Genomic DNA, 433,113 nt, shown 5'->3' on the forward strand with positions numbered 1-433,113 from the left:
AAACTAATCTTAGGATAAGCTAATTACTATACTATTGATATATAGTTTATTCTTTATTATTATATACTATATTAACTAGTTAGCTACTTTTCTTCTAAATAGGATTAGGTCTAGTAGTTATATCTTTAAGTAATATATAGGTTCTAATTATAGGGGTTCTAGGGTTAATTTAATTATAGTTTATATTAGAGTTGGTTCTCTTATTATTGTTATTAATTGTAAGATTAATTACTCTATTATAGTCTCTAGATAATAGATTTGTTTATCTTAGGTAATATACTTTTAGTTGTATTATTATATTAATTCCTCCTATATTATATATTCTATATTAATTTGTTTATTCTATTTACTTTGTATAACTTATGACTATACTATTTGTTGTAGTAGTATCTATACCTATGATAGTAGGCTTATAGATTCCTACATCTTTTATTTAGGGGTTGTATTATTGAATCATTTTTAATTTAGGGACGATTTATATATAGTTTTAGATTTTTACAATATCTAATTAGAAGCTTTTTATTTATAAAGGGCTAAAATAGAATTTATATTTAATTAAGCTAGGTTATATACTATATATAAAAAGCTTAAAGAGAGAATTACTAAGTAGGTGTTCTATATATTAGGTTATTATAGTCATGTGTGCTATGTGACCTTATACCGGGTATTAGCCCGTGATATACTGGAGAAGTTAGTAATAAGATAAAATATTATTACTAATAAATTAATAAGGAACTAAAGGTCTTTTACTATTATCTTATAGATCTAGAATATTATCTTCTTTAGGTCTTCTAGGATAAGTAAGTATACTATTATATATTAAAACTATAGCTATAGTTAATACTATATATTTATTAATATATAAAGGTTTCTCCTAAGACTTAAGTATAATAGATAAAAGAAGTATAGAGTACCTAGGAATTTACAAAAGTAAAGATATATAAATATAATCTATTTATTAACAATTCAAATTTAAGCTTAAAATATCTATAACCTAATAACTTATTCCTAAACTAGTCTAATAGTATAGAATAAGACTAAAAAAGTCCTAGGAATCTATACTTAAAGGATCCTTATAGTCCTAGACTTAATCTAAATTATAATAACTCTAAGTTATACCTAAATCCCCTTTAATTCAGAGATAAACCCTAATTATTTCCCTCTTAGAATAAGAATAATCTAAATAATACACTTATTAGAAAGATTAATCTATCTAACCTATCTAACCTATTTATTAGAACCCTTTTAAATAATTATTTTAATTATAGCAAACCAGGTTATTAGATAAATAAATATTATTTACTACTATAAGCCTTAAGAACAAAGATCTAAGAAGCTTACTTAAGATCCTAGTATTATTATAATAATACTTAATTAAAAGACTCAGGAAAAGCACTAGAGTCAAATTAACTCCTATAAATTCTGACTCTTAGCCTTAAATAAGAACAGTTACTTATCTTTATATCCCGATTTATATCTAAAACAATATTAAGATATATATAGATATTAATACCTATATAGAGGTAGACCTTATTAGTTATAAATTTATTTAGAAATACTACTTTAATTAAACTAAGCACAATACCCCTATTCTAGAAGTAGTAAACTAATAAGATACCCCTATCTATAGTATATAGACTATTCTAATTACTATATATAACTCTTAAGGAACTAAATAAAAGTTTTTATATCTCTATATTACAATTAATAGAGATCCTTATCTATTAAGATTACTAGTACTACTATTAAATATAACTATCTAAGAAATATAAATTATATTAGCCCTATAGTAGAAATAATAGTAGTTCAAACATAATAGAAAAACAATAGAATAATTAAAGCCTTACTAGTTTACAAAAGTATATAAGAACTAAATCTATATCTTTATAATTATTAAAACCCTAGAAGAAGTCTAGCTTCTACTAGAAGAAGAAGAAAATAAATCAATAGTAAGTTAAGACTAAATCCCTCCTGAATTATTAGTATTCTAGAATATATTTAAGATATAGAACTCTAAAATTATACTACTATAAAAAAAGACTAACTATTTAATTAAACTTAAAGAAGATATATTATCTCTATATAGTCTAATCTACCTCCTCTTGTAGATAAAACTTATAGAGTTATAGAAGTATCTTAATAAAAACTTAATAAATAGTTAAATTAGACTATTAAAAAGCTTAGCTAGCGTATCTATCCTATTTATACTTAAAAAGGATAGAGGGCTATAGCTCTATATTAATTATTAAGGTCTAAATAAGATTTTAGTTAAAAATCAGTACTCTCTACCCCTTATTTCAGAGATTCTTAACTATCTTTCCAAGGCTTAATTCCTTAGTAAAATCAATATATAAGATATATACTATTGAATTTATATTTAAGAAGAAGAAGAATAGAAGATAGCTTTTTATATAAGATATGGTTATTTTAAATATATAGTTATACTATTTAGCCTTACTAACACACCCACAATATTTCAAAGCTATATCTACACCGCACTTTATGGCCTTCTTAATATTATTTATATTATATATTTAGATAATATTCTTATCTTCTCTAGGACCTACGAAGAATATATAGAATACCTTTATCTTATACTCAAAAGATTAAGAGAAGCACAACTATTTATAAAAGCCTCTAAATATTAATTCTATAAGAAATAAGTTAAATTCCTTAGCTTTATTATTAGTTAAAATAGTATCTCTATAGACCTAGAATAGGTTTAAACTATCCAAAAATAGAAGTAGCCTATATCCTATAGGAAGATTTAAGTCTTCCTAGGATTCTATAACTTCTATTAAAGGTTTATTAAAAATTACTCTTTAATTATACTACTACTTATAAAGCTTCTTAAAAGAAGTAAAGATAAGAAAAAACTAGGGAATATCAAGCTAAACAACCACAAATCGAAAGTGTTTTAGGATCTTATTAATACCTTTTCAACTATGCCTCTCCTATAATACTTTAATCTAGAGAGACCTATCTAGCTTAAAACTAACGCTTTAGGTTTTAGAATAAGTAGAATTCTTTTATAACTAGATAATTAAAGAATATAGTATCTAATTACTTTCTAGTTAAAGAAATTCTTACCTATAGAATAGAACTACATAATATTAGATCAAAAGCTATTTATAATTATTTATTTATTTAAATATTAGTATTAATACCTTAAAGGAAGTCGATATTAGGTTAAGGTTCTAATAGATTACTATAACCTAAAATTATTTATAGATTAACCTAAGATTAATAGAAAATAAGTATATTAGTATCTTTCTCTTACTCTATTTAACTTTATAATATATTATTACTTAAGAAAAACTAATCCTATAGATAGGTTATCCTATACCCCAAAAAAAGAGAAGCCTCTATCTATAGAGGAGATATTAGGACTAATTTATAAGAGAATTATAGCTAAATTATTTATAAAAATATAGTAGTTTACTACTAATATAATACTATTTAGAAAAGAAAGTAGAGGGAAGTAGAAATTAATAATTATAACTATATTAGTCTATAGAAGTCTATTACTATCCCCTTCCCTAACTATAAGTAGCTTAACTAGTAACCTAAAGTTAGAGCTAAACCAGATTTAAAATAATACTACTACCCCTATAAATTAGAAGGATCTAGAAGAGGCTATAAATAAGTCTAATAAAGCTAATTATTTAGATCTAAAGAATAATAAAGAAGTTTTCCTAAATTAAAACTATAATATAACTAAGTTTTTCCTAAGTTAGGGCTATAATATAATATATTATAAGATTTTAAGTTACTCTTAGTTTATATCCCCTCGAATAGTAGCTACTATAACTATAAATAAAGATCTACTTATAGATAAATTCCTAAAAGAACTAAAATTATTAATTAAAGAACTCTAAGATAAGGATAAGATAGTCTAAGAGAGAATTAATATAATTTAGGAAGATATTCTATAAAGAAAGTATTAGAGTATTAACTTTAAAAAACTTTTATATTATAAAGGATATCTCTATATTCCTATTACTAAGAATCTAAGGCGAAAACTAATTAAGCTCTATTATAATAAATAACTTATAGAATATTTTAGAAGAATATATATAGAAGAACTTTTAAAAAGGAAATTCTATTAGGAATATCTATTAAAGGATATATAAAAATATATTAAAATATATCTAATATATTAAGAAGTTAAAGTACCTAGGTATTATCCCTATAGAGAACTCTAACCCCTTTTTATATCTTATAGATTATTTATAAAACTAAGTATAGACTTTATTATAGGACTTCTAATTATAATCTTTAAAAGAAGGAAATATAATATAATCCTAGTAATTATCTACTAACTTACGAAATTTTCTTAATTTCTCTTTATATTAATAATAATATCTATAGGAGATCTTACTAAACTTTTTTTTAATTAAATTAAACTTAAATATAGAAACCTAAAGAAGATTATCTCTAATTAAGAGCTTATTTTTATAAATAAGTTCTAGTTATAACTCTATTACTATTCTAAGATTAAACTATAATTCTCTATTATATTCTATCCCTAAACTAATAGATAAATAAAAAGACTTAACTAGGTTTTAGAAGATTATCTTAGATATTTTATTGATAAAGAATAGTTAAACTAGGCTTAACTTTTTAAGATAATATAATTTATATATAATAATACTATTAATATATTAACTAATAAGATCCTTTTTTATATATTATTTAGATATAACCCTAATTTCTAAATCTAAACTCCTAATAAAATACTTAAGAAAGAAGCCTCTAATACTAAAGAATAAGTAAATTACCTCTAGAATATCTATAAAGAGACTATAAATAAGCTTTAAATTATATAGGAAATATAATAGAGATCCTATAATAAAAATCATAAGCTAAAGGACTTTAAAGTAAGAACCCTTATATTCCTTTTAATAAAGAACCTCTACTTTAAAGCTAAAGAAAAGAAACTATCCTCCTATTGAATCAGGCCCTTCTATATCCTCGTAAAAATTGGTACCTAGGCCTATTATATTGTATTACTAGAAAAATACTTAAGATTATATAATATCTTCTCTATCTCTCTTCTTAAACTATAGAATAGCTAAAATAATAATAACTTGTGAATACTAATGCCAGAACTTAAAGATAAAGAAGAATAGGAAGTTAAAGAGATTTAAGATAAAAAAGTCTTTAATAGAGTACTATATTACTATATGAAATAAATAGGATAGTCCTTAGAATATAACTAATAGGAACTAGTAGAACACTTAGAAAATATAAGAGATATAATAGCTTTATTTAAGAAAAACTAAGCTTATAAAATAGTATCCTAATAATACTAAAAACCCCTTGAAACCCCTCTAAATTACCTTTAAATTAATACTAGATAAAGAAAAGCTATACTAGATAAGGCTATTTAATTAAAAAAGGGAAGGATAAGTAAGACAAAAATAATAAATTACTATAGAATTCTATATTAAACTATAAGCACCTTAATATTAGTAATTATTACTATTACAACTAGAGTTAAAACAATCTTAATTAGAGTTATATTATACTAATATCCTACTATAACCTCTATAAAGAAGGATTAAATACTACTCTACCAGAGAGTGAAACTAGTATTACTAATCTATAGATATAAAAGATTATTAAGATAGTAAAGAGGCTAAGTAAGAGGTAAACTAGCCTTAATATTTAACTCCTTCTGTTGTTTAGTAATAAATATAATATATACCCCTATAGCTTAGTCTATATTCTACGAATTAAAATAGAGCTTATAACTAGAAAGATAAACAGAGATTATCTTCTAGAAAGATACTAGAAGATAAGTAGATCCCCCTATAGCTATAGTCTTACTTTCCTTACCCTAGGTAAGTATAATACTACTAATAACTATTATAGTAGTACTATTACTTTAAACTTTATATATCTAGTTAAGGATTAACTAAAGCTAATATAAATTATTATAAATTCTATAAGATATCTAAGATAAATTAATACTAAATTAAATATAACTTAGAGAAGAACCTTATCTAAAAGTAATTTTTGCTATACTTTTTATATAAAATACAAGTAATTAAGTTTATATAATCCTAGTTACAATAGATCTTAGGAATAATATTCTTAGAAGGGCAAAGAGCTATTTTAGTAATATATCTAATATAGAATATAAAGGAAGGGTAAGCAATTTGATTATAAAGAGGGTATAAGCTAGTAGAAGTACTAGTAATACTTCTATTATCTCTATTAATCCTATTATCTCTATTACTATTACTATTATCTCTACCTCTAGCTTAATCTTTATCTCTAATTATATAATAACCACTACAATAAGGAGAATTACTAAAAATACTAGAAGCAGCAGCCTCAGATATATTAAAACGAAATAAGATAAAAGTAAAGAGTAAAAAGATAGAGAGTTAAGAATTAAGAGCTAAGAAAAGAGAAAGGATAAGAGTTAAAAAGATAGGAGAGAAGCTCTTATCTCAAAGATATTAAAAAACTTATATTACTTTATTTATATCTATATATAAAGATACCTAAGGTAGTATTAGCCCTAAAATCTTTATTTAATATAATACTACTAGATATAAATTATCCAATTAAATACAAGTTATATAGATAGTTAAGTCAACTATTATTAAAAGGGAAGGATAAATTATTACAGGATTCCTGAATTCCTTTAGGTATAATTCAGGTACGATTTATAGCTGCTCTATAGGCGAATCTACTATAATACACCTACTAATATATAACTACCCTAAGCCCTAGTAAGCTCTAGCAATATTAAAACGTATGAATAATAGCTACGATTCTTGTCCTACAAGAATCAGTTCTGTATATCAATTGTTCTATTTGATCTCTACCATCCGATATCCTTGCCTAGTTATAGGTCTCTAGCCTAACAACTTAGTAACCATTACATATATATATATAATTTTCGGAGGACCAATTGAATAGAGAGCTGGAAAGTAACATACGGTCACGACCAGCACGACCAAAGCCGAACTCCTTACTATCTCTGAGGGTACAAAGACAATACAGATATAGAAGTATCTCTTTACAGCTATCAAATTTGACCCCGATCACCCACTGTCGATTAAATACAATAATCAGTAGATAGTTAGATTACTTACGAAAGAGCAGCCTCAGCTACGTACGAAGTTACGGCACATAGATATTCATCACTATTGGCTTCACCAGGAAGTACAAGCAGAAAATATCATCGTTCAATAGACAGGAACGAATAAGATAATCACAGACAGCCTCACTAAGCTCCTACCACGTCAGAAACACGCCGATTTCGTCCATCAGCTTGGAATTAAGGACATTAAGGACCTACTAGATTGATTAGTCCAACCTAAATAGAAGCGAACAGAGGATACTATACACGCTGGAGGGGTGTGTCGAACTCCGCAGGAGAAGATTACTACCTTTCCTATTACAGATTAATGATTCAGCTATCACAGGCCAATGCCCGGTATAAGGTCACGTGGTACACGTGACTATAATAACCTAACATATAGAACACCTACTTGGTAATTCTCTCTTTAAGCTTTTTATATATAGTACATGGCCTAGCTTAATTAAATATAAATTCTGCTTTAGCCCTTTACAAATAAAAAGCTTCTAATTGGATATTATAAAAATCTAAAACCATATATGAATTGTCCCTGAATCAAGAGTAATTCGGCAATACGACCCTTAAGTAAAAGATACAAGAATCTATAAGCTTATTATTATAGGCGTAGACGCTACTACAATAAATGGTATAATTGTAAGCTATATAGAGTAAATAGAATAAGTGAATCGATATAGAATATATAATACAGGAGGAATTAATATAATAATACGACTAAGAGTGTATTGCTTAAGATGAACAAATCTATTGTCTAAAAACTATAATAGAGTAATTAGTCTTATAATTGATAATGATGATAGGGGAACTAACTCCGGTATAAATTATAATTGAATTAACCCTAGAATCCCTATAATTAGAACCTGTATATTACTTGAAGATATAATTACTAGATCTAATCCTATTTAGAAGAAAAGTAGTTAACTAACTAATATAGTGTATAATAATAGAGAATAAACTATATATCGATAGTGTAGTAATTAGTTTACCCCAAGATTAGTTTATATATATATTCTCTAGGCTTAAGAAGCTTGCTTAGAAGAATACTAGAACCTTTATAAAATTACAATAAAATAATAGGGATCTATAGATGATTCTAGATTATCTTAAGGGTATTTATAGGAACCTAAATATTAAAGTATATACTATAAGATGTCTCTATTAAATATACTAGTTAAATAGTATACTTTTTATAAAATTCCTTCTTAGGTTAGAGAAGGAGTTTATAGATATAAGTATTTTTAAATAGTATAATAAAATAAAGAGATAGATCTTATTAGGATCCTTAAATAAAAGTATAACGAATTTGTTAATAAATCATAGTATTCCTGTTATATTTTTAGACCTTATTACTTAGTTTTATAAAATTAGTACTAATATAGATATTTTTAGTATTAATACTCTAGAAAGATTATATTATATATATATCTAGTAGTACTAGGACTTAATAGATTAGACTCTAATTACTATAATTAATTAAGCTGAATTCTATATGAAATACTATTGATTAGGGTTTGAAATAAGTAGATAAGTAAAGTAAGTTAATTATAAAGAGGTAGAAAGATAATAAGATAAAGGAAAATACCTTTATTATAATAAATAAGGCTACTTTATTATAAAGTATTCTTTATTAGCTATATAGTACTAAAGACTAAGAGAGAGATATCCTTATAGGATTAAAAGTAAAAAAGCTAGATATATAACTAACTATAAGTTAAGTATATTAGCTTTTAAGGATAAACTCTTCTTAAATAAGGATTTAAGAAAAGAGTAACTCTAGTTCTAAGTTGTAAATAGAAGCGAAAAGGAGTTAAAAAGCTACTAAAATAAGAAATATTACTATTTCTAGTCAATACTAGAGTGAATAAAATCTAATTTATATAAGCCCTAGTTAATAGTAGATACTATTATTATATAACTATAAATAAAATATTAGTTTAGTTATTTAATCTCCTATATATTAGGATATCTATATAGATCCTAGATAGGGTAGTCCTAAATTAAGACTAAATTACCTAGATTATATACTTTAACCTAGATATTTATAGCTATTAGTAAGAATAAGTATTTATATATATTATTCCCTAGTAAGAGAATAGTATAATATTAGGAGACCCTTAACTATAAGATATTAACGGCTAATACTTAGTAAGGAAAGGGTATATTAATATATTTATAAGAAATAGAGAGTAGATAAGATGCTAGAACTATATAGACTATATAATTAGACTAACTAATATAAGGAGAATATAGATTAAGAAGTCAATAGTCTAATTACTATATAACTTTATCTATAGAGAGAAATAGCTGAATTGACTATAAATCGACAAAGTTATAATAGATAATATTAAGAAAGTACTATATCTAAAGAAATAGAATAACCCTAAGGATAAGCTACTAAGATACTATTAGTAGTAATTAGATATCTTTAGTTAGTAGTTAACTAATAAATTACTTCTGAATTAACTAGGAATTAACTATAAAATCACCTTAAAATAAGACTATAATAATATTAAGGAACTATCTCTATATAGTCCTCTCTATAGTATAAATAAAGAAGAGCTTCTATACCTATAGAAGATATTAATAGACCTTCTTGGAAAAAGCTTTATCTAAGTAAGTAAATTATTTACTATAGCCCTAGTTCTACTAGTAAAGAAGCTAGATAGAGGAGTATAATTCTATATTAATTACTATAGGTTAAATAAGTTAATAGTAAAGGATCGTTATCTACTACTACTAATTAGAGAGATACTAAGGAATATAGGGTAGGCCAGATAGTTTTCTAAACTAGATATTATTATTACTTTCTATAAGATTTATATCTAACTAGGAGAAGAATAGAAAATAGTATTTTAGATATAGTATAGCCTATATAAGTAGAATATTACTCTATTTAGACTAACTAGTATACTAGTAACTTTCTAGAGATATATTAATAGGACCCTATAAGAGTATCTTAATAATTTTATATCTATATATATAGATAATATTATTATATATAGTAGTAGATTATTAGGAGATTACTAATAAAAAGTAAGATAAATACTACAAAAACTATAAGAAGTAGGCCTATAATATAATATTAAAAAATCAGAGTTTGAGTAAGATTCTATAAAATATCTAGGGTTTATTATATAAGTAGATAAAGGAATCTATATTAATCTAAAGAAGATTATAGTTATTTAAGAATAGGAAGTACTAAAATTAATATAAGATATATAAAGCTTCCTTAGATTCACTAACTTTTACTACTTGTTTATATCTTAATTTGCTAATCTCTTAGTACTCTTAATGAAATTAATAAGAAAAGATACCTAATTTATATAGGATAATAACTATTAATAAGTATTTAAAGAATTAAAGAGCCTTTTTATTAATACCCTAATTCTAGTATATTTTAAAGAGGATAAGAAAACTATTATTGAGGTAGATATATTAGGATAGACTATAAGAGCTATCTTATTATAATATAGGCTAGATAAGTAGCTATATTTATATACCTATCTCTCCTAGAAACTATTACTAGTAGAGTTAAATTATAAGATTTATAATAAAGAGCTGCTAGTGATTATATATATTTTCTAAGAGTAGAGACTAGAATTAAAGATAGTATTTTAATTTACTATTATAATAGACTATAAAAACCTATGATACTTTAGTAAAGTATAATATCTAAATAAATAATAAATAAGATAGATAGATATCCTTATAGAGTTTAACTATAAACTAAAGTATTATTTTAGGAAGCTTACTATAAGACTTAATATACTTTTATAGTAAAGCTAAGATATCCTATAGTATATTATAGATAAAAGGCTATCGAATTAGTTCTAAACCCTACTAAAAAAGGTATAGATTAAGATAGGATAACCTAATCTACTAGTAGTAGAGAGAATTAACTTTAAAAAAGAAATATTCTTATTTAAGGAGTCTATACTATAATAAGAATAGAAGAATATAAGATCTACTGATCTAGAGTATTAGAAGATATATAAAGTCTTAGAAAAGGGAGATTAGTGAATTGCTATTAAAGTAAATATAAAAATAAGCCTATTAGAGTACTATCTAGATAAATAAGGGCTATTTTGTTTTAAGTAATAGATATAGATCCTAGATAATAAGATACTATATATAGGGATTATATAAAAGATCTATAACTCTTATATTATAGTATATCCTAATTAAGATACTATCTATATAATACTATTATAGAGATTCTTCTAGCTAAGAGTAGTAAAAGATATATAATATTTCTTATAAAACTATATAGTTTATAGCTATAGTATTATATAGCACAATATAAAGTATAGACTACTAAAACCACTACTGATTCTATAGTGAATATAGGTAGAATTATCTATAGATTTTATTGTAGAACTACCCCCAATAGTATATATAGATATAATAAATTTAATAGTAATTATAAACCAGCTTATAAAAAGTATAATTCTTATAAGTATAGTAGAGATAACCACTAAGAAAATAGTAGATATATTCTTTATTTACTTTTATATATACTATAGGTTACTATAAGTAGTTATAAATAATTATAGATCCTAATTTATAGGTATATTCTAGCGAATAGTATATAAGAAGCTATTAATTTAATATTAACTATTGACTACTTTCTATCTATAATCTAATAGTACTATAGAGTATATAAACTAAGAAGTTGAATAAATCTTATATATATTCATAACCTATATATAAAATAATTAGAATATACTACTCCCTATTGTTACTATAGTAATTAATAACTATAATACTAGTGCAACAGGATTATCCCCCTTCTTCTTTATATATAGTTACTATATTAATCTTATTAAAATAGAAGAGATAAAGGAACCTTATAAAACCTATATATAACCAGGAATCATAGGCGAAACATTTATAAATTAACTATAAGAAGCTACTAATTAGGCCCAAGCTATAATTACTTCTATATAAACTCTATAGAAAGAGTAATTAAATAAGTAATAACAAACTATACTAGTCTATAAGAAAAATGATTAGATATAGCTAAATTTATAGAATATATATATATAATAATAATTAAAGAAGCTAGACTAGCTATATATCTAATATTAAGTTTTAGATATCTCTATATCTTATATAGTATAATTAGAGATATCTATTAGTATCTATCTAATATTCTATATAGAGTTAGTTAGACCTATCGCTTTAGACCCATTTCTATTATAGATTATAGATAATTTATATTTCCTACTAATACTAGTTAATAAGGAACTTAAGTATAAAGTAGAAAAAATAATAGATATAAGACATAAGAAAGTCAGTTAAGGATACTATAATAAAGCCCTAGTAAAATAGATAGATTAGGTGGAATAGACCTAGTAGAGCCTTAGCAATATTTGAGATTGCTCTATATTAGGTACCTTTGAAAGACGATTCGGCCCCGTTTCGACTCTATTATAGGCCCGAAGACGACCGAATACAACTATAATATACACAAGGAGGACTACCCTAAAGGGGGGATACTGTTATAGGCCAATACCTGGTATAAGGTCATGTAGTATATATAACTATAACAACCTAACACGTAGAACACCTACTTAGTAATTCTCTCTTTAAGCTTTTTATACATAGTACGTGGCCTAGCTTAATTAAACATAAATTCTGCTTTAGCCCTTCACATCAGCGCGTACTAAGATCCTATATTACTGTTTTTGTATATAAAGCGCACGTAAGCGTACGTATGGGCTATACAACTAGCCTATACGAATCAGGCAAGATCGCTCAACTCGATCGAGCACCTAGATAAAACAACCCTCTCTGAATGGTATCCAGTTATACTAGTTCATACGCGTTCGCCCCTATCCGACATATAACTACATGGAGGAGACTCGGGACGGGTATGTTTGCACTGTCTGCACGTTTGTGCGGTTTGACCCACTCTCGGATGTAGACCAATCAGATGATTGGCCTGGAGAGTGGCATCCGCCTATATGTATGTAGCATAGCTCTCTCTCTTCTTTCCCTTTCCTCAACGTTGTTATTCGTTGTTCTTCGCGCCTTCTCCATTCTGGTAGATCATAGGCACCTCATCACACATATCATGGCAATTTTCTTGGAGCCATGCATATTGTAGTGGGGAAAACCTCCACCCAATCAGAAGTGACCATTACAGTCGCGGATTTATCAATGTTTTTGTTTCTTGTAGTTATATAGTATCGCGTTACAATTAGTTCTACGGAATACACACTTCTTATACTCTTTGATCACGTCCTGCGATTCTGATTTCTCTGATTTCCTGTGTGGACTGGGGAAAGATATCAATGTTTTGCCGTAGGTTTTTCTGACTAGTATTCCGATATAGGCCTATTTTGTCACGGGATTCCTGAATCCCCTCGGGTACGACTCGGGCCGATTCATGGCCGCTCCGCGGGCATATCTACCTCGATACACCCGCTTATGCATGACGGCCCTAAGCCCTAGCAATATAAAAACGCACGAACGATAGCTACGATTCTTGTTCGACAAGAATCAGTCTGTGTATCATGATCTCTACTATCCGATATCCTTGCCTAGTCACAGGTCTCTAGCCTGACAACTTAGTAACCATTACAAAAGGGTAGTAGAAAGTTTAGAATATAATAGATACTAGAAAAAGAAAATTTTCCTATTTTAGTTAAATAAATATTTCTTTTAGTCCTTTAGTCTATTAATATTATAGGAAATCTTATTCTTTACTAAAATATCTAGATATAGTTAAAAGAATTTAAAAGACATAAATCTATTAAAGTCTTTAATGATAGCAGTCAAGGAAGCAGCGGCAATAAGAGAATCCACCATTTTTCGGACGGCCGGTAGGGTTTTGCCTCGATTCCCTTGATGAATCTGTAGATGTAAATGAAAATAGAAGGGAGCCTTGTTTTTACTAGAACAGCACGAGATCTTGGATCAATCAGTTTGGCCGAAATCGGTAACGGTTGCAATGGGCTTTATCAGTCGAAGGGGGGGTTGTGGGTGGTTCCCCGCGTTGTTGACACGATAACCACCTGACCGCCTATGAAAGTAATCAGCCCTCGGAAAGAACCTTTCAATAAGAGGAGAAGGGGCTGACTAGGAGGATTCACCGCATTTCTCGTTTACAAGGCATTAAATGCTGAATCAACACAAAGCAGCAGCTGAATGTTTATTATCAGGTATTGAATCATATCTCTCGCCATCAAGACACATAAGCACATATTTCTTTGCTCCATCTCAAACATCACCACCATTTTCAACATCTTCAGACGTATTAGTCTCTTGATTTGTCCAAAAGCGAAAGCTGCTTGGGAAATTTGGTTATAGATCGCGAATATTGATGATACCGCTTCAACGGCTTTCATTGTAAACGTTGCCTACTTCAGTCAGTTAACCAAGTCATTATTATGCCTTCAACACGCAAGGATGCGGGGTTATGAGGCTCAATCCTGCCTTGGTAGAGAAGCCAACGATAAGAGGGCCTAAGAAGCCTATCACCGTAGCCCACGACATTCCTACATGCATAGTGCCGCAGCTTGCATCACACCATGCCCATGCACAACGATCGTAGTGGATGCACAACGTAAGACAATCCAGTTTTTGAAAGAAGCTGCCTGTTCAGGCTGGTGCCACAAACCATCTCCTCGTGCTGGGTTTGAATCGCTGAGTTGTCCTATTTTATTTTTGTTGGCTGTGAGCCAGCGGTATCCAGCCACGGTCAGAGTGAGCGGGCTTACGGGACTTGCGGAGTGCAGTGGGCCAGACGCCTCGCAAGCGAATACACATCTTAGATCTTTTCATTCATATTTCCATGCCCTAGGTATCCAGAGATATGGGCTTTGAGGCTCAAAAGCTCAGTGACAATAGAACCCATCATACGAGAGCCTAATGAGTCAATCAGCGTAAAAGACAGCCTTCCAAATTGTTTAGCTGTATGAAACTATTTGCACTGCCTCACGCCCGTGCATAAGTAACACAACGACTGTATAATAAGGACCATCAAGAACATTGAAAATAGCCAATCAGCTGTACCAAGGCGATGGCAAACAGGAAATATATTCGTTTATTCAGTGACTGATCTCACAGACCTGGTAGGAAAAACAAACCGATGATACTATAGACGAAAGGCAGAATGAATATATTTTTTTCGAAAGAGCCGATTACAAAAGACTAGAAATTCGAAACTTCATTTTGCGGCTAGCAAGCCTCTCAAAGAATAAATAATTCAGTTTAAAGCAGTTATTAGCCACAAAAGACAAGCCAAACTTAGATATAACCATAATCGTTGCCAATAAACCCTCTGCCCATCTGTAACCAGAGAGATTTAGAGGCAGAATGCTTTGCTGCCTTCTTGGAATTGGCCTCCGCATAAGAATGGAGATCCTTGTATTGAACCGTAGCCCCCCACCTGGGGGGTTCAAGTACTTTTCGCTTCAAAGTATACCGAGGCACGCAAGATTCTGCATCTCCCGTTTCTTTCAAAGCGCTTGTGTAAACATGGTCATCGATCTCTGTTTCGCTTCGATGGTATTCAAAAAGTTGGGAGGGAGATGGCTGATGATTTTTTCCAGTTTCAGGATACACCCGAGTGGCATGCGCCAGAGTGGCCTGCACCTGAGAGGCCTGCACCTGAGTGGCCTGCGCCGGGGTGGCCTGTGCCGTGTCCTGCGCCGGAGTGGCCTGCGCCTGAAGGGCCTGTGCCGGGGTGTCCTGCGCCAGAGTGGCCTGCGCCTGAGTGGCTTGCGCCTGAGTGGCCTGCGCCTGAGTGGCCTGCGCCTGAAGGGCCTGTGCCGGGGTGTCCTGCGCCAGAGTGGCCTGCACCTGAGTGGCTTGCGCCTGAGTGGCCTGCGCCGGGGTGGCCTGTGCCGTGTCCTGCGCCTGAGTGGCTTGCGCCTGAGTGGCTTGCGCCTGAGTGGCCTGCACCTGAGTGGCTTGCGCCTGAGTGGCCTGCGCCGGGGTGGCCTGTGCCGTGTCCTGCGCCGGAGTGGCCTGCGCCGGAGAGGCCTGCGCCAGAGTGGCCTGCGCCTGAAGGGCCTGTGCCGGAGTGGCCATGTCTGATAAAAGAGTCAGTATGAACATCCAGTTGGTATAGTACTAGTCCATTATACTTGCCTTCATCGTAAAAATAAATGAAGCCGTCCATCTCGAAGACTTTTGGCATCTCAACTGCTTCAAGCTCGCACGAGGCGGGCACATTAACACGTTGGGGGGCCATATTGATTTTCGAACTATCAATCACCAGGATATTTGAATCTTCACAGTCTTGGTCCGGCGTTGCTCGTGCGAACTTTCTGAGCCTTTGAATGTAATAATGAAGCTTGGCCATTCTTCCTGTGGTTTGCACGATGGTGGGGCTCTAGAGATTCTTATAGCAATTCAATGAAGATGTGCGACCACAAAAGCACACCCGATTACCGATTTTCTCTGGACTCAGCCTCCTAGAAGAGGTCAGGACCAAGGCATATTCTGCATAAGTTACCTAGACCTGATGATGACCACATGCAATGATACCTAATCGATGCGGCTCGTTGCTTGACTGAGCCAATAATATGCAAATTGAAACCTAAATTTAGGGCAGAAGCAATCTAGACTACAATGGTAGTCTGCCTTGGAGGCCTAACTGGCGTTCAGCTGACTCGCTAACACAATTCTCACGCTTCATTTCGGGCCAGGAAAACATCCCCTCTCGAATGTGACACAACAAAGGCAATAACAAGTCTGAGAGACTTTCCATTTAATGCCCCGGGTTCATCAATGAGAAGTTCTAACTTGCAAAATCCCAATCGAATTTGCAATGTCTAATTTCTCGGAAGAAAGATGTGGGTTCATGAGCTCTCATCACCGCATTCGTTTCCTAATGTCAATTAGTTCATCTTCTAGGTCTGGAATGGGCTAAGTTCCAGATAAGCATCTGGATGCACTTCAACCTACCGCATCTGATCGATGTATCTTCACTTAAGGTAAGATTCATTCAATACATTTTGACTTGAAGCTAAGAAAAAAAGAGGTGATTCGGCGAATTACAATGATAGAACTGTTACCATATGATGAGATGCTTAAGGAGCTTGGCTGCGAATTATTGCCCCTGGAAGGCCCAGAGCCAGCGGCGCTACAATTCTACCTCAAGATTGGTGTTCTTGTTATTCAGAGCACTCAAAACCCTCACCAACCCTCCAGCCTTTTGAACCAAGCCCAGGGTCTTCTTTACGGGCACCTGAATAGATGCCATGCGGAAATATGGAAGACCACAACATCACATCGAAGCTCTACAAACATGATAGGAGACGTCTTCGGAGATGAAAGCCACTATGATCAACATAACGGTAACAATAGAGACTCTGAGGAGACAAGTTCTACTCGAAGTGATTTCTATCAGTCCTCCGATGAACTTCAAAAGACGCAACAGACCTACGATGACTTTATCTACACAACTGCTTTGAAAGAGATGGGAGATACAGAGTCTTACCTGCCTCGGTATACTTTGAAGCGAATAGTACTTGAACCCCCCAGGTGGGGGGCTACGGTTCAATACAAGGATCTCCAATCTTATGCGGAGGCCAATTCCAAGAAGGCAGCAAAGCATTCCGCGTCTAAGTCTCTTTGGCTCCAAATGGGCAAACCCCTTTTAGCGAATTGAAGTCGAATGCGGTAAATTTCGAAAATACTTGCTTTTGTTCGGATAGAATAACGGGTTATGCATTATTTTCTTCTGATGTAGAAGAGAATGAAACGGACTTCTTATGAATTACCGGTTGAGACAAATGAACCTGATATTCATTCTGCTAATTTGTAACTTCGAGTCGTTCAAATTTAGAGACCATATCGGTCTCTGTACTGGGCTCATGGTTTTCCTTCACCAAGACCGAAGCCAAATTCAGACTGAGACTTCTTGCCCTCCATCCATCTTTCAATCCACTTTTTATTTCATGGTGCCAAATATCGGCAAATGCCTCATTCCAATCGTCAATAAATTCTCTCGCTTCGTACTCGGTATCAAAACACTGTTGACACGCATACTTGACTCCTTTTGTTGCATCTTCGACTTCTCTGTTTGATGTCAGTCCACGATAAAAGGAGTTGAGAAGAAGTTCGTACTTCCAGTCTTTAAAAATTCCAGTTCTGTCGCCAAGCGCGACAGCATAGAATCTTCCCCGAGGCCTCGCATCAGTTCTTTTGACTGCCCACCTCACGATCTCGTCGTATCCTTCAATTCCCTTTGACTTCATAGAATTCCGCGCTTCCTCTAAATTCTTTACCTCTGTGAAGTCTGCGCCACGTAGTCCTGTCACTCGGGGGTGTACGGATGCCCTAAGAGGAGGAAAAGAATTGTGAATAAAATCAATGGCGCCGCGCAAACCTCGAAAAAAAATAGCTCACCAGGATGAAAAAATGGTTGGTCTATCTACCCGGCCTTTATAAACAACATACATGACTCTCCGTCAAAATGAGCGGTCGAAGTAATTTGTGTAGTTGATGAAATGAAGATATCGGTGCGACGCAAGTAAAATCGGGGCCTGCAGTAACTGTTCCTTTCAAACAAGGGATTTATAATATAGCATGATTCCAGTCCAATGATCGTTTGCCACAATTTGCGTGGGTCTGGCGTGGTGACTAGTGTCTTCTTTGGGGGATAAATAGCCAGACATGGTTTGGGCATCACCAAAGTGCAGTGAGCCATAGTTTTGGGCGAGAATGTCCGTTACGGGCGGCGTTTACGACGACTGTCGGTCGACCAAAGGGACCTTGATTACTTATGACATAATTAAAATTGATGGGTTCGGTCACCTCCGCAGAGTGCGGATTACATGAAAGAATATCCCAAACAGGCTCTGGCAAGAAAACGCCTCGTCTGCGAGGAGATTGACCTCGTTCCTGCACAATTCGGAGGTCACGCGTAAGGTGCTGCAAGTATTTGCGATGTTGTCCAAAATGGTTATAAATCGCAAATATTGATGATATCGTTACAACTGCTTCCATTTGTAATTATTGCCTACTGCAGTCAGTGGACAACTATTATTATGCCTTCTACCAAGGCAGGATTGAGCCTCATTACCCCGCACCCTTGCGTGTTGAGAAGCCAACGATAAGAGGGCTATTGAAGCCTATCAGCGTCGGCCACGACGTTTCTACGTATATAATACCGCAGCTTAGATCACACCAACGAACGTAGTCGCTGGATAACTCCAACCAAGCAAGGTAGCTTTTTTATCATACCAAGGCGTAAATTGCTACAAGTGGCACACTGCCCGACTATAATCTACGGATCGACCTGCTGTGCGATATATACTAGTAGGAGAAGGGTGATTAGCTTAGCTAGTAAAAGTATATATACCGGTTGTATACAATATATATATATATAATTATTGTCTAATTATCCTATTGATACAATTGCTTTTGAATACTAATACTCTGGGCTGGGTAGAAAGAGATACTTAGGATAAAGAGAACCGATATTTCCTAAATCGAAATTAACTATTTTACTATATAAAACTATTAAATAAGTATCGAGTTAATCTTTCGATAATTAGCCTGGAGAGTGGTATCCGCCTACATGTATATAGCATAGCTCTCTCTCTTCTTTCCCTTTCCTCAATGTTGTTATTCGTTGTTCTTCGCACCTGCTCTATTCTGGCAGATCGTAGGCACCTCATCACATCCTGTGTGGACCGGGAAGAGATATTGATGTTTTACTGTGGGTTTTTCTGACTAGTATTCCGATATAGGCCTATTTCCCCTCTTCAATATGTACCAGCTTCACAGCGAATCTTTTCATCCGAATTTCCAGGACAGGGGCCTTCCCCGATCCGATATGGTAAGGGGAATCGAATCATCACTTGTTGCTTTAACTCATTGTCTTTCCCATGTACATCCACGTGGATGCAGAGGTTAAAGCTTCCATGTAACCGCTCATTTGTATGCGCAAGGTGACATGAGTACGTAGAATTCAGACCGAGATGGCGACCGACGAGCGCTCTGATCAGCTTTCTGTGTCGAAATAAAGGATTGTAAAATTGAACTCTCTTGGCTGGGTAGCTAAGTTCATGAAGAACATTATGGTCTTCTTTCACTGCAGTGGAGTATGTGATCACGGTCGTTAGCAAGTTGCGAGGCTTTAGTTTAACCTGTAAACTCTTATCTTCGGTGTCCTCGGCGTCCGTCATTTTTCTTTGGCCTTCTCTTCAGCAGAGAACAGTATCCATTGTGTCAGGGTGGCTAGCAGCACGGAAACATTTGAGAGAAGTCATAATGTAGATTCAGGTAAATGATACTCCTCTGACAAGGGTTGCCAAGCAATGCCTCCTGATTCGTCCATAATCAGACAGCTCGAGCACCTAGAATACAGTATTCGAATTCGAATTATAGGGATTCAACTGTTCGAATTTACTGCGAAAATGCCGACTTGTGCTAGATTACCTATACAAAGCAGTGATGTTGCAAAGGGTTTGCTCCAGTTTCCTGAAAGTCGCGTTTCCCTGGACAAATCTGACTAGAGAAGATTCTAGGATCACCAGGTGCCCAGAGCCCTTCATCCCTGCAAGAAGTACTTTTGCGGTGACTAACATGCATTAATACGACGCGTGCTCAGGCCCAACTACTTTTGCAGCCAATACTTATGTATCATGTTGTTGCTCCCATCAAGTTCATTGGCTTTTATTTCAAGCGCTAGTAAAGGGGCCCACATTCATGGGGCTCTGCGGCTCGTGCATGTCACCGTGGCGCTTCTAGGGTCTATGCTATTGGCCAACTCATGTTTGTCAATACAAACTCACCAGATGGATAGAAAAAGCCGGGGTTCTCCCCGATGATCGATTGGATTCCTATTTACGGCGTATAACCCCCTATTAGGAAACGCCTCTCATTATTTCAAACTAACAAAATCACAATGGTTTCTATGCTTGATAGACTTTTTACTTGTAATATCAAGAGTTGCGACCTCCCATGTATCCGAGGGGTTCGGTGCGAGAGATGTAACCGCCAATTCTGCTTAGGCCATCGTGGCCCACCGTCGCACACATGCGACGACCAGGTACTATATTATCTGCTACGATAATTAATCTGACTGTTACTAGTCCTTCCAAATGATGCATTTGAAGCCAATGTACATGCTGAAGTAAATTCTCTTCGCGCAAAAATCAATGAAAAGCATCTTTGCGAGCGCGCCTCTGAACTAAGTGGCGGTGTTGGATGCAAGATTGAACACACACCGGCATGGGGAAAGGGGGCTCTTACGGGATGTGCCAACTATCATGCTCGTATTCGATTTTCCAATAACTCTGTCTGGCTTATTCGAGTGCCCCGAATGAATGGCTGTATACCGCAATCCCTCGTTGACTATCTTATTTGTAGCGAATATGCTGCACTGAAATTTCTTGAGATGACCAAGGTACCTGCTCCCCGTGTATATGATTTTGGTGTCTCTACTGACAGCAACAGTGTGGATGTAAGCTATATTCTCATGGAACAAATGCCTGGCAAACCCTGGAACGGACAAGGACCACGGGGGAAGAGATTTGCAGATGACGAGGACAAGAAGAAGGTGTGGAATGGCTTAGCGTATATTCTGATCGAGCTCAGTCGCCATTCTTTTTCTCGAATCGGGCCTCTTTTGCCAGGATGTTCGGAGTCAGGAATCTCTGCGCTTGCTAGTGAACGTTTCCTTGTACTAAGTCCTTCCGGGCCTTTCAGTACAGCTAAGTACTACTATGCTTCATATGTGGAGCAAAATATGGCACTTATTGCGGATGGTCAACTCTTTCCATCTTACCCTGTCAATGTGTATTTGGTAATTCTGTATTTGAACGACCAAATCCAGGTTCTTGTAGAAAATGCACACGCAACAGAGCAATTCTATCTCAAGCATGTGGATGATAAAGGTGATCATCTAATGGTGGATGATGATCTCAACATTACCGGTATTATTTGTTGGCGAATGACTCGAACTGTTCCTGCTAGGGAATCCTTTGGGCCATCACTAGTAACAGCAGACATGGGTGCTATCTATGATGGGTGGTCATCTCTCACGGTTCATGTTCTCGCATTGGCTCACTTCTTAAGGGAAGAGGGAGAGCCTGGGCTGGCTGATCTCATGAGCAAAGACGAGAAACTCCGAAGATTATTCTTTGGGCTTGACGTTGATCCTCCTTGGGAAGAGACATTGTTGTTGATAGGAGGTATATGGGCTGTATTTGGAGTTGAGAGGAACACGGAGTGGAGGGACTGGAAGAGGGACATGATGGGGAAGCATTCTCATGATGAACGTCTTAAAAAACTAATTGATAACTCTGGAGAGTGAGCTATGATTATTTAGGAGAAATGTTATATTAGTATTAACTGTTGTTGTGTAGGCATCCATGGATTGTTTACATGTAAAGAGTTGAGGTAAATAATCCCAATCCCGCTCCATACGCAACTCTCACTTTGTCTTCTCTCATCTTCCTCCACAACAATAACAAAAAATCAACAACACATCAACGACCACTCCATGCGTCCATTTTTCCTTCAATCTTATTGTACTTTTCATCCAGTTTCCCTGCGATTGGGTTGAACTCGGTTCTTCCGAAATTGTCAAAATGGCCGAGTACAACCCTTGTGGTTTCTTGCCGATTTCCGATGAGCACCCAGCATTTGATGTCTTTGATTGTTCTCTGGAGCTATCTCCAGTTCCCCTTCTTACAGATGAGGAGCTTGCTGACCTAGGTCCAATCTCAATGGATGATTTGGATGCTATGCTTGGCTTGCCACATATTCGACCTAACTCACCTGTGCCGTCTTCCATTACTGCCCTCGATCCACCTCCGAACTTGCCAGAGGCAGAGAAGGATTTCCAACTCGCAAGGCAACACCCGAACTATGAGTCTGTTCAACATGCTGTGCAGAGGTTCGATAGGTCAGTCCACGCCCACTTGGAATCGGAACATGGAGTCAAAGGAAACACTGCCATGTTACAACAGGTAATCAAGATCCCAAAAATTCATAACACGAGAACTTTGCTGATATAAAATAGATGCAGGAGTTTGATGTATTCAGCCCGCGGCCATTTGCAAAGCTTCAGCCGAATCCAGGATCCGAGGAAATGATCTTGAGCAGCCATCCCATGTCATATCAGGGTATCAACAATGCCAATCCGATCAACACTGCCTATGGGCTGAACAATACCATCATGATCAATGACACCGATACTACCAATGGCATCAATAGTTTGAATGGGTTCAACACTGCCTATGGGCTCAATTGGACCGATACGATAAACTGGATCGATGGGATCAACTGGACCGAGGCGATCAACAGTACCAATGCAGTCAACAGTACCAATGCAGTCAATGGCACAAATGGGCTCAATGCCACCAAAAACCTCAAAAACCCCAATAGCACCAATGAACTCAACCGAACTCCCCCCCCTCGCATCGCACAGCAAAGGCGCGCCGTATCCAAAAACCCAAAAGACCTTCTTCAACTCCTAGGCACCCAGCTCGCAGGCAGCACGCAAGAGGTCACCGCACCCTCAACCCCGAATAAACGCCCCACCCAAACAAATTTGGAGATTGAAATATGGACTCCAACTCCGAAAAAGTCATGCCCTAATTCAGCAGCCGGCTCTTCTCACTCCGTAAATAAATCTCCACATAACGCGCGCGGTTCATCTGCCACGAAGCACGCATACAAGACTCCACCTAGAGTTCGAAAGACTTCTGTTGGAAAAAATGCCAAATCCAGTTCTCCTGTAACCCCAGGATCACCTGTTTTGACCGCATCTAGTCATGGAACCCCTACACCCAACAGGACGGATAGGTCTATCGGATTGCGGATTCCGTATCCGAAGACTTGGGCCGCTGCCTCTGGTGCAGATGTTTTGCTGTTTGAACTGAAGAATGCTGGCGGCACCTGGGAGATGATTGAAAAGAGCTACAACAAGCTAACCAATCATGGGCACACGCGATCTGCGTTGCAGAGTCGCTATTGGGGAATTAAGAAAGCTTTGGGAGATATTCCTCACGAGGACCCGGGCTTTGAAGGTGGTATGTATCTCTCTTTTTCTTTCTGTCCTTCTTTGGCTGTGATGTGCTTATGCTAAATGGTATACGTAGGTGCCATGGGAGGTCTTCCCCAGTTCAATCCTTTTAGCATGGGTGCGATTGCCGATGAGAATACAAACGGAAAGATAGAGCTGGGAGATCCGGATGCGAAGGATATAGCTCATATGAGTCTGTGAATGGCACAAATGTTTGCATAAGTTGTTGAGCTATGGGGCTATCAAGCTATCTACTGCCAAGGTCTTTGTGGTGTCTTTGGCATTAATCTGGGCTCAAGATTGGTTCATCTTCATGGTGTTAGAGGTCGATTCTATCTTTTCAGAACTATGGGCAGAATTGTACGTTATTAGGGGATGTTGGTGTTTAATGTCACTTGGGAGTTTAGGGAAGGGTGGAAATCGGCATTCACTGTACAACAAACAATTTGTTTTAAGATGTAAGTTCTTCGAATTCTAATAAATCTCAAGTCCTTTGATCTAAGTCTCTTGTTTTCCTACATTGTACACACTGCTTGAGCATACTCACGAACAACTTTCAATCATAATATGATGGGCATCAATTCGTACTTCTATTATTTTAAATGTGCATGAATGCCTGGCAATAACAGTTCGCAGGACTTTACAAACTCGTATAAGTGATTAAATTAAGAAATACCCCGGGCCTTTTTCAAGATCTCCGGAAATAACTCAGTTCATCATTGAGACTTAGCCTCAACATGCGGGACATCAGTCTCAGAACCACTGTTTACCACCACATTCTCGGTAGTCTCGGTAGTCTCGGTGATGTGAGTATTCTGAGTAGTCTCATTGTGAGCTTCCCTTGTAACCTCATTCTGTGTCTCTGTCTGCGTCTCCTTAGGTTCAACCTCAATATCTGTACTTTCAGTATCCTTAGCAGCCTCAGTCTCAGCCTCACCCCCAGAAAGACCCTCATCAGTTTGCGCCTGACTGCTCTCCTCTTCCTTCTTCTTCGCAGCAGCCGCAGCAGCAGCCGTAGCCGCAGCAGCTCCACTAGCATAAAGCTTCTCCATAAACTTATCAGAGGCAGAAGCAAAAGGACCACGCGCACGAATAGCAGGACCATATTTATAGAACAAAAACGGCATGGGCATACAAGCAACCGCTAAGAAAGCAGGAATAGACGAAGCCCAGTGAATACCGAGATTATCATACATAGCCTTCGTGAAGAGGGGGAATGCAGCTCCGAAGAGTGATCTCATCGATACGTTTGCGGCGAGTACTGATGCGGCGAAGATGGTGTATGAGTCGATTAGGTAGTTCAGGACAGGCAGGAAGACCATCACCATTCCGAATCCCATGGGGACACCTGCGGCTATGGGAGCCATCCAGTGGATGTGGGGGTAGTTGGTCCAGGCGAACCAGAATAGTCCGATTGGGAGACAGATGGCGCCGATCATTGCGCCGGGGAGACGGGCTTCGGGGGGTACGCGGGCGCCCTTTGCGGCGATTGTTGTTTTGGTGTAGGCGGAGTGCATGGGGAAGGTGGCTAGTGTTGAGAAGACGATGCCGATTGTTAGACCCATGAAGGAGAGACCGCCCAGACCTTCGCTCCAGCCGCGCTTTTCTTGGAAGACGATTGGCATAGCTGCGAAGAGCATGTATAGACTAAAAATCGGTTAGATTGATGCTTCTTTTTTCCAATTTTCCTTTTTTTTCGGTTTTCATGTTGGACTTGGCTCGGCACTTACATTCCGTAAATAATGGAAAGATATATCGACAATAGAAGAACAATAGGCTCGGCGAAGAGAAGAACCCACGGTCTCGATAGAGTAGTCTTGAACAGAGCACCAGGACTCTGTTTGCCCTGGGTAAGTTCAACCTTACTCTTGTATACCTTACCAGTCTGAGCAGAAAGAACAGCAGCACGCCTCCTCAGCAACACCGGTGCGTAGGTCTCAGGCAAGAAGAAAAAGGTGATTATTCCCAAGATTCCAGAGACAATAGCGACCAGACCTTCAACCCATCGCCAACCCGAGTTCTCAGACAAAAAACCACCTACAAAAGGACCCAGGCAGGGACCTAAGAAAGGTGCAGCGCAGTACAATCCACTAGCGAGTCCACGCGTCTTAATATCGAAAGTATCAGCGATAACACCACCAGATACAGCAAATGGCGCAGCACCCATCGATCCAGCGAAGAATCGAAGAATGAGCAATGTCTCGATATTCTGTGCACCAGCACATCCAGCCGTGAAAGCAGTTAGTCCCAACGCCGAGGCATTCATAACATGTCGTCGACCGTATAGTTCACTCAGCGGAGCCCATAGTAACGGACCAACTGCGAAACCCAACACAAACAACGAAATACCAACGATTGAAACCTCCTCACCGATAGTGAAGTGTTTCATAATCTCAACCAAACTCCCCGAGTAGGCAGAGGAGGTCAGCGCCGACGCTAGCGTAGACATACCGACTAGAATTGTAATCCAGCATTTATGGATGGTCGAGTAGTTCATTGGATCGCGCGCATCTTCATTTAACCATGTTACCTGGTATGGATCCTCCTCTGTTCCGGACCCTTCGTGATGGTGATCGATAACATCTTGGGTAAATGCGTTTTGGTCGAAAATCATGCGCCAGTATGGGATTTTAGAGGTCGGGGACTCCATTGCGATTCAATTGTACCGCTATGGGAAGAGACCCTGGTACATCCGACGGCGTAGATGACAAAGGAAGCCTTGAGGAAGAAGGAAGGAAGGAAGGAAAAGAAGGTGCTTAGGGGATGTGAATAAGAATAATAATAATAAATGGGATAATAGCGAGTAAACAGCAGCTAAGGAAACCTGTGACGTACTAAAATGCACACCAAGCCCGAATGGACAGTAATAAAATCGAATAAAATACAAAATATTTAGCAATAAGTACCAAAACAATAATATAATTTTAAAATCATAATTCCTAGCGCAACCAACCACTCGCGTGGAAATTGTTGCAGGGAATCCTTCCAGCCCAGAAACTTGCGCAGAAGGAATTTCCTAGGCCGCGTTCTGCCTCGTTGCATCCCTGATGTGTTTCGGCGGACAATTGTTTTCTGACGAGATCTACATGGATTCAACCTGTAAAAGCACGAGATGGGGAAACACTGAACAGGGCTAAAATCCTTTCAAATCCACTTGCATCATGGTCAGTGGTCGATCTGAGGCTGCTCACTGAATACGCCCACTTGGATCCACATGTTTCCACTGGGCATTATCTCCATGTACTTTGCTGAAGTGTATACTGCTCTTGGCTGGTCCGCCGGTACATACAATCTGGATGTACCTGTCCATGTGTGCATGTTATTAGGTTTCAGGCCCTTTGATAATATGGCCCCCACGGTGGTTCCTAATTATGAGATCTGCTGTATTTTCCGCGTTGTGAGTTGCGTGTGTCGGTGCCGAACATCCACCGGCTGAACGGCAGATGGAGAATGGAGAATAGGATGATATGGAATGAAAAAGATACTCCGGATAAAACCATATGTTATTATGAAACATTAATCGGTCGGCTGCGATGCTTTGACTGTTCTAAGTCGAATTGAGTCGTCATTTACATTAATTCCCCCGCTCGCTTATCCGCGTCTGCAGATTTTAGTGTCTATTTATCGGGGGCCGTTTTTGATGTAACCCCACCCAGGTCAAGGAGGAGGTTGGGTCGAGGTCGAGGGTCAGGACTTGAGTTTGTATCTGTCAAAGATGCATTAGTAACTACTGTATCGTGGGCTCCAAAATTGGAACTCGAACTAGGCGACATAGAAACTTTGAACATAGATCGGATCCGAACTTGATACTCTTTCCAATATACTCCTGGTCAATCATGATTATGATCTACAGTATCTAGGCTCTGCGACAGCCACATCCACATCATACTCTCTTGGCGAGGTGGACGGAGCGTAAATACTACATAAAACTATAATCTTGAGCCTGAACCTGTCAAGGGTTAAAGGAAGAGAGAAATAGGACCCCAGAGTTGTCCACGGGTGCAGTTTAGCCAAGAATGACGGAAGTACAAAGGCTGAATCTCCGTGACTGTATCATGTTATTTACCACTAGCAATTGCCTGCAAAGCACTGCAAAGCAGGGGCAGAAGCAAGCAAAGCAAAGCAGCAAGACGTGTGCGTGTGCGGCTTTCTCATCCCCTCCTAAATGGTCAGCACGGGGATTTGGACAGATTCGGTATCATCCGCCGCTCCACATCTGCGACAAGGATGCGACAGGATCATGGAGTCCTATCAACGTGGCTCGGCACGAAAGAGGCGTTTTGTCATACATTCACCTTGAAAATAACCGTGAAATGCAATATGTGTACTCTATTCTGCGGTTTGAGGGGTTATTCCGGTGGCGGGAAATAGCCACCGGTCTGGCAACAATCTTATAATTGCAATTATACCCGGATTCTAGTATGTATGTCTGTGTATGTTAGTTTGCTTATAGTGCAGTGCATACGTACACGATCATTTCCGGGTCAAGGTCAAGGTCAGCTCAGCTAAGCTGGACATAGCTTTGCAGATCATACGGTCAACTCCCGAGACGGGATACGGGTCGCTTTAAGGCTTTGTATATCTTCCGTGCTCCGCTAACACTCCATTTTTCATTTCTAGTTCTCGATTAGTCCCACTGATTTTGGATTTTCCGTGGTTCATTTCCGATAAAGTGATCCGCTAGGACATCTCCGAGCTGCTATATACTATGTACTGTAGTATTTGTAAATGTAAAAATTATCAGCTAAAATTCTCTTTTTCTTGGCTCTGTGGATAGCCTAAGTCTTACGTACAAATATCATGATCCCTATCCATTTCTTTCAAGGTTATGTCGGAAGTACGGTGTACGGTGTACGGTTACAGGGGTGAGAGAGCTGGAGGCCTTAAACTCAGTTTGGTGTTGCCTGGTTAGTGTAAGATGTCTACACCTTAGGCATTAATATCTCCCAATTGGATACTCTGGCTCCGAGCCGCGCTTCGAGTATAGGCGAACGTGGAGCCAATGCTATCTAGTTCACACAGCTGGTAGATACTACGGTCTCTATAGAATCAATTTGATAGTATGTGATGTTTATTGAATTTGTAGAAGTCTTCGTTGAACCGAAAGGGAAATCCATCCACCGTAACTCGGAACCCCATACACCCCCGCCTTGCCAGAAAACGCCAGGTCCGATACCAGTGCCCGCCATCGTAAATCATGAAAAACAGAAAGAAACATAAACAGAAAAAGAAAAAGAGAAGAAAGAGGATGGCAAGGGTCGAAGAGATAATCGTAAAAAGAAACCAGAGCAGGAGGTCTAACATCATCAGAGAACACTCAATTCCCGCCTTCCTCCACTCCTCATGCTGATACCCGTACTTTGTCCACTCCAATCTGATGATGAAGAGTCTCCGCGAGTTCGAGATCCACCGGTGCTCGTACTAGCCCCGATACTAATACCCGCGGTTGTCAGAGAGTCCCCATCGTCTGGAAGGGAGGATATAGCTCCACCAACCATCACAGGGCGGATCTTCGCCCCGACAAAGCCACGGCGATCGCGGCCTGTACGTCCGCGACCGAGCCAATTGTGTTTCAGTGCTTTGCTGAGGACATCGATTCGTTCTTGCGAGACATCGTCAGTTTGCACACTGGCGATGACGCTAACGCATTGGAGCATGCGGCCGACTGTTTCGGTGATGACGTGCGAAGAATCGGCAGACCCGACTCGGTGGATGATGGTTGGACGTTTGGTTGAGGTGGCCGGAGGGGAGGATATGGATGAGAAAATCATCGGGTCCGGATTGGAGGATGTGTTTGAGGTTGCTCGACTGCGAGAATTGCTACTTCCTGGCCGATAATTCGCATTTGAAGCAGCCAAAGCACTCACTGAGTCTGAGGAGTAACTGTCTGCAACATTGCTGAGGAAAGTTGAGGATTGGGAATTGTAACTGCCGAATCCTGCGTCCAGTGATGCTGCCGTGCCTGGTCGGCCACCCGTGCCGGTGCTTTTCGCTGTTACACTGAGAGTTGGGAAGCCGGTGTTAATGGTATCGAGGCTAAGTCGGGAGAAAGTAGCTTTGAGAGATTCGTAGCGGTTCAGAATCATGCAATCTCGGAAAGCGATCAGTACTAGATTCCGTACGTCGAGGGTTCCGCCCTGTGGCGGTACGCCCCAGAAGTCGCGAGATTCTCGCGATGTCATCAATGATCCTACTCCCTTGAACTCTAGATCTAATGGGAGGAAAACGGCTTGTATGAAGGGTAGAATTGTACCGAAAACCAACATCCACACTTGGACCAAATGAGGGACAACCTTTTCGTCGGGAATTCCGATCAGAGAACTGTGATTGAGAGTGGCGAAGCCTGTCTCAAGAAGTTCTTGAAGATCGGCGATTATAGAGACCGGGGTTCGTTTCTGTACGCATCGTTGCAAATGCACCAGTACGAGCTTGTTGAGATCCTCAATGGCGATTCGCACATCCTCGCCATCGAAGATGACCAGTAGTTTCGCTTTTAAAAAGTCCCATGCATCCTCGGGAGACATGTTGTTTAATCCAAATCCTTGTAGTGTCTCTCGAAGTACTGCTTCACCCATCACACCAGACGAACTATTCAAGGACGATGGCCCTGTAAATGAAGCCCCAGCGGCAGCGCTGCCATTTACAGCTGCGTTGACCAGCCATTCAGTGTGCTCTGACTCGGCGAGCGCCTTTTCTTTCTCTTTCTCTTTCTCTTCTTTTTTCTTTTCACGGAGCGCTCGTCCGCCATGTAGCAAATCTAAGCCACTCACTGACTTCCCGAATGTTGCACCTGGTGCCGGAGATGCAGGGCTAGTAAAGGAGTAGAGCGATTGAGGAGCATTGGGATCGGCGGGTCGTGAATTACTGGACGCCGAGGAGAGAGGTAAGTTGAAGTGTTCTTCCGCGCGGTCTTTCAGTTTAAGCTTTTGTCGGGTTAAGAAATGATGTTTATGTTTGTCCTTGTCTTTGGTGTCTTTTTCTGGAGGCGGCGGAGGCTTATCTCCCGCGGGCACGACGGTGCTGACAGACGCATTGGAGAGGTTGTACATAGAGGAGTTGTTGGATGGTAGATCGGCGACGCTAGTTGTAGATGCGCTGACCATGCGCGAAAGACCACCGGTAAGCTTACTCGGAGAAGGTAAACCACGATCTCGAGAGTAAGGGTCAGACTTGTCACGACTAAGAACGATATGTTTTGGTTTTGAGAACAGCTTTTTCTTCTTCTTGCTTTCTGGTTGGTCCACTGACTGAGACGCTGCACCGGCCCGCGGGAACACAACATTGGCTGCTGTTGTTGCGACATTCGGTGAGGGCTGATTAATTCGGAGAGGCGCTGGCATCAACGGGGGAGGTGGCGGAGTAGGTGAGGCACTGCCACTGCGTCTTATATCGTCCGGTCGCTTCATGTGTTGCATGGCAGCCTGAGCGGCGATGCGGGAAGCCGAGACTTGCGGTATTTGATCAGACGACGCGGTGGGCAATGACGGCTCAAAGAACCCCTGCGAATGAACTCGAGACCTATGGTGTCTCGGTAGCTCTATCGAGGGGCCTCGACCCGACGGCCGACGATCTTGAGGCATTCGAGCGGCGGCGTGTTGAGGCGAGGTGGTGGCTGAGGAAGATCGCGGGTGTGGGGAGAAATACCCACCTCCAGTTGGAGGATTGATTGGGGTAATGGGGGCGGCAGATACGGTGGTCACATTGGAAGAGGCATCACTACCGGAAGATCCGGGGCGAGCCAATTCGTCGTCAGAATCGTCGTCTTCGTCTTCGTCGTCAAAGGCGGGCGGCTGTTGGGGAGGAGGATAATGGCTCGGGGCGGGGCCTCGTTGGGTCCGACCCGGCGAGTTGGAGGAACGAGTGGCCGGGTTCATGGTGAATGATCCATATTATATCTATATATAACAGACCAAATTATAGGGTCAAAGGAGGCAGTGTCGGAGGTTGATCAAGGTTGTTTTGGATGCCTAGATTAACGGGTTCAAGTTTCAAACTACGATCAACAAGCTCCCCCCTTTGGGTTTAGGCGATTGTCTCTGTTGCCGATCTTTCGATTTCCATTCCTCCCCACCCACTTTGCATCTGTCAAGGTTTCTCTTCCAGTTTCAACCAACTCTCAATACGATACTTTCTGTCTATTTCCCCAGAGTTCCCATTTCAATTTAAATCATGGCTGCCGAATCCCCTCTTCGGGCCACTTACACCGCTCCTGACGCCACCAAATCCTTCCAATTTACAATCCCACCCGCTTCCCAAGATTCCTTTGCAGCGAAACAAGCCCACTTGGCAGCACTACGCTCCGAAGTCCCTAAGCTCCAGGATGAAATCAATGTCTACTTAACCGCGCGAATGGAAGAAGATAAAAAGGCTCAAGGCCAACTCTCAGAGAAGGAAGCTAAGGAGGAGGAAAACTACGGCGAGGAAGTGGTGGAAGATGATGCGTGACCGAGATCATGATATGATATAATGCTACAACTGGGTATCAAACAACAAAATACAACCCCCACTGCATGATGCAGATCAAAAACGACAATAAAGAATGGAAAATGAAAAATGAAAAAGAAGAAGCAAATGTGATACGGACAGCCCATGGCTATTTCGACTCGATGCTTGCAACTCGGTTTGCGCAGCCCAAATGAACGACAGTGTTACTGGTATGAAGTCAGTATGCGAATTCACCAAAAAGTTGGCAACAATTTTCGGGGATTTCTTACTCGGGAAACACATTGATCACACTCCCTCCCAACCGTTTGTGACACACTCCACAGATCCGCTCTTCGGTGATGGTAACATGCCGGGCTCGGGTTCCACCTCCACGAATATTCTCACCGAGTGTGAGTTGGGCTTCGGTCTGCATATCACGAGTCTTACGCAGGCTTGCCACAATGCGGGCCTCGTTGAACACGGAATTTGCTGCTCGCATTCGGCCCTTGAAATAGAATTCAAGCTCCTGCACCGGTAGTGTGGCAGGGATTAATCTCAGAGCTGAATCTGCTGGTAGCCGAGAGCCATGTTTAGTAAGGACCGCCAATGCAGGACCATTCTGAGCTGGGTATCCATGTGGTGGTGAGAGGTACATCGACAGCAGGGTTAAATAGATGGATTGTTCAGGTTCTTTTTCTTCTGTGGTTTCTGCGAGATGTACATGGTTGCAGTACCTAGTTGATGTGTTAGTAGAAGCGCAAAGGACCAAAAGGAATAGCGGGTCGCAAATCGCAAATATGCACTTACTCTTCTGCCTTTTCATGATTCTCAAGGTTGAATACGTAGATCTCAAGTACTTGGCGGTGTTGGCCCATTTTGCTGAACACAATCGCTCGAGCCTCGTAGAATTCGGGGTCTGAAAAGTAGAGTTATTTTAGATTTCTCTCCAAGACTTGTGAGCTTCAATATGTGCTGCGGCTTACCTTCACGATTGAGTCGGTCCAGGATTTTGGCTGGTGAATATTGCTCGCTCTCCTTGAGCATTTCCAAGAATTTGTCCTTCGTTTGTATATCCTTTCCGTTCGCTGTAATGCGGTCGAGATATAGGACCAAAAGTCGCTGATGTAAATCTGGACTCATATCATTCCACTCATTGATGACATGCTCGAGATACTGAACAGCAAGCTTTTCATCGACCTCCTGTAAGAATTCTAAAATTTGCGGTCGTGGAAGCGTTTCGGCATTCTCGGTATCAGTCAAGAATATCTCCATTCCAAGTTCTTGGTTAATTTGCAGAGGCCACTCGGCAAATTCAACAATCAAGTCGATTTGATCGGGGGGAAGGTTCTGTAGATAGGCGATAGTGCGTGTTGGGCCGCTGAGCGGTCCTGAATCTTCTTGTCCGAAGCGTTGTAATAGCTCTAAAGCTTGACGATGGAGCTTCTTGCCGTAGAGGAAATCAATCAAATCGTTATACCGTTCGGTTTCCTCTAACCTCTCCATGACTACATCCGGGTCACAGAAGTTGGCAATACGGAACAGAGACCCCGCAAGTGATGGCGTTGCATACATATGTGCGCGAAACAGTGTGGTATCGACGAGGCGCGCTTTGGACCGAATCACCGTAAGGAAGTCTTCGGGTGCTGGGAAATCGAGAAGTTTTAAAACAGAAGCGCTGGCTTCATCTTGAGCTTCAGTTGGTGCAGTAGCTTTGAGAGTGCCATCTTGACCCAAGAATTTTTGAAAACGTCGGCGAACATCAGCCAGGTAGCCCTGAAGTTCACGAACGGAGTTTTTCAAATCTTTTTCTTCATCACGGACACTGCTCGACTCGCTGCTCTCGTCAGTCCTTCGTAACAAGGACTGAACTGAAGGCGCATAGAGCGATGAAAGATGACCTCCGTTGGCTCCATTTGTAGCTTGTGGCTCGACAGAGCCATCAGCTTGAGATCCATTGATCTTTGGGTCCGAACTCCTGGGATCTGATCCGTCTTGACCATCGTGCTCTTGGATCGCCGAGAATTCACCAGCAATGGAGCGAGGATAAAGACGAATGACTGTTTCGGGAGCGGCCGCAACCTCTGTAAATAAATCTAGAGAATCTCGATACTTGTGCAACGCAAACAAGCTCTGGGCTTTCTCAAGTTGAGCAGAGCGTAGTCGACCTGGCTTGTCCCGCAAGAGTGCATCTTCCAATATCCCGAGGAGACTAATGGCCTCGTCCAGATAGCCTTTCTCGACCAGTGTATCGACTTGGGTATCATAGCTCGAAGCTTCCATACGCCAGATTGTACGATCGCTGCCAACCAAGAATCCCTTTCCAGCATGTGCAAGGCTTATATTCGGCTGAGGTATGTGCAAGATATTTGCCGCAGGAAGAGGGATTGATTGTAGTAAAGAGAGTGTCTCTGTGTTTCGCACTTCAAGTACCCCTTTAGCTGTATCATGCAAAGCCAATAGGAATGGATACGAATAACCAATTTCCACAGGAGCATGGCTCCAGGGAATCTGCTTTCGTCCAAGGGGCTGGCCATCCACGTCAAGAAAAGTCGTATTCACATCTTTTGCCAATAATATCTGGCCCTCACGTAGCCTCGTAGCTAGTGGCTTGGGAACCATCCCTCCCATTCCAATATAGCTCATGCTTGCTGCGCCAACGCCCGTAAATCGACCAGTCTCTTCCACACTCCCTGGACTCGGCAGTTCAGTAACTTGGCCACTCTCAATATCAACCATCACAAAGCCTGATCCCAAGCCAACGACCAGTCGCGTAGCTGACACCCACGTAAGGGTCTTAATACCGCTCACAAGGCTCAATTCCGTGGTATTTGGCTCCAGCTCCATATCCCGCCACACCCACATCAAAATCTTCCTCTTGACCGCGACGGCCAACCGCGAAACAATAGCCGGAACATTGGTATCGGGATCATTGACGACATTCGAGGTTATAGCAAATGCAGAGGCGCCTTTCGTCTGGGCAAGCTGTTCCTGAAGCTCATAGCTCTGGGAATCATGCAAGCTCACGAAGCCTCCGGAAAGCGAGATGATGACGTGTGCCTCTTTGACTAGGGCTAGCTGCTCAATTTTGTACCGGGCAAACTTCTCTAGTTCACGGAGTAGCTCGGTCTTGCCGTCGTCGGTCACACGGTAAATGCGGAGTGAGCCATTGTTTAGGCCGGTTAGGAGTCGGTCGCCGTAGGCTAGAACGGAGTCGATCCGGGATTTGTCGCGTGGTTTGAGCTCGACCAGCGGTCGCGCGGTGAATGCGGATAACATCGCGCGCCGACAGGGGTCAATCTATCCCTCCTGTCCCTCGCTGAGCTCCTTTGTGCTTGCGGTGTTGAGAAGCTCCGCCAGGTGACGTCTTTGCTGAGTCATGATGTGGCCAATGGTTTATGCCTAAGGCATCAACGGTCTTCGCCGTCTAACTATACATCCATGCATTAAAGTGGTAGTGAAATCAACAAGGTTAAAGTCCACATATATTATAAGAAAGCATGGTTGCATCTGTGCTTGAACGTGGTCATATGCGATATCCAAAGCCGGCATCTAATGAACATATCCATATTTCAGCAACCACTGGCACGACATCATGATATTCTTCAACATATTGTCCAATATATTTACTTTCAATCGAGTACTACTTTCGATTATATATAACTGAAATACCCGGAGGTAGAGTTTTACAGCTTAGTCCTGAATATGATCATGAGGTGAAATAAAAATCGCAATTAAAATCGAAGCATATAACTTTAGAATGGACCGCGGTAAACAAGTAATCAAAGAGTGGTGGCTTGCAAGGTTATAACTGGGCGTACTTTGTTCACATTCAACCTGAAAGCTTTGAGAACTTGAAACCCCCGTAGTGGTCTAGCGAGTGTTAGTACACATCTCAAAAACTTCGAGAATAATATCGTTTTTCTTCTCCCAATAATCTTCTGCTTTTGCCAGTAACATCTTTCTAGGCCAGCGGAGTAGATTTGCAGCCCATTGCTAGTCACTGGACTGTTAGGTTCATAGAAACTCATTTTCTACTCGTTCTCTTGAGGACATTTTGAGAAGTTGCTGTTGAGATTTTAGTATCGATACCTGACCGAACTTCTTTTCGAACAGTTTTCCCTTGAGAATAACCTGGATAGATAACCTTGAAATGGCATGGTATTGGGACTGTGGGCTTTACATCACTAACCCCCTCGGTCATCGTTTGTAATCTACCTATAAATACTTGAAACAGCTAAAGTTACAGAGAACAGAGAGACCCAGAGAAATCGACCGATTCCCTTGAAATTGACTTGAAAGACTCAGCCACAACTCCATTTATGCTCTTTCATGATTCTTCGAGTAAAGGAAGTCATTTGAACAGCTAAAATGCAGCTGAAAGAAGCCTTAAAAGAGAATAAATACTCTCTATCTGCTTGCAAAATTCTAACTTCATTCATCACAAGTAGTTCATTTCCCGTCATGCGGGAAGAAAAAACAAAAGGATAGAATCATTCAAGGCTCGAATGAACATAAAAGGTAATACTTTATCAAAAGATTTTAATATCAAGTACTATATTTTTGGCCGAGATTCAACTTGAAAGGGAGCCATGGCATATTTCATGTTATAAATGGTATCATAACTTCCATGTAATCCAGGATACTTCTCTTCCATCTCAAAAGGCTTTCCTACAGCGTCTCAAGACAATTTTGGAAAGCCCTTATATTCCCTTCAGTCTCAACCTAAAGTCCATCAGTCTCAGAAGCAAAATCGGAAATTTCTCACAATGGCCGCTGTCGACCCGCCCATGGTGGCGTTGTTTAAGAATGCTGTATTTTTGGACCGATTTGTAGAGATGTGTATTGATGATGGAGGACACGATGCTCTCCACAGTCTTGTGAAATTAGCCAAGGGAGAAGCAGGATTGTATATTCTTCTCCTGCTCAAGAAGGGGACACCTAATGGGTGGACCGCCGCTCACACAAATCGCGCAAAGATGAAATACGCTACGTACCATCTTGATGATCATAAAGCCTGCAGAGACCTCATGCCCCAGCCAACGGCTTACTTCCCACCGGCTCCTTCGGCTGCCATTACTTGGATAATCCGCAATTGTTCTGACTGCTTTAAATTTCTCGTACGCCAAGAAGTTATCAAGCCCACCGGATACAACCATATGTTTCACAGCTACTTTTGCCATGCCTGTTCGTCCCCAGCGAGCGTACCTCTTGCCAAATGGATATTGGGCAGAATACCAAATGAGGAACTCTTTGCTCCTCAGGCATTGGGTCCGACCATGGCACCTCTCAGTTGGCCTCAATCTGCTATTTTTTGGCGTACGAGGAATCATGAAGACCTCTTCGCCCAATATATTAACAGGCTTGAGGCTCTGTCGCGATTGGAGTTTAATACTGCTACAATCCCCGTTATCCGGGGTGGAGGGAACATGGGGTTGGTGATGGGAGGTGCCCACATACATGCCCTCGTAGCCAGGTATATAACCCCGAAGATAGCAAATGATTTTGGAAATCACTTAGCTCCGATGTGGAGTTTCAATGTAAACGAACTCGGTGTGGTAGATGATAATGGTGATAACCAGAGTTTATGGATAGCTTTAATAAATGAGAGAAACCCTCGAAGAATTCATCTGATGAGATGGATGGCAGCAAATCCTTTTCCAGTCTTTGCAGCTATGCCATCTGGAACCTTCGTGAACGAACCCCTCTACTGGCCGGCGAATTCGAAAGGCTGGATCTGGGAGGTAACACCACTGGGAGCTGCGGTTGCTTCTGGGGATACAGCGGTTGTTCAAGAGCTTTGCCGTATGCCTATTGTCAATATCCTTAGCAATTGCGGTTGCGCTCATCCCGGGACAAGGACGTTTTCCGGTACTGCTGGATTGTTGAATGAATTGCGAGAAGAGAGTTTGTCGGCATTTGAATTATGGCTGCGATATGCTGCGCCACTCATCCGAGCACAGGGGTTAATATTTCCTGAGGTAGTACGCATGTTCCATCATCTTATGATACAAACGGCGCTCAACCGTGATAAGTGTGCGACAAGAATGGATGCTGCTCCGACTCGCGCAGCGAAGAGAATAATTTCTCGAGAACGAGACGCCATCGAAGCAACTTGTATTAGGGCAATTCGGATTATTTACGATGCTTTCCGAACCATACAAGGTCCTACAGATACTCGCATGAGCAGACAAGTGTCGAATTCCACTCAAACTCTTTCTCTCGTTGAATTGTACGAAGACCCTTTGTTTAAGAGTTGGGCATCGTCAGCGATTGTGAACGGTAGGAGCAGAGAACCCATGTGGAATATGCCCAATGTTTTTGCCGCATTACTGCCGACCACTTCTCGGTATACACTGAGACGACCATCTACCTCAGCTGATGTACATATGGATACCTCCTGATGGGTCAGCTGGCCCGCTGACCTTGGCTCTATAAAAGACCTCATCTCTAGCATGGAGCCTTCAGCTTCTTCATGCCCTCCCGGGGGAGAGAGTTCTCAGCAAGATGAAATGAACTGGGAGCCCTCATACCAGTGACCTCGGGAGTAGCTTCTTTCAAGTTCTAAGCTTAATAGGCAGTATTTAAGATTCACTGGTACGCCAGGAGCTGTTTATCATGATTCCCTCCAAATTATTCAAATTGCATTTTTTTACAGTTCATGGGCTAGTTATTGCAGATTCTTTACTATGATAGATATGTTAGATACTTTGTCAATTATTTTACTACGGTCAACCCGATAAATAATCCAACTCTTGTAAAACGAACAGCAGAATCAATTTTATTGCTCATGTAAAACTACAAAAGAGTCACAGTATGTCGTTTCAACCCCACCATCCATAGTTACTAGTATTAAATCTTACACTCTTTACCATCTTCCTATAGAATCACACCTCTATTACCTTTAAGTAAAGTCTTACCATATGTAGTAATATTAAGTATACACCTCAGAGCTTAGGTATAATATAGTATTCAAGCCTTAGTGAAGGTACTACTACGAGAGACGATTAGACCGATGTTTGAAAAAACCATTGGAAAGACGTGTGGTGTAATATGATGTTAAACGCGCATTCAAAGTATAAGGAGCGCACATGTCGGATTATTTATCGGGGTGACTAGTATATGCCTTTCATGTCATTTTACCCCCACATGTGCAATATAGTATGTAGTATTTGTGAAAGGAGAGAGCTAGATGTTGAACCAAACGTCATTATACTTATTTATATTGATAAAAAGAAGAAAATATCTACAGTATAACATTTTTTGGTATCTGAAAACGCGTCTTGAAATAGAAAAGAAATTGTTATGCAGAGCCACATAAACCCCGACATAGAGTCAAACTGGAACGCCAATCATGCACCAAGTCCTCTTAAACCCCTACTTTTGTCCAAGTTCTTCATGTCCATCCGCCGGAAAATCCTGATGTTTCGCTGATGTGCCCTTCCCACGCCACGTAGATACAGCAGGGATATCCGCCTTGAAGCGTTGTTCCTCTGTACCATACGCGCGAGGGGTAAGTTTAATCAGTGTATGCAATGGAACTTCCATCCACGGAGACTTTTCTTGAGGAACATTCATGAAATAAGAGTATATGCATCGTAGGACGGCTTGGTGGGTGACGATAACGACGTTTTCGCTGCGTTCTAGTTCCATGATAATGGGCTCAAGGCGAATGACGACATCACGATAGGATTCTCCACCACGGTAGCGGTAATTGTATTTGTCCTCGTCGCGGGCGGCGAAGTCTTCAGGGTACTTCTCGGCGATTTCTTCGTAGGTCAGGCCATCGCAGACACCAGAGTCCAGCTCGTCTAGTGCTTTCCATTCTAGTTTCTCGAAGCTTGTTTCGGCTTTGAGGTGGCGGGCTGTTTGGATGGTGCGACGAAGGGTAGAGGTCCAGATTACAATCTTGGTGTTTTCTGGGATTCCGGACTTGCGCATTAACTCTGGTAGTGCACTAGCGTATGCTTCACCGCGCTCTGAAATATTAGAGTCTCCACCAATACGTCCAGTCAGGTTGTATTCCGATTCACCGTGCTATTTGTTATGTTAGAATGGGCTCTTTATTGTTATGTCTATGTTGTCTGTTTGCTTGGAAATATAACTCACTCGAGATAACCAGATTGATCGTGGTTTAATGTGCAAGTTCTGAATGTAATATACCAGGCGACTGGATAAGTAATCCTTGATCTGATTGATAATGACAGTCGATCCAACATTGATCAGCTTAACGTAAGTGTATTGCTTCTCGCCGTCATCGATCGTCTCGTAGACCTTTTCGTAATTACGAATGCGTTTTCGGAAGTCCAAAGCGGCCAACTCAGGGTCTTGACCCTTATAATCCGGCGAAGTGGTTTTCACTTCTAGAATATTCGTCATAATCAAATCTTCATCGTCACAGATAGATTCAACGAAAAGCGTTTCGACATTTGCCGCAGTACATTGCTCATGAATCCACTTGCGGCGTTCTTTTGTGGAATTTGTCGCGTCTAAGATCGCAACTGTTCCTTTGCCTGCTTGGAACCATGCTAGCATATCGGACAAGGCACCTTCCGCGGCAGCCCGGCGCATACGTTCACCCTCAGCATTGTGGGGATCAAAGAAGGTCGCCTGTGGCTGCGGGGTGTTATTTCGTCGGTAGCTACCGACGTTGAACACACGGGCAGGGATTCCCACCCAAGCCAAATATCGCATGGCTGTTCAAAGTTAGATATACGTTCGAAGTCACAGCCACACTTGAGCTTTGAGGATCTTACCTTTCCCTGCAATGAGACTCTTGCCTCGTGCAGGGAGACCAACCATCACCACGCATATTTTGGAGTCATCGGACTGGATAGGAGGTAAGCTAGATGCCATGATGAAAGGACAGAGGTAATGAATAGACAGATGCAAAAGGGAAAGGGGCACGTGTGCAAGAAAGAAAATAATAAATAAGGTGAAGCACAGACGCGTGTCAAGAGATCAAAAGAGGATCAGATGATGATATCCAGCGGTGATATAAGGGTCTTATCGACGACAATGTAATTCGGGGAGTCAATGGCAGATACATATGGGGTCATTTGACCGCCATATTGACAAGCACAATACAAAATCAATAGCAATGGATTGGTACAATACACCCCGAGGATCGAATCAAGCAGAAGATAATACAGTATTGAACCATTGGGGTAGAAGCAAGCGCATATCATCGGGCAAAAGGACTCTGGACCGAGGCAGAATGAGGGGCGCAGGGATCCCGATCCCCCGCCATTCGAAGGAGACGATCCGATCCGAGGACTAGAGGGAGGGGGAAAAGAGGGGCAGATATGCCCCCCAGAAGATAATGAAACAACTTACGCTAGCAATGTATCCCTTATGCCGCAGGTCAATTTCCACGGCATTTCCTGAAGACATGGCGTCGAATTGTAAAGGTTCGGGAGGAATAGGGAGAGCTTTCCGACCCGTCGGAGGAACTTGAAGTAATTGAAGAGGCGCTTTTACTCGAGCATGAAGACCGGCAGATAGAGGAAGGATGGTGGGATTCTCCCCGGACAGATGGAGATCGACTGAAATTCGAACAAGTAGAAATAATACTCAAGAGTCAATGCAGAAGGGAAGAGGGAAAAAACGAGTTGATCATGCGGTGAGTCTGGACATTGGGGAGTGGGTTGGGGCTCCACTATCGATAACTAACGTCATCCGATTCTCGCTGATTCAATTTACACCACAATCTTGACTTTCCTGCACTTTTTCCCGGTTTCTGATCTCATTTATTTTGTGTGTTTCGTCTATATGAACTTAAGCTACTTCTTATCATCCCATCATGATCATAATTTCTATACGTTTTCTGCTCCATTGCGCTCCTCGGGCTTGGTCGTTGTGCCCCGCGCCCGCTGAACGCGGATCGGTCCACCCCATGGTCCTTGTTGGCCGCTGAGGGTGTCCATGGCCCGCTGAGCTTCTTCGACACTGCTGAAGTCCACGAACAAGTAATAATGCTCGCCAGGCTCGAATCTCTTAGCTGGGTGTGGGGTGAACAGCTTGCTGACATTCTCCCTATGAGAAAGATTAGTACATACTGGTCTACCATCTACGAATCCCAATCCCACAAGAACTCGACTTACACATTATATCCTTGGAAGAAAACCTTGATCTTCGTCTCCAAATCCTCAGGCTCGGCCACACGCGGTAATCCACCCACGTATACGCGTTTACTAGAATCGAAGTTGTTGGCTTTGGCAAGGCTCTCGCCTTCCTGACGACGCCATCGGTCCATTGAAAACGGTGATCGTTGCTGTTGTGGCTGCTGCGACTGTTGTTGCTGCTGCTGCTGCTGCTCATTGGCACGTTCTGCTGGAGACTTGGCGACACCAGGCTTGATCTTAACGGGACGGCCCAGAATATCCTTGCCATCCAAATCGGTCATGGCGCGCTCCGCATCCTCCTTTGTTTTCAGGTCGACGAAGCAGTACGATGGGTTCCGTCCGGTAAATGGGTCAATGGCAATATCGATACGCTCGCTATCAAGTTTCAGACTTAGACTCAACAAGGCCAACTCGCCGGTAGAAGGTTAGAGAGTCCATACATGGGGAATTGAGCGGCGGTGAAGAGTGCCTGCACATCTTCCAGCTTAGCTGTGTACGGCATGTTACCGACATACAGGCGACGGCCATCGGAGATCGCTTGAGGGACATGGGATCCAGGCCGACTAAAGGCAGAACGAGAGGTGTTGGTTCGTGGGGAGGAGGGAGATGCGGGCTGGGGACTTTCTTCGCCCTTCATACGCCAATTGGCGGAGTTGAAAGCACGACCATTGGTGCGAACACCCTGGTGAGGAGTTCTAGGAGCTTTTTACCGATCGAAAACTGTCAGCTTGGAATGTCTTGCAGTAGAAAAAAAGGTGGGCTGTTTTCTTTTGCAACACACTTTGTGGCTCCTCGGGTCTGGGGATCTCAACATCGGCCATGATCTGGAAAACTTTAGTATTTTGATTTTAATTTTTCTGGAATCCTGTTCAATTCCAAAATCTTACTTCTGAATCGGTATTTGATCACAAATGACTGACTCTCAGCACTAACTAAACGAGCTCGGCGAAAATGTGACGCTCATCACTTTTTTTGTTTGTCCATACAAACACTGCAAACATGTCCACTTGGAGGGATCCACCCATTCCTATTTAAGTTTTCTTCTCTGCCCATTATTTCTTCTGTTCTTCATCTTCCTCAGAAAATTCAGTCCTGAATATTCTGGATTTCTCAAATGATGAGAATTGAGAATGGGTTGTCACCATGTGTGTCCTTGATCAATTGGTCTTGATGGCGATTGATTCTATCGCGGCACTCGCCATTGGTTTCAATCAAGACTGCAGGTAGCTGTGATGAATCTTCTCACGCCCTTCCATGCAACGCTGGGATCTTTTATTTGAACCAGCATTGCGTTGAAAGGTACGGGATCATCATTGGCACCCTAATCTGCGACTTGAGTTGGAATAATATCAACTCGAGTCGCAACCAACTAATAATGTGAGTTTCAATGCCTTCTTCCTCCCCGCTTCAATGATGATATGCGATTTCACACAGACCTGTTCTGAGTAATTATGAGGACAAGAATTTCATTGTTCAACTGCTATCTGATGAAGCTTATCACCGTGTTTTTTTATTCAACACTTTGTTTGGATCGTTGCTAATGATCTTAAAAGTACAGGAACACTTTTGAACAAGACTACGACACGATACTTCATTTTCAAAAACAATACAATTCGTTTTAAAATATTGCAATATCTTTCCCTCAAGCTCGGTTTTTTTGTATCTCTGTCGTAAATAGCGTATGCTGCAAGTCACCAGCATGTAGTTTCCTGCGGAGCACATCCGCGCGAATGATATTGCGACAATAACTCATTCATAATAAAAGAGGCCCACTAGATTAAATTTGCTCGCAGATCTGCAGTCGAGCTTACTGCGACGGGTACTCGCATACCTAGAAGCAGGTACGAGAGCTCGCTTGATTCGGCAACAATTATTGGGATTTTAGCATACGTTTTCTCCCAAATTATTCCAAGTTCAATTGCAATTCAAAAAGCAAGTATTGTCAATTCTATACAAAACATGTTTCCTTTCAGATACCGCTTTAGGTACTAATTGAATTCATGAGCTGGATTTAGCCTCCTTCAGAGCTTTGCAAGTCGTCACAAATCCCCAACAGTTCTGGATATTGTAATGCCACCCTTGCTCCGAAAATCCCGGCGAGCTTGTCCCAGATGCATCTCTCAACAGAATACAATCATACCCTTTATTAAATGCATCAACCAGCGTCCCTCCAACACACTGGTCAAGATTAACACCCGCAAAAAGCAAACTCGTAATACCCTCCACTTCCAAAAACCTTTCCAACTCCTGATCAGAGCCCCAAAGACCCGACATTCGATTTTTGTTTATGATGATATCCTTTTTTGCATCGGGATGATCTGGAGAGGGAGCAGAACCTTTGAGAAACTCTTTCTCTAGGGGTGGATAGAGGGCACAGTTCCATGAGTCACGCATCAACATCCTTCCACCATCTACTATCTCATTGTCCAGGGTTATCAGCCCAAGAGATTGTCCAGGACCCTTGTAGACGTTCGGATTCCTGCTTCGCAGCATATTTGGAGGTTCATCCTCTATGACCGAGGCATCAGCTGTTGCTGAGGTCTTTGTCTTTGTCTCGTATATCCCAAATGCCCGCATAACACCAGGTGGCATAGTCTCCAGTTCTTCCTCCGTAAGTCCCCAATTCAACCAGATGACCTGGATCCCGGCAGTTCTCGCTGCCGAAAGTCCTTCGTCTATCAACGCCTTCGCAGCTCTTTGTCCAGGTGATTGCTCATCTTTTGGTATCCCGGCTGGACGTAGATGGGGTGACAAGAATAGATTCTGCATGTCTATAATGACTAGTGCTGTTCTGTTGGTGTCCAATCGGATAGGATTTGTCGTTGTCTGTAGGTCTAGAGTCTTCTCTTTTGCTCCTCGCGAGAGATCGATTTGGCCTGTGGTAGGATCATAGTTCCAATAGTTGATTGGAGGATGACCGATCATTTTGAATATGAGTATGTACTCGTGGGTTTTGGTAAAATGGGCTTATGATTTATTGCCAATGATTGAGAATTGGAATTCGTAAATGGTAAATGTGTCGGTGCATCTATCCCCCGTATAAGCGGGGAAGCGCGCACGGCAAATATCCCGCTGATAGTGTGGATCGTCATATCAAAGTCGCTTTTTATCTTAGCACTCCAATTGGCGCTAAAAAAAGATTGAATCATTGGGTCATCAAAGCTTTTGGTGGCTCTTTCGTTGTCTTTTTTTTCTTCTCTTCGTGACATAAATGGATGTACTGGGAGGAGATGAAATTTTTAAAACAGCCTATGGTTTTCCAACCAAGTTATTGTTAAAAATCAGTACAAAGTTTAGCCTAGAGTTACAAGTTACCATTTCTTTGGGCAGGGTTCCCAAGCTAGTAAATCAACCTGAACCAGCCCCTTTCGATAAGCAATACCATTGCACCTGTGTTCGGATGAGCCCTAATCGTTTGATTTACCTCACAAAGGGTTCTGGAGTTACCACCAAGGATTTAATAGCAGCATCAAGCCAAAAAAAACCCCGATTTCATAATAATTATAAGGTCTACTAAATCATAAGAAACGAGATCGGGAACTCACATTGAGGGACTGATAGAATTTAACTAAGGTGTTTTCAAGGTTCTCTCGATAGCTAGGCTCTACCGTAAGAATGTGGTATTTATGTATCAATCACTACAGTACAGACTCGACAAGCCAACAAACAAAACATTATATGCCGAGAATTCCTAGTGTTTAAAATGCTTCATAAGACTACTCTGTAAACCAAATACACACGATACAAGGATAAGGCAGCTAGGCAAACGCTAAGGTGGATCCACTATTACAACATTTGGGTTTAGGGGTTAAAACATAAATTTAAATAATCAAGATGTTAGCATGCTAGTGCAGCTAGTGCTAGCAAAACAAGACATACATGGAAGCAGCAAATCAATAACAGGAACTTGAAGATTAACGAAGACAGGATTGATAACATGAATAACACAGGACTCGCAGGAGAATGCTTCAAGTTTGTCAAGTCAGGGACTCGAAGCTCACCATTCATCTCCTTAGATACCACTTCCAAATTCGGCTTCGTTCATTCCTATCTGTCTTTCCACAGGTCCAACAGATGAGGCAAGCATCACCATCACGAACAGAGCCTTTGCGGGGTGTAAGTTCTCTGTTGTGTTGGTTGCCTCGTCCTCGGGATTTGGAATCCTGAAGCTTTTGACCAAAACGCGCTCTATCTCTATATCACGGGAAGATGCTGTACATTATATCTACTAGAGCCAATAATTTTCGATGACGTAATCCCATAAACAACTTTGGAACTTCTGCGATCCCAGGCAGACAAACCCCCTTAGGCTCTTGTTGTTCTTTCTTTCATTATTATGAATTTTTTACCAATATTCGCGCCAAATACTTTGGAACTGTCAAAATGGACGAGACGTAGGAACTAGGCCGACCTAATAGGCCTCGATAACACAAAAAATCGACCAGGCGACGCGAAGAGCACCAGCTACGACGTCAAGCTCACCGAAACTCAACCAAACAACTTGAAGCCCAGCGCGAGCAAATGCGGAAAGATCAGTTGAGGCAGCGTGATCCAAAAATTTCAAAGCATTCAAGATCCAAGTTTCGGTATTCAGGACCCTCAGGTTGGCAGACAGGGCGTTATGCGGTTCGTCTCCTTGTCATTTTTTGACATGCCAGCTTCTAAGAATAATTTCCCTCTACTTTTCCATAAAATCTCACCTTGATCTATATAAATGTCTAAAGGCTCAGTATAAGCTATATTCCAAATGGATTGGCCTTCCTGATATCTCCTCACGCGATCCTACCGGCAATCATTTCTGGATGAAATGTCCAAAATGCGCCGGAATACCCCTCTATGAGCGAGCGAGGGTGGAATGGGACTTTGATAAAGTGTTGGCTGAATTAGAACAGCCATTGCATGATTATCTTAGCCTGTTATACAGCAAAGGGATCGAATATCGGGTTAGACGGGATGACCTAAACGCCTATACAATAAGACCAAGTCGCTGGCTTTTGTTTTTACCAGGCTGGCGTGGTACAGCTTTCTATGAGGATCTGAGCAAAATAGACGCAGATGAGTGGAAACAGCGAGAGGAGAAGGAGCACGATGAGATAAAGCGGATTTTTGAAGAAGCACTGAAGATTCATCACAGCCCCAAGGCTGTTGCTTGGCGAAATAAGTATTGTAAACGTTCGAGCTAAATGGGATGGCGGATTCGGAGCTCGGCGTTGGTTTTGTTTTCAGTTCCATCTTTCTTTTTCTTTTTCTTTTTCCCAGTTATGATCAGTCTATTTTCAACTTAATGAAGAACAAACTATCAAAGGAATATTAACGTTTCTAAGAGGCACAGGTACTAGTAGGAGTTTTATAGTACATTATTTTATACATACACTCTTCCATGACTACCTAGTGAAGAGGGGTCTTTCTCAGTAGAGAAAGTTATGATGTTTCAAGTATTCGCGGTGATGTATGAAGAGGAATGGAAATATTCAATCTCATTCGATTGTAGCTTAGTCCATCTGTGAAAACTTCATGTTTCAAATTTACCCAGGTAATCATGACTTTATCAGAATATCTTGGTACTACTAGTATAATATGAAGGAATTACTATATAGTGTGTTGTCGGTTTTATATCACACTAGTGCGACGTACTTTGGTCCTGATAGTATATTGCTTGACGCGTAGCTTAGAACCATTGGCACTTACCTTAGCGGGTGCTTATGCTAACAATGGAATATTGTACGGTAAAGTAGTATGAAGCACAATATTCGAAACTTGAAGTGAAAGATTGGCTGCAGACTACTCAAGGGAAAGGGCTCTGACAGTACATAGCTCATATGTTTCACAAGGTACTTCACAATATCTGGATGGTTCGGATTCGGATTCGCTAAGCTACCGCATCACGATGTCCATCAATCGTGCACTAAGGGACATGATATCAAAGGCACACTATGTGGGCTGCATTAACACTCTCGAAGGCCATAGTAGCACCACCAGGTTCCAGAGTAGAAGATATCTGGAGATAGTCCATATGGCATGACACTGCTGCTCAGTTTCCTTTTATTTCAGGGCAGCTTTTGCGAGACTATCTGCCATCTTGTTCTGCTCTCGGGGCACTATCCAAAATTTGACAGAGATGTACCGTTCGAGATAATCAATCAGCAGCTCGATCTTCTTGAACTGGTCAGAATTCGCGACTGGCAAGCCCTTGGCATTCTTCCAGCCATTTCCCTTCCACTTCGGGAGCCATTCAGTCAGGCCCCGTACCACGTACTCGGAATCGGACTTGATTACAATTGCATCAAGCAGGTCGCCTGCTTGGCTCCACTCTGTCTGGATTCTGATTGCAGCAATCAGAGCTGCCAAGCAAGCCTCCAGCTCAGCTATCTGGTTTGTGTGACGGTCAAAGCCGTCTAAAGTGCGGGATAGATTGAGGTCGTTATCGTAGCCGTGGAATACCCCAATCGAGGAACGCGCCTCATCCTTGCCATTATTCGAACAAGCCCCATCAATCGCGATGATAAGGCAGTCCGCATGGAACGAGTCCGCAATAATACCACAACCGCGGCACCTTTCTTTTGATCCGGGGCATGCAAGATAAACAAGGTCTCCATTTGGACACTCAATCTCTTCTTGGCTGAACTGTTGTGAGTACACATTTTCAGGGTGAAATCGGCGGCCGGAGGTCAAGTCAATTTGTGATGAGTCAGGTGAGCAACCCTCTTGACTGAGTAGAGGCTTATGGATATTAGCAGAGGAGCTATGCATCTCTTGCGCGTGGTTGGAGCCCTGAGAATCCTTTAGTGAGTTAGTATTGAACGAAGCGAAGGGAAATCAACAAGAATGAAGGGCCCACATGGGCACTCTTACCATGCTAGAAGTAGGGTTCTTCCTTCTCTTATGTTGTCTCTGTAACCTGTTTAATGTCTTAAGGAGGCACTTCGAATTATGGGAGTTGCGTAAAAGGCGAGGCTGAGGCAGGACGATCGGTTGGTTGTCAGAGGATCCGGAGGGGATGATGATGATGATAGAAGAGCACCTGTGCGGTGTGGTATCTTTGTAGGAGAGTGAGTGAGGAGAGGAGGGTGAGTGAGGAGAGGAGGGTGAGTGAGGAGAGGAGGGTGAGTGAGGAGAGGAGGGTGAGTGAGGAGAGGAGGGTGAGTGAGGAGAGGAGGGTGAGTGAGGGAAGGCGATATCTTTACAGGAAACGTCTGGACCATGTGCGGGTCACTTCTTTGGACCCGACACAGAAACCTGCATAAACTATTATGGCATGTCACATTTACTTGTACGGCAAGAATAATTTCAACCAAAAACGCTGTCAAGGCCTCCGAGGTCCACTGGCATTCAGGTAGTATCAACTGACACGCAAATGCGGCTCAACATAGAAGCCTTGAAAGTTTACTTGCCCAAGTCCGAAATTGCTGAGCAAATTACGATACTTATGCTTCCTATCAGCATATTTGGCTGCCTTGGGCAAAATTTGGATGGGACTGGGAAATTATGGCATACTGGGGAAAGAATTATAATGCATACATGATACCGGTGAGATATTTGCTCCGACAAAAGGAGGCCTAGATAGCCGTTTGTCTGAACATTGCGATTGAAGCTTGCTCTTCGCGAAGCCACACCCAGCTGCAAGCTCAAGTACCATACTCCCCAGATGGCCAGAGCTATCTACGGAGTGGGTGGGAGGTACTATGCTATTCATCTCCAGTACCGACGCGGTCAATGGTTTGGTGTGTTTTTGATGGTCACCGGTAGTGGGGACTCTTTTCAGCCTGAGAAGATGATCAAAGTCGAGAATCCCCCTGTGCTGACCTTGAGGGGATATGACGAATATCTGCCCAAGCGTAAAGAGGTGAACGTTAATTGGATTGTTTTGTAGATTCGATATTTGCGCTACTACCTGTATTGTAAGATCTGCATAGATAGAAAACCAAGTGGAAGGACAACTAGAAAGACATTTTGAACGGTAAATAGAGAAATGTTTTTTTTTCCTTATTGGAGATTATGCTAGTGAGATCATTTAAAAAGAAACAACGATTACATCTCGAAGATATATCTTCAAAAATGGGGGTTTTTCTTGATAATCGCGATGCGCCCCCGTACCTAGCGCCAACCACATTGCTGTTTAAGGCAAAGGGCAGTTTGAGAATTGACCATGTTTAGTATGTGGCTTATATCCAACATTTCAAGAACGGCCCCAGACAATACCGAGCTGAGTAATGAGCTCACAGCTATGCTCGCCGTAGAAACCCTTCATGGACCAAATAGTTTTACCAGGTTTTGGTGCAGACTCCACTAATGTAGGGGAATCACTCGCGCTCTGCTCACCCTCATCACTCAAGAAACGTACAGTTCCAACATCTAGTGGCCATCCAGGGAGCTGGCCCAGGTTATCCGCAGCGAGTATGAACTCAACAGAGTTAATGAACGAGCTGTTATGGGTGGGTTTGGTGGTGACAAGCTTTGCCGTCACAATTGGTGAGTTAACCTCACAGACCCAAGAAGCATCCTCATCTTTCTCGGGATAAGCACCATATTTCAGGCTTCTACCGTTCGTGTAGGAGACCTTCAGACCACTAAGTTTGCCCTGGCCCGGCCCGCTGTTGGCAGTGGCGAAGCCAAGCTTGGCGATTGTCCAGGTACTCTCTACATCGGTGAGAGCGTTGAAGAGGACCGGCTTTTCAGAGCTAATGCCAGTGGCAACAAAGTCGCCCATGATGAATTTGTTCCTGTTTTGCAAACGGGCCATGTGACCAAGGACATCTTTCTGCATAGCCTGGTTCATTCCGAGTAGATTTCTGCACAGTGGTGATGGGAGGAGCGAGTTGAGAGTGGGGACGAAGCTGTCCTTACCCCACACAACACCAAGACTGGTCAGATGCTCGTTGTCAGCGAAGCCAAAGAATCCGCGCAGCGTCCATGGTTGGTCATCACAGCGCACATAGCGGAATGTCTCCATTTTGTCCTCGGCTGTTGCTTTCTTTTCGTCAAAGGTGTCCAGGAGTTGACAGGCATTTGTCGCGAAGCTAATTGCAGCAATGTACTTCTTACTGTCCTTAGTGCTAGTCTTGATGTTGATTTCGACAACCGCTTCGGAAACTTTAATATCGAGGTTAAGCTGATGAGAGGCTGGAACCTTATCGTTGCATACTCCGAAGGAAATCTTGTCTCCTTTGGTGTAGGTGATCTGGATACCCTGCACGATGTTATTTTGGGCCCAAACCCCAATACTGCTTGGGCAGAAGGTTGCGTTCAATGTCTCCAATGCATTGAACATCTTAGCATTTTCGTGCACTTGCTCAACTTCTCCAGCAGTGCCATGTACGCGATAGTCTTCTGCTTTGGCCGCGCACTTTCTAATGGAAGCCTGCAAGCGGTGGTCCTGCTTGTCGATGGGGAGGTTAAACTTATAAACAGGAACAAGAGCGGTGGTTGTATGAGCAGGAGGGTTATAACCCAGAATGACTGTGGCACTGGGATCTTTGACACCGTAAATAGCATTCTCAGCTGATAGAGAGCGAACAATCTAGATCGAATGGAAACAGTTGTTAGAAATGGAATGCAATTGAATCAAATCGGGATATGAAATGCTTACCGGAACGAGCTGCTTGAAGATCAATGGATTAAGGAAGTATGAGTCGCGAGTTACATCAGTTGCGACCGAGGGGTCCTCGGCCACGGCATCAACTTCACTGACGATTTTAGCCATTTCCATGCGGCACAACTTGCGAGCTTGGATCAGGCCAGCAAACGATGCTGGGAAAACTGGGACGGACTCTTCAGTTTCCGTCGGGTTAGACGGCACAGGTGTGTCCTTTTCTTGTGCAACTGCAAGGGCTCCCTTCGTACTAGCTTGAAGAAGCTTTCGTGCACTTCTTTTTCCAGGAGGCAGTGGACCCTTGACCTTGGCTAGATCGTAAACATCCTGAGAAGGCTGGGCCAAGTCGATGGTGGCACGGTTGCTCTCCAACTCGTAAGATGCAAATGAAATCTGCTTCCAGAGAGACTTGTAATCCATGTAGTTGTCTAGCAAGGAGCCAGTGTAGACACCCGCATTCTCATAGTCAAGAGGCGAAAAGTCTGGGTTTTGCAAATGGAAGCTCTCAAGGGCACTGTATTTGGTCAAAATTGCGTAAGTACGCTGAGGAGTGATTGCAACCAAATCTGGGAATGCAGCGGCAGCCTTCTTCAAACTGGAAATGCTCCAGTCTTCAGTGGGGTCCTTGATACGGCCACCCCCTGACCAGTTAACCGCAATGGTTGTCTCAGTATCCGAAGTAATGTTCTTCTTGGCCATCTCGAAATTGCCACTGACAGCACCAGATAGACTAGGTGTGGTAAGCTCTGCTTCAAGGTGGGCCTTGATTTCGAAGACCTTGGACTTGTCGGCAATTTTCATTGAGATAATGGCATTCAGTTCGCCACCAGACTCCCAACCGGAGATGAAGGTATCCTGTACTCGAGATGACAAGGTTAGTAATGCTCTGTTTAATGCCCGCACTTCTCAACCTAGGAACCTACTCCGTAAATCTCGTTGAATCTCTCTTGGTGAATTTGAGGAATCTTGTTGAAAATGCAGTAGTTACCTGGTTCAACGACCTGGTTGGTAACTTTGACCTGCAGATGGAAATTTATATCACTGGACTTGAACTTGTCACTGTCGACGTAAGAACCATTGGCCTTTCCACCGATGGTAGCGGTTTTGATAGACAAGGAACCAGAAATATTCATTGCATCTATACAAAAGTGTTAGCTCGCTACACCCATGGTCCGACACCTCTTTCATCCTTAAAGCCACTGACCTGTCACATCACTCAGCTTGTCCACAAAACGCGACGAGTATGTCACGATTTGAGGTTTGACCCAGGAAGGCACAATGAGTCCAGAGTTGGGGTCCTTCTTGGACTCTTTCAAAACTTCCTGTCGTGCCTTTTCGATTATATCAACATGAGTGCCCGAATCGCTGACAGATTCGACATCATCAAGTAACTTGCTTCCAGATACTGAGCTGTCAGTGCCAGGATCGGCGGCGGCAGGTGTATCAACATTGACCGGAGGACTATTAATAGCATCGCCAGCTTTCCTTCTCAACGCATCGGACTGGGCGAAGGTTGGATCTGGGAGAACAGCTTGGTCAAGGCATGTTTGTTGTGTATAGGAGTTGAAGCCTTGACCAAGCCGCATGGAGTTGTTGTATGGAGCCAAAAGCTGCGCCATTGTGACTGATTGGTATATGAACTGCAAAGCTAATGTGTAATGGATTATTTGTTCTGTCCGGATGTGAATGACCTTAAGGGCCTAAGTAGTGTTTTATGAGTTCCTCCAAAAAGAAGAAACCCCCCAGGCGAGCTGAAGACTGTGCACAAGAAGATCTCTCCAAGGGCATTGTAGCCGATGTGGTATAATCAGGTGCACACATAAGGGGAGGAATTCGCGACCCTCAGTCTAGTCAACATCCACATCCTTTTCCTCTGATTTGAACTATCATGAAGAACGAGAACGACCCCGCATTGCCTACCCTGCAAGCCCAGACCGAGGCGGGGGCACCGATAGCACTGCCATGGAGTCGGGAAGAAAGGTCACTATTGGCAGGGTTCGACTCGTCCAAGATGGGAGACTTCTCAGATGGTCCTTGGAAAGCGACGGCATCTCCGTTTAGCGCCCAGTCAATTGTCAGAGCCACAATAGTTCCTGACGCTAGTGGCGGCGTCGGAGTTTACCGTGAAGGTTTCTCCACTCGTTCTGCATCTTCTAACGAGCACCTGAGCGCCTCGCTTGGTGTCACTGTCGGGTATTCTTTCCTGAATGCCAATGTAACCGGTGAATATGACAAGAACGTGAACGAGACAAAAAACGTAAGTGTTGAATTATCCCCGATGTTGGTTCAAATGGTGCAAATGTTGACGCGTGACACCCTTGGCGCTAGGCCTTTCAATCCTCACGGAACGCGTCGTTCCGCATGGGCCGCGTGGTTCTAGACCGCCCCCCGGATTTTTCACTCGAAGCCTCCACACTCCTCGCGCAGCCTGATGGAGACTCCCGCTTCTGCGAACGATATGGAGACTACTATATTTATGGGTATGAACTTGGCGCCGATGCAGGCGCCTGCATTTCTGCAGAAAGCTCGGAATATTCGTCTGAAGAGACCCTTAAAATCACCGTCACTGTGAAGGTATTGTTTTGGTCCGCCAGTGTCTCTCACACAGAAACATTTAAAGAACACAAATCGTCGGCAAGTTTCGCCTTCTCGGGATTCAATACTCTCGACGGCGAGGTCAAAAAGTATCCGGGGGTCTCGCCGGATGGTTCAACGTCAGTGGAGGGCCTGGTTAAGATGCAGAAAGAGGCGAGCGAACATCTGGCCCGCGTCGCTAGGCTTGATCATGAGATCCAGAAACGCATGGCCAGTCTCGGGCTGACCGAGGACGCCAAACTACCCCTGAGCTCGTGTGGAGAAGTTTGTCGCTCGGGCTTGGTCGTGCAGCTTCTGCTAGCTCCGTTCGCGAACCTATTCGAATACCAGGCAATTTGTGCGAAGCGGCATCCCCTTGCTATTGGAGCCACTGATGCCATGGCTGCGCCACTAGCCCCGCTCTCTAACAAAATCCGACGCTGCTGAAGAGTTGAGCGCAGCAGGTACGAGAGACATTATCGATCATCGGTGAAAAAGGCATTCCTCTATTTGCTTCTCTACTTGTCTTTCCACTTGATCTGCTATCTATGGCTAGGGGGGTTTTTTCCCGATGGTCACTATTGCCCCCTGTGGGTGGAGCACATGCATCATGCACCCGGGGTTCTTTGCCGATCGCTTGCAAAGTCCATTTTACCATAGCTTATTCTAAGCACACTGTTAATGCTCGTTTTTCTGTAGTTGAAATATAAGGGAATATTCAATTTGATAGTAAATACTCCAACTTTTACCTTGTCCGTGTTTATCTTCCATCTGTCTAGATTCCGTGTTCCAACGTCACTATGGTCCTGAAATTCACCAACATCGCAACATCTTCCCAGTGGATTACTTTCCCTGTTTCCGCTAAGGAGCAGGTTAGAATTCATTGGGAGGTTGCCCGGAATAAGTATGAGAACACCTATTACGTGGCTAAGTGCTACTATGGTATCTTGGAGGAAAAAGTGCCTACACCAGAATTCGTGGCGAACAAAAAGCTTCTAGTCCCAAGCCCCATTGTTTACAAGGGAAAGAAAAGGATGACGGTTCTGGGTAAGTGGATTTACCTCATTATGATATTCAAATCTCAAGCGTTGGTTTAACAAGCATTCACTGAAACTACATAGGTGAAACAAAGATCTTCATTGCGGCAGAGTTCTTTGAGGATGAATACGCCAGAAGTCAAACGGACTTGATTCACTTCCATCTCAAGGACATAGCTCGTGACGTTGGTGCTGAAAATGAATCTCCATGGGTTACCATGAAGTTAAACGGGGCCTTCTGCTACGGTCAAAGCCGTGGTGTCTTGGGCGTTCGGCGGAGATACATTGTCTATCATCCATCCGTCGGACTTGGCATTCGTCGGCCAAAAGTCTGGCAGGTACGTGCTCTGTTTTAGAAACCTTAAGTATGATCACAATCACAGAATCACACTGATAACGTTTTGTATAGCACCGTTTTACTGATGACAACGACGTCACGGATGCTGTTATGAAGGGTCTTGAGGGCAGCGCCAAAAATGTACCCAAACCGTACAAGCCGTTAGGTAGTCTATTAAGCAATCTGGGCAAGCTACTTCACAGCACAGGCCAGGCACAGATTGGTCATGAACTTAAAGTGTTTCTAGACGACACTGATCTCAAAAAGATTCCAAGTGAATGCTCAGAGCTTGTGTACCTGGGCGAAGAAGCAAAGCTAAAAAGGCACATGGCGAAGATCCAAGCCATGGAGTCTAGTGCCACCGGAAACGCTGCCAGGGACTTCAAGCCGAAGAACCTCCTCGCGCCCACTGAAAATGACCCCGTTCTTCCTGGCCAGCCCGAGGCAAATCTGAATCCAGTGGACGAGGTAATTGATCAGGGCCTGAGGGCTGAAGCAATGATTGAACGGGTGGAGGAAGTCCTCAATCAAATCGAAGAGCATGCTGATGACCTCGATGAACTCGAAATACATCCCGAAGGAGCGAGACTCGTCGAAGAGGTTGAAGAGGCAGAAAGCGAGGAATTGGATGAAGAGGAGGAGGGCAGACCAAACAGCTCTCAACATGACCGCCCCCTTGAAAGAGAGGGACAAGACAAATCCGAGGAAAGGCGAGAGGAAATCGTCGGGAGGAAGCCCCGCAAGCACAATTCGGTCGTCGACAATAAAAAAGACACGAGTTTGCTTGCAGTCTTTTCCCAAACGCGGCCTCAAACCCAGGCGCGGCCTCGACCAAAAGTCATTATCAAAACACAAGTTGACGGGCAGAAACCGGTTTCCCAGAAACGGATTTTTGAGCGTCATAAATCCTCCATTGGTGTCCATAATAACCCGAGCGAGGCTAATCCCACTGTGAACTTCACCTCTGCTGAGAGTAAGAGAAATCCCGCAGGTCAGGAACGTGGTCAAGGCTGGAGAAATGGCCCCGCAAACCGCTAGGAATTCTGCTGTGGCGCAAGTATACTGGAGAGATCCTGGGAGTTTTTGATGCATCAAACTATTGATCATATTTAGTGTCTTGGATTTAGTCAGTTAGGAATGCATTCTTTGTAAAGTCAGCATAATTCACACTTTAAGTATTTCAAAATCAAAATAAAGAGTCAATCGGTAGAATTCTAACCGACAATCCTTTGCTTAGAATTTTGCGTGTTAGCTGGAAAGTGAATCCAAACTTGGCGTATCGATAAATCGCATTATTCCAAAAAGCACGAATGCCTACTAAGATAGGTTCATGAAAGCCAGCTGGATCATCAGTCGGTGACCGCGAGACGAACTAATTTGGAGCGAAGTATGGGGTAAGAATATGCGAAGAAAAGGTGGCGGTGGTTCAGGTTCCTGCAAGATCGGTAGACGGTCATTTCAGCCGAGCATGGCAGCATGTGGCCATTTTTCCTGTTTCTCATTATAAAAGGTGTCCCCTCGCCCTCCCATGAGAATTATCACTCCACACTCTACTCCACTCCTCTTCAATCACAAGCACACAAAAAGAAGGAAAAGATCCCAGCTCTTCTTCTCGCTCCAAAAGTCAACATGGTGGCCCCTAAATATCAAAGCAATCGGTCTGGCCAGCAGTCTGCCTTCCCGAATGATTTCACCAGCAAAAGCACTCTCGAAAATGACCGCCGGAAGCGAGAAGCCATTGCCGCTGCCAATCTTCGAGAATCCCAGGCGGCTGAAAAACTGGAACGTGAACGCCGCGAAAGGGAGGAAGCAGCTGCCTTGAGAATTCAAACTCTTGAAGGAAACGTCCAGAATGCTACCTCCCAAATAAAACTTCTTGAAGGACAGAAGTTAGAGGCCGAACACTCGCGTGACGAGTGGATGGGGAAGTTCAAAGCCCAAGGCGAAGATTTGAATACACGGCTCCAGGCACTTAACCGTGACATGGAACAGCAACGAAATCAAAAGGACGCTCAAATCAACGAATTGAGAGAGCAGAGGAGCAGTATTGATCATAAGATTCTCGACGAGCTTCAAAATGATGACGTCCAGATCCTATCTATTACATACGGCAGCAGAGTCTACTATGATTCCGGAACCTCAGACTACAAGGATTTGCTGTCGAAGTTCAAGGGTGCTGCCAGAAATGGAGGTTCTTTCAGGGTCTGCAACGAACTGATCGGTGATGATCCCAACGGTGGTCACTCCAAATCCCTGATCATCGTGTATCGATACCTTCGACCCGGAGTTAATCGACGTCTTCGAACCTTGACAGGCTGGGAAGGCAATGATACTAGATTTGATCCTTGGAATTAGGTTTACTACAGTGTCTGGAAAAATGTTTGCCTTGACACAGCAGACGTAGAGAACCTGGAACATTGTATCTAATAATCAATATTCAAGCATTGTGGATCAATATGTCTTAACCAAGATCAGAGGTTTCTCCGATAAAGTAAATAATTTGATGACAGGAATTGCACTCCTTTCGTATCGCGACTGTGGCATGGCAATAAGGACTCGGAGTGACGGGATCTACGAGATATGGGGGCCCATAGCGATCATCGGGAAAAAACCCCTTGGCCATACTAGAAAATATTTACTTTTTATTACAACGCTACCTGTATTATAAGCTCTACATCATGATGGATCAATGGACAGGCAAGTAGAAAGACATACAGAAAGGTAAAGGGAGAAATGACATTTTTCCAAATATTTTAGATTACGCCAGTAGTTTTATTCAAAGAGAAGGAAAGATTACATTTCGAAGTTACTATATCGTCGATGTCACCGTTAAGCGTCGATGTTGAGATCGCAGGATTGAGGCTTGGCTTGGCGATATCCCATGGGCCTAAATAGTACTTGAAGTTACTAAAAGGTATTTTAATTCTCTGTCGGCTGAAAAGGGGCAAAAATGAGAAATCAATCATGGGTTCAAGTTTCAAGGGGGATACTAGATAATAGATATCTCGCAGTTCGGCATCAAGGGGCATGATGTTCATTGAACTACTTAGCGCGTTCGCCATTTTAATTCGTCGCAGTATCACGTTTGAGAATCATCATAATTCTCCTAAGTGTATCCTTCTTTTCCTGTGAAGACAGTCTGAAACCTCGAAAGCCAACACAACAAAAGCACTCGACCGTACAATGACCAATGCCTTTTTTATAAACATTTTTGGCACGCGCTGCACAACATCCGCAATCGGTGACCGCAACATCCACCTCGATCGGCACAATCCTTCACCAACTCCTTTCGCATGTACCCGTTTGGGTCTTTTCGAATAGATTCGTAGTTCTGCTTGACTAGGTCCGGGAGCATGGTCTCCATCTCGTATAGCCTGCGTGAAAGCTGGCTGCGTTGATGGTTTGTCTCGTCAAGTTTGTGTTGTAATATTTTGAAACCCTTTTCGTGGAATTTGGTGACTCGTGGACAGAGGGTCGTCTGAAACACCGGGATCTGAGTAGTCTTTGGTTCCTCCTGGTGTAATACACCCGATGAATCGCGAAGTAACGGTGATAGGTCACTGTAATCGATTCCGACCTCATCTAAATCCCGTTGCTGCTCCTCATTGTATAGAACGTCAGATTCCAGTGGCGGACGTAGACTGTTTATCTTTCGTTCGATTCTCTCCTGTTGCTGTATGTTCAGTCGGATATTGTATTCATCGATGAGAATACCAAGAAAGAAATCTCGATAATACTTGTGAACAAATGGAATGTGGCCATAATGTAATCGATTATCGCCATGCAAGCCGTACCTCCTCACAGTCTGAAATCTCCTATGCCAACCAAGCTTGGTAACTGTGTCCGCCACTGCCACTTCCAGAAAAGGCGCGATTGGATTGAGGACATTGTAACGGGACTCATCTCAGATCCCAAAGTAAGGTTGAGTCATCTTGAAGAGAAAGAAGATCCTCGGGATGTATGGTTTCGTTTTTGGCGGGAAGACACTTTGGGGTGAAGAAGGATGATCTAACGATCTACCCGAAAAGGAAGGAGGGGCGCGTGTTAGAGCCTCAGGCATACACTTGCCAGTCAGAGCAGGAACCTTGGAACGGAAGCCGAATCTGGACTAGTCGATAATTAGAAGTCACCTAGTAATAATCATGTACTCAAGATAAACTGATCAAAATAATAGCTGATTCTTGAAATCTTTTAAACATATTAGATCAATCGATTGCACAGGCCAACTCCGTTATACTGGCCCCATCTTGCGGTGATTGAAGTACTAACATCACTCGGCCTGCGCAAGAGACCCACCAAGGCTCACACGCCCCGTACATAGTGTATATCAAACTACTTTGTCGGTCAACCAATGAAGTACCGGATCTTGTTGCAATGACACCATTGCTTGTTTTGTAAGGCAAATTCAGACAAACAAACCAAGCCACAATGGGCTGGGAATTCGTGTTCGTTTGTCCACTGAAAAGCACAGCCCATCGGGCGCGTATGCAATGACTGCAGCCACCCTTGTAAACTTGGGCGCTTATCTTTTTGAGTGACTTTTATTACCATACATAAAGAGTTCTACATCTCTCACAAGACATTTTCCGTTCGTAAATTTCCATCACCACCTTCCCCATCAGAATGGCGCCGCTCGATCTGTTTGTCGCTAACCTCAACTTCACCCGGCCTGACATCCTTAGCGCTGGCTTCGGTCAGTTTGCAAAGGATCGTTCTTTTCTTTTGACATGGATACAACAAGTTATGGAATCTTGGTCGTGGAAGGACTTTTCCGAGAAGATTTTACAATGGCTTTCACGTCCTGGTGAGCAACGTCGTGATATGATAGGTAATTCGGTGACTGATAGCTAGCTACAGACATACTGGCTGCTATCACAGCCTGGTGGATTACCTTTACCGTCTTAATGATTATTTTTCTTTGCCTGGGCTTCGGCCCAGTCGGTATTTTGCCAGGTATAACCCACGTTTTGATTCTTAATTGTGGGATCTATTCAGATCTTGATATCATCAGCTAAAATATGTGGCAGGTTCATTAGCGGCAGCCTTTCAGTCGTGGATGTATGGCGGCTTTACTCCAGCGGGCGGCATATTCGCTACGCTAACAAGTATGGCAATGATTGGCATGCTAGTTCCATGCGAGGTACTTTTAGCCTCGTTGATTGCCCTGGGCGTTGCAATAGCTGTGTGGCTAAATCATGGGTGAACTAGAGAGCTTATAACAAGTTATCACACTAAAGATAGGGAGAAACTGCGGGGGGGGGATAGCACCTCTGGGCCTGTAATAAATGCCTAGATATTGTTCTTAAATTCAGGACCTATCTCAAATGGATTCAGTCGCTTCGAACGCAAAGCCACTTGCGGAATAAAATCAAATTTTTCATACGTAGAATAATGGCTCGATGTTTTGAACATAATTGACTTCGCGCTGAAATTCGCCTCGAACCGTCTAGGCATAAGCATCATGCGGCCCTCCTTGATTCCACCATTCAAAGCAAAACAGAAAGATCAATCACACCACATGAAACCCAGTGACATGAGGTATCAGCCACCACATTACCTCCAGCTCTCAAAAGCAAGCGCCTCTCATCCGCATCATTAATAACTCTCAAAGATCGTGAATATGCAGACCACTACTTAATATCTACCACCCTCCAACCATTTTGACCAGCCGAATCGTCATTGACAAACACTTCGGAGCCTGAGGTTGCATTCATGATAATCATGCTAGACCCATCTGCCTTATCCGGACGTGGTGTCTAAATAACATATGGAGATCCAACCGGTGCTGTTTTGGAGGCATCATTCGACAATATTAGTACTCCATTCGCGGAGTTGAATGTCAATGGCGATGATAAAACTTTGTAATAAGCCTGACAATTTTCTGACCCACAGTACTCATAGGTTAGAATATACTGATCTGTTGACTGTATGTGAGCGACGACTGCCATGCCAGGCCGATCTTCGTACTGCAGCTTGTGGTTCCCTTGCTTAATCATGTGTCAAATTTAATTTTAAATCGCCGGAACTACATATAGTAATCTCCAGAATTTATACCTAATCGAATTTAACAAACGTTTTGTAACAATAATTACTAATAGAGATACTGAAGACATCTTCTCCTTCTGATATAATAAAAGACATTGCTTGAGTTATACAGAGAATGTCCTTCGCCTTGCGTCCAGATTCATAACGCTCATTCAAATCATCATAACTTCAAATTCAAGTTCCCAATCTTCGACTACCATAATGCACCCATATCTATATTCCCAACCCGAGAATTTCAATCAACTATTATATCCCAAATCCTCAGGGATATACCTAGCCTCCTGCATCTCATAAAGAACCTCCGGTCTAACTTCCCGAAACAGCACATACCTCTTAACAAAATACTTAACCTGCCTCAACCCATACTGCGCATGAAACTTTGTCGGAACAGAAAACACCTGATCCAACTCCTCAAGCGTCTTCCCCTTCGTCTCAGGCACAAAAAGTAAAACAAGCCACCACCCAACAATATTCCACGTAGCGTAGATTGCAAACGCACCCTGTGGCGTAAACGCATTCTGCATAGGCGGCCATGTGATTCCAAGAATGAAATTGAAGAACCACGTTGTGGCTGTTGCTAGTGCCATTCCATGTGATCGGACATAGAGCGGATATGCCTCTGCGGAGTAGGTGAAGGGGACTGGACCAGCTCCGGGGGCGTAGATTGCGCCGAAGATGTAGGTTCCTGCTGCGACGCAGGTGCAGTGGGCTTTTGTTGTTATTGGTATCCAGAAACTGAAGCCTATGAAGAGCATCGCGAGGGACATTAGGGGGAGGGATGTTAGGAGGAGGTTGCGGCGGCCGTAGGTGTCGATTATGTAGATTGCTGGGATTGAACCGAGCCAGTTGACCATTCCCCAGCCGAGGGAGACCAGTAAGGCGGATTCAGCTTTGAGGTTGGCGTCCTGTGATGAAATGTTATTGTTAGGATTTAATATCGTTCATTTGAAATGATGGGGAACTGTACCATGAATATGGCTGATGAGTAGTAAGCAAGTATGTTATTACCGCAGAACTAGTAAATTGTAGTACAATGTTAGCTTTTCGCTTTCATTTCATTTAGTGCCATTGGCTTTATTCTCTTTAACTTACCTGCTGTATAAACATGTTAATCTCAGACGCTACCATGGCCCGTCGGTTTCGAGGCACTTGAATAACTTCCAACGCCTTGTTCTGCCCCAATTTCATATTCCTCTCTGCCTCTAATAAAGTATGCATATAGAAGATATCTCTCGCAGCCTGGATCTTGTGATGCCGAAGCCAACACATAGACTGATAAGCCTGATAATACTGATTCTTACTCATATACCAACGAGGAGACTCAGGACAGGCAAAGACAAATGTCAGCACAATTACAGCTGGTATGATTGCAGAAGCTATCATGATCCTCCAATTCATCCCAACAACAGTGGCGGTATCGGGGACCCGAAAAAAAGCCAAATCAGCAGCGTAACCTAACATGATTCCGAAAGCCGTCCACATCTGCCACTGCATAACTAGCGCACCACGAATAGCGGGTGGGGCCGTTTCAGCAGCGTAAATAGGCACAGTTGCTGATTTTGGACCAACACCAAAGCCCAGCGCAAATCGGGAGAGGAATAAATTCCACCATTCTGACGCGAAACCTCCCCATAGTACGGAGAGAGCGCTGAGCATACATGTGATGAAGATTGTTCCGCGACGGCCGAACCAGTCGTTGAATGGGACTGTGAGCCAGCAACCTATTAGAGCGCAGCAGAGGTAGGGAGCTGCGTTAATTAGGCCGAGGAGCCAGGTACTTCTAGCGCTGTCGTCGGCGATTCCGAATTGATGCTTATACCATAGTTGAGCTCCGTTGACAACGGTTTCATCTTGAGACAAGAAAGGTCAGTATTTATCTTATTAATATGGGTTGATTGACATACCCATTCCCTGAACAGCAGCAGAAAGAGAACATAATGCGATCACGATATACATTTTCCATGGCTGCGACCATTTATGTTCAACCTCATGACGCAGAATTGCTTTCTCACGAGGACAAAGTGCATCGATACGTGGAAATCTTTCCGGGGCCTGTGCTAAAATCGCGCCAAGTTCGAAGGCCCGAATATCCTCATCATCTCCTATCTCATGGCTTAAAGCAAATACACGACCTTGTTTTCGCAGCTCAGTATGACTGAATCCTGCCAGTGGATTAGAAAGTTTAGCGTTTATATTACGCCTAGCTCGCTCAGCTGCATTCCCTGCTGTTCGCTGGGGCTGCGGCACAAAATCGCGAGATGAGTAGTCATCGAATGGGTCGATTTTCTCCGCCATCTCTAGATGTCATGTCATGCGAAGAGACTCGAGGATGGTGAAAGATCATGACTGTTAAAAGGAGATTTCGGGGAATTAGGAACAAAGAGCGAACACGAGGCGAATATTTGGCTTTCTTGCTTTTGGGAGTTCTTAATGTGGCGCGTACTCCGTTGGTTGTCAAAGAGAATGCATCTTTGCATGAACTATAAGCGAGCTAGTGTAAGGGAACTCTTGGTGGATTGAAAATGATTGGTGAGCTTTGTCGAGTGCAGCATGGTAGACAAAGGATCATCTGTCACAGTTCTCTTTTGGGAATGAGCAAGGATCAACGTAATCATTTTCAGCATCTAGACTCTATATCCTAGACCTTTTGACATGGGTCAGTTTAAAGACGTGACTTCAAAGCTGGAAAATGTTCATTTGAGGAGGCCATTTTGACTGCTCGATACTTGCTTAGGTAAGGGCTCATGCTTCAACGTATGTACACTCTTGTGGTTTTGGCCATCATAAACAAGCTGAGCAACAATAAGAGCTTTGTTGTCGAGTGTCAAATAAAGACCTGAAATATGCATTTTGAAACGAGAAATATTGAAAATGGTTGAGGGACACGGCTTTCTACAAAGCCTGAGGATCAAAGTACACCCCGCATGACGTCCTGACCGCTCAATGGAACCTGCCATCAAGTGTAGATGTGCTCCCTTAAGTGCATTATGATTCGGCTAGATTATGAATAAACAGAAGAAATTGATGGTTGAGTATGTCGCTCACACTAAACGTTTTTTTTATGCTCCACACTCTATCTTATATACATACATCAAGTATAAGGCTCGCCTTGGAAATCTGAAGGAGATGGTTTCGATTTCCATGTCCAATCTCAGGATTTGGGCCGATCCAAGTTGAGTGGAGGATTATAACCTATGATACAAGACTCGACATTCCGCTTTAGCCGAACAAATCCACATCAGTTTCATTAGAAATTCTAATGCCCTTGTGAGTATCTTAGCTCCAAGTTCTGGGGTATCTATAGCTTGAACCGTCGGATAGAGATCGGCTCGGCAACCGGAGAAGTGGTCGATCCGCCCCGCATCTCGAGCCGCCAGTGCATTAAACACATACTGTACTCAGTGCAGCGGACCGCGTCACCGTCGGATAACCCATGCATCCAACATCCGAAAAACAGTACGGCCACTACAATGTGTCACCATAGCTACCCCAGGATAAGTGCAGAGTACCACAGCTGATAAGATAAAAGCCACCTTCCGACGGCGCAGGGCTTAAATGCGGAGTAGAACGTAAACCGCTTAAATTCCGACATTTAACTATCTCTTAAGCCCGCTCTTTCCCAGTTCTTCTTTGTGTCACTATTCATCTTGAACATTTACTTGATTGAAATAAAACGAAAAGAACAGAAAACAACCATGCTCGGCAAGATCGCACTCGAAGAAGCCTTTGCGCTTCCCCGCTTCCAGGAGAAGACGAGGTGGTGGGCGGGTATGTTCGCCACTGATGTCGATAAGCACACTGCCGAGATTACAGATGTGGACTCTATTCGATTGAATTTCGCCGAGAAGCATGGTGTTGGTCTTCAGATTCTCTCTTACACTGCACCTGGTGTACAGGATATCTGGGACGCGAAAGATGCACAAGCCCTCGCAGTGGAGATCAACGACTATATCGCCGAGAAGGTGAAGGCGCACCCCGATCAGTTCGCTGCATTTGCGTAAGTTCTACAGCTCCTTGCCTACCACACCTAGCAACAAGTTCCAATACCAATATTAACTGATACGATAGAACCCTCTCCATGCACGATCCCCAAGAAGCAGCACAGGAACTCCGTCGCTGTGTAACAAAGTACGGATTCCTCGGTGCCTTGGTAAACGATACCCAGCGCGCCGGACCGGATGGCGACGACATGATCTTCTACGATAATTCGAAATGGGATATCTTCTGGCAAACCTGCACAGAGCTCGATGTGCCCTTATACCTTCACCCACGCAATCCAACCGGAACAATCTACGAAAAGCTCTGGGCGGATAGAAAATGGCTCGTTGGACCCCCTCTCTCCTTTGCACAGGGAGTATCCCTCCACGCCCTAGGAATGGTTACAAATGGAGTCTTTGATCGTCACCCCAAGCTGCAGATTATCCTCGGTCATCTCGGAGAACATATCCCCTTTGACATGTGGAGAATTAATCACTGGTTTGAGGATAGAAAGAAGCTGTTGGGATTGCAGGAGACGTGTAAGAAGACTATAAGGGAGTATTTTGCGGAGAATCTTTGGATTACTACTTCGGGGCATTTTTCGACCCCTACGTTGCATTTTTGTATGGCTGAGGTTGGGGCGGATAGGATTTTGTTCTCGATTGATTATCCTTTTGAGACTTTTGAGGATGGGTGTGATTGGTTTGATAAGGCTGAGATGTCGGAGCCGGATCGGTTGAAGATTGGGAGGGAAAATGCTAAGAAGTTGTTTAAGTTGGGGCCGTATAAGGATAGTACTGCTTGAGAGCACAAGTTGTATATTTATGTTTAATTTAGGGGTTGAATTTGTGCAATTGTTCATGTTTTATTCTTGATTAACTCGTCAAACTGACGGAGTGGGCAATATCGTATCGTACATCAGTATCCTACATGGTACATGGTACATCATGCATCATTCGTGATTTATTACATGCATCATTCATTACATCGTACAATTCTTCGCTTCGCTTCTCCCTATGTGATCTTATGTCCTAGGTTCAGTCTTGAAAACAACGTAGAGATATGAACGACGAAGACCCAGCGGTATCATCGGGCGTGGTAAAGAACTTGTCTCTGATGGCATTCAAGGAGGCGCGATAGATGTCATAGTTCTCGATTGCTCGGGACAGAACGTCCCAGATGGCGTGAAGTGTCCGAGTCAGATGAAGCCGGTTGTTATCCAGTGGGGCTTCTTGGACGATCTGAGCGTTGCGCAGTCGGAGAAAATCATTGTGAACCCATTCATCGTACAGATCGAGGAGCAACTGAAGCAAATGTTGTTCGAGACGCCGAGTCTTCTGCAGATGACTATTGAATACAATTAGCTACACCTTGTATCTCGACCTTACAATCCAAAGGTGGAAGGCAAGAGGTAAGAAGTTCACATACGCGGAAACCAAGCGTACCATGCGCTGGTAGCGTACAATTTCTGGGATGTCCTCTTCCAGGATAAGTTCCAGCACATTCCAAACGTTGTCTGCCCTGTCCACAAGTTCCTTCAGCAGACTATTCGTCCACGAGGCGAAGTCCAGGATGCAACTTGCGATGCTCTGGGCCTCAGCTGTCGCAAATGGATTGAGGAAGTCATATATCGGCCCGGAGAAGAGGGCACTGTCCAGACGAATAACCATGTTGGTCAGAGCTATGAATCGCATCCTGGTGTCTTCGGTAAGCTGTGGGTTCGAGAGACACTTCGTCATCTCATCCAGAACCCATTGCTTCTTCACGGGTTGTTCTGACAGTGGTTCCAGGGCAGGTTCGACAGTATGGATTCTGATGTCTTCCTGCATGACTGCTGTGAATGCCTCTTTGTAGGCCTCATCGGCTGCGTCCATCGGTGGGGAATCCTCGTACTCTGGAAAGGGCTCCGAAGAGCTGTTTGATTTTCGTGAGATGTGTATACTGCGTCGATTGCGTGGATTGTGTGCGTGGGTGAGTTCACTTTCCCGGACTGGGTCACACCTCTCAGATGAGCGGCCTGGAGACAATGCACCATCTGAATCCGAATCAACGACGAGTTGCGAACGAACTGCGTCTAGCAGGGATGAAACAGGGGTCTTTGCCATGTTGCACAGTTAATGAGTACATATGGTGTAAAGGAATGACTGGGGGTGAGGCAACGTGAAGTAAGCGACGTCAAGTTTGTAGTGAAAGAAGTAAAGGAACGAAAGGCGGCGCACAATAAACAGAGAGGGGAATATGGGAAAGGAAAAGCAAGTGCACAAAATTATGTAAAAGGAGATTATATTCAAATAAAAAAAGAAACAAATCTAGAAAAGAATAATGAATTAAATTCCATGAATGTAATTACAGCGGTATTTACCAACTCCTCAATCCCAAAATGCATATTGATCATCTCATAAAGAGAAGCTTGCTTTCTGATACAATTGAGGTTTTGGTCTTGTCTTCCCCAAGGTGAAGTTCTGATTAACAAGACAGGCTGTTGACAAGCAGAACAAGACGTTCCAGACGCCATCAGACACCGTCTCTCAGATCTTCACACAAGAGTTAATGAAGACAACGAAAATTCTTCGCACATCGACTAATCAACGTCTCATTGGAAAGGAGCACGGTAACTTAAGTAGTGCGAGTTCTGAGATGAAAAATAAAACAAAACAAAATCGGTGTTACTCGGCTTTAGGATGGGCGGAGGGCTCTTCAGGTACATCTTCATATTCGTCCCCTGGTAAAGGAACATCCATGACCTTTTCGCCTGCCCGTTGGAGGGTACGTCTGCTCCAGGCACGGACGCCCTTGTAGACACTCTAAATGTAAATATGTAGGTTAGTTGATGGAGTAGTCAGCATTACGATGCCCAGATGCCCAGCATACCCAGAGAAATGTAATCACGCCTGCCAGAATCACTAGCCATGTTAAGTTGGCTGTTCGATTGCGTCCAGTGGAGCGACTATTACCAATGATGCTTGAGGAACGGAAATTCCAATGGATCGGCGAGAAGCTGAATAGCGCCCTCAGACACGACGATAACCCTAGCGCAGCAAACCCTTTCAGAAAGTGTTCCGTCCACGAAGCGTCGTCCTCCAGCTCATCGTAAAGGTCGTCCACGGGACCGAGATAAAGGTCAATGATGGGGTCAGCAACGAATCCAAGTAGAAAGATGGCCAGTAAAAGAATGGCTAGCGTCAAAATAATCTGTGTCGCGGTACTACTAATCCAGCGGGCCCATGTCAGTCGTCCCAGTCGATACTGGAAACCACAAATCGTGCACTGCCAGTAGATCTTTGTCCGGTATTTAGGGTCTGAATGTCGCCATGCTTGGAGGCATCCTTCGTGTACATATCGCGAGGAGCCTTTGCATTTGCAGGGACGGAGTAGACGGCCTAGTTCTGGATCTTCGGATTCATAAACCACGCGAGGTCTTTGTAAAAATTCCGAAGGTTGAAAAGTCGGCAACACTGTCTCCAGACAAATCCGACACGTTCGTGGAGAGTAGCTTCGTTGAGAAGATGATTCTGACTCTGCCCCTTGTGAGCTTTGCTCATTGCTTGGGGAATCCATTGGAATTGTTAAAAAGAACCATCTCTTTCGAATGAGATCAGTCCTTGCTCAAAACAAGGAAGAAGAGAGGAAGATAAGTTGTTGGAAGAGGGAAGGGAGAGAGAAGGGCGAAGAGGAAGGAAGAAATTGTGGGCAAGTCCGACCTTGACTAAACCCGATCGGACTCACCGCCTTGACAGAGCAAGCAAGCAGCTCCCAGCTACCTAAGCATCCGCGTCAAACGTCACCCTCCGTCTGCCTGCTAATCCACCCCAACCAACCTCCTTCTATTTATCCTTCTTTTGCGATCTTCTGTGATATTGTTGTTTTTTCTATACACATTATCATGGCGGACCGTTACTCATTCTCCCTTACGACCTTCTCGCCCAGGTAAATGATTGATCCCAAGCCCACCTCACACACCCCAGCATTGATCCAATAAGCTAACATCATCGATTAAACAGCGGTAAGCTGGTACAGATTGGTAAGATGGAATTAGTAGCCAATACATGTGGCACGTCTTAGAAGACTAACAATGGCTGATTAGAATATGCTTTAAATGCCGTCAACCAGGGTGTCACAGCCCTCGGTATCAAAGGTATGGGAACATTTTATCTCCATCAGAACATTAATCCAGAAGGTGAAGCTAACCATCTCCTTTTCATAGCCACTAATGGCATCGTCCTCGCCACCGAGAAAAAGTCTTCATCGCCACTCATCGATCCCCCCTCGCTCTCGAAGATCTCTCTGATCACTCCAGACATCGGCATGGTCTACGCTGGCATGGGCCCCGATTATCGTGTGCTGGTAGACAAGGCTCGAAAGGTCTCACACACAGGCTACAAGCGCATCTATAACGAGTATCCTCCAACCCGTATCTTGGTACAGGATGTCGCCCGAGTGGTTCAAGAAGCCACGCAGTCTGGTGGTGTGCGGCCGTACGGTGTCAGTCTGTTGATTGCCGGTTGGGATGAGGGTGTTGAGCCCGAATCTGCAGAGGCTGTTCAGGAGGGCTCATCCGAGGAGAAGACACCTGGTAAGACCGGTGGTATCCTTAAGGGTGGACCTAGTCTGTACCAGGTTGATCCTAGCGGTAGCTACTATCCGTGGAAGGCGACGGCCATTGGCAAGCATGCGACAAGTGCTAAGACTTTCCTGGAAAAACGATACACCGAGGGCTTGGAGCTGGAAGACGCCATTCACATTGCGTTGTTGACACTCAAGGAGACCATTGAGGGTGAAATGAATGGCGACACAATAGAAATTGGTGAGTTCTCGTTCCTACCTTAGCTAGCTTGGCTTGATTCTTTTTTGTTACTTTCTCAAGCTGACTAACATGAAACAGGCATTGTTGGCCCGCCCGCAGATCACTTGCTGGGCTTCGAGGGTGTGGAGGATTCCCAAGGCCCACGGTTCAGAAAGTTGACCAAGGAGCAGATCGAGGACTACTTGACCAACCTATGAGAGACATGATAGAACTCCAATGACACGTCTTTTTTCCATTTGTTTGATCATAGCAAATCACTTAAATCAGCCACATCATCCAAATCAGCAGGTGAAGAATTGAATCTCAAGGACAACCGCTGCCACATACCAGATTGTACACATGTACACACGCGTATTGGGGGCCGGATAAGTACCGCGGTTAACAGCATCGCACCGTAGACCTTTTTTCCAATCCACCAAATCCTGTATCTCCACTCTCACCCCATCTGACACCTCGTAACAGCTGAAATTGGACTCATGTAATTTCATTTTCTTGAGATTTGTCGCTTCCTTCCAAACTCTGTATCCATTCCTTCTCCACGTATCCCGTAAACAATATATACGCTGAACCAGAAACCCGGGAGATGCATGGTCTAGCATGGATCCTGCCCAGCTGCCCGCCTAACTGAAAGTAGCAATCCGGGACGAGGCTGGTCCAAACCCATACGAGTTAATACCGTACATACACGGAGTACTGGAAGTGCCAAGTTCATCCTGTTATGGAAGGTTTTTGACAGGTTTTTTGGCTCCTAGTTTCTCCGCGAAAAACACCCGAGCTATTTGGACCATGGCGTTAAACTTCCCTCTACCCCAGGGCTCGGGTCACTTATCACTGAACTAGTGATTCGCTCTCCTCTTTCCATTGTACACCCGCTCTTGTGCACGGACTGTAGGGGCCAAAAATGAGAGAGAAATGATTTTTTAAACAATTTAATTCTACCCAGTGGCTTGGACGGTTCCAAGGTTGCATGCAAGCTGGAGTTTTTTATTCCATCTGCTTGTATTTGTTGGTACTGTGGGTACATCCTGTACTACATCTGGCCCAGCCTTACTCCAGGTGACTTTCTTCTTGTTCTTCTTCCTCTCTTTTCTTCTCTTCTCTTTCTTTAATCTGAATTTTGTTTCCTTCCCTCCAATTCAATTCAATATACTGTCCAGTTTGGAGAATGTGGGCATACCAGACAGGGTGAAGTAGGCTCTACAGAGTCGAGTCTACTGGCTCGTTTGATATACCTATTGCCAGTGCTTTTTTTCCTTACTGGATTTGATTGGTGTCGCTTTATTTCAATGCACTCTTCTCGACAAAAGCGACAAAAGCTTCGAATAAATTATGTCGTCTCCTGAGGATCTCCTAAATGGTATATCCGGAGCTCTCGCAGCAGAAGGAAATATCCTACAAATGGTCCTAGTGACTTTCATCGGACTATCATGCTATAATGTCCTGGAACTCATCATCTTAGTCCCGACTTCATTCCGTCGCTGGCGAGGCCTTTATTTCTGGTCGCTACTGGTCTCTGCCTGTGTCGGGATAGTGCCATACTCAATCGGCTTTATGATGAAGTTTTTCACCCAGGCCGACTCAGTACTTTCCGTGACTGTCTTAACAGTCGGCTGGTGGACAATGGTAACTGGACAATCGGTCGTGTTATACTCGCGCCTTCATCTCGTGCTTCGCAATGAAAAGACACTAGCTCGCGTGCTGAAGATGATCATTGCCAACTTCTTCTTGCTCCACGTACCCACTACCGTCTTGACGTATGGGGCTAATATCGTCCATTCGGGCGATATGGCCTGGGTATGGGGATATAACATTATGGAAAAGGTTCAGTTGACCGGCTTCACGATTCAGGAGACTTTAATATCTACGCTTTACGTGGTACATACCGTCAAGTTACTTCGGCTTGGAGTGGATGCGGAACTTCGTCCTGACTCGCGGTCGATTATGTATCAGCTTATTGGGATAAATTGTGCTATTGTTGCGATGGATTTGTTATTGTTGGGTCTTGAGTATGCGAATCAATATGCTATTCAGATTGTTCTTAAGGGGTTTATTTACTCGCTTAAACTTAAGCTTGAGTTTGCGGTGCTGGGTCGTTTGGTTGATATTATTCAGGGGTCGAGACATCCTATCTCCCTTGCTATTGCTGATACGTTGCCTCTTTGTTCGTATCCGCGTCCACCTGAGATTACGATTCATGTTGAGCAGCATGATACAGAGCCGGAGCAGGAACATATGCCGGAACCGAAGGAGATTCTTCCTGCAATGACTAGGAACAGGATGGTGGAAGCGAAGGGATTTGTGGGGTCGGGTAGGAGGGAATTGGGGAGATCGAACTCATGATGCGACGGTGTACAAACAAGAAAATGAAATAATTCATGTAATAATAATGCAAGATGCGATCTTCATCATTATCGTTCATCGTTATGATCGTAACTCGGATGAAATCAATCGAAGATTCCTTCTAATCGTATTCTTCATCGGATTCTTCATCTTGGCTATCCGCAATTTCATCGGATGCCTTGCGCTTACGACACGGCGTCTCTTCAATCGGCTGCGCCGTCTTCTTGCGAGAAAGCTCCGGTGATCTCTGTTCCGTTTCAACAATCTCATGAAGACCATCCTAAAATGCGTCAGTAACGAAGAATCCAAACAACAACAGAAAGCCCGAAAAGCACCAACCGTATCAATTCGAAACCCGATAATCATATCCGCCATCCTAACAGAAAATGTCTTCCCCGCTCTCTTTGTAATTTCCATATATCGCTTATCAGGAAGATCCCGATACATCGCAACTCGCGTCTGCACACTACTATCCCACCCCCCACCCGCTAAAACAGGTTGCAGCGTCGCCCTCGGCTGTCCCTTAATCTTCGTATGTGCCTGATTAATAGCCAACACGGCGATTCCTCGACTCGCGAGCCGTGCAAGGTGAGTTGCTAAATCGGATGAGACGTTCCATTTGCGATTAAGTAGCCATTGAAGCTGGGCTTTGTCCGTTATTTTGCCTTGTGTTTGGCGATCTTTTAGTTCGGCTGCGTTGGGGAAATAGGAGGGAAATAATGAAGAAACGGAGTCGATTATTAGTAGGGTTGTTTCTGGGGGTGGGAATTCTTTGGGTGGGTTGCATAGTAAGGCGAGGAGGTGGGGGAGTGTTGGGGTGCGGAAGTAGATAAGATTTTCCCAGTTTGTGTTTGTGGATGGGTTTAGTTCTTCAAGTCGTGGTTTGGGGAGTGGTGAGCTTGTGTCTGGTTTTGATTTTGTTAGATGTGGTGCTTTTTGTACATTAGGCTGTGGACATGGTTATCATACCGATCCAGATGACTTTGTCACCGTCGCGGAGTGCATGGGAGGCAATATTTAGTCTGTATGGAGTCAATGACATATTCGATATGAAAAGAGGGAAATCCATGATAAAACTAACGCCAATGCAGTCTTTCCCACTCCTGGTGGCCCAAAAACCTCTGTAATTTGTCCACGCAAGATTCCGCCAGCTCGTTGCGGGTCGAAAGACGCGGTATTCAACGCCTGATCGAAACGCGGTAGTCCAGTTGTTATGGGCTCTCTAGAAAACTCAGACTCGTTTAATGACTGCGAGGCTGATATAGAGACAACGGGCTCTTCAAATAGTTAGTATAGGATATTTACGTCGCGTAAAGTATCGACTTACGCGTGTCTTGGTTGTCGAACCCAAAAAGGTCCGTGATGGCATCCATGGTGAGGAATCATTCAGACATCGAGGCAAAGCAGAATACTATGACAATGACATTTAATTAACCGCACGCAATCCAGCGCTGAATTCTCGTGCCTGAACTTCTCGCCAGCGCGTCTTGTCTACGGCGTGAGGTGTAGTCAAAGTTGCGTGGATCAAGTGGGTCCAACGCACAATCGCGAGTTCCCTCGGCTTTCACGGAGATATGACACGATCGTACTGTATACTTTTGATACCGATTTCCCTGCAGGTGAACCTCATGTCGTCATGGCATAATGTCTTGCGAGATCTTGACCTCGATCTCGAGTACATCTCCTGGAATATCTTAATTATCTGCTGTCTCCCCATATTCATCTCATGGTCTCGTCGGAAAACCCATCTACTCCGTCCTAAAGGATGTCGACGTCTCGGTCTTCCACCAGGCCAGAGCAATCTACACGACGAATTCAATTCAAAGTATAGCCATGGTGTTCCTCCAAATACTAAAGATGAGAATGGCTTGCCCTCCTGGCGTATCAAAGCGCTGTTCATCTACCCTTTAAAATCTTGCGCTGGGATTGAGCTTCAAAATTCCGATGTCGTGCCTACAGGTCTCAAATTCGATCGCCAATTTGTCTTTGCTGAGAATGGTGCTGAGGGCTGGAATACTCGCACTCTTCGAAATGCAGGATATCAGCGTTTGGCTCTTATTCAGCCCGAGTTATGGGTTCCAGACCCCTCATCCCCAGAGTACGATCCCAAGCTCCCGGAAATTCAATCTCAAGGCGTTATGATAATCTCATACCCACGCCCTCAACCAGCAACGAGAATAGGACAAATCCTCAGAAAAATAGGCACAGTCACACACCTAATCAAATCACGACATGCCTTCTCAGTCCCTCTATTTCCGCCCAAAAACTCAGACAATAACTATTCCCTCCTCCCCGTCAAAATCTGGAAAGACAAACCTCTAGCATTCAACTATGCCTCTTTCATTCCACCATCTCTACATAAATACCTAGGTTTCAACCCCACTTCATCACAATCACAATCACAATCACCTATTTCTCTCTTCCGCGCCAGCCCCCAACACACACGACATATCTTCCGCAACGCCCCTCGACAAGAAACCCTAGGCTTCCAACCTAATACCGCCTTTGCAGACGCATACCCCATCCACCTACTAAGTCTATCAAGTCATCGAGATGTCGCATCTAGATGCGCCTACGCAATTCCCAATCTAAGCATTTTACGCTTCCGCGCGAATATAATCATTCAAGGTCCTAGCGCCTTTGCGGAAGATTCGTGGAAGCGGATCTCTATTGCTGATGTGGAGATTCATGCGGCTTGTCGGACTATACGGTGTAAATTGCCGAATGTTGATCCTGTCACTGGGGTTAGACATAAGAGTGAGCCGGATAAGGCGTTGAAGTCTTATAGAAGGATTGATGAGGGGGATCGTACGAATGCTTGTCTTGGGATGCAGCTTGTTCCTGCTGTTGAGGAGTTTGGGTTGAGTGTTGGTAATGAGGTTGTTGTGCGCGAGACGGGGGTGCATCGGTATATTAAGATGTTGGCGCCTGGGGAGGTGGTTGAGGGGGTTTAGTGCTGTTATTTGGACGTTGTATTTCTTTACTAGTATTTTCTGGAGTATGTGTGGTACTATGTATGATTAAGTTTTATGATGGATTATTTATATTTTTTAGAAATGTTGGTAGTTTAGATAAATGGTAGTAGTATCAGTTGAGATTGATGTGTTTAATGCAATTGCAAAAGTGCGTATAGTAAATTCAATATACATAGCCTCTGGGATATACAACCAACGCTAAAAGATGTGTAACAAAACATAAATACAGAAATGAAATCATATAGCCACAGGCTCCATTTTGCCCGTAGTCGTAGGCTCACTCGACTCTTCAACCTGATCCTCCGAATCATCCGAATCCAAAACAGGAACCTCATCCGGTTCATCAGGAATGATCAAGTTCAGAATAACACCCACAATAGCAGTAACTGCAAATCCATTCTCCATAACCAAATCAACAGCATTCAACAATCCCTCCAAGGCACGGTCATCACCACCATAAGAGAAGAAGTATTCCCACCACGACGGGACAAGAGTAATACCCATACCCATCGCAAAGCTAGCAGTGAGAATGAATCGGTTTCGTCGCGTAAAGTCAATTTGGCTGATAATCCGAATACCAGAGATAGCCACACTGCTGAACAGGAAACTTGTCATGCCACCTAGTACAGCGCTGGGGATAGATACCAGGGCTGCGGCGAATTTGGCGAATAATCCCATCACAATGAGGAAGAAGCAACAGGCGTATCCGGCTGTGCGGTTTGCACATTTTGTCAATGCGATGACACCGTTGTTTTGGGCGAAGACGGACATTGGTGATATTGTCATTAGGCCTGCGATTAGACATGTTATTCCGTTTCCGAGGACTCCGCCTTGGATTCTGGAGTCGAACATCGGTCCTTCAACTTGGACTCTGGAGACGTCGCATGTAGCTGTGATGTCGCCGATGGACTCCATCGTGATAACGATGTATAATGCTAGCAGAGGCAGGATGAGAGGTGGGTAGATCGATAGTGGGAAGGTGTGCACCCATGCGAAGGATATCACGGGCGCTGCAGCAATACCCGATGACTCGAAATAGTTACATGCTGCTGCGACGATGGAGCCGACCAGCAGACCGACGATGACGGCGCAAGATTTCAAGATCGGAGGCCCGAACCGCTCACAAATGATAATAGTCACGAAAACAAGAAATCCAAGCCCAATGAACTGCGGACTACCCCACATCAAAGCATGAGGGGCATCAGCAGACGGGCACATTGCGCGCGGAGACGCACAAGAGGAACCACCAGCCCAATCTTGCATGGCGGATTCAATGAGTGAAGCACCGATTAAAAGAACCGTTGGACCTGTAACGATTGGTGGGAAGATACGTGCTAGAATCCGACTGCTCATGAATGAGAGACCGATTTCGAGAAGCGAACAAAGACATGCTGTGCCGAGGAGTGCACCGTACCCCTTTGGACAGGGGAGTTTTGTTCCGTCGGACGAGGTGGGACAGTATCCTGTTTCGTACATTTGGGTGAATGTGCCTTCTGCGACGGTGATGGTGGCGAAGGAGGTTCCTACTACGGATAGTAGACCGGTTCCGATGTAGTATTTTGTGCCTTTGATGTGGAAGCGGGTCATTTGGATTGCGCTGAGGAGTCCTGATACGATTAATGATGTAGATACGAGGTACTGGTAGTCTTCTGTTCCGAAGTTGGCGCCGGCTGAACCGCCAAGCATGATGGGTGGTGAGATTACTATAGGAAATGATGTTAGTACATATTGAATTTGGGACCTGGGAGGGAAAATGGGATAATGTTGTGATTAGGTAGGGACTTACCACCAGCCAGCATGGCAAGGGCATGTTGCAAGCCTAATATCAAGGCGAGGAGAACGGGGACATTATCATCTAGACCGAAGAATGGGGCGGATTTGCGCTGTTGCTTGGTGAAGGGGAGTTTCGGTGTGAAGAGAAATGCATAGTCGTAGTCGCCGATGAGTCCCTTCCTAATGGGATTATTAGTTGTGATCCAGAATAGATCGACAGATTCGATGTAGTATGAGTACATACCGAGTAGTAAAAGCTCTCACGAAGCGTCCTAGCTTGTCGCGATATGTGCGTTTCGGTGACTGATCGGGTCCAATCTGGTCGGGACCATCCATAATGGGCTGAGTAAGTTGAAGAAGTGGATTGTTCTAAGGTTCTAGGCGTACTAGAGATCAACTTGAAATCCACACTCAACCCGGGGAATCGAGATGGTTATATAAAATATCGTGACGAGAATCTTGACGATGTTTTTTTTTGTCAAAAACACGGAAGTCAATCCAAAAAAGCAAAAAAGTCTAAATATCAGTGTGGGGAAAGGATAAGGTCTCGGAATTCCCTACGATTATCATTAGCAAGAGTATCGAGTAACTTAGTTTTGCTACTAAAGTTGCCCAGGATGCGGCCTGTACCCAATGGACGAGAAGTAATCCACTTTGTGTCTTATCTGGGTGGATCTGCCCAGCCTTGGATCAGAGACCAATCAAGGATTGCGCATGAGTATTCCTCCGGGGATGAGAGATAAGAACCCGGCTTATATGCGTGGTGAGCGATGAGGATTACTGTTATGCATATCGAGCTGTTCCACTTTGGACTTTGTGTTCTTATCAATGCCTTGTGTGTCTGTGTCTGTGGGTCTGGTCGTGCCTATTCACCCAGTATGTACTACGGGGGGCTCCGTAGATTGATAATGATAGGATAGGATCGCATCGGGTACCACGTGTGGATGCGGGATCGTGGAGTCATTCAATTATCCGCTATCATCGATATCTGGGGTTTTATCTATGCAGATTGGTTCGTTTGGCGGAGGTGCCCGTTGTATATGGAGGGTGCCGATGCCCTATCTGATGGATTGGGAGTGGTAGGGTTGGTATATGTATAGATCTAGGAACTTGGCGGATCAGGTAGCTTGAAGGTTGGAATTAATCAATCATTGATTCAGAGGTTCTATAATATGACATGATTGGTCTCAGGTGTACGAGAGTGCTCGTGTGCCCTGGTATAAGGGATTCACCTCGAAAAACTTGAAGAACGAAGCATTTGGATATTGCATGATGTGACGGTCGGCGAACGGGGTTAATCTTGCCGAGCTCTCGAAACAGTCTCCTATGCGGTTAGAAAGATGGGGCTTTAGACGCTTGCACTATGTCATATTCACCAGGCGAATAATTAGGTTGGAAGCGTAGGTTCATTAGGCAATACTGACCCTGGGCGTACACGGGTTCTAGCCAGGAAAGTATATGAGTAGCATGTGTCGCTCCGACGAAACCGTTGGGAAAATAAAAAGCGCCATGATTCAAGCAAGACCGAGACTGATGTCACTTTTCATCATTAATCCGGTGTTGTTCTCGACTAGATGAAGTTGTTGTTCAAATCTGGGGTTTATTATGGTGATCCCCGGGGTATTCCTCGTGATACCAAAGTAAGCCTCGGTCGCAAATCTCCACCGTCATCTAGATGGTTACTTTTGAACATGATTATTGAATCATCGCTCAGTATCTTCTTGTTTAAGCGATAAAGTATATCTTATCGTTCATGGACTGTATAGTCGAAATGACGCTGGGCTGGCCGAGTCCGTCCATAATGATGCTTAATGGTACACGAAAGGCGGTATAGAGTTTGCATCGTTTTCGTTGTTTTTTGCCACTGAACTCCGTAGGGCAGTGGCGCAGGGGGGCGGAACCAAGCAGGGGTGCAAGGAGAAGTCGAACACGCCAGGAACCTGTGGGACCGACCGAGAATGAGACACGTAGAACCTGAAAAAAAAAAAACGAACATTCAAAAATTCAATATAGGTTAAGGTGTGACTGGTAAGGGTGTTCTACCATCCCTATGTACTTTTTCTACTCCGGTCTCCGTCTATTCCGTATTCTACACTCCGCGGAAAGGAACATGGAGAATGGAGATCCATACTGTGTATAGAAAGCACTAACAGGCACATTCTTGGTGCTGTTGGGGATCACGTGCTCTGGGCCTGGGCCTTGCACCTTAATTCACTAATAGAAACCTTGAACTAACTATACCACTGTACTTGAGGTAGTCCAGGGCTGTATAATGGGGAGACACGTCGTACCACTAGATACCACTAGATAGATCAGGCCATTCTTATTTCCTTCCAATCATAATCTCTCTGATTTCACTGACTTTTTACCTGATTTTCTGGATGTTTCTGGATCTTTTTTTCTTTTTTTCTTTTTTCCTACTTTTCCCGGCATTTCCGCATGGGGCAATTCTTGACTGCCTCAGGCAACAAAGTGTTGGGGCGGGACCCAACATTGTTCGGAAAAAGCATTGAAACTTGCCACTCACAGTGAAGAGAAGACTGAAAAAGCAAGAATTGAACTTGATCGTCACTTCTTTTTAGTTCTTTCAACCTCGGGATCTTGTGATTCAAGTGGCCTTGTCCTTTCTTCATTCGCTTGTGGGTGCTGAGCTCCCCATATTCGTTGGCGATCAATCCCTTTCCAGAAGCCCCCCAACGTTAGTCCCCAAGTGGACCCTTTCCATATAAAAAAAAAGCTCTTGCCCCCCCGCCCATTTCCCATCTTTCCCTTTCGTTACTCTTGGTCAATCAAGCCAGTGTCATTTTCACATACACAGACACGCAACACTCTTTGTCCATCATGTCGACCAAGGCAGAGGCTGCCCGTCCTCGGCCAGCGGACACCAAGAAGGTGCACATCGCCGATACTCAAATGACCCGTGCAAACTGGTATAAGCATGTCAACTGGCTCAATGTTTTCTTCATTCTCGGTATCCCCGCCTACGGATGTGTTCAGTCCGCATGGGTGCCACTGCAGCTGAAGACTGCCATCTGGGCCGTCGTCTACTACTTCTTCACTGGTCTTGGTATCACTGCAGGTATGTTTGTTATAGTTCTCATCTCAAATCTTTGAGACATCTTCCAATCTTCCCCCAAGGGATCACTTTTTTCTAACTTGATTCATCAGGATACCATCGTCTCTGGGCTCACTGCTCTTACTCCGCTACTCTGCCCCTTCGTATCTGGTTCGCCCTGGTTGGCGGTGGTGCTGTTGAGGGCTCCATCCGCTGGTGGGCTCGTGGCCACCGTGCTCACCACCGTTACACTGATACCGACAAGGACCCTTACTCCGTTCGCAAGGGTTTCTGGTACTCTCACCTCGGCTGGATGGTCATGAAGCAGAACCCCAAGCGTATTGGCCGTACCGACATCTCTGATCTCAATGAGGACCCCGTCGTCATCTGGCAACACCGTCACTACCTAAAGGTCGTCTTGGGAATGGGTCTCATTTTCCCTATGCTGGTGGCTGGCCTTGGCTGGGGTGACTGGTTCGGCGGTTTCGTCTACGCCGGTATCCTGCGTATCTTCTTCGTTCAGCAGGCTACTTTCTGTGTCAACTCTCTGGCTCACTGGCTCGGTGACCAGCCCTTCGATGACCGCAACTCTCCTCGTGATCACGTTATCACCGCTTTGGTTACCCTGGGTGAGGGTTACCACAACTTCCACCACGAGTTCCCCTCCGACTACCGCAATGCTATCGAGTGGCACCAGTACGACCCTACCAAGTGGACCATCTGGACCATGAAGCAGCTCGGTCTCGCCTACGACTTGAAGCAGTTCCGTGCAAACGAGATCGAGAAGGGTCGCGTTCAGCAACTGCAGAAGAAGATTGACCAGAAGCGCTCCAAGCTGGACTGGGGTATTCCTCTGGAGCAATTGCCTGTCCTGGAGTGGGATGACTACGTCGAGCAGGCCAAGAGCGGCCGTGGTCTCGTTGCTATCGCTGGTGTTGTCCACGACGTCACCGACTTCATCAAGGACCACCCCGGTGGTAAGGCTATGATCAGCTCTGGTATCGGCAAGGATGCCACTGCCATGTTCAACGGTGGTATCTACTACCACTCTAATGCTGCCCACAACCTTCTTTCCACCATGCGTGTTGGTGTTATTCGTGGAGGCTGTGAGGTTGAGATCTGGAAGCGCTCCCACAAGGAGAACTCCGAGTATGTTCGTGATGAATCTGGCCAACGCGTCATTCGCGCCGGTATGCAGGTGACTAAGATCCCTGAGCCGGTTCCTACTGCTGATGCGGCTTAAATTCAAATTGTACTCGATTGAAACGACATGCTTTGCATTTCCTGTGGACTGGCTGGTGTTTTCTGGCGTTATGAAATTTTGCTTTCCTTTTTCTTGTTTACTTTTCTTTGTGTTCGAAAAGCGACCCTCGCATAGATAATCTGTCATGAACTAGAAACGACCATTATTATATCATCTTCATATCTTATCCATATCTGCACCATTGTAAATGTGTAGCTTCATACTGCAGCCAGCTGCTGCAAGCCATACAACAGTCAAATCAATCTACATGGAGGCCCAAGGGATGTGACGTAAGCTGGTTACCCATATTGGTCCTGCGATAATTCAGCTTCAAGGACAGAAAATCACAAGGAGACTGCCGGATGAAGTCCAAAAAATTAATCTTCATCGTCCGATCAGCCTGATAGCTTATATATGGATTACGTGACCGACAACTGGGATGATGAATACCTCGATCATATATTAGCCAACGCTTTAAGCCAAAGAAACCTATTCTACAACTACGTGAACGAGATATTGAGGAGAATATCCACTCGATTCTCCATCATTTCATCCTTTGAATTAGAAATAGTTACCGAAAGCCCACTTTATCCGCTTATGGTCTTTGTAGAATACTGCCTACAGAGCTACCAAGAATATTGGCTGGTGCAAAATACGAAGAACTTCAACATTGGATGAATCAAAGAAGGTCACGGGGTGAGGCCTCCATGTAAGGACATCTGAACATTGAACATTTGAACATTTGAACATTTGAACATTTGAACATTTGAATATTTGAATATTTGAATATTTGAATGCCCGCTCCCAACGGGCCAACCTGATTGGTCCATTCGGAAAGCTGGCGACTGCCTGGCATTTGCTTACCGCTCGTCCTCCGCCGAGACCTCCATGTTACAGTCTGTACATAACTTTGATAGAGACTACACCCTTATTTTTTATCCTTTTCTATTTGAAAGTTATTTTTCTTCTTTCTGGCTCCTTACTTAATTGCGCAAACTAATAGCTAAGTACAGTAACTAGACTAAACCTTTAAATATGAAGTTCTGTAGTTCCTATGTCTATAAGTGTTGTTGCTATCAGCCTCTATACTAGGCGGTATACTAGGGCAGAAAAGGGCGAGGCTATAGTGAACTTTAAGTGAATGTTCTACATTCTTCGGAACATTTGTCAAATGAAAATATACAGAGAAGTTTCAAGAGAAGCTACCCATTCTTTTTATTCTTAGCGGACCTCATTTAAGGTGTGAAGCTAGAAAAACTATATTTTCTACCCTCAAAAGACTCTCAGAAAGCAATCACACGTCTATTCGACTCCCGGTAGATACTTTCTTTTCTTTCCCTCTCTAATTGTTTAGGGCAACAAGCCACCCCGTTTGCTAGGGTAGACTCTATATAGCTATATATTATTGTAGAAGAAAAATTGTTTTTATGTTATGAAACATCTGAAAATATTAGACATGATTAAAAATAAGAACAATAATTAGAATAATAAATAGAAAGACAAATAGAACCTTGGAAGGTATTGTGGTTTTCTACCGTTGGAAAATAAACAAACATAGAGTTTTCCCCGATGATCGTTTCGAAATCCATTACAGACTAGTAGTTTCTTCAATATAGAACAGCTACCCTAGGGCTTTAGATGAAATCTAGGTGCCGGCATGCCATTACAGGCTAAAAACCAACAAGCGGGGAAACTCCGTATATGATCACCTGACAGCCCCATATTGTAGAAGCCACGATACATATACACCTCAGGCCTCTATCCTGTACTTTCTGTTTACTACTTAGCTTGGTTGCATCACAGCTGCACCTCCGATTCTGAAACCTACACCGCACCTTCTATTCGTCTACCTACCCACCACCAACCCCCCATCCCCCCACCATTGCTTTCCGCACCCGCCACCACCTCCTCATCATACTTATCGCTCTCATCGTGGCGCCTTTCCTCCGTCTCCCCGCTCGCCTCACATCTGTGCTAGGTCACTTGCGTACTACACCACGATACTTGACAACCTCAAGCATGGCTCCAGCTCACCTTCGGCGCCCACCACAGGCTCCCCCCATTTTCACAGCTACCCCGCAATCACTCGTCGCCGATGCGGAACGCCTGATCAAGATCTCCCGCGATGTCCAGGACAAGGTTGTCGCCGCCATCAAGCCGGAAACTGCAGCATTTGACTCTGTGGTACGTCCGCTTTCACAAAATGACAACGAAATGGCATTGGAGGCACACATCCTAGGCTTTTACCAAGCTGTCTCAACGGATCAGAAGCTCCGGGATGCTTCCTCCAAGGCGGAAGAGCTCATGGATGAGTTCTCTATTGAGTCAGTGATGCGCGAGGACGTTTTCTCACTTTTTGATGCTGTTTTGAAGAAGAATGAGGATCTTGATCCGGAGTCTCGTCGTCTGCTGGAGAAGGAACACAAGGAATTCGTTCGAAATGGTCTTGGTATCCCTGCGGGTCCTCAACGAGCTCGCTTCAAGGAGATCAAGATGCGCTTGAGTCAATTGAGCATTGAGTTCCAGAAGAATCTGAATGAGGAGAACGGAGGTATCTGGTTTACCCCCGAGCAACTGGATGGTGTACCAGAGGATGTCACCTCCGGCCTCAAGCGCGGCGAGGGCGAGAACGCTGGCAAGCTCTGGATGACTTTCAAGTACCCGGATCTGTTCCCGACAATGAAGTACGCTACAAACACCGAGGTTCGAAAGCAGATGATGGTTTGCAATGAGAACAAGTGCAACCAGAACGTCCCCCTGTTCCGCGAGGCCATTATTCTGCGTGATGAGGCTGCTCGTCTCCTGGGTTACCCCAACCACGCCGCCTTCCGCATTGAAGACAAGATGGCCAAGACTCCTGAGACCGTAGACACTTTCCTGGGTGATCTGCGCAAACGATTGACCGCCGGTGGTCAGAAGGAGATCCAAATTCTGAAGGACTTGAAGAAGGAGCATGATCCTAACGCCGATGGCCGCTACTATCTGTGGGACCACCGATTCTACGACCGATTGATGCTGGAGCGTGATTACTCGCTGGACCAGCAGCTTATCGCTGAATATTTCCCCTTGCAGACTACAATTCAGGGTATGCTCAAGATCTTCGAGGAGTTGTTTGGTCTGGAATTTGTTGAGATTGTTGGCGAGGACCGCGCGGCTGTTGCTCCTACTGGAAAGGGCAATGACATTGTTTGGCACGAAGATGTGCAGGTCTTCAGTGTGTGGAACGATGAAGGTGAAGGATCTGGCTTCGTTGGTTACCTGTACCTGGACCTGTTCCCCCGTGAGGGCAAGTATGGCCACGCTGCTAACTTCAACCTCCAGCCGGTATGCAAATAAAACCCCTTTCAATCCTTTAGACAGCTGAATGCTAATCTTTTTGCTATGTTTAGGGTTTCATCGATGGTGAGGGTAACCGTCGCTTCCCCGCCACCGCCCTGGTGTGCAACTTCACCAAGCCTGGCCCCAAGAAGCCCAGTCTGCTGAAGCATGACGAGGTTGTGACTCTCTTCCACGAGCTGGGCCACGGTATCCACGACTTGGTATCTAAGACCATATACTCTCGATTCCACGGTACCAGCACCGTACGGGATTTCGTCGAGGCCCCTAGTCAGATGCTGGAGAACTGGTGCTGGACTCCCTCTCAGCTGCGCTCTCTTAGCCGACACTACTCTTCCCTATCACCCGAGTACCTTGCCGGATGGAAGGAGGCCCAGCAAGCACGAGGCAAGACTGCTACTAGCCCACCCTCAGAAAACATCCCCGATGATGTGATTGAGAATCTCATTCGCACCAAGCACGTCAACGACGCTCTATTCAACCTGCGCCAACTGCACTTTGGTATCTTCGATATGACCGTGCACGAGCCTGAGAGCCACACCGCCATCGAGGCTCTGCCTCTCTCGGCTACCTACAACCGTTTGCGCCAGGAGATCACCCAAATGGACGGCATGGAGGCGCTGTCTGGTGGTCATGAGTGGGGTCACGGCGAGGCAACCTTTGGTCATTTGATTGGTGGCTACGATGCTGGTTACTACGGATACTTGAGCTCCCAGGTCTACTCTGCAGATATGTTCTACACAGTCTTCAAGAATGACCCTATGAACAAGGATGCTGGTCGCCGCTACCGGTACCAAGTACTTGAGAAGGGTGGTAGCCAAGACGAAATGACGACTCTAACTCAATTCCTGGGTCGTGCGCCTGAAACCACTGCATTCTACAAGGATATGGGCTTGGCATAAGAAGTTAGCATTATATCTCTAACTAACATAGATCAATGAATTGACATAAAGAAGTTCATAAAATAATTTTCCATAACTCTGGCTCAATTGCACAGCTGGCTATGCTTAGTGACAAATAGTAAATATTAGTAGTTGCTTTTCACCACCACTCCTCCCTCCTCTTGTCTATGCTACACTCCGCAGACTTAGCATCTTCAGCTCTTGAGGCTGACTTGTATCTTAATCTAACCCCTTCTAGACGTGACCAATCAACTTTGAATACAACTCGATGTGCTGGGGTAATTGAATCTTTTCTATCCAGCCGTACTCAAAGACAATACATGATCTATTTATTCCAAACGTCCTTGCTGGCGACAATCTTTTCGTGAGCTAGGTGATCTAGCACCTTGATATAACCATGTGCGACTGGGTACTCTTCCGTGAAACCCACGCTCCGAATCTTATCCAGACACAGGTCGCGGTCACGGCCTAGGAAGGTCATTCCAGCTGAAAGGAAAATCCAGGTCTCGTTGGTAATTTCGCGAGGACGCAAATCGTACTCTGCACGAATCTTTTTGTAATTATCCTGATGGGCGAACCACTACTTCTCGATAGGTCTCTAGGCCTTGTCTTCAGGACTTACGTCTTTACTCTTTAGACCAAAGTATTCATATATTTTGGGCTAAATAATAGTCCAAGGTGCGGGGTTAACGTTGTCGGCTGTGTTGAATGTCTCTCTATGTGCCTGCTCTGGCTTTACGATAGACAAGTAGAGCTCCGTGTGGGCGATGATATCTTGGGAGGATGGTGTATGTGAATGGACATAATTCCTATAAGATCCTGGGAAGACAGCAGCGGCACCAGGCCCATTCACGTAGCGGTAGAGCATCAAGTAAATAGCGAGAGGCTCGACGTAGGACATGCTTGTTGGAATGGGGACGTGGCCTAGATGGGAATGAGCTTAGTTCAGCCCAAGGTGTAAGGTAGCTTACCGACGATCTGATCTGGCCGAACCTCGCACCACTTCCAAGACTTTCCTTCATTTGCTTTCTTGATGAGATCAACCTGGGCATAGTAGAAGATCTCGTCTCCCCAAGGCGATGGAATGCGTGGGTTGTCTTCGCGTAGAGGAGGATTGATTTCGATGTGCTCCTGGAACCGAAAAAGAGCGACACCATAATTCTGTGAACAATTAATTAGGGCCATTGACTTGGGTTTGAAATAGTTTCAGACATACATTTGTTCCCGTTTGAAGAACGAAGAACTTCATATTCTTGCACAATTGGTCAACAGCATAGACGGCATTGTAGGTCATTCCTTCATTGATATCCCGGATGGCCATCACATCCACGGAGTATGCAGTCGCATTGAAGTAGGCTTTTTAGAAGTTAGATAATTTCTGTTGCCACGCAATTGCCTCACTTACCAAGATAATAGACGTGAGTGACATCCTCTAAATTGGGGACCTTCTCTTGCAACTGGGACAGGACCTCGTCAAGCGTTCCCCGCAGGTTCACCCCAGAATGCAATTCCAATCGAGGATCATTCGGCAGGCCGCTTTTATCCAAGGTCAACGGCCTGTTCGTCAGACCAATCACTCTGTCAAAAGTAGTAGGCGTAGGGTATGAGAGAGCACATTTGGTGACGGCCCACCCGGAGATACCGCTTGCCCCGAAGACCAATGCGACGTTCTTCGATTCAGCCATTGTGGTTATGTATTATAAACCTGGAATAGATCTCAAAGGGTACGAGGACTTTGGTTCTTTCTCACGCTTGATCGTCAGGAGAGGCTATGCACATTTAAGAGCGACATCATTAACCCCTACCTCGCCTCGGTCAACACTGCCATTGGTCAACTAATTTTCCCCTCGACCTTAAACAATACATTAGGAAGCAATTGTCACTAAATTGTCCCTAGTGCAGAGTTTCTCCACTCCCCTGGATCCGCCAAGGCTCATGATTCAGTCGAGCTGGTCAGCCAGCGGAAACCTGAATACTGTAGACGGGAGTGTTTGGACGCCATTCGTTGAATTTTAGCACTATGATCCATTCTCCGAGGTCCGCGCCAGTACTAACCGATGAAGTGGTCGTCGATCGATTGATTCTCCACCCCCTTTGGAGCTTTGGGGCCGCAATATAATATGTAATACCACTTCGCTAAGGAATCGCAACCCGCCGATGGCGGTAGATACCGAGGTTTGGCCGTCTGCCTCTTTGAGTAAAATTCCAGGTTGATAGGCGCAATGGCCCCAAGTCTACTATTCGTTGCTACGAAATGAATCCTTCGATGCATGAAAGTCCATTAGTCCCACACAGCTGCTCGCAGAACATGCCCTTTTGGCAGCCAATCTAAAATCCCGGTTTTCTCCATGAATAGCTGTTAGTTGCATATGTACGCATAATTGAGCAGGATGCAAATTCATGCTGCCGTTTGTGGGGCAATTCACCTTGCACTGTGACAAATTGTCTTACATGGCGGCGAATACCCAGGTACTTAGCTTGTTGACGCCCCTGGCCACGCTCGAGTCTTGTCCCTTTACCACGCTTCAAAAACGACTGTTGTCCAGAATACGGCGCCTTCAGCCAATATGACGGGAAATTGGCATGCGTCTATATTCGGTGTGGGAATTGGGTTTATCGTGTTTGACTCTATTGTAATCGCGTTGCGCATATATGTACGCAGTTTTATGTTGAACGCACTTGGGACGGATGATAGTAAGTCAATTGATCCCGGCGAAGGAGTTGCACTAATAAAAACGTCTAGTTCTGATGACAATTGGCGCAGTAAGCCACTCCTAAGCCATATCGTCGAAAATCCTCACTCAGTCCCATACAATCAGGTACTCAATTTCGGATTACCAATAACAACTATGATCGGATCCAACTACGGAATCGCACAGTCTGGGCTTGCTATAAAGCAAAGTGACACGGTGCCTATGTTGAAGGTATGCACTCCGATTATCCTGATCGGTATACGATTGTTGACCATCACTAGTGTATCTTCATAACGCGTATCCTCTATATACTTTCCATGGGTCTGATAAAAATGTCTCTACTATGGTTCTACCTCCGTCTCGATCCTCGAAAATATATGCGCTGGACTGTCTTCTTTGTTATGTTTATCAATGCTGGATTATTGATTGCAAGTTTCATCGGCTCATTAGTGAGCTGTACCCCTATATCTTTGTTTTGGACCGACCCAACATCGACTAAATGTATGGCCAAGGGCCTACAATAACTTTTCTATGAGGTTAATAGTGTCTTGAATATTGTGACGGATATTTTGATATACTTGCTTCCAGTCCCCATGCTCTGGAGCTTACAATTGACTTGGCGCAAGAAGGGGGCTATTATGGCTATTTTTGGACTGGGTATTATATCCATTGCTGGTGTGTAATAATATTTGTTTCGTCCAAAGAAAATCTACTTACATATTGCAACTGGCGGCCTGTGTTCGCTATAATTCTGTGACAAAATTATCCACAGTCACAGAAAATTACTACCTCGACTTGGCTGACTCGCTCAACTGGTGCACGATCGAGGCCTACATCGGTAAGTCTATCTCACTCCATGGGTATATCTTCTCTAATTTTTCTATCGATAGCTATCTTCTGCGGCTGCGCTCCCTCAATTTCCGTCTTGATTAAAGCCTACGCGCCATCTATATTTGGACCCAGCACTGCCAAATACCCAAGTAACGCGCAGTCACCCGGAGCAAGCTATGTACATCGACGAAACCCTCTAAAGAGTAATCGACGTCGGGGGCTGGGGGATACGACCTTGGGTAGTCAGGATGCCATTGTTACTGCTAATAACCCTGACCAGGATCAGGATGGAATCATGATGAAGACATATATACAAATGGATGTCGCGACACGGAGTTCCGGAGAGGACCCAACTTACAAAAGGGAATATTACGATTTTGGGGGGCGAAAATAACCTTATAACTTTACGAATAACGCATCAAATGACATATTACTCAACTCGACTTGATGCAATCTCTCGCCAGAGTAGACGGGGTAAGCTCCATCGCAAGAGACAACCCTGCATAGGGACATGACGGAATTGCCTCTTTTGGGTTAGCCGCACTCTGGAGGCAATAAGTGCAAGATAGAGGAGTTGAAGAGAGGGGACGAAGGAGAAAAGAGGTCGAAAGGGCACGGTGAGCTTTTTATGCCAGAGCAGCAGAAGGTGGGAGCTTATAGAACGACGTATTAGAGCGCTAAACTGGAAAAGGCAAAACTAACCTAATATAGTAATTCACAGGTTCAGGTATTACATTAAAAATCCGTTGCTTACTTACACTGCTAAGCGTTTTCTTCTACGCTTTAAGTACTGGATAATACACATAAATGCAGTAGTTCTGAATCACTACACAGTAGTGTACAAATATGGACAGAAATCCATTCGCGGATTGAAATGAAATCAGTCAATCAATACAAGAGTTTTCCCCTCACGCCGAGAACCGAACCGAGGACAGGACAGGACAGAAATAGTAGGTAGTAGTGGTAAGTTGGTAACAAAATAAGAAACAAGAAGCAATAGTAAAGAAGAAGCCCGATTCCTCGCCAAGATAAGACAAGACATGTTCCATAACCGTGATGCGTGCGCATTCATAACACAAAGACGTTCGAAATCGAATAAGATAAGAAGGGTATGCAATGCATTGCATTTCTGTTGCTGTTGCAATTGCAGGGGTATCGGTTGCTTGGCTTAGTTGGCCAGAATGGTGCGCACAAGATCGGTGTAGTTGATCTCGCCGGAGCTGGTGTCTACGGCCTTGAGGAGCTCATCGACTTCGTCGTCGGACATTTTCTCGCCGAGGTTGGTGAGGACTAGATAGAGGAACTGGTTAGCTTATTTCGATGATGGAATATATATGCTCCTTGTTTTCCGAATATTCTTCATCCGTTGGTGAATAGGATAGGATTGCGTCGCAAGATTGGGGAACGGAGCGAATGAAGTTCACGTACTATAACGGAGTTGTCCCACACCAATAAAACCAGTCATATCTTTATCGAACACTTGAAATCCGCGACAGTATTCTTCTGGCTCGCCGGGCTCTCGGAAACCACCGGGACGGTTCAGGACCTTCAAGAAGGAATCGAAGTCAACTGTGTTCATCCATCGTTAGTTACTGTTCATCGCATCGATCCCTATAAGCGGGTAGGTATGGATATTGGTATCCGATTCATATTCCTGCACATACAGTCGCTACCAACAGACTTCTCCAGATCACCAATTTCCGCCAGAGTAGGGTTCTGTCCGCAAGCGCGGAGCAGATCACCGAGGAGATCACCGGAAACGCGGCCTGTACCACGGCGGTCGAAGAGGGAGAACGCTTCCTTGTAGTTTGTAGAGGCCTGATCGTGTTTATTAGCCATGGTTAAAAGGGTGTGATGGGTATATCTTGGTGTGGATGGTGTTTATGTTGATATTGATGTCGATGACAGGGCAGATCAGGAGGGAAGATGTGAATGTGAGGGGGGCGGAAAGTCAATCGGGGAAACTATGGGACGGAAGAGGCAATTCGTCAACATCCCTGGGTACGCACCATTATGGAGGATTTCTTGTGTTTCTCGTGGGATCAGTGGCTTGGAGTGGGAAATGCAACGGAATTGAGGGGAAAGCAAGGTAGGGGGGAAGGTTTGGAATGAGAAGTGGGAATTTGGATGGGTGGATCGACGGTGGTTGTTGCGGCAACGGTCCAACAGAACTCCACTGTTAGATCGGGGTGGACTTGGTGCGATCGGTGAGATCATACATTACTATACTATACTATGGCTGTGAGAAATGGTATATAGAGTTACATTTGAATAATAATTAAGTAGAATCCTCCCGTTTCATCGTCTTGCTACGACTGCAATTTCGCGATACAGCTGTCCAGCAGCCGCGCCGCTTCACCTAGTAACTCCCATCGTGAAGTTGAAAATGAGTCTCGAACCACCATCAACAATCCCAAACACATATTTCGTCCTTTCATCCCCTCTAGCTCATTCGGTTCCCCTAGCCCACCGACGCGTTGGAGAAACATTTGCATGTCCTGCCTTCGTTCCGCGGCGGAAGCCAATGTGGGCGCTGGGCGTAGGGGTCCGTCCAATGCGAATCCGTAACACCACACGACCAATACAGAGAAGTACATTACCCACGGTCGATTAAGGAGATAATCTTCTCGTGCAATATACTCGCCGGTCGGGTCATCAACTGCGAAACAGGCGGACAAGAACTTCAACGCGTAGAAGGTGGCATCGCGAGCGGACGCCTTGGTTGCCCAGCGATTAGTCTTTTCGCGAGCGGTGCTGTAATCGCGAGATGTGATGGAGCGACCCATAAGCCGATCGGCACCGGCAAAGATCTGAAGGTCCGCAACATCAACATGGGAAGCCATGTGTGCAAGTCCGTGGAGGACGTCGCGCGACTGGGATTCGCTTGTTGGAGAAGAACCTAGCGCCTCGTCATAGTCGCGGCGCCAGTTGTCAAATGCCCTGAGAAGCGCAGTTCGCCATTTATCTCGCCCACCAAGAGTTTGACCAACTCCAAGCGAGCTCACCTGGAGATCTCGCTGGTTCAGATGCCAGCTTACGCTTAACAGTCCTGCAATCAAGATAGTCCGACCGAAGGTGTTGGTTCGAACGGGTTGGCCGTTGAGTGTTTGTTTGAGCCCATCCAGAAACATCACTGGTCGTACACCGTGCGATTGTAGACTGGATTGTACGCGAGCTACCTCTGCAGCACTGGTTGCAGCCCACAGCGCCTCATCGCACGGTAAGGGTAATCGCAATTCATGGGCAACCATCTTGGCTGAGTGTCCGAACATGGTCGCGTGGGTTGAATCGAGGACAAATGCAGCAAAGGCCACTCGCCGTGTTGCCTCTGCCTTGATCCAGTGCGACCACGACTCATCCTCTTCTTTAGCCTCTGGGGTATCAAATGATGATCTGCCGATCAAAGAACTACCCCGGCGCATCAGGGTTAAGGTGGTATCATGATGGATATGGGCACGTTCATGCAGCGCTCTGGTAGAGAACCCTTTTTCGTAGACCTCCAGTAACAATAACGCTTGAAAAATCCAAAGTCGGGCAGGCGGCCGAAAATCTGGATCCATGAAAATTTCCCAACGCAAATGCCACGCAATAAAGCTGGCCAACTCAGCGGCTGTTTCGGTAGAAGCTTGACCGTGAATTTTGTCAAGTGTAGCAGCACCAATAGCCATAATAGCCAATAATAGTAAGTTCGGTGTGCGATCTGCTGCAAATGTCGGTTGATGAAGTATTGGTAGTTGCGCATGAAAATTATACCAATATGACCCAATATAAGTCTGCATCATGCGCAAACTCAAGACATGCCGGTCATTATCTAGGTCCCCTTCCATTAAAGCTTCTTTGCGCTTGGTCTGAGCTGAATATGCTGCCTCGTTGAATCGTGTAGCCATCAAATGGAGCAACTCTTGGCGTTTTTCTTCAGAGATGATCGCCGGTAGCGACCCTGAGTCCAGGATACTGGTCACACTCATGGGATGCTGAGGAATAACGGAGCAGAAATTATTATATGAAGGTTCGTTGTTGTAGAACTGATTTTGTGAAAACGGCATCATCCCATACCCCAGCGGCGCAAGTGGTTCGCTAAACAACCAAGCCGCAAAGTCGTCAGCCATGGCGAATGGGGACCGGTTGTAAGTCTCTCCTCCAAATATTGGGTATGCGTTCGACATCGCATCGAGATCGATCATAGGATCCGTTTGACTGAAATCGCCGCGAAAGTCATTATAGCCGGATACTGGAACGCCCGTGGTTTCGATTCCGGTCGAGAGTGGGTAGGATGTGCTCGGTGGTGACTTTGAACCCGACGCTGGGTCGGTCACAAATGGATAGTCCGCGGCGGTTATGGCAGGAGATGAAGGCGAGGAAACCGGCATTAGCGACTTGGACAGGTCATCGTGACTGTCTGTTGTGAACGAGTCGCGTTTCTGTAGCTGTGACCCGCGTGTGGTGTGACGTTCGCGATGCCGGATACAAAGGTCCTGTCGAACGAAGGATCGATAACAATTTGGGAAATCGCAGCGAAAGATCTGTTTTGGGGCGTCTTATTTTTCATTTCCAGTCAGTCTCTAGTTGAGTGGTGTTGCTTCGCCGCAAAGGTGGGGGGGGAAGCAAGAGAGTTGGGTTGGGAGCGTACGGTTCAGCTGGTGTCTATAGAGATGCTCAGCTCGGGAGTAGCTCTTGCCACATCCCTCATGAGTGCATTCGAATTTGCGATCGGTTGGGCCACGACGACTGCGTCGGCGTCGCTTGCTAGGTTGTTCCTCGGTGTCTGCCATGAAGTCTGGTTTAACGACGGCGAGCGCCATTGGATGCCATAGCACGAGGGCGAGCGTGAAAAGTATGTCGATCACAGGACCACGTGGAACTTGGATCGGCAGAGGCTAGACAATCAACCACGAGTGGAATGAAGGGGGTTTTTGGAAGTTGCGATGGGTTCGAATGGCGAGTCAAAGACTTCCGGGGAGTGCGGAGAACTCAGAGTGGGGTTGGTTAAAGTTGGCGGAGGTAATATTCGCCGACCTGGGGAAAACTCTCGTTAAAAAGCCCCATGGTTGGCAATGTACCTGTATATTGATTTTGTTAGGGTATATTATATTTGATGACTATCTATGAGTCTATATCACCTATGCGCCAGTGAGTACTTGAATCTTTTCCAGGATGTATAAAACGATGATCCTTATGCAGGTGATGGCATATGGCGTTCCAAGTCCAATCACTTATGGTCAGGCTAATGATAATATGTACAGCCTGGCAGTAAAATGTCCCCCAGATCCTGAGTTGGATAGCAGGGACCTACAGAAAATACATATACGTACGTAGTGGTACAATGGGTATTTTGAAGTCAGAAGACCCAATGCGCTTCGAATAATTGAATTCATATACTGTCAAATGCACGGTTTACCGCTGCAGAGCCCCATAATTAGTATGTAGCCAAGATGTCAATGTACATCCACGCATCCACCTACAAAATACTACTAGTATCCGATTTAAATTAAGAAACTAATTAGAGCAAAATCTGAAAATGATCTTCCCGTCACACAAATTACATAGATGCATCTATCTCAACTTTTAAAGAAGTGGCCCACTTCCAAAGTTACTGACGAACGTTGTATATCTCCGGAACTGTCCAAATGGTTTGCCCACTATATGTACAACTTGAACCTCGGAAAACAGTACTACATATATACTACGTATATATAGCCCTGGACATCTTTACCCCCAATCAATGAGACTGAAGAGTTCCTATGGCTTTCGTCCCAGTTGATAGACCAAAGAGACTTCCAATGTTCTAGATGTACCAGTAATGTACAGCGTGAATTTGTGGAGGCCAGCCCACTAGGCACAAGCCACATGCACGATAACTTGAAATACGGTCTTTTTTTATATAATCAACTAATTAACCAGGTCTAAATAAAGTCAGACGTGTAATTTGAGGCTGAATTGGTAGTGCATATATAATAGAATGGGAATTTTGAAGATAAAGGAAGTAAGACGCAAAAAAATTCCTGATATAACATAACAGCAGTACCAAAACCATTGGGACTCATTCTATTATATAGTAAATACACAGTGCACCTGGACATTCGTATTATAGAGGATGTTGATCTCGAGTAGCCTAATGATCCCCTGGAGCCGCTGTGCGGGTAGGATTCGGGGAACCTGTGCACATATACCACTGGCAATGTCTGGATTCAAATAACGAACAAAGATATTTAACCTGATCCAGCTCGAACTTTTCGAAGCACTCGCAAAGGGGTGGACGCCCACTCTTCAATCTGAAGCGACCGCGTGTTCCATAAAGGGCTGTATTGAGCGGAGAAGCTTGGCGCATCGGAAATGATTCGGAAGTTGACAAGTCCTTTTTCATCTTTCAACACTAAGCGCCCCTGCATACGTACACATTTATCTTCCTTGTAACCTCCTAAATCCACTTCGTAAATCACTTTGTTACTTTTGGACTTTGATCTACAGTCCGTCCTTCTTTGAAGATCAACTTTGAAATGATCGACTCTATTCATACGCAAGCGAATCCGCCCCACCCACATCCGACGCCGGCCACGCCCCACAAGACGCGTAGTTTGATGCAGAACCCCTAGTTCTCTATGGTGTGGTGGTGGCTGAAATTTGATCCCATTTTGGTCCTGTCGAATTCTATGCTGTGCTCTCAGACCACTGTCCAGGGGGCGGGATGTACTCGTAGGGTGGACACGCGGTCTCGCATCCTCCTGGCCAATCGGAACCCTATCATCTCCAGATGCTTGATTATCTCCGATCTAAGATGGTCGTCATACGCGCCCTCCTTAGGGCTTGGGTCCATTAAAGCCGGGACTCGGCACTACTTGCTTGAGGTTCTGACACTGACTGGTCTTGGCGGTTCGGAGATGCTACTAGTATCCTTGGCCCACTATTCAAAGCTGACGATTCCGTGTTCTGTTTTTTTCTCTTTTTGCTTGGGTTCTTCTTCAGCTGGTGTTCGCTTTCTTTCTTTTTACCTTTCTCTCTTTTCACGACTGTCCTTTCTCGCTGCGGCCCGGGGTCGCTTTTTCATGGAATTTGAATCGATATAGTGTCATGAGAGGAGTTTCTTGCTAGTAGTCACACCTAGAATCCTATCATGATGCTTTTACTTGGCGCCCTTGTGCTCCTACTGCAAGGCTCTGTTGCACAGAGAGACAGCGACCTCTCCTCTTTCGTCACGGTGAGTGATACATGGGATGGAAAGAGACACTTTTAGAATGCCTCTAATGCTTCCGTTGCACCTGGTTAGCTCCCCGAAGTTAGGGCATTGAAATTCGAGGTCCACCACGTAGACCGAGATCGACAACTACCTGGATATTGGTTCGTTGCGCCGTATGGTCAAATCAACCCAGAGGCATCAACGCATAGATATCAACAATACCAGGTTGGACCGTATATCTATGACAATGACGGCGTAAGTTACTTCATGTGCTGGGAATCTTTTGCTCCGCACCCATTACTCACTTCCATGTATAGATGCTCATCTGGGCTGGATCCCCGCTTTACGATAATCGAAATGTCTTCGACTTCAAAGCAAACTGGAATATCGACGATCAGCCCCACCTATCTTTTATTCTTCAACATACCGACGTCGAAAAGGGAAGCGGAATGATCCTTAACAACAAATATGAGCTCGAGCACGAAGTTGCAGTCACAAATGACCTTGATGCCTTCAATATGCACGAATTTAATATTCTGGATGGAGGCAAAACGGCCCTAGCTTGTTCGTATATACCTTCATTGGTTAGCTTTGCTTCCTTCGGCCGGCCGGAAGAGGAAGGTTGGGTGCAGGCAGGTGGATTCGTGGAACTGGATATTGAGTCTTCGGAAGTTGTCCATGAATGGGATTCTCACAATGAGATCTCAGTCTTTGAATCCATCAAGGTACAACCATGGGATTCACCATCTGGCGCGCCTGGTTCGGATTACGTTCACATTAACGCTGTCGACAAAAACGATGCAGGCGACTATATAATCTCCATGCGATTCACTAATACCATTTACGGGATTTCAGGCTCCGAAGGCAAAATAATGTGGCGTCTCGGTGGACTCGAGAGCAATTTCGATATGGATTTCATTTTCCACAAACAGCATGATGTCAAATTCATCTCGTCGAATGAAACACACCATGTCATTTCATTGATGAATAATGCCTCTGACGAAGGAGAGGCTGATGAAAGTATCTCGGCAGCTTTATACATCGAGCTTGATATGACTACGATGGTAGCACGGGTAATTCGACGTATCGAGCGTCCGGATGGAGGACTTACCCGTCTCCGTGGTAATGTCCAGTCACTGCCGAATGATAATACATTCGTTGGATGGAGTGAACGGGGCTATCACTCTGAGCACGCACCGAACGGTGACCTGCTCATGTGGGCTAAGTTCTCATCTGACCGATTCTCAAGCTACAGATCTTACAAATTCGACTGGATCGGCCGTCCTAATACTACTCCTGACCTTGTTTCATCTGTTTACGGTACAAATCGCGAAGATGTCTTGACCATCATCCACGTTAGTTGGAACGGCGCAACAGATATCGCGGGCTGGAACTTCTTTGCTCGTGCTCATGAAAGCGGCGAGAACATCTTCATCGGATATACCTCCAAATCAGACTTTGAGACCATGTACCTTGCTGACGGGTTTATGGATTGGGTTTCCGTAGAGGCGATTGATGGTGAAGGAAACGTGCTGAGTACATCTGGTCTCCAGCGGACAAATATTCCAGAGAACTGGGCTGCCGTTGGGTTTGAGCTTGAGGGATCATCGCCTTCTCCTGATGATCCTTCTTTGCTTTATCTTCCTAATGGGGAAGTTGAAGAACCCGTTGATGATGGGACTTCCTCGTCGAATCTCAAGTCGCAGGATCAGATCTACGCTGATACTAAGGAGGTTGCTAAGTCTGTTTACAAGGTCTATGCGATTTTACATGCTGTTGAGGCCCTTGCTATTCTGGTCTTGGTTGGGTCTTGTGTTGCTGGTGTGGTGTTTGGTGTGAAGCGGATTCTTCGTCGTCGTCGCCACCTCAGCTCTTATAAGAATGTCCCTACTGAAGAGGGAAATGATGAGGTAGAGGAAAGCAGTCTTCCTGCGGAACAAATTCCCCTTCGTCGCAACTCAGATGGGTGATTGAATGTCTGAAATATTCATCCAAGTTCTTTGTATATATTAGTTTCTTTGATATATGAATATATCCATGGGTTTTTTTAACCTAAATATTGGTGATTTTCTTCACAAACTTCCCGTCAAAACGAAAGTAGATTGGCTCATGAGTATTCAATACTGCAGTTTATATTCGTAAATGAATTGTATTGACTCCTACGTATTTTTTTCTATCTTCTAAGGCTACTTATCTCTATGTCTGTTTCCAGCACTGATCAGAAGGCTACCGATTACAAAAACGGACAAGCCGACATATTTGGCTATTCGTAACTTCTACCTAGTTATCAAGGCGCTTAACTGAAAAATGCCCACTCGTTCATATCCCCGAGGACCCAGGCATTGTCGAAAAGCCAGCTGAATACAAGAATAGTGGATCTGGCGGCCGGCGTGAGCCAGCGGATCATAAATCATCACGAGCATGACTGAATTTCGTGTGCCATCTTAACATACCACACATGACACATATCGCGTAAGAAGAATAGATAGACCAACACCTGTTGTGCAAATGCTCGGGGGAGGGGGCTTCTTTTTTTTGTTTCCAAATGTTGGTCGAGTTACCCAACGATGGAACACTCGAAAGATCAGAAGGGGAAAAATGTACACATGAACAATGCTTCATCCGCTGAATCGGAATCTTGCTGCCTCTAATCGACCAAGGCCATCGCGAGGGGCAACATTGCGGCGGCGGTAAGAGTTGGTGAAATCTGATAAAGTTAGAACAAAGAAAGATGAAAGTGAAACGAATGCACGAGATAAAGAAAACTTACCTTGAAGTAACACTCGAATTTTCCGGGTTTCACCAGACTGGACCTTATCGGCTATGCCCTTGAAAAGACGTTCGGCCTCGCCTGGTTTCATGGATCCTGGGGGTAACATTTGCAGTGTGTTCTGTAACCAGGATCCGGTTTCATGTGGAAGAAGTTCGAAGAGTGTCATCATGACCCCTGATGCATCTGGGAAACAGTCGCCGGGGAATGTGAACATCATACCGGTGAGCACGCGCTCAGCCATAAGTTGACCTTGGGACACGAGGAGAGCCTTGACAGCATCGCGGATCTCGGGTGGGTTGGAGTAGACTTTGCCTTCAGGGCTGGTAAATTCGGAAACCATAGGCTTATCGAATGCAAAACTAAATAGGTCGCGATAATAATGAAGAGTGGCGATAAGTGGATCAACCTGCTGGAGCGTGAGAGCACTAAGTGCCGCGGAGAAGATAGGAACGGCGAGGGATGAGCTGATGCATTTCTTAGGGTAGTAGCGGGTGGCGTCAGAAGACAGCCGGAAGAAGTCCTCGATAACTGGGAGTAGTTAGAAACAGCTTTTTGAAGAACTCATAGCATGGATCTATAAAGATATTAATGTGGACTTACCATCGGGGAGATTTTCTGGGGGTAGATCATTCAGTATCCGCAGGAATGCAAGAGCTTGCTGCTCATAAAACTGGAAGACAGCATCACTTGTTGCCTGATCAACATATTCGGCACCATCAGAGAATTCGCGAACAACTGCATCGGTAGCCCACAAGAAGCAACCTTCCCGCGAAGCCTCGAAACCACTGGCAATACTTTGAGCAAGTGTAGGAAGCAGGGGAATCATAGCGGTTCGGTAAGAAATTATCATATAGCGCCAGCAACGGCACACGCGCTCCAAAATGGGAGTGGAGGATGTGAAGTTCATAACAATCGTGGTCATGATAGGCAGGATTTCGCCGCAATACTTGACGGCTGGGTTCTCCTCGCCCGGTGCAACAATAGGAATGACAACTTGCACAAAAATAGTAATAAGCTGCAAGTGATCAGCGACGGCCCGTTGGCCTTCTTCGTCTTGAGCATTGTTGGCGAGGTTCATAATTCGTTGCATGATTGGGTCACAGAACATCTTGAGAGAATCGTAGATCTTGTCCATAGGTTGCACAGACACAACAGCCGCAACACCCTCGGTGATCTCCTCTTGGCTGGTAGGCTTGAGCTTGTCAAGCACGGACAAGAAGAATTGATGGAGGTGGTCGATGTGGCCGCCAAGCAGCTTCTGGCAATCCGTTCCGAGAAATTTGAAGGCGAGAGCAGCAGCTTGGATGACCTCCGGAGAAGGATGCTGGAAAGCGCTGATTACGTAGTTGAGTTGCGCTTCGAGTGTTTCCGGGTGAAGTGCGGTCCATTCCGTGTAGCGGGCAAGGGCCATGATGGCCTGGAATCGAACCTTTTCTTGGTCTGGGATCTGTACGATCAAATTGACCAATTCACCCAGCACTGTGCTTTCCTCCGGGTCAACCATACGACCCATTGCACGGAGACCGAAAAGAGGTGCTTCCAGCTCCTGCCAGTGTGGGACATGCTCATTACTGGCTTGAGCTGCATACTTGCCCACCCATTGCTGGATCAGTGCATAAATCTTGCCGAGACAATCAGTAACGCCCACAACAGAACAGCAATCCTTCAGAACATCGCCCATAGAGTGTCGGAACTGGCGGAATTTCTCTTCTTGCTCTCGGTCACCACCAAAAAGATCTGTCTCTCCTTCATCTGGGGTAGGGAACTCCAGATGTTTGACCATAATGTCGACCAACTGGGAAAATATGTCCTGGAAGTTGAGGCGGGAATCCCCATACTGAGGGAGGGTAATATACTGCTTGAGTTCATACCAAAAGATGAAAGTCAGAGAAACAGCATCGCGCTCCCAGTCGCGAGCGCAACACTCAAGCACAGCCTCAACCAAGCCTCGGAACTCGCCTGGCAGTCGTGCGATAAGAACTGCCCAAGCTTCACCGGCCTCGGAAAACATTCTCGTGATGCCTTTAAACGCCTCCGGGTCCTCTGTTTCCGCAGTTTCGGCAATCTTAGGTCGGAGCGCCATCAATCGTGGGTAAAGAGCTTGAATGATAGGGAGGGATTCGTCAACGTCCTTGGTGTCTCGGTAAAGGGTGCACATGCAGTCAACACCAGCATCAAACGACACATCATTGTCCAAAGCTTTCAAAATAACGTCCATAAGAGGCGATTCGACAACTTTTGAGGCGGGAATTTCGCGGAGCCATGAGGTAATGCAGTCCAGAAGGCGCGGGTTGGTCGCAGCCGATGGCGAAGACTGAGCATACTGAATCATGAGCTGCAATACCTGTTCGGCATTGTCCTCCAGTAATTCCTTTGTTCGTGAAAGTAGCTCATCCTCACTGAGATTGATTTTGCGACCCTCTGTGACCTCCTCTGGAAGAATCTTCAAAAACTCCAGTACACAATCCCCCGCACTGCTACCCAAGGCTGTTCCCACGACAGCCAATACGTCTTTCCATGCGATCATCTGAATCGCCAAACTTGCCAAACACACACATAGTTGGGTCTGAATAGGTCGCGGACCGGAGGCAAAAGCCACGAGTAGGCCAAGGACGGAGTCTCGGAGCGCTAGAACGGACTCTGGGTTCAGTTGGTCCAAATCAAACACGATCTAATCGGTTAGCCTTACGACTGATAATAACAAAGAAAAACACCCAGCAAAAATATATCAATGAGCAATCAGCCCGGCGCTCACCTTTCCCTTCAATGTCGTCGCGGCAAACAGTTTGGCTTCAACTGGTACGTCGGGTGACTGTAACAAAGCATGTGTCGTTGTCCATGCCTCAATCTTTTCAAAGGTGTCAGTTCCACGTTTTCCAATTTCTTTTCTGCGATTAAAGTTTGAAAGGGGGTATGTAGCGTACAGATTTCTGGAATTTCTCAAGGAATTCATGAGCTTGGGTCTTTTCGGACCTAGGCACATTCCCTTGCATTGTCGCGACGGCCGCCAGGACCGGGGCGAATGCCTGCCCACTATCCTTGCTGGCCATATCGGGGGAAGGGATTGCAATTCGCAAGAACGTTGACAACTCAGCAATATCCCGAGAAATATAGAAAAGGAAAAAAGACGTAAAAAGCGAGTGTGGTTGGAATCAAGATAAAGGGGAGGGGTGTATTTGTCGCGGTATGAGTGGGAGAAAGAGAGAAGGTGGGATGTTGGTGCCCGTGACTTGCGTAATGGTATTACCGCGAATCACGGGACGCAGAGCTTGACTTCCCTTTCTTGCTGTCCATCACCTTATCGAGTTCAGACTCACCATTCACATTCACCATGGCAGGCCGCAAGACATTGTTGGCACCTATCCACTTCATCTTCAGCTTGCTGCAGAAGCGCAGCACTGTTTCGATTTGGCTTTACGAGCAGCTGGCATTCCGAATTGAAGGAAAGATTCGGGTACGTGATTATATGAATCTGCGGTCAACTCTTGTCTCCGGCTCCGCACTAACGCAACGCGTATTCAGGGTTTCGATGAGTTCATGAATCTGGTCGTCGACGAGGCCGTTGAGGTTCGCCAGGCTACAAACACTGAGGAGGAGAAGCGCAGGCCGCTGGGTATGATTTCAATCGATTTATCAAAAAATGACCTTGTGGGTCTTTGTCTTGCTAACACTGCTGCTGCTGCGTACAGGCCAAATTCTCCTTAAGGGTGACAATGTCTCCCTGATCCAAGCAGTTTAAATCGTTTTTTTTTGTTCTACACTCGGCGATCGAGATATTGCCCATCACCAATCACGAGCGCATCAATGCGCCAGTCATGCGCCATCACCGGAACCTCCTCGACCATCTGCTCATGAAGCGACAAGGCCACTAGCAACGGAGTTTAGTTATTTTGGACAAGGAAAAAAAGAATACAAGAGGGGGTTGAATTTTGTTTACCAAGGAAAGGCATCGTTTTGCTCAACTCTGAATATCTTGTTAGAAAATGGTCATAATATCCTTTACCATGCCCGAGCCGTCGAAACTCCTGGTCGAACGCCATGCCCGGCATGACAATCAGATCTAAGCCATTTTCTTTCAATCCATTGCGACGACCAGACACCTGTGTAGGCTGTAGTGAGGGGATTCCCCATTTATCGGGCTGCAATGACTCAAATTCATTCATGGATTCGAGCGCTAGCATGTCCATGACCGACATTTTTTCCACTGTATGGATGTACGGAATATAGACATCTTTTCCGCGCTTAAATGCATCTTCCACAATGCTTCGAGTTGAAAGCTCCCCGGTTGGCATCGATAAATAGACGGCGATACTGTTCGCATTCTGATATTCGGGCAGCGATAGGAATCTGTTGGTTGCGACTCCGGCTGCAACGGGTTAGCTGGGGAAGCTGTACAGTAGGAGCACCACCATAAGAGAGAGAGAAAAAAGCTAACATTGTTGACTGATCACTGCAATAGACATATTCTTCAATGCATCCCGCATATGCTTGCGCAAATCGCGCTTTGCAGTCTGGAAAGCCATCATCGTTGCGTTTTAAGATCCCCGCGGGAAAAGGTTAAGAGGTGAGGAGGTTCCTCATTCCAGCCGATAATGATAAGGGTGGACACCGGTATGCTGAGGCCTTGTTTGGTCCCCACTTGAATGAAGGGATTGTTTACAGCCCTTCGATGGCTTCTGGTCTGAACACCTTTTTTTTCCTTTTGACATTCGACATTCGACAGAAAATCATCATGATTTGGATTTGGGGTCTTTTTTTGTCGGTCGCGGCCGCTAATGTGGATGATTTGGTTGGTACTTGGACTACAAAATCCCGTGAGGTTCTAACCGGGCCCGTATGTACTTCAGATGGAGATGACTTCCAGGCTACTTTCTGACTTGAAATAGGGATTCTACGATCCGCTTCATGATAAGCTCCTCGAGCCGAACTTGACTGGCATTTCATACTCGTTTGATTCAGAGGGACATTATGAAGAGGCGCTCTTTCGCGCTATAGCCAATCGTACTGTGGAACCCGCGCATTTGTATACATCATGAGATATACTAACGGTTTGACAGCGACCGACCCATCCTGTCCTTCTGGAATTTTGCGCTGGCAGCATGGATCCTATATCTTGTTATCCGATGGAAGCTTGACATTGACCCCCATTAAGGTAGATGGTCGGCAATTGGTCTCTGAGCCTTGCAATCAAGACACTGGCACTTACACTCGCTATAACAACACGGAGCACTTCAAGGTAAGCGATGGGATCCTCAATCTTTGTCTTCATGTTCTGCTGTTTATCTTGATTTCTAACCCCCGCAGGGATTCTCGGTCTCTACTGATCCATACAGTGGCAAAACTCGTCTCGATCTCACCCAGGCTGATGGCCAGATCATGCATCCTATGTACTTGCACTACAAACCTCCGAAGATGCTCCCTACAAACACATTGAACCCAACACCAACTGGATCGCACAAGAAGAGGGACCTTTCTTCATTGTCAGGACCAGGTTTTAACTTGGTTATCAAAGAAGAGATCATGAATCCAGACAAATGGTGGTGGTTGGGGGTATTTATGACTTCCCTTGGAGGCATGGCTTTCTTCTTTTCTTAATTTTATATTCTTATTCTCATTCTAATTCATAGTTATCCAACTGAATGCGCATTTGAAGAGAGAAGAATGCCTTTTTTGCGTTTCGTAGATTATTATACACCTTTATTATTACATATTTTGTACATGGCTTCAAGTTGTTCAAGCCAAAGCCTTCTTGACAAGAGCAGCGACCTCTTTCCTGTCTGCTGGCTTGCCATCTAGGGCGCCTCCTGGAGCAAAGAGAGTCTTCAATACCTGGCCAAAGTCAAGCTTACCCCCGGCTTCTTTGATGGTAGCGATCTGCTGAGACACAATGTCCTCCACTTCCTCCGCTGACAATGTCTTGACTTGACCGGCATACTCCTCCAGAATGGTGACTTGTTCATCCTCCTTGGCTTTCAGATCGGGACGTTCCGCAGTGGCGAATTGTTGAGCAGCATCAGTGGAAGCAGCAGCACGTTTGCGAATCAACGACAGAAGCTGTATATCGGTTTGAATGGGGGAGGAAGTTTTAGCGGCATTGTTGGTCTCGGAGATTAAGGCACGCAGGACATTGAGTCTGTAATTGTTTAGCCAACCAAACCTTTCATAAATACCAGTTGCATTTAATCAACAAATCTTACCGTGCAGTGTCTTTGGCACGCATGGCTGTCTTAAGATCAGCCCGCAATGTTGCCATTAAAGGTGGTGTGGTGGCCGTAGAGTTCCATCGCACTTGGCGCAGAGGGGCAGATGAGGTGAATCGCAGAGCTCGAAACATGATGGACAGAGGTAGAGCTTTTCAAATTGGTAAAATTAAATAAGCTCCAGTCAATAAACAAGTGACAATTGAGTTGCGCAGTTGCAGATTGTAGAGTTTCAAGATTGAGATCGTGAAGCTCCATCAACTGCAGAAAAGGCGGAAGATCACGAGTGGTCTGTGCACGGGAATTGTTGACTCTCACCTCGCAAAAGAACCTTGAAACCAATCATCTCCAAAGCTGCCCGCAATTTCTACAATCTACCAACTGTATCTCGCTGCCTATCTCCTAACATTCGGGCATCTTTCGATTATACTGCAGCTTTAATTGCTTATTTCTCCAGCGGGGAGTCCCCGTTCCTCTCTACTCCCCCAGCTGAGCGCAATGTCTTATCCAATTCTTCAATCCAACCTGCCACCGGCAACGCCGCAGAAACCCCTGCCTGGAGCTTACCTGCAAACACCAGCTGTGCCTAGACATGATCCTAGGTCTCCTCCTCAACTGAACCCACAGCAGTCACAGCAACAAAATGCTCAATCCCCTCCCCAGACCCTCCCGAAGCTGCCTGCGACCGCGCCGACACCAAACCAAAACTTGAGCACTGAGGAGCGAGGTGCGCGCACCATTAATGATACACTATTCCAAGAGTCGCGATACCCGGATTTGGATAGTTATCTGTCCCGTATGTATTCTCAAAAGCTATGCTCTGGTCGGGATCGAAAATGCTAATTTGAAGAACAGAGGGATTCTCATCCGACTATGACATTCCCAGTTCCCAATCATGGGCGCCGTTCCAAAAGGTCAAAATGTACAACATTCCCGATCAGATCTTTGATCAATATAATCGCGCTCAAGTATCAACAAGCATGGGACTATTCGCCGAGCTGAACCACGCGTGGGTGGCCATTGACAACGCGCTCTACATCTGGGATTTCACACACCCGAACCCTCAATTGGTTGGATTTGAGGAACAGCCAAACAGCATCAACTCCGTCAAACTCGTCAAGCCGCGCGCGGGGGTGTTTTTGCCAGCAATCACTCATCTGCTTGTGGTATCGACTACCGCCGATGTGATTTTGCTGGGTATGGGTGTCGAGAGTACCCCAACTGGTGGGCGGCAAGTGTCGTTATACCAAACTGGCATGGCAGTTTCGATCCGGGGCTTAGATATCCATGTCTTTGCTTCTTCTGACTCTACTGGTCGCATTTTCTTTGGTGGATCATCTGACAACGATGTGTACGAGCTGACATATCAACAAGAAGAGCGCTGGTTTCAAGGTCGGTGCGCGAAGGTCAACCACACCAGCTCTCGACTTACGGCATTCGCGCCTTCACTGAGCTTTACAAACTTGGCTCAGCGGGCTATGGAGCACGTGGAGCAGATGGTGGTGGATGAGAGTCGGAGACTCTTGTACACTTTGTCTTCGGCGTCTACTGTTCGGGTTTTCCACCTGAAATCGGACGGTACACTTTCCTTGGCTATCACCAAACATGCCTCTGACATCTATTCGAATATCGGACATATCATTGCATCCAACGAAACACTCAATCCTAAGGTCAAGATTGTCTCTATCAGCCCCATCCCTGCCGCCGAGGCATCTCGTTATCACCTTGTCGCTACAACTGCTACTGGATACCGTATCTATCTCAGTGCCACAGCGGCGTACAACTGGGCTCCCGCTCCAAATGGCACCACTGCGCCTACTAGCATGCAGGCTCAACACGTCAAGACCCCGCCTGTGGACAGTTCTGCTGATATTGAGATGCGTGGGTTGTTCCCAAATTTCGGCGTGAAGCTCCCGATCCACACCTTGTCACCTACGCGCTTGGCAAATCGCTTCCCGCCTGGATACTTCTTCTGCTTCACCTGCCAGGATGCGACTCAAAAGGCAGATAGTCTTTTTATCTCGTCTCCAGATTCCGGCCGAGTTGCCAAGTCCCAAGAAAATGCATTGGCTGGGAAGGCCGGCGAATCTGCCATTTGGATGAGCCTTGGCGGCCGAGCTGAGGATATTGGTCTCTGCTCCCCTCCTCCACCATCAACTGCAGGATTTGGTAACGAGCTGGCTATTCAATTCGATCACCCGGCGGCTGAGGTCGCCATTCTCACAAATACAGGAATCCATGTCATCCGACGGCGACGCTTGGTGGACATTTTCGCCTCATTGGTTCGTGGCGGGGGTACAGGCCAAGAAAGCCTCGAGGGTGAAGCCAAGAGCTTCATTCGTACATATGGTCGTTCCGAGACGCTGGCTACTGCTCTCGCAGTGGCTTGTGGGCAAGGTGTAGAGGTTTCCTCGGACCAGCGACTTACCCAAATTAATGACCCGGATGTCCTGGAGTTTGCTCGCAAGGTTTTTATTGATTTTGGTGGCCGCGCTGCTATGAATGATAACGCCGTGCCTGACGCCACTACTCCCGCTGTTGACCTTGTCAACCCCTCACCCCGACATGCTGGTATCTCCCTGTACCTGTCCCGTCTTCTGCGATCCATCTGGAAGAGAGAAATCGCCACGGTAGGCAAGGCACCAAACGGCGCCTTGACAATTTCTGCATCGGTGTCTGCATCCAAACTACAGACCATTCAGCACGACCTCTCCTCCCTCCAGAATTTCTTCAAGACCAACAAGAGTTTCATCGAGGGGCTCAGTGGACCCGAGGCTCTCTCAAGAGTATCCAACAAGAAAGAAGAGATTGCCCTCCAGGGTGAACACCGTGCCCTGCACTCCTTGGTGCAGCTGGTTTCGCACACAATTGAAGGTATTTCATTTGTCCTGGTTCTCTTCGATGAGCGGGTGGATGAGATCGTAGCCACGCTACCCGAAGACTCTAAGCAAAAGTTCCTGAAGCTCACTTTCGAGGAACTGTTCAGTACTAGCAAGGGCAACGATATTGCCAAGGATCTAGTCAAAAGCATTGTGAACCGAAACATTGCTAAGGGTTCCAATGTTGAAACTGTTGCTGATGCTCTGCGCCGTCGATGTGGTAGCTTCTGCAGCGCCGAGGATGTTGTTATTTTCAAAGCACAAGAACTGCTCAAGCGAGCCACCGAGGCCGGCTCTAACACTGAACTGGGGCGTAATCTTTTGAATGAAAGCTTGGTTCTCTTCCGGCAAGTAGCAGATAACCTCCCTATGGATTATCTCGTGTCTGCCGTGGACAATTATATTGGAAATCAATTCTTTGCAGGTAGGTCACCCATGAGCCGCATGAATTTGTTTTGTTTCGTTTTTCTTGATGTCAACTCAGTGCTAATGCCTATGCAGGTGCAATTCAACTAGCTCTTACCGTTGCTGCTCGATCCGACAAAGCGAACCTCGCATTTTCCTGGATTATGGAAGCGCGTCCCGAACAAGTATTGAGCCCCCTCAGATTTGACGCCACACACCCGCTCACAACTCTACAGGACCCCCGAAAGAACGCCTACGATTTCCGCAAGCAATGTTACGATCTGATTTTCAAGGTTGTCATCGCCGTTGATACATTGGCGGCATCAGACCCCGGTTATGTTGATGGCCAGATGACGCAGATTGCCAAACGTCAAAACGAGGCATATGCTGTCATTTCGGACTCCACTGATGAAGTATTTCTGACTAGCCTTTACGACTGGTACCTGGAACAAGGCTGGAGTGATCGTCTCTTGCAGACACAATCTGCATTCGTCGTCACCTATTTGGAGAGAAAATCCTCTGATGACATTGCTCATGCAGATCTCCTGTGGCGATACTATGCGCAGTCTCAGCGGTTTTTCGAAGCCGCTAAGGTTCAGTTCCAGCTAGCGCAGAGCGGGTTCACGCTACCTCTCAGCCGGCGAATTGAGTACCTAGGCCGAGCCCGTGCCAATGCCTCCACTTACACACCTGATGTGGGGCGCCAGTCGCGACAGCGCCTTTTGCAGGAAATTTCTACCCTAATTGATGTCGCAAACATCCAGGATGAACTCCTGCAACGATTGAAAGACGACGATCGGATCGCCCCGGAACGCAGGGCTCAAGTTTTAGGCGATGTGGATGGACCGGTCCAAGATATTAGCAAGGTACGTGACTAGGTTGAATTCGGCATCCCTGCAACCGCCGGCCCCTTTCCCCTTAATGGAACAACACCCCCACTTCTTCCGAGCCGTCAAAACTTTCTCCTGCATCTTTCTGACTAAATATCAGCTCTTCAACGAATACGCGGATTCGGGAAGCTACTATGACATCTGCCTGCAGATTTTCGCCTTGGCCGATCACCGGAATGCCGCCGATATCAAGGCCACTTGGCACCATTTAATTCACGATCTGCACGCTGCCACGCTAGAGCAAGGGTCTCCACAACCCTTTGAAGCCGTCGCTGAGAAAGTTCGCAGCCTTGGCAGTCGGCTCCGGCTCTCGGAGACAGTGTTCCCCGTTCGCGAACTAGTCCCCATGCTTGAACGCTATTCGTTGGAGCACCAGCGCCACGTTAGCCCGGCTCATTGGGTTGTCGATCTGTTCCTCGATCTGGGAGTTGCACACGAGTCGATTTATACCGTGCTGGAAGCTATGTACTACACCGACGAAGCTCCATTCCAAGGAAACAACCGTCGTTACATCGCCACCGATCTGATGTATCTACTGAATGGATGGTTCCACGAAAGCATGCGACTAGGCGGGATGGTTTTCGGATCAGAGCATATGGCTCTGGCTATCTCCGAGACCCTTCTTTTGCTACACCAAGGAGGTCAGCCCAACGGATCCGATGTTATGGAACAAAGCTTGATCCTTCGGCAACGAATTTTGGACCTTATGAACTAACATCTCTTCTCCCATTTTCCTGCTTCTTTGTCTCCGGAAGGATTTATTGGTAGTGTCATGTTTTGTAACTCTAGGTGGCGTTTCGGAGGTTTAATGAATCCTTGAAAAAAATCAACCCTTTCCTCCGATTTACAGTATAATGAGAGAATACAGCATTTTGAATGATAGCATTCTGCATCATTTGACAAATATTGAAATTGTTCATGATGACTTCCCAGATAAAATCTAGAATAAGATCTAAGGAATATTTGGAAAAAATTAAGAAAGTCAAATGAATAGCAGATTTCTCTCATTAACAAAACGATTAAGAATCTTTCTTTTGTAGACGCAACTCATTAACATTAAGCCCGAGAGCAGAATAGACAGTCTAAGTCAAACGCCCGCCAAGATCATAAACAGCGAGAAAGCAAGAACAGCAAGGTATAACGAAGGGAGAATATAACGGGGAAAAGAAAACAAAGCAAAGCAAAACAAAGCAAAGCAAGGAAGTCTATCAGAAACACGCTTTCTACTCGTCAAACTCGTCATAAACAGGAATGGGCTTCTCTCCCAGCGCAATCAATCGGAAGATATGACGAGCTTTAGCACCATACTCCTCATCCAAGTAATCCACAATAGCGGAGTCTATCATATCAGTTAGCCTTAGATTATATAGAAAACCACTGGCAGAAAGGTAAACTCACGAGTAGTAGCCCTGTTATCAAACATAACAATTGTCCTAGGTTGCCATCGCACTCTGGCCTGGAAATCATGTCCAGTCACAATATGATTCATCAGGAAATCCAACATCCACTTAGTTTCAGGCTCCTTCATCCCCTGAACCTTCGTAATAAACTCCGCATTGACAAACAGACACTTCTCCCCCGTAACAGGATGGATCCTCACAAGCGGATGCACGGTATCAACTGCCTCCTTGCGCACAAGCCCCCCCGTCAACCGCGTGTGATGAATCATCTTCGAAGACGAATGCACTGTCTTCAACGTATCTAGGAATGAGCGCAGAGTAGGCGAAAGTCTCTTATAAGCCATATCCGTCGCAGCAAAAACGGTATCGCCTCCCACCTCGGGACCTTGCAAAAGTCCCAACATCACATAACCCGGTGGCTGGATCTCGTAACTAACATCCTGATGCCAGAGTGTAGTTGTTGTTCTTGCTTCGAGGAATCGTGCAATTTCCTCTCGATTCCCATCACGATGAATCACATGAAAAGCAGGATGATTCCTCACAGTCCCTGAAACAGGCTGATAGTTCGGTTTGCCGAAATACCGCATGAAAGCCTCTTGTTCGGCCGGTCCGGCATCGATAAGATCCTGATCGGGAAAGGCGAGGACCTTTCGCTCGGAAATCAGAAGTGCAAGCTCGTCTTTTTGAGCATTGTTTAGCTTGTTTAGTTGGATTCCTTCGATCACGCTACCGATTGCGGGTTGGATGTCGGTGATTTTTGCCCCGGTGTTGTTTAGAAGATTTGGTTTGCTTTTGTCTTTTACTCGGAGGGCTGGGTCGGAGTATTCGAATTCCGGAAGTGGTTCAAACCACATTGGATCCCAGGTGGGAAGATATTCTGGGTATGGGGTTTTGATTTTGGATTGCTTTTCCACATCGACATAGGGAATGTTGATGTCGTAGCTAATTGGGATTTCGGCTTTGTGGCCATTAGGGCCGGTAGCCTTGGAGCGAATCAGAGGAGCGGAAGAGGGCATATTGAATTTGAAGAATAATAGAACCTTCAAAGAACTTGAAGTTGGAATGCCCAGATGCTTTGGAATGAGATAAAAAAGAAGCAAAGAAAGGCAGTCGGAACTTGAAGTAGATATAGCAGCAGTAAGAATTGAGTTCGATCTTTACTGATTGATAAGAATGGAAGGAAAAAGCAAATAACAGGAATCCCGATATTCGGGTCTCCATTTGTGTTTATATACCCACATGGTTACGTCGATATCGTCTTAGCCCTCTCCACCATGCAATAGTTCAAACGCTAGCTCGTGGGCCTTCATCTTCCGGAATCACGGTAAAGTGGTCTGTGTGCCTGTTCGCCAGATGAGCGGTCAGTACGTAAACAGCTCATGGGTATCAAGGTAATCACGGTCAAAGTACATAGACCACCCTTATCCCGGTGAGTTCCGATCTATGATCCTGGTCTCTACTAATCTGATTGGGGATTGACCGTGATGTTGGGTTTATTATTCAATTAAAACCAAAACTGGGAATTGAGGAAGAATCAAGAGTATTTCACCGCTACATAGAAAAATGGAGAAAAATGGAAAAACGTAGATGTCGTCAGGGGAAGGGATGGGCTTTGATTAAGCCATTGACCAGGGTTGATTAGGCGACTAGGTTTATTAGATTACTGGATTACTGGGTCTTAGACTTACAGGGGGGGGTGTTTCTGCGAACAGAGGCCAGCCTCGGTTCGCGGGATTTAATTTCTATCTTTCTATCTTTTTAACGATAGAATACCGTATAGATAGTACCACCAAGGTTACCTAGTGATCACGGGCACTGCATCTCTGTATCACGGCACTCATTGCATCTTCCTCGCCTCTGATAAGGCAAATGCAGGCCGTATGGCAATTGCATTATCTGCCGTGATCGATGCAGCTAATCGGATTGGCTAGCATGCAGTGTTTAGCCCTAGTAACAAATACAACGGTATACAATTATACCTGTGGCTGTTTAGCAGTATATCAGAGTTTGTCCGTCTTTATCTAACCGAATGGGACTCCACTTGGGCAGGGGTCAAAGGATGGAAGAAAATAAAAGAATAATCATAAAACCCCTCAAGGGAAAGTGAGATCAAAAATTAGACTAAATAGGTGAACAAAACGAGAAAAGACCAAAGAACAAAGAACAAAGAACCCATTCCGATCGCGTGGTGATAGTCCGAAGGATTCATTGGGTAATGGGAACATGCGGTCTGCAAATCCCGCATGTTCTTAACGGACACGTCGCACGGGAAGATGGAAGAGAGATGCCACAGGATCCCGAGGATGCATGGACGTACCTGATTGTCCTTCTGGTGTAATGGACTGAGATTGAGGTTTAAGCACTCTGCATGGGATGGGTACACTGTACCGTACATAGTGTACTCCCTGTTGCCATCATAGGTTGATACATCGCAATCTTAATCATTCGTGCTTAATCTTCGTCTACTTTTATTTTACCGTTTCTTCCAAGGTACCCAATGCAGTACGGCAGGATGAGATAACTTTTCAGGTGGATGTAGATATGGGCGCGCTGTTTTTCTCTTTTTTTGTTCTTCTTTTTTCGCCTTCAGTCCCCCCTTTCCACCTAAAGTGGATCTGTCCACCAGCGCCCAAGGTCCTATGGTAAGGACCGGGCCGGACCAAGTACCATGGGAGTGTGGTGTGTGACGTGACATTAGTACGAGAAGTCCAGATTCCAGAACAAAGATGGCATCATGTAACGGTGGACCGAGAAACCGAGATCTCCACAAGCTTAAACGGGAGGGAAAAAGCAATATGGTAGTTTATGTGACTTTAGTTTATTTCCCAGTTTTTAGTTCATTTCGTCTTTTCTTCTTAGCGGCCGATCGGACGCCGATCACCTGACTATTGACTTGTTTACACTATTTACACTGTTTGTTCGATTTGTCCTGTTTACACTGTCGAAGCTGAGCTGAGCTGAATGACGGAGACTGAATTAACCAGAGCTTTGAAATTAAAGATATACAATTCAATTGAAGTCACCCATTTTGATCGCCATGCTCCGAAGAGACTACGCCTACCTCCTCTTCTTCATCATTCACATCCCAATCATCTTCCTCATCGACACCGTCCCCCTCCAACCAACATGGCTTCGAACAGACCTCTCCCGTAACCTGCGCGATTTCTACATAACCACCTACCATGACAAATTCTTCGAAGAACCCGCCCCAGTCTGGTTCACGACATTTATCTGGATGGAATTGCTATACCATGTTCCCCTGAGTGCATGGGCCATTGGCGGATTACTCCGAGGTAACACTACACCCACTATACTTGATAGAACTGAGTTTGGAAGAATAAAGAAAGAAATGTCTCATAGATATCTTACTAATATGTTTTTCTTTTTCTTTAGATCACCCCCTTGTTCCGGTTCATTTGCTGGTTTTTGGTGTTCAGGCTTTTGTCACTTCGTTGACTTGCTTGGTTGATGTGTGGAGCTGGGATGATCGGTCTTTTGCTGAGAAGCAGCAGCTTACGTATTTGTATGCGCCGTATGTGGCTTTGGGTATGTATTCCTTACTCTCTGATTTAAGTTGCTCTTTTGAAGGAAGGTGGACTAATAGTTGGATTAGGTGGTTTGATGGCTATGGATATGGTCTTTCGTTTACGAGGTCGCCTTATGCCTGGCAAGTCCAAGCGCGCATAGATACATACACACCACCAACTGTACAAGATATGATAGAAGGAATTTACGCCAAGGAGACAAAATGTTATAGCCACTTAATCATACATTGATTCATTTATGTGCCATCATTATAAAAACCCGCTAAATACAAACATTTCCCTTGAACGCCTGGAAGTAAATGCTCGAGGCCAATCCTTATCCTTTAAGCCAATCTAGATCAAGAACCCGATCGCCCGATCTAAATCCCCATTCGCCGCCTCTAGTGCCCGCTCCGCCTCTTCACGACTAAACCCAAGCTCTGTAATCTTAGCAATGGAGTCTTGTGGCCATCGCGACGCCGGATTCGCGGGTCGAATATTGATCTTGGGTTGTTGTGACGACGAGGAAGGACCAGGGGCAGCACTACTCTGGCTCTGACCTTGAGGTCCACTCGCCTGGTGCGTCACTGCCCCAGTACGTGCACCGATTTCCGCACCATCGGACCCCTTCACTGTAGGCTCGTCTTCGAATTCATCCGTAAGATGTCTTGGAATATCTGCCTCACCCAAAAACGGCACCGCCTGGTCCTGGATAACAAGAGCTCCGCGCTGGAGGTCAATACATGCTTGGTGTCGGCGGAGCATGTCCAGTCCTAGAAGCAGGTCGATCTGCTTGCCTTCCATGACGGTGAATGAACATGGGAGGAACATCTCTCCGATCTTGATTTGGGCGGAGTGCACGCGGCCTAGAATTGGGGCGGTTCCGACACCCTTGGCGATACCGCCGTAGCGTCGGTCGACGAGTCGCATGATGTTGCATGCAACTGCACAATCGGGCGACATGATGGTTACCTGGGCTCCGGAGTCGACGAAGGCGTTGAGACGGTGGCCGTTGACTTCGACGGGGATATAAAGCATAGTCACTCGACCGAAGGCTGTGCAGAAGATAAAATAAGAGGTTAGCGTCATCGAGCTTTTCTTGATCAACGGGGGTCGACTCACATTCGGGATGATGTTCCATCGCATTGTGTAGATTCTCAGTCACGGCGTTCTGACGTATAATTTCCTCGATAGCACGTTGATTCTCCGGGTTGAATGGATCGGAGTTCAACATCGCGATACGTGCCTCCTTCTCTGCCTCCTGTTGTTGTTCCCGCTGCTGCTGCGAAAGTAAAACATCGCGGAACCGTTGCGCGTTATCTGCCGCCTCCGCCAACTCGGGATTCTGACGTCGAACAGCCTCTCGGACCCGCGGATCTCCAAGTATATGTAATCGAATCGTTTCGGGATCGGGCATCCCGGGAGGGCGAGCGATCTGATTCTGACGGGGTGCGGCGCTAGGCCCGGGGGCTGTTGAGGTTGCTGGTGCTGGTGATTGTTGGGGGCGGGCAACGTGGACACCTAGCATGTCACCTTCGCCGATCCCAACTTGGTCTAAGGTTTGGTTGGGGTTTTGAAGGAGTTGATTATTGTAGACGAGCTGTTGGGCGGCGGGCGGGATGGCAGTTTCGCTTTCGATGATCGCTTTGAGAAGCTCGATGTTCATGTCTCCGCCGACTTGTAGGTTGATAATATCCGAGTCCGCATCTTCGCGGATCACACTCACGGTGATATTCCTTTAACGGGTGAAGTTAGGTTAGTCCCGGATTCAAGTACTTGTTTTTTTGGGGGTAGGTTTAGACCTGGACTATGACGGAAGATGACAAAACGTACATGGTTGCTTCTGTTTGGACAGGGTTGAGGGGAGAGATATGCGGGGGAGGGGGGGAGGAGGGGGGGGATGGAGTAGAGAAAAAAAGGAAGGTGGTTGAATATAGGATTTGCAATCGAACTGGTCGAGAATGAAATTCTTTAATAGATTCTCGATGAGATCCACGAACGATAAGTAAGAGAGAGAGAGAGAGAGAGGCAGAGGGAGATGGAGAAAGAAGGTGGTAGAAAGTGGAGAGGGAAAGAAGTTCGGGGCTGACTCGCCCTTGACAATCTCTCCCTTACATGATCCACTCTGTAGCTCCCAGCTTCCAAGCTAGCTTCCACTCTCTTACTGTTCTAGACCAGATGCAGGTCCAGGTTGGATTAGCCTCCCCACATTACTTCCCTTCTCTCCACCGGAGTATTATTCCTGAGAATCAGGACTTCCTTTCCGTCTTCGAAAAGGGTTATCTTCTTCTTTTCCCCCATCAGATCTGTTGTTTTGTTGTTAACCGTCAACGGTGGGGTATGTGGTCGCATAGTGGGGAAGGCCATCAAACGTGCTATTTGGAGAGTGCACAATGTGGCTATTCATAAGCACTGACCAAACTTACCCAACTGTATGGAAAAAGCCAAGAAAATGAGAGAAAAACCGGCTTTAGCCTGCGCCTACGGAGGCATCGGGGGCAACGGGAGGCAGCGGAAGCAACTTACACTACGAAATGGATCTAATGGGGGCCGCAGGATGATCGTCTTTTTGCTTCGAATCACCACTACGAGGAATACTATTTGTGCACTCGCAACTTTGACTTTGGATCCTACACTACACTACCATACACTACCGTGCACTATGTCGCCCGAGAAGCTGACCGGCGTCGAGACTTGCATGGGTGCATAGACAGTCGCAATGGCTGAGCCCTGGAGATAACAGGCCGAAGAGAGCTAGGTGGCTGGAATGAGTGTCTATGACCCAAATGCGTTAACTTGCATACCCCCGGGATGATCATTGGGGATCTGCCTAGTCTGGGCTAACGGTCGAACTAACTTAAAGAAATCATTCAAAATTGGATTTGCTGCACTCGTCCTAATGGAGCTCATCTAGGACCGCATCCCGTCCCCCACCACCTCGCTTCCCTCATGGATGTCTCTCTTGAACCAAAAAATGGGCCTACTCAATTCTCATAGCGCTTGAAACATCCGGTACCCCTCTTCCCTCAGTGATTTTCGCATCGATCACCTCATCAATCGGGATCTCCGCCAGCCGCGACACCACATGGTGTAATGTAGGTAGCGCGTCCCAGCCTAGACCGTTGATCTCCACTTTGGCATTTTTAGTTCGTCGCAGACGCGTCACTTTAGACGGTACCACTTTGGACTCGTTCGCATGAGGTACAAAGATTGGATATTCTGACTCTGCTTCGCCCTTGAATTTCTTTCCAACCTTAGGCATGTACCGGTATACGAGGATGCCATCGTCATCTTCTCCACCGATCGTTCCTTTGTCAGCGGCAGGATCTTGATCCTCCAGATCTTCAAGCTCAAAGTGACCCCACACGGCTCCTTGCCAGCTTGTTTGCAATCGGAAGGAATTATTGCGTTCATGCAAATCAATCGCAGTGTATAATTTTGGCATTCCAAGCTCTTCGCGTCCTGAAACGATCGGATCCGCCAAACTCTCAAATAAGATCGGCATGTATGTGCCCTTTAGCACTTCACCATTCTCCTTTTTATACTGCACGCCGTGGATGTATAATCCGATGTGTCGGTAGCCGCCACCGCCTAGCCAGTCCATTCCGTTGAGAGTTGTCTGGGAGAAACTGGCACGCGCAACACTTGCAGGAGAAATAAAGCTATAGCGGTCTGAGGGCAAGAGATTCTCAAGGAGAGTCCGGCTGGTTTTGAATTTGATCGAGGCGGTTGTAAATGTTGATTCGAGGGACTTTAGTGCGCGGTCATTTCCATAGTGATCCTGTCGAGGGCCAGGCATTGGGCCAAACACAATTGGCTGTCGCCAGTACATGTGGGGATTTTGAGACCACTGATGCTTGCGGAGGAGTTGTGTTGAGTGATCGAACTCGTCGTAACCGTAGATATATCCAATCATGGCCTGAGCTAGATAGTTTAGGAAAAGATTAACAGATGGATCAACTCGCAAAGTACTTTTGAAGACTATGGTACACACCTCGCTCCTGTGGAATCAATGTTGCCGAGTCTCGGGTCATCTGTTGAATGGTTGTTGCGCGTGCATGACGCGCCTTTTCATATAGCTTCAACCGCTCAGGAACCTGATCAGGTGTAATACCCGAAGACAGCATGACTCCTAGGGAGACTCCATCTTCAATCGCCATCGCACCACCAGAAGCACGGTATGGTAGGAATGGATGAACGGCATCACCCAGAACCGCCATGCGATCCTCTACCCAAGATGGCAATTCGTCCATATCCAACAACGGCCAAAGCTTAAGTGTCTGTGGGTCTGCCTTCTCCAACAACTTTCGAACCTGGGGATTGAAATCCTTAAACACTTCTAGCAGAGTGTCTTTACCAATCTGCTGATTATAAGAGTCGCCCTGAGCATCGATGGCCGTCAACGAGTCTGGATGAATACAGACGAAGTTGAGGAGTTCATTGTTCGAGCAAGGGTAGATCACTACTCGCCGGTCAGACGAGTCCCACATATCGACGGCTCCAAAGTCTCGCGCGATACTGTTTGTCTCGGGATCATCTAGGGCTTGTTGACGTGTGATGAGGAAGCGGAAGGCGTTCTTTCCTGAGCTGTATGGGGCTTTGTTGGATAGCTTGGTTCGAGTCAGAGAGTGTACCCCGTCTGCACCGATGAGCACGTCTCCTTTGATAACTTCGCCATTCTCAAGAGTGACGGTGGATTTGTGGGGATCGACATCCACGACCTTGCTTGCTTTGTGAAGAATGGCTGGGCGGCCTTTACCTGGTCCTTGGGCTGCGTCTTTGAGTCCTTCGTGGAAATGAGCACGGTGCACAAGCAGCCAGCGCTGACCAGTTAGTTTTGATCACTAAAATAGAGCTCTTCTTCTTGCTGTCTTTGCTTTGGATCCGACTTACATGTCTCCATAAGCTAGCGTGTTCCTTGATGGGTGCAACGTGGACTGGTTTTCCATCTGGAGTATATTCTCGCAACTAATTTGTCGGCCATTATTATCTATAAACAAGTCTTTGGCGCGAGATGGGAAAATACTTACCAGCTCAGTCTCGACAGCACCAAACTTAGTCGCATCAACTCCAAGTCGGAGCAAGACACCATTAGCATTTGGCGAGAGATGGATCGCGGCGCCGACCTCATTAGCCAAGCGCGAACGTTCGAATAACTATACAATTAGCTCACATTACACATGACACTTTGCGTTAATGCAAGAAATGTGACGTGCATACCTCTACATGGTGTCCTTGCTGTCTCAGCGCAATCGCTGCAGTGAGACCTCCGATCCCCGCACCAACAATCAAGATACGCAGGCCTGAGCCTGAGTTGCCGTTTACTTCTTTCACCGTCATCTTGTATACATGTAATTTAGCAACGTCTATACTACCTACATGAGGGGTAAAGAGCATATTAAATAAATCAACCGGATGCTCTCGGCTTCATCCCCCTCCTCTCTTCCCCGCCTTACCCTTCAGATGTCCTCTCGGTTGGTGATCGTCTGAGGGCGTAGATGCTCGGAAGTACGCGTCGGAACGGTTTCGGCTCCACATACAACGCTGCGGGGACGTGGTCTATAGTGCCGCCGAGCGGGGTGGGTGAACATTTTGGAGTTGGAGAGTTAAATCGTGGTTATTTCCTTCAGTTGATTGTGGAAATTATTGATTTTTCTTCAATTCTCGTCTTCCCCTTGTTCTGGTGATTTGATTGCTTTTCAAAATGCCGAATACCATCAGAGATATCGCCACTCGGGATGAGGAGTCATTTCCCTACATCTTCGAACAAAATGTTTCCATCAACTTGAAAGATGAATCGGGAATCGTACGTGCGAATGTTTATCGCCCAAAGGGAACTGAAAAGGTTCCTGTCCTTGTTACTTACGGTCCATATGGGAAAGATATTCCCTACAAGGATTTCCACGCCCAAAGCTTCGGTGAAGTCAACCCTGAGCAAAAGTCTGAGCATTCCGCTTGGGAAACTCCGGATCCGAAGTACTGGACCAGTCAGGGTTATGCAGTTGTTCGTGCTGATGAGCGCGGAACCGGTCAATCGGTCGGAAAGCTCGATACCATGTCTCGGGGTACTAGCGAAGCATTCTTCGACGTGATTGAATGGGCTGCTGAACAGTCCTGGTCCAGTGGAAAGGTTGGTCTACTGGGTATCTCGTACTTTGCTGGTAGCCAGTGGCGTGTTGCAGCGAGACAGCCGAAGGGACTGTCATGCATTATTCCGTGGGAGGGGATGTCAGACTACTACCGAGACCGGTGCCGACATGGTGGAATCTTGTCGAGCAAGTTTATTAAGTTCTGGTGGGATCGCCAGGTCGTGAGTAACCAGTACGGTCTTGGTGGACGGGCAGCACGCAACTGGGGTCCTGATACTATTGAAGGAGATCTGAGTGAGGAGGAACTAGTGGCAAATCGACAGGATCAGAATATCGATAATGCCGAAAATAAGTACCGCGATGATTTGTACTATGCCTCGAAAGAGTATAGTCTGTCGGATATCAAGGTGCCTCTCCTTTCGGTCGCGAACTGGGGTGGTATCTTGTTGCATCTCCGTGGAAACGTGGAGGGGTATACTCATGCCGGCTCGGATCTGAAGTATCTGCGCTTTGTGACTGGGCGTCACGATCTTCCTTTCTATTATAAGGAAGAGGTCGAATTGCAGCGGAGCTTCCTCGACGCATTCTTGAAGAGTGATGATCGAATCGGCTGGTCAACTGGTAAAGCACCAAAGGTGGATGTTGTACTCCGCAAAGGCGACGTCGGATTCAACAATGCCGATGCAGAGAAGCAGTACCAGCGCCGCGTGGAGCATGAGTGGCCGATTGCTCGTACCCAGTACACGAAGTACTACCTTACATCTCAGAAGGATCTCATCAAACACGCACCTGTAGAACGTCCTGTAAAGATCTCATACGATGCACTTGGCTCCCTGGATAAACCGGAGCTTGTGCAGTTCACCACTCCAGCATTTGAGAAAGAGACCGAATTTACAGGACATATCGTCGCGCATCTGAACGTCTCGATGAGTGCTCTTCCTGGCGCACCGACGCCTCAAGATCTCGATCTTTTTATCACCCTGCGACACATTTCCCCTGCTGGGAACGAAGTCTTTTATACCGGCACAGCAGGTGATGCCGTACCTTTATGTAAAGGTTGGCAACGCGTTAGCATGCGACATGTGAACAAGGATCATATCCGCAATAGACCTTATTTGCCGCATCGCGATTACTATTCAACAGATGTACGACCCGTGGTTCCGGGAGAGGTCTATCCTGTTGATGTCGAGATCTGGCCAACAAATGTTGTCGTGGAAAAGGGTGGAAAGATCGTTCTCGAAATCTCCAGTGGGGATACTCAGGGAAGCGGTATGTTCCAGCACAATTCGCCTATTGACCGGTAAGTTCATCCTATATGCTTCAAGTTCCATCTTGTCTTGTTCGATCAAGTTACTAATGAGTTTTAGATCTGTGGAGCGCTTCCAGGGTCAGAATCATATTCATTTTGGACTCGGTGACAATTATGTTACATTGCCGATCATTCCTTGAGTGGATACTTCGTGTGCTTGTTTATTGATGTGTAGATTTTATAGATGGAAAGTTGAACAATCACGACCAAATTTCTTTGGTATTTCATCGCACAAATACCTAATTATAGTTTGAATAATTTAGTAGTAGTAGTTGAGTCACGGTATATATTTGACGTGACTCAGAGCTTCAATTCTTTAGGACTCGGAGCTCCCAAAATGACTATTATGAGGTGCCTACGATCTACCAGAATGGAGAAAGGTGTAAAGAACAACGAATAGCAACGTTGAGGAAAAGGGAAGAAGAGAGAGAGCTATACTATGTATGTAAAGGTGGATGCCCACTCTCCAGACTAATCACCTGATTGATCTATATCCGAGAGTGGGTCAAACCAAGCAACATGCCCGCCGGCCGACCTCCTCCATGTAGTTACACTACAGGTAGCAGTCCAAAGGTCAGTTCGTAATGAGAGTCACGTCAATCTCGGTGCCACCCTCGCGAATACGTATCCTCATTCTCACCTTCGGCTCACGTTCTGGCTCCCGCGGCATCAAAGAATCGTATCTATAATTGCAATTCCACGGGGTCAGGGTCATTGCTGCAGGAAAGAGCACGGTCTTTACGTTTGAGGTTTTTCCAAGGGATAATGGAGTCGTCAACGTGATCAACTTCACTCTAACAGTTTGATCATACCTGCCCTCTTATCTTGATTTTAGCTTCCACGCACCATCTCATGGTACAAGTGTTGAGTAAACGAAGATATGAATCCTTGGAATTAGATAATTCATTGTCTCTTAAATATCTTCTGGTAGCCAGAATAACAAGAGTGGTTCAAATTAGGCTTTTCATGAAGCGTTCGCATGATCATATGATACATAGTTCGCTTCTAAATTCATTTTCAAAGTCACGGTTTCTGCCTCTCTCAAAACTGCCGATTCTCTTCAAATGATGGTTGTCACTGCCCTGCTTCTCATCGACAAGAAGCAGTCCTCTCACCCCATAACCATCATAGGCGTCCTTCTTCATAGTGATAGCCGCGCATAATACTAAGCAAGGCTCAGGAAGTACGGTCTCATCGTACATACCGCACATGTTGCGAATCCATGTGCCGTGTAAGTATGTCCCCTCTGGATCTTCTTTAATAACATCCCGATCAATCTCTCCATTCACATCAAAGTACTCCTTCAAATGTCTTTCAAACGCTTGCTCAAAGGTCATCACACTTTCGTCTGGGATCAAAGCTGTTTTTATTGATGTGATAAGACCAGGGAGTAGGAGAACATTAGATGTGGCCGGACTGAACCAGGCCCTTTTAATGGGGCTTTTCAGTGTGAGCTTTGCCGACAGTATCTCTCCAAATGGGTTTAATTTGGGAAATGCTGCCTCTGTCGAGCAATCTATGATCTCACAGACAACATCTGGAGGCGCCTCGTCTTCGTCGTCAAAATTGAAATCGAAATGAATTATACCTCCATCAAGACTTGCCCAAGACCAAGACGGTGCCCGGTATGTGATGGGCCGGCGAAAGGTAAATGTCTCATCTTCTTCAAGCGTTCTATGCCGGTCCGAAGTATACCATGTAAGTTGCCTCGCAAGATTATGCTGCCAAAGTCCAGCGAAGTATCCAGGTCCAAGGACCTCGGAGAATGATGGATGAGAGGCAACACCGGCGATTGCATTCAATTTATCCCGCTCAAGACTGGTGGCTCGCAGTGAGTATACCGTGACGAGCCGGAGCCAGCAACTCAAACATTTGTCTTTAGCAGAGTTGGCGTCTTCCCCCTCAGGTAGAAGTAAGTGCAGGTTAAGGCTATACTTTTCATCATTTTCGTTATATCCACTGTCGAGATCATGTGGAAAGTATAATGAATTGCCAAAATTCTGTACCCATTCACGACACCTCCACGTTATAGTTTGTGTAGTAAAGGCCAGGGTACGGTTGCTCAATAATTGCTCCTGCAAAGTCCAAGCCCTTTTCGCTATTGACTCAAGTCGCTCATCATAGCATGCGCTATCCAGCTTGTTGATAGACATAGTACCAAATCTGCCAGGCCCTACCCGAACAGGTATCGTGTGAAGGGTCTCCTGTTGAACACGAGGATACAATAATCCTTGATAGACATTTTCCGCAGCAGAAGCAATTATAGTTAACGCGGAAGAGGAGTACAACTCCTTCATATTGGCAATCTCTCTAACCTTCTGTTCTTCATTATCCTGGATGATGCAGAGAGCATCAACCCACAAAAATGGTATGGACAATGCGCGAGTAATTGTTATAGCGTCCTGAATGGTGGGTGGTAGGCTCTCCATGTCCAACCCTTCCGTTAATTGACCATGATTAGCCTTGGTAAGGGCAAGAAACGGCCGTTTACCCCAGCAATAAGAAACTGAGGCATAAACTCCACGCATGCCACTAGACTCAACAATGCGTGGGCGCTGGTGTTCTGGTGGACTAACTTCAATAACTCTGGGCGGGAGAACAACCTCCTGTTGTGAAATGCTGCAGAGCTCATGCTTCTTGCACTCCTTCAACCATGTTCGCATTTGCTTCCAAGCATCATCACTATCGACATCAGTCCTCAAAGGTCTGGCAGTCACATAAGCCGCTGCGGGGTCATCGGCTCCCGTGCAAGCATGAATAAAGAGACTATAGCCGCCCTTATCTTTACCGGTTGTTGAAGACGTACATGCAGTGCTGAGGTAGAATATATTGCCGCCTAGGGGTAGAGTGGATGCGATACGAGTGGGTGAAAGCAAAATGGTAACTTTATCTTCTGTTGTCCAATCGTCGCTTATAAATTCACACATATAAGAGCACCAATTGCACACGGAATTCTTGATCTCACCAACTGTGGCAGTTGCTTGGATCAGTGTAGACCCGTAGTCAATTTGAGAGCGATCAAGTGTGCAAAGTTTCTCGAAATCTTCGGTGTTGAATACGGTACTCCAACACCTGTCGCACACAAGCTCTTTAGGCAGCATTTTAAGCTCCGTCTTCGATGGCAGCGTATGCAGGAACAGCGGCTCTGGGGAAGGTTCACAGCTACTGACATGTCAAAATGGAAATCACGTGTGTTTTCTTCACTCCAGTCACTTGCTACCCAAGCGAGCTCAACATGTGCCTAATGGAATCTAAAGTGGGCTTAGTTACGACACAGCCCGGGGGTGTAGTGGGGGCCGTGCGGTGCTGAGGCAGCAGTCTAGGATCTTGAGCTTAGCTAGCTGCAAGGTGTCTAAATAGCTCCATACTACCAAACCCCTTATACGGATCTTTTGCACCGGAAATAATGATATAAGCGGGATATAAGCGCATAAAAGAGGATCATTCTTTAAGGGCATTATTAACTACTATATTAGATTAAGATTATAAAGTAGGATAAGTTTGTTGTCGATTATATAGATAATAATAGAGCTGGTTGATTCTTTTCCTGTATTTAGTTGATTTTTGAATAGTAATATAGTTAGAGGACTACCTATATTTTAGGTAGAAGTAATGTAGTATAAATATATAGAGGAGACTTGGATAGGTATATTTGTATGTTTGGATGTTTGTGTGATTTGACCTACTCTCGGATATAGGCTAATCAGATAATTGGTCTAGAGAGTAGGTATCTGTCTATATATATATAGTATAGCTCTCTCTCTTCTTCTATTTTCCTTAATGTTGTTGTTTGTTGTTCTTCGTACCTTTCTCCATTCTGGTAGATCGTAGGCACCTCATCATAGTAAGAGTCATTCCTGATAGAGTGGAGGTTTTCCCCACTACAATAGCCAAGGCGGCTTTTGGCCGATGATCGCTATAGGCCCCCGTATCATACATAGATACTACAGATATTTAATTATTCGATCTTGGAGATAAATAGGTCCAAACGTTGGCCATCTTTTATTGGATGCTTTATAGGTGAGATACGGAGTTATGCATGTAGATGTACGAGCTAATAACGCGAGACTTCGACATGCTCACACAATTGGACTGAATCACCACTATCGGCGGTTAGTGATACGATTTTCGTTCTGATCCACTTTTCACTCCACGGGGACTTTGTGATTAGATAGCAACGTGGGGAATCTGTAGGCTGGAAGAATCTGCTTTTTGCCGAAATCGCCCCCAGGAATCCACAATGCTGAATTTTTTATTCTACCTGCGTTTCTCTGCTTTCATAATGCTTCTTCACCTTTCTAATTAGTTTTGTACTTCATTTTAAAGAGACGTTGTCGGACAAAGGGCCTCGAAAAAATTTCATCCGTGTCTTGGCGTTGCCGATACCTATACATTATGGCGAGTTATTTGAAGAAACCGCCCGTTTATGTTCTGGCTTGCATGTTATGCTCCGCGAATGGAATATTATTCGGTATGGATACTGGGATTATAGGTAGGGAGTTAAACTGAGAATAAATGCTTCATGGGCAAGATGGTAACAGATACTATTTAGGTCCTGTGACCGATATGAAAGACTTTAAAGCCCAGTTTGGTGGAAGCCAGAATTCAACTATCCATGGATTAATCGTATCGAGCATTCTTATTCCAGCAGCATTGTCCTCGCTTTTTGCCGGACATCTTGCTGATCGTTTTGGACGTGCAATGAGTATCAGTATCGGTTGCTTCATATTTGGAGTTGGTGCTGCTATAGAGGCATCTGCTGTTAACCTTGGGATGTTCATTGCCGGTCGGGTAATTGAAGGACTAGGTGAAGGATTGTTCTTAGGCAATCTTGTGGTATACATATGTGAAGTGTCGCCTACCAAATATCGGGGACCCCTTACAACTGGTCCACAACTTGTGATCACCTCTGGTATCTGTTTGGGTTACTTCACTTGCTACGGGTCGTCAAAACACATCACATCTTCTTTATCCTGGCGCACTCCGTTTATTCTTCTTGCTTCTTTGGCTATGATTCTTTCTGTCGCCTCACTGGTTTTATTGCCTCCTTCGCCCCGTTGGTTGTCAATGCACGGTCGCCATGCAGAAGCTAGCGCAACATGGGAAAAGCTAGGTGTCAGCTATGCTGAGCATGAAAAAGTTGAACTTGAGAATGCCGCTCAAGAAGGAGGTGTGCCCTCTAATCAGGGTACCATGGAGAAATTACTGGATATCTTCTCGAAAGATGTTAGGTCTCGCACAATTCTTGCTGTGTTTATGATGGCTGCACAGCAGTTGAGCGGAATAGATGGCGTCTTATACGTAAGTCCGCCTGGATTTTCTTCACTTCATTTCACTTCTGCCCGCTACATATTCTGACCATCTCTCTTTTAATAGTATGCACCTTTACTATTCCAACAGGCTGGACTGAAATCTTCGGATGCGAGTTTCTTCGCCTCGGGTGTCTCCGCTCTTGTCATCTTCGTGGTGACAATCCCAGCAACCCTGTATGCCGATAAATGGGGAAGAAAGAAGAGCATTATATATGGCGGGATAGGACTTGCAGCCATCATGTTCGTTATTGGAGCTCTCTATGCTGGAAATGCTGTTCACCCCTCCTCTGGTCCCGGTCGCTGGGTCGTTATCGTCTTCATCTATCTCTTCGCCATTGTATACTCAATGAGCTGGGCAGTTAGTGTCAAGATTTTTGCAGCAGAAGTGAACCCACAGAGATGTCGTGCAGCAACAGCTACACTTGCTCACAGCTCGAACTGGCTGGCAAACTTTGTCGTCGCCTTAGTGACTCCTATTCTACTTTCCAAAAGTAGCTATGGTGCTTATTTCTTATTTGGAGGGTGCTCAATTGCTACTGCTGCTATTGCTGCAGTGTTTATGCATGAGACAAAAGGCCGATCTTTGGAGGAGATCGAGGCGACCTTCAAGCGTGGATCCAATTCAAACAACAGCAGTGGCCTATTCACCGTTTTCCACCGGCCGAAGGCCACAGTTTGAGGCCATACATCTTGGCTCGCCACTTTTATGACCATAGACTACATAATGCAGAGCATGATAAATGGATAAACGACTTAGAATACAATACATGGATTTTCATGAATCGTCTCCGAAAATCTTAATACATGTACTAACACCTATCACGAGGTTCCGAATAGATTATTGTCGTATGAGTTAATCATGAAAGCTTGAATATTATCATATTTATGCACTCGCTAATACAGGATCCTCGCAGCCCTTGTTCCTTTCTTTCTTCAAATCAATTCACTAAGCAGCACCCATGGCCCCACCGAACACCTCGCCTGCTTGACCAAGGTCGGCTATTCCCTTTGCATGTTCCACTCTGTATGCCATATAGGAAATAACAGCAAGTTCAACCAAAAATCCATTATCATCTCTTCGGGCGATTCTCAAGGTTTTCTCCTGTGTCATAGGGTCTGTTCCAAGGGATGCGATCTCGCTGCCAGCGCATTCCATCTTCGAAAGCTTGCCCATCCAGTCGCGCTTCCACTTGATTTTCCCCATAGGTGAATCTTCAATGACCAAGTTGTTATTCGAATCGACCCTCATAGTCAAGGGATGTCCGCGTAGGATTATGTTGAATTTCTTTTTCGACCAGCCGACGTGAATTTTGGAGTTCCCAATGATATCTTGGGGACCAGCGCCCCAGCCTCCATAAACCATGACATGTTTATTTGAGGATGCGACGGCTGTGAAGATTGGCGGTGCCTCAATCGGGTATCCTGGCATATGGACTAATGTTTTTGTCGGGTCTGTTGGTGGATGACGAAAGACGAAAGAAGCCATGATGGTGTTTATTGTTCAAGCTCAATGTTCAGATTAATCAAGAGGTGGGTAGAATATTTCGAGCCTCATCTCATTTAGCAGGATATGGCTGATGATGAATTATATGAAAAACTATAGAAAGACTTTTTCTTTGTATTTAAATATTGAGATCAACATACTTGCCTGTATAAATAAATCATATCAGCTTGGCTAGCTGAAATCTTCATGTCAGATCTACGACAATCACTTCCTAATACGGTCATTTGACGCGCTCTTGCAAATCTAACCTTCTTCGGCTCTCGTATTGGCTCGTTGGTTCGTGAATGGGGCCGAAGCCGCAGTGCCAAGCTTCCAAGACACTCAGCCACTGACCATCATCTCCTCGAAGTTCAGCCCAGCTTAGCGTGATGGTTGCTGACCAGAATCAGGGTGAGTACCTTATAAGTTTTTCTTCTTCGCAATGTACTGGCTGAAGTAGGAAGAATCAACTTATTCGGTCCTTTGTCTACTTAGTGTGTCGAACCGACCAAGGATCTTCATCAAATTGGCACAATGCCGGGTGTTCCATCAAGTAAAGCGTGCAACCAATGTCGCAAGGTAAAAAAGAAAGTAAGTATGCTTGATAAATAAAGGATCTGACAAAGTCTCCGCTAATGCATACTTTAATTTGGGTAGTGTGACCAACTACAACCCCGCTGTTCTCGGTGCCAGCGGCTAAAACTCCACTGCGAAGGAGCTGGACAGCAACGATATTTGTTCAAAATTACGGATTCAACACAAAAGAGGCAGAAAAATTCGAATCAAGTAGTATTGAAGACACCGCAACCTATTGATATCCTCGTGCCTTCGGCTAGTCCAGTCGCTGCTTCTTTTGTTCAAACTCTCGAGATCCGTGACATTCGGTATGCAGTGTCGTATTATGGGGCTTTTTTAAAAGATATTCCCCAAATGTTGGGGAGTAACCGTGCACTCGATGCCGCAACTAAGGCATTAGTTGCTGTATACCCACATTTTCGTGGGTCAGATGTTGCGCCCAATGCGCTACAATGCTATGGAACTGGCCTTCGGGTTCTTCGAGAAACATTGAATGAGCCAGGACAAGCTTGCTCACCCTATACATTGTGTGCGATCTACCTCATGACAATTTGCCAGGTAAGGTTTCTTATTCTGCTAGAAAAAACTTGCGAGACTAAAGTATATTCGAAATTTTAGAGTTGGCTACGGTCCTGCGAAGATGAATCGGAGATTGGCCATGGAGAAGCTCTGGCTTACCTTCTCAAGAATTTGGATTTGAATAAGTGCCAAGGCTGGTTTGAAAAAGAAATGATAACAACGTTGACCGTCGTGGTTGTACGTCTCAAGATTCGATGCTTAGTGGTCACTTGCTAAGAATTTCCGCAGATCATGGAAGGGATTTCAAATCCGCGAGTCTACATCGAACCGGCTTTTATGAAAAGATTAGTCGCTTTCATTCAACCGCAATCTTTAAATTCAACCACCACACTATCGATAATGTCAAAAATGCCCAAATATTTACGTGATCCAGTTTCGCATATGGCGGAGATCAGCGCTGCATACTACAAGCTTCGGGATGACATTAAGACAATCCGCTCTTACTTGAACCAATTACCTTGTACCGACTCGGAATCATTCTCCTCTACAGCAGTCTTCAAGAAATCTCAAATTCAGGCAGTCAATTCTGTCACACTTTCCTTATTAACCATTCTGAATGCACTGATTCGAGCATATAATCCCGATAACCAAGCTTTACGAATGGATACTACGATATACTGCGAACAAATAGTACATGAAGCGAAAGCGGCTTCTTGCTATCGCCCGCTCGGTGCTGGATACGTTTCGTTGTGCCTCGTTGTTGCACTAGCCGCGGCAGATGACCCAGAGCAGATAGAACGGATCGAAGCCATTGAAGCCGAATACCAGACAGATTTCATAAATACTGGCTGGAAGAAACGCGCCGTATTACTGAAAAAGACGCTTGAGTATCATAAAATTCGTGGGAAATCTGATGGTCTTGCTGATGGTCAGGTTATAAATTCAGAAGTATTGTGTTGCTTGATGTGAGCATCAGTCATGGCTTTTTTGAGAAGATGTATAATATAATGGTAGAGATACATGTATAGCCTCCTGTGGCTAGTATACCGCTGAGGTTGCGGTGGTTTCTTTATATCCGGAGCCGACAGTTTATATAGAGACTATCGAATTTGTTTCGACATAAAAATGACAGCATTTCCTAGGCAATAAGAGGCTTTGTAATGGGGATAATTTAGTTGCCAAGAGTCATCATGATGAAGATTTTAGTATAGACTGACCTCTTGGCCAACTTTGGAACATTGCACTTAACAACCTATTACTTGGAATTTGAGTTCAGCTACACGTAGCCAGTATAATGACTTGCATGCTATTATAAAATGCAAGAGAAGGCCCGTGAGAACCTTCTAGACGTCGGTGAGGGCTATGTATGCAACAGGGCAACACTTCTTGCATCATGCATGCATCTTTAGCTCCCAGAAAACAATCGGTGAAAAATCCTGGAAGAGCGCAGAATCATAAGTGTCACCACAGGGCGCTGCAGAGAAGCTCTCCAAACAACCCCTAGTTGAAATCTAATTCTCCGCATGAAAAGAAACCCGGTCTTCCATAGATGGGGGCTAAATATCCAACATTTTCATGGTCCGGGGAAAAATACAGATCAGGGGCCATGAGGTTTTCTATCCATATTTCGAGGAGCCGCATCCATGTAAGCAAGGGATTTCAGCCACTACTGGAGCTTATATCCATATTGCATATGAAAGGTCAATAAATATGTAAAATGGCAGCAGGGCAAACTAAAGCTCCACATTCGATGTAGCCTGATGGAACCGGTTCAAATCGATTAAAAGGGCAAACAAAACACATGGGCCAGCTTAGTCGATGTGAAACCGAACAGATCACAGATCGACAGAGCACGCGTTGAGGCTGAGTTTCTTCATTGGCACGGAAAACAATTTGTTAGTCTTCATGAGAATCAAACATCTCGTTGATCGAAAACGACCCTTTAGACTCAAGTCGATGTATAACCATCCTGGCTTGCCTCTGTCCCCTTTAACTCCGTCATATCCCCACATCTCCGCAAACTAACCATTTACTGTGTTCTGAGGAACCCATTTCCCTCCAGCAACTACGTGACTCTGCCCGACCATCAACAAGGGGCGCAACGCGGGTCAAAGCGTCCCGAGGGTCAGTCCTTAGTGATCCGCACGCCATGGCTGAGTTGAAACTCTGAGTCACGCTAGATGACTTCAGTGGCGGACGGGAAGGAGCTCGTGGCGCCGCTGGTGACCATGATGCAGGGCGTCAGGAGGCAGAGGCAAGACCTGGAGCTGTTTTTCTAGAATAATGCGGCATATTCTGTAAGGGGATGAAAGGCGCGACGCGACATGACACGACACACATGGCGCGCATCAGGCCATGTGAGCCCGAAACAAAGAACAAAAACTATTGCGCCCCTCGCTGCGGTTGCGTCCGAATCCTGGGGGATGGACAGTACAACTTACCATAAGAGGCAGTTCCGGCATGGAAGGTAATCTGCGACAACCAGTCACGGCTTAGCTTGGAGAATAACAAAGAAAAACAGAAAAAAGGCGAGCCAAATGACATAGGAGGATGCAGCCCTAGTTCTTTTAGTGTGCAGCGGGCAGACTCGGCTATTCGGTAGTGAGTTTTAGTTCTAGTACTTCATATTGGCAACTCTGACGCGGTGAGCTTTTTCAGGAGAAGTCGAGGCTACGGCAACCACACCGGGCGATAAATGAGAGGAATGTGATATCGAAATTAGATCAATCCGTCTATCTTCTATTATGATGAAAAGGAAGATCCTCATATTAATCTCTTCGAATCCTTGTTACAAACATGTAGCCCAATCGGAGTTGAGTCTTTTCTACTGTCCAGGTTTGCCGCGTGGACTAGACAATCACGATCCACCCCTGTTATTCCTTCTATTTCGCGACTTCTTTCTTTCTGGCGGGATGCTATGCCGTGAATCTTTTGTTCAGAACAGGATTTTGATGTAAAAACAAAGGCCAAGCCTTGCGCCCGAAATTAGGTTGAGCGAAGACTTTTTTTCCAAGAGTCCAAGCAAAAACAAGCCCAACCAAGACAAGACAAGCCCTTTCCAAGAAGAACTAGGAACAAACAAGCCCCTCGGTCAGTGGCTTGGTCTATCTAGGCGCCAAGACGCCGATGTACTGTTGAGTTTTGCGACTTTTCCCGCGATTCCGATGTGGACGGGATCGAGGTGGTACTAGAACGCGACCACGCAATGTACTACGTGTGGAAGTTGTTTAGGATCTCTGGAAATTAATTTTCACTGTCCGTCGTACGGAGTATTTCTTGCATTCTTTTAGCTGCAGGCGAAGTACGCGGTTTTCCCTAGGCTATACTTGCTCATCTAGGGATCGCATAGATCGCAGCACAAGGTTCGTCTAATACATGAGGCCAGAACGGAGTAGATGGATGTACCACCCGGTTTACATTAGTAATATCTGCCCCATAACAATCATAAGTGCATAGATCTGAATCTAAAATCCATTTTCCTTTAAAGTATAATAAAATAGAACCCTTGTTGACAGCTCAAATACATTTCGGAATTACCCAAACAGATCTCCTTAACCCTCGCCCCCAATCCTACACAAGTGCCCAAATGGATTTGACATTCTGGGGAAAACTGCATCTCTTCACCCACAATAATGCGGGCAACTCCCCAGACCCATTTTAATTTGTGCGAGGGGGGCGGACGGGCGTCGCGGGGATGAAAGGGAGACGTAGAATAAGCGGCTCCACTTGTCCAGGCAGGCTGAAATATAACTGGACAAAAAACGATCGGCGGGGCTTTCAAAAAGCTGGTTAGTTCCTGTGCGGAGAGAAAAGCAAAACTATACTAACCGGACCTGGTGAAGCCGAAGCTGTGTCTCCCCGAGTCTTTGCCCCGGATTACTTCGTTCTGATTGGATCTACAGACTCGCGTGGCTCGGAATCGTGTGTAAGAAATCCAAGTTCTGAAGCCATATTCAATCGGGACACTGGGGGCCGTTAACAGACCCCGACTGTCCGTGCCATACTGTACAAAGCTGGAGATGGCCCTGATCCCCCGGAGCCAACCATGGCCCGCGTTGTCGGCTCGCATGGGGTTCTTGGAGGCTATAGTGGAGCTCGTGAATTCTTTCTTCTCGAATCATAGTATGATGTTGCATTTCTGGCGTAGCGGCTCGGTACAGGAGCAGAAATGTCCCTATGAGAATAGACCCCTGCTCAATGACCCCATGAATTGATTGCATAGATGGCTTGAGGGGGTGAGAGACCCACGGCCCCCTAATCTTTGTTGATGGACATGTCTTTTTAAATCCGGCCAGGCCCCCCGGATGCGTTGATCGTTTCTTGATCTCTGGGGTTTTCTATTTTATTCTTCTCTTTCACTAAGTCTGCCGATGACAATTCTTTTCTCGAGATTGTCCTCCCCTTTACCTACCATTTCTTGATAACTTTCCATTCCTTCCCATCTCCCCGACTGGATCGGCCTTGTTTAACTCGGGGAATACACATCACCCCTCTTTAGAGAACAGGTTTCGCCAATCCTAATTCCAAGATGCCTGCCAAACGCTTCTTGGGCCTTACCGGCACCAAGCTTCAGATCGCCATCGGTCTGCTGGCCGGTATGGATTTCTTGCTGTTCGGTTACGATCAAGGTGTGACTGGTGGTTTGTTGAATCTGGACGGATTCCGAAAATATTTCCCAGCAATCGATACTACCGCCGGTCACACAGCTGGATGGTCTTCTGCTGCTAAGAGTAACCAATCTACCCGCCAGGGTATTGTCGTCGCCGCCTACAATCTAGGATGTTTCTCTGGATCGATTCCAACTATTTGGATTGGTAACATGCTTGGTCGTCGCAAGGCTATTTTCATTGGTTCTGCTATCATGATCGTCGGTGCTCTGCTGCAATGCACTTCTTATGATCTGGCTCAACTTATTATTGGTCGTCTGGTTACTGGATTTGGAAACGGTATTAACACATCCACCGTACCCACCTGGCAATCCGAATGTTGCAAATCCCATCGCCGTGGTCAAATGGTCATGATAGAGGGCGCTATGATTACGTGTGGTATTACCATCAGTTATTGGATCGATTTCGGACTCATGTTCGCCGATCCGAGTGAAGTAGCCTGGCGTTTCCCCCTGGCATTCCAGATTTTCTTTGCAGCAATTATTCTGTTTTTCGTCATGTCTCTGCCCGAGTCCCCTCGCTGGCTCATTCTGAAGGGCCGCGAAGATGAGGCTCGTGAAGTCCTCGGCTCTCTCATGGGAGATGAAACCGATGAGCTCTTCCTCGATACCGAATTTACTGCTATTAAGGCCACTGTGCTAGAGATGGCAAAGGGCAACCTGAGTGACATGTTCACTATGGGTCCTGATCGTCACTTCCACCGCACCATGCTTGGCTATGTCAACCAGATGTTCCAGCAGATCTCAGGTATTAACTTGATCACCTACTATATTCCCACCATCATTGAGGATCAAGTTGGTTTGTCTGGTACTCTTTCTCGCCTTATTTCAGCTTGCAACGGCACGGAGTATTTCGCAGCTTCATGGGTTGCTGTCTTCACTGTCGAGAAGTTCGGTCGTCGTACTCTCATGATCTGGGGCGCTGTCGGCATGTCACTATCCATGGTTGCTTTGGCCGTCTCTGATCAGATCTCCTCATCGAACATAGGCAATTCCAAGGGTACCAGTGCTGGTATTGCTCAGTGTGTTTTCCTTTTCGTTTTCAACACATGTTTCGCCGTTGGATGGCTTGGTATGACCTGGCTCTACCCTGCCGAAATTGTGCCATTGAAGATTCGTGCCCCAGCCAATGCCCTGTCCACCTCGTCAAACTGGATCTGGAACTTCATGGTCGTGATGATCACCCCCGTTGCTTTCCAGAGCATTGGGTACAAAACCTATGTTATCTTCGCTGTTATGTAAGTTGCACCGTCCGCTTTGATCAACATTCCCGATCTCGATTCTAACCTCTCTTAGTAACGCCTGTATCGTGCCCGTCGTCTACTTCTTCTTCCCCGAGACCACCAACCGTTCTCTGGAGGAGATGGATCGTTTGTTCCGCAAGTCGAATAGTGTGTTTGACATTGTCAGCCTTGCTCGTGAAGAGCCACACATGTATGGCCCTAACGGTGAATTGCTTCGCACTCTTGATGATGTGGAGGACGACGCTGTTCGCCGTGCTAGCGCCCTAAGCAACCCTGCTAAGCGCGCTGCGCAAAACCACCACGAGCATATGACTGAGACCGTCGCCGAGACCAAGGAGAGCGACGGAGGCAGCAGCGAGGAGAAATAAATGAGTGGTTATTTCTGAATATATCAACCATATACCCGAATTAACGGCATGCTGTGACGATTTTGCTCATAGCCCACTCGGAAGGCCGAGATTTACTATCTTTGTTTCTTTTTAACATCATGATGTTTTTTCTTTTTTTTTTCTGTTCGAGAACGGTCCAATACCCACGTTAGACTGAATCGCTTTGGCCTAATTAATCAATCTATTGCCTTTGGTAATTTTCACTTATTCCCATGAATATCTCATTTTTTGTAAATTCTTGACTTTGTAAGCTTTACAATCTTTTATTTACCTGCCAATCTCAACATGTTACTAGTATCTACTGTCAACCTTGGAAGTGAGGACCTTGGAATCTCTTAACTTCGCTCTTTGATTTTCCCACTCGCAATGAAGATCATAAGCATTAAGAGCATTTACTCCACAAGGACCTTGCAAGGGGCTCCATATAAATTGAGTACTGGGCGCATAAATTATGGGTATGATCTGGGGGCTGAGGCGAAGCTTTTGCAGTGGGCCCTCAAAATGATGGGGGCACATCTCTAACCTAACCTCAGCTGATGACAAGCAGCATATCTACCAGCCATCTCAAGTTTAATTCGTGTAGATTAACTTAAATTGAGATTTCAATTAATTTTGAATTCTGAATCTAATTCATTTCTGTATTCATATATCTCATACACATATGGTATCTTAATTTGTTCAATTGCAAGGTGCTAGACAACCTCTTTGTGATCCACTGCTTCGACTTCCTTCACGCCACCCTCGTGCTTCTCAACCTCTTCTTCGAATCTATTCTCGATCAGACCAGTCCTCCATGGCTTGACATTAGTGTCAAAGACAATATCGATTTCCTCCAAGGTACGTCCCGCAGTCTCGGGGTACAAGAAGAAAACGTGGAAGGTCATGACAAAGCAGAACACGGCGAAGATCACATAGGTCTTCCATTGGATGTTGTGGAAGGCAGGAGAAACGAAGTATGCTAGAGCGAAGTTGAAAATCCAGTTTCCAGATGCTGAGAGGCCGACTCCCTTGGCGCGGTATTTCAAGGGGAAGACTTCGGACGCGTAAATCCACGCGGTAGGGGCCTATTGATATTTGTCAGTTACTGAAACTGGGATTATAGTTGGCTTGGAATTAATCATACCCAAGTGAACCCATAGATGGCAGTGAAAATGTATGAGAAGGCGATGACTGCCTTGCCAGCACCACCCTTGATTTCCCAGGTAAGATTGGCGTTACCATTCACAGAAGGTACAGCATGGCCCTTCGTGGCCATCACGGCGGCGATGACGGCGTGAACAACCATGCAAGTGACGGATCCTATCAACAGAAGCTGTCTGCGGCCGACTCTGTCGATGAAAGGAAGCATGACACCTGTCGTGAAGACAAAAATAACGTACTGAATGACGGCTGAGTAGAGCGAGGAGTTTCCAGTCTGATAAATGTTAAAAGATGTTGTAGAGCAAGACAGGTGTCATAACTTACCATTCCAGCCATCTCGAAGATGTATACAACATAGTACATGGCCACATTTCCGCCAAGCAACTGCTGCCAAACCTGCACACTGACACCGCATAGAGTCCGTTTCCAGATATTAGGCCCGAATAATGCTAGGAATGAAACATCCTTTGCTTGGTGGGCAATTCGGGCAGCTTCTTGTACTTCCTCAAATTCCACCTGAACAACGGGATCATGGCGATCACCATTACCGTGAAGCAGAGCCAGTGTATCGAGTGCCTCCTCCCAGCGCTCTTTCCCAGCTAACCAACGTGGGGACTCGGGGAAGAAAAACAGTGCAATGAACAACACGAGCCCTGGAACAGCCTGGATACCCCAGCAAATCCGGAATGCTGAAGGACCTGAGATACCCACGGCACAGCCATACGCAATGAGATACATGATCAACATGCCCCATTCGATAGACCATTGTTGAACCCCGACAATTCGACCTCGAATCCGGGCGGGCGCAAGTTCCGACATGTAAACCGGGGTTTGTGAGGAAGTAATACCAACGGAAAGACCGCTCACGACGCGACCGGCTACCAAGTGTGTGACGTTTTGGGCGCTGCACTGAATCATAGCGCCAATGATCCAAATCCAAGAGGCAATCATCAATGATCGGCGGCGACCGAGATAATCACAAATCCATCCTGCTGCGATTGAACCGGCGAATGAACCGGCCGACATAGAGGCAGTAATCTATACCGACGAGAAAATTAGCCATTGGTATCAAATCACAAAGATCAGTCAGTGTACATACTCCTCCCTGAAGGTTTGAGTCGGGGTTTCCAAAATAATCGGTGTATGCTTTGACTCCAATCCAGGCGCTCATCGAGCTGCAAACCACTTGGTTAAAATGTTTCCATAAGGCCATCAAGAAGGCTCCGTACCTGACATCGAACCCGAAGAGCCCTCCGCCGATGGTGCCAAATGCGGCGAGTACTAGAAAGAATTAGTCTGAAGTGTCACCCATGACAGATTTAACAAAGACCTACCATATATGTTCGAGACCCGATACATAATTGCGATGTCTCCGAGACTTGAACTCCAAAAGAAAGAAATAAAATAAGTGATTCAACCGCTTTATATGTTGGTTTTCGGGATCCACGGGTCAATGCGCCATTCTCGGGGTGGCTCTAATCAGGCTTGGGCTACGCAATAAACGGGAGTAGCGTAGCGGGATGGCACAATTGTTACCGGTCCATTGGCTTGAAAACAGGAGGGATCATCCGGGGGTGTTGTGGAGGAGACCTGGGGGTGGAAACCTCGGGGAAGGACGATGCGTCATTGGGTGGGGATGTGGGTAATAGAGGGCCCGTCGGGGTAATTTGAGGAGGGGAAATGCTCGGTTCGGGTTGACTTGCTTTTAACCGATGCATCGAGCTTTTTAACCGGGTGGAACTGGAGTAAGTCAGGTTTCAGATGATCATGGTCTTTTACCGAGTTCTGTAGGTTGATTCGTTTCTAGGAAAAGATGGTCCCGGCTTCCTAATCCGAGGGATTTTTGTTTCTGATGATGCGTTTAACTTGAAGTTTGTATACGGAGTGGATGTAGACCGGCCCGCAGTTTTTGGTGGTGGCTGCATCGGCATGCCGACGTCATGATACGAGAACTTGTTAAATGATTTTTCTGACAGTTGGGCTTTTAGAAACTAAATAGCTGTTGAAATGTACATTAATTTCCCCATGTTGACCTTTGATGCGGGGGAGAATACTATGGTCTTGGGTATTTGTTCTGGGGAAAGGTCATCCATGAACAGGATTTATGGGGCAGTCTTTATTCCTCCCAAATCTGGGTTATCGAGGGCCAATCGGAAACTCGCCTCAAAATTCCAGTGCTATCTGAGTCAACTTCAAGTTCATTTATTATAGTTTTTACAACTCCTTTAGAGCCCTGGTGTATCTGGCAGTTGCGAAGTACATTCAAACTAGTATGTACTATGTGCTATGTACTATTTAGTTGAATGAGCATGTTACCGCGTCGCCAGCACATGAACATCTCCATTCAAAAGAATGCTCCAAAATTCACTGGCAAAATATTGAACTACCTTACTCCCAAATATCAAGTGATGAATGTACGATTAATTACTCCCAGATAGCGCCAAGAGACTCTTGCACCCGGCCCGCTTGGCCTCCGTGATGGCGTGGCGTGCCGTAGCGCCGATTGAAGGAGAAAGAACGCATGGCTTGACGCCACAAATTCGGAACGCCGATCAGTTAGCTAGTTGAACATCAGGAAACGAGAATGCATATAACTCAATTGTCGAAAAACAGGTGTCCCTCAATCAAAACGAACAAGACGCTTTGTGATCGTACTCCACATTTTAGTTGCGCTCGCTCGGTTAATTATCGTTACATTTCTACCGGGGCGCACCGCCGGGCTATTACCATTTTAGTCACTCTCTATCCGCCAGTACAGGGTCTTATATCAGCCTAGACCGAGAGAGGTAGAGATCTATACATGTACGGGCCTGTTGGAACTGTAAAGTATCATAATGACATTGTTCAAATGAAGACTGCCGCTGTTTGAAGATATCTTAAAAACCTTGGCCCACTAAGAAGTTTACTCCATCAGGCGCTCAAATAATTTGGCTTCCGAGAGAAAAGTATTCAAATTGAAGTAGACAGTAGATAATGAAACAGATACATGTATGTGTGATCTGCGGCGTCAGAGAATATCATGATATACTTGCAAGTACGACAAAAACCAAAACTCAATACACAAATTCAATTAAAATGACTCGTTCGTAGCTGTGCTGAAGGCAAATTAGTTAGAGCCTCGCGACATTAGCATCACTTCTGAAATTTGCCCGGAGCGTTTCTACTTCTGTTAGGCTGGGGGCTGAGTAGAGACGGAACATATTTCAACCTACGCTGTAATGAAAGATCAACTTCTGTTTGGGTCATCCCACTCAAGGAGCACATCATCAGATTGTTGATGGTATGAGCCAAACCATTCACCCCAGACTCTATTGTCCTTGAATTTGATGGTTGAAAAACCCACGCCGAATCGACTGCGAATAAGTTGAATTCCTCCTAGAGCTCGGAGCTTAGTAGCATAGACTTTTCCATATGCCCTCATCCGGCCTATGCCAATTCCCTCGTACACAAATGTCGATAGAGTCATGAAAGGAAGTGAAAATGAAGCTGTTACTCTGCGGCATTTCGCTGCGGGAATGTAGCGTTTCACCACTTGCTTTGACGATTTGAAGTCGGTATCTTGTCTTAAAAGGGACCGGGAGAGAAATTCGGTACGTGGCGTCTAATGCAGCCTGTACGTTGCTCCATACAACGTGAAGGTTGTATAAATTAAGAAAATTTTCACCGTCCCCAAATTTCAAGTTTTCCAGCATTCTGTGCAGAGTCAAACGGTGTTTGCTCCGCAAAATATTGCAAGTTATACAGGCGATGGGTAAATTCGATCTCTTTGAATAGGTGCGGCCTCTTCTGCTTGGGAGAGTTCACGACATAGGAAAGTACCTCCCAACAGCATGAGCGAAAGAATACTCCACGAAATGGACTGTAACGCTGTTCGAGGGCATTAACTCTTGTCCTATTCACAATGAAAAGAGGCCGGTAAGAAAATTTCCAGAGATCAACACCATTGGCTAGTCTGATTTCTCTGCGACAGCGGAGTGTCTTCGATTCAGTTGCGAGAAATGATACAATACTAGTAGAGGGTTCATGGTTGAAGTATATAGAGAAGAAAGATGTGTGTATCCATTCTGATGCACGTCTTCCCCAAAAGTGGCAAGAAAGGGCGCCTACATATTAATATTATAGCCGCAGTAAATATACTAGTATAAGTATTCTATGGACGACCAGAGATAGATTAGTGGGGGCAATCATGTAATGCGTCCTTTCGGGGGAATCAAGAACTATCTGTTCAGTCGATCCCATACAGATGTTGGCCTTGGGGATGTTGGCCTTGGGGATGTTGGTCCTAGGGGAAGTGGTCCTTTGGTGTTGATTTTGGCGGCATTGGAGAGGTAAGGCGTTCATTTTTCTATTTATTCAGCTAGAACTCTCGTAGGAGTTAAGAAATGAGGTCAATACTCAATAATCGAGAAAATATACAAGAGAACGGTAGATAAATAGGTTATTCATATATTTTGCGGCATCACCGTAGAAGATCTAGCATTGTCTTAAATCTATTTAAACCCCAAAATAAAACATAATTATATCCCAAAAAAATAACACATCATAGAATAAAAACCTCAAATTTACAACTTGCTCTTGGTGGGCTCATTCTTGAGCAGAGCCTTGTTCCAGGGGTAGGGATCGAACGTCAAATCATTAACGGGGTTCTCCTGACTTGCGCGACGGAAGAGATCCTCATAGACCTGTCCATCAGAACGACCCAGACTGCTGTCCAATTGCCAATCTGGGATAGCCCAGGCATCGACCAAGCGCACGGCGTGAGGGCGAATCTCATCTAGCAACTTCATCACGGCAGTGGTGCGGGTCAGTGTGATTTGGCGCACGGTGACAGCACCGGAGGAGAAGAATTCGGCGGCCTCGCGCTCGAGGGTGTAAAGGGCGTAGAGGCGGAAGAGAGAGTGCATCAGAGACTTGGTGTCTTGGTCCAAGGCAGAGGCGAGCTGAGGTGAGGAGACGGCCTCGTAGAAGTTCTTGACTACCAGGTACTGGGAGTGAGCGGTCGATAGACGCCAGAAGTCAACCAGGAGGCTGTTCCATGAGCGCTTCTCGGCGTCGCGGTGCTTCAGGGCCTCAAAGGTGAGGTGGGCTGTTCGCCAGGCGAAAGCAGCGACAATGTCGGCGTCCTCCTCGAGGACATCGAAAGATGCACCCTTGTCGCGGCGGTTGAGGTAGTTGCGGAGGATGCGGGATGTGTCGTTGTCAGCAGACTTGCCGGAAAGAACAGCACGGGCTGATTTGAGCAGCTGTATTGATGGTTAGCATAAAGAGAGGCTTCACTGAAAAGAGAAAAGGACGAATACTTACGTAGCGGGCGACCTGTTGGGTCAACATGTAGTTGTCACCCTCCCAGGTGAGAGTAGGGAGGTAGTCAGAGTAGTAAGGGCCAATACCGCTGTAGCTGCTGTAACCGTGGCCACCGCAGGCACGACGGCAGACCTCGAGACCCTCTCCAGCGGTAGTACTGGCAAGTGCCTTCAGGCCGCAAGAGGTAGCGTGCAGATCTGCCAGCAGGTCGGCACCAGCGCGGAGCTCCTCGGGGCCAGCCCCACGAGAGTCCTGGCCAGGTGATGAAGCAGCCTTCATACGGCTCTGGTTCTGCTCATACAGAGCCATCATGCCGCGACCAGTAAAGTGGAGAGCGTACATAGATGCGAGCAGCGGTAGTAAGCGAACCTGCACCATCTTATAGTTGAGCACTTGGTTCTCACCAGCGTGAGGCTCCGCATCACGGTCCTGGAATTGTCTGCGAACGGCGGCATATCGAGTCGCAATAGTGACACCACGAGCCAAAACGCCACCAGCTTGAAGAACAATGTTGGAGCGCACCCAGGTCAGAGTACCGTAAACTAAGGTTGGCAAAGCGGGACGAAGGTACTTGTTGGTGTCCTTATCGATGCGAGAGAAGCGGGCCAACATGTTGACGTGAGGGATTTTAACCTTGTTGAACAGAAGGAAGCCGTTGTCCATGGTGTTGTAACCGAACTTGGGACCAATATCACCAACGTAAACGTTCTCCAATGGTTGGTGAGTCTCGAGGTCACGGACCTGAACCACAAATGGGTGAGGACCGAAGCTCTTGCCATCGATGAACAGCTGTGCCATGACAACGGCGTGGTTGGCAGTGCGACCCAAAGAACCAATCCACCATTTCGAGGCAGTCAGAGTCGGGGAGTTGATGGTGAAGGTCTTGTCGTCGGAGTTCCAGGTGGCGGTGGTCTCGAGACCACGGACGTTGGATCCGTGACCCAACTCGGTTTGGGCATAACAACCGATGATCTGATACTTCTGGGCACGCTCGAGGAATAGCTTGTGTTGTTCGGGGGTTCCTTGTTCGCGGAGGGTCACCTAGATAATAAAAAAAAAGGAGTGGGATTAGCCGCTTGTTTCCGTGTCTGTAGGAGGTGCTGCGTCGGGGAGACATACCAAGAACATGCTCGCATGCAGGCCATAAGGTGTAGGTTCGCCAATAAGCTCATTGGCAGTGTGAAGCTCCTCCATGTTCCATTTGTGCTCCTCAGCTATTTGTTGCAGGCGCTTGGCCTTGGCGAGTGATCGCTGCAGACGCTCCACGCGACCCAGAGAGTGATTTTGTGACTTGTCGAAGACCTTCTCGGGCTGGAGCAGAGCCACCAGCTTATCTTGCCTCTCCAGCGCAGCCTTGGTGTGAAGGTACTCGGACAGCTTCTCAACGTTGACATTGGATTGGGCTCGCTCTTGAGCGAGCAGCTCGGAACCCTGCGGGCCTGCAGGCTTCAGAGCCTTGACCCAGTCGGGTGGAGGAGATGGCATTTTGTGTGATGAGGGAAAGGGTAATTGGCAAGGGTCGGATTGGATAAAACGAAAGAAGAAGTCTGAACTGAAACTTGGGGGAGGAGATTATAACTATGGGGCCCCAGACCAGCACAACCATGAATGAGCGACGTAAACCGAGGGATTCGCAGCCCCCAATGCGGTAATTGCCTCGGCCCCGAACATCAGCCAATCAGAGACGATACACTCTGACCGAAGATCACCGATTTCGCCGATTCTTTCTTTAATCTACACAGATCTTAGAATGGTCCTAGAGGTTTTACTGGGATATTTCCCTCATTTGTGACTCGTTAGTTCATTTCTCCATCTTGCCAATGCCTATTCCCCCTCATTGTTCCATCCATTAGAGGGGGTTGCGGGGGAAGCCGAGTGGGTGTCGGCTGGGGCCTTCCCGGGGTCAGCTTACCTAGACTGGCGTCACCGAAGTCGGGTCTTAGGGTCTCAGCCTATTAACGCAGTAGAGGGATCGCCACTTGAGCACCTGATCAGGAGTCGCGGTAATGGCCGGTGTCGCGTCATTGGAAATAATTTACCGACTTTCTAGAAGGTCGAACTCCCCAAAATATGAGCCTCGGCTGAAGGAAATTCAAAGTTACTGTTCACACTTTTGAGCTTTAGGTATGTCTTGTCATCTTAACTGCCTGTCGTTGGCTTATTAGTGTATGGGCTGAGTATCAATGTGTATGCATATTGTAAGTTAGTTTGTCTTGGTAGATACCCACAAAGAGTGGAAGTTATGGAGGGTCAGTAGGCAGAGTATCTGAATTCAACATTTTCATTTCTTGTCTCATGATATTCGAGACAAATTGCTTGTTTTAAACATCAACCCGTGGGCATCGGAGTTGAGCGGCTCGGAACCTGAGGCACAAACTGCGAACTGGATCGGATCAGATAAGAACACGACCCGAGTTTCACATGTCAAAGGGAGCTTTCCTTGTGACAAGACACTACATAGTATGATGATATGGTAAAATCATGAGGAACTTTTTAAAGAAATAATAGAAATAGATCAGGTGAAACCTTGGAAGAGACATCTGACCCCTATTAATTGAATTCCATCATTCCTTCAAACGCCAAATAACGCGTGCACATGTAAAAGTGATATTTATTATACATTTTCGCGTGTGGATTGCATAAATTTGGCCATGAGGAATGCAAACTTAACGATTTATAGAATGTGCCGCGTGATAATCCATTATCAACAACTGAGCATGCTTGATGCTCTGCGACATAGAAGCCCCGTCGACTCCCTCAAAGCTTGAAATGTAGAATAACCGCGGAGCAATTTCCTTCTGTCTCCTATTTTTCTGAGCAGTATCATTTAGCTTGGGCGAGCCATGGTCCCAGTACTGCCGATGAATCCAACGAACATCGGGCTCTTTCACACAGCCTGCTCTTCTAACGTGTCCGTCGTAAGAGACGGGCCAAGGCGTATATAGAGACTCACTGCTTGGAGTTAACGGCCAGCAACTTTGGTCCGGAAATGTGACATTTCTTCGAGCCACCCCCGATCTTATGATGAGCTTCGCAATATCGTCGTCGGTGATTGGCTGGTCGGAAATGATGCGGTATATGTTTTTAATTTCTGGAAAATAACCATCACGATGAGTTGCCTCTATTGTCCTCAGGGCGATGAAGGGTGGTGGCGAGATTGAATTTGAAGATATTGAGCTTTCGTTGATTAGGTTCAAATCGATATCTGGTATGTGCCATACATTCGGTGGCACCTCATCTCTTGGAGACATATTGAAAGTTTCTGGATCTAAAGGCAAGCGAGATATAAAACTTGTGACATGGAGGTGCGTATAATCCACTTTCTCTGGAGGGTTGCGAAGAGGGGGCTCAATCGCAATTCCGGTTTCATAGAAAGGTGCAGCAATAATGACCGCATCATATCGATCGATGTGTTCTTCGATTGTCCCATTGGGGGCTTTGTATGACCAGTGCACATCAAATGTGAGGTCTTCATATCTTTTGATACGAGTGACTGTGGAATTGAGGTTCAAAGACGATTCAGACATACGTAACATTCGTTTTAGGAATCGCTCATTTCCGCCCTCGGCTTTTTTCTTTGGGCGCAATGTGAGCCCCCAGTCTTTTGCAAATTTCCGTAAATCGGCTTCGGTTGGCGTGTTTTTGGGCGATTTGTTTTGATTAATCAGTGCAGTGGTGACTGCATGCCATGCCAAGATGTCTTTCTCGTCATTGAGGCCTTTATCCCGTAATTGATTGGCAACCATTTCCCAGAGATTTAAAGGTTCACCCCGACGCCAAGCCATGCGCATCAGATCTGAATCCGAAGGACGTCCATCAGGCTTACCAAAATTCAATTGCTCTCCATCCCACACGCCAACACTGTCCAACCGATAATTGGTGTGGACGCTCAGCCTGGTGAGATCTACTCCTACACTTCTGCTATCCCAAATGATCCATCTGTCATCGTAATCGAACCCATCACCCCCTACTGCGATTTCATGGCCCGTCTCTGCGTAGTTGTCGTATGTCATAACCGTGCGTGCTCGACCTCCAATATAGGACTCTCGCTCAAAGACAGTTGCATGTGGTGTATAAACGATGTTCGAGTCTGGAGGAAAGGAATTTGCAATAGATATACCCGCAATCCCGCTGCCTATAATTGAATTGTAGTCCGAGTCAGTCACAAGTTTACTCTTTCCCAACTAATATCTAGTTCAATAAGTCTTACTTCATCTTATTTCACATCACTCATACGCTGTGGAATAGGCAACTTACCAATTATGGCAACCTTCTTCGGGTTATGAATCATAGTCCCGTGTTGGTCTGCCTCTTCATACAGAGGATCATTATAGAAGTCCTCGGCCTGAAAAGCCATGTCGGGCGGTACCAGTAGGCTATTGTACCAAGTTCGCCAGCCTCTTCGATACGCATATAGGGACGTACCCTCTTCCTGGCCATCTGCTGTTATTGGAGCAACTAGAAAGAAAAGAGAAAGGATTCCAAGAAATATTAGAGAAATGCGAAAGCGATGATTATTCACCATATTTTTGTATTGAGATATGATGTCCTGAGAATGTGTGGGGCATTGTCAGTTAGGCGTTCCATGCGGACCCTTTTATATTAAGGTTTGAGGCTCATAAGATAAGGTGGCCTTCCAGAGTTGGGGGCTAAACTAAAACATGTTGTTCTAGAGGTGTTAAAATTAACAGACTCACACGCGAGCTAGATAAGCCAAGATTGTTTTTTTTTCTTAATAAAATAAATTAGCAAAGCTAGAATGGATATTTATCACATCTCCTCAGCCAATGAATTTTGAACAAGTTGAACAGTGAAATCCCTATTTTTTCTGAAGTTCTGGGAGTAATCTCTGCGAGTTTGCTTTCCAAACCCCGTAAAGAAGAGCTTTGACAACAGATATGACGGCTCTGACAGTTTTATTCTCCTACCACCGAGTACTCCGACTAGCAGCTTGACAACTTTATTCTTTTTGATTCCGTGGTTAAAGTTGTTGCCCTGGAACTCATCGAGCTTTCAGGTGCCAAGCCATTTTGTACTTCCTTTCGTATTCGATGTTTAAGTTTGACTCATCGTCTATATTAATGAAACTCCGACTTAACAGCTCATACATACTCTCTCAGAGATAATGACATGTATTGATCTTCAAGTAAGTCAGCCCTGGAGGGTCTATTGATGTCTGCAAGTCTCGTAAATACACGTATGTACTGTACTTTTACATCTTCCAGGGTCTTTAACCGGACTTAAATTACCTCATTTGGCCAATATTATTGGCTGATTTAAGGTATCTCCGATTAAAGCCTGTCAGCAACTTGCATTGGCGGGTATACCAAGGCCCACCAGCAATCCACCCGTTAGACAAATTAATTCATGATGTCGCACAGATTCTAATGTATACAACTATAGCTTTATTCAATATCTGAATTGCTTCAGCTCAATTGATTTCTATATATATCGGAAAATCAACTTCTCCCCACGTTTTGCTCGCCAAGCATTCGTGGAATTCATTATCTCCGGACACCCCCTTACAACCCATTGCCATCTCTTCAAAAAAGGTTCAGTCAATTCCCAATTCCTGACATCCCAAGGATCGCCCCAGACTAAAAGACCCGCTTCAGTAGATGATGAATTACTCCAAAATCCCATAATGTCAAGACAAAGCTCCTCATCATCCCAGTCATCGCCAGCTTGAATGAGGTTATCTCGCATTTTGGGGATAGGAAAGAAGTCGAGCCATGGATGATGGGGGATCGTTTTTTGTATCTTTGTAGGAAGTAGACTAACTGGCATGTCTATACTTCGATCTGATGGTGATCCGTCGGGCGGTGATGGTAGTGCTTTGTTAAATATTGATATTGCCTCATCGTTCATGTGGTTGAGATCACCGCCAATTAGGCGGATATTGTGCGCGAATGCTCGAAAGACGTTGACTTTTGTCAACATTAAAAGATGGTCAGCAGTTGGGGAGCCGTGAATATAGCTTTGATATGCATTTTGAGCGAATTGGCGAAGTATTTGCCGCCTAGCGGAGTTCATACAACCAACCTCCTCGAGTGTTTGGCTCAGCGGCAGACCTAAGGGAACTATAGCCGAGGAAGGTGGAGACGGTGAAGGTGTTATCACGCTCTTGGGATGAACATCTTTGTTGGCTTGTAAACGTTGACGTCTCCCTATATGAAGAATAAGCCTTAATCCTGATTTCATGGTATGTTATATTGTGCGCGTAAGCGGAAGTCAACTTACGGCGCGCCCTTTGGTTAATTCGGTTTTGGCGCCTTCGACGCTCTGCGGGATCGGTGAGACCCGCCCAATCGTCTGTGGTCTTGATATCCTCGTCTGCATCGGGGATCGACTGAGGGGTCTTAGGCTGTGGAGAAGTAGCCATTGTGTCGGGTTCAGCGCTAGGATGTCAGCAATGCCGTGAGAGTGATCTGAGGGAGAAGGGGAAAGAGGAAATGGGAGGCAAGCCTGTCTTTATGCGAGCCACTGACGACAAGATTGGGTTGTGTGAACCAATGGTTTTGCTTAGAAATGCATCTTGGCAGAGTTTGAAGAACTCGGAGTTACGGAGATCTCCACACACCTGGACAGGCGCGTGAGTGTATTGTCATAACAGTTACGGTACGGTATTCCCGGAACCTCTTCAGCCTCTCCAGCCTCCACTATATCAGGCCACTGATATGATAATTGAAATTCAATGATGTTGACATTGCCATATGCAAGATTAAGAAAATATTTGATCAATTCATTCCGATCCACATCTTAGGATTCTTAACGAAACTCAGCATATTCAAAATCCGCTGGTGCCAGACATCGCTGCCGTTCGCCAAATGCATAAAGCCCAAGCATCATTCCAGTAAAAGGTGCCCCTACCGGTGGTGATTCAGTTGCAATCTGGTTATCCACAGTGCCAATCCAAATAATATCAGACTTTGTTGCTTCGCGATATCCAAATCGGTATTGATCGCCACATTCAACAACAAGTACAACTTCTGTTGTTAACGATAACTTATGCTCCACAATTGTATCCTCCGATGAACGAAATCTAATAATTTGATTTTCCCCAATCTTACGCAGTCCCAATGAGCTGTACGTGAAATGGTTCCACCATAGTACAGTCCCCGCTTCGGTATGCGCAGATGTCGGGACGAAAGACAATTTTGTCTCCCATGTACAGAATGGATGGGTCTGTTTTCGCAAGAACATTGTCGGGCTGGATGGAACAGAAAGACTGTATGGTCCTCCATATAGTCGAAGGTAGTCAGGTCGCTCGGTTAATGTGTAATCCGTTGTTAGTGGTGTATCTTGCGTTTATTAGCTACACTGGACTTGGAGAGCATGATATAAAGCTTACTCTTTCTATACCATCCTAATTGTAGTTTGGGATCATGAAAATCGTCTCGCCAGGCGAGATCTATCACATGGCGATACAGGCCAGGCCCCGTTGCTTGAAGAGCGATTTTCTTGCCCTCATTGATGATGGGCCAGTCATCCTCCCAGTGAACAGGAACGAGAAAAGTCTCACGACCTAAAAGTTGATTAGCAAATATTCAAAATTATGCAGTTTCTGGGACTTACCGAAGACAGACTCTTCCCATCGACCGTCTCGTCGCACGGGTCGAACTCCGAGCAGTACTGCCCACCATTGCCCCTGAGCATCTTGAACCAGATCTGCATGGCCTGTATTTTGAACTTCATCGTCTAGCCCATTGCGCCAAAGAGGATTATTCGGTCCAAGCTCCCATGGGCCAAGGGGGCCATGAGTGCTTCTACTTACCCATTCGCAATGACCACTCTCGGTTCCACCTTCCGCCGTGAGCAGATAGTAGTAGCGACCACGTTTGAAGATGTGCGACCCTTCTGCTACCCCGGAATTTGATTCGCGAATTAGTTTTGGCTCAGATGTTGAGTGGCCGGTTAACAAGTCAACGGTACAAATGTGAACGGCGAAATCCTTGAGCTTGACACCAGGAGTTGGTTGAAGTTTTCGATAAGTAGATGAAAGATAAACGGTTTCATCGTCGTCCCAAAAAAGCTTTCATGATTGTTAATTAAAATCTCGAGACGGCATTCTTCTCATATTTTATAGCAATGATAGGGCTCACTTACATCCTGATCAAATCCGACCTGATCGAAATAAATAGGGTCCGACCAAGAATTATCTTTCCAAATATTTGTGGTTTGAACATAGAACCCTTGCGGCCAGACGCGATCATCTTCTTGTGGGCGATAACGAGAAAAGCTCGCAGCAGTGACATAGAATCTCCCGTTATGGTAACGCAATGTTGGGGCCCAGATACCACCACCGGGTTCTGGAGTGTGGATTTGAAGCTGAGAAGTTCTTGTCAATGCGTGACCAATTAATTTCCATTGAATCAGATCTCTACTATGATATATGGGGATCCCTGGGAAATATTCAAAGGTCGAGGTGGCTAGAAAATAATCTTCATCGACTCGCACGATTGAAGGGTCAGGGTTGAAGCCCGGAATGATTGGGTTCGTGAAACTCATTGTTGCGGCCTATCTATTCAATATGGACAGATTTGTGGGCGGCAATGGGTTAAATGTACGGGTTTGATTACTCCAGATGTCCCTATGTTTTTCATTTTGTAGCTTTGATTGGTGGATAAATAGATATGCTGGGCAATCCCGGGGTCTCTCCATTGTACTAATCAAGGAGATGGTCCGAGCGCGACTGAGGCTGTTGAAGTTAACATTATGGCGCTTTAAGTTGCTTAATTGCGAACTGCTTCAGAATACAGACCAGTGCCAAATATCTAAACGAATAAGAAGAGATGCGTGGGTAAAGATATGTCAATTTGGTACTGGTCTTGACCGAGAATGCACCTTTTTCGTTAATGATTCATACTTTACTTGCCTAAGTATGCTGGGGATGGCATTTGCCCTGTTCCTATGATGGTTGATTCGTGAGTATAGCCTTTGAAAAGTTCTTCAAAACTTGAAGAAAATGGAGTCTTTTGGAGTCTCACAATCTCGCTAAAGTCAAATATTTAGCCAGCCATGGCAGAGGAGGCAAAGCACAATCACTACAAATTGTGACTTCCCTTTATTCATCCGCATTTTACCGCATGGCGGCATCGACATCACATTTTAATAGTTACTCTGGACTTAAGAGACAAAATAAACCCACAGAAACATTGGAATTTAGAATTTCCGACGTCGCGTGAGTCCGAAAAGGGCAAAAAGTGTCTGGTCGCACTCCACAATGACATCATGATCAGAACTTGGGAAAAGGAATCCCAACGGCGTCCCATAGGCTAATTCGCCTTCGCCCAATGCTAAGTGGATAAGATGAAGTTCTTGAAGTCATAACTGAACTTTCTAATCGCAACTCTCGCCGTTCCTATAATCATCTCTCACGAGTACGCAGCGCCAGTCCGATTCACCCAGCGAACATCGCCCTTTGTATCCGAGTGACGTTGAATCTATCCGCATACAGTGCGATCCGACTGATCCATCTCCACCCAACGTACCCCGCGATTTTTCGAAGCCTGAACCGTTCAGTACTTCCATTGAAGCTTAGCGCTAGACTGTGACTATCTCCCGGAAAAAAGTTCAATGTCTTTGAGTTTCGATGCAAATGTTTCAGCACAACAACTGGTTGAAATCCTACCGAACGGAGTAGCCGTACTCAATCACCAATACGAGTTGATATCCGCGAGTCGTCGATTCCAACAGCTAATACCATGCTTCAAATCAAATTTCCGTGATTGTTGGCTAGATTCGGTCTGCGAAGATGACTATAAACGAGCGGTAGCAGAGTTTCAGCAAGCATCAAATAATGGAAGCACACTTCGCACTGAATACCGTATCTCTGACGAGAAAGGCTTATGGTGCTCACTTATTCTAGAAAGGTTGGAAAGTGCAGACCTTCGATGCTTCGGGTTGGATGAAAAGGGCGGGTTTGTTTGTACAGTTGCGGATATAACATCAACCAAGGTTGCTGAGATCGTTCAACGGAAGGCGGCAGAAGCGGCACAAGAATCTAAGAAGCAGCAAGAGCGTTTCATCGATATGATCAGTCACGAAGTCCGAAATCCTCTCTCGGCCATTTTACATTGCACAGAGGATATTCTTGAGGCTGTAAACCAGAAGGCGACCGAAATCCCAAAATATGACATTGCCGAGGCCGCAGAGACGATCGGTCTTTGCGTTTCCCATCAGAAGAAAATCGTCAATGATGTTCTTACTTTTTCAAAACTTGATGCTTCGATGCTCGCACTATCACCACGAAGTGTCCAGCCCCAAAAGCAATTGGCAAAGCCACTTGCTATTTTTCGACCCGAGCTCCGGAAGCAGCATATCGAGTTCGAATACAAAGCCGATTTGTCTTATCATGAATCGAAAATTGACTGGGCCATGGCTGATCTCGACAGGATGGGACAGGTTCTTGTCAATTTACTGTCGAATGCTGTCAAATTCACATCGCAATCAAAAAATGAGCGGATGATCAGAGTTTCGATAGGAGCAGCGATAGACAGACCTACCTCATATCCACCAAACGTGGTGTTCTTTGACTCCGGGAAGGCAGCATTGAAGGAAGATGCAACAAATACGCCCGAGTGGGGGTCTGGCGAGATCGTATATATCATGGTCGCTGTCAAGGACTCGGGTATCGGCATCAGCGATCTCGCCCAGAAGAAGCTATTTCAACGCTTCAACCAAGCGACTCCCAAGACGGAGAGTGTTTACGGTGGCTCCGGACTTGGTTTGAATGTTTGCCGAAAGCTATGTCATGTCCACGGAGGCGAAATCGGGGTAAGCTCGAAAGAGGGGCATGGGAGCACTTTTGGGTTCTTTTTCAAGGTGCGCCGGGCCGATCCAGGGAGTGGTGATGAATCTGGGCGGGATAATACTTCTCAAATTGATCAGCTCGTCTCCGGTATTCAAGGACTGGGGAACGAAGTCAGTGGGGTAAATCAAACCACCGAACAGCCCGTCATCTCTGAGAATCCACACGTGACTTGGGTCGGAGAGTCAGAACCCGGAGCTACTCCAGACCACAGAACTGTGCATTCAGGTAATATAGCAAGGCAGGTCTCGGAAGAAGAGGTAGATCGCCATCAAAAAACCTCAAATAATATCGGTCGCGAACAGAGAGATACGGGCTATCGCATTCTCTTGGTTGAAGACAATATCATAAACAGGCGGATTCTTTCGAAGAAGTTGAAATCCGCAGGTTTCCACATTACAGAAGCAACCAATGGACAAGAAGCAGTGGACGCAGCTCGGGAAAATACATTCGACTGTATACTTATGGACCAAGAGATGCCAGTGATGAATGGTTGCACAGCATCAATGGCAATCCGTGACACGGAGCAGGATAGCTGCTCCCATGTTCCGATACTCGGCGTGACAGCGAATGCTAGAGCGGAACAGGACGCTGAACTTCTCAGCTCCAAAATGGATGATGTTATCCATAAACCTTATGGTATTGGGGAATTGATTCAGAAGATAAATTACATGGTCGATCATTCCGGATGATGACAGCATTAAGGGTTCGTGGTATTTGCAACCTTGGCATATATGACCGCATTTCTTTTCGTTTTTACTGGGACAAATAACCATGCAGTGCCCATGCTTCATTTCTTTTTACATTTCCGAGAAGTTCACAACAGGGAAATTCCGCGCACCCCTACCTAACTTGCGATATCCGGCAAGCTGGTGTGGCTCGGTAGCCCTGGCCTGGTGCTTGAGAACACACAGACGCGTTCAAGATGGAGCATAGCTTCATAGCTCCGCAGTTGAAATGGTTCAACAAACCGCCCCCAAATCGACCGTGAATGAGATCAAAATTTCAAGACCCGTCGGCTAGTAACAGGAGCTTGTATGATTAGAAGATGTATGATACGAAATGTTATTGATCTTTATTGTGATTGAAAGTGTATAAAAGAAAGGGCAGACAAGAAACATAAAAACTTCTAGAAGAGCGGACAAACCAGACACCGTTAAACTTGGAATATCATGAACAGAATTGCAAACAAACAACGACACATGGACAATAAAATGATCAACCAAACACCAACTAACATCACTTCCAATTCATCAATTTCTTCATATTACACGATTAACTTGGCTTTCAACGCTTGCGTCACACCGATACATATTTAATGGTGGGTGTTTACCACTTTAGTTGGTGCGGGTCGAACTTTTGTCACGAATCCGACTTGGGCGTTAGAAATACATCCCATATCGTCAATTGAAAGCTCAGAAATAACGACCGCAGTGGCAGGTGGCGATACCACAACAGACGTTTTGGAAAAAGCTGTGACTGTTGAATTGAGTCCTTTCCAGTCAACATCCGTCGAGTTAAGTGTCTTCGTGATCGGGTCTCGACGTGGTACGTGGATTATATCCACAGCCATCAGTACAATGACAATCGTGCAGCCAATGATGAAAAAGAATGTCATGAAGGTGGCAAGTTTCAATCCGCAGGATGCTTCTTTGATAGCAACCCAGCGACTCTTGTCTACATATTTCACTTCTGTGGGCGACATTGCTTTCCCAAAAGTCTCGGGCAGTGGTTGGTGATTGGGACCATAGTAGGGCTCTGTGTGGTGTCAGTTCATAAGATTTCTGAGTCTCAGGTTATTTCTTGACGAAGAATAACTTACCAGATTTAGGTCTGTATGTTTCGCCTGAGTAGATTTCACCAAGGTATCCAGGCGTTGTGCTGGTGGGCTTTGTGGTGAGGTGGCTCCAGTGGTCGGACATGTTGATAGAGGTAGTTACAGTGCTGTTTGATATGAATATTCCAAATGTGTGAGGGTTGAAGAAGAAAAAACGGTGGAAGAGAGGGAAAGTCGAGTTTCTTTTTCTGTCTCATCGTGTAGAGCATATCGGAATTGAAATTGGTATAGCTAGTTTTCGGCTGTTCAATTATGGTTTAGTTGTTGAAGGCCGCACCTATCTTGGGAAAACATCACACCCCCATTCCAAGGTTGAACAGCCACATACTGTAGAATTTATCTTTTTCATACGTCATTTGCAACACTTGAATTAAAATATTGCTACCATTCTAGAATTTACTGGATCGAAATTTGATGCGGTAGGTGGTTAACAATAAACATCCCGGACTACAACATGAAACATACTAAAGTACGGGATAATCCGATTATAGGAAGCGTTAAGAGTGCTTAATGTGATAGGATAATAGTACAAACTGCATTTTGCAAACATCGATACTCCCTGTAGTTAATCCTGCTGTCTATAGTAGTCCGTCGATCATCAAATGCACCAACGGATCTCTTTGCCTTATTTGCAGTAGGTTTCGGATAGCGATGATAGCCAACAGCTGTGCCGATTTGCTTATTCGCTTGGGTGGGAACATCGAGAATCATCGAATTTGCGACCAACAGAATTAAGCAGATTACTGCTTCAAAGTATACTCAAGAATCTTACCTACTAGGCAGCCTCAAAACCCCGCCTCGTTAGAGGCGCGCATTGGCCTACCGAAGTATACGGGACCAATCGCATGTGGCGGGTTGATATTGGGTCGGCTGGACATACCCAAAACAGGCAATTGGAAGCGCGTCGCAAGTTTACCCTATTCTGTATTCTTTATCACCATAATCGTAATATCTGACATTTAAGAGAGACTTTACATCCAAGTGGGAAGTAATATTCTATTATCTTTCGGTGCTTGTGACTTCTGCGCAATAAATCTGACAAAATGGGCCGGACGTTGACATACCCGAAGCGGGCATCAAATACCGTGAATCGATATAAGCATCGTGGTTCGTGATACTGGGGAAGAACAAAGAACTCTTAATCATAGCTAACACTAGCAAAGCTACATATGATTCGGGTGCAATTCACTCTATTGTCAACGACTCCAAGGTACTGCATGTATCGTTCAATCCGGGCCCCGATGACCCATTCCCAACCATTCTACCGATGATTGGTCAAATGGGCTCATTTGACTATCCGTCAGCAACAATTGATGAGACTCTTGAGTGCTATCTTCATGGCTACGTTAGTTCGCGGATTATGAACCTGGCGCGGAATTCGGATGGGGATGGAGAGGGCCTTCCTATCTGCATCGCGACGAGTAGAGTGGACGGGATAGTTCTATCTCTCACTCCAAATTCTCATAACTACAACTACCGCTCTGCGATCTTACATGGATATGCTAAACTTGTCACATCTGAAGAGGAAAAGCTCTGGGCAATGGAACTGATCACCAACTCAGTTGTGTCAGATCGTTGGAATAATTCGCGAGTGCCTCCCGACCGAGCAGAAATGTCGTCAACTGTTATTCTCAAAGTAAAGATCATCGATGGGAGTGGGAAGATTCGCGATGGAGGTGTATCTGATGATCGTAAGGATACGGAGAATGGAGATGTTACTAGTCGTATCTGGACGGGTGTGGTCCCTGTCTGGGAGACATATGGAGAACCAGTTGCAAGTGATGGAAATAAAGTGGCTCAGGTTCCGGGGCATGTCACTTCATACATTGCTACAAAGAATGCTGCAAATAGATCATGTGCTGAGGCTGCTGTTCATGTCCAGTTGCCACCTGAGGAACAGCATTGAGTATTTTTAATACTGCGAATATCTGCTACAATTTTCAATTAGGTCGACGGAAATTCTGCAACAAATGCCACTTTTAGTATCTTTTCGTTTCCTTCCAGAATGTTCTTTCCCTCAACATCTTTTAAGATTCGATATACCGAGTCTCGGATTTGATCCATCTGCAGTCTGTAAGCTTTGCCTTCAAATATAGAGCCTGGCTTTTGCCAGGAAACTAAGATCTTCGAACATGGATTGAGGTAAACTATGTCAAGGAGATGCTTACCGTTCAATGACGTTGAACTCGGTCCCACCATTTGGCATGGGTAATTCGGCGAGAATGAATGTATAATAGCCTCTTTCGACCGGACAAACTTGATCAATCCTTTGACAGAGAATGTCCCGAGTCTATGATTGTCTTCTGATTAGTAGTTATATGTAAAATAGCATACCATTGGGCTTAATACTGACCTCTTTCTCCTTACCTGCAGCAGGGTGAATAGTAGATATCAGATAAACCTCTGCCATATTTCACCTAAAATATTTACACGCGGGTTTCGCATACACTCGTATACTGGACAATAGAGGATGAAAGATTGCTTTTATGTCCGGTATGACCAAAGCAAGCTTACTCTAGAGAAGAAGTTCCCTTTGAAGGTATCGATATGTTGGTGTCACCAAACACGCGGTTCACGCAGAGTCGATTGAAAATTGTGCAACTTGAATAAGTGTCGGACAAACTTGGAATTGGCGGAGGCTCGTACAACCTGAACGCCCCTATTTCTCATACTCATTTCGAACGACTACATTTTACCCTGATAGTTAAGCTTGGTGAAATTTATTTCATAAGTCAGTCAAAGACACAAGGTTGTTATCAAATCTGTCAAGATGGTTGTTAGCCCGAATCTGGACGACATTATTAAGAATCCACCTTTTGACTTGAGTGAAACTGGCTGCAAGTATTGCGGACCCCCGAAGCTGGTTTTGTTCCTCATTCATGGGAGGATAATAAAAGAATAATCGGTCAGTCCGTGTCATGTTACTGTTTTCCTCGAGATTTCCAAAGTTATACTGATATTGGATGGCTCGCTCCTTTCAGCGGGTGGAGACATGTCTCTTCTGCGACGCACCCCATCAGACCTATTCAACTATATTATGTGGCACCGACATATCAAAAACGACAAGCAATACGGGTCGGTCCTAAAATTCATAGTCAAGCACATATTACTTTCAAATTGGTACCTAAGTCTTCACCGATCAGAGTCGGTGTTCACATTTATGAATCGTACCCCGTTCGTAGACAGATCTGACTTCTGCATTCGTCGAAATGATTGGCCTCATGCTCTGGAAGTGGGAATGGTTCATCTTGTTGCCTGGACCAAAACGCCCATCAACACTGACGAGAATGGAGACCCGGACACAGGATCATGCGAGGCCATCACTGACTTTATCCACCGGGCTTTCTCAGGCCATATACAAGAAGGGCATGTCGTTGAAGACAATATCCAGTGGTTTCGCAATCGCGCGAAGTGGCAGAGTGTACGCAATCTAGATCATATTCATCTTATTCTACGTGATATAGATGAGGCGTTTGTAACTAGAATTACAAGGCAGGGCCCTGGTGATATTATTTGCAAAGAGAGTCGATTTTCAAGCCTTTTAGAATGGAGCTTGAAACTTGAATCAGGCTGCGTCGGGGACTTGATCTCAAATCCACCAATAAGTCAGATCCGTCAGATCCGTCAGATCCGCTTGAATTGTAAGGTTATTCCATCGTTGCTAGTGACCGTGGGAAGTTGTGCGTGAGTGATGAAGGGATATACGGGGTTTACGACTACATACGTGAACCCCGGGCTGGTCTTGCAAGACAATATGGAGAATATTTTAATATAGTGAAACAGCGTGCAGTTATGAAAAGTTGGGGGGGAATAATTGTATTATTGATGAAGCTCTTTGCAGTCATTAATCAACAGTTTCCTGTATGTTATCGCCACCCCAGCGGTGGCAAACGACACAGGAGTTTGATAGTATCGTGCCATTATTTAGAATGATGTCAAATTTCTATCGTCGGGTGTGGCGGCATGATTTTTTATACCAAGTGCCATTGTTTAATGAGCACTTTCAGATCAAAGGCAGGGCAGGCAAAGTTTGGAATGCCTCTTGAGTCGGGCCGATACAACTGGTTATTGCAGGACTTGGATGGGGTCATTTTGGGTATTAACATGGGCTCTCAATTCCTGGGGCCATTATGGGCTGCAAATTGAGTGTTAGTTTTGGGAATGAGATGTCGTTTCAATGAGTTCGTTGAATTGGGTTTTCCTGCTTATATCGCCATTAGTCACATGGTCTGAGTTATATGCATCGTTGAAATCAAAATAGAATGAATAAGCCCTCAGAGAGAAGATTAAAGTCGTCAAAGCCTTACACATTCGAGATGGTATGGCATGATTCCGACTAAGGATGACTATACGGATTGTTTCATCATAACAGGCGGGATTTGGGTGCAGTGAAATGTAAAAAAATTGCTTAAAACTCACCAGTCACATATTAACAGCTTTCTTCGTATTGAAAAGGCTGCCGCTGCCTTTGTTGTGTCGCCAAGTGGTCGCTGTTAGTTTGGAGCATGGCTTCAAAATACCGGGGTACGATCAATTCTGAGCGACCCTCAGTCATTGTAAGAGACAATCCTTCGACCGGGATAGATGTTATCACTCTGTTTGTGAGCTTTCTTAGGTGATGATGGCTGATTTTTTTCCTCGTAATCCAGTTCCGGCACAGCATTGTGCATGTGCTCAGCTGCTCTTTTGGGCTTTTTTGATGTGGGCACGGACTTTTGCTTCACTTCGGGTGTTTCCTGGACTTTGTTACTCTGACCTTCGCCTACTGGCCCTTCCTCGGGAAGGTTGCGCCTAGCTTCGTACTCAGCGTCATCTTGCGCGAGCTGACTGGCTCGCAGTAAGGCGTGGATCTCGCTGTGTCTGAATATCCGAATCTGTTCGTCGGTGAGGGTCCTTTTCACACCATCAGGATAATATCCTAGGTCCTCCTCTTCACCGGCCTCTTCGTTATATTCATCGTTGTCCACAGGCTGAGTTGCAGGTGCGTTTGGAGTTTCATGCCCAGGAAAGTGCTGGGCATGGAATGCTTGGAGATCTTCCTAGAACAAAGGGAACGATCAGGTTAGAATAGGCTCCCTCCTCCAGTTATCGCACTCGAAGGTCCTGGGACTTGGGATATCTCACCAAAGTAACTGTTGGGACCTGCATCGCGGGTCTTGAGAAGTCAAGAAAAGGAGGTTTTCGCGTCGTGGAGAACACGCGACGAAGCATTACGTAATTCAGATAGCGAGAGCTCCAGTTGCACTAACTAGTCCAAATGCGGAAGCGAAACAGGTACATCGCGTAGTATAGAAACTCTCATAAAAAAAGCTTTTTCGAATTTTGAAGGTTGTGGCTAAGGTCTGAAGAATTCTTACCCTATTTGCCAATTTTCCCTTTTGCCTATCCGAAGGCCTATTCCGTTACACGTTTCTCCAACTTGAAGGATCATAAATAACTATTGGCATGAAGGACCACTGTGACCGTGGTTTCAATATATTCACTTGCGCCGCCTGAAGTTGAGATAGGGGTCGAATAACCCTCCGTGGTTTCCAGGTTCAGCCATCATTAATCGCGCTGAGCAGATTCCACCAGATCAGGTTTTTATCGTCGCGAATGGCTGTTCTGGACTCTCGAGATGAAAATATTGATGATGATGGAGACCTTAAGAACTCTTCCAAAGCTCGAGGTTGGCTGTCAAACAAATTGTTCGGAAATGCAACAGGATCTGAACTGTAGTCAGCGAGCCGCTTGACTCAACTCTACTGTGATCGGGGAGACCACATGCTTTCTTCGATTGAGTCTATTAAAAGCTTTCCTGGGAGGGACAAATCGGTCCTTCGAAACGTAAAGCAAGCAAGCAAGTGGTGTGTGTAGTTCAGCTTCGAAATATTCATTCCAAAAAACCCTTCTCAAAAACCCCCTTTTCGCCTTTGGGGCTAAAAACAAGCCATGTTCGCGGTCTGTTCGCGGTGTGTAAAAAGGGTCTAGTTATGTTGGTCTTCATGCTGTGAGTGGGTGTGTAGCCGGTCTGTGCCCAAAAATCATCCCGGCATAGGTCTAGTTTACTTTGTAGTTTATATCCATTCAGGCTAACCACACGAGATGAAGAGCCAACGGATGAAAATTGCCGGCCTGTTGGTTCACTACCAGTTGCATAAGTACCTTTTGCAGGGCGCAATTTCCTCTAACTGAATTCAGAAGAAACTGACCGAGTTTCTATCAGTATGTCATGCTGATGTGGAATGGAAGACTAGGTCTTCTCAGCAATTTTCTGTCTGGGTTTACCTTGCTCAACTCAGACATATTGCCCCGAGCTGTCTGAATGAGATTACTTTGTGGTGATCGGCTTGTTGTCATTTGAGTTGCAAATAATACCGCCGTCTAATCATAAAAAGACTTGGTTAAGTGAGTCTTTTCAGTGTTGACTCTTGAGGAGAATGGGAAAAGGGGTGGAAACAATTCAAACATACGTGAGTAGATGAAATGAAAAAAGATTACAACTTACTAAGTTTCAACCACTATCTGGTGCTCTAATTGATTTCGACCATTTAGAACATTGATTGCAAACATAAGTCCATAAATAGCCTGGGCGATCATTTAGGAAAAGTAAAATATCGCTCCACAGCCCAAGAAAAAGAATAGAGTTATATCAATGTAACATTCATAAAACCCCTCTATCAAGCTCAATTTAGCATCTCGCTCAAACCTCGGGAAATCTACTGATGAAGAAAAACAAGCCACCAGGGGCAATATAGTGATGTGGGGAAACGGGGTAAACCCCACATTTCGTCAGCCAATGCAACCATAATCGGACTGTTGATCAACCGACTAACTAAAGTGACAAAGTTCATTAGGCTGCATCGAATAAAAGAACTAGAAGGCTGTTCTCCGCACACGGGTTGAAATACACCGAGATGTCGATTTTGAAATCTTGCACTACTTGCAATATGATGACATCCTGCTTGGAGTCTATGGGGACCCTGCTCTAGTTATCTGAGTATAAAGGTGATCTTGAATCCTACCCAAAAATGATTATTCTGATCCAAGAGTTGTGAATTTAACGGGCGAATATTATTTTTTCTCTAGTCATGCTTTTGCTGACTTCTTTACTGCTTCCGCTGGCAGCGGTGGCTAGTGTGCCATATGAAGAGTACATTCTGGCTCCAAGTTCCCGGGACCTGATCCCCACTTCGGTCGTTGGGCTCAATGGGTCAGTGACAAATCCGAAGTCCTTAACACAGACTTCTGGTGCGGGTACTACATTCAAAGGCATCTCCTCTGTTACCTACGATTTTGGCAAGAACATTGCTGGTCTGGTATCGTTGGATGTCAGCTCTGCCTCGTCCTCAGCAGCCTTTCTGGGCGTTACATTCACTGAATCCAATCTCTGGATCAGTAGCGAGTACTCGGATGCTACTGGGAACTCAGGATACGACTCTCCATTATGGTTCAATGTCGGAAAGGGACCTGGAACATATACACCTGAAGCTAAATATCAGCGTGGTGGCTTCCGTTATCTCACGGTTGTGAGCAACACGACTGCGACTGTTGCGCTGAAATCCCTTCACATCAATTTCACTGCAGCGCCAACTCAGAGTCTCAGAGATTATAAGGGATGGTTCCACTCTGACGATGAACTGATTGATAGAATCTGGTATGCGGGTGCATATACGAATCAGCTGTGTACTATTGATCCTAAATATGGAGATGCTATCACGTCCCAAGCTGGGGATATTACTTTACCACAGACAAACCCTTGGTACAGTAACCAGACCATCGCAAATGGGAGCAGTACTATCACCGATGGAGCTAAGCGCGACCGACTCGTTTGGCCTGGAGATATGGCTATCTCGCTTGAAAGTATTGCTGTCAGCACAGGTGATTTGTATAGTATTCGGATGGGTCTCGAGTCATTGTTCGCCTTGCAACAACCTGATGGTCAACTTCCCTATGCAGGTGCACCTCTTGGCATTGCTGTGAGCTACACATATCATCTTCATAACCTGATTGGTCTCTCTTTCCTGTACCGATACTCAGGCGACACAAACTGGCTTTCCAGCTACTGGGATCAATACGTTCTCGGAGTCAAATGGGCCTTGGAGTCGGTTGATAGTTCTGGTCTGGCCAATGTCACTTTGAGTGCTGACTGGCTTCGCTTTGGAATGGGAGCGCATGTAAGTTGCATCTTCATCTAATCCTTGAAATTACTAGCAAAGCCTCGAGTATTTGGAAAAAATGATTTTCTCCATTTGCCTTTCTACATGTCTCTTTATCTGTCTTTGCATTTGTCTTTCTATTTTTCTTTCTACTCATCTACAGACAACTAACACACACATTTTAGAACATCGAAGCCAACGCAATCCTCTACTTTGTCCTCCAAGACGCTCAGAACTTAGCACAAGATCTGAACCAAACATCGATGGCAACGCAATGGGCCAGCACCGCAGCTGGCATCAAATCCGCCGCCAACAAGCTCCTCTGGGATTCTTCTGCAGGATTATATCGCGATAACCAAACCACAACACTCCATCCACAAGATGGCAACGCCTGGGCCGTCAAGGCAAACCTGACACTCTCTACATCTCAAAGCTTAACAATCTCCAAAGCTCTAAAAGCCCGCTGGGGTAAATACGGTGCACCAGCGCCCGAAGCCGGCGCAACCATCTCCCCCTTCATCGGCGGCTTCGAGCTCCAAGCACACTATCTAGCTGGTCGACCTGATGCAGCACTTGATCTTCTCCGTCTACAATGGGGATACATGCTGCTAGACTCGAAGATGACACAATCTACTTTCATCGAGGGTTATTCGACTGATGGATCTATTCATTATGCGCCTTATAGTGATGATGCGCGAATTTCACATGCTCATGGCTGGTCGACTGGGCCTACTTATGCGCTTACGGCGTATACGGCTGGTATTCAGTTGACGGGGCCGGCGGGTAGTTCTTGGACTATCGCGCCGCAGCTTGGTAATTTGACGTCTGTGGATGCGGGATTTTCGACCGAGAAGGGGATCTTCTCGGTCGCGCTGAAGCGTGCTCAGAAGTCTAGTGGGGGATATAGCCAGTTCTCGTTTAGTGTTCCTTCTGCTACTAGTGGGACTGTTAAGTTACCTGGGGCTAGTGGGACTTTGGTTTCGAAGACGGGGCAGAAGGTTAAGCTTGTGAATGGTATTGCTGCTGTGCCTGGTGGTAACTGGAAGCTTCAAGCATCTAGGTCTTAGCTTTTGCCAGCTATTTTGTGGGTGAAATTTACATATTTGATCCAATTTTAGTTGTCTGATTCCTGAGTATACCAGTCTCTACTATACAACCCGTAGTATTATGGACACGGAAATTATCCCGAAGACAACCTTGGAATCCCAGAGAGTAAATCCTCACGATAAGAAAATATGAAACATTGATGCATTCCACCAGCTCTAGTGCCTGTGGCTGAGCGGTGTGATCCAATCGAACCCCTGTTCAGTTGTAAGTGGAGCATCTTCGATCCGTTCTCCACTGTAAGAGCTCGGCTCCATTGTGAATGCGCCCAGACTCACATCTCCAACTAGGCGTGTTCTGGATATGAATTTCGAAACCCCAGGCTTCATTCTACTTCTCGATTAAAGGTTTGAAATTAAACGTATAGTAACTATACTCTTCGGGAAGTTCTTGTCTATCGGGTCTGTAATAGTAGCTGGGTTGAAGGTACTTTGTTGGACCAAGCGGTTGACTCGTGATGGAAGCGCCGGGATCTGTAAGCGAATGTGATTCACGTACTATGTAGGTTGATCACTAGATTATAGTTTGGATGACCTGTTCGTACAGTAATATGAGATATTATTTCCACTGAACAGAAATTCAGGCGTTCCAACTGGGTAAGTGGGTAACTGCGTAACTGCGTAGTATAGTACTAGTAAGGCTCCCATGACTCTATACATGCCAGGATATCAACAGAGAATAATTGCCAACACAACCAGAAATCACCAGAAATCCAGTCAATACGATCTTCCTCCTATCCACGTCATGCATGCTGACATGGGATTTCCCCCGGTGTCACAGACAAAGACCAACAAACAAGGCGGAGCCGCGGCGCTTTTCTTGTCAAATGACAACGCACGATGGCATGAAGCATGAAGCGTCTAGCAAGTTTAATAGTCCCAACATATAGGGAATCGCCAGCGCAGTCGTATCGTGGGAGATCCTGATTGGTTTTTGATAAGTATTGCCCTATTTTGTTTTATTTCTTTTCTTAGTATCCATGGATCTGCATCAGCATCGTGTACACTGAATGAGGCTTTCCTGCCGGCCAAAGACTTAAAAAGTCCGCCGTCTCACCCACTGTGTCTTTCTTTCTGCGACTGTCTCTTTCTTCCTCTCTCTCTCTCTTCCTTTCCCACCCATGCTGAAATTTCTTTTTCTCCCTTTCCCGAGTTTCATGTTTATTCTTTCATGACCTCCTCTTGTTTACTCTCAGACTTGAACTCCACTAGCTTCCGCACTTCCATCCACTTCCCCACTTGGACCACCAGAGAGACCCAAGCTCCCTGAGCTCCCCAGGCTCCACTATGGCTGAACCCACCACCCTCAACGCCGACTCCAAACGCGAGGTTGAACCTTCCACCGAAAATGTGAAAAGCGTAAATGGCTCGGTCCAGCCCAACGTCGCCGAAGTAGCGGTCAAAGATTCAGGAACTACTACCGTCCCCACATCCGAGATCGCCCCCACTGGCAATGGCAAGACTAGTGCCGATTGCAAGCGGCACCCACACTCAGACAAGAAGGCAGACGGGGCCAGAAAGAAGAAGAAACGAACAAAGAAGAAGGTTGACAGTGATGACACTTCATCTGGCTCGGATTTCTCTACAGACTCCTCAAGTGATTCTGACTCGGAAAATACCGACTGGGAGGAAATCGCTAGTGAGTCAGGTACAGAACGACGGAAGCGACATCGGCTCCGGGGGAAGGCTCGCGCTAAGCGGGCGCTGAAGGATAAGAAGAAGAAGAAGAAGAAGAAGAAGGGGAAGCGACGAGTAGGAAAGAAGGGAACTGCTAATGTTAGCGATTCGGATGAATCTTCTGATTCGGATGAGGATTCTGATTCGGATGAGGATTCTGAGTCCACTTATGATTCGGACTCATCGCTTGATGAGAAGTTATTGCGAAAATTGGTGGCTAAGCTTACGCTGAAGAAACGTCATAAGCGATCGCGTGATCATGCGAGTGATGATCTGGGATCGAGTGATCCTCTCTCTGATGCTCTGCGACAAAAGCGAACGAAGAAGAAGAAGCCAGCTTCGAAGGTGGCATTCAAGCGGGTTGATCAATGTAAGTTCCGGTTTGACTCTGTGACTTCATTATTCATTCCCATATCTCTCTACTTTCATCCATTGTATCCTGGTGGTGTTCAAATTTCATTTTTATTGTTATTATGTCCTTCGTCTTTGTTATTACCTTCGCGGTTTGATTGAGAATGCACAGAGAGTACTAACTCAATTAAATCACTCCAGTATGGGACAGTACTATCCACAAGTACAAGTTGACCGAAACAGTGGAAGATCATGACGCCGACGAGTGGGACCAGTACATCTTCACAGTCCGTCGCAGGTTCAACTGGGAAAATAAATATCTGGAGACAGTAGTCGACATCAAAAGCAAACCCCTTCGTGAATCACTTGCGAAAGTCATGGACGGCGTGAAGGGAGTCAGCCTTGTTCAAGAGACCGCGGTAGTCGACCCAAACATGTTGTTCCTGTATCTAGAAGAGACAAGACAGTACATGAAGGACATGAAGCGTCAATCACGTAACGATAAGAAACGGAAGACTCGCAAGGCAGCCGCTGCCAAAGCAGCTCACTTGAAGGTGCTGATCAAGTATCTGGATGCAGACTATGCGGATACCAAGAAGACACTTTACCCACTTCTTGAGGCTAATACGATTACTTTCGATTTGCTTTGGGCGTTATACAAACCCAATACGATTGCTTACACGCCTACTTATGGAAATACCGATGAGCCTCGTGCTTTCAAGATTGAGTACGCTGTCAAGGAATCTTCATTCATGAAGGGTCAATGGTACGATGTTGAAGGTCGGTACTTGGAGTACGACGGGAAAGACTTCGGGTTCGGTAACATGTCCGCGGAAGTTGAATCTTTCAAAGGTGCACGCAAGATCACTAGTCTGACCTGTTACCCATTGCAATATCACAGTGATCCAGAGGGACTACGGACCCGTCTTGTGGAACGTGGTAAGCGGTTTATCGCCCTGCGTGGAATGAACTATCGCTTCCACAAGGGTATGGCGTTCTATAAGAAAAAGCGTCAAGTAGGCAAAGTGAATATCGAAAGCCGAGTAATGATTGACCCAGCTATTCATCGCCGCATCAATCCCAATTACCCCATCAGTACTGTCCGGCCCAAAGATCCCGATCTTTTTGATCTGTCTGATGGAGGGACCAGCGACGGGGGAGACGGAGATAGTGATTGCGGCTGCTGCTGTGGTGCATCAGACTCCGACTCTGATAATGGTGGTCAGTCCGATACTCCACGGACCCTGTACAAGGTTATCGAGGGTGATGATGGCACTCCGCGCGTGGTGAAGGTTGAAGTGGACGAGAATGGATTCGAGATCCAAAAGGAGAACATGGATCCCATTGAAGGTGCAGGAGCTACTCTTGGCCGTGAATTCACAGAAGAAGAACTCCTCGTCGCAAGTCCTGTCGTGCTGGGTTTTGCCTTTGCAGAGAAGATGTGGCTTGAATTTACTATCTCGGGTATCAGCGACATCGAATGGGATAAGGATGCTTTCGACTCCCTCGTGCTTCCCGCAAATCAAAAGTCCATCGTCAAGGCCCTCGTCGAATCTCACACTTTCCATGCAGCTGAGAATATCGACGACGTGATCCAAGGCAAGGGCAAGGGTCTTGTTGCTGTTCTCCACGGTCCACCAGGAACAGGAAAGACGCTCACAGCGGAGGGTATCGCTGAGCTCCTCCACCGGCCACTTTATATGGTCAGTGCTGGAGAGCTAGGTACCGACTCTCGTTCTCTGGAGGGAGAATTGAACAAGATCCTCGATATCGCGCACTCCTGGGGCGCTGTGCTCCTCCTCGACGAAGCAGATATCTTCCTTGAGAAGCGAACTATTCACGACATCCACCGCAACGCCCTGGTTAGTATCTTCCTCCGTCTCCTCGAGTACTTCCAGGGTATTCTCTTCCTTACCACCAACCGTGTTGAAACTTTTGACGATGCCTTCCAATCTCGTATCCACGTTGCGCTCCGCTACGGTGACCTAGCCTCCAACGCAAAGCGAAGCATCTGGAAGATGTTCCTTGAACGTGTGAAGGCAATCGAAGGCGTACAAACGGCCAAATTTACCGAAGATGATTATGACACACTGGCACGACACACTTTGAACGGACGACAGGTAAATACTTTCTACTTTCTATCCCACTTACTATGGCTTCATGCCTTCCTCTATGTTGTAAGTTATTGACATTGACGTTTCATAGATCAAAAATTCAGTTCGGACAGCTCAGGCATTGGCCGTTAATGAAAAGACTCCCTTGTCTATGGATCATATTAAGAGAGTTCTTGATGTTGCGGAGACTTTTGATCAGGATCTACGTGGGGGTACTGGTTATTTGGATGCTATGCGAAGTTACACATAGGAGAGGAGAGAGAGTATGGGTCAAATTGGTGCTTTATGAATTTGGGAGTTATTGATTTAATTTACATGGAGAGAAGTGAAGAATCGAGACTGGAATGTATTCATTTCTTGCTCTTCTTAATAAATCCACACGTGCACTTTTGGACGGAAATCTTTTTTCATATCTTTTGGTCCTTTTTTATGGGCCCGTACTTGACTTGTTTCTCTTATAGGATTATGCTTGCCCTATAGATGTAAAGAATTCAACCGTTTCAACAACCTGGTTCCATAACTCAGTTAAAGCGTGGTGCTAATAACGCCCAAGTCGAGGGTCCCTCTGGGACTATTTCTTTTTTTCTTTTCTTTTCTGCTGCTCTGCTGCATTAAGGATAAGTAGCCGCCCGACTGCTACATTATTCTCTTGTCAGTGATCGTAGAACTAATTAATGTACATCCCCCCACATACATTACATCCATGTTGGTTTTTGAACGTTCAAGTTCAAGTGGTAAGGGTCCTCAAGCTGCAGATAGAAGGATGTTGGTTGGAATTACGCAGATATGCACGCATCATGCGTACCTAAACGAGATTGCTTATTATGTGGAGATAGATGCATTGCATGCATGGATATCTATCTTACGTGTGCCACTGACACAATTTACTTGAACAACTTAAGGAAAAGAGGAAGAAGACTGTCATCATCGATGTCACGAGTAGACCGATATTCATTAAATCAATCATATCGATCTAGAAATACAAAAGATACCAGAAACGCTCCGGAGCAACACAGAAAATGGCTCACAAAGAGAGAACCGGAAGAAGAGATAATGATTTGTTATACAATCTTTTAAGGGTTAGCCTTAACGAAGTCAACACCCTTCTGGATGTTCTTCTTAAGGTCAGCGAGACAAGCATCCAGAAGCTTCTGCTCGTACTCGTTGATCTCACCGACGGAGTGGATCTGCTCAACACCGTTGGGGCCGAGCTCAACGCGGGAAGCGAAGAAGTCAATACCCTGGTCCTTGTACAGAGGGGAGTCAACGAAGGTAGGCTCAATAACACCCTTCTCACCCTGGGCAGCGCGGAGCAGAGACTCAGCGAAGCGGGCACCGGCCATAGCCATGGAGAGAGTGGCGGAACCAGCACCGTCCTTGGCCTTGACAACCTCGTCACCACCGAACTGAATACGGTTGACAAGGGCGTCGCGGGCCTCACCGGCGAGGGAGGCGTGGCCGGACTGGGACAGGAGAGGGACGATGGTCACGCCGGAGTGGCCGCCGACGACGGGGACCTTCTCGACGGAGGGGTCGGTGCCCTGGACCTGGGAGATGAAGCGGGAGGCACGGACAACGTCGAGGGTGGTGACACCGAAGAGACGCTTGGGGTTGTAGACACCGGCCTTCTTGAAAACCTCAGAGACGATGGGGACGGTGGAGTTGACCTAGATGTTTGTTAGAGAAAAAGAATATACTTCGTTTAAACAATTTCTTGGTGGAGTCTGGGGTTGCGATCGCTTCTATCGCTACGTACAGGGTTGGAGATGACCAGGATCTTGGCATCGGGGGAAGCCTCAGCGACGGCCTTGGCCAGGTCGCGGACAATGGAGGCGTTGGTGTTGAAGAGGTCGTCACGGGTCATGCCGGGCTTACGGGGAACACCAGCGGGGATGAGGACGATCTCAGAGCCCTTGAGAGCGGCGTGGAGGCCCTCCTTGGTGGGCTCGTAGCCAGTAACGGTGCTGTTGGCGTTGATGTGGCTCAGATCAGCGGCGACACCTGTTTTAACATGTTAGTCAATGCAATTGGGACAATGTAGCTCTAGTTGAGGATTGCAAAACGAAAACAAGGGTAAGTAGGAGCAAGTCTTACCGGGTCCACCACGGATATCGTAGAGGGAGAGCTCAGAAACACGGGGGTTGAGCTTCAGCAGCAGAGACAAAGGCTGACCAATACCACCGGCAGCACCGAGGACGGTGACCTTGGAGGCCTTTAGAAAGGAAACGTGTTAGCGCGATGATAGGAATGACAATGCCAATGGGAATGAAAATGTATTGATTAGGAGGTATTACCTGGCTGGCCGAAGCGGAGAAGGCACGCTTCTGGAAAAGGTTGAAGGTCTGACGAGCGGCAAACATGATGTCTACTGTCCAGATGGAGTTTGGATGGGGAAGAAGAAAGAGGAAGGGGAGAAAGGGAAGGGGAAGAGAAGAGATTGGGGCCGGTGTGAACTGGGGATCCACTCTAGCACGCACTTCCGACATCCCGGCACTCAGCCGATCCTCACCAGTCGGGCAGAATCGTAATTGGATCAGCGATGCATGTCGGGTGGAATTGGAGTTGTTTTCTTTCCTTTTATGTACTTGGATTAATATACTCTGAAGGTTTTACATGTGACAAAATCAAATATACAGAATATCAAGGTAAAGTATAGCTATAATCGCATTGTTCAGGTTCCCAACAATCAAAACGCCGTCGCTGATGGAAAGTCAAGACCCCAATCCAGAATAATAAAGAATAAAATGACCACCGTACAGAGAATGGACAAAAGAAAAGAAGGAAAGTATACAGTATACAGTATCAGGATTCATTTACCGCAAAAAGTGCAGCACCATCCAGCAGAACAGGACGAAGATGACCACTCCACCCCAGAAAATCCACTTATCCTGTCGAGCACGTCGTTCAACCATACGAATAGTATCTCCACTGACACCTAATGTGTTAGCCACACTATACAATCGCCGTTGTGTGCCCTTTAAAACCTCTCGCTGTTGACCTAGATCGGCTAGAACGGCACGTCCCCGGTCTAGGAAATCGTCTATTTGAGTGTTTGTATTGGAGAAGAAGGATTGTTCGCGTAGCGCATGGCTTTCTCGAGTCTGGTCGGCTGGGCCGCCACCAAAGCTTAGGCCGGAGGATGGTGCAAAGGAGGAGGAGCCCTGGGGGAGGTTGGACTGTGCGTAGGGGTTTTCAGGCGTAGCGGCGTGATGTGGTCGGCGACCTAGAAGCTCACTTCGGTTGTTGGTTGATTGCTAAAGAAAAGAAAGGTTAGTTGGGACGGGCCAAGGGAATAGAATTCTGCATATATGTATGATTGCCCTTACTGCATCTTCTCGCTCTTTGCGCAATCGGTCGAATTGTGTTCGGTAGTCTGTGAGTTCGCTGCGGAAGTTTTTCACTCGGTCGAATGCTTTTTGTTGTTTCTCGGGGATCAACTCCTTCTTCGATAGAGCTGAGTAGTCATCCACTGTTCGCGAGAGGGATGCTAATGATGCGGCAATTTGCCCTGAAGCGAATCGAGTCAGCTAGTTGTCCCTTCTCTCTATATCTCTCTACGGTATTGAGGTGCATGCACATACCTTGTAAGGCGGGTGAGGAGGTGGCAGGTGACTGTGAAAATGTATCGAGGTCTCGGCGAATGGCAGAAGACTGCTTGAGGGCGGAATTGAAGAGGGAATTCTGTTTGCATGAGCAAGGGTCTCGGGGTTAATATGTACGAGAGGGTTGATGCATACCATGGTGGCGTGGTAAGATGGTGGCAGATGCCACTTGGACGCGGGGGGTGTTGCAAGATATGGTAAAATGTAGAGTCGACAATGAGCGAGTCCAAGTGTGGGCAACAGTATTGAAATGTATAACCTGGCGTACCTCCAAGCAAGAAGGAACACGATTCAAGGTCAAGCTGGTCCCATCGAGGCCACATGTGTGTTTTGGCCGCTGACCGCCTTCGACACGCCTTTACTGTTCAAGTTGCTGGTTGTTACACAACGGTGGATTTATGTTTACATTGAAATGTTCTTTCGCTGGTCAATATCATGATTACCAACTAATTATTGTATCAAGGATTCACTGCTACCGCATTCATGTCAAAATGGTATCGTTGAGGCTATAATGATACAAGCCCGACAATCCGACCCGACTCCGTTCTCGCCAAAGAATACAGAATGCAAAGTCTCAGAAGAGCAGAGATGGTATATTAAACAAAGAATTGAAGCAAAGGTAAGGGTAAAGGGTTAAGACAAAAGAAAGTTCGAATCAACAAGCTGCACTCTATTTGGCAGGGTACTTGTTCTGCAGGAACCACCTAGAAAGACAAAACAGTCAGCACAAATATCATAATATCATAAAAGTATTCTCACTCCTGAATCTGAGCGGTGATTCTGGAGAAAGAGGAAGACATACTTGCTAACAAAGTAATCCGCAACACCAAATGCGCCCACAGCACCAGAGACAAGACCAACCAGTTCCCAGGACAACTTGCCCTCCACATGCTTGCGGTAAGCACCAAAGCCCAAACCGGCTCCAACCAGAGTACCGATAACAGCATTGGTAATGTAAACGGGGTTGTCGGAGTTAGGGCCCAGTCCGCTGCTCTTGCCCTTGCGGGCCTTGGCCTTCTTCTCGGCGGCTTCGCGGACCCGGCGCTGTTCAGCCTCTGCGGCTTCGCGCTCTAATCGCTCTGCCTGGGTGGTGGTTTGGACATCTTGTTCGAGGAAGTCAGATTCCACGGTCTGGACGTGTGGGGAGTCGACGTCGATCAGGGAGGCGGTGCTCTCGGACTCGTCCTTGTAGACACCTCCTACGTAGGGAGCGCGGCTATAGGTTGATTAGTATACTATGTCCTATAGTGTTATGGTCAATTTTGACTTACGCCTGCTCATCTTGTTAGCTTATACGATGACTTTGCCGGGGAACATGAACATGTCACATGTTAGGTTGTACTTACATCCTCAGGGTCTTGCTTGGGACCCTTGGCAGCAGCGTCGGCGTAAGACATGATGAGATTGTTAAGTGAAGAAAAGGATTTCTTGTGATTTAAATTGGTGGAAATGTTTAAAGTGCGGGAGAAATCAGTTATCGGAAATTAACGGCAGCGATCAGAAGGGAATAAGAGGGGGGGATGAGGGTTTTATACGATCGAGAACGTGAAACCTTGGAAGCTTCGGCGTGTGACATCACGTCATTGATTTGGTGGAGCTAGACCAACTTGTTATTCTATACAATATGACTGATATTGGACTTAACACTCTATTTTTATGGATATTTTATTTTTTATAGTTCCTACTTCCCCTTATACAAATATATTATGTTCAGGAATATAGTATCCTGGCTAGCTCCAGCTATTCCCCATGTTGAAGTTGCCGTAAAGGATCGCAACAGCGTGACCCGCAGCCACTGACGTGCCTATATCCCGCGCCAGATTTCTCCCACCACCAAACAATACATTTCATCTATTGAAGTCTTTTCTTGAGTTAATTTGATATGGTTGGTCATGCATTTGACACAAAAATATGTATAGTATATTTACAATTTACTCGCTGAAGCACCCACATGACGTTCTCCGTCTTAGTTATCCATCGCATTCTCCACGTAGTGGGACCAACTAACCTACGTTTGCGGGTGAAGAAATCCTTGGAAGAAATTCCCGATTTCTTGATACTGATCAAGACCCAGGACGGCGGATACATCTGTAAATGAGAAATTTTAATCAGCGACTGCATATGTAGGGTTTGATATTGTGTTCAAGGTCAGACTCACATTGGTCGGGTCGGGCAATGATGATGGCTCCGTGGTTCGGGTCGATTCCGAGGAATTCATACGCGTGCCCGTGGCCTTGATTGTGGCTATCATCATCGTAGTATATTTTATGTAAATCTAAAAGGTAGTCAGTAACGAGGATCATCATATAGTACATTGTGCGACCACTTACCTCTAGTTTGATTCTTGCCTACTACCGGATAGAAGCATTCGGGAATCTGGTGTATTTCAATATCGTGTCGCTTTCCATGGCCGATGACAAGAGTCTCAATTAGACTGTCTGCATCCTGGGAGGGTGGTGTGAATTTGTGACTTGGCCCATTGGGAGAGGAAAAGTATTCGCCAATCTACCTTTTTGTTAGATAGCGTCTTTGACTTGAAATTGAATTCGAAATGGAGCGATTGACTCACTGTGTTTAGCTTTGCCTGACTCCCTGCTACCGAAAGATCTCCGGCGAAAATCATCACACGCCATCGCCCATCGGATTTGAGCGTCTTCATAAGCTGTAAGGGCTTGGAATCGCAGACCCGAACAATCTGCGCACTGGGCAATCGCATGCCAACCACAACATTTGACGCAAGATTCGTAGCCTGGAAAGAGGAAGTGATAGACGAAACATCGTATTTAGCTGTCAGACCAGCCGTATATTTTCCAGCCTTGATAAACCCATCTTGGAACTCGCCAGGTGTAGTATTTGCTGCCGAAGAGAACAATTTAGACCAATAACGATCGAAATTGATCAGATCGATGGCGGTTTTTTCTCTTTCTAACACGTACGTCTCGAGTATAGAGGGATGTGCGCGGCCCGTTAAAACCTCGCCGAGTTTCCATCCAATGTTGTACCCATCTTGTAGACTGACATTCATACCTTGTCCGGCTTTCGGTGAATGCGTGTGGCATGCATCGCCGGCTAGGAAAACACGATGGTCCTTGTGGAAGACATCGGCGTGACGTTGTCCAATTGCATAAGCAGACCACCAGACTGTCTCGGCAATTTCAATATCGTATGGCTGGAGGATCTTCTGTGCTCTTTCTTGTAGGTTCTCTAGCGTGACTTCTTTGGGATTTGTGCCCGGTGCAAGTTCAATGTAGAATCGGGTCAAATTGTTGTTGTCGCCTTCTCGAGGGATTATCAGGAGGATTCCTGCTTTGGAACGGATGCTGGATTTCTTGCGGAAATCGGGGAAACTTGTTCGAGGGATCATGTCCATCACGCCCCAGACGGCATCGCTGCTATCTCCGATCATCTTGTATCCGAGTGCTTTGCGGACAATGCTGTGGGCGCCGTCACATGCCTGAGATTGTTAGAATCAGCGTACTAATACATCGAGGGTTTGAAATCAACATCCATGGATATTAAATTGGTACTTACCAATGCATATTTGGCTTGGAAGCTCTCCGTCCTGCCATTCTTTTCTGCAGTCACCGTAACAGGATACGCATCCAAATCACCAGCAGATGCATCATCAACTTGAACATCGGTGACATTGTATCCATAATCAATCTGCTGATTATTATGCTTCTGCATCAATTCAATGAGCAACCCATTGATCCGCGCTTGATTCAAAATAACATGCGGCTGATGTGACAGTCCAGGCTGTGTGTCAGCCGTCCGACCAGTCCTCTTAATGACGCCAGACCCATCATCTGCCCAAAAGTTCACTTCAAGGACATGATAAGCTTCTCGTAGCAATTCTTCTCCAATGCCAAAACTCTCGAATATCTCCACAGTTCGACACTGTACACCATCTGCCTGGCCCATTTTCATTGGACCATCGCGGCGCTCGAGGATCTTGCATCGGATACCGTAACGGGCAAGCCAGGTTGCAGCGCTGAGACCGGCTGATCCACTGCCGCAGATTAACACGTCGACTTTTTCCATTTTTTGGTTCTTTGGTAAGATCCCTCTGTGCCACGGTGTTGAAGTCTATTTCCCCGCGCGGGGATGATGATCTGTTATATAGGTTGTGGTTGATCTATCAAGGCGCTTCCGGAGCGCATCCCGGGTGTGTAGTCCGGGATCAGTTCCGGGGGGGAATTAGTATGTGTGGTACTTGCTTATTGCGGGTGATTTTGCTGGGGCGGGATGTACCTGCTGCCCCCCGCTACATGGATATCACGGTAATGAAACCCTCGGGCTTTATTGGTTCGGCACTTGATGAATGATGTTCTCCCGCTAATTTATATCATTTTCACATTTTAGTCAAAACTCTCCAGAGCTTTTACGGCTCTGAGGTGCCGGTCCCAGGCCTTGCCAGCCCTGGAGCGCTTCCGAGGTGGGAAGCAAAGCGTTAAGTTTATATTTCTATCATTGCCCAGGTGGAGCAAGTCGTGTTTTGTTATACTGAACTACAAATTTCAGGTATACCATATGGATGCGCGATTGACTGCACTGGTACCGGTCAGAATTGTGTCTTATTTAGTAAATATGCTAAAGGAATCATTGACACATATCACAAAATCCACTCAAAAGAAACCCCAACTCCCCTGAACCGAACGCATAACATTCCTCTCAAAATATCCATCCCAATGAACTGCGCGTTTTCCTGTCGCAAAAAAGAAGTGTCGTTGAACGCAGTAGTGACCGGTTGATAAAATCCACGAAAAGCAAAGCCCTAACTCCCATAACATAAAACGAAGGCATAAGGTGTCAGCGGCAGGAAACTCCACCTCTCCTCATCATTCCCACTGAATCGCGCAATCTCTCGTCGAAAGGGAGAATGCTGAGCGCAGCAGCGACCGTCTAAGCGGTCTCAGTCTCATCGATCTGCTCGGAGTCTTCAGCGGTATCGTTGACCATCTCCGCATTCTCTCTGATCATGGTGTCGATTTTGTCGCCTCGGTTTGCCCCGGGGTTGGCGGGAGGAGAATCAGCGGTGCCGAGCGGGATATTCTGAAGCTTTAACCTTGCGCGGCGCCAGCGCAGAGCCCAGGCGTTCTTAGTAATTCCGAGTTTCTTCGAGATTTCGTCGGGGTTGAGCTGAGGATTTGGAGATGTAAGCCTGAGGTCAGTGTAGATCGAGTTGGGTTAATGATTGTTCATTTTAACTCACTTGGATTTCGCCAAATCTGACGGCTGCAGCCAGGGTTCTCACCTCCTCTTGGGTGAATTTGACATCACCCATGGTGAGGTTGGTGGCGGTTGACGCCTTCGTGACTTTCTTGTTGGGACTCATTGTTGCAGTATTCAATGAATGGGGTTGTGATGTGAGTATGGGAGTTGTTTGAGGGTGGTACCGATGGTAAGTGGCTGTAAAAGGGAACCAGAATGGTGAAAAATGAAGATGAGGAAGATGTGGAAGAAGAAGAAGAAGAAGAAGAAGAAGAAGAATGGAATCAATCAAAGGGAAAGGAAAACAGAAAAGGAAGGGAAGAAGGAAGATGGATGGAAGAAGATACGACTCATGTTTATACTGATCACTTCAAGTGGGTCCACGGGTGCATACCACTCCAAGAGATACTTGCAAGTTCATTTAATATTGATAAGCATGGTTTTCAGGGTAGCAAGACCACCGTGATATTCTTAATCTACTTTCCTGGGGTCGTGGACTTGTTAATACTCAAGAACAATATCCATGGATGTATCCATAACTTTGCCAAGGTGGAAACGATACGATGATATTGAAGCTTTTCTGGGCCAAAGTGAAGCTTTGGAGATCTCTAGATGGCCTGTCTTCGACAAAATATATCGTATAGTATGCGCATGTCATTGTAGCTTTCACGGGCCGATCAAATTGGAGGGAAACTGACACCTGGTCCTATGCTCTGGTCTTGATTAGCACTAATTCCGACACTTTTGAACCGATTAATTGGCGAAGATATAGCCAAAGAAGCGCGCACAGGCGTAGCCAAGGGTACAGGCAAAGAAGGGTAGTAAATGTATTGGTCGAACTACCTGGAGCGAGGATAATAAGAACAACTCAAGCATCACGGATGTCTAACATTTAGTAGATTCCGTCATTTACCTGGGCATATGGCAGGATCCAAAATCCTAAATATGGAGAGACTCAAAGAAGAAAATGGGGAAATTGAGAAACACAAAAAAGAAAAACAAAAAGCAAAAGACTTTGAAGTGCTACAGTCACCCCGATACCTAAATAATCCCGCTCCTTGCTAGAAGCGGTGGGTTTGTAATACGCGTTCAACGTTATATTACACTATACGTCTTTCCAATGGTCTTTCCAAACATCGGCCTAGTCGTTTCTGGTAAGACTTCTACTAAGATATTTCCAGAGGCCTAGATAATGTTATATTCAAGCCCTGAGGTGTATAACTTGAATTAATATTACTACCATACCAGTTGACATATTGGACAGTTTCTAAACGAAGCTAATAGGGGTGTGATTTTACGGGGAGATGATAAAGAGTGTAAGATTTAGTGTGGTGAGATTGAAATGATATATTATAGCTCTTTTGTAGTTTTACATGAGCAATACAACTGATTCTAACGTTCTTTTCACAAGGAGTGGGATTCTTCAACGGGGGTACTGTAGTACACAAGCAGATGAAATATCACAATCACCTGATACTGATCTGTGGCATATACGAGGCACTAAGAGTACCTGGATACTAACATGAAGGCAGCATGCACCCGATTCACTCCGATCACATCCCGCTTCAGCCCCATATAAATCCGAGAGTAAGCGTTCACTAATACTGTGGAGTTAGGAGGGACTATTGTGGATCAAATTGGCACAAAATTATATCTTATAACATGTGAAATGGATTGTAGTTGCTAAATCAAAGACAAAAGGGACCGATGCGGGTCTAAAGGGGCAAAGGAGATTTTAATACAAATTACAGTGTAAATGTCGGTAAAGAAGTCCCTGGGTTGGCAACTTTTACAGAAGAAGCTCGAGTGGGTTCTCGATAACCTTCTTCAGTTCCTTGATCCACTCACCACCAACGGCACCGTCCACAACCTTGTGGTCGAAGCTGCCAGTGACGATGATCTGGTCATCCCACTCAGTAACGGTACCCTCCTCAGTCTCAACGGGGACAGCGACCTTGCGGATGGTGCCGACAGCCAGGATACAGGCCTGAGGGGGGTTGATGATGGCAGTGAAGCGCTCAACAGCGGCGTTCATGCCCATGTTGCTGATGGTGAAGGTACCACCCTGGTACTCCTCAGGCTTGAGCTTGTTGTCACGAGCACGCTTACCGAGGTCACGGACCTGGTTGGAGATGCTGGACAGACCAAGAGCGTGGGCGCCCTTGACGACAGGGGTGATCAGACCGTTAGGGGTAGCGACGGCAACGCTAATGTCGGCGGACTTGTGCTCACGGATGACAACCTGGCCGTTCTCCTCAATCCAGCTGGAGTTGACCTGGGGAACCTTCAGGAGAGCAGCAGCGCAAGCCTTGATCAGGAAGTCGTTGACGGACAGCTTGTACTTACCCTCGGCGGAGGAGTTCAGGGCCTGGCGGAGCTTAAGGAGCTTAGAGACGGAAAGACTGGTGGAGACAAAGTAGTGGGGGTTCTCCTGCACAGACTGCTTAAGACGGTTGGCGATGGTCTTGCGCATGGAGGTGAGAGGGATGTCCTCGTAGACAGGGCCAGCGGCGGCGGAAGCGGAGGGCTTGTACTTCTCAACATCCTCCTTGGTGATAACACCACCACGGCCAGTACCCTTCAGGGCCTTGACGGGGACACCCTTCTCGAGGGCAAGAGCCTTGGCCGCGGGGGAGATGGAAGGCTCGCGGTCGAGGGAAGGCTGAAGCTTGTCACCGGAGGTCTCGGGCTCAATAGCGGCGGGCTCCGACGCGGGGGCCGGGGCCGATGGCTCAGCGCTCTTGGGCTCCTCCTTCTTCTCGGCGGCGGGAGCAGCGGCATCACCACCGGCATCAGCCAGAGTGAAAGACTCGAAGGGGGTAACATCAGCGCCCTCTTCAACAAGAACGGCGATGGGCTGTTGATAAGAGAAAAGATACATGTTAGATATCGGAAATCAATGGGAAACCCTCGGGAAAAGTCTTACCGAGCCAACAGCAACGTCCTTCTCACCGGTCTCCTTGAGAACCTTGGCGAGAACACCCTCGTCCTGGAACTCGAAGTCCATCTGTGCCTTATCGGTCTCAATCTCGACCAGAACATCACCGGGCTGCATGCTGTCGCCAGCCTTCTTCTGCCAAGCGCCGACATTTCCCGCGGTCATTGTAGGGGACAAAGCAGGCATGCTGATGATAGTGTGGGGAGGGAAGGCTGTAATACATTTATTGTTAGAAAGAATTGAACGGTTGGTAGGATTTCGTAGATAATTTCAATGAGCCATACACTTGGAGGCGTAGTAACGGGCGAGGGCGGACATAGCAGGCAATTGCGATCTGCGCGCAAAGAATTCATCAGTAACAGTTTCTTCAAAGCCCAAATAACTCTTAACGACATACTGGATCACCTCCTGGAACTTGTAGGAGACCTGGGGACGGCGCATAGAGCCGGCGGCACCGCGGGCCATGAGCATGGCGCTGGGTGTGCGCATTCTAGCAACAGCAGCAACCATCGTGGCTAAAAATGCCGAAAATCGAAAAGATCAAAAGGCCCTCGACGTGGGTATTATAGAATGAATGGAGGGAGGAAAGTCCAGCGCGAAAAGGAGGACGTAGAGGGCCGGAATTGAAGAGTTGGGGAGGAGAAAGTCGGCCTCTTCGCGGGAAACTTTTCGTTGAGCTCCTAAGAGCCCCGGTGAACGACCGGGAAGGGTGTCACGTGGTGTCAGGTGATGGAGTCGTCTCATCTCAGCGGTTTCTTGTTTATAATGGTTGATCCACCAATAACCGTCCAGCGGGGGGTGAATAGATGAAGAAAATGTGTTGAAGGAGGTCCAATTGATTAATTTTTGAATTTGAATGTTTTGAAACTATACATATATTTTATTCCGTCTAATTTTATATTTCAAACTCATACATTTTTTTAAGTTCATCGGCTCGTACAGGTACAGTCTAATATACTTGCAGCCCTGATTCCCAAAACGGTAAGTGAGCCTATACATCCGGTGATCACGTGTAGGAACAGAGCTGACCTCAGCAAATTTTATTATGTAAGTGTTTTTTTAGCGTGGCTGAGCGATTCCGGTCTAAACTCCATTTGGAGAGAAGTGAACACGCAGCGCCCCCATATGCTTGTTGAATATCGTCCCGTTCCTCTATTCTCTCTAGTGAACGTTTCCCCCCGTTCGATGTGCTTGATCTAATTCAATCGCTCCGTCTGGAGTCTCCTTGACAATGGCGGACGTCGACTCTGGCTCTGAGCCAAACCATCAACCCGCATCTGACTCCGAAAAGCCTCCCGTGGATACTACCAATGAAGCTCTCCCGTCTTTGACATTGAACGAGCCGAACCTATCCGAAACGGCAGAATGGCAAGAATTGAGGAAGGAGGAAGAGGAAGAAACTCAACAACAAGAGGAAGGACCCCAAAATGAAGACCAGGAAGAAGGAAAGCCTGAGGTTCCGCCGAAGGATAATGTGGAGGAGGACAACAATAACACCGCAGAGGCCGATCCACCCACCCTCGAAGACGCACCCCCCGAAATTTATGAAACTCAACCCAGTGAGGACAATCCGCCGGAATCAAGAGTGCGCTCAGACTCTCGGTCCACCACTGCCACCTTTGCGACAGCACGCGGCGGTCCTGTCAGCTCAACCGTGTTCATTGTGACGGCACTCGATGCCATTGCTGCCTCGCGGGAAGCTCGGAGGAGCAAAGAACTCGAGGACTCCGTCCAGGTGGCTCTGAGCAATATAAAGTCGGATCGCATTGATCCAGAACTTATATTCCGCCCACTTCACTTGGCAAGCAAGAGCTTGAGTGTGCCCCTGCAGGTAACAGCGCTGGACTGCATTGGAAAGCTCATCTCCTACTCCTACTTCGCATTCCCTTCCGCCGAATCCCAGAATGAAGCCACTCCCGAACGAACCCCTTTGATCGAAAGGGCTATCGATGCAATCTGCGATTGTTTCGAGAATGAAGCCACACCCAATGAGATCCAGCAACAGATCATCAAATCCTTGCTAGCTGCTGTCTTGAATGATAAGATCGTGGTTCATGGAGCTGGTCTCCTCAAAGCCGTTCGTCAGATATACAATATCTTCATATATTCCAAATCTAGTCAGAACCAGCAGATTGCGCAAGGCTCCCTTACACAGATGGTGAGCACCGTGTTTGACCGAGTACGGGTACGACTAGATCTAAAGGAGCTTCGAACTCGCGAAATCGACCGTTCAGGAGCCACTCTGGATGCGTCAGCTAGTGATCAAGGCCAACTTTCCGAGGTGGCTTCGGTCTCCGTGGCAGACCAGCAAGATCAGCTAGATCAACCCGACCAGTCTGATCAACCTGTTACAAAGGAGCCGACTGCCGAGAAACTTACTTTACAAAGCTTCGAGTCGCCTAAGGAGGTATCAGATGTCAATGATAATGCACCCACTACGGTCACTCGTGCCAGAATTGCACGCGCTTCCTCGACGCGATCTCTCACCGGCATCCCTGAGGATAAAGAAGATGAAAACACCGCTGAAGATGAGGTCGACGAGGTCTATGTCAAGGATACCTTTTTGGTAGTCCGGGCTCTGTGTAAACTCAGCCACAAACCACTAGGTCATGACCAACAGCAGGATCTCAAGTCCCAAAATATGCGGTCGAAACTGCTTTCGCTGCACCTCATTCACTATCTCATCAACAACCATACCAATACTTTCACATCCCCTCTTGCCGCCATAAAAAACAGCTCCACTAGTCCCGACGCCATGACACTTCTTCAAGCCATCAGACCGCATCTCTGTCTGAGCCTGAGCCGAAATGGTTCCAGCTCGGTTCCCCATGTCTTCAAAGTGTGCTGTGAGATATTCTGGCTGATGCTCACGCACATGAGAGTAATGATGAAGAAGGAGCTTGAGGTTTTCATGAAAGAGATCTATTTGGCCATCCTTGAAAAGCGTGCTGCACCCTCTTTCCAAAAGCAGTATTTCATGGAGATTCTCGAGAGATTGGGTAGTGATCCTCGGGCTTTGGTCGAGATCTATCTCAACTACGATTGTGACCGTACGGCATTGGAAAATATTTTCCAAAACGTGATCGAACAATTATCGCGGTATGCGAGTGTGCCAGTCGTCACCAGCATTTCTCAACAGAATCAATTTCAAGAAAGCCATACTAAAATGACCGGAGCTGGAGCTGAGTGGCATCAACGCGGTACTCTTCCTCCCTCCCTCACTAGTGCCAACATCACTCCTCCCCCGCAGCCTGCTGTGCCACACTTGCCGTCGGAGTATATTTTGAAGCGACAGGCTCTCGAGTCTCTCGTGGAAATCTTGCGGTCTCTTGACAGCTGGGGCGCACAGCGCCCAGAGGATCAGCAAACTCAAGCTTCTTCTGTTCCCTCCAAGTCAATTGATCACTCTCGCGAGTCGCTGGATACAAGCGTTCTTGCATCGCCGCGTCCTGATGCAGTTGAGGGAGTCACAACTGGCAGGTCCACGCCTGTGCCGGACGATGACCCTAACCAAATCGAAAAGGTCAAGCAGCGAAAAATCGCTCTGATGAACGGCGTCCAGCAATTCAACTTCAAGGCCAAGCGTGGTATCAAATTTTTCTTGCAAGAAGGATTTATTCGCTCTAATTCCCCTGAGGATATTGCGAGCTTTTTACTACGGAACGACCGCCTAGACAAGGCTATGCTGGGTGAATACCTGGGTGAGGGTGATGCTGAGAATATTGAGATCATGCATCACTTTGTTGATCAGATGGACTTTGTCAAGCGACGGTTTGTCGACGCCTTGCGGTCTTTCTTGCAGCATTTCCGTCTGCCTGGAGAAGCCCAAAAGATTGATCGATTTATGTTGAAGTTTGCGGAACGTTATACAACTCAAAACCCTAATGCTTTCGCCAATGCCGATACCGCCTACGTGCTGGCCTATTCGGTCATCTTGCTCAACACTGATCTACACAGTGCCAAGATGAAGGGTCGTCGCATGAACAAGGAGGAATTCATCAAGAACAATCGTGGTATCAATGACAACCAAGATCTGCCGGCTGAGTACCTATTAGCCATTTACGATGAAATTGCGAGTAATGAAATTGTCCTGGACACTGAGCGAGAACATGCTGCGGGGATTGGAATTCAAACTGCTGCCCCAACTGGCCTAGCGACCCGAGCAGGGCAAGTCTTTGCAACAGTTGGTCGAGACATCCAAGGAGAGAAGTACGCGCAGGCATCCGAAGAGATGGCTAACAAGACCGAGCAATTATACCGATCTCTCATCCGGGCTCAGCGTAAAACCGCAGTCCGCGATGCACTTTCGCGCTTCATTCCTGCTACCTCCGGTCGACATGTCGGATCGATGTTGAATGTCACATGGATGTCCTTTTTGTCTGGATTATCAGCGCCAATGCAAGATACTTCAAGCCTTGCGACCATCCGGCTTTGCATGGAGGGACTAAAACTCTCCATTCGCATTAGCTGCGCCTTCGATCTGGAAACACCCCGTGTCGCCTTTGTAACGGCCCTGGCCAAATTCACTAACCTCGGTAATGTAAAGGAAATGATGCCCAAGAACTTTGAAGCACTTAAAGCACTCCTTGATGTTGCTACTACTGAAGGCAATCAACTTCGCACCTCATGGCGTGAGATTTTGACCTGTGTCAGCCAGCTTGATCGACTACAATTGTTGAGTGATGGTGTAGACGAAGGTTCATTGCCCGATGTATCTCGAGCACCGACAATGTCAGCAGACTCCCCTCGCAAGTCTATGCAAAGCACTCGCAGCAAGCGTACGCGCTCGGTCAATGGTCCTACGGCATTCCGTATGGAGATTGCTATGGAGAGTCGATCAGCAGATATGGTTCGCAGTGTGGACCGCATTTTCACCAACACTGCCAATCTCTCGCACGAAGCTATCATAGACTTTGTGCGCGCATTGAGCGAAGTTAGCTGGCAAGAAATCCAGTCTTCCGGTCATAGCGATTCCCCAAGAACATACAGCCTTCAGAAGCTGGTCGAGATCAGTTACTACAACATGACTCGGGTCAGGATTGAGTGGTCAAAGATTTGGGAGGTCTTGGGTCAACACTTCAACCAGGTTGGTTGTCACACCAACACTACCGTTGTGTTCTTCGCTTTAGATTCTCTTCGGCAGCTTTCTATGCGTTTCATGGAGATTGGCGAGCTTCCTGGTTTCAAGTTTCAAAAGGACTTCCTCAAGCCCTTTGAGCATGTCATGGCGAACAGTACTACTGCCTCTGTCAAGGATATGATTCTCCGTTGCCTGATTCAAATGATCCAGGCCCGTGGTGACAATATTCGATCTGGATGGAAGACTATGTTCGGTGTGTTCACAGTTGCTGCTCGGGAGCCTTACGGTAAGTTACATTTCCTCCAACTGTCCCTTTCGGTACAAAGCTAACATGTACCAACAGAGGGCATTGTCAATATGGCATTCGACCATGTAAATCAAATCTATAATACTCGTTTTGGTGTTGTCATCACCCAGGGCGCCTTTGCAGACCTCATTGTTTGTCTGACAGAGTTTTCCAAAAACTCCCGGTTCCAGAAGAAGTCCCTGCAGGCGATTGAGCTTCTTAAATCAACGGTCACTAAGATGCTACGCACTCCAGAGTGCCCGCTCTCCCATCGTGGAGGGCCAGCGCCCAACTTCCAAGAGGAGGGAACTAACCTTGCCAAGCAACTTACTCGCCAGTCACAAGAGGAGCAATTCTGGTATCCCATTCTGATTGCATTCCAAGATGTGCTAATGACTGGTGATGACCTCGAGGTCCGATCTCGGTATGCTTATCTGCACTCACGTCTTTAATCTTCGCATAACAGCTAACAAATTCCCAAGCGCACTTACATATCTCTTCGAAACCTTGGTTCGACATGGCGGTGACTTCCCCCGAGACTTCTGGGATGTCCTTTGGCGTCAATTGCTTTGTCCCATCTTTGTAGTCCTGCAGTCCAAGTCCGAAATGTCCAAAGTTCCCAACCATGAGGATCTTTCTGTCTGGCTCTCAACTACCATGATTCAAGCTCTGCGGAACATGATTACCCTCTTCACTCACTACTTCGATGCACTCGAATACATGCTGGGTCGCTTCCTAGAGCTGTTGACCCTGTGCATATGCCAGGAAAATGATACTATTGCACGCATTGGCAGTAATTGCTTGCAGCAGCTCATTCTCCAAAACGTCACTAAATTCCGACAGGAACACTGGACCCAGATTGTTGGTGCGTTTGTGGAGCTCTTCAGCAAGACCACCGCATATGAGCTGTTCACTGCGGCAGCCTCGATGACCAAAATGACAGAAACAGCTACCAATGGCGATGTTCTCGCTGGTGAGGCTGCAGTCTTGCCGGAATCAGACCCATTGAGTGGCGATCTACCTGACACTCTCCAGCCCAATGGATCTCAAAGCACATCTTCGCTTCAGGATGGTGGCGATCCACCAGCCCAGAGTGAGGCGCGTGCCGAGCTCGAGGATTACCGACCCCAGGTGGATTCTCAACAACAGCCAGCTGCTGTCACCGTGGCCCGCCGTAGATTTTTCAATCGCATCATCACTAACTGTGTTCTGCAATTGCTGATGATAGAAACGGTCCATGAGCTTTTCTCCAATGACAATGTTTATGCTGAAATTCCTAGTCATGAGCTTCTGCGACTTATGGGCTTGTTGAAAAAGAGCTACCAGTTCGCCAAGAAGTTTAATGAGGACAAGAAATTGCGCATGCAACTCTGGCAACAGGGTTTTATGAAGCAGCCCCCGAACTTGCTGAAGCAGGAGAGCGGTAGCGCGGCGACATATGTCCACATCCTCTTCCGGATGTACCATGATCAGCGGGAAGAGAGGAAGAGCAGTCGTGCCGAGACTGAAGCCGCACTGATTCCACTTTGCGCGGATATCATTCGCAGCTTTGTCCGTCTTGAGGAGGATACCCAGCACCGCAACATCGTGGCCTGGCGACCAGTTGTTGTGGATGTCATCGATGGATATAACAGCTTCCCCCAGGAAGGCTTCGATAAAAATATTGAAACTTTCTACCCCTTGGGAGTTGAGCTTCTGAGCCGTGATCTCAACCCGGAGATTCGCGTCTCACTACAGGCCCTCCTGCGTCGCATCGGCGAGGTCCGACTGGGCATAGCTCCGCCTAACCCATTAGACGCCCCGATCAGCCCGCGCAGCTCCGTGTCTCAACGGACATCCCGTCAGAATAGCACAACAGCTGAATGATGGTTTTGGATTCTTCGGAGATGTGCTCACCCAGCTTCTGTGGTTTTATGGGTGGCTCATGGCGTTTCTACTTCCTTACTTGTCTGTCTAGCCTGTCTCATCCAATTTTTGTCGTATCTCGTTACTTGTTGCCTACGGGCTTAACAGTTTTCCCCAATTTTTCTAGAGGTGCATAGCTGTATTGTATAAGATAAAATTTACTTTCTTCTTTTGAACTCATTCAGTTGTCATAATTTCTTTCTAAATTTTAGGTACACACATACATGTAGGCATCGTGTTCAAGTTCCAATATTCATGATTTTCGCACCTCTTGAAGTGCTGGCACTTTATTCGGCTGGTAATGCGAAAGTAATCCATCCATGTCCTCTTCAGTCATTTGCACCAAGTCGTCCAAGCTCCATGACTCACAAACCGCAGACATCCATTTCATTCTCTTGGGCCCTTCCTCCTGGTTGGGTGCTACCTCTCGTAACTTCTTTCGCAGCTTTCCCACGTTCTGAATTGCAGCTCCCATATTAGATGGTAAAGCCTGTGCGATCCTCTTGCGCACGATACTGGCCAGTTTTGGACCATTGCCATTTGTGCTGACCATAATCTGGAGCGGACCATCGCGGTGCATACTACCAAAGTAGAAGTCACACTCGGGAGGAACATCTGCGATATTGGCCGGGATCTTCTTCTCCTTGCAAAGCTTCCAGACCTGTGTAGAGGCCTCTGGGTCGTCAATCGCGCATAGTACCATGTCGGCATCATCAAGGTCCGAGGGCTCGAAGTTCCGATCAACGTGGGTCACTTGCTTTTCGGCCACTCGGTATGCTACTTCCTCGTTTAGGCCTGAGGCAGGAGAAACAACGGTAACACGGGCGTCGGCATTGAGGGCGTGTACAATGCGCCCGGCGGCGACCTAAAGAAAGGGTATATGTGAGTTACCATGTCGAGCTATATATCTTCGGAGCTGACTCCGGAGGTGGGTATCTAGGTACGTAGCTCGGAGGGGTTTGAAAACTCACTTCACCACCTCCCACTACTAACACATGCTTGTCTTTGATCTGCCAGGCGAGAATCAATGAGCCTCCACCTTGAATCTCGGGAAATTTCGACATGTTTGAACGCGGAACAGAAACTAAGTTCGCATGTTGCAGCTGCACATCAGAGTTGACGTGGGGCATACGGAGAGCCGCACAGACCTCTCGTGCAGGTCGCTAGTTTTTTTTTCTCCGTCGCTTTTTCGTCTTCCTCTTCTTTCTTTCTTTCTTCCTTCCTCATTCCCATCCGCCATGCGGGGTGTGCAAATATTTTCAGGCAATTCCCATCCGGGTCTTGCAGATACTATCTGTGAGCGGTTGGGTACTTCACCTGCCAAAGCAGATCTTGGTAAATTCGCCAATGGTGAGACCAGTGTCAACATCGGCACCTCGGTACGGAACCAGGATGTCTACATTATTCAGAGTGGCAGTAGTAAGATCAATGACAGCGTTATGGAGCTTCTGATCATGATATCCGCCTGCAAGGGCGGATCTTCCAAGTCGATTACCGGTATGTCGTGATCTCACCAGGAGAGGAAGAGGAGCTCAAGCTTAAGCATCATGTACTGACAATTCTTTCAAGCGGTCATGCCGTATGCTGCCCGTCTTGTTTGAATCAATGACAGAGGATGCTGACGCGCAGACGAGGTACTTTCCCTACTCGCGCCAATCTAAGAAGAAGAGCCACCGTGGCGCTATTACGGCCCGCATGCTCGCCAATCTACTTTCCATCGCCGGCGTCGACCATGTTATCACCATGGATCTACATGTACGTATGATCCTTAAGCGTTTTTTTTGTTGATCCCCAGGAGAGGGTGAACTTATCGTGGGCTCGATGTTGATCGACATCAATAGGCATCTCAGATGCAAGGCTTCTTCGGCAAACCCGTCGATAACCTCTTCGCCGAACCGTTTATTGCCCGCTGGATCAGGATGAACGTGGATGGCTGGAAAGATGCGGTCGTGGTTAGCAAGAATGCTGGTGGCACTAAGCGGGTCACCTCGCTGGCCGATACCTTGAAATTAAATTTCGGTATTGTGACTACCGACCGGCGACGGCCGAAGGTTCCGATGACCATGTCTGATAGCACTGTCTTTTTCGATGCTATGGATGAGGAACGACTACCTAAGGACCAACAGCCCTTTGAGCTTCACTTACATAGTTCTAATCCCCCACCGCCCATCCCCGAGGAGCCGGAAACTGCTAACGCAGCGGCTGCTTTATTGCGACCCGAAACTCCTCCGGCTGCTCGCCGGCCGTCGGAGTTGGAGGCTGCTTATGAGTACACTGATCATAGAGTGCGGGACGTGGTGACCGGCCGTCTGGTACAGGGTCAATTAGTGGATGATGATTATCACCCTGATTCTGGCTCACAGTCTGACAGCACCACACCCGGTGCTGGTGGTAGTAGCAGCAAGTCCGCTGAGAACACGGAAGCTGTCCCTGACCACATGTTTAACTCCATGATCTCCAATGCGTCCTCAGTACCCCCAGACCACGCTTTGGGAGGTTCCTTCGACGCTGTTGAGTCCGATGATGAGGCTAGTGTCGCTGGTCGCTACGAAGATGAAAAGACCATCACTTTGGTCGGTGAAGTGCGCGATCGGCCAGTGTTCATTGTCGATGACATGATTGACAAGAGCGGGTCTTGGATCGCGGCAGCCGAGACAGTTGTCAAGCGTGGTGGCGCTCGCAAGGTGTATTGCATTGCCACCCATGGACTGTTTGGGGCCGATTCGCTCGATCAGTTAGAAGAATGTCCCTCCATCGACCACATTGTCGTGACCAACACCTTCCCGATCTCGCCGTCAATGCTCAAGCGGTCAAAGAAGTTGATCGTCATTGACGTCTCGACACTCCTTGCTGAAAGCATTCGGCGGCATCACTACGGTGAAAGGTAAGCTTACTTGAAGTCCTCTGATTCGCCCCGAGCACATCCTAATCCTGTTTTTTTTCTTTTTAGTGTTTCGGCCCTTTTCCATCTTAATGACTGATGATCACATACCCTCGAAATGGCAGTGACGAAGAAATCCCAAAAAGAAAGGAAAAGAAATTCTGACAATATTCTTAAAGCGGCGTTTGATACTGATATGCAGGCGATCTCTGCGCTCCATGATCCATGATTCATGATTTCATGGCAATGATACCTATTTTTAACCAGAATGATACAAAAAAAAGAACGCTTTTTTTGCGAAGCCCGTCTCCCCGTCGGTCAACCCGTAGTCTGTTTATTTGTTTGTTTGTGTATCTTTTTTTTTCTTTTTCTTGTCTTTTATCTATCTTGTTACATGATCACCCAGCGATGCAGTCCACTTGTGGGTACTGCAGGGATATCTCGTCATCCACGAGGTGTTCTTAACGGAGCGTTGGCAGAGGAAAACATTTGGGACATGGCTTCTTGTACTTTTTCTTTTTTTTCTCTTCGGAGAGGGAAAAGGAACTATGAGGAGCAGGACCCACCGAGGATCGAAGGCGCCGGTTTCGAGGTTGTTGATCAACTGTGCCATCTCGCAGTGCAATCTGCACCTTGGCAGTGGAACCGGCGCTAGAGAACAACCTCAAACATATCAAAGTAGAACTTGAAGTTCTTGCACGGAGAAAACATAGTTGTAGTAGTCAATATATGAATTTGTTGGTGATCCGCAGTCATTATCGTCATTCTCTATATCCGCAACTGGTTTTGTGTACACCGTCTTTTTGAAGTCATTCGATTGACATCATTTTCTATCCATTTTACCTATCGAGATCAACCTGCAAATCGCCGTATCTTCGCTTCCCGTCAATTTCTTCCCGTATTTCAACTTTTTCCCGTGAAGAGCTTCGGCTGCGGCCTGGTTGCGATCGAGTCTAGAACTGGGTCGAAAGTATTCTTCAAGGGTAGGAACAGTATTAGATTGACAGGTCGGAATAAGAACATGAAGACAATAGAATCTACAGGTCATGAGGTCAGATTCCCGTTTCGAAGATCCGGTCTTTGGTTCCATGATGTCGGCGGGTTTCAAATTGTACGGCTGAGTTCTCCCTGACAGGTGCCTAGCCGGGACGGATCGCAGGAATGAAATCATACCGTATAATTAATATTAATATATATATATATATAATAAAAGGTACTTGGTACTTGGTACTTTTCGTACGACTTCTCTACTGCAATTGCCCCATTTAGCATCTGCAGAAAGGCTAGACTTATGAAGGAGGGTAACGATGGAGAACCCCCGGGTCTATACGGGCCTATGTATACTAGAGCTGAAACCAACAGGATGATCACCAATGAGAATACGAAGAAGCACTATGGAGTCATCAATTGATTGACATTTGGCTAGTCTAGAAGGTCCGAATATCGCCGTGGCTTGTTTGGGGGGCTGTGAATGGGGTTTCTCCACGCCCAAATAACAACAAAATGCAACGAAACAATTCTATTTGTTTGAAAAAGATGATTAGTCTCCTTTGGGTACACAATGCATATGGAGCATCGCAGTAGGAATAAACAATTGGCCCATGCAAGCGATGGGAGGGTCACAACCAGACTACTGCCCGGGGAGGTACTTCCGCGCCGATCTTCATTCGAGGATGCTGGGACTCGTCACTCGTAAAGATCATTTGAATTTCATTTCCATTGGTCCCTGAGACCATGTGGAGAAGTCAAAAAGAGCCGTGTGGTCCGTGTGGTCCAAGCGTAGTCTAAGCTAGAAATGGGTATTTTATGGCAGATGTATCACTTTTTTGCAGAGAGGAAAACAAACTATAATTAGAAACATTCAAGGACAATCACCACAATCACAGGATAGTCAGTTCCAAAAGTACTAGTACAGTACCCAAGAAAAAAGGCCCGGTCAAAATGATCGGACCCAAGCCGGGTTGCTGGGATGCACAAACCCGCAAGATCCACGATCGGCAGCTCTGTAGAGCTATTGAGCAATTGGATATGCCAGTCTTGTCGATCCTTTTCTCCATCTAGAACCGGCTGGTCGGGTTCGCGGCTCGAGGTTTAGTTTTCTGCTGGGACTGACACAGCGAGGGGTTAAAGAAGGGAGAAATGTTTAAAAAAACAATAATAATAAATAATAATAATAATAATAATAATAGAAATATGGGAAATTGAAAGGGTTTTTCTTGTACTGTACTTAGATTTACAATCATCATGTATTTATTTGCGTCTGTTTCCAAGTTGGTGTATGTAGGATGAAGGTACTTTGTTACTAGACCCACAGGTTCTTTTGGCAACACAAACTTGATAATCACGGAATATTAAATAAATCAAATATTATAAAGTAAATACTAATTCGAAATCCGAAATTCTATTTCAAATTAAATGTCTCTCCCGGATCGCCCCCTACCAATTGCAACCCCCCGATGCATACAGATCGCGATCGCGCGTCCTCTGGAGGGGATCTGGGATCTGCCGGCTTTTCGCGTAAATTCTCATGCAAGATGATGTTTCAAGGTTCGGTGCCTCAGTAGATCTAGTTCTGTTCTTTTACACCTCCCTTCTTTTACATCTCCCCATCCACCTTCTCCACCCCCTACTCTATCTGGCCTATTCCAAACCCTGGAGATTCGGCATTCAACTCGGAAAGGCGCGTGATCGGTTCTTTGCAGACCATCGGCTTCTTTGGTCCTCGACTGGTTAAACCTGGCATCTTTGGCCCGCTGAACGAAAACAAAATAATTTTATTTATTTTTAAAGAAAAAAAAGGGAAAAAGGAAAAGGTGATAGAGGTGTCCTTTCAACCAAACATCCCAATCAAAAAAAAAAGCTATATAATGGCCCTAGGTCCAGTAGTTCTAGAGCTCTATCCAATCCATTCTTTGGCTTGACTATCCTCTACTTCAACTGGTGCCTTCAAGTTCAACGAACTACGAAACTCAATTCACTTCCTATACTTCTCGACAATCTGAACCTCCATTTACCTGTCCTTGGAACAAATATCCGGTGATCGACGCTTCCAGTCTCTCGGGCCCTGGACTTTTTCCCTAGTTTGGTGCGTGACAGAGTCTCGGGTCCGTTTGATATAGCTTAAGTCATCTAACATCCTCCAGCATCAATTTGAACCCTCCAACTTCAAATCTTTCAAGTGATACTAGTATCAACACATCTGATCAACATGGCAAACCAGTGCTCCGGTCATACCTTTGTCATTGTTCAGGCTACCAATGGCAATATCTTGACCTGGCGTTGCTCGGATTGCAACTCGGGCCCCTTTGTTGCTATCTGGCGATGCAAAATCTGTGGCCACTGTCGCTGCAATGCCTGCCACAACGCCAAGGGTTAAAGAATTTGAACTCGAAAATACCTACGTATGTTTCAACCTTGGATCAAGTTCCAAGTTTCTGCCTTTCCCTCATTCTTCCCCTCCAGCAATTCTAGAATTGTACAGATTATCTCATATGCACCCTTGATATCAACTGTGATTCGTCCGCTGACTATTTCCATCTCCAGCCTCTTGCATATCTTGACCGGGGTATCCTGTCAAGATAACTTCGCCTTTGACTTTTTTTTTTTTCATTTCACTGCGCTTCAAGCTTCTTTGTAACTTTGCTTCCCATGGCTGCGTTTGGCGACATGCGAGATTCTGTGCATTTGATGGGTCCTCTAAAAAGTCATCTTTCAAAAAGTTTGGGTGCATCGGATGGAGTTTACTTTCTCTTTTTCTTCTTTTTCGCTTCTCTTATTTTTCTTGTTTGTGTCCTTTACAGAAAAAAAGCTTTAGATCATGGTTTTCGGTGTCTGTTTGTGGACGAGTCATATGGAGTCCTTTTTTTATTAATATTCTGATCGCTTTCAATGTTTCTTTACACCTGTTCTTTATCGGACTTCATAATTTCAAAATAAAACGGGAATTTGGGAATTAATTATCGATGATCTTTATCTTTTCAGTTCACCGTATTTTCTGTGCATGAGCGCGAATCCCAATTCAAATCCTATCCTTTTTATTAGTATAGACGCTTATCCGCTCGAAGCGAACAATAATTACCGATCATGGAACCATTCCTATTGCATAGGGTAATCCTTGTATATCGCAGCTGAACTTAAATGTCATTGCGTGGGATCGAATCTAGACATCAGAATAGAGAATAATCCCACCATTGACCCGATCTGGTCATTGTACTTCTACATGTGCATAGGTACTTTTTACACCTTACATCGATATTTAACAATTTTGGTATTCGCACAGGGTCTCTCCTTGTAAAGTACCTCACTACAGAGTATATGTATAGGTACATTAATGTATATGAAACTTCTCTCACTTCACATAATGTTACCCATGCTCCTCCTGCATAGTATTTCGCCCTTGTACGACAACATTCAAGATTACTCCAACTGTAGTCATGGCTTCCAGAATAAGAATAAGAATCCACGACATGAATGAGCAACACCGAGTCAATCCTTGGTTGAACTGACCGACATGCTCGATCCTTTTCATCCAAGTCTCGTATTCCCATTGGGCACCCTAGGCCCGGGTCGAGAGGCGCCAAGCGAACCGGAGGCTAAAGTGGATCCACACCAATGCACGCTGATGGAGAAGGAATCCGGCAAGACAGAGAAAGTAGTGGCTGCGATAAACGAGTAATAATCGACAGATCCCATAAGCAATAATACGGATAAAGTTGCCGCTTGAAATGGAAATGAGAGGCGCACTATACTTCTCGCTTAGAGTCACGGTCCGAAGACGAGAAAGAATCAATTGCATTAAGGATTTCCAGGGGCTTGGGTCCGCTAACTCTATTGGGGATCCACATTGGATTTCCTCTCTACGCAAGGACCAGATGGTGGCATACGGAAAGATGGCCGTGGAATTTGTGGAGGTCTGTGGGTCTGGCAAAAGTACCATGCACCTCTTTTGGGAGTGGGTAAGGTACCTAGCTGTATATCCCAGCTTTTTTTTTTTAGTTTTCCCGGGTTCTGGGTCCCGGTTTTTTTTTTTTTTTTTAACTTGGCATTATTATCTCCATTCATGATGATACTACCTGCTCAAGTGGTATAGTAACCTAATATAGATCGGGATGATTTAGATGATCTGGAACTTGAATATCTCCGTGGTGGAAGATCAAGCAGAAAAAGAAAGCAATGGACATCATGTGCGTGTAAGATAGGGAGATCATAAGGGGGAAAAAAACAATAGACTATATGACAAATTTCCAAAACTTAATATCTACAGTATTGTAAACGATCAGATACACTCCAGACCCTCGCTTTGGGGTTTCTAGCAGATGAATATGTATGTATATGGATATCGATAATCAATAAAATAGTTCAGAAAGAAAAAAATTGAAAACGTAAATGAAATTCTCATGGAGACGTGAAGAGACGAAAAATGGGTCGATGCTACGTGTAGATGCTCTAGCGAAGTTATTAGTCCACAATTCAAGGCCCACATCACGAACGAGCGGAGCACACCCGGCGAAAAAAATTAGAACCCCTCAAAAATAAAGAAAGAAAAAAAGAAAAAGAAGAAGGAATCAAAAACCTACCTCGGTGATCTGGTTCACGGCCAATCCGGGTTCTGCCATCTCGGCATTCTCCAGGAATTCCAATGGTAGCCACACAAGATGTCCCTTGATCCGATCGAGCTTCTCCCGAACTTCAGCTGCCGGCATATACGGATCGAACAGGTGACCCTGCTTATGGGCCCCACGCGGGTAGAAATTATCATAGTCCTCAAAGGTTTTAATGTGATCATCTGGGTCAGCCCGGAAAAGGACCCGATACATTTCCGTATTGACAGTAGCCTGTTCTCTCCATGTGTTCCAGACCGAATCACCCAGCGGGTCGGTGACGAAGTCGTTCTCCGGCCCCTCTAAAATCTCATTTAGACATACATCTGGTGGTTGGGCATTCGCTTCATTCGCTGCGTCATAATCTTGTGCTGGTAGGAGACCTAGATGTTCGCGCCACAGCTGACGACGCAGAGTGGCCGCGTGGCGGCCTGCTCGATACGGGTTACCATCCATCTCACTTTCGATGAAATCTTGATCTTCCATTACGATGGCGAGTTCGCTATCGTGGGAGCCGAGTTGGGACTATACGGTGAAGATCAGCATCAGTATCATTGTCAATATGCAGGGAAATGGGAGAGATGCATGACAAATGTCCCGGCTTTGCTCTCCTCTTCCCCGGTGGACTTCGGCTTCGATGCAGACTTACCCGGTCATTGATATTAGCACTGCCACAGATGACAATGCGGTCATCCACTATGCACACCTTGCCGTGTACATACAGCTCTTCCTGGACGATATTGGCTTTCTCGGCTTCTGGGTCACCCTCCCAATACTCGTCGGACATCTTGCCACCATTCAACATGGTGGTATGAGCCACGGAGTCTCTGCTTGCCTCGCCTCGCAGCTCTTTGTGCTGCTCCACTGCTTCTTCAAATTTTTCGAGTTTCGCGACCTTCTCCCGCTGGAGACTGGGATCAATTTCGTAGCTCTTCTCATGCCTGTCGCCGTCTTGGCCAATGGAAGGATGCACACTTTCACCCATGATAGACTCTGCAATACCACGCTGAATATCCTGGTATGTGACGCCGGCCGTTTTCTCCAGTTCCTCGAGGGCAGGGGTTTTGTTGATACGATCGTAAGCACGTAGAGCAAAGACGAAAACATGTTCTATTTCTAAGTTAATATCTGTAAAATTCAGGAAACAGGGATAGAGATGCTTCTTACCTTTCGGGTCAACGCCTGCCTTCGAGATTTGGCCCATAATCGAGTTTTCGCCTCGGCAGATTGATTTGTACTGGTAATCCATGATAGCCCTGGTACCTGATGCAGCATTGTCACGCAGGTCACCAGCAAAACCGGGGATGGCAGGAATAACAATGATAACACGGAACTTGCGACCTTCCTGGCCAGCTCGGACACATGCATCAACGATGGCGGCACCGACCTGATTGTAAATAGGATGTTGCTGGTCCCCAGTAGCCGTGACTTGTAACAATTAGCTTTTATCCACAAGGTTAAGGGGAGGTGGAAACATACTGAAGAACTGGTTCTCAATGTAAACGAAATGCTCAGCATTTCGAATCACCTCACAGTATGCATTTTGAATACTATGTTCATTCAAAATACCACTGCTCCAGTCATCACTACTGCGCACAATCTGTGCTCGGACAGATCCTTGGTTCCCACGAGACTTTGTCGAGAGCGGCGTCAGCGGATGCTGCAAATAGTCACCGCAAGGATACTTAGGCCGCTGGACAGCAATAATGTCCTCGTCATCGCCCGTTCGACCCTCCATAAGCAGCCAGTCAACTTTATCATTACGCTTGTACTTATCACGCTTAATAAAGTTCCAACGCAGAACAAAATGCTCCGCGATATCGTAGACACAGTCACCAACCAATCCCATGGCTACATCGTGCCATGGCATGCGACCGTATTCAGCCTTGCTGATTTCATTGCTTTGCCAGTCCTGCACGCTCTGGAAGTCCATAATACGGTTGTTGTTAAATTCTTGGCCGGGGAAGATGTCGTCTTCTAGACCGGCTGGGTGGACGTCGGCGAGTGGATGTTGGCGAGCATCCCAACGACCGAAGCAGAGATCAATCCCACCAATAAACGCCATTTCGTAGTCAATTACAATGAATTTCTCATGATGCGCCTAGACAATTGGTATGTTAGATATATTACGTATACATGAAGAATGTATTACTGCAGACTCACCCAGTAGAGTGTCATGTCGGCTCCATTTTCGAAAACGTTGTGATCGGGGTGACGCATGACTCGAATATTGCCATGGCCAGGTGTGCCCTCGGGACAAAGACTGCGCAAGGCATGTTTTGTATGCGCAGAGTTGCATGTCAAGGCTTGGTTGACCTAGATCGAGCTGGTCAGATCTCACATTTCAAACACGGCATGGACTCTGGATGTCATCCTGACCTCTTTGTACACAATAACATAGATCTTCACACCAGCCTCCGCGCGTCTCTTGAGGATTTGGTCCAGCCGCCACTCCTGGTGCTTGACTGGGGGGCGACGAAGAAACAGTTCGGGTGACAGCCACCAATCGGCGATGTAAATGGTCTCGGTGGCCTTTTCAAGGGCCTCAGAGACTGCCCAGAGGTAGTCAAGTCCATCAACATACCACTTGACCCTGTTATTTTCATGGATAGGTGCGAAAGACTGGAAGCGATGGGTTTCTGCGACATTGGTGCGTTTGCGATCCGTGGCTTGTTCATGTTCTTCATCGTGACGGTGGTTAGGGTTCACGACGTTGTAAAATTTGCCGACTTTATGTTTCAGGTGGACCGCGGAGGCTTTAACATCCTCAAGGTTGTGGTCTAAGCAGGGGCGCAAAGAATATTAGCTTCAAGTTGCGGGGATGACAGATTATAGACTCGGAGACGATGCTATCTTGACGTGGGACAGGGCGGGGGTGAAAGGGAGACCAAAGGGGGGGGGGGATTCAAATCAATGAAAACCAACCTTTGAATGACTCCTCCAAATGATCAATGCCATGTCCTAGCTTCTCCTTGAGTCGCTGCATAGTTGTGTTGAGGTTGGGCAAAGTCTCAACTGCGATGTGGGGAAAAAGAGGGGGAAAGATCGGGAATGAAAATTGCAGGCGACTTCACTCCTTCGCGCTTTCCCTCTTAGCCTCTTAGTGACATCACGGCCCTACTAGCCTTATGGATACTAGAAAATGTCGCGTAAACTCAACACGAGACACTTGGCGTCGATCGCCATTTTACTACCAATATCATCCATTTCCATACGTTTTGGTTCTGGTTCCTGTTCCGTTCCAGTGTTGCGGCGTTAGAGAGATCCACTTGTTCCTTGAAATGCCGAATCGGATGACGCGGGCATGTTCTCTTGGCGGGAGGGGTTATGATTTGGCGAAATAGAGGGCGGTTCATGTTTGAAAATAGATCTGTGTTGTACTGGGGCTGTGGTGGCTATTATAGATCTATACGTATGCGAGACTACAGATCCAATCTGCGTCGATCTGGAGCCCCACTTGATCAAGGTCATTTGAACTTGAATTGTTGGGGAGTAGTATCTATACACATATCATATCATATCAATCAATGCTTCAATGTTGCGTATATCCATGTTCCGTTAGCTAAATTTGAGTGGTGACATTATTCTGGTCCAAAGGTTCTTCAATTTTTGTCGCTTATGGTGAACCAGTTGAACGAGCAGTTAAAATGCTTACACGCCAACTATCTATTAGCTTGGATGTACAAACATGAAGAGGTAGGACAAGCTCCAACATTAAACTCCAGTTCGTATTGCCTTACCATTTCTGGTAGCTAGGGATTGGACTAAAAGCTATAAGAAAAAAGAATTGTGCTCATGGTGGTTATGTAATGAACAATCCCGGAATTTGCTATAGCCAGCCCTTGTGGCCAAGTGGTAAGGCGCTGCACTTGTAATGCAGAGATTCGGGTGTTCGATCCACCCCGGGGGCATCCTTTTTTTCTTCTCCTTTTTTTTGTACTTGCCGAGGACAATACCGTCCCTTACGGAGGTTCCTTCATTGGGGAACTATTTTTCAACGATCAGTTCGAATATTGTGTAGCCAGGCTCGCAAATTTCGGAGTTCCAGCGTTATTACTAGCCCTCGTATCCAAGTTGTAAGGTGCTTGGCTTGTAATCAAGCCCTGGAGAGATCGCGTGTTCACGGGGGCAATCTCTTCACCTTTTTGCAATATATACTCTAGTATATACTGTGGACCCCCAATTGCTCCCTCCCATCCTCTGTGGTCTGCTATATTATACTAGTAGTACTTCTTAATATTCTATTCCATTCAAGTTATTGATTCTACACTGTAAATACTGAACTTCAAGTTCCGGGCTCTAGTATACGTGACGGTTTCGTACATTTTTATATATCCGTACGCAGATCCTCTTCAAGTCAACTTTTGGTGAGACACCTGCAAACCTGGGCAGTGGACTAATACATAGTACTTCACCAGCAAGATATGGCTCTATTGTTTGTTATATTATTTCTCTTCCACTGCTCATATGAAGAAGCCGACAATGCGCTTGAAGGAATAAGCAATACAATGTTATAAAAGGGCCTTTGTTGGTGCCAAGTGCATGACGTACATGAATGCAAGAATCTTGGAAGCTGCCGAACTGTCAATGTATTGGGCATTGGCGATCTAACAAAGAACTCCGAAGAAATTTGAGAGAGAGGGGATTGAAAATTAACTAATTTCTTTGTTCTACCATATGGGGAACGATTTTAAACCCCAAGCTGAATCTGTAAGCATAATGATGGCCGACCGACAGAGATAACACCTAGTAGCCGAGAGCCTATGATTCACAGATACAAACAAGAGGACAGTCAGATAGACAGCCTAAATATAGCATGTACATGCTTTTCATCCCATATCTGTAACGTGCTGCATAGTTCGACGTGATGGTTTGTTTTTGTTTGGCGCGGAATGCTTACCTGAGCCACTCACGTGACTACCCAAACAACGTTGTCTGAGGAACGGCTTGCTCTGTTTATCCTCCCACGACTCAACTTGCACTACGCGGCCAACGACAGCTATAGGACTTTGGGACGGTTGTCGTGTGGACTTCTTGTTGAATAGATCCGGGCTAGGATTTCCAGGTTGGCATCTGAAACATCGAATGGTCAAAGTCGCTGTGTGTGTGCAGAAAAGAAAAACACACGACCCTTGTGTGTGCAGGGCCGGTCATCTCCCTGGTGACGGATTTCCTCCACTTTTTTCTTGATTCACCAACCGGAACCAGAATGCCATCTGAACTAGGTGAGGATCACTTGATCTCCTTGTAGTCGACCCTTGCCCATGCTCATCAACTATGATAGTACGCGCCCCGTCGCAAGGAAGCGCTATCTCACAAACAACACAACACATGGGTCCTCATAGCCGCCCAGGGACCGCAGACCCCCTACGATCACGATCGGAGACAATTTCGCGAGCTGGCCACCGTGCTCGATCAAGAGGTTCAACTGCCAGTATCCATTCGAGCACAACCCAGCAAACCCAAGACCAACACGTCGATGCATTCCCCCAGTTTATGCCCTCGCAGGTCGCCAATGCCCAGAACATGTTCGGAGGTAACCCTGAAGACATGATCATGCGATTCAACCACCAATTCGCCCATCAAACCCATGGCGCGTCTATGGATCAAGGGTTACGAGATGCCCATTCGGTAATGGCTCGACAGGACGATTTCCCGACCCATCCTATGCACAACCATACGCTTTCGCACCACTCAATCCCGCAGGATATGGGTTCCAATGGTGTCCCTAGTGTTGCTGTTCCTCAGTACCAGACTATGTATGATAGCGGGATTGAAAATCATATACCCGAGCAAGTTATGGAGGAGCAAGAAATTTCGGAGCAAGGAGGAAAAAAGAAGAGGGGGTCAAGTTCCACGCTTGCAAACGACAACGAGCTTCGTAAACTCCTTCGTCAGTATGAAGGATACACATTAAAACAGATGGCCACTGAGGTGATGAAGCATGAGGGTGCTGGAGGTAAAGCAGAGAAGGTGAAGCAGGTATTCGCTATGATCTGGTAAGCAATAATCCCTGCCTAAATTTTGAATTGTTGTGACGGAATGACTAACAGCTATTCCTCTGCAGGTTGCGAGAAAATTGTCGAAAGAGTAGTGGCTCGGTAAGGCGAGATCGGGTTTATTGCTGCTATGCAGAAAAGTGTGGGACAGAGCGAGTGTCTGTTCTGAACCCCGCCTCATTTGGAAAGCTTGTGCGGATCATCTTCCCAAATGTTCAGACTCGTCGTCTCGGTGTTCGTGGAGAATCCAAGTACCACTACGTGGATTTGTCCGTCATTGAGGAAAAGCAACAGAAGGCTGCATCAGTAAATACACATGTCGCACCTAGCCAGACACCTTCAGTGGCCCCAGAAAGGCCCGCAAGTGCAATGCGTTCACGCAGGTACGGTGACACAACAGACATCTACTGAGAAGTCAATATTCAAGAAGACTAACGGTTAATATAGTATCAGTATCCCTCAGCCCACTGCTGACTCGGCCGTCTTTCCCTCCCCGACAACCTCTTTTGCACCCCGATTTCCTGCCAACTCTCCCGGCCCAACTTGTGGCTGCCCGGCCGATACCCATTCCGGTCTACCGGGGTCAGATTCCACCATTACTGCCGACAACGTTGCACAGCAAGCTGGCAGAATGATCCACCAAATGCTTCAGTTCCCCACAGATGAACCCCCGGTTGATAATGATACCCTCACGTTACCCGATATTCGCGGTCACTTGCCCGCCAACACCGATTTAAAGGTGGCAGATGCCCTCGCAGCCCTTTACCGATCCCACTGCATCTCGGTCATCGACAGTTTCCGATTCTGTAAAGAACGAAACCTTCTAAAGTATTTCTCTGCATTTCACGGGACATTGACTGTTCCTGTTCAAAAACTCTTAACACACCCAAATCTTGCCCCATGGATTAAGGAGTGTGACTGGCTTATGTACCAGAAGATGATTCCTTTCGTCGCGCCTCTTACTACACAAGTTGTCCCCAAACCTGTGCTTGATGCGTTCCGCTCTATATCTCAGCGACTTTGTGGGCATATCGCCGAAACATTCAAGACACAACCAGCCCATGTGTCTATCGCACGCTTGATCCCGGCCCATATATTCTGCAACCTCTTAAAGCACATGCTTGATGTCAACCAAGCTGCCAACGCCGCCGCTGCTTGGCTTTGCCATCCTGAAAACCGCAATCAGATGTGGGCTGATTTTAGGTCTCTTGTAGACCCGGCGGAAATGATCTCCAAGGCCAACATTCCAGTCTGCGCAGCACGGGCCACTGAGCAAATTCTCAAGCACGATGTTCGCGCTCTGCTGACCCCTGTGTCCGAGGATGATCCCGCTGGGACCTTGCCTTTTTACCGCAAGCCAGATTCGGCGGAAGATATTGAAGCCCACCCACTACCAGTTGACACAGCCGGTGGTGACGAGTATAACTTCCCAGACAAATGGATTCAGTTCATTCTCAGCATTCCAGCAGTTTTCGCCAACCACCGATCGCAATGCATTATTGAAAAGGTTGATGCGTTGTGGGAAAACATCTTGCATCGTCTTACTCTCGGTGGAGCAGCTAGCTTTAGTGCTTGGTGGATGACGAAAGTGTTTTTCCATGAAATGATGCTCTGGCAAGCAGAGAAAGGTGGCTTCATGCGAAGCAATCCTGCCTCAATCCAAAACCTCACATTCGGCACAGAGCAGATGGGTATGGGTAGTTTTCATCTGAAGCACAACACGACCTCAAACCGCAACTCATTTGATGCACAATCCTCCAGCCAAGCTCGATCCCACCCCAACACAGAAACCCCCGGAGTTGCGCAGGCCCCAAACGGTGATTCAGATGCCGATGCGAAACACATTCCAGCAGAGAAAGATCTAAGCCTCAGTGAATCTGGCTTCCAAGCGCCTAACAATGATGACAGCGCAATTGATTTGGAAGACGACCCAATGATGATTGCGGTTGGTAAATATGGTGATATTATGGCCTCCGACCCGGCAGACGCGGAAGGCGATGTGGTTGTTATTTAGGTTTCTTTTGTTTCCTGAACGCATTTGAGGTTTTTGTCTTTGGGGATTGGAGTTGGATATCCCTGGCGCAACGGTTTCCTCTGTTTATTTCTTTTTTCCTTGTGTCATTTTCCTTTGTTCCTTTATGAAAGGCTTTCTTATGTACTGGTGGGACGGCGTTCAACGATCTGTTCTACACGAAGAGACGAGACACGAGCATGGGCATATTCCAGAGTCTTGCTTCACCTGAAGGACTCTGCCCGAAATACTTGATTGTCATCCATACGAGCATTTAATCGGCGTGGGGAAAATCCTCGGCTTAATTCTTGCTTTTACATTTGTTTCTATTCCTCTTGTTGTTTACACTTCTGGGCACGCTTCTTTTCCCCTTAATCAAGGCTGTCTGTACATATGCGTCTGCACATTGGATCGTGCCTGATACTGCTGCTTTAATGGAGACAACTCACGGTTATTACCACTATACAAATCATCTTCCATTCAAAACTTGTTCATCGGAGTTCTTAAATTCACAAGTCTCTATTAATAACTTTGGAATACATGTGTGATGATGCTTGGCCCACATTGCAGCTTGTGGCTATACGACCTGCAGTATAAGCTACCTCTTTGCAGAAGCTTCATGCATGAGTTAATAGCACTCACTACACAAACTAGCATCAGCTTCAAAAGGACTCGTAAAAGATTCGTAAGCTGCTACCCAATCGGGGTATTAACGCCGTAAAGTGGGTCATCTCGGAGATCGTCAGGCGCGGGTACTCGATCTCCGAAGTCAGATAATCACCCCATATCCCCCATCCAAGGACTTTGTTTTCACTGGCAGCTTTCTTCACAAGATACACGTCAGAGAAGCTTCTTACAGCCATGCGCATTCATCAGGAATGGCCCTGGGTACTGCCCGCGTTGGCATGTTTGTTTACTTCGTCTCTTGCAAACAACGAATTTCAAGAAGTGGAAAACGCAAACCATATCTTCAACGCCATTCAGTCAACTTTGAGACATTGGGGAAGTGGAATTAACTACAATGGCATGTCTTTCTTCCTAGCTAGTGTGCCACAAGGCACCCAGTTTTATCACGGAACTGGCCTCAAAGACCCAATCAAAGGCACCGAATGGCTCGCCTTTAAACCCGAACATTCTCTGGGTTTCGCGCATCGCAGTGGGGGGAGAAAGCCGAGAAATATGGATGGCCTGATCGAATCTCCGGGACAGCAACCGCTTAACGACGCGCAGGATACTGCAACAGAAGTGGAGGAAGGTGGATATCTTCATACCTACGCGGCAGCACGGGATCTCCGATTACTTTACATCGACGGGATGTCAGCTGGCCCTGGAGCTGGAGCCGAGTCTCAAGATCGAATTCTTTACAATGATACCATTGATGGACAACGACCTGTGGATGGGCCTTCTCTTGGTGGACCACCCCAAGAGCAACAACGAGCGAAGGAGGCATGCCGCATGGCCAAGGAAGATTGGGGTGATAGAATTGATGGAATCGCCCGTACGGAAGGTGACTTTGAGATCATCCTTTGCAACTTTGAACGGGACCTCGAGCTAGTATACATTACTCAGACAAAGCCACAAGAGAAATCTCCCGGTGGTCCAGGCCATCCAGGCGGTCCTCGGGGCCCAGGTGGCCCAGGTGGCCCAGGTGGTCCCGGACACGGCAAGCCGAGAGGTCCTCGACCTGGCGGCGATTTCAACTCTTTATCTACCCGCTTCGATGAGCGTCTCGGGCGGAAAGTTCGACTTGACTTTGATCATTTCGTTTCAGCCTACACCTATGGGCTCAATCTTTTCCCCGACAATGCATCCCTCCCCCAACTGGGACATATACCGATCGAAAAACTGCATCCCATTCGTGAAGATGTTACAGCCCTACTCAATACACACAGTCCGTCTCTCAACGCATTTGACTGGCAGAATATCGCGGATATGATTGTATACCGGTATTCGGATGAACTACAGACTTTGGCCGCAGGAGACTTCTCCTCTCTTCAATCTCTACGTGATCGCATCGAGCAATTACTGGAACCATTCATTGATTATCGAGACTTTGGAAACAGCGCAGCGACCATCGATCGATGTACTACGGAATGGATTCCTACCTCGGCCCCTGTTCATTCCCTCGGCGGACGCGCTGTGCGAACTGTCTCCCAAAAACTTTGCTCTACGTTGACTGCTGTACTTATGAATGACGACCTAGACTTGGAAGCCTCGGTGACTAGCTTGAAGGAATTGATTATCTACCTTCAGTGGACAACCTGGGTGGCAAAGTGAGCGTTTCGTCGCTCGCCACCAACTGAGAGACAAACACCGAGCCGTTTTATTGGGCCAACCCCTAGGTATGAATGAGAAGTCATCTGCTTCCCCTAATACCCACACCTACCAAGATTCTCCTACTCCTCTAGCAGGTGTGTCCTCATTCTAGCTTATATCGAGGCCAGGAAGTGTTGAATTCATTAGGATTTATTAGCTACATACAACTTTATGCACACAATACCCCAAGGCTTCATACATTGCCATTTTCGAGTCTCGTCGGACTAGTCGGAAGTGGTCCCCCACATCCCGAAGTCGAGACTGCGTAAGCACCAAGCCACTTCGAGATGTTGAGATCCTATACCCCTCACTCTCGAAAATAAAAAGGGGACTAAGGGCGTAGGGTACATGGATCCATTTCAGCCAACCGGCAATTTCAGCGAATCAAGTCTAGCAATTTAAAAATCCCCAGAGGAAACGATGGAGGCATTGTGGGGTTGGCATCTGGGGATTCGTATTATGCGTTGACTAAGCGGAGACGCCAGTGATCGTCGCCGAGACGTACCCTGGAGCTTCATTAGCCCCAGTAGAAATAGATGAGCTATGACAATTGTACTAACCCAATCAATGGTTGGTCCATAATTCATCAAGTTGAATTCTGCACCTTGGGCCGCATGAACTTCGTACACTACCGAGAGTTCCCCAGATTCCCCGCGCGCCCTTTCCCCTTCTTGCCTTCTCCCCTCTCTCTTCTTCCTTTAACATCATCCATCCCCTGCATTATACGAATGTCTGACTTCAGGTAACCATGCTTGGTGAATCCTCCCCGACCATTGACCAGCAAAATGACTCCAAATCCCCTGTCAAGTCCAAAGACGGGGGTTACTTCCAATGTGGCTTTTGTAAACGCCACTACAATCGCGCGGATCATTTGATTCGCCATGTTCGCTCTCATACTCGTGAAAAACCATATGTTTGCGATGTTTGTGATAAGGGGTTTGCTCGTCCGTGAGTTTGATTCTTTGATTTAAGCAAGATTAATCATATCGCTAAACTATCGGGTTAACGCAGGGATCTCTTGAAGCGCCATGCAGCAGGACATGCACATGATAGAGACCGGAAACGCAAAAGAAGCTCATCAGTTGCAAAACAAAGTCGAGTATCACAGGCTTGTAAGACATGTGCTGCTTCGAAACTCAAATGTGACGAAGAAAAGCCTTGTAAACGGTGTCGTGAACGGAACCTTCAATGTGACTGGCAGGATATCTCACAAGACTCTTCTCCCGAATCGCCTCAACAAAATGAACACGATATGCAGAATCCCAACAACCCGCCTGCTGATTTGAGTACCTCTCTTCTATTTTCGCCAATGCCGACCCCAATGGAAGACTTCCAACCCACAAATACTATCTTGATGACCCCCCAAGGACCACCACTTGACCCATTACTCTCCCCGGAGGTTCCGACATGTGCTGAACCGACTCAAATCGAATATGGCGGTACGAATGATAGTCTCTTCCGAACTCTCAACGGGAATTAGCTGACAGTAACAGTTTCACCTACAGACCATGAAAGTGGGATATTTAGCGTCGACGGCACATTCTTTCCCAACTTCATCCCCGACTCGATGTTTTCTTCCCTTGGTCGATATAACGATCCCTTTGATCCGTCAAGTTTCATCCCCGAGTTTACCCCATACGGAGTGCTCGAGAACCTCTCCTTAGATTTCAGTTTAACGGACGGCGATTTCGGACTCATAGACATGTACAACTCCCGCAGTTTGATGGCGGGCGATGAGAACGAACAAGATAATCTTGATGCAGACAGTGGCATTGGAATTGGAGCCGAGGCTTACCACCGATCATCATTATCTGCATGGAGGCCTCTTCGAGAAGATCGTGCATTTATTGATCATGAAAATTTGTCTATTCCTCAGGCCGTTGATAGCCCGGGCGTAGGCGCCACCGAAAGACAGACATTGTGCGAACGGTTATCTTCGAGTAGCCGCGACTTGATTTTCGGACTCGTACTAGAGATTAGTCGGGAGGCCAACTTGCATCAGATCACAAAGTCTTTTCCTAGCACAGAGTTGCTAGATGGGCTTATTCAACAGTTCTTTCAGTACCAAAACCAGAGTGTTATTTCATTCGTCCACGGAGCGACGTTTCGGCCAAATAGTGAACATCCGAGCATTCTTGCGGGGTTGGCTGCTGCAGGAGCTATCAGGTCATCTATTCCTACAATTAGGAAGCTTGGATATGCCCTCTTAGAAATTGTGCGGATGTATCTGCCCACAAAGGTATTTCGCATTATTCCTACTTGATATTGTTCTGCTTCTTACATAAAATGCAGTATGAAAATGATAATAGTGCGACACGATGCTTGCGGACGTCGCAGACCAACTTCCTATGTCTCTGGATTGGTCTTTGGAGTGGCAATAGGAGGAAGACTGAAATCGCAGAAAGTTTCAATCAACCATTGGTAACTATGCTTCGCCGTGGTCTCCGATTTCGTCGATCAGTTTATGCAACAATAATCCCCCTTGCTGAAGATACGGACGATGTGCTGGAGCGCAAATGGCGCGAGTGGATTGAACAGGAGTCATTCAAAAGGTGAGATGTGACCCTTCATTCTAACTGTACAACTTTGCTTATTCTCTTCTAGACTTGTCTATCATATGTTTGTTCACGATTCAGAAATTGCAGTTGCTCTTAATGTGAATCCTTTGATATCATACACAGACTTGGAGCTTCCACTACCCGCGCCGCGTCGATTATGGGAAGCCAAAACAGCCAAGGAATGGAGAGAGCTATACCGAACAGTCACCCCCGAGCGTGTACCATCACTAGCGGATCTTCTTCGTGACATGGCTCAATTATCTATATTCCAGAATCGAGTCGACACCCAACTCTCAACTCTGGTTCTTTTACATGGTATCTCTGCCCTGGTGAATGAATACCATAGTCTAAAATTTATCTCAACAAGCAATTCCAAGCATTGGCACGCGCTTGTAACCAACTCTCGCCAACAAGAACTCAACCAGGCTCTCCAGCATTTTAGAATGGTTCGTTCTGAGCTTCATGCCCCAGCCCTCCCTGAAATTACCCTAGTCAGCGAGGTCGTCTCTATGTTACTTTACATGTCACTCGAAGAGCTCCAACTCTTTGCAGGAAAGGAAGACAAACAAGAAGCACGTCGCGTATACCATTCTGCGTTAGAATGGATCGCGAGTCCAGACTCCCGGCGTGCAGTCTGGCATGCAGGACAAACGATTCGCGCAGCTCGTCAAATGCCACCTGGATCTTTGACGGGGTTCTTGGCCATTGGGGTCTACTATGCAAGCCTGGCATTCTGGTCATATGGCGTTGTCTCTAAGGCTCAGAATACAAGACTCACGGGTAGCCCTGCTTCTCAAGTATCTACACAGGGACCGATAGTTTATCTTGATGCGGAGGAAGTCGCTGATGTGTCAAAGTTCGTGACTCTGGGCTGTGGTCAACCCGCTTTGGAAGGTCCAAATGGACCAGTCTTCCTGTCGGAGCCTGGATTGATGATGCAAATTGGACAGCGAGCTCTTCGCGTCGATAACTCAGAGACTACTCCGCCGTTGGTTCAAAGCCTGGCTCAGCTGATGGGTGATCTAGGAAACTGTGTTTTGACAGGAAGGGGTTAGGGTGAATATGATATTAATGTATATTATGAAATTATCTCAACTTGATACCCAAATCAATCATGATTTCAAAATTCTCAAAATTATATCAAGTTCCTTGGCAGTGCCTAAAAAGTCCCAGGGATAGACCATAGACTGTCTAAAAGGAACCCCAGGAAAGAAATGAATGCATGGGGTTTCATTTTATATGATAAGTTCTTTTAAACTTCCATATTCGTATCCGTAGTCCGATCATTGAAGATATTAGTTCAACATGTGTTTAAACCATACGGCATCGGTAGCAGACAGTGGCGCCCGCTTAGGAAGACGACAACAACAGAATCAAGGAAAGTGATTCGGGAGAGACCGGGAAACTGCAATGGCGAGCTAGATGGAACTGAACTTTGCAAGAAGTGAAGTTATTCGAAGCTCAGAATATTCAATACCCTCCACATACCGAGGCGTGTGGCCCCCACGCTTTAACCGACCATGCGGGGTGGACGATAATCGGAATCGGCGCCGAGTCCGATGGTAACCATGAAACTTTGGAGCTTGCTATGACGAATCTTGTGCTTTACAAACGTTATAAGAAGAGACAATTGAAAGATTAAGATTGAAACGAACGGAAACTATTGAGAATTGTACATCCTGCCTCGTCATCATGGCTCTCAAGCTCAAACAACGCAACACCGCCAACAATGGCTCTGCATCAACGGTAGATACGCCTGCGATCGTGCGCGGGGTTATTAATGATATTCGAGCGAAGGGTGATCAGGCCGTGAGAAGTTATTCTGAGAAGTTCGACAAATGGAGTCCCGCAAGCTTCAAGCTCTCAGAGGAGGAAATACAGCAAATCATTTCAACTGTGCCGAAGCAGATCATCGATGATATTAAGCAGGTTCAAAAAAATGTTCGGACTTTTGCCCTGGCGCAAAGAGACTCTATTAAAGACTTCGAGCTGGAGATTCGACCAGGTGTGCATCTGGGTCAGAAGAATATCCCGATTAATTCAGTTGGAGCGTAAGTCTTTACTTCCTCGTCATGTTTTAATACCTTCGAGCATCTGATTTGACTCCTTCTATAGATACATCCCTGGTGGCCGCTACCCCCTCCTAGCCTCAGCTCATATGACGATCCTCACTGCCAAATGCGCCGGAGTTCCTCACGTTACTGCATGCACGCCTCCTATTCTAGGGAAAATCCCCGCTAATACTATTGCTGCCATGTATTTTGCTGGAGCAGACGATATCTATGTCCTGGGTGGTGTCCAAGCTGTGGCTTCGATGGCTATTGGGACTGAGACCATGAAGAAGGTGGATTTCATTGCTGGACCGGGTAATGCGTTCGTTGCAGAGGCCAAGCGCCAACTCTTTGGAGAGGAGATTGGTATCGATCTCCCAGCTGGACCGACAGAGGTCCTTATCGTCGGCGATGAACATGCAGACCCATTTGTACTAGCTACAGATCTCCTGTCACAGGCAGAGCATGGTCCTGATTCACCAGCGGTTCTAATTACAAATTCGAAAGCTGTTGGTGAGAAGACCATTCAGGAAGTGGACCGTCTTCTGAAAGTCTTGCCGACCGCGGATATTGCTGGAGTTTCCTGGGATCGTCTTGGAGAGGTCATTGTTGTCGGAAATTTGGATGAGGCATACAAGCTTGCAGACGAGTATGCATATGAGCATGTCCAGATTCTGACTCAAAAGCCTCGCGAGGCATTGGAGAAGATGTCCAACTACGGTGCCTTGTTCTTAGGCGAAAAGACTTGTGTTTCCTATGGCGATAAGTGCATTGGAACCAATCATGTTCTCCCAACTCGAGGTGCAGCTAGATACACTGGCGGTCTATGGGTGGGTAAGTATTTGAAAACTGTTACCTATCAAGAAGTAACATCGGAGCACGAGAGTGGCGAACTGGGTCGTCTTTGTGGGAGATCTGCACGCGCGGAGAATTTTGAGGGCCATGCTCGTTCTGGAGATGCTCGGGCTCATCAATACTTGGGCGACAAGTTTGATTGGATCTAGTTGTAGCTTATCGGTGAAAGAGATGCTGTTCTCATGCATATATGCTAGGATTATGATTGTCAAACAAAGCCGAAAGATAACGCAATCTCTTCTCTGAATCTTTTTTTTGCCTAAAAGTGCCCGAATTCAGTAATTTAGGAGCTTGAATTTGTAGTCGGATAATGATTTCCGTTAGTTTAAAAAATCTTCGCCTGACGTGAGGGTTGGATCCACATGCCCACTCAATTTTTTCTATGGGCTCGATCGCACCTTGTAGTCCGAATTATTTTTTAAAAACTTCTCATCGCCCAAGCTTTTTGAAAGATAAAGAACTGTGAAGCCAATTCTCTCGTCGAAAATTAAATGCAAATCTCATACATAATTGAGGAAAAATCGGAGCATTGATACTGGGTTACCCTACAAGCAACTATGGCACCCACATCTATGGATGCAACTGGTGGAGACATCAAGAATGATGTTTACACTGCGTACGAGGACTTGGGATCGACTGCTGCCAACTCTAGAGTCCATTCGACACTCTCATTATCGACAACTATGGATTCTACTCGCAGAAATTCAGAAGATGATGATGCTTCATACCGACAATCTCAGGATGTCACCGATTTGTATACGGTCCCTACCACCAGGACTCGTGGCAACTCTCATATGGGTGAGGCGCTCGAGAACCTATCCCGTACTATGTCTAGTATGCCCGAGCAGCATTCGGGGCATCAGGATCTCAGAAATGTGCAGTCTCGGCGAAGCGAGAAGAGTACTCGTTATTCGATCAAGCATATGCCCGGGCTTGCGGAAGAAGCGGGATCACCCACACTAGCAAAGCAGCAAGGTGTCCCTCCTGAACTAGGTAGTCTTACTGCTGAAATGATCTTTATTCTGGTGTGCTCTGCTGGATTGATGTTCTTTGCTTTCTTACTGGGCGATATCACTGTGAACCAAGAAAAGCTTAAAATAGCGCTGGGAATCAGCAATAGTCAGCTGCCATGGTTACTCGGTGCATATACACTTCCATTGAGTTTGTCAGTCGTTATATCAGGTTCACTGAGCGATCTTACACCACCGCGGATGATTATGGTTGGCGCATTTGCCTGGTTGACTGTCTGGAATATCGTGGGGGTGTTCACGATCAGTCCGGAAAGAGTCATTTTGTTCTATATTGTGCGAGCTATGCAAGGTCTCGCTATTGGAGTTCTGGTCTCTGCCTCGATGAGTATCCTTGGCCGAATCTATAAGCCTGGTCTGCGGAAGAACAAAGTTTTTTCAGCTATGTCTGCTACCTCGCCCTTTGGATTTTGGCTTGGTGGTATCCAGGGCGGAGCTTTTCAGTCCTGTCTTTATTGGATTTTCGGTTCCAATGCAATCATATCTGGAATGTGTCTAGTTGCTGCCTTCATGGTGATTCCTCCACTGAAACCCATGGCAGATATCGTGGGAACAGAGGCACCGACGATCCGCGACTTTGATTTCATTGGAGCAAGCTTTGCCGTTACTGGCTGTGTGTGTCTTCTTTTCGGTCTCACCCAGGGATCTGTCGTGAATTGGTCCCCATACACATATGCGCTGGTCATTGTCGGTATTCTACTATTGATTAGCTTCTTTTTTGTTGAACGATGGGTGGCACGTCCTCTCATTCCTACTCGTCTCTGGGAGACGGAAGGTTTCACACCCCTGATGATTGCTTATTTCCTCGGATATGGCGCCTTCTCCGGCTGCTGGCAATTCTTTGCTGTGCAGTTTATGCTTCGCGTTCAACAAAACAGTCCCCTGACGGTGGCACTTTACCTTCTTCCCAATGCTATCGTGGGTGTCTTAGCAACATGGGTAGTGAGCAAGACCTTGCACATTGTACCAGGTCACTACATTTACTTTACTGCCATGCTTGCATTTGCACTGGGCCCCGCCTTCTTCCTACCCCAGACATCGGGAACAACGTACTGGGCCTTGTCTTTTCCCGGAATCGCCCTAGTTACCTTTGGCCCTGATCTCTCCTTTGCGGCGGCTTCTATATACATCACGAGTAATGTTCGTCGATCCTACCAAGGCAGCGCTGGTAGTCTGCTTGTGACTATGCAGAACCTGAGTAGTGCAGTTATGACAGCTGTCGGGGATGCCATAGGGAACAAGGTTGGTGAATCCAATGGAAATATTGATTTGGATGGACTCCGGGCTATTTGGTGGTTTGCTTTGGCTGCTGAAGTGGTTGCAGCTCTCATCACATTGATTTGGGTGAGAATCCCCAAGGAGGATGAAAAGGAGGAGCACGTTATCTAAAAGTTGGCTTTTGATTGTTATGTGTTATGAATTTTATAGATTGGATGGACTAGAACTAGATAGTTTGATCACTTCAAGGTTTTTATGAGCGCAGTAATGAATAATATTAATGGCTTTGCTTTGAATCATTATGATCTAACATAATCCCACTATCTGATTAATTCATGGTCTTTTTCAAACATGGTTTATGCATCAGTCGCCCTGGAGATTATGTCTTCAATCGCCAGCTGCCAGTGTGGGGCTATATAGAACGGACATGGAAATATTGGGATCTGGCATCTCATACACCGTCCGCAAGTTTTGTCAAGGCATCACCATCAACCATCATCTTCATCCACTCCTCCATACCCTTCGCGCCAACCTGTTCATAGAACTTAATGCTGGGCTCATTCCACTTCAGAACACTCCACTCCAAACGGCGACCGTTTGCCTCGAGAACCTGTTTAGCCAAGTACTTCAGCAACAGAATACCACAGCCTTGGCCGCGGGCACTGGGCTGCACATAGAGATCTTCCAGGTAAATTCCCGGGGCAGATCGCCAGGTGGAGTAATTATAGAAGTACATGGCCATGCCGACTGGGATTGGAGTGGGGGTTTCGGATGTGGGTGGTGGGGTAATGAGAGCCGTGTAGACAGCGCCGCGCTGTGGCGGGGTACCGGGGAAGGAAAGGGTGGCTAGGAGGGACTCCTCGGTGGCTTCGACCTCATGCAGGGCTTTCTCATAATCGGCAAGCTCACGGATGAACTGGAGAATGAGCGGAACATCTGGTGATATGCATTAGCTGCGGGACTCGGGGAGTTTTTCATCTTGTAGAGTTTCAATTGTTCGGGGAATAGCTAAAAGCGGAAATGAAGCGCATGGGGTCAAAGCGGTCAATTGGTCACTCACCCTCTGGCGTTGCCAGACGAATAGAAGGTTTGCCGGCCATTATGTTGTATGAAATATGCAGAGATAATTAAAAAATATATGATTTATGCTGGAGAGGACAGTTTTGACAGATGCCAGCCATTCTCCGAGGTCGGCTCCACTAGTTACACCCTACATTGACATTTGAGCACCACGCTAAGCCTTTTTGGGCATGGTAGTAGATTCTGCCGTATTTGTAATACTTCACAACCCTCTTTGCCTTCCTATATTGGGAGAGAATAACTGTAATACGAATACTACGGTGAGCAAAAGGGCGTGCAGTGCTCTGTACTGTAGGGTGTGTTGTGTGGAGACACTCCTACATAGCCGGTCTCGCATATTGTAGGTGTTAAATCTAGCCCCTAGTGTACTGTTCTAATTATATAGTAAGTATTCTTTGGTCGCCTAGTTAGGAGGAGGCTACTTATGGCTCCTTTGCTGAAGTGTTTCCCTGTTCCCTTGGCGGGGAATCCCTGAGTGCTAAATCCTGTACGTGATGATTTCCCTAGTTCTGTGTTGAACGTAGAACTGATTGGTTGTTGCAACTTAGTAATCAATGCGAGCTAGGGACATAATATCGAATATCGAATCTAGAGTGTCTTACCAGAATCGACGACGATATCTCGTGCTGTAGGGGTACTGTCGACCTGATTGATACACCTAAAACAGATGAGTCAAGGTGCAATTCTAGAAAGCCCGATCCCATTCAAGTGAGGCCTAGCCATTGCATTTTCCGCCCAAGGCTGAATCTCTAGACGCCTTTGAACAGTATACAATCAATACCCAGGTATTTTCCTTCATACCTAAAAATACATGAAGTCCTGGCCCATCCAGTTTAGCGCCACTCGCCTCACGTCAGGGGACATGAGACCCAAAGCCGACCATGACGAATGTCACCCCGATCAAAGCGTCAGTTGCATCTTTAGTTACTTTTCAAACGATTCAATGAACCCGGGTTACATGTTAGTACAACTTCATGGAACCACGTAGACCCCAGGTATTATGTGTCTGATCCTTCCGAGCCAAAGTACAATAATTAGCTTCTGTCATGTCAATTGAAAGCCCCACCGCTACTTTTATTAGGCAGCTGATACCGATTCATTATAGGTCTGGGGTCGCTTATACTGCGGAGCTCTGTGCGCTCTCATCGGATGCATGCATGTACTCCCATTTGAGTCACGACCAGGGTAAAATTTGCCTCTTGCCTACAAGGCAAACTTATTATAGACATATTAAACGACTGTTGGGCTGTCATTCTCAGTTGAAACATCAATTATCCACTATTTACACTCCCCAATGACGAATACTTGGTCATATCGAGCACCTTGACAAAGTAGGTTATAGTAATTCATAGATATAGTATTAGGTACAGCCAATATTGGATTTGTTTTCCCCATCCCGTCTGCCTCGGCCATTTATTGGAAAGAATGATCGACAATTAAAGTCTATCGATAATAAGAAGAAGAAAATAATAAAATAAGAATCGTCAGAGGGTACATTGCTTTTTGCGACATTGAGATGTGGCCCGCCGACGACCAAAAGAACGGTCAAGGAGAGTGTACTAAGGTCTCTCTAAACGCGGATGCACGAAAAAAAGCAAAGCGCTGTCAAACACGGAATGAATTTTTTTTATCATCGAACGTATCCACATCAGTTGACCCATATGGTGTAGCCGAGCCGGGTGGGCCTTTGGTTTCTACTGAAGATGGTATACGAGGCTACTTGTAAATTTGGCTACGATGCGGTAAGTTTCCTCGGAAACATGTACTTCGTGGTCACGCCAGAGAGAATCAAAAGCAAAATTAAGTCCGGTGATATCATGAATGGGAAATATAGAGATGCTCATAGGTCCATTCCGGGGAAATGAGGGTCAGCCCCTTGTTTTCTGGCGGACATTGCTACAAAAGGGCCAATGAGTGTTTCATTGAATCTAATACTTTTTATATTGTAATATCTCGACTTTAATTGGCCCACACGAAAGTGGTTCATAGTCCATTTGGTAATCCCAGCGATCTTCGCCTCACCCTGGGATAATTTTTCTAGGATCGGATCTATATTCTCGCCCGTCATACTCTCCAGATTTGAGTTAAAAAGGTCGCACCGAATAGTAATCCATGGAAGACTTTCAACTGTGATCCTAGTCATTGTGGTGGCGATTGTCTATGTAACTGGTTGTTTTGTAGGGTACTGCGGCAAGCGCGCTTTGCGTGAAAGGGGGAAGCGGTTGCAGCGACCCCAGAGTGGAGTCACTCAAGTGGGACCGTGAAACAAAGCACGAAGAGAAAGTTGGGGCGGAGAGGGGGGCGAGAAGGCATTCTGGACCTGGTGATCGCCCGTTCACCCATTTAACGGAGGAATAATGGAGACACAGTAAAACCTGAAAGATCCAAAAAGAAATCAAGGCTAAGAGACGCCATGGACCTGCATACCTGCCTTATGTCTGCCTCTAGTATACGGAGTGGCACTGGGTAATTGAGGGGGAAAGAGCCTAACGAAGATCATTGTGCCTTAAAGCCTCAAACAAAAAACAAAGCGACGATGAGAAACATCATTATAGTATCGGGGCCGCGGAATTGAATGACACTGGATCCCACTACGAAGGAACCACCCCACAATAGTCCACGACTCCCAGGAGGCGTGATACGTCAGGTTGATCCATCGGTCCAGCTAACCCTACAACCTGTTTGGCTTGTCAACTAACTGTAAGTGTGATGTGCACAGGAACTGGATCGAAGTTTGAGCCAGTCGGATCTTCCATCTTACTAGACGACCACTGTGCTTGGACGATCCAGAACTGGGGCTAGACACTAGGCGTGACTCAGATCAAACATTGTTCCCACTCCCCTAAAATGCCACATATGAGCTGATTGATGCTTTTAGAGCACCTCGCTTCTCGCGGTCGCGAATCAGCTGCGGCAAACCCGGTATCCCCCCCGAGGCTATCCGGGTCCGTTGCACCATGCCTGGTCTCGAGATTTGTTTCCCGATTTCGTTTCGGCAAACCCACGTTCACGAGAGAGGGGCCATCCCGCGCACGGACATAGTCCGTGAGGTTGACGATTATGTATGATTATGGTGCCTAGATCGTGCCTAGCGGATTCAATGACCCCCAAGCTGCCCTGGGCACGTCCCGTCTTTTCATTACTTTCTCCAAGCGCCAATTCCGTCCTGGAAAGATTCAATGACCCGCTTCTTGGTTGACCTATCTCACTGAATCCACCAGCCCCCGAGACACCAGGTGGAGTAGACCATGATTGCTAGCACAGCCCTGTCCCTTCCAGTTGCTGATGATCCCCAGCTGAGGTCAATGATCATGTGGCTCCAAAGACGAATGGAGGCTTTAATTATTATCATTACTATTTAATTTTAATTTTCTAAATTTTTTTTGCGGGGAATCCTTGGACGTATCACGGTAGTTCCGTAGCCATTTTTTGAATTTTATTTTAATTATTATTATTATTTTTTCAAACCGTCTGGTGATCAGCCGGTTCTATCTGGGTCTGGTTTGTTGCCTTGATCTTGACTAGGTCATCTTGTCCGTCATCAGGCAAAGGGTATTTATGTAAAACCTTCCTCCAACTGTATTTTTGTATTTCTATAGCTAGCAGTTTCCTCAGTTTTCTTTTCTTTTTCCATTCTCGCCTATCATACAAGACCCAATTCTCGTTACACAAGTTACTTGTCTCGTGATTCAATTTGAGTTCAAATCATTCTTCATCACTACCTACCATCTTGATCTTGTTTGATTTGCCCGCATGGAAGAAGTATGACAACCTTCTCTCTGGTGACACTTTCAATTGTGATACTACTGCTTGTTGTGGGGTATCAAAAACGACACCACGACTGCCGGACCTGGCTGTCTTTACTGAGAAACCCGTTGAAAAGTCGAGATGGATGTTCTCATAGGCCATCAGATCTCAAAAGGCTGGCGCCGTACCCGGCACAGCCCATTCGAGGACGGGAAAAATATCGGATAATGATGGATATTCGCAGGCTAGACGCCCAGAACTGGCTTACATTGGACAAAAACTACATTGACGAGCATCGAGTGAGAGATCGATTACTCCGTGAGAAACGAGACCAAGTGCTGCAATGCCTGCCTGAGTCAGGCGAGGCTTGCCAAGAAACGCTGGAGGAGGTATCGGAATTTCTTTGTCAAAGATTCCCAAGCATGTTTCATCGGATAGTTCAAGGCAAAGAATCATGGATTGAGAATCGAGCAACGAAAGAAAAATTCAAGATTACGAGCCAGACAAAAGCTGGTGATATGACAGATGTGCTGGAGGCGGCCGTTAGACTTACAATGGAGGACCTTAGTGTCTTAATGATGAATGAGGATGGAGAATATTATCTGTGAGTTTCATAATTTGGACATTAACCTGAGACGTCGACTAAACTGTCAAAGGGCGGCCAGCGCAAGTCTGTTCCCAACGGGATGGACTGTGAAGGACCGAATTGGATGGACCATTTCTCAATTACATGGCCCTGTTCCACTTTGGCACCAGCAGATATCCAACTCTGTTAGCAAGTAAGTTTCTCTAGAGTTCGCGCGGCACACTTGGACATTCTTTGACAATTATTAGATTTCTTGCGCGCTTGACGCCAGCATCGTCAATGGAAAGATCTAACTACTTTGTTGAGATTAAGCGGCCAAATGAGGATCTGCTCGAAATACTATATCGACCAGGCTCTCTTTGTGAAAAGGAACTCAGTAATCCCACTCCGGACGAGATAATCATTCGTCGTGAGCGCCAAACATTCCGTCGCCTGCCCAGAACAGGTGCAATTGTTTTCGGAGTGAAAACCTATTTGACCCCCATTAGCCAGCTTCCGATGCAAGAGTTTGAGAATTTGGCTATGGAAATGAAAACTTGGCCTGAACATGTCGGAGAGTATAAAGGCAAGAATGTATGGGGAAAGAAAGTACTGGAATACTATGATATTCGAGTTAAGGAAGCCTCTCAATGCGACCCTTCGGAGAAGGTAGAGGTATGACACGATAAGATCTAACGGAAAAGTTGATGATTGTTGCAGTAAAGATTGATATACACCATGTTTTGTCTCATTTTGCATTTCATCGGAAGAAAAAAGGTGGGCGGCTGTCTGACTCTTCGTTATTTTTATGTTCAACTGCTGTCAGTTTTGGATTTTGTATTCCCCAAATTTGTTACATGCTTTAGCGAGTTCAGAATTTCATCTCATCTTCGTTGATTTTTTCAAAAAGCGACCCTTCTTGTGCTGATAATTAGCTATGCTGCTATTGAATGGAGTTCAGCTATAACTTAACCAATGCACGGCCCTCAGTAGTAGTATCTATGGGATAACTGATTGGGCCAGTCATCCTATAGGTGGGAGATATTTGGTAGGTTTATTCAAATCAATCATACTTTCTATCTGATTGATAGAACTGAGAAGTATAGATGAAGTTGAACTGTCCCTTGAAAGAACCACGAATTTTAGATTCTCAACCGTAAGCTAAATCATTCCCCAGCACATTATATTTAGAGTTAAGAAAACGCCAAAAGGGAACCTAGCAAACACTAAAACGCCGTGAAAAAAAAAGTCCACGCCAAGACTACGCTAAAGACCCAGATGGAATGACAATAACAGAGCATATGCCTTTGTCTCACAAACCATATCGCTCTCAATATACGGCTGGGACATCCAGATTAATCACGTTAAATAGTTCAAAATGCGAGCGGCCAACCCTGGGAGTGTTTCTGTCTCCCCCATTAAAGCTTTTTGATTGGAATGCAGGCAGAGGTTTTGATACTTTGCATCAAATCATGGACTGGCTTACACTACTCCACGATTGGTTTGTGTGTTGAGGGCGTGATACAACCCCCAAGGGCTGATCTTCATTTCGATCCCACGGTTTTTGAACCGGGTCTAAGGTAGGAATCTCCAGTCGATATGTACTACGGACCAGGTCTGGTGACGGTTGAGGCGCGGATCGCTCTTCGAGTAACCGGGCAAGTTGTCGGCGTTGCATTTCTTCTTCGTTGAGCAATGGCGTTCCGTCAGCAGCCCGAATGCTTCCCATGGACCCGAATTCAAGGTATATTAACAATGATGCACATCCGTATATCAAAATGAACGCACTCGGTAGACCAGTTGCGACAACGCGGAGCGGGGATAGCGGTCGTAAATTGCGAGCGAAGATATTAAGGAGAACGTTGAACAATGCAAGGAGGTTGACTATAGTATATGGTCTAGGTATTGTGAGTAAAAGAGGTCGTTTTATGCAAAAGAGGGAGAACCGACAGGAATAATGAATGGAGGAGGAAGAGCTTGCGTTGGCGTTGGAAGAATGCGATCGCGAGAGAGGCAGCGTATGAGAGAGCGATGAAGAATAAAGCGATGACAATTGTTGTGGTCTCATCGATATGGACATCTGTGTTTGAGTCCCCGAAAACAACTGCTAGCATGAGGTATCTAGAAGAACAAAGAAATGCGCGTTAGCTATCCGACAACAGGCAACAAAGTTTCTAGCTTCAAACATAATCATAAACATAAACATACCCGGTCAGAAGAACGATCGCAACAGATATTGTTAACAGTCTCCAGAGTCTCGAAACCCGATTGATATTGAAGACCTGCTTTGGCGGTGGAAACAGTCCACCGTACTCGGAGGGAGTGGTACTAAATTGCATGTTGGGCGTTCATGTCAAAGTATGGACGAGGGGCTATTAGACTAGCTCTGTCGATGCAGAGAACGTTATTCATGAGGCAGTTGCCAGTTTAATAGCGCTCGAGTCTTCCTCAAGTCAAAGCGAACGAAGGGGCCGGATCCACGAGGGATGGCGGGGGAGAAAACTCCTCAGCTTTCAAAGCTCAAGACAAACCGGTGCACGAGGTGGAGTCCACGAAGACGGACACTTAGCCGCAACAAAGTTACTGACGGGTTAAGTGGGCAACGGGGCAATGTCAATGCAGATCGTCGAACTGACCAGTCACAACCTGCAGCGCTCATGATGCGCCATCGCTTCGCCACATTCTACACTGTTGGCCACCTATTTCGAGTCACTTTGTCTTAGTCTGGATACTATCTTTGAAGTAGTTTATTTCTACAAGAAACTGCTCATCGAGGCTAACTTTTGGTGATCAGATGGGAGTGAAAAGTCGATTCAATTACAATAAGGGGTCAACAAACCTTCATGCCCGCATTTTCCGCCCCCATTTCATTTCATATGCTCCACTATCTTCTCCACCAAAACCTTGTCGCGAATTTATTTTGTCATGCTTTCTTTGCATGAATTGGAGGGATGCTGCACGTGCACTTGAGGCTCGGTGATGTAGTATATTTTAGTTGTACTTACTACTGTTAATGTACTACATCCGTACGGTACCTATTAGTACGGAATGCAGAATAGTGTTGGACCATTAACTTGAACTTGACTTGAATATTTCAGGGGATTCTCCCCTGCTTCTCTGCTACTTGTACATACTCATCCGTATCCTCATCCTCATCCCCACCCCAATTAGCATCTTCAATATTGATACCCAGGCCAGGTAAAAGGCTTTCTTTACTAGTATCGCCTTGAACAATTGGCCATGCCCATTTCAGCAACATGTCCATCTTTTCGTGATATATGGACTGCTCAAGCACATCTTTATAGCTTCCGCTTGGCGGAGGTGTTTTTTTAAGGCCGCGAAAATCCAAAATTTTAGTAAATTGGACTTTTAGTCTGCCATCAAAGTATGCGTAAATTACCCGTGCTAGACCTTCATGGTCAAAAAACACCGCCATTCTCTGAATAATCTCATTAGTATCTCAATCAAGTCCGTCTACCTCGTATAAATAGGATGACAAACCGGGAGAATATGGTTGAAATTGTATAGACTTTCCTCATATGGCATTTTGGAAAGTGCATTGAATTGGGTCATAAATCCATATAAGATCCAATCGATCAAGAATAGCACTTCCATGACAAAAGGTCGACGATTATCGATTTCGGAAATCGTGTCCCAGTGAAGCCCATGGCTGGGACAGGTCGGAAAGGAGACAGGAATACCTTCTTCATTATTCGGATTATAGTATGCGTTGGCAAGGGCAGGAGAGAGTTTCACCGACTTTTCCCGATCACATTCACTATGCTCTATTTTGTCTTGACGGAAATATTGCCGTGGTGAATCATTCCCCGTTTGGACTATGCAAGTGTCAGCTTTGAATTTGTTTGAATGTTTTTCGAGTGTCCAACTTACATGCCAACCATAACATGATCGCCTAGTATAAAGTCAACGCTATTCAGCAGATATACTAACGAAGATCTATCATCCGTTGTATACTAAAGTTTCGACTCACCATTGAAATGACCAAAATGACTTCCGTGTGGGATCAAAGCAGTGCATATAATTCAAAAATGTATCGAGTAGTATCCCGGGAAACATGACGGGTTGTTGATATTGCGTATCTTCTTCGAGTTCTCCCTGGGAGTCGGAGATTTTTCTATCGATTGTATCGCCATGTTCAAGAATATTATCATAATGACGGCGTATATCGAGACTCGTTCTAAGAATGTCTTCGGAGCTGGGGAAATCTGCGCGTGGGATGAAGTAAGCTATAACCGAGGGCGAAGTCGTCCCAGTTCTTATTTCCATAGGACTTAGATCAATACCGAGGCGGGCGAGGATATCGTCGGTAAGTGCGTCGGTCAAAGTTTCCCAGACGATGGCCGATGCGGGACAACTTTTCATATCGATCCTTCAACTGGCGACAAAGTGGCTTCATGGTGTTTGATGATTAGAGAGGTGTGAAATATGAGATATTGAGAACTATTAAGAAGAGATGGGAAACCACATCGATATGGTACGTGGATCATATCAGACTTCCGTGTCTCGTTTTAGGTGCGGCTCACTACGAAACTAAGCCTGATTTGGTAGTAAACTTAATCGAGAACGTTATAAGTGATAACATGCAAGGCTAATAAATATGAAAATAAAAGTGCACGGTTCCAAGGTTGTGAAGATCAGGTTTCGCGATAGTTTGAAATCGTAAGGCTTCACGAGTATATGTGATGCTAGTTTAGAATATTGTCACCGAAGCCTAAGACTGGTAACTTAAGCGAATAGATTAAGAGAAAGACCTCAAATAGTCTCAATATTTCCTATTTATGGCGATTCATATTAATAACATGATTAGGAATTTAATCTTCAAACTCGGCTGAATGTCTATGAATCCCACGTCACCTAATTATTTTTGTATGATACTTAGTTGACATGATCTACTATGAGCACCACTTCCGCTTTCTTCTTTATTATTCCTCTTCCCTGAAAACGCCTTTTCCCGTATTTATTGGTCTCTTTGCGTACTCGGCGAAGTAATATCCAATGCCGAGTTCCCCAGGGACCTCTCGGTCCAGTTGTATGTAGCCGGCATATAGCCGACTTGGGTTCCCCACTAGGATACAGACGTACACTTGTCGAACCGGGGGTGATCACCAGCCACGTTCCAAGGTTTAATCCGATGGACATTATAATTCGACGAAGTCATTTCTATCTAATTTCTTCGATTATCTATTTCCTTTCTTTTCAATTACACCATGAAGTTGCCCATCGCCCCTAGTCTTGCCCTGCGATGGCCAAGATCAATCGTGCGCTTCTCATCACCACAACCGCAGCTCGGTCTACGATACTCTAGTCAAAGCTCATCTCACCGTCCAGCTCCACTGGCAGGTATCACTGTCGTCAGCCTGGAGCAAGCCATAGCCGCACCTTTCTGTACTCGGCAATTAGCAGATCTCGGGGCTAGAGTCATTAAAATCGAGCGACCAGGCGTTGGAGACTTTGCCCGTCAATATGATACACGCGTCGATGGCCTAGCGTCTCATTTTGTATGGACTAATCGGTCAAAAGAGAGTCTAGCGCTTGATCTGAAGAATGCAAAGGACCATGAAGTACTTATGAAACTTCTCGGGCGCGCCGACGTACTAGTCCAAAATCTGGCGCCGGGCGCATCAGCGCGGTTGGGATTATCTCATGATGCATTGAAAGAAAAACATCCTTCTCTCATTGTATGTGATATCTCAGGGTATGGACAGGATGGGCCCTATCGAGACAAGAAGGCATATGATCTTTTGATTCAAAGTGAAGCCGGTATGCTCTCTGTCACTGGAACCGGGAAAGAACCAGCCAAAGTTGGAATATCTATTGCCGATATCTCTGCTGGAATGTATGCGTATACAAATATTTTATCTGCACTTCTTCAACGCGGCAAAGATGGCCAGGGCTGCCGTATTGATATCTCGATGCTGGAGAGTATGGTTGAGTGGATGGGTTTTCCAATGTACTATACATTTAATGACGCCCCTGGTCCGGTACCAGCTGGTGCTTCACACGCCGCCATTTATCCATATGGACCCTTTGAAGCTGGAGATGGACAGTCAGTCATGTTGGGAATTCAAAATGAAAGAGAATGGGTTAACTTCTGTGAGAGTGTCCTCTCTCAGCCTGAGTTGGCTACGGACAGCCGATTTTCTAGCAATTCACTGAGAACGCAAAACCGAGATGCACTAAAAGAGATTATTTGTGGCGTTTTCGCAAATTTGACTGCAAAGGAGACTATTGCACGACTTGATAGCGCATCGATTGCCAATGCAAGCGTCAATGATATGCAGGGAGTTTGGAAGCATGCTCAGCTCAAAGCCCGTGACCGGTGGACGGAAGTAAAGACCCCTGCCGGCGATGTGAAAGCCCTTCTTCCACCTGGATCCACGAAATCAAGTGATAAAGGTGGATATGGTGCTCAGATGGGCTCGGTTCCTAAAGTCGGAGAGCATAATAAGGCGATTTTGGCTGAGTTGGGGATTTTGGGATAGATTTTTGTATACGCTATAGTTTTCATGAGATTCAGATGTGAACTGAATCTATGTTTCTCCAGCTTCTAGAATAAACTTGGTTCCACTAGTAGTGGGCATCTTTCAGCTTCGTAACATCGGTTGGTGTACTCTATAGCTTATAAAGTAACATTCGTTGATCGATATCCAATAGAAACGTGTTATGTACAATTTGCTCTTCATTCATAATGTTTAATCCATGATTCCTAGTTCACTCGCGATAGCAAACTTAGCATCAGTCTTGCTCTGCACCTCTTCGACCTCAACACCTGGAGCCAGCTCGGTAAGTGTGAGCTCCCCCGTGGCACGGTTGACCTGGAAGACACACTAGGGCACTGTTAGTGAAGATTTTGACGTGCAAGAATTCAAAATGACTTACCAGGTCAGTTATAATGGTGCTCACGACATTAGCACCAGTCAGAGGGAGACTGCAGCTCTGGACAATCTTAGGAGATCCGTCCTTCGCGACGTGGCTGGTTGCCACCACGATCTTAGTTTTGTCTGGGTTGGAGATGAGATCCATGGCACCTCCCATGCCCTTGAAAACCTTTCCGGGAATCATGTAGTTGGCCAAATCACCATTGGCACTAACTTGGAGGGCCTGGATATAGTTGTTAGTAATGGAGACATTTATCGCTGGAAGTTGCCGCACTCACCCCAAGGATTGAAACATCCACATGGCCACCACGGATCATACCGAATGATTCTGTGCTATCGAAGGTCGCAGCACCGGGAACCAATGTGACTGTTTCTTTGCCGGCATTGATGATATCACTATGGGATGTTAGAGTGCGGAATTTCATGGCTAGTCGTGGGAACTTACGGATCAACTTCATCCTCGGTGGGGTATGGTCCCTTAAAGAATATTAGCAGGAGCTCAAATTTGAAGTTGTTCATATAATGGTAATGAACTCACCATTCCCAAAATTCCATTTTCCGATTGAATCCACACCTTCACCTCCTTGGGCAGGAATGATGGAGCAAGTGTTGGGATACCTTCGCTTGGTTAGTTGTTTGCACCACACCATTAGCTCGAGATTACTTACCAACACCGAGGTTCACATAATATCCTTGTTTAAGCTCCTTGGCTGCCCTGCGGCCAATACGCTCCCTTTGAACCTGAGCATCGTTCTTGGTTGTGCCATTCACGTCGTCTGTCTCGCTCTCTCGCAATTTTTTAATCTCGACATGTTTCTCATCTGTTGCAGGCACGATACGGTCGACGAAAATACCAGGGAGATCGACGTCGTTGGGATCAATAGACCCAAGTGGGACAATGTTCTCAGCTTCCACAATAGTAAGTGTAGCAGCCTTTGCCATGATCGGGCCGAATGCCTTGGTTGTGTATCTAACAAAGCCGACATTAGTATCAGGGTGCCCGAATAAGAGCATTGGAAATTGAGTTCATACCTGAAGACACAGTTACCGGCTTCGTCTGCTTTCCAAGCTCGCAGAATAGCGACATCACCCGTCAAAGCTGTTTCCATCAAATATGTCTTGCCATTGAATTCGCGAGTCTCGCGTGGTTTGCCTGACTCCAGAACCTTCCCAGACTCATCCATACGAACAGGGATCTTCCCTTCTTGAATAAAAGTATCTTTGTCATGTTAGCGATAGGTATTTCAATGTAGGCCTAGAGTTACTCACGAACTCCAGTCGGCGTGAAGAATGCCGGGATGCCCGCGCCACCAGCACGGAGACGCTCGGCCAATGTACCCTGGGGACATAGCTCAATAGCAATATTTCCCGATAGATACTTCTTCTCCAGCGCCTTGTTATTGCCCAAGTATGACAGAATCAGCCGATCCAACTGCCCGTTCTGTGACAGCGTTGAGAGCCCGCCCTTGCCAGCGGCACCGGCATTATTCGAGACCGCCGTGAGGGAGTGCAATTGATCAGCACCACGGCGATGCATGGCATTGATGATTGTTTCTATAGGTTCTAGATGTTAGCGTAATGTTCTATCTCCGCCATGTCTCCGCGCGCCTATTCACTCACCAGCAACCCCGCAAAGACCGAAGCCGGAACTCAAGATAGTAGAGCCACTCTTGAGATCTGCGACCGCGGCGTCGGCATCCTTAAACAACTTAGATCCACCGCGTTCAATCTTCGGGGCAAGCGCAGAGAATTTTGGAGCACTTGTTGAGTAATAAGTGCTCTGCTTTGTTGAGAGGAGTGGCCGCGCGTTGGTGCAGCGAACTCCCAGATAAACATGCGGCCGGCACGCGGTGATCGCTTTACGCGACAGAAATGCTGCTGTTACTCTCACACTCGCCATTGTGTGCTCTTTTGTCGAGAGGTGGAAGAAGCAGGGTTCAGTGTTGATTTAAGACGCGGAGCTTGAGGCAGCTTGTTCGGCGTCGGAGCTACTTTTGGGCCCCGAGTGGCGGGCCGAACGCGGATGGATGGGATCATTGTATACCCACAGACAAAACAGAGTCAGACTCGGTGTTTGTTCGGCGCATGCTAGTCATTGAAATTAATAGTGCTACTTTTGGAATGTCTTTCTTTGAAGCTCCGCTCCGTTACCATTTGTTGCGCATTATTATGCTTAATGGCCTGTTTGTCACTTTGCGGTGGCTCCGACGCCCCGAGGTATGATGTCATGCGGCATCGGACCGAACACACCATGAGTCGTTGAACTTTTAAGACCCGAAATATAGCTTAGAGAAGAGTCGCCTCCAGAGATTTTTTGATACCTAGATCAGTGCATGTGTCTCTGGTCTCTGGTGGATGTCTTAAGAATTGAAAAGACTGAATAATTGAGACAGCTTTTGTCCCAAGTATCAATTTCCAGCCATAGTTACCCGTACCATAGAAGAATTCTTATATCCATAATGTACGTAAAATAACGATTGAATCTTGGGCATGGGGGCATATATTGAATTTTGAATGAGCCTGAATATTAAATAGTATTGAATAAAATGTCAAAGATGAAAAGTGGTATATGGTGATTTTCCTGGTCACATTTCTAAGATACATTGATCCTGCCTCCATTATGCCAAATTATCATATTAGATATGTGACTTTCTGCAGCATTCTGAGTCAGCCAACCGAGATGAGCCATTCTTGTTGGATGGTACATCAATGGAAGGATTGGCGACGAAGAAGTCTGCAGGGCGTATCATCAATTGAAAGATTTCAACAGGCCTATCGTTGTCAGTTTCTGTTCGATAATTTGATGAAGACGGACAGGGTATGATATAAAACTTACATTACTGGCCAGTCTTCGACACGCGGGTTGTGAGTGATACCAAATGTATTCCAAACAACGACATCTGTATCCTCCACTGCATCGCCACGCTTCACGGCATCTGCCACGCCACCCACTTCAATTTGGCTTTGTAGAGTATAGCGACCACCTGCGTAGAACTCGTTCTCACAGTGTTTAGTGACCCAGACGTGGTGTTGGGCAAACTGAGCGCGTCGTGCTTGTACCGATTCAGGATCGGCAAGAAGAGTTTGTGTTGCGAGGGGGATAAATTTGTACCCAACATTGTTTCCGCTGATTGGATTAGTCTTATGAGGATTGACCATCTTAATGGTTCTGTTAAGCTGCGGAGCAGCGTCAATCCAGGAAGCCCGTTGAACGGTCTCCTTGGTGACTTTGTAGAAGTTGCCATTGGGGTTGGTAGTGGCGTTCATAGGCACGGGATGGGATTCTTCCACCACAACGGAGTTCTTTTGACCGTCGATAGCTGGGTCGATTCGAACACAGAAGATGTGCTGGTGGTTCTGGGCTAGAACTCCACCACTGACAACGTTACCGTATTCGCTTACCTTGCCAGCGTCAATGTTCACAACGTTCAGAATACCGGTGGCTCGTGCTTCCACTGTTATTCCACCAGATTGATCGAACTTGTACGCAAAGATGTACTCGTAGTTGGCCAATGTGATGATAAACTGAACGACGAACTCTCTGTTTCGAGTGACCACGGCCCGACCGGTGCGCCAGTTCGAGTGTTTCCAGCCAATGCCATTATCCTGCTCGTGAAGACAGATGGCATTTGGCAACTTTTGAGCAGTCCCGTCTGCCTGTGTGATAACGGCATCGAGATACTTAATGACACCAAGGCAGTCACAGCCAAGGGACAAATTGTTTGCCATGTTTCCACCACCACCATCGCCAAAGTCAAAAGCTTGTTTTCGGTGGAACGGTGGTCGAGGGTCGGCATATGGGACAGTCTAATCTATAATTAGTCTTGGGACGAATCATCGCATCTGGGAGTTCAGACATACCATCTCACTGATCGCTAAGCGATGCATCACACTGCGACCATCATACCAGACATCATGAATAGTGGCACCTTCACGTGGATTGAAGGCAACACGGAAGCGCCATTTTTGCCATTCCACAAGAGAATCATTTGTGACGCGGAAAGAGGGACCTTCAGGCTGGACAACGTTCAATGGCTTGAGGTCCTTCCGAGTTCCTTCAGGCAGAAGCTCGGGAACATACTCAGATGGTTTACAGTGACCAATAATGTCCTGCTTGAATGTCTGCTCGACTAGTCCGTCTCCTTTGCCGCCGGTGGCAGGTCGATCAACTCGAATGATTTGTTGGGTATGGGCATCCATCACTGGGATGATCGGGAGAGGAAAGGAATAAAAGTTCGAGTCGGGATTGCCAGATCGCTTGTCCTGGGCGAAGCATAGGGCCTGGAAATAGCGACGGTTATCCTCTGCGAGGTCCAGACCTCCATATGGCCATGGCTCAATGACGACCTCGAAACCCTCCGGCAACTTGAAATCTGCCAGAGCCTTTTGGAACAATGGTGATTTCATGCATTGTTCTACCAATGTATCAAACTCGGTTAATGTGAGAGCTGCATGGTGCTGTTTCTCCACGACGATATGTTCGATACGCGACCGCGCAACCAAGTCCACGACAGATTCTTGATATTGAGGGATTCGATCTGCGCCGATCACATCGTACTGACACAATGCTAATCGCGGTGGGCGAGTGGTTGTTGGACTAAGGCGACCTGCGTGCTCTAAAGCCAGGAACTCGAGGAGTTGGGCTTTGGGGGGTTCTTGCAGGTAAATCTCGCGGAAGTCGATAACTGTGTTGGGGTGGGCGGCTTTAACGACATCACGGGCCAAATTTGTCTCCTCTTCGGAGAGGATAGCGAGGGGATGAAGAATCATTGTGCTTCAATATGTAGCGGGCTTTTAAGTGGGAGAGTTTATTTTCACGGAAAAACCAATAGCGACTTATTCTATATATAGCCTCCGTGATTTGAGGGAAAGAGCAAGCAGCAGGAATGTGGGGAAGGCACGATGCAGCCTCGGAACGGCGGAATCAAACCGAGCAAGTACTACATTGTACATACAGTACTAGTATATATACTGTAGAGCTCGCTTATCATGATAAACTTGCTATAATTTAAATTGAACTGTACTGATAAACAGCTTTGGTAATAACTGAGCCCCAAATACTCTTATCTCTGCGACTTACAATTCCCCAAGTGCTCCATATTACCAGATAGCATCAACAGCCAAGTGTAGTTCCGATAAACTATCTCACTTATATCCATTCCGAGTTTCCACACGTCAAAACTCGGAATCGCCAAGTTCCTCATAGCATTACCTAACAGATATTCCCGACTGCCCAATCACCACTGGGCCACTCGGGCTTTGTCCGTCATTTATGGAAACAGTTCCGCCAGATAACAAACTCGGTTTAGCGGAATGCGGAGAGGTGGAGCTGGAGCAATAATGTCTAAGATGATATGTAATTGGAAAGACCGCAATTTTGAGAATGAAGTATAGTTATATCCTCTCTAACTCGAGGTGGATTCTCCGAGGCGCTAGGATAAGGAGGTATGGTATTTATTTAGAGCAATTATGAATAGTGCTTTCATAGTAAGTCTTTCCAGTCCGATTGCGATTCTCACGGTACTTATTCACTATCTATTCCGTTGATAACAAACCAGATGATGATGGCTAAGCTATCGAACATTCCGATTCCGAGCATCCATTATTTATACGGGAATGCTGCACAGGAACGCATTCGTGGCTTTCATCAACGAATCACTGGCTTTGGCTTTCTTTTCACGAATTCAGTATTTGATCCTTAACTTACACTCCAGGGCAATATGATTCGTTTCCTGAGAAGCTACGGTGCAAATAAGGAAACGCGGAACGACTGCGCGGAGATAAGCAACAATATTGAATGCGAAGAATGCGGGGAAGAGGTGGATCTGTGGCGATAACCCAGCACAAATCATTGTAGGCAACAAAAAACTGTAATGCCACCGACGATAATGGTGATAAGACCCCAATTATAGCTATCCATGATGATCCTTGCCTAGGCTATGGGGAGTGAGTGCGGATTGAGTGCCGCCCATTGACCTCGTAACCAATTCCTTATCTCGTGATGACTCGGCCGCTATAAGATTAATATGACCCCCTTTCCGGGGATACGATCCTTGGCATAAAGAAACATTGAATAATATTGAATTCTATGCCCATCCGTGTGTTGTGAGCGGCGATGTCTTCATATCCCGATCCCGATTTACAAGAGAAAGACAAAGTGGCTTCTCCGGAGAAACCCATCAGCGATGAGGAGCAGCTGGCTGCCCTTGGTCATGTACAAGAGCTCCGTCGTGAATTCTCATTATGGTCTATCGTGTGTCTTCAGATCTCGCTGATGGCAACATGGGAGGCCCTTTCCTCTGTCGTTGCAACAGCTTTAACGAACGGCGGCGCTCCTTGCCTATTTTATAATTAGTAGGTTTCCACTCGAGATTCCTATTCATAATCTCGAAACTCATTTTTCGTCTTGTCTACAGTATTATTGCTTTAATAGGAACGATTTTCATCGTTCTGTCACTAGGAGAGATCGCATCGATATATCCTACCGCAGGTGGTAAGAGACGCCCACATCTTCCCTTTTCTCTTATTCATCCACTTACTGATTGATCGAAATGACTACAGGCCAATACCATTGGGTCCACTGTCTCACGCCTTCTTCCTATCGAGCTACAGCATCATGGTTCACCGGATGGATTTCGATCGGTGGACAACTCGTCCTCGCGGCTTCTGCAGCATTCGCGTCAGGACTACAATTGCAGGCGCTCATTACCATAAATAATCTTGACACATATATCCCTACCAGATGGCAAGGAATGCTCTTCTACTGGTTGATTTTGGCTTACTCAACCGCGGTGAATATCTTCGGCTCTAAGATTTTACCCCATACTAATACTGCCGCTGGTAAGTCGAACAGGAAGTGAGACATGGGGTCATCGGCTGATGCATGGTATAGGAATTTTGCACGTTCTTGGCTTCATCGCCATCGTCTCTGTTCTCGGAGCGATGTCGTCAAAACACTCTTCTGATTACGTGTTCAAGGAGTTCTCTAACACCAGTGGCTGGTCAAATGATGGAGTCTCTTGGTTGGTGGGATTGCTCAGTACCGTATACCCCTTTCTTGGGTATGGATCCTTCGCACCGAGAATTATTAGAACACCCGATAGCTGACCTTTCACTTTTGATACTTTAGTTATGATGCCGCCTGTCATATGAGCGAAGAGTTACCAAAGCCATCTCGGAATGTCCCCCTGGCAATGATTGGTAGTGTTGCTATCAATGGAGTGATCGGACTAGTCTATACGATCGTATTGTTGTTCTCCTTGGGCAACCTCGAAAACCTTCTTGAGTCAAAGACCGGTTTTCCATTCATGCAGCTATTCTTGAATGTAACTGGCTCACCCGCTGGGGCGTCTGTCATGGCTCTCTGCATCACACTGATTGCCCTTGCTGCTAATGCCGCCGGCACAACCTCGACCAGCCGTACAGCCTGGGCCTTTGCACGCGATCGTGGTTTACCAGCATCTAGCTTTTTCTCACATGTGAATCCCACACTCAAAGTGCCTGTTCGCATGATCTTGGTGGTCGGGTTTCTGCAAATGCTTCTGGGACTAATCTACCTTGGGAGCACAACTGCTTTTAACGCGGTCTTATCCATGGCTATCTTGGGCATGTATGCCTCATATTTTTCACCGATTCTATTTATGCTTATCTATGGCCGACGAAAATCTTCGTCAACTATACGGGGACTAGGTTCAGGCATGTTTAATCTTGGACCTAGATGGGGACCTGTGATCAATGTACTCGCGTTGCTCTGGCTTGTCCTCGCGATGGTATTCAGCACGTTCCCTACCGTTGAGCCGGTGACTCCTAACAATATGAATTATTGTGTTGTCGTGACTATGGGCTGGGCATTCCTTGGCGCGGTATACTATTATGTCTTTGCGGGAAAGAAACGATTTACTGGTCCGATTGTGGAGCTGGCTGAGGATATCTAGCGCTGGAAATTGCTTAGAATTTTGCGATCATTTCGCTACACATCATGTATACATACCACTTACTATCTCATGGATATTATGCAAGTTCTTTTGACTTTTCATTTCCTTCACCGATGATCTTGCCTTGGAAATCCGAATTACCCCTCCCTCAGATCAATATGTTGCCTCCAAATAGTGGATCTTCGCTCCCGTGGTCCGGTCATCTCCTATTTCCCCGAAAACCCTATTGTAGACGCCAAGAGTGAGTGGAATAAATACGGACTTGGGCGCGCAAATGATAGATTGTTAATATATTTTCTTTACTTGGAGGAATTCATTCGAAACGTCAAGTAAAAATCCTTGTCATGGCTAATACTAAGACGATTCATGTTCCGCATCTCGGTGGAATCGATGCAGCATATCAAATGCCCAAAGCATATGATCCTGCGAAACCAACCCTCATCTTGATAAATGCATTTACCACAACCTCGGAGCTTTACCGAAAACAATTCGATGACCACAATTTAGCATCCAACATTAATTTGATCGCTATTGAGTTGCTCGGTCATGGCCAGACGCGAACTGGATCCGAACAGTGGAACTACTGGGACACGGCAGAAATGAATCTCCAGGTGATGGAAGCCTTAGGAATTGAGCGTGCCTTCGCATTGGGAACTAGCCAGGGTGGTTGGGTTACTGTGCAAATGGCACTTTTACGGCCAGACAAGGTAATGTCGTAAAATTAATTGTTGACCTTCTCTTGCTGATTCCCTCAGATTATCGGAATCATTCCCTTGGGAGCTTCCATGGATTCCGAGTCGGAGCGATCTCGTAAACTTCAATGTTGGGATGGTCCGACGATTGTATCTGGATTTGCGAAGCAGTGGACTACTTCTACTCCTACACCTGAATTCGAAACAGACAATGTGTATTGTGATGCATTGATCAACGTCGGGTTCAATGAATGCGATGCTGATGTTCGTCAATACTGGGTCGACTCTATCAAGTCAAGCTATCGCGGTAATGATGGTCGACGCCGTATTCGAATGGCTGCGATCAACCTTGCGGAACGGGGAGGATTGCACCTCCGGCTGTCAGATATCAATTGTCCAGTTTTGTGGCTCCATGTATGTCTCTGTTAGGCTCATTTATCTTGTTACCCCGACTGACCATTTTAGGGAACCAAAGATGCTGTATACTCTTTGGCAAATGCGACGGAGGAGATCGAACTCTTTTCGCAGTCCTCGGATGCTAGTTTAGTTGCGATTGAGGGAGGCGCCCATTTTTTGAACTGCACGCATCCCGTGGAAGTGAATAAGGCAGTTGGCGAGTTCGTTAGTCGTCTCAGTATGTAAATGACTTCACCCTAAGATGCTTCCAAATAGTTTTCTGTTGAATTGCTTGTGTCTGTCATCGTGAGGGGCGTATAACTAGTATATGTATATAAATTTAATGCGCAGCAATGATTGGTTTAAGAGGCCGGTGAACATAAACGCCAAAAAAAAAAAGGTCATCTCATGGAATTATTTGAGATATAGATTCGAAAAATGGATCAAATTTCCGTATATAATGCAAACATGTGCATATGTATAGGCGCATACAGATTTGGTCAAATCCAGTCATTGTATGTGTGGCGTTATGTCCAAGTATGTGACAGGATATAAAAAAGTTATCATCATTTACTATCGGGAGCATCGTTCTTCTGGTGGTCTCCATCCGATTCCTAGGCCCTCCATCACAAGTCTTTCTCTTTCCTCCCAGGTGTTGCCGTTGTGTTCTAAGTCCACTACTGGGCCACTCGAACTGCGCTCACGGATACCAGTGGAATCGAATCTCCAGCCATGCGCCTTTTTAGAATGCCGTCTCAAGTCCCGTTGGAACGTGGTACTACCAGTCCAACCAAGGACCGCACATCCGATTGTCCTCCAGGGGGATATAATAATATCAACACGGCAGTGAGGATTGGTGTTTCGCTTTTTATCATCTTTTTTCTGAACATCATCTGCGCTCTTGTTACCGGCTTCTGGGCTTTGCCAGACCACCAAAGCCTTATCAAGCGCATCGAAGTGCTTTCCTGTTTCGTCTCTCTCTAAGGGTCGAGTTTGTTGTTCGCGCGAGGTCGCGGTGAGATGCAAGGACAGCGTGTGTGTGATATATTTTTCCTTCTCAAGGCTTGCAACAACGTCCACGACAAGCCCCCTGGTGACTGCATCGTCATGGTGAGTCAATATAATGTCTACATCGCCGCTCAACTCCTTTCCGCGTCGATATCCTCCAACAATGATAGCTTCGATCTCTCGACTTTTGTTCGGTCGCACATCGTTCGCATGACGCTTCACAATCGATGCGATATTTTCTGACTCCACACGGGAAACACCAGCTTGAAACTCGTCAAAAAATTTCACGCCTATCTGCTGGACTCGGGAGAGGGAGTCCCAGCCGAACTCAACGATATCGTCTAGATCTCGCCAGCCTCGAGAATAGTAAAAGTTTCTGGCGGTCTTTGCACCGACTCCCCATATCCCATTGAATGTGTTCAGGACTCGCAGGACTGGATCGGAATCGAGGGCATCTGCCGTTGCAACATTTCCGTCCTTGTCGGAATGGCTACAGCGCCTATGCTGCTGAAACTCTGCGAAGAGATTTGCGATTTTCGCGTCACATCCTGGAAGAGCGAGGATCTCGCTAGGTCTTTTTATGACGTACGGATATGCAGCTATGGCGGCAATGGATGTGCTATAAGCTCGCACTCCGATTTCATCAAGGGTGAGTTCGCGGATTCTGCGGATCTTTACAAGTTGAGAAATGAATTCTTCATTTGGAGAATGGAGAGGCGCAGAACGCATACATGCAAATCCAACTTGATCATGGACCCAATCCGGCTGAGGTGGAAGGGAGACAGTTTCATCATGCTCAGATGTAGTTTGACGATAGAGCGTGGGTGGATTTCGTTGACTTGACTTTTCTGTTGAGTCTGTGGGGCCTTTGGAACGTCGAGAATGAAAAGAATGGCTCTGTGTTGGATATTTCACCACAGAAGCATCTTCTGTTGCCCTTTTCATGATTTGACTGGCTACCGCGGTTGAAGGTGGTTTCGGGACATCTGGGGGGGTAGAGATAACTTTGCGTCCTTTGTAAATCAGAAAAGAGCGTTGCGGTAGAGGTTCGCCTTTCTCAATTGATTGCTCTAGCCAATCCAACTTGAGCACTGTAACCACTTGTCCCTCATTCTTTGCTATGAATTCTGGAGATTGAGATGAATCGTTAAGACCCTTTTCCGAATATTCTTCGACTTCAGAGTCGGTGCAGAGGTCCACGACTTGAGTGGACGCCTTCACGACAACTTCTGAGTCTTGCGTTTTTTGACGTTTAAGTGGAGGTTGTTGATCAATTCCTGATATTGATGGTAGCGAGGTGTTAAGGTCGGGTATCTCCTCCGTGAATAGTCCACGTGAGCGAAGCTCCAACGCTGCACGCTTCTTCCGACCGATCTTGCCCAAGATAAGACCTGCTTCAGCAATGTCATACGTCAAATTTCCTCCATGTTCGAAGAGTCGGAATTCAACTTCATGAAGTTCATCCAGCGACACGTGAGTTGGAAGAATGAAGATCGTAGGGTGAGCCGAGAACACACTCTTTTGTATCGTTTCAGAGGAATTTAACTCAGGAGATATACTCTTTAATTCACTGCTGGTACCCATCATTCAGGAGTTGTCAAATGATAGGGCCTTTAGGAGGTTAAAGCTCAGTGAGTTGGCAGTAAAGCCGCATCTATTGACAGCTGGAGTTGCTAATAGCATGACTATGACGCGTAGAACGCGCTCATGTCATTCCTTCCCAGCGAAAGTATGCTGTGATCCTATATATTCACGTGGGCATAGCTCTTGCATAGCTTGCAGATGTAGATGGGATGAGAGTTGATGTTAGCGTTATGTGAAGATCCCGAGTACCGAATGACGTAATGTTTATGCCTAAGGCGTTGACATTCCTGAGAGCCAATAGAGAGTAGAGACCCAAGTGTGTTTTTACATATCCCATTGCGATATTACAGGCTTTGAAGTATTTATATAAAGGAAATCTGAAGAAGAAGAACCTCATTGAGATTTTGACTGCTTTAATTATATCAGATTATGTTCAATGAGATAGCCTAAAACACGAACGAGTCAACCGCGTCAAGTGAAACTACTTCAAGTGGAGTCTTGCAGACCTCAATGTGTAATTTCTTGGAAACTGCGTAAAATGTGAGTTATTGAAGATATATTAATAGTCAATATAGCCTTGGAAGACGTACTTTCCCAGTCAGATGCTGGACAACCGTACTTTAAGCATCGCATCAGAAAGTGCAAGTACGGTATACTTGGACAGGTGCAATCGCTATCAACGTAGCCTTTCAAACATCCCGCATACTGAGCAGCCTGTTCATTGCAAACCCTCTGTATTTTAATTTGAATCAGCGACGACATTCAACTGGCAAAGTTAATTTGAAAGAGCAAGACAATCCAAAAAAAACATACCAAACAGGCGGTCATTTGGCTGTTGGGATCCGCTGTTACATCTGCTGGAGCTGCATATGCCAGTAGAGCAGTTAATGGAAGAAATAATATCGGGAACTTCATTTTGAGGTGCTTGATTGTAAATTTTTGGACTTTGAGTAAAGGAGTAATTATACCCGGGGCTTCCAAGGCTCGAAGTTAACTTGCAGCAAAATTGAACTTGAACTTCGTGGGAGGATGTTGGGGTTGAATTTATATAATATTAGAACACTCGAGTATTTTGTGTAAACTTGAAGTTTGTCTCGGTACCTATTTTAAAAGCTTCGAGTCTCAAGCCAGTGTCTATTCCAAGATCGAACGGACTAACACAGCAGAGCAGAGTAACACACGTCTCACGGAGCGAAATGTATATGCGAGATCTCAGTCACTGAATTCTAAGACAATATTCGAAAGCAATAGCTGATTGACTGATTATGGCTATGGTTTGGCACCAAGTGCCAGTACTAGTAGTTGGGTGGATCGTTCAGAAGCTATTTCAAACAATAATGTATAGTACTACTAGTAGTAACAGAAATAGAGGTTCTATTCAAGTTGTACTAGGCCCATGCGCCCCATTCATGTTGAAATATGTTGTGCAACAGATAAATCTTACGGTATGAACCGCTAGAAAGGATCGGGAAATCTCATTAAATTGACCATAATCTTTGCGTTGACCGCTCTATCCATTTATGATTCTGGATTGAAAGCCGCATAAAGTTGAGCGTGGAGTTACACGGACCGATGGAATTCAACGGCTAGCCGATATGACATTCGTAGTCATTGTAATTCATAAGACCTGTCTGGTAGAATGAATTATACGATTTCGTCCTCAATCAGACGTTCCTCGGTCGCTGTCACACGAGACGAGGTTCCTTTTCCAACGGTAGTGGTCTTTTGACCCTCACCCTCATGCACGCCACCCTCCACTGGTTCACATAAAACACCGGGACCTTCTGTTCTGGGCTCAGAAGTATCATCCCCCAAGAACTCTTCGTCATTATAGTCAGGACGTCCGTGGCGTCGATTCATCCAACGGCGCCATGGCTTGTATAAGATAACGCTCAGACCTCCGAATATGATAAAGCAGCCACAGATTCCACCACCGATAGCATCATAATAATCACCAGCTACTTGTACACCGTCCCAGAACTTACCCTTGGCGTCAGTGATGCTCAATATCATGGTAAGAAGCTGGATTACACCGATCACAATGGCAACGATGACAGTTAAGACGGTGAGAACGATCGAGTAGTACAAGAACGCCACAGGGTCCCGGTGGTTGTCTGTCGACTGAGGAAGTTCATCGCCCATGGTATCTGATCCTGTCTCAGAAATAACACTGTCTGGCTTGGATGGAAGAAAGTTGGCTGCGGGTTGGATGTATAGCGAGTACATGAGGGCTCCGTCGATGGTATCTAAGAGACACATTCCGGCTAGAAAGAAGTCAATACGGCTGCTTTTGTCGAAATGCAGGTGGGGTAATATTACCAGTGAATAATGCAGGCAGAATCAGAATAACCCAGAAGGAGGTTCCCTTTGCGGCCTCGATGGAGGAGATTCCGAGTAATGCAATTTCAGATGACGTGTCAAAGCCCAGGCCAAACAGAATGCCAAGAGGATACATTTTCCATGGCCTAAGAAATTGTTAGTTCAGAGATGAGGATGATTATGCATGTTTGCAAGTGACATACCGATCAATGAGCTTGAACATCTTCTTCAAGATATTAAATAATGGTCCTCCACCTTCAATCTTCCAAGCTTCATCTTCTTGTCCTTCTGGCAGATTGAATACTTTCTGCATCTGACGAATCAACTTGTACAAAATGTAGGCATTCATTAATCCGAGAAGAATTAAAAATGCCGCACTGACGGAACTGCCAATGATTCCACCAATAGTACTAAAGCTATCAAAGCGGGAAGATACAGCAGCTGCAGTAGCTGCAACGACAATAGATGTGATTATTACAATTCTGTCATTAAATGAGTCAGTATTTCAGCATAATTAGGTCTTTCGTTCAAAACCCACGTGGAATGACCAAGAGAGAAAAATGTTCCCACAGTGACAGGCTTTTGCCCTGTTGCCAAAAGTCGTCGTGTCATTAAATCAATGGCCTATCTAGTCAGCTTACTGAGCCATTTAGTGAGTCTGCAGGATCAATACTTACAGATATATGATCTGCATCAAAGGCATGTCTTAATCCAAGGGAATATGCGAGTGCAGCAGTAGAGACCAACGATCTAAGGACAAAAATTAAGATTAGAAAACAAAACTCGATGCATGAAGGTACAGCGATCCCGGGACAACTGGACATACGGATGATAGTGCTATTAACGTGTTAATATTATGTACGAATATTTGATTTATGTGCACGATTAAAAGTTAACTCACCAGTACGATGGCTGCTGCAACCCATACAATAATGTTGATGAATGCTATAAAAGCAATTATCGCAATGGCTCGAAATGGAATCTTCCGAAGCCCTGGCATCCGCTTGTGGGAGCGCTCAGCTTGACGAAGCAGAGGCTTCAAACTCCATCTATTATCGCTTTCAAAGCTTCGTTCATCTTCAGATGCATCATCAGCGTGGGATGCCATTTTGAATTACCCAATGAAAGATCATTTGGAATCTATCTCGATTCGTTCTGCCCCGGGCCAAAGAAATATAAGAAAAAAAGCTTTCACTGAGGACCTTGAGACAAGAGTCGCTAGCAAACTTATAGTAATTATCTCTCTGTTCTTTAACTCCACATGTCACCTTGGCACGGCAGAGTTTTTGATGTTATCGGCCGTCGATTTTTTGTACTCTTTAGATTCTTCAGGAAAGTCGTAAACCCACTTAATCTGGATCCGAAATTCACACTCCACTGGCAGTCAACGAAGCCTCTCGTTTCGAATCAAAGACTTCTGGCTCCGAGATCCCTTCGCCTAATCTCATGAAAAAAAAATCGCTTACAGAATGCGAACAACATGCAGTTGGTGGGGTCAACACACGTGATATGCGGGACAACGCGGAGAGCCCCGATTCCACTGATAATGATGGATTATTCATGGTTAGAGTTCTGATATGATAATTGCCCGTGTTCTCCACTATGTACGGCGCCCTTTGCCGAGTGTCGGTGCTGGATCGTGCTCCGGTGGCCGTTCGGCAATCTCGGCCGTTGTGCAGAACACCTGGGCATACATACAGGGCTGAGATTGACTGATGAAGATAAATTCTAGATTTTACTTTTTTAAATGGAATGCGTCTGGACAGTATCTTATGCTAACACAAATGCGACAAAACCTTACGAATGCAAATGTTCTGTATATCAATTTCAGAATCCATGTACACATGACAAACTTTTTCAGTTCCTCATTTAAGGCGCGATAATTAAATATTTATACCACATGTGCAGTGTATATGTATGATGCACTGCAATTTACTTTTGGCTGCCCTTACCACGGCGAAGGAATCTCCCCATTCCAGATCCAAGTCCCCGCAACCCACGCTGTTCGACCTCGCGGCGCGCTGCACCATCAACAGCACCCTCCTGGCCTTCAGCTTGAAGATGGCGCGCATCGGTAAAGTGAAGAGTCACTTGCATAAAGATAGCAGCGAGGATACTGGCAATAAGAATGCCAATCATGACCAAATTACTTTTCCGGTACTTCTCTCGCCCGGGAGCATTGGCATCACTCGCCCACCCAGAATAGAGAGCATAGGTGGTTAGAATGCTGCCCAGGTTTCCCCAACCGGAGACAACTGCAGAAGCTGCGGCTACTCCTACTTCGCCATGACGGGGTTGGAAGATCTCCGCTGTCCACGTCATGGTGATCGGTACAGTAGGACCGAGTCCGAATCCTACTATTAATAGGCCGCCGTATCGGGGCCAGGGGTTCTCGTCGGAACCGGCGTAGCTGGTTAGGAGGAGACCTAGGATTTGGAGTAAGGTGGGGATGGAGAAAAAGAGGGCGCGGTGGCGATGGAACCGATCTGAAAATGGTGTCACCAGAAGAATGGCGATGAGGTCCATCTACGAGGATAGTTAGTTATGTGAGATGCCGAAGTTCTTGGGGAAGGTTAGAAACTCACAATCCAAATTGGAGCAGTGAGTAAGCTCACGTCAACTCCATTTAACGAGGGGTTAATAGCTTGAATAATCAAGTTGGCATATAATTGAACACCAATTCCCACACCAACAACACCGAAATACATGACCAGAAGGGGCCAAAGTCTCCAGTCCATGAAAACATGGAGTAGGTCACGCATGCTCCATGCAGGAGAGTGATATACGCGTTTCATATCGTGGTAATGGATCATCGCATCTCTTCCTTTCAGAGCCGGAGCAGTTTCTGGAACCCATCGCATGAACCACTTGCGAGGAGGCCGCTCCTCACCTGGCGTGATCGGACGATCGGGCAACCACCAAAGAAGGATGAAGCCAAGCGCAATGGTAATTACGCCCCAGACCAGAAACATCCACTGGAATCCAACATAACCCCTGTCTCCGTCCATCTTTTGAAAGCCGGCAGATACGAGGCCCACAACTGCAGCTGAGACCTGGCCGGCCGTGAAATACCGGCCAATTCGCTTGCCCAGTCGAGATGGTGGGTAAAATAATGTCAAGTAGTAGGTCATGCCGGGCCATAGTCCAGCTTCGACGATACCTAGAAGAAGTCGAAGGAAACTAAGATAAGTTTGTTAGTTAAGCGTTTTCAGTCAAGATGAAAATGAATATTCAATACGTACTAGAAGCTCCAGGCTGCTTTCATAGCTACCATACAGGTGCCGATCAAGCCAACACTGATCACGATACGACTCATCCAAACATGTGGGCTGAGACGCGTCATGACCAAGTTAGATGGTAGATCGAAAACCACATAGCCGACATAAAACAAAGCCAGCGCGGTTGATACCTGATGCTCCGTCAGATGTAGAACGCTTGCCAAGTCGTGACCGGATGTTTCATTCATGGTTTGCGCCAGGCCGACATTGGACTTAACGCCCGAAGTCACGAAGTAGAGCACCCATAGAGCGGGTATAATCCGCCAATCCAGCTTGCTATAAGGTGAAATGTTAGACAATTATCTTCGAGCGACAGATCGGGGTGATGACTTGCTTGTAAATTCGTTCGACATGCTCGTCATGGAATTCATCAGGATCTAGGCGATCCGATATTTCGGAACTCGATTGATTCTGTGAATTTTCCCGAATGTCTTGTGCGACTGGCTTCTTAGGTCCGCTTATTGCGGCTTCGGAGGCTTCCGCGCTCATTGTAAAGCTCGACCGTGGTCGTCGTGCGTGATTCTTCGTTCGTCTGTGAATGTGCTCCCAATGAAAGACGTTCTCACGATGTATATCCAACTGATAATGACCATAAAAGGATTCGGATTGGGGAAATCGTCGTAAATATGATATCGCTGCTGCATATAATTGAATTAGCGGGTGTTCGCATTCTCCGAAAGCGGCGCTCAGCTTGATCTTTGCCGAGGCCTGTCGCTGCTTTGAACATGAAACAAAAGCATGCTTATAAACTCACCTTTGTATATATAGATCAACCTGAGATTGCTCCGGTTTGTTCTATCCTATCCCAGGTGCAACCAGAGTTGCCCGCGGTGAAGTTCAACAGAGAAAGACTAAAGCGGAGAATTTTCTTTCTCGATCTGATAAGAAACTCGCCCGTCTCTTGGCAGTTCCCCCACGCAGCAGTGTTCTGCTAGGAAATTCAAGGTCGATTGAGACCAGACTGGGCAAAGAAATTAAACAATAGCTTATACCGAAAAAAAAGAAAGAAAATTGAATCGTTGAATCGTTGAGTTTAAGTTGCGACCGGGAAAAGTCCCTTCCGATCCTCGGCGGAGACTCTCCCCAACAATCAAAACTCACCGAGGATAACCTTAATCCTCTTTGACTCAGAAGTTTACCGTCCTCGGTGAAAGCTTGCTCGGAACGTTCTTTGCTTTGATCGGCCCACTTGTGTGATATCTCCACCAGGATCATTAGCAGAATTTCCCAAGTTGTCACCTTAGAAGAGGAAAACCTGATCAATATGCATAGACACCTAGAGTTACAGCTACTTCTTTAAGAACAGAGGCAAGGGGACGTTGTTTTCTCGTGGATATTTGAACATGCGTAACACAATCGGTGATAAATTATCAATTCGGGGGCTATTTAACCTGCAGATGTGGAAAGTGTCATTCTTGTATAACCTTGGAACCCAATAAACATCCCTCTCTTATAAACAAGCCTGGACCCATTCATAGGCTGGCAAGTTCAAGTGTAGACATGGCTAGAAGTCTGCAACAGCCTACCAAAAATCAATACAAGGGCCACATCCAGTCTATACCCAGCCCTTGTCAGTTAATCGATGTCCGATATAGAACGTTACTTGAGGATAGTCTTACCGCATCACCAATTGCCGAGACAATGCACTCGGGCGAGACTTCGGGGAGAGTTGAAAGAAGCCAAGCTATATCATACTATGTATCAGTACTATAAACATACGTAAAGCCTGAATGCTCAGTCCACTCACGTACGAAGAGTAACCCCATCACTCCCCGCTGTCGCAATTACACTGGCTACAATTTCACCGCATGATGCGCCGGTACTTGTCAGTGACGAAAGACAAGCTGTATATCAACCAAAACATATTAGCAACAAATACTATAAACCGCTCTCTTTAGGAAATACAGACCGGTCCATTCGCAATCATCTCGAGCCACATTGTTGGATTTAGGGGCAACGGGAGCTGGGACGGCAGTAGCAGTGGCTACAATATAAGGGAGTATGACCGAGAAACGCATGATGTAGGTCTGGTTTGAACGTGAAAGCTTTCGTTTTTTTTGGGAATTTGAGATAACTTTGAAGGGTGAATATGGAACATATAAATTTGGAAGGGACCAGAGAAGATCTTTATATCGTGTTTTTTTTTTTGGAAATCTCCAAATCCGCCATGTTTGCCTGCTTGTCGCCCCCAGGCTCCTTCAACCTTGTGTCCACACCAAGATTGACATGGTTGAGGCTAAATTAAATTGACTCACATCTTGGCGCCCATCCATATGTTGCACCCTCCCCAAACAGTTGCAGCCTGCGGGTGTGATCATCATTTTTGACTTCAAGATCGTCGCTTCTTCTCAGGCCGTGATTGAAAGACAATGAATGCACATATACCACCGCTATCAATATAATCAAATCCGGTTCATGGGTTGAACAGGTTAATATTCACTACCTGCCCTCAAAAAGCACGGCTTAAGAAAATGAATCATAATGTCACATAATGGGGTATAAGATATGATATTCGTCTAGTTGAATCATTTTCACAGCTCGATACAGCTGAAACTGGTATCCCAAGATGCCTTGCCAAGTCTCTAAGGCGGCAGGTTGAGTGACTAGTCTTTTCGTCTTGAGTCTAGTCGTGATGAAGCACTCTGCTGGTTCTTGGCTCGCTCTTGGCTTAAATCATTGCTTGACTATACGAATTGGTGTACTATAGAAGGACCAATAAGAATAAGCAGCGCCGCGTTGATCTGTTCTTCAAGTTGAAATCACTCTGACAAAAATCTTGGGTGGCATCTTGTGGGGGCATCTTGGTGATCGGCCAGAGGCTGAGTTGCTGATCTCGTATTCATGTATGCCACTCGCTAAGCTAGGACCCCGGATCGGCAAACATCAAAGTCTTCATGACATCGCGAATCAACCTTGTCAGTTTTCAGGAATAGAACTCGTGTTTCCGATATCATATCTGTTTCGTTCAAGGAAGGCTGTGTTCAAATCGTTCAAAACCTGCTCAACGGCTATGTCCTTTTCGAAAAGAGCACATGAAGTTCATAAGTCCTCGAGTTCTTCGGAATGTTAGTATGTTAGCAATCAAACTACTTCCTGCTTCTGCATGGATTATCATTGCAGTATTTTGTTTTCATGGGAATATGAAAATCGCAGCTTCATAAACATTGGTCTGACGCATCTTGGTACCATAGAAGGACAAAAACCTAGAGATCGGATGCCATCGGGACTTGCGACAGTCATGTCCAGACTCTAATCAATTTTTCAAGCGGTCGTTGAAGTCCGACTGTTGAAATAAGCGCCCCAGGAAAAGAGCTTATCACATTGGCCCTGTCCAAATACTGACGCTTATCCAAGCTATAAGTATTCCTGAGGACGCTCCAACGATTGAAACTCTGTAGAACTTGAACTGTGGGAAAGTGTGTGGATCGTAAGATAGACTGTTGAAATGAGTAATAATGTGTGCTTCGTTGTCATTTGAAAATAAGCACGGTACAGTTGTGCATGAAGAACTTGAAGTTCTTAACGCGTGGGCTGGTGCTGTGGTGCCAAGCCCCGGCATAGAAGCGCGTTGGACCTCGGCTGGTGAACTTGGCTGATTACGCTGATCACAAAATGTTGGAGATCGCCGCCGTCCGCTGAAACTCCCCTTCCTACAACCATCTTGCTCTTGCTCTTGCTCTTGCTGCATTGTCTTCTTGAACATAATACAGCGACCATGACAAAACACAGTACTCTCTTTGATTCTCCGCCGCAGGATAACTCCAAGGCCCCGATCGAGAATGTGCTGGACTTGACACCAGTAGTGGACCTCGGCCCAGTAACATTTTCCCTTCCCTGCTACGATTTTTACCAAAACTTGAACAGCTAACATGAGATTGCTGTATATAGGATGTTTTCACGAATACGCGCCCACTATGGCATCCACCTGGTGCCAGAGGAATCTACGGTGGTGCTGCCATTGCCCAGTCCTTATCCGCGGCCATGCGCACCGTCCCCGCCGACTTTGCCGTCCACAGCATGCACTGCTACTTCGTCCTTGCGGGCGACTCGGAACTACCTATATTATATCATGTTGAGCGCGTGCGCGATGGAAGGAGCTTTGTGACTCGAACGGTACAGGCACGTCAACGGGGCCGCCCCATTTTCACCACCACCCTGAGTTTCAGTAGGGTTGGTAGTGGTGGCGAGAAGACCTTGAATCACGCTGCCCCCATGCCAGATACATCAATTCCAGAAGACTCGACGTCCAAGACGGTGAAAGGGCTCAGCGATGCGGGGGGAGGGCCATTCGAGTCTAAGAGAGCGGGAATTGTCAACCGTATGTCGTTTCTCGCATGATGGGAATGCAATAGCTTACAATTCAATAGGAACCAAGAACCCGGAAGATAAGAGAGTACGACGACATGTTCGGGCCCGGGGCCGTATCTCTGACCAGGGCGGTTTCCAAGCACACCTTTCGGCTCTGGCCTATATCACCGACAGCTTCTTTATTGGCACCGTTTCCCGCGTGCATGATATTCCTCGCTTCTCCTCCCCGGCCGAGCTTGAACAATTGTTAAAAGCGCTGAAGAACCCGTCGGATCTCGATGATGAAGATATTAGAAAGGCACTTAAGGAATTGAAGGAGGAGGAAGCTGCAGATCTGAGACGCCGACTCGAAGGAGCGCTGAGTGAGGCCAGTAAGGCTGACCATAAAGAAGTTGGTATGATGGTTAGTCTTGACCATTCAATCTATTTCCATAATCCACGGGCTTTCCGATCGGATGAGTGGATGCTTCATGAAATGGAGAGCCCATGGGCCGGGGAAGGTCGCGGTTTGGCGATCCAAAAGATCTGGTCACAGAATGGGACGTTGATTGCAACATGCACCCAGGAGGTATGTCTCTTTTGATTCGTTTATATGTGCATTTCCAAAGCTAACTCGTCGTCATAGGGTGTTGTGCGCTTAAAACAAGATAAACCGCCACTGTCTAAGATCTAACTGCCTTCTATACCCGCATACTCACATACCTACATAAATTCCTCCATCCATTGTATGCTTTTGATGGATTTACTATCTTTTTTTCACTGTTATGTCTATTTTCTGTTTACATATTCCACCATAGATCTTACCTATTACATAGTATCTTTTTCTTTTTTTCTTTCGTCGATTGTTTCTTCCTTGTTGTCTGTTAATTAGACTCAATCAATCTAATGATTCAAAGAACCTATATATATATTTATCCCCTCAGAAGTTCATATCCTAGCAATTGGACCTCTACGACTGTTGATTCTTCTTCACCGTCATTTCATTTCTAATGTACTATCTCCGACGCGCGCTGTCAGGCCCAACCAGGCCCAAGCCCCACCTGTCATGCAAAGGCGTAGCCCCACTCAGCGTTATGACTAACAGCCAAGTCTAATAAGCAGATTCCCCCAGGAAGTTTCACCGGATACACTCCATTCTATTTCACTCTCTAATTGTGAAGCTGATCGTGCAATTGTTGCAATTGAGTTGGTTACAGGTCACCTGACCCCGTGCAAACCATGGCGACCACAGTCTACAGTCGAAGCGATGTGCCACTGGAAGTGATGCATGACTCAAGCCGTATCTCGCTGGAAGGATGGCAGACTCCGGTCTCACAGCAGGGATCGAAGATCGAAGATCCATTATCCTCACCAAATCAGGAGCTTTCTCGAACGAGGGCAATCATTTTGACTACCACACTGACCGGAATCACATTCGTCGGCAGCATGAGTAGTGGACTCCTCACAGTGTGCTTACCTGGTATCGCGGCTGATTTGAATCTACCCGACAATCTATTATTATGGTAAGTCGCTTTCATGTTTACTTGAGATAAAATAAAACTGTGAGCTTAGCAAGTTATCTAACTCACGATTCTATTTTCAAAATGACAGGCCTGCTTCAGTTTATTCGTGAGTTCTACTATCTTGTCCCGTTCTTTGGGAGATATCATAAATTGACCACAAATTATAGCCTCGCGAACGGGTGCTGCTTGTTGCTGGCGGGCTCATTGGCTGATTTCCTGGGGAACAAATCCATCAATCTTGTCGGATGCTTCCTCTTGTCGGCGTTCATCCTGGCCTGCAGCTTGGCACAGACTGGTATTGAGTTGATTGTGTTTCGTACTTTCCAAGGCATTGCGACTTCTATGTGCCTTCCCACGGCATTCAGTATTCTGACGGACAGTATGCCAACAGGAAAGCGTCGGAATCTTGGATTTGCTTGTCTAGGACTCGGTCAACCGTTCGGATTCTCCATCGGGCTGGTACTAGGTGGAATTTTCCAAGATTCGGCACTGGGATGGAGATTCGGCTACTACCTTTGTGCAGGCGCAACATTTATCTTGACAATCGTTAATTTCTTCAAATTGCCAAAGGACAAACCTCGAGAGCCTTTCTCATTCAGCCGACTTCGAACTGAGATTGATTGGGTTGGGATCTTTCTTTCCAGCGCATGTCTCGGCATCATATCTTATGTTTTCTCGTGAGTCCATTGTCTCATCCTGTGTTTTACTGTTATTAAGTCACAGAGTTAATATATCATTCTTCTTTCAGAAACATCACAGATCACCCATCAAGTATTCGCAAGCCCGAAAATCTTGCGTTGCTTTGCACAGCCGTTGCTATGATACCCGCATTCTGGGGTTGGATGCAATGGCGAGAGAAATCAGGAAAGCCGGCATTGATCCCGAACTCTCTGTGGAGCAATACATCCTTCACAACAATCTGCGTCATGGTTCTGTTCTCTTGGGCAGTTCTTAATGGCATGGAAACAATCATGAGTCTTTTCTTCCAAGAAGTCCAGCAACTGTCAGCAATCCAAGCAGCTCTACGATTCTTACCAAGTGTCATTATCGGCGTCGTCATCAATCTCGGAACTGGATTACTGGTGCACCGTCTCCGGGCTAACTATCTCGTATTTATAACTTCCATTCTCTCGGCCGGATCACCTTTGCTTATGGCTATCATTGACCCTAAGTGGTCATGGTGGTATTGCGTTTTCTGGGCTATGCTACTGGGGCCATTGTCTGCTGATGGTAATAGACCTTTTCGTTTTCTCGTCATTTTGTTTCTCTATCATTTGAACTAATCCTTTTTGTTTGCTTAGCAATCTTCACTGTCGCGAACCTGATCATCGCAGATTCCTTTTCACCGAAGACTCAAGGACTCGCGGGTGCGGTTTTCAACACGGTCGCTCAATTTGGCACGTCGATAGGATTGACGATTTTTGCTATCATCTCTGCGAGCGTGACTGACGGATCATCCTTTCAAGACAAAAGCTCCCCTGGTGCGCTTATGGTTGGGTACCGGGCAGTTTTTTGGACCTGTTTTGGCCTCCTCGTGGCTGCCACGGCAATCAGTGCGTGGGGGCTGCGCCGGGTTGGCAAGGTAGGACTGAAAACGGAGTAGATGTGGCAAAATTACAGGGATTCGGGACTTTTTTCAAGAGATATGCACATTTGAAATAATCAGATCGTTCTTCATTCTAATATTATTATGACTAGACCTATGGAGCTGGTTGGTATCTTCAATCTCATGATGCGTAAATGAGGCGTGATGCCGGAGAGCAATGCCTAGAAAGCGAAGTGCAAGACGAGAACGCTCAAAACAAAGCATTGACATGGAGAAAATAAATGAAGATAGACACCTTGTGTTTGTGTTTTCCGGGGTTCTTTGAAGAGTCGTCTCGTGCAAAGCCAAACCGGTTACTACAATCACAACCGGATTAGAAGATTAGGGGTATACTTCAGCTGCGCTAGCTGAAGAGAAGACAAAAAAGCAAAACGCAAAAAGCGCGAATGAAATAAAAACTTTTAACCTGATCAAAGTGACCAAATCGATAGAAGACCCGGGGCCTTCACTTCAGATGCAATCATCCAGATTGAAGTATCTGTATTCCATAAAAGATTTCGTGGTTGTATCTCTTTAACAGATGATCGAGGCGGCGTGACTTCGAGCTGTATCGACTCTTGTAATCTGCCCAGTATGAGAAGTAGGTACCTTCTCTAAATCGTGAGAACCGTCTTGTCCATTTTCCTCTCTTTCAATTTCCAAGCGCTCGGCTTCCTTGATACGTTTAAGCTCTTGGCAAAACTTGCTATTCGCTCTGATCCGGTCTCCATATCGGATGAATCCAAATGGAATGATGGAGACTAACAAACTGAGGAAAGCAATCAGAGTGCATGCCCAGTGGATACCGAGTCGATTGAACATTGGCTTTGCAGCAAGAGGCAGCACTGCTCCGAAAATACTACGCGTGCAGCTTGCAGCGGATTGGGCACTGGCTGATAAAGTCTCATAGGCGTCGGTTAGATAGTTCAGCATTGCCATAAAAATGAGCAGATAGCCCATTCCGAAGGGGATCCCGGATAAGAACGGGACAACCCAATGAATGTTTAGAGAAGATGTCCAACCAACCCAGAATAGAGAAACGACGTATAAGGGGCCGCCGATGCAGGCTAGGGGGAGGCGACGGTATTCTTCAATTGCAGCCCATGGTGCATTTCGGGCCTTTGCACGAGCAAGATATCCGTCATACCAGATGAAGACGAAACAGGCGAGAACAGCTCCGATACCAACTATTGTCATGTTAGAAGAGACTTCTCATATTGATGAGTCCTCAGACTGTTGAAGGCAAGAGTAGACTTACTTGGTAAGAACATTAAACCAGCAACACCAGCACTCATTCCATATAAATCTGATAAGATTGGGTTAGTATGTAAGTTCGGCTAGTTGCATATACGTAGATAGCCACGATGAACTAACCTTGGAAGATGATTGGATATGCCTCGAAGTAAAGGTAAAAGATTGCATATGCAAGGGCGAGATAAAGGGATGTCAAAGACACGATAGACTCGTGGAAGATCATTCGGAATGGTCGAGATACAGTGAGAAGAATCATTTGACGGAGATTGCGAGAGTCGAGCTCCAATGGCGACACAATATTAGAATTTCCAGTCTCCTTTCGAATCTTCTGGGCGCGTCGCGTCAAGATAACTGGAGCATATGTCTCGGGCATGAAAATAGCCAAGGGAAACGTCGCGCCGGAACAAATGAGACCAATCCAGAAACACCAGCGCCAGTCTACAACAGCAACAAATCCAGAGACCCATGGACCGACGATCGGTCCGAACGTGGTACACTAAAATTTGAAGAACGTTAGTTACTCACAAATGATTGATTAGTATAAGACTCCACTTACAGCCATGTAGTACGCCATCAGACGACCTCTCTTGGTAGGGTTGTCATGAACATCAGCAAATAGCCCACCAACTGTAGCAATTGGCGAAGAAGCCATCATTCCATTAAGGAGTCGAAACACAAGTAGTGATGCATACGAGGGTGCCACTGCACATGCTAACATGAAAATCATGAAACCACAGTATGCGATGAGAAGAGGGCGCCTGCGTCCAAAATACTCTGAGCTTGGTCCCCAAATTAGGGGACCTACGATGTAACCGATTAAAAAGATAGAGATGGGCAAGACGAGGGCTTGCTGGTTGGTGATGTTGAACTCTGCTGCAATTTGGGGCACTGCATTACTGCAGATTGAGGAAGCAATGGTACTGTTCATAACCTGGAACAGATTGATATTTAATTATGGTCCTTGTCGTAAATTGAATATTAGACACTTACCTGCATCACACCAGCTGCAAGCACTAGAAACTTCCGAGACTATTGATGCCGTTAGCATGTCGATGTTCTTATTTTAGCATGAATGAGACTTCTCCTAGATTCTGAAATAGTCTCAGGTAGTAAGGTTTGCCATACATTTTTCCAGTTGACTGGATTATCTGGATCATTTGGACCAAAAGAGACAATCGTCTTAGACGCGACACGTCGGAAACGGGAATATGATGGATTCTCATATCGTTCTTGAATAGGCTCATGTAGAACCTCTGAATCCTCATCTGAATCACGGCGTGACTCATTAGGAGACACAGCTACATCATCTGGCATAATGTTTAATATTGAGTGTTGTTCCCACGAGAATGCTATTTTTCTAGCTTACCAGTAGCTGAAAGAGCCTTTTGGAGGTTCTCTTCTGCTTCAAAATGGTCCGACATTATGAGTACCGTCGTGAGCTGTCCACCAAACAAGAAGGAAAAAATGCGCTAGACGCCGATCCAGGTGGGATGGCCGACTATAAGAGCATTGTAACAGTAAAGAAAAATATGAAAGTCAAACCAACTTGTCTCCACTTTGACAGAGTTCACTGCACAAAGTTGGAGTAAGAGGCAAATAAAACTCGAACTTTTGTGGACGAGGGCTCCACATCATGTCCACTTATTGCTTCTCCGCGCCCTACACCTGACAGAAGACTCTGTGCGCAGGTTACTGATCTGGACACTATTTTGAGAAATCTAGCCTAGTCTTTTCTAATGCGGCAGGCTTGGGCGTTGATCCGCCGATAGCTTAGCGTCTTCTCGGTTAAGACGGGTTCGTAGGAATTGTAGTCATAGAGCACCCGGGGCCAACGCAGAAGGTAAAGCCAAGACTATGAAGATTTTTTGGTGGCAACCCAAAACACTCTATACAGTAAATACACATGGGGCCGTTCGCAAAGAACGCCGAATTCGATCTCGAAGTTAAAGGGCATCAGTATGCGGGAAATACATGGTCAATTCTTTGTATAACCGCAAGCATCGCGACATACACTGGTCTACATTCTCAAACCCATTTCTGTGTCTAGAGCCCAACAACCTTGGGCAGCATCTTGGTTTAAACAGAAATCAAGTTCAATGTTGACTTATTGGGCAAATCAGATCCTTTCGATCGTGCACAAAACCTCATGATCAACAAGTTCTACCTTTTTAGTCAACCGGTGCCGTACCGGCTCCGTGACAAAATTTGAGCAGCGGGGGATTAATTGACATCTGCGGGGCATTGACTTACCAATTTGGGAGGAATCAGGTACAGAGTACCGAATATTAAAAAAGAAAAAATCCGCCATTGACTCATGGGATCGGGACAGAAAGCCGATCTCCACATCTCTTTGTGGTTCTCGGAGTGATGCTTGGTGCGAACCACCCACAAGTTGCCGGTATTAGATTGATTCGAATCATTTAGTTTTCTCACTTCCACGGGTTCTTTGTTCTTCTGTTTCTGAGCCGTAGGAATGCTTCTATCCCTTGATTCGTGGCTGGTGATGGAAAACGGATACGAGTCATGAGATTATTGACAGATCTTCGTCCGCTTGCGTTTCCGAATGGCTCGGACATCTCGCCGATCTTTAAACTTAACATCTTCAATGTTTAGCAGCTATCCGAGGCTTCCCAATTTGCAATAAAAGACTAAATGCATGTGCGTGGATCCAAGGCCAGACCCCGCGATCGAGAAAAATTAGAGCTTTCTGTTGGATTTATTGGTTTAACCCTTAAAGTGTACTAGTCCAACAATTTAGCGTTTTGAGCTGGTAGCTATACACGTAGAACACAATACACTAACCGATTCGATTAGTTGGCTATCTTAGTACAGCCTGGGCTACCTGGCACTCCAATCAAGTGGATCACCACATATCATCCGGCTTCTTTCCTATTCTATATCGCTTCAATTTGTTGCAGGTGGAAGTTTTTAGACCAGCTCTAATGAAGTTGGCCTTGATATTGATTATGAGGAGCTCAAAAAAGATAACTCGAATGAGCGCAGCTTGGTGAAACTTGAACTTGAAGTATATAAATATAAAGCCACGCGCATTGGAGCTGGAGATTCTATAACCTGAAGTACCTGGAAAGAAAATAAGTAGAAAAATCCGACTTTTAGGTAGTGTTACGAACCATGCCTGGGTACATAGAGCATAGATAGTAAACGCTGCAAATTGAACATGATGATTCAATACTCATTACAGCAACCAATTAATTGGCCCTACTGCTTAGTATTTAAACAAAGATTGACGCTAACTTCTGCTATCTATATGAAGCATCTATTAGGTTAGGAAGGAAAGACCGGTGGATTCCTAAAACAGAAGGCGCATTACGTCAGACCGTCCAACTCCCGCTAGTCCATATACGGTCTAGCGTAACGGGTCTCAAGCTGGGAAAGATCGAATCTCCATCTTCTCATTCATCATTCAGGCCCCTCCTGTCCGTTATCTTCACTTGCAAGGTTCGAGTGAAAGAACCCTTGACTATGACTCCCCCAGCTCGTGGCCGAGGTACGAGCCAGCGGAGTCCGACTGTTCTGGTATGTTACACCATTCTTTTCCGAGCTTTGGCTTGCAGAAGCAATTATTCTCCGACATGCAGGAAGAAACGGTAGCTAATCAAGCCGTCCGCGCATTCAGGTTACAGATTCCCGTGACCAGCAACCCGCATCAACACCTCGAAGAAGGCGATCTCCCGCCACTCGATTTATTACAGTTGACAATGTGCTCCAATATGCCTCCGATGTCCCTTCAATGCAACAACGGCAGCCGCCGCCAACCTCGAGAGCACGCCGAATTGCATCTGGTGGGCTGATGGGCAATGCCAGTGGATCCGCGGGATCCCATGCTAGTACTGCTGGTACCATAGGTCGTTTGGCAGCGCAACCGCGTCTCCCGCCACGAACGACTAAGGTCAGCGAGAAGCTGGTCCTTTTACCCGATGCCGGCGGTGTCGGCGAGGAAGACAGCCCGGAGGACGAAGACGACGACGTGCAGGATGACTCGGAGCTTGTGGATGAAGAGCTTGTTGACCGGCTTGCAAGGGAGAGGAAACTGGATCCGGAGACCGTGAGACGACAATTGCTGTCGCAGAAGCGACTTGGCGGGGATTTCGGCGTTGACAATGATATGGCGCCTTTGATGGCCGAGGAGGAAATTTTGAGAAAACGACGAATTGCACCCGAGAGAGCAAAGAGTTATGCAGAGCGTCTTCCTAAAGCTCGTCGTGCAGAGAAACTTGCCCGCGTCACAGCCTACTGCACTGCTCAGGCTTACAAAATGGGCTCTGTCGCGTCTTTCGTAAAAGAGTGGCACGGCGCTCGGACGAAATTGTACGACGACTGTCTATACACGGCCTATCATCTTCCTCTTCTCCCAGGTCATGAAGGCTATCGTTTGCGAAGTAGCCCCGTCGTGAAATTTCCTGGTGGAAGGTCCCTGCTCGACGAGGAAATTGAACGGAATGAACTTCGCGATCACCACGATGATTACATTGGCGAGATTGAGGATCATTCAGTTGGGGGTCACAATCGTCTCGACGATGGGCATCACCCAGAGGGATCTCCTCGCGACTCTGATGATCACAGTTCCCGAGAGGATCACTCGGACCGATTCATGCCACACATCTCCGAAGAGGAGAACCATAATCGTGAACCGGACACCTCCACTGATTCAAATAGAGAATTGGATTCACTCCAGGATGGTTCTCAGCTAGCATCCGATGACACTCAAAATGCCGATCTTCCTCCTCGTCGTCGGCGTCATAGCACTGATGACAGTCACACTTTGGTGCGTGACCTTGCCTCACCACCGGTCTCGCAACCCACGCCGAAGCCACCCGCGCCTGCACGAACCCTTTACAACGTTGCGGAAATGTTCGTATTCAGCTATGGTGTTGTAGTGTTCTGGAACTTCACCGAGCGACAAGAAAAAGATCTGCTGGCAGATTTAGCATTCGCAACCTCTTCTGCGACTGGGACACCCATCCCACTTGCTACCATGCCCCTTCATGAAGAGGATTTTGAAACCGAAGAGTTCCACTTCGAGTATTCGACTGAGATCTCACGCCCTCGCGTGTATAATGATATGATTACACTCCGCAGTGGCGATCATATGATTAAGCTAGCCATCAGTCATGGTATTTCTCAGAGCACAAAGCTCTGCTTTTTTGAGGAGGTAATGGCCCGTCAAATGGCGGATGCAAAGGATGTCCCTCGCCGTCTCGCCATGACCGGCAAACTGGGCATGAAGCGTGAAGAGGTATTCCGAATTCTGGGTCGTCTCTTCAAAAGCCGAGTGGAGGTCAATCTATGTATGTGACCCTCAGGAGTGGAATCTTACCTACGATCTTATTGACTAATTTTCAACTTCACAGCATCGAATATGCTCGACGTACCCAACTTTTTCTGGGAGAGTGAACCGACTCTTTGTCCCCTCTATATCGCTGTGCGGGAGTACCTGGAAATTAAACCACGTATCCAAGTGCTTAACGAACGCTGCAAAGTTTTCCTTGATCTTGCAGAGATTCTTTCCGACTCAATAGCCGACAACCGAACTTCTCGTATGTATTGATATGGAATACCCAACCGTCCATAGACAATTTACTAACGATTATGCGTTCTAGATCAAACATGGATTATCATTGTGCTAATTGTTATATCCATTCTCGTGACCCTATGCGAGGTATTCCTTCGCTTTGGTCTGCTTCATGCACGCGAAAACGCAGCTTCCAGTCCTACTGCTATCCTCGCCCGTGCCCTGGGGCGATCTGTTCCCTCTCCGCCCTCGGGATGGATGTCTACCCCTAGTGTTCCACCAGGCTGTATCTGTCCGTCGCTCCTTCCTGGAGGAGCTGCTGCAGGCATGGGTGGCAGTACCTTTTGAGTCTTAGCTGACCAAGCCCATCAATCTTCATTTTTACATATCCTCGTCTAGCAAGGCCTTGTGGACATTGGAAGGCACTGAGCTGCACAAAATTAATCATTCTTTGTACATATGTACACGTTAATGGATCTCACTCAACAATTCTCCTGTTGATATTTCACTTTAGATCACCCCAAGTAGCTTTTTGTTTCCCTAGTAGAACTCATAACTGTCCCACTTAAGAAACTATTTATATTAGAATACTACCTCTAGGTCATCAACCGTTTTTCGTTGCAAGTGTTATGCCAATCCGGACAAGCCAGAAAGATTAACCGTCCATTGCGTCAAATGTACATTGGAGTTACAAGATAGCTAAAATAAGCTCAGCAGGCCTCCGACACCACCACGAACTCCACAATTAGAACTGGAAATTAGACAATAATGATCCACTGGGACATGTCATAAGGTTTCTCGAACCCTGGTGTCAACAGTGTCAAGACATGTTGGAATTCTACATCTACATCCAAAGACATAGCTTTCCGCTGGCTGTACCGCCGGCGACCCAGTTCTTACTCCGATGAAAGACAGCAACTGCTGGAACAGCGGTTATCCCATCACCGCCGAGCTGGGCTAGCTGGTCACCGCCAGCGCTGTACACATCCACAAAACGGTTCATGTTCCCAATGCAGAATTTTTGAATATGCGATTGAGGGTTCAATTGCCATTGAGGCCGCAGGCTAGATGAAAAGGATAAAATTAGCAAAATTTGTCCAAACGATGTAGAGGTTGATAGCATACATTGTGACCCAACGGCCAGTCTGGCAATTATGTCTCACCACAGTATCGGGACGAAAGTCTGCGTCCTCAAGTGTGTGTCCCTTAGTCCAAGATGAGAGGCCCTTCGCCCCGAGGTCATAGATCTTAAGCGTGTCGTCATAGGATGATGTCGCGATTTGACCTGCGGCATTGAAAGCTGCATGAGAGACCGAAAGACGGCTCTCATGCTCGGCAACAGGGACAGGCTCCTTTCGAGAAAGCTTTCGGATATCCCAAACTCGAAGAAATCGATCTAGACTCGCTGTGGAGAAATAATGTGGTGATGATGGACATATTGTGAATCCACCGATTTTCTTTTGCGAAAGCTCCCATGACGAAGCCGTATCCTTAGAAGTTCGGATATCGTAACTCCCAAATCCACCGTTTAGAGTAGTCCAGTAAAGAACATTGGGGTCAGTGGGAGCCATGTCAATGGCCGAGATCGCCTCATCAATGTTAGTTGATTGCGGCCCATATGTCTCCACTGAAACCGTCTTTTCAAGATCCAATTCTCGGATCGAACTGTCGTAACTCGCTGTGTAAAGCGATGTGGGTTTGGACGGATTGACCATCATAGAACTGATAGTTCGAGTGTGGATTTTAAGAGTAGTTAACTCGGGATCTGGATCATCTTGTTCTTCATCCTCATCTTCAACTTTTGTTTCAACCTTTTCCTGCGACGCATCGAGAATTCCAAGGTGACCCATCTTGTCGCCAGCGAAGATCAAAGGTTTTGCCTCGGAAGGATGGAATGTCATAGTATAGACGCGCTCGGGTGTGATTTTGATTCCTAGAAAAGATTGTAAATAGCAGGTCAGCTGAAGTCATCTTTGGTGAGGAATACAATGTAGGAACCAGGAGCTGTTTACTTTGCGGATCCCATTTGTCCCATAATTCGAGGCCATTCATCTCCTCTCGAAGAGCCTTCAGCTCTTTATCAGCCGTCTTCTCAATGTCATCATCCCCGAACGTACGAAAGTATGGCTCGGCGACACCTTTGACTATCACATCGGTCCCAATCAGGCTATCCCCACTCAATTTTTGACCTGCAATAAACATGTCATTTTGAGTGAAGGAGTCCGTGCGGCGAATTCTCTTTGCGCGTTCAGCCTCTTTGGCAGCCTCGTAATGATCCTCCGCCTTGCGTTTCGCAACCTCACTCTCAGCTGAGAGCCCTTGGAGACGAGACGACTGCCGCCGGGGGGCGGGAGATTCTTCTTCCTTCACGCGTTTGGGTGGTGCCTTCTTCTTGCTTTTGCTTGACGATGCGGTCTTTGGTGTTGCGGAACTTGCAAAATTCCCCGACTGACCAAGCTGCAACTCTCTTAGCAAGGCATTCTGCTCGGCGATATTGGCTTGTCTTTGTCTCTCAATCTCCGACAAGCCATTTGTCGCACTAGTCGTCATTTTGTAACAGTACGAGAAAAGTCAATGTGCGATAGATTACATGTGCGAACCCCAATGGGCATAGATGAGATGAAAATAAGATAAGTGAGAGAGCAATGAGTCGATGCGGGAAGCACGCGTTGATTGAAACGCGAGGTCAGGTGACTCCATTAAGGGAAAAAAAGAAAGTCGAACTCGAAGTGAACAACAGCAATCAGCAATCACTGGATATCTTCAAGTGTTTTTTGAAGATTGGGATGAACAGACAGAGAGAAAGCTGTGAATCAGAAACACAGTTCAATGGCTAGTCTCTCAAAAGTATACTTCCTGTCGGCATCGACTTCAGCCACTGCATTCCTGTACCAAACTCGCACTCTTATGCCGTTGTGTCGATCATTGTCACCATGTCACCAACGACGTTACAAATACTCCACTGGAGGAGATGGAACACAGAACAGCAATAGCGATGATATATCTACAGCAAACCCGAATAATACCACCGAGAATACCTCCGAACAAGCCCCGGCCAACCCCCCGAAACGCACAAGCTATCTACGCCAGCGAGGCAGCTCAGCACCTAAAATAGAGCCGACCAAGTTGAAATCCTCCAAATCGCAAGCTTTCTCCAAAATCCAGAGCAATACAATCACTCGAAATGAGCGGGAGGCGTTTGGGGTATTGTTGGCGCGCTTGAAGGCTGGACAAGAAGACAATCTCAAATCGGAACAAGAGCGCCAGCAAGTGACCCAACAAGATTCAAGACCAGGACCAGAGCTTTCAGCTCCCTCACCTGAGGGTGGGAATCTCACAGATTTGATGACCGTGTTTGAGTCAATCTTGACGAATGAACGAGCTGGCTCTAAAGAACCAAAGGCTAAAGAAAGCCGAAAGGGTCAGAAATCTACACATCGGAATCGATCACAGGATGGGCATGTCGATGAATTAGAAGGCATCAGTCTCAGTGAACTGGGGTTGCCGGGTTCCGATATAAGTAATGGGGTAGACCCCAAAGTTTCTGTGTCAGAGGCAATCGATATGATTGTTGAACGGGAGTCGAGAGAAATCGAGTCCGAGCTGTTTCGAGTTATTGGAGAAGGGAAAGGTGATTCGGGTCTCTGGGAGGCCTGTAGGCAACGGATCTTTTCTATGATTGACCATGTTGGCGCTGGAGCTCCTGCGCCTACCAACAATCTGGATTCTCATTCACATGGACTAGTCGAACAACCACAAACTCCGGCTCCCGTTTCTGGCCCTCTGAACATCCCGGCCGCTGTGCCCACGGGCCTCGTGGTTGCAAAGCTTTATCCGCAACTACTCCTTCTTGCATTTCGAATGCTCAGCACGCATTTCCCCGAGTCCCAAATTATCGGCCAATTTCGAACTGCAGTCAAAGAGCACAGCCGCACCTCAGCCTTTTTGGGGACATCGCAAACTCTCTACGAGGAATTGATGGCATTCTACTGGCACAGCTGCAATGACCTCCCAGTAGTGGTGGCATTTCTACGTGATATGGATAACGCCGGTCTGTATCCAAGTCGCCGAATCCGCCGGCTCCTTGGAGAAATTGTTAAACAACGAGAGGAAGCCATGAAAGCACGCCAACAAGGGAATCCGGACTTCTTTTGGGATGCGCCACCAATACACCGGGCGTTTGAAGAGCTTGCCGGACCGGGTGGCTGGAATGACAAATTCAGTTCTGGTAAAAAACAACACCGCAAAAGCTCAATTTCGGGTTTAAGGGAGTGATCTTGACACCTCTTATATTTCCCTCCCATTCCACTACCTATGTATCATTAATTTCCGTATAGATACGCACGACTTTCCAGTCTGCCTCTGGACAAACTCTGTACATAACTTTATATTGCATATTAATCAACAGACCCCCATTTTTATTATTCTATATTGCATTCCAGGCCCCGGCTATTGACTACTATGAGTCACATATTACTACCCACTGACCTCCCAAGATTGTCTTTCCTTATCGCTTCGCTGTCGGCGTAAATCAAGCTTTGGTATAGATATACCCTCGGCATCCTGCATTTAGGCCGAACTTTTAGCCGATTACATAACCCGACATGACGCCAGAGCCAACGTCCCCGCACGCCATCTGTATTGCTTCTTTTGTTTTCTGCGCGATTCGTTGTTGAAAGTAAATCAGTTTTGTCTCTATGAACCATTTCAAGACTTCGACAAACTCAATTCGTCACTTCTTTCGATCCCCAAGCTCGATTTTCAACCCTACCTCGTCCCTCAAAGCCACACCTCTACGCCGAGCAGTTCACCCTCTATCCATCCGACGCAGTATGGCATCAGCAATGGCAAAGCGCCTCGAGGGCAAGACAATTGTCGTAACAGGAGCCTCTTCTGGTATCGGCAAGAGCACCGCCAAGGAATTTGCCCGCACCTCGCCAAAGAACTTGAAGCTGATTCTCACCGCGCGCCGCATTGATACTCTCAAGCAGGTTGCTGCTGAGATCAAGGAGGAGGTTGGCGATGGCGTTCAAGTGCTTCCTGTGAAGCTGGATGTTAGCAACCCGGAGGAAATCAAGAACTTTGTTCCATCCCTGCCTGAGGAATTCAAGGAGATTGATGTACTTGTCAACAATGCGTGAGTCATTAGATCCTGGGATGAGTGCGGGGTATCGCGGCACAGCAACTGAAATTCATGATCGAAATATAGCGGTTTGGTTAAGGGAGTCGCCCAAGCACCCGAGATTGCCTCCGAGGATATCAATGTCATGTTCAACACGAATGTTACCGGTCTTATCAACATGACCCAGGCTATCTTACCAATCTTCAAAAAGCGCTCTGAGGGCGGCCGGGGTGATATTATCAACATTGGCAGTATTGCTGGTCGGGAGCCCTACGCCGGTGGTAGTATCTACTGTGCCACTAAGGCTGCCGTACGATCCTTCACCAATTCTCTTCGCAAGGAGCTTCTTGCCACCAGAATCCGCATCATCGAAATTGACCCTGGTCAGGTTGAGACCGTATGTCTTTCCCATTTTCTGCATACGCGAATATCCCGAGCAAATAAACTAACTTGAATGCAGGAATTCTCCGTAGTCCGCTTCTACGGTGATAAATCCAAGGCTGATGCTGTTTACAAGTAAGTGAAATTGTACCAATTCGTCAAGCCATGTTTGGTGTCTAATTAGATTACAGGGGTGTCGAGCCATTAACTGGTGATGATATTGCCGAGGTTGTAGTTTTTGCAGCTGGCCGACGAGAGAACGTAGTCATTGCGGACACCCTGATTTTCCCTAGTCATCAGGTAAGTTGCATTATTGATATTCCTTGCGCATTAGGTCTAGACTAACCAATTCAGGGTGGCGCTGGTGCCATGCACCGTAAGTCATAAGTTCTCGTCGCCCCCGTTGGGCACCCGAGATATTAATACAAGCATGTAAATATGACACGGACTGGCCAATGGGTGCAAGTCATGAGGTTATGATACCAACAAATAGAAATAAATTCTTCAAGATCGAAGAAAATTGAACCCTTGAATGTTGATTTTCTTTATCTTCAGGAGTTGAGGATGCCTAGGAATCAATGCTTATAATTAGATATATGTCTGGGGTCTTCGTCTTTTCTGACACTCCAATCCCAGATCTGATATCTGATATTGATCCCTCAAATGCTGTCTGCTGTCGCTCGGCCATCGGCTGCGATGGAGCCGCTAATACCGATCGGCGGTGGATACATGGCCTGATCCCGGGTTGGTGTATTCGGCTGTATTATTACGTGCGGGGAACGCCGTACGTGGGATATTTGGCCTTGTAATGTGGTTCCATCCCTGTATTGCATACATACCACAATGCCACGTTAACCCGCTCGCGGAAGCGACCCAGACACTTGTTATAGTTTGTGCATGAAAGTTATTATTACGTACACTGTCAGATACTAACTCCAACTTTCACCAAAGCATATGAACAGATTAAGATGACTCCACTCCGGATATTTCTCTGATATAGCCTTGACATCGGCTCTCGGCAGTCCATGACGTTCTCATCCGCGCAATTCAAGCTACATGAGCAATTCACCGCCTCCAGATAGACCCGCATGAGCGAATGCGGAGATCGAACTGGACAGATGCAGCATCAGACCCAGACTTTACACTTCGGCAGTAGACATTCATTCGCTCTTTTGGGAAGTCTTCTTGACTAGGTCTTCGAGCCTAGTCGCCTTTCCCCTCCGTAACCATGACCGACCATGTAACTTCTAGCCCTATATCATCATCCCCTACCCAGCCCACTTCCTCTTCTCCTGAGTCCTTCTTTTCAGCTTGGCAGGCCAGACTGACTAGCTGGTGGAATTTCAATTCTTCTTGTTCCGCGGTCTACTCGGAAATCCCCCAGAATCTCAACCATCAATCCCCTGCATTGGATTCCGAGCTAGAGGAGCCGGCAATGGAAGCTCTACGCCTGACAAAAGCTCGATGGCGCACATACTGGCTGGCCACTGTGCTCTGTTGCGGTGGTGCATTGTTTGGATATGACTCTGGTGTCATTGGTATGTTATTGGAATCAATATCAGTGCGGCCTTTCTCTTACTGTTCTGTTCTAACGCGTATGTATTCTTCCAGGCGGCGTTCTTACCTTTGAGTCCTTTCAAGAATCATTTCAATTCACTGCGGAGCAGAAGACTCGTATCAGTGCCGTTGCAGTTGGTATCCAGCAGGCTGGGGCATTGGCTGGTTGTTTCATTGTATGGCCTGTGACCAATCGGTGGGGCAGGCGGATCGCTATGATGCTCTGCTCTATCGTCTTCTGCATTGGCGTTGTACTTGAAGTTATCGACACGCATTCCCTTTCGGTATTCTATATTGGACGTGTGATATGTGGGTTGGGAGTTGGTGCATCTGCTACCGTTATCCCGATATACATGTCAGAAATGAGTCCTAAAGAGATCCGTGGCCAGCTGGGTAGTTGCTATCAACTGACCTACACGATTGGCATTCTAATATCATATTGGATTGATTATGGGGTGGAAAAAATGCCCGCTAGCGCCATGCAGTGGCAACTACCAATTGGCCTGCAGCTGGTCCCAGGTGCCTTGATGGGTCTGGGCATGTTTACTCTTGATGAAAGTGTACGCTGGCTCCTGGCCCATGGTAGGACGACAGATGCGTGGAACAGTCTTGTGTGGATCCGTGCTGGCGATCGACCGGCGGTACATGAAGAATTTGAAGAAATGTGCCGAGGTCTTGAAGAGGAGCGTCATGTCACGGCGGGCTTCCACCTACGCGAATTACTTGAAGGCCCCAACCTCCACCGTCTTCTGATCGGCGGAGGACTCTTCTTGGCGCAGCAGTCGACCGGATCGACTGCCTTGGCCTACTTCGGCCCGCAGTTCTTCTCTCTTCTCGTTGGCCCCGGGCAGCAGAATCTATTACTTACTGGAATTTTTGGTGCCATCAAAGTCGTCGCTTGTTTGATTTTTGTCATTTTCATGTCCGACCGGTTCGGACGTCGTCCGATGCTTGCTGGAGGAGCTGCTTTCATGGCTGTTTGTATGTTGGCCACAGCGGCTCTCGTCAAGAACTACCCCCCGACCGATGGGGCTGTCACGTCTGCAGGCATTGGTACCGTTGCTCTGATATACCTTGATATCATCGCCTATAACTTCAGCTGGGGCCCCCTTCCTTGGCCGTGCACAAGTGAAATATTCCCGACCCGAATCCGCGAGCCAGGTGTGGCGTTTGGGGTTGGCTCACAGTGGCTTTTCAATTTTGTCTGGAGCTTTTCGACCCCTTACATTATGGCTGGAATTGGATGGGCCACGTTTTTACTATTTGGCCTATTGGATATACTCATACTTGCATTCACTTATTTCTGTCTGAAGGAGACGGCAGGAAAGACGCTGGAGGAAATCAATGAGATGTTCGATGGCATTGACCCGGATGCGGAGCAAGGTTGGAAAGATGATACGATGGGCGATGGGGAAGCGGCGCCACAGCAAAACGTCCATCATCTTTACCCTGATGGAAGTGAATCAGTGAATAGCATGGACAAGAATGCCATCGGTCATATGGAAGCGTCAACTGCAGGCCGGGCTTGACTCAATTGACATCTTACATCTTATTGTGTCAACAATGGTTACCGTTAGCAAGATCACTCCATGGAGGTAACCATTGAGACATAAGACGGATAAGCAAAGCTCCTTTGTGTATATAGTTTACAACCCAATTTTACTTCATATTGTATGATTTTACTTTGTGCGCTAATCACAGGCAATTAGTGAAACCAGAGGCAATCTAGTACATATACGTATAAAAATAGAGAAGAATCAATCAATGGGAACGACGCTGGGTATTCAATTAACATTCTTTTAACATCCCCAATTCTATTTGATCCCTTTTGCTTCAAGCAAGACGCTGTTTTTCATGTCCTCATATTCATAAAACAGTTGGGAGTGCATTTAAACGATGACCTTGTGGCCAGCAGCGGCCTCCTCGGGCTCGCCGAAGATGTCGATGTTCCAGCGAGGCACGTCTGTTGAAAAAGGTTAGTAATACATTCATCTTCAAAATGGATCAAACGGCGTAACATACTGGCAGTGTAAGGGGTGTTGTAGCGTCTGCGGTCCTTGCCCAGAGCGCTGACCTTCTCGGCCTCCTCGGCAGTGAGCTCGATCTCGCGGAAGTTGTCCTGGATACGAGAGGGGGTAACGGACTTGGGGATGACACTGTTGCCGCCGATTTGGGACCAGGCAAGACTGTAAAGGGAATATTAGCCGCGAGCATTTAGATTATTCCCGGGATCTCAAACGTACATAACGTGGGCACCAGTGACCTTCTCGCCAGTGCGCTTGGAAACAGACTCGGCGACCTCCAGGACCTCGGGGCGAGTGATCAGAAGGGGAACGTTGAATCCGTTGTTACCGAAAGCAGAGTAGGCAGTGATGTGGATGCCCTTCTCCTGGCAGTACTTGACAAGGTCGTTGCTCTGCAAGACGGGGTGGCGCTCAATCTGGTTAGCAGCGGGGGTAACACCGGTGGCCTTGATGAGGGCCTCAATCTGTTGGGCAAAAGGTGTTAATAGAGGGTTCGTATCCTAAACAAATATTCCATAAAATGGGGGTGGGGGGTTCAACTAACGTGAGGAATGCTGTGGTTGGAGACACCGACGGCGCGGGTCTTGCTCTTGGGGAGCTTGGTCATAGCTAGATAGTCATCGTGTGAGTTTCCAGGAGTGATAAACCTTATGCTGTTGGTATATGGCATTGAACTTACCCTTCCAGGTGTCGACGATGGAGACCTTGTCTTCAATCTCCACATCACCGCCCTCGACATTGCTGCCAGCAACCAGGGGGAAGTAGGAGTCACCCTTCTTGAAGGCAACGGGCCAGTGGACAAGGTAAAGGTCAAGGTACTCCAGCTCCAGCTCAGCGAGACAAGCATCCAGAGAAGCCTCGACGACCTCGGGGTTGTGCTGGCTGTTCCACAGCTTGGAGGTCTAGTAAAAGTAACAAAAAGGTTAGTCACTGTCACCTGACGAGTCACAACTGACATGCGAAGGGCAGTCCAGATTGTCTCTTACAATGAAAAGGTCCTCGCGCTTCAGACCGGGGACATCCTTGTATGCGCGCTTGATACCCTCAGCACATTCGCGCTGGTTCTCGTAGCTAAAGAAGAGAATTGATCAGTATATTCCGTCTTCCTGGGATCGGAATTCTTCGCGATGAACGTAATTGTGTATGACATACATGGTAGCGAAATCCTTTGGAGAATAATGTTAGTATGCTGCGTTTCAACTATATTGTATCACCTCTTTAAGGAATGAATGGGGAATACTCAACATACCAGATGACGGTAACCAGCCAAAAGGGCCTGGTAGACAGCTTCGCCGACCTGACCAGGGGCGGACTGCCAAGTGCCGAAACCCAGAGTGCTGTAAAAGTGTGTCAGTAACCTTCTCTTTCTAATGCTCATCCAAGTAGTATACTTACGGGATCTTAGCACCGGTGTTGAGAGTGAAGGTCTTGCCGAGAGACATGGTGTATAGTTATGTAGTGGAATTGGTTCTTTTTTTTTAGATGTGTTGTAAAAGCAGGGAATTGAGAAAAGAAGAAAAGCAACAAAGTCGCAAAGCTGGGGAGATCGCGTCTAATAAATTGGCGACGTGTCTCCGGCGGGGGTCTGAACCTTGGAAGAATGGATACATCCCACGTACAATGTAGCAACCCGTCCCCACGCTTTTGCCCCTCCATCGGAGTGGTCCCCACCGAGTCGTGTTCTGGACAATTCCTCCCCCAGAGAGCAAGAATTGGTTTCTCCTAGGATTCTACAGAAGACAATCGCGACATACTGCAGAAATAGATGTATTCTACTCTTAATATAGCGGTTTAGCTTGAGATATCAGTAGATAGCTTCTGTTTTAAACCTATGAATAGTCTACCGTCAATGGACTTCATGGCCAATTTCTCCCCCGAATCTCCTAAACCCCCACTTCTACCCCGTTTCGCACGTCAATCTAGTAATTGTTACCCCTCTTGTACTATGGGCTCATTATATGATTCGTGATGTCATGTTTATTACCCGTTTTTAACCGGCTACTTTCCTTAATCCCCGATATTTCTATACTCCATGTAGCCTTTTTTTACCGATGTGTGGCTCGGTGTCCAGTTACCAAAACTGTGCAGGTGTCGGGCACTGCATTTGGTTTAGCATTGGATTCTATTTGCTTCCAAGGCACGTTTTTTTACCTCTTTTGTCCTTTTATAGTTGACGATCTCCAGAAGGGGGTTTCTAAGCTGCGTATTCTCCATCTATTACCGTACAGAGTACTACGGACATCGGATGAATGTCCGGTTTCCTCGGCTCGATCGCGCCGGCAAAATTCCTCCGACACGGAGAGTAATTTTTCCTTCCTCCCAACGACACGGCATCGTCGGCTCCAAGACTGGCCTTGTCGTGTCGATACTACCGCAAGATGGCCAATTGCTTCATGAGGAAGGGCTCTAATTTCCCATTGGAGAACTTGTCTCCTGCCAAGTCCCCACTTGGACAGCATGAAATGGTCTAAGATGGATAAATGGAACGTGTGGGGGAGAAGGAGATGGAAAATGACGTTGGCTCAAATAGGCAAGAATAACCCTTCAGACAGTTTTAAGATAGATAGTGAATGAAAATATTATAGTACATATTTATATACAGAGACTCGATGGATGCTTGCGTATTCCTCCATAGTTCAAGTTAGTCAAATGCGACCGTGGATGGATACTTTGTCTGCTCTTGTTCAACACCCTCCTCCTCCAGCCCCACCGATGGCTGTTCCAGTAGTAAAAACATCATCCCGACCCGCACGAGCTGTTCTAGTGCTTTGACGTCGTTGCTTTTCTCGAAAGACTAGACCCGTAAGGAGTGCCATGTGTCCAAACGTTTTGCCATGGTCACCATAAATGTCCAACTGACCTGTGACTAAAGAATGCGGGTCAGAAGAGAAGACTGCGAGTACAGCCTGACTCTCTTCGTCCACTAATTTGGAGTTTCCATAAGCACTGGCGCCAATTCCCATGGATCGTGTCTTTTTCCAGGAGAGTTTGTGATTGATTCCGTCGATGGACATCTCGAAGGAGTAGCTTGGGGAGATCAAGCCTTTCTTCACCATCGGTATCCATTCCTTATCGTCATCCAACTTCACGTCGCAATTGGAAGTGAACTGTCGAAACTTGGAGACCCCAAGGATGCGCCCCTCGATATTCGGACCGTCGTGAATGGTCATATCATATGGGCTTTTAGAAAACGGATTGTTCTCGATGAATAAATGGTGTTTCCCACTGTCATTCGAGGCTATTACATGGTAATGGTTGCCCCAGGATTCGTCGGTCACCTGGAACTGGCTTGGAGACATCATGATAAGCCCACTTTGTATAGCTAGGATTATGTACTAGATGCTCTGTTGGGCTGATGAATAGTATCTGAGTATGTTGATAATAAGGTCCCCGGATTACTTGGTAGATGAACATGGTCTTATGTGTTTCCAGTCCTCCACATCTTGAACTTCCATGGTTGCTGATCTTCTCCACCGAATCCGGGAATGTTGACGTTTTGAATTTACATCGCGCGAACTTTCGAGGGCTAACTTGGAAATACCAGACGGCTATCCAATTGATAATCTCCGAGGTTATATCCAGATTTAACACACAACTTAATCAGTTCCCAAGGTCATCACATGGCATCATCTGGCGAGAAGAAAGCTGGTTGACTATCGCCACCGAGGAATTTGGCCCCCAACCGACTCTTTGGGTCAAATAGTTCTATTTTTCTGGTTTTAAACAGCATGAAGCTAGTGTGAAAATCATTTAATGCCTGAATAAGTGAAGTATATCATGATATCGCTCTCCAGGTTGAGTTGATTCCAGAAAAGCCGGTACTAATAACTGCGGTAGATGGTGATATTGTATACATATATGTAGCACCATGTAATGGGTATTTTCATTCATCCGCACAACTTTAAATTTAATTGATATGTATTTAGTTACAATAATGAAACCAATTGATTTATTAAATCATATAACAGTTTACGTTCGTAGCTCAAATAGTGTTTCTCTGTTGTTATATGTAGTATGTAGTCATCCCTCAACTGGTCAATCTTCTCCGCCCACAAGCAACAGAGGACACTTCAAACTGCCGCACTTTCTTCCATGCTTTTTCGCATCCCCCACAAAACCCCCTCCAACTTGAACAACCAACGTTAGATCGAGTGTTCCAATTCGCCATGTCGCAATACGCTCGTGTTGAAGAGTTATCGGACTCTGATCCTGATGAGATCGCCCCCTCAGACTCTCTCCCCGGAGACACCATCATTGCGCCCGCCTCAATTCCGACAAGGGAAACCCCGAACCAAATCCCAACCCCATCCCCAACCCCGCCAATGACCCAGGTGCCGGAACCTCAGCGTGAGATTCCTAGGCACTTCCAATGTCTTTACCCGGTCTACTTTGATAAAACTCGTTCCCGCGCCGAAGGCCGCAAGGTTGGTGGAGAGCTCGCTGTCGAGAATCCACTAGCTCGAGATATCGTCGATGCGGTTCAAATGCTGGGATTGAAGGCCGGTCTGGAGCCCGAAAAGCTGCATCCCAAAGATTGGGCCAACCCCGGTCGAGTGCGTGTACTGCTCAAAGACGAAAATGGCCGCCTGGTCAACCCCAAGATCAAGAATAGTATGTGATTGTAACACCTCCGGCAAATAATGGTCGGGCGAGGGTTTCCCCTCCATCAATTGCGCGTCGAGTGGTACTAACTTGTTTCATTGCAGAGCATCATCTCTTCATCCTTGTTGCGCAATATCTTAAATCCCACCCAACTACCGACCAATCTCCGTACCGACTTCGCATTCGTGGCTTGCCGATGCCCGAGAAGCTTCCCGAAGCACCCCAGGCGCCGCGTGGCTGGAAGATCGGAACCATCTTGCCCCTCCATTCACCTGCCTATAGCGGTGGTGGTGTTAGCGATAACCCTTTCAAAGAAGCAATGGCGGAGATGCAGAATATGCAAGGCATGCCTGGTATGCCTTCGATCCCTGGAATGCCCGGTATGCCCGGTATGCCAGGCATGCAAGGAGACGCTTCTGGAGCTGGCCCGGAAAAGAAAAAGAAGGACAAGAAAAAGGGCAAGGCTTAAGGCATCGGGCTCTTCCAATCCTTTCTTTTCTCTTGCACTTGCATTGCACGGCGATAGGCGTTTCTTTCTCATTTCATCCACCTGTTTCTGATACACTAAAGGATCACACCTTTGTGATACGTGGTACCTATGACGGACGCTATATCTGGGGGACACGAATTTCCCATACAGCAAAGAATATCACATATAGTCACCCGCTGGCTTCAGCTCGGACCTGTACAATTCCCAAGAAAAAAAACAACAATAAAAATCAACATGACCCAGCATATAATGGTAGCAATTTGCGACACCGCGTGTCACAGTCTTACAAATAAATCCGCCATGTCGAATTAAATTATCTCGATGCAATGATTCCTTTTGATATGGGTTTGAGAACATATCTTTTGTGTGCGACTTCGGCTGCAGGTCCTGTGCGACGGTAATGTGCGTAGTTGAGTTTGTATATCTTTTTCAATCATCTCAATCCCATCCAAAACATCATTATCCCACGCAGTGTCAAACATGACTTGCATTCTGACTTCCAAGCAGGCAGGAGAGCTGTAGGTTGGCCCTTCGGTTATCATTCACTTCAATGCTTCCTGCTGATATATGTACGCAGTCACAAGTCTATGATTGCGTACCTGTCCTCTGTGAATGCAATTCAAAGTGTTGCTGTTCTGGAGAAAGAGCTTCCAGTTGACATCACTTTTAATGATGTCGCTCGTAAGAAGTATGAAGGGCTTTTGGCGCGGAAGTGGACGAACGTGATGCGGTTACAAAGGAGGGTGAGACATACCTATCAGCCTTGATTAAAGAAAGGATACACTAACATGAAAACCATAGATTTTAGACCTGGAATCTAGAGTCTCTAACCTTGAATCAAAACTCGAGAATGTAGCACCTGTTGGTGTTGGGGGGACCCCGAAAAGCTGCCTGCCTGATATGCATGCTACACATACATTGCAATCCCACCGAGCAGCGATAAGTTGTATTGCATTCCATCCAGTTCATCCATCAATAGCCTCAGCATCCGATGACTTTTCCATCAAAATCTGGAATCGTGAAGTTGGCACGCTGGAATACACCTTGAATGGTCACTTGAGACCAGTTCTAGGCCTTGATTTCGGTAGACCACAGAGACGCACTCTACTCGCATCTTGCTCAAACGATCTCACCATAAAGATATGGGACCCGAATAATTGTTACTCAAATGTTCGCACGCTATACGGCCATGATGATTCTGTCTCAGCAGTCCGCTTTTTGACGACGACCGGCACATTACTAGTCTCTGCAAGCCGCGACGCCTCAATTCGCATTTGGGATGCCCTTACCGGCTATTGCGTCAGGTCGATTCATACAGAGGGGAACTGGATTCGTGATATCTCCCCTTCATTTGATGGAGCATGTCTAGTAGTCGGTGGGAATGATCGCACCGCTACAGTATGGGAAACATCTTCCGGCCAACCCAAAGCGACTTTGTCCGGCCATGAAAGCTATATCGAGTGCTGTACCTTTGCTCCAGCTTCGAGCCATCTTTATCTAGGTGGTCTTATTCCTACCGCAGTATTGGGTGTCTCATTAAGAGGCTCGTCTTTCATCGCCACTGGAAGTAGGGATAAATCGATTAAGATTTGGAATGATACTGGAATCCTCATTAAGACATTGGTTGGCCATGAGGGTTGGGTCCGAGGACTTGCATTTCATCCCAGTGGAAGATATCTGGCTAGTGTTGGAGATGACCGAACGATTCGCATCTGGGATCTGTTGCAAGACGGCCAATTGGTAAACACATTTGATGGATTTTCCGATCATTTTATAACTTGTGTTCGGTGGGGGCCCAAGCAGATCAACCAAGATCTAGATATCTCCTATGTTCTCGGGACTGGTGGTGCCGATTCCTCTGTTCGAATTTGGCTGTGAGATCTTGGTATACCATGCGCGAGGAATGCCGCATTAGACGTTTCGCTAGATTGATCCGGGCTTTAGAAATTGGCTATAGATTGCAATTTCGCTCAAGAACCAATTCTACTTTGAATCACACGGACATTTCTGCCAAAGTTGCTCTCGCGAATGATACACCTTGAACTTTCCACATGGATAATTAAAAGGATTTAGGTAGCCCCAATATCCTCTCTCCTATATAATTACAGATCATTTCCCGACTGACTGGAGCGATACGAGGAATGAACACCTCCCGAAGATACCGTTCAACATGATATTCCTTCGCATAACCCATACCTCCATGTGTCATGACTGCCCGCTCGCAAGCTTGGAACGCCGCTTCGGCAGCGAGGTACTTGGCTGCGTTGGCATATTCACCTGCGGCGTAACCCTGATCGTACATACGAGCCGCATGGTATATCATGAGTCGGGCGGCCTCGAGATTCATCCAGCTATCAGCCAGTGGATGCTGAATTCCCTGATTCTTGCCGATCGGACGACCAAATACGTGTCTTTCTCCGGCATAAATTGCTGCTTTACGTAGAGCCGCGTACCCAAGCCCAACAGCCTCCGCAGCGATGAGGATTCGCTCAGCGTTCATACCATGCATGATAATTTTGAAGCCTTCGTTTTCGTTCCCGACAAGATCGCTAGCGGGGACGCGCCAATTTTCGAAGAAGAGAGTATTTGTATCAACCGCCGCGCGACCCATCTTGGGAATCTCGGTGATTTCTACCACAGAGGGATCGATATCCGTATAAAAGAGGGAAAGCCCTTGCGATGGCTTGGTGACCTGGTCAAGTGGGGTTGTTCGCACCAGAATCAGGATCTTCTGTGCATTCTGTGCGGTCGAGATCCATATCTTCTGCCCAGAAAGAAGATACGAGTCACCATCTTTGCGTGCTTGAGACTGTAGCCGCAGAGTATCAAGTCCCGTGTTCGGCTCTGTGACTCCGAAACAAGCTCTCTCTTTCCCTGCAATCAAGGGCTCAAGCCAGCGCTTCTTTTGTTCATCTGTGCCGAACTTGACCACGGGCTCTAAACCAAATATGTTCATGTGCACCGATGAAGCTGCCGTCATGCCTCCTCCGGATTCGGAGATTGTCTGCATCATTACTGCGGCTTCACTAATGCCTAGATCTGACCCGCCATACTCTGACGGCATACAAATACCCAGCCAGCCATGCTCGGCGAGGGCACGGTGAAGGTCGACAGGGAACTCTTTCCTTTCCTCCTTTTTGAGCCAGTATTCATCGGGGTAGTTCGCACATATTTTGCTAATTGCCTCGCGGACAGTTTGTTGCGATTCTGTCAGATCAGCATCATGATTCTGGAGGTATTCTGTCGCACGCGCGTGAGCGCTGCGGACACTGGTATAGCCTAGAATTGATGCTGATGCATTCCGAGTGACCACCCTTGGACGAAACTTGTGAGCTCGTAAGCACAACTGTTCACCATTATTAGTATATGAGAGAAGAATTCTTAGTGTTTGGGCAATTGCTCTCTTACCGAAGTACTCAATCGAAATGTTGCCATCGCACCATTGAATGAAGGTTCAATCTATGTAGTACATCTCTAATCATGAAGTTAATATAGCGTGCATAATACAATCGGCTGTATGGCGATTATGTGCGCTACATCAATGGGTATTGAATAAGTCCGCACTACCGAGGCAGGTTGTTATAGGCATCGGGCGCTAGTCCGACAATACCAAACCTTATACTATCTTCGGGTCCGAAAGGCCGAAGCCGCGAGTTGACAATGTAGAGCACTGGTACTAGTGTATGATACGGAAAAAGCTCAATTGCAGGTCTCCGAACCAACTTAAGTCACATAACCGATCGTCAAGGTAATAATCGGCGTGTGCTTGAAATGTTCTGGCCTGAATGTCCGGCATACGAAAAATGATCTCGGACGGACTGTACCGAGGCACAACTAATATACCCACATAGTCATGAACCCGAGCTTGAGTAAACGGGGAAATCCGTGAGACTAGTTTAATATTTTTTTTGACGGGAAGATCGCCAGAATCTCGAAGAATACGGAAACCGGAGATTTGAGCACTGATCAAACAAGCCAGATATCGATAGGGAGCCATATACACGCCAACCGTGAATCAATCTCGCACCATTGGATTGCTTATACAGAGCGAAATAATTATTTCTGCAGTGATTTCCTCTTGAATTTTCGCAATTTCATTGGACTATATCTCAATGTATCGTCTCCTTCGAACGAACTCTAAGCTTGGGTCGCATTCCAATGTCCAAGGGATTCAATGTAGACGTGCAAGCCACACAGAGTCATGCCGGAATACAGGTGGCGCTTTGAAGGGTGTTCGGATATTGGATTTGACGAGAGTACTAGCAGTGAGTGCTATAGCATGACTCATCAGACTTCTCCTCTTCTGACATTTGAAACAGGGTCCCTTCTGTACACAGATTCTAGCGGACTACGGTGCAGACGTGATCAAGGTTGAGAATCCAAATGGTGGAGTGTGTTAAAACTCCAAACTTCCATTGATTTTACACGGACTGAATAGTGAACTTTTAGGATGATACACGCCTATGGCGTGAATCTGGCGAAGAGAAGTTCTGGAAATCAGATTGTACAAATACGTCACTCTATTTCAATACGATAAATCGGAACAAAAGATCAATCTCCCTGAATCTAAAGCAAGAAAAGGGGAAGGATATTGCACTAGAGCTTGCCAAGAAGGCCGATGTTGTGTAAGTAACACAGATCACCATTAGAAGGAACCCTTGCTAAATAGAGGATAACGATCCCAGCGTGGAAAATTTCATTCCCGGGAAGCTGGACAAACTAGGACTGGGGTTTGAGACCCTAAAGGAGGTGAACCCATCAATCATTTTAGCAAGTATATCTGGTCAGTCTTATCTAGGAGAGCACTAAGAGTGTAAAATTTCATTCTAACCGATAATCGGCAGGGTATGGTGGGAGTGGCCCATACGCACAGCGTGCAGGTTACGACGTCATCGGAGCCGCGGAAGGCGGCTTGCTTCATATCACTGGCGAAGCGGATGGGCCTCCTACCAAGCCAGGTGTTGGCTTGATGGACATGTGCACAGGTCTGTACCTTCATGGCGCAATCCTGTCTGCCCTGTTTGCACGGGAAAAAACCGGGCTCGGGCAGCACATTGATACATCCTTGTTTGAAACGACAGTTTCAATAATGTGCAATGTAGGCATGTCTTGGATGAACCTTGGCAAGGAAGCTCAGCGCTGGGGGACGGGACATCCTTCAATCGTTCCTTACGAGGCTTTCAGGACCAAAGACTCTTATCTAGTAATTGGCGCCGTGAATGACAAACAGTTCAAGAACTTGTGCGCACGAATCGGAAAGTCTGAGTTAGGGAATGACTCTCGCTTTATTGATAATAAAAACAGAGTTCAGAACCGTCATGGCTTGAAGCAGATACTTGATGAGGCGTTCGCGACAAAGACAACAGAGGACTGGGAGAAGGTCTTTGAAGGCAGCGGCATGCCCTATGGGCCTATCAATTCTTTGGAAAAGGTCTTTTCACATCCACAGGCCATCGCTAGGAAAATGATCGAAACAATCAAGAACCCTGCATCTGTCTCTGGGGATATCCAAGTAATCGGTGAGTGCATATCTGGCTCGGAAGTCGCCTAGAATTATTGTACTAAATGCAGAACTATCGATCAGGGATGCCGGTTAAGTTCAGTCATACAAAGCCAACTATTAGAGAAGGTCCTCCATCCCTTGGCCAACACACCGAGGACGTTTTATTGGATTTGGGATTTAGTGCCGAAAAGGTTTCGGAATTACGGCATGAGGGGGTAGTTTAAGTCATGCAATATGCAAACTTTGAAGCAGATCCGCACAGACAATATTATGATATGCCAGATCACTGGTGGGAATTCGATGTTGCTCCAGTCAGATGAGAAAAATATGTATACACTATGGAATCCGTAAATTTAAGTTGACAATGAACAAGAAATGGTCTCACCTCCCGAACCACTCCTGAGAAAACCCTTGCATTACTTCGTTGGAATCCATGACATCGTTTGCGTGAACAGAATCCTGAAGACCTTGAAATAGCTGCTGGAAATCAATTATCGGGTCGAACTCAGAGTAAATATTGCTGGTATGCTGTCCTATGTTGGGAAGGGCGATTGGCTCATGTAGTGGGGGTCCGGAATGCTGTACCTGAGTTGACCTCGTCTCCATTCTTGATGTTGTCCCTTCCGCTTGAGGTCGTTTGGTTACTGGCATAGATTCAGAAAATCGCCGACACGCGCCATTGTCGGATTGGATATCTTGTACACCCGCTGTAATGGGCTGCAAGCTTGCCGTGGCCAGTTCCTTTAAGGCGCTCATGCTTAGTTGATTAAAAATATCGCATGAGCCTCGCGCATCATCCCACTTTTCGCAGATAGCGGTAAGAATGTTTGAACAGTCTCGAACATCGGAGACAACATCTAGATACGATGGAAGAAATGCCAGAATACCACGCTTCCATCGCTGGGCACAGCATCCTATGCTATACACATTGGCTAAACCCGCCATGAAGATTGTGTACAGACAAACCCATGAGTAATTCAAATGACGGGACCGAAGAAGATCAAAATATTTAGCTAGCACTTGACGAGATGATTCCCAAATTAATCGGAGAACATCGTCTGCTTCCTCGTCGGATTCATGACCTTCCATAGCTGGAAATGTGGTCGAGGGTCGAAACAGCATTAGACATGCACTATTGTATAGAGCCTGATACCAACTTGAATGAAGGAAGTTGGAGGAAACAACTACAGATGGGGTCTTGGAATTGCCTGGAAGTTGGAGACGTAGAATATCGCTGCGCCAGACCTGTAGTTCATGGAATATATCTCCTCGAATTGCCTGTCGTTCGTGTAAAGGTAGATCTTGAACTGCACGACTGGTGTACATCGAACGATGGATCTTTGACTGTATGCGACGCAGCTTTATATGATGGAGAAAAGGTGTGATGATAGAGGAACTCTGATCTGTAGCATTTTGGGACCTCTCAAGGTCATCGTCATCTAGAGTCGAAGGTAAGGGTACATGAATATCATCATCATGTAGGGTGAAGGGTCTCCCGAGAGAGATGTTCACAATTCTGCCCTGAATATTAATATCCATATGCTTCCTAGGACGGTTGGGGTGATCGTACCTTTCCAAATTGTAATAGCACCAGAAGCACCGTCTCAGCATCTCCACTTGTATAGACGACGGTAAAGGCCCAGTGATATGCATATCGCATTTTGGAGAAAAGACAGAGGGACTGTTATGTAGGCCCAGCTCAACACAGAGCTGTGTAGCCTTACCAAGAAGCTCCCACATCTCACTAGAAGTATCACGGAGACTGGCATGAATGCCATATTTACAATAGAGTAGAAATGCCTGCAACAACCTGATGTCCCGGAATCCGGACAGTCCATCCAGCCGAGCTAATGCACGAACAAAATGTGACTCTGCGTCGCTGACGTATTGTGCCGTTCTCTTTGATGGGATTGATCCAAGCGCGAGCACAATGTCGAAGGCAAATGCACAGGCAGCATCGCGCCGATAAAGTGTTGTATCGTTGTATATTTGCTCGACCATCTGCATGAATGAAGGCCGATGCAATAGCGGGAATGTCAAATGCCAGTGTTCGAAGTAGGATTTGATTAAAGGCATTGCGACAGATTCATCCACAAGGGTGACAGATTGGAGTGAAGACGGTACAGCTATTCGAGTTGGATTGGTGCGATAAGCCGTCACTCGACCAAATAGACCACCAGCGTTAGGAAAATCTACAGCTCGCTCAACGACATCGATAAACTCAACACCATTGCTTGAGCCCAAATACCGCGATTCTTCACACGGCGTTCGATGTAGAGAGCCAGATGACCGAGTCGGGGAAGTATTTTGGAGCGCGTCATTCGTGTCGGTCGCATTTAACTGAGTGTTCGATAGATTTGACTGGAGAGAAGAATCTGGTATTTCTAACTCCCTGCAATCTATGGCGGAGGGAGATGGCGATGTAATACTCCGTTGCTCTCGAAGCCGCTTATTATCCTGCTCCAGCTCATCCAGGCGCGCCTCTAAGGATTCCAAATATTCCTGTGGAAGCTGTCTAATACGCCGTTTATTCGAATATTGACATGTTGATCGACTCTTTAGGCACGAGCTGCACTGGGGAACGCGTCGGTCGCATCTGGTCTTGCGCGAGTAGCATCGTTCACACGCGTGCATTCTCGCGGCAATATTACCCCAACCGGGTTCTTTGGATGGAAGAGCGGCGTATTGCCTCACCGCAGAGACTTTGAAACCTCCGATCTTTGAAGACGCAGGAACGTGCGAGAAATTATGATGTTGGTTAGACAGATTCTAATCAAGAGTAAAATCCTGGGGTCCGATCTCAAACCTTGGTACCAGTTTTACCCCGGATCGAGATGGTGCGGGGTTATCAGATCTCTTAAGGCCGAGACTCAATTTCATGTACGGCAGATAGCGATCATCGGGAAAATTCAACCAGAGTGCCTGTGCACGCTTTAACGAACCTAAAATTCCATGACATCGAGATATACAGCATCTCAAACTACTACTTACTAGTATTTACAGGACAATATTCACGATTTGGCTTGAATTGAATCATTTCGGTCTAGTGATATATTGTATTCTCCTCCTAGAGAGACAAATCGGATCATTCGACGTATTCCTTGACCATTGGCGGAACAACTAACTTGAGTCGGGCAAGATTATGCATCGCCTGAAAGCAAGACCTATAAGAATCCGCAGTGCCAAAAAATCCCAATTTACGTGCCTTGCGCATGCTCAGAGAAAGGGGCCAGTCACCCAATACTGCAGAGTCCACCATTCCGAAAATCTGAGCTCTGTTTTTCTCGGTAAAAGGCTCTAGCACAAGCCCATGCTTTTCGGCGAGCTCTCCAAACACCTTCTGAACCTCCAAGCGCCCAGACCACTCCAAGAAGCTGAAAGTGGACCGGGTTGTGCCGGTAGGACCATATCTGCGTTTATAGTGTTAGTATAAGAGCTAAAAAACTCCGTGAGGGGAAATTTGACATACCCTCTCGGTGTGTTCTTGTGTCGGCATCGGACCTGTTTATACTTGCTCTCGTCATCAGCGGGTGGTTGCCAAGTGGTACCATACCAGGTGGCCAAATACGCCCAGAAGCGTCCCCAGGTAAAATTCTGTCCATCTTGGATGTTGAATGCCTGATTGGCAGCGGTGTCAGTCAGTACGACCCATTCCTGAAAGTGGGCATTGAGCAATGCGGTACTCTGACAGTACTCGCGATCCCAAGCCGCATAATCACCGGGGAAGTTCAAAGGTCTTCCAAGATGACTTTCGACTGCTCCAAATATAGCGAGGCCAATCATGAAATTCAAAGCGCTGTCACGGACGGCACCAATGATATAGGATGGACGAACGACATTCCACGCCGCGCCAGTATCGTTACAGTAGCGCTCCAATGCGTCCTCTTGGGGATAATAGAAGTTATCTTCCAAGGTTATGCGAGGATCAGATTCAAATGAGGGGTTGGTCGCCGGTCCCATATGGAATCCATAGTGCTTAGCGCCGGTTTGCAGTAGAAAACGCTTTGGCTGGAGAGCTGCCTCTTTTAGGCCATGTAAAAAGTTCCTGATAAGGCTACCTGCATAAATTGTCAGCGACCTCATCTAAAAGGCGGTTTTTGTATCATACCATTCAGCTCAGCTAATGCAGTTGCATCAGACCACATCCCAAGAACATTGCCCTTCTGCTGGGTTTGCATGTAGGAGAAGAAGAACACATGATCGCTATAGATTTCAGTGATGTCAGATCCAGTTATAGTCCCGTTTTTTTTCCTTTTGCTTTTGGGTTTGTTTTGCTCTGTTTTACTGATTATCACCGAACTGTAACGTACATTTTGTCAATCTCAGCTTTCAAGCGTTCTGCAATCTCCACAGGACTTGAGAGGAAGTCTACTGAGATGTGTTTGACACGTGATGCTCCATCGCCCAAGTCCTCGAAGAAGTTTGGAGGGGGTGGTCGTCTTGACAAACAGTAGATGCGACTCCAGCGGTCGGGTGATGCGGCGAGAATTCGAACCATGTGGTATCCGGAAATCCCATTTGCGCCCGTCACCAATGCCGTTAGTCCTGTAAACTCCGGATCATCAGGGTAGGTAGGTAGTCCAAGGAGAGAACCTCGACTTTCTACTACTTGAGACGTTGTCATCGTGATGCGGATATATGTGATACACGAATATAATAATTTGTCACGCTGGATATACCCGCTTGTACTATATAGGAACACGACACCACCCAGTCGCTCGAATATTACAGAAATGGGTATCCCCAAAGAATGACATTCACTTCTATTCCTTCATTCTTCCACGGACTTCGGGGCCGAGTTTCTGGAAACTCGGCGGGGTAGGCAGCGATGGATCTGGTGGGGTAACATACTAGATACGAGGCATGGAAATGATCGGGAATAGGGCCCGGGATTGTCAGGAAGGACGTCGACAGTATTGTTAGGCCACAAAAAGAGTGTTATTCTAATATCTTTAGGAAAACAAAAGAGATATCTCAGTCTCACTTGCATGACGCACTCTAATCTTGTACATGCCGCAGACTTTAACGTGATGGACTATCATTATTTGGGTCTCATTAGCAATAGGGGAGCCACTCATATAGGAAAGATGCCGAAACATTTCTCGCGTATACACAAATTTGAAGAAATATGATTGCAATTGTGCCATTGATTCTGTGGATAGATAAAGCTAATTAAGAGATCTCTAACAGAAGATCATAGCGTGAAAAGCACTTTTCGTGCCTGGTGCTTTTCGAACATATCGTAGGCTGCGGGTGCCTCCCTAAGTGGCATTTTATGGCTGATGAAGCTGGACAGTTTGTCTTGGTGCTCGGTCAGGATTCTCAATGCTTCTCCGAATACTGGGCGCACAGCTGCTCGTCCCATGTTAAGACTTTTGATAGTTAGTGATGCTCCATGGCAATGAATATCTCAATGATATCATTAACTCACTCGATGTTCTTAGAATATGCCTCAAAAGCGTCAAACGGCAAGTCTGATTGATGAAAGCCAATGGATGAAATCACACCACAAGCTCTCACTAAGTCAAAGGCTAGTCTCATAGCGGCTCTGTTTCCAACATTTTCTACCACAGCATCCGCACCCCGCCCATCAGTAGCCGCTTTAATGATACTTACGATATCATCAACCCCGAGTGTCAAAGGTATAGCGCCCATGTTCCTAGCTTGTTCCAAGCGATCTGGAACTGAGTCGACTGCGTAAACTGTGCCAGCACCAAGAGCCACAGCCGTAAGTACACCACATATCCCAACTGGCCCACACCCCAAGCAGACCACAGTTACATCTTTAAGCTCCTGTCGTGTGTAATATAACTTAGGTGCGGATGGAACTGGTTTAAAGTTGAAAATGGTCTCAGCAGTCTCTGTATTCTGCATCAATTTTGTGAGAGCTTTCATAGTCCCGTAGTAGCCAGTAGGGAATATATCGCACATTAACATCATCAGATCATCGTCCACATCTTCGGGGATTGTTTCGAGCGTACTGTCGGCAAAAGGAATGCGGACATACTCAGCTTGGCCACCATCCAGTGCCATACTACCGAATGATGGTCCGTTTTGACATCGGTTTGTATAACCGTGCTTGCAGAACCAGCATTCCATGCTATGAAGCTGAGTACGACCTCTAAGAATAATGGAATATGTAGGAACATCTAGAGGGCACTCACCACATTGGCGAAAAGATAGACATCACTTTTTGACCAACTTTAAATTTATGAACGGCTGGTCCGACAGTCTCAATGACGCCTAGGAACTCATGACCCTGTTAAATCTACGTCAGCTTTACTATTACCATCTTTTCCCGTAAGCAGTCTTACCATTATATGTCCAGTGGTCGTTTTCTGGTGCCCACGATATGCATGTAAATCACTTCCACATAATCCTGCCAGCTGCACTTTCAAGATCGCGTCTCTCTCATCTTTAATAATTGGCTTAGGTCTCTCCTTCACAGTGATTTTGAAGGGGCCTTCGTAGACTGCAGCTTGCATCTTCTTCTTATTCTAATCGCAAGCGTGTTCTCGAATATTGTTTCCACTGATCAGATAATGTAGACAGGGACAGGAGAGGGATAATCGAGTGAAAAGAAGGAGAATAGTCATCAGTCTACATAATAATGTGATAAAGCCGTTCAATACTCGCTGGGCATGATTGCCTATTCCTGGGGTCCACCGGCTCTCGGGCTACTGAATGCGGGGATGTAGGCCGATAGTCTCGGCTTTTCGGATATTGAGGCCAGAGATCGGGGTAATCCCCGACCGAAGTAAATATGTCTCCGCATTCTTCCTCCTCCATCCGAGGTATTGAAATCCTACGCGCCTAGCATTGCGACACCGGAGTGTTCAGCAGAAGAAACATATTCCAAGGTAGGAGCTGAACATGCTACACTTTGGAAATGTGGATATTATCTTGCTGAGCCGACCCAGCCATCGTTGCTCCTTCGAATTGACTGACCACTGGCACAGGTTTCAAGTTTCCAACAGCCATAACAACTACTAAGATATGCCTTCCCCGCAACCAATTCCCTCCCCAGCGGAGCTACAGGATAAACTATACATCAACGGGGAATATGTCAAGGGAAAGTCCGGCGAGTGGTATACTTTGTATAACCCAAATGATGACCAAGTTATTTCAGATAAAATCCCAATTGCGGGAGAGGCAGACGTTGATGATGCCGTGAATGCCGCACAAGATGCTTTCTATGGGCCCTGGAGTAAATTCACTAGTGCCCAGAGAGGGGCATGCCTTCGAAAGCTAGCAGACATCCTGAATGAAGATGAACGCCTTGAGAAAATATTGACACTAGACGCCCTCAGCACTGGAAACCCGATTTCCATTATCCCCACTAGAGAGAAGAACTATATCATCGGCCAACTGAATTATTACGGTAAGTTCAGCCAAGCGTAATGTTGAATGCCAGTAATTAAATGACTCGAAGCGGGGTGGACCGACAAGATGCGAGGCGATTACTTTCCAGCCGATGATGGGTTTGTCAAACTCGTACGTCACGAGCCTCTTGGGTAAGAGCTTAGCCATTATTTATTAACTTTCGGGGATTGAGATATAACTGATAAAACCAGTGTATGCGCTGGGATTAATCCGTTTAATGCCCCCGTCGCCACGCTCATCATGAAAACCGCGCCATGCCTTGCCACTGGGAATGTGATGATTTTGAAACCCTCCGAAAACAGTCCATTGGGCTCCTTAGCCATTGCAGCACTTTTTGAAGCTGCTGGTTTTCCAAATGGAGTTTTTCAAGTCCTTACTGGCGCCGGACACACGGGTGCGATATTAGCGGAACACATGCGTATTCGCAAGGTATGTATCGCTAATTGTATTTTGAACGATTGTGAAGCATGATATACTAATAAAAAGCATGCAGATTAGCTTCACTGGGAGTGTTGCAACTGGCAAGAAAATTCAAATTGCTGCAGCAAAGAGCAACTTGAAGCGTGTGACTCTCGAGCTGGGTGGCAAAAGCCCTGCCCTAGTATTTGAAGATGCTGATTTGGATAATGCCTTAACATGGTAAATCTGATATTCCGATTTACTTAAGCTCAATATGCTAAAAGGTTTTCACACAGGACCGTTAATGCCATTCTTGCTCGGTCTGGTCAGGTTTGCGTGGCAGCATCCCGCATTTATGTCCAGAAATCTGTAGCAGAAGATTTTATCGAAAGGTATAAACAGCGTATGAAGGAGGCAGTGGCAAAAATGGGCAACCCCCTAGAAGAGTCTACATTGATTGGTCCGCTCGTTAATAAAGCCGCCTTTGAACGTGTTAACGGGATGATTGAGCGTGGCAGATTAGAAGCTGAGCTTGTTGTGGGAGGAGTCCGCCAAAGCGAACGAGGCTGCTTTGTCGAGCCCACCGTTTTCTTGAACCCGAAAGAGGGTGCTGAAATTTATAAAAATGAGATATTCGGCCCAGTGTCCGTTATCAAAACATTTGAAAATGAAGAGGAAGTGCTAGCGCTGGCGAACGACACCGAGTTTGGCCTCATGTCCGGGGTATTCACAAAGGACCTGAACAGAGCGCTCCGCATGTCAGCCCTCTTAGAGTCTGGGGTTGTTGGCGTTAACTGCGTCAGCTCTGTGAGCTATATCTCTAATCTTTATTTTATATCAGCTAATTGATGGTACTTAGATGAATGTCCAAGTACCTTTCGGTGGGAAGAAGGCATCCGGGATTGGGAGAGAGTTCGGAGAATACGTGAGTCTAACGATCTAGCAAAGTTGTGGTTACTGATGATAGATGCTGAATATTCTAAATAGGCTTTGCGATCGTTTACTGAGCCCAAAACCATTCTGATCAAGTAAGTTATTATCCCCAACATCAGAGCCGATGATGTATCATATTATTGACTTTGACTATGATTCAAGCATGAATATTTGATTGAGGAGCAAGATCATGACTATCTGAGACTGAAATGAGTTACTTTGCTCTAAATATGAATTTGAATTAATCCTTTATAAACTAAATTTAAGATCCGCTGTGATACTTCCTAAGGTTAAATGAGAAGCGATATCACTAGTAGCAACGCCGGTAGAAGTTCACATCATATTTTACTATACTTTATACAAAAGTTCATGTTCAGTCGCAATGTGATGCGCGATGGCCAACTTCAGTGATAAAGTCATACAAATGTCAAAAGCAAACCACGTAGCGTATTGATGCACATTTAGAAAGTGAACAATTAGATATTATTAGTATATCATTGGCTTTTATACAAAAATGGCCACTTTTTGTGGTATTTCCATAATACCCCAATTTAAACCATTAAAACACATAAGCAAATCTCGGGGCTAAGCTTTGAATTCTTCTAATAACAAAATAAATAAAATGGAAAAGTGATGCCATCGGCCTTTCGGGGCTCCTTGGCCGCGGCTCGGTCGTGTTTTCCGAAAACAAGACATGGAGCTAACCATGTTCCCCATGGGGTAGTAAATTGAGTTTCAAAAGTCGAGTGGTTCATCCAATTGTTGTGATGTGTCTACCTTGTGGGGATCTCGCGGAAATTCTACGGTATCTATGTCCTATCCAAAGAGATGTTACGACTTCGGCTGAGCTTGATTCAATCGCCAATCACTTAAAGTTATGCAAATGATAAAAAGACAGGATTGACCTATAAACCCTCTATAATTTTCTTCCTGAAGAATGTTGTACAGAAGCTACTTTTTTGCTCTCATTCACAGTTGCAGGGTCGTTGGTAAACTGAGATTTACACAATGGGGATTAACAGCGAGCGACATGTTGGAGCCTTCAATTTCGCTGTAAGCGAATCTGACTTCTTTCCAAATTCTGTCTTTCACCTAATGATTTTATTAGACTGTCTTGGCTTTATGTCTAGGAAGTTTAACCTATGGTTACTCGTTTAGTGTCACGTCAACCACACTAGGACAGTCTTCCTTCTTTAGCTACTTCAATCTTTCTGACAACGAATCTTCTCCTTCTTATGCTTTTACGAATCGAATCATTGGTGGCTTAAATGGCTGCTTTTCCGGTGGTGGCTTTCTCGGTGCTATATTTGGTGGTTGGGCCTGTGATGCCTTGGGTCGAAAGAAAACCCTCCTCGTTTGTACCCCAATTGGAGTTCTTGGAGGGGCGTTGCAAGGAGGATCTGTGAATATTGCAATGCTGCTTGCCGGTCGGCTGATTGGTGGATTTGCAGTTGGTAGGTCGCAGTTGCTCTCATATCTCACTTTAAAGCTAACTCGATCCATTAGGTGTGCTAATGGTCCTTGTTCCCCTTTTTCAATCCGAGATTGCGCCTCCCGCTACCCGAGGCTTTCTTGTTTCCCAACATGGTGAGCAATATAATTGAGTAACGTGCTAAAAACGATCAAGCTAATGAAAGTAGGGGTCCTTGTTGTTTTTGGTTACTCGGCAGCCGCCTGGATCGGATACGGTTGTTATTTTTCGACAATGCCTGCATTCCAGTGGCGCTTCCCGCTGTGCCTCCAGGCTTTTTGGCCGCTAGTTATGTTCATAATGACTCCTTTGCTTCCCGAGTCGCCTCGCTGGCGTGAGATCCCGATATAAATTTACCTTGTATAACTGATAATTAATTATCTATTTAGTTCTGATGCAAAATCGGCCCCGCGAGGCTTGGGAAGTATTGCAAAAACTCCACGATACAAAGAGCTCATCAGATCGATCGTCATTCGCCAAAATAGAGTTCTATCAAATCACCAAACAAGTCGCCGAGGACCAAGAAATGTCCAACTCGGAGACCGTTTGGACTCTGTTTACCAAGACCTCCTACCGAAAACGCATGATTTGTGCCTTTCTTGTGATGTTTGGCTCGGAATCAACTGGGATACTAGTGGTATATAACTACAGCGTTCTCCTGTATGAAGGTCTTGGTTTTACTGGAAGTATACCTTTACTATTAGCAGCTGCATACGTGACAGTTGCTTTCTGTGGAAATTATATCAGCTCCCTGTTGATCGATCGCATTGGCCGAAGGACCTCGCTTGGTATGTCAAAACCGCCAGAGATGAGAAAACCCAGTTTTTTAATTCTAACATATCTAGTTATTGGTATTTCCGGTTGTGGGATTAGTCTCATATTTGAAGCTGCGCTCTCAGCAACTTATGTTGGAACAACAAATCATGCTGGATTGAGTGCTGGCGTTTTCTTTCTTTTTCTCTACATTTCATTGTAAGTGCCAAAGTCTTATTTCCCTATCAGGACGACATATTTATTTGAAAATACTATATACAGCTATGGTTGCTTCGTGGATGCTGCAACCTATGTCTATTGCAGCGAGATCTTCCCAACTCATATCCGCTCCCGAGGGATGTCTTGGTCGCTTGCTATTTTGTTCCTTTCCACGGTCGCGTATCTGATACCGGCACCCACTGCTTTCGCGCAAGTAGGATGGAAGTACTACTTGCTTTTTATCCTCCTCACTGCCATACAAGCACCCTTACTTTGGATCATGCTCCCAGAGACAAAAGGCCTAGCACTTGAAGAAATTGGAGACAAGTTCGGTGACCATGTGGCTGTCCATATTACCCAACTAGCAACTAACCAGAAAGACGAGCTTGAGAAAATGTTTTTGGAAAGCACGGGGCCTGAGACTCGGAATGTTTAGACGCCTCAAGTCATCGCAGGAGTTGAGGATGGCGCAACCTCGGACGTCAAATTTGTGAACGATTAATTAGTAGTTACGGAGATGCGTCTTTACCAGAAGAGTAGCAATTTTATGTAAATTTCAGTCTGTCGTCAATCTGTCGCTGGCCTTTACGGGCCAGTAGTCTACCGAAAATGCCTTTGTACATACCTGAAGTAGTACGAGTCAGAATCAATGTTCTCGTCCCCTTTCTTTATTTCGATCTTTTATTTTAAGTTCAAGAAAGATGTGCAAGAAGGGGTACCTTCAGGGCTTTCGAAAGCAGGAAATCTAAGTCATTTATTCAATGATGTCCATAACTTATTATATGATTTCAGCTTTGTGACATGTTCAGAAGACGAATGCTTTTGCCATTCACTGAATATCTTTCACTCAAAAACCTTCTTTTCAGATTTCAAAGTGTTGAATACACCCTTATCATGCCCATAGATCAGCCGCGCGTTATAAAGTCTTTGGAGCCGGCGAACAAGATTGAGACTGCGATACCAGGCATTGTGGTCTCTTGCTAGTCCGCCGTGGGGATGTCCGAGTTCATAATTCTCCGCGACGTGAAACTGATCAGTGGTCCAAATGAAGGTACCATCCTTTTCAAGATTCACTTGCATCATACAAAGCCCGGGGGTATGGCCAGGCGCATGGTGAAGAGTGATGCCTTGGAAAAGGTCCAAGGTAGATTCGGTGAAAGTACTCCAATTAAGCTTCTCGAGGAGCATATAGTGTCCCAGATAAACGCCAAGATCAGCACCAGTTGCGATAGCCCAACATGCGTGCTTGAACTCTTCTTCATGAACATAGATAGGCACATCTGTATCTACAAAGTTCTCGAGTCCGCCAGCATGGTCGAGATGCAGATGGCCAATTACAACAGCCTTGATATCCTTGATGTCATAGCCAGCTGATTTAATGGCATTTGGAAGCTTTTGACCCTCTGAGTATTCAATCCGTGGAAATATATCTGTGAGCGGAGCTCCCCACTTCTGAAAAGAGAATTGAAGTTTTATCATTAGCTCGGGAGCACTTCAAAATGTTGAAGTCGGACTTTTGAATGATGATTCGGCATAACAATGTGCACCCAGGAACCACTGGCATGGATGTTAAGGCAATGGATTGAACCTACCACTTCAAGGTCTTCAGCACACCCAGTCTCGAATAGAATTAACCCAGCATGTGGATGTTCGATTAGTGCAGAAAGAACAACGAGATCGCGGCGTTTATTCTCTGGGTTAAGATCACTGAGCGTGCTTGTGTTGCCACCGCGAAAGATCCTAACAGCCATGTTAAATACCCATACAGTTTATTTTAATCATTTTCTATTTCACTGAACGTACCAAGACTCATCCGCCTGAAGTGTTCCAAGGTTCAAAATATGCATCTTTGTACCCAAAGGACATTTGAAAGATGGGATCGCTGCTGTGGCGAGCAAGGTGGAAGGATTGGCTTGACCAGACATGGCATCGATGTATCTACTTGGTCATATAACGATCGAACTGCAAATTCAACTTATTACTTATACTTCCGAGTACGCAGAGGGCGATGTTGAGATGAGCACCAGAAAGATGTCCTCAATAAAGTCTTTGATCTCCGCATATGACCTATCAGTAAACCCCGCTTTGGCCAATGCTCTGTGCAAACATCGGACTTCATCCCCGACGCGGAGATCTGGCCCGTGTGGGGCAGGATTGGCGTGTTGAGGCCATTTCATGGGGCACAGAGTTAGGCCTGGTGTCCTAGCATCGGTCGATTATGTTATCTCAAAATGACTGTATTATCAATATTGAAAAAAAAACTAGTAAATAAAAAGTTCCACACCAAAATAGGAATAAAAATTCACCACTGCTGGTGACAGATTGTATAATGCCAGCTGCTAAAGGCAAATCAACAACCCTCAAGCCCATGAACGCCTCCACTTGCAGTATATTTGCATGATCCTGTTCCCACAGTAGTTGAATTTTCGGGATACAGTGAAATGTTCTCGAAGTCAATGTTATAGCAAGGATGTATGTTCGAACAGGATACCGAGGCCACCTTTTGCGAGGTTGTGTCCACATACCCGGTGAAATTGACAAAGGCAACGTTTGAGATACTCATCTTACTCGTTCCAACATAGGAGCCATTGTCCCCACTGTCCTGGGTAATAGCAATCCCCGAGCTAGCACCTTCTATCTCGAAATTTGAGAAGAGAACATTGCTAATACTTCCCCAGCCTCCGCCCCTTGGAAGCCCGGCACTTTCATATGAACTTTGTGGAACAAGCCCGCCCATCCATGTTTTAATGTAGGCACCATTCTCCATGTCATTATTCCTGCGAATAACTTTCACATTGTCGATCACAATATTTGCCACACCAGAGTCCTCTAGATATTGCCCAAGGCTGCCAATTGCAATGCCATTTCCGCCATGGCAGGTGACATTACGAATGTCCACATTATATGATCGTGGCTTGATTGCTACACAGTCATCACCACCTTGGTATATCAAGTTCGTGAGTTGAACATTGTTGACATCCATCGTATCTGTTTTGCAAGGAGGTATATCAGTGTCGTGTAGACGGCCAATTTTGAATCTCCTACGTATGGTGCTCTTACCGAATCCATCTGTATTTTGCACCCAGTTCTCACCATATGGAGCATTGACGGCGGTCGCATTGCAGTTGATGTTATTGAACCGCATGTTTGTACCATTCATGATATTTAAGCTCCATAACTGCGGGTCCTTCACATAAAAGTCATCTACCTCGACTTGTGAGACGTTCCAGAATACGAACGGCATTGGACGGCCTGGCTGGGTATCGCCCTTCTCTGCTTCATACCAGACGTTGCCATTTCCATCAATACCGCCCGTACCATAGCCATTGATCTTGATGTCGTTTCCTGAGATGATGAATCCGGCATGGTGGTTTTGAAAGGCAATAGGATACGAGTTATTGCGCCAGTAGCTCAGGTCGTCGGAAAACTTGATATAATGTTCTTTTAGCTCACGTTTCAAGATAATTCAAAGCATTGAATTCCTTATGAACGATGCAGTTCCAGTCATTGAATCACGTACTGTCCATTTTCCACGCCATTCAATGGCCACGTCATTGAGGACTGGATTTAGGCGCGTGGCAATCCAGTATGACTGGTCTTCCGGGAAAACAACCGTACCCCCATTGTTGCACTTTTTAAATGCTTGGAGGATATTTGGGACGTCATCCAAATGGTGGCCCCTTGCCTTAACAACGCAGACATTTTCACTGCTCGGGACTGCATTGGTGGTAGTCAGGAGAGTGAGGCCAACCCCCAGTGTGAAAGCCAAGGACTCCAGAAGATGCATGATGCCAAAAAGGGACCAATCAAATATCAAAAGGGGTATGTAAATGATATATCATCCGAAGATCGAGGCGGACTCGAGGAAATACGAAACCCATTATAACACATTGTGAGCCTGAAGAAGATTGAAACTGGTTCACCTAGTCGGTCATCATTATGCCGAAACAATCTACATGTTGAGGAGAAAATGTGCGGGGAACAGCGCACAATGCTTCAAAATCGCCGGTTGGCGGTAACCCCTGGAAAGTTGTCCTGAATTTGTGAATTGTAGGGTAATCTTCCACCAATGAATCCGTGCCAGCTAGGGGATCGGATACCCCATCTCTCGGAGAGTAGACTCCTGGCAATTGTATTTGATCTTGTAGACGCGCTTAAGAAATTCCGGGGGTCCATGCTGGCTCGGACTGGTGTGCCATATGTACCTGAACGGGTTCTCAGAGAAATACGAATGAAACACGAAGATGACTGTCGTTTCATGTTCCAAGGTTGCCAACGCGTCTTGGTGCAGCCCGGTCTTATCGCGGACCGATTTCCGTTATTCCCTTATCGGATAATCAGATAAGGAACACGGGATTCATTCCGCGCATGTGATAAGCTTGAGATCGTCACGTGATCATCGCATCAATTGAATCACGAACATGCAAGTTGGATAACACGGGGACAACCGAATATATGTGGATCTGAAGTCATTTGAATTTCGCATTGACTAGTTGCTACGATACACAGGTTCCTTCCAAGATTGTTCACACCAATAACAACGCAAGAATCTATGTTGCGTGATGCGACAATAGTATGGCTCATACTGCAGACCCGAAAAATATCATTATTCATGATGTCGCCTTGCAATATTGGTGACCATATCTCCATTATATCAGCATTCAGAAGCTTGAAAAGGTTCAAGAACCGGTAGATCGTGCAAAAACCCCCACGTCTCCTCTCCTGTTCACCTCGGTATTGTGTCCGATCCCCGCCCGCATTACGTGGGTGATCTGCTTTATTAGCGTCGAGCTTCTCAGCGACCCCTCCGTACCACCATATTCAATCTGAACTTCTTTCTTTTTTGATGAAATTGATATTCGGAATTGTTTGATCGCCTTCACTCCCTTTCGACTCTACATTATACAGGAATTGGCAGCGACAATGTATGTTACCACAATGGCTGCTAAACATTTGATTTTCAAGATCTAAATTATTTGTGTCTTTCACCAGGGTTTATACAGCATCTTTTGCATTTTTTGAGGCGCTCTGGGAGGTAAGTACGAACGAACAAATTTTGTATATTCCAGTGGTACATCGTGCTAATCCATTTCGTACTGTCTTCAGGGGGGTGTTAGCCATGTTTTTGTCAACTTGGGATCCGACCACCCTTCCATTCTCGAAGCGATGGTAAAAGGTCAAAAGGAGAAGAGAGATCGCTTCCCCAGAATTATCACCTGTCCGAACGAAGTAAGTCTCATGTCGCCATTCCACCGCCAGGAAGCAGTGTTAGCAGCGGATGAGAGGAACCGTATGGATGGCTGAATTGTAATACAGATGGTGGCGCTGTCAATGGCAGATGGATATGCACGCCTTACCGGAGAAGCGCAGGCTGTCATAGTGCATGTCGATGTGGGAACTCAGGGATTGGGTGCTGCAGTTCATAACGCCTCCTGCGGCCGCGCCCCCGTATTGATATTTGCCGGTTTGTCGCCATTCACCATCGAAGGAGAAACCCGTGGATCGCGAACAGAATACATCCACTGGATACAAGATGTACCGGATCAGAAGCAAATTGTCGCTCAGTACTGTCGGTACTCTGCTGAGCTAAAGTCTGGCAAAAATATCAAGCAAATGGTGAACCGGGCCTTGCAATTTGCAACCAGCGATCCCAAGGGCCCAGTCTACCTGGTTGGGGCTCGAGAGGTGATGGAGGAGGATATTGAGCCATACCAATTGAATCAAAAAGTATGGGGCCCTGTTTCGCCTGCGGCTTTGCCCACAGATGGAGTTGAGTTCATCGCGTCAGAGCTTGCTGCTGCGAAAAGGCCACTTGTTGTGGTTGGATACACAGGCAGGAAAGCACAGGCTGTAACGGAACTAGTTACCCTGGCAAATCACTTCAAAGGCATTCGAGTGTTAGACACTGGTGGAAGCGACATGTGCTTTCCAGCAAATCATCCCGCCTGGCTGGGATTGCGATACCCGGGGCATGATCTCGTCAAATCTGCAGATCTCATCTTGGTGATAGATTGCGATGTGCCTTGGGTACCAACTCAGTTCAAGCCCTCTGACTCCGCAAAGATCATTCATATCGACGTTGACCCACTCAAGCAACAAATCCCAGTCTTTTACATCAACTCTATGGCTACATTTCGCGCTGACTCCACTACTGCGCTTAAACAAATTAATGACAACATAGCCACCAATGGTCGCCTTCAAAGTTTCATTGGTTCGAAAAGCAACATTGCCATGGGTCAGAAACGAGATGAGGAATATTTGAAATTGAAAAGTGGGATTGCTGATCTAGCTGTCACGCCCGAGGGTGGCGATCTTGCTCCTTTGAATGTTTCTTATTTGATGGCGCAAGTTCGTAACAATTGCCCTGCAGATGCTATCTGGGCAATTGAATCGGTAACTCTCACCCACCCGGTATCAGATCAAATAGCTGCGACCTTGCCTAACTCCTGGATTAATTGTGGAGGAGGGGGCTTGGGTTGGTCGGGTGGTGGTGCTTTAGGTATCAAGTTAGCCTCGGATGTGAAGAACGGGGGCCAAGGCAAGGGGAAATTTGTTGTCCAGGTCGTGGGCGACGGAACTTTCTTGTTCTCTGTGCCTGGATCCGTTTACTGGATTTCACGTCGATACAACATTCCAATCCTGACCATCGTGTTGAACAATAAAGGTTGGAATGCGCCACGGCGAAGTATGCTGTTGGTCCACCCCAACGGGGATGGATCGCAAGCAACAAATGAAGAATTGAACATCTCCTTCGCCCCAACCCCGGACTATGCTGGTATCGCCAAGGCCGCTGCTGGTGGGGAGGTTTGGGCTGGTCGTGCTTCCACCGTCGCTGAATTGGCGAAGAGTTTACCTGACGCAATTCAGAGTGTTATGGATGGAAGGGGTGCAGTTTTAGAGGCACAATTAGATGGGACCTTGGGAAAATACGTTGATAAGCAGTGAAATAAACGTGGTTGCCCTTATGTATGCCTTCAATAGATATGCAGGGGCATTCCTCCATATATGTAGCCACAGGGCTATCTTAGTAATTTTTTCTTCTTCTTTTCCCTCCTTTAAAATATTACCCTGGAGAGAAATCATACAAGGTTGCAAGCTGTCATGGTCATCTCTTAATCCGTGGCCGTCACTTGAACGTTTCTCCTCCGGTATATTACCTCTTCGGGTCGCTGCGGGTCTACTACCCCGTGAAAGTGTGGGGAGCCGAGCGGAGCGAGTATGTGAAAATCTTAAACTCAACCAGTTCTTCAAACGAGATGATGACTATTGACTATAGGCCACCAATTGGGAAGGGAGCGTTCTCCGGTGCGGATAAGGCGCCCTAGAAAGGTAGATTCCCGAGGTACACCTGACTAGTGGAAGCCGGGCGGATTTCTTCAGGGAGAAATTGTGGAGACCTTGGTGATCAGGAAATTGAACTGCTCCGTTCAAGATCGGAATCTCATGATTCCCTCTTGTTTTGGCTGCTATGTACAACTACCCCGCGCGGAGATTTCCTTAGTTTTCAGTCCACTATGATTCTAGACGGATTGTGGTTTAAAAGCGACAGGAAATCTCATGTACGCAAGACTTGAGAATTATTGTGTTTCATTTTTCGAGTTTCACTTTTGAACAGCCAGTACGATCTTCCATTTTGAGATGCGTCACAGTTTGGTACATGCGCTTGCCTTGGTGCAGTTGGTTTCTGCTGGCCCCGTCCTCCGGCCGAGAGACACAGTCACTGCCCAGGTCAACTTCAACAACAACACAGGTGCCCCCGAGCATTTGGCATCCGGGCTTCTATATGGGGTACCTGACACTCTAAACCAAATTCCCGTAGGTTGATATTGATACTGCTCGATTATCTTTGACCACAAACTAATATTTTCGATCACATGCTCTCAGAGCCACTTTTATGAAAATATCGGATATAACTATGAGCGAGCAGGGGGCGCACAGGTTGCAGCCCCTGGCCTTGGTTGGATTTGGGGATTAACCGAGTACAAGGTAGAATACAACCAAAACAGCATCATCAAAAAAATTATTCTCTATGCTGACACTGATGGTCAATTTAGAACCGTTTCAAGTCAACGCTTTCTAATTACCAAACAGCGCGCGAGTACGATGCGACTTTCATTTTCCTCATTCACGATCTTTGGGGGGCTGATGGAACTCAGAACTCGTCCGCGCCTTACCCTGGTGATAACGGCGACTGGAGCAGCTGGGATGAATATCTCACCCAGTTGTTCTCCGATATGAAGGCAAATGATATGACTACTTCTCTTGTGGTTGACATTTGGAATGAACCTGATGGATCCGGGTTCTGGAATCGTGAGCAGGACCAGTATCTTCAAATGTGGGGTAGGACGTACTATAAATTCAGGTAAGATTGTCCATTCAATAATCAATTGTATTGCATATGAGCAAGCCACTGACCTATCTATGAAGGGCGGAATTCGGCACTGAGGTAGAACTTTCTGGCCCAGCCAGTGCGGGTGAGCCTCTTGCCTCCAATAGTTGGTGGCAGGCATGGGCTTCATTTGTTTCTAGCAACAATTCCATCCCAGATCAATACGCATGGCATATGGAGTCAGGCACTGGAGATCTTCTTTCAGCTCAAGCTGGTCTCGATTACTGGCGTGGAACTTACGACCTTCCGGCGAAACTAATCAACATCAACGAATACGCCGTTTACGATGAACAAGTTCCAGCTGGCTCAGCTTGGTGGATCAGTCAGTTGGAGCGTATTAATGCCCGAGGACTGAGAGGCAACTGGCTAAGTGGAACTAATCTCCATGACTATATGGCTTCCCTCCTGGGAAAGTCCGGTTCTACATACTACCCCAACGGAGACTATCAAGTGTACAAATATTACTATCAGAATATGACAGGTTATCGAGTGGGAACTCTTCCTTCTTCCGACTTGAAGCTAGACGCATACGCGACGGTAGGATCGGATTATGCCCGGGTTCTAGTTGGGGTTCGAGTCGACACCGGTACCTGGGAGTTGGAGTTAAACTCACTGTCTTCTCTTGGACTGCCGACAAGTGGCACGCTGAATATCCATACCTGGGGATTTCCTGTGGCCTCTGACGTGCATTATGGAGAGATCGACGGGCCCACCGATTTGGGATGGTATGAGCACGCCTATTCAGAGAATACTGTTACCTTCCCAGTATATCAAACAGACGAGGTCACTGCATATGCATTTGAGTTCATTGTCTAGAAGATAGTATATTCCTCAGATGTTCCCTCATTACAGTGACAATGCACAATGAACTGCAACCTTTCCTTCAGGCTGATTATCGATCGCTCCGCAGTGTACTCGGTGTTATAACTCCCCAGTATCTTCTCAGTCGCATATAAATCTCGATTTCGCCTTGCTCGGAAGAGATCATCAGTTGTATTATCATTCAACCCCTGTTTGTGAGTCAGTAGTATATTGTTATAAAAGATCTGCAGTTCCCGAGGAAGAGCCGAATGACCAAAGAACCTTTATATTACTGTATAAAATGATTCTTATACATATAACATAATTATATGTATGGTTTAAGTTAAAAACAGGATGGTCTGCGGAAATCGCTACTTATCCGCGTGTCTATCAAGATATAAAGTCGACTGACGCTCGTACTTGACTATAAAATACTACTTCTAAAGTCAATTGTATCCAGCCAACTGTTGATATATGGAGAAATTGGTTGAGTTTGAGCGCAGTGAAAAATCACAAAGTAGTTGTTCTTGATTGTTATTGTTGTTTCCTTCAACCCAAATGAACATGAAGGCCCTCATTCCCAGAGAGCTACACGTGACCTTTCATCTCCGCCATCTTCAATATTTCTTCCAAGGAGATGAATTGGAGATTAGAAAAGTATCTCATAAATTGCCTTTGGGTCTTCTCCTTCCGACAGGCTGTAGCGCCACTGACTGTCCACTGTTCTATTTCAATAACAGCTAGCTCTTGGCTATTGGGTTTATCTTTATATACTTCAGATGACTGGGTGATGTCGGCTAGCGAACGGTATTCCCTGGTGAATCGTCGGTCTATGGCTCATATTAATGTTTATTATTGATTTCCGCGGCACTGAATTTTCAACGGGCCACATCTCACCATAAAATGGTTCTAAGACTTTGGCAGCCTCATTGAACGTACGCCATTGTCCAGCAACGTAGGTGACAGGCTCCTGAATTGCATCAAAGGGACAACGTTAGACTTTCTGCATGGTAGCTAAGAATAGAATGAATACTAACCTATTCCGCCACGTTTAAGAGCTCGGCAACGGCCCTTGCAACATCTTCCACAGGTCCATGACTGAGGCTTATCACCCGTTCCCCGAACGCAGTACGTCCAAGTCTTCAAATTGATAGGGAATTGGCCAGGAATAGCTCTCTAAATGACTTGGACTCAGGTAAGAAATATTCCACGAACCGCCCCAAATTAAATAGCGTCCACTCAATATCTGGTGTCTCTCGCAAAATCTTTCGGAGAGGGCCCTGGGTTCTTGCATATTCTTCTGGAAAATCCGGATAGTCCTCAATACTGCCAGCCCATTCGGACGGGATGAACCTTTTACAAGCGGAGGTATTTCGGCAGGCATTGAGGAGGTCATGATGTATACTGAGGAAATTTTCATCTCGACATCAAATAGTGGAAATGAGGGTCATTGCTCCAGTAGATGTCAAGTTAGAGAGAACAGAGGACTCTGAATAGTCCGTCGTGTGAATGGTCGCATTGGGATATCTGAATGTTGGAACTTTCTAAAGCGCTTGAAATCATACTGTTTCCTAAGTAAGAAGAGCAGCCCTTCCCAGGCGGGAATCTGGAATTTGAACTTCAAAAAAACTCGTTCAAGTACAAGTTGCAGTGGAGCCCAAACCTGTCGAGTGAGAAGCGCGAAGGAATATCTGCGGTCGTTGGATATTTCCTCACAGATATATTTACCCAAATCACCAGTTCCCCCGGCAATGGCGATAACTTGAACTCGAGGGTTTTCCATTTTTCCAAGGTTAAATCTCGAATAGGAATTTTTAAAAAAAAAAAAAAAACAACAGCGAAGTGAAGAAAAAAGTTTAGTTTTGGTCGGCTTTGCTCTGTCTTTTTAATCTTGACGACCAAAGAGGATGCAGATTTGCAACGGAATGCTGATTCAATATTTGGCCAACCTCATGGCAGTTCAATACACTGGCCCAAGCCTCCGATTAGTACGGTGTACATACCACCTAAATAACGATGGATATTCTTGGAAGAATTTGACTTCTGACCGAGAATCATGCGTTGGCCATTTGGAATATCAGGCTAATTGGCCCTGGATACCCTGCGAACTAGCGTCAGCGGTCAAGGGAGAAATATTAACTATAAGGCAACCATAGGAACAGCGATGGCAAACTTACCCCAGCACTGCAAATGTGATAGTTCCCATAGTGACACAAAGTACTGCTGTCGAATGAGGGAAAATGCTAGTAAGCTTTTGTGCTGGGAATCCTTTACGGGAAGATACGACTGCCTTACCGAGAAACACATTCAGATAGTAATAGCCAAATAATTCAGATACTCCACCCTGTCCATGGGCGGGTAGCCAGATTCCGGCCTATAGGCCGCCTATTGCACAGGTCTAGCTACGTACATGTAGGAGTCCTACTCTTGGACCAACCATCTGATGGGTCTGTATCCGAGAGTGGGTCAAACTAACCAAACATACCCGCCGAGAGAAATACAAAATGCGTAATTAGTGGAGCAACGCGAGGAATGGACAAGCTCTGCATGCAATCTACCTAATAGGCAAAATTTAAAACAGAAATGGGACAGATAGAGACGACTCATACTAGATTCAAACAAGATGACCCTTTACAAAATTCCCTGACTAATGCAAACAGTTTAAGTAGCCCGAGCGGTATAACCCTAGAGACTATGAGGTGGGATTATCCAGATCGCATTCAGCGATGCGGCTAATACATACTTCCGCCCCACCAAAACCCGTCACCCGGTCGGCCCGCCGAACGTGCCGAAAGCAAAGATAAAATCGATAAACTTTCCACAAAGATAAATAAGAAAAAGAGTAAAACAAAAAAAGACGAGTAAATCTCTTTAGCCGAGCTCTCTTTAGTTTGAACGAAAAAAAAATCAGTTGAACTAAATCCAAGTTCAAAAATTGGGATTGACGTTTTTGGTTTAGCCCGCTTAATTGTAGTATAGCTATATGGAGGAGGTCGGCCGGGAACTGCAACAATTCGGGAGACATTATTTTCTATCTTGGTATGTAATAATCTGGGCTAATGCTTTCTCCAAGGCATGTAATATTGAAATATCGTCAATATCGTCCTCCTAAAGTTCGCTCAAGATACTGGATCAGATCTGAATTCATTCGGCCTCAACACTGGCACATTTAAGATTCTGTATGTACGAGACAACAAATACTTCTTTTGTGATTCTTTGCTGTCACTACCAAATGAGAGGCCGTTTTAGTCCTTAGCTCTATGTATCTTCCTTTTCCTAAAACATCTTGTGGAGAACTGGGGACGAAACACATTACACTCATTACTCTATAGTCACTGTAACCTAGCCGCCCAATAGGAATACATATTTAGTAATCTATGGATTTATTGGGTAGAGAAATAAGTGTTCTATGACCTCTCCTGAGTGCGCAATGTGACGTTGGCGTAGTAAAGTGCGAGATGATACGATGACAACCTTGGAATATCGTATATCATGCTAATATCACTGTTTTCAATTCCCGTCAGGTGTGTCATTAGATAGGGTCTGAAGAAGCCCAAGTTCCATCCTCCATCATAGCCTTGGGATACTTAAACAAGTGTCTTCCTTTCCCATTTCATGCTTATCTGCTCTTCCCTGCTTCACCGAAGACATCTGAAACTTGACTAATTCCTCAATCTTTACCCCTTTGCTACCACAATCATGGTTCGAAATCTGAACGATGTGGCTACCATGCCTGGCTATGCTGAAACGCCAAACAAACTTGGAGGCATAGAAGACGAAGCTCAAGGAGAGCCAGTCCTAAATGACATGGACACTGGTGCCCTGTTCAATCAATTGACGAAATTAAACCTCATGCCGAAGAAAGTCAACTTCACCCCCAATGAAAAGAAGAGTGGTAGCAAAAACTCCGATGACCTTCTTTGCATGGTTGCTGCAACATATGAGTCACCAAAGATACCAGAGGGCTCCTATCGCGGAACTCAATTGGCATTGACAAAGGTCTACGATCTGATAGAACAGAGGTTTGTATACCATATCTTTTCCCATAATTTCAAATATCCCTAACTTGCTTTTTAGATTCATGTCATTCACCGACATCACTGGTGTTGAGCCCATACTACCGATTGGTGTGAGCAGGGTAGATAAGAAGGCTTTCTTTGCATTCACGAAAAGCAAACCCGGTGATAGCGACTTTCCTCCTCATCTTGATATGGGTCTGAATAAGACCTGGCCGGATATTGGCGATGAAGATCCAAACCAACGATCAACCATGAGCCCCTTTGGTCTCTTCGACCCTTCCTATTTGATCCAGTTAAAGATGATCATGTCTGGTGTTATCCCGAATTTTATTACGAAGGTTGGCACACCCGATAAAGGCAATACAATCGCCGAAGTAGAAAAGTACAATCGGGATCGTATCGAGGCAGAGAAGAAGAGGTGGTTGAAGTATGGATATGTGCAAGATATCTTCAATCGTCCAAATGTGGGTGAGCTGGAAGATTGGTACAGCGATGACCGATTTGCCCAGCAGCAATTCACTGGGACAAATCCTACAACCCTCCTACCAGCTTCGCTATCTTGGGTCAGGCACTTCATACGCGCTGCCACACAGCCAGAAGACAAAGCCGCGAAAGATATCATTACTGCGATCTCTGAAGGGCATTCGGAGTCTTTGTACATCCAGGATTACAGCTACTTCCGCGATAGTGCGGGCTTCACGGATCGCGAAGCTGAGATAAAAATGTCTCCCGAGAAAGGAAGCCCGCGATATGGCTGTGCAGCGGTTTCTCTCTTCTATCTTGATGATGAAGGGAAGCTTCATCCGCTCGCAATTATCCCGGATTGGCGAGGATGTTCGGGTGCAACTGTGACTATTTACAACCGAGAGTTGTTTAAAAGGGTAGATCTACTGACCGGGAGAGAGAAGTCACGCAGCCCACAGGAGAAGAGAATTGATGAGGCCAATGACTGGCCATGGAGATATGGTATGTTCCCTCTCTTCAACTTCTCGTTTTGTATGGTATGCTAATCTTGTGCTTTTTCTACTAGCCAAGACTTGTGTGCAAACCAGTGACTGGTTCCGGCATGAAGTCACCGTGCATCTTACTCGTACTCACCTGGTTGAAGAAACTGTCATTGTCTCTGCAAATCGACAATTCGAAAACGATCACCCAGTCTTCCAGATTCTTCGACCGCACTGGCAGAAGACCTTGGCCCTCAATCAGTCCGCTAGGACTGTTCTGGTTCCCTCTGTTATTCTTGAAATTGTCGGTTTCTCAAAAAAGGAGGCTTTGAAGTTCATCCGAAAGGAGTATGACGACTTTGATTTCCAGAATAGCTACGTGCCAACTGATCTTCGTAACCGGGGCTTCCCACCAGAGAAACTGGACTCGAAAAAGTTCCACAACTATTCCTACGCTCGGTGCATCAACAGCATGTGGGGGAAGATCAGAACTTACGTGACAGAGATGCTTTCGCTGTACTATCCCTCCGCCTATGCTGACAGCCTTGTGAAACAAGATAAATCCATTGAGAAGTGGTGGAAGGAAATGCAGTCTCCCAGTGGCGCTGATATGCGCTCATTCCCCGAAATCGACACATTCGAGAAGCTAGTCGACTGCGTCACCATGTGTATTCACATTGCCTCACCCCAGCATACAGCAGTCAACTACCTGCAAGACTACTATCAGGACTTTGTGATAAACAAGCCCTCCTGTCTTTTTACCCCGCCACCAACCTCTCTGAATTCCTTGCTCGCATACACAGAGGAGGACCTAGTTAAGGCGCTGCCTATTAACCAAACAAGAGAATGGCTTTTGTCCTCGCACGTTCCATATCTTCTCAGCTTCAAGCCAGACGAACAGAAGGAAACGTTGTTCGGGTACGTCACGACGGCTCGCGCTCTCGCCCAGAGTAGCGGCAACAATGAGCTTTACGGAGTGCTTGACAGATTCTTTAATGCACTGAAAGACAGCGACAAAGAGTTTCAAGACTATGCTAATGAAAAGTGGGATGCTAAGGATATTCCTTACACAGTGCTGAAGCCAAAGTATAATGCGGTGTCGATTTTGATTTAGATTCACCGCTTGCAAATCGGGAGATTGTCAATTTTTGCTACAGAACCTACTTCCATAAACCTCATGGACTGGGCAAAAGCTTTCGCGTTTAGAGGAAAGTTAGGGGCGTTGAATTGATCTTGAACAGACTGGGGAAAGCTTTCCATACAATGTATGATATATTCGGCTATTTTCTTTTTACGCTTCAGAGTTTTAGAATGGGAAAAGTGAGCTGCTAATAAGGGTAATACTTCAATGAATTTGGATCTCGCTTCTGTTGCTTTTTAGAAAGTCGGTCAATATAATTCTTCTTAAAATAGGGGATACAGAGGCAGTGTTTTTTGGATAATTCCATTAGGATAAAATACCTATTAAGGTAGCTCTCTGAAATATTTACTAGATAATAGCTTCAGAAATAGAAGTAAACCTATAATCTAGTATAAAGTCTACTATATACTCTTTCTAGCTTTGTAAGGGATATCCTCTCAGCTTATTACAGTTCCTGTATTTCTTCGGCTCGGTATAGATTCTAGGCTACCAAAGAATATCGGAACACTAAATTCCCCGAGATTATAGATTGTAGTTACTTGTAGATTTAACTTCTAAGTTTTTATACAGTTATTCCTACTTCTTTTACTGGTTAATTCGATAATATATAGTCCTGTAAGACAATCTTGTTTATTTGTACTTTTTGGTTGTAGTATCTCCCTCCTGGTGCAAATTCAGCCTTGTTTTTTATCTAATAATCCACCAGTAAATTGTAACCTAAATTAATGAACTGCTTATACCCTTTGTCTTTCTTGAATTTGATATTGAAAACCTTCATTCCGATTTGGCCTTTGTAAAAGTCGCTATAAAGCTCGGCTGCAGGATGCTGGAGGTTATCAATACTTGTTGGCTCATGTAAGTCCTCTCGCCACCCTAAGATTTTATCTATAGAGATTGAGATGCCTTTTGTCTGAGGTATGAATTTATAGTAACTCAGCAGTCCCTCTTGGATCCACTTTGTACCGTTAATGATAGAAGTTGTTGTCGAACTCATGAAAGGTGGAGAGGATGCCGCCCTGCCCACGTGTAAATCACGCGAGGTGAGGGGAGGGAACCCACGTTAACAGCTAATCAGGCTCTATAACGTCAGTGGGGCTACATCTGGACCTTAAGGGGCCAATTGCAGGTGGAAGCTATCATAGAATTCTGTCACAAAACTGCACTAACCTACGAAACGGCTAGCGTGACATAAGAACAAGCGTTCTTTCTACCGTTACCCACATAGCACCAAAGTGCAAGTACCTGGTAAAAAGCACACGTTATCAAAACTGGTAGATGGATATCTCGATCAGTGGGTAGATCATGCCAAGCACTATCTACCACTCTACCACCTACCACGGATACCATCAAGGAGGACTGGGTATATAGGGACACTCATCCGCGCACATGTATTAGTTCTTTTCAACTGGTAACTCATTGACCAATATTAGACCACCTACCGTGATCAGTTAGCAACGCGTAATACTTGCGGCTAGTTTGCAGATTTTGGCGGATATCTATTGGATAATGAAGTGTAAACCAAACCCGCGGATCTGCGGATATACCGCAGTCTATTGGTCAGGTAAGAAATAGTGAGGGAATCTCAGTGGCAAATCACAACTCTAAAGTCTATGATTCGTTGGCGCATGTTTCGACCACAGAACATACCAATTAAACTTCTTCCATGACTCATCATGAGCAATAATATATCGGGGCTAGACCTCCCAACACTGAAACAATACCGACGCTATACCTTATTTCCCATTCATGCACAATCTATAATTGTGCATAATCATGATCCCAGGCAAAAGCTTTTCGTATGACCACTGGGATCGTCGAGAAGTCATACAGATCTTAAGAATATTTAGATCAGCCTGTCATCACTAGGTGATATGTCCCTCAATGACACTGGCAGTACTCTTAATTCTGAGCTCCCCCTTCCGGTCACCTATGTCGTCTCATCATTCTTGTCAGTCGCCATCTATAATGTTGTCGAGCTAACATTTGCTCTTTTTTTAACTTTCAAACGACGAAACGGCCTATACTTCTGGAGCTTCCTCGTCGCAACATGGGGAATTGCTATCTACTCCATCGGATTCATTCTCAAGGATTTCAACGTTGCAAAGTCTATCCCATATTTTTACGTTACATTAATAATCGCTGGTTGGTGTATGATGGTCACAGGCCAGTCAATGGTCCTGTACTCTCGTCTTCATCTGATCGTGCATTGTCGCATGATTCTCTGGTTGGTTCTAGGCATGATTATCATCGATGCGATCATACTGCATATTCCGACTACAATCCTCTGCTATGGAGCTAACTCTCCTCTCTTCGTCCGTTTCTCTGTACCATACGCGGTATACGAAAGAGTTCAAGTTTCAATATTCTTTGTTCAGGAGGTCATCATTTCGGGTCTCTACGTGTATGAGACATACAAAATGCTTCATTCCGAGGGATCCATCAGCGAAATACACGGCAACGCCGGCAAGAGACTTCTTCTACATCTTATTTTCATTAGCGTCATAGTGATAGTGCTGGACATCTGCATCTTGATACTCGAGTTTACAGGCAGATACGCGTCGCAAACAGCAGTCAAAGGATTCATATACAGTGTGAAATTGAAGCTGGAATTCAACATTCTGAACCGATTGGTTGAGTTTGTGCAAACGCCGAGCAACCTATATTCGGACTTGATTTATGGGAGTCGTTCTCGACCTTCTTTGAACACTGAGCAAGAAGAGCGAGACACAAATGGAGTTCGTCATCATCGGTGCTGTTATTCGTCGGTTCTTTTTGCCCGCAAGGTTCGGCATGCGCTTGGAATCTCTGCCGAGAAATATGTGTGGAGGGTTTTTCACATTACGCAGAGGAAGGGTGTTGTCCAAGAAGTTGCGAATTCGGGCTCCATTATTATGGAGCCAGGAACAATGATTCCAAATCTGGGTAATCAGTTAGCCGATGACTACAGCCTGCGAGGTCAAGCCGTTGAATGAGAGGAATCTAGTTTCATTCAATATGGTCTTGTGACAATGCTAATTGATCTGCGGCATGCCAGAGTTTATGAGTGTCTGGCTACAGCTTCTTCTAGTCGACTTCCGCCGGATCAAGCGATCGCGCGCTACAAACTTTGGTCGATTTCCGAGTAACTAGCTAGGTCTTTTCGGGAGACAATAATTCTGAGTTCACAGAAATGTCACCACCAAAGAATGTCGAACCTCTCGTGTCTTCACAGTTTAATGTTGACTTAATGACCGCAATTGAAGTCACCAAGACCGCGCCGATATTCTATTGTTGGCATTGGCTGAGAGCCTTGAGACTAGGATAGTCGTGTTAAGTGGCCCCATTGACCTGGACTCGTACTTTTTCAGGCTCGGCTTCTACTTTACTGTCGAGAAGACGGGTAAAGAACAGCACCCTAGCAAAGCTAATACGAGATGGAAAGTGGCAGATTCGCCCCTTTGTCAAGCGGCGGAAAACGGCCACTTGGAAGCGGTAAAGCTCTTGGTGCGTCAGGGCGAGTCTCTGGCAATTAACCAGTATCATCGCCGCCCGGGCAGACGACTCGAAGATGGTGCGGGTTTTACTACGCCGTCCTCAAGTTGATCTCAATCATCAGAATCGTTATTTCGAGGATCCTTTGTTACTTGCAGTAAAGGGGGAACATCTGCTGGAGGTTGCGGCATGCCAGTTTGTGGATATCACTTCATTTTGCCGAGGAGCGTCTAATTGATGAGTATTGGGACGTTGTCAAAAGCGACCTCCACAAGTGCGAAGTGCGCATGCGCTAGCTTTCAAGGTTTTTTCTAACCGGACTCATAAATAACGAGTGGTGCTGCGAATTATTCCGTACTAGTATCTAAATTACTTAGGCTTCCCCTCCAAATGGCAGCTATAGGACCTTATCCGGGCGCATCTCTCCCCTATAACACGGACATATGTGCATAGGTCCTAGCGATCCACAATAGAAGTGATATGAACATCGCTTTTATTTTCTGGTTATACTATAGGACATGTGTATTGGTGGCGTTTATGGAGATGGTAAAGATAGTGCAGAAATCAGATTAATCCACCCTTAAGATGCATAATTTACGATTTTGCTGTAGATGTGCACCTTTTTTGGCCTAGGTGTATTTTTTCATTGAAAATTCCTGCGGCATTGCTAGCTCTTGTAGCTAGGTCCACGTTTGGGTTGGGCGATTCGGGAAATTTCGGGGTACAAAGAATTTCCGACCATGGATAGCCCATTCGCGTCGCCAAAATCCACTTCCGCTTCGCTATAAATCATACCTAAGTCGTATCCAAGGGGATTTAGGAATCCTATGATATTAATACTAAATAAAGAAAAGCTATATTAAATAAGACTATTTAATTAAAGAAAATAAAGAGAATAAGTAAAATAAAAAATAAAAAACTACTATAGAATTCTATATTAAGCTATAAATATCTTAATATTAATAATAATTACTATTATAACTAGAGTTAAAGTAACTCTAACTAAAGTTATATTATATTAATATCCTATTATAATCTTTATAAAGAAAGATTAAATACTATTGTACTAAAGAGTAAAACTAGTATTACTAATCTATAAGTATAAAAAATTATTAAAATAGCTAGAAGACTTAATAAAAGATAACCTAATCTTAAGATTTAACTTCTTTTATTGTTTAATAATAAATATAATATATCCTTTTATAGCTTAGTCTATATTCTATAAATCAAAATAAAGCTTATAATTAGAAAGATAAATAGAGATTAATCTTTAAAAAGATATTAAAAGATAAGTAGATTGTCATAGTATAGATCCTTATATAAGAGGATCTCTATTCTTATTCTTATATAATCCCTAAGATTATTAGAACTTCCTATTTTTATTTAATATAACTCTTTAAGCTATATCTTAGTTAATCTTTTATCCTATAGCCTATTTATAATATAATTATTTCTAATTCTCTATTTATTATATAAACTAGTCTATTAGTTTCTAATATATAACTATTTACTATATTCTAATATTATATAGTTTCTATCTTTATTTTAAAAGTTAGATTACTTATTAATTATAGATTAGCTACTAAAGTCTATAAAGACTCTTCTATTACTATTCTTATTTAAAAATCTTAAAACCTATACTAAATACTATAATATAAACCCTAAAATCTAGTTTATATACTATAGATAAATATATAAATATCCTAAAAAGATTAGAAAACTAATCTATTTATACTATTAATAATACTATATTATTTAATAAAAGATTATTTATTTAATCTAAGAAATTATTTAGATTAAAAAAGAATTTATATAAATCTATAATAAACTATCTAAAAAAAATAATATTTTTAAATACTCCAAATAGCGATGACACGGTGAATTGGAGGCCAGAAACGGCGGCCTTTGACGCCGTTTTAAGCCGCCCGCTCACCGTGGGCGGTCTTGGCGTCACGTGTGCCAAAGACCACGGCCTCACCATCTAATGCCACCCGAGCGTCCTGTCGGCTGTTCCTGGTGCCTGACCCATCGTTCCAGCCCATGTCCATTCGTGCTGCAGCCGCCGCCGCAGGGTCCCATGTTCGCTCATACTCCCAGTCAAGGTGGGAGGGGAGCCAAAAATGGCTCCCCTGTTGACCGTTCTGATTCTCTGAGTTTCCATAAATACCCCCAAGCATGGTCCCCGACCGGCAGTCCTCGCTCGCTTTCCAGCAGCTTTTCCAGCTCCAAGCCTGAGTTTCCAACAGATGACTCGTCCAAACTGAAATAATATCAGCCTCGACCATCCCCTCTCTCGTGCTTCAGTTGGTCTTTTTTGTCCTCTTGCCACCTCTGTCACACACTGTAATCCGCTGCCATGCCTGCCATGCCTGGCTCGCCGTCCCCAGTTCCAGCTGACGACGAGAGCGACTCCAGTTCAGTTCTGCCGGATGTCTTCTCGAACAACGCCTCCGACTCTGATTCCTCCACCGCAGCTAGCGACCTGGACACCAGCAGCGAATCCGAATCCGAGCTTGAGTCTGACGACGAGTCCGAGGATGAGCTGGCGCTAGATGATGAAGAGGAGCAACTTTCACCAGAACACTATCTTCGAGAGGCCGAGTCTTTAGATGTCTCCAAGCTCCGTCAGAAACGTTACAGTCCGAAAACTCAAGAGCGATTGGATGAGACGCAAGATTTCTGGGACAGGTAGGATACCACTAGAGCAAGCCGTTTACATGACCTGGTTCGCTGATGTTTTTTCGCAGGTTTTGTCGAGGCACAAACCGTGATCCGGTAGAATGTCTTTCCTGGCTCTCTGATACAGAGGAGACGGTCCGCTTCCTTAAGGCCCTCTTCTCCTGGCGCTGTGACCAGCGACGGGGAAAGGATGGTCGTCACACCGCAGGAGTGAACAAAAAAAGCACACTTAACGCATTCTGGAAGTGGTGGCATCTGATATACACAGCCGAAGTTGGCCACGGCCTCAGCAAGGATATCCAAGTCAAGGTCCGCGATGTAAGATCATGGTTGAGTTTCAGAACCGGCATCGATTGTACCCCGCTGACGTTCCATAGGTGCTCGCGATAGTAGCCACGGACAAAAAACTCTCCCTCAAAAAGCGCCCCAAAGCGACCATGTATGTCGAGGACGTGGCTGAATTCGCCCGAGTGATCCTGTCCACCACAGAAATGACTTTCCCTTGTGGCTGGTACCGGATCCAACTCCTCCTATTCTGCCAGCTGGCGGCTATTACCGGTAGTCGGCCCGGAGCGTTGCTAAAGCTTCGCTTCCAGGATCTAAAGTTGACGTTAATCCGGGATCCGGACGGAGGACGCCCCCGACTTTTTATCTACTTGAGGCCAGAATTCACAAAGTCATTTCTTGGAGAGAAAGAATCGTGAGAATATCCCCTTGATGAGTCATTTCTTCCTCCTTCCTTTTCTTCTTCAGTCACATCATTGTCTCCGCCGTCTTGCTTATCATTTCAATTAGCAACACATTCCCGATCCCGGAAATCATCTTCGACCCTACCTTGATCCTCAGTCCTCATGTTTTCCTGCTGGGCATGTTATTTAGGATTGACGCGTTTAAAAGTCTGTCCAAAGACGGTCCGGTGATGAACTGTCCAGAGCAATTATACAGTCTTCGGGTCCTCAGTGGGCTTGGACAACAGGAATTGAAGCTCAAGGATGAAATCCTCGATCGACATGTTTTCTGTCACGCACTACGAGAACCGGACGGAATTCGGATAGCATTGGAAAAGAGTCTTAATAAAGGATGGCTAAGCTACCGAATGAAACGAGGCGGTGAGATCACGGGCTTCGAAGAAGTCGCGAAGCCGTATTGCCTTCGATACGGCGCAGCGAAAGCATTTAACGATAGTCGTGAGTAACAAATTTCGCATTATAGTACTTGGTGGCTAATGGAATCCCCGAATCAGCGGATGTATCGAATGAGTTGCAGAACGTCATGCTGCAGCATGCGAGTATTGACACCTTTGTTCGGCACTACAGCGTGGGTATTCATGTGGACGCTCAGGCAATTGTAAGGGGCCTGCCCGCCCAGAAGCAGCTCATGCGGTTTGCCTGCTCAATGAGTCGGTCCATTGATCCTCGGAGACCATACCGGCTAGAGGACTCGAGGTGTCTCAATGACATTCCTCACGTGCGTTCCTTGGAAGAGAGGAAGCAGGCGCGCTCACGGATCCGAGATGTCAAGAAGCGTACCTACGAAAATGCGCAGGCTGCATTTCAGCGAGAATTCGGTGATGATCCCCCGCAGAAGAGTCCTGCAACCCAGGGTTTCCGAAGAATTCACAAGCGGTGGAGAACTCAAAAGAAAAACGTGGAGAAATTGTGCCAGAAATACGATCGCGCAGAGGACCTGTTTCAGCACTCAGTGAGGCAGTTGAGAAATGAGAAGAGAAGGCAAAAGCACCGCTTGATCCGCGAGAACCTAGAGCGGTACAAAGAGGAGCAGCCAGTGATAGATAGCGAGCGGCAGCTTGCCGGAAAGGTTGTTGATGAAGAAGTTATGGGTGCGTTGCAGCGTACAGGCTATATGACACCGCAGCATATGACGCTTATCGACAGTGTCTTGACTATGCCAGGGAAGACAGTCGAGAAAGAAACCGAACGCCGAATTGCTGCAATCAATGCGGTGATTGCTGTCTGTGATGCGGAAGAAGGTGCCCCCTCGCGTCCTCCACCGCAGAAACGCCCGGTCGATGCAGTTGATGTGCCCGCTGCTGCCCCCGTGCCTAAGAGGCAGAGATCTACCCTTGCAGAAGAGAGAGACGATACTTTTTGTCAAGCCATCGCTACTGTCTGCGTCAAAAACGAAAAGCAAAGACCAACAATCTGCTTTATTTGCCTTGGTAATGCTGGGCTGCCCGAAAAGGAGCGTCTGAGAATGTACAAGAACCCTGGTTCTCTCAGTCGGCACTTTGTCAACCGGCATATCAAGCCGTTCCCGAATGATATGCACTGCAGGTGTAATGTTTGCGGAGAAGGACTAGAATCAAAAAAATCACTCCTGAACCATGCAGAAGGAGTGCATGGGACTGTGTCCTGTTTGCCTTTACCAGCTCTTGGGCTACCCCTGCCATAGGCACCAATTATTCTTCTCTTTTCTTTTGGTACATTACTTCCATATCTGGCATTTTTAAGCGTGATAATATCGTACATTGTTAAAAAGAAACCCAAGAGCGTCTAATTATTAAGTTTATTCAGAATATAAATATTTTAAAGCTAGGTCATAACTACACAACTGACCACACTTTCATTCTATGAATATTGATTGGACCAAACTTTTCTCGTGTTCGAACGACACTGAGTTCCAATATCCCTCCACGCTACCCGTCGATAGCTGTGGTTGTACCATCATCGTCCTGGAAGCAAGGAGCCGCCAGGACAGCACAAGGGCCGCTGCGGCAGTATGCAAGAAGCGACTCCGCTCAGGTCGAGACACTGGCAACCACCAAGATAGAAAGACTACCTTCTATGACACAGAACAGCCGTGTCAAAAGAAGAAGAAAGGGAGACCTCCAATCAGGCCACTTTCCGATCCTTCGGACTCTTCCGTTCCCGTTTCATCTCATTGCTCTGGTGCCATCCAGGGTGTACGTGGGAGTGCTATCCTCACGATCGATACTAAATCTGGTTTGAAATCGGCATATTTCTTTACTTTCGTACCCGACCCTAGCCCGATGCTGTCTCGACCCCACACGGCGGTTATCCCAAGGAAACAAAGACAGTACACTTCGGACGAGAATGCGCTGCTGGTGCGGCTGAAGGAAGAAGAGGCAATGTCATGGTCTGAGATTACGGCTCACTTCCCAGACCGAAATATGTCATGCCTTTAAGTCCACTATTCGACCAAATTACGCCACAAGGCCAGTTCTCGGCCTGGAAAACCGAGGAGACGCGAATGAGAGGCTATGCTGTCGGTATTTTTTTTTGGGGTTCGCGCTTGTCGATCTTTCACTGTATACAGCATCCTCCGTAGCCATCTGTTTCAATACAAACATGAAGTGTAACTTTGTGTACTAATAAATTGTCGCTCGGTTTGATTCTTTACCTTCATTGAAAGAAGCTCATAACTTTCATTCTGTCTACAATCGTAAAGTAGAAAGCAAGTCACGTAAATGTGCGAGCTTTGTACGGTTTTGTCATATCTGCCACAATCAAACCATCAAGCCACTTATTCCCAAGTCCCTGCATCCATGAAACCTCCACCTCTAAAGTTGCAAGATGACCCGGCGGTAAATGATTGGCTAATAAGTTGCTCCTTCTATTCGATCGCATCGTTAGACCCTGCTCTGCTGGCTCGATACTATTTTGGGATGATTTTCCACGGCTAGAGAATTCTGAAGTAACGAGCTAGGTAATAACGAGCTAGGTAATTCGTCGGCATTGAAATCTACTGTTTCATTTTATCAAAATCAATTCTGCATGTCCTCCAGTGCGGGTAATCCAAAAGAGGCAACTCCGTAGTGTCCCTTTGTCGGCCCTCGAAGAGCAGCACAGGCCCTGGGGCCTTCTGAACCATCTCTGGGATTGACGGGAGTGCATCTGGGAATAATGTTCCTCGTTCCTGGGAGCCTTGTTGGTACTGGGATCATAGGTACAGTTCCTGGAGGCAGCCGTTGGTTTCCTGGGTTCAGATGGGGCTAGAACCAATGACGCCGCTCACGTTTTGAGGGTAGGTGGAGATAAGTGGAGGCAGCCTTTTCAAGCCTTGAAAGGCCCCGGGAAGAAACACATTCAGTCTAAAGCAAAGGCATCGCTCGTTCTACAATGAAATGAAAGAATGATATTCGCGTGAAGATAGATGATACGCGAAAATAATGTGGCAGGATTGAAATCCCCTTCCTATTTGTGCCCCATTTGTAGTCCATTCAAAACGATGGCTCTTAGCGAGGCAAGCTAATTCTCATTGTATTTTTCGATTAATTGATGGAGTTGATGATCATCTTGATAGCGTACCAGAGCTTCTGCTCTCCAGGTTTCCCAATCGAAATCTTCAGTGCACCCTATGGCGGCTAGGAGTCCGCCAAATAGTCCGAGAAATCCTTTCCAATCACTAAGATCGTAGCCACAACAAAATCGGAACCTGTGGATGATTCGACCATCCCTAACTATCATTGCAAGATCCGGATGCCCATTAGCTTCAAAGCATTCAGCGAAAAACTCTTCGTCCTCGCCAATAGAATTTTTGCCCGCATAAAAATCTGCAACGGGTAGTAGAACAATCGGCGAATTGAATGCCCCTGACTTTGAATCGGTGTGTGCCCACTCCCAGTCGATGATTCCTGTAATGTTGAATTTATTATCAACTAGTATTTGGTCTCCCTTCTCGTCCGCATGTTTCAAGTAAAACTTCTCGTCGTCAGCATGACTTAGAGAGCAGGCCTTCGGGGCTATTTGGAGGAGAAAACGGTGAATCAAAAATGCATCAACCGCCCGATCAGCGTACAACTCCTGTCTGACTATCAGATCCAAGATCAATTGAATATGTGCAGTGAAGTATTCTTTTGTAGAGAAATAAGGACCGAGCGCTTTCATCTTGGGACCAGAATAGTCTGTCAAAGACTCTCGAGCGAATGGTCCAATATCATGGATCCCAGGATCGTACATGGAGCCGGTCATAGAGAAAGGATGAGCCTTCAATTCCATATATATATCTGCAAGCTGACTAGTCACCTTCTTTCTTTGCTCAGGAGTGGCAAGCGACCATCGCAAAGAATTCCCAGGTAACTTTTCCATGAGAACGTATCCAACGCCAACAGGGTTCTTTTCACAGAAGTTGTAGTCGAACACTTTTGGCACTGGGATTGAAGTCGCACTCAAAAATCGCAGAGTTGAGACTTCGCTGCGCAGGATATAATCTCGCAATTCTGCTGGCGGAGAAGTGACATTGGATCTCCGAATTCGCGCTAACCAACTGATTCCATCGTCAAATACTAGTTCAATATGATAATTCATCCCCCCCATAACTGAGCTCCGTGTTGATCTGTCATATTCAAGTTTTTGTGGTATGGAACAAGCGAGGCCTCCTCGAAGAGCTGAGGCTCGAGAGGTGAGCGCAGAGACATTGATTTTATTGATGAGGTTGGTAATCTCATCGTGCTCGGCTTCCCTAGCCGCAGGGTCGTATTCGGCTTCTTCCTTCACGAAGGTATCAGCATCGGCCCCTTCTTTTTTTTCTCTTTTTCACTTACCTCCCATCGCGGACAGGTGTGGTAGCTTGGTCCCATGTGTTTCACACATAGATGACGATTGCACAAAATACATTCACCATGTGTGCGAACGGAGGCTTTGTTACAATCTTCAAAGTCACACAGCCACAACATCGTTTGCTAATCCTGTCCGAGTCACATGAAAACAGGTTTGCTGGTAGGGCGATCCGGGCTTCTATTTATGCGCCTGGCCTTCATGAATGTATCACGTGGGTTTTACTGGTGTATCACAAGGAAACCCACACTACGCGCACCGCCAATTATCGTATGACGACACTTCCTTAGTTTCTGACTCACCGACTTTAGGTTGAGTTCGGCTTACGTCGTATGAAAGCCAATTGTGATGGTTGCCGAATGAAACTTGGTGGCGCTTGGTCGAAGGAATTGATAGGTTGTACCCCTCATTTTGTGTGACTGTCATGCATGGTCAACGCTCAAAAAATGACCCATCACAAAGAGTTTGTACATACAGAGAATTGAGGGGAGAACTTAAAAGAGGATTTTTCGCAGTCGAATCGACAAAAATATTACGATCTCCTTTGGATTCTCACACCTGCTGGAAATTTTCTCATACGTGCGAAATCAAGAATCATGCCTAGCCCTGCGATCAGATGCGTGAAAGAAGGCTGCACCGACTGGGCGGAGAGCGGGTCGAGATATTGTACCACGCATAGTATGTTGTCTACGTGGACTTGTTGCATTAGTACATACTGATTCATATAACATAGAATGAGAATTTCGATCCGAGCAATAGCTCAATTCCGCATATGTGGACCTTGAGTGGTTCTAGCAAGCTGGGATGGTGCTGATGAGGAATGCGAGATGGGCCGAATTGAATGCAGAATGTTGTTGTTGTTGTTGTTGTTGTTGTTGTCCCTAATACTACTGAGAGCCTTGTTTTAACATGACCGGTCGAATAAACCTGCATCTTTGCTAAGTATTGAGAGTTCATGTACTCTTTGTGACTAGCTATGCATGGTGGCAAACTCTGATGTCTCGTATATTATTCTAAGTACAGCCGACCGTCAACCACCTTGTCTCCATTTGAATGTCCTTTCGTATTGCACAGCTCCTCTAGTTATCCTACAGCCCCTTGTAACTTACCTTATTTGTGGGGCATGTTCCTGAGAAGGTAGCACAATCATGTTGGTTTGTTGAGTTCGAAATAGGCATATGGAAATGGTTGTTTTTCTTAGGCTTATATGCATATGCACATGATTCCAGCAGCAACAAAGCTCCTGGGAACAGGCATTATGCTCCTGGAGCAGGCCCAGGGCCGTTGTTGTCCGTCCAACATCCACAAAATGAAGGCAGTAAGGCCATATTGATGATATCTGAATCTGAAAATTGAAAGCTAATCGCCTGAGGCCGACTCGTCAAAGACAGACTACTTGTTATGTTGGCTTCGGATTTGGCAATAACGTCCCATGTCTTGATTGCCGCCTACCATTTACATCATGTCACTTTCAAATACCATCCGTGGTTGAATTTCACCCACGCAGACCTATTACGGAATGCTAGAAATTCTGTAAATACTGTGCGACCGGGGACATTATCAATTGCACGCACTGGAGAGCTTGCATGAGCGGATAAATCTACAGTTTGGGAATCTTTTTAGTCCCTCTTTGAGGAGCATTAGCGCTGGCACATTGTATCTGTATATTGCGGATGAAGCTCATATCCCTTCCGGCCACAGCCTCAGGAGAATCCTCAATGAGTTCACTATGCGACATGCATTTCTCTAAGTGAAAAAAGAAAAAAAGAATAACAAGACGAAACCAGGTAAAGGAGTCTTTAGCAAAGGATTCCTTCATTCCGGACAGTGACTGCGTTCGCGGAGCAAGTAGCACACCGCCCAGAGGTTATTGAGCGTGTCCATGCATTGTCGATATTCCGAGGCTTGCGTGGGTTGAAATGCAGTATTACTGCTGAATTGAATTAGATTATAATCATTCAATTATAAATCATGCATCAGGACACATGAGAGCAGCAAGACTAAAGAGAGACGAAAGTCGTATGACTCACCTTTCACCTTTCACTTTCACTTTCACTTTCCTTTTCCTCCACAACTGCCGCAGATGAAACCGTCCTTTATTCCAGATCCATTACAGTCAGAGCAGTTAGAATCCATGACGGGTTATTGCTGTTGGGTAGGTGACAGAAGGAATAAGAAGGGAGATCTTGCGAGAGTTATTCATCTGCCCAACTCTGTTGAATCAGAAGACCCAATATTTTGCCACTTCTTACCGCCAACATGTGGACAGTGCAAAACTGTTGTGATTGGTAGACGTGGTGAGGGGCCGAACAGTCGCTCTTATAAGTTGCTATGGGCCTGCCTCCCGCTTCTCGCTTCGCTCCTCTCTTTTGAACGAAATGGTGACTGGCGACTTCAGCTTGCAGCGGCAGTGTCAAACCTGCTTAAAAACTTTTCCAAACCACGTCGCACTGTGCTCTCATCTCGAAGTGTACAGAGTTAGCTCCATACAACCATTGCACTACTTATTTTCTTTTGCTGACTATTTAGGTGGGAGAACGAGCCCTAACCAAGGAGATAGAAAAGTGTCGAACACATACAGCCAAAGCTTACGATCTGAACAAGCTTTGTGAGCGCTGTCAAGTACATGCGACACTTGCTGTGGACACGCACGATTCCAATAATGAAAGCGATGACAATTCAAAGATCGACGAAAACAATAGCACCAGCCGAATTAACGAAAATCGGAGACCGGCAACTCGTGGTTTACGAAACTGTCCAGACGCTGGCTGTGGGAAGCAGTTCAAGACCAGGAAGGAGCTTTTGAGACACTTCGAACTCCGTAGGCTGTACCTATTCTTGAACAATGCAATATGCATCATTCTCTGACCGAGTATTTGGCCCCAGATGTTGACTGCAACGAAGTATGCGTGGAGTGTTTCCGGCGTTTCACACACGTGAGTGCTTTGATTAAGCACGCTCAAACTCACAATTATTCGTCGGATAGGAAACGATCATTTATGCTAGGGTTGTGCGACGACTTACACAATAAAGCTATTTTGGAAATGGACCAAATGATGGAAGTGCTGAACAATTCGACCATTACTCCTAATTCGGAGACCATGAAAAGAAATTTTGAAGGGACAAGCCTTGACCAAGATCTGACCTCTTCGAAAAAGGTAAAATTACGGCATCATGATGAGCAACGTTTGCTTGGTACGATGTCTGGCACAACAACGCACGGTATGGATTTAACTCTACTGTCTGGGTTCAAATTAAGCTGTCTTTTGACGTGGAACGACAGTTGAGCTAGAAGGCCCGTCATTTCCTTCCGAATGCCTAGATATGCACCCAATGGTTGATGAGGACGTCTTTGCGCCTCTTTTGTTCCATGGCTGCCCTCAACAAGCAGCAAATAACTTCGACCCGCCATTCTTTTTGGAACCCCCACTAGTGTTACACAATGCACCACCAGAATTGGATGGTATCAGGATGTGTGATGATATGACCGGGCCGTTTTTTGAATCGACGCCTCACTTGCGTGGGAATTTGAATCAGTGGGATTGGGAGGACGGAGCATAACAGGAAATTAGCAACCGCTACATATAACTAAAACAGTTGATATAGACGGATCATTTCCTTGCATCATACTCAAAGTGAAATCCAATACTTTCGCTTTCGTTTTGCAACTCGGCGACCTTATGTAGTATTTGGGGCGTGTTTGGAAGAACAACTTTAGCCCATTTTGTGATAACATCACGCATCGCAAATACTGTCGCTATCGGAGTGCCTTTCCTAATTTCGAATGCCACGCGAGCGTCCTGGATAGTTCTATTTGAGTAGTTAGAGGATGCAGCACAGATATGATATTGTGTTATACTCACATGCCACCCTGCTGGAAGATGATTTCTGATCCTTCAGCGCACTTCGTTGACTCCAAGGCAGCATATGGCACCTCCCACAAGCCATTAGAGGCATGAACACCTGGTAACTCGTATGTATGAGAGCGGTTGAAGAAGACAACCTCGGAGCCCTCACCCCACAGTTGAACGACCAGAACATGTCGACCCGCCTTCTCGCCCCCGCCTCTGAACTGAAAGATGTGCCCCGCGTCACTGTGGAATTTCCGGTATCGACCAAGACTGCACCAGGGAAGGAAGGACTCAAGAATCGTTCGTACGCGCTATAGTTTATCAGCAAACGTCTTCAAAATCGACAGGTAACAAACATTATCTCTTAAAACATGAAGTTTACAAAACTCTAGGCCTTCTTCAGACAAGCAGCTCTTCGGCCCCATGTCCAACAAAGGTGTCCTCAACTCCGGGTCTTTCTCGCAATAGAAGCCAGAGTTTCGGATTGCGTTGCTCGCATTCTCAAGGTCGAATGTTGTTAGTGCCATAAAGGAAATCTATGTTCAGAATTCCAACATAGGATGCAGTTGCTCGGCTGGTCTAAGTTGCCCCTCCCCTTTTCGGATAAACTATTTTCAAATGACCGATTATGTTCCGTGTAAGCCCGGCTTCATCCGATCTTACGTCCAATCTTACCCCCTCGCTTGGGCCCGTTTTTACAAGGGTTCTCAACCAGAACCCTGGCAAATGCAAAACCCCCTCAGTGCGCAGGATCATCCTACCGAGTTCTGACAGGGGTGCTGGCTTGTGTCCCTGTACCCTGTAGCAATGCTGATCATTGACAAGGGGCTCCGCCCGCGACCCCAGTCACTGAACGATAGTCTCGACCAATTCGACGTCTTTTAGAAGGCTGTAGACCAATGCCATTCTGTGAATGCACGAGCAGCTCGTTCGATCTAGAACCTCTGACGGGTCAGGAAATTATGTGCATCCGTAACAGACCCAAAGAAGCTGCGACGTAATCGAGACCCAATCTGCGCGGTACTTTTGTTCGGGATTTTGACCGGGTCAGGGACAGGCCATGAAGATATAAAGGGAGCGACCTTTCGTGTTTAGAAATTGTTTGTTTGCATTCATATCAGCTTTTGAACTTGCTGCTTCTCACTTTCTTATTCAATTTATCATAAATTCCATCCTCTATATCAAGCAAAATGGCACATGTTGAGAATAACACAGAACCCTATTTTCCCGACCATAATATGGCATCGAAAAAGTCTATATTGCCTTGTTCCCAAGCGTTGACTCCACCAGACAGCCCATTTGTGGCCCATCTTTTTGTGGAAGATTTGAGGCACCTCCTCGAGAGTGTGCTCTCCGACCTCAAGGCGCCTTCGAACACCCCCTTGTCCCAGGAAATTCATCAACCAGGACCGGATGCGATTGAATTGCAGAAACTGCTAAAGACCTTTCTCCGAAATGGAAAATCGCTTGGGGTGGCCGAGGCTGCCCAGTCTCCTCTGGCAAGTAATGAAAATGAGGCAACCGCCTCGGTGGTAGACGAAGCAGATCTCAGTTCCCCAATTTGCACCACTCCGGATGATTTCAAAACGTTCGAGAAATGGGCATCTGACGACCAGGACGAAAACACTCAGACAATCACAGAAACCCGGGCGTCATTGCTAGAGTATAAGAGAATTTTGGAAAGGTAGGGTATCTATTCGGTTGTGACTTCGGCTTGGCTAATAACAAATCAGATGGAACGAAAAGTCGTGCAAATATGAAATCGTCGATTCCGAAATGATCAAAGGCGATGCTGACCGCTTTGAACAATACATCTTTGTTGTCCGCGAGCGCCAAGGTATGTACGTTGGATGTGACATCTATGACCAAGACTAATTTTTCCAAAGATCGAAAGTCCGAGCAGGTGACTCGATTCATTGATGTGAAATCCGTAGCGTTATGCGATGTCCTTCGAAAGGTACTGCAAGGCGTAAGAGCGGTCAACATGATAGGAGACAAGCCATCCGTAGGTGATCCTCAACCAAGTCAACGGGATGTCTGCTGATGATATAAAGATTGAAGAAAGCATCCTCTTCCATTTCCTTCCTGAATTGAGGCAAGCAATGGAAGAGTTGAGATTTCAACCAGACAGCAGCGCTCAATGTTCAAAACATCTAAATCTACTTGTCCAATGGGTAACGGAGTCAAACGCTTCTGTTACACAGAAAGTGTCTTCACTGCTTGCACAAGCCCATATCACCTATGACCTCTTGTGGGCGCTTTTCAAGCCCGGTTGTTATGTTTTCACCAAGTGCCTTGGCACCGGAAAGCCGAGGTGTGTCGTGTTCGATGCCGGGGAAGAATTCACACGAGACGGCGTGACATACTACAAACTTGAGACACGCTACCTTGATCATGATGGCGAAAAGTTTGGTGAAGCCGGGATGGCCTTGGGTATCTTGAAATATCGGGGTTCCAAGCCGATTGAATCTCTGGATGCCTTCCCTATTCACTACCACCCGGATCATGAACGAGTGCGTGAAGAAATAGTTGGGACCGGTCGCAGATTCCAAAGCTTGGTTGGCAGGCACATTCGAAAGTGTGACGGAACGGCTTTCATCATGAAGGATGGCGAGCCTATTAAAATGAATATCACCAGCTGCGTAGGGGTGGATGCGGCTTTTTTTAACAACATGCAGCCGAATTACTCACGACCACGAGTTCACGATAGGTTGGCTCCGAAAACAAACGGGTTTCAGATTATCAGTTTGTCCGATGAAGATCGAATGAGAGATATGGAGAAACTAAGAAGCAATAATACAGATCTGAATCAGATGAGTGAAGAAGAGTTTTTGATCTGCTCGCCAACTGTGTGTGGGTTTAGCTTCCAGGAGAAACTTTTCAGTGAGACATACAATGCACTTTGGGAAAGACATTGATTGACTTGTGATTAGTGGAATTTGCAGTTGATGACTTAAGTGACATGCGGTGGTTTCCGGAGTCCTTTGACTGCCTCAGCATCCCGCATACTTCCAAGAGATTACTCTTATCGCTGGCAAAAACTCGTTTAAGCCGCACACCAATGATTGCATTTGATGATTTCGTCGCCGGAAAAGGCCGTGGGCTAAACATCCTTTTGCAGTCAGTGACCAGGAGCCTAAAACATAAATAACACTACTGACTTCATAGTGGCCCGCCGGGGGTTGGAAAGACTTCGACAGTTGAAGCCGCTGCAGAATACTTCAATTTACCGCTTTATTCGGTAAACTCCTTTGATCTTCCAGCATACAAAGACCGAAACTGACTGAAAAACTAGATCTCCGCCGGTGAACTTGATGTAGACCATGGTAACCCAAACGCTCTTGACGTGCAACTGAAACGCATTTTCAAAATTGCAAAACATTTCGATGCACTGCTTCTTTTGGATGAAGCGGACGCATGGATGGATCGTCGCATTGCCTCCTATGGGGGTCACAATCGCCTGGTCACTGTGATTTTGCGAAATTTGGAGTATTATGAAGGCATTCTCTTCTTGACCACAAACAGGGCGGCTGAATTTGACGAAGCAGTTCTAAGCAGAATCCATCTCAAGATCAAATATGGGGAACTCCCGAAGAGTGCCCGCCGAGAAATCTGGGCATTTTTCCTATCAAAAGCAAATACTCATCAGGGTCCTGCTATTGTTAGCGATGCTGAACTGCGGCGCTTGGAATCTTTGGCTCTTAATGGACGCGATGTTAGTAATCCCTGACGATTGGCTTTAATATCAACTTACACTATTAGATCAAAAACCTCACATCTACGGCACACGCATTGGCCAGTGACGCAGGTCAGCAAGTTAGCTATGACCATTTGCAAACAGCTGCGGAGGTCAATGAAAAGTTCTTGAAAGAATTTGGACATAACGAGGGAATGTATATTTGACCAGGTGGTCTTCCTTTCTGTGACAAAGCATCGACAGTTTGAACCGCAGGCCGTATACGAAAGCCTTTCACAGTGTTCCCTCCCCTCCTTTTTGCTAGTACTAAGTTTAATTCAAATTGAAAGGTTTTGCTTAATGACAATGATTTCCATTCTGGTTCCATAGGGCAAATGTGCCATTGAATGCGAAACAGATGACGTAACAACATATTTTTTGGATTCAGACGGGGCAGATTCTGGCAAGCGGGTGCGCATGGTCCGGTTGATCATTGAAGAAGACTTGACGAGACATGCGCAGAGTTCATTGGACAGCCTTTCTTTCCGAGGCCCTTAGAGTCCAAACACATTAATGGAGAGGCGAGGCTGATGCTACTGGGTTCATATCAATTTGACCATCATCACCCAGACCAAGAAAACCGTAACGGTTGCAAAGTCGCTCGCCAAGGCGAATGAAGCTCGAGTCACCTAAATATGCTTGTAGTTGGCTGCGAAAACAAGCAATAAATTTGCAGCAGAGTTTGGGAGACAGCGCCCCGTTGATGAAATGTATGTTTGTTCAACGCAAGGTTGACTTGACTTTGATTCCGCTTGAAGAATATCGAGCATGTCACATATGATCGCAACTATGCGACAATATTATGGGAAATTTCCGGATTGAACATTAAGAGGCATAATCACATATTTGATATCTGACGTCTTTCCACGTCAACAATTGTGGCTCGACTGGCTTGGAGACACATCCGCGCTCAAAGAAGGCAAAGTAACAGCATTCCAAGGCGAGTACAGAAAAAAAATCAGGGACGCGAATCTTCCCGTCTCAAGAAACACGAAAACGTTTCGTAGGTTCTGTCTCTGTTCCACATTGACGTCGCTTTGCAGCTTGGAGTCGATGTCGATTTGGCCGATATCCCAAAGTAGTGCGATGGAAGTCGATGATTAAGGCCCGTCCTAATTCCTCATTCCAAAGAATATTGTCACGCCGAAGATCTTCATGGACAATTCCCAAATGTTTGATTTGCTTGTAAGACTTGCGCATCTCTTCGCGAAGCCAAGGCGACAGCTCCATCGTTGATGTGCTTTCCCCACCCCAGCCCATGACGAGCATATGACGAATCTCTCCAGCCCCATGAAGAAAATATATTTTTGCCAAGTCAATCGTACCCAGGAAAACAGGCACAGCAGACCCTTGAGCTTTCTGCAGAATTTGATACACCTGCGCTTCCCTGGAGACTTCTTTCCACAATCCAGACGTGGTTCCTTTCCCGATGACAGTATAACCATATGCAGCACAGGTCAATTTGAAGGGAGCACCATATGAACCGCATCTTCCAAAAGGTATACAGCGGTCAATGTTTTCGTCCAATTCTGTTTTAAGCAGGCGCAGCAGATCCTCTGAGGTGATGAGATGTCTGAAGCTATCTTGGCCCCGACGATGAACTCTCACATTTGGACAACGGTCATCCAAGGCACCTCCTGTCTGCAATCCAAGCAAGCACCGCTGTGTGCAAAATTGCGCATTGTGGCGCCGTGTCTGACTGGCTTGGTTGTCTCTGGATTCGTGACGACCGGTAGCTTGTCGGGTAGACGGCGAGGACATGACTTGGCTGAATCCACGTTTCCGTCCCGTTGCGTTCGGATCGGAATCAGATATCTCCGGCGACTGGGAGCGGCGTTGCTCGTCAGGAGGAGCACAGGTAGCTTGGGACCTGGTGGGCACCCGACGACCGCCTCCTGTGGGCGAATCCGGTGGAGATGATGGCAGCGCGTAAGATGAGCCAGATTCTGGACTCGGGAAATCTATGGTTGTGCTGTCCGAGTGGAGGACAATCTGCTGTAATTCTGTATTAGAAAACTGAGAACGAGTGTGGTCAAAATTAGTCTCCCATGTACGAAGATGAGGTCGCACAGAATTCCTCCACTCCTGGCCGCGCACAGGTGAGCGGAAAGCCATCAAACACAGGCATAGAGTCCGTGCAATGGAACTTCTGGGCTGTTGGAAAGAACCTCTGTCTTCGGAATATATCTCACTGTTAGGATTACAAAGGAAGTAATAAAGTGTGCTAGGATCATCGCGTGGGACGCGGAGCAGGACACGGGCGATCCCGTTGGTCACGTAGGAATACTCGAGCCCCTCCTGGATCATCACATGATACTCCTGAACAAGAGCGGAGCAGGCAAGTTTCGCTGCGTTGTATTTCAACTTGGCTTCCTGGTCCGTGGGTATCTTATTTGATCGGACCAAATACTTCCATAAGTCCATTGGTCGAAGTCCGGTTCGAAGGGTTGCGACGGGAAGCTTGTGCGGGGGCTTGTACTCGACACTTGTTAAAAGGTTTTTTGTGACGCCATCGACGCGATGAATACAAAATTGATCAGGCCTTGGGTGTTGTATGCTTGAAGGCTGGCTCGCTTCCGCCTCAACAGCTGTGTTCGCGGTCAAGGAGTTCGTATGATTGCTGAACTGAATGCCATCGCCGAGGCCGAACTCTTCGCGAGCAGCGGGAATGTTGCACAACGCCTGTATTATATCATAGACGTGTTCCTCCACAGCGAACCGCTCATAAGCCTCCAGTTCTTGCTCGCTGCTTATAGGTTTGCGGCAAAGTCGCCTGCCCAATCCTTCTAACTCATGCAAAGATGAGAACAAACGCGGCGCCCCCCCGGGTGCCACTTGTAGGTAGTTGCATACGGACCTGTAGAACTCCGACTGTTGCTCTGGGCAGTCTGTCCAACATTCCAAACGTGTCGGACAGTATTTTCCAGTGGGCTGAGGGACTTTACCGCTAGTCGAGCGAGATGGTGTCTCAACCCTCAACGGTCGGGAGAGCAAATTGTGAGAAAGTCGCATGAGTTCGATGAAAGCAGTTGGTCGAGTCTTCTCCTTCTCTCGGGTTCCTTCCTCTTCTGCCTGGCGCCTTCCTTCTGCTTCCTGCTTCTCGCGCTCTTCTGCCTGTTCTCGCGCTCGTCTCTCCTCTTTTCGAGCCTGTCTCTCCTCTTCTCGCGCTGTCTTCTCTTCCTCGAGCTGACGTCTTAACTCGGCGATTGTTTGTTCCATCTTTGACAAAAGCAATCTTCAGCAAATGGTTTAATGATATGAAATAGAGGCCAACATGGCAGGGGGTCCCGGCTGTTTGACATGGGAAGAATCTGAGGGGGAGACCCGCGTTGATGTTTACCAGTTATCCCGTGACTCGAGCTTTGGGTGCCTCAGGCACCAGCGCTTTGACCGTTCGTCTTGGCTACTGACTAGTCAAATTGGTGACTAGACTGGCTTGTTAGCACATTTCTTGGTCTCCAAAAAATCCTTGGTTCCTTCACCGCGTCAAGTTTTAATTGCATCATCTACAGAACCAATCTTTACCATCATCCAGCCGCCCGCTGTACATATTTTCTTTCCTTTGTGATCTTGCTAAGAACGTACACGAACCATAAAGTCAGCGAGAGGTCTTGAGTATAGTTAGGATAGGCTTACCCCGTTCATCCTCCATATGTCATACGAATCACTTCTTCTTACCTCAACCTTTGGAGATGAAATTCCCTTTCGTCAACTTGTCAACAGAACCCATGGGAAGTAGAGAGACGTACCTGGCGTCTGGTCGAATACAACCTTTGAGCAAGATAAGTGAATTGTCGCTGGTATGCTTTGCAACAATTTTCTCCTGGATGGTACAATCAAGACTGGAGGCGGACACGTTATTTATAGGCGCAGGGCCTGTTTAATGCTTGACATTTCTAAAGAGGTCATCAGTTTTGAGCAGTAATGTTTCCATCAACTAAAGAGCTGCCGGTAGAAATAAAATGGTAGAGCAGCTGTGTTGAAAGCCTCATATTCTTGCATTCATAAATTTCTTTCAATCTACGTGAGCGGATATTTCTCCCGCATCATACTAAAAATAACTGGCTGATCGACGGGTCTTAAGAGTAACTGTGACAAGCCGTTTCGCATACATCTTAAAATTGTAATTTATTTTAGTGAGGTGCCTCTTTCCCTACACTTAAATCACATCAATATCAAAGATCAGTTTTAAGCTGTCTGTATCATCTTTCGATGTGCCTGCCGATTTTAAACGGCCTATTTTTTTCGAAGCGGCGATTTTTTTTTTGAGCGGACCTGCTTTAATGATAGACTTAATTTTCACAGGTGCAGATTTCGTGGGATTGGTAGTAATAGACACGCAATATGATGTCCTCTCATTTATGAGGGTATTTGATTGATTTGATGCGTGTTCTATTTCCATCAAGCCCCACTCTGCCCCACCAATCGCTTGCGGTACCCTCAAAATACTGAGCCATCATTATTATCGCTCGCTACGTTAGGTGGAGCCAACTCCGTGGGAATTCCAACCAATCTCAGGGGGTCTACGTCTGCGTCTGGGAACTGTACCTGCACATCTGGGAGCAACAAGGCTCTTGGGACCTACTGTTACATTCCTGGACTCGCTTCAGCCGGTCCTGGGAATCTATAGCAGATCTGTCAGGGATATAGATGAGGCATACACGCTAAGCCCAGAACGTGGACCCACATGGCGCATCTGGGTTCCCCTGAACGCGAGGGAGCAAACTTTCTTTTGCTTCCTCGCGCTACGTCTTGTATCTAGAGTCGACTATTACTTTTGTTAATATGATCCTTCATTGAAAAGACACGCTCCTCATCAACAGATACGTGATACCCTCACAAGATCTCTAGGAGCAGATTAAGCTCCCAGGAACAGTAAAACCTCGATCAATGAGCTTAGAGGTGGTTGCAACAGTGTCAGGGATTGACATAAGGTATTACACGATAAGCGCAGGAGAAGGCCCAACATGGCGCTTCTGGATTCCCTAAACGCGGGGAAGCTATCTTTTACTGCCTCGCGCTAAGTCTTGTATCTAGAATCGACCATAGCTTTACACACTCCTCATCTAAAGATACGTTAGACCCTCACTCTATTTGATCCCAGAGAACCTACAGCTGTCTTCAGGAACTGTGTATATGATTCCAGGAGCAACAAAGCTCCTGGGAACAGGCATTATTGTTCCTATAGACCCTTCCATCAATCCTATAGACGGTTTACAAGGCCCTGGGAACTGTGCTGCTCCTAAAGCCTCATATTCGGCTTTTGCTCAGTAGCTACCTGTCCCTACAGTTACCTCGTCGTCTAGCAAGAGTTAACAGTCGTTTTAGACCAAAAATAGGCCTGTGTTTCCGAAAATGGGAGGGCATGGGAGATATGAGCCATGTCACCCGGTGCGAGACATCTTGGGAGATTGAGAGAAATAAGAGCTGTTTTTTGTGTGGAATCCGGGACTATGCGGAGAGTATTATGAGTGAAATCGTGAGAAGGAGTTAATAGAAGCTTGTTCTTGGGTAGATCATCCTTAAAGACATGGCTTGGAAGCTCCGAAACAGGACCCTCCTTTCAAGCCAATATGGCTCTTGGGCGAATCCTCTTGAGAGGAAATTAGTCACAGCACGGCTTGCTGAAGAGCCCGAACGGCATAGAAGGCTATACGTCATATGAGCTCGCTTTTAGTGCTCCCTTTCTCCTGGTCCAAGCATTCTAGGCCTAGGCCTAGATCTTACAGGGATTGCGGACGGGATCTTCATTTTCATTGGCTTAAGCGGTGCTGAGTGAGTGGATCCCGCAGTGGCCTTCGATTCTGCGATGATCTTTCCCGCTTGAGTCATATTTCGGCGATCAGATGGATCATCGAGTCAAAACTTTTATTGAAGTCTAAGAAATCAGGCACTAAGGTCGAAAATTATAAAAAAATTTTAAGTGTCAATCTGGGGGCTCGCGAACTATTAGCAAATGCACGTGATCTGGAGAATACATTCTTTATACATACACCTATATCAAGGCCGTTTAATCAACGCTCAACAGCACTTGTGGTGAACGCTCGATTGAAAATTCCTCGTGTTATCAACATCTGCAGCCGTCTTACCACGTTCAACACATAATAAATGAGGGATTCTGTTTGATCAACGAATCAAAAAGGGGATAGCAATAAAAACGGGAAACAAAACAGAAAAAAAAACGGGGAACACTATCGTTAATGGATGATCAACGGTTTACCGATTTACGTCAACTGAGGGGCTAATAAGTAAGAACAACGGAGTGAAATATTTCAATCCTCACAAAAAAGAGGGAACCAATGAGGTTACTGGAATTTATTGAGCAAGAGGGGCGGTCGAATCAATCGAGTTGTGTGGCCTCGCGCTACAGGACGTACGGAGAGGCGGTACATTTTCTGAGATTACCAGCAGAACAACCATTTCGGATTAACTTTCAACCGTCCTTCTTCCCATCTTCGGCTGAAGTCACGGGCCGGTCCAGCTACGGCCACACCCGCCTTGCGGTTACTCAATATCTGGCATAAGATACTGGACTGTGAGAAGGATCTCTGCTTCAAATTCTTCAAGACTATCTGTGTAGTTGAGGTAAAAGTATATGGAGAGCTATATGGACTCCATAGTGTCTGTAATGATCTACGTCACCGCCATCTGCGGCTTTTCCACGGCGCATAACAACCGGACGAGCTAGAGGACAGTGTTTTCCTTAACAAGAATTCATTCTGCTTTTCTCTTGAGACAGGAAGTGTCTTGAGATAAAACTTGATATAAGACAAACCTTGATATAAGATAAATCTTGATATGAGACAAAGACTGATATAAGACAAAGAATGTCATGAGACAGATGCAAAAGATGCGGGATTTTTCTACAGAATGTCTCTTAATTCGACCTCATGCCCTGAAGTATATTCTGAAAGTCAACCAGTTTGTGGTTCAATGTTATCAAGTGCGAAGCTATTTTTGGACTTCAGCAATTAAGGATATGGCTCGGCCCGAGCTTACTAATGATAACTACGACTCTTTTCTCCACTTTGGAGTAACACCGCATCTCTTCACTATATATACTATATATATACCAGAATATAATTCGAAGAATTAGAAACCCCCAAATAAACATCGACCACATTGATCGTCAAGACCCTCGCTTGCTTTAATCTTAAAGTTGTCACTAGCCCAACTCATACTGTACACCATCTAATGTACATAGTCCCACACCACGAGAAACTGAATCACTAGTGGATGATGTATATGCGGCGTGATCATTTGGAGATCAATTTCCTTCACATATACTGTACAGTAGTAGTCCTTACGCACAGCTTGGCATCTAGCATTTGTAACCTCTATTGCACCATATTGACTGTGGTATCTTCCCCACCCTTCTTCAAGTCGCGATCGGTTACCAGAATTGGGGTCGGATAATAAGACTTCTAATCGGGTTATTAACAATTGTTTCTTCAAATGACGTCATAAAACCTACCAGTTGTGTAGTAAGAAAAGCCCAAAAGCCCGAAGGATCTGCGGACAGGATGTGTATCTGGCCCGTCTCTCGCATGCGAATCCCCATGCATACATCTGCGTTGCACAACTTGCTGTACTCATATGCCTTTTTCATCATATTTGTTCTGCGGCGACATTGTTTTTGGCGCGTCAGTTTTCTGGTCGAGGAGTGATTGGACATTGCTTTTACTGTAGCCATTGCCAGCGAGCGTCTTTGAGGAGATATTTTGAGGTAGGGGCTTAAAGTGATAGTTTTATATACTTTATTTGAAGGTTCAAATTTGGATATGAGATTCCGAAACACCCAAACGATCTTGACTTTTTAAATGGACACCACATAGCATATCTTCACCAAGTGAACATACAGTGAAAAGTCCTTATACCGGAATAGTTGAGAAAGTCTACTTTCATGATCAATTAAAACGTTCAAGTAACTTGATGAGGGGCCCAAGTAACCCGTTATGTCTAAATGCTTCCATTTCATTTTTGATGGGTTAGAAAAAACCGCCGTCGTCAACGAGGGTCGGTCAATTTCAACGTTTATTAGTCTATGAATTCAATTTTGAGCAAAATAGGTGCATATGTCTTTTCAATTCAGCAATAACGGAACTTCACCGTATGAAAGACGTGTTTGAGGCGTAAAACGAGCGAAGGACAATAGATCACCAGCGCTGTTGAGTCAACGTACGTAGTCCTTGTTTAAAGCGCACGCAGCTTCTTAGTTAGCGAATGCCGGGGAAATAGACTCTTTTGGAGTAACTACAATATCCTTTTTTCTGCGTACTATCGATTTTAATTGATTTGACCTTGGAACCCCTACCGCGATGTAAATTACTGCTCAGAACTATACGTACCTACCTCCATTTTGTGTTTTTGTGGGAAATAATATAATCGAAGACGTTGTTCTCTATTTGCGACCGTAGTCTAGAGTTTGATTGACTTAAACGGTCTGTTGTTGACACTTCTGGCTTGTTGGATTGATCAACGGTTGTGTTTATGCAAAATTTAAACGCTCTGGAATTTTTTTTGATGGATGATCAACGGGAAACAGTGCAATTGAAGGGACCCGTTCAAATTGAAATTGCAGTATTAAATGATTGGCTACTCAACGAGCCATTCTCCACCAAACGCACGGGTCCGTGCATTTCCTAATACCTCTGCACCCCCCGGTCTTTGACTCGAAATTATTTCAACCTGCTTGTCACGACCATGTCCAATCCCAATCCGGCTTAGCCCATGTAGAACTTAAAAATCGTGTATTCCGGCGAAACCTACCCGTTCGAAGTTTTCATTTGTATCCACTACGCAGTATAGTAGGCTCTGAGATTACCCTGAAAATGCATTTCGGAGATAATATAGTTTTGATCTGTCTATTAAGCCTGTATCGATGCAAGTTTAGTTACGCGTCCCAGTACCTCGCTTACTATAATGAAGAGTCGATAAGAGTGCCATAGTCTTCGGGGGTTTACAAGGACTATACTCCAATTGGGAAATTGATCTATCAATAAAGATGGGACTGGTGTTCTAGCTATAAGCGCTTCTTATTGGCTGTATCTTCCTGTCTAGGGAATTTATAATGAGCTAAACCTCATGTCTAGAAAATTATAATTGGCTCAAGTCCTCCAGCGCGCCACCTGATCTTTGTCCAGCGAGTCCAAGTCCGCAAGATTTTGTCAACTTCGACACACCTTTACAACACAACAAACTCATTGAGATATCTATAATTGCATTTACGTTCCAAAATTTGTACTTCTATTTGCAGATAAATTTTGGGCTTCAACGATTTTGCTGTTGTGTCGCGGGCCAGTGGCAAATCTCCTAATGGTGATCTTCGGCGATCAGATTAACATTTCCAGGAGTGCTGTTAATGAACGTTCAACAGTACTAGGGATGAACACACGATGTAAATTTTCATGTGCTATCAACATCCGCTGCCGTCTTATCGCGTTTAACAAATAATTCACGAGAGATTTTGTTTGATAAATTAATTCGAAAGTCCAAAAAAAAGTGAGGAACACCATCGTTGATTGATGATTAACTGTATTATTCATGACCGAATTACGTTAAACGAGACCCTAACGAATAAAAGCAGCAGAAGTGGAATTTTCGGCCCTCACAAAAAAAGGGAATCAATGAAGTAGCTTCAATTTTAATGAGCAAGAGGGGCAGTTGAAGCAATCGAGTAGTGTAGTCACCCGTGCGCTTCGGTAGGAGAGGCAGTACATTCTCTCAGATAACTTCCACCGTCCTTGCTTCCACCTTTTTGCGGCTCAATTCACGGGCTGGACCAGCTACGGCCCACTCACCTTGCGGTTACTCAACAATAACGGAACTTCACCGTAAAAGAACGAAGAACGATCACTCACCAGCAGTGTTGAATCAACGTCCATAGTCCATAGTTCAAAGCGCACATGAGTCCCTAATTAGCACATAGGATCTACATGGTTTAACAACCTGTTGGAATTCAAATATTGCGGAGATACTCTTTTGGAGGAACTGCGAGAAACACTCTTTTCTTCGTACTCCTCCTAGAATGTAAATCACTACTCCAAACTACACGTACCTCCCTCTGCCTGTGTTTTTGGGTAGGGGGTATATTTTTGACCGTAAACCAGAATTTGATTGATTTAAACGGTCGATTGTTGACACTTCTGGCTTGCTCGATCGATCAACGGTTGTGCTTATGCATAGTTGAACGCTCTGGATTTTTTTTGATGGATTCAAGTGATGATCAACGGTAAACAGTGCAATTGAATGGACTCAGTCAAATTGATATTGCAATATAAATGATTGGCTACTAAACAAGCCATTCCCCACCAAGCGAGTGGGCCCGTGCATTTCGTAATACCTCTGCACCCCCCGGGTCTTTGACTCGAAATTATTTCAACCTGTTTGTCACGACCACCTCCGGCCCATTCCGAGTTCGGGCTAGGCCGGGGATCGACACCTGTTCCCATGGAATTCAACTCCGGAGGGCTTGAGCACCCAAGGCAGAACATCCCCTAGGGGAACATTACCCCAAGGGCTTAATTCCCCTAGGGGATGTTCTGCCTGGAGGATGTAAGCACCCAGGGGAGGATTCCCTTGGCTCCCTAGCAACCATGACGTAGGCGTGCACTGCTACTGTGTTTCACTGCCATGGTTACAAAATATGATTAGCATGCATTGCATAATAATAGGAGAACAAGGTGATAAAAATGGTATCTATGCCTGTGGATTGTTAGACCCTGGGGATCCAGGGAGTGTTAGGAAACTCACGGGCCTCTGGCTAGGTCAAAATCGGCGCCCACCTCATCTAACGCCGCCCCTATCTAGCACCGCCACTATTCTGCCATTCCTGCCAACGAAGAAGTACTTTTTATGAGAGAGGAGAAGCTAATAACTATGGGAATCCGCGATATTGTTAGTGATCCATCCTAGGCACCTGCATCACACGCCTGCCTCCTATTAAAATGCAACATTCCCCCACTTATTGACTAATTTCACTTCTGTTTCTCTGGCCGCCTACCTTCTTCTCCTACCTTGTTAATCTCTCGCCCAAGTTAAGCCAGGCAGCAAGGGTCATAATAATAAGAATGGAATATGATGGGGATGAAATGGAGGCGAAGCGAGTATCCCACAAGCGAAGCAGTGCGCTCTACTTCCCTACTACTTAGATATAGGAGATGTGAGCTATACTGAAGTTTCTTTGACGATCAGGAATAGACTTCGAAGACGATGAGCTGACGGAAGATGACTCTGAAAACAACGAATTCGATGACACCGAGGAAGAAGAATGCCTGAGAGAAGATGAAAGCGAAGATTTGGATTGCGAGCAGGACATGGAAGAGCACGAGTACAAAATTTCCGGTGACGCCCCACGAACCGTGAAGATTCGACTTTTTTTGGCCGATGGGCAACTTGGCGAGTTCAAATGGATGAAAAACTTTGTCGTCGAATGCAGTTACGATGGTGTCCCTGTCGCGACTGCTCTAGCCCGGTATATCCATCGAGAAAGCATACGATCTGAATTCTGGGAAGAGATGGAATTGCCCGAGGAGGAAACTTGCAATGTGGCTTTCCATGTTTTTGATCGATATGGAACAGTCAAGACCAAGTATAAGGACCATCCTGTGCAAAGAGGAACTGGTGTATGGGGAAGCGAACTTGATCATGGTCCTCTTTTCCTGATTGAGAAAATTCATGTTACAGCCTTGGATCTACGTCGTAAAGGACTGGGACGGGAAATTGTGTCTTTGCTTTTGAGAAAAGCCAAGCAGTACTGCCTGGACGATAAGCCAGACGGCAAAAACGTAGATATTTTCTACGGGTCCAATGAGATCTTTGAGCGAGCATGGACTCTACATGTTTTAGCCAGTCCTGGATATCTAACGGCTGATATTAAATCGCAGTTGGTGGGCAAATCCGCAGAAGAACGTTTGATGACACAGACTCAATATCAACTCGCTGCTATCGAATTTTGGCGATCGTGTGGTTTTCGCAGAATCGGAGCGTCTCACTTTTTCGCATTTTCGTTCGATCTGCAGCATCTGTCTCGCGCTCTTGCGGCAGATTCTGATTTTGACCCGCGCAGAAGCCATGCTGAAGATCTTGAGAACGAAGAGCTTAGACTTATCTACGAAGAAGATCATTCTACTAAGGTAGAGGAGCTGAAAATGGAGAGACTTCGTGACGCTTTGCCACTACATCATGCAGCTCTCACTCTGACGGACGAAGAACTGCAAGACTTTTTCGTCACTCATGCTGACGATAGAATCGGTTGGGATCAAGTGACTTACTCTGAATCTACACTTCTGCATCTAACAGCTTGCGCTCTCAAACCCCTGAGTACACAGTGGCTACTCGAAAATATTCACTACTCTGATTCCTGGAAGGTGGCTCGCGATATTGACGGCTACACCCCGCTCGAAGCATTGCAGGAGAAATTAGAGGAAACGCGAACACGAGAGGAATACGGCCTTTTCCGGATCTTGAACGTATCAGATCACTTTAAAGGAAACCCCCAGACTGCAGTGCGCTGCCTCTCGTTGCTTTTGGGACAGGATGGTTTGGGGCTAAATGAAGCATGCCTCCAATACGGCTGTACATGTGGAGAATGTGTGGGGGGATTTTTATCCGCCCGAATGATGAGCGCTCTGCTCTTTCAGGCTGAGACTACGTATGATCTCATGCAGAATGACATTGACGATGGCGGCCTTTGGGTAAAATTTAACGACTGGAAACTCGAGCACCTCGATCCCGATGTGCGACACAACCTCAAAACCAACAAATCAATTCGAAAAGGCTTTGTGAATATGTTCCAAATTGCCGCCGAGTGTCTTGGGGCAAAACAAGTTCCTACCGCACAAAATCTTGAGCGGTGGTGTAATGATCGAAGGGAGTGGCCACCAGACACCAAAAACTTCCTGCGACGCGCTGGGACGCAGATGGGCTGTCGGGCAGCGCTTCGGCGCATGTTCGACGCCGCTAAGGACGAGGATGAGAAAGCAGGCAATGGAGAGTTTCAACGCATATTGGGGAAGGAATGGTCAGATCTTCCAATTTGCAGAAACGATCATGAGTTTGAATTTGTTGCCAGGGCTTGTGGCTACGGTGGGAGTGATTTTATTTCGCGGCCATGTTGTTGTATCCAATAGGTTCTATTGCCTAGCAAATCAACAACTGCTTCATTCTATGTTTTTCTTATATCCGGCGAACACATGCAAATTCTTTATATCCGATCTAACACCGAAGCCATTCAAAATTATAACAGTTTAATATGACTTCGGTGTCAGTTCGGATATATGCGAAAGACCAAGGTATTGTTCAAGTCATTGAGGTAAAAATAGAAATCTTGAAAGAGATGCTCAAAAATAGAATTTTTTTTTTAATAAAAAAAAACTTGATATACATGGGCGCCTCGCCCAAGATCTGGGGTTAATTTTTAGGCATAGCTTAGATAACGCGCCAAGTCCGGTTGGCTTCGGAATAAACTCACACTGACACGTCCAGCACGCAATCGCAACCATGGAGGCAGGCGTGCACTGCCGCTGAGTTTCACTTTCCATTGTTGCAAAATCCATTTCGACCTAATTATGTGAAGACACTGTGTGAGTTTCGTTCTTCTGAAATGCAACAGCTAAGCCTCCTGGACGAGCAGAACGCCGGGCGTGCCCTCCCTCTTATCTAACTTCCCCTTGCATACACTGGTTTCGATTAGCTCTAGCAAATGTTAAGTCCAGCACGATTCCTAGGTCCTGCTGGAGCCGGAACTCCAGCAAGACTCCTGAGATTAGCGGAAGGCCATGACGTACTGAAATGGTAGATCTGGAGTTGTTTTACTTCGGTGGGGCGCCATATGTACATCTATTGTATTCCCCTTCCCCCGCAATATGGCAAAGTCATGTGAGCTCAAAATGGGTTGAACTCCGATACCGTTGAGTCTAGTTAGACTGGGCCCGGTCCCCAATGTGGATCCAGCTTGTGCAGTCATAGCCTCTTAGACCTTCACGGTTTCAATAGTGATGAACCATCACCAATTTGAAACAGTACTGGGCAGCAGTTCGTTCGTGAAACGGCTCCGTCGTCGATCCCCTAGAGAGACGAATTCATTTTCTCAAAGATCAGTTCGTAATGAGAATCACATCAATCTCGGTGCCACCCTCGCGAAATACGCATCCATTCTCACCTTCGGCTCACCTTCCGGCTCATGGGTCATCGAAGAATTCTACTTATCACTTACCCCACAAGGGGTAGAGGGAACGGCTGCCTTAAACCATTTGCGAGACCCAAAATTGTGGTCTTTGGGGAGAATCGTGGTCTGTTGCGGAAAACCGTGGTCTTTCGACGTTCAAAAGGACCATTTCCTCCTTTGTACATTTTAAACGCAAATGTTGGCCATTTTACGATCAAACCGAGCTTCTTTCCATTCACTTCATTCAGCCAGGAATATCCGCCTAGTCAAGATAATGGCGAGAATTTCAAAACGATCAAACCCCTCCAGCGTGGAGAAGAAACTACTCCGGCAGAAAAGAGACCGGCGCAAGTCATGCCTGGAGAAAAAGGCGCGGGAGTATAGCAAAATGTGCTCATATATTCCGCAGACGCCTCCGGGTTCTGGTCGTTCCTGAGCTCTCAATTAGTAAGTCCAGGTGGAAATTGGAGATTACAAGTTTTCTGACTCTTTCAGGGCTCTTGATATCCAAGGCCAGTTGAAAGGAATTAAAAGAGCCTTTAGACGCAACTCTCTGATGAACCACTTTGAGCGGTTTTTGGAGGTCGGGTAAGGGGTGGGCTAGCAGCGTTTTAGAAGGCCGCAATAGCAATACAGTTCCTAAGGCAGCCGCTGCTTTCCGCTCAATATTTTGAGGGCAGGTGGGGGTCAGTGGAGGCTGGTGAAGATCTGGCGGTTAAGGCACAAATACCACACCCTCGAAATTAAAAGGGCATCAGTATAGCTTTCACAAGGAACGATGACCAACTTTTTCTGCACTCAAAAGAGCATAAAGCAAAGAAGCTTAAATTAATTCAATTGTTTTTCTGCTTTCCACTTTAATCTTACTTGAGTCGCAAGATATGAAAAGCTGGACTTGAATTGATGGGATCATATTCGCTCACATAGATAGGGTTTTCACTTGTTTAGCTGCATCTGTAGTACAATACTTATTAAGAGATACCTGTGAATTTTGAATCATGCAAAAACAAATATGAAGATTTCCCACATATGTAGATTTACTCAAGTTCATTCAACACATAGATAGGTCAACATGGTATGCAATATGATCTATGTGGAATTGCCACATATGTTCCGCCTCATTTACCTGGAAAAAATGAAGACATTCCCCGATCGACGTGAAATTTGTCTAACTTCACTTACAGTGTCGTAACAAAAGTTCTCATAAAACTTATTTTCGCCAAGCCTTAGTAATCGGGCGGTCAGGGCTTACCGCCTTCAAGGTAAATAACGCGTAGAAACAATATACTATACTATATTAAAAAAACACGTTAAAATCACGTCGAAAAGCACGTTAAAAAACACATTATAAGCATCCTTAATATGCCTCCAAACCGTGTGCGTCAGCTGCCTCGACAGCCATCTTCTACGCCATACCGCGCACCCTTAAATCCACCGAGGCGTCGCGGTCCGCAATTAGACGTGTATACACGTACTAAAATTACTACTCTACGCTCAGAGGGTCTCAAATATAAAGAAATTCACGCCCGTCTGCCTCATATTCCTTTCGGAACAATTGCATCGACTTGTTATCTCGAAAATAAGCGAGAAAATAATACTACATCGCCGCGATCTGGGCGCCCGCGCAAGATCTCTGAAGATGATCGTGATCGTATGTTTGAGGCAATCCATGGCAATCCACGTACCAAAATTGAAGATCTAATGGATGCTTGTGATCGTCAGGTCCATCGGCAATCAATCTGGCGCCTTCTCAAAGAAGCAAATATGCGAAAATGGCGATGTATGCACCGTCCCGAGTTAACTGATGAATGGGCTTCAAAACGACTTCAGTGGGCCTTAACCTGGCAAAATTTAACCCCTGAAGAATGGAAATTAAGACTCTACTGGTCTGATGAATCAACAGTTGAAAGGGGAAAGGGTGCTCGTCAGGAATGGACCTTTACAAGACCAAAATATCAGGCTGAAACTCGCGATGTTCAAACTTTCTCGTATAAAGGAGTTAAACAAATGTTTTGGGCTGCTTTTTCAGGCTGTGGACGTCGAACTAGCTTAATTCCACTCTATCCACCAGTCAATGAAGAGGGTGAGATTGTCGGAGGAATTAATCGCTGGGTTATTCTTGAACTATATCAATCAGTTCTTCCAACCTTAATCAATAGCAATGAAAATGCAGTTTTTATGCAAGACAATGCCCCTGTTCATACGGCATATGTTGTTAGAGTCTGGCTAAGAGATCAAGACTTCGAGGTAATGGTTTAGCCACCTCATTCTCCTGATTTAAATCCTATTGAGAATCTTTGGGCGTTATTAAAAGCCAAAATCTATGAGCTACATGCGGAGCTTCATACTATGCCAGACAACGACAATACTCTCGAATATTTAGTTGCCTGTGCTCAGGAGGCTTGGTCAGAGATTGATCTCTCTATATTAGAGAATTTAGCTATTACTATGCCACACCGTGTGAAGGAGATTATTGATAATAAAGGGTGGTATACTAGCTATTAGAGAATTTGAGATATTTTCGAGGTTTTGACCGGCAGAATATTACGTAAGGTGGGTCTTGGCAAAATAAGTTTTATGAGAACTTTTGTTACGCCACTGTATTTAGCTGTACCTGTAGTGCAATACACATTAATAAAAACCTGTGATTTTCGGATCATGTAAGTACACATGTGAGGATTTCCCACATGTGTAGGTTTACTCAAGTTTATCCAACACATAGATCGGTCAACATGGTATGCAAGATGATCTATGTGGGATTGCTACATATGTTCCGCCTAATTTACAGTAGTATTCGAAATCAGATTTATTCTACACTCTTTGACTTTCATTCCCGAAACCTAGCCTGAAACACGCTAGTCTAATTTTAGCCATTCCCCAGTAATCCCGGTCAGGCTGTATTGTTTTCCCTGGTAACAATGGATGGGCCGTTGTTACAATACCGTAATTTGACTTAGAATTTGATAGAATCTTTCATGCAAAAAGACCAAATAAAGTAGAGAATCCTAACGATTTGGCAAGATCCCCCCCCCCCAAAAGAAATGTATCGAGTCCTAATAATATACTACCAATCTATCTCAGATATACGCAAAAGCACGCAGCTGTTCCGTAGTATCAGATCTCCGCTAGTTTCAGCAGGCCAGCCATCAGACATCATTCATGAGATCTCTCTATGGTCTGTGTTGAATGTAAACGGAGCACAGGAAGTACATACCGGTTGAATTCTGCGAAATCAACCATCTAATTGCCCGTTCCTCTGAACTGCCTTATGAGCGAATCAGACATATGCCCAATAGATTGGCTTGTAGCCCCATTAACTTGACGAAGTCGAAATGTTTGTTCTGGCAGGCTTAGCTTTTCAATGAGTTGACCCACTGTCAATGACCGTGAAATGCTCCGCTTTGAACCCTCCTGGTTCTCACATTTTTCCCACAGTATCATCTTCTCCTCCCATTTCACCGCCATTGTCTCGTCTTCAAAAACCAGAATCGCATCCTTGGAGTCACCTGGGAACTCAAAGGTTATGCCCGGAGGAAGATTCATGGAAACCTGTCGTCCTGATATAGCCACTCCCCATTGGTGCTTGTCGTCGCAGGAGTTTTCAGATGTCTCCAAATATTCCTTATAGAATTGCGCCAATGGTGGGTATGAAAATGAAATAAGAATACGGCCATCGCAGACTGTCGAATTCACAATGAGTATCTTAGACGTCATTGAGTTGATTGGGAAATATGGCGACTCAAGGGCGATCTCCAGGTACATGCTAGACACAGGTAAACTGCCGTTGATCAAAGTAGGCAGAGGTGAATAGTACCAGATAGGAATATCTAGACTCGGAAACTGATGATTGGGGGACCCTTCGTGACCATATAAAGGACGGTCGTTTGCATACAAGGGCGATGAAACCAGTCTGCCTAGAATGCGGGGTATCACGGCAGAAGAATCAAAGGTTCTAATTAAAACAATGGGCGAAGGGTGGGGTCAGGAGTACTGGTAAGGCAGATCGCAAGGCAGACAATTAGGCGCTCACTCGCGCCCGAATCTTAATCGTGACTTCAAGTTTGAGCCACGCTCTTTGAAAGCACGTCCTTGCCTGCTGTTTTGTTTACCCTGGTGTGTTTCCAACATATCACATGTTGTCAATACTCTAAACGGCACACTGATACATCGTATATCATGTTTCGTCGGGCTCGGTCGGCGCCTGATCCCGAAAGCAATCACGGAGAAAATGCAGGGCACGACATTTTGGACTTCCAGGATTCTTCCTGGATTATCGACCACCATCGTCACAATATCATCACGAAGATCTGTCGACCGATTAATTCTTGGTTTAAAATGCTACGTGCGCAACCCTTCGAGAGTAATAAAGGCTCAAATCATAATTCAGGATGGCAATCAAACAGTGATGGTCAAAAACTCGTCACAGACGAACAACAGCTCGGACTTAGCAATGCGCTGCCTCAACGTGGAATAAACACAATTATTTACCAGCTAGAAGGAAACAGTGAGAGTTACAAAATCAATCTCTCTGAGCTACAACGCTTGCGGTTACGACAGCTCCAACATAAATTGGTTCACCACGCAATAGACCTACGATATGATGCTATGGAACCTTCAGGCTGGGCTGACGACTTGAGAGAATATGGTGAGTCTGATATTGGCTCGAACTAGCTATATTGTAATGCTTTTCCACTAACGCAGCTTTATCTTAGTTCAGGCCTTGCAAGATTACGACTACATGGCAAAATATATATTACAGGCACAAGACCCCTTTCTTGTAACTGGGGAACGAGCTATAGATCGTTTGATGCTCCAAGTAGCTATGAGAAACAAGGAGAATGAGGCAGACCCGCTGCGCTGGGAGAAGTCCATCGTTCCTTGGGAGGCACTCGACATAGAATCAAAGCCTATCGGCGGTACAAGAGACGGAAACTTGCGTCAAGCCTGGATTCAAGGTTTCCGACAGCGATTGGGAGTCGCTGCTGTGGGCGGTATATTTCTTATAGCACCTATGTGGCTTATGGTCCTCCACAGAACGCTCTACACTGCTCTAATTTCCACATCAGTGTTCGTGTCTATATTTGGCCTAACGATGGCTTTGTTTCTTGATGGCTTGAAGGACGTCCTTTCGAGCACAGCTGCATACTCGGCTGTGCTAGTTGTTTTTGTGGGCTTGACAGTTCCTAACATCACTTGTTAAGTAGAGACGCAATATCAATTTGCTGGAAGGATTCTTTAAGTTCTGTGGGCTTTTCTCTGTTTCTGTCTTTAATACTGATAGTATATATCGCCTAGTGTTGTATATCATAGTTTGTTCCAAAAATCCTCGTTGCTAGGAGAGTATGGGGTAGGGTGGTATCTCACGTATAGGAGTTTCTTGTAAAATACACTAAGGCAGGTCCCAGCGCGTCATATAAAATACAGTTCCTATTTTAAGAACCAAGGGATCACAATTACTATATCTGGGTTAGCGTGTTTCAAGCTAGGGTTCGGGAATGAAAGTCGAAGAGTGTAGAGGTAAATCTGATTTCGAATACTACTGTACCTGGAAAAAATGAAGGCATTCCCCGGTCAACGTGAAATTTGTCTTGTTGTCTTCTGACCCTGTCGAATATCGCGGTGGTCAAAAAAGCTTATAGTGGGACTATTGATGGACGCTCATGTAGATGGTTCCTCTTGATGACTCACATACTTGGGCAAATGCACTGACCATCATTGGTCTTCTCTACGCGCGCGCGAATGACGATGATGCGGGCCAACTCTTATTCGCACGCACACTAACTCCCAACCCAAGCAACGGCAGGACTCCCGATGAACGCAGCACACAATTTTCTAAGCGCCCAACTAGCTAGGTGATGGTCCACGGTTTTCCAATATTTTCAGTATCCTGGGGCAACTAATTTCTCCAGACGAGCGGTTTTCTGCGACAGGCCACAGTTTTCCCTATCTCAGGGCAATTAATTTCTCCAGACGAGCGATTTCCTGCGATGGGCCATAGTTTTCCATATCCTAAGACAACTGATTTCTCCAGACGAGCGATTTTCCATATCTCAGGGCAATTAATTTCTCCAGACGAGCGGTTTCCTGCGACAGGCCACGGTTTTCCATATCCTAAGACAATTAATTTCTCCAGACGAGCGATTTCCTGCGACAGGCCACGGTTTCCCCTCTCACTTGGTTGGCATGAGCAGGTTTTTTGCACTTGATGCCGGGCTTCTCAGGAGAGTCCACGGTTTCCCCTCTCACTTGGTTGGCATGAGCAAGTTTGTTGCGCTTGATGCTGGGCTTCTCAGGAGGGTCCACGGTTTCCCCTCTCACTTGGTTGGCATGAGCAAGTTTGTTGCACTTGATGCTGGGCTTCTCAGGAGGGTCCACGGTTTCCCCTCTCACTTGGTTGGCATGAGCAGGTTTGTTGCACTTGATGCCGGGCTTCTCAGGAGGGTCCACGGTTTCCCCTCTCACTTGGTTGGCATGAGCAAGTTTGTTGCACTTGATGCTGGGCTTCTCAGGAGGGTCCCCGGTTTTATCTCTCAAAGTGCTTCTAAACCATCTACTGGATAGATGGCGGTCCCCGTATGCTAAAATCTAAAATTAGGCGCAAAGGGCTTGGGAAAGTAAGTCAACTCTTTCAGCCGTCGCTTCATAGATCATGCTAAAGTCGAATAGACCTGTCTGTCGAATACACGAGAAGCTAAGCTTTGGCCGCAAAAGCGCAGTCCTTAGCGAAGCTCTTATCGAGAAAGCTCAATATTCATTGGTTCTGCGCCTAAAATCAAAAATTTGTTTCGTGAGGGCCAGGAGTCCTAGGAAACATGATCTGTAGTTTGAAAATGCAATGAGCTGTCTGGAAGATATCTAGTAATTACTTTACGCCCCATAGAGATATCACTCCAAGAGTTCATGTCTGTTATGGTTGCAAAGCCATAGTAGACGCCAGTTGACAGACTCGAGGCCGCTGCAGACACAAGGCTGCGGACGTACGACCAAGCCAGCCGTACGTCCAACGCTATGAGTCATTGGACCCAAGTCAACTGACCTAAATCTTTCGGCCTGAGGCCATAGATTCACCACCGCAGATTTCCGACAGTGGAGCCACATCTACAGGCTTCGAGCCCGCCATGACTTGCATCCCTTGTTTCATTGCGATTGGCTCCACGGAACTCAGCGCCTGTCTAGCATGGTCAGCCGGCCATACGAGTCGGTAAACATCTTCTCTCAATCTACCAAGACCCTGAGGCACCATGCCATACTTGATATTAATTGATGTCTTCTAGAACACCTTTCATTCGTCCGTACATTCTATCACCAGCGTTTCCACGTTCCCTTTGCTACGCTTCATGGCCGAAGTGGCTGAAACGCTCATTGCGGATCAGGATTATGATGATGAAATTTCCCCAAGCGGGCTAAAAGGGGCTCAGCCCAATAATTTCGGCTTCCATTTGTAGCATTTCAAATGTTTCTGTCTAGTTTGAAGGTTCTCAGATTGTCGAACGAATGCTGTTTCTCTAGATCCCAAGAATCATCTAGCTGCTTAGACATATTTAACGTATTTGATCTCAAATGAAGGGAGCATTTTGAACTGTATTCCATTCTATGTATGACCAGTGCTGTGATTTAAGTAACACGTCATCGAAAGCTGATTAGATTTATGCCTCGATAGTTCAAGAAAATCACGTAGACGCTCCGCCTCTATGAACTGACGATATAAAGAACGGCGTTGTAGTCTCACAAAATATATTTTCAATTGAAAGAGTATACTCTGTACATGGCAACGCAAAATTGATGAAGATGGCATTTCCCTTGACCCCCGCTAGGATAGTCGCTGGTTCTTCAAAGTCGTGCTCCAGTACACCTGTATGGAACCTTCACTCCTCCCAGGGAACCTTTGAAGAAATTTGTTGATTACTTCCGACCAGGAAAGAGATTCTTCTTCTCTTAGCTGCATCAAAAGGCGTTTTTCTTCTACTGACCAGCGCAATCCTTTCCTTGAAGGGCAGGGAGGTTTTCCGTGGACAATTCCATCGCCTACGCTTGATTGATCAGCTGATGAAACCGCGAATCCTTCCTCTCTCTCGACGTCCTTCGATGCTGATGCAGAATTCGGACGGGTGGGCATATGGAGGCATTGCGACAAAGCACCCTCAAACAGCCAGGATAAAAATTGGAGTCGCTCTTCGACCGGTAGAGAAGAAAATTGATCACGAAGAGCAGAAAACGAGGTTGCAACGGGCCTGTTTGCTCGAGTACTTCGGCCAGTCTTATTCATGTGGCGATTGTTCACGACGACGGCAACTTTGCTGACTTTGGACCGCTGCCGCCTAGGGCTCGTTGTCCTTTGCGAATGTGGTCGCATGCTGGGACCACGAACCCTTTTATCTGACGGAGAATAAGTAGACACAACGTCCGAGGTCTCATTTCTTGCCGGGGTCTGCTCAATATCTTGGATCTGATCGTCGTCCAGGATTGCCGGGTCAATTGTTGCGTCGGAACACTCGCGGGCCACACCGAAACTTCCAGCATTACCAACATTAGAGCGCTGACTGGTAATGCAAGCGAGCTCTGAATCGCCCGATTCAAAGCTGAGTGAGTCCTGAGACTCCAAGCCTAGATCATGACATATCATCGGATGGTCCTGATCTCCAGAGCTTGGCAAATCAGGCAGTTGCAAGATATCGTCGAAGTCGAACGCCTCAACTCCAGGGTTAACGCATGGTATCTGATCCTCCACAGCAGATTGGTGCTGAGTGTTTATCACCTGTGGTAGGCTGTCTTTCAGGCAAACCTCCGACGGCGGTCGGGGAGGAAGGGGGTGTCGCACAGATTCACAAAAGTGAACATGTGTACTCTCTGGAGCCGAGTTGCTGGAATCGGAGAGAGGTGAGGTGGCAGTGATCGAAACAGGAGTTGGGTATCGACAGATATCGAGCGAATCTCGCAAAATCTGCACTTTGTCTTGAAAAGGGTTCCACGGGCGGAAAGAATCCAATCGAAAGCTATCGACAGACATATTGTTCGAGAAAGAAAAAAAAGCAGCTGATCGAGTTCACGGCATATGATGAATGAGGCCACTCGTAGATAGAGAAACCCAAACAGGGACTTTGGGCAGGGGCAGAAGGAAGTGGGCAGTGGGAAGGGGCAGGATGGGAGAACTTGGGATTGCTGCGCTGCAGTGTCATTCTGGTGGACTTGTAGCCTCTTTATAGAACGCGAGGCGCGGTCTGATCTGCTTTCTTCCCCGCTTAGATGATACGGATCGGCTCCTGCAACCCATGCCACTCCGTCCACACTTTGCGAGACCACGATATCCTCGCATCCGCGAGGCTAGAAATCCCATCAATCTCACCAATAGCCCCCAACCAATGATCTCTTCCACGGTCGTCGCCCGCTCTGTCCTCCAATCACCAGACTGCGTGGTTGTGGGGTCTTACCCTAGCTTGAACAGGTATTTGCCTCACTAATGGCGCGGCATTTTCGCTATTGGCTCGTATTATGGTTGCAAGCTGTCAAGTCTCATCGATTGGGCGAGGATGGACCGGAGAGGCCGACGATGACGACGACTACGGGGTCGAGACGGTTGGGAGCAAGCGGCCGAGATGAAATTTGCGACGCCAAGGGCTATGCAATGTAACCTCTGATGTCTGATGGGGTTTCAAAGGGGCGGACGAGGTGGAGTACGAAACGCCGAGGAGGGTACGAGGGGAACCCGGGAAATTTTGCGACAAGCGAAGGAAGCAGAGGAACAGAGACGTTTTCATGGGAAGGCCTTGCTGGCGACAGGCAACTGAGATAGCTTCGTAGCCAGATCCATGGTGAATCGTTTGGAGAAGAGCGGGACACGCAGCCACATGATGGCAAGCATGCGATGTCAAGCACACCCAATGCGGTAGAAGACTGGATCAGGAATCACGTCGGTGTTTCTTCCCCTGGGGCGGCCGGACAACACGGCGTCGCCGACGTAATGAAAGGGGCAGTGCATCAGGCTGAAGGTCCATGCGCAGGAAGCGGCGGGGCCGGCGAAGAAAGGGATGCGGAAGCCAGGCAGGGTGTCGAAGAGGACGAAGTGCGTCGACGAGTCGAGGGGAGGGCAAGCGGTCCTTTATAGATGGATGGCAGATGACGGGGGGCGGTAAAAGCGGCCAGCGTGGGCACTAAGCCCGAAGCGGGTCGGAGGTGGGACGCCATACCCGAAGGGGCAGGGACATGGCGGAAGGCAGCAGGCGGTGGGGGGCGGCAGAGCGACGGTGCAATGGGCGCCGTTTCCGGCGGCCCGCTCACCGTGTCGTACAATACTAAGAAAAAAAATTAATATAAACTTAAGAAAATCTTCTAGAATATATCTATAAACTAGAATCTATTTACTAAAAGTATAATTAAATCTTAATAATTATTATTTTTACTATAAATATTTTTTATATAAGCTTAGTTTTTAAAGTATTTACTAAAAAACTATTAGTTTTAGTATTAAAAATATCTTTATTATTTAATTTTTATATTATTTATTTCTCTATTTTTTCTAAATATCTTTTAGATTTTTATATATTTAGTAAAGATTATAAAGATCTTTATTAATTTATATTTTAGATTTAAAAAAAATTAATTATAAATCTTAATTAATTTCTAATCCTAATAAACTAAATATTATATATAATAAGTTAGTTTAAAGAAATCCTATATATCTAGATCTTATTATATATCTAGAATAGAAGTTATATTTTATCTAATTATAAAAAAATCCTAAGTATTCTTAAAAATATTTTTAGTAATTCTAATTATATAAATAATATTTAAGATAAACTCTTCTAATTCTACTAGATTAATAAAAAATTTAGTTAGTTCTTTACTAAATTCTAATATCTTATACTTAAAAAAAAGATATTTAAGAAAATCCTATTTATATTATTAGAATAAGCTATTAACTAAGAACTTTATAGAATATTTCTCTATAATAAGCTTTTAATCTATAAATACTATTAGTTTATAGCTTTCCTCTAGAAGCTTAAAAACTAATATATATATTATAATAAAATAACCTAACCTCCTTATCACAGGATTCCTGAATCCCTTCGGGTACAATTCAGGTACGATTTATAGTTGCTCCGCGGGTGAATCTACTATAATATACCTATTAATATATAACTACCCTAAGTCCTAGTAAGCTCTAATAATATTAAAATATATAAATAATAGCTACGATTCTTGTTCTGTAAGAATTAGTTCTATATATTAACTATTTTATTTGATCTCTACTATCTGATATCCTTATTTAGTCATAGGTCTCTAGCCTAATAACTTAGTAACCATTATAATTCTAATTCTTCTTTTTTAACTATCTAAGGATTAATAATAGTATCCTCTATATACTAAAACCCTATATCCTCTTATAATAATACTTAATCTAAGTCTACTATATCTCTCTCTCTTATTATTAGATAATCTAAGATTAAATTAATCCTAGATTAGTATATAAACCTAACTAAATCTAATCTAAACTAGATTAGAGAAATTATTAATAATCTTATAACTAAAAGTATTAGTAGACTTAGAAGTATTACTATAGATACCCTAGAAGAGAAGAGATATAAACTAGAATACCTAGAAGAGTTCCTTATAATTTATACTTACCTTAAAGAGCTCTCTACTTAAGTCTTTAGAATTAATATTAGGGCTTTCTTAGATAATTTATCTATAGCTTATAGAGGAACTAAGATTAAAATATATAAGAAAATAGAGGATTTTAAGATTAATAAGTTCAAGAAATTATTTAGTCTTTAAGAATAAGTAAATTAACTCTTATAGCTTAAATATATCTTTTAAAGTAATCCTAAGATCTATAAGAATAAAGAGATAAAGATTCTTATAAAAGTTAAATATCTTAACTCTAACTATAAAAATAACTAGACTATAGAGGAAAGATATCTTAAAAATAATAATAATAATTATTTTAGTAACTAGGAATACTTTAAGGAATAGACTTTTATCTTAATATATAATAAAAATACTTTTACTAAAGAAGTTAGTAATAAGATAAAATATTATTACTAATAAACTAATAAAGAACCAAAGACCTTTTATTACTATCTTATAGATCTAGAATATTATCTTCCTTAGGTCTTCTAAGATAAGTAAATATACTACTATATATTAAAACTATAACTATAGTTAATACTATATATTTATTAATATATAAAGATTTCTTCTAAGACTTAAGTATAATAGGTAGAAGAAGTATAGAATACCTAGGAATTTATAAAAGTAAAGATATATAAACATAATCTATTTATTAATAATTTAAATTTAAGCTTAAAATACCTATAATCTAATAACTTATTCCTAAACTAATCCAAAAGTATAAAATAAGATTAAAAGGGTCTTAGAAATCTATACTTAAAAGATTCTTATAGTCCTAGATCTAACCTAAATTATAATAATTCTAAGTTATATCTAAATCCCTTTTAATTTAAAGATAAACCCTAATTATTTCTCTCTTAGAATAAGAATAATCTAAATAATATATCTATTAGAGGGACTAACTTATCTAATCTATCTAACTTATTTACTAGAATCTCTTTAAATAGTTATTTTAATTATAGTAAACTAGATTACTAGATAAATAAATATTATCTACTACTATAAGCCCTAAGGATAAAGATCTAAGAAGCTTATTTAAGACCCTAGTATTACTATAATAATATTTAATTAAAAGACTTAAAAAAAGTACTAGGGTTAAATTAACTCTTATAAATTCTAACTCTTAGTCTTAAGTAAGAATAGTTATCTATCTCTATATCCTAATTTATATCTAAAATAATATTAAGATATATATAGATATTAATATCTATATAGAGATAGACCTTATTAATTATAAATTTATTTAGAAATACTACTTTAATTAAACTAAGTATAATATCCCTATTCTAAAAGTAGTAGACTAATAAAATATCCCTATCTATAGTATATAGATTATTCTAATTACTATATATAACTCTTAAGGAACTAAGTAAAAGTTTTTATATCCCTATATTATAGTTAATAGAGATCCCTATCTATTAGGATTATTAGTATTACTATTAAATATAACTATCTAAGAAATATAAATCATATTAATCCTATAGTAGAAATAATAGTAGTTCGAATATAATAGAAAAATAATAGAATAGTTAAAGCCTTACTAGTTTATAAAAGTATATAAGAACTAAGTCTATATCTTTATAGTTATTAAAACCCTAGAAGAAATCTAGCTTCCCCTAGAAGAAGAAGAAGATAAATTAATAATAAATTAAGACTGAATCCCTCCCGAATTACTAATATTCTAGGATATATTTAAAGTATAGAACTCTAAAATTATACTACTATAAAAAGAGACTAACTACTTAATTAAACTTAAAGAAGATATATTACCTCTATATAATCTAATCTACCCCCTCTTATAAACAAAACTTATAGAGTTATAGAAATATCTTAACAAAAACTTAATAAATAGTTAAATTATACTATTAAAGAGCCTAGCTAGTATACCTATCCTATTTATACCTAAAAAAGATAGAGGGCTATAGCTCTATATTAATTATTAAGGTCTAAATAAGATTTCAGTTAAAAATCAGTATCTTCTACCCCTTATTTTAGAGATTCTTAACTGCCTTTCCAAAACTTAATTCCTTAGTAAAATCGATATATAAGATATATACTATCAAATTCATATTCAAGAAAAAGAAGAATAGAAGATAGCTTTTTATATAAGATATAGCTATTTTAAATATATAGTTATACTATTTAGCCTTACTAATATACCTATAACATTTCAAAGCTATATCTATACTATACTTTATAGCCTTCTTAATATTATTTATATTATATATTTAGATAATATTCTTATCTTCTCTAGGACCTACAAAGAATATATAGAATACCTTTATCTTATACTCAAAAGATCAAGAGAAATATAGCTATTTATAAAAGCCTCTAAATATTAATTCTATAAGAAATAAATTAAATTCCTTAGCTTTATTATTAGTTAAAATAGTATCTCTATAGACCTAGAACAAGTTTAAACTATCTAAGAATAGAAATAGTCTATATCCTATAAGAAGATTCAAGTCTTCCTAGGATTCTATAACTTCTATTAAAGGTTTATTAAAAATTACTCTTTAATTATACTACTACTTATAAAGCTTCTTAAAGGAAGTAAAAATAAGAAAAAACTAGGGAATATTAAGCTAAATAACTATAAATCAAAAACATTTTAGGATCTTATTAATATCTTTTCAACTATACCTCTCTTATAATACTTTAATCTAGAGAGATCTATATAACTTAAAACTAATACTTTGTTAGGGTGTGGCAGGCAGTTATATATCAGGAGCTAACAAGCTAGCTTATACGGTAAGTAGAGGATCAGAAGTAGTTGTATTATAGATAGGCTACAGGATAGAAGGTTAACTAAGATATAGCTTAAAGAGCTATATCAAATAGGAATAGGAAGTTCTAATAGTCTTAGGGGTTATATAATAATAGGAATAGGGATCCTCTTATATAAGGATCTATACCATGATATTACCCCTCTCCTTAGAGCTAAGCTTTATAAGACTAGGGTAGTACTTAGGTTAAACTAGGCTTTAATAAGTATCTTCAGTAGAAATTATTTACAATCTCTCTAATATTCTCTAAGTATTTAGTAGGCTCTTCTATAGGGTTATTATAACCTAACTATTTTACAATATACTTTAAGTAGAGTTTCATATAACCTTATTGTTCCTATCTAAAGTCTAGGATATCTTTAATAATCTATTCCTTAAGACCTTTAACTTTAATTAGGGGTAGAAAGAGCTATCTTTATATTAAGAGAGGATTATTTAAGATAGGGTAGAGTAAGTTTATATTAAAAATAGGGTAGATCTTTATTCTAAGTGGAAGTTCTAGATAGTAGATATATAAGCCTATAGTCTTAAGAATCTTAAATAGATTAAGGTTCTTTTAGTTAAATTTCTTCTATAGGTAAAGAGTCTTAATATTTTAGGTATTAAGCTAGATTAGTTATCTAACTTAATAGTTCTAAGTAGATTAATAGTATTAGTTTATAGATTCTTTATAATAGGCTTAGATAAATATTATTTTATTCTATATGAACTTAGTAATATCTTTTATTTATATAGTAATCTTCTTAATATCTAGGATAGTAGTAGATAGATAGGGATCTAGTTATATAGGCTTAAATCCTAGGATTAAGTAGAATCTAAAGTTAATAAAGAATAGGGAAACTTTAGTAGTCTTAGATTTATTAGAGTTTAAAGTAAATTCAGCTAATAGAAGCTATTCTAACTAGTTATCTTATAGATATAAGATATATACTTATAGGTACTATTCTAGGATTATATTTATTTATTTAGTTTAACTATTAGTCTTAGGGTAGTATATAATTAATAGTAGGTTTATAATTTATAGATATTGGATTAAGTATCTCTAGAGTTCTAATATAAATTAGGGTCTATAATTAGATATAATTATATAAGATAAGCTATATAACTTCTAGATATACTAGATATATAATTAGAAGACTTCCTTAATATTATAGGTTCTATAGTAGGATATAAAGTATCTTATCTTTATAAATTAGTCTATTACTACTAGGATAATATTAAATCTATTATTTTCTAGTAGATATATAATAAAGTCTATTAAGATATCTTACTAGGGTTATATAAGTATAAATAGGGGATAAAGAACTTCTTATTAGGCTTCTTAGGATAGGGTAATCCTTTAGTAGGTATAATAGTTTTAGGTCTAGTAAGTAATATATTAGTAGATTCTAGACTAATAATACTCTTAGGAGATTAGTTTATATATTTTTAAATATTTAGGATATCTAGTAGTAGGGATTTTATAATAAAGTTATATAAACTTATCTTTTAGGTTTTTATTATTAGGGATATAGAGTTAGTCTCTAAATAAAAGGTAATTTCTGTTTTATATATATTTAGTAAGTATAATCTTTAGGTATCGGGGTTAGTTTAGATCTAGGACTTCTAGGATTAATTAAAGTTTTCTATCTCTCTTATATATCTTATTAAAGACTTCCTTTAGAGTAATAAATAGTTTATATAGGATATTATTAATAAATCTTAAAGACTTTTAGGGTCTTTTAAAGATTAGTTTATACTCTAGTAAAATTAATTTAGATTTAGGGTTATACTTTAATAGAGTTAGTTTAGATTTAGTATTATACTTTAATAGAGTTAATTTAGATTATTATATAATTATAATATTAATATTTAGGTTATCTTAGATCTAGCTATCTAAGTTCTCTCTTTTTAGGATTATATAACTTTAGTATTAGAGTTGTTTATCCCTTTCTTTAGGAAGATCTTCTAATCTCCTAGTTAGGGTATTAGGTTTAATACCTTATTATCTAGGATAATAGGTAATCTTAAAATTAAACTAGAATAGAAACTTAGATTATTAGGCTTATTATCAGTTTAAAAGCTTTATTATTATAAAGTACTCTAAGTTTTAATAGTTAGTAATTATAGAGATTAGGAAGTTTATTCCTTCTAACTCTAGATACTATTTTTTAAAGTATTATATAATTATAAATAGTTCTTTATTATAGATTTTATAATTATACTCTATTATAGAGTATTTCTTAAAGAAAAATATAATAGGATAAAGAATATTCTGGTTATTATACTATAAGATTACTTTAATAGAGATATAGTTAGAAATATTAGTTTTAAGTATTATATCCTTTATCTAATTAAAGAGAACTAGAATAGGGGTAGATATAAAAGTAGACTTTAATATCTTAAATACTTTCTAGTAGGTAGGATCCTAGATAAAGGTAATATCTTTCTTAGTTAGGTAGACTAATTATATAATTAATTTTAAAAAATCTTAGATAAACTATTAGTAGAAGTTTATAAATCCTAGGAAGGCTTATATATTAATAAAGTAGGTTAAGGTCTTCTACTTAGTGATTATATAAATCTTTTCTAGATCTATATAAAGGCTATCTCGTCTAATAATAATTCCTAAGAACTTTATTTTATATATATAGAATTTATATTTAGATAGTTTTATAAATAGGCTAGCTTTGTGGAGTTATTATAGGACTTTTTATATATATTTAATATACTTAGCTCTTATATAACTATAGATTAGGATATTATCTAGATATATAATATAGAATAGGTCTAGGTAGTTATAGAGAGAGTTATTAATAAACCTTTAGAAGGTTATAGGGACTCTAGTAAGTCTAAATAATATCACAAGGGATTTAAAGAGTCTAAGTCTTATATAAAATACTATAAGATATTCCTATCTAGCCTTTACATAGAGATTATTAAATACTAATATAATATTAACTCTTATAAAGAATTTTATTCCTTTCAGGTTATTTAGAGTCTCTTTTATTAGGAATAGTAGATAGTGGTCTTTAACTATAACTATATTTAGAGTATAGTAGTCTATATAGAATTATAGACTACCACTAGATTTATAGATAAATAGTATAAATAAGGTAGTAGAAGATAAACTTAGATAAATAAACCCTTTCTTTAGATTCTCTATAATCTAGTCCTTTAGGATAGTAAGCTTTATATAAGATATAGTATAGAGAGGCCTAAATAGTAATATCTTACCTTCTACTAGCTATATATTATAGTTATACAAACAATATAAGGATAGTTTATTAGCTTCTTTTAGGGAGAATATATTAGTATAGTCTTAAAATTCGGTAAGTAGGTAATTAGTAGGGTTCTTTTCTTTAGGTTTCTTATTTAGAGTAGCTTTAATATCTTTAATTATTATAGTAAAAAGTTAGTAGTCCTTTTAGCTTCTAGTATATATTATATAAATATTTAAGCTTATAGCTTTAATATCTTAGGACCTTAGGTAAGTAGATTAGTCTAGTCAATCATAGGGGTAGGCTTTTAGAGGAATTTTATATATAATATAGATCTTTAGGCTTTATACAGTAGTATTATAGTTCTTCTAGTAATATATACTATTAAACTTAACTATATAAGTAATAAACTAGACTCTTAGGTTATAGATCTTAAGCTAAGGTAGTCTAAGAATAATTAGATAGTATATAAGTTAAATAACTAAGAACTTAGCTTTTTCTTAGTATTTACTAGTAATTATCTTTATTTATATAAAGTAGATTATCTATCTACTCTTAGATTCTTAGCTATTAAAGCCTTCTAGTCAAATTAGATTCTTTAGGAGTTCTTATATAAGACTATATTCTTTAGCCTAGTTAACATTAACAAAACGCTCTCTTTCAGCGCCGCTATTAATTATTATATATATCAGAATTTCTTTCTTATTCTGGTTTAGGGTAATTAATAATATAATTAGGTTAGAGCATTAGATTTCTTTATTAATAGTAGTTCTTTAAGTAATAGTAGTAAATAGATAGATTATATAAGTTATATTAGTCTAGTTATAGTTTAGACTAGGCTTACTTCTTTTAGTAGTTTATTATATAAGGAGTAACTAGATAGTAGGGATTAGGGGTATTATTCTAATAAGGTGGTATACTAGTATTCTAGGGAAGTAGATCTTTCTATATAGATAGAGTATATTTATATAGAATATTAATTAGGGTATAGGTAGTCTTATATAAAATAGCCTTTAGCTTTATAACAGAAGTATTTACTATAGTCTTAGTAAGTTAGATAGTTTAAAGTTAGATCTATAGGATTAGAAGTAGATATAAATATTAAAATAAGAGAACTATTTCTTATTATATAGAAGTCTAGATAGTTATTCTAAATAAAGAGTAAGTTATAAACTTATATCTATATTAATACTAGTTATATAGTAAGAGGTCAGGTTATTTTATCGTAGTATATATATTAGTTTTCAAGCTTCTAGAGGAAAGCCGCAAACTAGTAGTATTCATAGATCAAGGACTTATTATAGAGAAGTATTCTATAGAGTTCTCGGTTAATAACTTATTCTAGTAGTATAAATAAGGTTTCCTTAGGTATCTCTCCTTTAAATATAAAATATTAGAATTTAGTAAAGAACTAACCAAATTCCTTATTAGTTTATTAGAATTAGAAGAGTTTATCTTAGATATTACTTATATAATTAGGGTTACTAAAAGTATTTTCAAGGATACTTAGGATTTCTTTATAGTCAGGTAAGATATAACTTCTATTCTAGATATATAGTAGGATCTAGATATATAAGATTCCTTTAAACTAACTTATTATATATAATATTTAGCTTATTAAGGTTAGAAATCAGTCAAGGTTTATAGTTAATTTTTCTTAAATCTAAAATATAAATTAGTAGAGGTCCTTATAATCTCTATTAAATATATAGGGGTCTAGAAGATATTCAGAAAGGATAGAAGAGTAGGTAGTATAGGAATTAGACAATAGAGATATTTCTAATACTAGAGCTAGTAGTCTTTTAGTAAATACTTTAGGAACTAGGCTTATATAAGAAGTATTTATAGTAAGGGTAGTAGTTATTAAGACTTAATTATACTTTTAGTAAGTAGATTCTAGTTTATAGGTATATTCTAGAAGATTTTCTTAAGTTTACACTAGTTTTTCTTCTTAGTACTTAAAGATACTATTTTTCTTAGATAGTTTATTATAGGTTTATATAAGTTCTTCTTTAATCTAGGTAATTTCCTGGATTAGGTAGATAATCTCTTATTAAGTAGTATAGTATTATTAGTAGTATAGATAGATTAGTTTTCTAATCTCTTTAGGGTATTTATATACTTATCTATAGTATATAAACTAGGCTTTAGGGTTTATATTATAGTATTTAGTATAGGTTTTAAGGTTTTTAAATAGGAATAGTAGTAGAGGAGCCTCTATAGGCTTTAGTAGTTAGTCTATAGTTAATAGATAGTCTAACTCCTAATATAGGGGTAGAAGTTATATAGTATTAGGGTATAGTAAGCAGTTATATATTAAAAGCTAGTAGACTAGCTTATATAGTAAGTAGGGGATTAGAAGTAGTTATATTATAGATAGGCTATAAGATAGAAGATTAACCAAGATGTAGCTTAAAGAGCTACGTTAAATAGGAATAGGAAGTTCTGATAGTCTTAGGGGTCACGTGATAACAGGAATAGGGATCCTCTTGTATGAGGATCTATACCGTGATATACTTTAGGTTTTAGAATAAATAGAATCCTTTTATAACTAGATAATTAAAGGATATAGTATTCTATTATTTTCTAATTAAAGAAATTCTTACCTATAGAATAGAACTATATAATATTAGATTAAGAGCTATTTATAATTATTTACTTATTTAAATACTAGTATTAATATCTTAAAAGAAGTTAATATTAGGTTAAGATTCTAATAGATTACTATAACCTAAAGTTATTTATAGATTAACCTAAGATTAATAAAAGATAAATATATTAGTATCTTTCTCTTACTCTATTTAACTTTATAATATATTATTACTTAGGAAAGACTAATCCTATAGATAGATTATTCTATATCCTAAAAAAAGAGAAGCCTCTGTCTATAGAGGAGATATTAGGGCTAATTTATAAGAGAATTATAGCTAAATTATTTATAAAAATATAGTGGTTTACTATTAATATAATACTATCTAAAGAAGAAAGTAAAGGGAAGTAAGGATTAATAATTATAACTATATTAGTTTATAGAAGTCTATTACTATTCCTCTTCCTAACTATAAGTAGCTTAGCCAATAACCTAGAGTTAAAGCTAAACTAGGTTTAAAATAATATTACTACCCCTATAGATCAGAAGGATCTAGAGAAGACTATAAATAAGTCTAATAAAGTTAATTATTTAGATCTAAAGGATAATAAAGAAGTTTTCCTAAGTTAAAACTATAATATAACTAAGTTTTTCCTAAATTAAGGCTATAATATAATATATTATAAGGTTTTAAATCACTCTTAATTTATATTTTCTTAAATAGTAGCTACTATAACTATAAATAAAGATCTACTTATAGATAAATCTCTAAGAAAACTAAAATTATTAATTAAAGAACTCTAAGATAAGGATAAAATAGTCTAAAAGAGAATTAATATAATTTAGAAAGATATTCTATAAAGAAAGTATTAGAGTATTAACTCTAAGAAACTTTTATATTATAAAGGATATCTCTATATCCCTATTACTAAGAATCTAAGATAAAAACTAATTAAACTCTATTATAATAAATAACTTATAGGATATTTTAGAAGAATATATATAGAAGAACTTCTAAAAAGGAAATTTTATTAGGAATACCTACTAAAGGATATATAAAAATATATTAAAATATATCTAATATATTAAGAAGTTAAAGTATTTAAATATTATTCTTATAAAGAACTCTAATCCCTTTCTATATCTTATAGACTATTTATAAAACTAAATATAGACTTTATTATAGGACTTCTAATTATAATCTTTAAAAGAAGGAAATATAATATAATCCTAGTAATTATCTACTAACTTATAAAATTCTTTTAATTCCTCTCTATATTAATAATAATATCTATAAGAGATCTTACTAAACTTTTCTTTAATTAAATTAAACTTAAATATAGAAACCTAAAAAGAATTATCTCTAATTAAAGATCTATTTTTATAAGTAGGTTCTAGTTATAACTCTATTACTATTCTAAGATTAAACTATAGTTCTCTACTATATTCTACCCCTAAACTAATAAATAAATAAAAAGATTTAACTAGGTTTTAGAAGATTATCTTAAGTATTTTATTAATAAGAAATAATTAAACTAGACTTAACTCTTTAAGATAGTATAATTTATATATAATAATACTATTAATATATTAACTAATAAGACTCCTTTTTATATACTACTTAGATATAATCCTAATTTCTAAATCTAAACTCCTAATAAAATATTTAAAAAAGAGATTTCTAATACTAAAGAATAAGTAAATTACCTCTAGAATATCTATAAAAAGACTATAAATAAGCTTTAAATTATATAAGAAATATAATAAAGATCCTATAATAAAAATTATAAACTAAAGGACTTTAAAGTAAGAATCCTTATATCCCTTTTAATAAAGAATCTCTACTTTAAAGCTAAAGAAAAGAAGCTATCCCCCTATCGAATTAAACCTTTCTATATCCTTACAAAAATCAGTGCCTAGACCTATTATATTATATTACTAGAAAAATACTTAAGATTATATAATATCTTCTTTATCTCTCTTCTTAAACTATAGAATAGCTAAAATAATAATAACTTATAAATATTAATACTAGAACTTAAAGATAAAGAAGAATAGGAAGTTAAAGAGATTTAAGATAAAAGAGTCTTTAATAGAGTACTATATTACTATATAAAATAAATAGGATAGCTCTTAGAATATAACTAATAGAAACTAGTAGAATACTTAAAAAATATAAGAGATATAATAGTTTTATTTAAGAAAAACCAAGCTTATAAAACAATATCCTAATAATACTAAAAACCCCTTGAAACCCCTCTAAATTACCTTTAAATCAATATTAGATAAAGAAAAGCTATACTAAATAAGGCTACTTAGTTAAAAAAAGGAGAGGATAAGTAAGACAAAAATAATAAATTACTATAGAATTCTATACTAAGCTATAAGCGCCTTAATATTAGTAATTATTACTATTATAGCTAGAGTTAAAGCAATCCTAATTAAAGTTATATTATACCGATACCTTACTATAACCTCTATAAAAAAGGATTAAATACTACTCTACTAGAGAGTAAAACTAGTATTATTAATCTATAGATATAAAAGATTATTAGGATAGTAAGGAGGCTAAGTAAGAAGTAAACTAACTTTAATATTTAACTCCTTCTATCGCTTAGTAATAAATATAGTATATATCCCTATAGCTTAATCTATATTCTGTAAATCGAAATAGAGCTTATAACCAGAAAGATAAATAAAGATCATCTTTCAAAAAGATATTAGAAGATAAGTAGACCCCCCTATAACTATAACTTTACTTTCCTTACTCTAGATAAATACAATACTACTAATAACTACTATAATAGTACTACTACTTTAAACTTTATATATCTAGTTAAGAATTAACTAAAACTAATATAAATTACTATAAATTCTATAAGGTATCTAAGATAAATCAATACTAAATTAAATATAACTTAGAGAAGAACCTTATCTAAAAGCAATTTTTACTATACTCTTTATATAAAGTATAAGTAATCAAGTTTATACAATCCTAGTTATAATAGATCTTAGGAATAGTATCCTTAGGAAGGTAAAGAGCTATTTTAGTAATATATCTAATATAGAATATAAAGAAAGAGTAAGTAATTTAATCACAAAGAGAATATAAACTAGTAGAAATACTAGCAATACTTCTATTACCTCTATTAATCCTATTACCTCTATTACTATTATTATTATCTCTACCTCTAGCCTAATCTTTATCTCTAGTTATATAATAACCACTACAATAAGGAGGATTACCGAAAACACTAGAAGCAATAACCTTAGATATATTAAAATAAAATAAGATAAAAATAGAGAGTAAGAAGATAGAGAGTTAAGAATTAAGAGCCGAGAAAAGGGAAAAGATAAGAGTTAAAAAAACAGAAGAGAAGCTCTTATCTCAAAGATATTAAAGAACCTATATTACTTTATTTGTATCTATATACAAAGACACCTAAGGTAGTATTAGTCCTAGAATCTTTATTTAATATAATACTACTAGATATAAATTATCTAATTAAATATAAGTTATATAGATAGTTAAGTTAACTATTATTAAAAGGAGAGGATAAATTATCATAGGATTCCTAAATCTCTTCGGATATAATTCAGGTACGATTTATAGCTACTCTATAGGTAAATCTACTATAATATATCTACTAATATATAACTACCCTAAGCCCTAGTAAGCTCTAATAATATTAAAATATACAAACAATAGCTACGATTCTTGTCCTATAAGAATCAGTTCTATATATTAACTATTCTATTTGATCTCTACCATCCGATATCCTTGCTTAGTTATAGGTCTCTAGCCTGACAACTTAGTAACTATTATACTCCTACTATATAACTAATATTAATATAGATATAAGTTTATAATTTATCTCTTATTTAGAATAACTATCTAAACTTTTATATAATCTATCTATTTATTACTATTATTTAAAGAACTACTATTAATAAAGAAATCTAATACTCTAATCTAATTATATTACTAATTACCCTAAACTAGAATAAGAAAGAAATCCTAATATATATAATAATTAATAGTAATACTAAAGAAGAGTATTTTATTAATACTAACTAGACTAAAGAATATAGTCTTATATAAGAACTCCTAAAGAATCTAACCTAACTAGAAGACTTTAATAGCTAAGAATCTAAGAATAAATAGATAATTTACTTTATATAAATAAAGATAACTACTAATAAGTATTAAAAAAAAGCTAAGTTCTTAGTTATTTAATTTATATACTATCTAATTATTCTTAGATTACCTTAGCTTAAGATCTATAATCTAAGAGTCTAGTTTATTACTTATATAGTTAAATTTAATAGTATATATTATTAGAAGAACTATAATACTACTATATAAAGCTTAAAGATCTATACTATATATAAAATTCCTCTAAAAGCCTACTTCTCTAATTAACTAGACTAATTTATTTACTTAAGATCCTAAGATATTAAAGCTATAAGTTTAAATATCTATATAATATATACTAGAAGCTAAAAGGGCTACTAACTTTTTACTATAATAATTAAAGATATTAAAACTACTCTAAATAAAAAACCTAGAAAAGAGAATCCTACTAATTATCTACTTACTAAACTTTAAGACTATACTAATATATTCTCTCTAAAAGAAGCTAATAAACTATTTCTATATTATTTATATAACTATAATATATAGTTAATAAAAGATAAGATACTATTATTTAGGTCTCTCTATACTATATATTATATAGAGCTTACTATCCTAAAAGACTAGATTATAGAGAATCTAAAGAAAGGGTTTATTTATCTAAGTTTATCTCTTACTATCTTATTTATATTATTTATTTATAAATCTAGTAATAGTCTATAATTCTATATAGACTACTATATCTTAAATATAGTTATAGTTAAAGACTACTATCTACTATCTCTAATAAAAAAGACTCTAAATAACCTAAAAGGAATAAAATTCTTTATAAGAGTTAATATTATATTAGTATTTAATAATCTCTATATAAAGAATAGATAGGAATATCTTATAGTATTTTATATAAGACTTAGACTCTTTAAATCCCTTATAATATTATTTAGATTTATTAGAATCTCTATAATCTTCTAAAGATTTATTAATAACTCTCTCTATAACTATCTAGATCTATTCTATACTATATATTTAGATAATATCCTAATCTATAGTTATATAAAAGCTAAGTATATTAAATATATATAAAAAGTCTTATAATAACTCTATAAAATTAGTCTATTTATAAAACTATCTAAATATAAATTCTATATATATAAGATAAAGTTCTTAGGAATTATTATTAAATAAGATAGTCTTTATATAGATCTAGAGAAGATTTATATAATTACTAAATAAAAGATCCTAATCTATCTTACTAATATATAAGCCTTCTTAGGATTTATAAACTTTTATTAATAGTTTATCTAAGATTTTTTAAAACTAACTATATAATTAGTCTATCTAACTAAAAAAGATATTATCTTTATTTAAGATCCTATCTATTAGAAAATATTTAAAATATTAAAATCTATTTTTATATCTACTCTTATTCTAGCTTCTTTTAATTAAATAAAGAATATAGTATTTAAAACTAATATTTCTAACTATATTTCTATTAAAATAATCTTATAATATAATAATTAGAATATTCTTTATTCTATTATATTTTTCTTTAAGAAGTACTTTATAATAAAATATAATTATAAAATCTATAATAAAGAACTACTTATAATTATATAATACTTTAAAGAATAATATTTAGAGTTAGAGGAAGTAAACTTCTTAATCTCTATAATTATTAATTATTAAAACCTAAAGTACTTTATAATAATAAAGTTTTTAAACTAATAATAAGTCTAATAGTCTAAGTTTTTATCCTAATTTAATTTTAAGATTATCTATTATTTTAGATAATAAGATATTAAATCTAATATCTTAACTAAAAGATTAGAAAACCTTCTTAAAAAGAGGGATAAATAACTTTAATACTAAAGTTATATAATCCTAAAAAAAGAGAATTTAGATAACTAGATCTAAGATAATCTAAATATTAATATTATAATTATATAATAATCTAAATTAATTCTATTAAAATATAATACTAAATCTAAACTAATTTTATTAAAGTATAATCTTAAATCTAAACTAACTCTATTAGAGTATAAACTAATTTCTAAAAGACTTTAAAAATCTTTAAGATTTATTAATAATATTTTATATAAACTATCTATTATTTTAAAAGAAGTTTTTAATAAAATATATAAAAAAGATAGAGAACTTTAATTAATTCTAGAAGTCTTAGATTTATATTAATCCTAATATCTAAAGATTATACTTATTAAATATATATAAAATAGAAATTACCTCTTATTTAAAGACTAACTTTATATCCCTAATAATAAAAATCTAAAAGATAAGTTTATATAACTTTACTATAAAACCCCTATTACTAGATATCCTAAATATTTAAAAATATATAAACTAATCTTCTAAGAGTATTATTAATCTAGAATCTATTAGTATATTATTTATTAGATCTAAAACTATTATATTTATTAAAGGATTATTCTATCTTAAGAAACTTAATAAGAAGTTCTTTATTTTTTATTTATATTTATATAATCTTAGTAAGATATTTTAATAGACTTTATTATATATCTATTAAAAAGTAATAGATTTAATATTATCCTAGTAATAGTAGACTAATTTATAAAGATAAGATATTTTATATTTTACTATAAAACCTATAATACTAGGGAAGTCTCTTAATTATATATTTAATATATTATTAGGTCTATAGGATTAAAAGTAGATATATATATTAAGATAGAAGAACTATTCCTTACTATATAAAAGTCTAGGTAGTTATTCTAAATAGAGAATAAATTATAAACTTATATCTATATTAATACTAGTTATATAATAAGAGATTAGATTACTTTATTATAGTATATATATTAGTTTTTAAGCTTCTAAAGAAAAGCTATAAACTAATAGTATTTATAGATTAAAAGCTTATTATAGAGAAATATTTTATAAAGTTCTTAATTAATAGTTTATTCTAATAATATAAATAAGGTTTTCTTAGATATCTTTTCTTTAAATATAAGATATTAGAATTTAGTAAAGAACTAACTAAATTTCTTATAAATCTAATAGAATTAGAAGAGTTTATTTTAGATATTATTTATATAATTAGGATTTTTAAAAATATTTTTAAGAATACTTAGGATTTCTTTATAGTTAGATAAAATATAATTTCTATTCTAGATATATAATAAGATCTAGATATATAGGATTTCTTTAAGCTAATTTATTATATATAATATTTAGTTTATTAAGATTAGAAATTAATTAAGGTTTATAATTAATTTTTCTTAAATCTAGAATATAAATTAATAAAGATTCTTATAATCTCTACTAAATATATAGAAATCTAGAAAATATTTAGAAAAAATAGGGAAGTAGATAATATAAGAATTAAATAATAAAAATATTTCTAATACTAAAGTTAATAGTTTTTTAGTAAATATTTTAAAAACTAGATTTATATAAAAAATATTTATAGTAAAAGTAATAATTATTAAGACTTAATTATATTTTTAGTAGATAGATTCTAATTTATAAGTATATTTTAGAAGATTTTCTTAAGTTTATATTAATTTTTTTTCTTAGTATTTAAAAATATTATTTTTTTTAGATAGTTTATTATAGATTTATATAAATTCTTTTTTAATCTAAATAATTTCTTAGATTAAATAAATAATCTTTTATTAAATAATATAGTATTATTAATAGTATAAATAGATTAGTTTTCTAATCTTCTTAGGATATTTATATATTTATCTATAGTATATAAACTAGGTTTTAGGATTTATATTATAGTATTTAGTATAGATTTTAAGGTTTTTAAATAGAAATAGTAGTAAAGGAGTCTTTATAAACTCTAATAACTAATCTATAATTAATAGGTAGTCTAACTTTTAATATAAGGATTAAAACTATATAGTATTAGGATATAGTAAGTAGTTATATATTAGAAGTTAGTAGATTAGCTTATATAATAAGTAGAAGATTAGAAATAGTTATATTATAGATAGGTTATAGAATAGAAGATTAACTAAGATATAGCTTAAAGAACTATATTAAATAGGAATAGGAAGTTCTAATAGTCTTAGGGGTTATATAATAATAAGAATAGGGATCCTCTTATATAAGGATCTACACCATAACAATATATTAAAAAAGAAATAAGATAAAAGTAGAGAGAGAGAGGATAGAAAAGTCAAAAGTTAAGAAGAAGAAAGAGATAAAGATTAAGAAAATAAAAGAGAAGCTCTTATCTTAAAGATATTAAAGAAACTATATTACTTTATTTATATTTATATATAAAGATACCTAAGATAGTATTAGTCCTAGAAGTTTTATTTAATATAATACTACTTTATATAGATTATCTAATTAAATATAAGCTATATAGATAGTTAAGTTAACTATTATTAAAAAAAAGAATAAATTATTATAGGATTCCTAAATCCCCTTAGATATAACTTAGATATAATTTATAACTACTCTATAGATAAATCTATCTTAATATATCTATTTATATATAATAGTCCTAAGCCCTAGTAATATAAAAATATATAAATAATAACTATAATTCTTATTCAAAAAGAATCAGTCTATATATTAACTATTTTATTTAATCTCTACTATCTAATATCCTTACCTAGTTATAGGTCTCTAGCCTAATAACTCAGTAGCTATTATATTATATATCTTTTATAACTTATAAATAATTTATTAATAAAAAACTATTAAAATATATTCTTAGAACTATTTATTTATAAATAAATTAAATACTTATAAATATAATATTAATAGAATAAGATATTTATAGTATTTAAAATATAAATAATCTTAAAAGATTTTACTAATATAGTATTAAACTCTTTTATATTTATCTATAAATAAGTTATATATTACTTATTATATATTTTTGTTTATATACCTTTCTATTACTATTTATATACCTATCTAATATAATATCTCTTTTATAATCTATAGATAGCTTATTAAAAAGAAAAGGAATAATTATTATAGTATATATATAGATTAATATTCTAAAGGAAAGATCAACAAATAATATATATTAATATTAGAATAGATATATAACTTATTGAGGGTTCTGGCCTTAGACTTCTTATATAAAGTATATAAACTATAGTTAGTATAAAATATATAAATATCTAGAAGTAATAGACTTCTAAGGATTTGTTTCTATATAACTTTTATAAAAGAACTTAATCTAATATTATTATTTTTTATTTATCTATCTAACCCTTTAATATTAATTTTAATAACTATTTACTTGTTGATCTTTCCTTTAGAATATAAATATATATATATACATAATATTACTCTAGGATAATTAGAGTAAAATAGTCTTATCTATCTTACTTTATTCTTAATAAGAAATCCTAAAAGGGTATAGCCTATCTGTAGCTAGTCGCTTTATTATCTCCTATTTAAAACTAAAATTCCTAAAATATAAACTAAGTAGGGTCTATCCTTTATAATTAAATATCTTAGAATATCTTTTTTTATAATATACTAGATTATAGTCTAATTATAAAACCTCCAAGAAGAGCGATCATAATATCTCAAAGATTAGAGATTTAGAAGGGGGTGACATCTTAGACCTACTTTCTCTAGAGACCTACTTATCACCCCCCCCCCCCCTTACCAAGACTTATTAATACGGAACAAGGGGGGGTCCGACTATAGTTAGGAATTTAAGGGGCACGGCCGGAATCATAGTGAACTATATATCATCGAATCGTATAAAAAGCTGAAGCTCTTCATCCTTAATGTCTATTTAGGCAAAGCAACCTATCAAATTAAAATACTGATTTAGTAAATCACCAAATCGTAGATATGAAGTCTCCGGCATCTATAACAAATATAATATTACAGTAGGTAGCAAGTAGGTCTGACCAATAGCTGTAGTGCCATTTAAGGCGTCATATCGTAACTAGAAGCAAGAGCAGAGTACAAAATATCGGTAGTTATATAACGCTAGAGAGGAAACATCCACAGAAAAAGCCGGCCACCAGGATTAATAACTCCATTGCTAGGGTAGCCAGCAGTATTTGGGCCATGCTGTTTTCTCGTGCTGAGTTAATCACGCAATAATCGAACAAGCCTGAGATTGTCCACGTCTATTTCTGTGTGAAACGTTAGTGACCTGATCAATTTTTTGAAGGGCTCTCGTCATGACTCGTCATCGAGAGTGGAAGTTAATCTTGATTAGGGTTTAATGTTTTGGAAAGAACTTATGAAATAAGTCCATGTAGACACGAAATTAAACAGAGTCAGATGATAATTATTCATTTTTGAAGCAAAGTTACTTTACTATTGATAGTACAACAGAGGAAAAGAGAAGGCGCCAATAGAGAAAATACTCAGGTTATTTTTATCCGAATTTCGCGAGAATCACATCGCTGATATCGCTGAAGGAAAGCCCTATAAGAGCCTGTGTATCGAAGGTATTGCTAGTCAAGGCGAACCTTTCTTTGCAGATTGCGTGAAGCTCTTAATAATAAGGTCCGTGTAGTATAACTACATGGAGGAAGACTCGGGACGGGTATGTTTGCACTGTTTGCACGTTTGTGCGGTTTGACCCACTCTCGGATGCAGGCCAATCATCTGATTGGCCTGGAGAGTGGCATCCGCCTATATGTATGTAGCATAGCTCTCTCTCTTCTTTTCCTTTCCTCAACGTTGTTATTCGTTGTTCTTCGCACTCTTCTCTATTCTAGTAGATCATAGGCACCTCATCACAGTCCGATTGATGAAACTTGCGGGGATTCGAGATACGGTAGATCTCGATTACGAGGGTCTTGTGGCGAGCTGAGCTTCACCTGTGCCACGCAGCTCGATTAGTGGGGCTACAAAGAAAACAGACGATATGCAAAGCACTGTTGGGCTGTTTCCATTCAAGATTCTGACTGATCATATAAGCCAATTCAGGGTGGCGGCTCAAAAAATTCTCAGGTACATCACTGTTCACTCTCGCAGAATGGGCGCAGGGTTTCACGACTATAAGTTTACTACTGTAGTAGATCCCCCTTTTGAGCTGCGTACGAAACCCAAGACCTATCCAGCCTACCTTTCCTTCTTGGGCCTTAGTGTCTTTTATCCGCGTAGATACATCTCCACCTGTATAACAATCGCGTCAATTACTGTAATTGGACGTGTATTTTACTGAAGTGTGGGGCGCGCACGGTCGGACGTAATATTCTCTCCAGAGAGTGTATCTTATTCAAGTTGTGTATGAAGCTTGAAACAATGGGAAAGTCGCGGTATGCAAGGCATCTACGTAATACGAAGTCCACGGGTCATGAAGCGCATATGCCCTTACAGTATACATAATTAGCGGGGGAGAAAGAAGAACGACTCGGAGTTGACCGCATTTATGACGTCGTACTATTACAATGTACTAATACAGCAATGTTTACTAGTACGCCTATCATATAACTAGTACTACTACCTGGTATATATGTAGCATTTATGCCCCGTCCTTAGTTCAGTCAATGCCTTACCTGTGAACCCTTCGTCAACTTTGAAAATCTTAAGTTGACGTTTCCATATTCCAAGAATCGAAATGGCAGTTGACTTCGCCTCTATCCCTTTGGTCGACTTCCAAGACGCATTTTCTCCAGACACAAAGCCACGCTTCCTCTCCACACTTAGGAGTGCACTCGTCGATGTAGGCTTCTTTTATCTTCAGAATCCTCCGATTGATATCAAAATACGGGAGGCACTTGTGAAGACAACGGGCGCATTTTTTGATCTCCCAACAAGTAAGAAGCTAGAGCTGGACGTGACCCAAAGTAAACACTTCCGGGGATATGGTTGTGCGGGTTCCGAAAAAACAGCTACGTTGAGCGATCAGCGGGAAACTTTGACTGTATGTTAAATGACTCAATTGGAAAGGTTTCGGAAAGGTATAATCCATAATAACATCATTTAAAGGTCGGCATCGAGGCACCTGTCCGTGGTTCGGACTCGCCCATTTACTACGGTCTCGAGGGACCTAATCAGGTATGCCAAAAGATTAACAGCAGTCCAGCATGTCAACCTCTGACTATAACTACTAGTGGCTTCCTGAAGAAACCGCCCCAGGCCTCCGTAAGGCAGTCGAAGTATACATTGAGGAGACCCAAAAATTAGCAGACACGTTTCTTTTTTTGGTTGCCGAAGCATTGGAACTAAACCCCGATACGTTTACGAAAGTACTCCACAGAGAATACCCCTTCAGTCTTCTCAGAATCGGTGCCTATCCTCAAATGGATCCTTCAAATCCTGCTGCGGCAGATATCCAGGGCGTCGGAGCTCACAAGGACTCAAGCTTCTTGACCTACCTGCTTCAAGGAACTGGGCATTCAAGTCTAGAAGTGCAGAACAAATCGGGAACATGGATCCCAGCGCCCCCTATCCCGAACACACTTGTTGTGAACATCGGCCGGTCACTGGAAGCCCTCACGCGCGGAGTTTGCGTTGCTACTACTCACCGAGTCAACTTGAAACCAGCTCAATATCTTGGACCGGGTAATATTTCTCTCGGCAAGCGGTTGAGTTTTGCATTTTTCCAAACAGTGGCTCTTGATGTCACTAAAGAGGATATGAGAGTGGAAATACCTCCTCATATCTTGGCTTTACGCGTGAACAATGTGAAATCCGATGCTGAATCGTTCTTCACTGATCTTTTCGAAGGCCCTGCCGGTGAGGCTGTTTTAACAAATTGCGTTACGAGCTACCCCGAACTGGGGAAGCGATGGTACCCCGAACTTTTGGCTAAAGTGCTTGAGGAGCAGCATAGAAGTAAAATGTTAGATGATGCCGGACTTGTTGCAAAGTCTCAGGCCGCTTGAACGTGTGGCTGCAATGGAATTTTTCTCGGCTGTTTTATTTTTTAACTTTTGTCCAAGTTTAGCTTGGTCAACTGTTCTGGTTGTATAGTCTCAAGTTAGGCTTTGGCAAATAAAAAAAGTCAATTTTTATATGGTCTGACATCCCAATCACTAATATCATACCCTACTCGTGGACCATTGTTCAACCAAATAGACGACGGACTGTGTATCAAACTTATGCTTTATATGTAGTATTTAATTTCGCGTTCGATTTGTAGAACTAAATTGTAAGATGTATCGGTAGACTGGCCCTACATTTCTTACCATTGAGCTGAATGAAAATAACTTGAACTTTTGAGTTCCAACGTTTTTCCAGGTTGGATTTGAGAATCTGTTGGCATTGCGAATGTTAAATATTGCCAGTATGAACTGCCTTCTAGATGATGTAGACTTTGTAGGAAAGTATTTGAAAGTAAAAAGATCTGTTTCTGGTATTCAAGGAGATGAATCTCTACAGGTTGTTTCTGTCTGGTATCCGAAATTTGACAGTCCAAATCTTAAAACTAAGCCATCCAGTCTTGGTGTTTCTTTGATAGCATGAACGGAACTTGAAACTCGTCCAAGTAGTTCAACATGAACCGTTGGACGTAATATCCATTTCTCGCACCCATTGATCCATTGTCTGTTCCATCAAGCCTTTCGTGAAAACAACCTATGGATACCTGGTCAGTACCGAATACAAGCAAAGAATGAACGATGCGAGACTTACTAGTTCTTCTGACTCTATAAGCGTGTCATGATCTGCGCCTTCAACGATACCCCACTCCACATACTCTTTCCCAACCATCTCATCCCAGCCTCCAGCATCAAAAGACTCACGCGGAACTTGAAGCCAGTCATCGCTAAGTTTCAACCTTGTCCCTGGTCCAACTTTCTTCTCAAGCTCCAGTGCTTCAGACACCATGTCTGCCATCCTGTCATGATCGCCATGTCCGGCCCAGATAACAAATATCCGCGGCCGTTTTGCATCACTTTTGTTGAAGGGACGAGGCATATATTTCATTTTCGCGTAATATGCGGCCACTCGGTGCTTTTTACGAAAGGAAGGAATCTCCACGTCGGGTTTTCCTTCGCGGCGGATTGGAGGGAATACTCCCATCATTTCAAACAGTTCGACAGTTGCTTTCGGGCAATTAAGGTTTTGCCGAGGCACTGCCAAGTCCAGCATGATTATTCCCAGAACTTGCTTTCCCCATTCGTGCAGCTGGTATGCGGTCTCGTATGCCGTGGCTGTTCCCATTGACCAACCACATAGTATATATGGGCCAACGGGGTCAATGCTAACAATAGTGTTTGCGTAAATGGTGGCAGTTTCTTCTATCGTCCAAGAAGCTTCTGACTTGGTCATAAGGAATGGAGAGCCAAAGCTGTACACTGCATAATCATTGAAGAATTTAGGCAGTGTTCTGTACACGAAGGCATTTCCCGAGCCAGGAGGAGCGAGGAAAAGAGAGGGAACGCCTGGTCTCGGAGTCCCCTGGAGAAGGACCGAAAAGCACACATCGGTAGGTGCGTCCTCCATGACGGGTGTAAAATGAAGAAAACCCGCTGTGTCTGGAATAGAACTGATCTGCTGGCATATTGCCCCGACTGTTGCTTGTGTAAAGAACAGAGATGATGGTAACGACACTCCTGTTTCGATCTGAACACGCTTGATAATTGCGATCGATAAAATTGAATCAACTCCCAGCTCAATCACGCGAGAAGAGAGGTCAATGGAGATTCTCTTCTCTATTTCGATCGCCATGCATAATGATTGCATCACCTGGGTGCCTGAAATGGGCCCATCGATAGTGTGTACGTCCTCTCTTTGCTGGCGCTCCCAGTATATCTTGACCAGAGCTTCCAGCTTGGTCTTCTGGACCTTACCCGCCATGGTTCTTGGATATTCTTCGCGTCCCAGTGTCTGAATTGATATAACATCTGCCGGGACATAAAGATCCCCCATCTGAGCCAGAATTATGTTCTTGAGTTTATTTCCCGTGTTATCATCGACCTTCTGGTTTACAACGACAATAGGCACCTCGCCAGCCACATTGTCCGGTGCGCGTACAACCTGAGGGTGGAAATCACTGATTCCTGGGGACCGACCCAAAACCGCTTCGATGGCCGATGGTTCAATGTTCTCCCCTCCGCGGATGATTGTGTCTTTGTACCTGCCAATCAGATAGAGGCGATTGTCGCTACCAATAAAGGCTTTATCACCAGTGCGGAACCAAGGGGTGCCATCTTCCTCGCTGTAAAAGTTACCATCGGCTCCTCCGATGTATCCATTGATCAAACTTGAACCTGAGAAGTGCATCTCTCCAGCGTCACCAAACGGAGCTAGGACCTTGCTGTCCTTGGCATATACACGCACGGACATCCCAGGGAGTGGCGTGCCAATTGAAACGTCTCCATCTTTGATGATGCCACTGACCTGACTGACGACGCCTGAAGATACAAGGATGCCCTCGGTCATACCATAGAGATTTTCCACTCCTGATGCACCCAAGGTATCGAGGCAGATCCTAATAACCTCCTCGGTTGGGGGAGAGCCTCCCATGACGATTCGCTTAAGGGAGCTTAACTTCCCGGTTAAAAGGGGCGTGGTGCGCAGGGCATGCAGCATAGTTGGCACTAATCCAGCGTGGTTCACTTGCTCCGCCTGAATGGCTTTTATCACAGCCTCTGGAATAAATCTCGGCCCTGGGAGCACAACAGTGGCTGCATTAAGGAATGGAGCCATAATACAAAGCCAACCAAACCCATGGTTATTTGGCAATGTAAATAAGACCCGATCCCCAGGCATCATAGGAACACTACTTTGACGCCAACATGAGGCGGCCGAAAACCCATACGCCGATGGCATAATGCAACCCTTTGGGAGTGATGTCGTTCCACTAGTGAAAAAAATTGTCTGATTCGACGGTACTGAGTGGCAATCTGGGGTAACACTTTGCTGCAAATTTGAAGCTGGTTTTTGCATCAACTCGTCAAAAGATTCCCACCCATCCATGTCTCCTTCGACCAATATCCTGGTGCATTTCAACCCAGACGTGAACTCCTCGATACGAGTACAAATATCGGATGTTCCGGCAATGATGGCCATAGAATCCGACTGGCATCCTTTAATCGCGACTTGCAGCATATGCCGTATTTCCCTGTCATTCGATAGGGCTTTGGGGTTGATTGGAATGTAAGCGCAGCCAATCTGGTACGCAGCCCAAGTGGCAATGACATATTCAGCGGTGTTTGGCATGAACATAACCAATGGATCACCTCTTTTCAGGCCTCGACTTCGTAAACCAATGACGAATCGCTGTATAGCGCAATCAAGGTCCCGATAGGTCCATCGTAGATAGTCCACTTCATGCTCCGCACCGGCCGTGGGCAAGCTCTGGATTCCGTAGAGGGTAGCGGATTGCTGGGTACTGACAAGAGCCACGACATCCGGGTATTTCATGACATTCTGATAAAACACTTCGTGGAGAGACTTTTCGTCGTCAGGAAGGGGGGGTCCGTGTAGTTCGCTGGAGGGCATCATATTGGATAGTTGGGAGAAAATTGACTATCCCAAGGGAGAGAATGTTGTGTTTCGAAATCACGGCCCAAGTGAAAAGTAGTACGATATAGTATGACATGAAGGAGAGAGGGAAAGAAGAAACCAGAAAACATCCAACACCCGTAAAGTCGCACAACTACAATGCAAACAGCATGCATGAATAAGCAAGTAGCTGCCTGCTCGATCGACCACGAAGGTAGTACTACTAGCCCCAACAAAAAATCGATAAATGCACAGATGGTAAGTTGCTGGCATAGACAGATTGATCTGTGCTCCTGGGGTATCGTAGTCACTTGCGCTCTACTACATACAACGATCGAAACTGATCGAATAGAATACAGGGAGATCCAATTACAGGCAGTAATGCTTTATTCCTCGTATGTTTTAATTTTATTTCGCTCTCGTCGAAAAATATGTTTGCGGAGTATCAGATGTAACGCGCAGATCAAACCGAATTGATGTGATGGATGAGAAAGTTGTAAATTATAAAAACTTATTTTTTACTTAATATAAAATAAAGAAAAGACATAAAAAAAACACGTGTGGGTATTTTGAAGTATATACGGGGTATTACGCGTAACAATCATACAATGTATAAACCAGTTGACCCCTAATTGGGTTAGATCAGGAGTGGATACCAATGCACATAATACATTATACAGGCCCGAGCCCTGTAGTGGGTCTACCAGCTCAATAATTGACTAAAACCCGCCCCGAGCTGATGGAGTACATATCTTGGTGACACCAACCTTGCAGACAGATGCAATTGATCACCTCACCGCTACATGTCTGCCACTCTCATAGTGGCTTCACTAAAGTCCGATCGAGAAAATCTTTGTGGTTATCCCGCTCCTTGAACTTGAAAATTTAGAGGTAAGTCTAGGCCATCAAGAAAGCAGCTAACTAATGCATAGGTGGTGCAATTCTTCAAAATCAAAGGAGCATTCATATGGCAAATCTTTGTTGTGTTGATGGCATTGCTTGGTTCTCCTCAGCTGTAAATTAAGGACTAAAACGCCGATCTATGTGATACAGTTTTTTGTCACCGCAAATTGATACATCCGTTGAGTAAATAGACTGGGTAACTATCTATCTCTCATATGAACTGACAATAACTCAGTTGCATAACAAGTACTCTGATTCAGTTCTATCATTACCTTCAGCTCACTATGTCTCAAACTACGAGTACCTCTCGTACGAAGACGACCATGGTCGTGGGAGATCAATCTTTGGACGTTGCTGAGCTCCAGGAAATCAGACTGGAGAATGTCATTGCGAAAGACCAACTTGAGATGGCCAAACTTTTGAAGGCGGCGGAATCCCAGGGATTTTTCTACGTTTCCTTTAACGACGACCTCTCAGACAAAATCTCAAGCCACCTAAAAACCTGCTACCTAAACCAGCATGAGTACTTCGCCAAGCCATTAGAAGAAAAGATGAAGGCATTCCGCGGGGATGTGATTCACGGGTATGTGCACCTCAGTCGCCCCAGCCAGATTCACAGATATTGACCCATCACTAGCTACAAATGCGCTGGCATTGAATCATTCGAAGTAAGTATGCCCATCAATCTTTAGTACATAGGTACTGACCACTCAGATTACTCGAGACGAGCAGAACCGGATGATGCTACCAAGCCCCTTCGCAGAACACGCTGAATCGACACTAGATCTTGCCAATATCTGCCACACCATTGTACGCACACTTCTCCGCAGCATCTCTGATAGCCTTGGTCTTGGTGAATCTTCGAGTCTAATAAGTGCTCATCGCCCCGATGGGACAAGCGAATCGGGAATAAAGTTTGTCTCTGGTCCAACCAAAGCGTCCATGGCCGATGTACCCGATACTACTCACACCGACGTTGGCTCGATCACCTTGCTCTGGTGCGAGAAATGGGCTACTCAGATGCAAACTAAGGAAACGAAAGAGTGGTTATGGGTAGATCCCAAACCGAATCGGGTTTTGGTCAATATCGCAGACTATCTGCAAAACCAGACCGGTGGCCGCCTACACTCCCCAGCGCATAAAGTGAGCCAGCCATCCAGTGGTGCTGAGGACCGATATTTTGTGTCCTACTTTTTGCGACCTAATCATTGATGACAGGTAGCGTTTGAGAGAAAGCTATCTACATGCGTTGCGGGGACTGGCCGACCTGATTCCTCAGACCTCGACAATGGCGGACTATGGTCCAAAAAATTGGACTTTCTTTTTTGTTGTTTTCTGGTTTGTCTATGGGCCTTGACTGGAAGAAAGGAGCCTTGCAGGACTTCCTGTTCACTTTCATGCCCGTAGCAGTAGATTCATCCTGTGCAATTCTTGACTGTACCTAAGCTGCGAAAAGAATATGCTCTTTGAAGTTGACTATACTACATGGGTCGCGAAAGTCTACCAATTTCCCTCTATTGTATAAAAAGTATATCTAGGGTCATTCCATCTTTCCAAGCTTACTAGTAACCTTGGAATACTATCGTTCAGTTAATATTCACGATATCATGGTATGATATATGGATATTCATCATGATGAATGTAAGGACTGCGTTATGTTTAACTATACCAAATGCATGTACAAAGGCTGTGCCGTATTCGAGATCATGACCCGGATGTTCAAAATGTTAGATTGTAGTTCTTGACTGTTTCTTTTGTCCCTTAGGCTTAATATTAATTGCCACATATATTGGAGCCGCAAAATTTCGGATCTTTCAGTACTACACCAGAGACTGTTAGTATGAGTGAGACATCTTATCGCCACCTAACTACCAGTGGGACAGTCGTTCTACTGCCTGTAATTATGAAGTCTCGGGCCAATTGGGCATTGCAAAGAACCTATCCTCTGTGTGACTACTCTAGCTTCCATATGCTGCAAGCTGTAATATGCAATCCTGCCTAGGTGATCTGAACCACTGCAGTTGGGATTTTTATTTATTGCATCTTAGTTACGTGCATTAAGAATAAATTCGTAATAACTTCCAGCTGTTTCCGAGGTTCCACCATCTTTGAATGACTGCATTGTGTGTCACGGTGCAGACCCTTGGAAGTGGACACTGTATAATATACAGGCAAGAGGGGTTGTATACTAGGTATATTACTAAAGCTCAGCCAGCCATCTAGTACCATGTGGAGTAATATACAAGTATTAGTACTTCTTAGTCCAGCTAATAACCCTGGAAGGTGCAGATATACACAACTATCTGATGTCACTATGCTGCAGGATATATCCATGGATCTCAATATCCTTCCCGAGGCCTGCTAGGCACCAATAAAAGGAAGTAGTTATGGATGCAGCAAAACAGTTCCGGTGCGTCCGATGTCTGTATCTAGAATATAATAACGTAGATCTTTTGGTAGTACCCGATGTATTGCAGATACAGTTACAGTGGCACACCGCCACTATTTTATCATGCCTTAGGGCGCCGTGACATCGTATTTAATCTCAAAAATGCGTACAGCCGTGTATTTTTCATATAGGGTCCTTTGAAGATTACATGTATGTCATGAAAATTGTCATGAACTGCCCATTCCTGGCTCCTCGCTTCTCTTACGGTATGCCGGGATGGAGCGATCCGCCGGACGCAACCTAGTTTTGGTTTGGGCGGCCCCACATGGCCCAATTACTCCGCATTTCCCATCCCGTGCCATCTGTGGTTTCTCATCTGCATTTATGTCGAGTACAGTAACCCCTAACATCACTTTTGTTTGAGAGAACATCAGTAAGGGATATTCAATTTGTTAGTAAGCGGGTTGTATGGGTTTCAAAGGCTGGTCTTGGAAGAAGTCCCTGGCCGCCCCTTCCCCTGGAATGCCAGGTTCTTCAACGGGACTTCCGAAAAGAGCCAACGGACTGTAAAGGGAATCCATTTGTCGACGTAACCTAGAAGCACAACCTTGGTAGGAGAATGAAAATGATGATGGTTTTGATGTAATGTCAGCTATGTCTTCTTACGTCTTGCTAGCCGAAGTAACGTAACCCGACGTCAGGACATCCTCTGTACGCTAATAACGAAGTAGTATGGACATCTTGAGCGCCACTGGCAACTGCCGATCTCACATCTGCCCGCAGACCTGCGGGAAGTCCCGATTGAGTTCATCTGCATTTCAGCTACGCCTTTTTCCCAAGTGCATTTTCCTTAATCAGGTGTGGTTCCCTGTATTTTTCCCACGTCATTCGTTGTCATGGTGGAACAGAGCTTGGGCCGACCGATTTCATTGTATTTGTCGGAACGCGGTCGTTACAGTACAGACTAGTACGGGTTTAATAAATATTTGAGTGGAGTTTCAATTTGAATGCTACGTAACTATGGGAAGCTAGGCACAGAATATATGCGGTTTGGGTTTACCCCCTCTGGCTTGCATCGAGCGAAGTATCCGCTTCCGCAGACCAAAATAGTTATTAGTTACATTTTAGTCGAATACACCGCCCTAAAACAGACACAGTTAGTCTCAATTATGGACATTACGCTCGACACAGGCCAGAGGGGGTAGTACGGTTATTTAGAGCCATGAAACTGTGTTTGAAAACAGGCATACGGGGGTGCTGAGTATTACTTAGACGTACTAGTACCACCGCGACCCTCTTTTGTCGATATGATTTGTCGAGTCAGCAGGATAGGGTCACCCCGGAATATCTACTGTATCGGAATCTGCGCCTAATTTCCGAGGCTTGTGGGTTTGATAATCACACTTTCAAGGTTTCAACTGTTCATTCACATATGTGATCAACTAAATCGAGCCGCTCATCAATTATTCTACTTCTTTACCTGTTTCTTTTGGTACATCTCCCATTATCCACACAATTCGTTTTCGATTGCTTCCTGCTGCACATCACGTAGCTTCCCTCCTTAGACCTCATACAACAACGTGGTACGTCAACTCAAATCCCTCAGAATTATTTCTTCTCGCACCCGCTCCCCTCTTCAACTTTAACTTATCCTTTCGTAGTTCCATAAATAAGCAACACGATGGCGAATGCATCCCATGCAGAGGTTTACCAGAGCTTGAGTGCTGCGTGGAGCTTCTCGGACGAAAATGAAAAGTTATGGTGGCACAGCACCGCTCCCATGTTCGCCCATATGCTACAGTCCGCAGAATATATGCAACAAAGTCAAAGGCAACATCTTGAGATTTACAAGAGGGTCGTCATCCCCATGCTCGGTGCCTACCCCGTCGAAGATCGTCCCCGCTGGATGAGTATCCTCACACGATATGGTACTCCGTTTGAACTGAGCCTCAATTGCTCGAAGAATATCGTCAGCTACACATATGAACCCATTTCATTGATGACGGGAACTGCACAGGACCCATACAATACAAATGCAATTTGGGAGGCCCTCCACCATCTAGCAGTATACCAACCTGGTATCAATCTAGAGTGGTTTAGTTATTTTAAGAAAGCTCTTACCCTTACCTCAGAAGAATCGGCCTTTCTTTTGAAGAATAATAGTCTGGTTGGCGATCAGATTAAGACCCAAAACAAACTGTCCTTGCAGCTCGATAAAGATGATGACTTTACTCTTAAGGTCTATATATATCCTGCATTGAAATCACTCGTCACAAAAAGGTCTACCCAGGATCTTATATTTGGGGCAGCTCATAATCTAACCAAATTATACCCTACTGTGACAATTTCTACCCCGTTGAAGGTCCTAGAGGAATACCTGAAGTCCCGAGCACCTAACAGTACTGTCAAGCCCTGCTTCCTGTCGTACGACTTGGTGGAACCCCCAAAGTCACGCATCAAGATCTATCTTTTGGAAGAACAGGTTACACTAACAACGCTGGAGGACCTATGGACTCTAGGTGGCCGAAGGAACGATAACTCCACTGTAGAGGGACTCAAGGTCCTGCAGGAACTCTGGAATCTAATAAACCTTACTTCGAAATTCTGCACCTATCCAGTCGGATATTTGTCTCTTAGTGACACCGTGAACGAGCAGCTCCCCCTTTTGGCTGGCTATACCATTCACCCAGATGATCCTTATCCTGAGCCTGAGATATACTTTCAAACATTTGGGCACCGCGATCAAAAGTTGGCGAAGGGGTTGATGACCTTCTTCCAGCAGCAAGGCTGGACAAGGATTGCAAAGTCTTATGGAAGGGATCTACGAGCTTGGTAGTAGGTGTTTTGCTTACTCCAATTGTGTTTCCTTATGTAAAGATGCTAACCGTCAAAACCTGAAGTCCAATGGCAGATTTCAAGCATCTGAACAAGATCCACACATTGGTGTCCTTTTCCTATCGTAACAACTGCCCTTCTATGAATGTTAATCTGCAGTCATTCGAGACTGGTGAATGGGATACATGTGTATGTATTCATGTGTTCTACCCGGGGAAAGACTTCGCTAATGATCCCAAAGCAAGGTTCGCCGAACCTGTAACATTTACTCCATGGCTTTACAGATCGCATGTTATCATGCTTAAACTATTCCAGAAATTGCATAGTCTTTGAGTCGGTTATTGCACCGGACCTGCTTTATTAAAATATTGACTGGCCCTGCGATTGTCTTCGAAATTTTGTTGATTGGCACCAGAAATGACTACCGAATAGCTAGCCAGATTTAGCAACGTTAATAAAATCCAATCTTAACATTCGAAAGACAGAAATCCTGCGCATGTACATAAGCCCCCACAGGTTGTCGATTCACGCGCGTACATTTGCCACAGCCTTTCTCCGTGGTAGTGGGCAGCTCGTTTCACCTCGGGCCTGAAGACCAATGAGTCATCGAACATGGTCACATCCGCGTTGACTGTGTTTGATGTGGCGACCATGGGTTGTTTGTAAGGGCTAAGCACTCTTCGCCATCGAGGAGTACGCGAGTGATATCCCTTGGGGTCTTGAGGGGGTCGGCTCAATTTTGACGGAGGATGCGGTGGCAGAGACACGCATAGTCTCTCCAAAAATATCATCGACATAGGTCAGCTGCTTCGGGGAAATAATATCAAAAGGTCATAACATATAACGGAGTTAATCCTGGCCTGCCCTTCTTGACACATCGCAGCATCGGCCCAGGCGGTTTTGATACTGAGATAATACAGGGCATGATGCATCTTCAATAGGCGATTGCATCATCGGTAGTCCCCTCTTCAGCTCTTGCCCGTTCGTAATTAGAAAGAACGTAAAACTTCCAGTGGTTTCAAACATTCGAGACTTGATTGCGTCAGTTCAAAAAAAATAGATAAAAAAGATCCATCGCCCAGAATTGGTTATTTCTTGACTTACCAACTATCTGGGTTGTTTTCTGGTTCGGCATTTTGTGCGATTTATGATTTGGTGGGCTCGGTATATTGTTCGGTAGATCGTCGAACTATCTTTCCCCAGGCCGTGCGTCAAAAGCCAACGGGATTATCATGATACTATAGCAATGAGAGACCCGATAATCTTTACGGCCCCGGGACAGATCTGAGATATGTCAATACGTAACCCTTGAGATCGATGTAACCTTCTACAGCGGTAATGACATCGAAGACCAATAGGAAAATAAATCCAGCAGAGGGGGTGGCCAGATGCATAGCCAGCTATGCTGTGCTACCTCAGATCGCTTACTGCATGGAATGTAACTTGCGACGAATCACAAGAAAAATATTTCGATTGTAGGCAATCCATATGTGATTATCGCGCATATAAGAAGTATGACTACGTAGGTGTTACCTCACTAACCCACTGTCTAGTATTACCTATATAGAGTGGCTTTCAATAAATATCAAAAGCATGTTTTATATATACAGCATATTCATGTAGCGTGATAGTTCTTCTGAGTAATAATGACTTGAAGAACATAAGCGTGTTAGGTTCCATAAAGTGATATCCATATACCAAACTATATAAAACACTAAATACATCCATAGTGTACTAGGTATGGTGAGAGAATCACTTAAAGTATTTCCGAACCCCTTGCTTCTTCAAGCTGACCGCAAAGTCTGCCAATAGTTCATCGGCAAACGATCTATATGATCGTAGCTGAATTACATGCATGTTATTGCTTGAGTGCTGAGCTGACGCCGCACACTTAGTGGTCTATCATTCCAAGGTAGGTTACACGGAAGCGGGCTGTGCGCACGGTGGATATGTGAAATATGCATGCACCAAAAAAATACTAATATTGAACAAATTGTAGTAAGTGGCTGGCTAAGCTTCAGCCGATCTACATATCTTCGATCGTGTGCATATTATAGTATCCACTCCTGCACATTAAATGGCGGTATTGAGTCGGTACCTGCCCTCTCCCTCTCCTTCACCCCTTTTTTTTTTTTTTTTTTTTACTTCAGGAAATCTTAGTTTTATTGGATATCGCATTGTGAACAGCGGGTTCTTAGCGCGAGGAACTGCGGGACAGGCTTTGGACTGGCAGTCTACGAGAGTTGGGGGAGGATTGCTATAATGTTACTTTAAAAGTTTTGGGTTCTACCCGAGCAATGTGATGATTGGGTTGTACCCGAAGCCAGCGGCTCGTAAGTGCGGACCGGGCCTGGGACTAACCTAATTAGAAATAGCTGATACAGTGGGGCAATACGCGTACACATTCTTACCGTAACGGCCTTCTTTACCCAGCCATACCATTTTCCCCAATTGTACATTCTTGAGATCAAGCCAATGCGAAGTACTAATGTTTCATGTAAAGGTGGCTGGAAAATACGCTAGAATCTTAAAAGCCCAATTTCGCAGAAATTGCAAGCCGTTTTGGCATGACACGCTCAATTCGGCACGACCGCGCTCGGTGTAATCGAAAGTCCAGAAAAGAGCGTATAGTAGTATCTAGATAGGGACAACCAATTTCAACGAGCATGATTACGATTAGTTCCATGAGAAGCAAGAGAAACCTGCTTTGTAAAGATCTATCCTCTATTAAGCTTAACACATTTGGCTGTCTCCGTTTTCGCCATAGCATACCCATACGAATAATCCACAAGCAGCCACTCATCTGTGGATACGTATTGCTTGCACTCTTGTAAATAGTGACATTGCCGACGAAAAAGAACCTGCAAATGAACATAACTTTCCGGCGAAAGTAGTCCAACATTAGGTGCTTCTGCGATGATCCCCTGGAGCTCAAGTAACGCGGCGAAGATACCAAGTAGAACACCCAAGTTTTGGAGTGGTTTTGACGATAGCCGAAGCATCTTTTCTGCAAACTCGGAGGGCCAGCAAACGAGAAGCATCGACAGGTCAGCGGGAGCAAGGAGAGATGCTCGTTTAATCATCTCCAGGCCAATCCCAACAATACCATTGTCATTTCCGGTGTGCGACTCATCTATCCCTGTGATCACCGTATGCTCTATCTCAAATCCAAGCTGAGCTCGTAACAAGCGCACCACTGCGCACCCCATGGGGTCTGCGGTCCTCCCCGGGGCGTATACAAACGACTCTAGGAGGCTGCACTGAGAGAACCAAAGAGGCAGCAAAAGTGGTAAATCAAGATCACTCGCACTGAGTTTGGGCCAGGTTGATGATAGTTGTGGGTGGTGTAGCAAAGGTGTAATCTCATCTGTCAGGTCTGTGGAGTTCAATGACCCAGATGTTTTCTGAGATAGAATATTCGAGCGACTGCAGTCCCGGCAATGGATGTCCTCCGAAAGACCAACAAAGTCAAAATAAAATAGATTCCGACGTGGCTCTAGAGAGTCGATCCATTGTTGTAAAGTGGATACCTCTTCCCTTGTGAAGGCACCAAACATCTTACCACCCCAGCAGCATTCTTTCACTAGCCTGCTCTTTTTGCTCTCACCGGGATAAACCCATGGCGTAGAGGCGGCCAGAGCTCGAAGAAAATTCGGTTGCCAGTCTTCGTCTTGCAAGCTCCTTAGACTAAGCCAGTCGTCAAGAGAGCGACCCCCAATTTTTGCTTTACATCCGGTGTGTATTCCCTGCGCAGCTTGAGCCTTGGCACGAAATATCTCGCATATCCTGGATTCAAGCTGATCACACGGCGAAGAGTCAAGTTTGTACCGGATATCTGCTGTTTGAATCCCCTCAGAACCTAACCATTCACTCAAGACGTATCCTGCTTGAATGCGCCGCCACGCAGTGTGAGCGGCTTTTTCGCCTTCCAAATCCAAAATCTTTTGTACATAGTCCACGACGCAGTCCATAGACATAGCAGCATGACCAGAATGGCTGTTATCAATAGAAATATGAAGAATAAAGTAGTATGGATCGAGTCCAACTTCTGGTAGCTCCTTTGCCGCTTGCATTGTATCCAGCTGGAGCATTTCGAAGTGCATGTTGAACCCCAGTATCTCCGGAAAAAAGTCTGCCGAAAAGGCGGATATCATTAATTGAGCTGCGGCTGCTCTCCAGTACTTGATACTGTTGAAATTCAATCTAGGGTGAAGGATTTCCTCTGTCGTTGCGGAGGGCAATTCCGGCTCAAAAACACGCAAGAGGTTTTCAAAGATGTGAACGTGGTGCTGAAGAAGATTACCATCTCCAAGCTCCTCAGTGAACACCTGCCACGTTTTCTTCATGATTGGACGGAAGGAAAATGGTATAGTGATTTTGTTCAAATGGCCCAGCCAAGCCCCATCAACCAGCTTCAACGGGGCAATCTTCCTGAGCCATGATTCTGCATCCTGTCGGTCGCGGACCAATTGGCGAAACCCACCCGCATTCCTCTTCGCAATATATTTTTCGTATTTATCTGTGACGTTCTTCTGGTGATTTTGTAGAAACTGGGATAGCTCTTCTTTGTTGAAATTCACCATCGATATGATGCTCGAATGAGACTCTCTTTTTGTATAATCGCGTAATGCTTCGGATAGTAGAAACAAGATTCCCTGCCGTGCAAGCGGGAGAACTTCCGAATGATACTCCACATTTTGCAGTTTGAAGAAAAGACTTTTGTAAAATTCTAGCTCATGAAATCCTGAATCTTTGGCAATCGGCTTGATGGCGGAGGGGATAAACCTCGACTTTCTTGAGTAGTGAAGGTTTGTTCCCTGGGGTGGTTCATTATCCTGAACTTTCAAAATTCGGCGAAGACAAAATGCGGCGGTAAAGAGTAAGAGGCTGGCGATTATTTTCGACATTGATGAGGGCACAAAGAAAGCAAGGACTGTTCCATAGCTGGACTTGAAATCCATTGTCACTTTGGAGTGAATTGGAAACTTGAAGTCGGAAAAGGGGAGCTAGAGGAGCAATTTACTTATTGAAGCCAAATCCTAATCCGGATCCAAGTTTTGATAAAAAATATCGGTTTGGGTCGTGCAGATCGATCATCCTGGTGTCTCAATTTTTTCGATCCGATGCATGCGTCGACCTGCAACAAGAGTGCATTAAGCAAAGTATTGCTTGCATCATGATGTAAATCCTTATTTCTATTCGCCGGATCCATTGAGTTACAGCGGATCTAATACGAGTTGTGGAACGAGACAAATTGTGTGACGAGATACACCGCCAATTCCCTGTTCCTTACATGTTCCTTACAGCCATTATGTGCTTCGCCTGCAGGAATTAAAATAATCGATCTGCAATATGGATATGTGAAAGACCTTCTGTGCTACCATAGATCATTAGATGAATGCAGTGAAAAAGCTATCCCTTGGACCTTTAGTACCACTTACAGACTCTGAGATGACTGGAAATTTGGTCTGTGCCGGATTAATGCTCAGACGCTAAAGGAAGGGCCCGTAGTATGTAATGGTAGCGAAATGTGCTCGAGTGCTTTAGTAATCCGTCTTTTACAAGAAACTGCTCCGATTCAATCCCAGCCTCACTTATGCTACCCGTCTTCTTCATTAATTCCCATCTTTCTTCCATCGATCCCCCATCAAGTCATAATCAAATGATTGATGAAAATACGCCACTGGCTGAGCGTCAGTCATGTTTGAATTACAGTGCTACCCCTAAACAGGATGCAGAAGCGGCAAAGGAAGAGGTCCCTATCGACCGCGTGTTTGTTTCCATTGCTTTGCTAGGTTCTCAGCCCCAACAATCCCTGGACGGAGTCTCTATACTATGGCCGCTAACTGGAATTTACCGATAGGAATGTTTTTCGCAGCAGCAGATGACTCTTTTGTCTTAGCTACACACGGTGAAATTGCGACCGACTTCAAACAACTTGCGTTGGGGCCCTGGATTGTTTCAGCCTATAATCTTGGATTCATTACTACCCTGCCATTGGTGTGTAAGCCGCATGCGAAGGTTATACCAGGTTAGATCTCTGACAGTAGGTGCAGTACGGAAAGCTCAGTGATGCATATGGGTACAAGTTGGTACTACTTGTAGCCTATCTGATGTTCTCGTTCGGTTGTATTATCAGGTTAGTTAGTTCCAAATAAACCGTTCTGTTTATATGGCGTGGCTAATCCTCACTAAGCGGCACTGCGCCCTCAATCTGGGTTGTCATTGGAGGCAGATTCATCGCTGGCGTTGGAGCTTCGGGCATGACAGATCTCGTCAGCCTGATCATCAATGGTAAATCTTTGTGCTCTTTTGGTGCTTTTACTTCCTTAAAGACACTTTTAACCCGTTTATTGCAGATCTGGCCCCGCCGAGACAAGTTGTAATGTTGCGAAGTTATTTTGGAATGGCATTCCCTATCGGAATCAGCAGTGGAACCGGCCTTGGTGGAATGCTTTTGGACGCCGTCGGCTGGAGATGGTGAGTTTATGGCCCTGCGTATTAAATCTCGACGGGTATTTAATATATAACTATCAGGTCCTTCCTCGTCCAGGTCCCTTTCGGGCTACTCTGCTTTTTTATTGCCATGTGGAGACTTCCAGCACCAAATGACTCAAGCAAAACGCAACATGAAATCAACAATACTGGCAGTCGTGAACTAAATCTGTTTGGTGTATTCTCATTAGGAATCTCTGTCGCCGCATTAACGATACTGTGCCATTCAATCGGAGATGGTATTGCAATCACTGTTCCTTTGGTGGTGGCAATTTTATCTGCTGTGGTGTACGGATGGAATGAAAAGTTTTGGACCAAAGTTCCGCTGGTGTCTTGGGATGTTGTCAAGCACAACGGGATTTGGGCGATATATGCGATACAGTTTTTTACTTCCTTTGCCGCCTTTGGTGTAAGTCAACCTCAACCTCAACCTCACCACCTTCAACCCTACCAACTAATTATCAAACAGCTTCTCGCCAATATCAGCGAGTTTTTCACGCGAACTATAAATGCTACGGCTTCGTTTAGTGGAGCCACCTTCACCATTGTAACCGTTGGCAGTATTGTTGGATCCGCTGTTTGGGGGTTCATGATACGACGGTGAGTTGAGCCCGAGGGGGCTATAAATGCATAACACATACAGCTCACACATTTGGCTAATGCGTTAGCAGCACTGGCAACTATAAGGCATTGGCATTAACATCCTGCACTATCAATATCATTGGTTTTGGTCTGCTTATGGTTCGATGGTCTGAAGGACCCAAGCTGTGGGAACTGGCATACCTGGCGATCCATGCCATCGGCCATACGGGGCTTATTACGACCCTATTTGTTGCGATATCAGTGGCAGCTCCCAAAGATTCCGGTGCCGGGCCAATAACTACCTACTATTTGGCTCAGCAGATAGGAATGGTAGTAGGCGTAACTGCCACGTCAGTATTTACACGGAATGTGTTCAGAAGTAATCTCCTCGAGAGCCTCGCCATGGAGCCGAATGCACAGGAGGTAGGTGTCTCTGGCTTGGGAGGAGAGCCCGTTGGTGATTCGGAAGGCTAATTATGATGCACAGATTATTGAAAATATTTTAAGGGAAAGTCGATTTGCATTTACACACCTGTCTGACAGACTTCAAGTGGCTGTCGCCAACAGTTACATGCACGCATTTGCTGCTACGCCGGGTAAGTAAACCCTCTATGTATTCATCCATACCTTGTGATTTTCTGCTGACCTTTCATTAGGGCTCTGTGTCGCCTGCATGTTGCTCGTTATTCCCGCTCTTATTTGTATGCCACAGCTCTCCCTAGACTGATCGGGCCCATGTTTGAATTGTCAAATTTTTACATCACATGTTGGAACCATGAGGTTGCCATGCGTCCACTCAGCTATCCTCAGACACCCCGACTGAGACTAGCCAAAATGTATCATGTCATCTCTCACGATAGTGACCAGTACATTGCATTCTCCACCGTTTTTATTTCCTCTGAGGCCTCAGTCCTGAACAATCTATGCTCAAGTGCTTATACATATCGAGCACAACAGAGAAGAAATCAAGAATAAAGCTCATTATCTACTATACACCTTCATTTTACCTAGATATGAGATCGATCCAGCTTGCTCGAGCTTTGGATTAGATGGAAAGCCGCGATTGAATGGTGATACTGTATCGATTATCATAGTTTCCTTAATTTCTTGCTAGGGCGTTTGCTCGTAGATATGGCTGGACCCGAGTATGGTGCAATTTTTCTATCTTTCCCCCTACTACGCGATTGAAAAAATATAATCATCGAAAATGAACGCGTCGTCCGTACAGCAAGGGATGGGGGGTTGTTTTGATACCGCGAGGATGAGCCGATCCAGATTCCCGGTGCTATCCAGAGCTCTGGTTCCATCATAACTCTGCGACAAGAATCGCCAACCCAATCTACGATGCGAGTTCCAACGTTGTAAGTGCAAATTACCACGATTCTTGGGCTACTGTCTTAATTAACCATTTGAGGTTGAACGACTTGATGAAATCATGGAAGCGTATCAAACATCTATCTTCTTACATTCCGTCATTTCTACACTGTGAAAAGACATACATGGCGCTGAATTGCCAGTGGGTGGCCCTAACATACACCAAGCAATCATTTCCATGATCCCAGATGCTCGCGACAGAACCTCCTACTTTCCTCAGTAACATCATATCCATTGACCCACATTCTACCACCAGGCTCCAACGTGCTCGTGCAAGCTGGATCAGGGGTGGCTTTCTCCCGTATCATTCTCTCTCTAATCTTCTCTTCTCCAAGCTCAGCCCACTGTGCCCGCTGCATATCGCGAATAGTGTTCCATTTCAAATCACGCGCAATCTGAAGCTCTCCATCTGACAGTGTCATGTCACTGGCAGTGCCACGGCTGATACTGCGTAGATGATCGACACGAGCCTGTCTAAACTGACTCCAACCACTCATCACCTTCGACAATTCCTCTGCATCTCCCGATTTCAAATGACCCACAAATTCCGCCAAGCTTGCCGCATCCTCGAAAGCCATTCCGGCTCCCTGCGCAGCGTGAGGAAGAAGAGCATGCGCCGCGTCCCCAACCAACGTTACTTTTCCAGATGTACTAACATAGCTTGGAATAGGAGGCACCTCGCCCAAAGTCCAGGAAACGCAGTCCTCTTGAACGAGAGACGTCAGCGCTCGCACTTCCTCACACCACTCAGATACAAGCCCGCACATTGTCTCAATGTTGGCAGGGTGATTCCAAGCCCCAACAGGTACTCCTTCGCTCGGCCGTGGGACACCAACAACAAGATTGTATAACTCCTTTGACGCAACTGTATATCCCAATACAAATACCTCAGGCCCCACCCATAGTTTTGCCTCCGGGGAAGCCATGAATGGTGCAGTAAGGGTATTAGAGAGCATCCGCGACCGCGGGATCACAGCACGGTAGTTATGCTCGCGATAAGCGGTTGGGGAAATATCCTTTGACGCTGGCAAGCATCGTCTAGCTCGAGACCAAATTCCATCTGCTGCGACCGTAAGATCGGCCTCAAAAAGCTCCCCGTCTACTGTACAGACAGTACCAGTCTTATCGTCCACTGATTTAACGGACTTCGAAAATAAAACAGATACATTTGGCAACTCTTTGACTCGTTCGAAGAGCGATTTCTGCAGGTCTGGCCGGTAGATCTGATATTGGGGCCAACCGTAGAGCCATGTGCTGGATGGGTTGTTCATGTTGAAGGTCAATTCTGAATTATCTTCCCAGCGGCGAATAGACAGGTGAGACGATTGGAAAGCAACCTTTTCCAAGGTCGGAGTTAGGCCCCATTTGTGTAAAATGCGGGTGCTATTTGCGAAGAGTTGCAGTCCAGCGCCCAGCTCGCTGAGAGAGGCGTTTGATTCTAGAATTGTAATCCGGTGGTTGGGATTTATGTCTGAGAGCGCTATTGCTGATGAAAGGCCGGCCATCCCACCGCCGATGACTGTGATTTTCAACGGGATACCTGGCTGGTTGGAAGACATCTTGGCATGCAAAACCTCTGTAGAATGTTCTCACGTTCTAGGTGCAGCTGTTTTTGGGTGATGGGAAAGGAATGTAAAAACTATTTCCGAGGCCGAGGGTACGAAAAGCTTCACCTATGAGCATCGGCCACTGCCGCTAAGTAAATAGAGCGGAAACCTTCCAAAAGGCGAATTTTGCAGGCTTTCTGACACGTATGACAAGGTGCGAGTTGGGGGCAGCAAGCACATTGGCAGGATCTGCATATATCTTGAACGACCATTGTATTTGTCTTCGGAGCTCTACATTTCCTTGCCGATTCTGCATGTAGATGATTTGGAAGTGATCCTGCATCGTTCTGGCCGAATATAGGTTGCCTTTGTGAATCCGGTATGTTGGTCTGTAACGACTAGTATTACATGTAAATACAGTATTGTTTCATACATACTGTAATTCGAGTACCTTGGCCCATTGGACCCACCTTTCATATTGCCTTGCAGAAACCTGAGAAATTCTTACCATCATACAGGAGACTCTTTGATTGGACATCCAGTGTTGCATCTTCCCAAACTTGGAATGACCCCAGCAGTATGCGGTGATTCGTTATGCTTGTAACACCTTCTGGTCCATTGGTTACCTCCTGCGTATGACATATATCGTTATCCAGTCAAGTGGACGCTATTAGTTGAGCACAGCAAATAGTGTAGATTGCTTTTTCGGAATTATTGAAAGAAAACATGCGGTAATTGACCAGATTTGTGCCTTTTTGATGTCTCGAGTATTGGGCTACAGTAAACAGCTATGGGGGTATGAACGTGTTACAATTCACTATTACAGTACTGCATGCTACTCTCAGAACTCGCCACGATGATCTTTTTCCTGGAATGGGCCGGACCACCCATTACAAGGATGTGGAGCCTCTAGTTCCCCTTCCCGTGCACGGCCCGGCTGCAGGGCTGCAAGATGTTATGCAGGGACGGGATAGAACCCCGTATAAAAAGAATACTGTGTAACCAAGCGAGTATACTCCGTCCACTTAGATATCTTTTAATCTGGCTTTCAAAGCGGGAGTTCTCATTATTCGATAGATGATCTTTGGACGGAGATGGCGGTGAAGCTCACTTCAAATTACAAAAATGCAGTGTAAGTACAGAAAATAATATTGCATTAATTGTGCACTTCTATATGCAGCTTTCAGTTTTCGGAGTAAATCCTAATTATTGCCCAAATGCGTACAAGTAAGCGCTCGGTGATGTTCGGCTTAGTTTTGAATTTGTGTTTTTCAACTTGGTCGCACAGGGGTACTTAATAACAATAGTATTAGTCCTAGCAATATTGAATATAGACAAAACAAATAAAATATTACTTTCCTAACAGTACTAGATATTATACACTAGGCTGAACGAAAAAGAAAGACGTTTATAAATAGATTAAAGATTATTAAGTAACTTAAGGCTTGAGTATAGTAATTCTAAACTTCAATATTAGTATACAATATACTCCCAAGATCTACAAGAGTTGAGACTTCAAGTTTGCAATAATATCTAGATTAGATGTATGACACATAGACTATCATACGAAGAAACGGTAGCGGTGTAGCTGTAGCTATATCTACATTAGATCGGGTACCACGAGATCAACGTCATCATATTGTAGACACAGGTTCACCGCAACCGTCTTGCTTCATAGTTCCTTTTCTATTGGTTGCTGGCAGAAGGAAATCAAGCCTAGACACATTTCTACGCCTACCACCCCTGTCCATTGGATTGAAATTCCTCTGCAAGCAGAAGAAATTGCAGGAGACTGAAGTTGTTGTTGGGCCTCCAGTGTTGCATCTTCCCAACCTTGGCAAGATCCCAACAATGTACAATGAAATATGTACATTTTGCTTGGTAATATCTTGTGGCCCATTAGTTGGCTCTCGCATAGATAGTCATTATCCAGCAACGGTGCCAGTGGGTAAGGTATAAATATCCCTCTTGGATCGTTTGATCTTCTCCGTTAAAGTTATACTTTTCTCATATCATCTATCAAATCTCAAATCTTCTCAAAGAATTATCGCAAGCCAAGATGGTTGCCAAAGAGGATTATGACGACATCCAGGGAGATATCTGGTCGGTTTTCTAATCTGGCAACCGCCAATGATATTCGCGCTAACTTGAATCTAGGCCTGGTTTGTCGAAACAATACGAAGCATTTTACTTTTTCAGCATCGAGGATGTCGCACTATTTAGACCCGTCTTGAAAAAGCTTGCAGATAGTGAGATTACTAGCGCCACGCATGCCATGGCCTCTCGTTACGCTATCCAGAAGGTTAAGGCAGAACAAGCCAAAAAGAAAGGTGAAGAAACTAAGAGCAAAGGAGCTGGAGGGCTTTTCGGCTTGGTGGAGAGCGGGTTCGATTTGGCAGGCGCCGTGGCGCACACCGCGGTAGACGTCACCGTTGGCGTGGCCAAGTTCCCAATCGAATTTTTTGAACATCTTGTCCCGAAAGATGCGAAGGACATCCCGAGGGCGAAAGCATCCCCAAGTCATGTGGGCTTAGCTGGGGTTAACATCTCTTTCACCTACGTAGGAATGCAGAAGGTAATTGTCATCGTTTTGCTTTGAGCCTCCAAAAGCTAACTATAATTACTTACATCTATTCAGCTCTGGAGCGAAGATCCCTTCGATGACCTTTACATCAAGGGTATGCAACAGGACATGATGGGTGAAGGCAGAGATCAGAAGGAATACTGGTTTAAAGAATTCTTGAAAGATGAGGAGAACGGAAAACCTAGCAAGATCGATGGAATGGTGCTGGTTTGTGGCACTAAAGAAGAGGTCCAGGATAAAGTGAAGTACCTGGAAGAAAACTACTTTGGTGAAAAGCAGGGATGTCGTCACATCAGGACTTTGGACGGCCAAGAAAGGCCACAGCCAAACCGGGGTCATGAACAGTAAGAAGTCCCAGATTCTGGTGCTGGAAAATGTGAACCTAACTGCATCTCAGCTTTGGCTATTTGGACGGCATTTCGCAGCCACTCTTGAAGGGTTTCGACGATGAAGATCTTAAGTCAAAAGGAGCTCGCAAGTTTGCTACTCGTCCTGGGTGAATTACAACACAGTATTATTCATGGTTGTCTTAGGATGCTGACTTATTCTAGTGTCATCATCTTTGGACACGACGGAGAGGAGGAAGGTATGGAGTGGCCAGATTGGGCCAGAAACGGAAGTATCCAGGTGGTTCGCAGACTTAAACAGTTTGTGCCAGAATGGAACAAGTATGTTTCCACCTCTTTCCCATGTTAAAAACCATAATCTAACGCAGTGAGTAGCTTCCTGGTAGAGCAGGCCCCGAAGTTCCACCTCACCGCGGACCAGCTCGGTGCTCGGGTAATGGGTCGCTGGAAGAGCGGTAAGATGCTGCCTGTGGCCAGCTTCCTGCATGTACCAGGTGCTAAGATTTATTTTCAATGTTAGGAGCACCTGTTCAGCTGCATCCCGATACGGACTGTCCAGCCGATGCAAAGTTAAACGACTTCGACTATGACGCAGACTGCCAGCTTAAGTGCCCATTTGCATCACACATGCGCAAGACCAAGCCTCGAATCGGCGTAGACAATGCTGATAAGTTCGACATCATGCGTCGCGGTCTCCCTTTTGGACCGGAGCACGATCCCAAAACCGAGCCTACTAAGACCACACAAGACCGTGGTCTGATGTTCGTTTGTTACCAAACCAGCCTTAACAATGGCTTCTCTTTCATTAAAAACAGTAAGTGATATCTCCCTTGAGAAAATGCCTATCAAGCCGCTGACTTCCTATTCAAGAGTGGTGTAACTTGGATAACTTTCCAAGCAACAAGGAAAAGTTCACTGGCGGCATTCTTCCGGGGCAGGATCCCGTCATTGCTCAAGAGCTTCCATCTACCAAGCAAGCTGATGACAGAAGTTTGACCTTCAGTCTCACCGATGGCAAAGGCCAGCACAGCCAGATGGTATTCCCTTCTTTCGTTCATTCGCAGGGCGGTGATTACTTCTTTTCACCATCTCTGTCGCTGCTTCGTACTCTGTCCACGGCTAAATAGGCTGTGTCGAGACCCATGCGCTGGTATTTGTGGCAGATCTTGTCACTGCATCAAAAGCCCATGGTTAGATGGATTACAACGGCTGAATTGGTTTGAAGTTGTTACGTTCCGGGATTATATGTCACTCATTGTCTGTTATCAGTCAAAACACCAAAACCCAAAATTGAAATATTGTTTTTCGTTGCGTCCAAGTTACCCAAATGTTCGAACTTAATACTCACTGATTCAACACGTAGTCAAAACTTTCTGCCGGCTTTGGATAGTGGTGTGTGCCTCCTGGATTTACCATACTTTGTTAGCCCGTGGTGTAGAGCCCATTGGAATTGCTTGGTAAAGCAGAGCTATCTGACTATAAAGAGAAATACACAACAAGCTGCTGTAAAAGACGGTGCGAAATCCTAAGGTAGGTCATGTATTGCGCCAATGCATAGATTACACATAGTATGTACCTGAAAACAAAAACTTGACTGATTATATGTGTAGGCGGCATATGTACTAGTTGACTATATGTAGTAGAGAGGTGGGAATGAGTCGGTACGGCGGGGACATATATCTCTTACTAATACTAGCAGTACAGTATTATATACTAGTAGATAACTTATCGACTACTCCAGCCTACTTGAAGCTAATAATATTTGTATTTTCAGATGAATATCCAAAAGCTTCGACTTCAGGATCATTGGATCGTAACATGGAATGTCCATCAAAGCGGAGCAATATATTAAAAGACTACAATGCAACGGTAGTAATATGGCACTTAGCATTGAGATGTTTTGACCAGGTGCTTGCTGTAGAAGTTGGTGAATGTCATTTTAATGATTGGTCAAATCTACATTCCACGAATTTAGGGATTTCCACCTTGTTACGCCAATCACACAATGAGGCATATGAAGCGTAGAAATGGTGCCTATCATCCATCGGAGCCGGATCTTCAAGTTCTTAGCAGGACCAGCAATTAGTCTGAATATCGTGTTACCCATATTATGCATATCTCGCATTCTTCACCCGTATCCTTGTCGCATCAGGACACCCGTCGGAGGTTGTCCTAACTCACCCCCTGCTTAGCATTGCACGGGACCAGCCTTCACCTCGGCTTGCACACCTTAATTACGGTGGAGAGCATTACCCGGACCTAGCTTCTAATGTCTTTGCTAGTACCTTACCTGGCCTTCCATTTCTGGGGGAATTGACCTGAAACAAAACAACAACCGCTTATTCAATCTTGCATGATCTGCAACCGATTCAGATCTGCATGCTCTTCACGATCATACCCGGACAAGATTAAATTAAGCTGTAAGGGTAGATCAAGTTTTAAACTTAGACAAGTTTAAAAAAGAAAAAAAAAACAACAATATTTGGTGCAAACATTCTTTGTGCAACATGGTTTCTCTGGCTAACCGGGTCAATGATCAACATCGCAATGATTTACTTAATTATTGCTTGATAAAGGGGCCCGCCAGGGATGCTATGCTGCATGCTATGCAGTGTTGTATCCCAGCAATATTCGGTGTTGATGACTGAATAGCATTTAGAAATACATCTTAAAAAGCAGAACTTGCGCCTGCGAAATGAAGGTTTATTCAATCATCACAATTCTGGAGCACCATTCGTTCTAGCTCCCATTCATTTAAGCTCCCATTCTTTTGAGCTTCCATTTTTTCCCCTGTGGTCGCGTACCAATTCATCCCAATCTCAAGATGAAAACCGAGTGGTATGCGCTTGCGTTTCTGCTGGGCGCCGTGCGGGCCCGAGTCGAAGACCTGAAAGACCTTGAGAAGGCGTACCAAGAAGGAAAGACGCCCGATACGACGAAGGTTCACGGCGTGGATGTTTCCACACTCTCGCAGACTCCACCCCAAGGTGAACAGATCCCAACCGATGGCTGGACTGCGGACTGTACTTCCACTGAGAGTGGCCACGACTGCAACCTAGCCTTTGATTCCGACAACGGTACCTACTGGCAGAGTGCTAGCGGTGGGAACGCCCAATCCATCACCATTCATCTCGGGGGTGATGAGGTGGCTATCAGTGGTCTCATAGTTGTACCTCTCCAAGGTGGAGATGAGACTCATTTCATCGAGGAACACGAAGTCTTCTTGAGTACCGACGGTGAAAACTGGGATCGTGTTGCCTATGGAACCTGGTGGCCGGATGACAGTCAGAAGGTATCAGCATTTCAACCACGCAAAGCCAAGCATGTACGCTTGTCAGGCCCTGCTCCAAACGGTATTGCCATCGACGATATCGCCATCTACCAAGATAAATACATCAAGCCTAATCCCTCCAAGCTTGGAGCTTGGGGCCCAACGATCGATTTCCCTGTTGTTCCAGTTTCGGCTGCCGTCGATGCACACACTGGAGACGTGGTTGCTTGGTCCGCTTGGGGTTACGACCAGTTCGTTGCCGGCAAGGGAGCGAAGACCCAAACCGCTACATGGAGTCCCAACAAACAAACTGTGACCAAGCGTACTGTCTCCGACACCCACCATGACATGTTCTGTTCGGGTATTTCGCTGGACGAGGACTCGAAGATTATCGTGACTGGCGGAGCTGATGGAGGACAGACTAGCATCTACAACACTACCGATGATGCCTGGTTCCAGGCGGCGGGTATGGTTCAGAGTCGCGGATACCAAGCATCTGCCACCTTGTCTGACGGGCGCATTTTCGTGATTGGAGGATCCTGGAGTGGAGGTGTCGGCGGCAAGAACGGCGAGGTCTACGACCCGAAGACCAACACATGGACTTCGCTCGACGATGCAAAGGTTGTGAAGATGTACACCAAGGACCGAAGGACCTACAGGCGCGACAACCACGGATGGCTATTCGGTTGGACTGACGGCTACACTTTCCAGGCAGGCCCATCTCAGCAGATGAACTGGTATGGCTCTTCCGGCACTGGTACTCAGCAAGGTGCAGGCCAGCGTACTGGTGACCAGGACGCCATGTGCGGCAATGCAGTCATGTATGACAATGGAAAGATCCTCACCTTTGGCGGCTCTCCATGGTATGAGGACAAAAACGCTACCACCAATGCCAACATCATCTCCCTTGATAAGCCCGACCAGGATGCCACTGTCTTGCCGAATGCTGGCGGCGGCATGCACTACGCGCGAACCTTCCACTCTTCTGTCGTTCTCCCCGATGGGTCAGTGTTTGTCAACGGTGGCCAGTCCTATGGAGTACCTTTCGGTCAGGACAATGTCCAGATGACCCCAGAGCTGTTTACTCCCGATTCCTCGAACGAGCAAGGAGGCACCTGGCAGGACCTGGAGACCAACACCATCATCCGAGTGTACCACAGTCTTTCCTTGTTGCTCCAAGATGGCACCGTTTTCACTGGTGGTGGCGGTCTCTGTGGAGAGTGCGCATCCAACCACTTCGATGGTCAAATCTACACCCCCGCTTATCTGCTGAATGAGGATGGGTCCCCCCGTGATCGTCCTGAGATCCAGAGTGTATCTCCCAGCTCCGTCAAGCCTGGCGCGATTGTCGAGGTCACCACTGCTGGCCCGGTTGACACCAAGGCGTCCATCATTCGCTATGGTTCCACTACCCATACCGTCAACACTGACCAGCGCCGCATCGCTGTTGAGTTGAAGTCGACTGGTGACAACAAGTACACCTTTGACATCCCCTCTGAGCCAGGCCAGGCTCTGCCTGGGTACTATATGCTCTTCGTCATGAAGGATGGAACGCCCAGCCACTCTGTCAATGTTCAAGTCACTTCTGAGTAACTGACGTATGGATATTGAAGGTCGATGCTGTAGTATAACTACATGGAGGAGACTCGGGACGGGTATGTTTGCACGTTTGTGCGGTTTGACCTACTCTCGGATGCAGACCTACTTTAAGCTTTAGGGTGGTTACTCTGACTATAGTCGGGCCCGGACCCAGGGGGGGGGGTCTCCGCGTTAAAAGTCTTGGTAAGGGGGGAGGGTCTGTGTGGGTCTCTAGAGAAAGTGGGTCTCAGATACTACCCCCTTCTAAATCTCTAATCTTTGAGATATTATAATCGCTCTTCTTGGAGGTTTTATGATTAGGCTATAATCAATTATATTATTAAAAAGCATTCTAAGATATATTAATATAAAAGGGTAACCCTAGCTAGTTTATATTTGAGGTGTTTCAGTTTTGATAGGGGATAACAAAGCTGGTTGCTGTAGGTAGGCTATACCCTATCCTAAGAGGGTTAGTGAGATCTTTGTGGCGAAATTGGTATATTATGCGGGTATATCTAACTATAGTAAGGGAAACGACTATATGATATATACTAGGTATAAAGGTAAATAAAACAAACAGGCTCGATCAGGTTAGATCGGGCGGTACAGACATCATGGTGGTAGATATAACGGGGATACCAATATAGTAGGATAATATAGGAAATAATATAGTATAGGAAGGCAAAAATTTAATATCCTCCCCTACTTAGACTTAATTGTCTATGACCAATCAAAATAAGTGTGAACGTATCTAATCGTGTAGTATTATTATTAGAGTATTATAAAATTGTCACGGGATTCCTGAATCCCTTCGGATACGATTCGGGTACGATTTATAGCTACTTTGCGGGCGAATCTATCTTGATATACCTACTAATATATAACTACCCTAAGTCCTAGTAAGCTTTAGTAATATTAAAATATATAAATAATAGTTATAATTCTTATCCTGTAAGAATTAGTTCTATATATTAACTATTCTATTTAATCTCTACTATCTAATATCTTTATCTAGTTATAGATCTTTAGTCTAATAGCTTAGTAACTATTATAATTCTAATTCTTCTCTCTTAATTACCTAAGGATTAATAATAGTACTCTCTATATATTAAAACCCTATATTCTTTTATAATAGTACTTAATCTAAGTCTACTATATCTCCTTCTCTTATTATTAGATAATCTAAGTATTATAAGCTAGTCCTACTATATAGTAAGTAGATATAGTCCTTTAGTCTATATATATCTTAAGTATATTCTATAGTTATATTGTTATCTTATATCTTATATAGGATTAGACCTATAAGAGTATTTATAAGGATTATATAGAAAGAAAGCTCTTAATAGTTTATTAGAGATAAGCTATTAATTAGATTTAAGTTATATTTAAGAAAGTTAGATTAAGATATAACTAGAGTAATAAATAAAGGTAAACTAATTATAAATTATATTATAAATAGTAGTAATCTAAGTATAATAATAAAATTAAATATAAAGAACTAAATATATAGTAGTAATAACTATCTTTTATATATTTTAGTTCTTTATATATTTCTATAATAACTTTTAGAGAATAGATCCTAAAGTTATTATAACTCTTTATATACTCCTAGAGTAGATTAGAAGTAGATAGTTATATAATTAGGGAATATATAATTATCTAGAGAAATAATTATTATTTATACTAAGAAGGCTATTTCTAGTAGTCTCTATATTATTTTATACTTATAATAAATATAGATTATAATAGTTAGTAAAAGACTATTTATAGCTCCTTTTCTAAAGTATTTTCTAGTCCTAGTATCTAGGGATCCCTAGGTACTAGATCCTATATATAACTTTATAGCTCTATATTAAATATAGAATTAATTAGCTCTTATTAGTCTAAAGTTGGACTTAGCCCTAGTAGGTCTATAATAGTATGTTTATATTTTTAGAGCCCTAGTCAGGCGAATACCGCTTCACCTTAACAAGGCACTTACCTTATCCAGAGCGTTAAGGTTAGTTAGTAATAATCTAAGTTCTTTAGGAGTATATATAGTACAGTTTATATAACTATATAGATTATTATTATATATAAAGCGGGTAACAACACAATTAGCCTACATTACAAACAACCCCTATATCTCATATATATATACCAACTTAGGCCTTTCCAGATTTATACTATAGAGATAAGCTTAAGCAAGTTTTCGAAAATCACAGATTCCCGAGGAAGTCGGTTTACTATATAGTTCACACTAGCCATCTAGTCAACTAGGGTAAATCGCCTTAGGGTTAATATCACAGGATTCCTGAATCCCTTTAGGTACAATTCAGATATGATTCATAGCTACTCCGCAGATGAATCTACTATAATACACCCACTAATATATAACTATCCTAAGCCCTAGCAAGCTCTAACAATATTAAAATATATAAACAATAGCTACGATTCTTATCCTATAAGAATCAGTTCTATATATTAATTATTCTATTTGATCTCTACTATCTGATATTCTTACCTAGTCATAGGTCTTTAGCTTAATAACTTAGTAACTATTATAATTCTAATTCTTCTCTCTTAACTACCTAAGAATTAATAATAGTACTCTCTATATACCGAAATCCTATATCCTCTTATAATAGTACTTAATCTAAGCCTACTATATCTCTCCTCCTTATTATTAAATAATCTAAGATTAAATCGGTCCCGGATTAATATATAAACCTAGCTGAATCTAGTCTAGACTAGATTAGAGAAATCGCTAGTAACCTTATAACTAAAAGTATTAGTAGATCTAGAAGTATTACTACAAATACCTTAGAAGAGAAGAGATATAAATTAGAATACCTAAAAGAGTTCCTTATAATTTATACTTACCTTAAAGAGCTTTTTACTTAAGTCTCTAGAATTAATATTAGGGCTTTCTTAAATAATCTATCTATAGCTTATAGAAGAATTAAGATTAAAATATATAAGAAAATAAAGGGTTTCAAGGTCAATAAGTTCAAGAAATTATTTAGTCTTTAAGAATAAGCAAATTGGCTCTCGTAGTTTAGATATATCTTTTAAGGTAACCCTAGGATCTATAAGAATAAAGAGATAAAGATCCTTATAGGAGTTAAATATCTTAACTCTAACTATAAAAACAACTAGACTATAGAGAAGAGATATCTTAAAGATAATAATAATAATTACTTTAATAACTAGGAATATTTTAAGGAATAGACTCTTATCTTAATATATAATAAAAATACCTTTATTGGAGAAGTTAGTGACAAGATAGAGTATTATTACTAATAAACTAATAAGGAATTAAAGGTTTTTTACTACTATCTTATAGATCTAGAATATTATCTTTCTTAGGTCTTCTAGAATAAGTAAATATATTACTATATATTGAAACTACAGCTATAGTTAACACTATATATTTGCTAATATATAAAGGTTTCTTCTAAGACTTGAGTATAATAGGTAGAAGAAATATAGAGTACCTAGGAATTTATAAAAGTAAAGATATATAAACGTAATCTATTTATTAACAATTTAAATTTAAGCTTAAAATATCCACAATCTAATAACTTATTCCTAAACTAGTCTAATAGTATAGAATAAGACTAAAAGGGTCCTAGAAATCTATACTTAAAGAGTCCTTATAGTCCTAGACCTAATCTAAATTATAATAACTCTAAGTTATATCTAAATCCCTCTTAATTTAGAGATAAACCCTAACTGTTTCTCTCTTAGAATAAGAATAATCTAAATAATATATCTATTAGAGGGACTAACCTATCTAATCTATCTAATCTATCTACTAGAACCCCTTTAAATAATTATTTTAATTATAATAAACTAGATTACTAGATAAATAAATATTATCTACTACTATAAGCCCTAAGGATAAAGATCTAGGAAGCTTACTTAAGACCCTAGTATTACTATAACAATACTTAGTTAAGAGACTTAGGAAAAGTACTAGGGTCGAATTAACTCCTATAAATTCCAACTCTTAGCCTTAAGTAAGAACAGTTATCTATCTCTATATCCTGATTTATATCTAAAACAATATTAAGATATATATAAATATTAATACTTATATAGAGATAGACCTTATTAGTTATAAATTTATTTAGAAATACTACTTTAATCAAGCTAAGTATAATATCCCTATCCTAGAAGTAGTAGACTAATAAAATACCCCTACCTATAGTATATAGACTATTCTAATTACTATATATAACTCTTAAGGAACTAAATAAAAGTTTTTATATCCCTATATTATAGTTAATAGAGATCCCCGTCTATTAGGATTACTGGTACTACTATCGAATACAACTATCTAAGAAATACAAATTATATTAGCCCTATAGTAGAAGTAATAGTAGTTTAAATATAATAGAAAAACAATAGAATAGTTAAAGTCTCACTAGTTTATAAAAGTATATAAGAACTAAGTCTATATCTTTATAGTTATTAAAATCCTAGAAGAAGTCTAGCTTCCCCTAGAAAAAGAAGAAGATAAATCAATAGTAAGTTAAGACCAAATCCCTTCCGAATTACTAGTGTTCTAGGATATATTTAAGGTATAGAAGTCTAAAATTATACTACTATAAAAAGAGACTAACTACTTGATCAAACTTAAAGAAGATATATTATCTCTATATAGTCTAATCTACTTCCTCTTATAGATAGAACTTATAGAGTTATAGAAGTATCTCAATAAAAACTTAATAAATAGTCAAATCAGACTATTAAAGAGCCTAGCTAGTATATCTATCCTATTTATACCTAAAAAGAATAAAAGACTATAGCTCTATATCAATTATTAAGATCTAAATAAGATTTTGGTTAAAAATTAAAAATTAATACCCCCTACCCCTTATTTTAGAGATTCTTAACTATCTTTCTAAGATTTAATTCCTTAGTAAAATTGATATACAAGATATATACTATTAAATTCATATTTAAGAAGAAGAAGAATAAAAGATAGCTTTTTATATAAGATATAGCTATTTTAAATATATAGTTATACTATTTAGCCTTATTAATATACCTATAATATTTTAAAGCTATATCTATACTATACTTTATAGCCTTCTTAATATTATTTATATTATATATTTAGATAATATTCTTATCTTCTCTAGGACCTATAAAGAATATATAGAATATCTTTGTCTTATACTTTAAAGGTTAAGGAAAGTATAACTATTTACAAAAGCCTCTAAATATTAATTCTATAAGAAATAAGTTAAATTCCTTAGCTTTATTATTAGTTAAAATAGTATCTCTATAGACCTAGAATAGGTTTAAGCTATCTAAGAATAGAAATAGTCTATATCCTATAGAGAGATTTAAGTCTTCCTAGGATTCTATAACTTCTATTAAAGGTTTATTAAAAATTACTCTTTAATTATACTACTACTTATAAAGCTCTTTAAAAAAAGCAAAAATAGGAAAAAACTAGGGAATATTAAACTAAACAACTATAAATTAAAAGTATTTTAGGACCTTATTAATATCTTTTTAACTATATCTCTCTTATAATACTTTAACCTAGAGAGACTAATCTAGCTTAAAACTAATACTTTAGGTTTCGGAATAGGTAGAATCCTTTTATAACTAGATAATCAAAGAATATAGTATCCTATTACTTTCTGATTAAAGAAATTCTTACCTATAGAATAGAACTATATAATACTAGATTAAAAACTATTTATAATTATTTATTTATTTAAATACTAGTATTAATATCTTAAAGGAAGTTAATATTAGGTTAAGATTCTAATAGATTACTATAACCTAAAGTTATTTATAGATTAACCTAAGATTAATAGAAGATAAATATATTAGTATCTTTCTCTTACTCTATTTAACTTTATAATATATTACTACTTAAGAAAGACTAATCCTATAGATAGATTATCCTATACCCTAGAAGAAGAGAAGCCTCTACCTATAAAGGAGATATTAGGACTAATTTATAAAAGAATTATAACTGAATTATTTATAAAAGTATAGTAGTTCACTATTAGTATAATATTATCTAGAGAGGAAAGTAGAGAGAAGTAGGGATTAATAATTATAACTATATTAGCCTATAGAAGTCTATTGTTATCTTTCTTCTTAATTATAAATAGCTTAGCCAATAACCTAGAGTTAGAGCCAAACTAGGTTTAAAATAATACTACTACCCCTATAAATTAAAAAGATCTAGGGAAGGCTATAGATAAGTCTAATAAAGCTAATTATTTAGATCTAAAGAATAATAAAGAAGTTTTCCTAAGTTAGGACTATAATATAACTAAGTTTTTCCTAAGTTAAGGCTATAATATAATATATTATAAGGTTTTAAGTTACTCTTAATTTATATCTCTTTAAATAGTAGCTACTATAACTATAAATAAAGATCTACTTATAGATAAATCTCTAAAAGAACTAAAATTATTAATTAAAGAACTCTAAGATAAGGATAAGATAGTCTAGAAGAGAATTAATATAACTTAGGAAGATATTCTATAAGGAAAGTATTAGAGTATCAACTCTAAGAAACTTTTATATTATAAAGGATATCTTTATATCCCTATTACTAAGAACCTAAGACAAAAACTAATTAAGCTTTATTATAATAAATAACTTATAGGATATTTTAGAAGAATATATATAGAAGAACTTCTAAAAAGGAAATTCTATTAAGAATATCTATTAAAGGATATATAAGAATATATTAAAATATACCTAATATATTAAAAAATTAAAATATCTAGATATTGTTTCTATAAAGAACTCTAACCCCTTCTTATACCTTATAAACTATTTATAGAACTAAATATAGACTTTATTATAGGACTTCTAATTATAATCTTTAAAGGAAGGAAATATAATATAATCCTAGTAATCATCTACTAACTTATAAAATTTTCTTAATTTCTTCCTATATCGATAATAATATCTATAGAAGATCTTACTAAACTCTTTTTTAATTAAATTAAACTTAAATATAGAAACCTAGAGAGGATTATCTCTAATTAAGAACTTATTTTTATAAATAAGTTCTAGTTATAACTTTATTACTATTCTAAGATTAAACTATAGTTCTCTACTATATTCTATTCCTAAACTAATAAATAAATAAAAAGACTTAACTAGGTTTTGAAAGATTATCTTAGATATTTTATTAATAAGAAATAATTAAACTAGGCTTAACTTCTTAAGATAGTATAATTTATATATAATAATACTATTAATATATTAACTAATAAGACCCCTTTTTATATATTACTTAGATATAATCCTAATTTCTAAATCTAAACTCCTGATAAAATACTTAAGAAAGAGGCTCCTAATACTAAAGAATAAGTAAATCACCTCTAGAATATCTGTAAAAAGACTATAAATAAGCTTTAAATTGTATAAGAAATATAATAGAGATCCTATAATAAAAATTATAAGCTAAAGGACTTTAAAGTAGGAACCTTTATATCCCTTTTAATAAAGAACCTCTACTTTAAAGCTAAAGAAAAGAAGCTATTCCCCTATTAAATCAGATCTTTCTATATCCTTATAAAAATTAGTGCCTAGGCCTATTATATTGTATTACTAGAAAAATACTTAAGATTATATAATATCTTCTCTATCTCTCTTCTTAAACCATAGAATAGCTAAAATAATAATAACTTATAAATACTAATACCAGAACTTAAAGATAAAGAAGAATAGGAAGTTAAAGAGATTTAAGATAAAAAAGTCTTCGATAGAGTACTATATTACTATATAAAATAAATAGGATAGCCCTTAGAATATAACTAATAGAAACTAGTAGAATACTTAGAAAATATAAAAGATATAATAGCTTTATTTAAGAAAAACTAAGCTTATAAAATAGTATTCTAATAATACTGAAAACCCCTTGAAACCCCTTAAATTACCTTTAAATTAATACTAGATAAAGAAAAACTATACTAGATAAGGCTATTTAGTTAAAAAAGAGAAGGATAAGTAAGGTAAAAAATAATAAATTATTATAGAATTCTATACTAAGCTATAAATATCTTAATATTAGTAATTATTACTATTACAACCAGAGTTAAAACAATCCTAATTAGAGTTATATTATACTAATATCCTACTATAACCTCTACGAAGAAGGATTGAATACTACTCTACTAGAGAGTAAAACTAGTATTACTGATCTATAGATATAAAAGATTATTAGAATAGTAAAAAGGCTAAGTAGGAGATAAATTAGTCTTAATATTCAACTCCTTCTATTATTTAGTAATAAATATAGTATATACCCCTATAGCTTAGTCTATATTCTACAAATCAAAACAGAGCTTATAACTAGAAAAATAAACAGAGATTATCTTTCAAAAAGACACTAAGAGATAAGTAGATCCCCCTATAGCTATAGCTTTACTTTCCTTATTCTAGATAGATATAGTATTACTAATAACTACTATAGTAGTACTATTACTTTAAACTTTATATACTTAGTTAAGGATTAACTAAAGCTAATATAAATTACTATAAATTCTATAAGGTATCTAAGATAAATTAGTACTAAATTAAATATAACTTAGAGAAGAACCTTACCTAAAAGTAATTTTTATTATACTTTTTATATAAAGTATAAGTAATTAAGTTTATATAATCCTAGTTATAATAGATCTTAAGAATAGTATCCTTAGGAGGACAAAGAGCTATTTTAGTAATATATCTAATATAGAATATAAAAGAAGGGTAAGTAATTTAATTATAAAGAGGATATAAGCTAGTAGAAGTACTAGTAATACTCTTATTACTTTTATTAATCCTATTATCTCTATTACTATTACTATTACCTTTATCTCTAGCCTAACCTTTACCTCTAGTTATATAATAATTACTATAGTAAGAAGGATTACTAAAAATACTAGAAGTAGTAACCTTAGATATACTAAAACAAAATAAGATAAAAATAGAAAGTAGGAAGATAGAGAGTTAAGAATTAAGAGCTAAGAAAAGGGAAAAGATAAGAGTTAAAAAGATAGAAGAGAAGCTTTTATCTTAAAGATATTAAAGAACCTATATTACTTTATTTATATCTATATATAAAGATACCTAAGGTAGTATTAGTTCTAGAATCTTTATTTAATATAATACTATTAGATACAAATTACCTAATTAAATATAAGTTATATAGATAGTCGAGTCGACTATTATTAAAAGAGGAGGATAAATTATTATAGGATTCCTGAATCCCTTTAGATATGATTCAGATACGATTTATAATTACTCTGTAGGCGAATCTACTACAATACATCTACTAATACATAACTACCCTAAGCCCTAGTAAGCTCTAATAATATTAAAACGTACGAACAATAGCTACAATTCTTGTCCTGTAAGAATCAGTTCTATATATCAATTGTTCTATTTGATCTCTACTATCCGATATCCTTACCTAGTCACAGGTCTCTAGCCTGACAACTTAGTAACCATTACAATTAAATATTTAGCACCAACCCCCTGGTCTATAGACAGAGCAGACCATACATAGATTCAACATCTAACAATAGCTTTAAAAGAATATATTACAATAAGAAGCATAGATATTAGAGGGGGAGCATCAAATAAGATAAATACCTTCTATTTCCACCCAGTCTACCATAGGACACATTCCATAAAGCAACCAAAGACTCCCTAACACAGAAGACCCTTAATTATAACAAGTACCCTAACCAAAGCCTCACAGATACCAAATAGCAGTCCCATTCAATCTTCTTCCATTAATTACAATTCTCTCAAGAAGTTACTTAACTACTTGAGCATCATTACAAAGAGTAACAACTTAAAGACCACACTCAATATTATCAAAAAGACCAATAAGCTTCAGGCGAAGTTAAAAGCCAAAGACTCTGAGATCATTAGCCTACAACAAAACCTTAACAACCAAGAAGAAAGGAAACACATTACCATCAAACTATAGAGAGACATACAATATTCTCCCAGCAAATTTAAAACCAAATTCGACCCACCGAAGTACAGCAAAGGGGGTTAGAACATATTTAAGTTTCCTAGCTTCAAGAACAAAATCAATAATCATATCCTACATCACCACTCTCTCACTATTTATCCACAGCTTTACCTTATTCAGAAGGAACACAGAGATTACTTAAAATATATCATTCGTCTTCCACAGTTACACAAGCTATACAGTTTAGCAACAGACAAAATAGCTCAGAATCCATCGAGTCCTACTATCAGCTATCTCCCAACGAAGAAAAGCAGATAACCTTCTATATCTACCAGTAGTAGACAGGAATGGATTATAGAAGAATATATTCTAGAGAAGACTAATAGTACACAGTAATCTTATATTAGCAATAGTTTCTCAAGGTCTTTAATAAAACTCATACCTATTAGTTTATAGGAATCTCATTATCAATTTATCCGATTACTATAGTAAACTTACCTTTAGTACTAATATATACTATCTATTTTAGGCTTATCTTTATTATAACTTGAATTTCAAGACTCGAAATCATTTATAATCCATCTAAACTAGATAAATATATAGAAAACCTCTCAACCTAGATATAAATTCTCACTTTAAGACTAATAATTATTTAATAACTTTATCCATCCTCCAAAAGCTCCGAGACGACACTTATACATAAAATAATCAACTCTAACCTCAAAATCGTCAAATTTTCTTTCACTAAGCTTTTTATTTTATAATAGATCTTTAATATAGTCTCTTACCTAGTTAATAGTATTACTAGAGATATCACTAAGGCTCTATTCGAATCTCTATAACTAGGCTCAAAGCTATTCCATAAACCAGGCACCAGTAGCGCCGAGATAGATAGAAGCAATACCTTTAATAATATCCTATTCGTTAATAAGATCACTATAAGTAACAGACCAGCCAGCTACGTGTAGCTATTCACTTTTTTTATTTATTTTTAAGATCAGATATCCTATTACTAACCCAGAAGACAAGATACTACAAATTGATTCCCTTACCGCTTAAGTTTTTAATTTAAAATAAAGGGCTTTTAGAAGGGCTACTTTACTTTGATTTTAGTGCCAACCCACAGGATCAGCAATATTTAGCGACAAACAACAGACCCACAAGCTCTTTTTTAAGGTACTCTTATATATTAAACATAGAACATCCAACACACCTAGTCTAACAGCTATATTAATTAATATATACTCCACCTTAAATATTTACTCTATTTTCATATAAATAGATCAGATATATAGACAATAAATCTATGAATACCCCTATAGAATACATTTTATAATAACCTTTAAATAATCAGCCTAATAATCAGCTATAGGTACTTAAGCACTAGTTTACAACTTTAATATAGAATACAAATACTGATTTCTGACACAGTTCATACTATTACTAAAATAGGATATTTTAAAATACCCAGTTATATTGTTATATGTTCAACAAGACAATACATACCCGAAACTAGCAGGGAAGGATTTATTTAATATCATTTTAAAGAAAATGAGCCACTCTAGGACAATCAGGCGTAACACAAACAATTAACACTATCAGCTCCCCTTATTACTCAACATCTAAGCCACTTTTCACTAACTTCTATCCATAAAGCTGAGGTGGTAACAAACAGACTCCAAATAAAGACTATAGGATTTTTGTCATATAAGTTAAACATAGATAAAGAATTCAGGGGCTAATAGATCTTCCAACCCTGATCAGGCCCACACATATCCTACTAATATTACCAAAAGAACCTCATCCAAGAAAAGCCCATCGAAATTAATTAAGATACTCATCAGAAAAACATCACTAAAGAGACCCATAAAAAAGCTAGATATCAAGAGAGATAACTAGGATAATTTATAGTAAATAAATCTAAACCTATATATTTAATAGAATTTTAAGAGCCGCGGAACAAGCACAATAACCGCTACTATAGCTTCAATATTATCAATAAACCACAAATCTCATAGATAGAAAGCTATTATTATAGCATAACAATAATACTAAGAAACAAGAAAGTAACCCAAATAGCTATAAGGGTCACAAGCTTAAAGAGATAAAACCTAACTCCGATTAGTTAAGAGCATAATTATACACTTCAATATATACTTACTTATCCGAAGTAAGAAAAATAAATCCTCCCTAGAACAGCTATTAAACAATCCAAAGAAAAAATATACTTAAGATCATAATTATATAAAATTCTAAAAATACCCCCTAGAAAAGCTAGTAGTTATATCCTTAATTAGAGAAGATACTATACACTATACTATTTAAAGTACAGCCTCCATTTTATCTTCTTACAAATAGTATTTCTTCGGAGCTCAGACTTTTATACATCCAACAATAGGATAGATTTTTCTTTAACTTTATCTACCATCCATCTAAGACAGCCATTATATAACAATTTCTAATATTATCTGCTCATACCCCTACTAGTAAGGGTGGTCTAGACTACCCAATCCAATCAACCACTTTATCTTATAAGCGGTCTATATCAATTAAATAAGTACTATGTCACGGGATTCCTGAATCCCTTCAGGTACAATTCGGGTACGATTCATAGCCGCTCCGCGGACGAATCTACCTCGATACACCCGCTAATATATAACTACCCTAAGCCCTAGCAAGCTCTAGCAATATTAAAACGCACAAACAATAGCTACAATTTTTGTCCTGCAAGAATCAGTTCTATATATTAACTATTCTATTTGATCTCTAGTATCCGATATCCTTACCTAGTCATAGGTCTCTAGCCTGACAACTTAGTAACCGTTATATACTATACTAATAATAATAAGCTAAATAAGTACTCCTATATATATTATTTTTACTAGTACCCCTATAGTCCTATCTCTAAGATATAAGTTATATTCTCTACTATAATTAATAGTTATGATTATATAATACAATAATAGAGACTGAAGACCTATTTCCGCAAATAACAACAATATAATCATAGATAAACTCCTAGATCCGAATAGCTATATATCAATTAGGAGAATCGTTAGCCATATTAGATAAGGTACTAAGTACTAAAGAAGTATTAATTAAATAGTTATAAACTATATTATAGATAGTAATAATCTAAGTATAATAATAAAATTAAATATAAAGAATTAAATATATAATAGTAATAACTATTTTTTATATATTCTAATTCTCTATATATTTCTATAGTAACTCTTAAAAGATAGATCCTAGAGTTACTATAACTCTTTATATACTCCTAAAGTAGATTAGGAGTAAGTAATTATATAACTAGGGAATATATAATTATCTAAAGGAATAATTATTATTTATACTAAGAAGGTTATTCCTAATAGTCTCTATAATATTCTATATATATAATAAATATAGATTATAGTAATTAGTAGAAGACTATTTATAGCTCCTTTTCTAAAGTATTTTCTAATCTTAGTACTTAGGGATCCTTAAATACCGGATCCTATATATAACTTTATAGCTCTATATTAAATATAGAACTAATTAGCTCTTGTTAGTCTAAAGTTGGACTTAGCCCTGGTTGGTCTGTAATAAAAGGGTCTAATAGTCTATCCCTAAGGAATCATATTAAAAGGAATAAGCGCAGCTAATTAATACTAATTATCTAGTAGACTATACTAGTCCTGTATATTCTTGCAAAGACTATTAAGCTATTGTATATAGTCTATTCTAGTCTTAAAGATATGGTATAAACCTATATAAGAGTCGTAGCTGATGTTGCAGTAAAAGTATATCCTGTCAACGGTACGCCTAATATTGTAATAGCCACTAGAGTTAAGTTCACAAGTATTAGTTATATACTAATCAGTAAGCTCGATCGCCTACTTTGGCATATCCGTAACACACATTGGTCAACGCCAATCTTCGATAGCAATGAACGAGAATTGTGTAGTCATGAATGTGTCCGTCCAATCGTCTGGTAAGGAGGTTGATCCGTAGATGGTATTAATCCAAAGGCGCTCCTTCGTAAGTTCCAATTGTCTAGACCCTGAGCAAGGTTCTTTTTCAAGGTTTATCGTAAAGAAACAGCAGAAGCAATCTTTATCAAAGTAGTCGCCATCTCTGATGCGATCCCCGACGATATCATAGCCAACGGTTTCAAAACCCAGCGCAATCATAGAATATAGAGACTCCCGATATTCCCAAGGACGCGCAGGATTGCCGGTGTCTTGGCTGGTGCTTGTGAAACCGCAAGATGCTATCACATATTGAAAGGGGCTTCTTACTTGGTGAAGGGTGACAGTGTCCGTGTAGGGGTAACAAGAGATGATACGTAAACCCCACACCGGCTAAGCTCATTCCGGACTTGCGTGGGCCGGACAAGGTCTCAATCCACAGTAATCCATGGGGTCCAATTCGGAGTGCAGATCGTTTGCGTGCATAGAGATTGGCTAGCCTTTGGTTCCATGGATCGTATCCAATAGTGCGTTTTGAGTATTCTATCCAATGCTGGTCTGCTGATACTGGAATGAGGTGAAACCCGCGTACCAAGCTCCGTCTACCAACGAGCTTCTGGCCTTTCCTGCACTTTCAATACAGATCCTTTCCTGCTGATCTTCCGGAAGAGTGTAGGTTTCGTGCCTACCCGTTGCCGTTCCACTTCTCCTGACGGGGGACCCGGGAGATTCCTCCCGGTCGATGAAACACTCCATATATGATGATCTGAACGGGATGGAAGGCATCGTGACCAGCACGGGAGATTAAGGCCCCGAACTTGCATAGAGCCCCGATGTGTATGATGGAGTGGCATCAGAAGTGATCGCGGACTAGGCAATGGGTCTTGAAAAGAAATCCAGAATTGGATTGAGAGCCTGCCATCTCCCAAAGCAGCGATGATCGCGTGCAATCTAGCGTCACCCTTATTCTCGGTCTCAAGAGGGATTGAGTGACTTTCACTAAAGACCAATCTAGCGAGGGTGTCTCAGATGTACCGCCTGATATCTGATCAGGTCTCTCGGGTGAGATTGAGTGCTTGGGCAATCTGCCACCAGGTAAGGGGCTCTCCTATTGATAAGCATCGCGATTTTTCGCAGAGTTGTTATCCACCCTATAAAATGCTGTTATTTTTTATTTTGTATTTTGCTTTTTTCGTGTGTGTTCTCTTTCTTACTCCAAATTAATCAACACAGGCGTTTGTGATAAGTTGAAGATCCGATGGCTGCTGTGATAATGCATGGAGAATACGAAAAGGGTACTTACACTCTCATGGGCGACACTGACAAGCGAGTGCCTGTTCGCACAGAACCACAAAAAGAGATCAAACTGGTTCTGACAGTTAATCGTCGAAATTTGCCAAAGTGGATTTTACTCGAAGCGAGCAAGCACAAATTGAGGGTGCATGTCCAGGGGATCAAACCTCTCGATTCAGTCTCAACCGACGCTGACGACGACATCGCGGAGACTGAGGCATATGAAGTCTTGGATGAGCTCGCTCACGGATACGACTCTAGCACTGAAGAATACGCGGATGAAGAAGGTACTACAGGATATTCCACTAGTTGGGATTTTTAATCCGCTCGATTTCGGGGCCCATACCCCATGAAGGCAATGAGCAAGGCTCGGCATGGGACGACCTTGTGGGGAAACGTTGTGTCTGGAATCTGCCAATCAATCTTATGGACCGTGTCTCTCTTGGTGGTTTGAGGCTGTGGACACCAGCTTCGTTACCATGGACGGAAGGCACATTATCTTTGAACCTTGCTTTATTTTATGGACTGTGACGTTATATATTAAGTACTCATATTTCTGGGGTTTCTATTTGTGGTGAAATCTGGATTGATAATTCCACACTTAAGTCTGATCATGGAGGAGGTCCCTGGATTTATCCCCCCTCTCCATAAACAGGGCACATGTTCATCCAGCTATATTACTAGTACTAATAGTATCGGACGAAACCGAAACGATAAGATGGTTCGACTATGTACTATGACTCTCTTTGAACGATTGACATGTTTGGCACTGCTGGAATATATCAACGGAAAACATGGAATCTCTTGGTGTCGGTAAAACCTTCGAAGCGGTCGGAGATATGCCCACTCCACTTCAATGTTCAGATCCACGATACAGGTACTAGACGGTTGATTTACATTACTCACGGGGTATTTTGAGGTCCATACTAAAGACTCAATTGCAAGCCACGATCGTTTGCTGTTTGTATCGAAGTATTCTGTACTTTATCGTACCATGACAAACCCTATACCCACGAAAGACCCATCTCTTCAGCTATCGTATGCTGCAAAAACTAATCCCAATACTGTTCATGATCTCCGTGATAGAATGGATAATCCTTCTGGATTCTGACCCATCGAAAACCCACACCCCGACGATGTTTATGATGCTAGCGGCTCAATAGCCCCACAATGCGGCTGCTAATCAGCAAAGCTGTGTTCACCCTGTCTGGCCCCCTCTCCCCCTCATGGGGCTCTGGCCCCAGTTTGACTAATCCTGTTAACATTTGTCTTTTTGAGCGGGGTGGGTGTTTCAAAAACAGCTTTGAAATGACTCCTTCGTTAAATCTTTCCTCCTATATCCACCCACGGCTGGTCTAAAGCTGTACGTTTTTCAGGGGATCCAGTGCTTGCAACATTGCTGCTCGAAGATGGCGGCCGATGAGAATCGCGATGTATCCGACTATGTTGTCGTGCAAAAATCAGGTAAAATTCTTTTTCTATCCCTCCCCATCAACCTGAAACTGGAAAAGCAAAAGCTGACATAAGATTCACACAAGACTTGCAAATGGACGAAGAAGAATGCAAAGAAACTGTTCAAGAGCTGAAAACGTGGCTTGAGAAAACTGATTCAGACAGCCCGGCAAGTGAGTATAGGAAACACCTGAATTCGCATGCTCGAGGTACGGGGGAGTGGATTTTGGAAACGCCTCAGTATAAGCAATGGAGCCAGATTGCCGCAGTGAGAAATATCTGGATTCGAGGAATCCCAGGCTGTGGAAAGTCTGTGGTCGCAGCGAGTTTGATCAGTCGGCTACGACGACGGGGTGATGGGATCGTGCTGTTTTTCTTTTTCAGGGAAATCATACAAACAAATCGCAGTCCTCGTTCTTTGATACAAGACTTCTGCCATGAGCTTGTCGATTATTCGCCTCCTCTTGTGGCATCCCTAAAGAAGCTTATGCAAAAACACTACACGGTAGCCTCTGTCCCATTCGAGAATCTTTGGAAGAGTTTCATCACCTGCTTGGGATCGATTAAGCAGCCGGTTTTCTGTGTCGTCGATGCGTTGGATGAGATGAAGCGAGGAAAGGAGTCTGACCAGTTTCTTGATGATTTTCTCAATCGCAAAACCCCAGATACAGTTAAAGTCCTTCTTACTAGTCGCCAAGTTCCCCACGTCGAGCGACATATGAATGGTGCTTGCCTTGTTGATCTGCGCCTTGATCGGCGGAACGTTGATAGAGATATTGCAGTCTATCTCACACAGAGATTAGAGGACTCACAGCTGGGCATTCCTCTAGAGACGGCGGAGGTACTTAAAAAAGCCATTTGCGACCGTGGCAAAGGACTTTTCCTCTATGCTAGGCTCATGTTCGACAAGTTGCTTCTCCACCCAGATGATATTTCATCTCAGATTGATGCTCTTCCAGACGGACTAGGAGATATGTACAGTGATATATTACATGAACATGCATCCCGGTCAGGAACGAGTTCAGACTTCCAACGGCTTATTCTCGAATGGGTCATACACTCCTCACGCCCTATGCGACTTCTTGAACTTGCCGTTATGGTTGATTCTCTGCCCAATCGCGGTGGTCTGGACCCCAGCATAGCTGCTAAAATGGGTATCCGCACAACATGTGGACCTTTACTAGAAGATTGTGACGATGGGGTTGTTCAAATTATACACCATTCCCTCACAGAATTTGCCCTTAATCGCGATGTCGCCCACACACAAATGAGTCACCAGAAGCGGGATTTTGCGGCCCTTGACTCCCCCTCTGTACATGCAATGATTGCGCGGACATGTCTTCAGTATTTGAAGAATGCTACGCCGAAAGAACGTATACCTCTTACAGACCTTGAGTATGGGAGAGTGAAAACCGAGAAAAGAGCAGAGATATACTTGGAGAGTTACTTTCTTCAGTATTCTGTCAGCGAGTGGCTCTTCCATGCCGCTAATGCGCCTGAGTCTGATGACAACTTGTTCAACGCCATAATTGAATTTTTTCAGCCTGAAAACCCCACTTTCGAGTTTTGGGAGAGGTTGTGGCGTTACGACTGCGAATGCTCATACGAAAGGCCATACCGCAAAGATAAAGAACTCATCCCCCCTCTATTTATTGCGACACACTACGGAATGAAGCGCCTCGCTTGCCATTTTCTGCAAAATGGAACAAGCCCCGACATTTGCGATACCTTCAATTTAACACCGCTTTTGTACGCGATACAGAGGGGCCACGATGATATGGTTAGGTTGCTGCTTCAGCACCAGGCGCGCCATGATATCGGATCTAATGATGGAATGCCTGTACATGTTGCGACAGAATACAACAATGTCAAGGTATTGCAGAGTCTCATTGCTTTTGGAGCGGACTTAACAACCAATAAGAAGAAAGACTCTTCTGGGGGTAAATACAGATACTATGGTGAATCGTACGAAGCACCGAAAATCCAAGAAACCCCCTTCCTGATTGCATGCAGGTTGGGGCATATCGAGACTCTGGTCTTATTAATGAGCTACTGCCAAAAATCTCATCTTTTACAAGGCCTCCACACCGCCGTTCTAGGGGGACAATTGAAGGCAGTAGAAGCTTTGTTACAGAGTCCAGATGTTCGAGATGAGATCAATCATCGGGATTCTGATGGTAACACTGCTCTCTATACTGCGTCTAAAAAGCGCCGATCTGATACTGTCAAGTGCCTACTAAACCATGGTGCGGATGCCAATGTACTCTCAATGAACTTGAACACTTATCCCGAGCCACGTTCTTCTTCGCTTGGTCTGTCCAAGTCCAAAATTCCGCCAAGCTACACACCTTTGCACGGGTGGGCTATAGGGCCTAGCCATCTCCTCACTTCCACATTCGATTCATATGAAGTGAATAGGAAGGAAACCAAGAAGAAATATCGCATCGGGAATGACGTTCTAGATGTTTTTCTCGCCGCAGGCTGTGATATAAATGCAACTGATCACCTGGGGCGATCTGCTCTGTTTTTCTGGCCTCACTTTTATGACGCCAAAGCAACAGATCCCTGGATATCCGTGCGAACGCTTCTCAGAAATGGAGCCGATGTATCGACATTAGATAATACTGGTGCATCCCCACTTCATGCAAAAAGGGACTTGGTGGCCTTTGAAGTTCTTCGGATCCTTACTGACTCTGGTATGGATATAAACGCCCCACGACGTACAGATGGCGCAACACCATTGATGGTAGCGGCTTGTCTGGATGATACGGATCCGATCATGTTCAAAGCGCTTAATGCCGACTTTAACCAGCAAGATCTAGTGGGGAATACGGCTTTGTCTTATTTTCTCAAGGATTCTAGCAGATGGAAGCTTCCAGTTGTGGAGGACTGGATTAGGTCCTCAGATGTGAATCTTCAAAATTCCTTTGGCAGAACTCCGTTTCTCCAATTTCTCCATTACTATAACTCATGGAATAGCCCTGTACCACTCTTCAATCTAATGACACAGTATGGGATGTCTATCCATACGCGAGACTTCACAGGGAAGAATGCGCTACTGACAGTACTCTCGAAATGGGAACATATTTGGGACTACTGCGACCATATGTTCCAAAGGTTTTTGGAGCTTGGCTTAGATCCCCATGAAGCGGACAACGAAGGAAAATCCGGTAAGTTGATTAGATGCCATGTTTGTAGTGATATTGTGCGCAGCGCTAACTGAAAACCCAAAGGCTTGCATTGGGTTGCTAAACACAAAGATGGTGGAACGAAGTGGGGCGATGGCTGTACTAAGATATCAAATATTCTCGTCCAGGCTGGAGCTAGCCCTCACGCTCTTGACAAAGACGGCAACTCGATAATTCACGAACTCATGCTGCATGCTGCGGAGTGGGAGACGCTAGAAATTCGATGTAAGAACTTGTTAGATTTGGGGTGCCCCGTGCAGACGAGAAACAACCAAGGTCGAACGGCCCTACACCTGGCAGTCGCCATTGAAGACTGCGGCTGGGAGGAGGACAGTCACGGGTATAAAATTGCTGACATATTGACGCGAGTGGAATTTCTGCTTCAACCTTCAATCCCATGCGATGTGAATGCCATGGATCGGACAGGAATCACTCCGCTTCATTTGGCAGCTGCTATATCTGACATGAATACAACTACATTGATCAAGGCTGGGGCTAAAATGGATGCCCGCGATTCCGAAGGGCATACTCCTCTACATTTTGCAGCGGAGGCAGGCCAAAGTAACGCCCTTGGCCTTTTGGTCGAGCTTTACGTCGAGAATTCAATCAACATCGATGGCTTGACCTTGAAAGGGCGATCGGCTCTGCATTATGCTTCTCGATCTGGCGAGCCCGAATGTGTCCGTCTATTAACCCAGGCAGGGGCAAATGTGGGAATCAGAGACGAACGAAATCGAACACCTTTGCATGCAGCTGCAGAATTGCACTATGCGCAAGAGGCTCAAGAGGCTCAAAAGGCTCAACGCATGTACGATGCTGCCCCCTCACGCATGAGAGAGTCCCCGGCAAGATATGGGCAACTGGCTTGGCAGGACATTATAGAGCGAGGAAGCAGCGTGGTCGCAAATGAGAGATCTAATAGATCCGTTCGTCAGGTGGTGCAGCTTCTTCTGGCAGCTGGTGCAGATCCAACCATTGCTGATGAAAATGGGCATTGGCCCATAGACGTGGCAACAATGTTGGGTTGTGCTGATATTGTCGACGAACTGAGAAATTCCACCTCAGCTGAGAGCCCCACTGCCTTTGATAAACCAGCAGAGCTACTGATGGCTCTGACTGAATCTGTTCCAATGATGGTAATGGACAATGTTTCGCTCCCGGAAAACCATGTCAAGTTTCTCGAAAGAGTATTCTCAACTGGAAACGAGCAGCTGATCGGAAAGGTCCTCACGTCTAAACAAGTGAAAGTGGTCGAAGAGAAGGGCGACTCGGCACTTCATTTGGTTGCACGGTGGGGCTGGACCTCTGTCATGACCCAGGTGCTTCCACACGTTGAGGATATGCCCAGCCTTCTTCCTTCCCTTCTGAAGCATGCCACGGATCGAGACCTATGCAACATATCCATGATTGAGTACTTAGCCAGTTTTATCCCAGATGTCTTAGATAAAGAGGCATTCACAAATTCATTGATCAAATTGGCCCACGGATCGCGTTGGTGGCACCCACATGGTCTCTCCATCCTTCTTCGTGCCGGGGCGACTCCGAATGGACCAGAGGACAGATTTACACACGATAGACCTCTTCATTCTGCACTACTTGCTAGGCACACTTGGCATTGGCGCGACGACACAGCTAGGATCCTTCTCGAGCATGGTGCTGATCCTAACGCTAATATTCAACTACACGGAAACTCTCCACTCAACATTGCTATTAACGTTAACCGGTCTGTTGAGATCATAGAGCTTATCATTCAAAAAGGAGGTTCCTTGTCCGCAGGCTCTGAATCCGGGCCACCAATCGTCGCCGCAATCTCCAGCAAGCGCGATGATGTCCTGGAGCTCTTTTTGGAGTCTGGCGCTGACCCGAATGGGACAGACAGTCACAACCCTCTAGTCAGTGCGGCTAACCCGAAGGCAAGCGAAGCAGCTCTGTCGATTCTTCTTCGATACGGTGCCAATCCACTCCATCCAATGTACAACAATGAATCGACCGCGTTCCATGATATTTGCCGCGCAAACTACTGTATACAACGTTTTGTTTCTACGGGACTGGATCTCAATGCTCGAGACGGAAAAGGCTGCACCCCTTTATTGAAAGCATGTATGAAATGTCCGGAAAGGGACGAGGGTAAAGTCGTGCTAGCACTTACCAACCTCGATGTTGATGTAAACGCCATCGATAAGTCTGGATCATTAGCACTCCATCACGCCGTTCGCACAGGGTACCTTTCAGCTGTGCAAGCCCTTCTAGAGCATGGCGCTGAGACAACACACTGCAACCATGAAAGCTTCACACCACTACGATCGGCACTCAAGAAATATGCAGACGAAAGCTACATCGCGGAACTTGATTGCGGTTCCGGAAACGTGGATAATCCCACTGCTACATACCACGATATAGTAACTGCTCTCCTCGATGCAGGTGCAAATCCACTAGAGGTATTCCACAAGGGCAAGACGGCACTCCATTACGTTGCAGTATTAGTGATGGACTACAGCAACATCGACCGCAAGTACCAGCTCGAGACAGAAAATGGCGCAGATCATTTCACACCTGCCTGGAATCTATATAACAGATTATTAAACGCAGGCTGTGACCCAGCGGCACGAAATGAGAAAGGAGAGACGGCCCTTTTCAGCTTCGTCAAGGCACCGAAGAGTTGGCATGGATCGTGGTGCAATGACATGCCGGAACGTTACGCTAATCAAGAGGACTGTGCGAAAATGGCTGAGTGGCATGGTCTGCGGGAAGTTGATAATGATGGAAATACACTTCTACATGCGATTGCATATCGAGACTGGGACTATGAGGCTGATGACTATGAAGCGAACCTGTTCCAGATCTTTGTTGATCTGGGGCTTAGTCCTTGGACGGAGAATAAGAGCGGACTTACGGCGTTGGATATTGCTGCTACACATGAGAAGGAGGAGATATTAGCGTTGTTTGCTCGAGATGATTGAGTAGAATGTGATTTACGGAGTCCATTAGATTTTGACTGAGTGAATGAGACGTCAGATGACATATTAGAATATAGAGTGAGAATCTTGAAACTTTTGAGTCTGCAGCATAAATGTGCTGCCTGCTGTAGATTATGTAGTTATAGCACATTCATTTTTTATTTTTAAACCATGTATCTCTGTAAATAACTTAGATAGTAAAAGACTCAGTTCCTTCAAGTCAACTGGTTGATATACGATGCCGACAAAGCCGAGAAGAGAAGCAGCTTAACAAAATTCGCGAAGTATCAGCAAGAGCAAAGTACGAAACACCATATCCAATCTCAGATCCATTTTATGCAAACGCACAACCAAAACACAACTTCAATGATCTCACAAGAACAAAGCAGTTGGCATCCATTACGTCATCTACTCCCTTACATTATAGGTGCAGCCAACAGAGTCAGAGTCCCAGAAACCGTAAAACAAGCCCAGCCAAGCCTGGGTAAAGAATCAAGCACACGACAACGGCAATGACATAGCCATTGGGACGTTCGGAATCGGGATCCCAGAAGTAGATTCATTTTACCCGAACCGATGTGGGGATTGGAGCAGGGCATTACAGTAGATTCCTCGCGCAAAAGTTACTAAATACGGAGCATTTTAGGCTGTTCAACTCCATATGTACCTCAGTAACTAACGGATGCACATCCTCTTAACACCATAGCGAACACGAAGGCAGTGAGCTTATATTAGCAATTCATATAAGGAACATTCATCGAAGCTTTTGGTAGTACTTCTAACCCATAGGGGTAATTCCATTAGACACCAATAGATTTAGTGTAAATTCCTTAAGTATAGGGAAATAAAAGTGGGTTAGGGTCTAATAGAATTAATCTTTACAAGTCTAATAGATTTATATTCTAGACTTATACAACGTGTAATGGTTACTAAGTTGTCAGGCTAGAGACCTGTGACTAGGCAAGGATATCAGATGGTAGAGATCAAATAGAATAGTTGATATATAGAACTGATTCTTGCAGGACAAGAATCGTAGCTATTGTTCGTACGTTTTAATATTACTAGAGCTTACTAGGGCTTAGGGTAGTTATATATTAATAGGTATATTATAGTAGATTTACCTATAGAGTAACTATAAATTATACCCGAATCGTACCTAAAGGGATTCAGGAATCCTATAATAATTTATCCTTTCTTTTTAATAATAGTTGACTTAATTATCTATATAACTTATATTTAATTAGGTAATTTATATCTAGTAATATTATATTAAATAAAGATTCTAGGACTAATATTATTTTAGATATTTTTATATATAGATATAAATAAAGTAATATAAGTTCTTTAATATCTTTAAGATAAGAGCTTCTCTCTTATCTTTTTAACTCTTATCTTTTCTCTTTTCTTAGCTTTTAATTCTCGACTCTTTATCTTTATACTCTCTATTTTTATTTTATTTTATTTTAATATATCTAAGACTACTACTTCTAGTATTTTCAGTAATCCTTCTTATTATAGTAGTTATTATATAACTAGAGGTAAAGATTAGGCTAGAGATAGAGATAATAGTAATAATAATAGAGATAATAGGATTAATAAAAGTAATAAAAGTATTACTAGTACTTCTACTAGCTTATATTCTCTTTATAATTAAATTATTTACCCTTCTTTTATATTTTATATCAAATATATTACTAAAATAGCTCTTTATTCTCCTAAGGATACTATTCTTAAGATTTATTATAACTAGGATTATATAAACTTAATTATTTATACTTTATATAAAAAATATAGTAAAAATTACTTTTAGATAAGGTTCTTCTGTAAGTTATATTTAATTTAGTACTAATTTATTTTAGATATCTTATAGAATTTATAATAATTTATATTAGCTTTAGTTAATTCTTAACTAGATATATAAAGTTTAAAATAATAGTACTACTATAGTAATTATTAGTAGTATTATACTTATCTAAAGTAAAGAAAATAAGACTATAGCTATAAAAGGATCTACTTATCTCCTAATATCTTTTTAAAAGATAATCTTTATTTATCTTTCTAGTTATAAGCTCTATTTTAATTTATAGAATATAGACTAAGCTATAGGGGTATATACTATATTTATTATTAAATAATAGAAGGAGTTAAATATTAAGATTAGTTTATCTTTTACTTAATCTTCTTACTATTCTAATAATCTTTTATATTTATAGATTAATAATATTAGTTTTACTCTCTAATAAAGTAGTATTTAATCCTTTTTTATAGAGGTTATAGTAGGATATTAATATAATATAACTCTAATTAGGGTTATTTTAACTCTAGTTATAATAGTAATAATTATTAATATTAAGATACTTATAGTTTAGTATAAAATTCTATAGTAATTTATTATTTTTATCTTACTTATCCTTCCCTTTTTTAACTAAATAGTCTTATCTAATATAGCTTTTCTTTATCTAATATTAATTTAAAAGTAATTTAAAAGGGTTTCAGAAGGTTTTTAGTATTATTAAGATATTATTTTATAAGCTTAGTTTTTCTTAAATAAAGCTATTATATTTTTTATATTTTTTAAATATTCTACTAGTTCTTATTAATTATATTCTAAGGACTATTTTATTTATTTTATATAGTAATATAGTATTTTATTAAAAACTTTTTTATTTTAAATCTCTTTAATTTCTTATTTTTCTTTATTTTTAAGTTCTAGTATTAGTATTTATAAGTTATTATTATTTTAGCTATTCTATAGTTTAAGAAGAGAGATAGAGAAGATATTATATAATCTTAAGTATTTTTCTAGTAATATAATATAATAAACCTAGATACTAATTTTTATAAGGATATAGAAAGACTTAATTTAATAAGAGGATAGCTTCTTTTTTTTAGCTTTAAAGTAGAGATTCTTTATTAAAAGAGATATAAAAATTCCTATTTTAAAGTTCTTTAGCTTATAATTTTTATTATAGGATCTTTATTATATTTTTTATATAATTTAAAGCTTCTTTATAGTCTCTTTATAGATATTCTAAAAGTAATTTATTTATTCTTTAGTATTAGAGATCTTTTTCTTAAGTATTTTATTAGGAATTTAAATTTAGAAATTAGGATTATATCTAAGTAATATATAAAAAGGGATCTTATTAATTAATATATTAATAGTATTATTATATATAAATTATATTATCTTAAAAAATTAGATCTAGTTTAATTATTCTTTATTAATAAAATATCTAAGATAATCTTCTAAAACTTAATTAAGTCTTTTTATTTATTTATTAGTTTAGGAATAAAATATAATAAAGAACTATAATTTAATCTTAAAATAATAATAAAGTTATAATTAAAACTTATTTATAAAAATAAGCTTTTAATTAAAGATAATCTCTTCTAGGTTTTTATATTTAAGTTTAATTTAATTAAAAAAGAGTTTAGTAAGATCTTTTATAGATATTATTATTAATATAAAAAAGAATTAAAAGAATTTTATAAGTTAATAAATAATTACTAAGATTATATTATATTTCCTTCTTTTAAAGATTATAATTAAAAATCCTATAATAAAGTCTATATTTAGTTCTATAAATAGTCTATAAGATATAAAAAGAGATTAGAGTTCTCTATAGAAATAATATTTAGATATTTTAATTTCTTAATATATTAGATATATTTTAATATATTCTTATATATCTTTTAATAGATATTTCTAATAGAATTTCCTTTTTAAAAGTTCTTCTATATATATTCTTCTAAAATATTCTATAAGTTACTTATTATAATAAAGTTTAATTAGTTTTTACTTTAGATTCTTAATAATAGGGATATAAAGATATTCTTTATAATATAAAAGTTTCTTAAAGTTAATATTTTAATACTTTCTTTATAGAATATCTTTCTAAGTTATATTAATTTTTTCCTAGACTATCTTATTCTTATCTTAGAGTTCTTTAATTAATAATTTTAGTTCTTTTAGAGATTTATCTATAAATAGATCTTTATTTATAATTATAGTAGCTACTATTTAAAAAAATATAAATTAAAAGTAATTTAAAACCTTATAATATATTATATTATAGTCTTAACTTAAGAAAAACTTAGTTATATTATAATCCTAACTTAGAAAAACTTCTTTATTATTCTCTAGATCTAAATAATTAGCTTTATTAGACTTATTTATAGCCTTCTCTAGATCCTTCTAATCTATAAAAATAATAATATTATTTTAAATCTAGTTTAGCTTTAACTCTAGGTTATTAACTAAGTTACTTATAGTTAGGAAAAAAGATAATAATAGATTTTTATAAATTAATATAATTATAATTATTAATCCCTACTTCTCTCTACTTTCCTCTCTAAATAATATTATATTAGTAATAAACTACTATATTTTTATAAATAATTTAACTATAATTCTCTTATAAATTAGTCTTAATATCTTCTTTATAGATAAAGACTTCTTTTCTCTTAGAATATAGAATAATCTATCTATAGGATTAGTCTTTTTTAAGTAATAATATATTATAAAGTTAAATAAAGTAAGAGAAAGATACTAATATATTTATCTTTTATTAATCTTAGATTAATCTATAAATAACTTTAGATTATAGTAATCTATTAGAATCTTAATCTAATATTAGTTTTCTTTAAGATATTAATACTAGTATTTAAATAAGTAAATAATTATAAATAGCTCTTAATCTAATATTATATAGTTCTATTCTATAGATAAGAATTTCTTTAACCAGAAAATAATAAAATACTATATTTTTTAATTATCTAATTATAAAAAGATTCTATCTATTCTAAAATCTAAAATATTAGTTTTAAACTAAATAAGTCTCTCTAGATTAAAGTATTATAGAAGAGATATAGTTAAAAAGATATTAATAAGATCCTAAAATACTTTTAATTTATAGTTATTTAGTTTAATATTCCCTAGTTTTTTCTTATCTTTACTTCTCTTAAGAAGCTTTATAAGTAGTAATACAATTAAAAAGTAATTTTTAATAAACCTTTAATAAAAGTTATAGAATTTTAAAAAGACTTAAATCTTTTTATAGAATATAGACTACTTCTATTCTTAAATAGCTTAAACTTATTCTAGATTTATAGAAATATTATTTTAAATAATAATAAAACTAAGGAATTTAACTTATTTCTTATAGAATTAATATTTAAAAGCTTTTATAAATAGCTATACTTTTCTTAACCTTTTAAGTATAAGATAAAGATATTCTATATATTCTTTATAGATCCTAGAGAAGATAAGAATATTATCTAAATATATAATATAAATAATATCTAGAAGATTATAAAGTATAGTATAGATATAGTTTTAAAATATTATAGATATATTAATAAGACTAAATAGTATAATTATATATTTAAAATAACTATATCTTATATAAAAAGCTATCTTTTATTCTTCTTCTTCTCTAATATAAATTTAATAGTATATATCTTATATATTAATTTTACTAAGGAATTAAATCCTAGAAAGATAGTTAAGAATCTCTAAAATAAAGGATAGAAAGTATTAATTTTTAACTAAAATCTTATTTAGACCTTAATAATTAATATAGAGCTATAGTTCTCTATCTCTTTTAGATATAAATAGGATAGATATACTAACTAGGCTCTTTAATAGTCTGATTTAATTATTTATTAAGTTTTTATTAAGATATTTCTATAACTTTATAAGTTTTATCTATAAGAGGAGATAGATTAGACTATATAAAGATAATATATCTTCTTTAAGTTTAATTAAGTAATTAATCTCTTTTTATAGTAATATAATTTTAGAGTTCTATATCTTAAATATATCCTAGAATACTAGTAATTTAGAAGAGATTTAGTCTTAACTTACTATTAATTTATCTTTTTCTTCTTCTAGGGGAAGCTAGATTTCTTCTAGGGTTTTAATAATTATAAAGATATAGACTTAGTTCTTATATATTTTTATAAACTAGTAAAACTTTAACTATTCTATTATTTTTCTATTATATTTAAACTATTATTATTTCTACTATAGGACTAATATAATTTATATTTCTTAGATAGTTATATTTAATAGTAATACTAGTAATCCTAATAGATAAGGATCTCTATTAATTATAATATAGGGATATAAAAACTTTTATTTAGTTCCTTAAAAGTTATATATAGTAATTAAAATAGTCTATATACTATAGATAGAAGTATTTTATTAATCTATTACTTCTAGGATAGAGATATTATACTTAGTTTAATTAAAATAGTATTTCTAAATGAATTTATAACTAATAAGATCTATCTCTATTGTCACGGGCCAATGCCCGGTATAAGGTCACGTAGCACACGTGACTATAATAACCTAACACGTAGAACACCTACTTAGTAATTCTCTCTTTAAGCTTTTTATACACAGTACGTAGCCTAGCTTAATTAAACATAAATTCTGCTTTAGCCCTTCACAAATAAAAAGCTTCTAATTAGATATTGTAAAAATCTAAAACCATATACGAATCGTCCCTGAATCAAGAGTGATTCGGCGATACGACCCCTAAATAAAAGATATAGAAATCTATAAGTCTACTATTATAGGCGTAGACACTACTACAACAAATAGTATAGTCGCAAGCTATATAGAGCAAACAGAACAAATAAATCGATATAAAATATACAACACAAGAGGAATTAATACAACAATATAACTAAAAGTATATTATCTAAGACAAATAAATCCGTCACCTAGAGACTATAATAGAGTAATTAGCCTTATAGTCGACAATAACAATAGGAGAACTAACTTCGGTATAAACTATAGTTAAATCGACCCTAGAACCCCTATAATTAGAACCTATATATTACTCGAAGGCATAATTACTAGACCTAATCCTATTTAGGGGAAAAACAGCTAACTAGCTAATATAGTATGTGATAATAGAGAATAAACTATATATTAATAGCATAGTAATTAGCTTACCCCAAGATCAGTTTATATATATATTCTCTAGGCTTAAGAAGCTTACTTAGAAAAATACTAGAACCTTTGTGAAATTATAATAAAATAATAGGGATCTATAGATGATTCTAGACTATCTTGAGGGTATTTATAGGGACCTAAATATTAAAGTATATACTATAAGATATCTCTACTAGATACGCCAGTCGAATAGTATACTTTTTATAAAATTTCTTCTTAGGTTAGAGAAGGAGTTTATAGATATAGATACCTTTAAATAGTATAATAAAGTAAAGAGATAGATCTTATTAGGATCCTTAAATAAAAGTATAACGAATTCGTTAATAAATTATAGTATTCCTACTATATTTTCGGATCTTATTACTTAGCTCTATAAAATTAGTACTAATATAGATATCCTTAGTATTAATACCCTAGAAAGATTATACTATATATATATCTAGTAGTACTAGGACTTAATAGATTAGACCCTAACTACTATAGTTAATTAAACCGAATTCTATATAAAATACTATTAATTAGGGCCTAAAATAAGTAAGTAAATAAAGTAGATTAATTATAAAGAGGTAAAGAGATAATAGGATAAAGGAAGATATCTTTATTATAGTAAATAAGACTACTTTATTATAAAATATTTCTTACTAGCTATATAGTACTAAGAACTAAAAGAGAGATATCCCTATAGAGTTAAAGATAAGAAAGCTAGATATATAATTAACTATAAGTTAAGTATATTAGCTTTTAAGAATAAACTCTCTTTAAGTAAGGATTTAGAAAAAGAGTAACTCTAGTTCTAAGTCACGAATAGGAACAAAAAGGAGTTAAAAAGCTACTAAAACAAGAAATACTACTATTTCTAGTTAATACTAAAGTAAATAAAATCTAATTTATATAAGCCCTAGTCAATAGTAGATACTATTATTATATAACTATAAATAAAGTATTAGTTTAGTCGCTTAACCTCCTATATATTAGGATATCTATATAGATCCTAGATAGGGTAATCCTAAATCAGGGCTAAATTACCTAGGTTATATACTTCAACCTAAATATTTATAACTACTAGTAAAGATAAGTATTTATATATATTATTCTTTAATAAGAGGATAGTATAATATTAGAAGACCCTTAGCTATAAGATATTAATAGCTAATACTTAATAAGAAAAGGGTATATCAATATATTTATAAGAAATAGAGAGTGGATAAGGTGCTAGAACTATATAGACTGTATAATTAGATTAACTAATATAAGGAGAATATAGATTAAGAAGTTAATAGCCTAATTACTATACGACTTTATCTATAGAGAGAAGCAGCTGAATTAACTATAAATCGGTAAAGTCACGATAGACAATATTAAGAAAGCACTATATCTAAAGAAATAAGATAATCCTAAGGATAAGCTACTAAGATACTATTAGCGGTAGTTAAACATCTTCAGCCAGTAGTTAACTAATAAATTACTCTTAAATCAACCAGGAATTAACTATAAAATCATCCTAAAATAAGACTATAATAATATTAAAGAACTACCCCTATATAGTCCTCTCTATAATATAAATAAAGAAGAGTTTCTATACCTATAGAAGATATTAATAGACCTTTTTAGAAAAAGCTTTATCTGAGTAAGCAAATTACCTACCATAGTCCTAGTCCTACTAGTAAGAAAGCTAGATAGAGAAGTATAATTCTATATTAATTACCATAGGTTAAACAAGTTAATAGTAAAAGATCATTATCTGTTACTATTAATTAGAGAGATACTAAGGAATATAGGATAGACCAAATAGTTTTCTAAGCTAGATATTATTACTACTTTCTATAAGATTTATATCCAACCAGAAGAAGAATAGAAAATAGCATTTCAGATATAATATAATCTATATAAGTAGAATATTACTCTATTCAGACTAATTAGTATACTAATAACTTTCTAGAGATATATTAATAGGACCCTATAAAAATATCTTAACGATTTCATATCTATATATATAGATAATATTATTATATATAGTAATAGATCACTAGGAGATTACTAATAGAAAGTAAGATAAGTACTATAGAAACTATAAGAAGTAGGCCTATAGTATAATATTAGAAAATCAGAGTTTAAACAAGATTCTATAAAATATCTAGGGTTTATTATATAAGTAGATAAGGGAATCTATATTAATCTAAAGAAGGTTATAACTATCTAAGAATAGGAAGTACTAAAATCAATATAAAATATATAAAGCTTCCTTAGATTTACTAACTTTTACTACTTATTTATACTCTGATTCGTTAACCTCTTAGCATCCCTAACGAAATTAATAAGAAAAGATACCTAATTCATATAGAATAACAACTACTTATAAGTATTTAAAGAATTAAAAAGCCTCTTTATTAATATCCCGATTCTAGTATATTTCAAAGAGAATAAAGAAACTATTATTAAGATAGATATATTAAGATAGACTATAGGAGCTATCTTATTATAATATAGGCTAAATAAGTAGTTATATCTATATACCTACCTCTCCTAGAAACTATTACTAGTAGAGTCAAATTATAAGATTTATAACAAAAAGCTACTAGTAATTATATATACCCTCCAAAAATAGAGACTAGAGTTAAAGATAGTATTTTGATTTACTATTATAATAGACTATAAAAACCTATAATACTTTAGTAAAGTATAATATCTAAACAAATAATAAATAAGATAGGTAAATATCCTTATAAAATTTAACTATAAACTAAAGTATTACCCTAAGAAGCTTACTATAAGACTTAATATACTTTTATAGTAAAACTAAGATATCCTATAGCATATTATAGACGAAAGGCTATTAAATCAGTTCTAAACCCTACTAAAAAAGATATAGATTAAGATAGGACGACCTGATCTACTAGTAGTAAAAGGAATTAACTTTAAGAAGGAAATACTCCTATTTAAGAAGCTTATACTATAATAAAAATAGAAGAATACAAGATCTACTAATCTAGAGTATTAAAAGATATATAAAGCCTTAGAAAAGGAAGATTAGCGAATCGCTACTGAAGCGAATATAAAAATAAACCTATTAGAGTACTACCTGGATGAATAAGGGCTACTTTATTTTAGGTAGTAGATATAGATCCTAGATAATAAGATACTATATATAAGGATTATATAGAAGATCCACAACTCTTATATTATAGTATATCCTAGTTAAGATATTACCTATATAATACTATTATAGAGATTCTTCTAGCTAGAAGTAGTAAAAGATATATAATACTTCTTACAAAACTATATAGTTTATAGCTATAGTACTATATAGCATAACATAAAGTATAGGCTACTAAAACCACTATCGATTCTATAATAAATATAGATAGAATTATCTATAGATTTTATTATAGAACTATCCCTAATAATATATATAGATATAATAAATTTAATAGTAATCATAGACCAGCTTATAAAGAATATAATTCTTATAAATATAGTAGAGATAACTACTAAGAGAGTAGTAGATATATTCTTTATCTACTTTTATATATACTATAAGCTACTATAAGTAGTTATAAGTAACTATAGGTCCTAATTTATAAGTGTATTCTAGTAAATAGTATATAAGAAACTATTAATTTAATATCGACTATCAACCACTTTCCATCCATAATCCAATAGCACTACAAAGTATATAAACCAAGAAGTTAAACGAATCTTATATATATTTATAATCTATATATAAAATAATTAGGATATACTATTTCCTATTATTACTATAGTAATTAATAACTATAATACTAGTATAATAGGACTATCCCTCTTTTTCTTTATATATAGTTACTATATTAACCCTATTAAGATAGAAGAGATAGAGGAACCCTATAAAACCTATATACGACTAGGAATCGCAGATGAAATATTTATAAATCAACTATAAGAAGCCACTAATTGGGCCTAAGCCACAATTACTTCTATATAAGCTCTATAAGAAGAGTAATTAAATAAGTAATAATAGGTTATACTAGTCTATAAGAAAGATAACTAGGTATAGCTAAATTTATAGAATATATATATATAATAATAATTAAAAAAGCTAGACTAGCTATATACTTAATATTAAGTTTTAGATATCCCTATATCTTATATAGTACAATTAGAGATATCTATTAGTATCTATTTAGTATTCTATATAGAGCTAGTTAGACCTATCGCTTCAGACCTATTTCTATTATAGATTATGGATAATTCATATCCCCTACTAATACTAGTTAATAAGGAACTTAAGTATAAAGTAGAAGAGATAATAGATATAAAATATAAGAAAGTTAGTTAAGGATACCATAATAAAGCCCTAATAAAATAGATAGGTTAGGTAGAATAGACCTAGCAGAGTCTTGGTGATATTTAAGATTGCTCTATATTAGATACCTTTAAAAGATAATTCAGCCCCGTTTCGACTCTATTATAGGCCTGAAGACAACTGAATACGAT

General features: G+C 43.4%; 148 protein-coding genes across 148 annotated transcripts; 78 read left to right on the forward strand and 70 right to left on the reverse strand.

Annotated features, from left to right (window-relative positions):
- Positions 1–15,370: 15,370 nt before the first annotated feature.
- Positions 15,371–16,156, reverse strand: N7478_011429 (double-stranded RNA binding motif domain-containing protein; the record flags this gene model as incomplete). The annotated part of the gene is made up of 1 exon (XM_056927643.1): positions 15,371–16,156. One exon carries the CDS (start codon positions 16,154–16,156, stop codon positions 15,371–15,373), a length of 786 nt encoding a protein of 261 aa, XP_056774691.1.
- A 973-nt stretch (positions 16,157–17,129) lies between these two features.
- Positions 17,130–17,741, forward strand: N7478_011430 (double-stranded RNA binding motif domain-containing protein; the record flags this gene model as incomplete). The annotated part of the gene is made up of 1 exon (XM_056927644.1): positions 17,130–17,741. One exon carries the CDS (start codon positions 17,130–17,132, stop codon positions 17,739–17,741), a length of 612 nt encoding a protein of 203 aa, XP_056774692.1.
- A 145-nt stretch (positions 17,742–17,886) lies between these two features.
- On the reverse strand, positions 17,887–18,782 carry N7478_011431 (RNase H1/viroplasmin domain-containing protein; the record flags this gene model as incomplete). The annotated part of the gene is made up of 2 exons (XM_056927645.1): positions 17,887–18,412; positions 18,643–18,782. 2 exons carry the CDS (start codon positions 18,780–18,782, stop codon positions 17,887–17,889), a joined length of 666 nt encoding a protein of 221 aa, XP_056774693.1.
- A 1,060-nt stretch (positions 18,783–19,842) lies between these two features.
- On the reverse strand, positions 19,843–20,265 carry N7478_011432 (uncharacterized protein; the record flags this gene model as incomplete). The annotated part of the gene is made up of 1 exon (XM_056927646.1): positions 19,843–20,265. One exon carries the CDS (start codon positions 20,263–20,265, stop codon positions 19,843–19,845), a length of 423 nt encoding a protein of 140 aa, XP_056774694.1.
- Positions 20,266–21,118: 853 nt separating this feature from the next.
- On the forward strand, positions 21,119–22,397 carry N7478_011433 (uncharacterized protein; the record flags this gene model as incomplete). Its single annotated transcript, XM_056927647.1, has 2 exons — positions 21,119–21,131; positions 21,175–22,397. 2 exons carry the CDS (start codon positions 21,119–21,121, stop codon positions 22,395–22,397), a joined length of 1,236 nt encoding a protein of 411 aa, XP_056774695.1.
- Positions 22,398–22,674: 277 nt separating this feature from the next.
- On the forward strand, positions 22,675–24,314 carry N7478_011434 (uncharacterized protein; the record flags this gene model as incomplete). Its single annotated transcript, XM_056927648.1, has 3 exons — positions 22,675–23,055; positions 23,109–24,120; positions 24,190–24,314. 3 exons carry the CDS (start codon positions 22,675–22,677, stop codon positions 24,312–24,314), a joined length of 1,518 nt encoding a protein of 505 aa, XP_056774696.1.
- Positions 24,315–24,829: 515 nt separating this feature from the next.
- N7478_011435 (MFS transporter) lies at positions 24,830–26,763 on the reverse strand (the record flags this gene model as incomplete). The annotated part of the gene is made up of 2 exons (XM_056927649.1): positions 24,830–25,760; positions 25,844–26,763. 2 exons carry the CDS (start codon positions 26,761–26,763, stop codon positions 24,830–24,832), a joined length of 1,851 nt encoding a protein of 616 aa, XP_056774697.1.
- Positions 26,764–29,419: 2,656 nt separating this feature from the next.
- Positions 29,420–31,987, reverse strand: N7478_011436 (uncharacterized protein; the record flags this gene model as incomplete). The annotated part of the gene is made up of 1 exon (XM_056927650.1): positions 29,420–31,987. The coding sequence occupies one exon, from the start codon at positions 31,985–31,987 to the stop codon at positions 29,420–29,422; it is 2,568 nt and encodes an 855-aa protein (XP_056774698.1).
- Positions 31,988–32,282: 295 nt separating this feature from the next.
- N7478_011437 (uncharacterized protein) lies at positions 32,283–32,558 on the forward strand (the record flags this gene model as incomplete). Its single annotated transcript, XM_056927651.1, has 1 exon — positions 32,283–32,558. One exon carries the CDS (start codon positions 32,283–32,285, stop codon positions 32,556–32,558), a length of 276 nt encoding a protein of 91 aa, XP_056774699.1.
- Positions 32,559–32,706: 148 nt separating this feature from the next.
- N7478_011438 (putative vacuolar morphogenesis protein AvaB) lies at positions 32,707–35,813 on the reverse strand (the record flags this gene model as incomplete). Its single annotated transcript, XM_056927652.1, has 4 exons — positions 32,707–32,764; positions 32,828–33,271; positions 33,345–33,453; positions 33,521–35,813. 4 exons carry the CDS (start codon positions 35,811–35,813, stop codon positions 32,707–32,709), a joined length of 2,904 nt encoding a protein of 967 aa, XP_056774700.1.
- A 1,490-nt stretch (positions 35,814–37,303) lies between these two features.
- On the forward strand, positions 37,304–38,938 carry N7478_011439 (uncharacterized protein; the record flags this gene model as incomplete). The annotated part of the gene is made up of 1 exon (XM_056927653.1): positions 37,304–38,938. One exon carries the CDS (start codon positions 37,304–37,306, stop codon positions 38,936–38,938), a length of 1,635 nt encoding a protein of 544 aa, XP_056774701.1.
- A 973-nt stretch (positions 38,939–39,911) lies between these two features.
- N7478_011440 (bifunctional nucleoside/nucleotide kinase/histidine phosphatase family protein) lies at positions 39,912–41,390 on the reverse strand (the record flags this gene model as incomplete). Its single annotated transcript, XM_056927654.1, has 3 exons — positions 39,912–40,571; positions 40,644–41,230; positions 41,291–41,390. 3 exons carry the CDS (start codon positions 41,388–41,390, stop codon positions 39,912–39,914), a joined length of 1,347 nt encoding a protein of 448 aa, XP_056774702.1.
- A 276-nt stretch (positions 41,391–41,666) lies between these two features.
- Positions 41,667–41,927, reverse strand: N7478_011441 (uncharacterized protein; the record flags this gene model as incomplete). The annotated part of the gene is made up of 2 exons (XM_056927655.1): positions 41,667–41,810; positions 41,871–41,927. The coding sequence occupies 2 exons, from the start codon at positions 41,925–41,927 to the stop codon at positions 41,667–41,669; spliced, it is 201 nt and encodes a 66-aa protein (XP_056774703.1).
- Positions 41,928–42,349: 422 nt separating this feature from the next.
- Positions 42,350–43,479, reverse strand: N7478_011442 (RNA-binding protein; the record flags this gene model as incomplete). The annotated part of the gene is made up of 4 exons (XM_056927656.1): positions 42,350–42,569; positions 42,638–43,033; positions 43,099–43,360; positions 43,440–43,479. 4 exons carry the CDS (start codon positions 43,477–43,479, stop codon positions 42,350–42,352), a joined length of 918 nt encoding a protein of 305 aa, XP_056774704.1.
- A 1,177-nt stretch (positions 43,480–44,656) lies between these two features.
- N7478_011443 (cysteine hydrolase family protein) lies at positions 44,657–45,583 on the reverse strand (the record flags this gene model as incomplete). The annotated part of the gene is made up of 1 exon (XM_056927657.1): positions 44,657–45,583. One exon carries the CDS (start codon positions 45,581–45,583, stop codon positions 44,657–44,659), a length of 927 nt encoding a protein of 308 aa, XP_056774705.1.
- A 3,117-nt stretch (positions 45,584–48,700) lies between these two features.
- N7478_011444 (uncharacterized protein) lies at positions 48,701–49,408 on the reverse strand (the record flags this gene model as incomplete). The annotated part of the gene is made up of 1 exon (XM_056927658.1): positions 48,701–49,408. The coding sequence occupies one exon, from the start codon at positions 49,406–49,408 to the stop codon at positions 48,701–48,703; it is 708 nt and encodes a 235-aa protein (XP_056774706.1).
- An 895-nt stretch (positions 49,409–50,303) lies between these two features.
- On the forward strand, positions 50,304–50,528 carry N7478_011445 (Heterokaryon incompatibility; the record flags this gene model as incomplete). Its single annotated transcript, XM_056927659.1, has 1 exon — positions 50,304–50,528. One exon carries the CDS (start codon positions 50,304–50,306, stop codon positions 50,526–50,528), a length of 225 nt encoding a protein of 74 aa, XP_056774707.1.
- Positions 50,529–50,834: 306 nt separating this feature from the next.
- N7478_011446 (uncharacterized protein) lies at positions 50,835–53,866 on the reverse strand (the record flags this gene model as incomplete). Its single annotated transcript, XM_056927660.1, has 4 exons — positions 50,835–52,175; positions 52,245–53,102; positions 53,171–53,385; positions 53,452–53,866. 4 exons carry the CDS (start codon positions 53,864–53,866, stop codon positions 50,835–50,837), a joined length of 2,829 nt encoding a protein of 942 aa, XP_056774708.1.
- Positions 53,867–54,135: 269 nt separating this feature from the next.
- Positions 54,136–55,268, forward strand: N7478_011447 (uncharacterized protein; the record flags this gene model as incomplete). Its single annotated transcript, XM_056927661.1, has 2 exons — positions 54,136–54,504; positions 54,576–55,268. 2 exons carry the CDS (start codon positions 54,136–54,138, stop codon positions 55,266–55,268), a joined length of 1,062 nt encoding a protein of 353 aa, XP_056774709.1.
- Positions 55,269–55,621: 353 nt separating this feature from the next.
- N7478_011448 (uncharacterized protein) lies at positions 55,622–57,233 on the forward strand (the record flags this gene model as incomplete). The annotated part of the gene is made up of 3 exons (XM_056927662.1): positions 55,622–55,868; positions 55,943–56,196; positions 56,268–57,233. 3 exons carry the CDS (start codon positions 55,622–55,624, stop codon positions 57,231–57,233), a joined length of 1,467 nt encoding a protein of 488 aa, XP_056774710.1.
- Positions 57,234–57,824: 591 nt separating this feature from the next.
- Positions 57,825–58,550, forward strand: N7478_011449 (uncharacterized protein; the record flags this gene model as incomplete). Its single annotated transcript, XM_056927663.1, has 1 exon — positions 57,825–58,550. One exon carries the CDS (start codon positions 57,825–57,827, stop codon positions 58,548–58,550), a length of 726 nt encoding a protein of 241 aa, XP_056774711.1.
- An 844-nt stretch (positions 58,551–59,394) lies between these two features.
- On the reverse strand, positions 59,395–59,957 carry N7478_011450 (uncharacterized protein; the record flags this gene model as incomplete). Its single annotated transcript, XM_056927664.1, has 2 exons — positions 59,395–59,868; positions 59,910–59,957. 2 exons carry the CDS (start codon positions 59,955–59,957, stop codon positions 59,395–59,397), a joined length of 522 nt encoding a protein of 173 aa, XP_056774712.1.
- Positions 59,958–60,818: 861 nt separating this feature from the next.
- N7478_011451 (uncharacterized protein) lies at positions 60,819–61,046 on the forward strand (the record flags this gene model as incomplete). Its single annotated transcript, XM_056927665.1, has 1 exon — positions 60,819–61,046. The coding sequence occupies one exon, from the start codon at positions 60,819–60,821 to the stop codon at positions 61,044–61,046; it is 228 nt and encodes a 75-aa protein (XP_056774713.1).
- A 1,433-nt stretch (positions 61,047–62,479) lies between these two features.
- Positions 62,480–64,535, reverse strand: N7478_011452 (uncharacterized protein; the record flags this gene model as incomplete). The annotated part of the gene is made up of 4 exons (XM_056927666.1): positions 62,480–63,145; positions 63,208–63,255; positions 63,333–64,090; positions 64,145–64,535. 4 exons carry the CDS (start codon positions 64,533–64,535, stop codon positions 62,480–62,482), a joined length of 1,863 nt encoding a protein of 620 aa, XP_056774714.1.
- Positions 64,536–65,935: 1,400 nt separating this feature from the next.
- Positions 65,936–67,023, forward strand: N7478_011453 (amidohydrolase family protein; the record flags this gene model as incomplete). Its single annotated transcript, XM_056927667.1, has 2 exons — positions 65,936–66,237; positions 66,309–67,023. The coding sequence occupies 2 exons, from the start codon at positions 65,936–65,938 to the stop codon at positions 67,021–67,023; spliced, it is 1,017 nt and encodes a 338-aa protein (XP_056774715.1).
- A 232-nt stretch (positions 67,024–67,255) lies between these two features.
- Positions 67,256–68,323, reverse strand: N7478_011454 (uncharacterized protein; the record flags this gene model as incomplete). The annotated part of the gene is made up of 2 exons (XM_056927668.1): positions 67,256–67,565; positions 67,647–68,323. 2 exons carry the CDS (start codon positions 68,321–68,323, stop codon positions 67,256–67,258), a joined length of 987 nt encoding a protein of 328 aa, XP_056774716.1.
- A 561-nt stretch (positions 68,324–68,884) lies between these two features.
- N7478_011455 (E3 ubiquitin-protein ligase MARCH) lies at positions 68,885–69,776 on the reverse strand (the record flags this gene model as incomplete). The annotated part of the gene is made up of 2 exons (XM_056927669.1): positions 68,885–69,022; positions 69,090–69,776. The coding sequence occupies 2 exons, from the start codon at positions 69,774–69,776 to the stop codon at positions 68,885–68,887; spliced, it is 825 nt and encodes a 274-aa protein (XP_056774717.1).
- A 325-nt stretch (positions 69,777–70,101) lies between these two features.
- Positions 70,102–71,219, forward strand: pre8 (proteasome core particle subunit alpha 2; the record flags this gene model as incomplete). The annotated part of the gene is made up of 5 exons (XM_056927670.1): positions 70,102–70,145; positions 70,220–70,239; positions 70,303–70,353; positions 70,423–71,022; positions 71,101–71,219. The coding sequence occupies 5 exons, from the start codon at positions 70,102–70,104 to the stop codon at positions 71,217–71,219; spliced, it is 834 nt and encodes a 277-aa protein (XP_056774718.1).
- A 1,132-nt stretch (positions 71,220–72,351) lies between these two features.
- On the forward strand, positions 72,352–73,362 carry N7478_011457 (uncharacterized protein; the record flags this gene model as incomplete). Its single annotated transcript, XM_056927671.1, has 1 exon — positions 72,352–73,362. One exon carries the CDS (start codon positions 72,352–72,354, stop codon positions 73,360–73,362), a length of 1,011 nt encoding a protein of 336 aa, XP_056774719.1.
- Positions 73,363–73,483: 121 nt separating this feature from the next.
- Positions 73,484–74,735, reverse strand: N7478_011458 (uncharacterized protein; the record flags this gene model as incomplete). Its single annotated transcript, XM_056927672.1, has 5 exons — positions 73,484–73,642; positions 73,702–74,267; positions 74,332–74,384; positions 74,444–74,639; positions 74,690–74,735. 5 exons carry the CDS (start codon positions 74,733–74,735, stop codon positions 73,484–73,486), a joined length of 1,020 nt encoding a protein of 339 aa, XP_056774720.1.
- A 255-nt stretch (positions 74,736–74,990) lies between these two features.
- On the forward strand, positions 74,991–76,316 carry N7478_011459 (MOSC domain protein; the record flags this gene model as incomplete). Its single annotated transcript, XM_056927673.1, has 1 exon — positions 74,991–76,316. The coding sequence occupies one exon, from the start codon at positions 74,991–74,993 to the stop codon at positions 76,314–76,316; it is 1,326 nt and encodes a 441-aa protein (XP_056774721.1).
- Positions 76,317–76,574: 258 nt separating this feature from the next.
- Positions 76,575–78,446, reverse strand: N7478_011460 (nucleobase:cation symporter-2 family protein; the record flags this gene model as incomplete). The annotated part of the gene is made up of 3 exons (XM_056927674.1): positions 76,575–78,040; positions 78,124–78,290; positions 78,355–78,446. 3 exons carry the CDS (start codon positions 78,444–78,446, stop codon positions 76,575–76,577), a joined length of 1,725 nt encoding a protein of 574 aa, XP_056774722.1.
- A 2,505-nt stretch (positions 78,447–80,951) lies between these two features.
- N7478_011461 (stearoyl-CoA 9-desaturase sdeA) lies at positions 80,952–82,408 on the forward strand (the record flags this gene model as incomplete). Its single annotated transcript, XM_056927675.1, has 2 exons — positions 80,952–81,189; positions 81,279–82,408. The coding sequence occupies 2 exons, from the start codon at positions 80,952–80,954 to the stop codon at positions 82,406–82,408; spliced, it is 1,368 nt and encodes a 455-aa protein (XP_056774723.1).
- A 2,019-nt stretch (positions 82,409–84,427) lies between these two features.
- Positions 84,428–86,646, forward strand: N7478_011462 (M3 family metallopeptidase; the record flags this gene model as incomplete). The annotated part of the gene is made up of 2 exons (XM_056927676.1): positions 84,428–85,732; positions 85,798–86,646. The coding sequence occupies 2 exons, from the start codon at positions 84,428–84,430 to the stop codon at positions 86,644–86,646; spliced, it is 2,154 nt and encodes a 717-aa protein (XP_056774724.1).
- Positions 86,647–86,971: 325 nt separating this feature from the next.
- On the reverse strand, positions 86,972–88,331 carry N7478_011463 (uncharacterized protein; the record flags this gene model as incomplete). Its single annotated transcript, XM_056927677.1, has 5 exons — positions 86,972–87,196; positions 87,338–87,570; positions 87,618–87,807; positions 87,863–88,002; positions 88,052–88,331. 5 exons carry the CDS (start codon positions 88,329–88,331, stop codon positions 86,972–86,974), a joined length of 1,068 nt encoding a protein of 355 aa, XP_056774725.1.
- Positions 88,332–89,932: 1,601 nt separating this feature from the next.
- Positions 89,933–90,564, forward strand: N7478_011464 (uncharacterized protein; the record flags this gene model as incomplete). Its single annotated transcript, XM_056927678.1, has 2 exons — positions 89,933–90,014; positions 90,230–90,564. 2 exons carry the CDS (start codon positions 89,933–89,935, stop codon positions 90,562–90,564), a joined length of 417 nt encoding a protein of 138 aa, XP_056774726.1.
- Positions 90,565–91,338: 774 nt separating this feature from the next.
- On the reverse strand, positions 91,339–92,009 carry N7478_011465 (uncharacterized protein; the record flags this gene model as incomplete). The annotated part of the gene is made up of 3 exons (XM_056927679.1): positions 91,339–91,460; positions 91,599–91,739; positions 91,835–92,009. 3 exons carry the CDS (start codon positions 92,007–92,009, stop codon positions 91,339–91,341), a joined length of 438 nt encoding a protein of 145 aa, XP_056774727.1.
- A 470-nt stretch (positions 92,010–92,479) lies between these two features.
- On the reverse strand, positions 92,480–94,972 carry N7478_011466 (putative C2H2 finger domain protein; the record flags this gene model as incomplete). The annotated part of the gene is made up of 2 exons (XM_056927680.1): positions 92,480–94,569; positions 94,801–94,972. 2 exons carry the CDS (start codon positions 94,970–94,972, stop codon positions 92,480–92,482), a joined length of 2,262 nt encoding a protein of 753 aa, XP_056774728.1.
- Positions 94,973–97,284: 2,312 nt separating this feature from the next.
- N7478_011467 (uncharacterized protein) lies at positions 97,285–99,314 on the forward strand (the record flags this gene model as incomplete). Its single annotated transcript, XM_056927681.1, has 3 exons — positions 97,285–97,365; positions 97,435–97,599; positions 97,662–99,314. 3 exons carry the CDS (start codon positions 97,285–97,287, stop codon positions 99,312–99,314), a joined length of 1,899 nt encoding a protein of 632 aa, XP_056774729.1.
- Positions 99,315–99,962: 648 nt separating this feature from the next.
- Positions 99,963–103,167, reverse strand: N7478_011468 (mRNA transport regulator MTR10; the record flags this gene model as incomplete). Its single annotated transcript, XM_056927682.1, has 5 exons — positions 99,963–100,051; positions 100,115–100,645; positions 100,718–102,788; positions 102,873–102,965; positions 103,042–103,167. The coding sequence occupies 5 exons, from the start codon at positions 103,165–103,167 to the stop codon at positions 99,963–99,965; spliced, it is 2,910 nt and encodes a 969-aa protein (XP_056774730.1).
- Positions 103,168–103,448: 281 nt separating this feature from the next.
- On the forward strand, positions 103,449–103,856 carry N7478_011469 (small nuclear ribonucleoprotein E; the record flags this gene model as incomplete). Its single annotated transcript, XM_056927683.1, has 3 exons — positions 103,449–103,571; positions 103,640–103,730; positions 103,807–103,856. The coding sequence occupies 3 exons, from the start codon at positions 103,449–103,451 to the stop codon at positions 103,854–103,856; spliced, it is 264 nt and encodes an 87-aa protein (XP_056774731.1).
- Positions 103,857–103,872: 16 nt separating this feature from the next.
- N7478_011470 (5-formyltetrahydrofolate cyclo-ligase) lies at positions 103,873–104,643 on the reverse strand (the record flags this gene model as incomplete). Its single annotated transcript, XM_056927684.1, has 3 exons — positions 103,873–103,985; positions 104,121–104,483; positions 104,553–104,643. 3 exons carry the CDS (start codon positions 104,641–104,643, stop codon positions 103,873–103,875), a joined length of 567 nt encoding a protein of 188 aa, XP_056774732.1.
- Positions 104,644–104,849: 206 nt separating this feature from the next.
- On the forward strand, positions 104,850–105,712 carry N7478_011471 (uncharacterized protein; the record flags this gene model as incomplete). Its single annotated transcript, XM_056927685.1, has 4 exons — positions 104,850–104,951; positions 105,004–105,118; positions 105,175–105,353; positions 105,422–105,712. The coding sequence occupies 4 exons, from the start codon at positions 104,850–104,852 to the stop codon at positions 105,710–105,712; spliced, it is 687 nt and encodes a 228-aa protein (XP_056774733.1).
- A 138-nt stretch (positions 105,713–105,850) lies between these two features.
- N7478_011472 (uncharacterized protein) lies at positions 105,851–106,451 on the reverse strand (the record flags this gene model as incomplete). Its single annotated transcript, XM_056927686.1, has 2 exons — positions 105,851–106,250; positions 106,315–106,451. 2 exons carry the CDS (start codon positions 106,449–106,451, stop codon positions 105,851–105,853), a joined length of 537 nt encoding a protein of 178 aa, XP_056774734.1.
- A 364-nt stretch (positions 106,452–106,815) lies between these two features.
- N7478_011473 (putative non-repetitive nucleoporin) lies at positions 106,816–111,206 on the forward strand (the record flags this gene model as incomplete). The annotated part of the gene is made up of 4 exons (XM_056927687.1): positions 106,816–107,113; positions 107,173–109,620; positions 109,698–110,467; positions 110,592–111,206. 4 exons carry the CDS (start codon positions 106,816–106,818, stop codon positions 111,204–111,206), a joined length of 4,131 nt encoding a protein of 1,376 aa, XP_056774735.1.
- Positions 111,207–111,714: 508 nt separating this feature from the next.
- Positions 111,715–112,907, reverse strand: N7478_011474 (TauD/TfdA dioxygenase family protein; the record flags this gene model as incomplete). The annotated part of the gene is made up of 2 exons (XM_056927688.1): positions 111,715–111,830; positions 111,890–112,907. The coding sequence occupies 2 exons, from the start codon at positions 112,905–112,907 to the stop codon at positions 111,715–111,717; spliced, it is 1,134 nt and encodes a 377-aa protein (XP_056774736.1).
- A 2,021-nt stretch (positions 112,908–114,928) lies between these two features.
- On the forward strand, positions 114,929–115,578 carry N7478_011475 (EXPERA domain-containing protein; the record flags this gene model as incomplete). The annotated part of the gene is made up of 3 exons (XM_056927689.1): positions 114,929–115,184; positions 115,285–115,437; positions 115,505–115,578. 3 exons carry the CDS (start codon positions 114,929–114,931, stop codon positions 115,576–115,578), a joined length of 483 nt encoding a protein of 160 aa, XP_056774737.1.
- Positions 115,579–115,769: 191 nt separating this feature from the next.
- On the reverse strand, positions 115,770–117,250 carry ddiA (putative DNA damage-inducible v-SNARE binding protein Ddi1; the record flags this gene model as incomplete). Its single annotated transcript, XM_056927690.1, has 3 exons — positions 115,770–116,470; positions 116,538–117,151; positions 117,240–117,250. The coding sequence occupies 3 exons, from the start codon at positions 117,248–117,250 to the stop codon at positions 115,770–115,772; spliced, it is 1,326 nt and encodes a 441-aa protein (XP_056774738.1).
- Positions 117,251–118,395: 1,145 nt separating this feature from the next.
- N7478_011477 (putative salicylate hydroxylase) lies at positions 118,396–120,755 on the reverse strand (the record flags this gene model as incomplete). The annotated part of the gene is made up of 5 exons (XM_056927691.1): positions 118,396–119,339; positions 119,410–120,238; positions 120,309–120,383; positions 120,446–120,571; positions 120,636–120,755. The coding sequence occupies 5 exons, from the start codon at positions 120,753–120,755 to the stop codon at positions 118,396–118,398; spliced, it is 2,094 nt and encodes a 697-aa protein (XP_056774739.1).
- A 364-nt stretch (positions 120,756–121,119) lies between these two features.
- On the forward strand, positions 121,120–122,953 carry N7478_011478 (CocE/NonD family hydrolase; the record flags this gene model as incomplete). Its single annotated transcript, XM_056927692.1, has 2 exons — positions 121,120–122,804; positions 122,872–122,953. 2 exons carry the CDS (start codon positions 121,120–121,122, stop codon positions 122,951–122,953), a joined length of 1,767 nt encoding a protein of 588 aa, XP_056774740.1.
- Positions 122,954–123,796: 843 nt separating this feature from the next.
- N7478_011479 (uncharacterized protein) lies at positions 123,797–125,914 on the reverse strand (the record flags this gene model as incomplete). Its single annotated transcript, XM_056927693.1, has 1 exon — positions 123,797–125,914. One exon carries the CDS (start codon positions 125,912–125,914, stop codon positions 123,797–123,799), a length of 2,118 nt encoding a protein of 705 aa, XP_056774741.1.
- Positions 125,915–127,208: 1,294 nt separating this feature from the next.
- On the forward strand, positions 127,209–128,804 carry N7478_011480 (putative MFS sugar transporter; the record flags this gene model as incomplete). Its single annotated transcript, XM_056927694.1, has 3 exons — positions 127,209–127,284; positions 127,366–128,114; positions 128,190–128,804. The coding sequence occupies 3 exons, from the start codon at positions 127,209–127,211 to the stop codon at positions 128,802–128,804; spliced, it is 1,440 nt and encodes a 479-aa protein (XP_056774742.1).
- Positions 128,805–129,071: 267 nt separating this feature from the next.
- On the reverse strand, positions 129,072–129,611 carry N7478_011481 (uncharacterized protein; the record flags this gene model as incomplete). Its single annotated transcript, XM_056927695.1, has 1 exon — positions 129,072–129,611. The coding sequence occupies one exon, from the start codon at positions 129,609–129,611 to the stop codon at positions 129,072–129,074; it is 540 nt and encodes a 179-aa protein (XP_056774743.1).
- Positions 129,612–130,538: 927 nt separating this feature from the next.
- N7478_011482 (uncharacterized protein) lies at positions 130,539–130,979 on the forward strand (the record flags this gene model as incomplete). Its single annotated transcript, XM_056927696.1, has 2 exons — positions 130,539–130,742; positions 130,803–130,979. The coding sequence occupies 2 exons, from the start codon at positions 130,539–130,541 to the stop codon at positions 130,977–130,979; spliced, it is 381 nt and encodes a 126-aa protein (XP_056774744.1).
- Positions 130,980–131,111: 132 nt separating this feature from the next.
- On the forward strand, positions 131,112–131,672 carry N7478_011483 (uncharacterized protein; the record flags this gene model as incomplete). The annotated part of the gene is made up of 1 exon (XM_056927697.1): positions 131,112–131,672. The coding sequence occupies one exon, from the start codon at positions 131,112–131,114 to the stop codon at positions 131,670–131,672; it is 561 nt and encodes a 186-aa protein (XP_056774745.1).
- Positions 131,673–135,231: 3,559 nt separating this feature from the next.
- On the forward strand, positions 135,232–136,981 carry N7478_011484 (uncharacterized protein; the record flags this gene model as incomplete). The annotated part of the gene is made up of 2 exons (XM_056927698.1): positions 135,232–136,607; positions 136,666–136,981. 2 exons carry the CDS (start codon positions 135,232–135,234, stop codon positions 136,979–136,981), a joined length of 1,692 nt encoding a protein of 563 aa, XP_056774746.1.
- Positions 136,982–137,694: 713 nt separating this feature from the next.
- On the reverse strand, positions 137,695–139,501 carry N7478_011485 (sugar porter family MFS transporter; the record flags this gene model as incomplete). Its single annotated transcript, XM_056927699.1, has 6 exons — positions 137,695–138,066; positions 138,126–138,416; positions 138,467–139,180; positions 139,242–139,317; positions 139,372–139,423; positions 139,477–139,501. 6 exons carry the CDS (start codon positions 139,499–139,501, stop codon positions 137,695–137,697), a joined length of 1,530 nt encoding a protein of 509 aa, XP_056774747.1.
- Positions 139,502–142,704: 3,203 nt separating this feature from the next.
- N7478_011486 (uncharacterized protein) lies at positions 142,705–144,931 on the reverse strand (the record flags this gene model as incomplete). The annotated part of the gene is made up of 3 exons (XM_056927700.1): positions 142,705–143,385; positions 143,447–144,487; positions 144,566–144,931. 3 exons carry the CDS (start codon positions 144,929–144,931, stop codon positions 142,705–142,707), a joined length of 2,088 nt encoding a protein of 695 aa, XP_056774748.1.
- A 1,181-nt stretch (positions 144,932–146,112) lies between these two features.
- Positions 146,113–147,803, reverse strand: N7478_011487 (uncharacterized protein; the record flags this gene model as incomplete). The annotated part of the gene is made up of 2 exons (XM_056927701.1): positions 146,113–147,581; positions 147,704–147,803. The coding sequence occupies 2 exons, from the start codon at positions 147,801–147,803 to the stop codon at positions 146,113–146,115; spliced, it is 1,569 nt and encodes a 522-aa protein (XP_056774749.1).
- Positions 147,804–148,888: 1,085 nt separating this feature from the next.
- Positions 148,889–149,828, reverse strand: N7478_011488 (DUF3425 domain-containing protein; the record flags this gene model as incomplete). The annotated part of the gene is made up of 2 exons (XM_056927702.1): positions 148,889–149,613; positions 149,687–149,828. The coding sequence occupies 2 exons, from the start codon at positions 149,826–149,828 to the stop codon at positions 148,889–148,891; spliced, it is 867 nt and encodes a 288-aa protein (XP_056774750.1).
- A 386-nt stretch (positions 149,829–150,214) lies between these two features.
- N7478_011489 (glycoside hydrolase family 43 protein) lies at positions 150,215–151,954 on the reverse strand (the record flags this gene model as incomplete). The annotated part of the gene is made up of 4 exons (XM_056927703.1): positions 150,215–150,747; positions 150,798–150,971; positions 151,022–151,478; positions 151,553–151,954. 4 exons carry the CDS (start codon positions 151,952–151,954, stop codon positions 150,215–150,217), a joined length of 1,566 nt encoding a protein of 521 aa, XP_056774751.1.
- A 1,068-nt stretch (positions 151,955–153,022) lies between these two features.
- Positions 153,023–154,948, forward strand: N7478_011490 (PAS domain-containing hybrid sensor histidine kinase/response regulator; the record flags this gene model as incomplete). The annotated part of the gene is made up of 1 exon (XM_056927704.1): positions 153,023–154,948. The coding sequence occupies one exon, from the start codon at positions 153,023–153,025 to the stop codon at positions 154,946–154,948; it is 1,926 nt and encodes a 641-aa protein (XP_056774752.1).
- A 623-nt stretch (positions 154,949–155,571) lies between these two features.
- Positions 155,572–156,178, reverse strand: N7478_011491 (uncharacterized protein; the record flags this gene model as incomplete). The annotated part of the gene is made up of 2 exons (XM_056927705.1): positions 155,572–156,014; positions 156,079–156,178. 2 exons carry the CDS (start codon positions 156,176–156,178, stop codon positions 155,572–155,574), a joined length of 543 nt encoding a protein of 180 aa, XP_056774753.1.
- A 958-nt stretch (positions 156,179–157,136) lies between these two features.
- On the forward strand, positions 157,137–157,999 carry N7478_011492 (pyridoxamine 5'-phosphate oxidase family protein; the record flags this gene model as incomplete). Its single annotated transcript, XM_056927706.1, has 2 exons — positions 157,137–157,200; positions 157,257–157,999. 2 exons carry the CDS (start codon positions 157,137–157,139, stop codon positions 157,997–157,999), a joined length of 807 nt encoding a protein of 268 aa, XP_056774754.1.
- A 1,086-nt stretch (positions 158,000–159,085) lies between these two features.
- Positions 159,086–159,572, forward strand: N7478_011493 (uncharacterized protein; the record flags this gene model as incomplete). The annotated part of the gene is made up of 2 exons (XM_056927707.1): positions 159,086–159,514; positions 159,558–159,572. The coding sequence occupies 2 exons, from the start codon at positions 159,086–159,088 to the stop codon at positions 159,570–159,572; spliced, it is 444 nt and encodes a 147-aa protein (XP_056774755.1).
- A 1,068-nt stretch (positions 159,573–160,640) lies between these two features.
- On the reverse strand, positions 160,641–161,241 carry N7478_011494 (DUF3807 domain-containing protein; the record flags this gene model as incomplete). The annotated part of the gene is made up of 2 exons (XM_056927708.1): positions 160,641–161,132; positions 161,218–161,241. The coding sequence occupies 2 exons, from the start codon at positions 161,239–161,241 to the stop codon at positions 160,641–160,643; spliced, it is 516 nt and encodes a 171-aa protein (XP_056774756.1).
- A 1,922-nt stretch (positions 161,242–163,163) lies between these two features.
- Positions 163,164–165,298, forward strand: N7478_011495 (putative alpha-L-rhamnosidase A; the record flags this gene model as incomplete). The annotated part of the gene is made up of 2 exons (XM_056927709.1): positions 163,164–164,249; positions 164,417–165,298. The coding sequence occupies 2 exons, from the start codon at positions 163,164–163,166 to the stop codon at positions 165,296–165,298; spliced, it is 1,968 nt and encodes a 655-aa protein (XP_056774757.1).
- Positions 165,299–166,621: 1,323 nt separating this feature from the next.
- N7478_011496 (ATP-binding protein) lies at positions 166,622–169,726 on the forward strand (the record flags this gene model as incomplete). The annotated part of the gene is made up of 3 exons (XM_056927710.1): positions 166,622–167,381; positions 167,564–169,482; positions 169,568–169,726. 3 exons carry the CDS (start codon positions 166,622–166,624, stop codon positions 169,724–169,726), a joined length of 2,838 nt encoding a protein of 945 aa, XP_056774758.1.
- Positions 169,727–170,549: 823 nt separating this feature from the next.
- Positions 170,550–171,836, reverse strand: N7478_011497 (malate dehydrogenase; the record flags this gene model as incomplete). The annotated part of the gene is made up of 4 exons (XM_056927711.1): positions 170,550–171,143; positions 171,233–171,477; positions 171,571–171,688; positions 171,771–171,836. The coding sequence occupies 4 exons, from the start codon at positions 171,834–171,836 to the stop codon at positions 170,550–170,552; spliced, it is 1,023 nt and encodes a 340-aa protein (XP_056774759.1).
- A 1,912-nt stretch (positions 171,837–173,748) lies between these two features.
- Positions 173,749–174,475, reverse strand: N7478_011498 (uncharacterized protein; the record flags this gene model as incomplete). Its single annotated transcript, XM_056927712.1, has 4 exons — positions 173,749–173,782; positions 173,881–174,294; positions 174,350–174,351; positions 174,425–174,475. The coding sequence occupies 4 exons, from the start codon at positions 174,473–174,475 to the stop codon at positions 173,749–173,751; spliced, it is 501 nt and encodes a 166-aa protein (XP_056774760.1).
- A 611-nt stretch (positions 174,476–175,086) lies between these two features.
- N7478_011499 (putative phenol 2-monooxygenase) lies at positions 175,087–177,119 on the reverse strand (the record flags this gene model as incomplete). Its single annotated transcript, XM_056927713.1, has 5 exons — positions 175,087–175,166; positions 175,237–175,353; positions 175,409–175,583; positions 175,648–176,532; positions 176,610–177,119. The coding sequence occupies 5 exons, from the start codon at positions 177,117–177,119 to the stop codon at positions 175,087–175,089; spliced, it is 1,767 nt and encodes a 588-aa protein (XP_056774761.1).
- An 861-nt stretch (positions 177,120–177,980) lies between these two features.
- N7478_011500 (uncharacterized protein) lies at positions 177,981–178,413 on the reverse strand (the record flags this gene model as incomplete). The annotated part of the gene is made up of 2 exons (XM_056927714.1): positions 177,981–178,217; positions 178,291–178,413. The coding sequence occupies 2 exons, from the start codon at positions 178,411–178,413 to the stop codon at positions 177,981–177,983; spliced, it is 360 nt and encodes a 119-aa protein (XP_056774762.1).
- Positions 178,414–180,078: 1,665 nt separating this feature from the next.
- N7478_011501 (putative pyruvate dehydrogenase complex, dihydrolipoamide acetyltransferase component) lies at positions 180,079–181,737 on the reverse strand (the record flags this gene model as incomplete). Its single annotated transcript, XM_056927715.1, has 4 exons — positions 180,079–181,146; positions 181,216–181,439; positions 181,512–181,561; positions 181,625–181,737. The coding sequence occupies 4 exons, from the start codon at positions 181,735–181,737 to the stop codon at positions 180,079–180,081; spliced, it is 1,455 nt and encodes a 484-aa protein (XP_056774763.1).
- Positions 181,738–182,458: 721 nt separating this feature from the next.
- On the forward strand, positions 182,459–188,459 carry N7478_011502 (Arf family guanine nucleotide exchange factor SEC7; the record flags this gene model as incomplete). Its single annotated transcript, XM_056927716.1, has 3 exons — positions 182,459–186,593; positions 186,651–187,017; positions 187,076–188,459. The coding sequence occupies 3 exons, from the start codon at positions 182,459–182,461 to the stop codon at positions 188,457–188,459; spliced, it is 5,886 nt and encodes a 1,961-aa protein (XP_056774764.1).
- A 292-nt stretch (positions 188,460–188,751) lies between these two features.
- Positions 188,752–189,628, reverse strand: N7478_011503 (bifunctional precorrin-2 dehydrogenase/sirohydrochlorin ferrochelatase MET8; the record flags this gene model as incomplete). Its single annotated transcript, XM_056927717.1, has 2 exons — positions 188,752–189,363; positions 189,470–189,628. The coding sequence occupies 2 exons, from the start codon at positions 189,626–189,628 to the stop codon at positions 188,752–188,754; spliced, it is 771 nt and encodes a 256-aa protein (XP_056774765.1).
- A 108-nt stretch (positions 189,629–189,736) lies between these two features.
- Positions 189,737–191,479, forward strand: N7478_011504 (ribose phosphate diphosphokinase subunit PRS1; the record flags this gene model as incomplete). The annotated part of the gene is made up of 5 exons (XM_056927718.1): positions 189,737–189,995; positions 190,068–190,077; positions 190,133–190,253; positions 190,340–191,382; positions 191,449–191,479. The coding sequence occupies 5 exons, from the start codon at positions 189,737–189,739 to the stop codon at positions 191,477–191,479; spliced, it is 1,464 nt and encodes a 487-aa protein (XP_056774766.1).
- A 5,330-nt stretch (positions 191,480–196,809) lies between these two features.
- pldA (uncharacterized protein) lies at positions 196,810–199,965 on the reverse strand (the record flags this gene model as incomplete). The annotated part of the gene is made up of 8 exons (XM_056927719.1): positions 196,810–196,824; positions 196,956–197,504; positions 197,629–198,089; positions 198,147–198,407; positions 198,459–199,080; positions 199,143–199,295; positions 199,359–199,759; positions 199,905–199,965. 8 exons carry the CDS (start codon positions 199,963–199,965, stop codon positions 196,810–196,812), a joined length of 2,523 nt encoding a protein of 840 aa, XP_056774767.1.
- Positions 199,966–202,256: 2,291 nt separating this feature from the next.
- N7478_011506 (RFX family transcription factor) lies at positions 202,257–204,992 on the forward strand (the record flags this gene model as incomplete). The annotated part of the gene is made up of 3 exons (XM_056927720.1): positions 202,257–202,978; positions 203,047–203,361; positions 203,426–204,992. 3 exons carry the CDS (start codon positions 202,257–202,259, stop codon positions 204,990–204,992), a joined length of 2,604 nt encoding a protein of 867 aa, XP_056774768.1.
- Positions 204,993–205,850: 858 nt separating this feature from the next.
- On the forward strand, positions 205,851–207,266 carry N7478_011507 (uncharacterized protein; the record flags this gene model as incomplete). The annotated part of the gene is made up of 1 exon (XM_056927721.1): positions 205,851–207,266. The coding sequence occupies one exon, from the start codon at positions 205,851–205,853 to the stop codon at positions 207,264–207,266; it is 1,416 nt and encodes a 471-aa protein (XP_056774769.1).
- Positions 207,267–208,053: 787 nt separating this feature from the next.
- Positions 208,054–210,918, forward strand: N7478_011508 (putative C6 and C2H2 transcription factor RegA-like; the record flags this gene model as incomplete). Its single annotated transcript, XM_056927722.1, has 5 exons — positions 208,054–208,253; positions 208,317–208,744; positions 208,799–209,544; positions 209,598–209,857; positions 209,910–210,918. The coding sequence occupies 5 exons, from the start codon at positions 208,054–208,056 to the stop codon at positions 210,916–210,918; spliced, it is 2,643 nt and encodes an 880-aa protein (XP_056774770.1).
- A 637-nt stretch (positions 210,919–211,555) lies between these two features.
- N7478_011509 (histidinol dehydrogenase family protein) lies at positions 211,556–212,918 on the forward strand (the record flags this gene model as incomplete). Its single annotated transcript, XM_056927723.1, has 2 exons — positions 211,556–211,914; positions 211,979–212,918. 2 exons carry the CDS (start codon positions 211,556–211,558, stop codon positions 212,916–212,918), a joined length of 1,299 nt encoding a protein of 432 aa, XP_056774771.1.
- A 408-nt stretch (positions 212,919–213,326) lies between these two features.
- Positions 213,327–215,186, forward strand: N7478_011510 (uncharacterized protein; the record flags this gene model as incomplete). The annotated part of the gene is made up of 1 exon (XM_056927724.1): positions 213,327–215,186. One exon carries the CDS (start codon positions 213,327–213,329, stop codon positions 215,184–215,186), a length of 1,860 nt encoding a protein of 619 aa, XP_056774772.1.
- A 280-nt stretch (positions 215,187–215,466) lies between these two features.
- On the reverse strand, positions 215,467–216,115 carry N7478_011511 (GNAT family N-acetyltransferase; the record flags this gene model as incomplete). Its single annotated transcript, XM_056927725.1, has 2 exons — positions 215,467–215,951; positions 216,076–216,115. 2 exons carry the CDS (start codon positions 216,113–216,115, stop codon positions 215,467–215,469), a joined length of 525 nt encoding a protein of 174 aa, XP_056774773.1.
- A 3,957-nt stretch (positions 216,116–220,072) lies between these two features.
- On the forward strand, positions 220,073–221,088 carry N7478_011512 (heme-dependent oxidative N-demethylase family protein; the record flags this gene model as incomplete). Its single annotated transcript, XM_056927726.1, has 3 exons — positions 220,073–220,446; positions 220,499–220,621; positions 220,677–221,088. The coding sequence occupies 3 exons, from the start codon at positions 220,073–220,075 to the stop codon at positions 221,086–221,088; spliced, it is 909 nt and encodes a 302-aa protein (XP_056774774.1).
- A 784-nt stretch (positions 221,089–221,872) lies between these two features.
- N7478_011513 (uncharacterized protein) lies at positions 221,873–222,746 on the reverse strand (the record flags this gene model as incomplete). Its single annotated transcript, XM_056927727.1, has 3 exons — positions 221,873–222,305; positions 222,358–222,528; positions 222,616–222,746. 3 exons carry the CDS (start codon positions 222,744–222,746, stop codon positions 221,873–221,875), a joined length of 735 nt encoding a protein of 244 aa, XP_056774775.1.
- Positions 222,747–224,580: 1,834 nt separating this feature from the next.
- Positions 224,581–224,850, forward strand: N7478_011514 (uncharacterized protein; the record flags this gene model as incomplete). The annotated part of the gene is made up of 2 exons (XM_056927728.1): positions 224,581–224,649; positions 224,704–224,850. The coding sequence occupies 2 exons, from the start codon at positions 224,581–224,583 to the stop codon at positions 224,848–224,850; spliced, it is 216 nt and encodes a 71-aa protein (XP_056774776.1).
- A 785-nt stretch (positions 224,851–225,635) lies between these two features.
- N7478_011515 (CaiB/BaiF CoA transferase family protein) lies at positions 225,636–226,910 on the forward strand (the record flags this gene model as incomplete). The annotated part of the gene is made up of 1 exon (XM_056927729.1): positions 225,636–226,910. The coding sequence occupies one exon, from the start codon at positions 225,636–225,638 to the stop codon at positions 226,908–226,910; it is 1,275 nt and encodes a 424-aa protein (XP_056774777.1).
- A 210-nt stretch (positions 226,911–227,120) lies between these two features.
- Positions 227,121–229,206, reverse strand: N7478_011516 (3-oxoacid CoA-transferase; the record flags this gene model as incomplete). Its single annotated transcript, XM_056927730.1, has 9 exons — positions 227,121–227,255; positions 227,308–227,529; positions 227,585–227,702; positions 227,752–227,783; positions 227,845–227,924; positions 227,975–228,276; positions 228,339–228,525; positions 228,576–228,860; positions 228,927–229,206. The coding sequence occupies 9 exons, from the start codon at positions 229,204–229,206 to the stop codon at positions 227,121–227,123; spliced, it is 1,641 nt and encodes a 546-aa protein (XP_056774778.1).
- A 736-nt stretch (positions 229,207–229,942) lies between these two features.
- N7478_011517 (putative copper amine oxidase) lies at positions 229,943–232,076 on the reverse strand (the record flags this gene model as incomplete). Its single annotated transcript, XM_056927731.1, has 3 exons — positions 229,943–230,078; positions 230,143–231,113; positions 231,168–232,076. The coding sequence occupies 3 exons, from the start codon at positions 232,074–232,076 to the stop codon at positions 229,943–229,945; spliced, it is 2,016 nt and encodes a 671-aa protein (XP_056774779.1).
- Positions 232,077–233,421: 1,345 nt separating this feature from the next.
- N7478_011518 (Amino acid/polyamine transporter I) lies at positions 233,422–233,661 on the forward strand (the record flags this gene model as incomplete). Its single annotated transcript, XM_056927732.1, has 1 exon — positions 233,422–233,661. The coding sequence occupies one exon, from the start codon at positions 233,422–233,424 to the stop codon at positions 233,659–233,661; it is 240 nt and encodes a 79-aa protein (XP_056774780.1).
- A 196-nt stretch (positions 233,662–233,857) lies between these two features.
- N7478_011519 (Amino acid/polyamine transporter I) lies at positions 233,858–235,240 on the forward strand (the record flags this gene model as incomplete). The annotated part of the gene is given in 3 exon segments (XM_056927733.1): positions 233,858–234,146; positions 234,160–234,367; positions 234,436–235,240. The coding sequence occupies 3 exon segments, from the start codon at positions 233,858–233,860 to the stop codon at positions 235,238–235,240; spliced, it is 1,302 nt and encodes a 433-aa protein (XP_056774781.1).
- A 344-nt stretch (positions 235,241–235,584) lies between these two features.
- N7478_011520 (alpha/beta fold hydrolase) lies at positions 235,585–236,574 on the forward strand (the record flags this gene model as incomplete). Its single annotated transcript, XM_056927734.1, has 3 exons — positions 235,585–235,947; positions 235,996–236,346; positions 236,398–236,574. The coding sequence occupies 3 exons, from the start codon at positions 235,585–235,587 to the stop codon at positions 236,572–236,574; spliced, it is 891 nt and encodes a 296-aa protein (XP_056774782.1).
- Positions 236,575–236,901: 327 nt separating this feature from the next.
- Positions 236,902–238,920, reverse strand: N7478_011521 (type-X family DNA polymerase; the record flags this gene model as incomplete). Its single annotated transcript, XM_056927735.1, has 1 exon — positions 236,902–238,920. The coding sequence occupies one exon, from the start codon at positions 238,918–238,920 to the stop codon at positions 236,902–236,904; it is 2,019 nt and encodes a 672-aa protein (XP_056774783.1).
- A 1,644-nt stretch (positions 238,921–240,564) lies between these two features.
- N7478_011522 (HoxN/HupN/NixA family nickel/cobalt transporter) lies at positions 240,565–242,347 on the reverse strand (the record flags this gene model as incomplete). The annotated part of the gene is made up of 7 exons (XM_056927736.1): positions 240,565–241,184; positions 241,240–241,385; positions 241,443–241,721; positions 241,778–241,863; positions 241,917–241,989; positions 242,066–242,076; positions 242,141–242,347. 7 exons carry the CDS (start codon positions 242,345–242,347, stop codon positions 240,565–240,567), a joined length of 1,422 nt encoding a protein of 473 aa, XP_056774784.1.
- An 824-nt stretch (positions 242,348–243,171) lies between these two features.
- Positions 243,172–245,006, reverse strand: N7478_011523 (putative MFS transporter; the record flags this gene model as incomplete). Its single annotated transcript, XM_056927737.1, has 4 exons — positions 243,172–243,765; positions 243,825–244,419; positions 244,482–244,789; positions 244,848–245,006. The coding sequence occupies 4 exons, from the start codon at positions 245,004–245,006 to the stop codon at positions 243,172–243,174; spliced, it is 1,656 nt and encodes a 551-aa protein (XP_056774785.1).
- A 1,015-nt stretch (positions 245,007–246,021) lies between these two features.
- Positions 246,022–246,535, reverse strand: N7478_011524 (uncharacterized protein; the record flags this gene model as incomplete). The annotated part of the gene is made up of 3 exons (XM_056927738.1): positions 246,022–246,039; positions 246,137–246,201; positions 246,427–246,535. The coding sequence occupies 3 exons, from the start codon at positions 246,533–246,535 to the stop codon at positions 246,022–246,024; spliced, it is 192 nt and encodes a 63-aa protein (XP_056774786.1).
- Positions 246,536–248,232: 1,697 nt separating this feature from the next.
- On the forward strand, positions 248,233–249,498 carry N7478_011525 (uncharacterized protein; the record flags this gene model as incomplete). Its single annotated transcript, XM_056927739.1, has 4 exons — positions 248,233–248,334; positions 248,406–248,835; positions 248,885–249,393; positions 249,451–249,498. 4 exons carry the CDS (start codon positions 248,233–248,235, stop codon positions 249,496–249,498), a joined length of 1,089 nt encoding a protein of 362 aa, XP_056774787.1.
- A 545-nt stretch (positions 249,499–250,043) lies between these two features.
- Positions 250,044–251,930, forward strand: N7478_011526 (major facilitator superfamily domain-containing protein; the record flags this gene model as incomplete). The annotated part of the gene is made up of 5 exons (XM_056927740.1): positions 250,044–250,327; positions 250,416–250,433; positions 250,495–251,004; positions 251,076–251,557; positions 251,629–251,930. 5 exons carry the CDS (start codon positions 250,044–250,046, stop codon positions 251,928–251,930), a joined length of 1,596 nt encoding a protein of 531 aa, XP_056774788.1.
- Positions 251,931–252,446: 516 nt separating this feature from the next.
- N7478_011527 (MFS transporter) lies at positions 252,447–254,587 on the reverse strand (the record flags this gene model as incomplete). Its single annotated transcript, XM_056927741.1, has 7 exons — positions 252,447–253,099; positions 253,171–253,218; positions 253,287–253,662; positions 253,723–254,097; positions 254,157–254,195; positions 254,292–254,473; positions 254,533–254,587. 7 exons carry the CDS (start codon positions 254,585–254,587, stop codon positions 252,447–252,449), a joined length of 1,728 nt encoding a protein of 575 aa, XP_056774789.1.
- Positions 254,588–256,649: 2,062 nt separating this feature from the next.
- N7478_011528 (RMD1 family protein) lies at positions 256,650–259,047 on the forward strand (the record flags this gene model as incomplete). The annotated part of the gene is made up of 4 exons (XM_056927742.1): positions 256,650–256,674; positions 256,880–258,475; positions 258,539–258,724; positions 258,788–259,047. The coding sequence occupies 4 exons, from the start codon at positions 256,650–256,652 to the stop codon at positions 259,045–259,047; spliced, it is 2,067 nt and encodes a 688-aa protein (XP_056774790.1).
- A 410-nt stretch (positions 259,048–259,457) lies between these two features.
- On the reverse strand, positions 259,458–261,249 carry N7478_011529 (WD domain protein; the record flags this gene model as incomplete). Its single annotated transcript, XM_056927743.1, has 4 exons — positions 259,458–259,504; positions 259,579–259,763; positions 259,825–260,632; positions 260,712–261,249. The coding sequence occupies 4 exons, from the start codon at positions 261,247–261,249 to the stop codon at positions 259,458–259,460; spliced, it is 1,578 nt and encodes a 525-aa protein (XP_056774791.1).
- A 279-nt stretch (positions 261,250–261,528) lies between these two features.
- Positions 261,529–262,974, forward strand: N7478_011530 (uncharacterized protein; the record flags this gene model as incomplete). Its single annotated transcript, XM_056927744.1, has 1 exon — positions 261,529–262,974. One exon carries the CDS (start codon positions 261,529–261,531, stop codon positions 262,972–262,974), a length of 1,446 nt encoding a protein of 481 aa, XP_056774792.1.
- Positions 262,975–263,396: 422 nt separating this feature from the next.
- N7478_011531 (SDR family oxidoreductase) lies at positions 263,397–264,589 on the forward strand (the record flags this gene model as incomplete). Its single annotated transcript, XM_056927745.1, has 5 exons — positions 263,397–263,836; positions 263,909–264,218; positions 264,282–264,337; positions 264,394–264,502; positions 264,557–264,589. 5 exons carry the CDS (start codon positions 263,397–263,399, stop codon positions 264,587–264,589), a joined length of 948 nt encoding a protein of 315 aa, XP_056774793.1.
- An 841-nt stretch (positions 264,590–265,430) lies between these two features.
- On the forward strand, positions 265,431–267,288 carry N7478_011532 (sugar porter family MFS transporter; the record flags this gene model as incomplete). Its single annotated transcript, XM_056927746.1, has 2 exons — positions 265,431–265,740; positions 265,814–267,288. The coding sequence occupies 2 exons, from the start codon at positions 265,431–265,433 to the stop codon at positions 267,286–267,288; spliced, it is 1,785 nt and encodes a 594-aa protein (XP_056774794.1).
- A 360-nt stretch (positions 267,289–267,648) lies between these two features.
- On the reverse strand, positions 267,649–269,225 carry akr1 (putative aldehyde reductase (AKR1); the record flags this gene model as incomplete). The annotated part of the gene is made up of 9 exons (XM_056927747.1): positions 267,649–267,722; positions 267,782–267,945; positions 268,003–268,247; positions 268,328–268,392; positions 268,463–268,685; positions 268,770–268,854; positions 268,936–268,949; positions 269,033–269,120; positions 269,179–269,225. The coding sequence occupies 9 exons, from the start codon at positions 269,223–269,225 to the stop codon at positions 267,649–267,651; spliced, it is 1,005 nt and encodes a 334-aa protein (XP_056774795.1).
- Positions 269,226–270,467: 1,242 nt separating this feature from the next.
- Positions 270,468–271,082, reverse strand: N7478_011534 (uncharacterized protein; the record flags this gene model as incomplete). Its single annotated transcript, XM_056927748.1, has 1 exon — positions 270,468–271,082. One exon carries the CDS (start codon positions 271,080–271,082, stop codon positions 270,468–270,470), a length of 615 nt encoding a protein of 204 aa, XP_056774796.1.
- An 867-nt stretch (positions 271,083–271,949) lies between these two features.
- On the forward strand, positions 271,950–272,854 carry N7478_011535 (RNA-binding signal recognition particle subunit SEC65; the record flags this gene model as incomplete). Its single annotated transcript, XM_056927749.1, has 2 exons — positions 271,950–272,394; positions 272,490–272,854. The coding sequence occupies 2 exons, from the start codon at positions 271,950–271,952 to the stop codon at positions 272,852–272,854; spliced, it is 810 nt and encodes a 269-aa protein (XP_056774797.1).
- A 501-nt stretch (positions 272,855–273,355) lies between these two features.
- Positions 273,356–274,753, forward strand: N7478_011536 (WD40 repeat domain-containing protein; the record flags this gene model as incomplete). Its single annotated transcript, XM_056927750.1, has 3 exons — positions 273,356–273,393; positions 273,453–273,618; positions 273,677–274,753. 3 exons carry the CDS (start codon positions 273,356–273,358, stop codon positions 274,751–274,753), a joined length of 1,281 nt encoding a protein of 426 aa, XP_056774798.1.
- A 181-nt stretch (positions 274,754–274,934) lies between these two features.
- On the reverse strand, positions 274,935–276,310 carry N7478_011537 (acyl-CoA dehydrogenase family protein; the record flags this gene model as incomplete). Its single annotated transcript, XM_056927751.1, has 2 exons — positions 274,935–276,221; positions 276,284–276,310. The coding sequence occupies 2 exons, from the start codon at positions 276,308–276,310 to the stop codon at positions 274,935–274,937; spliced, it is 1,314 nt and encodes a 437-aa protein (XP_056774799.1).
- A 677-nt stretch (positions 276,311–276,987) lies between these two features.
- N7478_011538 (CaiB/BaiF CoA transferase family protein) lies at positions 276,988–278,426 on the forward strand (the record flags this gene model as incomplete). Its single annotated transcript, XM_056927752.1, has 5 exons — positions 276,988–277,140; positions 277,195–277,266; positions 277,325–277,500; positions 277,561–277,658; positions 277,720–278,426. 5 exons carry the CDS (start codon positions 276,988–276,990, stop codon positions 278,424–278,426), a joined length of 1,206 nt encoding a protein of 401 aa, XP_056774800.1.
- Positions 278,427–278,759: 333 nt separating this feature from the next.
- Positions 278,760–281,012, reverse strand: N7478_011539 (transcription factor domain-containing protein; the record flags this gene model as incomplete). Its single annotated transcript, XM_056927753.1, has 1 exon — positions 278,760–281,012. The coding sequence occupies one exon, from the start codon at positions 281,010–281,012 to the stop codon at positions 278,760–278,762; it is 2,253 nt and encodes a 750-aa protein (XP_056774801.1).
- A 451-nt stretch (positions 281,013–281,463) lies between these two features.
- Positions 281,464–283,002, reverse strand: N7478_011540 (SDR family oxidoreductase; the record flags this gene model as incomplete). The annotated part of the gene is made up of 3 exons (XM_056927754.1): positions 281,464–281,788; positions 281,848–282,423; positions 282,689–283,002. 3 exons carry the CDS (start codon positions 283,000–283,002, stop codon positions 281,464–281,466), a joined length of 1,215 nt encoding a protein of 404 aa, XP_056774802.1.
- A 570-nt stretch (positions 283,003–283,572) lies between these two features.
- Positions 283,573–284,477, reverse strand: N7478_011541 (chaperonin 10-like protein; the record flags this gene model as incomplete). The annotated part of the gene is made up of 2 exons (XM_056927755.1): positions 283,573–283,750; positions 283,810–284,477. The coding sequence occupies 2 exons, from the start codon at positions 284,475–284,477 to the stop codon at positions 283,573–283,575; spliced, it is 846 nt and encodes a 281-aa protein (XP_056774803.1).
- Positions 284,478–285,374: 897 nt separating this feature from the next.
- On the forward strand, positions 285,375–287,192 carry N7478_011542 (aldehyde dehydrogenase family protein; the record flags this gene model as incomplete). Its single annotated transcript, XM_056927756.1, has 7 exons — positions 285,375–285,759; positions 285,811–285,892; positions 285,953–286,190; positions 286,255–286,400; positions 286,457–286,967; positions 287,020–287,085; positions 287,148–287,192. The coding sequence occupies 7 exons, from the start codon at positions 285,375–285,377 to the stop codon at positions 287,190–287,192; spliced, it is 1,473 nt and encodes a 490-aa protein (XP_056774804.1).
- Positions 287,193–288,101: 909 nt separating this feature from the next.
- On the forward strand, positions 288,102–289,972 carry N7478_011543 (general substrate transporter; the record flags this gene model as incomplete). Its single annotated transcript, XM_056927757.1, has 6 exons — positions 288,102–288,146; positions 288,202–288,547; positions 288,600–288,680; positions 288,954–289,352; positions 289,410–289,536; positions 289,642–289,972. 6 exons carry the CDS (start codon positions 288,102–288,104, stop codon positions 289,970–289,972), a joined length of 1,329 nt encoding a protein of 442 aa, XP_056774805.1.
- A 407-nt stretch (positions 289,973–290,379) lies between these two features.
- Positions 290,380–293,323, reverse strand: N7478_011544 (putative extracellular exo-polygalacturonase; the record flags this gene model as incomplete). Its single annotated transcript, XM_056927758.1, has 4 exons — positions 290,380–290,985; positions 291,129–291,276; positions 292,062–292,984; positions 293,057–293,323. The coding sequence occupies 4 exons, from the start codon at positions 293,321–293,323 to the stop codon at positions 290,380–290,382; spliced, it is 1,944 nt and encodes a 647-aa protein (XP_056774806.1).
- An 828-nt stretch (positions 293,324–294,151) lies between these two features.
- Positions 294,152–296,481, forward strand: N7478_011545 (uncharacterized protein; the record flags this gene model as incomplete). Its single annotated transcript, XM_056927759.1, has 4 exons — positions 294,152–294,225; positions 294,529–294,571; positions 294,643–294,765; positions 294,853–296,481. The coding sequence occupies 4 exons, from the start codon at positions 294,152–294,154 to the stop codon at positions 296,479–296,481; spliced, it is 1,869 nt and encodes a 622-aa protein (XP_056774807.1).
- A 693-nt stretch (positions 296,482–297,174) lies between these two features.
- N7478_011546 (glycoside hydrolase family 39 protein) lies at positions 297,175–298,741 on the forward strand (the record flags this gene model as incomplete). The annotated part of the gene is made up of 4 exons (XM_056927760.1): positions 297,175–297,351; positions 297,421–297,580; positions 297,628–297,898; positions 297,964–298,741. 4 exons carry the CDS (start codon positions 297,175–297,177, stop codon positions 298,739–298,741), a joined length of 1,386 nt encoding a protein of 461 aa, XP_056774808.1.
- A 3,684-nt stretch (positions 298,742–302,425) lies between these two features.
- On the forward strand, positions 302,426–304,803 carry N7478_011547 (putative lipoxygenase; the record flags this gene model as incomplete). The annotated part of the gene is made up of 3 exons (XM_056927761.1): positions 302,426–302,748; positions 302,804–303,711; positions 303,776–304,803. 3 exons carry the CDS (start codon positions 302,426–302,428, stop codon positions 304,801–304,803), a joined length of 2,259 nt encoding a protein of 752 aa, XP_056774809.1.
- Positions 304,804–306,701: 1,898 nt separating this feature from the next.
- N7478_011548 (uncharacterized protein) lies at positions 306,702–307,802 on the forward strand (the record flags this gene model as incomplete). Its single annotated transcript, XM_056927762.1, has 1 exon — positions 306,702–307,802. The coding sequence occupies one exon, from the start codon at positions 306,702–306,704 to the stop codon at positions 307,800–307,802; it is 1,101 nt and encodes a 366-aa protein (XP_056774810.1).
- A 55-nt stretch (positions 307,803–307,857) lies between these two features.
- On the forward strand, positions 307,858–308,412 carry N7478_011549 (uncharacterized protein; the record flags this gene model as incomplete). The annotated part of the gene is made up of 2 exons (XM_056927763.1): positions 307,858–307,951; positions 308,081–308,412. The coding sequence occupies 2 exons, from the start codon at positions 307,858–307,860 to the stop codon at positions 308,410–308,412; spliced, it is 426 nt and encodes a 141-aa protein (XP_056774811.1).
- A 1,805-nt stretch (positions 308,413–310,217) lies between these two features.
- Positions 310,218–310,478, reverse strand: N7478_011550 (uncharacterized protein; the record flags this gene model as incomplete). The annotated part of the gene is made up of 1 exon (XM_056927764.1): positions 310,218–310,478. The coding sequence occupies one exon, from the start codon at positions 310,476–310,478 to the stop codon at positions 310,218–310,220; it is 261 nt and encodes an 86-aa protein (XP_056774812.1).
- A 179-nt stretch (positions 310,479–310,657) lies between these two features.
- N7478_011551 (uncharacterized protein) lies at positions 310,658–311,684 on the forward strand (the record flags this gene model as incomplete). Its single annotated transcript, XM_056927765.1, has 3 exons — positions 310,658–310,989; positions 311,049–311,298; positions 311,358–311,684. 3 exons carry the CDS (start codon positions 310,658–310,660, stop codon positions 311,682–311,684), a joined length of 909 nt encoding a protein of 302 aa, XP_056774813.1.
- Positions 311,685–312,252: 568 nt separating this feature from the next.
- N7478_011552 (uncharacterized protein) lies at positions 312,253–313,392 on the forward strand (the record flags this gene model as incomplete). The annotated part of the gene is made up of 1 exon (XM_056927766.1): positions 312,253–313,392. One exon carries the CDS (start codon positions 312,253–312,255, stop codon positions 313,390–313,392), a length of 1,140 nt encoding a protein of 379 aa, XP_056774814.1.
- Positions 313,393–313,570: 178 nt separating this feature from the next.
- N7478_011553 (uncharacterized protein) lies at positions 313,571–314,146 on the forward strand (the record flags this gene model as incomplete). Its single annotated transcript, XM_056927767.1, has 1 exon — positions 313,571–314,146. One exon carries the CDS (start codon positions 313,571–313,573, stop codon positions 314,144–314,146), a length of 576 nt encoding a protein of 191 aa, XP_056774815.1.
- A 1,063-nt stretch (positions 314,147–315,209) lies between these two features.
- N7478_011554 (uncharacterized protein) lies at positions 315,210–316,540 on the reverse strand (the record flags this gene model as incomplete). The annotated part of the gene is made up of 2 exons (XM_056927768.1): positions 315,210–316,451; positions 316,505–316,540. 2 exons carry the CDS (start codon positions 316,538–316,540, stop codon positions 315,210–315,212), a joined length of 1,278 nt encoding a protein of 425 aa, XP_056774816.1.
- A 3,588-nt stretch (positions 316,541–320,128) lies between these two features.
- Positions 320,129–320,895, reverse strand: N7478_011555 (uncharacterized protein; the record flags this gene model as incomplete). Its single annotated transcript, XM_056927769.1, has 3 exons — positions 320,129–320,327; positions 320,381–320,679; positions 320,725–320,895. The coding sequence occupies 3 exons, from the start codon at positions 320,893–320,895 to the stop codon at positions 320,129–320,131; spliced, it is 669 nt and encodes a 222-aa protein (XP_056774817.1).
- A 663-nt stretch (positions 320,896–321,558) lies between these two features.
- On the forward strand, positions 321,559–324,271 carry N7478_011556 (ATP-binding protein; the record flags this gene model as incomplete). Its single annotated transcript, XM_056927770.1, has 8 exons — positions 321,559–322,052; positions 322,102–322,205; positions 322,255–322,373; positions 322,423–323,251; positions 323,302–323,488; positions 323,537–323,609; positions 323,664–324,083; positions 324,131–324,271. The coding sequence occupies 8 exons, from the start codon at positions 321,559–321,561 to the stop codon at positions 324,269–324,271; spliced, it is 2,367 nt and encodes a 788-aa protein (XP_056774818.1).
- An 814-nt stretch (positions 324,272–325,085) lies between these two features.
- On the reverse strand, positions 325,086–327,323 carry N7478_011557 (uncharacterized protein; the record flags this gene model as incomplete). Its single annotated transcript, XM_056927771.1, has 1 exon — positions 325,086–327,323. One exon carries the CDS (start codon positions 327,321–327,323, stop codon positions 325,086–325,088), a length of 2,238 nt encoding a protein of 745 aa, XP_056774819.1.
- Positions 327,324–335,173: 7,850 nt separating this feature from the next.
- On the forward strand, positions 335,174–337,234 carry N7478_011558 (uncharacterized protein; the record flags this gene model as incomplete). The annotated part of the gene is made up of 2 exons (XM_056927772.1): positions 335,174–335,228; positions 335,304–337,234. 2 exons carry the CDS (start codon positions 335,174–335,176, stop codon positions 337,232–337,234), a joined length of 1,986 nt encoding a protein of 661 aa, XP_056774820.1.
- Positions 337,235–338,092: 858 nt separating this feature from the next.
- N7478_011559 (uncharacterized protein) lies at positions 338,093–338,456 on the reverse strand (the record flags this gene model as incomplete). Its single annotated transcript, XM_056927773.1, has 2 exons — positions 338,093–338,171; positions 338,320–338,456. The coding sequence occupies 2 exons, from the start codon at positions 338,454–338,456 to the stop codon at positions 338,093–338,095; spliced, it is 216 nt and encodes a 71-aa protein (XP_056774821.1).
- A 1,177-nt stretch (positions 338,457–339,633) lies between these two features.
- On the forward strand, positions 339,634–340,530 carry N7478_011560 (uncharacterized protein; the record flags this gene model as incomplete). The annotated part of the gene is made up of 1 exon (XM_056927774.1): positions 339,634–340,530. One exon carries the CDS (start codon positions 339,634–339,636, stop codon positions 340,528–340,530), a length of 897 nt encoding a protein of 298 aa, XP_056774822.1.
- A 981-nt stretch (positions 340,531–341,511) lies between these two features.
- Positions 341,512–342,033, reverse strand: N7478_011561 (uncharacterized protein; the record flags this gene model as incomplete). The annotated part of the gene is made up of 1 exon (XM_056927775.1): positions 341,512–342,033. The coding sequence occupies one exon, from the start codon at positions 342,031–342,033 to the stop codon at positions 341,512–341,514; it is 522 nt and encodes a 173-aa protein (XP_056774823.1).
- Positions 342,034–342,447: 414 nt separating this feature from the next.
- N7478_011562 (uncharacterized protein) lies at positions 342,448–343,471 on the forward strand (the record flags this gene model as incomplete). Its single annotated transcript, XM_056927776.1, has 2 exons — positions 342,448–342,916; positions 342,984–343,471. 2 exons carry the CDS (start codon positions 342,448–342,450, stop codon positions 343,469–343,471), a joined length of 957 nt encoding a protein of 318 aa, XP_056774824.1.
- A 466-nt stretch (positions 343,472–343,937) lies between these two features.
- N7478_011563 (uncharacterized protein) lies at positions 343,938–344,123 on the forward strand (the record flags this gene model as incomplete). Its single annotated transcript, XM_056927777.1, has 1 exon — positions 343,938–344,123. One exon carries the CDS (start codon positions 343,938–343,940, stop codon positions 344,121–344,123), a length of 186 nt encoding a protein of 61 aa, XP_056774825.1.
- Positions 344,124–346,081: 1,958 nt separating this feature from the next.
- On the reverse strand, positions 346,082–347,278 carry N7478_011564 (uncharacterized protein; the record flags this gene model as incomplete). The annotated part of the gene is made up of 1 exon (XM_056927778.1): positions 346,082–347,278. The coding sequence occupies one exon, from the start codon at positions 347,276–347,278 to the stop codon at positions 346,082–346,084; it is 1,197 nt and encodes a 398-aa protein (XP_056774826.1).
- Positions 347,279–348,133: 855 nt separating this feature from the next.
- Positions 348,134–348,373, forward strand: N7478_011565 (uncharacterized protein; the record flags this gene model as incomplete). Its single annotated transcript, XM_056927779.1, has 1 exon — positions 348,134–348,373. One exon carries the CDS (start codon positions 348,134–348,136, stop codon positions 348,371–348,373), a length of 240 nt encoding a protein of 79 aa, XP_056774827.1.
- A 21,780-nt stretch (positions 348,374–370,153) lies between these two features.
- On the forward strand, positions 370,154–371,423 carry N7478_011566 (isopenicillin N synthase family dioxygenase; the record flags this gene model as incomplete). Its single annotated transcript, XM_056927780.1, has 3 exons — positions 370,154–370,459; positions 370,525–370,593; positions 370,650–371,423. The coding sequence occupies 3 exons, from the start codon at positions 370,154–370,156 to the stop codon at positions 371,421–371,423; spliced, it is 1,149 nt and encodes a 382-aa protein (XP_056774828.1).
- A 607-nt stretch (positions 371,424–372,030) lies between these two features.
- On the reverse strand, positions 372,031–374,988 carry N7478_011567 (uncharacterized protein; the record flags this gene model as incomplete). The annotated part of the gene is made up of 2 exons (XM_056927781.1): positions 372,031–372,114; positions 372,172–374,988. 2 exons carry the CDS (start codon positions 374,986–374,988, stop codon positions 372,031–372,033), a joined length of 2,901 nt encoding a protein of 966 aa, XP_056774829.1.
- Positions 374,989–376,175: 1,187 nt separating this feature from the next.
- N7478_011568 (putative oxidoreductase, 2OG-Fe(II) oxygenase family) lies at positions 376,176–377,103 on the forward strand (the record flags this gene model as incomplete). The annotated part of the gene is made up of 3 exons (XM_056927782.1): positions 376,176–376,474; positions 376,529–376,559; positions 376,606–377,103. 3 exons carry the CDS (start codon positions 376,176–376,178, stop codon positions 377,101–377,103), a joined length of 828 nt encoding a protein of 275 aa, XP_056774830.1.
- Positions 377,104–379,961: 2,858 nt separating this feature from the next.
- Positions 379,962–381,116, forward strand: N7478_011569 (dimethylallyl tryptophan synthase FgaPT2; the record flags this gene model as incomplete). Its single annotated transcript, XM_056927783.1, has 1 exon — positions 379,962–381,116. One exon carries the CDS (start codon positions 379,962–379,964, stop codon positions 381,114–381,116), a length of 1,155 nt encoding a protein of 384 aa, XP_056774831.1.
- A 2,716-nt stretch (positions 381,117–383,832) lies between these two features.
- On the reverse strand, positions 383,833–386,076 carry N7478_011570 (iron-containing redox enzyme family protein; the record flags this gene model as incomplete). The annotated part of the gene is made up of 1 exon (XM_056927784.1): positions 383,833–386,076. The coding sequence occupies one exon, from the start codon at positions 386,074–386,076 to the stop codon at positions 383,833–383,835; it is 2,244 nt and encodes a 747-aa protein (XP_056774832.1).
- A 701-nt stretch (positions 386,077–386,777) lies between these two features.
- Positions 386,778–388,919, forward strand: N7478_011571 (transporter; the record flags this gene model as incomplete). Its single annotated transcript, XM_056927785.1, has 10 exons — positions 386,778–386,910; positions 386,979–387,115; positions 387,172–387,254; positions 387,312–387,409; positions 387,475–387,595; positions 387,653–388,019; positions 388,080–388,210; positions 388,282–388,615; positions 388,680–388,788; positions 388,849–388,919. The coding sequence occupies 10 exons, from the start codon at positions 386,778–386,780 to the stop codon at positions 388,917–388,919; spliced, it is 1,584 nt and encodes a 527-aa protein (XP_056774833.1).
- An 817-nt stretch (positions 388,920–389,736) lies between these two features.
- N7478_011572 (uncharacterized protein) lies at positions 389,737–391,125 on the reverse strand (the record flags this gene model as incomplete). The annotated part of the gene is made up of 1 exon (XM_056927786.1): positions 389,737–391,125. The coding sequence occupies one exon, from the start codon at positions 391,123–391,125 to the stop codon at positions 389,737–389,739; it is 1,389 nt and encodes a 462-aa protein (XP_056774834.1).
- Positions 391,126–393,172: 2,047 nt separating this feature from the next.
- Positions 393,173–395,171, forward strand: N7478_011573 (Dyp-type peroxidase; the record flags this gene model as incomplete). Its single annotated transcript, XM_056927787.1, has 8 exons — positions 393,173–393,216; positions 393,271–393,688; positions 393,752–394,041; positions 394,095–394,193; positions 394,249–394,365; positions 394,420–394,499; positions 394,565–394,858; positions 394,915–395,171. 8 exons carry the CDS (start codon positions 393,173–393,175, stop codon positions 395,169–395,171), a joined length of 1,599 nt encoding a protein of 532 aa, XP_056774835.1.
- Positions 395,172–396,868: 1,697 nt separating this feature from the next.
- N7478_011574 (uncharacterized protein) lies at positions 396,869–398,908 on the forward strand (the record flags this gene model as incomplete). The annotated part of the gene is made up of 1 exon (XM_056927788.1): positions 396,869–398,908. One exon carries the CDS (start codon positions 396,869–396,871, stop codon positions 398,906–398,908), a length of 2,040 nt encoding a protein of 679 aa, XP_056774836.1.
- A 15,133-nt stretch (positions 398,909–414,041) lies between these two features.
- N7478_011575 (uncharacterized protein) lies at positions 414,042–414,398 on the forward strand (the record flags this gene model as incomplete). The annotated part of the gene is made up of 1 exon (XM_056927789.1): positions 414,042–414,398. The coding sequence occupies one exon, from the start codon at positions 414,042–414,044 to the stop codon at positions 414,396–414,398; it is 357 nt and encodes a 118-aa protein (XP_056774837.1).
- Positions 414,399–415,622: 1,224 nt separating this feature from the next.
- On the forward strand, positions 415,623–421,676 carry N7478_011576 (uncharacterized protein; the record flags this gene model as incomplete). The annotated part of the gene is made up of 2 exons (XM_056927790.1): positions 415,623–418,698; positions 418,762–421,676. The coding sequence occupies 2 exons, from the start codon at positions 415,623–415,625 to the stop codon at positions 421,674–421,676; spliced, it is 5,991 nt and encodes a 1,996-aa protein (XP_056774838.1).
- Between the last annotated feature and the right edge of the window lie 11,437 nt (positions 421,677–433,113).

Source organism: Penicillium angulare (genome assembly GCF_028827245.1).
Source record: "Penicillium angulare strain IBT 27051 chromosome Unknown utg000008l_segment0_segment0, whole genome shotgun sequence".
Lineage (NCBI taxonomy): Eukaryota > Fungi > Ascomycota > Eurotiomycetes > Eurotiales > Aspergillaceae > Penicillium > Penicillium angulare.